This window comes from Euleptes europaea, chromosome 15, assembly GCF_029931775.1.
Source record: "Euleptes europaea isolate rEulEur1 chromosome 15, rEulEur1.hap1, whole genome shotgun sequence".
Classification (NCBI taxonomy): Eukaryota; Metazoa; Chordata; class Lepidosauria; order Squamata; family Sphaerodactylidae; genus Euleptes; species Euleptes europaea.
The window spans coordinates 38,126,959-38,703,674 of NC_079326.1; the positions used below are offsets into that span (position 1 = coordinate 38,126,959).

General features: G+C 43.4%; 4 protein-coding genes and 1 long non-coding RNA gene across 5 annotated transcripts; all 5 read left to right on the plus strand.

Annotated features, from left to right (window-relative positions):
* Positions 1-3,227: 3,227 nt before the first annotated feature.
* On the plus strand, positions 3,228-116,825 carry UBR3 (ubiquitin protein ligase E3 component n-recognin 3). Its single transcript, XM_056861107.1, has 39 exons — positions 3,228-3,510; positions 13,043-13,182; positions 14,498-14,656; positions 18,365-18,508; positions 19,054-19,103; positions 22,493-22,559; positions 26,396-26,526; positions 28,295-28,523; positions 29,599-29,778; positions 32,233-32,366; positions 35,534-35,620; positions 37,494-37,559; positions 37,660-37,749; positions 38,270-38,398; positions 38,494-38,546; positions 39,678-39,811; positions 40,505-40,590; positions 43,175-43,316; positions 43,902-43,998; positions 47,962-48,103; positions 49,269-49,373; positions 50,118-50,291; positions 53,317-53,777; positions 64,568-64,656; positions 70,699-70,848; positions 72,214-72,347; positions 77,464-77,574; positions 79,151-79,351; positions 80,607-80,743; positions 89,201-89,286; positions 100,138-100,243; positions 103,129-103,229; positions 107,554-107,678; positions 110,182-110,289; positions 110,975-111,100; positions 112,172-112,351; positions 113,423-113,632; positions 115,537-115,676; positions 116,678-116,825. The coding sequence occupies exons 1-39, from the start codon at positions 3,389-3,391 to the stop codon at positions 116,793-116,795; spliced, it is 5,244 nt and encodes a 1,747-aa protein (XP_056717085.1). The 5' UTR covers positions 3,228-3,388; the 3' UTR covers positions 116,796-116,825.
* Positions 116,826-140,521: 23,696 nt separating this feature from the next.
* MYO3B (myosin IIIB) lies at positions 140,522-435,738 on the plus strand. The gene is made up of 34 exons (XM_056861063.1): positions 140,522-140,555; positions 180,593-180,776; positions 182,564-182,698; positions 189,528-189,632; positions 189,902-190,001; positions 195,526-195,602; positions 205,582-205,727; positions 243,746-243,811; positions 262,223-262,378; positions 281,653-281,749; positions 286,905-287,021; positions 288,678-288,782; positions 291,963-292,046; positions 295,067-295,269; positions 298,329-298,427; positions 301,141-301,255; positions 303,648-303,774; positions 303,901-304,111; positions 306,313-306,460; positions 308,312-308,465; positions 311,724-311,812; positions 313,862-313,991; positions 339,303-339,382; positions 347,368-347,445; positions 350,596-350,801; positions 359,926-360,037; positions 361,228-361,390; positions 363,957-364,037; positions 375,348-375,462; positions 384,296-384,359; positions 385,355-385,493; positions 432,450-432,556; positions 432,968-433,014; positions 435,599-435,738. Exons 1-34 carry the CDS (start codon positions 140,533-140,535, stop codon positions 435,723-435,725), a joined length of 3,990 nt encoding a protein of 1,329 aa, XP_056717041.1. The 5' UTR covers positions 140,522-140,532; the 3' UTR covers positions 435,726-435,738.
* Positions 435,739-462,533: 26,795 nt separating this feature from the next.
* SP5 (Sp5 transcription factor) lies at positions 462,534-464,908 on the plus strand. Its single transcript, XM_056861526.1, has 2 exons — positions 462,534-462,651; positions 463,847-464,908. Exons 1-2 carry the CDS (start codon positions 462,601-462,603, stop codon positions 464,906-464,908), a joined length of 1,113 nt encoding a protein of 370 aa, XP_056717504.1. The 5' UTR covers positions 462,534-462,600.
* Positions 464,909-504,114: 39,206 nt separating this feature from the next.
* Positions 504,115-510,567, plus strand: LOC130488040 (uncharacterized). The gene is made up of 3 exons (XR_008933805.1): positions 504,115-504,248; positions 510,142-510,199; positions 510,506-510,567. It is a non-coding gene; the product is annotated as an uncharacterized LOC130488040 (long non-coding RNA).
* Positions 510,568-522,448: 11,881 nt separating this feature from the next.
* GAD1 (glutamate decarboxylase 1) lies at positions 522,449-573,833 on the plus strand. The gene is made up of 16 exons (XM_056861042.1): positions 522,449-522,518; positions 526,737-526,799; positions 539,273-539,431; positions 540,369-540,611; positions 549,398-549,488; positions 560,141-560,253; positions 560,984-561,099; positions 562,744-562,823; positions 563,000-563,054; positions 564,703-564,819; positions 565,090-565,154; positions 567,185-567,263; positions 568,644-568,793; positions 570,868-570,975; positions 572,244-572,333; positions 573,605-573,833. Exons 1-16 carry the CDS (start codon positions 522,449-522,451, stop codon positions 573,776-573,778), a joined length of 1,773 nt encoding a protein of 590 aa, XP_056717020.1. The 3' UTR covers positions 573,779-573,833.
* The last annotated feature ends 2,883 nt before the right edge of the window (positions 573,834-576,716 follow it).

Here is a 576,716-nt window from a genome sequence, read left to right on the forward strand (position 1 = left end):
TGGGCAACTGCCCAGCATGCCCATGCATTAAGATGGCCCTGGTTAGACTAAGGTAGTATTGCCAGGTCCTTCTTTGCCACCGGAGGGAGGTTTTTGGGGCAGAGCCTGAGGATGGCAAGGTTTGTGGAGGGACTTCAATGCCATACAGTCCAACTGCCAAAGCAGCCATTTTCTCCAGGTGAACTGATCTCTATCGGCTGGAGATCAGTTGAAATAGCAGGAGATCTCCAGCTAGTACCTGGAGGTTGGCAACCCTAGACTAAGGGCACATTCACACATACTGAATAATGGACTTTCAGTGCACTTTAACAATAGTTTGCAAATGGATTTTGCCTTTCACACAGTAAAATCCAGTGGTTAAGTGCATTATTGGGTATGTGTGAAAGCGCCAAGGATGAAACGGAGAGGGGAAAGTGACTGGCAGCGACCTAAGACCACCCAAGGAGCTTCCAGTGACCATCCCACAGCTACAATCCTATCCCTAACCCAGTGCAAGGTGTGGGAGAGGTCGTGACTCAGTGGAACAGCATCTGCTTGGCATGCAGAAGGTCCCAGGTTCAATCCCCAGCATTTCCAGTTAAAGGGACTAGGCAAGTAGGTGATGTGAAAGACCTCTGCCTGAGACCCTGGAGAGCTGCTGCCAGTCTGAGTAGACAATACTGACTTTTAAGGACCAAGGGTCTGATTCAGTATAAGGCAGCTTCATGGGGTAAAAAAAAAAGATCATGGAGTTTCCCACACCAAGTTGAGATTGTGTGGTTTTCCTGTTGTTGATGCAGCTGCCCGTATGACGTAGCAGAAATGGGGCTTCCACATGCCCAGACCCATCCCTCCCTGTCATCTGGACATTCTACTTATACGTATTCATTTCTTCCTAATAAGTGATAAAGAAGCACTCATGGTTATCTATACTTCAGTTTATCGAGATGTTTTTAAGTGTCTGTGAGGGCTGCATAAGGGCAAAAACATTACTGATTAATCTTGTTTCGAGTTGGTGAGTTACTTGAATAACCAGAATGGGGAGGGGCCGTGGCTTAGTGGTAGAGCATCTCCTTGGCTTGCAGAAGGTCCCAGGTTCAATCCCCGGCCTCTCCAATTAAAGGGACTAGGCAAGTAGGTGATGTGAAAGATGGCATATTACTACGGGGGAGAAGCCAAGAAATTGTATTTTGGGGGAGGGGTCATGGCTCAGTGGCGGAGCATCTGCTTGGCATGCAGGTCTCTCAGGTTCAACCCCTGGCAACTCCAGTTAAAGGAACCAGGCAAGTAGGTGATGTGAAAGACCCCTGCCTGAGCCCCTGGAGAGCCGCTGCCAGTCTGAGTAGACTATATTCATTTTGATGGACCTTGATGGTCTGATTCAGTATAAGGCAGCTTGATGTCTGAGTACACAATACTGATTCCGATGGACCAAAGGGTCTGATTCAGTATGAGGCAGCTTCATGATATGTACTAATCAATTTATGGGAAGGGCTGTGGCTCAGTGGTGGAGCATCTGCTTGGCATGCAGAAGGTCCCAGGTTCAATCCCTGTCATCTCCAGTTAAAGGGACCAGGCAAGGAGGTGATGTGAAAGACCCTTGCCTGAGCCCCTGGAGAGCCGCTGCCAGTCTGAGTAGACAATATTCACTTTGATGGACCTTGATGGTCTGATTCAGTTATAAGGCAGCATGATGTCTGCGTAAACAATACTGACTCCGACGGACCAAGGGTTCTGAGGGAGGCTGTTGCCGCACTAGGTATTCCCAGCGATGTATTAAGAGTTTGAAACTGTTATTAAAAATACTGTTCGCACTTTCCTATCTCATACCCTGCCAGAAAATATTTTTGTTAGTCTTTAAGGGGCTACTGGACTCTTGCCCTTTTCTACTACTGCAGACAGACTAACACTGCCACCCACTGTGAATTATCAACAAGGGGAAGGGGGGGGGAATTCTTTCACCTCCAAAGCATAGCTGAATTCAATATATATACATAATTCACAGTGGGTTGCCGTGTTAGTCTGTCTGCAGTAGTAGAAAAGGGCAAGAGTCCAGTAGCCCCTTAAAGACTAACAAAAATATTTTCTGGTAGGGTATGAGCTTATATATATATACACACACACACACACACACATATATATATATACACATAATTCACAGTGGGTTGCCGTGTTAGTCTGTCTGCAGTAGTAGAAAAGGGCAAGAGTCCAGTAGCCCCTTAAAGACTAACAAAAATATTTTCTGGTAGGGTATGAGCTTATATATACACACACACACATATATATACATACACATATATATATACATAATTCACAGTGGGTCGCCGTGTTAGTCTGTCTGCAGTAGTAGAAAAGGGCAAGAGTCCAGTAGCCCCTTAAAGATTAACAAAAATATTTTCATATATATATATACACACACACACACACATATATACATATATATACATATATATATCTATAAATATATATATTATATATATATATATACACACACACACACTGCAGTAGTAGAAAAGGGCAAGAGTCCAGTGGCCCCTTAAAGACTAACAAAAATGTTTTCTGGCAGGGTGTGAGCTTTCGTGAGTCACAGCTCACTTCTTCAGATACAGCTAGAATGTGAATCCATCTGTCTTTAAGTACTTATGCTACAGATTCACGTTCTAGCTGTATCTGAAGAAGTGAGCTGTGACTCACGAAAGCTCACACCCTGCCAGAAAACATTTTTGTTAGTCTTTAAGGGGCCACTGGACTCTTGCCCTTCTCTACTACGGAGCGGGGAGGGCGGCCGAGCGTCAGGGCGGGGAGAAGCCAGCCAGGCTCTGTGGCGACGGCAGAAGACGGAGTAGGCCCGAGCGGAGTAGGCGGCCCGGCGGCCGGCTTTCCCAGCTATCGCGAGAGGCGCCGCCGCCGCCGCCGGGAGGGGAGGGGTAGAGAGGCAGCCCTTGCGAGGGAGCGGGCGAGACGGAGCCGGCGGGTCCTCCCTTCCTTCCTCCCTCCCTGCCTCCCTCCTCCGCTGAGGTGGGAAAGACGTGAGGGGAAAACGGCGTCGCCGGTCCCCGTCATGGCGGGCGCGGGCGGCGGCGGCGGGGCGAGCCCCCGCGAGAAGCGCTCCACGGCGGCGCGCCTGAAAGCGGCGCTGTCCGGCGCCCTGGGCGGCGAGGAGAGCGAGGCCAAGGCGGAGCTGCGGGCGCTGCTGGAGCGGGCGCTGGTGCCGGTGCCGTGCCCGGCGGGGGCGGAGGCGGCGGCGGGCGAGGCGCTGGCGTGGTGCCGCTGCCTGCTGGCGGGCGGCGAGGCCTGGGACGGCTTCGTGCAGGCGGTGCGGGCCTACGACCCGGCCACCCTCTGCGGCCTGGTGTGGACGGCCAACTTCGTGGCCTACCGCTGCCGCACCTGCGGCATCTCGCCCTGCATGAGCCTCTGCGCCGAGTGCTTCCACCAGGGCGAGCACGCCGGCCACGACTACAACATGTTCCGCAGCCAGGCCGGCGGCGCCTGCGACTGCGGGGACGGCAACGTCATGCGGGAGGCCGGGTGAGTGAGTGAGTGAGTGAGTGAGTGGGGGGGCCGGGCGGGCGGGCGGGCGGAGGGCGCCTGGGGCAGCTAGGCCTCCCTTCGTTTCCTGCTGCCTTCGACTTTAACAGCCTTGCTCAGACCTTGCAAACCGAGGGCCGTGGCTTCCTTTGCAGAGGAAAAGTTGATGGGCCCGCTTGCAAAGGCCGTGGCTTCCTTGACAGAGTCCATCCATCGCTTGCAAAGACCTCCTTCCCGGGTGGGTGAGGCCCGACAGGTGTGTTGTGTTTCCGACTCGTGGCGACCCTAGGAATCAATGCCCTCCAAAGTGTCCTGTAAAGGAAGCCACGGCCCTCAGTTTGCAAGATCTGAGCAAGGCTTAACAGCCTTGCTCAGATCTTGCAAACTGAGGGCCCTGGCTTCCTTTACAGAGTCCATCCATCTCTTGTTGGGTCTTCCTTCTTTTCCTGCTGCCTTTAACAGCCTTGCTCAGATGTTGCAAACTGAGGGCCATGGCTTCCTTTACAGAGTCCATCCATCTCTTGTTGGGTCTTCCTTCGTTTCCTGCTGCCTTCGACTTTAACAGCCTTGCTCAGATCTTGCAAACTGAGGGCCGTGGCTTCCTTTACAGAGTCCATCCATCTCTTGTTGGGTCTTCCTTCTTTTCCTGCTGCCTTTAACAGCCTTGCTCAGATGTTGCAAACTGAGGGCTGTGGCTTCCTTTATAGAGTCCATCCATCTCTTGTTGGGTCTTCCTCCTTTTCCTGCTGCCTTCGACTTTAACAGCCTTGCTCAGATCTTGCAAACTGAGGGCCATGGCTTCCTTTACAGAGTCCATCCATCTCTTGTTGGGTCTTCCTTCTTTTCCTGCTGCCTTCAACTTTTCCTCTGTAAAGGAAGCCACGGCCCTCAGTTTGCAAGATCTGAGCAAGGCTGTTAAAGTCGAAGGCAGCAGGAAACGAAGGAAGACCCAGCAAGAGATGGATGGACACTGTAAAGGAAGCCACGGCCCTCAGTTTGCAAGATCTGAGCAAGGCCCGTGGCTTCCTTTACAGAGTCAATCCATCTCTTGTTGGGTCTTCCTTCTTTTCCTTCTGCCTTCAACTTTTCCTAGCATGACTGTCTTTCCCGGTGGTTCTTGTCTTCTCATAATACGTCCAAAGTATGACAGCCTCGGTTTAGTCATTTTAGCTTCTAGGGTCAGTTCAGGCTTGATTTGATCTAGAACCCACTGATTTACCCGGCAGGTAAATTGGTGCAAAAACCCCAGTCCCGTGTTCGGGCGTGACCACTTCCATCTGCACCCTCGCAGTGCGATCCTGTGCACAGTGGTGTGTTGTTAAGTGCCATTAAGTTGCTTCCGACTCTTGGCCACCGTATGGAATCAGTGTCCTCCAAAATGTCCTGTCTTTTACAGCCTTGCTCAGGTCTTGCAAATTGAGTTCTGTGGCTTCTTTTATTGCAGGGGTGGGGAACAACAGGCCCCGGGGGACGTTTAAGGCCTGTGAAATCATTTGGTCTGGCCCTTCGTGGGTCCTGGCAGATCTCTAGCTCAGAAGGATCTAAGACTGGCTATCAGCCCCCTCCTGTGGTGCAACAGACCATCCTGTGCCACCAGGTGGGCGAGTGTGCCACCGGTTGGATGATGTTATAAATATCCAAATGGCCCTTGGTGAAAAAAAGGTTCCCCACCCCTGCTTTATTGAGTCAATCCATCTCTTGTTGGGTCTTCCTCTTTTTCTGCTGCCTTCAGCTTTTCCTAGTACAATTGTCTTTTCCAGTGACTCTTGTCTTCTCATAATGCACAGTTACTCCAATCTAAACCTGTCGTGGATTTGCACTGGAGGTTTACTGCATAAGGATTTTGCTGATGAGCGGTGCTGACCGAGCATACTGGAGATAAATAATATGTGTAGCGTATGTGTGTGTTAAGTGCCGTCAAGTCGCTTCTGACTCATGGCAACTCTATAAATCAGTGTCCTCCAAAATGTATCAACAGCCTTGCTCAGATCTTGCAAATTGAGGGCCGTGGCTTCCTTTATTGAGTCAATCCATCTCTTGTTGGGTCTTCCTCTTTTCCTGCTGCCTCAACTTTTCCTAGCATGATTGTCCTTTCCATAATGTGACCAAAGTACCACAGCCTCAGTGTGTAGTGAGGGGAGTTAAAATCCTGACTGCGCCCACGAGTCCCAAGGGGAAGGGAAGATTTATGATTGGATCTATGGGTTTTGATGATCAGCGCAGTTTCATGCAGAGCGGACTTCAGTCTGAACCCGAAGAGGAAGCCAAAGCAAATAAGCAAGAATAAAATTAGGTGAGTTATAGTCTCCACCCAGAAGAGCATACTCTGAGGTGAAGGAATATCCATCCTTGGATCTCTTAAGCTGTGAAGATCAGTGCAGATCTATGCTGGGTTTTATTTTTTGAATAGTTGCTGCTTATCCTCACCACTGTGGGCTCAAGGCAGTGTACATAGGATTGCACTGTATGTCAGAGTAGTTGAAGGTTGGGATGGTCTAAGTGGCCTTGAGAATGCATCTTTCATGTAGGAAGTGGGAGATGTGCCTTATGATGCTGTATGTGTCTAAATGTCTTGAAGGAGTTAGAAAAACTGTGCTGAAGAATGAAACGTAATGTTAATATTGGGGAAGGTAGGTAATTAGGTGTGTGAAAATATATGCATGTGTTAAATATAGAGAAAAAAACAGAGGGGTGCATGGCCATGCAAAACTTACATAGCATCTCTATTCTTTAATTCCACATCAGTCTAGAATCCAAATTCACAATTGTGTGTTTACAGATGCTCTTAGTCCATGTTAGAACGTACTGGCTTTATGTAAGAAATCAAAGTTAGGAGGAGCTAATGATTAAATCTTCAATTTGTGCCTGCAAAACCGCATTACTCATATAATACCAGCCTTCTAGCTTCTGCTGTGTGAGTGTGTATGTGTCTAGTAATCTTGTAGGTCATGTAGGCACAGAGTGAGTGATAAGTTGCAGGAATTTGCTACCTATCAATTTTTTCTCTTGATCACTTTAAGTTTCGCATTCTGCATGCTAGTGATTCTTGTTCTGGGTATGGCCTAAAGTAATAATGTGAACATTTTTAATAGAGTGAAAATTAAAACTTGATTTTCTTTCTTGTGTGTGTGTTTAATTATTTCTTTTGGCTGTGTGTGTATGGGTAAGACAGGAACACGGGTAGGGTATGCCATGTATGGAAGAGAAAAAGAGTTGGTTTTTATACCCTGATTTTTCTCTACCTTTAAGGAGTCTTAAATAGGTTTTCAGTCTCCTTCCCTTCCCCTCCCCACAACAGGCACCTTATGAGGTAGGTGGGACTGAGAGAGTTCAGAGAAAACTGTAACTAGCCCAATATCACCCAGCTGGCTTCATGTTTAGGAGTGGGGAAACCAACCCGATTCACCAGATTAGAGTCTGCTGCTCATGTGGAGATGTGGGGAATCAAACCCTGTTCTCCAGATTAGAATACTCTGCTCCTAACCCCACTACACCACACTGGCTGGCTGTATGTCTGTGCGTGCATGAATGCCCAAGAGCAGTGGTTCCCAACCTTTTTTTGACCAGGGACCAGTTTGTTTGGTGCAGGGACCCCAAGCTTCAAAATAAAAATTCCGAGAATTTGAAAATAAACTTTAATCATAACTGTTAGTTAAACAATAAACTTAGAATAATATTTGAATATCTATTTTTATAATAGAGAACGTTTAATTGAAAATATTAATTTATTATGGGTTTATGTTTCGCGGGCCTTAATTTAGTTCTCGGACCCCTGGGGGTCCATGGACCCCCGGTTGGGAACCAGTGCCCAAGAGGATGCTGATGCGCAAGATACTGTGAAACTCTGAAATTCTGCCCAGAGTGCTCAGGAGCAGACGTGGGCTTGTATGCCAGGAGATAACTAGTGAACAGTGAGCTTTGGCCATCATTTGAATGTGGGGTCTCCCTGTCTCTGCAAGATAGATTACAAAGGGGTAGCAACCCTGTTAGTCTGTCGTTGCAAAATAAAACGAAAACCCAGTGGCACCTTAAAGACTAACAACATTTATTTCAATATGAACTTTCCTCCCCTGGTAGCTGAAAGTGCCATCAAGTTGCAGACAACTTATGGTGACCCTGTAGGGTTTTCAAGGCAAGAGAGACTAATAGAGGTGGTTTGCCTCTGCCTGCCTCTGCAACCCTAGACTTCCTTGGTGGTCTCCCTTCCAAGTACTAACTAGGGCCAACCCTGCTTAAGCTTCTGAGATCTGACGAAATTGGGCTAGCCTGGGCCATCCAAGCCAGGGCAGATTCTCCCTTAGGCTCTTTAAAAAGTGGTACATGGTAAATAAGAATCCATCCAACATTGAAGTGTTGACTGATGGCCCTTAGGTAAAATAATCTCACTGAATGTATGCCTAAGATTTGAGTGGTGTATATATACATTTTAAATACACGTATAAATAAAGTTGCCTTGTCTGGAGTGCTGCTTTTATGTCCTACATTTTTGCTTGTGGTATGATTTATGGTGATGTCCTGTATTTGGTGGGCAGTAGCGGATTAATGGTTAAGAACCTCAGCGCTAGGTTGTCCTGAAAACAGCTGATTGTGAGAAAGCAGTTGCAGGGAGGTTTACGAGGTGGAAATGAACCCAGAGGAGAGATGATGCAGTGTAAGCTGTGCCCATTGAAAGGTGTATAATGTTTGCAGGGATTTTTGGGAGCATTTCGGTGAGCGAGGTACCTGCTGTTGCTGGCATAATGGGCAGATGTAGTAGCCCTCTGAGGGTGTAATTCCAGCTCTGTAGTAGTACTTTATTGGCAGGACAAGATGAACAAGTGCTGGTGAACTACGGAAGGGCAGGGGTCATGTGTTGGTGAAAACATGTTTTAGCAGGAGTCATTCTATCTTCTGCCCCCGTTTTAGTAGGGATTGATGTGTGAACTCTGGAGACCTGCCAGTTTGTAAACAGCTCTGGAGTGGAGTCTTCTTGCTGTGATAGACACCGACCATTGTTAACACGAACGCCGGAGGGAGGAGGCAGAGACAACTGTAGAACTTAGTCATTTTTTATTTTCATGCTCTTATGCTGTCTCATAACCGGGTGGGCAACTCTATAATTAAACTGCAGTCCTATGTTACAAATCAGATGGGGGGAAAATAACGTAATACAGTTCCTCTAGTTTACCATATATGTTTTCTAATCTACTTAAATTGTCATGAGCTCTCTGGGGTAGTGGTTGGCTTTTTTTCTCTTCTCCTCTGTGTTACGACATAATAAAATCCAACAGGATATTTTTTCCCCTCTGACCATTTATAATGAGAAGGGGGAAGAGGAAGGGACATTCTTTTAATACAGTGGCAGCAACATAATATTATGTTTTTAGGTATGCCGTGTAGTCTCCTCAGGGCTGGAAGCAGTAATATATTTCGGCTGCAAGGAGGTCATGAAAACAATTAAGCCACCAGAACTCATCCAATACAGTACAGTGCCCCAGCGCTTATCACATTGTAGAAAGAAATCTAGTTAAAGTTTATGCTGGTATTGCTTGGCTTGCATATCAACATTTGCATATCATTGTGGGGTGGGGGGCAATCACGCCTAGCAGATGAGTTCTTAAACTTGGTTCTGGATTATACCACTGCTCTGTTGCCCATGAGGGGTCACATGGCTTAATGCTCCTCCGTATCTCAAAATTCCTTTCTCATGGACCCTAAACACCCCTCTTAATCTAGTGAGCTGTCCAGACGAGAGGGTGTTCAGAGCTGGTCAGAAAGATAAAGCCCACATATTTCTTCTGCTCTTTTTATTTATTTATTTGGGGGCGGTAATGGAAAGCGGGGGGGGGGGAGATGAAGTAGTCAAATGTTATCTGATACTTCTTAGTTTATGGTTTGACTGGCGCCTTTGAAGCTCTTCTTTTGCTCCATATTTCTGGACCAGGAACTTGCCTTTACTGTTCCACTCATCTCCCTTTCTCCTTGTTCTGACATATTCCTCCTTCCCTGCTGCCATCCCCCCCCATGTCATGCTCTGCTCTTCCCCAGTCTGACTGATGGCCCAGCAGGTCAGTGAAGAGTGTATTAGTCAAGATAATCCTTTATATGTTTGGGGTATTAAAGTTTCCATCATAGCAAACAGCTGCCTTCTTTTCCCCGCTCTGCAGCTAAACAAACTTTAACAGCTATGAGAAAGATCAGACTTCTTGAAACTTTTGCTCCGGTGTGCGTTTCTACCTGAAAGCTGGAGTAATTTTCTGCTTGGCAATGTCGCTCTTGGCAGCATCCCTACAGTCTGCAATTATACCCGGTTTCCTGCAATTATCAACTCTTGATTGCTTCCAGAATTTCTTCTAAAACGTCCCCCTGGTGCATCTGTCAGTCCTGTCAAAGAAAAGATTCACAACTGATAGTACATATTTGCTTGTTGAGCTCAATTGTGGGGCGGGGGGTTTGCTTTGCTCATACAGTTTCACACACACCCTTTCTTTTCAGCTTTTGAGTTGAGAATCGTATTGATGATACTTGACACTTTGATAATTTTGACTGTATTATAAATTAAGCAGTTGTTTAGGTAATTACTTCTTGCAAATCTCTTTGGTTTGGCACTGAAGAGGAAAAACAAACCCTTCCTTCTAATTGACACTCCAGTTAGAGTCAAATGTTTGGAGACATTTCATAGTAGATGGATGGATTTATGCATCTTTTTAATGCATGTTTGCTATTAAGATACACATATTTTGGTATGTGTTAAACTGGGTTCTGTACTTGAAAAAAATTGATATAGGCTTACCGATCATGTTATATCTCTCCCCTTTTAACATATCTAATGCCTCTGTGTCTGACATAATTCCTTTTTTTATTAAGTGACAGGGATCTCAAGGCTACATTGTCAGTGGCAAAATTTATCTCAGTCCTTATATCCCTCAAACATTAGATTTACACTGCTCAAGATCAATGGATCAAGGAGCTTCTAAGGGATAAAAGAAAGGAAAGGATATAGGCTTACAATTACTAGTGTAAATGCTACTTTACCATAGAATTTAATGCTTTTCATTTATATTTGTGTACATTTTAATTTTTGTCCAGTGACTTTGAAAAATAATTATTATATTTTCTTTTTATAAATTAATAGTTGTGCAGCATATAGCAGGGCTTGATTCACATCTGGGCAGTGCTTTAATTTAAAGAAAACACTAAACTTCTCTAGTTCATGAGAGCAGGAAGAAAATACATTTGCTCTCATACTTGGGAGGGAGAGGTTGAATAACTTTGGTAAGAGAAGGCCGTGCGAAAATCTGTTATGCAATCCAGGGACTGCTTGACAGTGAACCTTTAGGAATGTGTTGCTGTCAAGACAACGGAAGAACAAAAGGCGCAGGTTAGCTCAATAGTTTGTTTAAGAAATCCAGTGTAATCTCATCAGATCTTGGAAGCTACACAGGGTGAGCCCTGGTAGTTAGTAGTTGGATGGGAGACCAACAAGGAATTCCAGGGTCACTATGCAGAGGAAGGCAATGGCAAACAACCTCAGTAAGTCTCTTGCCTTAAAAAGAAGAAGAGTTGTTTTTATATGCTGACTTTCTCTATCATTTAAGGGAGAATCAAACCGGCTTACAATCACCTTCCCTTTCCCTCCCCACAGCAGACACTCTGTGAGGTAGGTGGGGCTGAGACAGCTGGCCTTATGTGGAGGAGTGGGGAGACCAACCGGGTTCACCAGATTAGCATCTGCCACTCATGTGGAGGAGTGGGGAATCAAACCCAGTTCTCCAGATAGGAGTCCACCGCTCCTAACCACCGCTCTTAACCACTACACCATGCTTGCTCCCTTGGCGGTTCAGGGAGCCCATTCTGCAGAGTGGGGGCCACGACGGAAAAGACCCAGGCTCTGGTAGATGCCAGGCAGGCCACCCTGAGTGGGAGAACAGTCAGCAGGTGGCAGCCTGGTGACCATAGTTGGTGTACGGGAGCATATGGAAGGAGAAGGTCCTTCAGATATGTGGGCCTCAGGCTGTTGAATGATTTTAAAGGTTATAATCAGTACCTTGAATTGAACTCAGGGAAAAAAAACTGGTTGCCAGTTTAGCTGTTTCAAAACTATATTTCCATTTGCTAGCCCAACAATAACCAAGCTGCCACATTCTGGTCCAACTGCAGTCTCCATGTTGTCTTAAAGGGTAGCCCGACATACTGCATGTTACGGTAATCCAGCCATGAGGTTACGAAAGCATGGACAGCATGGCCAGATTAGCTGAGTCTAAGAAAGGAGAGATTTGGCAAGCCAGATACGGCTAGAGAAGATGCTATTGGCTACTGCGCCAACCTACTTTTCAAATAGCAAGGCTGGAACTTTGAGCATGCCCAACCTCTTTACCTGCTCTGCGAAAATCAACCTCAGTCAGAAATAATTTTTTCCCATATAAGTGTGTGCAGGAATACAGTCCCAACTCTAGCCTTTTAGTATATGGGCAGTGGGGATGTGTACGTTAGGTTTTCCAGCTGTTCTGCACAAACAGGTTTTCTGTTAAATGCAAGTGAAGCATTTGTTTCTTGTATAGTTTTCAGTGGCCAGGCAGCATCAATGTTAGATTTGCTGATACCTGGGTGTGTATTGCAAGGTAGTGGTTCATTTCATCATGATTTAACCGTGGAAGGCTTCGTATCACAATGTGTGGTCAACCTTTGTTCTATGGAGTACGAAGGTGAGGTTGGATTGAAAAAACAGTGTTATGCAAGGGAAATATGATTATCTAGAGTGCAAATAGCATCTTGTAACTACGTCAGGATGATGGTCAGGTTTCTCAAAGGATCTACAAAGCTGTCTATCACATCTTTTTCCTTTCCTTCCATCAGGTTGTTCAGGATAATATATATGTTATTTTCCTAACTATTATATCCTCACAACAACCCTATGAGGTAGTTTGGGCTGAGAGTAACTGATCCAAAGCAAGCTGCACAGTAGAGGTGGGATTTGTACCCAGATCTTCCTACTCCTTGTCCAGCGCTCTAATCACTCCACTGCCCTGCCTCTCTGAAACAAAGTGTTAATTAAAATAATTTAAATCTGCTGACATGGTGAAGAAATGTTATTTCCAAATAAAGTTCTGTTGAAATTCAACTAATGGTAAGGTGAACGTAGTTAATAAAAGTTGCGTTGTTGGTCGTGCAGACTGAGAAAAGAGAACAGGATGAAATCAGCTCTGCAAATGCATAACCTTCTGTTTTGACTTGCTTCAACAATTCTTCAAATCCAAAGTGTGTGAGTGACATTAATCTGTTTAGAGATACAAGAGTTTTCATCATACAATAAGCTGGCTTAAAGCAAACCAGCTTCAAATTGTTGGCATATTATCACTCCCTGTAGCTTTCTGTGTGTTACAGGTGAGAAGGAATTGCTAGTTGGAATGGGGAAATCCTTCACATTTTCCTAAAAATAAATCTGCAAAACCCACATTTGTAGTGTGAAGCATGGGGGTGGGGAGCAGTTTTCTGTTCTATTTTATTAATGAGGCGTCTAGCAATGTTTAATTTTGTACAACTTGGTTTGCAGGTTTTGCAAAAGGCATCGAATAAAATCAAGCTCAGAAGTTCCATCTGTTCCAAGAGATCTGCTGATAATGTCAGAACTAGTTCTTCCACAATTCATTTTCTGTCTTATTCAGTACTTGAGGGAAGGCTATAATGAACCAGGTATGGTTAATATCACTTGTAGGGGGTGGGTGGCGTGGGGTGGAGAGCTAAGGCTCAAGAGAGAGAGAGATCCCTATTCTGTGTGTAGCAGAAGCAGTAGGTTTTACTCGGGGTTCACCGGCCTATTTTGCTTTCAAGGTTTTTTCAAACCAGCTGTGAGTGGCAAGTGGTTGTTGTGTCAACAAAGTGTAATATGAGTACAGTGTACAAATATGAGTACAAATTTTTCTCTTCCATTTCATCTCCCGTACTGTTCCTAAGGCTCCCCTGAGTCCCGGTAGCAGAATTGAGGGGTGGGTGGGCTGTGGTGGTGGGGAGCAAATCCTGTTTTCTGGCCTTGGTTTATTTGTGATAATTTTGGATCCGACCATGTGACAACAAGGCTATGTAAAAGGTAAGAGCAAAGGAGAAGTCAGCTGCTTAGATAAAGAAACGTATCGCAGTAACTTCTTCGCATTCAACGAAGAGCAATGACCTTACAAATGTTATAACCAGCAAGAGTCATATGGTCTGTAGATTTAGTTGTGGCAAGATGGGGTTGTATCGACTCAGCTAAGAACAGCAGAAATTTATGGTGCAAGGTGTGTCCCATTGGTGTGTCAGTGGTGGGACATGGTTTGTACCAACAGATTGCCAACACCCTTAGCTGGAGATCAAAAACCAGCACACACAATATAAATGCAATATAAATATAATGAAAAGTGCAAAGACGCGTTGTCTAGATCATAAGAGATCATACTGATCTCATTGAAGAACCTATCGGACTGTTGGCTACTTTTCCCTATTAGGGTTATGTTTGACATGATTTATTACTTGCTATGAGAATAAACAGCTGATGAAGCTTTTCTGCGAAACGTGGCTTATGATCTAGACAACGCATCCCTGATGTTTCCTGCTGTGCGTGCTGTGGATTCCATTCCCAGCCATTATCATCTGGACTGTGCAATTTTCCTTGTCCTGAAAAAGAGAAATTTATTATTACCATAAGATTGTTACAATTTCTCCCATTTTGACTTACCTTGGATAATTGTAAATTCTTGTCCCTTCATGTGTTTTGTATGTTGTTTATGATATGTTGTTTGGGTATTAATTATTATCACTTTTTCACCTTGCACTTTTCATTATATTTATATTGCATTTATATTGTGTGTGCTGGTTTTTGATCTCCATCATTAACTCACAGCACAGAGCCCATTTTCTTCTGGTAACACCCTTAGCTGAGCAGAACGGCAACAGAACAATGGGTGAAAAGTTTTATAAAACAGTTGAAACCCACCTGAACAGTCTTCCCTCCAAACTATGCTTTGCTCCACAGTTCTTGATCTGCCATCAGAGAAGGACCTTCAGAAAGTCCTTCAGCTACTGGAACCACACATTTCATTTCTGGAAGACCTGACAAAAATGGGAGGAGCAATGCGTTCAGTCCTCACTCAGGTTTTGACAAATCAGCAGTTCTATAAAGATCTCAGCTCTGGTGAGTTTGTGTTTTTGTTCTCTCTTGAGGAATTTCCCCCCACAAGTAACCAGTATGCTTTGTACTCTTGCTGCCTGCTGCAGGGGGAACAGCAGTGCAGGCTTGCGGGGTTGTGCATGTCTCCCCCCTTCCCTGCAGCTCTTGCAATCTTTGAAAGGCCAGAAAAGAATCCTGGCCCTCTACCAGTACATATGGGCCATGCACCCTGTGTAGCTGACTTAGAAGCCTTCCTCTTGAGAGTTAGGATATTAAATCTTTTAAATAAGTATAGCACTGCACTTTTTGGGGGGGATCTTCAGTGCGGCAAGGCCATTTTACTTCCACTCTTAATTTTTAAAGCAAGCAGTAACTTAGTGGTGCTGTTAGGGAATCGAGCATGTAAATACAGGGAAAGGGGCAAGTATAGTCCCTCTCTTCTTCTTTATGTGGCAGTTGCTACTCCCCCATGTGAAGGGGTGAGAAGAGCCATTGCAGGGCCCCAGACAAAGATTCCCCCTTGGTCTCTCTTTGTACTGCATTTGGTCCCTCTTCACATTTAGAAAAACATGCCCAAGATGCTTGAGACGACGTATGCTACTGATATTCCTCATCCACACTATAACCAGCTTTTGGTGCAAGCTGGGACCCCCCCCCCCCCAGAATTTTGTACCCATACTCCTCCTGTCTTGGTGGTCCTGGCTAGGTAAGCGGACAGGTGGCAAATTACACAAACCCTCCTGCTGCTGAGTTTATTTGAATATGTAGTAGCTGAAGAATGGAATAAATGGACAGATATTGCGATGGAGCAGTGCGATCCTACAAGGTTTGATGATATTGGAGCCGGTGCTATTTAATTTGTTCATAAATGATCTGGAACTAGGGGTGAGTAAAGTAGTTTGCAGATGACACAAAATTATTCAGGATGGTGAAAACCAAAGACGACAGTGTAGAGCTCCAGGAGGATCTCCCCAAATTGTTTGAAGTTCAATGTAGTTCAGTGTAGGTAAGTTTAAGGTGACACACATGGGAACAAAAAAAATTCTCAGCTTCAAGTATCTGCTAATGGGGTCTGAACTTGTTGAGGCTGCGAGGGACAGAGACCTTGGGGCTGCAGTGGATAGTTCAATGAAACTGTAAACCCAGTGTCCTGCAGCAGTATAAAAGGCAAATTCTGTGTGGGGGATTAATAGGAAAGGGACTGAAAACAAAATGCCCCTGTTTAGATCTATGATGTGGCCTCGTTTGGAATACTGTGTGCAGTTCTGGTAACTATCTCAGAAAGGACATAGCAGAGCTGGAAAAAGTACAGAAGTGTTCTCTCCCTCCCAAAATACCAGAACTTAAGGGCATCCAATAAAGCTGATAGGTGGAAGGTTCATGAGGAACAAAAGGAAGCACTTCTTTATATCATGAGTGATTAAAATGTGGAATCTGTTGCCAGAGGAAGTGGTGAGGGCCGCAAGCATAGACAGTTTTAAAAGGAGATTAGACAGATTCGTGGAGGACAGGTCTATCAGTGGCTGCTAGCCATGGTGAGTAAGGGGGACCTCCATATTCAGAGGCAGTAAACCTCTGGATGCCAATGCCAAGAGGCAACATCAGGGGAAGGCCTTGGCTTCTATACCGTGTTGACCCTGCAGAGGACTTGGCTGGCTACTGTGCGAGACAGGAAGCTGGAGTAGATGGATCACTGGCCTGATCAGCAGGGCTCTTATGAGGTTCTTATGCATCAGATTTATAGTATGATATAGATTTGTCTAGATCTTCCTTCCTCTTCCTATAAAACTTTTTCAGATAGTCATCAAATTTCCCAGTTGTGCTCTAGATTTTGTGGAATAGTCCTATAGGACCCACTGGAGAGACGGGAGAGAGCATCTGGTCTTCAAAAGCACTAAATAAAGTAATTGTTTTTTTTTAAAGCATCATGAAATCATTGGGCCTTTGCAGTGAGTGAAGGGTGCAGCTGTGCTGGTGTTCTCCATGGTGTTTAAAGGTCAAATCTGCCTTCCTGTGGTGACGTTGCACAGTAGGAGAACTTACGGTTCTGAGGTAGTGAGAATGAAAAGAAACACTAGTTTCATTCAGAAGGAAACACAAGAAGAATGAAAAGCCACAAAGTGATGCAAGCATGGGGGTGGGGGAATAGTTGTATTCCTTAATGTCTAGGACACACAACTGCACTTCCACTCTGGACCCATAGTTGTGGTTATGCTGTTTTCCTCTTTAACAAAACATTGCGTCTTGCGTGCTGGGGAAACATGTGCATCAGAAGTTCTACTTGAGGCAAGGTGTCTGAGTAACGGTGCATTTATTCTGTTGTGTTATACTGTTTGTTGTACTTTGTGTCTCTCATTGGGGTGCCTTAGCCAAACTCTAACAGGGGTGTCAAACTCAATGGTTACAAGGGCCGGATGTGACATAAATGTCTCTTGGTCGCGCTGGGCCATGCCTCTGCAGCACAGATCGAGAGTGTGTGTAGGGGGAGGGTGGCTGCCTTGGCTGGCTTGCGGGCCGGAAAAGAGCTCTCAAGGGGCCGAACCCGGCACGCGGGCCTTATGTTTGACACCCCTGCTTTAATATGATTCATACTATAAGATTGGAGGATTTTAATCCCCTAGTATGAACCCTCGTTTATTTATTTAAAACATTTTATGCTGCCTGGGTCCTTAAGGCGGCGAACAATTAAAAAAATTAAAACCAGCTTTTAAAAGTATTACATACAAACAAAACCAACAATTAAAAACAAACAAGTGCAAGGGTCGGTAAGGTGTGCATCAGACAAAACAGGAAAGCCTTCACCAGCTGGCGGAAGACAGTGATTGAGGGAGATAAATGAATCTCCGTGGGGAGAGAGTTCCATAATTTTGGTGCCACAGCTGAGAAGGCCCATTTTCGGGTTGCCGTACAAAAACGACCCTCCATTAAAATAATTAAAATATGTCATTGACAGTGCAGTCCTAAGCAGAGTTACACCCGTTGACTTCATTACGGTGTCACTCTTATTTGGGGTTACGATGTCACTCTTATTTTGATTGCACTGAACAATGAGGAAATTAAAACAGATAAGGCAGAGCCTGCATCTTTTAGCCTTCAAGCTGCCTCATAAACTTTAGAGAAGTTTTTACAACCTTGCTGGAAAAGTTCCAAGGGTAGGTGCCTGCTTCACCTCTTTCGGGAGGATGTTTCACATTACTGGAGCAGCAGCAGAAAAGGCCCTGGCTGTAGCAGATCATTTCCTCTAGAATGAGGGGACTGCCAGGAGATCCTGTTGTGAGGAGTATGGTTGCAGCAAAGGGTCATCTCAGGAGAAATGGTCTAAGTAGGGCAGGAAGTACAAGGGCAGGAAGGGTTGCATCAGTGTTTGGCTCTCGTGGCCCTTTCTTACAGGCCCAGGGTAGTGCTGATCACCACTTTGGGGTCAAGAAGCAATTATTCTCCAGGGTAGATTGGCCAGGGATCCTGGAGGGATTTTTTTTTGGGCATGGAATAGGGGTCACTGGGGGGTTTGGGGGGGGGAAGCAGTTGTGAATTTCCTGCGTTGTGCAGGGGGTTGGACTAGAAGACCCTGGTGGTATCTTCCAACTCTATGATTTGAAGTATGTGGGCCGCAGGTCGTGAGGGGCTTCAAAGGTAAGCGCTAGCACCTTAAATTGGATTCATAAATCAATAGGCAGCCAGAAAAATAAATACATTTAATTAGAGTTTTGTCTTTTGGAAATGTCTTTTAAGGTGGTGGAGAAAATGCCTGTGCAAAGAAAAGCCATGAAAAGTACCTTGTGGCATTGAAAGGTTCTGGACTGACATTTCCTGAAGATAAACTTGCCTGCGGAGTGCAGGAACAGGCAGCTGGGGCCAGTACTTCAGCAATTCAAGGTTGGTGCCATGTTTTTAAAACAAACAAAAAAAGTTTTTAAAAAATGAAGCATTTTGCAGAGCATTAATTCACTGGACAGATTAAAAACATAACCTCATTCGAGGTGGACAATAGGATGTTCTTGAAATTGTACAAGCCCTAGGAACAAAAAGTGAAGCAGAACCTTGATTCAATTTCCAAAATTGAGGACTAGGCAAAACCTAATCTGATTTCCTATGTAATGGAATCTGAATTTCTGCAGTGGAGTAAGACCCCCCCCCCCTCAATGTTTGTTAGGCAATGTTCAATTTGGAACGGCCGCATTGTTGCCGTGATTCAGTGATGCTTGCATAGCAAAATGCCTCGGTGCATTGTTCTGCGCATAACTGCCAAATCACAGGCATTTCTTCCTCAACAATTTGGCACATTCCCTCTAGTCATTCCCTCTCAGTTACTGTCAGATCTAGTACGGCCCTTGCTTGAATGCTTGATGACTCTCAAGTTATGCATTTTGTCCAGTTACATGTGAATTTATAAAGGATGTTTTAATTTTTAATTTCAAAAGGTTGTGCAGGTGCTACCCCCGCTTCAGGGCAAGGTGATTCTTCAGATGAGGTGAGATTTCTTAAGAAATAAAATTGAATGTTCGACGTTATGTGAAATGAATTAAATTCCCCGAGCCTCTTCTTTTGGCGAGTTTTGCTAAGTAGAAAATGCTGTCTTCAGGGCTGTATTCCATTTGGTGGGAAAGAGGTATTTGCAGGGTCAGTCCCTCTCAGCTTTCTCCCATTAGGAGTGCGGCAGCTCTTGCTGTTTTTGTTGAACTAATTTTAGCAGCAGTGAGAATGGCACTGTCGATAGCAACTTTTGGTAATCTGCTCACTCACTATCATGTCAGTCTTGCTTGCTCTGAGGAAGTTTTAACATGAGTTACGTTGAAGAGGTTGTCTGGGTTCTTGCCAGCTCAGTTCTATAGCTGAAGTAATACTAGCAATAAGGATTTTTTTCTTTGCTAAGAATCTGTAGGAAATAAATATTTACTTTTAGAATTAAGTATGCTATACAAAAAGCTAATTATTTTGCTACATCGTAGTACTTCACACATGATAGTATTTTAAGACTGGCCTAGTAAAAGCTTTCAGATTTGCAGGTACTCTTCTGATCTAAAGTTGCTTAGTGCCAGAAGTGAGCTACCCTACCTTATACCTGTCTGGTAATGGAGGAGAGAGAAACAGGGAAAAGAAAACTGCTTTCCCATCAGCTTCAGGCTCTGTCTTGAGGTGCTGTTGATGGTTGGACAGGAAAGATTTTGCGGCTGCATTTCCTTCATATGTGTCCTGCTGCTATGTGCAGAGACCATCTTCTAGTGTTCACTTGAGCATTTTTTTAAAAAAGTGGATGGAATAGGCCTTCCTCCTATTTTTTATTTATTTGTTTGTTTGCTTGTTTATTTACTGGGCTTCAGAATGGACTGACATGTACAGGTTTTGCCAGGGAGGCTTTTCCTGGCAAGTGTTAGGAAAAGCTTCAGCCTGTACATTTCTGCACAGCTGGTTTCTGTACAATGGGTTGCTGCTACTAAGAAGGTGGAGACCCTGGTTTTAAATTGTTCTGAAGTTGTTATCAGTATTTTCGGAAGACAAAAGTACCCATTGCTATTTCAGACGTAGTTTTCCATTGTGGTTTCAGAACTATTAACATAACGTTTCAAACATTTCTAAAGGATTCCTGGTTTATGCTTAGCTGAAGATGGGGAAAGAATAGTTTGTTTATATCTACAACATTTGTGTGTGTGTTGGGACGGGCAGTGGGGGAGAATGTTTATCTATGTTGTCATCCAACGGTAGTGTCTGCTGTGTTTCAGCAGTGCTGTTTATAAATTGACATTTTAAAAGTTATTGTCTTGCTGTACTTTGGCAGTCCTAAAAACTTAAAAACTAACATTCTCTGTGTTAATGATAAACTCAGAATGAAGCTTAGATTTCATAGTTTCTGTCTACTTTATTTTGGGGGAATATGTAAGATAATGGTTCAAGATAGGGGTCAGATATGATGATCTTTCTAAGCCAGTGGTTCCCAACCTTTTTTTGACCAGGGACCACTAGGACTTTTTTGTTCAGTGCAGGGACCCCAAGGTTCAAAATAAAAATTCGGAGAATTTGAAAATAAACTTTAATCATAACTATTAGTTAAACATTAAGCTTAGAATAATATTTGAATATATATATTTATAATAGAGAACTTTTAATTGAAAATATTAATTTATTATGGGTTTATAACTTTGTTTCGCGGACCTTAATTTAGTTCTTGCGGACCCCTGGGGGTCCACGGACCCCTGGTTGGGAACCAGTGTTCTAAGCTAAAGGGAACTGAGGACATTCTGAGTTCCTGTTTGTGGTGTTGGGTGGTAAGGATCATTTCAGCAAAGGATGAACTTCTGAAACATTTAGAAGAAAGGACCCAGAGTATGGGGGTGAGGGTACAGGAAGTGAATCAAGTATCCTATAATTCCTGTTGACTGGATTATTTGATTGCGCATTTCTAGGATTTAAGTGCATGAGGATCATTAGTAGATTAATGGGTTAATGCCAGCATGCACACATATAATTATGTACAGACAACCTTATTAAATCAAAGGATACCTAATCCTGTCACTTGCTACCGGAGAACAGTCGAAGTGTTTGACAATATACTTGTAATCTTACCTAGGAAGTATATATTAGCAGTTCCAATTCAAGTTCAGTGCCTCTACATACAAGTAATCTAAAACAAGATGAATTAATAGCACTAATGCATTTTTCACTTTCTTTGAGTAGTGTTTCTGTACGTGTGCTGTGTGTTATTGTTTCAACATGGTTGATATGATTTAAGTCAGATCCAGTTTGCGCAGCTGCCATGAAAGCAAAAAAAAAAAGAAAAGAACAAAAGGGTCTTGTAATTAAAAACAAAAGTTATTGTTGCCTTGATATATCTCTGCCTTACTACTTTAGCAATAATGCAAGTACTGGATCTAAAGGCAGAAAATACAAGACAGTCAAAAGAGAACTGCTGTGTATTTGCTCCCATCTATGTAGTTAATACCAGTTAGTGATATTGTTGATCAGAGTTGCCTCTTTGGTACATGAACACTATTCCCAAGGAGCCCTACACTGGTAAGAGATGGATTTGATGCTTTGAGTCCCTGTAGTTGCACTTATATTTTCAAAGCTATGAGAACCACCAAGGGAAGCAGTGTTATAGTTGGTTATCACACGGGGAGGGTATATAGTTAGGAAAATACACCCATTCAATAGAATAATATTCTCTCATGCTTATACAGTACATTGTAGTTGTTTAAACTTTCAGCATGTTGGTGGAAGAAATTCACTTGTCCATAAAGAAAAAAAACAACCTTAATTTCTAGAACATGCTTTGAGACTCTTCTAAGAGTACTTAAAACTTCAAAATGTTACAGTCCCTTTCTAGTTGGAGTAGTGCACGTGACCCCTAAGCACACATTTTTAATGCTATGTACTGAAACCCACAATATTCACTTTTAGGTAACTATATTTAGGGTTGGGCTATGAGGCATGTACAGTCTTTAAAGAGCAAAATCTGACAATATAAATCAACTATTTAAACATATTATAAAACTGTTTGCTCAATAATTTGTTTCTGTTTTCATTTTTGCTCATAGCAATTCTTACCATGAATCAAACAATCCAGAGGTACAAAGAGAACCTCTAAAGTTTAGATTGTGCATTCATGAGGATTGTTAGTAGCAGCAAAACCAGTACTTGAAAAGGCATATGAAAGGACTAATGTGAGGAAGATTGCTGAACAAAACTTGAGTTTGGAAATTAGGTTTAGATTAGCTTGCTACAGTTATCAAAATGTCTTTGACATCAAATGTTTTCCAGGGCCCTCTGTTTCCATACTGTTTTTCTTTCAAAAATGTAATTGATGAGACCTCTAACAATAAGGTATTTATATTTCTCCACTTCCAAATTTTCCCCCTGCCTCAGGAGGATCAAGATGGTAGCCAAGGTGTGGGAAAGCGCAAGAGGGTGAAACTAAGCAGCACCACCAAAGGTACATGGCAGATTGTGTTTCAATGTTGAAGTAACCAAGCCTGGTCCATTTTTAAACACCATTTCCACAGGCCAAAACTGATTCAGAAGTCTGATAATATGAAATACATTTATTAAAGATTAGATCTGTGGGATCCAACCCGGTGACTGCTACCCTTGTTGTCATAGCTGGGTGTTGGAGGTGACCAAAAAATTTAGAGAGGCAAAATAAAAGTTTCAGTGAACACTGAATTTCCTGATCTTTTAAAATTATATTTGGAAAAAGGTTATAAGGCTCCAAATGTGAGAGGAACTTTTTTACAAGCAGAAAGAACCTATTTAACTATGAGCGTGATAGATTGGCAATAAATAATTTGGTCACAGTCCTTCCTTATGCAGTCGTAGTGCCTGAACACAAATTTATCACTAGCACATGAAAGGATACCCTGATAGACGAAGCAGTGGAAGCAGTAGACATTGATGTTCATGTGCACTGCTGAAGCCATTAGTTACCACTGCTAGTCTCTTACTAGAATTGCATATGTTGAAAATTAATCAAAGGCTAGAGAATCAACTGAAGTACTTTATTCAAATATGTTTTTTTGGGAAAGTCCAGTTTGTTTCCACATTTCAGGTCTGTATACGAAAGCAAAAAAAAAAAAAAAAAAAACCCCAGTAAAGGTCGAGGCTGTCTGAATCAGTTACTGGTTTTCTAAACAGACACCAGCCTATTTGAAGTGGTTTCTGCTAGATCAGTTCAAACTGGTTTAGATTTGCATTTGTTCAACTAGTTAACCAAATCTGTCTATTAAATTTAAAACAACAACAACCAAAAAACAGATCTCAAACAAAAGCTCTTCTGAACAATATTGGAATTGAGTAAAAACTGGATCAAACCAATATTCCAGCCATCATCTTGGTATTAATGAAACTTTTGCTGGGAGACAGACCTTTGAAGAGTTTGAGCAGGAAGGAGAAGAGAGAATGTCTAATAATCTGTCCCTCGTTTAAAATGAAACTTATTTGTAGTAGTAGCAGAGGGTAACTGTGGCCTTTTTATTCTTTAAGTGAGAGGCTCACTGTATGAAAAGATGATGGTCTTTAAGCAAAAATGACTGGGCATCTCTTGACATGAGAGGGAATGAGAAAATGAAAACGATGCTGGAGATAACAGCATCTTGCAGGATGGACCAGATTTCAAACGGCAATTCTCAGAGAGATTATTTCAGTTATAGAGCGGTCAATAACCCTATAAAGGAAAAAATAGAATGTATTATTGGGAGACACTGAAAATTAAGACATCTGTGTGGCAGAAGTTGTTAGCAGATAGAAAATAAATTATGGTTTTGAGAAACTGCGTGGAGGAGGGAAGGTTTGTTCTTGAAAGCCAAAGTATGATATTTTGACTTCTGAGAAAAATATTTAGCTGTTCAGGACAATTTCAGACATGAATGTAACGTTTAGTGGGATGAACAAAGCATCTGGGATTTTAACTCCAACTGTTCTAGGCAACAGCAAATGGACATGGAGAAGGAAAAGTGTTAGAGACAGCATTTGGCAAAACTAAACAAAGCATATATTCTCTGTCTGTGGAATGCTACAGCAAAGTCCCTTATTTTCCGCCCTCTGCTGTCTTGGATTTGAATTCTGCCAGCCTCGCTGATGCTTTTTCATAGTTACTGGATTAAAAAAAACATATTTGAGGGTAATACCACACCATCTCTGCAACAACAGTAGGCCAACTAGAGCATCATATTATGTGCTGATTACCTAGAATTGGTGTTTTTTAAAAAATCATAATAAACGTGGTCTAAAATATTCTGAAATGCCGTGATGGATCTTCTGAGCAGTTTTTAGAGACACGCTCAGAATTGGGCTTTGATAAGCTTGCAAGTAGAGGGAAACCCCAGGTCAGCCTTTCTTCAGCAGTTCTTCGTGTGCACGTGGTTCATGACGTTCCTTGTGGTATCGGTGTAAGGTGCTTTGAGGAATTAACAACCCCATAAGAAAATGTCCCATTGAGTTTTGTAACAGTTGCAGGCTTAGGCTGCCTGCTGTATACTCTACTCTACCTTTCACACAATATGAGTGATAGCAATCTGAAGGGTTGTAACCTTGTTAACAGATTGCATGTAAATACTCAGTGGATCCAACCATCCTCTAAGGGCCTTCTTCCAACTTAAGTGCTTCTTCTGTTGGAGGAAGAGCTCCTTAAATTGGAGGAAGTCTTCTTAGATGGGAAGAGAACTTTAAACTTCATTCAGTGGCGTGGTAGGATAGGGGTAAGATCCATCCTAGTATCATTTACATATCCCTTTCATGAATATGACTGATACCAAGCTGCACTTGATGTGATGGGAGCCAGTGTGGTGTAGTGGTTAAGAGTGGTGGACTCTAATCTGGAGAACCGGGTTTGATTCCCCGCTCCTCCACATGAGCGGCACTCTGATCTGATGAACCGGGTTGGTTTTCCCACTCCTACACATGAAGCCAGCTGGGTGACCTTGAGCTAGTCACAGTTCTCAGAATTCTCTCAGCCCCATCTATCTCACAAGGTGTCTGTTGTGGGGAGAGGAAGGGAAGGAGATTGTAAGCTGGTTTGATTCTCCTTAGAAGGTAGAGAAAGTCGGCCTATAAAAACTAACTCTTCTTGTGTCTGCTCTAAAATTAGTGCAAGGTTTGGATGGTTTTCTTAATAATCAGTAAATTGAGACATACTACTTTCTGTCACTTACCATATGAAGAAGAAGAAGAGTTGGTTTTTATATGCCGACTTTCTCTACCACTTAAGGGAGACTCAAACCAGATTACAATCCCCTTCCCTTCCCCACAACAGACACGCTGTTGGTAGGTGGGGCTGCGAGAGCTCCAAGAGAGCTGTAACTTGCCTAAGGTCACCCAGCTAGCTTCGTGTGTAGGAGTGGGGAAACAAATCCAGTTCACCAGATTAGCCTCCGCTGCTCATGTGGAGGAGTGGGGAATCAAACCTCGTTCTCCAGATCAGAGTCCACCGCTCTAATCCACTGCTCTTAACCACTACACCACACATATGTTGTTGTTTAGTATATTTGCGGTCATTAGACTAGGCATGCACTTCTTTAAAAAAAGTCAAGCTAAGGTTGGTTGTTCTGTCTAGGAAAGATGTTGGGGTGTGCCATAATTTCAACATGAGATGAATATACATTAGGAGAAGCTATTGAGTTAGATTTCATTTGAGCTCTATGATTCTGTCAAAACTGAAATTCTAGCAAGGTCCTGCAGTCTCCAAAGAGGTGTCCCCAAGAGCCAGTAGCAACCCAGAGGTTGTAGGTAGTGGATTTATATTTTTAGTAGCTGTCATGCCTAACACCTAAAATTCACTTTAAGCTTTGAGAATAGGAATGGTTCATTTACATCTCTGAGTGGTGGTGGCAGTCCTGGATCCCACTTAGATTTCTGTGGCCTCAAGGAATGAGAGGTAGTATTCTTCCATCCCCCCCAGAGAACTCCAGTCCCCCCAGCAATTTATTCTTGGGAGCCCCCTGTTCCTCAGGAGCAGCATTTTGGGAGGGGCTGCCATGGGAGGGGTGGGACTGGCAAAAATCACCCCCTTGAACCTGCAGAAATCTAGGCAGGATCCAACCCACGGTGTGTAGAATTCAAACGAAAAGTTGTGTTTGTTGTGCTGTACATTAGCTTGGCCACACCTGTTTTTTTCTTCCTGAACACATTTCTAGAAGTTCAGCAATAAACCCCTGATCCTGCGTGTCTCTTTACAAAGGGGAAGAAAACATAATATTGCTAAAATGTGAGACCTTGTGATTTTTTCCCCTTCCTTACCAACACTAACCTGTGATTTTATTATGCATTGTTATACAGATCAATCCATCATGGATGTTTTGAAGCATAAATGTTTTCTAGAAGAGTTATTATTTTGGACAATAAAATATGAATTTCCCCAGAAGATGGTGACTTTCTTACTAAACATGCTTCCAGATCAAGATTATAAGGTATTGGTGCGCTGCTTCTTTGTATCCTACCAAAATATCCCAGTATAGGTTATATCTTGTGATTTATTTTGCCTTAGCATGATTTTAATGTAGGGTATAGCAGAGGGCCATCATATTTTACTATGTAGGGATCACAAGTAGAAAATAGCACAGAACAGAATAATTAGTTGAACCAAAGTTGGAAGGAAGGGATTCAAAGCCTATGCAAATTACAGCTACATTTATGCACTACTGTTAAGGAATATACCACATGCATGCTATTGCTCTCCGGTTGTGGGCTATGAAGTGGCTTGTATCCACTGATCTTTTTTTTAATGTAGCTAACTGAGAATTAGCTACGCCTGCCCCTCTGGCAGCCATAAGCTGTGGAAGCCATCAGAAAAAGACCAAAGTTTTGCAAAATCGAAATGGCTTCTTGGCATTTGAATGCTTTGGATAGCATCTGGAACTCATTAGGCCCTGCTAACAATATAATTATGGAAAGATGTGCTGTAGTAATACATACTTCAGATTACACCTAAATGTTTGGCAATTATCTAAAGATCTTTCAAGACTCTGGTGTAACTAGACTTACAACCTGATCTATGCAGAGTTGGGTGCACGTGTTGAAATCGGTGTGCTTAGGATCGGACTGCAAGTGGTCAGAGACTTGTGCAGTATTTTTTAAAAGCAAGCAGAGCACGGGGGAAAGGGTTGGTTTTGGATCAGGGCCACTGCGGTAGGAAGAGGATTAGCCCTTTCCCCTTGTACTGCTTTAGCTGAGCAAAATGCCTCCACACCTGATCTGCAGAGGGCAACGTAGCAATACCTGTGTGTTGCCCCTCCCCCGATGGTGCAGTTAGTAGCTCTGGGGAAGATTATTTGCATTGAGAAAATAAGCAGAGGTCAGCCCGCTACACTGCAGTCTTGATCCATATGTGACTTATTTATGTCTGCTGTTAGACTTGATTTTAAAAAGAGGTCCTAATCACAGGTTTCCCATGTCCTGTGTAACTAAGCTCTTAAACATGCCTTAAATCTGCATCCTGAATACCTGAGATATATATTTTTTACTCTTTGCCTGTTCTACCCTGCCAGTTTTTCTTCTTTGTCCTACCCCCTCCCTTCCCACACCTCATTTGTGTGTGTTAAGTGCCATCAAGTCGCTTCCGACTCATGGCGACCCTATGAATCAGAGTCCTCCAAAATGTCCTATCTCAGATCCTGCAAATTGAGGGCTGTGGCTTCCTTTATAGAGTCAATCCATCTCTTGTTGGGTCTTCCTCTTTTTCTGCTGCCCTCAAGTATTCCTAGCATGACTGTCTTTTCCCACACCGTATATATACTGATTTTTAGCACTTTTTTAAAAAATTGTATACACAGTGTAAGTATTTGTCACTCTGCTGTTTTTGGGGAAATTCTTTAAGAATGCATTCTTGAATGTTGTAATCCGTTCTGTCCCATCCTATACAGCTGTTGGATGTTGCTGTAAGTACTGGACTGTTAAAACATCAGGCATCTCTTCATAACATGAGAAAACACTCTGTTTCAGTTAATAAGGACAGGAGCTTAAGGGAGACCTCCTATGATGTTATTTCTTTCTGACATTTCATGTAGTTGTAACAGGATCCTTATTGCTGGCAAGGTAATAGTTCAACCTGGCATCCTGCTGTGGATTTTGTAGAACCTGCTGGGTTTATTATTCTTTGCTGCGGATGTCTCTATTAAGATTTGGATGGAGGGAGAAAAGGGTAAACGGTGATACGGGTGTTTGTTTTACACCTTGCAGATAGCTTTTACGAAAACGTTTGTGCAGCACTACGCTTTTATTATGAAAACGCTGAAGAAAAGCCATGAGTCCGACACGATGTCTAACCGAATTGTGCACATCAGCGTCCAGCTGTTCAGCAATGAGGAGCTGGCACGGCAAGTGACGGAAGAATGCCAGCTCCTGGATATTATGGTTACTGTCCTGCTGTATATGATGGAGAGCTGCCTTATTAAAAGCGAGTTGCAAGGTTGGTAGCGTTCATATTTTTCCTTTTAAGATATTTCAAGAGGCTTTCACAAAATAGTGGTTCTTCTCTTGTGTTTAGGTTGTATTTTAATTATTACCTTTTATTTTTTGAGGTGTAAAAAATCCCACTGTTTTAATATTATTGAAAACAAAACTAAGTTTCATGCAGTTACAGGTTAGTCCCAGCAGAGCTTTAAGTTATCCATGAGTGTACTTGAATTCAGTCGATTTTCATTGCGTTGATTCTTTTCCCCCGAGCAATAAATCATCAGTGTTTAACTTGTGTGTGGGCTCTAAAGCAACCTTGCCAATAAATCTACAAAAATTATTAGCCTATAAAAACGTTTATTGTTTCCCTGTCATATCTGATAGCAATGGGTAGCCCTCCCATGTGGATCAAAAAAAATACCAGGGAGAATCCTTGGTTTGCAGGAAACATATTAAAAAAATTACAAAACATGCCAATATCTCTCAGCTTAGCCTACCTTAAATGGATAAAAGGGGAAATGGTGTGTGCGTGGGGGGATGGGGAGCCATGTATGCAGCCCAAATCTCCTTGGAGCAGTGGTTCCCAAACATTTTGGGCCACCGCCCCCTTGGTTCCACAAACTCGACCCCAGCACCCCCTACCCTATCCTGTAAAAAGCATTATTCAAAATAAGAGTTTGCATGATGTACTAAAGAAGATAATAACAATACAATTTCAAAACAGTAACAGTTAATTGCACATCTATTCAAAATCAAATTAAAACTTTTCCATTGAATTTTTTTCCAACAAAACTGATGAACTTGATCCAGCTCTTCAAAATCTGGAAAAAAAATTATGATAGTTTCCACCAAGTTTGCCAGCATGGTGCCATGGCTTGATCTATTGTAAATTAGTGAACAACACAGTTGAAGGGGCCCACCTCTAGTGCTCCCCCTGCTGCCCCCTTGCCTCTTAGTATCCCCCTAGGTAATCCCCCCAGGGGGTGGTACCGCCCACTTTGGGAACCACTGCCTTGGAGGATAGGTAATTTTTAAAAATCCAGCAGATAGATAATAAATATGACCTTAACCTTTTAATTTTCTTCTAGATGAAGAAAACAGTTTGCATGTAGTGGTGAACTGTGGAGAAGCTCTGCTGAAGAACAATACCTACTGGCCGCTGGTCAGCGACTTTATTAATATCCTTTCACACCAAAGTGTGGCTAAGAAATTCTTGGAGGATCATAGACTATTAGTGATGTGGATGAACTTTGTATCATTTTTTCAAGGTAAGTGATGTCTGACTTTCAGTAACTATTTGGCTGGGTGGAAGCAACGTTTGCAAGAGTGGAGTAACTCTGTTTAGGATTGCACTTTTAGTAGTAACAGTAATGTTCTTCAGTCATTTCCTTGTGTGCCTATCATTCAGTAGTCAATATATCTTCCTTTTAATTTGGTAGTTCCTACTCCTGGGGTGGAGGTTTTAAAAAATAGTTTATTGCAAAATATCAAAACTTCACCATTTAAATATTCCTGAGGTATATTCTTATTAACTGCTGCACTAATATTGTTATAAATGGCCTTTAAGATCAATGTAGAAAACTGTGCATTTCAAGATGAATTTTTATTGGGGAATGCAGGTTTGCACTCTCAGTTATACTGTCTAAACAGAAAGGGTTTAAGGGATGAGGCCTGGATACTGCAATTGTTCTTTCCAGTTACCTTAGCCTTCTAGCAGTTCCTGGGGTTATGGATGTGATTGCAGTGACATTAACCAAGATTAAGGCTAACCAGGATTCTGCCAAACTCCAAAATGTGAACCAGAAAATTCATGTTCTAAGGCTTAAACCAAACCTGATGGATCTATCTGGGACTGAATGCTATCAGACCTGGGAAACGCAAAGGAGAACAGAGATACAGAACCAGCCCCAACAATTGACCAGCAGTGCTAAACCTCTGGATGTGGGCCTTGGATTTAAAGAGGCCACCATGCATTTTTTTATTTGAAGTGGCTGATACTCTAGTTGATTAAAACATCTCATATTAAACCTTAGCATTAAAACAAAAAAAAGTGAACTCCAAAGGAGAACTTGCCATGTGCTGCTTTCACAGTGACAATAAAGAGAATCCCCTTGAAATAGACACCAAATTGGGGACCACCATGCTCTGGGCAGGTTTCGAAAGTCAGGAAGCTTCCATGACACCTTAGGCTTCTTCATGTAACTCTGTTTCACAGGCTCAATGTGGAGTGGTGGTGGGGGAAAAGACATGCCGTGGTAAGAAAATTAGAAGTTAATGTTAGAATTGTTGCCTGGATGTAACATTTTGGCCATGTAGATACAGCCAGCGTGTGAAGAAAGGAGCTGGTGCAGGATGCTGGTTAGTTTATTATTTCGATTTATATTCCTCCACCGCCCCACCACAGCGGGGCTCAGGGAGGCTAACAACAGATATATAATACAGCAATTTAAAACATTGCATCCTCGCATAATATGCCTAAAACCCCAACGAAACCGTCTAAAACCTTTCAAATCTGCCAGTGTCGCAGATGTTAACCCATTTAAAAATCTTTTAACAGTCCTTTCAAGTGTGGTGTAGTGGTTAGGAGTGGTGATTTGGAGTGGTGGACTCTAATCTGGAGAACTGGGTTTGATTCCCCACTCCTCCACATGAACAGTGGATGCTGATCTGGTAAACTGGGTTGGTTTTCCTGCTCCTACTCATGAAGCCAGCTGGGTGACCTTGGGCTAGTCACACTCTCTCAACCCCACCTGCCTTACAGGGTATCTGTTGTGGGGAGGGGAAGGGAAGATGATTGTAAGCTGGTTTGGTTCTTCCTTAAGTGGTAGTGAAAGTTGGCATATAAAAACCAACTCTTCATCTTCATCAGCAGCTCTCCCAATGTTGGATGGTAAAAAGGGACATCATTTACCAGTAGGAGCCAGCCACGAGAAAACCGGGGAGGGGGGCACACCAGATGGGAACCAATAAACCAGTGGCACAGGAAGCTGTATAGGAGGCCAGTCCGTAATGTTGGTACAAATAGCTCTGTCCTCACCCATAGGCCTGGCAGAACAGCTCTGTCTTACAGTTAAACGAACAAGGCTATGATCCAGGAGATTGTCCGTTACCACCACAAACTTACCCGGTGGGTTTAGGCAGACTGCTCTTTCTCTCAGTGGTCAGTCCCCATCTGCAGTATATGGATGGTAATATCGGCCTGCCTTACAAAGCTAGCGTAAGGATTTCTGCGATAGTGTCTGCAAAATTCTCCGAACACTGAAAACACCATAAAAAAGGACAATGATAATGTTGATGATTTTGTTTGCTTTGTGACTAAGTGCGTTGGGGCCAAAATGTACAGTCTGTTGAGAAAAAGGTAAGGTTGGATATTGTGGATCTGTTCCACTAGTGGAAAGAGCTTCCTCAGGCAAATGGAGCGTAGAGTGTCTTGTGTCAAGGGAAGGCTCCTTTAGCTAGAGGAAAGCACCCTCACTAGTAACAAGGACCCGTGGGATCCAACCCGTAGTCCTTTAGTCAGACGGCCGTAATTGTTAATTGGTCACTGTTTACCTTCTCCTAGACCACTGGGCCTGTTGCTTTGGTCCTGTGTTTTTATATGACGATTTTGGCCATAAATGGTCATGTCATCGACAGAATCTAAACCTTTCAAGTTAATCATACCTTGTTTACTGTCTGAAAAGGGTTTCACTGTAATGATGTACAACTTTGTCTCGATCCAGGCATGAATTTAAACAAGAGAGAACTTAACGAGCATGTTGAGTTTGAATCCCAAACTTATTACGCTGCTTTTGCTGCCGAGCTCGAAGCCTGTGCCCAGCCAATGTGGGGGCTACTGTCCCACTGCAAAGTCAGGGTAAGTTGAGTTCTTCCCTCCCCACCCGCCCAATTGTCAGATGTGTCTCAGTTGTAATTTTTTCCTTTTAAGTGTTATAACTCTTGGACTGTAATTTTTTGCTTGTCCATGTTTCCTGTTTTATCTTGTTTTATCTGGCTAAGGGCCGCAAATAAATTATCTATCTACCCTCCCCACCCCAGTGGTTCTTATATGACTGGAGATTTTAAAAAGAAATAAGCAGTTTTAGCATATTGCACATTATCCTCTATTAGATCTGTGTGGTAAAAAGCCTGCTGTGCCGGCATAATATATTGTTGTGCTTAAGTCTTCCCAACTCAGTTGGTCACAATATCTAGGCAAAAAGAAGGTGGCCAATCAGAAGATGTATTTGTAGAAAAAAGGGAAGTTAGAAGTGGAGTATTACTGAGATGTTAGCCAGTTCCCAAGCATGAGTGACGCACAAACTGACAGTGTTATTAATAGCCTTGTTATAACGCAATTCTTGTTTATTACTTTCATAAATATTCCTAAACTTTAAACACTAGAAAACAGAGCCTGTTTAGACTAAGAATCCTTTCCCTTCCCCAATGTGTGCTGTGATTCGCTCTCAGGATCTCTTACATCATTCTTAGCATGCTTAGACAATACTACATGAATCTGGAGATCCCACATTTGAGATCTCGGGTTATTTTTTTGAATTAACTAGAACATGTATGTCCAATATGTGTGTTTTTTAAAAGTAAAATCTCATAAAAAGCACAGAAGGGAACAGAAAACAAATGCCAAAATTGGAAACATCAGGAGCAAAAGAATGTCCCTAGTTATTAGATGCTTTCCTGATGAAAACAGCCTTTGTCTGGTACTGAAATATCACTAGAGGATAGGTTGCCACCAGTGCGAGGTTTTTGGGGCAGAGCCTGAGGAGGGTGGAGTTTAGGGAGGGGGGACTTCAATTCCATAGAGTCCAATTGCCAGAGTGGCCATTTTCTTCCGGTGAACTGATCTCTATCGGTGGGAGATCAGTTGTAACAGCGGGAGATCTCCAGCTAGTACCTGGAGGTTGGCATCCCTATTAGAGAATGAGCTATGTCATCTTCTGTTGGGAGGGACCTCTAGAGTCTTGGCACTCCTAAGAAGGTCCTATGTATCCACCCACTGTGTGGCTCTAACAGTGAAGACAGGCCTCAAGGGGAAATAGGTGGGAAGAGTTGGTCCTTCAGATATCCCGGGCCTAGGCTGTTTGGCGTCATATAATAATCCACCTTGAGTCTCAGTGAGAAAGGCAGGCTATAAATGGAGTAAATAAATACATAAATAAATGTAAAGGTTAAACCAGCTCTTTAAATTGGGTGCAGGAATAGGCAGCCTAGGCAGATGTCACAGAACTGGCATAATACAAGCCACGTGACAGCTTCCTGTTAACGTTCTGGCTGATACATTCTGGATCAGTTTGTAGTCTCCAGACACTCTTTAAAAAGAAGGTCCATGTAGAATGTATTACACTAATCCAATCTGGATGTAACTAAAACACGAGTTGCTTTTTAATCTTCAAAGGGAAGGGTGTAGTAGCTAATGAACCAGGTAAACTGGTAAAACACTCTCCTGGCTCTGTCTCCCACCTGTATGTGCAGATACACAGGTGGATACAATAGAATGTCCATGCTGTGAACCTTAGTCAAGTGGTAACTTACTCAGCCTGTGTATCTGTACAGATTTAGATGGTCTTGATCAACGGTACTCTTGTCTTGCTTGGATTAAGCTTCATCTTAATGAAGGATATCGTGGAATCCTCTGCAGTATTTTTGAGAACACCAAAGGATGAAACTCTGCTACTGAATTCTAGTTATATTTTGAAAGCAGCTGCCGCCTTAGATTTAGAGCACAATCCCAAGAGCCTGCTGGCTGCGGCATAGCTACACCGGCAGAGCACCATCACAGCACATTTGCTGCCAGAATCCATCCTATCGCCATTCCACAGAGGGGGGAAAAACAACACCCCTCTGCAAGGCCCAGACTGTATAGCGAGTGCACCAGAGCCCCTAGCAATTCCCACAACACCCACCAATCGGGGAGGGGTACCCCGCCACTGTCCTTGTGCGTGGTGTACCTGGGCCAACCACTGCAGCCAGTGCCCCCTGATTACATGCTGTCCCCACTAAAGGCAGAGCACCAGAAGACAGAGAGGAAAGACCTGGAGATATCACATGAACACATGAGGCTGCCTTATTGTGAATCTGACCCTTGGCCCATCAAAGCCAGTATTGCCTGTACTCAGACTGGCAGCGGCTCTCCAGGGTCTCAATCAAGGAGGTCTTTCACATCACCTACTTGCCTACTCCCTTTAAGTGGAAATGCCGGGGATTGAACCTGGGACCTGGAATGCGCTGTCTCGGAGGGTGGTGGTGTCCCCGTCTTTGGAGGTCTTTAAGCAGAGGCTGGATGGCCATCTGTCGGGAGCGCTTTGATTGTGGGATCCTGCATGGCAGGGGGTTGGACTGGATGGCCCTTGTGGTCTCTTCCAACCTTGTGAACTTGTGACCTTCTGCATGCCAAGCAGATGCTTTGCCACTAAGCCATGGGCCCTCCCCAAGGAGGCTTGTGACACAAGGGGCAGGAGGCTTGTGGTGAATGTACTCCAGGATGTTTTACAGACGTGTTTGGGTCCTAACCAGCAGCAGAGTTCACTTTTGCCAGGCAGGGGCACTGCAGATATTGGGGCAGCAACAAGGTAACATAGAACAGCACCCTAGAGAAAGGGTGTTCCCCCTCCCATAGCTCACTGGGGAGGGCTACCCATGTGGCAGATGGGAGATTTGGTCTCCAGCAGTGGGGATGGTGGCAAAAAACCAAGTTTGTCTTTTACCCAGCGATTGGCAAACTGTCAGCAAAACACAAGGCAAAAGATGGTCTTGAACCCCTGTCTTTCACTCACAGGGCCAGGCAGAGCCCTAACCACTGAGCCAACTGGGCACACATAAAGGAAAAACGGCATAGGATGTTAGGCATTCCCCAGTAGCCCTGACATCACAGCTAGGCAGGTTCATTGCAAAGAAAGGTGTGGCCCCGTGGTAAGTCCCCCCCCCCAAGCAGAGAGCGACAGTCCTGCCGATGGGCTGTCCCCCACATGTCCATCACTTAAGTGCTGAGAGATTTCATTTCCCCCCAATATTTATATCCAATTTCAGGAGATGCAGGAGTACACACGAAACGTTGTTAGATACTGCCTAGAAGCACTTCAAGATTGGTTTGATGCCATCAATTTTGTGGATGAGGTGAGTGTATTTAACTTGGTATTATGGAGGGAACAACTACAGTTTGCCTTTTATGCATGGCTGTTTCCCTCGCGGTCACCCCTCTGACGACTTCGGGTCTGTGTTTTGATTATGCATGCCATTTCCGACCATCAGAGGTTTCCTCGCTCTCCCCCTACGTTTTCCTGCATTTTGCCCACGTTTTCAGATTTGAGATAAAACAGGTCTGGGAAGAAGAAGAAGAAGAGTTCATTTTTATATGCCGACTTTCTCTACCACTTAAGGAGGAATGAAACCGGCTTACAGTCACCTTCCCTTCCCCTCCCCACAACAGACACCCTGCGAGGTAGGTGGGGCTGAGAGAATGTGACTAGCCTAAGGTCACCCAGCTGGCTTCATGTGTAGGAGTGGGGAAACAAATCCAGTTCACCAGATTAGCCGCCACTGCTGATGTGGAGGACTGGGGAATCAAATGTGGTTCTCCAGATCAGAGTCTACCGCTCCAAACCATCGCTCTTAACCACCACGCCATGCTGGCTCTCTAGAAGAAGAAGAAGAAGAGGAGTTGGTTTTTATATGCCGACTTTATCACTTAAGGGAGACTCAAACCGGCTTACAATCGCCTTCCCTTCCCCTCCCCACAACAGACACCTTGTGAGGTAGGTGGGGCTGAGAGAGTGTGACTAGCCCAAGGTCACCCAGCTGGCTTCGTGTGTAGGAGTGGGGAAACACATCCAGTTCACCAGATTAGCCTCCGCGGCTCATGTGGAGGAGTGGGGAATCAAACCCGGTTCTCCAGATCAGACTCTACTGCTCTTAACCACTACACCACGGCATGTATAATCAAAACATGTCGTTGGACTTCAAGGGAAACAGCTGTGCATAAAAGGCCATAGTCTTATTTAGCCTACAATCCCACATTTGTCAGCAGCTTAGTACTACTGACAGCACCATTCTTTCATGTACTTTGGGGGCTTATCTACATTTTATTTATTATTTATTTAATTCATTTGCACCTAGCCTTTCTCCCCTGTGGGGACCTAAAGCAGCTTACATCGTTCTCCTTTCCTGCATTTTATCCTCACAACAACCTGGTGAGGTAGGCTGAGAGAATGTGACTGACCCTGCAAGCTTCCATGGCATGAGTGAGGATTCGAAGCCAGGTCTCTCAGATACTACTCTGCCACTTTTAACCCCTATACCACACTGGCTTTCAAAGGCAGGACATGTGAAAAATGTGCTTTACCCTAGTGGCAACATTTTTGGAAATGTTCCTTGGGGTTGGCCTTTGCATTAACTTTTTAAAATCCTTCTCCATAATGGTGAAGGTTGGAATACTTTTGATGCTATGTGTTTCTTGGAATTCTAATAAACTAGCAAAATGCTCACCATGGATAGATGGAGGGTATGTATGTTTGTATGGTGGTGGTGGGGAGAGTTTTACATTGATCCACTATCTAGCCACAGTTTTACCCTTCCTCCAAGGACTTCAGTGTAACGTATATAATTCTTCTCTCCATTTTGTTCTCATAACAACCCTCTGAGGTGTGTTAGGCTGAGAGGCGGTGACTGACCCAAGGTTACTCAGTGAACATCGCTGATTTGGGATTTAAACTAGAGTCTCTCTAGTTGTGGTCAGTCCCTCTAACCTCTGCACCACCCCAGTTCTCCTTTCAAAGGATGTGGATTGTATGGCTCCTCCCTCTACCATCATCCTTTATTAGTATGAGGAGTTCTCTGTCAGTGCAAACTAGGCAATTGTGTGTCCCTAACAGTCATTTCCCAAGCCTAGAAGAGGAGAAATAGGAACTAGCTTAATAGTGCATAAATGGAATTGTGTATTCTGTTAGACATCAAAATGATCTTTCTCTCTCTCTCACCCATCCTGTTGCAGCCTACTCCGAATCAGGTCACTTTTCACCTGCCACTGCATCGTTACTACGCTATGTTTCTGAGTAAGGTAAGCAAATGGTTTTTTTCTTCAAAGAAATTAAATGTTTGTTGTGTAGGTGTATACCTTGTTACGTTTTGACAAAACATTTTCTCATTTTTGTTTGTAGGCTGTTAAATGTCAAGAAGTAGATCTGGATTCTCTTCTCCCAGACCAGGAGATGCTGATGAAGTTAATGGTTCACCCACTTCAAATTCAGGTTAGTTACCAGCTATTGGAGAGGGGATAGTAGACTCTCTCTCTTTTTTTTTTTTTTTTGCAACGTGCAAAAATGTGTGACGTGACAACGATAGAAAGCACACTCCTTTCCAGTTGCCTTAAATACTGTTTCTCAGTGGAAGCAACTGAGTACTGAGAACTGTTCCTTTGAGCCTGTCATCTGGATATTCTTCTTATACCTATTTATTTCCTCCCAAAAAAAGATAAAGAAGCACTCATGGTTATCTATACTTATCCAGATGTTTTTAAGTGTCTGTGAGGGCTGGAATAAGGGAGCGGGGCAGTAATCAGGAACGGGAACTAAATGAGATTGAGTGATAAACCTAATGGGATCTAACCCCCAAATTAGTTCTCACCTTTGTTGCTTTGTTTTAAAACTGGGGAAGGAAAAATGGCACATCTAAGCAACCAATCAATGTTTTGAGTGTAATCTTCAAAAGAGGGGAGGGGAAACACCTGATGATTGTTTCGTTTTTATCTTGTTTTGTTTCTCCTGGTAGGCGAGCCTCTCTGAAATCCATAGTAATATGTGGGTGAGGAATGGCCTGCAGATTAAAGGACAAGCCATGACTTATGTACAGTCTCACTTTTGCAACTCTATGATTGATCCCGACATTTACCTGTTACAGGTAAGTCAGTGCTTTCGCTTGCCTCGCCTGTTAGCAGAGAGCTGAAGAGTGATAACTAACTCATATGTGCTTTTTTGTTTTTCTATGAAAAACAGGTCTGTGCTTCTAGACTTGACCCAGATTATTTTATTTCCTCGGTTTTTGAAAGGTAAGGTATTGTATCAATATTTTAAAAATACATATAGGTTATATACATACGGGATGAGGGATGCTTTGGCTCAGCACTTTAACAATATCCTCTCTGATTACATTCACTGCAGGGATTTGGGGAAGCGACAGTAAACTTGGTGAATTATTTCGGCCATCCTTATTCTGTTTTCCCTGTTCTTGTGAGGAGGAGCATTTCTAATGCATCTTCCTGTTCAAGGAGCGTAACTGCATCTTAAACATCCTTTTAGCTGGGCTTGTCTTTCATTGCATTTCCTAGTAGGTACAGTGTTCTTGGACCTCCTGGTGATAAATTTTCTGGGGCTGGGGGGAAAATGTGTCAAAGGGAGGCTTTAACATCTGGCGTTGAGAGACATTGTCTCTGTGGCGGAACATCTGCTAGGTAAGCAGAAGATCCCAGGATCAATCCCTGGCATTTCCAGTTGAAAAGACCAGGTCGTTGATGATGTGAAAGACCTCTGTCTGAGACCCTGGAGAGCTGCTCCCAGTCTGAATGGAAAACAGTGACTTTGATGGACCAATGGTCAAGAATGATTAGAATTGGGGTGTATGCGATAAAGTAACTTTAACGCTGATTGAAAAAGCAGGTGTGCGTGTTTGCAGTTCTCCTATCAGTTGGTGTCCTTTTTTCCCCATCCAATGTTTTGGCACGGGGAGGGTCGTAGGAGTATGTCCTCGCTCTCTGCCTTTCAATTAAAACCACATAAAAGAAAGAAACTACCAGAAGTGATAGTGCTGTATATCGCAGTGTTTCCCCCCATGTCAGCCTGGAGGAGTGGATAGAAGCGGAGCTACTCAAGAGAAAAGCATCTGCACAGGCACAGCGTCGTCTGAGTAATCAACCCTAAAAGGCTGTTTGCTAGGTCAAATTGGGATGCTTGCTTCTTCTTTTTTAAAAGCCAGATCACGTACTATTTCGCAAGTATTCTATATGGCCCATAGAATGCACATTATTCAGTTACATTACTAAAGCTATGAAGTGTCAGTCTGGTCAATTCCCAGAGGGTCAACTACCTGAGCAGCAGAAAATAAGTTTAGTAAATATATATCTGTTGCACCTTTCAGTCTGACGATGTTAATAAATTCTTCAAACTTGAATTTTCTGCTGTAGGTTCAAGGTGGTTGATCTCCTAACAATGGCTTCTCAACATCAGAATACAGTGCTAGACGCAGAGCACGAGAGATCAATGTTAGAAGGGGCCCTAACATTTCTTGTCATTCTGTTAAGTCTGCGTTTACACTTAGGTAAGACTGATGGTGTTTGCTCTTATTATTCTACAGTGTACATCTTGTATATAGTAAATCTTTAATGTCAGAGGCACAGGTACAGGGGGGTAAATGGTGGATACAGCATGCCTAAAACTGTTTACAAGCAATGAATTTGTTTGCCTTGTTTCCCAGAATCTTGGCCTTTCTTCGTAATGAAATATAAGTTCTTGGTTTTATGAAAGTTTGATATTGTGCTTGAACAATCTCTCTTATCTTTCTTAGTACATTTTCAGTAATTATCATTAGTGAGTAGCATGTCACTATGGCTGGGACGTGGTGATGAATTTTGAGCCATTGTTTCTCATCTGGGACTGTATTGTGTCTTGTGGGAGAACCCCTAGGAACAACATGGGGAGCATTTTGGGCTGCAGCAGAAAGGGGAAGGCTAGAAAGTCACACCCACAGAAATGCTTCATTGGGTCCAAGCCTTCATTTTGTATAGGATGTCACTCACTGGGAGTTGATGCTTGACTCTGAAGGTTTCTGAAACCAGGAAGGCTTCAGTGGTGCACCATGAGAGTTGGAATGGGTGGGGGTGGGGAGAGTGCACAAGAACACACTGAGGTTTGTTGGAACGTCTGGATATTGTCTACATTTGAGTTAAAAATGGCTCTGCTTTCTATCCAGCTATGTGAGTTATGCTGGTTTCACTATCAATTACCCCTCTAGGAATGACTGATGATGAGATCCTGAGAGCGGAGATGGTTGCTCAGCTGTGCATGAATGACAGGACTCACAGTTCACTATTGGACCTCATATCCTTTGAATCTCCTAAATCATTTTTGGTATATGCTCTGTTAAAGAATTAGGGAGCCCATTCTTTACATGGGTTCTTGAAAGAGAGAGTTTTCCCTTGCCAGTGTAGAACCATAGGCTCCACACAGTGACTTGGCTTGACTGGGGTGAAGGTTGTGTGTCAGAAAGCCTTGGAAACTAGGAAGCTTAAGAGGCAGGGTCTCTCCTGCAGGACTGTTATGGGTGGGAGTACAAAGCCTGAAAGGTATCTTAATATCGGGGACATACACACCCGACCAAATTCCTGAGGATGGTCTTGAAACACAGAAAGAAATAAGAAAGGCAACCAGAGTAATAATGGATGACCTCGACTACTTTTACTGTGGTTGGGCCAAGAATCAAAACTTCTAGATACTAGAAGTGATAGTACCTTGGAGTAGTTGGGCATGGAGTAGAAGAAGAGTTGTTTTTTATATGCTGACTTTCTGTACCACTTAAGAAAGAATCAAACTGGCTTACAGTCACCTTCCCTTCCCCTCCCCACAACAGACACCCTGTGAGGTAAGTGGGGCTGAAATGCAGAAAACGTTTCACTACAGAAAATGTGAACCCACACCGGTGCTGCTGTTTTCAGGAAGGGTATTGAAAGAGCTATAGATGTTTTAGATAAATAAACTACGTCAACTAAAGGTGATGAGAGTTGGACTTCAAATGGCTGGTGGACAAATATTCTCACTCTGCAGGAGTAAATTTTGTTAGTCTTAAGGTGCCAGTGGTCTCCTGGTTTATTCACGTGAAATGGAAGGTTGCCCCCCAAAGAACAAAGACATGATAAGCCTGCTGCGGGGATCAGAAAGTGAAATCGTAACAGGAGATTAAGAGAGAGCAGAACTGCTCAATTCCTACTTTTCCTCAGTCTTTTCTTGCGAGGGAAACGGTGCTCAACATGGCATAAACAGAACACATGATGAGGGAAGGGAGTTGCAGCCTAGGGCATTGGGGTAGTGCACAAACACCTAATTTCTTTAAATGAAACAAAGTTCTCAGGGCCAGATGAATTGCATCTGGATTTGGTAGCCATAATGTATTGAGACTTGCAAAAGGTTTGACAAATCTGTCAACAGTGGGTCCAGAGTAATCTTATCAGTCATGGAATAAGATGATGGGCCCCTTTGTGGATTAGAAACTAGTTAAACAACAGGAACAAGAGTGTAGGAGCAGAGTTCTCATAATAGAGGAAGGAAAACAGAGGGATTTCCCTCTTTGTTTGGGGGGTCTGAATAGAAAAAAATTCGGTTTCTGGTTAAGAGAGAATTGGGTTTGAAACTATGTTGTTGTTTTTTACATTGATCCATATTGCCTGCTTTGATTGTGTCCTGCCATTTCAGGGAATAATTGCAGAACATATCAAGATATGGAGGGAACAATCTTGTGTACGTTGATTGTTTACAATATATATATATAGATTTGTTAAGAAGCTGCAATGTATACCAAGGCCCACAAGGGTGCAGTCTGGTATCATCTTTCTGGCGATACACTCTTCAAAAACCAAGTGGGTTTTGTTCCTCTGAACCCAACAAAATAATGATGTGTAAAAATAACTTGGTAGGTGCTGTGGGTAGCTGCTTTCTTTTCTTAAAAAAATTGTGCAGGTTAGAATGCTTTAATGCCACTAAATAGTAATTTATACAGTTACGTTCTTGTGAGAGCCAGCATGGTGTAGTGGTTAAGAGCGGTGGCTTGGAGTGGTGGAGTCTGATCTGGAGAATCGAGTTTGATTCCCCACTCCTACACATGAGCAACAGAGGCTAATCTGGTGAACTGGATTTGTTTCCCCACTCCTACACACGAAGCCAGCTTGGTGACCTTGGGCAAGTCACATTCTCTCAGCCCCACCTACCTCACAAGGTGTCTGTTGTGGGGAAGGTAAGGTAATTGTAAGCCAGTTTGAGTATCCCTTAAGTGGTAGAGAAAGTTGGCATATAAAAACCAACTCTTCTTCTTTTGTATTTTTTGTGATAGTGTCATTTTTGTTGTGGTTTTTCTCTTCCACTGTATCAGCACTTTACAGGTAAATGTGTGATTAGGAATAAATACTCAGGTATCTTCCTAAACCATATGTGTACTGTCAGAAGAAAAGTACAAACCCTATAGGAATTAAATGCCATCCTGAAGATAAAAATTCTATATTAACTCTGACATGACTGTTTTGAATGGGATTCATTGTCTAAGGCAGACCTCTTGTGGTGAAATAAAGCAATGACTTCAGTCCACAAGGAAACATGTAAAGGGAAGGCTACTGGCATGTATCCAATCACACAGTTCGGAAGACATAATCTTCGGATGACATGGTGGCAATTTCTGCCAATCCCCCCTCACTTTTACCCAGTCTGTTTCTGAGGGCCCATTGACTCTCAGGAACAAAATTGGGTGGGGGGTGTCTCCATGGACTGTAGTCGGAGGTGGAAGCTAGAAAATCCCCCTCCATGAAGTCCACAGATGGTTGGATATAGGGCAGTATTTCAAGTGGGTAAGAATAAGTATAGAAGGACCTTGCTATTTAAAAGATTTTGGCGACATTACTTACCTTAACCTGAGGGTCACATTCCAGAAAACCCTAATCCTAAAAGTGGTATTGTTCCTGGAAGTTTAAGCTTTGAATCAATGTTGTCAGCTGTGGCTGATTTCAAAGCACCCGTATTTGAGCCTGGGGGCTCCATGCAGCAAGGAATGTATACACCTAAAGGTACGTGAAGTTTCTAAGTGTGATAGCATGCATGTGGAATATATGCATTGTGTTAACTATCTGGTATAAAAGTGTTTGTATTTGGTTTTAAATTAATACTGTTGTGTGCTTTTAAACTTTTGCTTCTTGTTTAGATTTGTTTTCTTTCTCCCATTGCTCAGCGTACATTTAAAAAAGCAACACCAACAGTGCAATCCTAAGGGGAGCAACTCCAGTCTAAGCACATTGAAATAAATGGGTAAGGGGAGGTACTTGAATCTAAGCCCACTGAAATGAATGCTCTTAGACTGGAGTAACTCTGCATAGGATTGAAGTGAACATCCTGTTTTCAAAATGTCCAAAAATATGAAATGAAGAAGGAAGTTTAAAAAGATGATTTTGACTGTTTAAACCATATATTTAAAGGAATAGTTGCAACGATAAAAGTATGTAATAAGCAAAAAAAGAAAGAAGGAATGACATGGTTTACTGCCAAAAACCTACATATGGACTTAACAAAAAATACTGTCGAATTATTGTTTAAAGGTAAAGATCTGAAATGTATTCCATGTTTATGATAGATGTCTTCCATGTTTTTAACATTAGCTGAAGTTTGGGATAAGGAATTTGACCCAGTCATGGTAATTCTTCGCACTGTTTATCGCAGAGATGTGCAGTCTGCAATGGACCGATACACAGCGTTGTAAGTTAAATATATATGAACTCTAAATACTGCATTGCATACTCATTTGGTGAAATTCCTTTAACAGAGAATAATTAGCTATTCAGAAACCGTAGTCTGTCTTCATGGAAAGGTTGTTCAGAAGTAGTGGGAAGGGGATGAGGATGTCTGCATTATAAATATGTTTTTTAATAGATCCGTATAAAATGGGTGCATTTATTGTGGACCAATTTTTATATAAAAGATTAATTAAAGTAGACTTGCTCACTGATTTTAATTTTTTAAAATTGTCTCTGCCTTTTAAGCATATAAACTGGTTAATTAAATGTTCAAGCTCAACTACAGTTGCCTATTTCCAAATGCTTCGTGCAGGCGAAAATGAAACAAAAGCTGCTACTCTAGAAGAAAAGAGGTTATTTTATATTTCCTTTTGCAGCTGTTAAAATTTCTACAGTGCTTTCAGCATCTGCCCTTAAGTCCACAGGAGAAAGGCAGACATACAGATATTTAAATAAATAAGTAGTGTTCAAAGCCCTTCGCATACACTGTCCAGCAAGAATACTCCTAAAAGCTCTGTAAAGTAGGACCGTATTATTCCCCCTCAATTGCGGGTGGGGGGCAAAGGCTGAGAGAGATTGGACAGTTAGTGAGTTTGTGGTGGATTGCAGATCACAGCTCATTCTCTTAGCTGCCTCACTATACTAGCTCACAAAAACAGCCTCAGAATGGATTTTATAGCCTTAGGATGTGTTCGTGCCCAACTATTTTTCAGGCTCATCAGTTAAAGTTGTCTCACAGTTACTTTGCTGATCTTGGGGAATGCCTTTCCCCCCCACATGACCCAACCTCCATTTGACAGTGCAAACTGTGTCAGCTGTTTTTAGAATGTACACTGGGGGAAAATATTTGGTGTAACTATAACCAGATGAATACTTAGCTTGTGAAAAATTATTCTTGTGAAAAAAGGTTAGCTCCTAAAGCTCATTAAAAGCAATTTAAAACACATACATATGAAATAAAACAAAAAGTACCGTCTTAGTGAAATCTGCAGGTAGAACTGGGTTCAGTGTACTAGTGCATCTTTAGATATCTGTGTAACATGGTAGGTGAAAGGGTGGATTTTAGTAGTTCCCTGGGAAAAACTACTCTTCATTCTGAGTAGAATGTCCCTTAGATGCTTTTGTCTCCCTTGGATTTTCTTTTGTCCTGAACATGCATCCTGATGAAGACTTCTGGGGAACTCTAACCGTGCAATCCTATAAAGGGGGGAGTCGAAACAGGTGAGGAAACAGCGTGAGCAGTATGGCGGTGTAAGTGCCACTTACACCATCCAAACTGGCATGGACGCTGGCGCAGGGGCACTTACACTGTTGTAGGGAAGCCACATGGAAGTATGAGCCAGTGGTGCCGCCGCAGCCTCGCAGGCAGTGTATCTCTGGCACAAGGGCTCATGCCGCCACTGAAGGGGGCATTCCTGGGGGGCAGAGCTGCCTTTAGGCAGCTTCCAAAGTCCTTTTGGCCTGGGAACGCACCTTTTTTGCAGGCTCTGAGTTACGCCTGCAAAAAGGCAGGTGTAGACCCATGAAACTCTATGGAGAGTTTCACGGGGTTTTCTTTAAAATTCCGTTTTCGGTTTGCCAGCAGGGGGAGTAGCTGAGACATTCCAGGGTGTGCTGCAACTACCCCCTCTTCAGGATTGCTCCGTAAATCTTGCACACTGCTTTGTGATATTTTTGTTGGTGCTAATAAATAGGGTATTGGATGATGCTCGTTTTTTGAATTTTTCCTTGGATCAACAGTGTTACCTACAAACTTTGTCTATTCTGGATTAGTGATTATGTGTAATGAGGAAATACACACATGCGTTTTAACAGTTTTAACTGGTATAAATTATACAGCATTTGTAGTTTTATGCTTTTTACTAGTTCGGTTTCTTGAAAGTGACATGTCAAAATGATGAATTACCTGCAATCTTGGACAAATACATAACCTTTTCATTTTTAGTGAAATGAATAATGTGTTCTGTGAGGCCATATAAGAACAAATGGAAAGCTGACCTTTTTGAGTTTTTTCTCCTGTCCCCGGTTTCCCCCTCTCCCTTCCTCCTCCCATTCTTGTAACCTTCAGATGCCAAAAACAGGGGACGTTGCCTAACTTTATAAAGTTGTTCCTCATTCACATACAGAAGGGTTGCCAATATAGAGCGGTGTCTTTCAATATTTTCAAAGGAAGATATGCTTAGAACACAATGAACAAATGTGTTTTTAGCTTCTTCACTTCATTATTTCTGCTATCCTTTGATCATCTATAACTTAAAAACCTCTTTGACAATTAAATGCCTTTGTCTGTCACTCACTAGGGCAATCATGGTAGATATTGGCTTAAGCAGCTGGTATTTCTAGTTCCTTTGTCCAAGAAGAATTCTTCCCCTTAGTCTTGGAATATGGCCCAGTGCTGCTGACTACTAAATCTTGGTTAAGAGTTTGATAGTAAGCCTTGAAGTTTGCGCATTTCCTCCTTCTCCCTTCCATTTTCTGTGTTTTTGTTGTGGCATCCTATAATGTCTTGCACAAAGGTTTACATTAAGCCTGGCTAGATTAAAACCGGGTTTTTTTTACAGCTGTTTTGCAAACTAGTGCTGCACATTCCATGCTTTAAAGCAGCAGTTCCCAAACTTTGAGTCATGGAGCACTTTTCAGGAGAGAAATTAGTCACGGAGCACTAATTTTCACCTAGCACCTAAACCGTATGACAGTAGTATTTTTCTTTCCAGTCTCTTCACGGAGCACTAGATGTTTGGGAACCACACAGAGCACAGTTTGGGAACCACGGCTAAAGTATAAAAATACATTCAAAAGGGTGCATCAGGTGACCCCTGGCAATTGTGTAGGTTGTTCAAAGCTTAATCATTCTTGATAATACGGTCCACCAACACTGTTGTAGAATGCCGGAACATCACTAATGGGTTTGTGTACACCTTTCTTCTTCGGAACGCTTTGTTGCAGCAGTTGGCTTTCCAGTACAGCTGATGGTCTTGGGATCTGATTTAGAATTGAAGAGGCATGCTTTCAGTATTTTCTAGCAATGCATTTTCTAGTTCTCAAGAAAGCAGTTTGGAATTTCCCAAGGTGCAGTCCTTTAGAAAGGCTGTTATGCATCTGAAACATGCAGCAGAAAAGCATTGTTAAACAAACAAAAAATGTAGCCAACTGACCCCTCTGCTATTTGGTCTTCATTCAGAATCAAGGTTTCATGATTTGTGATGACCGTTGAGGTATTAAGGTCGTACTTGGTGTTGCTTGAAGGGATCGCTAGGGGTTGTCACCGGGGGGTGGGTGGGTAGGCAGATCCAACCTAACACTCCCTTCAACCATGGCTTAAAAGCAAATAGCCACTACGTTGCATGGTAGTTTTTTCTCCCCCCCCCCCCGGTGCCCCTTAACCTTAGTTACTGGTGACATCAGCACTAGATTTCCCCCCCTGCATATTTCCAGCATACATGTTTCCTAATTGAAGAGTAGGTTATTGGGATAATGGCCTGTGACTGAATAATATTCATATATACAATGGTACATAGACACATTGTAGCCCTACCTTACCCTGCGATATATATATATATGTGGAACCTCCCCTCCCAGCTTTGTGATGAGAGGCATTTTGCAGGTTAACATATAACTAATGTCTGGCTCTGAAAATGTTCATGAGAAGTATCGAAGTGCCAGAAATACTAAAAGGTGATGGAAGAACCTAAACAGACAAGGGTTGCCAACACTGGTTTGGGAAATTATTGGAGATTTGGGGACAGAGCCTGGGAAGGAAAGATAAGTCAGCTGGAGAACTCCAGGCCCTACTCGGAGTTTGGCAGTCCTAAAACTGACATGTATAAATTGTCTTTATTTGTTTAAAAATTTATACCACCCAGAGAGGTATAATTCTCAATTCTGTCATCTGTAACATTTACCCCCCCCCCCTTTGTTCTTACAGTTTAAAGCAGAGTGGAAAATTTCATGGGAACCCCTGGCCTCCATACAAGAAAAGAACTCATTTGCACCCAAGCTATAAAGGACTCCTGAGGCTCTTGCACTGCAAAACTTTACACATCGTGTTGTTCACTCTACTTTACAAGGTACTACTGAACTCTACCCTCCTCCCTCTGGTATTTTCAGGCTGGAAATAAGTGGGCAACTTCCAGGTTTGTGAATATGGGTTAGTGAAGGTTTGGGGTATATTTTTGAGCGGATCTCCTTTCTGTCTTTACACATTAAGGCAGATAGTGTGTCTGCTGTTTTTAATGACTTGTTTTTCGGATGAATGGGACACAAGTTGATTCATTTAAACTGCTTAAATGCTTTATTTGATCCGGTGCTTTGTTAAGCACTTATGTACGTGCAGCTTTTAAAACTTTTTATTTAAAAATCATATACATGTACTCATGTACATTGTATAATAAGGAAACGGAATAAAGCAGAATAACAGCAGATTGAGTAATTTGTGATAGCTTGTCGATTTCCAGATAAGTCGATATAATTGAAACAATGCTTTTTATCCTATATATGCAACCTCTACAAAAAAAATTTAACTGATCTTCCACTCTATGATAATCAGTCTTGGAAAATTGATTCTACCTCAATTATTTCAGTGTGATAAGAGGTCCATAAATAATTATCAGATTTTCAAAGTTCAGTGTGATAGCCAGAATATAGAAAGATGAACAGCAACTTATAGAAAGATGATCAGCAACTACCTTATCTAACTATCAAATTTTATCGTATCTAACTGTAATTATATAATTAACTATCCTATCCTGAATACACCGTAACGTCTCCTCTTTAACAGTATAGTTAGGATACTGACAATTCCAATATTTAGAACATTTAGCACAATAGTTTCATCTTCCTTATTGAGGGATATTTTATAACTAAAGCTTGGATATTGTGAAAATAAAGCAGACAAAATAATCTTTGTAGCCTTTTTTGTGAGACCTGAAATGGAAATTTGGGGAATGGAAAAGGTTGAAAGCTTTTCAGAATGAACACTGAAGGCTCTTTTATGAATTATGAGGTTTCATAGTTTCTCCTTAGTACTTTGAATTCATTTCCGGGTCTTCACAGGAAAGTTACTTTGTTAGAGTTTCGAACTATCACACACTTAAAAGAGTTCCTTGTGGTTTTATTGCTCCCTATTACAGTGCAGAATATTATAAATCCCAAAGTGTTAGTGAATGTTTGCTACTAAGAAAAGCAAAGGTTTTGTTCATGTTTTTAATAGAGGAAAATTTGCTTTTTTAAAAGATATTAATGGATCATCAAAACCTATCAGAACATGTCCTTTGCATGGTTTTATATTTGATTGAACTGGGGCTAGAGAACTCATCTGAGCAAGAGCCTGATGAAGAAGTAAGTGTGGTTATTTTTATTGCATACATCTGAGTATATCTATGTGTGATGTATAAAATTTGTGCTCTTTTTTGAGCCTTAAATCGATTTTTAATTTACAGTTGCTGGGTGCAAATGGGTTTAGAGGAATAATTCTGTTAAGGAGCTAGCATAGTGTAGAAGTTTTTGTGTGTGTGTGTGTGAAAAGAAGCAGGAATAAGGCCCATTGAATGCAGAATGATCGCACCCTTGCAAGTAAGGACTGGACCGCATCAGTCTCACTAAGATTAATTCCATGCCTTAAAACATGTCTCCTTTTATTGTGAAATGTTTTACATATGAAAGTGAACACCCTTCCTTCCTTCCTTCCTTCCTTCCTTCCTTCCTTCCTTCCTTCCTTCCTTCCTTCCTTCCTTCCTTCCTTCCTTCCTTCCTTCCTTCCTTCCTTCCTTCCTTCCTTCCTTCCTTCCTTCCTTCCTTCCTTCCTTCCTTCCTTCCTTCCTTCCTTCCTTCCTTCCTTCCGTCTTATGATGACCACATAGGGTTTTCCTCCCTCTGCATCTCTATCCTGGACTTCCTTGGCTGTCTCTCATCCTAAGCAGGGCCAACCCTGCCTAGCTTCCGAGATCTGATGAGATCAGGCTATCCTGGGCCATCCAGGAAGCCGATGTTTACTGACATGTTCAGCCTGTGTACTCGCATGCTTCATCATGTGCTCTAAACACATCGTACTTTATTTTTTGTTTTGTTTGTCTGATGCTTCAGGATTCTGCGGGAGGACAAGAACGCTGCCACGATAGCTGGTTCCCAGGGAATAACTTGGTGTCAAACATGCGCCATTTTATTAACTATGTTCGCGTAAGAGTACCAGAGACGGCTCCGGAGGTGAAAAAAGAACCACCTGCAAGTACGAGTGCTGATGGTTTTACCTCTTCTCAGGTAAGCAGAAGGAAGTTTTATAGGGATTATTATGACGGTTCAAGATATTTATGTGTGCAATGTTCACCTTAAACTAATTTGCCTTCCGGTATTGAATGAAACTGTGCTAAAGATATACATTTCCATATCTGATAGTATACATCTCGTAAATAATGCCATGTTCCTTAGGGTCTTTTAATGCCCTCCTTTTCCCTCCAACTTCACCAGAATCCAAGGCGGCCTAAAGGACTTCAGAGAGAGGTAGACTCTCGTGTGTATTTTGTGTTCTAATAGCAATAGAGCTTCTGTTGTGCTGGTCCTAACTTTGCTGCCATTCCACAGTCTTCTCAAGTATCCCTTGAGACACTGTAATCTTTGCAGATTTCTAATGGTGGGGTATAAAAGGTATCTTAGAATGTGACCGTATTATGTTTTTGTTCTAAATTAATTGCGTCCCATGCCAGAGATAACATTGTCCAGAAAATGCTGGCCTGTTGTTGGAATAAATACTGGCTTTGAGTGCAGTTTGAATGTATGTGAACTTCTGTTGCTGTTTCTTCTAACATTTTAATAATGCTGCTGTTCAGCTGCCCCTTTCTCAATAAGCTTAACCCTTCAGTCTTGATGGAAGTTATTTGAAATGATAAATGGTTAGTGTATTCATCTTTGTGAACACCTAATTAACTTGTTCAAATGATTTATGGCCAATACATAATAGGGTTGCCACCTTCTTGGGTGGGGTGATGGGGAACAGCCTAACCGTGGCTTATTTTCATATATTAACTTATGAATGCGTTGCTGTATATTTTATTAATAATGAGGCTATGCTAAAGGGAAAAGTTAAATGGAAGGCAAATGGTTTAGTTTTTTTAAAAGGCAGCTTTGAGAGGTTATCTCATTTCTCAATGTACAGGGCTTAAAATATAGACATAACAAAAATTCGTACTTTCAGACATCAGACACACAGTTGTATAAGTAGTCACATAAAAATTAAAAGCATAATCGGTTGGATTGGAGGGGGGCATTTTGAACTGCAGTGGAAAATAAAACAGAAATCCGTGGCATCTTTATGACCTTGTGGGCCTTGATGGACATAGCCCTCTGTTGTTTGCTGCTGCTTCCCAGAATGCAGGTGCTGTAATCTAACACCTATGGCAAACAAACTGTGAGTCTGTCAGCCTCTAATAACAAAGCCTGACAAGACAGGGGTCTTAAGATCTTGACCAGGGAAGTGCTTTTCTCCTCCTTCATTTAGTTTTTTTTAAAATAACATCTAGTCTAGTAAAGAGTTTTGATGCGCTTGAACGCTTGCACAATGTTTTGTTATTTGGGTTGGCCCTAATTAAAAGGTATTACTTGGATTTTGTACCTTTATGGTAGACTAAGTTTGCCCCAGCGTAAAGTGAGTCAGAGCTCACTTTGGCATATGCATAGTGAGAAAATCACAATCTGCCTGGGTTAAGGGGGATCACTCCAGCCATGAAAAAGCTCCAAGCCAGTTTGTTCTTCTGTTCTTAAAATACTATGTCCCAAATGTATAAAAAAAATAAGCATTCATATTGAAATGTATTCTCAGTCTTTTAAAGGGGAATCAAGATCTTTTTAAAAATGCCTTGCAGACATCAAGTCTAAGATTACTCATTTGCCATAGTAGTATTTTTAAAAATGCCTCCCAGTGGCTTTAATAGTTCATACATTTTAGAACAGGCTGTGGGACTCACTGCTTCTTGATTTCTAGAGTGCTAATTCTGCTGGCCTCTCTACTGCTAGCATGAACCCCAATTGCTTATTTTATTGTTACAGTCAAAGACCAGCATTACATACAAATTACAATCAGTAGTTATAAAAAGAGAAACAAGAAAAAAGAAAACTGTGTAAAGTCAGAAACGCAGAACCCTGATTGAATGTATAAGCTAATGATAGCTGTATAGCTATCATAAGTAAATTATGTGCACCTCAGCTACAATATTAGTTAGTACTGTGTATATAAGGCCATTAATCCACCTCCTTACTTGTGAGTGCATTTCTCTTCTTAATAGCTAGAAAGCAGAATTTTGTCATTGCATGGGATACGGCAGCTTCCTTATCCTCAAGCAATAGTTTAACCAAGGCTAACGAACCACAGTTACTCTTTGCATCCACACAAATGTTAATAGTCATTTTAAACGTGGCTGTGGCTGACCAGGGGCTCTTCAACCAAGATTCAAACCCAGAGGAACCCTTGGGTAGTTCCAACCATTGTCAACATTGGTGCAGATGAAATGCTTAACTGTGGGTAAGGCCTGCAGGAAGTTATCAGGAGGGGCTAGAGGGGAGCACAGGATCGTGCATCACGCTTTTGATCATATTATTTGGTTGATCATACGTGAACGCGCATGAAGCTGCCTTTTACTGAATCAGACCCTTGGACCATTAAGGCCAGTACTGTCTATTCAGATGGGCAGTGGCTCACCGGGGTCTCAGGCAGAGGTCTTGCACATCAATTACTGCCTGGTCCTTTTTCATAGACTCATAGAGTTGGAAGGGAACACCAGGGTCATCTAGTCCAACCTGCTTGCACAATGCAGGAAATTCACAACTGCCTCCCCCCACACCCCCAGTGACCCCTATTCCATGCCCAGAAGATGGCCAAGATGCCCTCCCTCTCATTCTCGTTAATAGCTGCCGGTGCCCGGGCTGCTGTGATGACACCTGCTCAGTGCCAGCCCTCCCCACCCTGCTGCTCAAGGGGGGACTGGATATTTTTAACTGGATATTTCAGTGATGGTACCTGGGACACGTTGCATGGCAAGCAGATGCTCTACCCACTGCACCATAGCCCGTCCCCAATCAATTGGGAGTGTGATGTATATATACCACCCTTAGGTAGGATTTGTGTCAGATCAGTTTAAAGTTTTTTTTAAAAAAATTGGTAAGAAATGCAAAGATTTAATTTTGTTTTCTTTTACTTTGAAAATACTTCTCTAGGAACCTTTTTTTGGTAGCCTGTAGTTTTTTATAAACGTTAATTACGGCATCTAATTATGCTTTCCTTGTTTTCTTCAAGAATTCAGGGACAGCACAAGTGTTCAGCTTGGTGGCGGAGCGCAGGAAGAAATTTCAGGAAATCATCAACCGCAACACCAGCGAAGCCAGTCAGGCCGTTCGGCCGAAGACTTCCATGAAATGGTCTGCTCCAGGCGCGACGCCTCAGCTGACAACAGCTATCCTGGAGGTCAAGGAAAGCATATTGTCTTTGCTGGTTAAGCTCCACCATAAACTCTCGGGAAAGCAAAACTCTTACTATCCTCCCTGGTTGGATGACATGGAAACTTTAATCCCGCAAGAAAACCCTAAATATTTTCATGGGGACGGGATGACAGCTGTTGAAAGGATATTATTGAAAGCTGCCCTTCAAAGCAGATTAAACAAACGCATCGTTGAGGAAATATGTAGAAAAGTGACTCCTCCTGTACCCCCGAAAAAGATTAGCCCCACAGAGAAGAAGACTTTGGACAAAGAAGAAAGGTAATGTATAGGAAGGCAGTTATTTCCAGTGCCTGAATGAATGTGTGACCATATTTTGAATTAATGAACTTCCTCTTCTGATGGAGGCATTTTTTTCCCAGTTTGAGGATCCTCTGTGGATTTAGAGCCGCTGTTGGCAGTTAGATTGATCATTAGGCTAATGTAGCAGTGGGCAATGGTTGGGGGCAGGGGTCAGTGCAGATGTGAGGCCTACTTCCTTTTGGACATGTAGTTTACAGCCTTGCTGGTCCAAAAGTAAAAGCCCAAAACATCATCCCTTTAATAAGATCAACCAGTGACATACAACAGCATGCAAGCTTTTGAGTTCTCCAGAACTCTCCATGAGCCAGTGTTGTGTAATGGTTGAGAGCAGTGAACTCTAATCTGGAGAGCTGGGCTCAATTCCCCACTCCTCCACATGAAGCCTGCTGGGCCAGTCACAGTTCTCTCAGAACTCTCTCAGCCCCACCTCTACCTCACAAGGTTGGGGGAAGAGGAAGGGAATATAATTGCAAGCCGCTTTGAGACTCCTTAAGGTAAAGAAAAGCTGGGTGTAAAAAAACCTCCTCCTCCTCTCTTCTTCATCAGGCCAGGTGTTGTTAAAATTTAAAAAACCAGATATTACAGGTTATCATGAACTTGAAGACCCTTTCATGACACCATATCTTGGCACAAGAGGGTCTTAAATATAATGATGTCACTGGGTTGGTCTTACTATAAAGGTGTTTTGGAGGGTAATGTTTTTTGCTTCCTTTTAATCCTAGTGAAGAGATTAAAAGCCAGCAGTGGAATTGTATGTTCCCCTGATAAACCTTCCCTGTTTTAGGAGTGAAAGCCCCACCTCCTGGTTTATCTATAGTTAACAGATATATTTGGTGGTGTCTTTAACTGATGCTGATGTCAGGGTTCCTGTTGAATCAGGATTTGAAATATATGCAGTTAAATCCCCAGTATTTTTTGGCCCTCCTTTTCTCATAATGGGAAAAATCAGTCATTTTTAATTTATGGAATTTTTTATTTGCATTTTTAAAACAACTAATCTACAGAAGTTTACTCCATTTAAAATGACAAAACTAACAAAAAAACCCCCTCCTGTAACATATTTATATCGAGTTGTAAAACCTTTCCATAAGTCAGTTAATTTATAATATCCTTTATCTTTGAAATTAACTGTAAAAACCTTGGATCAGATTAGAAATCACAATCAGATGCATTTTGTGGCTCTTTAAAGAAAATTACTGCAGCACAAGCTTTTGTGGGCAGTGAGCTGACTTTGTGGGGTGTTTGAAGAATCAGCTCCCCATCCCACATCTCTAAGTCTGTCCCCCATCTTGTAGGGTGGCAAATTCTTCCATTTTTCTGGCCAGATATTTCCACATACTGTTCAACACCTAGAATGTTCTGCATCATTTCTCTGCTCCTGTTGCACTAGCTGTGCGCTAACAATATCCCTAAAGCTCCCAAGATGTCTATAGGATTCCCTAGTTTGTTACATTTCAGTACCTGTAGCCTGCCTTAGAATTCTATTAGAATTAGAATTTGCTCTTTTGTCTTGATTGCTCCTCATAACTGAGCAGTTGTGCTGATCTTGTGACCAGATCTCTCCAGTGGCAACCTTGACCATGGTCCTGTTCAAGTGCCACCGTTCTGATGACGTGCCTTTTTCGCTCTCTGGCCTGTTGTCAAATCTTTGGTTTCGTTGCATGGGTCATATGTAAAAACGTGATAACAGCAAAGCAATCACATTAGGTGTTATGTTCAAATAGGTATTTAATTAGTAATCCTTCCTGTTTTAAATTGAGTATTCTTATCGTTATCATCAGTACCACTTGAATGTTGTGCAGAGGGCGCTGCTGCAGAAGGACTTCTTAGGATAGGAAATGTCTCTCAAAATCTTCTGTAACTACTGCATCTCTTGCGCAACTGCAGTTCATCATCAGATCTATAAATTCTCTTGACCAATTTGCTGGCCTTTGTGGCCTTTCACTCCTCTTTTGTGTGCTCACTCATCTCAATGCAATATACTTGTCCTCAAGGTATCACTGTCATCATTAATTTCCATCACCGAAACACCTTTCTCTGATTCCTCACCTGTAGGTCTCCAATTCTCCACTTCCCCGCTTGACTGCTCCATTATGTTTTGCTACTCGCCTGTGATATGTGTCCTTTTTGGTACTAATCGGACACACAGCCACAAATGCTACCTGAGGACTTTTTAGTGTGAAAGCATCAGTATAAAAGAGACGACCAAATGGGTCTGCAGGTAGTCCATACTGACAATCATCTGTGTCAAGCACTAAGATATGCCTCTTTCTCCCCACCCCCTTTGATTCCTCTGTGAGCCAGAATCTTCACAGATGATTAACAGAAGAACCTAAGATCAGACCAGTGGTCCATCTAGCCCTGCATGCTGTTGTGAGGGTTCCTGACCTCTCTGTGCAAACTCCATAAAATCACTTGCTCAGACAGTCATGCAGAAACAAGAAACTTTAATTGGAAGCTTCAGATGATACAGGCCGCACACTGGTAAAGTTGCAAGTGAATACAGATTCACAAAGACAGAATTATAACCCCTACAGGGAAGCAGATGTCAAACGTATGTTATGGGAATCTACGAGATAATTGTGCATGGTACAAAACATCAAAGAACACAGAGCTTGTTAGTACTATCTACCCACCAAGGCCACAGTGGTGGAAGGGAGTCAGTGAGAGCAAGGGAGGGACGTGGGAAGAGGGAAGACATTCCAACCTGGGGCCCGTCAGACCCTGCGCCTGAACCAAGGAAAGTCAAGAGGCCTGGACTGCTTTTACGAGCCCAGGGAGGGGGGGGGAAACATACAAGGCAAAGGCCTACCCAAGGCAAGGCATACAGACCCTCACAGCTGTCTCATACAGTGACCAACCAGTTACCCTGGAGGGCCAAAAACAAAAGCATAGAGGCCAAGATCTTCCCCGATGTTCCCTCCTGGCGCTGGTATTCAGAGGGTTTTGCCTCTGAATGTGGTGGTTCCCTTTAGTCATCATGGCTAGTAGCCACTGATAGGCATGTCCTCCATGAATCATAAGCTTATTTAAAGTATGAAAGTATATCTAATTTTTTTTAAATCACAGGGAGCAGCTTTGTGGGATCCTGAGGGAAAGCTGAATTGAATTTGCTAAAATTTATAGAAAACCGTAATCTTGAATCCAGTGTGAGTCCTTCCCTCGTGGAAAGTTGTAATTGTTCTGGAAGTCTGTTCTTCATTCTAGTCTATGGATTAGCTCCCAGGTCTTTGTTCCTGCAGGCGGCCATAGATTAGAACATTCATAAACAAAACATTTCATTACAGAGTACCATGGCTTTTAAAAGAAAAAAGAAAACTAAGCTACTTGAAACTGTGCTTAAATTTTGAATGTTAGTAAAAGTGTGTGGGCTGAGACTGGATTTAATAGAATTTGGAAATGAACTACAAATGAAGGTTTACTAAAGTATGCTTTTATGTAACCTGTATAGATAATTGATTACATTACAGCAAATACAGCTTGTCTGTTAAAATTTTGTAATATTAATTTTCCATTACAATATATTTCCCACAAGTGAATTCATGTGAGTTTTAACTGGATGTAGAAAATATATTAGTTTTATAATAGGGGGGGTCCTATTTGCTATAAGTCAGCTGTGACTTGATAGTACTTTCCACCACCACTTATTGGTATATGAAATATGACCACATTTTTGTTGGGATTTGATGGCCTCCATGTGTACCATGAGGACTTAAGATCTGAACTGTCCCTTAGTAAAAAATGTTAACAGTCTTGTAGTGTCGCAAGGGAGAATATAAATTTTTCCATAGTTTGAGTTTGTAATAGTGTTAATCCACATAAAATAAGATCTGTGAACTGTTATTTGGCATGTGTTTAAAAAAATGTCCTCAAACAATACCTAAGCAAAGTAAAGATGCCCGAGGAACTTCTGAGCCAGGATTAACTAATAGTGTTTGATACTCTGTTGGCTATTCCATCATTTAGGGTGGCCCGTCTGGCACCGGGACTTTTATGTCGTGGCTCAAGATCTATAGAATGGGCTCCCTGAAGAAGTGAGGGGGGGCCCCTCCTTGGAGACCTTGAGGCCCTGCAAGGCCTGCCTGTTTTCCAGGGCTTTTGAGGTGGTTTGAATGGCACGCATCTTCTGGGGGGGGAGGAGAGATTTGAGGTGTGCTATTTTTGGGGGGGGGGTTCACTGAAAATGTTTTTGGTTCTTTTTTGGACCATGAAGAAAGGCAGGATATAAATGTTTTAATAAATAAGTAGGTCAGGCACCAGTATCTTGTTTCACCTTCTGCAGCTGCCTTTCCCCTCCCATTTTTACCTTTCAGCAGTTGTAGCAATCCCACTGAGGCTGCCAGTCAGCAGTGATGTGAGGAGTCTTGCATTTTAAATGTCGTGGCTATTAGTTCTGATGTTGAATCTGGAGCAGTTACCTAAAATGCTGATAAACTGAAACTCCAAAGAGGAGAGCTGTGTGGGTTTTTTCTGCCTTTTTTCTGCGTGAGACGGGGGGGGGGGGGGTAAGACCCAACGGTTATTTCCTTTCTGCTTTTACTCATGTCCCAAGGAGGATAAATGTTATACCCAGACTCTTACAGGGCTGTAGTTAAGATATATGTGTTAGCTTAATCCAGTGGTTCTCAACCTTTTTCCGACCGTGGCCCCCTTTGAACCTCGTTTCCTTCCTGTGGGCCTCTGTCCTACTGGTAGAAAGGTAGCTATTTAAATGTTTTGTTTGTAAATAGCCAAGGAACAAAGAAGCATAAACAGCCACAGAAAATGCACACATGCAGTTCTTATTGGGAAACTGAAATTTACAAAAAATAGCCCACAAAAAGGGAATACAACACGCTAATAAACAATAATATTCACATACAAGGGAGAACAAAGCCTCTACCACCGTTGCACAAGATTACAGCAATACAAAAGTCCACTGTTGCAAACGATGCATAAAAGTGCAATGAAGGAAGTCATGTGTTAGGTTTTCATGTGTTTTTGTTTTCTTCACTTCCCTCTGTGGCCCCCTAGTCTCGTGCCGTGGCCCCCCCATTTACGCAATTTTCACCTGTGGCCCCCTTGGAATATCCCAGGGGGGCCCCCAGGGGCCATATGGCCCCAGATTGAGAACCACTGGCTTAATCTGTTTGCATTGCCTTAAAACACACACACACACCTGCATGCAGCACAAATTATGTTGGCTGTGTGTGATGCAATCTGTACACTTCAGAGCTTTTGAAGCACGAGTTTTGTGACACATGAGTTTTGTTGTGAAAATTTGAGCAATTATGTGATATTGTTTACTTGTCAGAATGCAGCAGGGGTGTGCGTGTCTGCTGTTGGTACTGAGTGCATCTTTTGTGTTACTTTTTTTTCTTGAATTGAAGCCTTCTGAAAATTATTCAGCTATCCTGCTTGTTAGAAAGCTAGCATTTCAAGAACTAGTATACTGATAGGATAAGCAAACTGCATGCATATGGAAAAGAAGATTCGAAGATGGCATTTTTCCCCAGGAAACTGTCAGCAACATGGCTTGCTTGAAAATAAAATTTTGATGATGTTGTTGAACCTTCTGATTTTTCTGCAGGTTTCTGGTAATGTTCTTATGAAGTTGATGGTACAATTCATAGTTAAGCTTAAAATAAAAAAACACAGTATCACCCTATTTAAGCAAATCCCATCTGAAAATCTTATTAAAAAAAGAAATTTGGAGTATCCCCAGTCCTAAATTATTTCTTGTCCCACAGTGTTTAGGAATGGTAGCATGCAAGTTTTGTTGTTGTTTTTTTGTAAGAAGAGGGGCATCCTTCTGAAAAGCACCCAATTACTATAATTAGGTAGTGTCCTTGGTTGGAAAGGGTCGGCCAGTCAAATTTAGAATGGACAATTCTGTGTGTTTCTCAAAGGCACATGATGCACAGATTTTTTCTGAGTATTTTTGTTTGGAACTATGACTCAAGGCCATTAATTATGGTAAGAGTAAGAGCTGTAGCTCTTTGTAGTAGAAATGGCTGCTCCCCCTTCCTTCCTTGTCCCCCTTCCTTCCTTGGTCATGTTGGAGCTACTGCAACATGTTCTGTCTTGTGCTGCAAAGGAATTGCCAGAAGTCTTTGAAATATAGGAGGGGCCCATGACACTTGCTCCTCCCCACACACATATGCCCCAACGTCTCTTCTCTTGCAACTTGGTGCAATGCTGGTGTTGGGAAGAATTGCAGCATGGGCTGTTCCCACGTGGTGTGGAGCTTCTGAAGTACATTGGCTCCCACGCCATGAAGAGATCATGGGAAGAGCGTTAAGTTGCGGGGAATGCTTGCTAAATCTTTGTCAGAAGGATAGGAAGGTGTTGGGGGCAGGGAGCTCAGCGCGTGTATTTTTGCCTCCAAGTGAATTAGAATCTCAGATCGATAAATTAAACTTGTTTGTATGGCACGGCTCCATTTTGAAGGAATACAAAGTCCAGGCTTGTGAGCACTCAGCGATGACCTATTTTCTAGTTCCTTCATCTTACAAAGGCAAACTTGGCATCACCCACAGAAGTCGTTGCCATAGAAACCAAGAGCTAGAAGAGAGTGTAGCAGAGCTGCTTGTGCAATAATTTCTCTTCCCCCCCCCCCAGTCTCTGTTGAGCCCTGTGGGCCATTGTGAAAAATCACAGAACTGTACTGAATCTGTCAGTTTGTTTACGTCTTCTTATTAGGGGTCTCTATTTACAGTTCAGCCTGTTTAATAAAGGCATAATCTAGGTTGAGAGAGACTCTCGTAGAAATATAATTATGAAAATTGCCTCATAATACAGTTGCATCCTGTTTTTGTCTGGACCTAAAGTGCGCTTAGCTATATTCCAATTCACCTTATATTGTAAGTGAGGAAGTGATTTTGACCCTGGTGGTCCCTTCCACCTCTATGATTCTAAGATGCAATTGAGATTTTTTTCTGGGGTGTGTGTGTTTTGGATATCTTAGAAGTTTAGCTCTGGCTGCAATGCAGCAGATATATGGATTTATTATTATTGTTCGGTTGGATTCTACAGCTCCATTCCACTAATGGCAGAGGGTTTATCCAGTGCAAGAAACCTTCTGCCACAAGAGAAGCCTGTTTTTCATTGAAGGAATGCTCCTTGTTCTGGAGGAAGATGCTGCTGCTAGCATAAGGGGAGCCAAGCGTGGTGTAGTGGTTAAGAGTGGTGGTTTGAAGCGGTGGACTCTGATCTGGAGAACCGGGTTTGATTCCCCACTCCTCCACATGAGCAGCGGAGGCTAATCTTGTGAACTGGGTTGGTTTCCCCACTCCTACGCATGAAGCCAGCTGGGTGACCTTGGGCTAGTCACACTCTCTCAGCCCCACCTGCCTCGCAGGGTGTCTGTCGTGGGGAAGGGAAAGTGATTGTAAGCCGGTTTGAGTCTTCCTTAAGTGGTAGAGAAAGTCGGCATATAAAAATCAACTCTTCTTCTCCTTTGATGCTTCCCTCCTGCCCCATACACCATAGTGGTCTACCCTCTGACAGTATTGCATCCCACAAGATGCTATATGCACCTTGATTTTGTTCTAATATGTATTGTTCCCTTAGCCTTGTGAGAGTGTGAAATAAGTCTTGCTGGTAAATATGACAAAGTTGCAAATATGCGGGAGCATGAGCGGTGAGCCTGGACTGAGTGCCCCGTAAGCTGCTTGTTTTCCCTCTCCTTTCCACTAATTTTAGTATAATACTACTACCTAACAGACTAGCTTTAAGGATTAGTGAGATCATATACATGAAGGGCAACCTTAGGATTACCAGCTCTGGGCTGGGAAATACCTGGATATTTAGGGGGGCCTGGGGAGGGTAGGAATTTGAAGGGGAGTGACCTCAGCAAGATACAATGCTATAGAGTCCACCTTCCAAAGCAGCCATTTTCTCCAGGGGAACTGGTCTCTATTGTCTGGAGATCAGGTGTAATAGTAGGAGATTTTCAGGCCTCACCTGGAAGTTGGCAAACCTTGGCAACCTGAATGCTTTTAGTATTAGCATGTTTTGTCTTCATACTTCACTCACACTGATCTGTCTTGACCAGTACGCTTTTCCGTACCCCTTGCTACACCCTAAACATACGTTACCAGCTGGGAGTAGTAGCAGTATGTCCAGATGTTGCAGGCTATGAATTTTATTTCTACTTTACTTTTACTTGTGTTAAATTAGATCTGATCCTGTCCTCTAGCTTTTTTTTTTTCTTTAACCAAAAGTAACCTGGGGGAATGCTGCATCTCTGCAGGGAAGAAGGGTGGGCAGGGAAAGCTGCTTTTGCCCTTTGGTCATGTTTCAGTTCAAAATCCCCCTCCTCAACCTGGTTTTTCACCCAATACTGCACTTCTTCCATTCAGATTCATAGTCTACTCAAGTTGCTTTTGACTTAAAAAGAAAGAAAGAAGAAGTTATGCAGAAGAAAGACTCATAGAATTTCTACCTCTCATTTTATCTGTAGATACATCTCTCTTTTTATTTTTATCATGGAGCTAAAATTTGTCAAAAGCACACTTCAGAATATATTCAGATATCAGTAAAGGTTGGAACCTATGATTCTGTTTAAGTCTTCCTGCAAAAGATTTCCTCCAATGCAGAATTACTTTATTTTCTGGTGGAGAAATGATTCCTCTGATGAAGAAAAGCCTTTCTTTGTTGAAGGAACTCTTTTTGTGTTGAAGGAAAACTTGATTGAAGCAAATCATAGGGTCCAAATTTGTGGAAAAAGGTCATACAATCCAACCTGGAAAATTTAGCAACTCACAGAAACTGCTACTTCCTTGGGCTGTTTCTACCCATTTGTATTTGTAGGGGAGGGGCCGTGACTCAGCAGAAGAGCATCTGCTTGGCATTCAGAAGGTACCAGGCTCAATCCCCGGCCTCTCCAGTTAATGGGACTAGGCAAGTAGGTGATGTGAAAGACCTCTGCCTGAGACACTGGAGAGCTGCTGCCGGTCTGAGCAGACAATACTGACTTTGATGGACCAAGGGTCTGATTCAGTAGAAGGCAGCTTCATGTGATTGGGTCCCCACATTGAGCTTTTTCTTAAAAAAAAAAAAAAAAGGTGGGATGTATATACGATTAAATACATTTCCCAAATCATATTTCAGAAAAAGAAAAAATGGGTGTTTGAGCTTATAACTTGAATGGGATGTTATGTAAATTTGCAGATGATAATAAAGAGGTGGTATTGGAACACTGAGTCCAATTGCATAAGTACCTTATGAAGTTGCGTTTTTAGTTCCCTGCTAATGACTTTAATAACCTCCCATCGTAAAAAACTGCAGAGCAATTAAGTCTTGATTTTTTTAGCACAATCCTGGCTTTTGAATAAAATTCATCTAGTTTCCTGAGTGAGTATCTGGACGTCTTTTTAAAAAGTATTAAGTAACGTCTGTTTAATTTGATATTTGGATGGATTTATATGAGATGTAACTGAAATTCCTATGTTCCTATTGTACGTTCCTGTCATTATGAGCCAGAAATTGGGCCAGGCAATTTAAACTCATTTTACAGCCATGAGAAATAAAATTTGACAAGTCATCCTGTCCTTTATGTATATCAACATCTAATTATGCCATTGTCCTCAAATATTGTAGCATGATAATGGAAAATAAAAGCGTTGAATCTAGGACAGAAATATTCTGATTTTCTATTAGTGCTGTGTGAGATAAAAAAGTTTCACCAGCAGCCTTTTCTGAATAATACTTTTTATTCAGTATCCTTAGGAGAACTTGTCTTCTTTTCTAAGACAATAGATAGTAAATTTCATTGGGGCGAGTTTTGACAGACAGGTCCCTAAGAATGCCTGATTTGGTCGTCTTTATATTTTGAACCTCTGATGTTTCAAACTTTCACCTTGAAGTGAAGGAAATATCAAAATGCATTTTTGAGCGTGCATCCCTTAGAAAATTTTTTTGTAAGTTCTTTCTGTAACAAGGATGTTATCTTCCAGGTATAGTCTTCTGTTCCCATTCTTGGTTGTCTAGGGTGAAAATTAAATGACATGGTGGTGGAGAGAGAGGGATGATTTGTATATGGGAATTACCTGAAGCTGGTAGGTTCAGAGGACAGAACACTGAATGCCTCTTGAGAGTATGAAGTTGGGGGGTCAGAAGGATTGCCCCCATATAGAAGTGGATGTGGTTAATGGGTAATAGCGATGATGCAGCCCATTCCTGAGAGGAAGGGCTGCGCCTGTGACTGATGCCGAAACCTTCACCTTCCCGCAAAAACCCATGCAACCGCTCCATAGGGTTGCACAGGGATATGCCACCTAAAAAGGTGGCTTATCTTGGGAAAATATGAAGGGGGGCATTCCCAGGCTGAAAGGGTTTTGGAGGCCGCCTAAAGGCGGCTCCTCTCCTAGCCCTGTCCTGGAATTCCCCTGGATGCCAGCGCAAGGCTGTGCCGGTGTCCCTGAGTGGTGTTGCTGCAGCAGTGCTGGGAAGGTGGTGACCGCGCCACCCTAGGTGGCGTAAGTGGCATGGGCACAGGGGGCCCGAACACCAACACAGCCCCTTCCTGGCCTCCAAAGGACTTTTGTCTTTTAGGCTCAGGAATGGGCTGTCAGACTAGGATTGGAGATACTGCGGTGTACAAGTCCATTTGTTGGGCTTGGGAGACTATCACTGATGCCATATGGGGGAAAAGGGTCTTCTAGGTATTGTGCAACACCTGAAAACTCCTTGTGCTCTGCTGACACAGAACCAAGTTAGTCCTCTGTACTCTAACTCTTACATATCCACCTTCTTTCTTCACCCAGGCGACAGAAGGCTAGGGAGAGGCAGCAGAAGTTGTTAGCTGAATTTGCATCAAGACAGAAAAGCTTTATGGAAACCGCCATGGATGTTGGTAAGTATTTATTCCTGAATTCTGCATATTGTTTATGACTGATGGGCTTTAGAAATGACGCTAAAACAGTAAACTAGGACACAATTAATGAAGAAGTGACTGCTACCAGAAAAAAAAATTGCAGGGAGCAAAAAGCATCTATTATATTTGGTCTCCTTTTTAGAATACCTAAATAGTTTTTTTAAAGACTTTGTCCAGTAATAGATCCATGGAACCAGAAGCTTAACTTCGAAATGAGGTTGAAGCCCAATCCTGTTCTAGATTTTAGTGTGTTAACAAATGTTCAAAACTTGCACATTTATGCGCATGCTGAGCTGGCAGGAGGAGAGGGAAAGAACATGATGGAGCCCAGGGGCCTCACCGTGAAGGTTTTGATGAGTTGACAATGGGGGTTACCACACTTTGTATTCCCAGCGATGTATTAAGAGTTTGAAAATGTTATTAAAAACATCGCTTTAAAAGGGTTTTTGGATACCGCGGCTTATAAATGGTTGGAAGACGTCTTCACAGCTAAAGGGGCCAAACAAAGTGCGAACAGTATTTTTTATAACATTTTCAAACTCTTAATACATTGCTGGGAATACAAGTACGGTAACCCCCAATGAGTAATCACCATGTACTTATCTGATAATGGCTGCCAGTAATGAGTGGAACCACTGAAGAATAATTATTTATTTATTGTATTTACTTACGAAATGTGTACCCTGCCGTTCTGCCAGGGCCACCAAGGCAGCTAGTAGTTAAAACAAGCATTACACACCAGAAGAACAATTAAAACCAAAGAAGTCTTCACCTGCTGGCAGAAGTGTGCCCTCAAAGTCATCCATCATTGCCATGGCATAAGGCCAGCCTTGCTCTCCTAAAGGGAGTTTGTGGCACCCTTGTTGTCAGTGCAGAAGCACATATTCAACCATGACCTTGAAAACTGTCTTGATTACATACAAATAAAATAATCTCCTCTTAGTTTTCATCATTTGTGATTTTTTTTAAAAATCCATTGAGCATGATTGGTAATTTAGGGTTCCTCCAACGAAGAATTCATATGGAACTTCTTTTGACAAGGGGGTAATAACATTGCCCGCTGAATCTCATTTGAATTAATTAAGGGGGTGTGGGGGGGAACCAGTCTTCCGGTCCTTGAATGGAAATGCTTTTTTGGAAGATAGGGAAAAGGTTCGTACTCTTCTTAGTGGCAAGGTGACACGGGTTTTCCAGCATCTCCTCTTCTGATTCCAGATAGGAAAATAAATTAGCTTTGACTTGTCTTCTGAGAATACACATGCTGGGCTAGGGCAAAAGATATTAACATCCTGATAGTTGCTTCAGTGCTTGGGGACCACCTTGACACACAGCGGTTCTGCAAGAGCAGCATTGCTTCCAGTTACAGATTGTAAACTCTATTTAGTATGTTGGGATATTAGCTGTTTCTTTAATTCACTGGCATGGACCAGATGTATTGGTCAAGGTTAATTCCTACTTCCAGTGCTGCCTGGTTCTCATTTGTTTTTTAAAGGGACCATACACTAGATTGGCTTGGATACCAAAGGAATAACACTAATTAAGGTGTTTTTATTCTTTTTATTTTCTGCTCAAGGCTATAGCTGTATGAGCAGTACTACACAGATAGACAGACAGATAGATAGACAGACAGATACTTAGATCTCGCTTAAATTTTTTTGTGAACAGAAGGGGGCCAATTGTCAATGATTCTCCTCTCGTGCAGCAGACATCCAGCTTCCCTCTCCCATGCTATTCCTGGAGGACCCCTGCCCCAGGAGCTGCAATGGGCGGGGGAAACAGGGTAGTCATGCTCCATGGGTGAAAATCCCTTCTGTCTGCAGAAATGTTAGGCAGGATCGAAGGCTTAAACTCATTGTCTGAAGCTGATTAGGGGCATGAATGTGTGCCACCTATAATTATATTCAATTTTTGACAGTCTTTTGTTAGCTCAAGAGCAGCTGTGGCTACTAGAAATTATTCTGCACATTTATTTTTCCTATAGCACTGCCAGGTAGTCCCAGTAATGGTTCAGAGCCTATAACTGCTACAATAGCATATAACATCACTGTGAGCACTCAAGGCTGTTCATTCCTTCTTGAATAAACCTGTGCAGAGAAACCACTGGTTCCAGATAATAATAATTAATAATAAAAGTGCTTGTGAACTTGTATTTTGAGTGTTTTCTGCCTAAGCCTGCATGAAAACGTTAATTGAATCTTTTGCAATTTATCAGTCAGGGCACATGACCCATTGTGTTAGCCAGCATCTTAGTATAAACTAGGAAGGACTGAAGTTATTGATTTAGGCCAATGGTATGGCGACTACAAAATCTAGGCTCAGAATACTGTCTTTTGAAGTTGTGTAAATAACATATGCATTTTTCTCCAGAATGTAAAGTAGCCATGAATGCTACAGATGTGTACTCCTACAGTATAGAAGAACAATGAGAATGCTTCAGTGAGATTTACTAGTTAATTTCTTGATTTCACCGATATAGAACATCAACTTGAGTAAATATAATTCTCAGTAAATATTTGAGGATGCTTGTTTAAAGAACTTCCACACACACACCCCGGAATAAACAACACAGCCATGTCCTATTAATACATAACCAGATTGATATTAGGGAGCCCTGTGGTACAGAGTTGTAAGCTGCAGTACTGCAGTCAAAGCTCTGTTCATGACCTCAGTTCGATCCCTACGGAAGTCAGTTCCAGGTAGCCGGTTCAAGGTTGACTCAGCCTTCCATCCTTCCAAGGTCGGTAAAATGAGTACCCAGCTTGCTGGGGGTAAAGTGTAGATGACTGGGGAAGGCTATGGCAAACCACCCCAAAACATAATCTGCCTAGTAAACGTCATGTTGTGATGTCACCCCATGGGTCAGTAATGACCCAGTGTTTGCCTTTACCTTACCTTTGATATTACATAAGTACAGATTCAGATTATGAATTCCATTGATTTCAGTGAAATAGAGAGAATCATATGATATGTTTAAATTTCCCTTTTAAAATTAGTAGGACATAAGCATCGAACATTTGCAAAATCACATCCCTTGTCTATATCCTTGTACATGAAAGTGTAAGCTATAGCTGAAAGAGTTAATTAGATTTAATGGTCAACATGAAAGGTCAGTGAATTGTTTGGGAAACATACATGCTTATATATTGGCTGTGTTTTATAAGAAGTTTTATATTGTTTTGGTTTTAATTGTTAACTACTTTGGCCCTGACTGGGCAGAAAGGAGGGATATAAATTTTGTAACTTAACACAGTGAATGTTTATGATATTAACATGGATGATTAATTGGTGTAGTGAAATTGACTTCTTTGTCACAGCAAGCCTTAAGATTTGAATTCGCATATTTTCAAAAGCCCACAGGAAAAGAATTAGCTTCAAAATACCCACCAATTGTATATGTTTTTTAAAAAACATGCATTAGTAAGAGGGCATAATTCTTTTCTTTTGTGAATGTCCTGATTTTTTAAGGTTTTTCCCTGAGCTCCTCTACAGGTTTAAAATGTAGTAGATTATTCCCCCACACACACGGACACATATTGTATTATACTCCACATAATTTCCCTGATAGCTGCATATATGGCGCTTAGGTTTTTCGTTGGGGGAGGGTTTCTGTTAATATATTCCTTCTTTTATTTCAGTTTCACTTCTTGCTGTTCTTCTGGTTGCCACTAAGTGGCGATAAACGTTTATACACTATAGCGGTCATAACTGTGTTCTAGTTTATGTGGTGCCAGTCCGCGGAAAAACCCAAAAACAAAAGTCATAAAATGCCTTTGATTAGGATCAGTCGATATATCACAGAAAGTGTGCTGTGTCATGATATTTTGGCAGGTCATAATATAGTTTTACATGATTCTTGTGTGTTAACCAGATGAAGCACACAAACCTTGCTTTTCTTTGGGGCCTGTAGTAGAAAAAAACAGAGGTTGTCTTCTTCTTGGCTGCTAGATTGTAAAATATTGAAGCAAGATTCTGGAAGTACTTGCCATGCTGTTGAGAGTGCCTTGTTCTCTTCCTGGCTCCCCCCAACCCCCGGATTGAATCCATTGTGATTGATAGATGCCCCCTCCTAGTATGGAACGTTATCTTTAGGAAAGCAAAATGGCACCCTTACATAGTTTGCACTTTGCCATTGCACACCAGTCAAGCAAAGTTGTGTGTACTAACTTTGCCATTGCACAGCTGGACGATACTGCGCTATTTCGGTGCCTGTTAATACCAAATGGTAGGGAATTTATAATCAGAGAGACTGTGATAGATGTGGCAGTCGTTACCTTAAGTTCATCTTCAACAGTTTTGTCAGTTCTATTGAATTTCAGTGAAAGAATGTATAGGGTGTAGAACCAGGGGGGACTTTGGTGGGTGACCAAAGGGCCAAACTAGACAATACTGTGTCCTTGAGTCCATCATAAGGACATTGCAGCATTTTAGAGGGTAGATGTTTACTTTTCAAAACTCCACGGGGGAGGGCGGTCCTGCTGGGGGAATGCAGTGCAGGGGATAAAGGGGGTCTGCGTCCCCCCCCCCATTGTTTTCAAGAACCAAAATGGTTGGCTCTTGAAAACAGTGGGGCATCATTGAGCCATCATCTCAAGCAGGATCGGGGCCCTGCAGCGTTTTGAAATGTAAAAAACCAGGCTCTAAAATGGTGCCACATCCCCATGGTCAGGGGTCTGCAAACTGCGGCTCCCGAGCCGCATGCGGCTCTTTGGCCCGTTGAGTGGGCTCTCCGAACTTGGTTCGGAGCCCCTGCTCTTGAGCCCGCTCGCGCCGGTAGCCGGGCTGCGGAGCCGGCGCACCTGAGAGAGAGAGAGAGAGAGAGCGGGCGCGCTGTCTCTCCCCCCCCCCCCCCCGCCGTGGAGAATGGCCGGGTCCCCCTTTCCCTTTCCCTCAATGGTTGGGAGGATAAAGCCTCCCCTCCCCTCTAGCCGCGCGATTGCTGGGCGGGCGGCTCAGCAGTTCCTGCCCCCCCGCCTATCAGCTGTTGGGCGGGGTGGGCTTCCTTTGGTAGACCTGGCCTCCGGCTGAGTCCCATTGGGAGGCCATGTCAACCCACTGGCTTTCTTGGCGGTAGACCTGGACTCCGAGGAGGGGAAAAAGTCCCCCTTCAGAGGCCAGGTCTACCAATTGGCTTCTATGGGCCTCCGGAGGCCAGGTCTACTGCCAAGAAAGCCAATGGGTAGACCTGGCCTCCCAATGGGACTCAGCCGGAGGCCAGGTCTACCAATATGCTTTTATGGCGGTAGACCAGGCCTCCAGACGAGGACTCCGGATGGGGAGGGGGAAATGGCAGGGACTTACAATTTAATTTTTATCAATAAATAAGATCACTATTAAGTATGATATCAAGTTTTATTCAGTGTACCTATTGTTTAATTAAGACTTAAAACTTTAATTAAAATTTATTAAGTTAATAAACAGTGTACCTACCTATATAATTTAAGTTTAAGAAATTTGGCTCTCAAAAGAATTCTCAGTCGTTGTACTGTTGATATTTGGCTCTTTTGACTAATGAGTTTGCCGACCCCTGCCCATGGTGGATTCAGGGATGCTGTATCATCTTGTTTAGCCTTAAGGTTTGAAATATTCAAGTTCAGACAAAAAAGGTCATCTTGGTTCATGAGTGGTATATGTATTGGGACTGAACATCTAATGCATTCCGAAGTCGGTGGTATAGTAGAATCGCTTTTATATTTCCTTCAGAATGTGTTTTGTAGAATTGCCTGTATATTTTTTTAATATATAGTATATTTTCTTCAGCATGTGCTTTTTAAAAAACTTTTCTTTCAGTCTGGGTGCATTGTATCTTGATAACTGCTGCTACCCAAATATTATTACCAAGTCCGTGCTTGTTTTAGTATAGAGATTTACAGCAAAGCTCCCTGTTGGATAAAATTAAACATCAAGTGTACTTAACTGGGAAAATGCACTTCGTGTTGTAATAGTTGAAATGACAGACATTTTAACCTTTTCCTTTGAAGAATGCCTTGTTAATTCCTCCTGCCCTTCTCCTCCGTTCCTCAGAGTCGCCAGATGCAGATATTGCTATGGAGATAACCGCGTCAGAACAGCATGTTTCAGAAGCCATGTACGATTGTGTGATTTGTGGCCAGAGTGGCCCTTCCACTGAAGATCGACCAGCAGGATTGGTCGTTCTCTTACAAGCCTCTTCAGGTATGGCTGAAGAAATGAACCTTTATGGTTTAAGAGGGAACTCAGGGCTGGGTCTGCTGTGCTTCGAGGAAGTCACTGAGCCCTTGTGGACATGGTTAAATAGTAGACAAGTGAGAGCTGGTGTAGCATAATGGCTATCCAACTAAGATGCCTCTAGCTCAAAGTTTACCTCTGCCATGAATGTATTGAGGGTACTTAGACAAGACAAGGCCTCTCAGCACCTTCCATCCCAGGGAAAAATGGGGCATATGGTATTGGGTTGTTCATTATGACAACATAATGTGTGCAATGTACTTTAGAAACCTGGCTGGTCCAGAGCCCCACATGGTTCCGCCCATTTTCTAAAAACACTTTTTGGGTGCTAGGAAAGGTGTCCGGCCACTGGAGATCTGATTGGCCTTGCAGATTAAAATAACGTTATTTCAGCAGCAGTTTCCACCACAGTATTGGTTTTATTCTCTCTCACTCCTCTTTCCCTGTGTATTTTTAAAAATTACTCCCGTGCTCTTGGGCTTCCTCAGTGTGTATGGCTCTGCCTCTTGTGGCAGCCATAATGTGGTTGGTTCCACCTCCTGCAGCAGTCATTTTGTGGTTGTGCCCACCACTCTCCCACAGGAGCAAAAAGGCTGGTGACCTTTAGAGTATTCAAAGCGCAATATAAATGTTAAGGACTAGACCCCAAGAACCATGAATGGAGCTGCACTCACAGATTTAACTTTCCCATCTCTGCAGGCCATCCCCAGCTCCCCAAGAGATGTTTTTGAAGGTCAGAGGATTTTGTGCTCAAATGGGAAATCCACTTGAATATGAGCAATTTCTATTCATGGGTGGGGCACTTTTGAAGGCAACTCTAAACTGTCGTTACTTTCCGAATGTTAAGGTGGTGATGGTTGTGAGCTACTTTTTAAAGCTGAGATGTGGGACATAAATATTTTAATAAGTAAATAAGTTATTAAATTCTTTAGCCACTTAGAACTAAGTATGCTGATTGGAATTCAGTAGGATTCCCCAGAGTGTGTATTTTACAGGTCCTGTGTCCTCATTTCCAGAGAATACTCCTTGGGGATTGGAAATAAAATACATGTGGTATCTGTTATTGCTCCTAAATCGTGGTCGAATAATTGGAGGGAGGAGATAATCAGAGATTAAATTTTGTAACGAGAGTACAGGTACCTACTTAGTGTAATATTTAGCAGTTTACTAGCTCTTCTGAGAGCTCCCACAGTGCAGACTCTCTAGTCAATTCTTCAACCAATTTTGATGTAACCAGCACCAAATATTTTATCTGATTTATGGATGCCTTAAAAAAGAATTACCAAAATGCAATTTCTTCTTTTGTCATGCTACGGATTTTCCCCCTTGCAGTTTTGGGGCAATGCCGCAATAGTACTGAACCTAAGAAGCTGCCGACTTCGGAAAAGGAGCAGATTTACGCTCGGGATACGTGCGCAGCTGTCTATGAAGAACGACTTGCAACTTTACAAAAGTTCTTTAAAGATGTAAGTATTCTATAGTGGGAGAGCATCCCTTCTCAAAAACAAAGTGGTGCTGTTCTTATTTTACTGCATTTACAGTTAATTTTTTTTTTTTATGAGAGCCAGCGTGGTATAGTGGTTAAGAGAGACTGACTCTAATCTGGAGAACCAGGTTTGATTCCCCTCTCCTCCACATGAAGCCTGCTGGGTGACCTTGGGCCAGTCACAGTTCTCTCCGAAGGTGCCTGTTGTGGGGAGAGGAAGGGACTGTGATTGTAAGCTGCTTTGAAGCTTCTTAAGGTGGAGAAAAGCAGGGTATAAAAACCAACTCTTCTTTTGTAGATAAGTCTTTGTTAAGTTAAAATAGTAACTGTGCAAAATATTTCAGTTAATATTGCATAATCTTGCTGTCAGTGTTCTATTGAAGGAGCTGGGGGAGGCTACTCCATCTTCTGGGCATGGAGTAGGGGTCACTGGGGGTGTAGGGGGGGAGGTAGTTGTGAATTTCCTGCATTATGCAGGGGGTTGGACTAGATGACCCAGGTGCTCCCTTCCAACTCTATGATTCTATGAACCCCTGTAGTTGGCTATATACATTGTTCACCTTCAGCTGGGGAAACCTAAGTTCAAACCCTTCCTCAGCGATGATGATTACTGGGTGGCCTTATGCAAGTATCTGTTTCTCAGCTGTAACACTCTGTCCGATAAATTGCTATGCTGATTATCCTGTGCGAAAGTGCCTTTTCAGTTTTCAGGAAGCAATAGGAAGTAAAAAATAAACAGATTGGTTCTGAGTGACACACTGAAGGGGGAGGGAGGGTCCATGTCCAACCGCTTTTTTGTTAACATATTGATTGTTTCTCATTTATATTGCCTGCTAAAAGAGGAGATGAAAATACATTCTGAGAATGGTGCAAAGAAATATCAATTCCAGAAGCGAGACTCATTCATTTGAAATTTGCTCCTATAGATCCTTTTCTTAGAACAGATAGGAGGCTTTGAATATGGTCTGTCTCTAACCACCCCAGGCCCACTATTATATTGATGATTCCGAATAACTAACCATTTCAATACAACCAAAAGTCTTTTTTATGACCATGAAGCTTTTGTAGTTGAATACCATGAGGCATTTATCAGTAGAAGTATTATAGAGTTGAATATTGGGGGGGGGAGTTTTTGTTCAGTGTAAGTTATTCCCAGTATTTAAACTTCATTACAGAAAAGCCTAGCAATAATGAAAAGGGCCCATTCAAATACAAGCTACTCCCTTTGTCTGATTCTTCATGTTTTCATCTTGCAACATATGAACCTGAGTAAAATTTGACTCTTCTTCAGCAGTACAGTTTACAGAAAAATGATGGACAATTGGGTTTTCTTGTTTGAACTGATTGCAGATCAAAGGAACTGATTGCAGATCAAAGGAAAGGGAAAGTTCATTTATGTACTGTATATGCTTCCCCTTGGTTTGTCAAAAGTCTACAAACCGAGCTGTCTTTTGAGCTTAGCCGTTGGGTTCACCAAAAGTTTTGCTGTTTCTTTATTTACTGGCTTTACAAGCCATTTTTTCCCAGCTTCCAGAGTGGTGATACTGTTTAAACTATTTAAACAATTTTCATTTAAACTATTTCTAGCTGCTATTTTCGTGCCTCAAATGCTGTGAAGCCCCTTTCTCATTCCAGAAAGTTTGAGGCTGCATCGGCACATCGTTGGATAACGTGCTATGGTTGTGCTATAGCAGCCATTTGCAGTTGGATTATTCTGTGCGTACAAGATAAACTTGTTGGCAGTATTGGCTATTGTGTAACAACCATGCAGTATCCAATGGTGTGTGGACGCTGAACATCTTCAGCTGTAGGCAAGGGTGTTCTTCACCCATATTGCTAGGGTCCTTTCTATCTTTGTTCTTGTTGCATAATACAAGGGATGATTCAGTGTGAGCACTTCAAAATTTGAGTCCAGTAGCACCTTAGAGACTAACAAAATTTTCCAGGGTATAATCTTTCTAGAGTCAAAGCTCACTTTTATAGATACAGGTAAGAATGAAAATCCAGCAGCTCTTGTAGCCAGCTCAGAAAGTGAGTGAGGTGTTACCAAGAAAAGGCAGTTGGGAGTCAGGATGCAGAAGCACAATACAAAGCATAATCAACTTGACTAGAGCAAGAAGATAAGAATAAAGGTGGGAAGGGCAGAAAACTATAATCTGTAATGAGATAATGTAAGCACTTGCCATTTCTCCATCACCAGTTCCTCAGAATGTTTCCTGTCTATTTTTGTGAAGAACAGGAAGGAAAAATTGAAACTCTTGGGTTGTGTTTCGTATTCAGACCTTCATCTGATAAGGCTCTGTCTTGTATTCTTGTAATTGTCAAATTTTAAGGCAAGCTCAAACGTGTATTTTTCGCTAGTGTAGTTTCATCTTGTTTTGTCAGAGTACCATGATAATAGTGGAACCCTGTCTTTTAATGTAAAAAAATGGATACATAGCGTGTCCTAAAACTACATATTTGGGTAGAAGTCTGTGAGTTGGATTCCTCTGACCTCAAAAGAGGATGAAGTAGAAGAAAAAGAGTTGGTTTTTATTTGCCAACTTTCTCTACCACTTAAGGGAGACCCAAACCAGCTTACAGTCACCTTCCCTTCCCCTCCCCACAACAGACACCCTGTGAGGTAGGTGGGGCTGAGAGAGCTCTAACAGAGCTGTAACTTGCCCAAGGCCACCCAGCTGGCTTCGTGTGTATGAGTGGGGAAACAAATCCAGTTCACCAGATTCGCCTCCGCCCCTCATGTGGAGTGGGGGAATCAAAACCGGTTCTCCAAATCAGACTCCACCACTCCAAACCACCGCTCTTAACCACTACACCACACTGGCTCTCTTGGGTCTGCCAGAGAAAAGCGTCTCGGCTAGAACATAAGTACAGCCTGCTGGAGTAGACCACTGGTCCATCTGGTTCAGCATCCTTTTTCACACAGTGGCCAATAAGTTGCCCTGGAGGGCCAAATAAAAAGGGCATGGAGGCCAAGGCCCCTCCCTTGCTTTTCCTACCAGCACTGGTATTCCGAGGTTTGCTGCCTCTGTAAATGTCAGTGACAATGGCTACCTCTCTATGAATCTGTCTACCCCCTTTTAAAGCAAGCGATGGTTGTGGCCATCATTCCGTCCACCGGCAGCGAAGTCTGCAGTTTTAATTACTCATTGAGTAACAAAGTACTTCCTTTTATCTATCTTGAACGTATTTCCCAACAATTTAATTGGGTGTCCAGGAGTTCTATTAATATGGGGGAGGGAGTAAAAAAACCTCCCTCTATCCACTTTCTCCATCCCATGCATAATTTTATAAATCTCTAGTGGAACAGATTTGTGGGATCCATAGATAACACCAGCCCTTTCTGAAGGACTGCAGCTGGAATCCTTCATCCTTGGGGACCTAGATTAATTCTGCAGTATTTCTGTTTTAGTTTGAAAGTCCCTGGTCCAATGCAGATATAAGTTAGATCCGCGGTTTCTGTTTTCTTTTAGCTTTCTCGACCATTACTGTGCTAAAATGGTCTCAGCAGGGAAGGTTTAATCCTTACATTTCTAATGGCGTACAAACAAAAGCCTCTCTTAACCCCCTGAATAGTTTGTTCAGCTGAGCTAAGCAATAAAATCCTGTTGTTGATCAGCTGTCCCCTCAGCAGTAGGTATTCTTACCATAGTGGCAATTAGCCTTCAAGGCATCATTTCAGTTGTCAAAATTGTTTGCAAGGTACCAAATTGAACTCATATACTTTGCTAAGAAGGAGAGCATCGATTCTCTTTTGAAAATGGCCTATATGGTTGTCCGCAACGAAAAGGCACTCCAGGCTTATTTCAGTATTATATGCAGGAAGACAAAGGTTTGTGGTTGTATTTAGTTCATTTGAAGGTTTCAGTAAGAAAACGTGAGCTATTACTCAAGCAGCAAAGGGCAGAAGCAAATCTTCCTTGGGGTTAGAGATAGCCGAACCCATGCTGACAAAGTCCCATTTCTTCTGTAGATTAGAGGCATGGAAGTCAGAAGTCAGATGTTTCAGAGGGCTGGACTTCTGATCTCCAGAAATATAATAGTTGTGTGCCATCCAAGTCACAACTGACTCATGGCGACCCCAGGACTTTCGTGGTGGTCTCCCATCCAAGGACTAACCGTGGCCAACCATACTTAGTTTCCAAGCTCTGACGAGGTCCAGCTAAGCTGGACTATCAGGTTGCTCTAGAGAAAGTTGGTCTCAAGCCTTATGTTTTCATTTAAAGAAACGGTTGGCAAAGAGAGTGGACAGCTGCTGTCTGTCTGCCCTCCACCCTCAGTAGCCTGCATAGTATGGTAAGCCCGGAGGGGTCAGGTTTTCTTGTCCTTCTGCAGGGAGAATTGACACTCCTGATCCCTGGAATTTTCCAGGCGAAAGGCTGTGGGGCAAGTTCTACTTCTTCTGCATTATACTGGAGCATGTACCTGGTTCCAGACTAAAAATTGCCCTTGTGCAATTGGCTGAAGTGGCAAGGGAGCAGGGGGAGAAGTGACTGGCCAATCAGTGTTGTGCAAATCCAGCAACTCTTCAGACAGAAGAAAAACTTTGCCCAAGGGTGTGTTGCAACTGCTGGAATGTAGGCCCAGTACTAGAGAGTACCTGGATCTGAAGGCCCTTACCTTCATGGTGAAGCTTGTAAACAGAGGAGGAGACGTTGGCTAGCAGGATAGTATTGATGCCATGGAGGTATTTCTTCAGGGGATTCCATATCCTTTTTATTTAGGCAACAACAGTTCCTCTTCTGCACATCACTCCACCGTGGCATGTTCCATCATTCCTTTGGCCAGAGTACAAGATTTCAAGCACAAAGGCCATTCAGCTCCCTGGGGGAACAAGAGCTTCACCTGACTATCATTATATTAAGAGACTCAAAGTCCTTGGAGTACATATGCATTTTACTGCTGAATTTTCTGTTAAGAACCTGCCCTGTAGGTTCTAGAAACCATTTCTTCAAGTGGGCAGTGACAACTTATACCATTATTCAAGACTTGTGTCAGTTGTTTCCAGGATATGAACATCATTTCTACGTTTTAAAACAGCGGTGTTCATATTTTTAAAAACTCTAAAATCTTATGTTTGTTGTGTCTTTTTAAAGAGTTCCTGTCTGCAGTCAGTATCAATTGGCTGGGAAGGAGGTGTGTATGTACAAACCTGTGGACACACACTGCACATAGATTGCCATAAATCCTACATGGAGTCATTACGGGTAAGTCGAAACAAACATTTTCAGTTATTGGCCTTTTCCTGTTTAAATCACTGTGGATTTTTGCTGTTGACAGTTGTTAAAACCACAGGGCTTCTGCATTTATAAATGAGTATTTTTATAATGCAGGGTCTGAAATCCATTGTTTGACATGTATGGTTGTGCTTCTACCTTTACAATAAGGTCCAGATTGTGAAAATTCAGTGTTGAACTTTTTTTGTTCCGTTTTCAGTTCCGTTTCAGCCTGTGTTGGGCTTTGCAAGTATCACAGCCCTTTGTCTGCTTAAGTAATGTACAGAGAGCTTGTATGTTGTATTCAACAACACTTTTATTTAATTGGCTGGTTTGATATGTTAGTAGCTCTAGCATCCTCCCAAACAACCAGTTTGCCCTCTGCATGTTAAAATTGCAGTGTTGAAGTCGCCTCAACCCCTAAATCTCTGTTGGCTTTTTTTGAAGAAGGAGGTGAGGCAATAGAAAAGTAATTATTGCCATGGGAGATGGAGAAGGAAATGCAGTCAAGGAATAAACCAGTTCCTGCAACCTCTCACCAGTGTTCTGTAAGCACCAATGGGCACTTTTGCTGCCATAAATTGGGGAGGTTGATTAGCGATTACAGCATTCTTCAAGATGCTCATCTGTGCCTTCTGAAGAGCGTCAGAGTGGTAGTTCTCTCCTTTTTATCCTCACTGCCCTGTGAGGTAGGTTAGGCTGAGAGAGTGTGACTGGCCCTGAGAGTGTGTGACTGGCCCAGGGTCACCCTGCAGGCTTCCATGGCAAGCTGGGGATTCTCCCACGTCCAAGTCCAACACACTAAAGTGTTAACTCCACTCTGGCTCTAAGTAGAAGAGTTGGTGTTTATATGCCGACTTCCTCTACCACTTAAGGAAGAATCAAAATGTCTTACAATCACCTTCCCTTCCCCAAAACAGACACCCTGTGAGGTAGGTGAGGCTGAGAGAATGTGACCAGCCCAAGGTCACCAAGCTGGCTTCACATGTAGGAGTGGAGAAACAAATCCAATTCACCAGATTAGCCTCCGCCGCTCATGTGAAGGAGTGGGGAATCAAACCTGGTTCTCCAGATCAGAGTCCACTGCTCCAAACCACTGCTCTTAACCACTATACCACACTGGCTCTCTAAGGCTTGCTTCCTTAAACTTTAGGCTTGTATTCAACCTTTGTTACTCAAATAGCGTTATTCTTGCTTGTAGCTGAGTAACTGGGAGGGGCTGTGGCTCAGTGGTAGAGCATCTGCTTTGCATGCAGAAGGTTCCAGGTTCAATCCCCGGCATCTCCAGTTAAAGGGACTAGGCAAGTAGGTGATGTGAAAGACCTCTGCCTGAGACTCCGGAGAGCCGCTGCTGGTCTGAGTAGACAATACTGAGTTATATGGACCCAGGGTCTGATTCAGTATAAGGCAGCTTCATGTGTTCAAGTCCTGGACAGTCTCTTGACAGTCTCTCTTGAGAGAGAGCAAGGCAAACTTCTGATTTCTGACCTTGTGCTCTCTTCGGAATTTTACAGATCACAGTTGCTTATCATCTTCAGAATTTCACTTGCATCTTTGTTTCTTTCAGAATGATCAGGTCCTCCAGGGATTTTCGGTGGAGAAAGGAGAATTTACTTGTCCTTTATGTAGGCAGTTTGCCAACAGTGTCCTCCCATGTTATCCTGGCAACAATGTGGAGAGAAGCCTTTGGCAGTGTCGCAGTAACAAGAGCATGCAAGATCTCATAAAGGAAGTCGAAGAGCTTCAAGAGCAGCTGGGAACTTTCCCAGTAAGCATCAGTGTAAGGCAGAAAGATCCTTGTTAATTTGTCTCCACCTTTCAGCTTCCTTTTCTCTCTCTCTTTCTCCCCTTCTGCATGACTCATTTATATTTTGTAAAACTTAACAAGCTGGATGTTCCATTTCTCTATTTAAGAGCTTAAATAACTGTTAAAATATTACTTCTAAATTCTATTACATTGCCATTAAAGTGGGCTGTGACATTGTGACATTTTTGCTCCCAGAGTTCAGTCATTAAAAATTCTTGTGTCAGGTTTTTGCTTTATGCAGAACTGAACGGTATTACTTGGAACACCATTTCTGTATAGTACAACTCATCAATCCCTCGTAACTGGGAGCCTTTTAAAACGTGTCGGTCAAGAGAACATTTAGAAGGTGTGAACTATATATTTTATTAGGATTTATATATGTAGGTTTGCATCTTGGAAGTTTTTATAGTGACATTCAGAAAGATGTTGTTAACGTTATATACTCTTTACTGTGCCATACTAAGCAGAGTTACACCCTTCTATGCCACATTGACTGCAGTGAACTTAGAAGGGTGTAACTTTACTTAGGATGGTACTGTTAGAATTCTTTAGCCTTAGCAATCACAGTTCTGTTCAGGGGTGTGTTAGAACAGAACTTTTACTTGCAAAGGATTAGTGTGTTCAGTGTTGGTTGCTTGTTGAGAAATTGCAACAAATAGCCACCTGAATTATTTGTAGAATCATACCTATTAGAAGGACTGTGTCCAACTCTGTATTTAACGAATGGTTACATTGTGGAACTCCCTGCCCCAGGATGTGATGGCTGCCAACTTGGAAGGCTTTAAGAGGGGAGTGGACATGTTCATGGAGGATAGGGCTATCCATGGCTACTAGTAAAAATCAATACTAGTCACGATGCATACCTATTATCTCCAGTAACAATGGAGCATGCCTATTATCTTAGGTGCTGTGGAACACAGGCAGGATAATTCTGCTGCAGTCATCTTGTTTGTGGGCTTTCTAGAGGCACCTGGTTGGCCACTGTGTAAACAGACTGCCCGACTTGATGGGTCTTGGTCTGATCCAGCATGGCTTTTCTTATGTTCTTATGATGCCATTTCACTGTAAAATATTTCAGCTTCTAATGCACATAACTATTATATCATAAATGAAAACCATTCTTATTTTTTCCTGATTTATTATGCAGTCTTGACTCTAGATAAACCAGCCATTTATGTCACCTTTTCCTCTAATTTTTTTACAAAAATATGTACAGTCAGAAACCAACTTAAGCAAAGAAATGGAGTCTGTGATGAAGGATATAAAAAGCACTACCCAGAAAAAATACACTGATTACAGCAAGACTCCTGGATCACCAGACAACGATTTCCTTTTCATGTATTCTGTAGCCAGGTGGGTTAAGACATATCTTTTAACACATTCTTCCTGTTTGTCACTTCCTCATTCCCCTTTTGTTCAAATTAATTGAATAGTTGGCACCGTTTTCTTTACTAGTTCCGTTTTGAGAGAGTGTTATGCATAGAACTAGAATTCTACCTTTCTTGGAGACCTAGGCCTTTTTGGGTATACTAATATATATTTGTGTGTGTGGATCTTCCATCTTTTCCAGTGCAGTACTCAAGGACTAAGCTGCCTCTGTTGAAATGAAAAAGGATGTAGTTTAATGCCTGAAATCAGAGTTCTTGTACGTGCAAAATACCGCTGGATTGTTTGGCATGACTCCATTCGAGTCAGTCATGAAAACTCACATTTATTTAAATACTCAATTTTCATTTGACTTAGGTTTTAATGTATTTTCACCGACTAAAGAAATGGATGTTTGATTCCTGATTCTATTTTTAGTTTCTTTATGTTTTTCTTCGTTTTGAAGTTAAGACTAAATAAATAAATTATTTCTTGCAAGGAGGAATGATCCATGAATTACAAATTTTCTGTTCACTTGGTGATTCTAGACATCAGAAATGCTTTAAAATAGTACCTATTCAAGTATTTTGTTGCAGCCTTTCTACCCAAGTAGGGTCCCCAAAGTTGTGTCTGTATGCATGCGTGCAAAATGGAGAAATTTAGGCCCTGCCAAAAAGAGTCCTTAACTCCCGAGGTTCTGCAAAGGTAGCACAGAAGGAAGTGCTTCTGTGTGTGTTCCTGTAGATTTCCATCTAATGCTTAAAGGAGTGGTTCTCAAATGGGACCCAACAGAGGATCACTGATCTCTTGCAGGAGGCTCATGAGACAAAGAGAGAAGAGGTGGAATGGGGAAAGCCGGGAGGTGGTCTGGGAGGCTTGATGGCAAACTTGGGTTTGCCACTGAGTAATGCATGAAATGGCTATGAAGTACTCAACAATACTATGTATTTATAAATACCGCAAAATGAAAAAGAAAATATAATCTTGTCTGGTGTGAACTGAGGTGAGATTCTTGAGTTTTACATTGATAAGAGGGAAAGTAACCCGGAGTTCACTTTGCAAGCGGGTTCCAAAAAGTAGAGCAAATTTAGAAGTTGGTTCCTACTTCAGGCAGTTTGAGAGCCTGTGGCTTAGAAAATTAGATGCTCCTCTCACCGTGGCCTGTATTCAACCAAGATCGGTGGAAAGCATGCAGAGTTTTCCCACTTGCCTCTCTGTTTCTGCAGCCTTTTTCAACGACAGCAATGAGCTTTCTGAGAGTTGGAAGGGACTGAAAGAGCAGGGAGGAAACCAGGCAAATCATGTTCTGTGACACTTCATTGATTATAAGCTAATAATATATGTTGTATTTGGCTATAGCTACAATGCAAATATGTACTGTGCTGGTTTTAAAAGGCTGTATGTATCCACAGAATATCTCATATGAAGCAGCCTAGTTTGTTATTCATGTCAGTTCGTCATTGTGTTCTCTGAGCAGTCCCATGTGGGAACTACGCTTGCGCAGCAGCCAGACACGGATTCCTATTGGAAAGCTTCTTAAGTTAGCTCCCAGCGTCAGGGAGTGCTCCCCCCTCCCCTCACTGCGGGCCTGGAGCCTAATGGCTCTTCCTACCCAATTGGGCACATGACAAGGGGGCGGAGGGGTGCACTCCTCCCTCAGTTCTCCTCCTGCTGCCGCGGAGAGGAGAGAAGCAGCCATAGAAATGCAGACGATGGACTGCACCCTGCAGATGTGTTTGGCAGAAGGTAGTGCTTTCCCCTTGAGCAAAGAGCCGTCAGCCCTCATAGCCTCTTGTGTTGAGAGAAGGCTTTTTGCACCGGGAGAAAGGGCTGCTGTCAGTGGACGCACCCACGAGATCCGGCACGAGGTCTGCAGGAGGTCCTTTCTCTACAACCCGTCCTGGGAAAAGATTCTAGGAGTTGATGTGTCTTCCTATCATTACACTTCCTGGTTTCTCCACAGTAAGGCGGTATTCAGCCTTCCTGTTGTTGAGACAGATGTTACAGAGTGCCCTTCAACTGGGCTGTTGGCCCCTTCCCTCCTTTATCGTCAGAACCTGTTTAGATTTAAGAAATAGCGCATGTACCTGATCCCCAGAGATGCTGTGATAATGCTTCAGTCAACTTCTGTTGGTGTGAAGGTTCCATCTCCCCCCCCCCCCCGATATTGCACATCATTATCTGCTTTACCAGTTGATTGAGATATATCAAGACAATCCCATACCCATTTTTCTGCACAGTGCATTGGACCTTAAGGAAGTTTCAAGAGGACAGCTAGTAACCTTTTTGAACTTTGAGCATTCACTGCATTGTGACCGAGCCCGTGAAGCTATGTAGAGGAACACTGACCTCCCCCCCCCCAAGTTGATGAATAACTTCTTATTTTGACCTTTATAAAAATATTAGAAATTTAAGTCAGTTGGAAAATACATGCAGTTTTCAGACTTGTTGCTTAGTCATGTGAGTTTGCTCTTTTTCTTAAATAAGCGATTCCAGGACTGTATTGCAGCATCACAGGATTATTGGTCTCATAAAGCCTGTGTAGTCCGACCCGCTGAAGAGGAGCAGAACGTGTTGTACTGCAATGACCCTGACCAATGTGACAGAGGGACAGCTCTGAAATAACTTTAAGAGGAGTGTCAATTTTGTGTAGTAGCACCCCAAGATTATATCATAAAGCACATTGAATTATTACTAGTATAAGCCAGGTTCCAAAGATTTATGTACGCATGCATCAGGGACTTGTGCTAACCCCGTGAGATTTTAAACATTCAAACAGCTTGCTATTGATTCTCCTGGCAGTTCAGGGTAAGTTCCAAGTTTCTGGAGATCAGTAGGGAGGTACTTTTACCTTTTATAAGCCCCCCCCCCACACACACGTTTTTTGTATTTACTTATTTATTTAAACATATGAATGCTGCCTTTCTGCCTAATTAGACCTGTCAAGGTGGCGAACAATTAAAAAGTTGTTAAAATCAACTTTTAAAAACAATACACCTATACATTCAGCAATTAAAAACAAACATTAAAATCAGCTTTGAAATATATATATATATATATATTTCAAAGCTGATTTTAATGTTTGTTTTTAATTATATCTATATCGATATCGATATATCTATATATATAAAATCAGCGATTAAGCAGTAGACACCTTGTGAGGTAGGTGGGGCAGAGAGAGTTCTGAGAGAACTGTGACTGGCCCAAGGTCACACAGCAGGCTTCATGTGGAGGAGTGGGGAATCGAACCCGGTTCTCCAGATTAGAGTCTGCAGCTCTTAACCCCTACACCAGAGTACAAATAATGGCATCTTACAGAACTCTGACTGACAGCAGACTTTTGCTTTTAAAGGGAAGAAAATCCTGCAAGAGATTACATTCTTCAGTGGCTAATGGATTGAAAATGAGGACCAGATGGTTTAGCATGATACCTGTGAACTCATTCCAAATTCAAAGTGTACAATTCTAGTTCTCTTACAGATGAAAATTAGTCTGTGAAAGCTTATACCATAAAAATTTGTTAGTCTTTAACAAGATTGTTGCTGAGGGGGGACAAGAAAGTTGGTCTATTTCCTAGATAGGTGTGAGAGTATCACACAGTTGGGCTAACCCTTGTATTGTGCTAACAGCAGGTGTGAAAGTTAATTTTTTACTGGGGCAGGCTGTATTGGCCACTCTCTTACTGATACTTCATACCACGTTGTACTTGCTTACTTTCACCCTTGGCTAAGAGAGAAGAGGGAATTGCTCCCTCAGGAGAAGGAGGAGGTCTGTAAAGGGCTTGGAACTGTGTCGTAGTCGGGGTAGGGATATATTTGTGGAGAGAAAATAGCCCCAAAGGTCAGGCATCTACTTTCTAAGGAGTGTCACAGATATGACCAAAAATATAGGGGAACAGTTGCTGGACTTGACCAAAAGAAAGCATAGAACATGCCTGTGTGCACAGAAACAGCTAGCCTGAAGCGCTATGTCTAGATTAAAATTATTTAAAAACTTTAAAAGAGCACAATGGCATTTCCTGAGGTTGATGTCTCTAACCACATGCCAGACACGTTATGGCCTATTTGGCCTTCATCATTGGTCAATTAAAACCCATGTAACACCTGCACACACTTACAGAAATATATACATATACGAACAGTTTAAATCAAACCAGGCATGTATATAGGTTGTATACTATATTACCAATTACTCAAACATCTGGTAAGATTTACTCTAGTTGTAATACTGGTTTACATATGTCTTCCTTATACGATGTGTGCAGTTATCAACCTAGTAAAGCAATAGCATTTCCAATAAATTATCAATAGAATAACCTTGGAGACGGATGAGAACCAACAGACTAGTATTATGATTATGTGGCCTACTGTAGATTAGAAGCCATCTAACCCATTATCAATACATATAATTTGTTAAGGCTCAGGTGCAGGAGCGTCTAAGAATGGTACGAATGTCCAGCTTCTCAGAAGTGGAGATAAGGTTCACAAAATCACACAAGGTTGGAAGAGACCACAAGGGCCATCCAGTCCAACCCCCTGTCATGCAGGATCCCAAAATCAAAGCGCTCCCAACAGATGGCCATCCAGCCTCTGCTTAAAGACCTTCAAAGACAAGGACTCCACCCCACCCCCCGAGGCAGGGCATTCCACTTCGAACCGCCCTCACTGTCAGAAAGTTCTTCCTAATGTTTAGGTGGAATCGCTTTTCTCTTAGTTTAAATCCATTACTCCGTGTTCTAGTCTCTGAAGCAACAGAGAACAAGCTAGTTCCCTCATTAACATGGCATCCAGATATTTAAACATGGCTATCATGTCACCCCTTAACCTTCTCTTCTCCAGACTAAACAAACCCAACTCCTTAAGTCTCTCCTCATAGGGCATAGATTCCAGACCTTTGACCATTCTGGTCGCTCTCCTCTGGACCCCCTCCAACTTGTCAACAACCTTCTTAAATTGTGGAGCCCAAAACTGGACACAGTATTCCAAGTGAGGTCTGACCAATGCAGAATACAGTGGTAGTATTACTTCCCTTGATCTAGTCACAATACTTTTTTTGATGCAGCCCAGAATTGCATTAGCCTTCTTAGCCACCATATCACACTGTTGACTCATATTCAGTTTGTGGTCCACTAAGACTCCCAGATCTCTTTCACATGTACTGTTGTCAAGCCGACTATCCCCCATCCTGTACCTGTTCCTTAAGTTGTTTCTGCCTAGGTGAAGTACCTTACACTTCTCCCTAACAGGTTCAAAGATGGGAGTGTTGGTTGAGGGCCAAAAGATACTCATATGTACGAGAAACTTGTAATCCCTATTCTTAAACAGACTTCGTTAAGATAAATAGTAGCAAAAATGAACTATAAGTTTTAATATATATTAAGAAGGCATTTTAAGTGTAGATAACCTTGCATGGTGTTTGCAGTTATAAATAGGGGAAGTTGAGTTTATTGAGGGCTTCTTCTCAGAAGGGGCTCCTTGCCTGTGACTGACTTATCTTTGGACTCATGTAATTGCTATCCTTTAATTATCATCTGTGTAACAATGATGGATGGTATAATGTTTTGTTGATTTAGGCAATGTTAAGAAATTAATGCTTAATAAAAGGTACACTTTATTATTATTTTTTATTTTTTCGCTGTTAAGTCACAGTTGACTTATGGCGACCAAGTAGGGTTTTCAAGGCAAGAGACGTTCAGAGGTGGTTTGCCATTGCCTGCCTCCACATCACGCCCCTGGTATTCCTTGGAGGTCTCCCATCCAAATAATTGCCAGGGTCGAGGCTGAGAGTGTGTGACTGGCCCAAGGTCACCCAGCAAGCTTTCATGGCCTGAGTGGGGATTCGAACCTGGGTTTCCCAGATCCTAGTCCGATGCCTTAACAACTACTTCACGCTGGCTCTCACTTGTGTACTATACCCAGAATAAACCAAAAACATTTCTGAGGTGTTCCTCTGGCTAGGAGTTAAATGATATGATATAGGATAGCTAAGTAGACTTTAAGTGTGTGCCTGTATATGAATCAGGCCTGACCAGGGCCATCGAGAACAGGAGCAGTGCGCTTGACTTGGAAATGGCAGGAACCCTTTGTCTGTTTTGAATTTGTAGCTTTTTGCTGATAATCTTTGGGAGAAGAGGGCAGGATCTTGCAGCAGAGAACTTGTGTCTTTGCTGTGGAGACTGAATGTCTTTGGAGAGGCGTGCTGTGCTGTTGTAGAAGGTGGAGACGCTTTTCAGTGGTCACCACCTGCATGACCTTGGTAGGAGAGCTTTAATATTCGTTGCACTGAGTTCATATTGTTCATTTTGAGCTGCCTTGAAACATCTTTTTTGCAGGATTTCTGCTTCTCCTTCTTCCATCAGAAATAGGGAAATGTTTTTCTGAAAAGCAAAGGTTTTTTGCTATCTGGCAAAGTATTGAAAAGATTTCCTGATCAAGCGCATCTCTTGGCTAAAGTAAGAGTTGGGAGTTTTACTTGAGTTTTGAGTAGCAAATGAGGAAAATTAAAAGGCTTGTGGAAATAAACCATGGTCTCTTTAATATTCCCTTGGCAAACGAACATGTGATCAGTGTTTCCTATTCTATCCACTGATACTACATTCGGGCCTCAGCTACTTTGCTGGTAGGTTTTTAGAAGTTCAGCGAGCACTGCAAATCGCCTGAAGAGTGGAAAATTCCCTTGTCACACAGATGCCCTTATCAGCAGCAACCAGATGGAGCTCAGAGCAGGAACATTATCAATGTTAAATTGCTTTTTTTTCCTGGAGTAGGGAGGATTAAAGCGTTTTTTCAAAAATTGGTGACACAAGCAGCAAACTTAAGGATATTAACATTTTAAAATATTAGTATTTTAGTAATGTGTGAATATATTTTAGCAAACATTGCATATGGGAAAACCTTGCCTTCTAGTTGATGCAGCTGGAATCCTTGCATAATGTTTCACTTAGAGTGAACTGTTTCTGTTTTCTCTGCATTTTTTTTCTTAGCTGGGCTCTAATGCCACAATCCAGAAAGATGTACTATTAAGACAGCGCACCTAGGACCTGTTCAGTGTAGCACTTCAGAGTCTTGCGCAGTCTTTCCCTCTCATTGTTGACTGTAAAATGACAAATCAATGTGTAATCACACTGGTTTGTATTTTAGCTACCCGTAATTCTCGGGCACAGTTGAGTATCTTCTGGGCCTACTGCATTGTTCCTAGAACTATGGGTAGTTTAAAATGAGATGCTGTGAAGATTACCACATCAAATGAATGTGGTGCATGGAATATTTCTCCTTATGGGAGGATCGCGTGTGCACAAGAGTCATAGGGGTTTGAGAGCTCTGCTTGGAAAGTAATGCCTGAACTGGCCCCGATTTGTGCTTTCGACTTTTTGTTTGTCTTTTCTTTGGGGTTTTATTTCCCTTCTCGCTCACTCTTATTTTTCAGCTAGATTCGAGTCCAGTAGCATTCTTAGGAATGAACAAGGTTGTCAGGTATATGACAGGGGGAGCTTTGACTCTCAGTAGCTTATACCCCCAAAATCTTGTTGGTCTCTGAGGTGCTACTGGACTCTAGTTATTCTCCTGCAGACCAACACAGCTACCTGCTGAAACTATCTAACATTGCAGCAAGCTTAGTCTGTTCCATTGGCCATCCATGTTCAAAACACTTTTTAGTCACCTTACAAAGCAAGGCATAGGGTTTAAGCTCCACTTAATTTGATATAGTGTTACTTTTGTGTAGGGATCTATGTAAAGAGAGCCAGCGTAGTGTGGTTGTTAAGAGTGGTGGTTTGGAGCGGTGGACCTGGAGAACCAGGTTTGATTCCCCTCTCCTCCACATGAGCGGCGGAGGCTAATCTGGTGAACTGGATTTGTTTCCTCACTTCTACACATGAAGACTAGCTTGGGCTAGTCACGTTCTTTCAGCCCCACCTACCTCGCAGGGTGTCTGTTATGGGGAGGGGAAGGGAAGGTGATTGCAAACTGGTTTGATTCTTCCTTAACTGGTAGAGAAAGTCGGCATATAAAAGCCAACTCTTTTTCTTCTAAATTGCATTCGAAGATTTATTTATTTATTTGCTTACTTCATTTATACCCTTCCTTTCTCCTCAGTGGGGACCCAAAGCAGCTTACGTTATTCTCCCCTGCTCCATATCATCATAGTATTGTATCCTGTGAGGTAGGTTAGACCGAGATTGTGTGACTGGCCCAAGGTCACCCAGTGAACTTCTGTGGAAGAGTGGGGGTTTGAACTTGGATTTTTTCAGGTCCTAGTCCAATGCACTGCAACCACTACGCCATGCCGGCTAAGAAGTACTTGCATTCATAGACAATACTTACATATGGTGTCATTTGAAAACATGTGTCAAAGATGCAGCATGGCCAACCAAGGCTTATAAGGTCAGTTTATTTCTTTTTTATAGTAATTTTAATTACAGAATTTTCCCTTTCTTTTTAAAAACAGGACAAATTTGGAACTTGAACTGGTGCATCAGGGAGGCAATCTCTGTCAAGGAGGTGCAAGTACCGCTGGAAAGAGATCATGTTTACGTATGTATATTGAGTTTCAATGTGATTTTTGAACCATTTTAATATGGCTTCCTAAAAAGTTTAAAATATTTTGAGGAGCTCTTTCTGGTTTTCTTCCCCCACTGTGAATCTGTCTAATCCCCTTTTAAAGTTGTATGTGGTTGTGGTCATCAGTATGTCTACTGGCAGCGGCTTCCACAGTTCAGTTACTCATTGAGTGAAACAGCACTTCCTTTTTCCATCCTGAATGTATTTTCCATCAACTTTATTGGGTGTCCTGAGTTCTAGTAGTATTGGAGAGGGAATAGAAGTCCCCTGTACCCACTTTTTCTATCCTGTGCATCATTTTATAAACCGTTGCCCCCCCAACTTTGTTATCTTGTGCTAAATCAAGAAGCCCCAGACTATTTATCCTTTCTTTGAGTCTAACCATCTTGGTTGCCCTCTTCTGTAAACTTTTTAAGATATGGCAACCAGAACTGTATACAGTATTGCAAATGCCATAGATTCTAATATGGGCCATTTTATTTCAAGTCCCAATGTCCTTGATGGGAGAAAAAACCCTACAAGGATACTGTATCTGTTAATAAAGCTAAATACATAAATTTGGCCTTGACATTTTAAAGAAATGCACCGTGACATCATTCAAGTCCAGTGGCACTTTAAAAACCAACTAAATTTTCTTGGGTATAAGCTTTCATGAGTCAAAGCTCACTTTGTCAGATACAAAGACTGTAAGATAATGTAGTTTATCTTTCTAATATGTAAACTGTGATGCAGTTTAATGAAAACTGGCTAAACATCTCAGCCTGCCGTGAGAACTTACAGCACCATCCTAAGCAGAGTTAAACCCTTTTAAGCTAATTGACTTCAGTAAACTTAGAAGGGTAAAACTGCATAGGATAGACCCAAAGATTACTTTTTTCCACTGGTCACCGCAGATTTAAATTCCATCAGTAAATATATGAAGTAAGGAGTTTTCGCTGGTTTTGTAGTTTCTGACACTGAATCGTTGTTTTCATTATCCCATATTATCACAATTCTTAAATAAGATCAGCTTTAGTGACGTTATCTGTACAGGCTCATCAGTTTCGTACTGGAGCTCTCTCAGAACTCTTCAGTGTATGCCATCTGGACTCGATGACTTGTTAATTTGCAGTTTGTCAGCTAGCCCTGGAACATTATCTCTTGTCTGCTCTATTTGGCTTAGTTTTTCTGATGCCTCTGCCTCAGGAAACTTGTTTCAGACCTGAGTATCTGTCAGGCATCTTCCACTGTGGAAGGCAGGTGCATAGAATTCATTCCATTTCTCTGCAATGTCCTTATAATCTTTCATGCTTTTACATGGCCTAGCTGGCTTCTTGCTTCTGAAGCATTTCAAGGAATGTTTTATTCTTTCTCTCTAATGATTTTAGCCTTGATGATTTTAGCATGCAGTTATTTTTTTCCCTTTTCCTTTCCTTATGCGTGATTGATATTTATTTTGTGGCATCCATGTTCCTCCTTTATTTTCTTCAGTTGCACAAGTCTTTGACCTGATATAAACTTCATGCTGGCAAGGTGAAAGGACTCCCTTGCGCGACCATGCATGAATCCAGTGTCTCGTTTAAACTGGACTGCTACCTGTGCGCAGCAGCTAGATACACATAACACATGTGAGGCCTTTAGCCTAGGTTGGTGTTGTGCTGGCGTGCTAACTAAGCACAGGTAGATGCTTTGCAGAGGCAGCAAAGTGCTGAGCCTATGCCAAATCACAAGGATCACATTTAAAGTAGGCCTTGCATTTCGTTGAAAGGAAGCTTTCTTGCCTTTTATGGCTTCCTTAACTCTGCTCATTAACCATTCTGGCATCCTCTTGAAATAGTTTTGTACCTTTCCTAATCTCCAGTATACATTTTACCTGGCCTTCTTTTATTATGGTTGTAAATAATCTTCAAGCATCCTGAGGAGATTAGACTGTCACAACCCTCCCTTTCAGCTTCCATTTATCCAATAGTGTTAGTTGCTTGTTAAAAAAGACACAAAAAACTTAAATGTGACCATGTTTGACTTCCTTGGCAATTCCACTTATATATACTTGTAGCACTATGATCACGATGCTGATATAGTTCAACTTTGCTTAACATATCTCACCACTGAACGCACTGTACAGGCAGTTGCCGATCCTACTCATTTGCAGAGTGGCACCTTCAGAAAGTTTGGCTCAAAAAGTGAAGCTGTTGTGCGGGAACACAGCAAGAAATGCTGTCCTTCAGATATGTGGGTCTGTTAAGGGCTTTGCAGGTGATAGCCAGTACCTTGAATTAAACCCAGTAAACAACTGAGAGAGCCAGTATGGTATAGTGATTAAGAGCGATGGACTCTAATCTGGAGAACTAAGTTTGATTCCCCACTTCACGACATGAAGCCTGCTGGGTGACCCTGGGCCAGACACAGTTCTCTTAGAACTCTCTCAGCCCACACAGAGGCAGACAATGGCAAAACCGCCTCCAAACGTCTCTTGCCTTGAAAACCCTACAGGGTCACCATAAGTCAGCTGTGACTTGACTGCACTTTCCACCACCACCACAACTGATCTGTTCCCAAAGGAGTGACTGCAGAATAGGTATGATAGGCATGCTGCACGTAGTTCCCAATGGTAACTGAGCTGTAGCATTCTGTGCCAACTGGAGTTTCAGAGTTGACTTTAAAGGCAGGATCCACATGGCCAGATGTGCTGGATCCATGTGGCCAAGTGTGCTGAGTCAAGCTAGGGAGCCCTCTCCTGGAAGAAAATGGAAGAAAGCATTTTCATGGCTGCATTAACTTGCTTCTCTAGTAATAGTGCTGGCCCTGGTGTAACCCCTGGGCTCCTGAGTCAGTGAGTGACAGCTGGACCCCATCAAATATGGGAAGCACAGTGCCCTTCAAGACTTCAGCCTTCCCAACAAGCATCATAAAATAAAATAAAACTGCTGATATCATACTGCCCTTGTACAAATCTATGGTGAGACCACACTTGGCATACTGTGTACAGTATTCCACACTTAAAAAAGGATATTACAGAACTTGAGAAGGTGCAGAAAAGAGCAACCAAAATGATTAGGGGACTAGAGCAACTGTACTATGGGGAGTGGTTAAGATGCTTAGGGCTGTTTAGCTTGGAAAGAAGGCGGCTGAGGGGAGACATGATAGAGGTCTATAAAATTATGCATGGTTTGGAGAGAGTGGACAGGGAGAAGTTTTTCTCCCTCTCCCATAATACTAGAACACGGGGTCATCTGCTAAAGCTGGAGGGTGAGAGATTCAAAACAGATAAAAGGAAGTATTTTTTCGGCCCCTTATTCGACCTGAAGCCAGCCGAGGCAGCCAACCCCCCCCCCCCAATTTGGACTGGCGAGGCATGGCCCGGCCCGACCAAGTGACATTTATGTCCTCTCCGGCCCTCTTAACAATTGAGTTCGACACCCCTGCTCTACGGGGTCATCGTAAGTCAGCTGCGACTTGATGGCAAAAGGGGGGGAAAAAGGCTATTCTGCATATCCTGTCCCCAAGCACAGTTTCTGTTTCAGGTGTATCTCAGTGAAAAACCCTTGCAGACCTTTATTCCCGTAGATCTGTCAGTCATTCCCTTGAATTTTGGGTAATGAGATGTCTCTCTTTGTGATTAAGTGCACCGTTCTGCGTTAGCCTTGTAACAATTGTAAAGTTTGTCGATTAGATATGGAATATGGTGTCCCAGGTGAGCTGTTACAGCATCGAGTGTCACTGGAGAAATGGCAGCAAATAGGTCAAGTGCTGTTTTAGTAGATTGCACTGAGGGGGCAGCTGTGTGCTCGGAAGCAAAATTAGGAATGATTAATGTAACTGCTCACGCCGGCGGCTGATACAGTGTGGCAAGAACAGTGAACAAAATCAGCTATTCAAATAGTTCTTTTTTAAGGTTTAAAATGTTAGTAGTGTCACATCCGACTTACAGCAACTTATGGTAGGGTTTTCAAGGCAAGAGACCAACAGAGGTGGCTTGCCATTGCCTGCCTCTGCATAGCAACTCTGGACTTCCTTGGTGGTCTCCCATCCAAGTACTAACCAGGACTAACCCTGCTTAGCTTCTGAGAACTGATGAGATCAGGCTAGCCCGTGCCATTCCAGTGCTTAAAAGTTTGGATGTGTACCAAATTGTATTTTATACACGGTATACAGCACACAAATCCGTGGGTTATAGATCAACTCAAGCCTAAACTGACCCTAGAAGCTAAAATGACTAAACTGAGGCTATTGTATTTTGGTAACATTATGAGAAGACAAGAGTCACTGGAAAAGACAGTCATGCTAGGAAAAGTTGAGGGCAGCAGGAAAAGAGGAAGACCCAACAAGAGATGGATTGACTCAATAAAGGAAGCCACGGCCCTCAATTTGCAAGATCTGAGCAAGGCTGTCAAAGATAGGATATTTTGGAGGACTTTGATTCATAGGGTCGCCATGAGTCGGAAGCGACTTGACGGCTGAAGGGAAGGCACCCCGAAAGTGCATTGGGAAAGCACTCACGGTGGTTTGAGGGAAGACTCATACAGTGTCTTGAGTTCCAGAGATCAATCTGAATTGCCCCAGTGATTTCTTAGTTTTATTAAGGAATATTACAATGGATAGCAAAGGTCAGTCAGTGATCACACAATGGAACCTAGGCAAGGCATACCACAATTAATGATTAATGAGATCAAGGCATAGAGAAGACAATGATACATTCTATCTTGAAGCCAGAATCCTTTGAGCAAACATTGGCTGTCTGTTACATAGAATGATGAGATTACCCGAAGCTAATCCCTTTAAGGTTACTGAGGTAAGGAGGTCACTATACAGTCAGTGAACTTTGGCCAGGAGCATTCCAGAGACCCAGAATTTGTTATGACCAATATTTCAATATGGCAAGAATCAGGGTTCTGTGGAACCAATATTAACATGGCGAGGGTGGAACCAATATTAACATGGTGAGGGTGTGCCCTGCTGCCAATAATTAATTAAGTTTCATTAATCTCTACAGACGGCACTTAACACACACATACAGCACACATGGTCCCAGTTGGACCCCATGATACTGTGGAATCTTCAGAAGATGTTCCACAGCATCTGAAAAGCCTAGAGAGGGAGACAACTGTGTGTGTGTGTGTGTAAAGTGCTGTCAAGTCGCAGCCGACTCATGGCGACCCCTTTTTGGGGTTTTCATGGGAAGAGACTAACAGAGGTGGTTTTCCAGTGCCTTCCTCTGCACAGCAACCGGTCTCCCATGCAAATACTAACCAGTGCTGACCCTGCTTAGCTTCTGAGATTTGATGAGATCAGGCTAGTCTGGGCCATCCAGGTCAGGGCAGACTAACTATAGCCGTCATTATTTGGATAAAATTCAGGACACGGCCACTGGGGCAGAAATTGCTTTTTGACTCTTGCACCTCTCCAAAGAACCTTCTTCATGGTGCTCATACAGAAAAGAGCATTTGCACACTTTTCAGGATTTCTTACCTGTGCTGAGCTTCCACAGCCATTTTCAAAAATGCAAAAAAATCCCTTCTGCTGTAGTCATGTATCTGTACAATTCTTCTGATGATTCCACAACAGCAGTTGGTACTATTCCTAACAGCCTATTCTTGGGATCCATTGCAAAGCTGACTTTTAAAATTATTTAAATTTCTGTGTGGACATATCTCCAAAAATTTTTAATCTTCTTACAAGACGACTAAGTATGAAAAAATGTCCCTTCAGTCTCCTTGCACTTCCAACAATGTCCGCTAGAATCCTTATTCATCATCTGAATATCTTTCGGCATTATGTGGCAGTGAAAAAACATTGTATACCAGTTTTCCCTAAGGGCTTGGCTTGCTGTGAATTTAATCGCTTTTGTCCATAACATCTCCCACTGTTGCATCAAAATCTCCTCTCCAAAATTCTGCATCCATCTCACCATATAAGGTTTGACTTGCTTAGACTCGGTATCATATTTAAGTAAAAGTTTATAGATTCTGCTTAGGAGATAATCTTTGTGTTTCATAATAATGCTTTCAAAGTCTGTCATTTCTCTCATTTCCCCCACTGACAAACAGTCTTTTCTTATTCTTGAGACTAGTTGACAGTATGTGAGCCATTTTATGTTTTTGTTCTCCTCTTTAATCGTCTGCCACATTTTAATTTCTCCTTGTGCACTTATCATGTCCTGATATATTATTTAGGCATTAAATTTTCTTTCTGATCCATCATAGTATGCCTCTATTGAAGATATCAGTGGTGATGTTGAAGGACTAAGTCTCTTTTTATTTATTGCCCATATTCTCAGTTAGCTAGTCAGCTCATGAAATTGCAACAACCTGTTGCTAAAAAGGACCCCTTGGGGGTTCTGTGCTAGTCACAAGGCTGGCATTTGAAAGGACTGGTACCCATCCTTGGATGAAGGCCCCTGATGACTGCCTACATCTGGAGGAGCTTCTCCTCCGGGCAGCTGACTGATGAGATAGAGGTTGTCTGGCAGGATACTGCGGACGACCATATGACGCCAACCTCTGGTCCTTGTAGTAATGTCACCACAGTTGATGGTAGAACGCCCGATGCTTATAAGCAGTGGGGGTAGACAGAATGATGCCCGACGACTTGGCTGTTTGCTTGTTCTTCTTGACTTGCAACAAGAAATCATTGGTACTCTACGAGACCAGCATTGTGCCTCGAATGGCAAGTTGTTTTCTTGGTGCAAGGGCTCGCTCTGGCATCAAAAGGGACGTCAGCTTCCCTAAGCCTTTTTGGCCCGGGAGTGCCCCTTTTTGCAGGTGCCAAGTTACGCCTGCAAAAAGGCAGGCATAGCCCCATGGAACTCAATGGAGAGTTTCACGGGGTTTTCTCTAAAATTACATTTTCGGCTTGCTGTGTACGGCAGTAACCCTCTCAGGAGATGGTGCAGCTGCGCCGCCCACAGCCGCAGCAGAACACCCCCCTTAGGATTGCACAGTTATTGTATCCCCAGTTGTACTTCTGCTTCTGCAAGATCTTTTGCAAACCTGAATGCACTCGCTTTTGCATGAGATCTTCTGCAAAAAAAACCCCTGCACAATCCTAAAGAGAGTTACTCCAGCCTAAGCCCATTCATTTCAGTAGGCTTAGATTGGAGTAACTCTGCAAAGGATTGCGCTGTAAGCCTGTTTATGTTTCCACTTGCTCATTGCTAGTTCCAAGCCAGTGGCTGTAGTGTAGAAGGATGTAACTCTGCTTGAGATTGCGCTGCTAGTTACTTTGTAGGTAAGGCCAGCACTTTGCTCTAAATGTATGGGACTAGTGCCTCCATATCACCTATGAAAGTTCTTAACCCATCACTCCTTTCTCCTAACATTGTTAGCCAGCCATTAGCCTGGCCCACAAAATTTTTGTCTGCTTTGCTTTTTCTCATTCCTGATCTCCATGCCAGACAAAGCTTCACGTACTAACTATTTGTGTGTTGAGCAACTGTTAAAGGCATGAAATCGGTAAATAAAATTAGCAGCTCTATCAGTAGCATACTGCTGCAGATCATTGTGTGACTTTTTTATGTGTCGGATGTCGTTAAAGTCAAGAAAACCGAAGAGTTTTACCAAGTATTAATTAGATCCTGTTAGCCAGCTTTATTTGTAAAAGCCTAATTGTTCTTTATTACTGCAGTTTCTTTTAAAAGGCCATTTCAACCTTGAAGGCCCAGTTCTCACTTTTTTCCCTCTTCCTTTGCTGTTACGTTCCCATTAGGAGGCAATGTTAGTCTTTTTCTGTCCAGATATAGAAAAACACAATTATGTTGTTCTCCTGTAGAGAATAATTTTTTTTAATAACGTTTGTGGGAAATGTATTTTCTTTTAGACAAAAATAACTTCACCTTGGGCGAGTTAGGCTGTACGATTGTCAGATTCTGTTTTGGATAAAGTACATTCAGTACCAAAATAATATTAGTATGAGCAGGGTTGCTTTCTCTGGGCCTAGGAAATAAAACAGTTTCCTGATTTGTTAAGCTACCAGGGAAACAAAATAGTCTGTATGAGTGAACTCTTTCCCCTAAATCAAGTATCCTGTTTTGAGAGTGTACAAGCAACAAAAATTATTTGAAGACATAATTGAAATAAATTGTGATGGAGCAGTGCTTGGTGGATAGTATCCAGATTAAATATTATTAAGAAGAAGAAGAGTTGGTTTTTATATGCCAACTTTCTCTACCCTTAAGGCAGAATCAAACCGGCTTACAGTCACCTTCCCTTCCCCTCCCCGCAACAGATACCCTGTGAGGTAGGTGAGGCAATAGAATGTGACTAGCCCAAGGTCACCCAGCTGGCTTCATATGTAGGAGTGGGGAAACAAATCCAGTTCACCAGATTAGCCTCCGCCGCTCATGTGGAGGAGTGGGGAATCGAACCCAGTTCTCCAGATCAGACTCCATCGCTCCAAACCACTTCTCTTAACCACTACACCACACTGTCTGTAATTTTGTTCCTTATTTTTAACTGTGGGAGAGACATTCTTAATTAAAATCAAGCAAATTCTTAATTGACGTGAGTTCAGATATTCTCTTCATGTATCAAAAGTTTTGGTTTCTTTGATAGTTGCTTTGCTGCTCTAACTAGCACAAGCATAAAAGAGTTAATAGCATTTATCCCCAATAACCCTTACAATTACCACCCTAGTAAGAAGCAGTTGTTGGGTGCTTTCTACTAATGTATTCACAGGTGTGGTACAGCAAAATAACAGTCCTTTGGCAGGTACATATGTGGAAGTGCCACACAGACTTTGGATCATAAAGCTTGGATCCAGTGGAGCATTTCCACTTGCTGAACATGGCTTTCTTGACTCCCTCTTGCTCTTGCAGCCCAAAATACTCCCTGAAATTGGGCTGCTGTGGGAATGGGGGGATGCAAGAAATTTGTATTCTTTGGCCAAAATCCTTCCACTTGTGGAAACACTGTGGGATCCAAGCAAATGGTCTATATCCTGCTACTCAGTAAAGTTTAAAGCCTTCTTCCAGTCTAAGGAGTGTTCCTCCAACAAAAGGGGGTCTTCCTCTGGCGGAAGAGTCACTTCCACTGGAGGAAGGCTTCAGGCTTTGCTAAGACAAGTGGGGGCATACAGACCACCGTGTGAACCTACACTTACTCACCCATCCCACCTTCTGACCTGGATATAAGGGCTGATTATGGATCCTTCATTCTTATTTGTATCTGACAAAGTTAGCTTGCAACTCACAAAAGCTTAAATCCTGGAAAAAAATTTTGGTCTCTAATGTGGTACCCGACTCTAATTTTGTTCTGCCTTTATTCAGAAATCCTTCCGTGAGTTCATGTTTTCTGCTTTCGTAACAGGCAGGATGGCATTATTACAGTTACTTAAAAACTGGAGACCCGAAGGAGGAAGCAAATAATTTCATTGGAATTCAAACAAAAGAAATAAAACTTTTTTTCTGATAAGCTGCTAACTATTCTCTCAATAGAAGGCTGTCTGAAAATATTTCTCTGCTATCATCTCTTGCCAGTAGCAACAGAAACTGGTTTTGTCTTCCTTCACTGCATCTGATTCAGAAAACAGGTGACAGCAATCCGTTCCAATGTCATCTGTGCCTTTCAATTTTTTGACAAACCCCAGGAACTAATTACAGGCCTCCAGCTCTCCTAGAATCAGCTGACTTCAGCATGAGACTGCTTTGGCCTCCCCCAAGGGCTTGTGAATAATAGTCTATTTGTGGGAAATGAATTAATTCCTCCTGTGATTTATATTTAAATCGAGCAGTATGTTTTGATGATAACACATGTAGGGAAAAGAATACAGTTGAAGCGCAATAAATAACAAAAGTGTGGTAAATAATGGATCTGGATCTCAGGTTTTTTAAAAAACGAATTCATTCTTACATGGAAACATTGACAATAAACTCACAGTGAAGTAATACAAAAAATGATTGTAGCCGTTGTTTATGAGTCAAAACAAAGCCACCTTGAACCACCAGGAAAGGTAGGGTAGAATGTTTTAATAAACAATTAAAAATTTAAAAGGGTACTTGCTTTTTGAAGATAAATAATTTTTTCAAAATATGCAGGGTTTTTTTTACTGAATATTTAATTGCCAAGAGGCATGTGGGGTGACAGTAGGAGCCCCGTGGCGCAGAGTGGTACGCTGCAGTACTGCAGTTAAAAGCTCTGCTCACGACCTGAGTTCAGTCCCGATGGAAGTCGGTTTCAGGTAGCCGGCTCAAGGTTGATTCAGCCTTCCATCCTTCTGAGGTCGGTAAAATGAGTACCCAGCTTGCTGGGGGTAAAGTGTAGATGACTGGGAAGGCAATGGCCAACCACCCCATAAAAATAGTGTGCCTAGTAAACGTCGGGATGTGATGTCACCCCATGAGTCAGTGATGACTCGGTGCTTGCACAGGGGACTACCTTTACCTTTTATATGGCTTTTCTACCCTCTTTTCTCCCTGGTCCGGTATTCATGCAATCCACTATATTACATTACATTGGATCTTATGTGTGTGACAATAAGAGTTGGTCATCAGTCTGTGTGTGTGTGTGTGTGTGTAAAGTGCCGTCAAGTCACAGCTGGCTTATGGTGACCTCATATGGTTTTCAAGGCAAGAGATGAACAGAGGTGGTTTGCCATTGCCTGCCTCTGCACAGTGATTCTGGTACTCTTTGATTGTCTCCCTTCCAAGTGCTAACCAGGGCTGACCCTGCTTACCTTCCTAGATTTGACGAGATCGGGCTAGCCCGGGCTATCCAGGTCAAGGAGTCATCAGTTTAGAGAAGCATGATAATTTGCACCTGAAATATGCTCTTGGGAAGAAATGGGAAGTGCTTTAGTCTGTCTAATCAAATCGTTGACTCACCGGCTGTTTTCCTCCACTTCCCAATTCAGATCAGCTGTTTCATGTGTTGGCTATGCACATGCGACTCTACAGCATTGATTCTGCTTACAACCCATGGAAAAAGCTAACACAGCTGATGGAAGACAAGAATTTGCAGTAAGTACAGTTCTTTGGAAAGACATCTCTGTGAAGCCTTAGGGGTTTTAATCTTTCTGTGTTCCATGTTAAAGAACTGAATTTGATATGCACTATTGCATGTCTTCCCCTCTCAAAAACATTTGGTATCCAAATAACCTTCAAATGGTGCAGATCTGGGGCCCATTTAAAAATTTAAAAAAATAAAAACATATATTTATATTTAATAACTTTACGGTCTTCTGCTTCTTTTAAAATAATATCAGGGCACCTTATAATCTATCAAACATACAATCACAGATACAAAACAATGACTAAAATCAGTGCAAATATTGAGATCTACGCAATGACTTGCATCCCCCGGAAAAAATCTGTGGACAAAAGGATTTCAGTCCGTGGAGCATGATTTTCTCACACGCACCCCTGCTGCAGCCCAAAATGCACCATGAAGCTGCCTTATACTGAATCAGACCCTTGGTCCATCAAAGTCAGTATTGTCTACCCAGATGGGCAGTGGCTCTCCAGGGTCTCAGGCAGAGGTCTTTCACATCACCGACTTGCCCAGTCCCTTTAACTGGAGATGCCGGGGATTGAACCTGGGACCTTCTGCATGCCAAGCAGATGCTCTACAAACTGAGCCACAGCCCCTACCCTCAATGCTGATCTTTGGACATAGAACACCCAGGAACAGCTTAAGAGGGGGATTGGAAGCAGACCTCCCAGTCCCCTCTCGAGCTGTTCCTGGTCATCCTTTGCACATGAGGATATATTTGGCAGGATCCAAATATATTGCATAATTCTGGCTTAACAGGGCAATGGAGGTAAATTAGAACAAAAGTAGGAGATGGTATAAACAATCCAGGTTACAGCTAGATCCTGAGAGGTGCAGATGGAGACGAGATAAGTGGGCATTTTTCACAGGCAAAAGCCATATGGATTGTCTTAACTCTCGCTTGGCATCTATTCCTATACATGTGCGCGTTACGAGAAACATTTTGTATGTAAACAAAGTTGCCAGCTGAAAATTTTAACATTTCCAAGAGCCAGTAAGGGAGCAGACAGCTGTGAATTATTTTTTTTTTTTTTTAAAAGAGTGACTAATTTGTCAGGTTTGTCAGTATCACGGAGTATATACTTTGGTGTTTGGCAACAGACTCTTTGTGGAAACATGGCACATATTGATTCATTTTACAATCATTCTGCTTTATCACCTGCAGAAGTTACATTCATTTGCTTTTTTATTAACTGCGGCTGTGGCACCGTGTTTTGGGGAGTCACACTTATCAGCCTGCTTCATACACGCTGGGGGATTAGCGGAATGGATCATTTCTGTGCTCTGTATAGACTATAAATACAATTTTGATGTCATGATGATGAAGAAGTTGCCTAGGCTTTCAGTAAATGACAGAGCAGTTTTTAAGTAGTTACTTAATGTGCTCTGGTGCTTGACGTAAACTAAAGGAGCTTATCTAAACTCTGGCATTTTATACAAATTTACTTCGACAGTTCTTGCAGAATGAATAAATGTAGGCAAATGGTTCACTTGTTCCACATTTTGCAATGTTGCCAGACACCCTTACACATTGTGCAAGCTGAATTTATAATTGATCACGCGAGAAGCTGGTGTTTGACTTGAATCTTATATAATCGCATTGTTTCAGTAGAGAAGAAAAAATAACTATTGGAATGCAAACTTCAAACATTGGGCATCCTATTTTTTTCTGGTTGGAAGTTGATAATTTGAAAAAAAACCAAAGTGTTCTTAATTTTTAGTTTAGCAGCTTACTGAAATGTATTAGAAACAGATTTGCCTCTTACAGTAGAATAAGAAGACTGCAGTGACTGAATAATAACAGTTGTTGCTTTTCACATTTTATTTGTTTGCATGGGGTCATTTCAAATGTTTGTATGCATATTTGTGACCCAAGTACTTTTATGAGATGAACCTTCCATTGCATTTTTTACCAGAGCAGCTCTACTGAAGAGGCAAACCTCTTAAACTAAGCAATGGCTTGCTTCTTTGACAGTGGGAGTTGTGACAATTCCTTTTTAAAAAATAAAATAAAAATCTGACTGTAAATACTGCTGTCTGTCATCTTGAATCATGCATATGGTCTTTATGCTGTTGATGCTGTGCACCAAATGAAGGAAATTGGTAGAAATATGGTAGAAATTGTGCATTTATAAGTTTCTTTTTAAACTTACAAAAAAGTTATCCTATGTCTTATTGCTTAACTTACTTGATAAATCAGTTATTTAAAAGCACCTCCAAAGTATTGCATGACATTTCTCTATCCAGAATGCTTTATCAGGCTCTTCCACTACAATCCCACATCCTGTGGTGTTTAGAGTTTTTATGTTTATGTGGGAAACTGATACTTACGCTGTATCAAAGCCAAGATCTGGTTTCAGATAACAAAGAGCCTTTTGTAATCCATTAGCCAGTATACATATTTTTAATAAAAATCATACTGAGTTTGTCATTTTTCTATGAAGGCATTTCCTCTACAGAATGTACTTCAAGATTTCTTCCAAATTGTTATGTGTTAAAAGAGGGTGTGGGTAAATTAAAAACCTGACCACCTTGTAGACCCTTCACAAATGGTAAAAATAATCATGGATGATTATTTGTATTATGACCATAATCTTTCTCTGAAAAGGCAAACTTGGTCCTAGACCTGCAACTGATGGCTTCAGTTTTGGGACCAAAACTACTATAACAATAATTTTGTATCTGATAAATCAGTGTGTGGATCTGAACTTCTGGTTGGTTGGTTGGTTGGTTGGTTGGTTGGTTTGTCTCACAGCATAGGCTTCCCCTTAAATAGATATTACTTGCTATCTGGTGCGCTTACAATTAAACGATAACTGCATTGAGAAACCTGATTATATCCCTAATTTTGCAGGATGTGCGGTGAAGAGCAGCCAGAAGTTCCAGTTCTTTATAGAGATGTTTTATCCCTTTTGCTCATCCAGATTTTAACCATGCCACAGCCATTGCACAAAGGTAGGCTACACAAATCCATAAATAATAAATTTGTCTTTCCTCCAAAGTGGCTTTTTAAAGGCACCAAATCAGACCCTTGTCTACTGCACGTGCTCAAATAATGACTTTGCTTTATCTCTGGAAGTTGGCATTGTACAGGAATTTTTGTTGTGGTTTGACAGGCTTATCTGTGACTTCTGTCTTGTCACTTTTATCAGACACCAGTACAGTAAAAACCACAAGATCTAAGAATAACTATTACATTCTTTACGTTTTTTGGAGGGTTGGCTGTTTGACCTTCATCCTCTTTGCTGTAGTGGAAATTCTCTGTATTCCTCAGTGAACAATGAATGCCTAAGGGTGAAAGAATAATTTATTACAATTTAACAGTTTGAACTTTCGCAATTCTAATATTACAACGAAGATAATTGCTGTAATACAGTATCTGTAATGGGCTACATATAGCAATTTAAATAGAAGCTACTGGGATCCCAAGATGTTTTGAAGGGTTGATTTTTATCGCTGGTCATTCAGTTTGAAGCTTTTAATTTTATGATTTTAAAATGCTGCCCTGAACCTTGTACCAAAAGGTTCTTTTTTGTATTTTCTGGCAGTGAAAAGCGGTACTTACAAGAACTGCAGAAATTTAAATTGCCATATTGCTGGCTCCAGCTGGGATTTTTTTTGACATCTGGGGCATTCCATTAAAAGGCATAATCAGCTGTGTAAGGAGCCTTTTGTCCCCGTGATGCATGAAGATAATTCCTGTTAAGGTGAATAAAAGCCTTAAGAAATCAATTAGGTTGAACCAGAACGGTGTCTAAAATTGGAAAAAGTATCATGATTTGTATATAAAAAAGGTAAAGCTCCCCTGTGCAAGCACCGGGTCATTCGTGACCCATGGGGTGACGTCACATCCCGACGTTTCCAAGGCAGACTTTGTTTGCGGGGTGGTTTGCCAGTGCCTTCCCCAGTCATCTTCCCTTTACCCCCAGCAAGCTGGGTACTCATTTCACCGACCTCGAAGGATGGAAGACTGAGTCAACCTTGAGCCGGCTATCTGAAACCGACTTCTGTCGGGATCGAACTCAGGTCGTGAGCAGAGCTTTTGACTGCAGTACTGCAGCTTAACACTCTGCGCCACGGGGTGTATATCCTTTTAAAAATTTCTCTAGGTCATACAGAAAATGGCAGAATCACTTAGTTACTTTATTGAATTTTATTGTCCACTGGTTTGATGAATTCTGCTGAATTCCATAGTCAAATAAAGGAGTACAAAATTACTGTGAATAAGTATGGTGTCTAGAATAAAGTGTTGTGCTGAACAAGCCAAGCATGTAGTCCTGCTTAGTTATGTAGATCATTAGGTGACCTAGCACAAGTCATTCTATCTTATTTTAGCCACGAGAAGTGAGAATATCTGAGGAGTTAAGACTTGTCCCCTTGACCTGGATAGCTCCAGGCTAGCCTGATCTCGTCAGATCTCAGAAACTAAGCAGGGTCGGCCCTGGCTAGTATTTGGATGGAAGACCTCCATGGAATACCAGGGTCATGACAGGGAGGCAGGCAATGGTAAACCACCTCTGAACGTCTCTTGCCTTGAAAACCCTGTGGGGTTGCCATGAGTCAGCTGTGACTTGATGGCACACAAACACAAGCCTTATCCAACGATTTGGACACTAGAAATAGTTATAAATATTAATCATAGTGTACTGGGCTGTGGGTGATGAAGCCTTGCAAACAAAAGTTTAGAGTGTGGGATGCTAATGTTTTTAATCATTATTGCACAGCATGAAGGATTGATCTGTCAACATTGATCATGTCTACTAGTCATGATGACTAAATAGAGTTAAATGTTCAGAGTTGGTTAGTTACTGAGAACCAGTTGATTAGGGTGGGGTACAGTGGAGGAGAGCTGACCACTTGGCTGGTCACAAGTGGAAAGGACAGCTGATAGAGTGGAATTCTGCCCATTGTGGGGATGATAAAGTAAAGCAGGGTAGCCTGCTAGTGCTTATCTTTACATATCACTTCGCATGGATGTTTACTAAAACAGCATCATAAAAAAGGAAGATCTCTGCACTCAAGCATTTAAAATTTTCATTGTCAACAGGAAAGGGAGAGAGGCCCACAAAAAGAAGGAAAATCCTACATCAGTGGCACCCAAACAGTGATACGATGCACAACTCTCTCCTGCCACCTGCATTTCTAGTAATTTTAAAGATGTCAGGCAGGTGAAATGTGGTTCTGTTTCCAGCTCTGTGAGGCACCTGATTAATATTTCTAGAGTACTTCTGTAATTTTCTTCTTTGTTCTGGAATATCTAATCTGGCAGGTTGTCATTTGTACTAAGCTCTTTTTGCTTTAAATAATGTCTACATGGTATTCTGTGAGAAAATTAGCACATAATAAGAGGTATCCAAATGGCATTTCTTGCCCTTCAAAGCATGGCCTTGGGAATTGTATTAACGATCTGATTAACTGTTGAATTGCCTTAGTTATCTTTTTCAATCCAGCGGTGATTAAGGCAAAATAAATGCCATTACATTGTTCAGACTCTCCATTCTGAGGAGAAAATTGATCTGAACCCACGTCAGGAGAGAGGATACCGTAAATCAGGCCTGTCATTTTAGAGAGGCTCCATAAAATGACATTTTCAGGCAGTTTCCCCCCCCCCCCCATCAGTTTTATCAATGGAGAATTCAGAAGGGTGTAAGAGGGTGGGAGTATTCTGTGGTTTGTGCATACCTGCTGAAGATATGTTGAAGATAGTTTGCTGAATAGGTCAAAGTAGAACACAACCGGAATGGGTATGTATTAAAAAATGTGGTAGTTTCCTCCCCACACGATACATGTATAATCATGTGACTTCAGCTTGCCATTCTTTGTCCATCGAATAACTGAACCCTGGCTAATGGTGTAGGAGGGAGTTTGCTAGAGGAAGGGGAAAGGATAGGCTGTGTGAGGGCAACAACGTTCCTAAATTAGTGAACTGTAGTTAGTGGGGAGCCAATATTGAGTCAGCGCTGGCGCACTGTGGGAAAGAAGGCCAGTGCCGTATTAGCATGTACCAGTAGGAACGTCGTTCAGATAATGTGGAAGTTGCCATGTTCTGCTTAGCATTGGTAAGACCTCACATGGAGCGGCATGTTCATTTCAAGACATCCCAACTTTACAGGTTGGAAGAGGGTGCATAGAAGCGCTAAGAGGACAACAGAATCTAGAAGGCTGAGTGTTGGTGTGTTGATAAATCAGTGTTCTCTGAACTGCTGATCCATATTTACCCTCTGTATTACTTTCTAGGGGAGTATCTTAAATACTCAGATCCTTGAGAAATTGGCTGCTGAGTTGTTTTGATGTTGCAGAGTCTCCTTTCCCCTCAGCGGACGACGCTTGAATGAAACATTGGCACAGTGAACGTTTTCAGATTAATTGCAATAGCAATTCCTTTTTCTTACTTTGCTTATCAGGCAGGCTGCTTTACTGAAGTTGTCGCCTTCCAGCACATGACATTTAGCTTGATATTTACTTGGCATTTGGTACTCAGCAGCAAGACAGAGTGTGCCGAGTTTTTGTAAGCGTCTCTTTCGGAAGGCGATCCTTTAGAACCTTGTTAAAGTTAAGAGTTTCTGAGGGGAGCCTAACACGTCTGCAAAGTTTTCTGCAGACATATGCCACTGCAACAAATACCGGTTTCCAAATTATTCAGCGTGTTGCGTTTTTTGCTCCCTTGGCTTTGCCCTGAGTAACGAGCGCTTCTGGGTGCAGATGATGTAGTGAGCAACCCCTCACGAGTATTCGGGACCCTCGTGTCTACTTGGGCACACAGCTAGTGCTCCAGTTAAACCTCAAAATGAAGTTATCATTGGTTTGCAAAAGAGGTGAACTCCTTGTGCCGGTTTGTGATGGAAGGCTTTCTGTCCTTTTATCACCCTCTCATTATTCTGGTCCTGGTTTCAGGACATGTTCAATCGTCCAGATGGTGCAAAGGTTACCATTTGTGTATATTTATTTGTGTTTTTGTTTATACAGCTGGTCTAAAATATAAACATATTAACCAAAACAAAGCCATAAGATAACACATTGAAAACACAACAAAAACAAAAAATAGCAATTTATAGCAGCTATAATCATGGATTTACAATAGCAGTTGTAAATATAACACTTCTGTCTTGCAGGTATGACTGTCTTGACATGTGAAGAATAAAACAATACACTAAAAATGCAACTGGGTGCATATGGATTACCCAGTTGGGGGGGGGGGGAAATATTTGCAAATGGACAGGGTGTATAATTGGGCTATAAAATGTGAGACTTGACGGCGTCTATTTTTCTCCTTTTATAGAACACTTTGCCTGTATCATAAAGGTGCTTTTCACGTTATTGTATATACAAGCTCTCGTCGCACTTTCTGTTAAAGGCAGCACTGATGATAGGACAACTTGGATGAACTCAGGAGCTTTGAAAAAGGTTTGTAGGTTTATGATAATCTGTGAATAGATTGATAAATCTGCAGTTTTGACCCCTTGTGCAAACAAAAGTCACTTTGTTTTCATTGGATCTTTCTGTAATATGTTGTAGCCCAACTCTCCTGGGTTTCCAAAGAACAGTCATGTCTGGGATAGCACCATGGATGATGGAGTCACTTTTTAGCAACTTTCCGCTGTGCCATCCTGTCTTTTGAGTTGTCTTTTGTGAAGTTCTTCAGATCTCTCTCCATTCAGCGGACTTCTTAATTTTACTTTTCTTCCTTTGCTTTTGGGGCATCTGTTCAGTTAGCTTTCAGAAATAGTTTTCCTCTTTATTTCTTCCGGCATGAAATAGAAGAGTCGGTTCTAATTTTCCAATAGTAGTTCCTTCTTGTAACAGTAAAGGTGAGTGGTGGTTTGTGGCAATCACAATGGCGGCAAAACCACCACATCCACCAACAAGGGAGGGGTTTCTTCCTACTTCGGTGGAATCCCCAGGTGTGGAGAACAACTTTGATTTTGTAAATCACACACACACACAAAATTAAAAACCCAGATAATCACAGGAAGGCATAGAATATTGAATGCAGTTGAGAGTTGGGCAAAAAAAAGAGAGAAGAGAATGGCATGCACCAGCCCCTGAGAGCTCTCACCAGCCCCTCTGGGGGAAGGGGGGATTTTATCCCTTTCTCCTGCCTTCTTCCAGGCAGGCTCCTGCCTCCACATAGAGGACAGCATGGGATCTGATCCCCCCGGGGTTCAGATTGGCACTGCTTGCTGGCTCCCGCCTCCTAGAGGAGGGGTTTAAAAAAACCTTAAGGGAATGGTTAAAAAACCCTAGGGTTTTTTTTAGGGTTTTTTTCCATTTGGCTTTATCCAAATGCACACCCTAGTTACTACAGGAAATATACTGTCAAGATGTTATGAAATCTGAGTTCAAAGCACACAGATTCTATATTATATCCAGTTTGTTGCTATAAATGACATGGCAGTTGATAGATACTGTTATATATTGGAGACTGTAACGATGAAGCAGATTGCAAGCACTTCTTGCTTTATATTCGTTCATGGTCAATTTGATAAATATAGCCTATTTCCCCCTTAATAAAATAAAAATAGTCAGTCAGGTTTTATCTGAACATATATTTAAAATGGCCCAACTGCTGTCTGTAATGAAATATTTCCCCCCTGAAAACATGGCATACAAAAGAGATATTTTTTTTTCATGCAAGTACAAAGAAGCTTAGTCAAATAGGTATTTAAAGGCATTTTAAAGTATTCGCAAGACATAACTGTTTCCCCCTGTGGCAGTCTTTGTGGTGGGAAATGTTTCTGAAACCTTTTAACAATGATCTATTCTGATAATCTCAATATAAAGTCTTATAAGAGCAGCAGTTAAAGTAGCTGGAATCCAGCAATCTCCTTCAGGAACCATTATGCCTGTTTATGAACTGTTTTCAAAAGTCTCCGCAGCTTCGAAAAGACATGGCATGAAGATTTGGACAGGGAGAATGGTAATTCTTGAACATCAGTCACCTTCCACCCAATCTGAAGCTCTTCCCCCCTTTCCTACCATTGTGCCAAGATCATTACACAGTTTGGTCTTAGCCATAGTATTCTCCTTAGATTTCTTTCAGTTGACTTAACGACTACAGGTACCGGGCGGGGGGTGTTGGGGTTGGGCAGAGGCCCAATATTATCATTTTTTAAATTAAAAATGTTATAGCTCTTATGAATTGCTAACTCAAACCACACAACATGTGGAATTCTCATTGAAACAGCTGTAGCAGCATGTGTTGGCTACATTTCTGACAAGTCAGAGGCTGGCCCTAACTACCCCTTTCTTTTTAACACTCCAGAAATGCCATTTCTGTGATGCATTGGATCAAGAAGTTTCAGTCCTTTAGTCATGTCCCAGTTAAGGTGAAACAGATAGCCCGTATGAGTTTATCCTTATAAGCCTATTGATGTTCAAAACTAAGTTTTGATACCTAGTGTTGACTTGTGTGTAAAGTGCCATCAAGTCACAGCCGACTTATGGCGACCCCTTTTGGGGTTTTCATGGCAAGAGACTAACAGAGGTGGTTTGCCAGTGCCTTCCTCTGCACAGCAACAGCAACCCTGGTATTCCTTGGTGGTCTCCCATCCAAATACTAACCAGGGCTGACCCTTCTTAGCTTCTGAGATCTGACAAGATCAGGCTAGCCTGGGCTATCCTTACCCTTAAAATATTTTGCTGTAGAAAGTCAGCATGCATAGTGCTTTTCCCCCCCTGTAGATTTCTTCCCCACTCCAGAGTGCCGTGTGTCCTCCAGCACAAACACAAAGCACTCCATTAGTTTTCTGTGGGGGTGTAGAGCCATACGTGCAAAAAATTAATAATAACATCCTCCTCAGAAGAAAATGGAGAAGCCCTCATTGGCAAAGAGCTCCACGTGCGCGTTGGAGCTTTTGTACCTATGCATAGGACAATGCTGATACTGTGAACTCACTCTTTATAACAGAACATGTCCAATGCAAAAACATCTCATGAAGTGCTACTGAGCCATGTGATCAGCGAACTATCCAAAGGGAAGATATACGATCAAGAGGACACTGAAGATCTATCCATGGTAAGGGTTAACATATTTCATTGTATAAAGCAGTGGTTTTCAACCTGGGGCCATATGGCCCCCTGGGGCCCCCCAAGATATTCCAAGGGGGCCACAGGTGAAAGTTGTGTAAATGGGGGGGGGGCACGACACAAGACTAGGGGGCCACAGAGGGAAGTGAGAGGAAGTAAACAGAAACACATGAAAACCTAACACTTTCTTCATTGCACTTCTATGCATCGTTTGCAAGTGTTGATTTTTGTATCGCTGTAATCTTGTGCAACAGTGGTAGAGGCTTTGTTCTCCCTTGTATGTGAACATTGTTGTTTATTAGCGTGTTGTATTCCCTTTTTGTGGGGTATTTTTTTTGTAAATGTCAGTTTCCCAATAATGCATGTGTGCATTTTGTGTGGCTGTTTATGCTTCTTCGTTCCTTGGCTATTTACAAACAAAACATTTAAGTAGCTACCTTTCTACCGGTAGGATGGGGGGGGGGCACAGGAAGGAAACAAGGTCGAAAGGGGGCCCCGGTCGGAAAAAGGTCGAGAACCACTGGTATAAAGCACAGTAGCAACTAATAAAATTTTGGATAAATTTGAATGCTGAATTCTCTGTTAATAACCGTATAATAGCAAAATCCTTATAGGCAAGAGGGAATTTACACTAGTCAGGATTTAATTTTTTTTTTTTTACCATCCCGATTTAGGATAGCAATACCGCTTGGTGCCCGCACTCCACAGAGACTTATTTGCAGCAATTCTGCCTGCCTTTCCTCAGGATCACCAGCCTTCTTCAACATCATCTCTTTGGAGGAGAGTTACCCAGCTGCCAGGTACTATGAGGAGCCAAGTCTTTGATCTGTCGTCAAAAAACAGTATTGGTATATATTGTGAATTCATATAAAAACCAAAGAGGCTTGGTTTGAACTTGGTCGGTTTTATATGAAATATCATACCTGTGCATAATGTACAAGGCTACTTGACAAGGGGGAGTTGACACAAATCAAATTTATTTAATACAGTCCAAGACTAATAAAAATAGAATCAATACATTAATTCAAACTTCCATAATATAAATTATCATGGGAAACAAACATTTAAAATTGTAGAGTCACAGAATTATACAATATCATAAAATTTATAGCTAAAAAGCTTACATATGGCTTACCCAAGTTTTCCTAATCTTATAGGCTATGCAACCAAATTTGGTGACCTTAAAAGTGGTCTCTTGATTCTTATCTGCTAACATTAGTGAGAGGAGAGTCCTTCTATTTTTGCCGGGATGGTGGGAAAATATGAGGGTAATCAGAGTTTCCCTAATATGACTATAGATCTTACAATCAAAAAAGATATGCTCTAGGGTCTCGATATTTCCATCTCCACATAAGCATGCACATTCTTCAGATGGTAATCCTCTATATCTACCCTCAAGAATAGCTGAGGGCAGAATATCATACCTTGTGTGTGTGTAAAGCGCCGTCAAGTCGCAGCCGACTTATGGCGACCCCTTTTTGGGGTTTTCATGGCAAGAGACTAACAGAGGTGGTTTGCCAGTGTCTTCCTCTGCACAGCAACCCTGGTATTTCTTGGTGGTCTCCCATCCAAATACTAACCAGGGCTGACCCTGCTTAGCTTCTGAGATCTGACGAGATCAGGCTAGCCTGGGCCATCCAGGTCTGGGCATATCATACCTTAATAAGGTGAAAATCCTTCTATGATCAGGGTTATCTAAATGCTTAACATAAGGCCTCAAAGCTACCTTATTGGGGGAGTTCACACATTCCAGCTGCCAAAGTTGTTCATACAATGATGCATCGTGGATCGTTGCCTCATGTAGCTTTTTGGTTTGGTCTCCATTTTGCATTTTGTGACTCGTCTGACTTTTCCCACTTATGTCTTAAAAGGAAGATGAGGAGTTTACGGTTCTTGCCAACTGTCTGGGCTTGTTACCATCACCTTTTCAATCCTCGCATCCGTTTTCCAGTGCCTCGTGTCTGGATTGGCCAGTGCCAGCCTTTGACATAATATCCCAGTGGTGCTCAGAATTGGTTTCATTTGCAGATAAACATCCAACTCAAGTAAAGGTAGGTAAAGATTTTTTCCACCTCTTAGTATAAAACACTACCACAAAATAACATTTTGGCTTGCAAAGCGCCATTCACTCTTGTTTGCCCCTTCAAATTTAGCCCCGTTAAAGAGTGTTTTAAAAATACACGTCGTAGCAAAGTCACATATACCAGCAGCAGCCTGTAAGCAAACTGCTTTTGTTTTGATTGGGCTACCACCATGATGTAGCCGGCATTTGACTTTCACTTTATCCAGTACAGCAGGGGTCCCCGACCTTTTTGAGCCTGTGGGGACACTCGGAATTCTGACACAGCATGGTGGGCATAAGAACAAAATGGCTTGTCACAGAATGGCTGCCGAAGGAGGTGGAGCTAGCCATAGAATGATTTCCACAGTTTAATTGCAGTAACACAGCGCAGATCCCTTTGCTGTGGTGGCAGCTGCTGCCAAAGCAACATTAAAAAAAAAATCTGCACAGCCAATCAAATTTCCAATTGTCAATCAATACCTGCTGGGCAAAAGCCCTTCCTGCCCCCCCCACTTCGTAAAACACTCAGCAGGCACCAGAAAAGGTGTCGGTGGGCACCATGGCGCCCATGGGCACCATGTTGGGAACCCCTGCAGTACAGTAATCCGCATTACAGTAACCTATCTTATTTGCTAAACTGCTGAATTGAACTGCAGAGTAATTTTGCTAACTCTAGATATAAGCATTAAGATGGGGCCAACCGAATGAGTTACCAACTGATAGATGATTGTCCATGGCTTGTCCATGGCTTGAATTTTTTTAGAACAGGCTGTGTTGTGAGGGAAAATATTAGTGGCGAAGGATGCTTAGCTTTAGGATGAACGTAAGATGGAACGTGCACTGAAAAAGGGCACATTGAAGGCATATAAAATCCCTATCATAAAAACTCATTTAACTTTTATACTACTGGAGAATTAAATGTATGTTTCCGAACTCTCAGCCCCACCTGCCTCACAAGGTGTCTGTTGTGTGGGGAGGAAGGGAGAGCAATTGTAAGCCGGTTTGAGACTCCTTAAAGGTAGAGAAAAGCAGGGAATAAAAACCAACTCTTCTTTTTCAGATTTTATTTTTGCAGGAATCCAAATGGGACTTACCACGCCTCCTACAGTTGCCTGAGAATTACAATACTATTTTCCAGTACTATCACAGAAAGAGTTGTTCCGTCTGTACCAAAGTCCCCAAAGATCCTGCTGTCTGTCTCGTCTGTGGCACTTTTGTGTGCTTGAAAGGACTCTGCTGCAAACAACAGAGCTACTGTGAATGTGTGTTGGTAAGAGATGACTTTACCGTCTTTGTGAATTGTAATTTGACTGCTGGTGTTAAGTGCACATTTCAGCTTAGCCTCCGTCACTGTTCATGTTCTTTTTTAACCTTAGAACAACAGGATTCTGAGCATTCCAGATGGGAGTAGCGACCTCTGATTGTTAGATCTCAGTCACCAAATTCTGACTCTGTTATTTCTAGACTTCCCAGCTCCACTTCTGCAAAAGCATAGGATCCAGCTTAATATTCGGGGGGGGGGGGGGGTTTCACAGATTTCCCCCTCCCACTGCAGACCCAGGAGCAGCATTGGGGGGAGGCGGCATTTGGGGCTGCAGCAGAAGGAAGGAGGTGAGAAATTTTCCCTCCACTGAAAGAAATCCTTCCATCAGTGGTAATTTTCAGTGGGATCCAAGCTTTGTATCCATTAGCTCAACCAAAATGGTAGAAACACAAATGCGGGGTTATTAAACCTTGACTTAGAATCACATGGAAGCAGGTCAGGTCAGGGCCAAAAAGTAGAATGTATTTAAAAGCTATGAAGCCACCGATAATGCTAACAAAAATGCTAGTCCTGACCAAGTGTAAAAGGGTGGAATGTAGAGGTTATGTTGATGATGATGATAGCCCCAGGATTAATTACTTGCAGTTTTTTTTGTAGCCGCTATAAAGCAAAAACTCAGCTCTGATTCCTTTCAGGACTTTTGGTTTCAGATTGCATAGCTAGAGATACTTTCAGAAGTGGGAATTTAAGAGTGTTCCCAGCCCACTTATTCAGTAGGAGTGTTCCCAGCCCACTTGGGACCGGTTGTCTTGTCTAGTGACCGTCATTGTACTGTAGTGGTTAGAGTGTCGGACTAGGCTCTAGGAGACTCTCTGTCTTGGAAGCTTTCTCGCTGACCTTGGGCCAGTTGCACTCTCTCAGCCCTACCTATCTCACAGGGCTATTTTGAGGATAAAATGGAGGCGAGGAGAACACTGGAAGAATATTTGGGTCCCCATGCGGGGAGAAATGAGGAGTAGAAGAAGAAGAGTTGGTTTTTATATGCCGACTTTCTCTATCACTTAAGGAAGACTCAAACCGGCTTACAATCACCTTCCCTTCCCCTCCCCACAACTGACACTCTGTAAGGAAGGTGGGGCCGAAAGAGTGTGACTAGCCCAAGGTCACCCAGTTGGCTTCATGTGTAGGAGTGGGGAAACCAACCCAGTTCACCAGATTTGCGTCCGCCACTCATGTGGAGGAGCGGGGAATCAAACCCGGTACTGAAAAGGTGTGTTTTATCCCATTTAATGCCTTAAATAAACTTCTTCTGAATATCTAGGTGTACAGTTCTTGGCTTAGAGCAGTTTGAGAGAGTGCACTGCACAGATTACCTTTGTCAGGAACAATAAGACTTGATTATCATTAAGAAAACTAATTGTTTTATTATTCAAAGAGCCTCATGTCAAGAAACAACTGTGAGGATCAAGACTTTGCTTTCGTTAATGAAGTCACTTCATTTTAACACAGACTTAATAACTTAATTATAAAACTAAATTAATCCATATCACAACAAACTCACCTTTGTCATATTTATTTCTGGTTTATTCCTCACTTTTTAGCTTGGTCTTAAATGCTTTATGTAGAAGTAACCCTTTTTGTTTTAGTGGGACATTTACATAAGTGTGCATAAGGGACGCTTGTAGTTTTAGAGTGTTTTCATCCTCTTCATTGGTGTTCAGAACTAGTGTGTTTGTAAAAGTACAGTTGTTCATAATGTTTTGGATCATGAATTCCTTCATTGTTTAAGAAATATAATGACAAAATACAGAAAAGATTAAATATCAAATTTTTAGCAGTCTGAAGGTATATGATTAGTAGTTTGATCTAATATCCTTGTTATTTATCCTCTTTTAAAAACAAATATTTAGCACTCACAAAACTGTGGCGCTGGGACGGGCATATTCCTTTTGATCAACGCCTCTGTAATCATCATCATTCGGGGTCATCGGTTTTGCCTTTGGGGTTCTGTTTACCTGGATGCACACGGTGAAGAAGACAGAGATCTCAGGTAACTAGCTAACTTGTGCTTGTGGCTGTAGTTGTCAGACTCTTGTTTTTAAAGAATGCCTCCATGTAGAAGGTTCTGGAGTTGCTATGATGCTCCTAGTAAATCAGGGGAAATAGTTGTGAGTGTGGTACTGACATCCACCCTCTTTCAGAAACCCCCACGCCAATTTACCAAGCTGGTTTTAAAGAGTAGTTGTTGTTCCTCATTGGCATCTTCTGTAGTTTTTTTTTACCTTAAGGATGCTTACAACAGCAAAAAAACCTAAAAAGAATCAATCATTGAAAAGCACACACACACAACAAAAGGAATGTCGCAATTGTCTAGTCAAAAATGGAATTAACTGAACACAGAATCCTGAAGAAACATCACTGAGGAGGCCATACAGACCCTCTTGGGGAGGGTCTGCCAGTAGCTTTTAGAGTTCGGTAGAGAGATGGTTACTGTTTTTCCATAGAATCATAGAGTTGGAAGGGACCACCAGGATCATCTAGTCCAACCCCTTGCACAATGCAGTAAATTCACAACTACCTCCCCCACACACCCCCAGTAACCCCTAATCCATGCCCAGAAGATGGCCAAGATGCCCTCCCTCTCATCATCCACTTACGGTCATAGAATCAGCATTTGCTGACAGATGGCCATCTAACCTATTCTTAAAAACCTCCAGGAAAGGAGAGCTCACCACCTCAAAAGAAGAACTCTGGTGAAAGAAAGTACCAAAGGAGTTATTTACAGGGCTGTTACCAGGGCTGGCCTAAGCAACCCAGTTATTTGCATGGGGCGGCAACCATGTTCAAGAGCGCCGGCGAAGCTGTATGAAGTCTGAGAGGTGTACGTGTAGGACTTCTTGCAGTGCCATGGAAGATGCTGGGGGAGGGGGAGGCAACGCCTGAATCTCATCTAGTGTGGCTGCTGCAGTTCAGCTGCTAACTTTGGGCCAATCCTGGATGTTCTCCCGACTGTTGATTTTTTTTTGTTCTTCTTTTTTTCTTTCCCTGCAGGCGTGGGAAGCCCCTCTATATATGTAAGGAAAGATACAATGTGCTGGAGCAGCAGTGGATTTCCCATACCTTTGACCACATCAACAAAAGATGGGGGCCACATTACAATGGTTTGTAGATCGCCACCCGTCGCCCACACTCTCGCATCGCCTTTATGACGAATGCCACATTGGCCAGCTTTAGCTTTAAGTGAACGGGAATTGGGTGGCTTCGCTGGGGAAAAGAGTGGAGCCATGCCTTCTTGCAAAAGCCCTGGGTGAGATAGGTGCTGGTAAGAAGAGGGTTTAGCAATGGCAAAAAAGAAGAATGCAAAATAAATCAGTGCTGGTTAATTTGAGAGCAGAATCAACATTCATTTGCCCAGCTGTTGCTTTTTAATCCATTAGACAAGCACAAATCTTACTTTTAAAAAAACCCAATGCCAGTACATAGCTATTGAGCATTTATTTTTCGCTGATCGGGTTTGTTTATGCTGAAACACTGTATGGGTGTAGTAACCTTGCTAAACACATTGCTTTCCCCTACCCTTTTGCCTTTCTTTGTGTTGCTTTAATTTTTTTTTTGCTTGATATGTGTATTTGTAAGTATACCAGAGTTGTAACATCTTTTTTTTTGCTTTGTTTTTTTCCTCTGAGATTGTATAGAAAAAAATGGTCTAAAAGATTTTTAGAGAATATTTCGCTTATTGCCAGAGAGCGATTTGAAATAGTTTCAGGCATTGCTGGAAGAAAAAAAAACTTACTCATTCTCAGGAATTTCATAGATATACTCCAGAGATTAGTGAAATAGCTGTAAAATAGATAGCTCGCTGCTCTTAATGTAATAGGGTGCATTTACAGTATCCTGTCTTTGCCATTTCAGAGTGCTTTATTTACTTGTAATTCTAACACACCCATTTCACTGTGTGCACATATACAAATTTTGTAAATGCCCCTCTAAAGCGTGGCATGTTTCTCATTTCCACTTAGCTGTATGTTTCAGTACAAGTGGAAACTGGAAGTGTGCTTGGGAGCCCTACCAATGAAGCATAATCAGGGATCTATCCTATAAGCTCAGATGGTTTCTTTCTCTTGTATTTATAAAGCACTCATTGCCCTTTCTGCTTGCTTTCCTTTGTAGAAGAGATTTTGGGTGGCATAGAGGAATGAGTTAAGTTGTGCTGCGGCCCAAGGCGAATGAATATTTTCATCTGCCTCTCCTGTAAGGAGTGCCAAACAAACTCTCTCACTCCAATCCAGTAAAGGGCAAGTGGAGAGTTTTGTGTGCAGATACTTAAAAAAAAAAAAAAAAAACAGCTACAGTTTTGCTGATCAGCTGTTTGATGTGGAAAGGGACCAGATCCAGGCTCCTGCACCACTACTTCCTGAACAACTAGTAGGCAGCCCTGGTTGCTGGATCAGAGAGGGGGGACTGCATGCACAGATTCTAAATGTGTGCATTGTTTTCCAGGTGGGTAATGGATTCACAAGTGGAAGCCAGTTTCTGCATGTTGGATTGGGGTGTTTAGTAAGCACTGAACTCCACAAGAATGGGCATCGTTTTTTAAAAAAGAAACAAAACCACTTCAGTAGGCAGGGAAAATAGTAGATCAGTGTACCATGTTGCTGCCAAAACTTTTTTTCTCCCTTTTCGTAGACTCTTTCAAACAGTGCTGTTCGGGCACTTCTGATGCTAGCACCCTTTGACTTACATAGCTTTTTTGGTGACGTTTGTACGTAAACTAATTTTAAAAAATTGTGGTGATAAAACCATGTATTCAGTTGAAAGCTGCTGTCTGTTCAGAGGTCTGACTGGAAATCAGTTCATGAAAATAACACAGGAAATGTAATACAGAACAGGAATGCAAGGAAGTTCACTCTGAAATGCAAGGGAGAGGCCTCATAGCCCATTAGAATTTTTCATGAAGTTTAGAAGTAAAATACAGTGGTTTGCTATTTTATATAAAGCCATGTGTGACCGTAGACCATAGAGATGAAACACACATATTTGGATTCTTCCTATGAACCTACAACTGTTTCACCAACTGAAAAGTAGTCTTTTACAAAAGCATTGCTACATTTTTAATATTGTATCATACGTTTAGCCTGTAATATTTTTGCATTGGTCATTTATTGAGTATCAGGCCTTTTTTGTAAGCTCAGTCAATGAGCAAAAAAACTCTTGACATCTCCCAGCAAAACCCAATAACAGGGCTCTTGAATCTGAGTGTTCTGTTTTTAGCTTGAAACTTCACAAAAAAGAGGATAATGTCTTCAGAAAAAAACTGATTAAAAATGTTATTTAAAGTGGAATGTTTTATGATTGTGTATATGGGTGTGAAGTAAAATTATTAGCCTTAACTTTAAAACCTTTGTATTTCATGGTGTTCATTTTGGCACTGGTGAATTAGTCACTGGTCAGTTTAAGAAAAAGAGGGAATAGAAAGACACTTGTTTGGAAATTCTACTTGAAATACAACTGCATGCTGCTGAACTAGGATTTTGATTTCTCCCGTAAAGTTTTGAAAACTTGCTTTATTAAGCTTACTTGGAAAAACAACAGGTCCAAACTAGAACAGAAAGTGTGCATGTGTGTGAGTGTGTGTGTGTGTGTGTTGCTGCTCTTCCTCCAGCTTACTGGTGTGGTATCTTGTATGAATGATCATTTAAGTACAGTACATTACTGTAGAAATAGAATCAATCTCTGACACATCAAAAATGCAAAACTAGAAATATGGTACTCAGCATTGTAAAATATGTTAATAAAAGTCTACAGTCATTATATATGTGTGTGAGCTCCTTTTATTATATTAGGGCATGAAGTTTGTTATGAAAAGCAAAAAAAAGCTGGAACGTGCCTATTTTCCCCCCTAATTGAATGATAAATATTGAGGCTTGTTGCCATATCATGGATCAGCAGGTTTAACTTCCCAGGCTTATGAATTATTCCTGTAACATCCACTTCAATATTTCTAAGAAAATGAAGCACACATCCCCCTCCAATATTTATACTTCTGCACGCTTCCTTTTGAAGAGTTCAAGGCACATTGTACATGGAGTTATTCCATTTATCCTCTCAACATGCTCCCTGTGGTGTAATTTGACCTACACTGTGTAATCTGCCTTGAGTCTCAGCAAGAAAGGCGGACTATAAATAATGTAAATCAATAAAATTTAGGCTTAAGATTAAGCAAGTTCTTTCTGGCTTGTGTCCACGACTGCTACTTTTAGTGCACTCGATCTGGTTAAACTGACATGAGGTGAGCTGATCTCAGAATTCATATCTGGAGTTCATATTTCGACAGATAAGACGCTCTAAGTCACACACATGTGTACACACCTCTATGCCAGACCACTAGCCATTAACCATGATGCCATCAGATTACAATTTCATGCTCATCAGGTTACCACCTTAGAAGTGGTCAACAACTGCAGTTTGATGCCATACTTACTCAAATGCAAGACTGTGTCAAAAAGAGGGGGTTGTCTTACATTTGCATACAAGTTACAGTTATATCCAATAATGAAAACCTTTTTGGGTATATCATTTGTGGGGAGGTCTTCCTTTCAAGTAAATACTGCAGTTGTAATTCCTACAAAAAAATGTCAGTGCTATCATGCGAACTGGCATTTAAAACGATAAACACATACACAAATGTTAAGCTATATTGTATTACAGCAAATCACCTTTGTATGTCATCATTTCAATTTATTGGCTTATGCTAAGATATTGGCTTGTGCTCACTTTTTTCTGTTTTTATGCTATACTAAATGAACACATCTAGCTGTTTATCTCAACAGTAATGATTGGGAAAAATAAGGGGTTTTTCCCCCTCCTGTTTAAATTGCTGCTCTCATTATTTCCCCTAAAGCATTGCACCCTGATGTCTTTCTGAAGAACCCTGTTTTGTTTTAGAAAAGGAACAGCCCGGCCCTGAAAAGCACATTAAATTTAGTTTCAGTTCAAATGATTCAAAATGTGCCCTGGTGAAAGTACCATCTTTGCCAAAGCAATTTTTCCTATCACGTTGCCCCTTGATGATGTGCTGCATGCTGGCTCTTGTAATTTGTAGCCACTGGAACAGACGCTACAGAAAACCCCTCATATCATCAAGTGATTTACTTCCTAATAAACAGCCTATTAGGCCTGTTGTGCTTCATCTTTTGTACGTACCTCGTAGCTAGTAAAACTTCCCTCCTTAGTGAAGTATGAAAACAGATAGTTATGCACTGAAGGTTAAAGTGCTTTTCTTCCAGTACAACATAACACATCTGTGGAGTAACTGATCTCCACCTACACCAGGAGCATAAACTACCGGGGGTGGGGGGCAGCAGAGGTCGAGCCCCTCTTGGATTTGGCAGCAGGGTCAATGTCTCCTCCGGGCTGTCAGGTAGCATCATGAAGCTGCTCAGGCTTCTAGGTTCTCAAGTTCAGTTTGTAGCAACTTAGAAGGCACAGGGCTGGTTAGAGAATTATGGTTTGCCTTCACAGATGGGTAGTAATTGCATTAGTAGGGTTGCCAGGCCCTCTTTGCCACTGGTAGGAGGTTTTTGGGGCGGAGCCTGAGGAGGGTGGGGTTTGGGGAGGGAAGGGACTTTAATGCCATAGAGTCTAATTGCAAAAGCTTTCTCCCTTCCCCAAACCCTGCCTTCCCCAGCCACCAGCCCCCCCTCCCAATCTCTGGGAATTTCCAAAATTGGAATAGGTGATCCTAATTCACACCTGCTTGATGGTCTAGTAGGAAAGTAAGATCTTTCTAACAAATCTTAGCACTATATGGAATGATCCTTATGAAATGAATTGGACTTGCTTCTAGATTGTCACTGAAGTTGTCAGACACCAGAAATTTAGCCTTTTACATGTCTGTAAAGTTTCTTACAGATTTGGGGGTAGGGGGCTTTTTGGCCTGGTCTTAAAATGTGGCCTTCAGGCAACTTGACATATGACACACTTCAAAAAAGCAAAATAATACACAACAAAGTATATTAATAGCTAAAAGACTACTTCCAACAATTATGTCCTGGTTTTGAATATTAGACATGGAAATATCCAACTTTTAATTAACTACACATGTGTCTTTAGATATTTGTATGCTACTACTATATACCATTGTCCCTGGTCAAAAGATTTGCGTGTTTATGATGTGCTAAATAAAATCCTGAAACATATTGACCAGATAGTTTATTCACTCTGAAAAACCTTTGTGACCAGAGAAATGCTTGGACAAAAAAACATGTATATACAACAGGAGCAATGATGGCTTTTATCCTTTTTCTCTCCCTTTAAAATAAACTACTCTGCTATTACAGACTTCTTGGCCTCTATAGAAGTTGCTTTTGGCCACAGACAGGAACCAAGTTTAGTTAATTTAGGTAACTGTTAAGGTGATGGCTAAATGAGAGAACTGGAATGCGGTGAAAAGGTGTCGGTCTTATAAGCGAAGCTGAGCTTTCCTCATATACTACATATCTGCATTATAACCATAAGTCCTGGAAGCTTTTGTGGAAGCCAAATGTGCCTCCTAAGTTCTTGGTTTTGGAGTATACATTGGACTTCTGCAGAATTCGTTGTGTGTAGAAACCTATCCTATTCTGTCATTACGCATGGAAGTAACACAACTGGGAACCTTTCCATAGCTTAAAATGGTAAGAGAAGAGCAGGCCTCACAAGTTTCCTTTTTTTTAAAGCCTCAGGAGAGTATCTCTTGGTCCCTCGTTATAGGAGAGAAGATTGATCAGCACCTACTATGATCAAATGTTGTAATGTTGTAGTAACAGACTTTATAAACAGGTATGTATTATCTTCCAGTCACTGATAAAAAATTCATCATTGCCAGAGGGTCTTCCCTTTGAGTCAAATAAGAATGCCACAGAATTCAGGAAGGCAAACAAAATCTGCTACGCATTCTCATCAAGACAGTCAACCTTGTGGCAATGCAGTTTAATAGTCTTCATAAGCTACAGAAAAGGTTTCAGTATTTGTATGCAACGAGCAAAAGAAACAAAGGGTTGGATCCCGCCAGATTTTCCTTGCAATCTCATCTAATTCCCCTCCTTACTACACTACCGTTCTATGTCTCTCTTGCCAATTGACATCCCATGATCCTCAGTATAGTCTTTTTAAAATCAAAGGTGACCCCCCCCCCCACACACACACCAGCACAAAAGCTGGTTGGATCCAACCCAAGATAAATTTGTAGATTGGGACAAGGAGAAGTGGGAAGAATATCAGTGAGCACTCTTAATTATATAGTACAAATGCCTTTGGGTGATTTTTCCCTCTTCATTGTTCAGTTCTGCATACCAATGATTTGTTCAGCTTGCTGCAGTGGATGCATTTTTTATCCTGCTCCCTCCCATTGCCAAAAATGCAAGTAGAACATTTATACTACAGTTCTGAATACCAAAGGGTGGTTTCCATGGCAACAATAAATAGGAGACTGCAGGACCAAGTTTAGGTGATTTACCTTTCTGAGTCCTCTGGACTTGAACACAACGCTAAATAAAATCTTCGAATGGGTAGTACTGGACAAATATAAAATGTGTATTCCCCTTGTCCCCCAAACACCCCTATCATTCTTAGATGTAATAAATGGTTATCTCTCAGATCCCCATATATCTTGATGCCCCCCTTCCTCCAAGTCACCCAGGGCAGCATATTCAGTTTCTCCCACCATTTTGCCCTCAACAACAATCCTGTGTGGTAGGTGACACAGAGGGGCAGTGATTGGCTCAGGGTCACCTGGTGAACTTTGTGGCGGAGTAAATTCTTCAACTCCAGTCTCCCAAATCCTAATCTGACGCTCTACCCAATATACCGCACTGCCCGTCAACAATCAGCCGGTTCAGTCCTGTTTCTCCGCACATGCTTCGTTGGCAATTACTGCCTAATCAATTCCAGAGGTGGAATCCAGTCCTTCATTATATCAGAATGTGGTGGTAGACAATGCTGTGTTGCGGTGGGAGGGTGTGTGTGGAGAATCCAGCTTGCCATGTAGCCACAAAATTAAAACAATTCCCTTTTAATTCTGAGCAACAAATGCCAGTCTTGGAGGAAAGAAATAAACAGTTAATCAAAGGGCCAAAGAGCTGCTGTTTTCACCCTTCCTCTTTTACTGGCCTGAGCTGGACTGGGAAGGGAAAGAAGCCTACATGTGGTGCCTACAAGAGCATAAAATATAACGCACAAAAAGCATCTTCCACATTTGATTATATTTCTCTGTACACCTAAGATGACTCCCAGCATGATCCTGAATGGCAGCATCCTGAGAAGCCAGGCAAGGACTTGCTGCTGTTTTCTGTCTATGGTGTGGGTAGAGACTAGAGCACTCTTCCTTGCTCCCTGACATACACAAACACATCCTCCTCCTCCTCCTCCTCCTTCACAACCACCTTCTGATCTCTCCAGTGAACACCTGAGTATCTTTTCCCCACTGTGAACAATTAAAAACCATCATTGTTCTGGCATAAATACTTACACATTTTATAAAACATTTCTGAGCACATTGAGTTCAGCACATAGGGTTGGAGCCTATGAGTTCCTTTCACCAAGTCTTCCTTCACCGCAGAAAGACTTCCCTCAAAATAGAACAACTTTTCTCCATCAGAGGAAGCCCTTCCCTGTTGAAGGAAGACTTATTCAAAGAGAATTACAAGATCCAGCTTATCAGAAAGGAGTCATTAGATCCAACCCAGTATTTTTTAAAAGGATTATCATGATTTTCAGGAAAGGATCCTGTAACAGACAGGGAAGGTGGGGTGGCAACCGTATAAATATGGTTCAACCAACTACGGGAGTCCCATGCAAGCAAAGTGTTGGATCCTGTGTGTTCTAGCACAGGGGTGGGGAACCTTTTTTTTTTTTTTTTTTTTTTTTTTTTTTGCCAAGGGCCATTTGGATATCTTGGACATTATTCGGGGGGCATACAAAATTTATATATATAAAATTTATATATATAAAACAAAAACTGATCAGCAGTGCAATTTAAGCAGGTCTACTTTAAATCCTACTCAAGTCAGTCAGCAAGGCTTACTCATTGGAAAGTGTCAGTAGGTGCCAAGGAGATGCTCTCCCCTGATCTACAGCCCCGGCCAAGGAGATGCTGCACCACTGATCCATAGCCCCTGCCAAGGAGATGCTCTCCCCCTGATCCACAGCACCTCCCAAGCAGATGCTTTCCCTCTGATCCACAGCCCCTGCCAAGGAGATGCTCTCCCCCTGATCCACAGCCCCTCCCAAGCAGATGCTCTCCCCCTGATCCACAGCCCCTGCCAAGGAGATGCTGTACCACTGATCAGCAGCCCCTGCCAAGGAGATGCTCTCCCCCTGATCCACAGCACCTCCCAAGCAGATGCTCTCCTTCTGATCCACAGCCCCTGCCAAGGAGATGCTCTCCCCCTGATCCGCTGCCCCTGCCAAGGAGATGCTTTCTCTCTGATCCACAGCCCCTGCCAAGGAGATGCTCTCCCCCTGATCCACAGCACCTTCCAAGCTGATGCTCTCCCCCTGATCCACAGCCCCTGCCAAGGAGATGCTCTCCCCCTGATCCACAGCCTCTCCCAAGCAGATGCTTTCCCTCTGATCCACAGCCTCTGCCAAGGAGATGCTCTCCCCCTGATCCACAGCCCCTCCCAAGCAGATGCTCTCCCCCTGATCCACAGCCCCTGCCAAGGAGATGCTCTCCCCCTGATCCACAGCACCTCCCAAGCAGATGCTCTCCCCCTGATCCACAGCCCCTGCCAAGGAGATGCTCTCCCCCTGATCCACAGCACCTCCCAAGCAGATGCTCTCCCCCTGATCCACAGCACCTCCCAAGCAGATGCTGTACCACTGATCCACAGCCCCTACCAAGAAGATGCTCTGCCCCTGATCTACCGCACCTCCCAAGCAGATGCTCTCCCCCTGATCCACAGCACCTCCCAAGCAGATGCTCTACCCCTGATCCACAGCCCCTGCCAAGGAGATGCTGTACCACTAATCCACAGCCCCTGCCAAGAAGATGCTCTGCCCCTGATCCACCGCACCCCCCAAGCAGATGCTCTACTCCTGATCCACAGCCCCTGCCAAGGAGATGTTCTGCCCCTGATCCACAGCACCTCCCAAGCAGATGCTCTACCCCTGATCCACAGCCCCTGCCAAGGAGATGCTCTCCCCCTGATCCACAGCCCCTCCCAAGCAGATGCTCTCTCCCTGATCCACAGCCCCTGCCAAGGAGATGCTGTACCACTGATCCACAGCCCCTGCCAAGGAGATGCTCTCCCCCTGATCCACAGCACCTCCCAAGCAGATGCTCTCCCCCTGATCCACAGCCCCTGCCAAGGAGATGCTCTTCCCCTGATCCACAGCACCTCCCAAGCAGATGCTCTCTCCCTGATCCACAGCCCCTGCCAAGGAGATGCTGTACCACTGATCCACAGCCCCTGCCAAGGAGATGTTCTGCCCCTGATCCACAGCACCTCCCAAGCAGATGCTCTACCCCTGATCCACAGCCCCTGCCAAGGAGAGGCTCTCCCCCTGATCCACAGCCCCTCCCAAGCAGATGCTCTCTCCCTGATCCACAGCCCCTGCCAGGGAGATGCTGTACCACTGATCCACAGCCCCTGCCAAGGAGATGCTCTCCCCCTGATCCACAGCACCTCCCAAGCAGATGCTCTACCCCTGATCCACAGCCCCTGCCAAGGAGATGCTGTACCACTAATCCACAGCCCCTGCCAAGAAGATGCTCTGCCCCTGATCCACCGCACCCCCCAAGCAGATGCTCTACTCCTGATCCACAGCCCCTGCCAAGGAGATGTTCTGCCCCTGATCCACAGCACCTCCCAAGCAGATGCTCTACCCCTGATCCACAGCCCCTGCCAAGGAGATGCTCTCCCCCTGATCCACAGCCCCTCCCAAGCAGATGCTCTCTCCCTGATCCACAGCCCCTGCCAAGGAGATGCTGTACCACTGATCCACAGCCCCTGCCAAGGAGATGCTCTCCCCCTGATCCACAGCACCTCCCAAGCAGATGCTCTCCCCCTGATCCACAGCCCCTGCCAAGGAGATGCTCTTCCCCTGATCCACAGCACCTCCCAAGCAGATGCTCTCTCCCTGATCCACAGCCCCTGCCAAGGAGATGCTGCACCACTGATCCACAGCCCCTGCCAAGGAGATGTTCTGCCCCTGATCCACAGCACCTCCCAAGCAGATGCTCTACCCCTGATCCACAGCCCCTGCCAAGGAGATGCTCTCCCCCTGATCCACAGCCCCTCCCAAGCAGATGCTCTCTCCCTGATCCACAGCCCCTGCCAAGGAGATGCTGTACCACTGATCCACAGCCCCTGCCAAGGAGATGCTCTCCCCCTGATCCACAGCACCTCCCAAGCAGATGCTTTACCCCTGATCCACAGCCCCTGCCAAGGAGATGCTGTACCACTAATCCACAGCCTCTGCCAAGAAGATGCTCTTTCCCTGATCCACCGCACCCCCCAAGCAGATGCTCTACTCCTGATCCACAGCCCCTGCCAAGGAGATGCTTGAATGTTCAAGTGGGGAGGGGCTTGGCAGGGGGCCCTTTGGCTGTTGTGCAGGAAGCGTGCGCCAGCCGGGAGATCCAACGGGGAGGGTCTGGCCAGGGGGCCTTCCGGCAGCCGCTCGGGAAGGGTGCGCCAGCTGGGGGTTTTAGTGGGGAGGGGCTTGGCAGGGGGCCCTCTGCAGGTGGGCCGGGGGCCGGATAAAATGATCCTGTGGGCCGTGAGGTTCCCCACCCCTGTTCTAGCAGAAGGAGCTTCCCCAGATTCATAATAGGAGGAATGTGCTTCTTCTAGTTGAACGAATCAGTGCATTCCAATCTAAAGGATTTCTTTCCTTACTGCTGGATCTGAGAAGGGTCCCATGGCTTCACAAAACATTGTCTTCTATAGCTGGCCACAGGAAACAATATTGTAGGGTTCTCCCATCAAACTGGGGGTGGGGGAAATCCAGACAACACAAACACACTTGCAAAAATCCAGACGATTCCCTCACAACAACCCCATGAGGTAGCTTAATTTGAGAGAGAGTGACTGGAAGAAGAAGGAGAAGAGGAGGAGGTGGAGTAGGAGTTGTTTTTTATATGCTGACTTTCTCTACCTTTTAAGGAGAATCAAACCAGCTTACAATCCCCTTCCCTTCCTCTCCCCACAACAGACACCGTGTGAGGTGGGGGGCGGGCTGAGAGTGTTCAGAGAGAACTGACTTGCCCAAGGTCACCCAGCTGGCTTCATGTGGAGAAGTGGGGATACCAACCCGGTTCACCAGATTAGAGTCTGCCACTCATGTGTAGGAGTGGGGAATCAAACCTAGTTCTCCAGATTGGAGTCCGCTGCTCTTAACTACTACGGCACACTGGCTCTCTAAGGTCACCCACTCCCAGATTCTCCCAGGTTCCAGTGCTGTCATCAGAGCACCTATTCTTACGCTGTGCACCAGTCGACAGGTGTTCTGATCGGAGCTAAACTGCTGAGCCAGTACACCATGATGCATGAACGGCATGAGGACAGCACAGTGAGATAATCACAGAAGCGGGAACAGTCGTCATTGCTAGGTATGGGAGATCATTCATCTCTGTGCCAACCTAAAGATTTCTGCACAACATGCTACCGTGGCACATTAGATGCCTAACTATGTGTGATGAAGTGCTAGCATGGAATTGCAAATCACCATGCACCACTGCAGGAAGAGGCAACCGTGTTGGCCTCATCGCTGTGACGGCCTCAGCATGTGAGGAGTACCATTTTCCATAGGAGCCATTTGAGGAGTGTGGGGAAGAGAGAATCTGCAAAGATCCCAGTCCTCTTCTGGGGAATATTAAAAGCTAAAACCCAGAAAGCGTTGCATTTTAAAAGTACCTGTGGTTATTTTATTATCTCATCATAATGTAACAGCACCATCAGCCCAGGTAAAATAACCTAACAATCACATACTGTAGTGGTGTTTCAAAAAAATAAATAAGCATAGAGCTCCCATGTTTAGCATTCATACCTGATACCCACTCACTTAATTATAACACTCAGTGACTATAACTGCCAAATTTGCCAGAAATACTGGTACTCCTGAGGAACGGGGAAAGGTATTTGATGCCGACTGGCAAATCACTGTCTCCCTCAGAAATTTTATCCATGCATACTGGGAGAGTCCTAACTGCACACAGATCCTCCCAATATTCACAGGGGCAACATGTATACATTTTCAGTTTGCAAACTAGAAACATTAATGTTAATAACAGCCAGCGTTGGTCCCTGAAGAAGGCGTTAATCGCCGAAACAGAAAGATCACCGGGCTTCTGTTGAGAACAACTGCACTACTGAATTGCTACTCTCAAGAAGCATATCTGTGGAAGAAAGGGAGGTTGGCACCCCCTTTCATGGACTTACCTATAATACTGTTATTTGTTTGTAACAAGGCATAGTCCTCTCTTCGGCGTTACTTTTAAGGCAATAATTAACAACACATGTTTTTGCCTACATACTATCAATGGTGGATATGTTATTAAATACCACTACTTTATAATCATTGTGTCTAGCTTTGTGAAGTGCTGTTTCTAGTTTGCTGAGCATTCCACAGCCCGCTAACCTTTGTTTACCAAACCTCCAGGTACTAGCTGGAGAACTCCTGCTATTACAATTGATCTCCAGCCGATAGAGCTCAGTTCACCAGGAGAAAATGGCCACGTTGGCAATTGGACTCTATGCCATTGAAGTCCCACCCCTCTTTAAACCCCGCCCTCCTCAGGCTCCGCCCCCAAAATCTCCAGGTGTTTCCCAATGTGGAGCTGGCAACTCTAGCCATCAGCGATCCCCCCTCCCGCCATTGGCAAAGAGGGACCTGGCAACCCTAGCCCCAGAACTTCTTGTGATATGGATGCCACATAATGTGGGAAAATGTTTTGTCTGTTGCTCCACTCCCTTTGCATCCCCTCCCACCTTTAGCTTGTTCGTGTTAATTCTAGAGGGGGGGGGGAGAGAGAAAGGCCTTAAATGACCTGACAGGCAGCAGAAACATTTGATTAGGAAGCACAGTGAGAAGAAGAAAGAAAAAGACATTGTGCTGCAAATGTTGGCAATGGCCCAAGAAATGCAGGGGAGGGGGGAATGAATGAAGAGCTAGGAAGAAAGTTATCCCTCACAAAGTCACCTCAGAAAAGCTGTCACTGGGGAGGCTGGGAAGCCTCCCTTCTGTCAGGCTGCTCAGAGGACAGCCTTGGTTGACGCACTCGATTAATTGCCCGGAATATTCTTTGACTAACTACGTTCCACCCCCCCCCCCAATAAAGTCCAGTTTACACGTGTCCAGCAGTAGCATGGCTAGCATTGTCTGTAATTGCTCTCAAGCTGTCCTGGGTGGCATTGACATTATTTGAGCGCAAGGTTAAGGTGGATAGTGTTCACATTCTATGCTGATGATTAGGGTTGCCAACCTCCAGGTACTAGCTGGAGATCGCCTGCTATTGCAACTGATCTCCAGCCAATAGAGAAGATCACCTGGAGAAAATGGCTGCTTTGGCAATTGGACTCTAAGGCATTGAAGTCCCTCCCCTCCCCAAACCCTGCCCTCCTCAGGCTCCGCCCCCAAAACCTCCCATCGGTGGTGAGGAGGGACCTGTCAATCCTACTGATGATACTCATAAGACACATCAGCAACCAAATGATAACTTACCATTGTGTGCATATGTGCATACCCACGGTAAGTTGATTTCTGTATCAAATTGCCATGTGGTACAGAAAGTTATCAATGCATTATGTATACATGTGTGGTAACATTTAGATAACATGTAGAATTCCAAGTGTGCTTAGAGTTGCCTTTTTTAGAAGTCCCCTCACAGAACTATCGTTTCCAAGTTTCTTGTCTGCAAAGTGTGGGTGAGAGGGGTAGTTAAATCAGTTGAGGTTTCCAGCACATAAAATATTTCTAGACTTGTCAATAATACGTTAGGGAAGGAGTCCACAATCTTGTCTGAACCTATGAATACTTTTGGAATGCTGGGAACACGGAGCGGGAGTCATCACACAATGGATGCTACAGGGGGGCGATCACAAAACGGCTGCCATGGGTAGAGCTGCCAGGTCCCTCTTTGTCACCGGTGGGAGATTTTTGGGGCAGAGCCTGAGGAGGGCAGGGTTTGGGTAGGGACTTCAATGCCATAGAGTCCAATGGCCAAAGCGGCCATTTTCTCCAGGTGACCTCTATCGGCTGGAGGTCAGATGTAATAGCAGATCTCCAGCTAGTACCTGGAGGTTGGCAACCCTAGCTGTGGGGTGCTTTGGCCAATCTAAAAATTTGGGAGGTTGCAAGCCAAACATTCTTTTACAGTGGAGGCAGTTGTTTCTCCTTGCAGACATAAAAGCAAGGCCTCCTGGGCTCTTCAGAAGCACCTTCTTCTCCAGTGCTATGGAGGAAAGGCCTCCTTGCTTTGAGAAAAGATACATTGTCAGAGATGCACAGATGTGACATCGTTGCTTTAGGGGTAACAGATACTGCCTTACAATAAGAAGGGTGTGCATGACCTAGCTGATTACTAGATCCCCTCCTATGATGTAGGGGGATTCCCCCCTGCTTCATAGAAAGAGTTCTTAAAGCTGCCCGAGCAGTCCTTCATGGCACTGAAGGGAATGAAAAATACATACACTGTGATTAACCTTATATTTTGAACTTTTTGTAATTGCACAATGACCCACAATCATAGCTGTCAATGTCCTTGAAACATCACGACAGCACGTACAAGACGCCAGCACAAAAAGCACCCAACACAGTGATAATTTGACTGGTGACAAGGACAATCTGAACCAGGGAAGAAAATATGGGATGCTTGTCTAGCTAGTACCCTGTCATCCTGTCCTGCCTCTGAGGAGCTCTGAGCGGCAGAGTTCTTCTGCTTTCCTTGTTTGATCCTCACAACAGCCCTGTGTGGCAGGTTAGGCTGAGAGAGTGTGATTGGCCCAAGGTCACCCAGCAAGTTTCATAGCAGAGAGGGGGATTTGAACTAGGGTTGCCAGGTCCCTCTTTGCCACCCAGGTCTCCTACACTCAGTCTGACACTCTAGCCCCGTGTTGGCGAACCTATGGCACGGGTGCCACTTCCGGCACGCGTAGCCCTTTCTGCCGGCACGCACGGTTCCTCCAAGCCACTGGTCTTTCCGGCTCTGCCCCACCCCGGATGGGGGAGGCTGTAGCCCAGGGGTGGGGAACCTCCGACATGATTGGCGGTGGCCCCCGGACTCTCCCACAGAAGCTGCTGCCATTGCCGCCACTGGAGCGTGCGCGGCCAGCCAGGCGGGTGGGAGAGCGGGGAACAGAAGCCGAGCGCTCACACTCGGCATGGCCGGCGGCTTCTCCGGCGCCCTCTGGGCCTGTGTGGGCGGAGGGGCATGGCTGGTCGGTGGGTGCGAAGGAGGCGCCCTCTGCCCCACCCTGCTCGCCTCTCACAAGCCTGCTGCCGCGCCCCACCGAGTGGCAAATCCAAGGCAAAACCTCCCATGCATAAATGGCCTCTTTCTTTTTCTGTCTCCCTCTGTCCTTTTCTTTCTCTCCCTTGCTCCATTTCTTTCTCCCTTTCTCTCTCTTTTTCTTTCTTTCTTTCTCTCCCTCCCTTCCTTCCCTTTCCCCCTCCCTTCCCTTCTTTCCTTCCTTCCTTCTTTCCCTCCAGCGGCTTCTCCGGCACACTCTGGGTCTGTGCGGGCGGAGGGGCGTGCAGTCCTATTCCACCTTTGAAGTGCCCACAAGCTATCCTCCAAACACCTTTCCATTTGTCTTGATATGTAGAGAGAAAACACTAAGGAACTAGTTGCCAATCTCCAGGTACTAGCTGGAGATCTGCTATTACAGGTGATCTCCAACCAATAGAGATCAGTTCCCCTGGAAAAAATTGCCACTTTGGCAATTGGACTTTATGGCACTGAAGTCCTTCCCCAAACCCCGCCCTCCTCAGGCGCCACCCCAAAAACCTCCCACTCATGGTGAAGAGGAACTTGGCAACCCTAGCCTCTCCCTCTGGGCCCCCTCTGGGGGTGGTATTCAGGTTAAATTGCCGCATTGGCACTCGGCGATAAATAAGTGGGTTTTTGGTTGCAGTTTGGGCACTCGGTCTCTAAAAGGTTCGCCATCACTGCTCTAGCCCCTGTACCACACTGCCCCCCTGTGGTACCAAGGCAGTAAGAGCAGCACTGTCTGATTTGGGGTGACAGATGCCTCCTTTCAACATTGTGATATAGCTAATGATGTCACTATATGGCGCTCAGTAATAAGAAATGATGGAACAATTAACAGTTCCTTTCTACTTGCGTTCCTCTGCCACTTTCTCTGGTCCAGCGCTTTCCATTTACTAAGTCCTACAGCAGCCAAAATCATTATCTGGAGGAATGCGCTGTTTGTGTTGCTGACCCTCTGTTCACCATGTTGAAAAGATGCACTGTTGCTGTCCTGGTGCTTGAGAAAGTGCCAGAGAGCAGTTTTCTTTGTTTTGTGCTTTTGCCAAATGTAGATTGTCGGATAAAAAGTTCATTAGACACAGACAATGATGACCATTTGTACTGTGTATGCTGCTGGCTCTTTAAGAAGCAACCTGGAAAAGGGCTGTGGAGCATTAGAAAACTACAGCAGAAAGCTGAATTAAAAAATAAAGAAAGCGAAAATAAGCCCAGATTAAAGAGGACATGGTGCTGATCTCCAATCCTAAAAGCACTTTTAGGGGTGTTAACAGGAGGTCTGGAAAAACCTGAGTTAAAACTGTTTTGGCATTTAACGTGCTCAGAACAAAGGCGTTCTGCTAATGTGTGAATATTTCGGGAAGAAAAACATGAACGCAAACATGAAAGGAAGAGGAAACATGAGAACAACAAAAGGAAAGAAGCGAGAAACAGAACTGTAAGTGCATCAGCTTGATGCACCAGGGGTCAGGTGAGTATTAGAATTCTAATATACTCTTTCGGCAAAATTTTACTTGATCGCAAAATATTGGTGTATTTTTTTCTAACTGGTTTGCCACACTTACTTTTCATTTGTGTGTGTCACGCAGTCAGCTCCTCAATCCTTGAGGCTGTAAACCTCTTGCAGGAAGATTGCATTTTCCCAGCATTCCGACTGTAATATCTCATATGTGGGAACATGCAATACTTCCCCCAGGCACAGACTACTACAGTGAGAACTCCATAGAATATGGTTGCACAGTTACCATGGGGCTCCTTGGGTCACTCTTGGTGATGTGGCCAGTGACACACAAAGCAGCTTGTGTATTTTGCTAATTATTTTGATTTATACTATTATTGGGATTCCTTGGACTTTCCTACTGTACAGCGCAAATGCTGAGGGAAGCTGCAATGCATTTTTTAAAAATTGAAGCTCAGTGCTTCTAGCTCTCTACTGGAAGGCCAAGCCATTTTGCGAACCATAGAAGATTCATAGAGTTGGAAGGGATCACCAGGGTCAACTAGCCCAACTTCCTGCACAATGCAGGAAATTCACAACGACCTCCCCCCACACACACCCAGTGACCCCTACGCCATGCCTAGAGATGGCCAAAATGCCCTCCCTCTCATGATCTGCCTAAGGTAATTGCTGACAGATGGCCATCTAGCCTCTGCTTAAAAACCTCCAGAGAAGGAGCACTTACCACCTCCCGAGGAAGCCTGTTCCACTGAGGAACCGCTGTAACTGTTAGAAAATGCTTCCTAATGCACACACAACTCTGCAACTGAATAAGACAGGCAGAATACTTCTTTTGCATCCATTTACTTATTTTGCAAAGTCCTAAAAAGGAGGAAGGAGCTCTACACACATTACAGCCCCATTCTCTGTTCACTAGACATTCTGCTCAACCCCCTCTGGCGTCTGAGATTTCAGCTGGAATTTCCCATACCTTTCCAAAACGGTCTTTTGCTGGCATAATAGATCCTGCATTTATTAAATCTGGAGTGGTAAGATTCCAGCTCTTTTTTAATTGCTCCCTTGCTTAGCAAGGACTGTATCTCGGATACAACTCAGGAAAAACACTATCAGTGGCAGAGGAGGCCATCTGGGGGGGTGGCAGGGTGGGGAATTAAATTCCAGATAATAACCATCACTAACAACAGACAGAACCCATGAGTTTGACTTGATTAAATTCTATTTGGAAAGGAACACAGACAACCTGTCCAAAAAAGTCCTGGGGCTGATACCCCAGGCTGAACTAGTCAGAAAGAGGATTTTGGTCCTTGTGAGGGATTCTTAGATGGTTGTTGTTGGGTCCTGGACCGTCCTAGGCTGATTTCTCCCTCTGTGTTGTGACTGCTGGAGGGTACGACATAGGGTTGCCAGCTCCAGGTTGTGAAATACCTGAAGATTTTGAAGGTGGAGCCTGAGGAAGGCAGGGTTTGGGGAGGGTCGGGTCTTCAGTGGGGTATAATGCCATAGAGTTCACCTTCCAAAGTGGACATTTTTTCCAGGTGAACTGACCTTTGTCGCCTGGAGATCAGTTGAAATAGTGAGAGATCTCCAGCCACCACCTGGAGGTTGGCAACCCTAGTATGAGAGAAGGACCTTTGGGTAGGATACTGTTGGGATTGTTGCTACTGGTAGGACCACTGATATCTTCGGTAGGGTTGTTGGTACTGGTATCTATATTGGTAGTGCTGTTTATACGGCTGAGCTCCTCCAGAGATAATACCAAAAATTACATGCTGTTCTATGGTTCTTTTAAATCTGCAATAATAGTTCATCAGTCTTAGAAAAGAACAGTGAAATCCTTTCAAAAGGGAGATTGACTACCCTACTCTTAGTCTCCATTGGAAGAGCTGTAGACTGGAGCCATGCATGTCTTCTTAGAACAATAGCAGAGGCCGTAGCTCTTGCAGACAAGGAGTGTCATCCCACATTAACCTGCTGTTTTGATAAGTGGATCACCTCTGTCTGAATCAATTTTGCTAGTGACTTCTTGTCATCTGGTAATAAGTCCAGGTACATAGAAAGTCACTCCCATAAAAACAAGCTGATAGCCTCCCATTATCGCTTGGTAGTTTGCGATTCTCAGGTTCAAAGCTGAAGATGAGTAAGTTGTACAGCTGATGGCATCAATCTTCCTTCCTTCCCTATCCCCTGAGGTAGAGTAGGTGACCTGCTTATGCTTTGCTTGCATCTTTTCCCCATCCTCAAAGAGAGAATGGAACTGGCGAGTGAGAGTGCAGTGACAGAGTCTGAGGCGGAGGTATCTTCTCTGGATCTGAACGTGGAACTGACTCTGATAGTCTCTCGGGTTCTGCTTGAACCAAATGGTGCCTCTTCTTATGCCTGGTCTTATGCTTGACTTTTTACGTGGCGGTTCTGAAGAGGACCTAGAGGGTCACAGATCAGGTGATCTTGATCTCCTACCAATCAGATCCAGTGCCGGAACCGATGGAACCAAGGTGATGCAGGGCGGTCAGGATGGCCAATCTGTCTGAGGTACCAACATTGGAACTGAGGTCAGACCTTGTTCCGCCGGGGCAGATGTCTTTGCTGCCCGGCATTTGGAACTCAATAGGGTCCTCTCCCAAAGGGCAGCTTTTAGGTGGGAAGCTCAGTCACTGCGGGAAGCCCGGTCACTATTGGCAAAGTTTACAGGCTGCTACGTTGGAACACATTTAAAACAGTGATTTCTGAGACATCTTAACTCAGTCTCAGAAATCCGAAGGATATCATATAGAAATACTGATGAAAAAGCTGAGGATAGGGTTACCAACCTCCTGTTATTAGCTGGAGATCTCCTGCTATTTCACCTGATCTCCAGCTGATAGAGATCAGTTCACCTGGAGAAAATGGCCGCTTTGGCAATTGGACTCTATGGCATTGAAGTCCCTCCCCTCCCCAAACCCTGCCTTCCTCAGGCTCTGCCAGTGGCAAAGAGACACCTGGCAACCCTAGCTGAGGAGAAGACAAACTCACAGATGCTAGAGAAAACAATCTTCTTGATGCGGCGGTAAAGAATTAACTGAGGGAAGGGGAGCACCTTCCCCCAGAGCATGTGACCATTTGAGTGGGAAAGCAGTCGCTGGCATGCTCCAGACAGTAGGAGCTCCTTCTTTAGTGCCTACAGACTTGAAAATTAGCTAGAAAATTCTTCTGACCCGCTGGCCTGCGCCTGTCTATTCCCAATGTATGCCTGCACAGAAGACAACTTGTTGAACAACAGTTACAGATATGTGCAACACCGTTTGTCCCTCCTACTTTCCTGCTTGCACCGAGGCCTCCTGGCTTAGCCTCTGCGACATTGCACTACAGTTCTAACAGACTGATGCTCAGGGAGTTGGCAGATCTTGGCAGTGTTGCCCATTTGCCCAATTCCAGAAACCCCCTCCCTTTGGAATATGGCCCCTGATTTCTCTGTGATGTGGGCTGAGGGGAAGGAATGGGTCTAGTGCTGCATCAGGTCAGACCGTTGGAGAAAGGCTGTTGATGGAGTACATCGCTTTCCTTGACTGAAAGCTGATCGTCCTAATTGGACAAGTACTGAATTATGCAGTGATGTTAGCCAGTTACAGAATCATGATGCCTCTGTCGAGAGGGGTTGCGGTGGGTTTGACACTCTTCCTGGGCTCCTAAGCTGCAGACATACCGAACAGCTATGCCAATTGCCATGGGTGGACTCCATTTTAAATACTACCTGCTGCTTAATCCAGAAAATGTTTGGGCTTCTTTGATCTTTAGACATCCTGGGTAGATTCAAATGACCACTTCACAAACCAGTTAAGCTTATAATAGTTTATCTTTAATCGGACAGATGTGTACCTCACATGGTAAGGGTCCATAAAGCTGATCGATGAAAGCTGCACGTGAGCAATCATTCGATATTTTTGGCTAGTGCATAAACAGCCTCTTTGAGAAAAGCTAGATTCAAACCCAGTAGCACTTTAGAGACATAAAAGTTTTTCAGGGTACAAGCTTTCAAGAGTCAAAGCTCCCTTTGTTGGTCTCGGGAGTTGCTACTGGACTCATATCTAATTGTTCTACTGCATACCGGCAAGGCTAGCCTCTGAAACTATCCTCTTTGAAAAAATTGTCAATATAATGCTTTAACCCCACAGGAGTGAAGTATGTACATAGACTGGAACACGTTAACAATGTTTTGTTAGGATGGTTAACTGACATGGGCGTCCCCAGTGCAAATTGAGACCTAATTGGTCTTTAGATGCATTTGTTGGGAATATTGCAGAACAAGCTTGATGGGTAGGGTTGCCAACCTTCAGGTGGTGGCTGGAGATCTCCCACTTATCTCCAGGAGACAGAGATCACCTGGAGAAAATGGCTACTTTGGAAGGTGGACTCTATGGCATTACACCCCATTGAAGTCTCTCCCCTCCCCAAATCCCGCCCTCCTCAGGCTCCACCACCAAAATATCCAGGTATTTCTCAACCTGGAGCTGGCAACCCTATTGATAGGTAAGCCATAGAGGGCCAATAAAGTGTAATGATTCGAGTGCTAGAGGAGGAAGCCTTGAGCCAGTCACAGGACCTCATCCCAATTTACCTCACAGGATCATCATTTTGAAGACAGTTCATCAGAATTTCTTCCAGTGTCTACTATCTATTATTACATTTTTACCCCACCCTTTCTCCAAGAAGCTCACGGTGGCACACACAATTTTCTCCATCAGTGTCTATCCTCTTCAAACCCTGCCCTCCTCAGGCTCCTCTCCCAAAATATCCAGGTATTTCCCAACCAGGAGCTGGCAGCCTTATTCCCTGGGCTCAGTGTGGGCCCTGTGATGATTTAGTGTGCCAATTGATTTTATTAATAATGATTTTATGGTATATTGACCTAGCTTTTTAATTTATATATATTGTATGTATTACATTTTAGATGTATATGTATTATGTTTTATGATTGTTAGCCGCTCTGGGCCCAGCTTCGGCTGGGACATAGAGCGGGATATAAGATCAATAAATATAATAAATAAATATATATTTTAAAAATAAAACCATTGTTTGAGTTTGAATGGAGACAATTTCCCTCTAGGCTCTTTCTTTCTTTTCAACTAACAGCTTGCTTTCAGGTTGATATGCTGTGTAAGGTCACATTGACTTTCCACTTGGTGACAGCATCAAAGCGAAAGCTGAATCACCGTGGCTCCTGCTAGACTGACATTACTGAGGGATAAGCCTCCAATAATTTTAACGCCAACCTTTCCTTTTGAATGCTTCACGGTAGACGGGAGGCTTAGTCAGACGGTGCTAAACTGAACCTGCTCCTATGGTGTCACCACAGTGAAGAAACACGTTTTGCTGTTCTTCAGTTTGGTTGTTATAAAGAAGGGCTGGTGACCAGAAGTAGATCAGGTTGACAGCTTGGTGCAGTTTTCTGTTAACTAGTTTCATGAACGGGAAGGAGGAGTTCACCCTGTATATTGTATGCCACAAAATAGCCTCCTCCAGAATTTTATGGACAACAACAGAGGTGTTCCCACAAACATATTTTCTTCTGACTAATTACTCCAGAAAAAGTACCACATCTTGAGGGGAGTTTTTGCCCTCCCCTCTCACACCACATTTTTCATTGGATGTATTATGCTGGGGTTTTTTAATTGTGTGATCCAGTTTTGTTGCATTGCGTATTGTATATATTATATTGCTATTTATTACATTGTTTTGTAATTTGGTAATCCGCTTCGAGTCTCAGTGAGAGAGGATAAATGAAGTAAAATAAAGAAAGAAATCATCAATGGGTTGGATCCAGTGGTAGATCCAGAGGAGAGTGCCTATTATATTAGGCACTGTGGAACACAGGCAGGACAATGCTGCGGCAGTCGTCTTGTTTGTGGGCTTCCTAGAGGCACCTGGTTGGCCACTGCATGAACAGACTGCTGGACTTTATTGATCTTGGTCTGATCTAGCATGGCCTTTTTTATGTTCTTAGAGGTGGTTTGCCGTTGCCTGTCTCTGCATAGCAACCCTTGTCTTCCTTGGTGGTCTCCCATTCGAGAACAAGCCAGGGCTGACCTTGCTTAGTTTCTGAGATTTGACAAGATTGGTGTAGCCTGGACCATTCAGGTCAGGGCATGGCATGTGATATCATATCAGCAAAATAACAAAGGTTGCCATAGCCAATGGGTTGGGCAAAGGAGACCAACTGAGGGTGAAGGAAGTCATTCAGAGAAGAACAGCACTGAATCTATGCAAAAGTGTCTGTGGCAAGTGCTGGGGAAAATTGCTAGAAATGAGAAGCAGTTTCCAAAATGAAGAAGAACACTAAACAAGTGTTTTCAGCTCTATTCTTTAAAGAGCCTGAGTTAATTCTAGGCAGGAGGGTTATCATGCCCTTCTACAAGCAGAGGTGATTTTAGTGGCTGTGAACCGATGTGAAATATAAGCAGTTTCTAAACTGTAGACGGGAGGAAGTCTGAATGCCAGCTTCTGAATCACAGTGTCAGTAAAGCAGGAGACAAAATGGTTTGTCTTGAATAACACGTGCTGTAATTCTGGAAGCACATTAGCTACTGATCAGTGTACAGAGGACTCGCTAGTGAAATGGAATCTTTGTAAGGGAGAGGGTGACGATAAAAGTTGGAGCCGTCCGAATGATCTGGTTAAGAAATGTGACCAGGCTAGCATGCAACATCACTCAGGTTGGGGGGTGGAAGGCATCCCACTTTTTCAAAGGTTCAGCCCACCTGCTTCCCTCTCCCCTCAATGGAAAAGTATGAGTTGGAGCACCATGTCATCATGTGCATCTCAGGAAGTCTCTTCGAAACCCCCCCCCTTCCCAATAGAGCTGGACAGTCCGCCTGTTCGGCTTTGAGTTTCTCCCTTTCTGAGTGGCATCTCACACTCCTCCTCAAGTTCTGGTTAATTATTAAATCTTCATCTGTTCTAGGTTTATTTCACAGAAGAGACAACACCCTGTGTTTGTTACCACATATGGCGACCAAGGACTATGGCAGGTAAGGAGCAGAACCAGGCGCATTCTTTTATCAATCTGTGGATTTGAGGTTGAGTTTGTTTTGCCAGCAGTAACTCTGCTTTAAAAGTGAAGTGCGATGTATACAAGGGGCCGTACCTCCTTCAACAGCTGTTGTGTTGTATTGGCGAAAGTGTTGGAATAATGCCAGGGGTCTCAGATGTCATGAAGTCTGTCATGGTCTTGCTTGTTTTCATGCTTGTTTTGTTTGCCTCTCCCCCTCCTGCAATTTTCTGAGAACTGGAAGCTCTGAAGCAAATCAAAGCAGGTAGGATGGAATTATTGAAAAAGTAGCTCTATCCTCTGACGTTTGGAAGGAAAGGAGAGTGTGGCCTTTGCAAAGAAGTGTTTATGTTGCTCATGTTTGCTAGCAAAACAAAGGCCGAAAGAGACGAGCTGAAAGTCTTTCTTTGGTTCTGAGAAACCATCATACTAGAAGAGGAATAGGTTTTTATACCCTGCTTTTCTGAACTGTAAGGGGTCTCAAAGCAGCTTACAATCACAGTCCTTTCCTCTTCCCTCAAGAGCAGCTGGACCCCTCCTCCATTTAACGGGGTGCATTACAGGCACAGGGCCCCGAAACTAGCATAAGAGCAAGACACTACTCCACATAAAATGGATGCCTCTCAGAGAAGTGTGCGAGCCATTTTGTGTGCATGTCACAGGCAGGATGGAGTTGGCAGTTGTGTGTTTTCCCATGGACCAGGGAGTGCCTGGCTTGACGATGGGCTGACTAATCATTGTGTCACCTTAAGGTGATTCAATCAGCGCCCTGAGCAGACCACTATCTACACCCACCCTGGCAATCACACAGTATTCTGGAGAATACTCCCAGCATCCTGTGGCCTGAAAGCTCATCAAAGATTCATACCTGCAACTATCACAGCAATCAATCAATATCCTAGAGAATATCCTAGAGATAAACACACGAAATGCTTGTAAATTTGGAGATATGTCTCTTTACTTCGTTGAGATGCTATTAAATGGAAATTGCAAATTTGTACCAAGATGTTTTATCCACTGAAATTCAACGGAATGATTATGCTGTGGTTTTGGAAATAGTACTGTAAAGAATGACTGGTTGGGTATGGTTCGATACAATATTGACAATTTATCTGCACTTTTGATATTCAAAGCTATGTATTGTGTTTATCTTTTTATAAAGGAATGGTTACATTTATCAAATTTTTGTAAAGGGACCACTGACAAACAGTACTTTGAAATGCGTTTGGTCTTTTATGGTTAACATTAGGGTTATAGGTATGTTATTTGTTTATTAAAGGATATTTAATTTGTTTAGGTTATATTGGTTTTGGAGAGAAGATTCGTTTTTATCTGTATCATTGCTCCTCAGCCTTTTCTGTTTGTCTTGGTTCATGATGATGCCATATAACACAACAGAAAGCCAATTTAGGGTGAGAACAATGCTTGCTGACTTCACATTTTTGTCCCTGTGCATGCACACTAGGGTTGCCAGGTCCCTCTTCGCCATCAGCGGGAGGTTTTGGGGCGGAGCTGGAGGAGGGAGGGGTTTGGAGAGGGGAGGGACTCCAATGCCATAGAGTCCAATGGCCAAAGTGACCATTTTCTCCAGGTGAACTATCTCTACCAGCTGGAGATCTGTTGTAATAGCAGGAGATCTCCAGCTAATATCTGGAGGTTGGCAACGCTAATGCAAACAACCCCAAGCCACTGAAAAGTGGGCACTTTTCACAAGCTGTTCAAGTGTTCCCTTCCTTTAGTTTGACAGTCGCAGTCAACCAGTATGGTATACATGCTTAGAGTGTTGTACTACAACCAGGGAGATCCAGGTTCAAATCCCCACTCTGCCATGAAACTTGTTGGGTGACTCTTGGGCCTGTCTAACCTACCTTAAAGGGCTGTTGTGATGATAAAATGGAGGACAGAAGATGTAGGGACATGTAAGCTGCCCTGAACCCACTTGGAGGAAGGAATGGATAAAAAAGTGATTGATAGATAGGCTTAACCCTAGTTTAAATTGCTGGGATACTTGTTCTCCTAGCTACAGCTACATCAGTATGTGTCATGGTTAGAGTAATGGATTAGGATCTGGGAGGCCCAGGGTTGAATCACCACTCTGCCGTGGAAGCTCACGAGGTGACCTTGGGCCAGTCACTTGGTTGTGAGGCAAAAATCAAAGGTAGAGAGAACGATGTTGTAAGCCACTTTGGGCCCACGCTGGAGAGGCAAGTGGGGTATAAATTTCTAAAGAAACGGTTACTTAACCACTTCCGTCTCAAAAATTCTTCATTCCCCATTCTCATCAGTATTACAACTCTCTGAAGTAAAGTTACGCTGCTCATTTGGCATGGTACAAGTCCCCCCACCCTCAAACATATTATGCGTAACCTCAGGGAATCACACAATCAATTTTGTGAGACCGACAAAAGACGCATACAGTTTTGCTTACATCAGAATTACTTCCATTGCTTTCGAGACCATGTGCCTGGGGTTGTTGAGGGGAAGGGAGGAGTCCATTAGGGGAGAGAGAGAGAGAGAGTTAGGAGGATAGAGCTGTTTTACTGCAACACATTAAGATAGCCGAAAATGCGACAGTTGGGGCTGCTGCGCTAAGGTGATCTTCATTGTTGCAAGGCAAAAATGTAGTTTAGATTAGCACATTTTTACAGGGCTAGGCAAAGTTGTTCATCTGTGTAAAAGATCTGAGTCCGGTTAACTAGCAGATGCCTGTGCCCTTTACGAAGCACTGCTTTCGAGATAAATGCAGGTACCCTGGTGCAGTGATATGCAATGTGTGGTGGCAGGGCCGGAGTCAGCATACCCTGAGGCCGGGCAGCTGCCAGGGCCCAGGGCTTCTATTGGGGCCTACTGCCACTGACTACCCACTTGGGTTGCCAACCTCCAGGGGGTTTATAACAACAACAAAATAACTTAGGCTGAATTAACAATGTTTCCAATGTGCTGTTGTTTGGTTTGGAAACCTCCAGGTGGTGGCTGGAGATCTCCCGCTATTACAACTGATCTCCCACCGATATAAAACAGTTCCCCTGGAGAAAATTGATGCTTTGGCACTTGGACTCTATGGCATTGAAGTCTCTCCCCTCTCCAAACCCCGCCCTCCTCAAGCTCCACCCCCAAAATCTCCAGGTGTTTCTCATCCCGGAGGTGGCAAGCCTACTACCCGCTCACGATCAATAACTGTTCATCTCCTTAGACTGGAGGTATACATTTGAGAAATACATAATGCTGTGTTTTCCTGAAAACTTTGGAAAATGGGAATCACCCATAACCACTGGACTATACCTTGGGGTTATTTTTAGCTGATCCGAATGCAAGATACTATGGCTTGCTCTCGCCCCACATCGTACAATTCGTGGATGCTTTAAGCAAGTAGAAATCGCACCGGGCAACATTTTTGTTGTGTCGTTAGCCTTTGAGCAGCCTCCCCAACAACCAATCTAAGGAGATGAACAGTTATTGATTAATTACTGTGCAGTCTTAAGTGGTGCGCATCTTTTCAGCTTACGCCTGGGTTTTTTTGGCAGTAATGATAGAGGGGAAGTTTACACCTTTGCACATTCTGAGATATGGATGTAAAAAGAACTGTCATTCTCTTGTTCATTTTTCAGTCAAGAGACTGAATTGACATAAACACTGGTTAATATAAGACATACTGTGGCACCTTCTGATTTGTAATAGTGGTTCTGCTATGGGGCTGTGAAGACAAAAGAACCATTTTGTTCTTGACATCAGCTTGACATTAGTTTATTCTCCATTTTGTATGCTCAAAGGTTTGTTTTGTAGTTCCCAGAGGCCTAGCAGAGCTCATAGCTAACAAGCAACACCTGCAGCTTGTTACCCCAGCAGATAGCGTGTTCAAGGACCGTATTGCATACCAGCCTAATTGGGTGATTCTACTCATTTGTGGGAAGATGGGAGGGGAAAAGATATCACTCTTTTCTCCTGTGAACCTTATTCTGGTCCAGAGACTTCCCCCTGGTAACAACTTTGGGAATCATGGGTCATCTGACCTGAGTTCACTTTGCCATAAGTTTAGCTATGTCTCATAGTGGATACCTTTCTATTCTATTCTAGTTACACTGCCTTACCTTCAAAATCTATGTAACTTTCTCGCGAAGCCGTAGAGCGGCCTGAACCAGCATAAGTATCTATAGCAATATCAGCAGCTATGTAACAATGTAGTAAGTCTATTTAGTCAGCAATTACTTTTGTTATTTTCTATGCAGGTGTCCCTTAAGATTCTGTAACCTGCATTTTAATCAATTTGAACCTTTTATTCTTCAATAAAGCCTTTAGCTTTTTAAAGGTGGTTTGAATTTACTGGCCTGGCTTGGTTTCTCTACAAATAACACTGGAGCTCAGCAAGGGCTCAGTCCTGACAGAGGCAAATCATGAGCCCCGTGGCACAGAGGGGTAAGCTTTAGTACTGCCGTCAAAGCTCTGCTCGCTCAAGAGAAATTAAATGAAGTAGATTTATTAAGAGATAACACAAGCATTGTCTGTACTTGCTTTTTTCCTGCACCTCTTTGAATCAGATCCACTGGGTAATTATAATGTTACAGATACAGGATCGAATCTAATGGAGCCCTAATAGAAGGCATTTTCATACTTGCAAACAAGGGTGTTGCTGCTTTCTGCTAATTACCCTTGTGCTCCTCAAATGCCATTCCCAGGGATCTCCTGAAACTTAGGAAGAGCTTTTCTGGGACTGCAGTAGGAAGGAGGATGTAAAATAAATAAATAAAAAAAAATCTCATTCTACAGACAGAACTTTGCTGGATCTGAGCCACAGAAAACTGTGCTGTACAATCCTGGGCACTGATATCTTTAAAAGATGTAACTAGCTGCATTGATTAATAGTAAAACAGAAAAAAAAATCTTATGATACCTTTTATTAAGACTGGCATACAGTGTGCAAGCTTTTGAGTTCTCAGGAAATCCTCACCAGGCTGTATGTTTGGGGTAGGATTGCCAACTCTGGGTTGGGTAATTCCTGGACTTTTGTGGGTGAAGCCTGGGGAAGGCACGGCTTGGGGAAGTGGAGGACCTCAGTACAATACCATATAGTCCCCTCTTCAAAGCAGCCATTTTCTCCGGAGGAACTGATTTATGTAGGCTGGAGATCAGTCATAATTCTGGGTGTCCTCCAGACTCCACCTGGAGGTTGGCAACTCTAGTTTGAGTGTGTGGAAACAGGTAACAATGATGAAGAAAAATAGTTGTTTTTATATCATGCTTTTCTCTATCTTAAGGAGTCTGAAAGCAGCTTACAATTGCCTGCCCTTCCTCTCCCCAGAACAGGCACCTTGTGAGGTAGGTGGGGCTGGGAATGTCCGGAGAGAACTGTGACTAGCCCAAGGACACCCAGCAGGCTTCATGTGGAGGAGTGGTGGATCAAACCTAGTTCTCCAAATTAGAGTCTATTGCTCTTAACCACTGCACCATGCTGATCTTAAATCCCTAGGCTGCATTTGGGATAGAATTCTATGCTGACCCCACCAAATGCAGAGTGTGGTCAGGATCGCAATGCGCCTTCTGGCTTGCTGGGAAGAGGGAGTAAAAAAATGGACAGTTTCCAACTGAAAACACAAAAGCCAGCAGTTGATCAAAGGTCTCTCTGCTGTTGTTAACGTTATAGTTTATGGATGGGGAAAATTGCTGCAGTTTCTCTGGGAGGTAAATTACTTGAATAACTTCTGCAAAATGTGTGTCCATTGTTATTTCCATAATTTATCCTATAATGTAATTTATGGAGAGTAAACACTTAAGTGCAGGAAGACATTGACCCTGGTCATGGGGAACGCCTACCTATTAACGTACAATTCCAAACTGCTTATGAGACAGAAAAGAAAAAAAATAATTCAAACTATCCAACTCAGATAAATAGGAATGCTATTTCCAGAGGGGTATACCACCTGCTGCTATGTGGGAGGCACACAGTGAATATGAATAGATGAGATTCAGAGAATAAGCATTTGGAGAAAGGAATTGCTATCAAACTTTTGTGTGATTTTTCATTTATGTATTTATTTCCACATCCTCTGACCTAGAGATTGCCTTAACATTCTACACCTGAAGTTTCATCAAATAGTGGTTGAGGGTTCTTGGTTGATTCTATTGTGTGTGTATATAACATATATCATATTGAGACAAAATTGCTGAGTTCCGAAGTCTGGTTTTAATAAAACCAACAACAGAAAAGAACACCAGTCATTTGAAAAAGGAAGAAAGAGCCCAAAGCAGCATGGGGGGAGGGTGGGGAGTAGCCCTGGCAGGTTTTGATCACAAGGAAGATAAGGCAGAAAGCTGACCATATCACCTGCGCTCCAGTGAGACTGGGAATCTCCTGGAAACAAGCGCCAGCAATCAGCACCATGCTGCAAAAACAGCGGGAGCATCACAAATGAAATTTATGTAAGTCCGGCTACTGGCAGGAGAGATTTCCAGCTGCAGGACCAGCTGGAAAATGAGCCCGCAATCAGCACCATATAACTGAGCAGCAAGGGTCCAATGAACATGTGCGATTAAAATACAACAACAACAAGGCTCTGAGAATGCTCCGTTGCTATCAGAGAAACACACAGCACAATGGAAAGGGTTCTTGGAAGCACAGAGCAGGCAGAAGGATTTATGCTACTTTTCCTGATCTACCATAGTGTGGAAAATCCTAAGGGCTAATAGCCACAGGGCTATTCCCCCTGCCCCGTTTTCTTCTCTCCTGGTAACCGTAATTTGCTTATGTACTATGTCATTGGTTCAGATCCTTGCAACAGACTCCGTTTACATCCCATTAAAGTCCATGGCAAAACTCCCATCGATTTTAACAGATTGGGGTTGCTGTCAGTGATTGGCTGGCTCTGGGCCCAGTTGTTTCAAGGCGAGGCTTCCGCTGGCAAAACACTGTAGGGAATCTTCCTGCATGATATTAGAAGTTCATCTCCCCTTTTCGTAATTAGTCCAGAAGGGTTTTACAGATTAAGACCACTGCTTGCTTTCGTCAGTGCTCTTTATTTTTAGCCCAGACTCCGCATTAAAACTTCGTCCTTCCCTCGGAATTCTTTATCGGTTTAAGCACAACATGACCTACTGTTGTTGAGTTAACTCTCTCTTCTAAGTTTTGTTGATTTCTTTAAAGGAACAAACAGGAAGGATTCAGGTCATGTTCTCCTTAGGTTAGTCAAGAATTGAATCATCAAACATTTGCACAGAAGCATATGGGCTGGGATCCAGATAGCAACTTCAGGTGTTTGTATATGTCTAATGATGAGTTTCCTTTTCCTTTGAACAACAGATCCTCATACCATATCACGATTTTTTAAAAAATCCCTTCCATTTTAAAGGGGTGCTCTTTGGCAGTGCAATCGTAAGCAAGGTTACACCCTTCAAAGCCCATTGACTTTGAAGAAGAAGAAGAGTTGGTTTTTATATGTCAACCTTCTCTACCATTTAAGGGAGACTCAAACCTGCTTACAATCACCTTCCCTTCCCCACAACAGACACCCTGTGAGGTAGGTGGGACTGAGAGAATGTGACTTGCTCAAGGTCACCCAGCTGGCTTCGTGTGTAGGAGGGGGGAAACAAATCAAGTTCACCAGATTAGCCTCTGCCGCTCATGTGGAGGAGTGGGGAATCAAACCCGGTTCTCCAGATCAGACTCCACTGCTCTAAACCACCACTCTTAACCACTACACCAAGCTGGCTTTGATAGACTCACAGTCCATTCCTCAAAGATGCAGCGGCCAGGGCTGGCGTGGCCGTGGCACTGCTGCAGTGCCTCCTAAGAGGTTTCACGGCTGCTATGTGCGGGGAAGGGGCTTTTAAAAATAAAATTTGGAAAAAGGGGGGAAAGCCCCATAGCAAACAGTGATGCTGCGCCAACAAAAAGGCAGTGCCGTTGCTGTAGGGGGTGTTCTCGGGTTGAAAGGGGTTAGGAAGCTGCCTAAACACAGTTCTGCCCCCCTGGAACACCCCGGAAGCACCTCCCAGGACTTGTGCCAGGACGCGATGCTGCCGTGGTCCAGGGGGGCTGGCATAAGTGACACTACGCCAGCGTCTGTGCCAATTTGCATGGCGCAAGTGGCAGGGGTCACACCACCTTCTAAGTCCATTCAGCCCCCAACCTCAGGAATGGGCTGTTAGAACAGTACTACACATTACGGAGACAGGTTGGGTCAAAGGTCTCCACCCTGTGTCCTTTGTAACAGTTCCATCTGCGTTGTGGGTTACTCTCAGTTCCTATTCATATGGTGCCCAATTCAAACTGTGACTGTGGTGTATGTGGAGAAGGAGCTTCAGTAGGGTTGACAACCTCCAGGTGGTGGCTAGAGATCTCCTGGAATTACAACTGATCTCCAGGTGACAGAGGTCAGTTCACCCGGAGAAAATGGCCGCTTTGGAAGGTGGACTCTATGGCATTATACCCCACTGAAGATTCTCCCTTCCCTAAACCCCACCCTCCTCAGGCTCCACCCCCCCCAAATCTCCAGATATTTCCCAACCCTGAGCTGGCAACCCAATTGCACCCATTTTCTCAACCTGAAACGGCCCTGGGGGGACTTTATTACACAGAACATAGGGTGGAGACTGGACCAAATATGTGTGCTGTAAAATATGTAAAGAGGATGGGTCACGCTCACTCTGTTTAAGATTGAACTATGAGAGGCACAAATCCAAATACTGTTGGGGGAGGGGGAACGTGAGCAAAACAATTTCTTTGGATCCCTGCCGTGACTTATTTTGCTGTCTAACTGTGGCATTTAGAATATGATTGTGCATGTGATGTAGATTAAGTACTCTCAGCCTCCTTCAGTGACAGTTCCAATAAGAAAATATTGCCTGGATTATAGAATTGATACCCTTATGATCCTGAACATCTCATTTGTCTTATTTGATTTTGACCCCCTTATCTTGGCCTTTTGAAATGTCTCTACATTTTTAGAATATTAAAAAATCAGTATATATTGCAAATGCTTCTTTACCATTGTAGTCTCTAGACGGTATCAATCCAGCATATAGGAACCATTTTGGTAGGTACTGTAGGCACATTTGTAGAAAAGGCATATTGTATGAATTGACATGTCAAGATTCTCAAGCCTTCAGTAAGCCATATTATCCTTGGTATCAAATAGGATTTCAGAAATTTCTGTTCATTTTGTTTAGTTTTGAGAATATTAAACAGTAATTCTTTCCTGTGATTAACATACCGATTGATTCAATGTATATTTTACATTGAAGAGGAGAGTGACTCATAGAATTCGGTGAAGACAACAATTTGTTCATTGCAAACACATGTTTCAGGCAACCAAATAGACAACTGTATATATGGACATCACTGGGTGGCCAGTATAGAAATCAAATAGATTACATAATTGAAAGCAGAAGATGGAGAAGCGCTATTCCCTCTGCTAAAACAAGACCAGGAGCCAACTGTGGTACAGACTATGAATTGTTAATATAGGAAATTAAAATAAAGCTGAAGAAAAACACCAGAACATTCATAGTGCCAAAATACAATCTAAGCAATATTCCTGAAGAGTTTAAAGACCATGTAAAGAACAGATTTGCATTACTAAATTCAAATGAATGTAAACCAGAAGAACTAGAGATATTATCAAGGAAGAATGTGCAAAGGCTATTCCTGTGGCCAAAAGAAATGAAAAGCATCAATGGATGACTGAAGAAGCTCTTAAAATTGCTAATGATTGACTAGAAGCAAAAGTAAAAGGTGACAGAAACAAAAGTCTAAATGCAGCATTCCAGCAACTCGCATGTAGAGACAAAGATAACTATTATAATGAACAGATCATGGACAGCTATGCCTGCTTTTAAAGGGAATGGGTGTGCCAGAGCATCTGATTGTTTTGATGTGCAACCTGTACTCTGATCAAGAGGCCATGGTTAGGACAGAATATGGAGAAACAGAATGGTTTCCAATTGGCAAAGGTGTTAGACAAGGATATATTTTATCCTTCAATCTGTGTGCAGAACACATCACAAGGAAAGCTGGATTAGATTTAGATGAAGGTGAGGTAAAAATTGGGGCGGGGGAAAGATCATTAACAATTTGAGATATGCTGATGATGCTACATTACTGACAGAAAATAGCAGACTTGAAATGACTACTGGTGAAAGTTAAAGGAGAAAGTGCCAAAGCAGGACTACAGCTGAACATCATGAAGACAAAAGTGATGACTACTGGAGAATAACTCAGCTTTAAGGTGGACAATGAGAAAATTGAAATTGTTCAAGACTTTATATTCCTTGGCTCCAACACTGCAACCAAGAAATCAGAAGGAGATTGAGACTGGGAAGGGCAGCCATGAATGAGCTAGAAAAGATTCTTAAGTGTAAGGATGTGTCACTGGCAACCAAGATCAAGTTAATTCATGCCATCGTATTCCCTATTACGATGTATGGATGCGAAAGCTGAACAATGAAGAAACATGACAGGAAGAAAGTAGATTCCTTTGAAATGTGGTGTTGGAGGAGAGTGTTACGGATAACCTGGACTGCCAAAAAGACAAATAAGTGGGTTCTAGATCAGATCAAGCCTGAACTCTCACTAGAAGCTAAAATGACTAAACTGAGGCTATTGTAATTTGGTCATATTATGAGAAGACTAGAGTCACTGGAAAAGACAATGAAACTATGAAAAGCTGAAGGCAGCAGGAAAAGAGGAAGACCAAACATGCGATGAATTGACTTTATAAAGAAAGCCATGGCCCTCATTTTGCAAGACCTGAGCAAGGCTGAGCAAGACCTGAGCAAGGCTCAGGTAGGACGTTTTGGAGGACATTAAATCATGGAGCCTCCATGAATCGGAAGCAACTTTACGGCACTTAACACACATTATACTATGAATACAGGTTCAGCAAATTAGTGGAAGGCTTATCTGGAGCTAGATGTTCCACTAAGCAAATATAAGGTTAAAACATTTTTTTAAAATGGAAGCAACACATTTGCTATTTTCATTTATCTAATAATTCTCCCTGCACATTTTCTATTTGAAACATAAAGAATGGTGTGTTAAGAAAGACTCAGCAGTGGTCTTTGTAGACCCCATCTTTATGTTTACTACATCCTTCCATTCTTTGAAAGATGTTCTGGGCCCTTTTCAGCAACTGTGTTTCCAGTGCTCCTACCCTGTACACTAGGGGAGTGTGTTATGCATGATTGTCTGAATCAGGCAACACATATATTCCAGCTTCAGCATGCACAAACACATACACCCGCCCCCAATAGGGTTGGCAGGTCCCTCTTCACCACCGGCGGGAGATTTTTGGGGTGGAGCCTGAGGAGAGCGGGGTTTGGGGAGGGACTTCAATGCCATAGAGTTCAATTGCCAAAGTGGCCATTTTTCTCCAGGTGATCTGATCTCTATTGGCTGGAGATCAGTTGAATTAGCAGGAGATCTCCTGCTACTACCTGGCAGTTCTCAGGGGAGCTTACCAGAGAGCAATGTCTCTTGATCGTTCTAAGCTCTTGTCTCTGAAATTCACAAACTTCCAAGAGACTGACAGCTTCTTTCACCTATACACATCTCTCTTATGATATCAAAAAGATTATTCAGAGGCATTGGCATGTCATCAATCACCTACCGGGCTGTGATTCTCCTCCTATTTTAGGCTTAAGAAAAACCTCTGCTCTGAGGGATCATCTTATTAAAACCGACGTGTTACCCAGGAAATCTAAGATCACTGCACATGGTCATTTTAAATGCAATGGGTGTTCCGCCTGCCCGTACAGCCTACCTGTGAAGCAAGTCACTGCTGATGGTGGTAAATTTGTGTACACTCTTAAAACAGTTTTCTAACTGTGCATCAGCCCGCGTCGTTTACGCCCTTCTGTTTTCTTGCCCAGTTCCAAAAATGTACATTGGCTGTACCTGTTCGCCAAGTACGCTTATGCATTGGTGAACATCGTGCAAGGGTAAGGGCTCGAACTCAGGAAGCACCAATTGTCAGCCATTTTGTCTCTCATGGTCATAACAAATTCTTTGTTCTTTGGCAATACCAGCCTAAAGCATACCAGGCACAAGATGTTAAGAAGATTCTCAATTGCCAGGAGAGACGCTTCATTTTTCTTTTTAAAACATTAGCCCCTAGTGGCTTAAATACAGAATTTGACCTCTCTTGTTTTTTGTAACGTGGTCACTTTAATCAGTTGGATCCTTTTGAGAAATTTTTCTCACAGCTGTGTGTATTTGAGTTTGTCCCTGCATTCCTGTTCTCACTTCGAAGAATACTGACTTCTGAATGGGTTGATTACTCTTTCTAGATCCCTTTCATATGGGGTAAGACTTCATTTTTAGTATGGAGAGTTGTTCAATCTTTGACTCATTTTTAATATTAGCCTTATTGATTAGCTTCATTGTACCATAGGAAAAAATTGTTCCCATGAATTTCCTTTTGAAGATTCTTTGGACTGTTTGAAAAGCAGTGGTAAGCAGTCTTATTTTTGAAATTGCATTCATGTTGTTTCAAATGTATTCTCAACACTCTGAAGTTGTCACTGTATCCATTTTGATAAGCCTTATTATTATTATGATTATCATTATTTCTAGAAGCCATTATTATTGGTCTCTTTAAACATCGTTGTGGTCGCCAAGCTGAGGAAGGATTGGATTCCGAAACGCGTACTTGTGATAGACCCACCTTGGACCTTTCTTCGTCTCTTCATGATTTTTCATGGATTCTTGAGTATACATGAGCCTTTGTTAAGGCCACAGAAATAATTCTTGAATTTATGTTGTTCATGTTTTGTTGTTAAAAGCAATCTGTATATATACATTTTTTGTTATTTCACACCCAGTGAGGTTTATGTGTGGCTTTCAACACAGTGTTTATGAATATATGTTGTGTTTTGGATTTTCCAAAAAATAGAATTATTATATTCTATAATATTGTTTTCTTTTCCAGTTGGTATATTTCACATTATATTATCTTTGAAGCCACGTGCTGCCATTTATTATAGTTTCTACTATTTCCAGCATAGGTATTTTCTTCTTCCAGTTTACTACCTGGCAGTTGGCAACCCTACCAAAAAAGCAGGGTTTCAGATAGCCTGTACTGAAGTCAGAATATACGTGCATTGCCCTGTTCAAACACAATGGCAGTTGTATGCGTTGAGATGATTATGTGATGCACACTCTGCTGTAGGGTTGCACTTCCAGGTTGGGAAATACCTTGAGATTTTGGTGCGGAGCCTGAGGAGGGTGGGGTTCAGAGAGGGGAAGGATTTCAATGCCATAGAGTCCAATTGCCAAAGCGGCCATATCCTCCAGGTGAACTGATCTCTGTCGCCTGGAGATCAGTTGTAATAGCGGGAGATCTCCAGCTAGTACCTGGAGGTTACAAACCAAAATAACAATCACCCGGTGCTGTGTTGAGAGATACTCAATCAAAAAGCAGCACACTAAATATTAATCAAATACAGTGTATCAATAACAAGATTACAAGAATGAAAAGAATACCTCACTACCCAGAGCATGCAAATGTACAAAGTGCAAAATACAACAGATACTGAACAACACAATCACTAGACATATATACAATATATACAATGAAAAAGCAAACATGGTCCCACAATTCACTAGTGCAAAATCAGTAGGGAAAGAAATATTTTTGACCCGGAGTAGAACAATATTCACAGGTTTAGTTGGGAGCAGAGAAGCCCTCCCTTGGTTTCACTCACGGTCCTGAGGTCGAAGTAAGTCCCTTAAAAAGGCAATGTAAATCGTGCTGTGGGGACCATAGACCAAATATGGTTCAAATTCACAAGGAGTCGTTCAGAATCTGAAGACAGAACACAGATCCTGGATAGTCTTTGCGTTTCACCCAAAAAGGCTTCATCAGCCTAAAAATACAAATTGCATGCATAAAAGGATGTAAGTATGCACTGTAATAAGCACCTGTAATGATGTAGCTGTTTCCAGGCAGCCTCCTGTTAGTTCCACCCTTTTTCAAAGACTTCTCTTTGTTCTCTTTTGGAGGCAGAGAACTATTGTTTACAGTTAAAGCCATTTTTTTCCTAATGTGATAAAGCTGTGTTTGTGTTCCCTTTTGTACATGTTGTTTTCCTGCCATGTTTGAAGAGCTTCTGCCTAGCTATTTACATGCAAGAAACTTTCAGCAAACGGTGTTAGCCCTTGACGAGAAATCAGTATGAATATTTTATCAGTCAGACATGTATATTGTTACACTTGAGGCTTGGAAGTAATGCACCTCTTAGGAGCTCCCATCAGCTAAATATCTTGGTTCTTTTGTAATCCAATGGAGGGTCGAGTGTCATCACTAGCGTATAAAGCCCAAAGGATGCCCCAGGGTTTCATAAGAGCTGTTTAATATAAAGAAGAGAAAACAGAATTGAAAGGTAGGTTGATGGATTTCCTTGTTTGAATTGTGGACTGGAGTTTCCATTTGTTTTTTTAGTCAACTGGCACATTACAGGGATTCATTTAAAGGACAGACATTCATTATGTAGAAGAGCTGGAAACCAAACAAGTGCTTTGGATAGACTGCATGACTTTTATATGAGCAGTAGTGACTAATGCCTGGCATTGGTGTGTGTGTAGAAAAAGGGCTTATGTACTTCAAAACCTCTTGGGAAGGGGTGCCATGTATTAGCCCACCCCCATGCAGGGGTATAGGTTTTTCTGTCTTCACTGCAATATCCCCTAGAGAAGGGTTTCATTTTCACCCATAGGTTTAAAGACAAACTGCTCCATTAGATGTGGAAAAGTAATGGGATGCACCTTGGTATGGAAACCAGTGCTGTTCTCTGCCTCTGGTAACCCCAGCCAGTGAGAATCAGGCCTGCTTCTGTCTGCAGAGCCCATTCTGAGTTTGGTCATCCTGGGATTTTTAAGAAAATCCTTATGCTGCCTTTTCACGGGACCTGCTCCAGGCAGCTTACAAAATAAAACATAATCATAAGAACATAAGAAAAGCCATGCTGGATCAGACCAAGGTCCATCAAGTCCAGCAGTCTGTTCACAGAGTGGCCAACCAGGTGCCTCTAGGAAGCCCACAAGCAAGACAACTGCAGCAACATTGTCCTGCCTGTGTTCCACAGCACCTAAGATAATAGGCATGCTCCTCTGATCCCGGTGAGACATTATGACTAGTATCTGTTTTTACTAGTAGCCATAAATACCCTCCTCCATGAACATGTCCACTCCCCTCTTAAAGCCTTCCAAGTTGGCAGCCGTCACCACATCCTGGGGCAGGGAGTTCCACAATTTAACTATGCGTTGTGTGAAGAAATACTTCCTTTTACCTGTTTTGAATCTGTCACCCTCCAGCTTCAGCAGATGACCCCGCGTTCTAGCATTATAAGAGAGGGAGAAAAGCTTCTCCCTGTCCACTCTCTCCATACCATGCATAATTTTATAGACCTCTATCATGTCTCCCCTTAACCACCTTCTTTCCAAGCTAAACAGCTCTAAGCGTTTTAACCACTCCTCATAGGGCAGTTGTTCTAGTCCCCTGATCATTTTGGATGCTCTTTTCTGCACCTTCTCAAGCTCTGTAATATCCTTTTTTAGGTGTGCTAACCATAACTGTATGCAGTTTTCCAAGTGTGGTCTCCCCACATATTTGAACAAGGGGAGTATGATAACAGCAGTTTTATTCGCTATCCCTTGTCTAATGATGGCCAGCTATCCCTTGTCTAATGATGTCTCACTGCAACCACACACTGGGTTGACATCTTCATTGACCTATCCACTACCACCCCAAGATCCCTTGCTTGGTCTGTCGCTGCCAGCACAGATCCCATCAGTGTATATGTGAAGTTGGGCTTTTTTGCCCTGAAGTTCATCACTTTTTACGCTTGCACACATTGAATCTCATTTGTCATTTAAATCCCCATTCCTCCTGTTTGTAGAGATCCTTTTGGAGCTCTTCACAGTCTGATTTTGTTTTAATCACCCTAAATAATTTGGTGTCATCTGCAAACTTGGCCACCTCGCTGTTCACCCCCAACTCCAGGTCATTGATGAACAGGTTGAAAAGCACCAGTCCCAACACAGATCCAAATCAACACAGATCAAAACCATAAAATCTTAAAAGTTATTAATTAAAATCCAGTATTCAAAACCCAGCAAGAGCATAAATATACCGAGCTGGTTGAAATAAATGAACAGTTTCCAGGCTAAAAGCTGAATAAAAACAGTGTTAAAAATCAGCGCTGTCATTAAAAGCCTAAGTAAACAGAAACGTTGTGATCTGGCATCTGAAAGAAAGTACAGTAGGCACCAGGTTAGCTTCAAGGGGACTGGCTTGAGGTGTCCTGTCTGATAAAACAGGACTTTATACTGATACCTTTATACTGATACATGATTGGTCTCACGGTTTGCTGCATTCTCAGTTAGTGGTCCAGATACAGAGAAATGACTTTGGCTCCAGAGCAATATTGATCCCGACAGTTACAGTAGTGCTCGTCATCACTGGCATGTTGAGTCTGTAATCCTAAACTCATCCTAAATAAGATCCAATTAACTACATGGGCTTTACTTCCAAAACACACACACATACAAACACCCTGCATAGAATTGGCCTGTAAATAAGCTATAAAAAACTTGCCTATACACCTTCCTGAAGGCAGAACAATCATTATTTATTAAGTGAATTTTTATCCTGCTCTTCCCCTAGGGTTGCCAACCTCCAGGTACTAGCGGGAGATCTCCTGCTATGACAGCTAACCTCCAGCTGATAGAGATCAGTTCACCTGGAGAAAATGGCCGCTTTGAGTTCAACTCTGACTTGGAAAATTCCTAGAGATTTGGGAGTGGAGCCTGAGGAGGGTGGGATTTGGGGAGGGGAGGGACCCCGCCTGGGTATAATGCCATATAGTCCACCCTCCCAGTCATTTTTTCCAGTGGAACTGATCTCTGTAGTCTGGAGATCAGTTGTAATTCTGGAAGGTCTCCAGGCCCCACCTGGAGATTGGCAACCCTAGTGCAGCTCCTTTTTTCATGTCTCTGAGGAAACTTATTTTATTTTAAAAATCAGTTCAATTAGCATTAGTGAATTCAGTAGCTGTCTAAATATTTTAGAATATATCAAATGTCACAATAGCATGAATAATTCATGGAAGAAAATTACCTTTGTGCAGTTTGATACATCAGGAGAAACCCCCCCTTGCCAAAACTGGGTTCTAAAGCCATCAGTCATAGAAATCATATCCTAAACCTCAGTAAGTGTAAAAATATGGTGTTATGTTATAGTGTGCAATGTCATTGTAGAGTAATTTCTGCCATGATTCTCAGGCAGGAAAGGAATCATGTTTCTATACCAACCCAAAGAACCTTTAGTGCACATGCTAGGGTTGCCAACCTCCAGGTACTAGCTGGAGGTCTGCTATTACAGCTGATTTCCAGCCAATGGAGAGCAGTTCACCTGGAGAAAATGGCCGCTTTAGCAATTGGACTCTATGGCATTGAAGTCTCTCCCCTCCTTAAACCCCGCCCTCCTCAGGCTACACCCCAAGACTCTCCAGGTATTTCCCAACCTGGAGCTGGTAACCCCAGCACATGCACAGTGAGCTTCTGTGGGTCCCCCCCCCCTTATGACTGTACATTAGGGCTGCCAACCTCCAAGTACTAGCTGGAGCTCTCCTGCTCTTACAACTTATCTCCAGCTGATAGAGATCAGTTCACCTGGCGAAAATGGCCACTTTGGCAATTGGACTCTATGACATTGAAGTCCCTCTCCTCCCAAACCCCTCCCTCCGCAGGCTCTGCCCCAAAAATCTCCAGGTATTTCCCAACCCGGAACTGGCAACCTACTGTACATGCAGGTTCCTCAGAGTTTCATGGATGTCTCATAATTTGGGATATGGAGGCTGCATTCAGGAGTGCGTGGCTGCATGCATAGAGTGTATTATAGATCATGAGGAAATAGGTGGATTTGGTGGCAGGGTTAGATCTCCAGCTCTCAGACTGTATTCTTTTAAAATGTAACAGGTGTTATTCTTACTTGAACAGTGTGTATTTTAAGATGTTTATGCATGGAGGGAGAGGAACTTTCTTTGTCTGTGTGGGATGTCAGTTAATCTATTCTTCCTTTTGATATAGTAAGAGGTCTGCATGCCTTTGTCTTCAGCCAAGTTCTACCATTGGGAATGCACTTTTTCACGATGTGGCCAACAGATCTGATTAAGTTGTGCCTTACATTCTGTTTCTTGCTCACAAATCAGTATTAAGTGTCTTTGTCATAGTGGGAGATCCATCTAGTACACCTGCCGGTCTACGGTTGTCAGCTATGGGTTGGGAAATTCCTGGAGATTTGGGGGTGAAGCATGAGGAGATATCTTAGCAGGGTATAATGTCCTAGAGTCCACCCTTCAAAGCAGCAGTTTTTTTCCAGGAGAACTGATCTCTGTCTCTGAAGATTACTTGTAATTCTGGAAGATCTCCATGCAACCCTACGCATGACCCAGGGCTTTACCACATAAGGGTTTTTTGCCAGTTCTGGCCCCATACTGCTTTGGTTTATCCACCGATTTCCACAAGCACTGTTGGTTTTTGCTCTGTTCTGATTTTTTTGAGATAACTTTTTTTTTTTTACTGTCAAGTCACATCTATGGCGACCCCCTGTGGAGTTTTCAAGGCAAGAGATGTTCAAAGGTGATTTGCCATTGCCTGCCTCTCCATTGCGACCCTAGTATTCCTTAGTGGTCTCCCATCCAAGTATTAACCAAGGCCAACCCTGCTTAGCTTCTGAGATCTGATGAGATCAGGCTAGCCTTGGCTATCTGGGTCAGGATTGAGACAACTTTTACCCCAATGTTTTTATCTCAAAGCCAATTTTGAGTTGGCTTTTTCAGCATTTGTAATGTTTCTGTCGGTTTTCTTTGTCCCCCACCTCCAGCCCACTTTTCAATGATTGGGCTGTGGTTGTCATCAAACTACACCCTCTTGTCTCCCCTGCCCTTAAGACATGTAGTTCATTATTTATTTTTATTTTTTAAAAAACAGCACTAAAATATAGATATATCAATATACTGTTGTATTGACAGGTCAAGCAGGTTCTCTGAATTCCCAGCTTACGTTTTTTTAAAAAGTCTCTAGCTTTTTCCCTTGCAAAGAGATGCCCTTTTCTTTCTCTCCAAGGGAGAGGGCTTGAGACATCCTTTTTTAAAAAGAAAAGAAAGAAAGCTGGGAATTCAAGGAACCTGCTTGACTTGTCATTACAATGGCATATTTATATTTTGATATTTTAGTGCCCTTTTTAAAAATGCAGCCATGATACTGATATGTTGCTATGTATGCACAAACATTTAAAAGGGTGTGTGTGCTGTGACGCCACAGATTACACCAACTATGACGACACCACTCTCACTTGGAAAATCCTGGTTATTTAAGCAGGTGTAGAAGAAAATAAACTGACTCCACAACTGTGAAAATGCAGAAGGAGGGCAGACATGTGGAAGAACCCTGCCCGAACTGATTCCAGGTAGGAAAAAGGTAAAGGAAGACCTCAAAAATATCAGAAAGAAAAAGGTACACAGTAGCAGAGGTCAACAATAAGAATTCAAAAAGTTATACAAAAATTGTGTGTAAAATTTATGAAAAGCGAAATACAGAAACAATTAGTTTTTAACAAATCTAAATTCTTAACAGAGTCACATAGCAAAATTACTACAAGGTAACACATCAAAAAGTGCATTCATAATAAGTGATAATTCTTAACCAATCTAAAATCTTAACAAAACCACACAGCAAGATTACCACCACAAGACAGGAATGCCGGCTGACAATTCCTGTTTCGGTTTCATCTTCAGTCAATTCGACCCATATCTATTGACACCAAAATTTTCAGCAGAATCAGAGTATAAATAGGTCATCAATAAGAAACAACTGGGCTCATGTCCTAGAGTCCGTAAATGTTATCCAATAAGTGTGTTGATAAATGTGGGAGATGCCTCTTGAAAATAAAGAGTCCAGTGCTTGTGGATCGAGGGCCAAGAAAATCCGAAGTAAGTCAAGCCTGTGGAAAAGCCCCCCATGCTGTAGTGTGCTGCTTGGTCCCTAGAGCACACAGGGAAATGAGATCATTCTTTTCCCAGTCATGTTTGCTGTTGCCCCAGAAAGTCGGACCAGAACCAACGGGTTGCAATTAAATCAAAAGAGTTTCCATCTAGACATTAGGAAGAGTTTTCCAACAGTTGGAGCGGTTCCTCAGTGGAACAGGCTTCCTCGGGAGGTGGTAAGCTCTCCTTCACTGGAGGTTTTTAAGAGGAGGTTAGACGGCCATCTGTCAGCAATGCTGATTCTATGACCTTAAGCAGATGATGAGAGGGAGGGCATCTTGGCCATCTTCTGGGCATGGAGTAGGGGTCATTGGGTGTGTGTGTGGGTGGAGGTAGTTGTGAATTTCCTGCATTGTGCAGAGGGTTGGACTAGATGACTGGTGGTCCCTTCCAACTCTATGGTTCTATTCTATGATTCTATGTGATTATATTCCATAAAAGGAGACTTTCACAGGACCTCTCTAGCTCACTTTGGAGAGAATATCTCTTGTTCCTGATTCCTGTGCAGCTGGCTGTGGAGCCATGTGGGTTGCAGCCAATGCCAGATCTATTTGGGCTGCAGTCATGTAGTGGATCTAAAAATGGTGGCCAGGGCTGATTGACTTCAGGAATTGACTTCTAGAAACTCATGAAGTCATCTGGGTGACCTTGGGCTAGTCACAGTCCCCTCTGCTGCTACAGCTAGGGTTCCCAACCTCCAGGTGGGGCCTGAAGATCTCCCAGAATTACAGCTGCTCTCCAGACTAAAGAGATCAGTTCCCCTGGAAGAAATGGCTGCTTTGGAGGGTTGACTTTATGGCATTATAACACACCAAGGCCCCGCCGTCCCCAGGCTTAGGGTTGCCAGGTCCCTCTTTGCCACCGGTGGGAGGTTTTTTGGGATGGAGCCTAAGAGCCCCATGGCACAGAGTGGTAAGCTGTAGTACTGCAGTCCAAGCTCTGCTCACGACCTGAGTTCGATCCTGACCGAAGTTGGTTTCAGGTAGCTGGCACAAGGTTGACTCAGCCTTCCATCCTTCCGAGGTTGGTAAAATGAGTATCCAGCTTGCTGGGGGTAAAGGGAAGATGACTGGGGAAGGCACTGGCAAACCACCCCGCAAACAAAGTCTGCCTAGGAAACGTCGGGATGTGGTGTACCCCATGGGTCAGGAATGACCCGGTGCTTGCACAGGGGACCTTTACCTTTACCTTACTAATACGGCGGGGTTTGGGGAGGGGAGGAACTTCAGTGCTATAGAATCCAATTGCCAAAGTGGCCATTTTCTCCAGGTGAGCTGATCTCTATCGGCTGGAGATCAGTTGTAACAGCAGGAGATCTCCAGCTAGTACCTGGAGGTTGACAACCCTACCCAGGCACCCCCAAATCTCCAGGAACTATCCCTCCCAGAAGTTGGCAACCCTAGCACAGCACAAGGATGCCATCTAGGATTGCCTGGTGAGAACAGTGAGTCAGATGTATGCGAGTGTTGGTCTTTTCTGCAACTAGTCACTTTAGTTAGTAAAAGGTAAAGGTCCCCTGTGCAAGCACTGGGTCATTCCTGACCCATGGGGTGACGTCACATCCCGACGTCACTTTAGTTACCATCTACTTAATCTGACTTTCCAATTCAGTGGTGATCTACCTAAACATTGGATACTAGGCCTTTCCTGCCATTTGATTTCAACCCACTTCCATAGAGGAAAAGCAGGAACTGTTTGCTTAGGAAGTTGCTTTTGGTCTCTTCTGACTTAAATTCCGATTCCAAAACTCTCCATGTCCGATAGCCCTGAATAATACATTTATAATTTATGAATCTTAATGTAAGGTTTCTTTTGATAAGTCGCTCCATAAAGATAGCAGCCAAAGTAACTTTAAAATTAATAGATTCTATCTCACATGCCTATTATTATTATTTGAAGCCTCTTAGAGAAGAGAAATTATGTAAATTGGTGTCACGCTAGGCTACTGCATGCAAGCTGGGGAAGCATAACAATTAGCTTACTGATGAAAATATTTCATCTTGAGCAAGAATGATCATTTGCGCTTAAGGGGTGCAGTCCGTATTAACTGTTTATTGTTATTATATTTTCATGACCTAAGACTAATGACTGTTTTTTAGAAGAAGGAAAAACTACTTGAAAAGGCAAACTAATAAATCTGCCACTTTAAAGGTTCTGGAAGATGACCGATTGCCCTTCAGAGCTAAAAATGCACTGGAAAGCAATAGACGAATGCATTAGGAAATAAACAAAACAGCCGGTGCTCGCTCCCAGTCGGTTAACAGCTAAGTGGCTTTTATTCTGCGGCCTGAAACGTGTAAAAAGGCTGGATAAATAGATCAGACTCAGAACCAATTAGCGTCACATTAATCTGTAGCAATAATGAAGTGACGCTGCTTGGAGATTGCACCAGTTTATCCGTATCCTCTGCGACAGGCATCTTAAGTCAGTAGCACACGGTCTACCCTATGGCAGAGAAGAGGTTGGGGGATGCTATGGAAAATAAGTTGTGTGTTGCATCTCGAGCAGAGAGAAAAGTCGTGCTTGGGGGAAGAAAACCTCCCTTTAAGTCTTGAAGAAGTCCGAAACTCACTTTGCGGGACAAAAGTCCAACATAATGTAAGCCCTTTTTTTTAATTAGGTCACTAACGTAAGTCTGCAGCTCTTTTCTCCCCCCCCCCGCCTTTTTAGATTTCTTTCCCCATCTATGCGTGCATCTTCTCAGACCCTTCTGAATAGAATAGAATGACAGACTACTTTGGTCAAATGGGTTGTTGTTGTTCTTCTACAGTGTTTTCTCTCCTTTCAATCTAACAGTTTACTGGCATGTGCCTTTTGTCCTTGCTGTTAAATTGCTGTCAAAGGGAGGTGTAGCAAAAATCTTCTTGGGTATTGATTTTTGCATCCAGGGAGCATAGTTCAAAGTCACTTGATTAGCCACCTGCAGTTTGTAACCGAGTGCGTTCAGGAGATTATAAACTTCATTTCAACACCACATCTAGGGCAAAGTTGAAGTCCACCAGCTATTATCCTGCCATCTCCCCCCCACCCTGTATTTAAACCACCCACATAGCCATTTTGCTTAAGTAATAGCACATTCTTCGGTTTTACAATAGGTTTGGGGCACAGGAAAATCTCAGTACAATAATTAGTTCTTAGTTCTATCAGGCACTTATTTAAGCAATAATTCAAAAAATTTAAATGCTTTCTTATGCTGATTTCTCAAAATGATGCATACATGATCTAGAATAATCAGTGGCCAAATTCATGGGCAGCTGAGGTTCTCACAATGCCATCATAAGCAGAGCTACATCCTTCTAAACTCACTGAAGTCAATCGGTTTAGAAGAATATAACTCTCTTTAGGATTAAACTGTCAGTGTCCATATTGGATAGTCACATGGGCTGTAATGACTGTAAATGTTCTGTTCCTTTCCTTTCCGGCTCTGTAAAGACATGGAAACCAGTGGTGAAATTGCTGATGGTCTCACTGATTTATCCCCCCCCCCCGAGCCACCTTATTTTTTCAGGAATTGATTTACCCTTTTGCATAAATTGATTTACTTTGCAAGAAACCTTTTTTTTTGCTAATTAATCATTATTTTGACCCACAGAAAATAATTACATTTTCCTCACTGAACACACTATGTACTGAGAGAAACAGGCACTTCAATGAGAGCAGCAAATGTGTAGAAGTAATTATGTTACTAGGAAAATGTTCAGAACGACCAGTCTTTTGTATTTAGGTTTTTTAAAGGTTTTTAGCCTGCATTCTCAATTTAAAGTTTTCAGCTAATGACTAACAGCCCATTCCTGAGGTTTCTGGGCGAAACCTCTTAGGAGGAGGTGTAACCCCGCCGCCAGCGTAAGTGCATGTAAAACCATGATTACACGCACTTACGCTGGTGGCGAGGCCAGTCCCACTGGCGGCTGAGCGCCGCGGCACTGCGCCTCACCCCTCCGCTGGCGCGGCCTATCCATGGCACAGGCCACGGCATAGAGAGGCCACGCCGGCGTAGGGGGGCGTTCTGTGGGAAGGAGCCACCAGTTAGGCGGCTCCCTATCCCGGTTCGGCCGGTTAATCCGGCGCCGGGATTGGCGGTGCTGCGCCTGCTTTTGATAATTAATATAGGCATTTGTTATACATTGGCCTTGGCATTCCTTTCACGAAACAGGGAGAATTGGAAACAGTAGTTTCTACAAAGGAACAGATGGCCTGGAATCACTCCTGATAGTTCCCACTGCGTAGCTGCTTGCCTCATTTGCGTCTGATCTGGTGTGGAACGCTGATGGATGCTGATCAGACACAGGGTACAGTGCAAATCTCACACAGGCTTCAAATACTGGATCAGCTGAAAACGCCGTGGCTAGAAAAGGAGAACGCTATAATCAGGCCTTCTCAGAGATCTAGAGTGGCCTGAGCCACTTCCAGCTTTTGAGGTCCCTAGCCATAATAAAAGTATTGTTTTTAAAGGATTATACGTGATGTGCCCAAAAACAAGTTGTGAAACTTAGCAAATACCAAAAAATTAACAAGTATCTAATTTTGAGACCTCCTTTGAGCTGGAGGCTTAGGCCAAATGGCCCTCTTCTAATTGGCCTTGAGTGTGATTTTCCCATTCTTCAGATTTTTACAAGCTTTTTCTCCACATGTATCTCATCAAAGAATGACTGGAAAAACACCTTGTGTCTCGAAGCACCAGGGCCTTTTCAGTCCCCTCTCATTCTTTGCCAAATGGCTTTCAAATGTCAACTGGGGGAAATGGCTGTTAGCAGTAAGGGTCTGTGGTATAAAGAAAGAAACAACTCTTTATTTTCTGGTTTATTGTTACTTGTGGCTAGTTAATGTGGTCTGTTTGTGCTCATTGTGAAACAAAACTGATGGGGCACAATTAGGGTTGCCAACCTCCAGGTACTAGCTAGAGATCTCCTGCTAATACAACTGATCTCCTGCTGATAGCGAGCAGTTCCCCTGGAGGAAATGGCTGCTTTGGCAATTGGACTCTATGGCATTGAATTCTCTCTCCACCCCAAAACCCGACCTCCTCAGGCTCCACCCCAAAAATCTCCAGGTATTTCCCAATCCGGAGCTGGTAACCCTAGGCACAATAGTCAACCTATTTGAAATTTGGATGTACTAAAATTATTAACAGCTAGCCTAGATGACTTGCAAGTATTGTTTTGCTTTGTTCTTCTTCACATTAATTTTTGAGTTCCTGAGCCATGATCTCGAATCAAGAAGGAAGTTGTCACAGTTGTCACCCTCTTAAAAAACACACCCTAAAATATCACTATATTGACTTTGTGTTGTAATGATAGTTTAAGAAAGATCTCTGAATTCGTAGCTTTCATTTTTCTAAAAGTTCTTCCCTTGCGGAGATATGCCTTTCCCCTTATATCTTCTTGAGAAGAAGGGCAAGAGACTTATTTTTTAAAAAAATGAAAGCTGAGAATTCAGAGAACCTTCTTAAACAACACATCACAACACTATATCAATATTTTAGAGCCTTCAAAAATAAGAACTGAAGCCACTCATCTTCAGGATGGAGGAAGGAGAGGGATTGGTTTGATGATGACGACAGTCCAGTGATTGAAAAGTGGGCAGGATGTGGGTGGGAGTGCATGGGACAAAGAAAACTGACAGAAACATTATGCATGAGAAAAAAGCCAACTCAGAATTGGCTTCCAGAAAAAAGATTGGGGTAAAAGTGGTTTCGAAAGAACCGGAAAAAACCCAGGGAATAACCAGAAAAACCCAAATAGAAAACTAAAGACCCAAAAATGTGTGTGGAAATGGGGGGATGAACTGAAACAGTATGAGGACAGAGATGATGAAAAAAACCCATGTGGAAAAGCCCCTAGTCTGCCCATCATGTTGATGAAACAACCCAACTGACATAAGGAAGGGGTGGGGAGTGGAGGAGAAACCAAGACACCCCTATCCTCAGTCTACGGGGGGTGGGGGAAGAAGTGCCTCTCTGTGACCAAATGCCAATAGCTACATAATGTGTGTCAACTTCTTTTGTATCTTTTACTTCCTGATATTGACATTTTCTTTGTCTTCTCTTTTTTTCCCTGTTGTCAGGCTGCTATCTCGGTTTCGTTATTGTCTCTGTGCTGTATTGTCTGCCCCCCAAGGTCGCATGCCTAAGCCTGGGAATTCAGCTCCTGGGAAACTGTATTCATGCGTGTAATCTCCCGCCTTTCCTGCCTTATAATATCTCCCAGCTAGTGAGCCTTTCATAGCTGTCATTTTATTCGTTTGCGCTGTATGCCTATTTGATCAGTAAAAGCCATCTGTTTGGACTCTATATGACTTTGTGGTGATTTCTGGTTCTGTGGGCCAAGGGCTGACATTATGACAGCTATCTCTCCCCTTCATCTTCACCGTTCTCCTAGCCAGGCTGGAGCCCAGGGGGGTTCGCCTGCCACTTGGATGGGAGCTGTGCAGCTCTCCAGGTGATCTACTACCCTGGAGCCCTTCACAGAGGACCCTACTCTGTTACAAGACCTAATCGCTGAACTTTTCCGGACGACCCAAGAGGTTTGCCGCTTGAGGGGACTGGTACAGACGCAGTGGCAATCTCTTACAGGACGTCTCTGGATGTTAACATCGGAGGATACTGATGCTCGTTTAGATCTTCAGGACTTGGATCAATTACTGGACGATGCCCGATTGGCGACTGAGGATTTACAAATATTAACTGGACTTTTGGATAATCTTATTTCTCGACAAACTCTTTCTACCATGGCGGGAGCCCCGCCGGAGGGTTTTTCCCTGATCCCGGATGCGGCCAGCTGCCAGGCTGAGGCCAAGCGAGTCGCTATTAGCACTGCTCTTCTCCTTGTGGAATGTACAAAGGACACCCCGGTAGCCACCTTGGCTCAAGTTTTGACCCCGACGTTTGGAGCCGAGGCGTCCGCACTGGCGGTTCGAGTACAACCTCTGCTGGGCGGGGAACCTGATCCCATACTCTTGCTCCTCGAGACAGAACTTTTACCGCGCATTACGGCAGAGGCTGCCTTAAGACTTGAGAACGCCAAAGTTCTTGCGGATCAGCAAGCTGCCGAAGCGGCTAGGGTCGCAAGAGAGAGGCGGCGGAAGCAGCCAGGGCGGCTGCAGCAAGGATTAGGAATCAGGCGAACGTGGACACGCGCCCCAAGGACTATGTACTGGGACTATCAGGTCTAACTTTTTCCCCGGCGTTTGTCCCGTCGCGTGCGACCCAACGCGCACGTCGTTTGGCTGACCGACGTCGAGACTCAGATGAGTCTGAAGACGAGGATTTATATGGGGATAGCTCTCAATGGGCCACGAGCTTCCGAACCAGTAAGCCTCATCTTACTGGTGGCCCAAGTGAGGAGGTTCATCTTTTACGAGCCCAGAATCGGGAGCTCTCCGACCGTGTTGATCAACTCCAGGAAGTAATGGAACTTATGCTTCAAGAAAACCGGCAATTGCAACAAACCCTGATAGCTCAGACACAGCCCGTTCCGATACCGGGTCAAGGGATACCCGCACAACCACCCGCTAATGTGCCTGCTCCACCCTTACCTCCTGGAGCTCCTGTTGCTCCTCCGCCCGGACCACCCGTGCAACCACCTCCTAATGTGCCTGCTCCGCCCGTGCCTCCTGGAGCTCCTGTTGCTCCTCCGCCCGGACCACCCGTGCAACCGGGTCAACCCGCGCCCGGCCCTTGGAAGCAGCTCAAATTGAGGACTACGTATGACGGATCTCTTGAGACTTTGCCTTGTTTCTTGCATCAAGTGGACAGTTATATGCGAGAACAAGGTCAATTTTTCCCAACGGAAGATAGCCGGGTGCGGTACGTAGCTTCCCTCCTGACAGGCAAAGCGGCTGACTGGATGGTCCTCCAGTTTGACACCCGCTCTCGTGCGATTCGTTCCCTTAACAACTTCATGACTGCCCTGAGAAGGAGGTTTGAGGACCCCTTCCTGGGGGAAAGAGCCAAAACGGAACTCTTACAATTAAAACAAGGCTCTGCTACAGTTCGGGAATTTGCCGATGAATTTCAGCGACTGGCAAGTAAAATTGTAGGTTGGCCCGAGACCACCCTAATCCATCATTTCAGGGAAGCCTTGCATCCTGACATTCTGAACTGGTCTTACATGCGGGGCGATCCCGATACCCTTGAAGGCTGGATCTTATTAGCCGAGGAAGTGGAAAGCCGCCGCCGCTTTATTTCTCTCGTCCGTCAAAAGCACAAGGAGAAGGGCACCCAAAAGCCTCAACCCAAGGCACCACTGCTAGTCCCACGAAATCCCCCACGTCCGCTCCAGGAACGTGAAGCCCGATTTCAGAGGGGTGCCTGTCTTACATGCGGAGAAATGGGCCACTTTGCAGCCGTTTGCCCACGCCGCCAGGAATTATTTCGTCCCAGCACGACAACCCGCGCCCGAGGTCGTCCACCACGCAGAGGCACCGCGGCCACCCGCAGCGCAGCTCCGGGAAGGTCCACACCCTCTGCACTCCATGCCGGGGACCCAGCCTCCCTACCCGCTTCCAACGACCCCGCCGGGTCTCGGATTACAAGTGCCCCATTGGGGGACAGCTTTCCCTCTTCGGATGAGGACAACCCTTGGATTTCTCCAGCCTTAAACCTAGAATCTCCCCTCGACTTGTCAAAAAACGGCTCCGGTCTGTGGTGAATGGAGCATCTCCACAGACCTCTCAGGATCTTCCTAGCAAACCGAATGCTCCTACCAAAATCAAAGAAGTGGACTCCACCGTCTACGTGGATGCAGTTTTACAACAACTTAACGGAGGTCCACAAATCCCCGTCAAAGCACTAATTGACTCCGGTTGCTGTCGCACTCTCCTAAGCGAAGCCACGTTTGCTGCACTCAGAGCCGACTCAGAAGCTTTACCCGCCCCCGTCCAATTTGCTCAAATGGACGGGAGCCATTTCAAGGGGGGTCCAGTTGATCACCGCACCATAGGGGTGGCAATGGGAATTGGTTCCCACTGGGAACAAATAGACTTCACTATAGCCCCTATCCGATTTGAAGTGGTCTTGGGAATTAACTGGATTAAAGGACATAGTCCCAGTATTGATTGGGAAACAAACACTATCTCTTTCGCTAGTCCCACCTGCGACCAGCATCGGCAAAACTTTGCTCTGCCATTTCCGCCCGTTCCAGCATTAACCTCTACTGCCCCAGTACCACCGACTCTACCCGCTGTATACCGGGACTTTGAAGATGTCTTCGACCTTAAGGAATGTGATGCCTTACCCCCCCCACCGGGCCTCAGACTGTGCGATTGAAGTAGTAAAGGACTGCACATTAACCAAAAGTAAGATTTACCCTATGAGCGCTTCCGAGCGCACTGTCCTCCGGGACTTTTTGGACAAAAACCTCGCCAGAGGGTTCATTCGCCCTTCGAATGCCCCAAACTCGGCCCCCGCGTTTTTCGTCCGGAAAAAAGAGGGCGACCTTCGCCTGTGCATTGACTTCAGAAAGCTCAATGCGGTTACCCAAACCAACGCCTACCCTATCCCATTAATATCGGATATTTTGGGACAATTACAGGAAGGTCGTGTGTTCTCTAAATTAGACTTGGTGGAAGCCTACTACCGAGTCCGTATCCGCGAAGGAGATGAACACCTCACTGCCTTCTCTAGCTGTTTCGGAATGTATGAATTCCTTGTGATGCCATTCGGATTAAAAGGGGCCCCGGGGGTCTTCATGCAACTCATCAATGAAATCCTACATGACCTTCTATATCGTGGGGTGGTAGTCTACTTAGATGACATTCTCATTTATTCGAAAACAATGGACGAGCATGTGACTCTGGTCAGGGAAGTTCTACAACGCCTGCGTAACCATCAACTGTTCGCTAAACTAGCTAAGTGTGAATTTCACCAAAGCAAACTCACGTTTTTGGGATACATCATCTCCCACCAAGGTCTCCGCATGGACCTCGCCAAAGTCCAAGCCGTCCTCGATTGGACTCCCCCCGCCAACCGTAAGCAAGTACAGCAATTTCTGGGATTTGCAAACTTCTATCGGGGATTCATCCCTAACTTCGCCCAAGTGGCTCTACCCATTACGGACCTGCTGAAAACTAAGGGAAAAGTAAGCTCGGCTGCCTTGCCCTCCGCAAAAATCCTATGGACTGAGCAATGCCAAGCCGCCTTTCTGGCCCTCAAACGCCTCTTCACTTCGGAGCCGGTGCTACGGCACCCAGACCCAAATCAAATGTTCATTGTGCAAGTCGATGCTTCCGATGTAGCCATGGGAGGGGCTCTCCTCCAGCAAGGACCGGACGGTCTTCTTCACCCTTGCGCTTACTTTTCAAAAAAATTTGCGCACGCTCAATTAAACTGGCCCATCTGGGAGAAAGAGGCCTCTGCAGTTCATCATGCACTGACTTTGTGGCGGCAATTCTTAGAAGGGTCTAAAGTACCCTTTGAAGTTTGGACCGATCACAAAAATCTAGCTGCCCTCACGGGGTCCCATAAGCTATCGGCGAAACAACAACGGTGGGCGGAATTCTTTGCTCAGTTCCGTTTCACCCTGAAGCACGTCCCTGGGAAGCAGAACGTTCTCGCGGATGCCCTCTCCCGTTTACCACAATATCCGGTAAAACTCGAAAGACCCACCAACTCTCTGTTCACCCCTATGCAACGTGGGGCCCTACCTATGCTGGCTGTGCAGACCCGATCCCAGCATCAGTGCACCTTCCCTGACTCGCAAGCTCCGCCAGTCCAACCGGCTGCCCAGCCGCCACCGCAACAGACTAGAGTTCCCGCCCCTCCTGCCCCTCCGACCGCTCAGCCGCCTGCAGTCTGCGCGCCGCCGCACGTAAGCACTAGCCCTATAACTGTTTCTCAGACCTCCATGACCGATAGGGGGGCTCCCTCCAAAATCCCCATTTCCGAATCCTTTTTAACTGTCCTTCGGGACCAGTGCCTTTTAGAACGTTCCGCTCATACCCTACCTCCTGGTGTTTTGGAACAAGGGGGGTCCTGGTACAAAGACTCAAAATTGTATGTACCCAAAACTCTCCGGAAGGACGTTTTACATTTAGCTCATGGAGCCAAAACAGCTGGGCACTTTGGGTTTCTGAAGACCCTTCACTTATTGCGCAGACAGTTCTGGTGGGGGGGAATGCGTTCCGACATTGACTCCTTCATCCGCAGCTGTCCCGTTTGTGCCGCTGCGAAACGATCGCAGGGCAAACCCCCGGGACTGCTACAACCTCTTGAAACACCCAACAGACCTTGGGAAGTGATTGCTATGGACTTCATGACTGATCTCCCTCTCAGTGGGGGTAAAACTGTGTTGTGGGTTGTTACTGATTTGTTTTCTAAGCAAATACATTTGATTCCATGCGCAGGGATCCCCTCTGCTCAGAAACTGGCCCGCCTCTTCGTGACGCATATCTTTCGTTTACATTCGTTTCCGCGTAAAATAATTTGTGACCGCGGAAGTGGTTTCGTTTCTAAGTTTTGGAAAGCTTTCCTCAAGTTGGTGGGGGTGGAACAGGGATTGTCTAGTGCATACCATCCTCAAACTGATGGTCAAACTGAACGTGTCAATGCTGTACTTGAATGTTATTTGCGTTGTTATGTTAACTACCACCAGGATAACTGGGTGGAACTGTTGCCTTTAGCAGAATATGCCTACAATAATGCCATGCATCAATCCACAGGTTTTAGCCCGTTTTTTGCTGTGTATGGACAAGATTTCAGTCCCATCGCTCCTCCAGATGATGTAGAGGGGGAGGGGAACCCCGACATTGCCTCCTGGGCACACGCCCTCTGTACCACTTGGCCCTGGCTCGTTAGCAATCTCGACCGGGCCAAACGTAAATACAAAGCGCAAGCTGACAAACATCGCTCCCCCGGGGGTGATCTGCAAGTAGGCGCTTTGGTTTACCTTTCCACCAAAAATCTCCGTTCAACCCAACCGTGCCATAAGCTCAGCGCCAAATTCATTGGCCCTTTCCCCATTACTCGGGTCATAAACCCTGTCACAGTGGAACTGGCTCTCCCCAAATCCTTGAGGCGTGTGCATCCTGTTTTCCACATAAGCCTCCTCAAACCCCATGTTGCTTCTCCACGGTGGCATCCGGACCCACCGCCTGCGCAACCCATCATGGTGGGGGGGGAAGAACACTTCGAAGTCTCCAAGATTCTTGACTCCCGTATTCACCATGGCAATCTGCAATATCTAATTCGTTGGAAACATTTCCCCCCTGCCTATGACGAATGGGTGCGCGCACGGGATGTCTCCGCCCCCGACCTCGTCGACGCCTTTCACATTGCTTACCCGGACAGGCCAGCCCCCTTGCGGACTGGGAGGGGGCCTTGAGGGGAGCAGAATGTCAGGCTGCTATCTCGGTTTCGTTATTGTCTCTGTGCTGTATTGTCTGCCCCCCAAGGTCGCATGCCTAAGCCTGGGAATTCAGCTCCTGGGAAACTGTATTCATGCGTGTAATCTCCCGCCTTTCCTGCCTTATAATATCTCCCAGCTAGTGAGCCTTTCATAGCTGTCATTTTATTCGTTTGCGCTGTATGCCTATTTGATCAGTAAAAGCCATCTGTTTGGACTCTATATGACTTTGTGGTGATTTCTGGTTCTGTGGGCCAAGGGCTGACACCTGTCAAGTCAGAGTAGCAAAAGCAGAATATTTGTTGATTGATTTTTTTTCTTTTGTCTTTTGTTAGCTCCTCCAGCAACATCTTTGTGTTTAGCAGCTGGGTGGGCGAAAATGTGAGTTTAAGACATTGGTGTTCAGACAGCCGTGAATTCATGCAGGAGTTGCTGAATTCTTTGGTCAGAGAAAACAAGAAGATGGATATGTTTAGGGTATGTTGTTAAAAGTGAGCCATAGACCAGCACTGGCCAGATCCACAGGAGTTCTTTGTGATGTTGATAGTCACTCTTCTTTAGAAGCACTATGATAAGCTATTAAGCATCTGTCATGGCTGTCCCGCTGTCCCCACCGTGCTAACGCAACCAAGCTCACCTGGGTTTGGTACCAGTAACTCCTTGAACAACACACACCATAAAGCTAAATAAGGTTTTATTGAAGAAAGTTAGAAAATATATTTAAAAACAAGACATACAGTTCATTGGCAGTATAATGCATAGGGTTGACAGCTTCGGGTTGGCAGATTTTGGGGGCAGAGCCTGAGGGCAGGGTTTGGAGAGGGGAGGGACTTCAATGCCATAGAGTCCAATTGCCAAAGTGGCCATTTTCTCCAAGTGAACTGATCTCTTTTGGCTGGAGATCAGTTGTAATAGCAGGAGATCTCCAGCCACCACCTGGAGGTTAAACAATAAATCAACCTGTGCTGTAATTAGCATTACTAAGAGAATAAGCAGCACGAAGGCTCCACGTTATGTACCAGTGTCTAAATTAATGAACATTGCGTAAATCAATGCAAACGTTTAATGAGCTTTAATGCATGCCCCAATTCCTATGAAAATAACCAACAAAAAATCCACATTCTTGTTCAACAATGTAACATCATAATTCAATATCAGTTCAAACAGAATTTACATCAACGAAATATGTGCAACAAATTGCGTCAAAAGTTGCATATACAATCCTCCCATGAAAGGGTATCTTGTTAAGTATATGTCCATACAAAAAGCGATTTGCAATTCAATCACTCTGCAATAAGGTCCGAGGGCAACCTTAAAATGTCCATTGCATAAAACATTCAGACCCGATCTCGAAGGATAAGTGATGGAATACTTGCTGCAAAGTCGTGCGGGTGAGTGCAACAGAGCCCTGCGGGGGATCGGATTCACAGGATCGTGGACGAGGAAACCCTAATAATACACTAAAATAACAATGCTAACTACCTATCTTGCTTACTGGAGTCCTAACACAGCAAAGTTGGTTCTTGAAGCAAATAGTTTCCAGAGCATAATACAAGTGTCTTTCTGCAGTGAGGAGGGGATAAGGGGAAAAGGTAAAAGGATCTCTATTCTTCTCATTAACTACACTTATGGAGAAAGCTGGCCCTAACCTCCTAATCTCTGCAACCAATCATGGGGCTGCATCCACAGAACTTTCCATGGTGTGAGTTCCCTCCTCCCATACTAGATTCCCAGCTGAAACACATGAACTAATTTAGCTGGCCTGTGAACCTGTCCTTGGAAAGAGTCCATTGCAGGGGAGTGCACTCTGAACCTGCAGAAGTCAGAGAAAGACTTCTCCAAAACACCCTATCATTAGCAGCCTCGCTAAGGTCTTGCAGACTGAAGACCATGGCTTTTTTTGTTGAGTCCATCCATCTCATGTTGGGTCTTTAGCTTTTCCTACTGCCTTCAACTTTTCCTAGCATTATTACCTTTCCCCGAGAATCTTTACCTCTCGTGATGTGACCAAAGGACAATAGCCTCAGTTTAGTTGTTTTAACTTCGAGGGAGAGTTCAGGCTTGATTTGATCTAGAACTTACTAATTTGCCTTTTTGGCAGTCCATGGTATCCATAAAATTCCCCTCCTACACCACATTTCAAATTTTCTTCCTGTCAGCTTTCTTCATTGTCCAACTTTCACATCCATACATACTAACGGGAAATACCAGAATATGAATTATCTTCATCTGGGTCTCCAGCAATACCTCCTTATGCTTAAAGATCTTTTTTTTAGTTTCTTCATGGCTGCCTTTACAGATCTCAATCTCCTTCTCATTTTTTGATTTGCAGCTTTGGAGTAGAGGCCTACCTTTTTCATATACAAATAATAATAATATCTTCCAAAAATTGGTATAGTCTTTCTCTGGACAGTTAATAGTCTAGTTTTGATGAGGGAGAGTTCTACAAGTCAACAATGTGTTGTGTTTACTAAACAATTACTTCATTAGAGTAAAGCCTTAAGTTTAATAGGTATTTTCCTGTTACAGTATTGTATTAGAGAGAGCCAGTGTGGTGTAGTGGTTAACAGTTGTGGTTAGGAGCGGTGGACTCTAATCTGGAGAACCGGGTTTAAATCCCCACTCCTCTACATGAGCAGCGAACTCTAATCTGGAGAACCTGGGTTGATTCCCCACTCCTCCACATGAAGCCAGCTGGGTGACTTTAGGCTAGTCACAGGCTCTCTGAGCCCCACCTACCTCACAGGGTGTCTGTTGTGGGGAGGGGAAGGAAAGGTGATTGTAAACTGGTTTGATTCTTCCTTAAGTGGTAGAGAAAGTCGGCATATAAAAACCAACTCCTCTTCTTATTCTAAAGGGGGGGAAATGCCCCCTATTGAATGTTTCCGACCCAGTCAGGATTTCACTCTTCTGCACCTGTATTTCTAAGAAAGATTGCTCCAAATGTTGGATCAAATGTTTAATGTGTAGATTTTCTTTTTATATGGAATTCTAGATTGTTCATTCTTGCTATCAGCTTAGAGAGGGTGACAAAATTTCAAGTATATGCTTTGTGTACGTTTGGGTATGCCCCTATGTGTGCATACTCGCAGACATGTTAAACTCCTTTTTGAACCATTTTATTCTTTTGCAACCAACGGTTCCACCAAAGCAGCTTCCTTGATTCCATGTAGTGGGGAAAGGAGACGTGAAAGGCTAATTGCGCATGCAGACTCTCTTAACACCATGTGGAGTTGTGCATATGGAACAATAAAAATTTTTTTTTTTGCTTCATTGCACAAGTGTTTCTGCTGGAAATGCTGGGATTGCCTCTACCAGCCATAGCAGAGCCCCCAAAATGTTCTATATCCCGACTCTCCAATAAATCGTCAGCCCTGAAGCTGAGCCTTGAACTAATTTCAGGGCTGCAACAGACCTGTCCAAAAGTCTCATGTTACTTGGGACTGGATAATGACTCTCCGCTGGAAGGCAGCTAGTGTTGCTGAAAATTGTAAAGATATTTACAGTTTCAGAGAGCTTGTGCTGGAAATAACACGATCAGTCAGAAGGAGCTACTGTGGCTCTATTATCCTTGCTCGCTGGTCTGACACATCCTGTCTTCTTAAGTGTCACATGAACAATGAAAGCTGGGGAAGGCACAAAATATAACGAAGGATATGCCTTCCTCGCCTTGGGGAATTGTTGCTGTTTCTGAAATGCCGATGTAAAGACTCATTTGGCTTTCGATTGTTTTTGGGCTGATTTGTGTACTTCAGGTACCCTGGCCCCTAAGTACATTTTACTGGGCAGTAAGTCCCATACATTTCAGTGGATTATTTTATTTTAGGTGAACCAGACAGGGCATGGGAGCCCCGTGGTGCAGAGTGGTGTACTGCAGTCCAAGCTCTGCTCACAACCTGAGTTCGATCCCAACGGAAGTTGGTTTCAGGTAGCCGGCTCAAGGTTGACTCAGCCTTCCATCCTTCCGAGGTCGATAAAATGAGTACCCAGCTTGCTGGGGGTAAAGGGAAGATGACTGGGGAAGGCACAGGCAAACCACCCCGTAAACAAAGTCTGCCTAGGAAACGTCGGGATGTGATGTCGCCCCATGGGTCAGGAATGACCCAATGCTTGCGCAGGGGACCTTTACTTTTAGACAGGGCATCCTGTAGGGTTGATTTACACCGTCTGTCTTGTAGACATGAGCAGGGCTGCACCAAACAATGTTTTATTTTAATATTTGCTTCAGAATTTGTATATTTGAAAACAGATGAACAAATTACTGATACAACGCTCAATTTGTTGAATGTTCTCATAGTTGCATTACTTTTTGGCATGTGTTTGTTCCTCTGGCTTCTGATTCTGTTTGGTGTTCCTTCTCTTTTGCTCACTTGGCCTTCTTTTTTTTTTAATTTTACCCTTCCTCGTACTGCTATTTAATCTGATAAGCTATAGAAAGCCATATGGTTATGTTACCTCATAACGTGTTACGTTGTAAGGTCATTGACATTTTCATATAATAGATTTCTTACTTAAATTCTCACATTCTGTTATTTTTATTAGTTACCAGCTATATAATCAAGGAATATTTTCCATTTTTTCATGAAACTCAGAGGGTGACCTGTTATGCACTAAGGACACTAACTTAGCCATAGTAGCATATTCTGCTACTTTATTTGCCCATTCAATTACCTCTGGATAATCTTCGGCTTTCTACTTTCTTGTGTACTCCACTCTTGCCACTGTCATCATATACTTAAATAGTTTGTTATATATTTTTGGTGTATTATCTGGCAAAATATTTAACATGTTTTTTGGATCTAACACAAACTTAATTTTCAATATTCCTGACATTTCATCATGTATCATTTCCCAATATTTTCTTGCTTTTTTACAAGTCCACCACATACGATAGAACGTTGCATCTATACTTTGACATTTCCAACACTTCCCATCAAAACCTTTACTGACCTTTGCAATATCTTTAGGCGATATATACCATCTACAATACCTTTTATACCAGTTTTCTGTCAACAGTAGACATTCAGTAATCTTAATTTCTTTTAACCATAAATTCTCCCACTGAGTCATATGTATAACTGCTCCAAGATTTAGGATCCACTTTATCATATAATCCTTTACCTGTTCTGTTCCAGATTCATACTGTAGCAACATTTAAAGATTTTCCTTAACGGGTGTCCAGAATCTCCCTTTGTTACATGTTGAAAAGCTGTCTTTTCTCTTAAAACTCCACTTTCTTTTTAAACTGTTCTTTTATTATTGAAACACTTGATGATATAGTAGCCATTGAATATTCTTTCCTTCATCTTTAATTTGTTTTGACAAGTTTTTATCTTAACCCCCCCCCCAATTCATGATATTTGCAAAGTTATATACTAGGTTTCTCTTTGTATAACATTATCACAACATGCATCCACTGGGGATGTCAGTGGTGAAATGGAAGGACTGATACTATTTCTACACTGAACCAATATTCTAAGTAGTCCACCTCAAGATATGTTTCACATCTTGCCACCTTTGTGATATGTCCATAGGGGTAGGGGCGTAATGATGGTCTGTTCTCCGTGTTGCAGCCTGAAAACCTTAACTGAGGCATATGATGTCCTAGGCACCTGCACGTCAATGCATACATTTTGTAAAGTGAAATCTAAGCAAATCTAGCCAGTTAGTTTCACAATGGATGTTTCAGAGAACGGTTATGCCAGGTATCAAGGTCATAATTTTTATTCTGTGAATTTTTGTCTGAATATTGCCTATTACACACTATATCGGTGTGAAGATGTAGAGGTTATATATGAGCCTCCGTTGTCAAGTTAATGTTTAGGATGATTAAGAATCTGAGATTGACTGACTGAAGTTTTCTATCCAGAGCACAGTTTGAATGCAGCTACGTAATAATTAATGACACCTGAACCACCATCTTTCTTAGCAAGGGGAGGGAGGGAGAGATTGGCTTTCTATATAACAGAGGTTAACAAATGCATTATGGCTTGTATTTTCAGCTTTTAAAAAACCTGTCATGCCAGATCTACGTTAATTTGTATGGGCAGATAAAAGATTTCAAAGTAAGATGACAGATGTTGCTAGTGTGTTTAAAAAACAAAGCATCACTTTTTAATGGAAGAACAAGACCCCTCTGAAGAAATTGCTCAGATTATCTTATGTTCATCTTGTATCTGAAAGTATAGTTTTTGGCTAGTAGCTTTTTAAACAAAAACAAACCAAGCTTGTTTGTCTGAGTAGGCCAAGAGTCAGATTCCTCTGTACTGTAAAGGTGGTTCTAGCAACACTTCTGTGTGTGTGTATGTGTGCCGACAAGTCACAGCTGATTTATTGTGACCCCGTAGGGTTTTCAAGGAAAGGGACAGTCAGAGGTGGTTTTCCATTGACTGCATCCACATGGGCTGAGAGAGTTTTGAAAGAACTGTGGCTGGCCCAAGCAGGCTTCATGTGAAGGAATGGGAATTGAACCTGGTTCTCCGGATTAGTGTCCGCCGCTCTTAACCACTACACTATGCTAGCTCTCAGCAACACCCCACAGAGCTCCCTGCAGAGGCTGCTACAAAAGGTGGAAAAAATAGTGTGCAGCCACAGGCAAAAGTTGTCAAACACAGAGAGATCAGAAGGCCTGGGGTTAGGGTTGCCAGGTCCCTCTTTGCCACCGGTGGAAGGTTTTTGGGTTGGAGCCTGAGGGGGGTGGGGTTTGGAGAAGGGAGGGACCAATCGGATTACATCAATATCTTTCTCATGGCTCTCTGAGGCTTAGCAGTCTGCCGAATTGTGTTGAATGCTCAGGGAGCCATGAGAAAGATATTGATGTAATCCCGATTGGTAAATTTAGAACTGAATATGTGATTGTAATTTATTTCTGGAACTCCATATATTAACTCGCATTGTGATATTATAGCATATTGCATATGTATTTTCAGCCAACACTTAGTGGCTAAGGGTATCCTGTAAACGGAGGCGGCGTGGTCACCGACATTGTTGGGCACTCGAACCCAAGCTGACATCATATGATAGGAGGCAGCTGATGAAGAAATTAAGAAACAGGTCCTAAAATTACCGGATACCTGTTCTGCCTTCCTGTCTTCATTGCATCTGCCAGTCATCTGTTGGATTATGCTGGGATCGCTTTCTAAGCTGGACTCTGGAAGACTTTAAAACAGATTGAACGAACGTTAGCCGAACGTATTGGATTCTTTAATGTGTATGATGATATTGACAATGTTAATGTAATAGACATTTCTGGATGAATTGTGGAGTTCTGAGTAGATTTAAGTGTAAGTAGAGCCATTAGGGCTGCAAATTTGTGTACTAGTACCTGTAGGTTGGCAACCCTGCCTGGGGTGCATAACGGTGCTGTACCTCCTCAGGGTAAGTTCAGTGTTTTTCTAGTCAGCTGGCAGGAACAGTCCCATTGTTTCCTATTTTTCTCTGTTCCATCAAAAACCTTTCGGATTTCATCTCTAAAACTCAGGAAACAAGTGGATGCCAGGAAACACATTGACTGGCACACACATACTTTGAACATCTGAAAAGGAATTGTGACAGTATAGCCATCATCCTTTTGAATGTGGGGAAATTGATTATGCGATACCAAGCAAATGAACATCTCAAAACATATATGTATATATTTTTTCAGGAAGCCACTCTATGGATTTTTTCAGTATAATCAAAATATGATTGGACTGGAATCCTTACCTGACCCCTCAGACACCTGGGAAATTGTTGAGACCATTGGCAAAGGCACGTATGGTAAAGTCTATAAAGTCACTAATAAGAAAGATGGGAGTTTGGCAGCCGTGAAGATTCTAGATCCTATCAGTGTAAGTAATGAGCAAAATTAACGTTGATTTTTTTTTCAAATAAGTTGTTAGTACATTATGCAAACAAGTGTGAAACTAATGCTCAGCCATTAGGCAATTTTAAGGTATTTTGGAATAAATAGGTGCACACATGGATTGGCAAATGATATGATGGCAAAGTTCAACATGAACTAAAATGGTCTTTATGATGAAGTTGTGTTCTTCAGGCTTAGAACAGAATTAGAAGGCTGGACTAGATTTAAGAGTCATACTCCTACCTCCTGCAGATCCTTTGTAATTGAATTTGGCAACCTGTTAGTTACTGAAAACTGAATCAGATTTTTTTTTCTTTCACAGATTAAAATTTACCTTTGCAATACCAAAAGGTACAAAGATATTTGGAAAATATGTAGGTGTCTCCTTCCACATGTTGCAATAAAGATTGCCTCCATACTAGCTTATACGTATTGCAATAAAGATTTCCTCCATACAAGTTATTTTAACTGGAATAGGCATAATTCATTCACTTAGTAGAGAATCCAGATGACTACATTGTTAGGCCATTGCTTTATGTTTTCCTTCTTCCCTTTGTTGTTTTCAAACAACTTACTTCTAAACCAAATTAATTACTTCCTGTTCACTCACAAGACATTCCTGGATGGATCCAATATTTGTCCTTGATTTTTGCACTGGGTAGTGGTAGTAAGGGAGGAATTTTAATTACTGCGGGGAGGGGCTGTGGCTCAGTGGTAGAGCATCTGCTTGGCATGCAGAAGGTCCCAGGTTCAGTCCTGGCCTCTCCAGTTAAAGGGACTAGGCAGGTAGGTGATGTGAAAGACACCTGCCTGAGACCCTAGAGAGCTGCTGCCGGTCTGAAGGCAGTGCGACAGCATCTGCCCCCCACCCCCTGTGCTGGCATCCGGGCAACTAATGCCAGTGTTAGTGGCCTGAACACCGGTGGGAAGGCATCTGAACACTGTCAAAGGCTGCGCCGGCATCCCGGGAAGCGTTCCTGGGGTGTTGCGGCATTCCGGGAGGCATTCCCGGGGCTTCTGGCGCCAGGCTGGGGGAGGAGCCACCGTTAGGCAGCCTCCAAAGCCCTTTTGGGCCAGGAATGCCCCTTTTAATTTTTGGCGAGATACGCCACATTTTAGGCATATCTCCCGTGCAACCCTATGAGGTGGTGTATCTCCCGTGCAACCCTATGAGGGCTGCACGGATTTTTGATGCCAGGAGGAGGTTTTGGCGGGGCCAAAACCTCCTTTGGAGGCAGCACAGCCACTAGATCAGTGGTTCCCAACCTTTTTTTGACCAGGGACCACTAGGACTTTTTTGTTCAGTGCAGGGACCCCAAGGTTCAAAATAAAAATTCCGAGAATTTTAAAATAAACTTTAATCATAACTGTTAGTTAAACATTAAACTTAGAATAATATTTGAATATATATATATATTTATAATAGAGAACTTTTAATTGAAAATATTAATTTATTATGGGTTTATAACTTTCTTTCGCGGACCTTAATTTAGTTCTCTGGTTGGGAACCAGTGCACTAGATAGTAAAGCCCAGCGCAGGTATTCCTCTCAGGAATGCACTGAGTCCATTGAAGTCAGTGTTCTTTAGTAATTCTCCCTAGAACTGCCACTATTAAGCAGCCTAATAATGGTGAGCACAATGGCAGCCTATATCAATTCGATAATTCTTGTCGGAGTCCCTCCTCCCTTTTTGAATGAATCTAATTCTTTATTATTTGACCTGTTCATAAATGTGTGCTATTTATAAAGTGTGTGTATGTGTCTTCAATCCAGGATGTGGATGAGGAAATTGAAGCAGAATACAACATTTTACAGTTTCTTCCTAATCATCCCAACGTTGTTAAATTTTATGGAATGTTTTACAAAGCAGATCAATACGTGGGTGGACAGCTGTGGCTGGTTCTTGAGGTAAGATATTTTGTGTTGCTAAATCGTAATTAAAAGAGCTTTTATGCATTAGCTTCTTCCTGTACAAAAGCAGAAGAAAAACCATTGGTTGGCTTCTGTGCTCTGTAAAATTTGGCATGTGTTTACTTGTGATGATTAATGAGAAGGTCTAATTGGGAAGGAAGTGATGTAAGGCCGATCCAGTCTGTCAAGTCTGCTCAGTGTTTAGGCCTGAATCCTAAACCTTTTGACTCTAATTTCAGTACATATACAAGTTACCTCTAACTTGTGTCTATTGCAATTAGTAATAATTACTTCTGAGTAATTTATTATGGCACAACTTTGGAAACCTCTGATCCCCTGTATCTCAATCAGATTTTTTTAAACCTACTATTTGATCTGGTCTGAAACACTCTCACAAGGCTCCTGCATAGTTACGTTTGGGAACAGATGGACTTTCCGCACTGATGATGCTTCACTGAGGATCAGTTCCTCAAAAAAAACTTCAGAATAAAGTTGCATTGTTAACTTCCAGTGTTCAGAATTTGGAAACCTTCCTGCTTGTCTGAAGTGTGAGCTATGAGGTTGTTGGTTGATAATATAAGGAATGACAATATTTGAATACTGAGCCAATGTACTCAGCTCATGTAACATTCCTGGAGATCTTCAGAGGTATTGTATATGTTCCCATCTTCTGATCCAGTTTGGGAGAAAAGCCGTCCTGCGTGCCCCTTTTCCCCACCTTGGGGATCCCATTAAGGGATTTGTGGGGGGACGTCTTGCAGGGGACATGCCCAGCTCAGGGGCTGTCAAGGCAGCCTCACTCAAAGTGGCAGGGGAATCACGGAGTGGCTCAAACCCAAGTGGAGTCCCATATATTGCCATCCCATGCTACTCTCCAGCAGGTGGGCTGGGAGTAGGACAGTGCTCATTGGTTGGCAGGCGGGGCGGCCGATGTTGTGGGTCCAGCCCCTGTGCTATGCCAAGGCCCTTCCAGCTGTAACCAGTAACAGTTGTGGCCATTTAAATCCCAACAACGTGTCCTTGTCAATTGCATGCTGGGGTGGGCTTTCCTTCTGCCCACTTCTGCCCACTTCCCCTGTTAGTGCTGGGGTCAGCAAACACTCACACAAGGCTACCTCATAGTCATACTTGGGAACAAATTGACTTTCCACATTGATGATGCTTCACTGAGGATATGTTCCTCAAAAAAAAAAAAAAAAAAAACCCTTCACAATAATGCTCCATTGTCAACTTCCAGTGTTCAGAATTTGGAAACCTTTCTGCTTGTCTGAAGTGTGGGTTATGAGGTTATTGGTTGATAATGTAAACAATGACTGTCTTTGAATACTGAAGCAATGTACCCAGCTCATATAACATTCCTGGAGATCTTGAGGGGTATTCAAAAAGGGCAAGAGTCCAGTAGCACCTTAAAGACTAACAATGTTAGTCTTTAAGGTGCTACTGGACTCTTGCCCTTTTTGACTACTGCAAACAGACTAACACGGCTACCCACTGTGAATTATCTTGAGGGGTATTGTATATGTTCCCATCTTCTGAGGGAGTTGTGACAGGATTTTTCTTTTGTTCTTCATCTGTGGAATTCCCTCCCTGTCACCTACCTTTCTGAGCTTTAGTTGCCAGGTGAGGTCAGTTTTATTTTCCCAAGCTTGTGACAATTGGAAAGTCTTGTTTTAGTTTTTGTGACCTTGTCGTCTTCAATGCAGCTGTGGCTACTGCTGCTATACTCATTTGGGTGGCTCATTAGGGGAAAGGCCATGGCTCTATGCTAGAGCATCTGTTTTGTGTGCGGAAGATCCCAGGTTCATATAGCAGATGATGTGAAAGATATCTCCTACTTGGAACCTTGGCAAGCTTCTGCCAGGGAGAGTAGATAGTATTGCCCTAGAGATACTGATTTTATACAGCATATTCATGTGTTCAGGTTATATTTTAATATTGTAATATTTCATAATTCTAATATTGATCATATCTTATTATTGCTGATGTATTGGCCATTGTATTTTAATAGGGATTTTGTGTGCTGCCTTAAGAACTTTGTTGAGAAGCAGGATACATTAAATAAATAAAATAATAAATGTTTGGAAATCAGGGGCTCCTTCAATTGACCTGATAAGCAGTCTGATCAAACACAATTAAGTTTAGGAGGACATTCTCTGGGGAATTTCTCACAATAGTATTTAAATAAATGGATAGTATATCTAAGTTGTATTATTGTCTGGAGAAGGGAGATGTGGTGGGAGCAGGGTTTAAAGGGACACCATCAACAAGTGCATCTATACAATTTGCCCCCCTTCTGTTTTTTATCTTCTAAAACTTTTTGTGTCAAGTTCCTGAACTGCATATTAATGGCAGAATAATTTGAAGATCAGTTTGCAAGATGACACAGCTTCCTGAGAAGGAAACTCTTTTTAAAAAGTTATAAATACACAAACATATACAGAAAATAAAGAATACAATTGCCATACTCCGTAGTAGAAACAAACCTTTACAGTTAACTAATGCCTACAACACCTACAAGCTATATAAAGCATAAATTAGGATCTCTTGCTGGACATTACGGGATCTGAGCATCTGATTCCGGTTATTGATGAAAGAATACCATTTTTCTGCAAATATTTCTTGCCCCAAATATTTCTTTTCTCTTAAACACTTAGCCCCTGAGAGGGAAATTCTTTAAACCGTTTAGATCTGATTGTTCTGCTCTAGATAACAGCAGTCAAATTTATGTGTGTGTGTAAATGTTAGCATTACTGACCTAACTGAAAAATCCTGAGCCTCAAATTTGCATACCAATTTGTATGTGCACAGCACTTGCTATTTATAATCCTTTAATACAGTGAAAGGAACCATATACAAAGAACTCCAGCTCTTTCATCGCTGTTTCTTTGATGAAATCATATATTCTTTGTGATGTGGCTAACTTCTGAAAAAAATGTAATTACAAGCACTGATGTTCCCTCAGGACATCATTATTCTGCCAGGCTTACACATTTCTGAGTAATACCTTTCTCTCAGTTATAGTCTCTTTGAACACGAGGACCTGTTGTGACTTAAGGTGTTGTTACCTAAGGATAAGGGTAGGCAAAGTGAACTTCAGGACCTTGTTTTTGAACATATGGAGCTGCCTTATACTGAACCAAACCCTTGGTCCATCAAAGTCAGTACTTTCTCCTCTGGCCGGCGGCGGCTCTCCAGGGTCTCAGGCAGAGGTCTTTCACATCACCTACTTGCCTAGTTCCTTTAACTGGAGAAGCCAGGGATTGAACCCGGGACCTTCTGCATGCCAAGCAGATGCTCTACCAGTGAGCCACAGCCCCTCCCCTAATTGTTAATCTTATTAATTAATCATGAAGACCAAAAAAGGAAGAAAGTTTGAAATCCTGATGGACTGCCTCTCAATATTACCGCCCAACAGGCAATATGGTTGACTATGCTTATGGGGTGAACAGTATGGTACATGTGACCTTTCTGGAATAGACAATAATCTTTTGTGTCTTTCAGACAAAATGGCAACCACACATACTGGAAGGATTGCCCCCATCATGGGGTGAGAGCACTCACCCCATCAAATGTATCACCTGAAAAGAGCTAATGTCTTGCCAAAATTATTTGTGAATTCTAATAATCCCCTACTTATTCACCATCCATTCCTCCCTGTTCTCTATTGGCTGGAGATCAATTGTAATAGCAGGAGATCTCCAGCTAGCACCTGGAGGTTCAGCAGTTCAAAAAGGATAAGTACCAATATTCTATAATGCAAAACAAAACTTTAGTGAGAGTGAACAAAGTGCAAGGGTGAACTGAGACACAAGTCAACAACACAATACAATAAACATATACATAGCTCTCAAGAAGTCTTCAATGTAGTCGTCTGGAATTAATAAGCTAGTCCAAAATATTATTCATTCATGAATGTTCTTAAAAAGACGGTGGAAGTGATCAAATCGAAACGCAGTCCGGATTAACTTAACGTTTTCACCGCCGCAGCGGCGGCTTCATCAGCGCACCGTTTAAATGATGGGAGATAGGGCTCCTCTTAATACCAAAGTAATTAATTCTCTGAAAGTATCAAGGGAATTCTGACTTTGAATGGAGCAGCCTTTCGAGCGCTTTTGAATTCCCTTGATACTTTCAGAGAATTAATTACTTTGGTATTAAGAGGAGCCCTATCTCCCATCATTTAAACGGTGCGCTGATGAAGCCGCCGCTGCGGCGGTGAAAACGTTAAGTTAATCCGGACTGCGTTTCGATTTGATCACTTCCACCGTCTTTTTAAGAACATTCATGAATGAATAATATTTTGGACTAGCTTATTAATTCCAGACGACTACATTGAAGACTTCTTGAGAGCTATGTATATGTTTATTGTATTGTGTTGTTGACTTGTGTCTCAGTTCACCCTTGCACTTTGTTCACTCTCACTAAAGTTTTGTTTTGCATTATAGAATATTGGTACTTATCCTTTTTGAACTGCTGTACCCTCATTAGTACCAAGTGCCTCTTTTTTCCAGCACCTGGAGGTTGGCAACCCTATATCAGAACCCTCTTAACTGGCATATCTGTACAATTTCCAATTACTGCCAATCATCTCAGCAGCTTTGGGTGGGTTTTCGGATGCTGAGGCATTCTCTCCCTTCTCCTAATGCCTTGAGCCTTTTAGGACCCCCCCCCCCCCCCGCTTAAAGGTTGTGAGGTAAGAACATACAGAGGATCAACTACATTATTATCTCTGAATGTCATTACTGTAATTTTTTACAATATTAGCTACAATAAACTGAATTAATGAATGGGATCTATTTCTGTCAGGTTTTCATTTCTCTCTTAATGCCCTGCATCAGATATTCAAAGTGGAAATAGAACAGGAAGGGCAATGGGAGGTGGGTAAATAGGGTTGCCAGATCCCTCTTCACAACCGTGGGAGGGTTATGGAGCAGAGTTTGAGGGCAGCAGGGTTTGGGGAGGGGAGGGACTTTAATGCCATAGAATCCAATTGCCAAAGTGGCCATTTTCTCCAGGTGAACTGACTCTATCGGCTGGAGATCAGTTGTAATAGCAGGAGATCTCCAGCTAGTACCTGGAGGTTGGCAACCCTCTGGGTAAAAGAGTTGCATGAGAACCATGGGTAAAAATACATTTAGAGAGGATTTAATTTCAGTTTTTTCTCCCCTGTTTTTGATGTGTGGAAAAGCTATTAGTGTGGAAATGTTTGCAAGAATCTGTGCTTTTCTGGGTCAGAATATTTCATCTCCATAGTTGGCAGAGCGAAACACCAAGCCTGGGTATAGAGATATGTCTGCTGTCTGTTTTATATTGCCTGCCAGCAGGAGCATTGATGGAGTGAAGGTTTAAAATGACAGCAATTTGTGGCCTCCCAGTTATCAAGTACATCAATCTTGTGTGCCATTAAAAAAAAAAAAAAAACCTCTGGACTTTCCTTCACACAATAGCCTTTTGGAAAGGATTATCTCACATTAGTGTGGAAATATATAAAATATGCTCTTTTAAACCATTTCAGCAATAAAATCAATGCTGAAGGTTTTTGTTTAATCAGCTAACTTAAAAAAAATTAATTCTGGCTTTTGGACGGCACTCAAGAACTGTCGATAGATCAAAACGACATCCGGTAAGATGTTGCCGTTGCAAAATGTAAGGTAATGTTAAAATAGTATTGGATAAAAGGATCTACTTATAAACAACCCTAATCCTAAAAAAAAAGGATCAAGGAATATATCTGATTTTTTTTAAAAAAAGGATCTTAGTGTCTCACTCTGATCCTAAATGTGTTCACCCTGAGGGGGAACAGAAAAGATGGGATCCAATCCACCATAAATACTCAGTTCATGAAAGGAATCACTGCCTCCTTCCCCCTTCTCATTGCAGCCCCCTAATGCCCCCGAAGAGCCACTAGGATGTGGCTCAGTTTGTAGAGCATCTGCTTGGCATGCAGAAGGTCCCAGGTTCAATCCCCGGCATCTCCAGTTAAAGGGATTAGGCAAGTACGTGATGTGAAAGATCTCTGCCTGAGACCCTGGAGAGCCGCTGCCGGTCAGAGTAGACAATACTGACTTTGCTGGACCAAGGGTCTGGTTCAGTATAAGGCAGCTTCATGTGTTCAAAAACAAGGTCCTAGTCCAACCGGCACTGTTTCAGGGCCATGCATGTGATCAGTGTTCTTGTCTCTACTCTGTGCATACCCTGGGAAATGCTTGTGCAAATGTGGCATATTTCTTTCCAACAGAGAAGAATGGGAAGCGTAAAGTTCAAACATTTTGGGATTGCATGACTGCCATTTGGCAGTGACAGTTGTGGAAACCAGTAGTATGTCATTCCACTGAATGTCCAAGTAGAACACTGATGGTAGAACAATCATAGAGCTGGAAGGAACCACCAGGGTCATCGAGTCCAACCCCCTGCACCATGCAGGAAATTCACAACTACCCCTAGTGACCCCTACTCCATGCCCAGAAGATGGCCAAGATGCCCTCCCTCTCATGATCTGCCTAAGGTCATAGAATCAGCATTGCTGATGGCCATCTAGCCTCTGCTTAAAAACCTCCAGGAAAAGAGCACTTACCACCTCTCGAGGAAGCCTGTTCCACTGAGGAACCGCTCTAACTGTTAGAAAACTCTTCCTAATGTCTAGACGGAAACTCTTTTGATTTAATTTCAACCCGTTGGTTCTGGTCTGACCTTCTGGGGCAACAGAAAACTACTCGGTACTGTTTGCAGACCTGTGAAAGAGAGATCCACCAGCGAAAACAGGTCTATGGAGTAACGGAGGTCTTGTTTTGCTTCCTCTCTCTTTCCTCTCTGGCCCCTTTCACAGCTGTGTAACGGGGGCTCGGTCACAGACCTCGTCAAAGGCCTGCTGAAGTGTGGCCAGCGGTTGGATGAAGCTATAATCTCGTACATCTTATACGGCGCTCTCCTGGTAAGGATGTTCATTAAGCTTCTAACGACAGCGGAGGGGGCAATTTCCCCATCTGATACTTTCCATTTATAAATGACGGTGCGGCTGGCTGCAATCTGCCGGCTGTGGGAGCAGTAGGGGGGCTGTCTTGAGGGTGTGAAACAGTGGGGCAGATGTTTCTGTGGCGTCAAGCACAGATTGTTTTGTTTAACCCCCTCTCCTATCATTAGGAGAATTATGTTTAAATATGGGCGTTAAGCATCTTTTTTGTTCTCGTTGCCGGCACCCAGGGTCTGCAGCACTTACACAACAACCGAATCATTCACCGTGACGTCAAAGGGAACAACATTCTTCTGACTACAGAAGGAGGAGTCAAACTTGTTGACTTTGGTAATAATAGCATGCTGCTCCTTTTCGTTCCTTCCTCTTTCTTTTGTCTGATTGTTTGTGCTGTTTAGCTTAAGGCATCTATTTTTGACCTGGATGAGAAAGCAGAGAGGTTTCTGCATTTGCATTTCATAATTGGGGAAATGTTGAAAAAGGAGTGGGAAAGGTTTGCAGTTAAATTCATAATACTTCAGGCAGGAAACTCCAGCCCTGTTTCAGTTCTGTGCAAGCAGGCCATCTGGGGCTGGATGCTCAAAGGATCTGAACACATGAACACATGAAGCTGCCTTCTACTGACTCAGACCCTTGGTCCATCAAAGTCAGTATTGTCTACTCAGACTGGCAGCGGCTCTCCAGGGTCTCAGGATGAAGTCTTTCACATCACCTACTTGCCTAGTCCCTTTAACTGGAGATGCCGGGGATTGAACCAGGAACCTTCTGCATGCCAAGCAGATGCTCTGCCACTGATCTGATCAGATAATAGGCAATAATACCAATCAAATGTTTGTGGGGAGTGGGCCAGTTCCTCTGTGCTCCTCATCCTATTTATTTATTTGTTTTGTTTTTATATCCTGCTTTTATATCCTGCTTTTTTAAATATCCTGTTTTGTTTGTTTTTATATCCTGCTTTTATATCCTGCTTTTCTCCCCAATGGACCACCAAAATGGCTTATAATACCATTCTCCCCTCCTCTGGTTTTTCACAATAACAGCGAGTGGACATATTCATGGAGGAAAGGGGTATTCATGGCTATTAGTTAAAATGGATACTAGTCTTGCTACATACCTATTCTCTCTAGTATCAGAGGAGCATGCCTATTATATTAGGTACTGTGGAACACAGGCAGGATGGTGCTGCTGCAGTCATCTTGTTTGTGGCTTCCTAGAGGCACCTGGTTGGCCACTGTGTGAACAGACTGCTGGACTTGATGGGCCTTGGTCTGATCCAGTAGGGCCTTTCTTATGTTCTTATGTTCTTAACAACCCTGTGATGTAGGAACGTCTGATAGCAAGCGACTGATCCAAAGTCACCCAACTTGCTTCCATGGAAGCATTGTGATTTTGAACCTAGGTCTCCCAGATCCTGGTCTGATACTCTAACCACTACACCATGTTGGCTGTGTAGCATAACTGGTCAGCACTACCACCGAATGAACTGACTGGGTCATGCATCCCAGCATCTGGATTGTTCTGGAAATCCCACACAGCACTCTGTTTCTACAGCTGTGTCCCTCTACTGGATCAGAGCATCTGCCCGTAAAAGCATTCTTCCCCAAGCTATTTTTACTTTTAAAAAAAGTCTGTTTGTATTGCATCGAAGGCATTTGTCTCTCTAATCTAGACTTTAAATATTTCATCTTCTGCATATGAAAATAAGACATCCTTCTTTCTCAAATGGTTGCGACTAGCCTCCGGCACATTTATTCCCTCTCAGCAGAAGGTAAAGTGGTCCTCTGGGCCCAAAAGCTAACAGATCCATTTAATTTGCAATTACAGCTGTTAGATATGAGTAGGTCTAGAAAAGGATGAAAGAAGTATGTGGTTTGCAGTAAGCTTTACCTCTGGATAAATGGGATAATTCCTTGGTGATAAAAAACGTTGAAGTAAAAAGAAGAAAACCACACTCTAAAATGACTATCTATAATCTGACACAAGGATAATATAAAAAAAGCTATGAGCTTCACACCTACTTGGGCCCATTAATAGGGTTGCCAACCTCCAGGTACTACAAAGAAAGAGCACTTATGGTCTAATAAATAATAAATTATACCAATTTTATGAATTCTAATCAGAAATATTTATCAGATTTTAGTTACATGGATACAAGATCCAATAACAGGATACAAAACACACAGTTAGCATTGAAATTCCCAGTTGCAACGTTTGCAATATTTACAAAGTAATTATACAATTGTATTAAAGTTCCAAACATGCATATAGTATCTCATTGCACCAAAGATGCCACTGGATTCAAAAAAAGATGGGTTTCCGGTATTTTTCTACCCATTTAGCCTATTCAGGCTTCATCAATCCAAGAAATCCTTGGGTGGCTGCAGGACAAGGTGCTTATCCAGAAATTGAATGTATACTTCACAGATTTAAATGGACGTCATAGTAAGTCATCTCTCCAGGTACTAGCTGGAGATCTCCTACTATTTCGACTGATTTCCAGGTGACAGATCAGTTCCCCTGGAGAAAATGGCCACTTTGGCCATTGGACTCCATGGCATTTAAGTCCCTCCCTTCCCCAAACCGCGCCCTCCTCAGGCTCTGCCCAAAAAACCTGCCGGTGGCGAAAAGGACCTGGCAACCCTATCCATTGAACTCAACTAGTACACATGCTTGGGATTGAGCTAGAAGCCAGTAAACAGGGCAAGATGGGGAAATGAACCACATCAACACCATCCATAAAAGGCACAGTTTCAATTGCATTGCCAGTATGTACATCTGGCTTATGCAAAATAATTCTATAAAGAAGGAATTCACCCCAAAATTAAAATAAGATGCTATATGTGTATGTATATAAAACAGATTTATCACTGCATAACTGCTAATTCCCTGATACGTTAAAGCAAGCAATATTTGTCAAATGAATCTGAGAGCAGATGTCTCTTTATTACCTGGAAGGAACAGAAATTCATTACTGACGAGTGGCTGAAAACGCTAGTTTTTTGAGTAGCCACTGGACAAACATTGAGTCCAAAGCAGCAGCTTCTTTAGTAGTCTCTTTGGCATCAAATAGCAGGGGGTGGAAATCACTTTTCAGTTGAGATCATCTTCCCGGTACAATAATTAGCACAAGCTATTAGATTGAGGTACAGGAAACAGCTCATCGAGGCCAAAAGAAAGTCCGCATCAGAGGGGAGGAAGTGAGCAACATTGGTTAACGGCATTTTTCAGTATTTTGCACATCATCGCCATGTTTCATGGAATATAACAGCCAGAATTGAGCTACTGAGTGGTTCTGTTCAACAAGAGGTAGATAAAAATAGCTATGGACGGTTGATTTGAGGGTGTTTTTTTTTTTTTTGCATAAATATGTGACATTTTGAAATCACTTGTGAAACACCCAACAGGGAAAAATGGTCACTTGTAAAATCGTCAATTTCAAAATAAGAGCAACATGCCCTTTTCAGTTCATAACCCTAACTCTATCCCAACATCCCACAAAATACCATGGGTACCCATTTCAGATTTCACTGTATTTATGTGGGCTGGGATGGAGCAGAATGAACAGAGGGTAAAAATGCATAGTACAGAGGCCTGTTTTTAGATAAGTACAAGATTAAATCACAACAAAACCCAAAACAAAGCAAGTGTTTTAAGAGCATTTGTTGTGTGTTTTTAATACCTCATGATATCTATTGCAGTGTTATCAACACAGGTAAATAGAACCACTGAATTGTTCAAAAGGTGCATGCAGAACCAAGTACTTGGCCAGAAATATTGGCACACCTGATATCTAGGGTTGCCAACCTCCAGGTGGTGGCAGGAGATCTGTTTACAACTGATCTCCAGACGATAGAGATCAGTTCACCTGGAGAAAATAGCCGCTTTGGCAATTGGACTCTATGGCATTGAAGTCCCTCCCCAAAACCCACCCTGCTCAGGCTCCCCCCCAAAACCTCCCACCAGTTGCAAAGAGGGACCTGGCAACCCTACTGATATCACACGTAGTTTGCAGCGTGGGAGGCTCTTTTCCCCACCTTCCCCAAATGGGACACTGCAAAACACAGTTTTGAGCACAGATGTGGTATAGTGATTATGGTGTCAAATGAGGACTGGTGATATCTGGGATCAAATCCCTGCTTGGCCTAGCAGCTCACTGGATGATTTTGGGCTAGTCATTCCCTCTAATTGTAATGCCCAGATATAAGGGCTGGTATAAAATACTATGTACTCATATGCACACACATGGAAGCTTTGGGGAAGTTGGCATCCGGGAGCCATGAACCAACAAATCATGCTCTCTGTGCCTGGTACGGCCTCTCACCAGTAGAGAGCTCTGTATTACCTTCATCCTTAGGAATGTGTTTTCTACTTCCAAGATCACAAGACCTAGCACTTGCTTAGAGACGCCTTCGGGCAATATCTATCGGCTATGCTAATTAGAGTGGAGTAGACACCTAATGTGCATTGGTGCTTTTGTGTATCAATCTGCTTGTCAGCAGCCATGGGCCTGCCCCATGCGAATGCATAAATGATACTGAGCTGCCTTTGGTGAGTAACCCTGCATCTTGTCTGTGGGTTATTTCACCCCAGATCTGTGTTTAGCTAAATAAAGAACTGTTGCTTTTAACCTCCTCCTAGTTGTCTTTATTGGACTCTATAAGACAACCAGGCACTTCATAATCTACTATGAGACAACTGGAGAGCCATTTCATTCATTCCCTAATCTACTATTTCATTCCCTAATCTACTATTTCATTCCCTATTTCATTCCCTAATCTACTATAAGACAACTGGAGAGCCATGTATGACGCCTTGAGCTCTATGGAGGTGGGTGGGATGAAAATGTAAGAAATAGTCCGTGGATACTGACCAATGAGAATGGTGCAGTTTTATGAGTGACACTAAGGATATATTAGAAAAGAGTGAGAGTCCAGTAGCACCTTAAAGACTAACAAATTATCCTCTCTCTTCCTAAAGCAGAGTCTCTTACACCAGCAAAAACCTCCTGTGATTCTGCCTCCTCACTGTAACCCTTCACTCCACAAGACTTTTGTCAATTCAATTCAGTAACCTTTAATAGGCATAGTACAAAAGACAACTCAGACTTTTGTCCATACTGATTGTCCTGCCCCTAGGAGTTCCTATTTGTGGGTTATTGTGGGCTGCTGTGAGAAAGGATGAGGTGGGGGCGGGGAGAAGAAGCATTTCTCACACATGGATTGTAGGATACAACCCATTGAATTACTACTGTTGTACGTATAGCTAGCCTGATGATCTCATCAGGTCTCAACAGCTTAGCAGGGTCGGCCCTGGTTAGCACTTGGATGGGAGACCACCGAGGAATACCAAGGTTGCCATGCAGAGGAAGGCAATGACAAACCACCCGTGTTAGTCTTTTATCTTGAAAACCCTACTGGGTTGCCATGTCGGTTGTGACTTGATGGCACTTCACACTCACACACACACACACACACACACACACACACACACACACACACACACTTCATTCTTTGAGGGACCAATCTAGTTCTTACATAGCTGTGGAGGTAATGATTACCAGACCAGAACTGTAACATTAATTTGCCTTCTTCCAAATGATGTTTTAAACACAGTATTTGGAAGTGTCCAGATTGCAGGAATGTGTCCCTGAATCAGGTGACTGAATGAGAATTCCAGTTCCAAAGGAACTGATTGAATTTATTCTAAACTAAATTACAAAATTGTTCCAAAACATGTGGGATAAGGTCACTTGCTTTTCAGAAATGGACCTGATTGTGGGGAAAGTACTATGTAAATTAAAAGGGCAATAAGACTGCTATACTGTGCCAGTATTTGAATTATTTCACCCTTATAGGTGTTTCTGCACAGCTTACCAGCACGAGGTTGAGAAGAAACACATCAGTGGGAACACCGTTTTGGATGGCTCCTGAGGTGAGCTGCACTTTGATCATTGATTTCATTTCTATTAAGTCCTGTGTTTTTGAAGATTTCAGGATTTTTATAGATGTGAGTTCTCAAAGTACCCTAATAACAATAAATTACAGTAATCGGTTGACTTTAAAAATAAGCAAACTCAAGAGTTTAGGAGTTCATTGAATAGACATGTGACCAAAACTGGGTGCCACAAAACACCCTTGCCTTGTCAGTGTGCTTCTTCCGCACATTACTGTTTTTCTTACTAAGTGGCTACAGTGCTGTCTGTGTTACTATTTGGAATCTTTCCTATCAATTCTCCCATAGACTTCATGTTAAACATGGGTGACTCTGGGAATCCCCCAGAGTTTTGTCCACTATGGATGGAAAACCATGAACGTATAGTGGGAGCCACAGGGCTGGTAGGATTTATAGGCCCAGCATATATGAGAGTATTCCATACATGTACATCCATACCAGTATGTCTGAGTATAAATACCAACCAGGCAGCAAGAAACATAAGGAGGTTAAACAAAGGGAAACATCAAAGAAGTTTACTACCGCCAATCAAGTATTTTCTGCAGTCTGGTTAAAGCAATATACTAACTTGGGAAGAAGATGAACAAAGACAAGAAGAAAATGATTTCAGTATACAGACTTGAGAGCCAGAGTGGTGTAGTGGTTAAGGTGTCGGACTAGGATCTGGGAAACCGAGGTTCGAATCCCTGCTCTAACATGGAAACTTGCTGGGTGACCTTGGGCCAGTCACACGTTCTCAGCCTCGACCCTGGTTAGTATTTGAATGGGAGACCCCCAAGGAATAACAGGGGTGTGATGTGGAGGCAGGCAATGGCAAACCACCCCCAAATGTCTCTTGCCTTGAAAACCCCCTGGGGTCGCCATACGTCAGCTGTGACTTGATGGCAAAAACAACAACAGACTCTACAGGTGATATTACACATGCTGAAATCAATGCATGAGCTTGCTTACGTGATAACTTAATCAGTGTTTCACCCAGCTGGTATCTCATTCGAATTGCTAGTGGAGCATGATTAGTAAGCCAGAATGGGGCACTCTAACATTGCACATGTAAACAAGGCAATCCAGTTTAAATGAGATATCAGGGTTTCTTTTGCTCTTTGGCACATTTTTTCCTCTTGCTCTTTGCTCCCTTGCAAAAGATGGATAGGAATGCCAACATCCAGGGTAAAACACAGTTGTTGAATTGCCCAAGAACTTCTTTGGCATATGAAGGATTACGTGCAAGTTTTTTTTTATTTCTGGGTGTAGCCTCTGTACTGTAACCATGTGTCTACAATCACTATCTGTAGCCAGTAGGGTTGCCAGCCTCCAGGTGATGGGGAGAAAAACGGCACCTCTGTACTCGTACCAAAAGGTTTAGAAAAACAGTACAGGAAACTGTATATACACAAAGTGCAAATATTTATAAGCTACTGAGGTGAAACATAGACCATATACGTGACATATATACAACACAATTATATACAATATGTACAGTTCACACAAAAAATGTAGAGAAATTTCCAAAGGTCTCAACTGAGTACCACAAATATATAGAAGAAGTTCCAAAGGTCTCAACTGAGTACCAAATGAATGCTAATATTGTAATCCTTGTGTAAAGTTCATATAGAGCCACAATCATCGATGGATACGGCCGTTTCAGATCCACATCAGTGGAAATCTTTCTTCAGTCCTTAATACAAAAGTGCTGTTACATATTCATCATTCCTTCCCACACAGGGTAAGTATGAGCAATCAGACGTCAGTAAAGTACATCACATAGTGCAGCTATGGAACTTCTTTTAAATATTTGCACTTTGTGTATATACAGTTTCCTGTACAGCCTCCAGGTGATGGCTGGAGTTTTCCCACTATTACAACTGATCTCCAGGTGACAGAGATCAGTTCACCAGGAGTAAATGGCTGTTTTGGAAGGTGAACTTTATGGCATTATGCCCCATTGAAGTCCCTCCCCTCTTCAAACCCCACCCTACTCAGGCTCCACCCCCAACATATCCAGGTACTTCCCAACCCAGAGCTGGCAACCCTAGTAGCCAGTCAAAGATAGGAACTCTATTTCCCAACCCCTATTACCAATACTTTCTGAGAGGAAATTTTTTTTACTAAGACATTTATCTGTTTAATTAGTGCTATGTTTCTGCCATGGGAGGGGAGGCAGCATGGTATACGATCTCGGAAGCTAAGCAGGGTCGGTACAAGGAAGGATCTACAGAGGAAGGAAATGGCACACCAACTCTACCTTTCACTTGCCTTGAAAGCCCCTTGCTGAGGTTGCCGTAAGGCGATTGTGGCTTGATGGCATGTATGTAGGTAGGTTTCTGTGAAAAAATTCATTAGAAACCAAGAATGTCCCAGTAGGTTAAAACTTGTATGTGAGAGAACAATGACTTTATTTTAGAGCATAAAGAAAAACAATACAAGAGTTGCCAGAACATGTCTGAAGAATGCATCTTAATATGCTTTTGCTCCATGTAACAGAATGAATAGAAAATATGAAACTCCCTGAATCTTTTTTAATGCTCTTGTTGGAAAACAGAGTATAATCTCCAATGATGTTGTGGAAACATCTGGTTGAATAAGGCCTTTCGACTTGAAGTTCTGCCTTTCCTTCTTACCTAATCATAATTGGGTTTTTAAAATTGATCTAAAGGATAGCTTGTAATATCAAACTTACATTTAAAATGACTTTTCAACAACGTATGCCTGACATTTGTAATTGAAAATGCTTTTAAATAGGTTCCAATGAAAAATCTAGCTCCCAGCAGAACTGGCAGAACTCTGTATAATTGAAAATAGCAATCTGGGTCTTAATGTTTTATAATTAATTGGAAGTAAACATTGCCCAGCATACAGAATAATCTTAAGAAGGCATTTCCCTCCTTTGTCCTTTTCTCCCCTTCAGCATCTCCTGTTCAATACTCATTGGGCCGCATCATGGGGAACAAGGTCAGCTCCAGGTTAATAGCTTTAGGTTTCTTTACTTCCTATTTAGCTAACATTAAGGGTTTTTTTCTGATATAGATGAACGTTTTGTTATATGTTTCAGAACCATTTAAGTATCAGGAATATCTATCCACTAAATTCCAGGAAAGTGACACCATTTAAAGAAGAAAATTTCAAAAACAAAACAAAATGACCTTTTTTTTAATTTTTAATGCCTCAAAGGCATATGAAAGTTATTGTGCATGTACACATTATTTGAACAGGGGGAACATTCTGACAAGAAATGTAGACCTTCTTTGTTATAACAGAGGAATTTGTAGAGAATGCATATTTCTTTATTTCTAACTCTGCTTCTAACATAGCAACGACAAATAAGCTTCTAATTTTAAAGTTCATTTTAGAGTTATTGATGACATGGTAATTTCTGTGGCTGTTTCCACACAAGAATGTTTTCCTTCATGAGCAGTAGGAAGCCCCCAGCAGTAAACTGGAGTATCCAGATTAGGTTTACCAGATTGCCAGCCATGGCGGGCGATCTCCCAGCCCCTGCCACCACTCTTGACTCCGGCAGGAGCAAAAATGAGGGGTGGGAAGTGATGTCATAACGACACTTCCCGTTGTACCTGGAAGTGGCAACACCACACTCCATGAGTCCCCCAAATCTCTACCACTTCATTATTTTATTTTGGGGTACAAACAGGAGCCCCGTGGCGCAGAGTGTTAAGCTGCAGTACTGCAGACAAAACCTCTGCTCACGACCTGAGTTCGATCCCGACCGAAGTCGGTTCCAGGTAGCTCAAGGTTGACTCAGCCTTCCATCCTTCCGAGGTCGATGAAATGAGTACCCAGCTTGCTGGGGGTAAAGGGAAGATGACGGGAAGGCACTGGCAAACCACCCCATAAAACAAAGTCTGCCTTGGAAACGTCAGGATGTGACCCCATGGGTCAGCAATGACCCAGTGCTTGCACAGGGGACCTTTACCTTTTTACAAACAGGAAGTGATGTCACAATGTCACTCTGCCCCCCCCCCCATTTTGCTCCTGCCGGGGCAAAAAGGCCAACTGACAACCCTAGTCAAGACAGCTTCATTTCCAATGTGGCCATGACTCATCTGGCAGCCAAGTTTCCCCCGCTGTGCGCCAGACAGAAGAAACCTAATTTCTCTGACTCAAATGGGAAATTGCAGGGTTGCACATAGCAACTAAAGAGCCCCGTGGTGTAGAGTGGTAAGCTGCAGTACTGCAGTCTAAGCTCTGCTCATAACCTGAGTTCGATCCCGATGGGAGTCAGTTTCAGGTGGCTGGCTCAAGGTTGACTCAGCCTTCCATCCTTCCAAGGTTGGTAAAATGAGTACCCAGCTTGCTGGGGGTAAAGGGAAGATGACTGGGGAAGACACTGGCAAAGCACCCCGTAAATAAAGTCTGCCTAGTAAAGGTTGGGATGTGATGTCACCCCATGGGTCAGGAATGCTTGCACAGGGGACCTTTACCTTTTTACATAGCAACTACAGGGGGAAGGATGGAGCTAAGCTCCGTTTTCAGCATGGTATGCGACTGCTCACTGTGGCAGCTTGCTGTTGTCCATCATTCCCTCCCCCTTTAGCCATTTAAAGGGACCTTTTCCTTTTACTTGCCAAGTTGTGCTATAACATTACAGTGTGGCTGTCAGGAAGGAAAGGGAAAGGTTCTGAGCCATGGGGGGGGGGGGATCAAAACCTGCCATCACATCTGTGCTTTTGTGCAGGCATGATAGAGAAAATGGGGGTGGATTGTGGGCGGTGGCAGTAACAAGTGAACACATGAACACATGAACGCACATGAAGCTGCCTCTTACTGAATCAGACCCTCGGTCCATCAAAGTCAGTCTTGTCTACTCAGACCGGCAGCAGCTCTTCTGGGGTCTCAGGCTGAGGTCTTTCACATCACCTCCTTGCCCAGTCCCTTTAACTGGAGATGCCGGGGATTGCATCTTGGACCTTCTGCATGCCAAGCAGATGCTCTACCACAGAGCTACGGCCCCTCCCCAAGTGGAGATAGAACAGTGTGTGCAGACCCTGTTTTTGCCCATTCCCAGCCTTCTTGCTGCTGCTGCAGCTATTTTTAGGTTTACCCTTCAGTTTGATTGTACTTGTTTGAATAAAGAATAGAGCTATAGTAGTCAGGGTGGCTACCCTGACCTGCATGGCCCAGATCTCAGAAGCTAAGCAGGGTTGATTAATACATGGATTAGAGACCATCATGGAAGTCTAGGATTGCTATGCAGAGGCAGGCAATGGTAGACCACCTCTTTACATCTCTTGCCTTGAAAACCTTACAAGGTCACCATAAGTTGGCTGTGACCTAATGGCCCTTTACACAGTCAGGAGGGCTGGTGAAGGGGAGGGAAGGGAGAGGCTAGAGATATAAATTTATTAGATCCCTGGTCACTTTTGGGGCCTGTGGAGCTGTGCTTGGCAATTATCAGTCACTTTTGGCAGGTCCTGTGGCTGAACCAGGCCTCATTTCATGAAGAAGGAAAGTACCAGTCTTTCACAGTAATCCTTTCTTTGCCAAGGTTGAGGAAAACAGCCTCCTGTTTCCTATAACATACCAAACTATGAGTTGTTTAGATGAGATTAGACATTATTTCTCCACATTTTTTAAAAAACAAGGAATGAAAGGATATATAGTGGAGTCATGTGATAAGCAGAGCATACCCAGGATGTCCCCTGCTCAAATCTTACCTCAGTCACCCGTTCGTTAGGTGACCTCAGAGAAATTACTACCCTGTTTATCTGAAAGACAGATTATTCTTTTCCCCACATGTGTCATCATGTATCTTAAATTCGCATACAAGTTTCAGTTACATGTGTGTGTGAAGTACCGTCAAATCACAGCTTACTTATGGCGACCCCTTTTTGGGGTTTTCATGGCAAGAGACTAACAGAGGTGGTTTGCCAGTGCCTTCCTCTGCACAGCAACCCTGGTCTTCCTTGGTGGTCCCCCATCCAAGTACTAACCAGGGCTGACTCTGCTTAGCTTCTGAGATCTGACGAGATCAGGCTAGCCTGGGCCATCCAGGTCAGGGCTTCAGTTATATACAGTATTTTAAAAAAAAAATCTCCAGAGGTATGTAGTTAGACTGATGGTGATTTTTCAGTATTTCAAAAGGAAAAAATAGAGAGGAACTTTATTTTCCCATGCTTAGCAAAACTGATTATGACTTCCTTCTGAGTCACCCTCTTGAGGAGTTGATTCATACAAGTTCGATGAAGTGACATTATTGGAAACAGATGTTTTCGGGAAGCAAATAAAGAAATTAAATAAGCTAGAAATAACTCTAATGTTTGCCACAGTAATTTTCCCTCCTTGTTAAAAGTGCCCATTGAATGTTAAAGCCAAGATACGATGGGTAATCTAGGGTGGCTTTGTATTCAAGAGGCACATAGAGGCATTATACTACTAGAACAGCACTTGACAACTGCATGAAGAATAATTTTCAGGAAATGGTGGTTATTTTAACTTTGATAGACTTTGGCTGGGCACAACACAAAACATTAACATTTAACCATTTCATGGTATGTTCTCTTTCTATCTCTCCTTTAGCCTGACTCCCCATACTTTTCAGTTACCTCCTGTGTGCAGGGAATGCAGGTAGTCATGGTTGCCCAATGCAAAGTCCAAAACGAAAAGTAATGTAACCATTGAGAATCAACCAAATTAATAAGACATTTTGTAAACTTTAGAGTTTTCCATATGTCATCAGAAGGTGGGATTTTTAAAAAATAAAAATGGGGTGGAGGTGGAATTTTTTTCCCCAGGTGCTGATCTAAAGGCCCCATGTCTGCACCTTGTATGGAATCCCAAGCCATCTTCAGTGGATTGGGTGGTGCTGGGTAGAGTCATTATATTAATAAAACTGGAGATTGACTTTAGATAATACTCTTATTAGGTAAGTGTCAGTGGAAGTCTAACTGACACTTACCTATCACTTATATAGTGATAGGGGCAAGGAATACCATCAGCACCATCTGTTCCAAGATAGTCTTCCTCAAGTTGAAGAATCCTTCTCTTAGGTGGCTGATTGTGGTACATCCAAATAGTCAGAGACGGCATGCAGCTGGGTTGGCCCAAACCAAAATCCAAACCAAAATTGACATAGATACCTTTTCCTTTTTTTTGGCTATCAAGATACATCGGACTTATGGTGACCCCTGGTGGAGTTTTCAAAGCAAGTGATGTTCAGAGGTGGTTTGCCATTGCCTGCCTCTGCGTCACAACCCTGGTATTCCTTGGAGGTCTCCCATCCAAATACTGGCCAGGGTTGATTCGGCTTAGCTTCTGAGATCTGACGAAATGAGACTAGCTTGGGCTATCCGGGTCAGGGCACCTTTTACTAGGAACAACCAAAGGAACCCAAGACATTGTGCAAGCTTTAGAGTCCTCCATGACTATTTATCAGCCTGGGTGTAAAAAAAATACAAACGAAGAGGAGAGGAAAGGAAAGGAAAAGGAAAAAGATGCCCCAGGTCGTGATCTGAAGATTTCAGGCCTAAAGTCTCCATAGGATACTAGGGCAGTCTTATATAGCTTGGCTGGTGCTTTACTATTCAATTTGCAAATCCATATTAAATATTATGGTAGGGCATGAACTTTGTGAATCTGAGAAGAGGATGGATTTGTGAACTGTGAATTCTCATATTATGATGGGAACTACCACACCTTCAGGAGGAGAGCTGGTCTTAATGGCTCTTCCAGTTTGACCTTCCTATAACTTGTGATCAGAAGAGTTTCACTTATTTAAATGTTTTGTTTGACAGAAGGGAAGAGCTGCAAGATCAGTTACTGTGAGGAGGACTGGCTTTGGACTTCTTCCAAATCAGAGCCCAGCATCCTCCTGTGTACATTTTACTTAGACAGCTTTAAAGATCGGTAATATGTTTCAGTCCAGTCCCATAATAATTGTGCTTTCTGTTGGATTCTTTTCCTGCAATTCAACACAGGACATGTAATATATATTCAAACAGCTATGTGGCAAAAATAATAATAAAAGAACAAGTTGGTTAGCAGGCAGCTGAGGCTAGCCATTTTACTCTTCTTGGAGCCAGGGTTACTCTTCTGTGTGACGTTCAGGGTTTGTGTTCCATCTACCCCCATACACTGAACACTGATTTCAGCATAACACTGGCGTACCTAATAAGCTCTTGAGGTAGTAACGTCAACCAAGTGAATGGCTGAACTTTCCCCAGGAGGTTCAACCCTTTAAACCTTTGATTCCTTCCAGCTTGGTAGGTCAACTGTGCTAATTATACTGTGCAGGTCTCCAGCTAGCTTGGCTCCATGTTACACATTGTCTGCCCCCGGCTATGTTTTTTAATGGATGTACTGTATATGCTGAGGCCAAAGGGAGAGGTGTTGGAAATGATAGCTTCATCACTGAACTCAGTACAGTGGAAGATCTTTAAAGGATCTAAATTTGGGCATTTTTCTCAGTTCATGATTTGAATCATTAAAGACATATAAGCCTTCCGTACTAAGTATACTTTTCCTCTAGTTGCTATTTTTGGTTGTCTCAGTGTCAATCTGTATGCTAATTTCTGATTTCTCCTCATGATCAGTAATTGGTTTGTGCAAGCTTGATATTAATTGGGAGCAGGACAATGTAGATTTGCAAAGGATGCATGTTTATTTTGACTCTAGAACACAGGGTTTTAAATCCAAACATGGAATGGTAGGATCTGAAGTAAAATTTGGCTTTCTATAGCCAAGTTAGCCTTATGGATTCTGAATGTGAATTCTCTTGAAGGTGTTGGCTTTGGTGTTATTTCCATCACTTCCTTCGAACAAATCTGGTCAGGGCTATAGCTAGCCTTCCTCATTACGAATTGGATCCCACAATCTATCAGCCAAGGCATAAATAGTTGTGGATCTTTCTCATAATCCCTGGTTCCCAATAGCCATTTCTGACTCTAGGAAAGTTAACCAGGGTCGTGGGAATCTTATGGACTATGACTTTTCAGTGCGAAGAGAAGACGTCTGAATGGAGGTCTTTGAAAACATAGCTGAATTTATTTGATCATGATTTTACACCTAATGTTCTGCCTGTGTTGTTTTAATTGTTGTTGTAGGAAATGGTCTCCCCCCCCCCTTAAGAATTTAGGGCATTGCTCAATTTTAGACTGTTTATTTGTATGGCACTTTAAAGCTCTGGTTTGGTTCGCTTGCAGAAAGCATGGCTAATAAATGTCTGAATAAATTAATAAATAAAAACCTGACGGCTCATCCTTAAACAGAGTTACAGTGCCTGCTAGCGTGAGGCCGTTCATGACCTCTATACTAGCCAACTGGAGATTTGAACCTGGGTGTCCCACAATTTAACTGTGCCATCCTAAGACCTCTCTAATTTATTTGGCTGTGAATGTTTTTCACCTAATATTCACCTTTCATCTTCTAAATCCATTGAAGGTAATGGGCTTAGAAGGGTGTGACTCTGTTTAAGAACAGACTGTAAAAAAATATTTCTTTCTCAACTCAGCTGTGGTTTCAGAGCTGAATTCTCAGCTTCTTTCGTACACCAGCTTGCAAGTGATAAACCAACATCCTTCCCAGGGTAGACTGATGCGGACTCATTGTGTCAACTGTAAGATGCAGTCAGCATAAGTATTGCCATCTATTGGCCGAGAGGCATCGGAGTTTTGGAAGTAAACTTCCAAAATATATATAACTGATTGTGGTAGAAATTGCTTGTAAAATATTTGTTAATTTTGAAAGCAACTTGGAGGGCAATTTGAGGCATTTCTTTGTAAATCTTTGCATTAACAAGCTGGTCAGAAAGGCAATTATCCATTGCAACTATATTGTTGCAAAAAACAGAGGTGGAAGGTGGGCATATGAGTGGCAGAGTAACCAAGCCTGGAGCTTAATCCGAACTGATAACTAAGTAATACTGTCTTTGGATGTCCTGCTTGGATAATGTGGAACGGCTGGTTCTGAAGAAGGTTGATATGATGTCTTCTTTGCTTTTACCTGGTAGGTCATTGCCTGTGAACAACAGTACGATTACTCCTATGATGCACGGTGTGATGTATGGTCTCTTGGGATCACAGCCATTGAACTGGGTGATGGAGATCCACCCTTATTCGACATGCATCCCGTGAAAACGCTTTTTAAGATTCCAAGGTACGGCACTAGGTGGCTCTCTTGGCTTACTAGATTGTTATTCATGCAGAAAGGAGTATTTCATTTATAGTGCAATAAATATTTGGTATATACACATTGCATTGTAAGGCATCCTGAATGGAATGTATGCAGAAATGTTTCCACTAAGAAGAAGATTCTTTGCCCTGATTTACAGATTAAAAAGAAGAATAAGAACATTCTAAATTTGTAATAGATTTCCTCCCCATCACCTGGGATTTGGAAATGTGCCCCATAGAATTTGTAAGATCAGATCAGGTTGGGCCTCATTTGTGTCTGTAAAGACGGTTATCTTCAAACAATACTACATAAAGGTTATTGCTATGGAGTTAGAAAGTTTGGTTTATTGCGCAGAGATTATAATTTTGTATCCATTAAGTGTATCTGGTTGGCTGCTTATTTACAGATAGAAAACGGGATAATTCTCACAGTACACAGATTTTGAAGGAGCATTTGATTTCATGTAAGGATGGTTTGGTGGTTGCGTTTATTCTCCCCTGACTAAAGAAGCCAAGTTTGTAAAGATGTTACAAAATATGAATTAATGATAGGACAGTTGTAAGAACAAGATTGAAACATCCCTCAGATATTTGACTGAGGGCGATTCCAGTTGGTGCTTGTCTGCTCCTTCCTTATCCCATTTTGCAAAGGAAAGCATAGCTCCTGGCTATTAGCAATTTAAAAGCGTAGACAATGCAAGTATTTGACCTTTTGTTATCGCAGAATTATCATGGGGCTTTTTTCTTTAAAAAAATTATCCTGATTGCTATTTGCATTTCTGATTAAATCTATTTATATGCAGATGAGGCTCTCCAATATTCTGCATCATATTATCCCCTTTACACAACCCAGGCATGCTACTACTCCAAAAATTATTCAAACTTAAAGCAGCAATTTATATCTCTTTCGGGGTTTTGTGTGTGTTTGTGTGTCTGTGTGGCTTCTGCATATGTGTAAAAAGTGCTGCAGCAATTAAAGGAGCAATGAAGATTTTCAGTTTCCAGACTGATACTCCTAAATTTTATCAGATTAATCCGTAAACAGCTTTAAAGAATGACAGTCATGACACAGTCCTATAAAACACCAGCTGGTAAACTCCCAGTTCCTTAGTCACATTTCCTAGTTTCTTATTCACAAATGCAACAACCACAAATCATATACCCCCACATTCTGAGGTCTCTGCTCTCCAAGGGGACATATGCTGTTTCGTGGGCCAAAGTCCATTTCTTGTGTCAGTTGCTCCAAAGTGGGGTGCCCCCAGAACAAAAGGCATGTAGAAAATGGGGCCAAGCTGCATCCCAAAACAATCTTTGGACCACCCCGAATCATGCATTCCCACACTCTAGAGACTGTCCCCTGAAAGAAGACATATAATAGTATAGTGATTTTATGCCAGTAAAGGATGATCATGCTATACAAACTGGTGGCATTTCAAGACAAGACATTAGTAGCGCCTAGCCCAAACACTGGTTCTGGCACCACAAGCTTCTATTTGGGTTGCCTCCAAGAAGCCTGTATTATGAAGATTTGAATAAGGTACTAGAACAGCTGCATGTCCTCTACACCCCAAAATAGGGTTTGGACAACCACAAATCATGCACACAGATTCAGGGGACTCTGCCCTCCAAGGTGACATATGCTGTTGCCTGGTCCAAAGCCCAGTTCTTGTGTCAACTGCTCCAAAGTGGGGTGCCCTCAGGACAAATGCACATGCAGAAACTGGGGCCAAGTTGCACCCCAAAACAATCTTTGGACAACCCCAAATCACACATCCCCACATTCCAGACACTGCTCCCTGCAAGAAGACATGCAGTGGTGCTTTGTCCAAACACCGGTTCTGGCACCACGAGCTTCTATCTTCTATGTTTGTGGCTTCCTAGAGGCACCTGGTTGGCCACTGTGTGAACAGACTGCTGGACTTGATGGGCCCTGGTCTGATCCAGCAGGGCCTTTCTTATGTTCTTATGTTTTTATCTGGGTTGCCAATGCATAGTTAAATTGTGGAACTCCCTGTCCCAGGATGTGGTGATGGCTGCCAACTTGGAAGGCTTTAAGAGGGGAGTGGACATGTTCATGGAGGAGAGGGTTATTCGTGGCTACTAGTCAAAATGGATACTAGTCATGATGCATACCTATTCTCTCCAGGATCAGAGGAGCATGCCTATTAGGTGCTTTGGAACACTGGCAGGGCAATGCAGTTGTTTGTGGGCTTCCTAGAGGCACCTGGTTGGCCACTGTGTGAACAGACTGCTGGACTTGATTGACCTTTGTCTGATCCAGCATGGCCTTTCTTATGTTCTGACCGTGCATTCCTGAGCAGAATGCCTGGGCCGCTGTTTGTACCTGGCACCACTGTATGATGTCTTGTAGGGGACAGTCACTGGAGTGTGGGGGAAGATTTGGGGTGGTCCAAAGATGGTTTTGAAGTACAAAGATAGCCCCCATTTTTTGCATGTCTGTTTGTCCTAGGGGCATACCACTTTGGAGCAGTTGGCACAAGAACTGAGCTTTGGCCCAGGAGACAGCATATGCCCCACTGGAGGGTAAAGTCCCCTGAATCTGTGTGTGCAAATGTGTGGTGGTCCAGACCTTATTTTGGGGTTCACAAATATCCTCAATATCTGTGGTTAGATTCACAAATAAGTCATGAATAAGGAACTAGGAAATGTGAATAAGGAACCAGGAACCAACTTGAGCCTTGTTGGTAATGGGAAGTTACATGGAATGCAGGATGTCGATTTTTGCCTTTCCTGCTGTGATATATATCCTTCTGCACACAGATCACATATAGGCATGCTTGATTAAAAGACTTATCTCTAAGGAAGGTTCCTAACCCCATGGGACAAAATAGTTCATATATAAAGCAAACCATTTAATAGTCTCTCATTGTGTGTGAAAGGGACACTTCACATCTTGTAAATTTCATTAGTTGCTTATGAAGAATGTAGTAGCTACTAGATGACTCAAGAGAATTATAATGGATTTTTATATGGTTGGTTTTTATATGCCGACTTTCTCTTCCACTTAAGGAAGAATCAAACCTGCTTACAATCACCTTCCCCTCACCTCCCCACAACAGACACCCTGTGAGGTAGGTGAGTCTGAGAGAGCATGACTTGCCCAAGGTCACCCAGCTGGCTTCGTGTGGAGGAGTGGGGAAACAAATCTAGTTCACCAGATTAGCCTCCGCGGCTCATGTGGAGGAGTGGGGAATCAAACCCGGTTCTCCAGATCAGACTCCACCGTTCCAAACCACTGCTCTTAACACCATGCTGGATCAGCTATGTGGGGCTTTAATAAGGAGGGAGAATTGAGCAAGACTGTGCAAAAAATTGGGCTGAATCCAACCCAATGGAACCCCCGCCTCGTTTTCAAATGCTAGTGGAAGTCAAATTAGGGGTGTGCATTTGGGTGAAACTGAGCTGAAAATATACCGAAAAATACCTATTCGTATTTTTTTAGTCTTTTCGACTCCCCGAAATATTTCTGAGATTTTTCAGAAGAAGAAGAGAAAAAAAAAAGGGGGGGGAGTCCTGAAAAATCCTGAAAATATTTGGCACTTTTGGGAATATTGGGAGCTAGCATTTGCAGGCTCCAGGGGAGCTGTCCCCCACCCCTTTCCTCTTTACTTGCCTTTGTTTTTGCACCTCCCTGGAGTTTAAAGGGCTGCTTCTGTCAGTTTCTGGTTTCCTTGTCAGTTTCAAGAGGTTTTCCCCTTCTTTCTTTGCAAGTGTTGCAGTGCTTTGTGTTGCATTTGCCATTACACTATTGCTCAGTGCTTGGATTTCTTCTTCTCTGCTTGGATACACATTAGTCCACTTGTTGAGCTTGCACTGATAGACTGGCACAGGGTTCTCCTGGACATTGCCATTCCTTCTTCTGGGCTTGTAAAATCCCCCCCCCCCCCCGTGGTTGGATGTGTTCTGCTGTCTGTGATTCTCTGAATGCACTTCAGTCCTCTTGAGTTTGCTCTGACAGACTGGCACTGGGTTCTCCTGGGCATTCTGTGGTGTAGTGGTTAAGAGCAGAGAACTGTAGTCTGCCCCACTCCTACACATGAAGCCTGCTGAGTGACCTTGGGCTAATCACAGTTCTCTCTGAACTCTCTCACCTCCACCTACCTCACAAGGTGACTGTTGTGGGGAGAGGAAGGAAAGGCTATTGTAAATTGTTTTGAGACTCCTTAAAAGGTAGAGAAAACTGGGGTATAAAAACCAACTCTTCTTCTCTTCTTCTTCTGGGCTTGCAACCCCCCCTTCAGTTTCCACTCTAGAGATTCTCAGGTTTGACATTACTTTTGTTGAGCTGGCACTGGGTTCTGCTGGGCATTCTGCATTGCCATTCCTTCTGCTGGGCTAGCAAAAGTACACCCCCTTCAGTTTCCACTCCAGAAATTCTCTGGATTGACATTGGTTCTGCCAGGCTTGCACCACCACAATGGCTCTGGGTTTCGGCTGGGCATCTGTACATTGTCCATGGTTCTTCTGGGCTTGCAGAAGTGCCCCCCTTGAGTTTCCAGTGCAGAGATTCTTTGGTTTTATTTTGGTTCTGTTTGGCTTGGCACATTGGCTTGTAGTTCACTGGGACTACTGGGTTCTGCAATGGTTCTGTTGAGCTTGTTGTGTTGGTTCTTCTATGGGAGGCATGGTTTGACCAGTGATGCTGCTTGCAGACATGACTTTTGTCTGGAAGCAGCTTGGAGGTTTACCCCCACCCTTTTCCCTCCCCCAAAGGAAATAATGGAGGATGGCCGGGGTTACCCTGTTTAGGGGCCCATAGAATTAGACCCCTTGGTCCAATCTCCTTGAAATATGGAGGTTATTTAAAGGACAGTCACCAGCAGCTCCACTGAAATTTTGGTGCCTGTACTTTCAAAAACAACCCTCCCCCCAGCCACCCATAAAGTTTTTCCATAGGGAATAATGGACCTGAAAAAATTTGGACCTTTCCAACCCAAATACGGATACCATATTGATATTGGAATTCAGGAATACCAATATTCAGGTCCAATATACCTGAATCTGAAAAAAAAACAATCTTTTTGCAAACCCCTAAGTTAGAAAGCAATAAGAAGTGATCAAAGATTGTTGAGATTGGATTGCAGTTTAGTATAAGAGAGTACAATAAAATATTTTTATGTACATATATTGGTTAATGAGTGATCACACTGAACCTGTTCTCCCTATTTTAAACATACGTTTTTGGATAAAGTGGAGATTCTCCTATGTGCTGGTGATTTTGAATGGATATTAATTATAACAGCTAGGTTAAACCAGCTGGTCCAAGTAGAACCATGTTACTTTTGTAGTATATGACAGCATCAGTTAAGAGTTCCTAAGTGGATCCTGTTCCCATCAAAAGATTGCAGGACATGACGTGGGCACATTTGCAGTGCACTATATGCTAAAAGATCATGTTTCTCTCTCTTTTTTCTTTTTTGCTCTTTGGAGAGATTTGTGCCTTGAATAATGAATATGGGCATTAATTTTCAGGGGCTCTCAAAATGTCATTGCCATCAAGGTTGGCCAATGTAAAGGCTTTGCAGCAGTGAAATACCCTGGCCCTAACAAAACAAGCTTGCTGGCCTTTCCAAGCAGATACTCCTAACCTCTGCATTCCATCCCTACTCTAGTCCTGTAAGAAGGGAGGTAAGGGGTAGGGAGGGAAAAAGAGAAAAACACACACTACATTCACCTACTGCTCCTGGATTATTAGGAGACAGTAGCCGAAATGTATTGGCAGTTGCCTAGCAACCTTTACCTGCCTTTTATCCACCACGACAATAGTTTGTATCTCTCGTACTTCTAAGTAAAACAGAAAATTTATGCTGAGCCAGAAATCCACTCTCCTTTGGCAGCCTGTCAGTGTGACAGTATATCGGGGATGAGGACTGGAATATTAAGGGAGGCCATTTTTGTGCACCCCTTTTAGATCCCACACTCTGACTTGAGGAAAACTGGGTACACAGAGACTGACCACCAGACCAAACCAGCTTCTGTGTAGCATAATGTGGTAAAACACCGGGGGGGTGTGTGCAGAGGGATGTAGAGATAAACCGGTTAAGCAGAGTCCTCTGTCCAGATTCCTTTGATGAGTGGAAGCAGCAAAAAATCAAGGAAAGGAGAGAGGGGTCTACTAAAAAGAGACAGCATGGTGTAGTGGCTAAGAGTGGTGGACTCTAATCTGGAGAACCGAGTTGATTTCCCTACTTCTACACATGAAGCCTGCTGGTTGACCTTGGGCTAATCACAGTTCTCTCAGAACTCTCTCAGCCCTGCCTACCTCACAAGGTGCCTGTTGTGGGGAGGGGAAGGGATTTTGATAGTAAGTCACTTTTAGACTTCTGAAGGTAGGGAAAAGCAGGGTATAAAAACAACTCTTCGTCTTCTTCATTAGGAATCTCATTAGCAGGAAATATACCACTTTCAACCTTTCCAGTCTTTCCCCAGCTTTATTCCTGAATCTGCTGCACTGTCTTTACCTGTCAGTAGTGGGCTTGTGGGTAAACAAAGGCTACGGTTCAGTTCAAGTCAGAAACATCATTATAATTAAGGAATTAATGGGATCATGAAGGGGGCCAATGTAGAAAACATGATTTGTAGCTTACTTTGGTTACATTATGAGATTTATAAATCTATATTTTCCTCATGGTCTATTTTAAAGAAAGAATAGCCAAGCAATGCTGTCTGTCTGGGCAAAGTAAGTTATACTGCTGAAGGCTCAGTCGAAGGCAAAACTGCTTCCCATTAGCCAGGTGACTGCTTTCTTATATCAAAATTACCTGGAAACCTGGTGAATGCTGACATAATTATTTCCACAGTCAAAGATCAACTGTGACATATGTTACTGCATATAACCAACTCTCATGTCTTTCTGTTTTATGCCGAGAAAGGTTTCTAAAACTCAATGCACTAAAGATTTGTGTAGCCTCAAGAATGAGTGAGAAAGATCAGATCTCTTAGAAAAATGGCAACATTCAAAAAGTGAGAGGAAGAACTTTTGTCTCCCAGGACACTGTGTTGCTGACCTAAAAGTCATTATTCCTTAACAAAGGAATTTCAAAGGGAGACTCCAAGGTGAACATTTTGAATTAGAATATGTCAGCAAGTTTGATTATTTTTGTTTAGGCCTCAGTTGGGACAGTGATTCTCTCTTTCACTATAAATGTTGTAGGATGATTATTTTATGGTCAGTTTCTATTGTTGTGAATGGTTGTGCAGTTAAGCCTTTGCATAGAGAAGTAACTGACTGTGACTTTTTGTAGTTCACATCCATTTGGTCTCACTATTTACAGTCCCGTCCCCCCCCCATTACCATGTATATGCCAGCTAGGAATAACACTTTATGCATCTGATGAATTATGCTCTAGTCCAACAAGTTTATGCCACAATAAATGTTAGTCTAGGGTGCCACTTGTGTCTTTCCCCTGGAATAGACTAAAATGGCTACCCGTCTGAAAATCCTCTTCTGTTACATCCTGAGTAACTGGCAATTGATTCCTCTGAGCTTTCATTGGTTCATCATTTATCAGATGCAGTAGCTAAAAGCAAGATGCTATCTATTGTAATGACAAATGCATAAAAAGGAAGGAATTAATTTAAGTCCTTTGAATTTTCTTTTATTTATAAAGGGCTCTCATACGGCTCAAAATATTGAATTTAGCAAAGGAGTAAACACTTATTTTGTGACTTTCATGCCTCCTTTTCCAAAAACTGTTGGATGGGAGAAAGGTGCAGGATGCTGAAACATGTTGCCTCCATTTACCTTGATGTAGTGATTTTTGGTCTGCATAGAGTGTAAAAAAAACCCCAGGATTTAAACATGTATTATCGATGTGCCAAGCCCCCAATTATTTGAACACCCAAATGAGGGTTATTCTAAAATTCTCACAGCATTCTGCTTTCATTATACAAACCTAGAGTAGAGGTGAACAACATTTTTATCTGGAAATAAAAGAAGAGTTCAGAAAAAAAGGACAGTCAACATTATGAAGTATTGATTTGCTGTACTTGACTCATTTTCGCAAAGCATTCTGTGTTCTTATTATTTTGTCTACATTAATTCTGTATGGTCTTTTTAGCCAAGTGAACTGATCTGGTTCCTAATAGGGAGGTTGTAAATGCTACTTGCAAGGCATAATGCTGGGTTTCACTCTGACATGGCATACTTGTTTTTCAATAACCTGAAATTATTGCATCCTTGGTATCCTCCAGTGGTAGCTGCAGCTGATTGATAGTTTTGCACCCTAGCGGCTTCCAGACTGCATAGTGACAGATGAAAATAAGGATAGTCCAGCACATGAGTACTGCTGTTGAGCCTGGGGTAGCATTTAAAGCAGCAGCAGAAGAAGAGTTGGCTTTTATGTGCCGACTTTCTCTCCCACTTGAGGAAGACTCAAACTGGCTTACAATCACCTTCCCTCCCCCTCCCCACAACAGACACCCTGTGAGGTAGGTGGGGCTGAGGGAGCTGTGACTAGCCCAAGGCCACCCAGCTGGCTTTGTGTGGAGGAGTGGGGAAACAAACCCAGTTCACCAGATTAGCTTCCGCCGCTCATGTGGAGGAGTGGGGAATCAAGCCTGGTTCTCCAGATCAGAGTCCATCGCTCCAAACTACCGCTCTTAACCGCTACACCACGCTGGCCCCCAGCCTTGGGGGCATATATGGGTTGTCAGTGGCTAGGCCTAGTGGGTCTTGGAGGCAGACACATAGAAGGCATAAGAGACAAGAAAAGTTCACCCATTGACAGCTTTGGAAAATAATTGGACATGGTAGATAAAACTATGTTTTGGCATAACTATTACACATTAAATTATCTCAGGTGGATTGCCAGTGAGGGAATATTCACCTTATGTCAGACTTCCTTGTATTCCAGTTCCTCCCAAGTCTCTTTCCTGAGACCAGTTCTGAATTGAGCCCCCAACCCCGGGCAGGGGCACCCCTATGTCTGTTCTGTTAGATTGACTTTTGGGGACACAGCACTGGGCTATTTTCAGTTTCTTCTTGGCCTGACATGGATTCTGATGAACAATTCTGTATATTTGCAGTACAGATGCAGTGAATTTCATCACAAGTATGTTTGACAGTATCACTTACCATATTTGAAGGTAAGTGGTATCTGAAGAAGTGAGCTGTGGCTCACGAAAGCTCATACCCTGCCAGAAAATATTTTTGTTAGTCTTTAAGGTGCTACTGGACTCTTGCTCTTTTCTACTACTGCAGACAGACTAACACGGCTACCCACTGTGAATCATATTTGAAGGTGTTGATCAGAGGCGAGCAGATCACTGATCACCCAGTCTGCTCAGTTTGTACCAACAAGCCACAAATGCCTGCTGGACATGTTTGTGTTGGGTCTTTACAGCTGTGCGTGGGCAAAGAAACTGCTAATTCGAACCAATTGGCAGTCATTAGCACCATTAGTGACTACCTAGATGAACTCCGAAGGGTAGGGTTTTATTTCAACACAATATTTATTTATGAATGATTTGTGGCTGATTTAATTGTCTGTTTAAACAATTAATTGCCTGCTGAGTGGAACAGTTACTCAGCAAGGACAAGGGGTGGTAGAACTCAATCTGGGTTTGTGAGAATATGCATGCACAAAAAGCAAATTGCTCTGTATTGCATGGTTAGAAAGGAATACGATGAATCATTCTGTGGAACAGCCACAGATTGGCCAGCAAACAGTCAAACCAATCATCAGAAAATCAGCTCCCTGTTTGCAATCAGCAAACAAGACGTGAGCTGAACTCACAGGCAGGATGGTGCTGCTGCAGTCGCCTTGTTTGTGGGCTTCCTAGAGGCACCTGGTTGGCCACTGTGTGAACAGACTGCTGGACTTGATGGGCCTTGGTCTGATCCAGCAGGGCCTTTCTTATGTTCTTATGTTCTTAACTGTCATATTTCTGCACTAGGGTTGCCAACAATGAGTTGGCAAATTCCTGGAGATTTGGGTGTGGAGCCTGGGGAGGACAGGGACATCTTTTGGGTATAATGCCATAGAATTTGCCTTCAAAAAAGCCATTTTCTCCAAGAGAACTGATCTATGTAGTCTGGAGATCAGTTGTAATTCTGGGAACTGTAGTCTGGAGATTAGTTGTAATTCCAGGAGTTCTCCAGGACCCTCCTGGAGGTTGGCAACCCTATTCTGCACCTGTGTACATACATATGTACCATCAAGTCACAACCAGTTTATGGCAATCCCAGCAAGGGGCTTCCAAGGCAGGTGAGAAGCAGAGATGGTTTGCCATTGCCTTCCTTTGTAAAACCTTCCTTGTGTGTGTGTAAAGTGCCGTCAAGTCGCAGCCGACTTATGAGCCCCTTTTTGGGGTTTTCATGGCAAGAGACTAACAGAGGTGGTTTGCCAGTGCCTTCCTCTGCACAGCAACCCTGGTATTCCTTGGTGGTCTCCCATCCAAATACTAACCAGGGTCGACCCAGCTTAGAACTGACGAGATTAGGCTAGCCTGGGCCATCCAGGTCAGGGCATTCAAGTATATTAGGGCCAGACAAATCCCAGATGCCAGGTGCTTGGCAGCCCTAGAATCTGAACATCTAATTCTTGGTTCTGACCAAAGAACAATCCACTTCCCCCACCCTTCCCATTTCATGTCAGAAATAATTAAGTTAGATTTATAGCACTGATACATCAAAAATCTGGCAGTGATGAAGTTGCTTTGCAGTATTATTCATATTTGACAATTCCTCATCCACCACATATTTATCTCCTCCCGGTTCCATTTTTGTTTTTAACCTGGCCATTAACCTTTTCTCTAAAAATTTAACAGGGATATCAGCCAAAGAGATGTTTATCTCGGTGATATAATGCTATTCATGAGATAAACATAGCTTGACAAATTCATGAACCTTATTTCACTTTTTACAAGCTTCTAATGATAAGCCGCACAGAAATAGTCTTGAGTTTGCCGTTTATGCCCAAATATATACACACAGGTGGACGAGTTGAAAAGTATCAGTTCCCAGATTACCAGCTTTGTTAGACCTGACCACTTTTGTCTCATAATTTAGACCCTTCTGTTGGAGATTTGAAAATATATTCTAGACAGATGACATGTTAACAGAATCATTTCATGGTTCACTGTCTTCTCAGCATGATTTATCTATATCTGTAGGCACTGGAGACCCCCCCCCCCCATTCAAGAGATTTATGAGCTAGCCCCAAAAATCTATTTTGATGAAACAGAATGTGCGTGTTATCGAAAAAATATAAAATGTTAGCATTTACGTGAAGATTGTTTCCTGTTTGTGTTTCGTTTTAGAAGTCAGTTAAAGTGATGTGACTCTCTGCTTTCTTTTCAAGGCACAGAATTAAAATTATCAATGACTGGGCGGGTGTGTTTTACCCCACAAGCACTGTGGATAGGGCTGCCTGGTCTCCTGATGGCAGTCCTCTTTCCCCACCACCATTTGGTGGGCTGGCAGGGGGGGAAATGGAAAGGAAATCACCATTGCCAGCGATGCAGTGACATCACTTATGACACAACCTGGAAGTTGTCATCACTTCCAGGTTGATGCTGTAGCATTTGCTCCCGACTCTAGAGTTTTGGGAGAATGCTAGGGCATCGTTCCTATGTGGTAACGTCACTTCTGGATCATCCTGGAAGTGACATCACCAGATAGGCCCCCTTCCATGCCTTGGGCTGCAACCCTGTTGTGACTCTTGGACTAATTTGAGATCAAGAGAAACTGAAACTGTGAACAGACCGAAAGGACAAACACTCAGAGCATCTCTTTGCTCAACACGGCTCAGAACAGTGTTCCTTTCCAAGTATGCTACTAAATAATACACTGTAAACAAATCAAACCAAATTTACAATAATCATTTCTGCAAAATCCTGCAGCGTAATTCTGGCCAACGGAAGTTGGTTTCAGGTAGCCGGCTCAAGGTTGACTCAGCCTTCCATCCTTCCGAGGTCGGTCAAATGAGTACCCAGCTTGCTGGGGGTAAAGGGAAGATGGCTGGGGAAGGCACTGGCAAACCACCCCGTAAACAAAGTCTGCCTAGGAAATGTCGAGATGTGACGTCACCCCATGGGTCAGGAATGACCCGGTGCTTGCACAGGGGACCTTTACCTTTTTAATTCTGGCCATAATCCAGGCAGGGCTCAATGCACAGTGATTTACAGACAAGACAGTAACTTCTCCTATGGGCCCATGAATGGACATTAAGAAAGAGTAATGCACTCCTTCTGCTACCATTCATTCCTAGGGGGCTTACATCATGGGGTTTATTATAAACAGCGAATCCCTTCTAGAATGTTCTGATGATTTTAACAGCATAGGCAAATGAGCTTGAACCGAAGTAAGCGCTGGCAGGCTCAGGGCCCACAGCTGGAGAGGCCACAGATATATGGAGACAAAGTGGGCAGGAATGGTGCTTGAAGCCCTGACAAAAGTCCAAGCCAATATCAAATTCCCTGCAGTTAAAGGGCAAAGACTGGGAACTGACCCAGAAGCTGGTCTTTGGAGGAGGCTGCCATTCTGGAAGTGAAAAGGGGCTGCCCAGAGGAAGTTCCTCAGGCTGAGGAAGTTCCATAGATCTAAAGGCTACCATAGTGTCAGTGAGGGCATGCAGCCGAGCCCGGAATAGTCCCCCACCCTTTCTTCCCATGGGAAAACCTTTCTGCTGGGAGAGAGGTGTGATACCTTAGAGTTCCCTTTGATCCCCCTTTTCAAAGTAACTTCCCTATTGTAAATTCTGCTCTGATCTCAAGGTGCGAAGTCACCGGAATCGGCTCCCTCTTGGTGTGGAGATCTCTCGGATGTTTTGCATTTCAAAGCGTTTACGTATAAACACTCTAGTGTGTGCATCTTATAAAAAGGACTTCCACATGTATTGTCTCATGCTAACCTTAAGTTCCTTTAGACTTCTGTATGCGTTATCTTTGGGAATAAAGCCTTTTAAAACTCTCTGCAAACTCTCTGGAGTGAAGTTGATAATTCCTGAGAGGCAACAAAGTTACCGAGTCTGACACATAGCCAGTAGGGGTGTAGGGTTGGTTCTCTGGAATTAATTGACTCCTAGCATCACTTTGGTTCATGTTGTTTATATCCAAGCAGGAAGTGGCTACAGTTCTCTCCTCTGCTCACCTGCCCTCCCTGACATTGGGAGTGGGGAATCAGGATTCCTGGTTCCATGCCCTACACACTCCAAAGTTCAACGATGGAAATATATTTGGAGATTAGGGGTCAGATCCTGCCTGTGATATAATTGTAGGCAGGGCATTCATGTTCAAACAAGTTAATAGATCTATTTGCACTAACATTAAGATGGGCTTGCAATGTGTTCAAGAGATTAATTTGTTCTTTCTTATTTGTAAGAGCCAGCATGGTGTGGTGGTTAAGAGTGGCAGACTCTAATCTGGAGAACTAGGTTTGATTCCCCGCTCCTCCCTCATGAAGCCTGCTGGGTGACCTTGGGCCAGTCACAGTTCTCTTGGAACTCTCTCAGCCCCATCTAGCCCACAAGGTGCCTGCTGGCACCTATTTCTATTAATTCATCGCATAAGCAAATGCTCTTAACACGGAGAAATTGTGCTCTGGAGACGTCTCCGGAATCCTTCGGAAGAGATGAAGTGTGAACATGCAAGGAAACCCTGCAGAAATCGGAGCTGCAAACCTGAAGTGCGGACATGGTCCAGGCCCTACTGGAGGCTGGAAGCAGGCCTAGTCCTGCTGTACACCCAGGAGAATGGCTGAAGGCAATACAACTTATCTGTGTCAGGCTTCTGTCTGTGGCCATTCATCTCCTGCCTAGGCTTACCCAGAATTCAGGCTGGAGTAGTATGCCAGCAGCCTTCTAACGGCCAAGCCTAAGTCATACACTGAATCATCTGGACGGCCTGTTTGTTCACCAAGCTCTTTGTGCTAGCATCCGTATTTCACCCCCTCCCCTCACTTCTGTTGCAGGCACAAACCAAAAGAAACACTTGTGTTCTTCTGTTGTATGGACTCAAGCAATGAACCCACGTGCAGGTCCCCAGTGTCAGTCCTTGGCACCTGCAGTTAAAGGATCTCAGCTAGTAGAGCGGGAAAATATATCCCTCTGAGATCCTGGTGAGCTCTGCAAGTAGCAGTAGACCTTACTAGGGAGAGTTGTCTGGCACAGGGCCAAACTATGTGATATGTTTTAGACTTGTTGGCCATGGGGGGGAAGAAGAAGGAGGAGGAGAAGTTGGTTTTTATATGCCGACTTTCTCTACTACTTAAGGAAGAATCAAACCGGCTTACAATCACCTTCCCCACAATTCCCTTCCCTTCCCCACAATAGACACCTTGTGAGGTAGGTGAGGCCGAGAGAGTTCAGAGAGAACTGTGACTAGCCCAAAGACATCATCTTTAGGTTCACTGTAGGGAAATCAGTTCTCAAGAGAGCAGTTGCCACTGACAAATAGCACAACTGGGGCTGTTTTGCTTGGGGAAAATAGTCTGGGGGAAGCAGAGGTCCCTTCTTCATGTGTGGCATGGTCCTGATCCAAATTGGGACCCCACATTCAGTTCCTAGCAAGGAACTCACAGCTCACTTCTGGCTGAAAGTCTCAGTGGAAGGCAAATGTAAAATGTTACATGGCAGAGCGGTTATTTGAACCTGGGTCTTCTTCAGATCCTAGTCTGGCACGCTGACTCATATATCACACTGGCTTGTGGCACAAAGGCCCTAGTTGCACTAGGGCTCACATATTTCTGATAGGCTTTTATTTCTTGCATAGATATTTATAACTATGAAGAAAAGGTAGAACATAAGAAAGGCCATGCTGGATCAGACGAAGGTCCATCAAGTCCAGCAGTCTGTTCACTCAGTGGCCAACCAGGTGCCTCTACGAAGCCTACAAACAAGACGACTGCATCCTGCCTGTGTTCCACAGCACCTAATATAATAGGCATGCTCCTCTGATCCTGAAAAGAATAGGTATGCATCATGACTAGTATCCATTTTTACTAGTAGCCATGGATAGCGTGGTGTAGGAGAGCCAGCATGGTATAGGGGTTAAGAGCGGTGGTTTGGAGTGGTGGACTCTGATCTGGAAAACTGGGTTTGATTCCCCACTCCTCTACATGAGCAGCAGAGGCTAATCTGGTGAACTGGATTTGTTTCCCCACACCTCCACATGAAGCCAGCTGGGTGACCTTGGGCAAGTCACTCTCTCTCAGCTCCACCTACCTCACAGGGTGTCTGTTGTGGGGATGGGAAAGGAAGATGATTGTAACCGGGTTTCAGTCTCCCTTAAGTGGTAGAGAAAGTTGGCATATAAAAACCAACTCTTCTTCTCCTCCTCCTCGTTCTCGTCCTCCTCCTCCTCCTCCATGAACATGTCCACTCCCCTCTTAAAGTGTTCCAAATTGGCAGCCATCACCACATCCTGGGGCAGGGAGTTCCACAATTTATCCTTTGTGTAGAATATACAAAGCAGTGCTGAGCATCCGCCGCTTCACACTTTTTCACAATTTGTAATGGGGTCTGGGTTGCCCTGCCAGAATGGTTCTATGAATCCCGATGTGCCCTATTTCATCTATTGTCTGCTGCTCCAGCCAGCGAATTCTTACATCAATTATTACCATACAGAAACTATTACATAAATAAGTACAAGCTTCTCCAACATGCTAAATGCAATTTTATTTGACTCTAGTAAAAAAAAAATCCGTGCTGACAAGGTCAAGCCCTTGCAGTCTGAGCGCAGTCAAGTGATGAAGGACATATTCAGCATCCTGAGATGTGGCAGATGGATAACCCCTGACTATTGGCTGCCTTAATATTTACTTGAGTGTGGATTTGCTTGCTACCCTATGAAATACACAAGGCTGGCCAGCAGGTGGAAGTAGAGAGCTATCAAGTAGCAGGGGGTGTGGTGGTGGTACTTTTTGTGGCAGCAGAAGGAGTGAAATAACTTTCCTGGGAGGACACATCCACTTTATCAAAGAGTGAAGCAGTCACAAAAGCAAAATATTAGTGTCGTGATAGCAGCCTAGCAGCAACTTGTTTGGGATAGACTGCCCGGGGATAAGGAGATGAGGATGTAAGCCCATATTTACTGTACCTACTGGAAGAAGAAGGAGAAAAAGAAGAGTTGGTTTTAATCTGCCGACTTTCTCTGACACTCAAGGAAGAATCAAAACTGGCTTACAATCACTTTCCCTCCCCCTCCCCACAACAGACACCCTGTGAGGTAGGTGGGGCTGAGAGAGCTCTAAGAGAGCTGTAACTAGCCCAAGGTCACCCAGCTGGCTTCATGTGGGAGAGCAGGGAAACCAAACCAGTTCACAAGATTAGCGTCCGCCGCTCATGTGGAGGAGTGGGGAATCAAACCCGCTTCTCCAGATCAGAGTCCACCGCTCCAAACGACTGCTCTTAACCACTACACCATGCTAGTTGATATCTTCACTCAACCAGGTACATCATGTGTTTTTAAGACTCAGGCTGAAAAAGTAGGCATTTCAGTAGACTTGCCAGTACACCCTAAAGCTTTTCTTTGCCCCACAGATTACAAGAATCAAGCCTGTTGTACGAGCTCAAGGGAGAACAGCTATGGCTGCCCAAATGCCAATCCTCTGGCCTCACCAACCCTGGTCCCATTTTTTAACCTTTTATTCTGAACGGGCTGTTTCTACTTAGATCAGGAACCTTGGACTGGGAAGGACTGCTTTCTGGTGGCAGCAGGGCTTTTTCTGCATCCAAATCCTGAGGTTGAGTGTTCTTTTGATGTTTGTGCAAGGGTACAAAACTACATGCCCCAGGAGCGTGGGCGTGGTAGCCATTTAACAAGGGTCAGTACCACAATTTTGGATGTGAATTTCTTTCTGATTCCCTCTTTTCTCATTCATGATTTTTCCATTTGAAACCTTTGGGAACAGCTTCTTTTAGATTGGTAATTCACTTGTATGCCGATTGTTGAAATGTATATAATCCAACTTGGTTATGGATGAAAGGTTTGTAGACCAAAATCACACATGCATTGCCTAGTAACATGTGAGAAGGCTGAAATGCAATTGTAATTCACCTTTCCTGTAGATTTAGAAACCTGGTAAGAACATAAGAAAGGCCCTGCTGGATCAGACCAAGGTCCAAAAGTCCAGCAGTCTGTTCACACAGTGGCCAACCAGGTGCCTCTAGGAAGCCCACAAACAAGACGACTGCAGCAGCATTGTCCTGCCTGTGTTCCAAGCACCTAATATATTCGGCATGCTCCTCTGATCCTGGAGAGAATAGGTATGCATCATGACTAGTATCCATTTTGACCAGTAGCCATGGATATCCCTCTCCTCCATGAACATGTCCACTCCCCTCTTAAAGCCTTCCAAGTTGGCAGGGAGTTCCACAATTTAACTATGCGTTGTGTGAAGAAATACTTCTTTTTATCTGTTTTGAATCTGTCACCCTCCAGCTTCAGCAGATGATCCTGTGTTCTGGTATTATGAGAGAGGGAGAAAAGCTTCTCCCTGTCCACTCTCTCCATACCATGCATAATTTTATAGACCTCTATCATGTCTCCCCTTGGTACAAGCACATCTAAAACTGTTTTTCACACATCAACTATGGGGGAAAGGGGTGAGAAGCACTGTAAGTGGAGCATGAGAATTTAGCCTTAGGGTTGTGGTTTTTTAGGATTTGTTGGGGGTTTGGGGGGAGGCAACACTGAAGTTGCCTAGGAATCAAATTGCTCTGTACAGTTTAGGAAGCCACACTTTCAGTTTATAAATCCCTGTCATTACCAGAGATGGCCCAGAGACTCTGAATGCTTTATTAGATAAGACCTAGCTAGATTACCTGCTCTTCTAAACAATTTGCCAAGCAAAAGGGGGAGAAAAAGGCTCCCAGTACAAAGGAGAAATGAAACATCACAATTAATTGAGGTGCTTTGTAGCCTTGGAAACAATGTCAGAGCTGTGACATCAGCAACAATTATGTGTAATTTTTAGCTTTCGTTTGTCACCAAGGTAACCGGAGCCCATTTCCCTGCCTGGAATGTGCAAGAATGTATTGGATAGAGAGAGGCTGTGTGAAGGATACAGCTAGAGACTGCTGAAATAGAGATTCCATTCCCATTCCATTTATTTACTAGCTCCTTTGACCAAAGGTCTTGAGCTTAACCATAACAATAATACATAATACAACACCAAATAACCAATTTACAACACCCAATGTATACTTAAGGTTAAAACACAGTAGAAAACAATTACTAAACATAGCATCACTAATACCATAACAATATATTCCCCCTGAACCAGCCTCTTTGGAATCACAAAATTTGTTTCAACATTCAACTCGCAGCTTACATGCTTGTTTTGTTTTGACGTTTGAGCGACATCACCTCCGCCAGAAATCTTGCAACTGAACTAGTGATATCAGAGTGAATATCTCCCATGATGTGGGATATCACCCGGGACTCCAAAGGAAGTTTGTATTTAGACAATATTGTGGTGATCCAACGCAACCGAGGAGCTGACCCGTGCTGACAAAACCATAAGAGATGGTGTAGAAATAGAGATTCTAGAATGCCTATCGCCTTGTTATTCAACAGGGTGATTTGTACTTGAAACCTTTAAGCTGACTTCCCCGAAAAGCATTTTGAGGCTAAACTAAAGTCCCATATTGGCTGCTTGAGCTGTGATAGCTCATTCATACAGGTAAGCCGTCACTTGATTCTGCAGCCCTCCCAAGTGATGGCCCTGCACGTGTGAACTATTTCACTTCTCAAAGGTGTTCTTCAAGGTTTCCGTTTTGTAAAATAATGAGGGAGACCTTTCTGTATCCAGAAATGGTAAATAAAGGAAGCCTTATCTACAGACATTAATGGACAATTCACACATTTGTTTTTGAGGGGATACAGTCCAGAGATGGTGACTTGACCACCTTAGAACCTCTTGGTGTTGGAAGCCACATATGACCCAGGAAAAATTATTGTACCAACTTGTCCAGGAAATGGTTGAGCTTCCAGCTCCTTCTTCCTCATTTTAGATTTCCAGGGGTGAACTTGTTCAGGGGAAATGATTGAAAGTCGGATTTGAAATTTTGGAAGGACTATGCTGTACTCTTTGCCATGCTTATTCTTAAAGCACAATTTCTTTTTTGACATTTTCTTCCTTCTTTCCAAAAGGTAAGATAGTGTTCAGATGCTAGGGTTTGTTTGAAAAGCATTGGAAATGTGATTATTTTTAACTAGCTTTTTGTTCTTACAGTATTTACTCAAATGCAAGGCTAGGTTTTTTTTTTCCAGGTGTGCATTTTTTTTTAATGAAAAAGGAGTCACCCTAAATTCACATATGTTACAGTTACGTCCTCTATTAAAATATTGTTTGTGTGTACATTTTTAGAGGTGGTCATCTTACATTCAGAGCTATCTTTCTTTCAAGTAATATGGAACATTTTTTTCCCCCTCCAAAGTGGGGTTTTGAGTTTCTTCATTCCCATAATACAAAGAAATACGAAAAAGCTAGTGCAGTCATGAAATGCAAGTTCATGCTGTGATATAAATTGGTGTTTGGAAAAAATATTTATGTACTAAAAATATAGGTGTACAGAATATGGAATTGGATTTGGAAAATAAATACCTATTATTTCATGTCCAACCACTATATATGTTAAAATGAACAAGGGAGAGTCATGCAAAAAGCAAAAACATCCCCTTCTCATAACCTTCCCTTTGTATTTGTGTGTTTCATATTAGCAGCTTCACTAACTTTATATTTTAAATGATAAATATGCTTTGTGTTCTCTGGTGACTGCTTTTAATTATTTTGTCATTTCAATTCTTTATAACATAATAGTCTCTAGAAATGTAAATCACTTCTTGTCATTTTCTAAAGTGATTATCCCTGTATGTTGTCACAGTATCTGGGAGTGGGGGGAGAATTCATAATCTGCCCGTAACATAGTTTATTTTCACGAGAAAAGTCTTTGGTTTCATTCCTCTCCCTCAGAAAATCAATATTGATGCCCATACCCATAGCAAAATCATTTTGTGGCCTGATAAACCATACACATTAAGGTTTTCAAGTGCTTATTGTAATTTTTAATGATATTGTATTTTTTGTTTGTTTACTGTGACCAATCAAACTTTTGCTACAAAATTTTGTAGCAAAGTGTTCCTAATTGCATGTGTGTTGTCTTCTGAAATAATTTACAAAAGTATATAGCAGTAGTAATCTAGTGAGAGCAATCTGTACACTAAAGCAGGGTTCCATACATGGATTGTTCTCTATCACCCTGATCAGTTTTAATGCATGCAGAATGGTGCTATGTGTGGGTCATCAAGTCACAGCTGACTTATGGTGACCCTGTAGGGTTTTCAAAGCAAGTGATATTCGGAGGTGGTTCGTCATTGCCTGCCTCCGCATGGGCTGAGAGAGTTCTGAGAGAAATGTGACCGGCCCAAGGTCACCCAGCAGGCTTCATGTGGAGGAGTGGGGAATCAAACCCGGCTCTCTAGGCTAGAGTCTGCAACTTTGAGCATGGGGAAGGGAGGGGAGAGAGTACTTAATCTTTTACAAGAGAGCGTGCAAGGGGAATTGACAAGAATTTATCTGGAATTTTGTGTGTAAAAACAGCCGCCAGGGAGAGTCCTTAAAGACCCCTTCTCCCATTACTTCCTCTCTAACTTGCTGCCTCCAAAACAGACAAAAGGAAGTATTTCTTCACATAATGCATAGTTGAACTGTGGAACGCGCTGCCAGAGGATGTGGTGATCAGCGCTGACTTGGAAGGCTTTAAGAGGGGAGTGGATTAGTTCATGGAAGATAGGGATATCCAAGGCTACTGGTCAAAATGGAGACTATTCATGATGCATACCTATTCTCTCCAGGATCAGAGGAGCATGCCTATTATATTAGGTGCTGTGGAACACAGGCAGGACAATGCCGCTGCACTTGTCTTGTTTGTGGGCTTCCTAGAGGCACCTGGTTGGCCACTGTGGCCAAAAACACATGGTCCCTTAACCCACTTTATTCCCCGTTTCAGCCAGGATCAAATTGACCTGGGCTGGGGGGAAACTGTACGCATTACCTTGAAAAGCAGGGACGAAACTGTGTCAAATCCATCCATGTAAACAGCAAACATGGGAGACGTGCACAGTTCCTGTTTACTTTGCTACACCCCGCCCCTGGTGATTGGTAGTTTCCCGGGGCAGGGAAGGCCCTCATTGGTCAATTTGAAATGACCAATCACTGGGGGTGTGGGATGTGTGCCAAACTAAACAGGAACTTCATGTCTCCCTCATTTTCTGTTTACATGGATCGATTGGCACAGTTTCGTCCCTACTTTTCATGGTAATGCGTACAGTTTCCCCCCCAGCCCGGGTCAATTTGATCCTGGCTGAAACGGGGAATAAAGTGGGTTAAGGGACCATGTGTTTTTGGCCTGTGTGAACAGACTGCATGACTTGATCTGATCCAGCATGGCTTTTCTTATGTTTTTATGATGAAGCTGCAGTACTGCAGTCCAAGCTCTGTTCACGACCTGAGTTCAATCCCAATGGAAGTTGGTTTTCAGGTAGTCAGCTCAAGGTTGACTCAGCCTTCCATCCTTCCGAGGTCAGTAAAATGAGTACCCAGCTTGCTGGGGGTAAAGGGAAGATGACTGGGGAAGGCACTGGCAAACCACCCTGTAAATAAAGTCTGCCTAGTAAATGTTGGGATGTGACGCCACCCCATGGGTCAGGAATGACCCGGTGCTTGCACAGGGGACTACCTTTACTGTTAAAAAAACTCCTAAAGGTGTTTAAATCATGTCTCATTTGCCCTTGAGTCTTTTATTTCTTTTTTTTTTAACAACAGTTAAAATCTTTAAGGCCTTACTCATAAAAAACATTTGAAAAAGTAATCATTGTAGAATGGATTATAGATCCTGAAAATTGGTTGTGGTGTTTGTGAATTTATAATATTTTAAATAGAAAACATGAAATGTAGAGATCGTTTTACATTTAATCTCTCCTTCTAAGCATTGTTCCATGAGTGATAGCTTCACAAAAATCTGTGGAGGCTATGGATACAGCTCTATTCTCATTACTAGAGTGTTATCTTTGTTAAGTCAAGTGAATTGGCTACACGATACACCCGACATGTGTTGGGTCACAACTGGACTCACAGTCAAATGGTCATGGGGGGAACTCACCTTAAAAAGTGCTCATACTCTTGCCACTGCAAGGGAGTGCTGTAAGGGGGAGAAGGAGCTTCCAGTTTCCCTCCCACCCTGCTTTCCTTTGTCCCTCAGAAGCTCATAGAATCAGAGAGTTGGAAGGGACCACCAGGATCATCTAGTCCAGCCCCCTGAACAATGCAGGAAATTCACAACTATCTTCCCCCCACACCCCCAGTGACCCCTACTCCATGCCCAGAAAATGGCGAAACAACAACAACAAACCCTCCAGGATCCCTGGGGAATCTGGCCTGGAGGAAAATTGTTTCCTGACCCCAAAGTGGCAATCAACACTACCTTGGGCATGCAAGAAAGGGCCACGAGAGCCAAACACTGATGCAAACCTTCCTGCCCTTCCTCTCATGATCTGCTTAAGGGAAGGAGAGCTCACCACCTCCCGAGAAAGCCTGTTCCACTGAGGAACAGTGATTCATAAATCTTAAGCAGCATAATTCTAAATCTATTGTTTAAGGGCCACCTTGCTTTCACCAGTGGAAAGGGGGGCTTTTCACTCCTTTCACAGGAAAGGGGCAAAAAAACCCCTTGCCTGACTGCCCTTTCCACTGGCAAAAGCACTGTACGCGAGAAATCAGAAGCTCCTTCTCTTCTTTTTAAGGTGAGTTCCTCCGACATATGTCTGACAGCAAGTCCAGCTATGTACCTATGACCTGACACATATTGCGTGTATCCTGTAGTTGTGCCCTAATTCGCCATGCAAGCTAATGATGGGATATTTCAGTGGGACATGATCCAGCCAGAGCTAAGCACTGTTCATTCCCTGTGAATTCACAGGTTTAATTTAATGGAACCTGAAAGTGTTCTTATTCTTTAGATGTATAACTCATTCTATACCACTTAACTTCAAAGAATACCAAAAAGGAATTCTGATCCGGTCTGAGCAACCATTCTTTTGCATTGCATTGCTTACCTGTTTAATCCCAGCAAAAATCAACATCTGGGCTGGGATCCAGATTACTGCTGAGGTAGATGAAAGGGGCCTGTGCTAGCCAAACAGAATAGCTGCCTTTTGCTTTGGAACAGCCAGCCATCCAGGTAGGGTTGCCAGGTCCCTCTTCGCCACCGGCGGGAGATTTTTGGGGTGGAGCCTGAGGAGGGCGGGGTTTGGGGAGGGGAGGGACTTCAATGCCATAGAGTTCAATTGCCAAAGCGGCCATTTTTCTCCAGGTGATCTGATCTCTATCGGCTGGAGATAGTGGGCAGTGGGCAACCCTACATCCAGGCCATATTGAAAACTGCTTTTGAATTTCCCACCAGTTTTAAAAAGCAGTTTGTTGTGCAGCATGGTAGGGGGAATCCTGTTCAAGAAAAAGAATTCTAAAACTCAAACAGACTTCATTTTCTTCATGATTTCACAATAGACAAGTTATTTTGGCAGAAAAAATGCTGCCTTACTGTTTTTTTTTAATTTGTTCAAGGTATCTGTGAAGAAGATATAGCTTGAAATACGTACATAGCAGATTTAAGTTCAGTTAAATTTCTCTCCCTGCATGTACAACTTGATAGATGCAAGTTGCAACTTTCTCTTTCTCCCATTTCATGTAATATGTACAACCAGCTCCTGTATAAATTCTGTACACAGAAGCACAACTTCACCATCCCCCCCATAGCAGCCCCAAATGCCCCCTGAAATGCTGCTCCTGCTTGAAAGGATCCAACCATGTTTTAAAAAGAGAAAGTTCGTATCATTAGTTTATTATCACACTGGCCAATTATGACTGTGACCTGGATAGCCCAGGCTAGCCTGATTTCATCAGATCCTGGAAGCTAAGCAGGGTCAGCCCTGGTTAGTATTTGGATGGGAGACCTCCAAGGAATACTAGGTACACATGGATTGCAATAAGGTACACATGGATTGCATGGAAGTGTCATCTTTGTAGGCAATTTGTCACATTTTGTATAGGCCCTCATGCATCTTTATAGAATGAAACGGCAATATTCAGATATTCCAACTAATAAATTGCATTGTCTGGCAACTAACTATGCATTTTAGCTCGGTACAGCATGACCCATTTGTCATCCTTTGCAATTTGGCAAGCTTATATTTTTCATACATGCAGATACTAACAAAAGAATAAAAGGGCAATATATTAATCTGCTATGAGGACATGGATTCATTATAAGTGAAAATAATTCATTTTACTTCTTTCCACTGATGGCTGAAATCCTAAGAACTCTTTCTGGGAGTAAGTCCCATTGAATAAAATAGAATTTACTTCTTCATAAACAAATTTAGGAGTAGGTTCTTGTAGGTTATTCGGGCTGTGTGACCGTGGTCTTGGCATTTTCTTTCCTGACGTTTCGCCAGCAGCTGTGGCAGGCATCTTCAGAGGAGAAACACTGAAGGACAGTGTCTCTCAGTGTCAAAGTGTGTTGGAAGAGTAATTTATATGGTCAGAAGGGGGTTGGGTTTGAGCTGAGTCATTGTCCTGCAAAAGCATCAAAGGTAATGTGCTAATAATTGTCCTGTAAGTATTGAGGTAATGTGCTAATTAAGTATCGAGGTAATGTGCTAAATAGCTTTGGATTCCACATGTTAACAGATCACTTTAGGATACAATGGTTTCACATTAACATGCCACGCCCTAATTAGCACATTACCTTGATACTTACAGGACAATTATTAGCACATTACCTTTGATACTTGTGCAGGGCAATGATTCAGCTCAAACCCAACCCTGTTCTGACCATATAAATTACTCATCCAACACACTTTGACACTGAGAGACACTGTCCTTCAGTGTTACTCCTCTGAAGATGCCTGCCACAGCTGCTGGCAAAACGTCAGGAAAGAAAATACCAAGACCACGGTCACACAGCCCGAATAACCTACAAGAACCTATGAACTCTGACCGTGAAAGCCTTCGACAAAATTTAGGAGTATTCCTATGGCTTTTAATTTCAGTTTCTCCATTAATTCCTTGAAAGAAGTGGAATTGCCTTATGGGAAGCCATAAAGGTAATAGGTTAAATATGTGTTATGAAGCTTGATCATTGAAAAGCCAAACTGTGCTTTTTCACCTGTGTCTAGAGGTTTTTGTGAAATGAGTTTCTTCTTCCTTCTTGCTCTAAATGAAGCTAGAAACTAATATTGGGAGCCACAAAAAAATGTCAGAAATAAATGATGCATTGGCAGGTTCTACAAAAGATTAATAAAGCCCCCAGCTGAATTCAGTGGCCCATATATTGTGGATAGATTATTATTATTTTATTAGATTTCTACCCTGCTGTCTTCCCGGCCAAAGCTGGAAAGGCGTTAAAAACCATCCAAATGCTTCCAATCAGAATACTTTTTAAGTCCTATACCAGGGCTTTTCCTACTGTGTGGCTTTAAAAAAATCCTTTAGTGGGGCTACATTTTCAACTTGTGCTATCTAAAGGTTATCATATAACCTTCAACTAATGCAATATCCCACTACGCTAAATGTTACTTCAAACCTTTGCATTTGGAGATACAAGTGAATCTGCAGGGCTACTGCTGCAGGCTCCTGTTTCCCCCTTTTCTTTTTTGAAGGACGTCATGCAGTGATTTATAAACTGATTCTTGAAAACTTGGAATGTTTTCTGCATAATTTTGCTGCTGAATTGATCTGTTGGAATCGTTCCTTGCTCATCAGTATGCCACCTGCCAAAAATCATTCTGTGCTGGAGTGTGGCCAGAAATTCCTGATTAAACATTTGTTTTGAAAATCGGTTTTGGTATCTTGTCCTCTCTCTGCACCTGTCTGTTGCTGCAGGAAAGATTTTGTTTCAGTTGTCTGTCAACACCCTTGACAGAGTTTTTGTGATGAACCTGGAGTTTTTAACCTTCTTCAGCAGTACTGTGCGGGAAAGGAAATAGACTTGGACCTGAAGTTCTGCAAGTGCAGTGAAGTGTGGGGAATGCGATTTTCTTATCTCTTCCCTCTCCCTGCAGCCTACTCAGCCCCCGAAATTTCTGCTCTTGGGTGTCAGGGGACCCTCATGAACAGCATAGGGGCAGGGGGGGTCTGTAGAAGGGGGAAGAATTGGCCAAATTCACCCCCTGCCATTACAGCCAGCATGGTGTGGTGGTTAAGAACGGTGGTTTGGAGCGATGGACTCTGATCTGGAGAACTGGGTTTGATTCCCCACTCCTCTACATGAGCGGCAGAGGCTAATCTGGTGAACCGGGTTGGTTTCCCCACTCCTACACATGAAGGCAGCTGGGTGACCTTGGGCTAGTGACAGCTCTCTCAGCCCCACCTACCTCACAGGGTGTTTGTTGTGGGGAGGGGAAGGGAAGGTGATTGTAAGCCAGTCTGATTCTTCCTTAAGTGGTAGAGAAAGTCGGCATATAAAAACCAACTCTTCTTCTTCTACTTCTTCTTCAGAACAGCACCTTTGGCACCCACCCCCAAATGATAAGGGAAGGGCCAATATTAGCTTATGTGTCTCAGTCTACCCAGCCAATAATGGCTGTCATTCATTGTAAGAACAGAAAAAAAAGCAAACTCACATCCAATTAATTTTTTTTCTGAATCAAGAGAATGAATAATAAGAACCAAAAGGAGGCTTTTGAATGATTAATAGGTTCTATAATTATATGCTTGCCACCAAATACAAGCTCCGGATGGAATTGCGTTCAAATATGCAATTTTAAAAATCAGGGCTATCGACGCATTAAACCACCCACTTACCTAAAATATATCTAATAATTTGTTGTACTCTCCGAAAGATTGATTTCAAGTGTACAATGGAGAAGTTGAATGACGCACCCATTTAGGGAAGGAAATAGTTGCTAATTCTGTAATTGTCAATTCAAATAATTTTAAAAGGCATATTTGCCTTCAGGTTTTGATGGGCTTATCGTTTCCCCCCTCTTTTGCTTGTCAGTCTCATTTGGGGAACAGCCATTCTTCCTTGAAACAAAGGGGAATCCTGCCATACGACTTATTTGGAATATCTCTTTGACGAATGGAAAATGTCTAAAAAGTCTTTCCATTCTGGAAGAGCCCGGTCTTTTCACTCCTAGTCAATTAAAAGAGGAGCTTTCCCTCACCAGCCGTTCCTTGTGTTTCCGATACCTTGTGTTTTCGAGTTATGGGATGAAATGAAGCAAATAACCATTTCCCAGTAGTGTGACCTGTTAGACGGTGGAAATGCCTCTTGTGGGAGTTGTTGGACGCTTAACTGATTGTGACATTGTAATACCAGTCTGGACAAAGGGAGATAGTGAATAGCGAAGATGTTTGTCCAAGAACTGAGTCTCCCAAATACAGTTGTTCTAAGCAAAGGAGTTTTGACGGACACACAGAGAACTTCTGTTGGCTTCCCCAATTCACTTCATTGGTTTGTTTTGTGCATTCAAAGTGAATTGGAAGGAAGCCATCTTGTCCTGGACCTCTCCCACCCACATCTCTATGCCTCTGAAGTACAACTGTTTGATGTCTAACATCCTGGAAGAATTTTTATTTGTAGACTTTTGCTTACATCTAGACACTATTTAAAGATAGAGAAGGAACCTAGATAGAGAATATCAGTAGGTGGCTTTTGGCCACCGGCCACCAAGAGATAGAATGAAATGTGTACATGAGCAGTTAGATTAGCAAATAGCTGCTTGGGATCAGTCTGCTTTATCAGAGAGCATATGGGAGTATGAATTCATTTCAGAGCCGTATGTATTTAATACAAGCAATTATGTAGCCGCCTCTAGAAGAATCTCATTATTACACATTATTAGCCTTCTACTTCCCCCCCAAAAATAGGTGCTTCATTTAGCTTTAAGAAATATGTTTACAAGCTTAAGTTTAACTGGAGATGAGAAATCTATTTTAAGTTCCAATAATTGTTGACATATGGAGCGTCTTTGGTTGCCTCATTCCAAACCCCTCTAAGCAAATTCACAACAAGAAACCTACCTGGCTTTTCTGGTGGCAGGTGTTGATGTTCAGATGCTAATTTCCCCTATTTGGGGAAAAAATGTGTCTGTCTTAGATGTTACATCTGTTAATTTAAAAGTCCAGCCTAGTTTCTCTTAACTGGAGATACTGTGAAATAGATTAAAGGAATAACAACAATGTATGCTTTTGTTTATCAAACACTTTTAATTTATCCGCTTGTCCTACCTCATTAAAAAAAACCTCAGTGCTACTGATGTATTCTGCTTCAAGATCAAGACAGCCACTTTTTTTTCATCCTGTGTTGCTCATTGTAAATCTATTAACTGTGATTTGTAATTAGACGCACAGCTTAACGTAAAGGATAAATGGGGATCACTGAACCATATCTTTGGCCTTGATGGTGGAAAAATGACCCATTTGGTTGTACCAGCTGTGACTTTGGAGGAAGGCTCAGTGACAAGAGACCCCATAAAACTCAATACATTAAAACCCTTTCAGTTCAGTACATACTCAAGGGGCATAACAAGGGCCCCAAACCACTATGAAAAATAAGAGAACCAGTGTGGTATAATGGTTAGAGTACTCAAAGGGTTCAAATCCCAGCACGTCATGAAAAACTCAATGAGTGACCTTGGGTTGTCATAAGCTACCAGTCTATGGTTTGGTTCTAGGCAAGAAAATGTGTGCTGGTATGAAGGAATTAATAAGAGCTCACCTGCCTTGCAGTTTAGATTGTCTTTATGAACTGTTCCCAGTAATGAAAGGAAGCTGCTGTACATCTGTCTCTGCCGAGTGCTACCCTAAGAGCAGGATCCAGTAGGGCTTGGGGCCAGAGTGGGGACCCCACTCCTGGAACACACCAACAAAGGGGAAATAATATACAACATCTGGGGTTGTAACAAACTATTTTCAATTAGGAAGTAGCAAAATGACAGCAAGGGAACAAATTGTGTGTGTGTGTTTGAGGAAGAATTTCCTCCATTGCCCAAAATGAATAGTGTTCATGCTAGTGTTGCTATCCTTTGCTTGTTAATGCCCAGGACTATTCCAGGATGCTTCTTGCATAAGTACATATGGGAATAAACCCATACCCCAGGTAACCTCTTTCTGTTATACTAAAATATGTAGTAAAATGGTTGTCTGTGTATCCACACAATGGGTTGGATCCAACCATCATTTCTGCTGGTGAAAAAGAGGAGGAGGAAGTGACTACCAATATGGTTATGTGTGTGTAAAGTGCCATCAAGTCGCAACTAACTTATGGCGACTCCTTATGGGGTTTTCAAGGTAAGTGAGTAACAGAGGTGGTTTGCCAGTGCCTTCCTCTGCATAGCAACCCTGGTATTCCTTGGTGGTCTCCCATCCAAATACTAACTAGGGCTGACCCTGCTTAGCCTCCAAGATCTGATGAGATCAGGCTAGCCTGGGCCATCCAGGTCAGGGTGAAATGGCTATATGTAGGTCTCTAGACAAAAGACATGTGAGATGGGAGGCAGTAGTAAGGAGGGGAATTTGGTTATTGGGCGTATTAAAGGGTATGGCAGCCTAATGCTGAGCCTTTCTTTAAAGTAATCCAATAGACACAAATATAAGGAAAAGTTTATTACCATACTAACCTGCGATTGCTTTAGCCATGTTGGAAAACTAGGGGCCAAAATAGATGAGTCAGGAAGAGCCATGGTTAGGATGTACTACTGCTGTTCTTTTAAAAGAAGCTGCAGATGGTAGCTTCGAAAAACTACAAGTTGCTTAGGAGACGGTGTTCAACCCTTTCCTCCCATACCTCTTTCATAATTTAAATAGCCCCTCTGAAGCAAGACTGCTGAGAGTCACCACGGGCCCTCCTTGACCCAGATGCCCTCTGGTCCCCATTCTTCTCGCCCAGATTCACCCCAAACTTTGTGTGAAAACAAGTAGCATGACTTGCCCAGCTCCATGAGCCCCAAGGGTGACCAGGCCCCCAGAACCTTTGTCCCCCTGGTCCTCCCCTCTCAGAAGCCCTGTTCTATGGTGAGAAAACAGAAGCAAGCACTAGAATATGTCTCCCTCCCTCTGCAGATCATGGGGGGCACACAAGGAAAGGGTTAAAAAACTCTTCCCCCAGGAACACTTACTCAGTCTTCAAAGCTGACACCTGGGAATGCTAATTAGTTTTTAGAAAATCATGGAAGAACTTAATCACAGAACCTTTGCGCCTCATCTCTTTTGGTCCTTGCTAAACTCTATTAATTACAGTACTCATCAGTTATTAGAAAGATAAGGAAATAATTTAGATCAGAACACTAGCCACCAGCAGTACAATTGATGGTTACACATGTTCCATATCATCTATTATTATATCAGAAACTGGTCATCTGTAGTGTCTGACCATGAAACTGCCTTTACTACACTACCATAGGTGAATGGCCTCCCATGTGCATAAGGGGATAACTAGTCAGCAGTAGTTCCCTACGGCAGGCAATGGCAAACCACCTCTGAAAGTCTCTTGCCTTGGAAACCAAACAGGGTTGCCATAAGTCAGCTGTGACTCGATGGCAAAAAAAAAAGGGTACAAATCTGACCAATACTACCTACCCAGTCTTGTGTGTCTGTGTGTCTGTGTGTCTGTGTGTACATGAACCAAAAGAGAACAATTTCATATATAGTGTTGCCAGCTCTGGGTTGGGAAATACCTGGAGGTTTTTGCGGTGGAGCCTGAGGAGGACGGGGTTTGGGGAGGGAAGGGACTTCAATGCCATAGAGTTCAATTGCCAAAGTGGCCATTTTCTCCAGGTGAACTGATCTCTATCAGCTGGAGATCAGTTGTAATAGCAGGAGATCTCCAGCCCCCACCTGGGGGTTGGCAACCCTATTCATATAGTGTAACGGTACTAGCTGGGCTTGCATAAAAATGTATATCAGATTCCAGTGTGTATTTTTTAAGGCCCAGTGTCATAAAACGAGCTCATCTTGCCCTTGAGTTTCTGATGATGGTGTCAGTTAAATAAGCTCTGATTTAATGTTACATCGGCAGAAAGTCTGGATGAAAGACGTAGGTGGGGCAGTTACCCTGAGATGGATATTTAGCTTGTGGGTGAAGATGTGTTAAAAGCCTGTTACGGTAGTTTGATACTAATAAAGTATGCCATCTGCTGATACAAGGACATGCCATCAATAACAGAGGGTTATATGCTGTGTTGCAAGTAAACTTCTGTCCTCAGTTAGACCATTGCCTGGTATTTTGCACTCCCAAAAGCTGGATGTTGGGTGGGAGGGTACAGCCTCCACTGTAAAGTCTATTGGTTCCATTAAGAGTTTTTAGGTATTATTTCCTGCCATGCCAATTTCAAGAAAACCAATCATTTAGTGAGAGAAAATCATACTTGCATATTTATGTATTTCAGTACTGGTGGTGAGATGTTAGTGATGTGAGTGGGTTGGTCCCTGCCCTCATGAGCCAGTGTGGTGTGGTGGTTTGGAGCGGTGGAGTCTGCTCTGGAGAACCAGGCTTGATTCCCCACTCCTCCACATGAGCGGTGGAGGCTAATCTGGTGAACTGGATGTGTTTCCCACTCCCACACATGAAGCCATCTGGGTGATCATGGGCTAGTCACAGATCTCTCAGCCTCACCCACCTCCCAAACTCCACCCTCCTCAGGCTCCGCCCCAAAAACCTCCTGCCCGTGGCAAAGAGGGACCTGGCAACCCTAGTTGCCAACCTCTTGGTCCCTCTTCGCCACAGGCAGGAAGTCTCCTGCTATTACAACTGATCTCCAGCTGATAGGTGAACTGATCTCTATCAGCTGGAGACCAGTTCCAGTTGTAATAGCAGGAGATCCCCAGCTAGTACCTGGAGGTAGAGTACTCTATTGACACCACTGATCATATAATTTTAGAATGTCCTCTTTATGAATATCTGCAGGAAAGATTGCTATCTACTTTATTAGCTACCAAAAGATTTTTGAATAATGATCTTAAATGTCAGTTTCTTTTGAACGATTTGATCCCTGAAATAACTAAGACGCTGGCCCAATATCTCGCAGAAGTGCTTAAGATTAAAACTGCTTTTAATTAGTATATTTTATAATATCTTAGTTTATATGGATTTTTCTTTGTATTCGTCTATATTATGCTTTAAGTGTATTTTATATGGATTTATTATTATGATATCGTAATTATGCCAATAAAAGTTTGTGTTTGTTTGTACTAGTACCTGGAGGTTGGCAACCTTACTGATTCTGTAAAACTTCTGATTCTGGTTTCTCATTCTGAGACACTTTGGGGCTTCTCTTCCTTACCTAACAGCTGCAGCCCTGACACAGAATTTATAGAGCTGGTGCAAGTATATGTCTTCCTGTGGTTTCTGAATTCACCTCTGCAGCAGATTGTATTTGTATGCGCTGCGATTGATTCTCTGATGCAGGAGGTGATATGAACCTACTTAATGGAACACGGGACTCTGCATTAGTGTCACTGAATATAACCCATCACATTACTTCCTAATAGTAAATGTAATAAATGATGCATATCCTGCAAGTATTTTGGATTTCCCCCTCTCATTATGTGCTGGTTTTCTATGCAAAGTGAAAGGTAATAATATGTTCAGCTCAGACAAAATGACAAACTGCAATGAAATAGGATAGTTTCAAATTGTTTTGAACAGATACAGATGAATGAAAATGGGCCATTTATTACAAGGCCATAATGTCTTCACTACATTTTGATTTGTTGTGTATATGTGTGTGTGTATCTGTTTGTGTGTAAGGGCAGGCAGACATTTTAAACCAAAATAGCTTTTTGAACACGTGTGCTCATTTACAGCATTCCAGTTTATGCTGTGTTTGAAACTCTTCCTTCGTTTCAAATTTCCAAAACTATTTTCAAACAGTATCTTCTTATTGTAGGTTGCTCTGAATTCAATAAGGGTTAGGACAGGGTCTACAACCCTGCATCTATTTACGCATGCATAGAAAAATTTAAGGAGTGAAATGGGAAGAGGTCATGCTGTAGTTGTCTGCTGAGATCCCCCTCCCCCGAGACTAGATTAGCAATAACACTTTAACCTGCCAGGTCTTGGCAAAGCAGTTAAGCACTCTGTTAGTACCCACTACTATAAAGCATTTGGGAGAAACTAAGGATCATAATTTGGGCCCCGTGGCGCAGAGTGGTAAACTGCAGTACTGCAGTCAAAGCTCTGCTCACAACCTGAGTTTGATCCTGACGGCAGTCGGTTTCAGGTAGCCGGCTCAAGGTTGACTCAGCCTTCCATCCTTCTGAGGTTGGTCAAATGAGTACCCAAATTTTCGGGGGTAAAGTGTAGATGACTGGGAAAGGCAATGGCAAGCCACCCTGTAAACATAGTCTGCCTAGTAAATGTCATGATATGACATCATCCAGTGGGTCAGTAACGGCCTGGTGCTTGCACAGGGGACTATCTCCCCCAGCCCAAGGATCACACTGCACAATTCGCTTTCCTTGCAGTCACACAGCATTTGCAGGGAATAGGGCTGTCAACAAAAAAAAAATTCGGTACAGTTCGGATTCGGCCGAATTTGGCCCTTGTGGGTTCGGTACGTGCCGAAGTCCGAACTCCCCCACTTCAGATCCGTTCAATTCGGCGGGAATTCAAAGTTTGGAAACAAGTTCGGCCGAATAAAGCCATTAAAAACACAACCGCGCCTTTCCGCGGCTCTGGGGGGGCATTTTTGGGCTTAGAGGTCCCAAACTTTTGGCAGAGCTTCAAAGGACGTTTATTGAAAGACTGCCCAAGTTTTGTAAAGATTGGGTCAGGGGGGGGCTGAGATATGGGCCCTGAAAGGGGTCCCCCCCACCCTTAATGTGCATCTCTCAGCAGAGCTTGCCGCCCACTCACAAAGCTCCCAGCCCCGACAACAGCGGAGAAATTAGCAAAACAACTGCAAACACAACCTTGTTAAACAACACCTTTGCAACACACAACTGAAACTTCCCCCCTCAAACCAGGGAGCGAGAGACTCGAGGGGGAACACACACCCCAGGCAGAACCGACGAAAGCCCCCTTTGGCTTCCCCCCCACCCACAGAAACTGCTCCCTCCCCACACACACACAGACTCTGCTTTCCCCCCACACACACACATACACAGGAGAAAAATTATAGATTAAAGCCCCCAAAGGGGTCTTACTGTGGCTGTCTTCTGTTCCATCAAGAGGGGCTGTAATCCAAGATGATTCCAATTAGGCACGGAACGTTTTGCTCTGGAGAGGAGATGCTCACAGGATCGGCTGCTCCATTCATCCCAATAGGGGAAAGGGGAAAGGGGAAAGGGGAAAGGGGAAAGGGGAAAGCCCATATCTCGGGACCCCTGACCCAATGTTCACAAAACTTGGGGGGTATCTTAAGAACACTGGTCTGAAACTCCGCTCAAAGTTTGGGATCTGCACCCCCAAAAATGCGCCCCCTGCAGCCATGGAAAGAGAAAAGGGGGGGAGGCGATATTTCTGCCCCCACTGAACCCATCTTTACAAAACTTGGGTAGAATCTTAAGAATAATTCACTGAAGCTATGCTAAAAGTTTGGGGGCTATATCCCCAAAAAAGCGCCCCCTGCAGCCACATAAATGGAAAAAGGGGGGGAGGGAAAAGGGGGAGAGCCCATATCTCGAGATCCCCTGACCCAATGTTTACAAAACTTGGGGGGTATCTTAAGAACACTGGTCTGAAACTCCGCTCAAAGTTTGGGATCTGTACCCCCAAAAATGCGCCCCCTGCAGCCATGGAAAGTAAAGGGGGGAGCCCATATCTCAGGACCCCCTGACCCAATGTTCACAAAACTTGGGGGGTATCTTAAGAACACTGGTCTGAAACTCTGCTCAAAGTTTGGTATCTGCATCCCCAAAAATGCGCCCCCTGCAGCCATGGAAAGAGAAAAGGGGGGGAGGCGATATTTCTGCCCCCACTGAACCCCATCTTTACAAAACTTGGGTAGTATCTTAAGAATAATTCACTGAAGCTATGCTAAAAGTTTGGGGGCTATATCCCCAAAAAAGCGCCCCCTGCAACCACATAAATGGAAAAAGGGGGGGAGGGAAAAGGGGGAGAGCCCATATCTCGAGACCCCCTGACCCAATGTTCACAAAACGTGGGGGGTATCTTAAGAACACTGGTCTGAAACTCCGCTCAAAGTTTGGGATCTGTACCTTCAAAAATGCGCCCCCTGCAGCCATGGAAAGAAAAAAGGGGGGGAGCCCATATCTCGGGACCCCCTGACCCAATGTTTACAAAACTTTGGGGGTACCTTAAGAAGGTTCATATGAAGTTCCAGTGAAAGTTTTGTGTCTGTACCCCAAAAAATGCGCCCCCTGCAGCCACAGAAAGGAGCGAATGTGCACAAGCACCCCACACACACACACGAGGATTTCGCTCTCTCTCTCTCTCTCCCTGGCCGGGCCGCACATCAGCTGATTCCTCCAGTACTCAATCCTGACTGATTGGCCAGAAGAAGACCCAGCTTGCCCACCGATTGGCCGGGGGAGGAGAATGCTGCTTACTGACGGTTATGCTGCTTACTGACGGGCGAATTTGCCGAATTTATTCGCGAACTCCTGAACTCGCTGAATTCGGCCCCCCCCCGGTTGCCCGCCAGTTTTGAGTTCGGATCCGTCCGAACAGAAAAGCACCGAATCAGGGGAAATTCGGTTGATTTTCAGTTCGGGCCGAACCGAATTGACAGCCCTAGCAGGGAATGTCATCATAAAAATTGGCAGAAGACCGATTCAACTTGGAATTGCAGTGTGTGTGTGGGAAGGAGGGGCTCCTGCCTTCATCCACTTGCAGTTTTCTTGAGCTGAAATGGCCCCAGAAAATTATTTGTGTAATAACTTCACAGCACCCAGTAAACAAAACAGAACAGAACAGAACAAAACTTTATTATAACGTAAGCTAAGCCTGGTTTGGGCCCTGCTAGGCCCTAACCAGCCACAGCCAGCAACCAACAACACAAGTGAAAAGTGAAACTAAAGCAAAAGCTTTTACCTTAAGGCAGTGGTCAGCAAACTCATTAGTCAACAGAGCCAAATATCAACAGTACAACAATTGAGATTTCTTTTGAGAGCCAAAACGCCTTTTAACAACCATTCATGCACGGGAGGTTTTGCCTTGGATTTGCCGCTCTCTAGATGCACATTTTCCCCATCTGCATTCTCAAAACTCTGCAGGGGAGCTTATTGTTGAGTTTTGAGAATCTGGATGGGGAAAATGTGCATCTGAGTGGCAAATCCAAGGCAAAACCTCCCATTCATAAATGGCCAATAACCCCCCATGCAGAGTTTTGAGAGAGTACAAATCCCAAAAAGAGTACAAATGAATAAAAAACATGGCTTTGCCCCCGGGCCCCGACCTCCTCCTTCTCCTCCTCACTGCCGCCTGGGCTCCTTTTTTCCTTCCCTCCCCGGCCGGCATGCCGTCCGCCCGTCCACCCCTCCTCAGTGCCTCGGACTCGGCCTCCTCCTCCAGCCAAAACCAGCGCGAAAAAAACCCACCCGCTGATTGGCTGCCACCGCCCGCCTTGGCGCTGCCAGCCCTTGAGCGCCGCGTGCAAAACCCGGCCGTGCTGTGAGGGGAGGGAAAGGGGGGGAGGAGGAGGAGGGCGCTTTCCAGAGCCGCACTCAAAGGACCAAAGAGCCTCATGTGGCTCTCGAGCCGCGGTTTGCCGACCACTGCCTTAAGGGATCATGTTAAAATAACTATACCATACAATATGGGAATGTCAACAAATCCACAGCTGCCCACGATATTACAATTTGCCTAACTTTGGAGCTGTGTGTGCACAGAATATACTCTACGAGTAGTTGCAAAGTTATGCAAATATGTTGGGGATTCAATGCGAGTTCCATTTCTGTCATGGCAGTTAAAGGGTTAATTTGTTTATATCAACAGTTTAGATAGTCTCAAGATGATGATGAAATAACAGATGTCAGTATTCTAATGGCTAGCAAATCGCCATTGCAAACGTGCCAAAAGTCAGGGAGTCAGAATTGTCTTTATTGCTATGTTCCTTTGATAAGGCAGTAAAAGTTTAGGGCAGGTGTTATTAACAGTTTGAATCTCACAGATGCAAGATGCTTGTTTCAGCTCTCTTGAGCTGGGACACAAACAAAGAGATTTAAGCCATAGTACCTGCTAGAATCTCTAGCAAGTTTTATTGGGAACTAGATAGTAAAGATTGTTATTTGTTTTCATCCCATGTAACCTACCCTGTTTAGGAAAGTAAAGGATTTTTGTTTGATTAAGAGAAAGTCTTTGACTCTGTTTTATTGTGTGCTCTGACCTGACCCTTTCTAACCACAATCACGATTCCATGGGCCTTAATATCCAACAAAATAACTCCCCACCAGGTTCCGATTTGGCTCAGGAAAATGATGTGAAGGAAGGCAGGAACTGCTTCTCCACTTGCACTGCAATTCCAAGCCAAACAGAGCTCCTGCAGGCTTGGGGAAAAAAGTGAGTCTGGCTCACCCAAAAACATTTTTTGTAGCCAACTCTAGGTAGTGTCAAATAACTGGGTTGGATCCAACCAGGTTTTCTATTGGCAAAAAAGGGAGGAGTGGGTTCCTGTTAGGGTTGCCAGATCCCTCTTTGCAACGGGTGGGAGATTTTGGGGCGGAGCCTGAAGAGGGCGGGGTTTGGGGAGGGGAGGGACTTCAATGCCATAGAGTTCAATTGCCAAAGCGGCCATTTTTCTCCAGGTGATCTGATCTCTATTGGCTGGAGATCAGTTGAATTACCAGGAGATCTCCTGCTACTACCTGGCAGTTGGCAACTCTACCTGTTGACTACCAAAAAGGTTATTCTGAGGTTCATTGGTTCTGCAAAGACAAAAGAAATGCTGAATGAGGAGAATCAGGTGAGACTGAATGAAAAAGCTGGCTGGATCCTAGTACCCACTGACAGTGAACAAATGGATTGATTCAGTTCAGCTGTTCTTATGAAATACGGTTTGTCCTTTTCCTCCTAGGAATCCCCCTCCTACTTTATTACAGCCAGAATTATGGTCCAGAGGATTCAACCACTTCATTTCACAGTGAGTACCCATTTTCCCTGGTATTTTGTTTACTCAGCAGGGCCTTACAGAATGATACAATCTGTGAAAAGGGTTTACTCGTTTGTCTTGCTTAAAAATCTTCTTACTGTCTATAGCAGTAGATGATAACTACTGTGAACGGTAGATATATGCAACACGTTTTCAAAGATATTTCACTGCTTAAATGACTGATTTTGTCCTCAGTTAATATATTAGGACATGTATGATGCTACTGAAAAGTTCAATGTTTTCAATGTTTAGCTTGATATCCAAATAAGCTGTTAGTCCTAAAATGACTGTTAGATTATCTTTGTCCAAATGATGCCCTTTTTTTTGCTACAAAAGTTGTTTTCTGTTCTAAACTTTTTTTCCTGCCTGTCAGATAGAAAAAAAATTAGATTCATGTGCTAAGGTAGCACTGGCTCTTGGGTATTGCATGAGGTAGAGCCTACTCCTGCCCTACCACTTCTCTGAGCAAAGTTTGAAGCCTTCCTCCAACCTAAAGAGAAGGAGCCACTTAAATTGGATGAAGTCTCTTTACAGAATCTGCTAAAGCTATAATTGCGCTGGTAAATTGATGTGTCAATATTTTAGTGCCATTAAATAAAAACACATAAAAATAAATCTATATAAGCATACATGCTTAGACCTGGATGGCCCAGGCTAGCCTGATCTCATCAGATCTTAGAAGCTAAGCAGGGTTGGCCCTGGTTAGTAGACGGATGGGAGACCACCAAGGAATACCTAGGTCGCTATGTAGAGGAAGACAATGGTACATCATCTCTGCTAGTCTCTTGCCGTGAAAATTCTACTGGGTCAACATAAGTCAGCTGTGATTTGATGGCACCTTACACACATATAAACATACACAAAAGATAAAAAGGGTGTATGCTGTGATGCCACCAATGACGCCACTGATGATGACATCATCCTCCCTTGAAAATCCTGATTATTTAAGGCATGTGAAGAAGAAAATAACTGTGAAAATGCAGAGGGAAGGCAGATGTGTGGAAGAACCCAACTCAAACCAATTCCAGTGTTTGTGCCAAGAAAATCAGAAGTGAGTCGAGCCTGCAGAAAAGCCCAGCGTCATGGACTTTTTCTACCTTTTCCTTCATTAGGGTGGCACTGGTGAACAAGGAAAAGGCAGAAAAGTCTAGCAGAATAGCTTATTTTGCCCTGAGTCTGTTGATGCTGGGCAAATATTAGGCTGCCCAATCTAGATATAGGACAATCTTGTGAGTTTTGGTGAGGATCCTGTAAACAGAACAACTTGGTTTCCCTCAAATCTGGTTTACATAAGATCTGAGTTCTGGGAAATCCAGAATCTTGAAGTTGAATCTGTTCTCTTTTGAACGCTGATGAAAATACATTGAGGCATTATTGTGATGGTTGGATATCTCCTCCTCTTCCTTTTAAAAAGTTTTTTTTAAGTAATACAAAAGCACCAGGCTATACAGCATCAAAACTTTCGTCCATTAGCGGTAATTGCCTCATGTATATGCATCAGTCTTCATTTGTTAAGTCCTGACTTATGACAGCTTGGTTTCGATAAATTAAAAGCAATTTAACAAGTCCATTCTGTCTCTTATCCTCATTTTAGGACCTTGCCTGATGGCTCTGTCACCTTTGTGATGAGTGGTTGACTTTTCAATAATGTCATTATCTGCCTCTTTACTGCTGTTGACTACCATTTGCATAACAAGCTTATCTGGTTCAAGCTTGGTTCAGACCTGTGTAGCTACACAGAAGGGACCGTGCATCTTCAGATGAATGTATTTCTGAATTCTGCCAATACCACCATGGTTGTTTCTTGCTAGCACCACCAAACCCTTTCACAGTATCTTGTGCAGAGGTACACCCTCCTAAATTTATTGAAGTCAACGGGCTTTGAAAGGTATAACCCTGCATAGAAAGACACTGTGAAAGTCTCATTCAAAGCAAGTGCTGTTATCCAAATTTCACTTCTAAAATTCCATATGGGTAGCTATGTTAGTCTGTAGCAGCAACACGAGTCCCATGGCACCTTGGAGACTAGCAAAATATATTCCAGCATTAAGCTTTTGTGAGTCAGAGCTCATTTTATCAAATGCATGAAGTGTACAGCATGGTGTAGTGGTTAAAAGTGGTGGTTTGGAGCGGTGGACTCTGATGTGGAGAACCGGGTTTGATTCCCCACTCTTTCACATGAGCGGCAGATGAATTTGGTGAATCGGGTTGGTTTCCCCACTCCTACACATGAAGCCAGCTGGGCTAGTTACAGTTCTCTTAGAGCTTTCTCAGCCCCACCTACCTCACAGGGTGTCTGTTGTGGGGAGGGGAAGGGAAGATGATTGTAACCCAACTCTTATTCTTATTCTACATTTGAAAGGTCAATGGCTTCATATTCACAACAGAGTGTGGGCAGGTGGGGGGAAGCCACAACTTTTTGTAGGGAAACTGCTTTTTACTGTTAAAATGTTCATTTGTTTAGTTTAGCCAACTCTCTCATATTCTCTCTATTGATTATATCATACAGTGCTGGTCAATCAGCTAATTTTTAATGGGGGGAAATTTTGAATTCAGCAAGGGCTGAAAAAACTCCCCGACCTTCTCCACATTGCAGAAAGAAGGATTCAAGAGGCCTCTTGGTAGGGTCGGTTCACTGCCTAAATGACCCATGCGGCTGCTTGGGATGCCAAACCAGTGGGGGAGTGGTGATGCAGGAGGGGGTGGCAGCGGTGGCTTGCGTCTGCCACCGCCTTGTGCTACCAGATCGGCTGCAGCCTGGAGCCCAACATGCATTGCAGACGGTCTTCCTCAAAAGCCAGCCCTGGACCCTACCAACCTTTAGAAGTCACTTCGCTTCTGCCTCATTCTTTCCCCGCAGTTCTAGGATGCTGTTTTATAACGAATTTAAATTCTGCTTCGAGGCAAGAGCGAAGCAAATCCCCACTATTTCCATGCATAGTCCTAACTTTGGGTTTCTCTCCCCATGCTCATTCTGGCTTCTCCCTCCCACATGTCTGTCCCTCCCATCCAACCCCTTCCCTCAAAGCGAAGCACAAAAGAAAGAGTGAAACCTTCATGAAATATGCAGGAAGACACCAACCGGAGAGAGGCTGGAAGGCAGCTCCTGGCAGAGAGCTGTACAAAGGACAGAAGGAATACCCAGCTTTGCAAAAGCACACACACAGAAGGGAGCAGTCCCTTTAAGAGCTGACACGCCCCTTCCAAGTAAACTGCAACAAGGCTGCATTTTCAGGGTGAGGGACTCAGCATTCACTGGGGATGCATAATTAATCACAAGGTACTCCTGGAATTTTTTTCAAAGGAGGGAAAGCCCTCATGTATATGATGTTTGAGAATTTGGATCATCAAACTGTGCAGCAAACCAAACACAAACTTCCCCTGCATGAATGACCTATGGCTGGTCCAAGGTCACCCAGCAAGTTTCCATGACGGAATGGGGATTCTCACCAGAGTTTCTCAGATTCTATTTTGATTCATATGAACACATGAAACTGCCTTATACTGAATCAGACCCTTGGTCCATCAAAGTCAGTATTGTCTACTCAGACCGGCAGTGGCTCTCCAGGGACTCAGGTAGAGGTCTTTCATATCACCTGCTTGCCTAGTCTCTTTAACTGGAGATGCTGGGGATTGAACCTGGGACCTTCTGCATGCCAAGCAGAGGCTCTACCACTGAGCCATAGCCCCTCCCCAATGATACTTGAACTAGCTCAGTTGAGAGGCACAATCTAATTTTCTTCCAACTAAATACTCCTAAGAGTGGGTACGCGCTTCAGTTTACAGTACAACAAAGGAGTAGTTCTTACTCAGTTGTCGGTAGACATGTTGCCTCCAGGTAGCCTTTCTGGTATGGATATGTTGCATTTTCTCAGTGCTAGAACTTCAGTTCCCAGGAAAATGCAGTGCTTGTCTCTGCTAATTCCTTTATTGCCAATATGAATCCACATATTAGACGTGATGAAAAGTCAGCAATGATGTACTCATTCAGTTTAATTTGCAGGACAAAAAAACAGTTGTTAGTTGTCTCCCACCCCCAGCATGGCCCAGCCTGCTTCAACTCTCTGTTTGGTAGAAACATCTTTCTGCCCCTAAGGTTGCCAGCTCTAGGTTGGGAAATTCCTGGAGATTTGGGGGTGGGGCCTGGGGAGGGCAGCGTTTGTGGAGGGAAGGGTCTTCAGAAGGATATAATGCAATGAAGTCCACCTCCAAAACAGCCATTTTTACCAGTGGAACTGATTTGAGCATGGAGGGATGCCCACAAGGCATAAGGAATCCCATTTTCGCTAGACTTGTAATGGGCAGTGGGGGGGGGGAGTTGTGTACACTCCCTATTTTCCCCTTTGAACTTTCTCCTTCAGCTCATGTTCCTTGAATGAGAAGAAAGGAGGGCTGAGAAGAAAGAAGGGCTATTGGAAGCATACACAGCCTTTCTGTTCCACAGGATGGCCTGGTATGCTGAGTGCTCACATGTACTGTGGGAGTAGGGTTGCCAGGTCCCTCTTCGCAACAGGCAGGAGGTTTTTGGGGTGGAGCCTGAGGAGGGCGTGGTTTGGGGAGGGAGTTCAATGCCATAGAGTCCAATTTCCAAAGCGGCCATTTTCTCCAGGCTAACTGATCTCTATCTGCTAGAGATCAGTTGTAATAGCAGTAGATCTCCAGCTAGTACCTGGAGGTTGGCAACCCTATGTGGGAGGAAAGGGATAAGTTTCTGGGATGTTCTAGAGCGATCCCTCCATATGGGGGCTTGCACCGACTGTGGTCTGGGTTGAGCCCATAATTATGAACTATAACCTTAAAGGAGATAGCTATCATCTTGAGATAACAGTACTGGGATTAACCATGATTTACATCCTTCTGGTGTTACAAAATTTCTGAAAAAAATTGGCTGTGTGTATTTAGAAAGAGCAACACCAAATTAACGGGGAAAATGTTCTAACAAATATTTTTTTCTGTTCTTTGCCTCAGCATATTTTCTGGAGGTGACAGGAGGTTATTACGTAATGGAATCAGAAGGATAGAAAAAGCTTTGTTTACGTTACCTCAAAAATAGTAATTTTAATTAACTGAGCAATGATATCTCCAGGGACAGGCACTTATTTTAAATTTATTGAACCAGTGATTAGCTATCATGTGGCTTATTGAATTAATTAGACTCTCAGAAACTGGAGAAAAAATCAAGGAGTTAAGATTCGATGTACAGTTACAAAATTATAGGATATAAAAGTGCTTACATTTGTCACAGCAACATTGCATGGATTCTGACAGTGATTTTTTTTGCTCATGCAGTGTAGATATAAATCACATTTGGGTATTAAGTTTAGATTGAATAAGATGCATGAATGGGCTTAAAACCATATGTAATGTCAATTTTCCCATTAAAAAAAAATATTTTTCTTATGGTTGAACATAAAGGAAGCAACAGAAGAAAAATGGATCCAAGTATGATGTTTCCAATGTCCTTTTCACCGAGCCACCCCAAATATGAGACACACAATGTTTAGAAAAGATAAAGGGAGCACCAATCAGGTGGTTATATAATGTGTGTGTCGGTGTGAACATAAAAAATGCACATATGTGAAGTAACCTCAATAAATGAACAGCAAATAATTTTTTTTTAAACTCAGTGTATATCATCACTAGCTGACGGGTTCATCTTGGTGATCTTTCCAGTCCCCTCACCCTGATTCAGTGGATCAATGGGGGGAAATGGTATCAGTTGATGCTTGGATGTTACTTCCTGTTTTGGAAAAAGAAAGGACATCACAACACTCTAGGGATTTTCACCTATTGCTTTATGATGTCACTTCCTACTTTGGAACAGGAAGTGACATCATAAAACTCTAGGTGGTAAAAGCCATATGTGAATGTTTTGAAACAGAATGTGATGTACCACAAGTCTCTGCCCCCCCCCCCCTCAGTGCTCCTGGGGATTGCCAGCTGAGGGCTGACAAACCTACACTACAAAGAGATCTGTAATAAGGAAGGATGTGAGACATTCTCTCTAGGACCAGATTCTGGAGATGTTCGACTTTTTCCATTCATGTAAAAGCAACTATGACCGACATACCCCCCCCCCTTCAACTGTTATTAGCCCAAGTAGGGTAAAAAGGACTGGCAAGCTCCTGCAAGAAAGTAGGGGTAGTGTGGGAAATCTATTTTGAAATAAAACCAACATGGGTAGGCAGCTGAAGCTGAACCCTTGCCTTTCTCAAACGTTACTCCTACATTATTTTCCTAGTCAATCTTGTTTAAAAATAGATACTCCCCCCACCCATGCTTGAGCATCCTGGGAAATGAGAGGGGGGGGGGATATCATTCAGATGCTAGTGCTGTCCTGTTGCTCTGTCTGCTTTGCAGGTGAGCCTTTTAATTGCATCTAGGAAGGGGATGCTTTCTCCTGTCTGCTTGAAACTTACATGGAAGGATCTTGGGTGAGGGGTACTGTCCTTGAGAATTTCACCGCAGTTCCTTGGGGTGAAACAAAAGTTTCCCATGCAACCAATGGGAATGGACAAGGATATAGAAATAACTATAATAAAGAAAATGGGAATGAAATCATTAAAGACCAATGCAACAATTTATTCTGAGCACTGAGAAGACTTTAAGCTATACAAGGTAGCCAGCTTGCATGACTGGCTAAGGATGTATTCCCTCAGAACTGATCTCAATCCTTTCTGCATTTTCAAATGTCTTCCATAGTTTTAGACTGCAGCAAAAACGCACTGAGAATTCTCCTTCAGTAGTATTTAATAAGTCGTTTGAGTTTAGTGATTAGGGATGCTTGAATTCCTGCCGACTGGGCTGGTCATGAACAGCAAGCCAATTTTTCTATGATCAGTTCAACTGATTGTTGACCTGTTCATGACTGTTCAGCTGGCTGCTTCTATTGGGGATATTTATTGGTTTCTATAGAAAAGTTGCATAGCAGAGGAAGTGTGGATGGAAGGCACAGTAATTAAACATGCGAAGCAAATATATTAGAAAAAAATATTCCTTTTATTGAAGTAAGTTCACACCCATTGCAGTAGCAGTAGATAATAACCTGATCTAAAGAGTACTTTCCTCTAAAACAACTGGCTAGCTTGTCTAGCATTGGGTGAATGCAAGTGTGAGCTGTGTAGGCAAGACATGCTCAGTGTGGCCTGTCTAGGGTTGGCAACCTCCAGGTACTAGCTGAAGATCTCCTGCTATTACAGCTGATCTCCAGCTGATAGTGATCAGTTCACCTGGAGAAAATGGCCGCTTTGGCAATTGGACTCTGGCAATTAAGTCCCTCCCCTACCTCCTCAGGCTCCACCCCTAAAACCTCCTGCTGGTGTCAAAGAGGGACCTGGCAACCCTAGGCCTGTCGCAAGAGAGGCCCAAAGAGACGTCTTGCCTCTTGCAAGACCATGAGTAGAAAGGAAGAATGCAAAGGGGAAGGAAGAGAAGGAGGAGACAGAGGAACAAGAGGCACCCAATTTAGTAAGGCAATAACACACACACAATCTGGTTCCAAGAGCAGTGGTTTGGAGTGGTGGACTCTGATCTGGTGACCTTGGGGTAGTCCCAGTTCTCTTACAGAGCTCTCAGCCCCGCCTACCTCACAGGGTGTCTGTTGTGGGAAGGGGAAGGGAAGGTGATTGTAAGCCAGTTTGATTCTTAAGTGGTAAAGTCGCCATATAAAAACCAACTCTTCTTCTTCTTCTTCCTCTTCCTGCTGCTGCTTCAGGTTCTGCCGTTGCAGAGTATGACGGGTTGGTCGTACTGAATGTGACTCTATAGATAATGCTTTCTTAACACACGATTATGTGATGTGTCCTATTAAACGATGACTGGGAACAAACAAACAAAAGTCTGACAGGCACATCTGCCACTGATTTCCTTCATTTATTTTTCACAACAGCAGTCTGAGGACGGAGAAGTAAGGGAGCAGGTGTGAGAGTTCATCTTGTCCGAATGGCATTCCTGATGCTGCTTGTTCCGTTCCACCTGGCCTCAGTGTGTGACTGGCCTATGTGAGTCAGAGCTACGTATGACAGAGGCGAGGATGAGCCATCTCAGGCAGATGCTGTGTGTGAGAAGAAAATAAGAAGGGGTGGGGGGGAATTGTAGTCATTTAGAGGTCTCTCCACAAAAAGCTTCCTTTTCAGTTTTGTGTGTCATGAATGCTGTTTCATTCCTCCTGCTTCTCCCTCTATGCAGTTTATGAAAGAACTGGCTTAGTGGATATGATAGAGATTAAATCACCGGGTTCTGAGGAGGAAAATTCACTGAAATGGATTAAATATTTCTGAGGAGGCTGGGATGTTAAGGATGTTAAATGTTGTTGAGGGACTGCTTGGTCATTTGGATCTCGGTGCCTGCACTGCCATTTCATTTCTCTTGTCATTCCTGTTAAAAAAAGATAGATAAAATTTTTGAAAGGAGCTGCTCTGATAGCATGGAAGACAGAAATTCTTTGTTTACCATCATCTGCATTCAGGAGAAAAGGCTTCCACATGCTCTCAGTTGTCAACATTAGGATCTGCCTTGAGGGAACACAGCATGTTCTGCTGAGCGCGACTGAAGTGGTTAATGGAGGGGGAAATTAGCATCCGTGTTGTAACTGATTTTGCAAAAGGCTCTGCCTGTTTTACCCACTGCAGACTGGACATCTGTTGCTGTTGTATTCCACCTAGCCCTGCCAATGAAGGGCTGTTGTATTCCATAAGAACATAAGAAAAGCCCTGCTGGATCAGACCAAGGCCCATCAAGTCCAGCAGTCTGTTCACACAGTGGCTGACCATGTGCCTATAGGAAACCCCCATTCAAGACGACTGCGGCAGCACCATCCTGCCTGTGTTCCATAGCACCCAAAATAATAGGCATGCTCCTCTGATCCTGGAGAGAATAGTAGCCATGAATACCCCTTTCCTCCATGAACATGTCCACTCCCCTCTTAAAGCCTTCCAAGTTGGCAGCCATCACCACATTTTGGGGCAGGGAGTTCCACAATTTAACTATGCATTGTTTGAAGAAATCCTTCCTTTTATCTGTTTTGAATCTCTCACCCTCCAGCTTCAGCAGATGACCCTGCATTCTAGTATTATGGGAGAGGCAGAAAAACATCTCCCTGCCCACTCTCTCCAAACCATGCATAATTTTATAGACCTCTATAATGTCTCCCCTCAGCCGCCTTCTTTCCAAGCTGTGTGTGTGTGTGTGAAGTGCCATCAAGTCGCAGCCGACTTATGGCGACCCCTTTTTGGGGTTTCCAAGGCAAGAGACTAGCAGAGGTGGTTTGCCAGTGCCTTCCTCTGCACAGCAACCCTGATTTTCCTTGGTGGGCTGACCTTGCTTAGCTTCTGAGGTCTGACAAGATCAGGCTAGTCTGGGCCATCCAAGCTAAACAGCCCTAATTCCACCTTGCCCTGCCATCTAGCATGTTACAGAATTAACTAAAACTGGTCATAACCAGTCTGGAGTATATGCTGGTCAGAGCTAAATTTGAGCCCAGTAGCACTTTAGAGACCAACAAGATTTTTGGGCAGCTCTGACTCTCAAAAGCTCATAGCCTACAAATCTTGTTGGTGTCTAAGGTGCTATTGGACTGGAATGTAGCTCTTCTACTGCAGACCAACCTGGCTACCCTCTGAAACATCTTCATGGAAGGTACTGGTCAGGGTGATGAACTAGGGACCCAAGTTCCCATCCCCACTCTTCCAGGAAACTCATCGGGCAACCTTGAGCTAGTCACTCTCTCGGTTTGACCTACTTCACAGAGTTTTTGTCAGGATAAAATAGCCCTCTGCTCCTTGGAGGAGACTCAAGATAGAAATGGACGAGATAGATATTCATCAGTGACTTCACTTTCCTAGTCCTTCTGGTTGCTTGCAGAGAGAAGGTTATTCACATGAAGGAAATGTCAAAAAGCAAAAATGGTAGCTGTTAGCGACCCCCATGTAAATTGTTTTGGAAATTTCAGCATTTTTAGGTCTCTATCAAGCATTGTTTAAAGAGATAGTTCAAAATGTACGTTTGATTTGAGGTGCAACGTGTTACATGGTTTCCATAATGGCTGAATAAATGACACACAATTGATGCAAAGTCTCAACAAGAAAGGTAGGCTATAAATCGGTTGCAACTTAACAGCACTTTCTACCACCACCACCACCATCAAGAACATTGACTTCAAAGGACATAGATGGGTGTAACTCTGTTTAGGATTGCACTGTGAGTCTGTCATTAATGTCCACACTCATTGTTTGCATGTGCTTAAATGGATAACTTTGAAGTTTGTCAAGGATTCCTTGGTAGAGGGCCGAATGGGCTTAGGAGGCAACCAGCCCCCTATGCCAGTGTCCATGCTGCTGTACAAACTAGTACGGACACCAGCCTAGTGTCACTTGCACTGGCCCCCTGCTGCGGCAGTGCGGCCCTTGAATGCTGGCTTGGCCTCCCGTTGGTGTCCTGGGAGGCGTTCCTAGGGCATTCCAGGGGGCGCGAGGCTGCTGGTAGGCAGCCTCCTAACCCCTTTTAGGCCGGGAATGCTCCCTGACGCCTCAGCGGTGCTGGCGCAATATCACTTCTCTCTATGAGGCTTTCCCCCCTTTTAAATTTTTTATTTAAAAAATGCCCCCTTTTTATCCTGCAGCACATGCAAAACTTCCTCAGTGGCAGCACAGCCACGCCATCCCCGGCTGCTGCAGGGCTCAGGAATGAGCTCTTAGTGTGACAAGAGTTCACTGAAAATGTAAAGTTTGAAAACTATTTGACATCATTGCATGGTTGGTAGCAATGCTCTAGGAATTTCCTGAAACTATGGTAAAATGCCCTTGGTGAGTGAATAAGTTTTTCCCTTTCTCCATCTGAAGAAAGAAATATAAGCAGGGTTCTTTAATCTCTGACCACCATAATGAATACGGCACTAGGAAATGCTTTCTTTGGATGGAGCTTGTTTCTGACAAGCTAAGCCACCACCTCTGTTTCCATCCATTTATTCATCGGTAAATATTTGTTCGCATCACAAGATGGTTGACGAATAGTTCCCCCTTTCAGTCTTCTGATTTGCTGGCTGCAAAATGGCAGTTTGCATTGTGGCGGCACAGCTAGTCCCACAATGTTATCATCCCAATGCAAGCCGCCAGTGGGTGTTCAGAGCCTATCTGAGTCAGACCTGTGCATTTCTTGTTCCTGCCTAACAAATGCTTCGTCTTTGCCTGTAATTGTGACAGAATGAAATTGGTATTTAGGAACCTGGATGTTACATTTCGGTAACGTAAGAGACAGCAAATGGCTGCAACCTGCGTTTAATGTAGTGGCACTAATGAATTCCGAGGCTTAATTTTCAGCTAAGAAAGCATGGTGGAAGGTGCTAAAATTTCAAATTAGGTAATGGATTGACTTTTGTCAAGGCCAATATATGCAGCATTTGTTTTCAGTGTATTTTGTACTCTTATTAGCTATGATCATAAGCCATCAGGGTTTAGTAACCATAATATTAGTCAATTTAAATATCAGGCAGTATCATGTCATTTCATAATGATTTGTGAAATGTACAGAATTGTAAAACATCATGAATTCTCTGTCAAAGTCATCTATCAAGATCACAATATGGGCCCCAACACTGAATTCCAAACCAACATATGTGGAGCACCAAAATGAAATATTTATAACCGTAGTTGCCTTTGGCTGATGAAGTAGCCAAAAGTGAATCTTTTAAGATGTAATCCTACATCCTGGTACTGCATACATGCTTGGTTTCAATTATTTTAAGGCGTTTATGTGTGCATAACAAGATGCTGGGTTGCAGACATAATGTCTAGGTCTCAGACTCCTTGTACACAGCGGTATTATAAACAGCCAAATGGTTTTTGATGACGATAGGTTTTGTTATCTGTGGCCATTTATGCATGGGTAGTTTGCCTTGGATTTGCTCCTCCCTTGATGCGTGGTATTAGCATTCGAATTCTCAAAAAACTATGCACAGGGGCTGTTTTCCCTGAAGAAATTCCCGGAGTACTTGGATTTCAGTTATGCATAAGCAGCAAAAAGGAACAGCGACTGAACTAATGGAGTAGAGGTAATCACCGATGTTGTCATACTCAGACCACTTCCTACCTCCTCCCCTTTTTTTTTCTGGTTCACGTATGCACTCTAGCGATAGATCACAAGATAGAACACCAAAAAGGCGCCTACGGTGCATGTGTGAGTCCCTCAAATCCCCACTCTATCATGGAAGCCCAATGGGTGACCATGGGCTAGTCACCCCCTTTCAGTCTAAAGTTCATCACGAGGTTGTTGTTGTTGTGAGGATAAAATGGAGGACAGGGGAAAGATGTGATCCACTTTGGGACCACATTGTGAGAAAAGTGGGGTATAAATGGAGTAAATAAATATAAAATACAGCTGGAAAATGGGGGACAAATAAAAGGTAGGTTTGTGGTGAGTGGGCAGGAGTTGAAGGAAGCAGGGAAAGATACAGGTATGGGGGTTGCCAGGATGAGGGAAAGAGGAAATAGTGTGGCAAGGGGGGTACAGGGGAAAGTGAGGTGCCCCCCAAAAGTCCTTGGGGGTTCCTCTCTCTGCATCTGGGCTGGGCCTGGTGGCTGGCACTGCACAACTCAGCCATAGTTTCCCTGTGTATAGGCTGCAAGGAGGAAAGAAGTGCCCCTTCCATCAAAGATGATGTAAATAAATAAATAAGTCCTTGCAGGTTCCTCAACATGCAACAGGTCCCGGCCTGGCAGCCAGCACTGCACAACCTAGGTTACCTCTAGGACAGATTTAAAATAATTTATGTATCTTATTTATTAAAACATGTATATCCCACCTTTCCTCACAGTGCAAGGTGGTTTACAATAATAGTTAAAACATTTTCTGTTAAAACCAAAAATAAAATAGCCAACTCCAAATCTCACCCCTCCTCCCTTGCAAGATACCTGCCACTCAAATGTTTCATATTCCACAGGGGGAGGACCTGCAGCTCAGTGGTAGAGCATCTGCTTGGCATGCAGAAGGTCCCAGGTTCAATCCCTGGCATCTCAGGTTAAAAGGACCAGGTAGTAGGTGATGTGAAAGACCTCTGTCTGAGACCCTAGAGAGTTGCTGCTAGTCTGATCAGTTAGATTTGAGTCCAGTAGCATCTTAGAGACCAACAGGAGTTTCAGTCTGAGTAGACAATACTGAACTTGATGGACCACGGGTCTGATTCAGTATAAGGTAGCTTCATGTGCCTACTGCCATGGTGGGATTCACATTTCTGTGCTTCCCATGTGAAAGCAGCCAATGTTAGTATTTGAGAATGGAGGTATGGGATGACATAATAGAGATTTCAGTGACATAAATATAAATGGTTCTGGCAGGTTGCTGATGAAACCTCTTGATTGATATCAGTGTTAAGGATTACATCATCTTTAAATCTGTCTGTTGTTGTTATGGAATCAGGATATAAACTGGAGAAACAGATTGACCTTTTTTTTTTAATTATCAGGAAACCAGAAGCTTATGTAAAGCTCAAAAGCTATTATAATGGAGGTACACATCTGTGGCTGGCTCTACAGCAGGCAAATTGCAGTGATGGATTTTGGGTGGTTGCAATTCTACCACACAGTCTTCCCTACCCCAGCATCTTTAAATGCATTGCAGCGGGATGCAAATGCCAAACAGGGCTTCCTGTTTTGGCAAGCCTTGTTGGCAATATGTAGCTTGCCGTGCTTATGTTTAAAGCTGCTGTGGGGGATAAGGAGGGAAAGATCATTACCTGCTTTGGTTCCTAGGTGGTGCAATGCGGCGATGGGGTTGAGGAGAGGATAGACTGGGCAAGGCACCACAAGGATGAACACCACTGTGTTGATTATCTCCAATATCTGGTAATCTGAACATTGGAGGTATTATTCTTAACTCTTAAGAACAAGAGCTATCCTCCAATAATTTGTCTAATCCTTTCTATCCTAGTGGCCCTCCAGCAGCAACACATTCCATAAGTTCATGATTTGTTATTGAAGTGGTGCTTTATTTTGACAACTAACCTTAGGGCTGCCCATCGCAGGTTAGGAAATTCCTGGAGATCTGAGGGCAGAGCCTGTGGAGGACAGGGTTTGGACAGTAGAGGGACCTCAGTAGGGTATAGTGCCAGAGTCCACCTGCTAAAACAGCCATTTTTTCCAGGGAACTGATCTTTGTTACCTGTAGATCAGTACTAATTCCAAGAGATCTCCTGACCTGGAGGGTGGCAACACTATCTAATCTGCTGGCAGTCATTTTCATAGGATGGCCCAGATTTCTGGTGTTGTGAGAGAAGGAGAAAATTATTTGTCAGCAACAATCACAATTTTATAATCCCCGGTCACCTGCAGCTTCCTCTGCCGTAAACCAAAAGGCTCCATGCTTTGCAAGGTTTTATATCCTATGGAATGTTAGTTGTGTGGCCGCTGGCTGTAAATACTTGTGATCAGCTAAAAGCAGTAAAATTTCCGACGTGGACTGATCTTGTGGCTTCAGGCGTGCATAGAACATAACACATGAGTTGAGTGATCTGATCAATCCGTTTCTGGTGGTGAATTGTATGAATGCAGAGGCATATTTGTTTTTACATCACATGCCTGGAAGTTACATTGTGTAGTTACATTGTCTTGCTCTGTGTGGATGTGGCCATGGGAACATTCTGTGTGGGGGATCTCTCTCTCTCTCTCTCTCTCTCTCTCTGTGTGTGTGTGTGTGTGTGTCTCAATTGCCTGCCATTCCAAGCCACCTGGCAACCCTACTGCCCAATCAGCCTTGGCCTTGGCGGTCAGTGAAAGGCTGCATCACTTGCAAGGTTCAGTGAGCTTTGATATTCAAAAACAGGTTAGGAAGAGAAGACCTGGTTGAAATACATATGTAAACACTTATTTTTAATGAGTTCGCTATTTTCATTGTGGATTTATTTTCAATAAATAACTAATTACTCTTTTTAAACAATTTTATAACACTATGCAGTTATTTTCCTATTCCAATAAACTTCCCTCCAAAAAGGCAGGATATAAATTTGTGGAGATGAACAAGTACAATATTTTACATATGGTCATGTTCCCTTTAAAAAATAATAATGGGCAACAAAACAAAAGAAACCTGAACATATAAAACCCAAGTGATTTATTTCTTTTCATGGGAAAGTGGGAGGAGTATTTATAACCTCTGCAGTCAGAGGACGGGTATAAAGTAGATTTTTATTGCTGTAGTTTTTGTGTCAAGAGGTGTCAGTTTGAACAGACACCAAGAGTCTCTTGATTCTTTGCAAAACAGCACATTTTCCAAGCTGTCTTTCCTTGGAACAGTCAGACGAGCTCTGGAGAACCAAATATATGAAAGTTACTTTGACAGGCAGACTTTGCTGGATTATTATTATTATAGGAAGCATACTTTAATGTTCTTTTAAAAGAATGCTCTCAGTGTGAGACTGACATTTGTGATCAGTGAGTATATTTTGTCCTTTTGTTATTTTGGAACTATGCAACATTGATGCTGAGTTGTAAATATAAAAGGTAGTGCATTGCAACTGAGGCTGAGTGTTGGTTTTATTGTCACATAATTTGTCCTGAAATAGTTTTTTTTTAATTGTTTATATGAAATCATTATTTTACAGGACACAGCAAAGTGTGAAGTATAAAACTAAACTTGTTGATTGTAAACATCTTCTTCTTCCAGTTTTGCTAGAACCAGTATAGAACTCTTGGAAATTATCAAATCATGTATTTTATAATGATTATTCTAGTGCATTAGAGCTTCTGTTCTATTGATCCTCAAATGATGGATCATACAACTTTGCTAAGCCAAGTCAAGTTTGAGAAACTAATAAAAATAGATATAACCCTGGAAGAAGTGTTTTTAAACGGATTTTTATACTTGGAATATACTGTGTTTTTTTGGTTGTTGTTGTTTTGAAGTCACATTATTTTACGTCCTTTTTTAGACCATAGATTTGTGTGATTTCACAATATCAGATTGTACAGTTATAATGTAACCCAGATTTTCAAGTTATACGCATTCAATTAGTTCCTAACACCATACCTTGTCTCGTGATAGAATATTTTTCTAGGTTTTCCTTAAAGTTTCTAACAGTTATTGATATTGGTAAATTCAGCCAATGCTTCATCGCTTCACTCTAGCTAATGTTAGTTGTAACTAAGGTTGCAATGCTATTCATACTCCCGTAGCAGAAAACCCTATCGAACTCAATGGGACTGAATCAACATGCATAGGATTAGGATGGGAGTCCCACTGATAGGCTATCCTAAACAGAGTTTTACCCTTCTAACAGACCATTACTGACCTCCAAGGACAAAAGTCCTTTGGAGGCCAAAAAGGGGCTGTGCCAGCATAAGTGGGATGGCCGGCGGTGGCCGTCCCACTCACGCCATCCAGGTGGACTTGGACGCCAGCAGAGGGACCTGGGCACCAGCTGGGCCTTTCACTGGCATCCCACCAGCGCAAAGCCCCGTGCCGGCGTGTTGAGGGGCATTCCTAGGGCATGCCGGGGGGGGGGGGGAGGGTGGAACTGCCAGTAGGCAGCTTCCTGTTGCCTTTAGGCCTGGCACACCGGTGGGCAAAATTCCTCATTTAAAAAATAAAAAGCCAACAAAAGGCTTTTTAAAGCCTTTTGGTGGCTGGGAAATGGCTTTGGAGGCGCCGCGGTGGCACCTCAGCCAAGCCGTCCCCAGCCACTGCAAGCTCAGGAATGGGCTAAAAGTCTATAGAAGTCAAAGGGCCTAGAAGGCTGTAACTCTGCTTAGGATTGTATCAAAATAGACAAGATGGAAACAGCAGCCATAGGAGGCTCCGATTAAGATTGGGATGATGGCATGAAGAGGAGCTAACTCCTCTTTAGCTATTTCCGCATTCTGGTCAGATTTGACTGGCTTGTGATATTTAACTTGCCCCAACAGTAATCAATACTCACCCAGGACTCCCTATTTAAGAACATGTGTGAAGAACTTGTGCATTTTGACCTTCTCCAATACCACAAAGGAAGGAAATGTACTATAACCCAACTTTCTAAACTCTCTTAAACTATGTACTTTGTCATTTAGATTTTGTACTTTTATAAGTAATGATTCACTGTTTTGAAGTCAATATGGGATCTGTGTCTAGCAAGTAAAGTGGGACACTTGCAGCGCATTCCTGACCTGCGCTGGTGGCCACGCCCAAAGGCCTTTGGAGACTGGCGATGGCCCATGCTGGTGCAAGGGCCTACAGCGCCAGCGTCCGGCGACCTGGCATCCTGGGAGGCGTTCCCGGGGTGTTATGGCACCGGACAGGGGACAGGGCCGCCGTTAGGCAGCCTCCTGAGCTGTTTTGGCTCTGGAATGCCCCCTTTTATTTTGGCACTGATTTTGGTGCCAGGCAGAGGTTTCGGATGGGCTGAAACCTCATTAGGAGGCAGCGCCACTTCATTGCCTCCTAAGCCTCTCCGGAATGCGCTGCTGGAGGGCTCCCAGGAGTTAAATGCCCTCAGAAACCACTCCTCCCTACAGTGAATGCTCTGCTGGGCATGGGCTACAGTCACATGTTCCTTACCCAAGAGCTGAGGCAAAGCCCCACCATGGCTAAGGGGTGGAAGGGTGATTTCGTAGTGCGTATACAATTCTCCTTACAAAGTAATGTGGTATATGAGAGCTGAATAGTTGGACCATTGAACAATCCATAGAAGAAAACACAATTTTGAAACCAACAATTTGATATTTTAAATATTGGTAATAGTAATAGAGAGCCAGCGTGGTGTAGTGGTTAAGAGCGGTGGTTTGGAATGGTGGAATCTGATCTGGAGAACAGGGTTTGATTCCCCCACTCCTCCACATGAGCGGCGAAGTCTAATTTGGTGAACTGGATTTGTTTCCCCACTCCTACACATGAAGCCAGCTGGGTGACCTTGGGCTAGTCACACTCTCTCAGCCTCACCTACCTCAGAGGGTGTCTGTTGTGGGGAGGGGAAGGAAAGGTGATTGTAAGCTGGTTTGAGTCTCCCTTAAGTGCTAGAGAAAGTTGGCATATAAAAACTAACTCCTCTTCTTCTTCTAGTATTAGTATACTAGAGTTTTAAGTCTTAGAGTTTTAGAGTTTATATTTTGTTAGAGTTTATGGTTTTTTAGTTCTGGAGAGTGTGAGGCAGATGCTGTACTCTGCTACAGAGCTCTTTGTTTTATCTTATTTGGGCTATTTTTTATTTATTTTCAATTTGTTTTACTTCCAAACTTTTAATCTATTAATATTCTTTTTATATATATTTGACATTTTATATTTTATTTTATATCTGATTTTATCTATATTTTATATTTCTTTTCTTCATATTTTATTCTTATTTTATCAGAAGGGAAGAGGGGGAGGCAAGGGAAAAAGGAAAATAAATTTGATGTATGAATAACCTGCTGTATGAATAACCTGCTTGCTGTATTTTTGCAGGTGTTTGATTAAGGACTTTGAAAAGCGTCCCTCTGTCACCCACCTTTTAGAGCATCCCTTCATCAGACAAGCCCACGGTAAGGACATGGCGCTCCAGAAACAGTTGGCCGATCTCATCCAAGCACAACACCAACTGGGTGCCATTGCCAAGACGAGGTACCATTCGTTACCATGTTCCCCAGCCTAGACAGCCTCACAAAGTACTTAGAAGCTAAAGACATTTAACACTGACAAGTATGACGTAATGCATTGGGGGGTTTTTTGGTCCTGATTAAGCAAGAGAGCCACAAGAGAAACTGACATATGTGGGAATACTTATGCAGAAATGCAAATGGTTATCGCCATCCTCATCATCATGTTCACCCCAAAAGCACTGCCAGTGCAGTTCTAAGCAGAGTCATGCCCTTCAAAATCCATTGATGCCAATGGGCCTAGAAGCTTATTAACTCTGTTTAGGATTGCACATTGCATGCTGGATGCATCTCAATGCACATGGCAGTGCGTATCTTTGCTTGTAGCCATCAGATGTTGTGTTTGTGTGTTAAGTGCCCATCGGATGCTACATATAACTAAAGCTGGATCAAAGCTCTCATGTAATTACTACATCCCATATTGACAGAAGTTTCGAGAGGCAAACTTCCTGTTCGCATCTTGTATTCTGTCATTTACATTTCACATTCTCACATCCAGCCCCTGTAGCTTTTGTTTCTGAAATTGTACTTTTTAAAGTTTTACTGCTAACCCCAATCTCATGTTCATTAATCAGACCACAGAGTCCTAACAGGGAACATGCTCATATTTTGAGATGGTCTTTGTAGAAAAATCCAAACTTGAATCACAAAGTGCTTGATGGAAAAAAGAATGGGGGCAAAAAAGTGAAGGTTGTTATGTTTGCTTAGCCACTTCTTGCAAAGCAAACTTGGAATGCTTTGTTTATTGTTTAATACCAACCATTGCTTGTATAAAGCTTGGTGCTTTATATTCATCAGGAGAGCTTTCTTTTCGAGTGCAATTTGGGGCTAGCTGCAGGAGATGCGTCTTGGTTTCGTGGCTGTCCAGAGGGTGGCAGGATTTCACTGCTCTGAAAGTGAATTTAAATGCAAATGAACACCCTTCCTCTGCTCGGCAATCATTTTGTAATATGAAATTTGTCTAGTGCTAGATAAGCAGTAAACCATTATTGTAAATAAATACCTGCTAATGTTGATGAAGAAAATTAAATGTCACAATTCATAAGTCATAAAAATGTATGTGCATACCCAGAGTGAATGTGCTATTTGAAAACCAAAAGGCTTAAAGGAAAACTTGGAAAAAATAAACCCCACAAGGTAATAGAAGCTGTTTCAAGGTGAGCTTGACTTTCCAGATTTCACTGCAAGGGGGATTATTTGCACTCTCTTCTAAAGCAAGAGTCTGAATTGGTCAGATTTGCTGCAGAGGTCTGGCCTTTTATGTATTTCTTGTCTTCCCTACACATGCAGGGGGCAAAAGAATCTCTTCCCTGTTGACAGCAGTTCTTTACAAGTATTAGCAAAAATCTGTCATGGAGTAAAAACTTGGTGTAAATCTCAAATGACCAGGTTATGGTGCCATAATAGAACTGTGTGAAAAAACATGGAGGTATGAACTCTCCTTTCAGCACAGAAAATAATAGCCTCTGAACACACTTTTAAAAAAGCACCTGATGCATCTTCTTTCACAAGTGCTCCTCTGACATTGGACGTGGGAGCAATACAAATTCTAATAGGTATGAAATAGATAAATACAAAATAGAGAAATAGTTATGAAAGAGATATAGTATGGTATAATGCTGAGAGTGTTGGACTAGGATCTGGGAGACCCAGGTTTGAATCCTCTTGCCATGGAAGCTCCCCAAGGGACCTTGGGCCAGGCACACAAGGGCTCTTTCACACAGCCCAAATAAGGCACTTTCAACCCACATTCAATGCACTTTGAAGGTGGATTTTGCTGTGTGAACTGGCAAAATCCACTTGCAAATGAGCATTAAGGTGCAGTGAAAGTGGACGGAAAGTGCATTATTTGGGCTGTGTGAAAGTGCCCTCAGATTAACCTACCTCACAGGGTTGTTGTGAGGATAAAATGGAACAGAGCAGAATGATGTAAGCTGCTTTAGGTCTACATTGGGGAGAAAATTTTAAAAAGCAGCTTTTGCTGTTGCTCTCTGAGGTGAATGACTGCCTATTTTGATTTGATAGGAACCACAGCTTTAAAGAAGTGTCTTGGTATAACATGGCAGTCCTTTCTAGACCTGGAAACTACTTTAACCCCCAGGTAGCAGCAAGGAACGATTGAGCTACTAGCACATCACATCACAGGTGATATCAGTTTCACCTGACAGAAGGAGGAGACAGAAGAAGAAGAGGAGTTTGTTTTTATATGCCAACTTTCTCTACCACTTAAGGAGAGCCAGTGTGGTGTAGTGTTTAAGAACTGTGGTTTGGAGCGGTGGACTCTGATCTGGAGAAACAGGTTTGATCCCCCAGTCTGGTAAACTGGCTTTGTTTCCCCACTCCTACACATGAAGCCAGCTGGGTGACCTCGGGCTAGTCACAGTTCTCTTAGCCCCACCTACCTCACAGGGTGTCTGTTTTGGGGAGGGGAGGGAAGGTGATTGTAAGCCGGTTTGATTCTTTCTTAAGTGGTAGAGAAAGTCGGCATGTAAAAACCAACTCTTCTTCTTCCTCTTCTTAACTCTGTGAGGTAGGTGGGGCTGAGGGAGATCTAAGAGAACTGTGACTAGCCCAAGGTCACCCAGCTGGCTTCATGTGCCCAACCCAGTTCACCAGATTAGCATCTGCTGCTCATGTGGAGAAGTGGGGAATCAAACCTGGTTCTCCAGATTAGAGTCCACCACTCCAAACCACCACTCTTAACCACCACACCATGCTGGCTCTCAATAAAGGAAGAGGAGGAGCTAGGATCTCTGGTCCTCCTTGTGCTAATAAAGGAATTCTCTCCACACTGAGTGAAATGGCTTTACTGACCTGCTGCGCCTCTATGTGTGCGTTCAAAGAGAGGTAGGGGTTATCATGCCATTAAAGGTGATTGAAACTGATTAAAGAGCGGTAGGGGCATGGTGGTCTATGCATGCGCCTTAACAGCAGGCCTTTCCAGAAACAGCCACAAAGATGGTAGCTCTATTCCCTTGACCCAGAAAGTGGGGCCCCATGACCCAGCTGAAGATGCAGACCTATGGTATGGAGACCACTGGTGTAATAGAGTGCTGTGCTTTGTGGCTGAGTACCATTCGGTTCTGTAAATGGCTAGAGAATCTGATGTCCCTCCAGAGCATACAGTTTTAACACAGTCATTAACCAGAAATCTGGTTAAAGTTGGGAGGGGCATGTCTGTAGCAGGAAACCTCCCAGCCAGGCCCCCTTCTTTCCCACAGCCACCTAACAGGCTGGCAAGGGGGAAATGGTGAGGGCTTGTCAGTATTGCGCTGACACACGACATCATTTCCAGCAAAACAAACAAACAACAAAAAAGGAGTGACATCATTATGACAGGGCAATGTTCTAGGATTCATGCAAAACTCTATGGTTTAACCATAGAATTTTCAGTGACTTCTGGAACGATGCCCTGGGAAGATGACTTCACCCAGTTTTTCACTGGAAGTGATGTCCTGCATTGCTGCAATGCCAATGTGATGGCCCCTACCCCCCCAAACTCTCCTAGCAGGTTGCCAGCTATGGTTTTTACTTTACTGTTGGTTTATACATGGACACTCCTCACGAATAGAACTACAGCCATGAGCAGTACGGTTGTGGCACTTATATTACGGATGGATAGGGGCTCCTTGATGAGTTCAGGCCTGATATAAAAAAAATATTTTGGAGCCCTTATCTGACTGGTGCCAGCCTGATGTTGGGACTCTTCCCCCTCACCACCAGACCGCTGCAATGCCCAGGGCCACCAAAACCCACCTGCCAGGGCTGGGAAAAACCTGCCGCTGCCACCACCAATGTCAGGACCACTCTCATTGGCCCCGCTGCCTCCACCAGTCCTCCGGGGCCCGCCACAACCCCGGATCCAGCACCGACACCCCCCAGGAAGCACAGGTTGCCTGGCGAGGTCTCAGGACTAGTGTTGCCAACTGCCAGGTAGTGGCAGGAGATCTCCTGCTAATTCAACTGATCTCCAGCCGATAGAGATCAGATCACCTGGAGAAAAATGGCCACTTTGGCAATTGAACTCAATGGCATTGAAGTCCCTCCCCTCCCCAAACCCTGCCCTCCTCAGGCTCCGCCCCAAAAATATCCCGCCGGTGGCGAAAAGGGACCTGGCAACCCTACTCAGGACCAAGGCAGAGCCAAGAGACTGGGCCATGGGAAGGGGAGGAGCTTCTATGGAGCAAAGCTCCTATGGAGGCTGGGAAGGATTCAACTGGGAGGAAAGGCCAGGTAGACCTGGGATGGACACCTAGTCAAGCCAGGCTGATTGGTCAGCCTAGCACACCAGGCAGAGCAAGGACACAGGTGAGGGCCATCAGAGGAGAATACAGATGGGGAAATGGGGAGCACCTGGGTGGAGGGGAGAGTTAGAGGGCATTAGCAGAAACACCTGAGGGAACGGGGTGGGGGAGAGAGAAAAGTATAAAAGGGAGAAGGGAAGAGCATCCAGGAAGGAGATGCGGGCGTGGACTGACCCTGAGTGCCAGACATCCAGTGAGAGAAGAAAGAGGAGATGGTGAAGGGCAGCACACTGTGGACTGGGAGCAGCCAGAGCGTGACTGTAAGCTCCCCATCTGACTCTGAGGCTGGCGGAAGGAGGCCCAGGAGACCTACAGGGGACAGGATCGGGGAGGCCAGAACTGACATTATCATTATATTATTATTTTTATCATTTTTATCATTATCATTATATTATAATTTTTAAGTCAAAGTAGGTTGCATGTAAAACTTTATATTATTGTAGTTTTACATGCAACCTGCTTTGACTTAAAAAATAAATGTGCATTTATCCTTGTACATTTATATAATTGTTTTCTGAAACCACCAAGGAAGGCCTTAGGGATGAAACATGTGGCTTATGTGTGTTACCAAACTATATATATATCCAGTGGCTTATGTGTGTTACCAAACTATATGTATTTTTAAATATATGGTGGTTTTAATACCTCAACGAGGCTTTGGTCTTTATGAATTTCTGCATACAATAAACAAATTACCATTTTGTTACTTTGTGACAGCACAACCTCTTTGGTTCCTAACCTGGTTTTTGGGTTGGGTTTGTTTCCCTTCTTCCTTGTTTGCGTTTTCTTAAACGGGCTTCCCGTTTACAAAAACAGATCTCCTCTGTTAATGGAAAGACCATCTGATGAGGGACCATGTAATCCCATGGGAGAACTCTGCATCATATGTATATATTGATATTATTGTGCTTGAGAAATGTACTCAAAGCTGACATCTTTACATGATCATACCAGAATAAATAATCAGCATTTGAACTTCACTGGATGTTTGGTACTGTTGCTGCAATAAAAGCATTGATTCTGCTCAGTTCTTACTTGTGCTGGAGTTGGGGTTAAACAGTGAAGTAGCCAAGTTTGCAGATGACACCAAATTATTTAGGGTGGTTAAAACAAAATTGGACTGTGGGACTTCCGCTAGAGACGCTGATCTGAGCGCTCCATTCCTCGGGAGCTCCCGAGGGACCCAAGAAACGTTCTAATTTGGGGTGCACCCTGCACCCCTACCCGGTGCCTAAATAGTGGACCGGGAAACAGGAACTCTCCTGCAGCCTTGAAGAGCAGTCTGACCCCCATTTTCTCTGAGAGAGGAAGACTCTTGGGGAATTGGGCGAGGTCCCGCCAGCATAAGGGGAATTACAACGCCGCGAACGTCTCTTTGGAATTAGGCTCAGATCTCCTCTACCTATTACCATCTAAGCAACTATACAAAGCAAGAATACCTACTCTCCTAAAATCTGAATAAGTTTAAAGAACTCTTTTGTTTTACCTGGATCTGGAAGCTCCGAGGGATTGCTAAATACATCTGGCAAATCCGTATCTCCCCACCCATTGTTTAAATGACTCTTTAAAAAGAAGAAACGATCAGATAATCCGGCAGGAATCTTATCAATTAGATTGGTGGGAAGACATAACAACTAGGATTTTTGAAAGACGCTTCAGCTACCAATCAGAAACTACGACATATAAAGGGGAGGGAGGAGGAGTAACCCCCCCACCCCAAGGTGTCGTCTTTCTAACTAAATTAAGTCTTCCTGCCACGTCCTTCCCGGAAACAATATATCATTGCGAGAGTACCAGAGAACTTGGAATCAGAAGTGTGGCATTATTGTGTAACTGGCAAATACCTCCCAAGTTCCTGAACAAAAGGAAGACGGAAGGTTTACCACCCTGATTCCTGCAGTACCTCTTTGTTATTTACAACCGCTGTATTTGTCTGGACTTTACCAACTAAGTCTTAATAGAATTTTCAGAAGCAGCAACCATGGAACGTCTGACTAAACAGCTGGATCAACTTTCTGCTTTGATGAACACTCAATATCAACTTATCAATCAAAAACTGGATATTATCTTAGACGACCTTAAGGATATAAAAACCCAAACCATCACAATGAGGACAGAGGTGACACTAGAGAGCTCTCTAGTTGACAAGAGAGACGAAGAACAGAAGAATCTTGCAAAGGAAATGGAGAACTACAATAAACAAACTGTAACAGTCCAGCTGGCAACAGCGGATCTGAATGTGAGTGACTTTGACTTCTGTCTCTATAATCTGCCTGATGAACTTTTTAACACCAGCTTGGAGGACTTAAAGGGTAGAAAAACTGGAGCTACTGGGATCTCTTTCTTTGACTTTGGGATGGAAGAAATTGCAATGCAGATTTACTATGAAGATCATTTAGCTGCAGAAGAAACTCTACCATCAACTTCCAAGGATGCTCTTCGACGTTTAGTGTTAATGAGGAACAGAAGAAAATGCTGGAAATTCCGGACAAAGGGACTGATTTAAAAGAGTCTAGTTTTTCTTTTGGAAGGGATTAAAAAGGAATCGTCTAAAATGCTTGGCTTTCAATGTACTAGAAATATAATTTGTATTAAATGAATGTTTGGGAGAAATGGAGGATTTACAAAATAATTAATTTTTAATGAAAGTAATTAAATGTTTCCTATTGTTCTAATCCATTTATTATTATTGAGATTTACTAACTTTCTTTATTTTCTTTCTTTTTTCCTTCATGGCAGTATTAATTATTAATCTTTTTCTCTTTGAAAAATATAAATGCCAAAGAGATTAATAAGTATTAGTAACAATATCAGGATTAGAATTTTATGCAAAAGAGATTACTAATTTATCACAAGATGGAGGGAGTTGTAGGGGAAGTCAACATATTTTTGATTATATATAAATATTTTCAACAATGTTTTTTATTGGATTTTACATTGTTTTTATTAATTGTTGAACTTTGTTCTTAATACTTTCTGAAAAACAATAAAAAAATTAATAAAAAAACAACAAAATTGGACTGTGAAGAGCTCCAGAAGGATCTCTACATACTGGAAGAATGGGCATTAAAATGGCAAATGAGATTTGATGTGAGCAAGTGTAAAGTGATGCATATTGGGGCAAAAAATCCCAACTTCACAGCGACAGACCAAGAAAGGGATCTTGGGGTGGTAGTGGATAGCTCAATGAAGATGTCAACCCAGTGTGCGGCTGTTGTAAAAAAGGCAAATTCCATGCCATAACTAGACGAGGAATAGAGAATACAACTGCTGATATCATACTGCCCTTCTACAAATCTATGGTGAGACCACACTTGGAATACTGTGTACAGTTCTGGTCACCACACCTAAAAAAGGATGCTACAGAGCTTGAGAAGGTGCAGAAAAGAGCAACCAAAATGATTAGGGGACCAGAGCAACTGTCCTATGGGGAGCGGTTAAGACGCTTAGGGCTGTTTAGCTTGGAAAGAAGGCGGCTAAGGGGAGACATGATAGAGGTCTATAAAATTATGCATGGCTTGGAGAGAGTGGACAGGAAGAAGTTTTTCTCCCTCTCCCATAATACTAGAACGCGAGGTCATCTATTGAAGCTGGAGGGTGAGAGATTCAAAGCAGATAAAAGGAAGTATTTTTTCACACAACGCATAGTTAAATTGTGGAACTCCCTGCCCCAAAATGTGGTGATGGCTGCCAACTTGGAAGGCTTTAAGAGGAGAGTGGATGTATTCATGGAGGAGAGGGGTATTCATGGCTATTAGTTAAAATGGATATTAGTCATGCTGCATACCTATTCTCTCTAGTATTAGAGGAGCATGCCTATTATATTGGGTGCTGTGGAACACGGGCAGGATGCTGCTGCTGCAGTCGCCTTGTTTGTGGGCTTCCTAGAGGCACCTGGTTGGCCACTGTGTGAACAGACTGCTTGGTCTTGATGGGCCTTTCTTATGTTCTTATGTGCTCTACCAATACTACGGTATAAAAAATATGTTTTGCTATTTATATGATTTCTGCTGAAAACTCTACTTTCTGAGCCAACTTTACCATGCATTCATATTGTTAGTTACTGAGTGTGGGTCTGCAGTACCTTTACAGACCTCCTTATAACTAGCTACGATTTTAAGAGTACGGATTTGATATGGGACTATATTTTGGATTTCCTTTTAGAAGCTGGGTGTATGTAAAGTGCCATCAAGTCACAGCTGATTTATGGCAATCCCATAAAGTTTTCAAGGCAAGAGACATCCTAGAAGTTATAGACCACCTAAAGAGGCCAAAGTCTGTTTCTAGCATCACCCAGTCCCTTCCATGACATAGGGTGAGAAACAGTGAATTGCTGAAAGCAATCCAGTAAGTCCCAGGCTAAACCAGGCTTAAAGCCCAAGCTTTAGAACCAAAACCATGCTGGCACTCGAAGTTGCCTCTTATAAAATGGCTTTTTAATCCAATAGTCTGGCATTAGCAGGGAGGGAGGTTTTACAACTACAGCCAGCTATTCTGCCAATTCCATTTCCGTCTTGAAAGCAATTATCTGCAAGAAACTGGCTTGTACCCAACTTGTAATTTCCTCTGCTAGGACTCACAGATAACACCAGGCAAAGACCAAGAATAGCTCTTGGATTGTAAAATGATGGGCATGTAGAATTAAATGTGTTTAAATGAAGTTCTTCCCAACGTTGACTGGGTAAATACCAAGGGAAAGATTGCAAACCTGATTTACCTTATGGGTAAGAAAGCTACCGCTGAAAAGTTTGACTACATTGCAAATGCAAATGATTATACTTCATGCCTGGCATGTATGATGTTGCAATTATGGCTGTGCCTAGTGTTGTCCCTGCAAAATGTTACGCCTGCCGAATGTACTCATGTGGACATCTCTGGCAAGATCCTTAATGGATTAAACAGTCAGCATTCAAACTGCACTGGGTGGTTCTCTGACTGTAATTAAGGTCATTGGGTCTTCACTGTTCTCTTTCGTGCTGAAGATTTTCCCTGTTAAACCTAGCAATCCCATCTCTTTCAAGGATAATGAAAGAAAGGATCAGATTACTTCTGTGCCTCTTCGAAACAGAGTGTGTTCTTTGTTAACCTTTTTGGGGGGAGGAGGATAGTGGGGGGGAATGAGAAGTTTGATGCTAACAGCTGTAGGGCAAAAGAGGTTGTTTGGACATGTGGCATTGTGGACTATCCATCACCGTGAAAATGGAAAACAACCTCAGCTTTGGTGTACATGGGCTAAATTTTGCCAGTTTTTCTGCTTAATCTCACCAGATTCACCTTCTCACTGCAGCCTTCATCTTGGGTCGTTTTTGTTCATGAAAGTCCCACTTTGCCCTCCATAGTCTTTAGGGAGGGTCAAAATGGCCCCTCCTCCTTCGTTTACTAGCGGAAGAGGTCTATCATATCACACTACTAAGTTTGTGCCTGAGACTCCGTGCATTTATTTCCCTGAAAAAGGATACATAAAGCTTTATGTTTAAGCAGGCAACTTTTACTAGTCTAAATAGGAACGACATTCTTTTATTTTAAAAGTGTGTGGACGCTGCACTATTTATGCCAGGGTGGACTGGCCTTAGCTATTGAACACATGAACACATGAAGCTGCCTTATACTGAATCAGACCCTAGGTCCATCAAAGTCAGTATTGTCTACTCAGTAGCTCTCCAGGGTCTCAGGTAGAGGCCTTTCATGTCACCTACTTGCCTAGTCCCTTTAACTGGAGATGCCGGGGTTGAACCTGGGACCTTCTGCATGCCAAGCAGAGGTTCTGCCACTGAGCCACAGCCCTTAGGCACCTAAGCTGAAAAAGATGTCTCCCCATTCAATCCCTGTACTCTGGACATACAGAGATGGAACTTGGAGGTCAGAAAATGGCGTCCCACCAGGAATCTGCTGTTCAATGCGATTGTTTCACCTGTCTGCTAACCTGCCCCCTTATGTCATTTCTTCCTCACTGGTGCACAGGCTGTTTCCATGCTCAAAACCAAGTCCAAACATTTCAAATGGTGCAGAAGGCAGCAGAAAGCCTCTTGATTGGAATGAGCTATAAAAAGCAGTCATGGTGCAAGGTTAGGGTTGCCAGGTCCCTCTTCATTACCGGTGGGAGGTTTTTGGGGCAGAGCCTGAGGAGGGCGGGGTTTGGGGAGGGGAGGGACTTCAATGCTATAGAGTCCAATGACAAAGTGGTCATTATCTCTAGGTGGACTGATCTCTATTGGCTGGAGATCAGTTGTAATAGCAGGAGATATCCAGCTAGTACCTGGAGGTTGGCAACCTATGCAAGGACGATAATAGTGGGAGTAGAGTAGGGGTACTCAAAAACTTGCTGTTCGGCTCACATCCTGTTCACTGGTTGTGAACAGGGATACGCTAGTTTGACGATCAGTTCGATTGCTGACATATTCGTCATTGTTTGGTAGTTTACATCACTGTATTCCTTCCTCACCATGCAGTGCAGCACCATCAGCTTTTTGCATACGCACATTCAGTTTCTCACACAGCTCGATTGAGTTCTACTCCCCACCACTGTCCTTGCTGCATGACTGCTTCACTCAGCAGGCAGTTGTTTAAATAGACAATTCAATCAGTCACAAATCATATACATCTGTCATCGATGCATGCTGTGTTTTAATAAAATCCTACCCTTTGGTGTCCTCCTAAGTAGTCCTTGGTGATGGTAATTGTTGTTGATTGGTCTGAATTGGCAGCATCTTTGCGCATGCACAGTTTTGCAAACAACAACAACAACAAAAAACCACACACAAATGCAACCCTGTTCAGCAGGCATTTGTGTTTGTTTGGCATGAATAGAACAGACCTAATGATCAGCTCATGACTAAATCAGCACCTTTGAACACGCCCATGGTGAAATTAACAGATTCCCTAGCCAGGCATACGAACAGTGGTCTCCAACTTGGTTTACAGGCCCAATTCAAAGTGTTTGTTCTTACCTGGGAAGAGAGTATTTGAATGCCCACATTCTCCCAGGTGAACCTGCTTGCTAATTAAGATCAGTTTCTGGGCCCTTGCAGTCCCTGTTATCTTCAGTTTAAAAAACCAGGTAGTAGGTGATGTGAAAGCTTACCTTTACATGGGATCGTGGAGCACTGCTGCCACTCAGAGTACTGAACTTGACAGTCCAAAGGTCTGACTTGGTGTATGGTAGCTGCACGTGTGTTCATGCGGTTTGCTAAGTGATTTTCACATAGTTGTGTCTTGCTGTTTGACTCTGAGTAACTGATTTGGGTTTTTTAAATATATTTTTATACCTGTTTTAGATATTTTGGAGGATGGCCAAGTAGCTAATAATAGCCAGGATATCTTGGAGGTTTAGCAGTACAAATAATTGAAACACTCTACATTCTTCTGCTCAGATGCTGGGCTTAAAGGGATCTGTAAACTTTGATCTCCGTGGTCAGTTTCCTGTCCCCTCAGTCATCACTTAGCAGTGGTGCACCTCTGTAGCAAGCATGGAGCCTGACCATTATGGAGATGTGGTCCTGGCTCTAGGTTTTGGGAACCCTGGCCAAGATGACCTCCCTGCCTCCCAAACACACTGTCTACTAATGCGTGCATGCACCCATTCCCTCTCCCTGGAAGAATGAGCAAAATGCCGCTCTTTTGTGCTCCTTTAATCCCTACCTGTGCTTGCAAGGATTTCTAAAAGGGTGTGAAAGACTTTGTTCCATCCTGATGTTCCATCCTGATGTTTCCTTCAACATGAAATGGAAGTTAGCTCCATTTGCACCTGCAACATTACAGTCAACCTCTGGGGCAATCTCCCATTCCTTGTGGGATCTGATGGGCCCGTGTCTGAGGTTGCTGGTAGATTCTCTTTGACAGATGTCCTGCCTTGAGGACAAAGACCCCTTCTTATGGTTGCCGCTTGTCAGCCTCACCCAAGGTTTCTCACATGCCCAATTCTGCAGACAAGTCCCCTTCCAAAGTTCACCACAGAGGCATGGTGCAAACCCCCCTTGAATGTTGGGGTGAAATGGCTCTGAACGTTACTGAATCTCATCCTTTTGTAAGCATTTGGTACTGTCAATGTTTCAGCAGCATACAAAGCTAGTAGAAAATCGATTAGGCCAGCCGAGGGTCTTGAGGGTAATGTAATGTTGTGCTCCTGATATTGTTTTTGTGATTGTGCACATCACAAAACAAGTTAATCACAGAAACATGCCGAGAGGTCTTTACATTTTAGTGAATTTGATTAAGGAATTTCATGGACTGCTCGAGCTTTTTAGGTTAAAAAGAAATACTTCTGTATTGTAATATTTACTTTTCCTGTTGCCCAAGGGAGAAAAACAGTGGGAGTTTTGTATTTTGATAACTGGTTCATTTGCAAACCTGCTCAGCAATTAGAAATGTCTTCATATAAAGGGGCTATTCTGTGAATACAATGTATCTCCAAACCCAAATGCAATGTTCATAAACATGTAAAGATACACTAAGTTAAGCCTGCGAAGGCGCACAGAAAGACATTCTCCATCAGTACCCCTCTCCTATATCATTGCTTAGTCTCTCCATGAGGGCTTCCAACCATTGGCTGACCTTTTCTCAAAAGCAATTTAAGACTTTATTTTGGCTGGTCAGGAATAGGGAAATACAGAAGTGGTGTTTTAACCTTTGTAAGGGGTTCCCCCCCTTCTTTTAATGAATTGATAGCTTTTCACTGCGCTGTTAACCAGATTAGAAATCTAATTAAAAAGTAAACCCAGTTCTCTTGTTTACATTATAATTTGTGAAAGCAGAGTAAACAGTACAGTACTTGCTTGGACTGAATGAGGAACTGGCTGACAATATCATGGACTGAAAGCATGGGAATAAATAAATTGCCGAGATGTATATAATTTGTAATACTTTGTCCCCCTCCCCCACCTTTGTGTCATTATTGGTCAAAAATGCATAGTCATGGAAATAAGTTAATCAAGCAATAGTTTCAGTGTCTGGGTTTCTCCCCACTATGCTTTGGTGAGACCTATCTTGTGCAACTTGGTCACTAACAGGATCCATCTCACAGTGGTATGGGATCCCACTATCAAATCTAAGTTTCATTAATGCAGGGGTGCCAACCTTTTTGATCCTGTGGACATCTCTGGATTTCTGACACAGCATGGTAAGCGCAGCCACAAAATGGCTGCCATAGGAGGTGGAGCCAGATATAAAATAGCTGCCACAGTTTATCTTCAGTCGGTCAGTGAAGATCCTTGTGCTGTGGAGGCAGCTGCCGCCAAAGCAACATTAAAAAAAATATATTCACAGTCAATCAGATTTCCAGTGGCCAATCATAAGTATGGCTGGGTAAAAGCCCTACTTGGCCCTGTCCCCAAAAAATCTTGGCTGGCACCAAAAAAGGAGTCAGTGGGTGCCATAATGCCCATGGGCACCATATTGGGGACTCCTGGGTTAATATATTCCTAAACTAGTTTTACAACTGTCCAATTTATGAGGTGTTGCAGAGCTAAACCAGAGGTGGGGAAACCTATCTGAAAAAGCATGTATGACATGGCAGAGAATTTCCCCCTGGGTGGATGTGAGGGCTATGACTCTTTAAGAGCAGATATTTGCCCAGTTTGATAGGTTGTTGGGCTCTATGGCATTGAAGTCTCTCCCCTCATTAAACCCTGCCCTCCACAGGGACCTGGCAACCATAACTCCCTCCAAATGTACCACCATCCAAAGGCCAGCTTCTTCTCTTTACTGTTGTATATAAATTGTTCCAACTAAATTTGGGGGTCCTGACTACTCCCAGGTCTCATAACAGTCTCTACTCCCCAAAATACTGACTACTCCCTGACTACTAGGGTTGCCAACCTCCAGGTAGTATGTGGAGATCTCCTGCTATTACAACTGATCTCCAGCCGATAGAGATCAGTTCACCTGGGGAAAATGGCCACTTTGGCAATTGAACTCTATGGCATTGAAGTCCCTCCCCTCCCCAAACCCCGCCCTCCACAGGCTCTGCCCCAAAAACCTCCTGCTGATTTTGAAGAGGGACCTGACAACCCTACTGACTATCCCCAGGTCTCATAACAGGCTCTCTCTACTCCATTTATTTTATTACTTTGTTCTATGATCTGACGGGATTGTTAAATTGTTTTATTTTATGTTTTATATTGTGATTTTATAGTATCTTACCAGATTTTATTGTGCAAATGTTATTGTTAGCCATCCTGAGCCCGGCCTCAGCTGGGGATTGAGGAAGGGTTAAAAATATAAATAAATAAACAAACTAGGCTACACTGACTTACCCATAGCTGAGAACCTACAGAATGATCAAACTCCAGAACAATGAACCCAGAAGATACATAGAGTGCTCAGTTGTTTGCATATATTTAAAGGGATTGGTAATGAATTCATATCCTCTTGGTGTAGTGGTTAAGAGCGGTGGTTTGGAGCTGTGGAGTCTGATCTGAAAAACCGGGTTTGATTCCCCTCTCCTCCACATGAGTGGCGGAGGCTAATCTGGTGAACAGGATTTGTTTCCCCACTCCTACACACGAAGCCAGCTGGGTGACTTTGAGCAAGTCACATTCTCTCAGCCCCACCTACCTCACAGGATGTCGGTTGTGGGGAGGGGAAGGGAAGGTGATTGTAAGCCGGTTTGAGTCTCCCTTAAGTGTTAGAGAAAGTTGGCACATAAAAACCAACTCCTTCCTCTTCCTCTTCTATTATGTTAATTAAATGAATTCTGCATTGCTTCTTACCAGTCTCTTTCTTGTTAACTCTTCTTTTCAAAGAGTTGTGTGGGAAACGTAGGGTGCCACAGATTATGGCCGAAAACGCACGGGCACTTACTCCGGTTTCTTCCCAGTGTCCTCCCCATTCCAGCCAGGATCAGTTCAAACAGGGCGGGGGGACAATCTGTGCGCAGAACCTCTCTTGATCCGTGGCGAGTCAGCATGCTGATCTGCCCGTCAAAACAGAAAACGCCGGAGGCACGCACTTCCTGGCCGTTCAGCAAAGCACGCTCCCGATGGTGACTGACCGACTCACTGACCAATGACAGCCCTGCGCTCCCACTTTTCAAAAAATTTGGAAACAAAAGGGGGTGAGGTTGCGCAGGGAGGGGTTTGGAGGCGTGCGGGACGTCGTGACGCCGGAAGAATAGGCTCCTGTTAATCTGAGGCGAGCCAGGGTTAACGGTTGGGGTCTTCATTTGCAAAGCCGGGTTCATTTTGGGTCGAGACAACGCTCAGCCAGCAGCATCTGAGGTGTCATTCGTTTGCGAGAATTTGGTCCTGGTTGGAACTGGAAATAAAATGGGAGGAGACTGGGCGGAGACCGGAGTAAGTGTCCGTGCGTTTTCGGCCTATATGACACCACACCAGCAACAGAAAGCCCTTAGATGCTTCTATTTTTTTTCCTCAGTCCCTCTGACTTCTGTTAGGCAAACAGTCATGATTCAAGTAAAAACCATTGGAACACTTGAGTGCTAGTAGAAACAGATACCAAGATCCATTCATATACCATATGTCCAGTAGTTACAGAAGCACTCTAGTAAAAACGTTTACCCTTTCACTTCGAGTTAAAAGACTAATTCCAATTTCTGATCAATAAAGTATCTATGCCAGACCATATTATTGTTCATTGTGTAGGAGATCAAGGAAAAAAAGTATGTTTAGGAACTGCAGTTTGGTCAAACTGGTGTCTGGAAGCATTTGAAGTGATTCATTCTAGTTTTGGAGAAAGAAAACACTCTATGCACAGATTTATGGTGCAATCCGAAGCAGAGTTACCGTCTTCTAAATCCAGTAAAGTCATTGGGCTTAGATGGGTTTTACTCTGTTTAAGACTGTAACAGCCCATTCCTGAGCTGACGGCGTATGGAGACGGCGGGGAAGAGGCATAGTGGCGCCTCTTCCTAAGCCGTTTTGCTTACGCTGGAAAACAAAAAAAAGCCGTCTTGCAGCTTTTTTTTTGTTTTAACGGGGCCTTTCTCAAAAGCAAGTGCAGCAATGCCGTTCTTGCCGGCGGTGGCCAGGGCCAAAACGGGATAGGAAGCCGCCTAACCGGCGGCTCCTCCCCATGGCGTGCCCCTCGAACGCCCCCCTGTGCTGGCACAGCCACTCTATGCCGTGGGGTGAGGCAGAGGGGTGAGGCGTGGTCCCGCGATGCTTGGCTGCCGGTGGGACTGGCCTCGCCGCCAGCGTAAGTGCATGTAAATCCATGATTATAAGCACTTACGCTGGCGGCAAGGTCACACCGCCTCCTATGGAGTTTCAGCCCAATTCTCAGGAATGGGCTGTAAGACTCCTAAGGGAAGGACCAAAGACAACTGCACATGTCATCACTCATGTAGCTGTACGATAACACAAGCAAACCACCACAATGGCATGGTTTAAATCAAGATTGCTACTCTGGCCGGTGTCCCTTCAGACAGCCCTATTAATTAACAGCAGCAGAGTGACAAGCTAACCCTACTAGATTAGTACGATTCTTAGGCTTTGTTATAATTTTGCATCAATTTGTAGCAATTTCTTTGTGCAATTTTAATTCTGTTCTCCATCTTGAGTGTGCCAACTTTTTTTTTTTTAAAGGGATAGGGAGAGAAGAAAGGAGCAGAAAGGAGCAGCTATCAATCCAATCATAAAAGAAGAATACCTTTTCTGTTTGTGGGGAAAGACTGCTCATTGTGTATAGGCGACAGGAGGGCTCTTGCTGCCCTGACAAATCCTACCATTGTTCCATTTGGTTTGGCTGAGATTGCTGCTTTCCTTTGCATAGCAAGTCCTGCACAGAAGCAATCTGTCAGGGTGTCTGTGTATCAGTGCTGAATGTTACACAGCAGGGGTGCTGTTGTCTCTCAGTGGGTGTGTACTCCTTTTACCCTTTGATTATGTCTGTTGCAGGAATATTTTTCTTTTAAAAACCCTCTTCAGGCTTACATGAAGGATGTACTTCTGTTTGGCTGAAAATGTTTCTGGTCACAATTGGTGTGCCCGATTTGAAAATGAAAGCTACATCAGCATGTTCAAAGATTCCTCCCATATAATCAGATTATACAGGGGTTATGGGGCAGCCTGTCTTTGCTTCTAAGTGTGTGGCTTAGAGACAGAAGGTTTAACCTCTCTGCCAAGAGAAGCTGGCTGAACACTCTTCAATCTTTGCTATTGGTTTTTTTTTAATGTTGATGTGGAGCTAACATGCAACAAGGTGGAGTCGGCGAAATGAATGGTGTTTGGGTAAAAAAAAATTATTGGTGCATTCTGTATGTGTCATGTTTGGAAGAAACAGTCTTGTTACATAGTGTGCACAGGACACAGTTGATAGAATTATGGACTGTGGTGTACCACTTCAGACTGCAGATGGGATGTTTGTGTGTGTTTTTTAAAAAAGCAAACTACTCTGCTATCAAATCAGAGTTATCAAACTATCAGATCATAGATAAAGATTTAGGGCAGGCCTCATCCAGATTATTAGTGGCAGGAAATTTTTTTAATGGAACGTGCAAAAATATCATTGCTTGTGCATTCTAATTCCAGAATTTTAGCATTTCCTCTTAGTCATAGGCAGAATACCTGTATTTCCTGCTCACTTAAATGGGACTTACTTCCAAAGTAAGTGTGCTTTGGATTTCAGCCTTAGGCTCAGGGCTGTCCCAAGGATTTTAGGAGCCCTTGTTCAGGGTGTCCAAGCCAACCTCCCACACCTTGGAGTGGTGGGAAGATGGCCACTCTTCTTCTACCCCTCCCACTATACCATGGGGAGATACGAAGATGGCAACAACCCTATCCACCCCCCCCCGGATGGGCCAAAATGAGAATCTGTGGCCTGCCCTCCCTGCCCACCAGTAGTGGCTTGAGGCCCACTGGAGTGTTTTACTGATAGCAAATTTAAGGACAACCTATCCAATAATGGTGTCAAAATGATTTTTAAAAGCTTGCCATTAAAAAGGTATGAGTATGGTACTATGGCTTCCAGTTACAGTGGTATCTACAAACTGTTTTTCTTGATGTACTGTACAACTGTTTTTCTTGATGTACTGTAACTAAGTTTTATATGAATCTAACTGTTACGTACCCTCCTCAAGAATCCTATGAACTGTAGTTTGGTAAGATGCTCAGAATTCTTTGTTGGAGATCAGTAGCCCCCCCTCAAAGAACTTTAATTTCCAGGTTTTCTGGGGAAGAAATTACTGTTAAGCCAGTGCAAATCTATAGTGTAGATCTAGAAGAAGAAGAGGAAGAGGAAGGAGAGGAGGAGTAGGAGCTGGTTTTTAGATGCCGATTTTCTCTACCTTTTAAGGAGAATCAAATTGGCTTACAATCCCCTTCCTCTCCCCACAACAGACACCATGTGAGGTAGGTAGGGCTGAGAGAGCTCTAAGAGAGCTGTGACTAGCCCAAGGTCACCCAGCTGGCTTCATGTGTAGGAGTGGGGAAACCAACCCGGTTCACCAGATTAGCCTCCACTGCTCATATGGAGGAGTGGGGAATCAAACCCGGTTCTCGAGACTAGAGTATCTATCCTTATTTATGCATTCACATGTTTATGCCTTACTTTTCTCCCTAATGGCGGCCCAAACTGGCTTACAACAACATTCTCTTCACCTCTGTTTCATTCTCACAACAACCATGTAAGGATAGGTTAGGCTGAGAGAGAGTGGTTGGCCCAAGGTCATCTAGCAAGCTTCCATGGCAGAGTGGAGATTCAAGCCTGGGTCTCCCAGATCCTAGTCTGACACACTATCCACTGCGTCATCCACAAATTGACCTGTTACTGCCTTTGGCCAGATGCCTTCTTTGGAAGGTCCCCGGTTTGATCTCTAGCTCAAAGAATCAGGTAGTAGGTAATGCGAAAGATCTCTGCCTGGGACCCTGGAAAGCTACTGCCAATCAGAACAGACAATACTATGCTGCCTTTGGTAATCCAATGGATCTGACTTAATATAAGAGCTTCACATTTTCACACAGGTTCTCTGACCTTTTTACAGGCACGAGAGAATACACACTCGAAGACCTTATCGTATTGATGCATCTGACAAGTATTGCCCAGATGATGATTTGGTAAATCTTGAAGTCCTAGATGAGGTAAGGTATGCTGAAGTAATGAACTCTCTGCACTAAAAATGATTTTACTGCCTGTTCTTACTGTGGAAGCTCTCTCATTAAAATAGTATCACCCTATTGCCAAGCTAATGGTTAATGGTCCTATCATGCGTGTATGTTAAGTGCTGTCAAGTCGCTTCCAACTCATGGCAATCCTATGAATCAATGTCCTCCAAAACATCCTGTCTTTAACAGCCTTGTTCAGGTTTTGCAAATTGAGGGCTGTGGCTTCCTTTGTAGAGTCCATCCATCTCTTGTTGGGTCTTCCTCTTTTCCTGCTGCCCTCAACTTTTCCTAGCATGACGCATAGGGCAGGAAAGTGTTGGATCGGGGCGTTACTGGACCGGGCTCCTTCACCTACAAGCCCTGAGTGGCTTGTCGCTCACTCCGTCTTGGGGTTGCTGCCCTGCCTGAATCTCTTGGGCCCAGCTGGTGATGGCAGAGCTCAAAAGCAAGCCATGGCAGACACTCGGAGCCTTCTCCAGCCATGCCTCTTGGCTAAATGTTTGACCAAATATAGCAGGCTAATTTTTAAATTGATAATTTTGTATGGCCCACGAATGTTGTTATAAATGTACAAATGGCCCTTGGCAGAAAAAAGTTTCCCCACCCCTGTTCTAGGGTCAGTTCAGGCTTGATTTGATCTATAACCCACTGATTTGTTTTTTTGGCAGTCGACGGTATCTGTAACACTCTCCTCCAACACCATTACTTTCTTCTAGTCCTAGCATGACCACACAAAAAAACCAAACAACCCCCCCCCTGTACCGCATGATTATGACCTCCAGTCTTTTACTAATTTATATTCTGAGTGATTAGATTGTTTTGTTACACAGGATAACCAGATGATGGATGGTCACAGGTTACAGTATTGGTTGTGTTTGCTACTGAGTGAGAAGCTTAGTTCTGAAGATCAGTATTAGATTGTGTATATTTCAAAGCTGCTTTTCCATCCGTCTGTATGTGTGAGGGGGGAATTTGAAAGCATATAGCATTTGGAAATAATTACCCATGCACGTTGTTTTCCATTTACTTAAACTGGGTTCATTCTAGCTCTAATGATCTTCCACATATACAAGGTGAATACTGTTGGACTGCATAGGTGTATAAACTATGGGGGGGGGGGGGCTCGGGGGCTCAAGCCCCCCTGAACTTGGCTGGGGGGGCACAGCTCCCCCGGGCAAACAGTGCCCACATGAGGGGCTCAGTTACAATGGCAGCTGAAGCGGCTGCCCCCTTTGCTGGCAAGACCCTGTCGGCTTCATGCCCAATTCCCCGCAGTTCTGCCAGAACGGAGGAACCCCCAGATGGCTCCCCGCGGCTGACAGTTACGTCTCCCCGCTGGCGACTATTGTGGAGGGGGCCCCCCACTGCCCGGAGCCGGCCCCCACAGCCCTTTTGATGCTCATTGTGGCCAAGGGCCCTGGCAGGACTTCCCGGAAAGGAGCAGGAAAAGCTGGGAAGTGGAGGACTGCGCAGAGGGGACAGTGGCATGGGGAAGAGGGACGTGCCCCTTTGCGAAGACCGGGTGCCTGGCCCTACACAGAGCCGCTCGGCTTCAATGGCACAACGTGCCCTGATAGAAGCCAGGAAAGACAGGGGCTTTCTCCCCACCCCACCTTCCAGACTGAGCCTCCCCCTTGCCGCCTTTGGGTGACTTGCCTCCACTTGTCCCCGCCTTACAGAAGCAGCAATTAAATCATTCAGTGCCCTTAATGGGAAGATTAACAAGCAAACGGGAGAGGAGGGGGGCTGTGAGAGGTGCAAGTGCAGCAGACCCTCCTGGGGGGGGGGGCTCCGAGAAGGCGAAGGAGGGCTGTGGCTCAGTGGCAGCGTGTCTGCTTGGCACGCAGAAGGTCCCAGGTTCAATCCCCGGCATCTCCAGTTAAAGGAACCAAGCAGGTAGGTGATGTGAAATACCTCCGCCTGAGACCCTGGGGAGCCGCTGCCGGTCTGAGTAGACGATACTGACTTTGATGGACCAAGGCTCTGATTCAGTATAAGGCAGATAAAAGGAAGTATTTCTTCACACAATAGTTAAATTGTGGGACGCCCTGCCCCAGGATGTACTCTTCCTCGTGGCTCTTTAAAGAGCCAGACACATCTATAGGGTTGCCAGGTCCCTCTTCGCCACCAGCGGGAGGTTTTTTGGGTAGAGCCTGAGGAGGGCAGGGTTTGGGGAGGGGAGGGACTTCAATGCCAGAGAGTCCAATTGTCAAAGCAGCTATTTTCTCCAGGTGAACTGATCTCTATCGGATGGAGATCAGTTGTAACAGCAAGAGATCTCCAGCTGGTACCTGGAGGTTGGCAACCCTACATATCTACAGGTCTCTCCTCTAGAGGCAATGTCCCCTTACTTCCACACATGTGCTGCTGAATCAGCAGGCCATTTGTGTTAGGGAATAGTAAACTTTAGATTAGGTTTCTCTCTCTGCACTGCAACATGGGTGTGAACTCAATCTACCTGAATATCTGTAGGTTTTATCTTTTTGCAATATACTTCTGGGGAGTTTATTTACTGCAAGCAAGATCACGCTTCCCATGACTGGGCAAACTCTGCTGTATTAACTAATACATATCCTGAATAAATACATGGAAATAACATAGAGCCTTTGGGTGACCTGATTTAACTTGTGAGTCAGTTGCCACCATGTCTAACTTGACTCTAAAATGCCAGAATTTATTATTGTAATTAGGGCCACCCATGCTTCAGGGAGGCAGGAAGATTGAACCTGCCCTGTTCCCCACCCCTACTTTCTGGCGAGAAGCCATTGCCTGCCCTTCTTGTTCCCCAGTGGCTTGGCAAAACAAGGGGCAACGATATCTGCCATCCTCACCCCCAACCAGGCCATGGGAAGGCGGAAGGATGGTTCCAGCTCTCTTTTCTCCTGCACCATGGTGAGAAGCTGCTCCTCTCCCCTCACCCAGCAGTGGGGCAACTGAAGTGTGGTTGTGGAGTGAGGTCAGGTGCACTGGCACCTGCTCTCCTCACACACACACACACACACACACACACACACACTGTGATTGGGCAAGAAGAAAAAGAAGAAGAGTTGGTTTTTATATACCGACTTTCTCTGCCACGTAAGGAAGAATCAAACCTGCTTACAATCACCTTCCCTTCCCCTCTTCACAACAGACATTCAGTGAGGTAGGTGGAGCTGAGAGAGCTCTAAGAGAGCTGTGACTAGCCCAAGGTCACCCAGCTGCCTTCATGCGTAGGAGTGGGGAAACCAACACGGTTCACCAGATTAGAATCCACCACTCCCAACCACCACTCGTTCTTTCAAAAGCCAGAATCTAGTCTCCATGGGTGATATGTACATTCTTCCCATCTATGAGACAGCTGTGGGCAAGATTTTTATTTATTTTATTTATTTATTTCTTGCATTTATATCCCGCCCTCATTCCCGGCAAGCCGGGCTCAGAGCAAGTAACAACATGATAAAACATTGATTAAAATAGTAAAACAAATTAAAACATAACTATAAAATCGTATTTCATTATATTAACAGTAAAAAGATGGCAATCCCTTTACTTGCCACCACTAAACACTAAACAGGCCTGGTGAACAGTGGGCCCCCTATCTAGTTGGCGGGGGGAGAGATGGGGAGGCCAGCAGGAAGATGAAAGTGAAAAAGGACTTCACTTTCTTTTTTTCCTTCATGGTATGTCCCCACCCCTGCTTCATCTGGACCTCAAGCCAGCAAACATCTTGCTTAATGCCCACTATCACGTTAAGATTTCCAATTTTGAATTATTCGAGTGCAATGGCCTTTCTCATTCCCACAGTCTCAGCATGGATGGACTTTGTGGCACTATTGCATACCTCCCTCCTGAACCCAGAAGAACAGATATTTTGACCCCAAGTATGATGTCTACAGTTTTTCAATTGTTATTTGGGAAGCCCTCACACAGAAGAAGCCTTTTTCAGAAGAAAATAACATATAATGAAGAGTTTATACTATAAACTCCAACCTTTTTGAGCCTGTGGTCACCTTTGGAATTCTGGCACGGCGTGGTGGCCTCAGCCACAAAATGAGTGCCATAGAATAGCTGCCACAGGAGGTGGAGCCAGCCACAAAATGCCTGTCACTGCTTACCTTTAGTCATGCAGTGAAGATCTTTGTGCTTTGGAGGCAGCTGCTGCCAAAGCAACTTTTTTTTAACAATTTGCACAGCCAATCATATCTTCAATGGCCAGTCAAAAACCTTGCTAGGCAAAAACCTCCCCTTCCCCCCACTTCTAAAAACATATGGCAGCTGCCAGGAAAGATATTGGCAGGCACCATGGTACTCAGGGCCAGAGCTACCATTAGGCGAACTAGGCGGCTGCCTAGGGTGCAGACCTCAGAGGGGCGCAGAACTGGCCTGAGGGACACAGTTTTAAACAGATTAGTTTCTGGAAAAAATTGCAACTGATAATTTATATTTTTTTTATTTTAAGATAAGTACCACAACAGTGCTATGGAATATAATTAATTATAATGTCTTGTAAAATGTTTTGTGCTTTTATTTTTTCTACAAGACATCTGTTTTTTTCTTCAAAATTGGTTAGCGATGGGGGGGGGGGCACAAGTAGTTAGCCTTGCCTAGGATGCAAAAATGACTGGCACCGGCCCTGATGTACCCACAGGCACCATGTTGGGGACCTTTGGTTTATAGGACAACTGAAATCAAGGAAGGCCCCTGGTTCCGATGACATTTTCCCCAAAGCTAATTAAATCAATTGTCATATGGTTCTCCCACCCCCCAATTATTATCTTTATTTTAGTGCATCAAACACTCTGGTAGAATGTCACACTCAGGGCATTAAATATATTTAGGTTGCATCTATTCCTGTTGTGCATTTAGAGATGAACCTGCCTATTTTATTTCTCCAATCCACGTAATAACAAAAACTTAAGGGACGGACTTATTGCTTTTAGCTTGGCACTAGATTTATCTTGGGGGGAGATATGAGGCTCTGAAAACAATGGCTGGATAGATTGGAGTCAATACCTGACGCAAATGACAAATAACGGTTAAGATTATCGCTTATTGCTTCATGCCTTTGATGTATTTCCAATGAGTTTCCAATCTGCAACCTCTCCCTCCCACAAGCCTGCTTGACAGTAAAACGTGTAATCTTTTCCAGGATACAATTATTCATCAGCTGCAGAAACGCTATGCAGACTTACAGATTTATACATACGTCGGTGATATCTTAATAGCCTTAAACCCTTTCCAAAATCTCAGCATATATTCTCCCCAGGTGAGACGATGAAACTTGATGTTCAAATGATTGTTTTATTCTGTTTTATTATTTAAAGAAATCCATACCAAAGGGCTCCTACCAGATGCTACAGTGTAAACCTCTGGTGACGTTCAGTCATAAACAGTGTTAAAAGGGGACCTAAAGCCTCCGGCATCCAACTCAGCGAGCAGCAAAATAAACAACAACCAAATGCTGAGCAGAATCCCTTAAATTGTCTAATACTTACAATATGAAGAGGCCAAAAAGGCCACGGGGTTTGAAACAGACGTACAAAACAATCAATACGAAGTCAATAAATTTAATGTATATACAAAATAAAACTAAAAGTACTCCATAAAAGGTCAGCCCTGGTTAGTATTTGGATGGGAGACCACCAAGGAATACCAGGGTTGCTATGCAGAGGAAGGCACTGGCCAACCACCTCCGTTAGTCTCTTGCCATGAAAACCCCAAAAAGGGGTCACCATAAGTCGGCTGCGACTTGACGGCACTTTACACACACACAGACACACACACACTCCAAAACAACGTCAATATGTATGAAACCATCACTGAATGCTCAGATTTCAAACAAAAAACCGGATACATTTTGACAGCAAAGTCTTCATCAGTGGTCAACTGAACGATACTTTTATAATACAAACAAAACTTCTGCTAAGTCTACAACCGATTTGTCCAGATTGTTTTGTATATTTGTTTCTCTGAAAAGTTTAGTTGTGCCTTCCCTTGCCATGGAACATGATTTCATCCTGCCTTTCAGCTTAAAAGCCCACAGAGAAGGATTTATTAAAAATAAACAAAAAACATTGTAAGCAAGAACATGGTTTGGCAGGGTTCTGGGCAAGATGCCTTGTAAGTGTCCTTAGGCTAAGCACACAGCCCCATCATTGGATGAAGTGAACTTTGACTCACAAAAACTTATATCCAATAAAAAAAAAAATTTGGTTTCTCAGGTGCTACTGGACTTTAATTTTATTCTGCCCTGTCATGGGTGCATCCACACAGGGGCCTTTCCCACGGGCTGGGTGTGAAATTGCAGTGGTTTTTCCACTAAGTTTCCTCACATTGTTTCCCGTTCATTCTCCTGCAGTTTCTTCACCATTTTTCCACATTTCCTTGGATTGGATGAAAGGTAGTTAAAGTGTGTAGAAACCATGAAAGAAAGAAAAAAACATGGAAGGACGACGAATGAAAAACAATGTTGTTAGGTACCTTGAACAATGGTGTTAGGTAACTTGAACAATGTTGTTAGGTACCTGCAGTTTGGCACCCAAACCATGGGAAAACCTTCATGTGAAAAGACAGGTGCCCTCCTGGGAGAGTTCCAGCTTTGGTCTTTCATGCTCTTTTAATCTTTCACGATGCTAGCGAGACTAAAAGGAGCCCCAGAAGGTACATTGTGTTCATTCTAGAAGCCTCTTCCGGCTCAAAATGGGAGGTGGGTTGCCCCTTATGCCCATTGTCCAAGCATCTCTGGTCAGCAGTGGGTCTCCTGCCTGGCTATGAGTTTCAGCAGATGCTTCACCCAATCTTGACCTGGTCCTGAGCAGGAGGTTTGAAGCCATGTTCATTTGTCTTCAAATTCCTATAGGGGATTTTTTAAAAATTCTGCGGAATGCATATTGTGATTTGACAGATGCCTGTTATCATTTAGTTTTCCAAGCTTTATCATGGTGTGAAGCGTTCTACAAACCCACCTCACATATTCGCTTCTGCGGACGCTGCTTACCAAGGCATGGTTACTTCTAGCAAAGACCAGGTATGAAGCGATTCTCTTCTTTTTCTATGTAACATTGGGCTGAATCCAGAGCATGTGTGTGATGTACTTGTATCTCCTACACAGGAGAACAGGTTCTGCCCCCTTTTATCTCCAGTAAGCAGTGCGTGAAACTAAGTGGGAACTAGGGACAGAGCCGGGAAGTGTATGGCTCTGTGACTGTAAGTCACAGAAAATAAGAGCCATTAACTCTGCAGTCACTCATTTCCGTGGTAAAATATAATCAGGACAAATGTAATGAGGACACAGATCCAATTATATGGCGATGATTTTAATGAAAATGGAATGCAGTACCACAGAAACCAAAGTCTGTATGTTCAGAAGACTGCCATCTTTGTATTACTATTTCATATGAAGTACTGTGCATAGAAATGACTGTTGGGTGTAATAAATGGCTAATGCTTTTTTAATTTGGAAAGTCTTCCTTTGTGGTATTTGCAGCATGATGTGCAGTAACTCGGAGTCAATGTATTTCTATTGAAGCATTATAAGAAACCCAGTAAAATAAATGCATGGATATTGTCCTTTAAAAAAACAATAAGCCCAGATAGTCTGAATGGAGAAAGATCACGATGAGTAGCATTTGCCACATTCACAGCAAGAGCCCAGTAGTATTCTAAAGACTAACAAAATTTCTGGCAAGGTATGAACTTTCATGAGCCACAGCTCGCTCCAAGTGTGGCTCACAAAAGCTCATACTTTGCCAGAAATTTTGTTAGTCTTTAAGGTGCTACTAGACTCTTGCTCTTTTCGACTAAATGGAGAAAGAAAGTCTATATAGTACATGAGGATAATAAGAAGCATTAGGCAGGGTTAGGGAGACCAGGTTTTCAGAAGCAGCACAACCAAGAAGTGCCACTAGGGATTCTTTTTCTACAATATTCCATGAGCTTTAAAATACCTGCCATGTAGCTACAGCTGAAAATGGCAATTTACCTTTCTTTGTGATGTCCCTGTGTGCCATGTCATTGGTGACTACTTAAAGACAGTAGGTAATTATGAAATGTCATGACATCACAATACGAGGAGAGTTCTGCTAGGTCAGGGGTCCCCAAACTTTTTTTAAATATACATTTTATTATTTTAAACATAAAACAACAAAACACATCTTACATACATACATACAACCCATACCTATTGATATTCCACACATCCAAAGTGTGCCAACATCTGTCATATCATCAATTACTAAACTCTTGAATACTGGTAATAAATTCCATTTATCAGATATAATACTTAAAAACCTCTAATACTATATTAATACTGATTATTACTGCTTTGAATTTCTGTTTTACTAATGATTATTTGTCTTAATACTGATACTGATCTCCAACCTTTTTGAGCCTGCCGGTACATTTGGAATTCTGACATGGCATGGTGGCCTCAAAAACAAAATGGCTGCCACAAAATGGCTGCCACACCTTAACTTTAGTAACACAGTGCAGAGCCTTGTGCTATGGTGGCAGCTGCTGCCAAAGCAACATTTTAAAAATCTGTACAACCAATCGAATCTCTAATAGTCAATCAGAGGCCTTGCTGGACAAAAGCCCTACTTGGCCTTGCCTACTTCCTAAAAATACTTGGCGGGCACCACAAAATGTGTCAGTGGGTGCCATGGCATCCAAGGGCACCACACTGGGGACCCCTGTGCTAGTTATTAAAGGTGGAGATGGTTGCTGTTTTCAACAGCAGACACAGGGTTGGATCCCATGAAAAGTTTCTACTTTCCAAAGTGTAGCACTTGGGTGGATGTTTTGGGCTTCAACAGGAGGGAGAGTGGTAAAGAAGTCCTATTCTGCTCATGGAAACCCCTTCCGTCAGTAGATATTTGCCATGCAGTCCAAGCTACATATTGGTATAACATCTTGTTTCTTGCTTTACCTCTTGCAGTGCAATCCTCTGCAGAGTTACTCCAGTTATTTTTCTGCACTGTTAAGGCACTTATAAACATCGAATGAAAATGCCCTCTATGACCTAGGCCCTGTTGACTAAAGTTATAATAGAATAGCCAGTGGGGGAACAGGCTGATTAAACATGGTATTCCACAGCAGTGTTTTGACAAAGGTCGCTTCTAGGTTAGCCTGAAGCAACACAGTAACAGTGCTGTAATCTCCAGTAAATATGACAACAATTCTTATCAAAGCGGTGATGACTTGGAGGGGTTGATCAGCAACTGAGTATTATGTTTCTTTAGCTGCCCTTTTTATTGTGATATGCTATTTCTTTAATCTGGAATGGTCGGGATCCAGACCTTGAAAGGTTTCCCTTGAATATAGGGGGAAATCCTATTGCTTATCATTTATAAACAACATGAACGAGTTTGCCTAGAAGCAAATTCAGAAGATATTCCCAGTTGTGGACAACTTGAGATAGGGTGGTTGCTGATCACACTGAAACAGGGTTGCCTCCTACCAGGGTGGTAGGAGAAAAATAAGGTAAAAAATTGCCGGGCTGATGGCATAACATCCCTTCTGTGGAAAACCCAGGCATGATGTCCTGCCTCTCTAGGAATTGTCTGAAAACCATAGAGTTTCCAACATGGTATAGTGGTTAAGAGTGGTGGACTCTAATCTGGTGAACTGGGTTGGATTCCCCACCCCTATACATGAAACCAGCTGAGTGACCTTGGGCTAGTCACAGTTCGCTCCGAACTCTCTTAGCCCTGCCTACTTCACAAGGTGTCTGTTGTGGGGAGAGGAAAGGAAGGAGAGTATAAGCCGGTTTGATTCTTCCTTAAGTGGTAGAGAAATTCGGCATATAAAAACCAACTCTTCTTCTTTTTCAATTCCTACAGAGGTGTGATGTTCCTTTTGGTTTCCCCTGAAAGTGATGTCATGCCTTCACTGAAGGTGCCCCCCATTTCCCGGCCCTTTCTCCCACACTCTTGCCCTGAAATATTGCCAACATTTACATGCCTCACTTTGCTTACTCTTGGTTGGCTTGTGTTGACGACTATGTGGCAATACATTAATTATGTATAAGTTAAAAAAAAATACATATATGGGTGTATTTTTGTCCGTTCCCTATTTAAATGTCTAAGAAGCCAGTCAAATCTCAGACGCTCTGTTATCTTAATAGTCCGTTGAGGTGCATACAAATGTAGATTAAAGTTTATCACCTGAGTTGTAAGCTAGGCATCTACAGCTCTGTTTTGTATGTCAGTGCATTATCATCAGCGGAGAAAGCGGCGCTGGAAAGACAGAGAGTGCCCATCTCATTGTGCAACATTTGACCTTCCTGGGAAAGGTATTTATCACCTGCCATGTAGCACAAATGTGTGTGCTGTAAATTACTGTTTAATGTATGCATCCATGTTGATAGATGTGGTCTGATTGCACAACCATATGGTTGGCCTGTGATAGTGATATTTATAGATCACCAATAAAACAGCATGGGATCTGAGAGCTGCAAGCCCAGGATCTTTTGTGGCAGCGGCGGACTGGGTCTAAAAATTTTGGTGGCCAGGAAACAAAGGGGGCCCACCCGCAACTATAAGGCTATCATTTAATTTTTATTAATTTTTATTTTTAACATATTGTCTAATGTTTAAGGGGGCCCACTTCGTCCGGGGCCCACTTGCCATTGGGCAAGCTAACACAGTGGCCAGTCCGCCACTGTTTTGTGGTGTCTCAGAAGATGCTTGGATACAGTTTTCGGATTCTATATGTTTTTGTGTAAAGAAAGAAAAGCAAAGGAAGCAAGGCATTTGTCATAATTGGTTCTTAATAAATCAATAAAATGTGTCCTAAATTATTATGCCGGAAAAGCCAGTTTATAAAAGGGACATTTCTATAAACGTCCCGTCATGTTGCCACATATAATCATAATTTTACTGTCTCCTTTTGTCCTGCATACCATACAATACATTTTATGGATATGGATGATCCGTAGATAGGCCAGAAGTTATTTATTTCAGTACTATACTTTTAACAGCAAGGTGTGCATTAATTAAAAAAACAACCCTTGCTGTTTCAAAGGCAAAGTATGGATTTTGCAAAAAGGATACCGTTAATACATTCCCACTTGTTAAAAACTGCTTTTATTCTTAGTATATGAGTGCTACAATAACTTTGTAACAATCCATAATGCAATAATGTCAGTGTAATTGAACATTGCTGGTATTATATGGTAATGTGAAAATAATATTAATGTTGCTATTTCAGTGTTATCTGTTCCCCACTTTCCTGATCATTGGCAAATTCAGCGCTAGCACTAAAAGGTCTACAGTGCAATCCTAAGGACATTTTCTGGGGAGTAAGCCTCATTGAATAGACCTGAGTAGTATTCTGGATAGATCTGCGTAAGATGGCAGACTTAGGGTATCTTTTTGCAACTATGTATGCGAAGAATATTGGCTTATGCAGCAGACAGCAAAACCACTGATCCTGCATCAGATTCCCAAAGCAACAGTGTCAATTCCTACAACCTGCTGGCTCTTTCAGTCCAGCTAAAGTCAAGCTCAAAAACTCCCAGATCTTAGTCCTCCTGCTCCACCCTCCAGTTCAAACTGCAATATTGCAATAACTCTTCCCTCCCTCCCATTAGGTAAAGGGCTCCGCCTTCAAAAACCGGGGAGAGTGACTTCGTATTCCTGCTCATTCAGGGAATATCAGCCCTACCACATCTCCCAACTGCAAGCCCTAAGGAACTGCCTTGTACTAAACTAGGTTATTTAGCTCAATATTTTCTCCTCTGGCTGGTAGTAGCTCTGTAGGATCTCAGGCAGGTCTTTTCTGTCTTGTTACTTCTGACGTTGAGATCCAAAGGATTAAACCTACATTCTCCTTTATGGAAAGGTTATGCTCTGTCCCTGAACCATGTCTTTGCTGCAAGTATACGTCTCGCTCCAAGTTTTGACCAGCCTTGGGCAAGCTGCCATACCACCCCAGTAGCCTTCCACTAAGACACCACTGCCAGCCCTTCCTCATTGTTCTCCATTCCATTTTACCCTTGGCTGTGTTCAACACTGACAAATGTAGTTCATGCTAGCAAGACCAAAAGGAGCCAGAGAGTGTCATGGCAGCATTCCTTATAGCAGTGGTCCCCAACAATCTATTGAGAATATCAAAACCAACTGACTGTACATATAAAGAGTTGGTCACCATAATATGATCTGCTACACCTGCCCCAATAAAGGAATAAAACCCTTTTGACCGATCTTTAAAGGTGCCATGAAAGTTATATAACCCAAATCTGAAAATCAAACCCAACAGCCGCTCACCAAAGTCATTTAGGACTTTATCCAGTGAAGACCAGGGGACAAACCAGGACTAATCTGGTGCGACTTGCATTTTGGCTACATAGGCATTAATGTCCTGAGCAGTCCTGGCATTCAGGTCCCCTACAAGCAAGATTTCTGCTCCAGGGAGGATTGATTCTGCCCTTTCCAGAACTTCAAAAAGGTCCATCCATATCTGGTTTGCACTGTTAGTATCTTTAGATGAGGGAATGTATACATTTACACACAGAAGATCCCCCAGTCGCTTATCTAAGAAATAGACAAGTTGAATGTAATTACAATTTGTCCAATTTAGGAGATGAATTTTCCCCTCAGTGTTTTTTGAGACAAAAGTCACAAGGCCCCCACTGGCCACCTTTGGAATTCTGACCCAGCATGGCTGTCAAAAGGGCTGCCACCAAACGGCTGCTGCAGGAGGTAGAGCCAGCCACAGAATGGCTGCCACAGCTTACCTCCAGTCACACAGTGAAGATCCTTGTGCTGTAGTGGCAGCTGCTACCAAAGCAACCTTTTTTTAGAACATCTGCACAGCCAATCAAATCTCCAGTGGCCAATCTGGTGGGTGCCAGGAAAGGTGTTGGTGGGTACCATAGCAGCCATGGGTGCCATGTTGGGGATCTCTGTCCTATAGTGTCTCTCCAGCCTACAAATAGGAGATGGTCCCATACGCCCCTGCAATGTCACAGGGTTGGAACAATCTCCTATTTCCCGGGGGTCAAAGGTAAGTGCTTTGTCAGGCACAAGCATCCAACCACAGCAACCCCTAACACCCGTTCAGGCCATGTCCAATATAGTAAGCATAATGGTTGGGAGATTGTGGGGTCTCCCTCCTTGGAGGTGCCTAAGTGGAGATTGGACATATATTTGTCAGGGATACTTTTGGTCATTCTGCGTGATGCCGGGGGCTAAACTGGATGGTCTTTAGGACACTTACAACTTTTTGATTCTATGATTCTGTGAATTTGGGCCCTTACTACATGGACTTGTTTCTTGGGGAATTCCTTCTCACTGATAATATTCCACAAAGGCTAACAATCGTGCTTTGCGGGAGAAGATTCTTCAAGTGAACCCTCTGGTAGAAGCTTTTGGAAACGCCTGCACTGCAATCAATGACAACTCCAGTCGGTTTGGGAAATACCTGGAAATGATGTTTACGCCAACAGGAGCTGTAATGGGAGCGAAAATTTCTGAATATCTGCTAGAAAAATCCAGAGTCATAAAGCAAGCTGAGTAGGTATAAATTAGACTGGTTCTTTTAAAATATTTTAAAATATTTAAAACATTGACACACACATTGACACACACATATCTGTTGGCAACTTCACCTTTTACAGTAAAAACAAAACAAAGGTGTTTTATGCTTGGTTGCTTTAACCTCCTTTATTCCCTGTTTCAGCCAGGATCAAATTTTTCAGTATGCACGATATGTCATTCCTTAGAAGCTCAACGCTGTTTCGACGCAAAACGAACCGGCTTTTCCCATTCCTCTTCTGGCCTGAATTAAACCGTTCATCCTGGCTCATTCTGGAGTCACAGAGCGTGCATACTCCGTTCTCAAGTTGAGCTTCCCCACGCCATCATGCCCCACCCTTTCCCAACCCTCTCCTCAAAGCAGCATGCCAATGGTTAAGCAGGGGAAAACAGAAGATTGGCTTCTCTTAGAGCCAATCACAAAGCAGTGTGTAAAGAGGCGGGGATTCAAGTACTTCCTGCTTCCTGTTACCTTGGAGCTCTTTCTGAGCAAAGAAAGGCCTTTTAAAAACGAGGCTTGGATCCCCCCCCTTTCTTTCAGGTAGCTCCGTTTTTTGTTTTTTGTTCTTAAAATGCTTTTTTATGCAGCAGTTGGGTTTGGGGGGAAGAAGATCTTCTCTCATGGGGAGCACTGTGAAATAAGCCAATTACAGAGCAGCATTTAAAGGGGTGGGACTTGATTTGAGCCTGGGAGACTGTTTTTCTGTATTCATGGTTCAATTAGCACACAGTTTCGTCCCTGATCATTCAAGCCAATGCATAGTTTCCCCCAACCCGGGTTACTTTAATGTGTGATGAATCCAGGTCCAAGCAGGGAGATCCAACCCATGCATAAAAGACCAAAGTCAAATAACTTTTGAATGCAATTTCTGTTAAAATGCACTCTAGTTTATGTATAGGGGAAATTATGATGGAATCCAACCCCTTATGTCCTGCTTTTCTTTTAAGGAATTTGGAGTGAAGGGAAGCTGAAAGATAAGCTGTTTGACAAAGAATCATTCTGAAAGCTTCATTCAACCAGAATTTGATACTGGGGTCTTGCAAGCCCATACTCAAACCCACTGCACTGCGCTGGGCTCTTGTTAAAGAGAGGAATATTCTCTCAGTGTTTTGAATTGCTTTTTGGTCAGCACACTTTTGGTGCTCTTACCTCACATACTGGGAGAGCATGCCACATGATAGCCATGTTTACCATATGCATGTATTTCTCTGTTTTGGTATGTACCCTGGCCCTGGGTGGCCCACGCTAGCCTGATTTCATCAGATCTCAGTAGCTAAGCAGAGTTGCCCTGGCAGGTGTTTGGATGGGAGACCACCAAGGAAACCCAGGGTCACTACGCAGAGGCAGGGAATGGCAAATCGCCTCTGAATGTCTCTTGCCTTGAAAACCCCGTGGAGTTGCCATAAGTTGGCGGCAATTTGATGGCACTTTCCACCCCCCATTGAAAACCTAGGTTTGTTTTGGAACACGTTTGGACATATCAAAGCTGGAAAATATATGTGTTGCTGGTTTTCAAAGCAGGCAGTGGAGTGGTAACAGTGTATGAACACATGAAGGTGTCTTCTCTTGAGTCAGACCATTAGTCTATCACGGTCAGTATTGTCTGCACTAACTGGCAGCAGCACTCCAGCTTCTCAGGCAGAGATCTTGCACATTAACTACTACCCAGTGCTCTTAACTGGAAAGGCCATGGATTGAACCCGGGACCTTCTGTGTACAAAGCTCTGTCATTGAGCCACAGCCCCTCCCTGAGGTAAGGGTTGCCAATTACCCACAGGGTTCTAGCAAAAACAACCTGTTATAATCTTAATCAAGTTTCAATATCAAAGTTACAAGTTCTGTGGTTACTACCCTCCTGGACGACCCTAAGGAGGAGGGAAAAAACCTGGAGGTTGGAAACTGAATTTTTTTTTCTCCTCCTTAGGTTCGTCCAGGAGGGTAGTAACCACAGAACTTGTAACTTTGATATTGAAACTTGATTAAGATTATAATAGGTTGTTTTTTCTAGAACACTATCATTCTAAGAACTTAGGTTCTTCTTTTTGAGGTAATTACCCACAGGGAACAGGGGAATGCCATCCCCATCACCTGTTGCCTACCCTCACTCCAGTATGTTGCAGGGGGGAAATGCAGGGGTCAAAATGGCATAATGTATCAGTATTTCCAGCCAGTTAAATGGAAATGATGTCACTGCATTGTGGGATGCTCTAGGATTCCTCAAACTCTATGGTTTTTACCATAGAATTTCAGGGAAATCATACAGTGTACACACACACACTGGTATTGGAGGTACCAAAAGTAATGCCAAACTGTGGCCTGTTCTGAGGTCTGAATTGAAAAACTGTGGTTTGCAATTGTCAACCAACCAAAAAATGGTGGGTTGGATCCTGCCAACTGTTTTGCTTAATCTTGCCCATGACCTTTATTACCACCTCCATGCCATGTGGCTTTTGCCATGATCCCCAGCACAGTCCTTTTGGTGGTCAAAGAGGGCTCCCTCCTTCCTTTTTACCAGCTGGTTGGATCCATCCGTACAGCTTGAAACTAGTTTATAAACACTTAGGGCTGGACTTTAGGGAGGAAGTCTAGGGGCCTGGCTAACAGACTCAGCAGAGGGGTCTCCCAAAGTGGGCTGTGATTTTGCATGCTGAAATAAGTTTTACCATCTAAAAGGAGGAATATTAAGGTATAATTCCCAACATTTCCTCATGGTGCCACTGTTTGTAAACGGCAGTGTAGGCAATCTGTGAATCCATGTTACATGTGAACTGACCTACTATACGACCTTGTAGGCCAGGCATCAATCATGGCAATTGTGTGTCCGTTCTTGCAGTAGCTTTGTATGATAAACAATACTGCATGATTTGCATGCATAAAAGGAAGGCTATATGCGTGTGGATGATATATTTACCATAGCTGTGGGTATTCATTTGTTTCACACTTCGGATGATCCTGCTTTTCACAGTATATTCAAGGCCGCTGCTTAACAGACTCACGTATACCAACATGTTTTACATCAACTTTTTTTTCCCAACAGAGGGGAGAAAAACTTCCATATATTTTATTACATTTATGCTGGCCTTTATCATCAGAAGAAACTGTTTGAATATAAACTCCCTGAAGAAAAACCTCCCAGGTAACTATTACTAATTTGTTTTTAATGTCAGCTGTCGATTAGCTATCGATTAGCTCTGGCTTTTCATGTGATGCCTGAGAACCCCTCTTCATCCTTTCTCCATCTCTTAAGGAGCCCTTGTACAAATTAAACCCCAAAAACTGGATGGGCAAGAAGGAATTCTGTTACTTCTATCTGATTTTAACAGCACAGATCAGAAATAAAAGCATCTACTTTTTTTTTTCAACCTTGGAATTTCATCTTCTTTTAGAAATGGTTGATTACAGAATTAATGGTTTGTGTTAACATTATGCAAAAAAAATCCAAATGAATTGTTTTAAATGTGTACATTATTATTGCTGTAATTAGCATATTAGGTCAAAGCCTGCCTTAGGGTATGCTAAGTGTGTCATTCTTGAAGTCATTGGATTTTTATTCACTTGAAAGCTGGACCCAATTTGGACTGTCTTTGTTTTCCAGAAGTAACTCTCTTCATTAATAATACCATTAGTAGAACAAGGAATTTGACGGTCATTGTGGTGGGTGCTGAGTGGGCAAGGGGGAGGCCTGTATATATTCTCCAAGTTGGAAGAATAAAATGCACTGCTTAGCACTTTGCAGACTGAGAAATACTGGACTTCTTTGTGAGATCCTTGTTAACGGAAGCCAAGCCACCCAGTATCAGAAGTGGAAACAGATTTTGACCACAGCACAACAAAATACTTTCCCCAGAGATGTGAATGGCAGCTATTCACTAATGCAGGAGCAAGAAAAGGGTCACTTGGAAACATTATTGGTGCCTAGATCTCTCCCCCTCCGCTTTTGTGATCTTTATTTGCTGGGTAGAGGGAAGGATTTGCTCATTCCCCAAATGTTTCAGCCACTGGAATCAAACCTATTTCTATGTACATAGCCAAGGGTTGCCAGCCTCCAGGTGGTGGCAGGAGATCTCCTGCTATTACAACTGATCTCCAGCTGATAGAGATCAGTTCACCTGGAGATAGGGTTGCCAACTGCCAGTTAGTAGCAGGAGATCTGCTAATTCAACTGATCTCTGGCCGATAGAGATCAGATCACCTGGAGAAAAATGGCTGCTTTGGCCATTGAACTCTATGGCATTGAAGTCCCTTCCCTTCCCAAACCCCACCCTCCTCAGACTCCACCCACCAAACCTCCCGCCAGTGGCAAAGAGGGACCTGGAAACCCTAACATAGCCTCATCCCTTTATGTATGCCGCACACTCTGAGCTGAATGTTTTGATCATGGTCAAATGTGACAGCAGCCAAGCAAATGGCTTCTACTTATACAGATATAGCAGACTGGGAAGAACCTACCATTGGATCCACCCAGCTTTTTTTGTTGCTGAAAAAGGGTGGAAAGAGTCCCCTTTGGTAAACCAGGTGGCCATGATGGGGATAGGCTTACCAACCTTTGAACAAACCCTTGTAGTTGGGCCTTTAATGGCTGGGTACCACTTGCTAATTGCTGCAGTTTAAAATTTATCTTGGAGACTTTCTCCTGCTGATTTCTGCTCATCAGGCTCTTCTTGAAAGGGCAAGAACAGGCTACTTTTTGTTTTACTGGGCAGTTGGTAAACCTAGTTGGGGGTCATGGTACCTATGTGGACCAAAGCTATGTGGGATAAAGACTGGGAAGACAGACGGGCAAGATTGAGGGGTGGGAACCCTTCAAGGATCCACCCCATTATTAACTACTATAGGTAGCTATTGTATCAGTCTGATTAAAGAACTTACAATTGGTTAACCTCTGAAAGACTAATTTATTTGCTATCAAGGGAATTTTACTACTCAGCAATAGTTGGCAGTACAGAACTGAGTTAATCAGGGCTTAAACTGGCTTCTAATGGGTTGAAATTAAATCAAAAGAGTTTCCATCTAGACATTAGGAAGAATTTACTAACAGTTAGAGCGGTTCCTCAGTGGAACAGGCTTCCTCTGGAGGTGGTAAGCTCTCCTTCCCTGGAGGTTTTTAGGAAGAGGTTAGATGGCCATCTGTCAGCAATGCTGATTCTATGACAAGCAGATGATGAGAGGGAGGGCATCTTGGCCATCTTCTGGGCATGGAGTAGGGGGTCACTGGGTGTGTGTGGGGGAGGTAGTTGTGAATTTCCTGCATCGTGCAGGGGGTTGGATTAGATGACCCTGGTGGTCCCTTCCAACTCTTATGATTCTAATTTATGATTCTATGAGCCAGGGCTCAGCCCCCAGATATCTTCAAGGCCCAGATCTTCAAGTAGTGATGTAATGATAAAGGCGTGTTGGCCCCTGGGTGTATGCAGAACATCTTTTTGTTCACTGCTGAGGGGATGCAGTGAGCCTGTTGATGTTGGATTATCAAAAAATTTGAGACAGTGAGTTTCACTTACAGGCGGACTGAAGCCCCAGCATCTTTCTATTCTGAAATAAATTCCTTTCCCCCCTTTTTATTATAGCTGTTCAATGTATACAGATTAAAAACACTAAAATGGGTTCTTACAGTCATCACACATATAATAAATTGTATAGTAAATGAAAAGGCAAAACAACAACAACACATTTATACTACCATGACAGTTTTGAACTTACTTTCAGAGCAAATCTACATTTCACTGTCCTTCCTAACTATAGCAGAACCTCGTTGTCTCCTTTAAAAGCAAACTAAAATAGCTCAAAGGCTCAGACCACATAAGGTGCTTTTCTGGGACATAACAAAATTCCTTTTTGTATTTGTTTAGGTATATTGATAATGACACTGGAAGGGTGATGTGTGATATTATTAGTAAAGAATCTTACGGAACTCAGTTTGAAGCCATTCAGCATTGCTTTAGAATCATAGGGTTTACTGATGAGGTAAGTAGTGACTTCAGTCAGCTGCTGAAAAGATGACATCTTCCCTTTTTTTGGTGTGTGCAAGTTTTTTGTTTTTAATTCAGACTTGTAGAGAAAATAAGTGAATCGGCCAGGAAAGAGTGGGATACAAGCTTACATACATGCATACATACATACATACATACATACATACATACATACATACAATGTGTCGTGCCAGCTAGTAAATGGGAATTCAGTGCCAGGTTTAAGTCCAGTTCTGTACAGTATTGCCATTTTGAAGCTTTTTTATTTTTCTCTGCCAGAATGGGAGTTTATTATAATAGCCAAATGAGCTGATCGAGTACCCTTGTTTTTGGTGCATTAGCAAGTGATGTTGGTAGTTTTGATGCTACACTGAGTTGGGAAAGATATCAGTTAGGCAGATATCAAAAGCTAAGGGGACAGAATAGAGACTAGAATCATGGAGCCATAATATTCTATGGCAAGAAAGGTGAGTCTTTTCAAGAATTCTTAAATTCAAAGATGGACTGCTAACAGCAAACTCAGAACTGGGGGAGTTTAGACTAAGGCCTTTTGAAAGTTGAGGTTAGATGATGCTAAGCTCACCATGAGCCAACTGTGCCAGTCATCCCTTTCCAAAATACCTACCCAAGTGGTGTATGTGTGTGGTCAATGGCAGCAAGGAAGGCTTGCTGCTGTCAAGAGCAAAGGTTGACAACTCCAGCTTGGGAGGTTACTGGACATGTGGGGGTGGTGCCAGGTAGCATTGCCAACACTGGGTTGGGAGATTCCTGGAGATTTGGAGGTGGAGCCAGGTAAGGCAGGATTTGGGGAGGGGAGGGATAATGCTATTGAGTCCACCCTCCTAAGCAGCCTTTTGCTCCAGCTGAACTGATCTCTATAGTCTAGAGATCAGTTGTAATTCCAAGATATCTCCAACCTTGTTGCCAGGGGAATGGAGTTTGAGCTCAGTAGGGATGTCATGCCATAAAGTCTGCCCTCCAAAGCTGCCATTTTTTCCAGATAGGGTTGCTGACCTCCAGGTACTAGATGGAGATCTCCCGCAATTACAACTGATCTCCAGCTGATAGAGATTAGTTCACCTGGAGAAAATGGCCGCTTTGGCAATTGGACTCTATGACATTGAAGTCCCTCCCCTCCCCAAGCCCCTCAGGCTCCACCCCAAAAATATCCAGGTATTTCCCAACCAAGGGCTGGCAACCCTCCCTTCAGAGAACCTGATCTCTCTAGTTCTGGGACAATTCCAAGACCCGCCTTGAGGTTGGTAACCCAAGCAAAAGGTCAGAAAGGCAGAAACCTCCTGAACATACTTGGAAGCATTATTTCCTGCTGGGGCACATAGGGAGCTAGAGTATTTATTTATTAACATCTTTTAATCTGCCTTTCCTCTTGGCTCAAGGTGATTTACAAATCCTATCATTATCTCCTGTCCCTGATATAATGAATTGGAATGAGAGGCATTCAGTGCTATCCTATACACAGTTACTCCTGTCTAAGCCCTCTGTTATCAATGGGTTTAGAAAATCATAACTCAGCACAGGATTGTACTGAGTGTGAATTCCATGCCACTTCCATGTAGCCTGGCAGAAAATGATACTCTTGAGCATGCTCAGGAATGTCCAGGCTTTGGGATTAGAGGTGTACAACATCTGAAGTTTTGGAGATGGAGCCTGGGGCCTCAGTGGGGTACAGTGCCATAGAGCCCACCCTCCAGAGTATCCATTTTATCCAAGGGTACTGATCTCTGTAGTTTGGTGATGAGCTGTAATTCCAGGGGATCCCCAGGTCCCACCTAGAAGCTGGCATCCCTAAAATGAGGGTATGAAAACTAGACTTGGAAGCAGCAAAATATGTATAAGAACTGAAATTGTGGGGGTTACCGCACTTGTATTCCCAGCAATGTATTAAGAGTTTGAAAATGTTATAAAAAATACTGTTCGCACTTTCTATGTATTCCCACTGATGTATTAAGAGTTTGAAAACGTTATAAAAAATACTGTTCACACTTTGTTTGGCCCCTTTAGCTGTGAAGACGTCTTCCAACCATTTATAAGCCGTGGTATCCAAAAACCCTTTTAAAGCGATGTTTTTTTATAACATTTTCAAACTCTTAATACATCGCTGGGAATACAAAGTGCTGTAACCCCCTGTATTATGCAGCCTTTGGGGCGGGGGGGCTGCAGTTCCCATCTCTCCAGGCTGGTGCGACCATGAGTGCACACTGTGGTCTTGTCTACAGGGAAATACGTGGGATAGAGATTATGCAGCCTGCTAAGTTTGGCATTTCTGGCTGGGAGTTATCTGCAGATCCTTGAAATTGTTAGTGGTGTGTTCAAAGTTTGCTGACTCTTACGGTTCTGACTTTAATGATTGTTCTTGTTGCCTGCAGGAAGTGCACTCCGTGTATCGAATTCTGGCTGGGATCTTAAATATAGGAAATATTGAATTTGCTGCCATTTCCTCACAACACCAAACTGATAAAAGTGAAGTGCCCAATGCCGAAGCCTTAGATAGTGGTAAATATTGACTTCAAATCTGTAAATTGGTGTTTAAAACATTTGTACGAGCAGATCCATTTGTACATAAAATGGCTGCCAGAGTCAGTTGGCCTCAGTTTCTTGATATGTCTGTGTTGCTTTCAGCTGCCTCACTGTTGAGTATCGGCTCAGAAGAACTTCAGGAAGCTCTTACCTCACATTGCGTTGTCACACGCGGAGAGACCATTATCCGAACAAACACAGTGGACAAAGCAGCCGATGTGCGAGATGCCATGTCAAAGGCACTTTATGGCCGGCTCTTCAGCTGGATTGTAAACCGTATCAATACCCTGCTGCAGCCAGATAAAAATATATGGCAAGTGAACACATCAACAAACAGCATGTGTGCTGGTGGCATCGTCTTGTGTCTGTATATTTCGTTTATTTTACAGGGGGAATTTACTGTTTATTTTAGATAATGCCTTTAAATGGCCTTCATGCTGAGAGTCTGCATTTTTGTTTCCGGGACATTAACTCCAGTGTTTCTCAAAAGAGTTGACTGGGATTTAACCAAGTAGGTCAATGGGATCATTGTGGGGTTAAAATCCCATTAACTCTTTGGAAAAAAATTGGCTTGGATCCAGACTGATATTACTGCAGGCAAACGTTTTCGCCCATGGAGTGTGGTTTGCCCACTTCCCATCTCCCATAGCAGCTAAAGATGTCTCATGAAATCGTGGGCCCCCCTTCTTCTACAGGAACACAATGTGGGGTGGGGGCATTTCAGGCTGCTGCAGAAATGTTAGTCTGGATCCAATCCAGAACGATGCTTTTCAAGTATGTTTTATGGTAGAAAAACTACTGGAGTCCTTTTAGCAATGAGACAGTGGCTTGTGACACATTTAACATGGCGAACTCATACTTTAAAGGCGCAGAAAAGAGCAACCAAAATTATCAGGGGGCTAGAGCAACTGCCCTATGAAGAGCGGTTAAAACGCTTAGGGCTGTTTAGCTTGGAAAGAAGGTGGTTAAGGGGAGACATGATAGAAGTCTATAAAATTATGCATGGTATGGAGAGAGTGGACAGGGAGACATTTTTCTCCCTCTCTCATAATACTAGAATGCGGGGTCATCTGCTGAAGCTGGAGGGTGAGAGATTCAAAACAGAGAAAAGGAAGTATTTCTTCATACAACACATAGTTAAATTGTGGAACTCCCTGCCCCAGGATGTGGTGATGGCTGCCAACTTGGAAGGCTTTAAGAGGGGAGTGGACATGTTCATGGAGGAGAGGGGTATTCATGGCTACTAATAATAATGGATACTAGTCATGATGTATACCTATTCTCTCAAGGGTCAGAGGAGCATGCCTATTATATTAGGTGCTTTGGAACACAGGCAGGACAATTCTGCTGCAGTTGTCTTCTTTGTGGGCTTCCTAGAGGCACCTGGTTGGCCACTATGTGAACAGACTGCTGGACTTGATGGACCTTGATGGACCTGATCCAGCATGGCCTTTCTTATGTTCTTAAAACTGTCCACTAAAATGTATCTAAACTGGCTTAGCTGCACATATGGGAATGGAAGTGCTTTATGGGCTGCCAGGTAGATAGATTAATGCAAACAGCAACAAGATCATAAGGAATAAGAGAAGAGCATTTAATGAGCTATTGATCAATGTGGAATACTTGCTGATTGGGATTTTTATGGATACTTGAAAACATTTGATAATAAAATTCAAAAGGTCAGTTCATGGTGATCCATGCTCACGGATTCATCCACATGTGGTGATGTGTGACTCTTATGTTGTGCAATTCTATACCATACAAAACGTGTTGAGTGATATGATGATAATGTGCGTATTTGCATGCACACTGCACACGTACAACCCAGTCACTCTTTTTATTTTGCAACAGCTTGTGAATGGGAGCCTTGACCTGGAAGGCCCAGGTTAGCCTGATCTTGTCAGATCTTAGAAGCTAAGCAGGGTCGGCCCTTGTTAGTACTCAGATGGGAGACCACCAAGGAATACCCGGGTTACTATGCAAAGGAAGGCAAACCACCTCCGTTAGTCTCTTGCCTTGAACCCTACTGGGTTGCCATAAGTCAGCTGCGGCTCGACAGCACTTTACACACAATCCTGTATGCATTTAAGCATGGGATCACACAACATGTTTTATACATCTATTTAGGACAATACTTATCCTGCTTTCCTTCCCAATTGGGGCTCTCCCAAGTCCTGATCTTCATGTGCCAGCCTACCCCACTCAACCAGGGTAAGAGACAGTAGCGAGACTTTCACGAACAGTCCAGTGGAAATCTGCCAAGGGGGGAGGCAATTGGTGGAAATTAGCATAGCCTTGCATGTGAGTACTGGCACCTGTTTTCTAACAAAAAGAAAGCATTGGTGCTGAATTCAGTGTTGAGCCTATAGGTTACAGAACTGAGCAATGATGAGCCTTGGTTCAGGTTAAGACCCAGTTTGATAACTTATTTTGGTTTAAATTATTACTGTGCTCTGTTGCTTCTCCAAACTTGTTCAGTTATGGATGTTGTATTCCCCCCCCCCCCCCACCTAGCAATGCTCAGAGTGGAATGAATGTTGGAATTCTGGATATTTTTGGATTTGAGAACTTCACAAGAAACTCATTTGAACAGCTGTGCATAAACATCGCTAATGAGCAGATTCAATTTTATTTCAATCAGCACATCTTTGCACTTGAGCAGGTAAACTTTACTGGAGTTGGCTGGCTGTAACAAAGTCTATAAAGTAGGATGTGGGGACTGTGAGAGACGTGAAAATTCACCTGTGACTTTTCTTTGTCTTTCCCCTATGGTATGAATCTTTCTTCTTACTGCATCCCTTTCTGTGGTTAGATGAATATTTATGACATCTTTGAAAAAAATATTTTCACCATATGGAAACAAATGAAGCCGGGTTTGGCATTTTTTGCAACATGTAGGTTGCTCTGCTTTAAACAGGATGAAAGTATTGCTTTATTTTATCTGGAACCTCTGAGAAACAAAGATTTGAGGTACCATGAGACATCAATCTGGCAGTATATGAATTAGTGGGTTCAAGGGGTCTCAGCACCCCCATCTGTTGTGGTGCCCCCCCCCCAGCTTCTGTTTCAGAAATCTCAATTGGGGCATGATTTACCTCCTCTCAGACTTTTGTGTCCTTCCCTCCTAGTGGCAAGATGGAGAAGAGTGCATGCATGTGTGAGGAGGTGAGGAAGAAGCAGGAAGGAAGGAAGTTTTCCCTAAGAGTAGCAATCTACACATCAAAGGGATAGTTCAGAGCAGTAGAGAAAGGATGCCCCAGTGTCTTGTCCCCTCTATCTCTCTGACTCACTAGTCTTGTCCCCCTCTAGAATCTGAGGTTAAGAGACAGTTTAAAGTCCTTCACTTGCAACCGGAGGATGGCAACCCTACTGAGGTATGAGGGAGGAGATGGGTTCCCCTCAGGTCCAGCAGTGTCAGGGAACTCCCTGACTTTACCACAGGTGCCTCGGCTGAGGACAGGAGGACAGGCGCTGGCTCTGGACAAAAGGATATGGATATTCCATCTTCCCTCTGCTACCCAATTTCTCCCTTCTTATGCCACCTCTCTTCTCAACTCCCACTTCCTAAGGGCCACTTTCTCTCCCTTCCCACCTTCCCATTTCACTCCCTTCTCTTCCACATTCACTGCTGGCTCTTTGACCCTTCTCAGCCTTCCTGTTGGCCAGATCCCCAATCAGCTGTGCTTTGGAGGGCTGAAGCACATTTGTTGTCCTGGTACTGGAGGATGACACGATCAACCGGCGCCTGAAGCTCCGGGGCACCTTCTCCTTCAGTGAAAAGAAACAAAGGCCATTTTTGCATGGTAATTAGCAGCACCTTCCAGGCTGAATTGCCCCACATTTTTTTTTGAATTTTGCATGCTGAACCATCATTCCGGAAGTGACTGTGAAGCCGGCACTTACCTGCTTCACATGACCAGAGAGCCCATTTAACCCGACCTTTGGTGTTTGCTGCAAAGAATCACCCTCAAGGAACAATGCAAAACAACAGAGGCGCGTTAGCTGTGCATATGCTAATGGCTATGCAAACAGGAACAAAGGAGTAGCCGAGTGGGGGAAGTGGAACTCCTCCTTTTGCGTCTGGACCATGAAAAGGCATTTTTAAAGTCACATTTTTAAAAAGAGCTTTGAGCAAGCATCAAGTGAAGATTAGCCTTCTATTTTAGGGGAAAGACACTCTGGGGAAGAAGCAAATGGCCATCAGGTAACACACTGCCAGGCACCTCAGCAGTCCCAGCCACCATGTTGGGAATCACTATCGTAGACAAGAGAGATGATCTTCAGCAAAGGCACACAAATATGTCCATTTAAACTAGTGAAGATATCTGACATTACATACATTTACCTCCAAACTTGCCTACAGACGTGGTGTGCTGTGTGCAGAGGTTTGTTCTGTTGTATTGTTGCATTGTATTGTCGTAATTGAAAGTATATAGAGCTGCAAGGCTAGATTGCTGAAGCAGAATATACTCAGGGTGATGTGTAAATTTTGTTGCCTTTTCTCATGTTTTAGATGGAGTATCAGAATGAAGGAATTGACGCTCCTGTGACTGAATATGAAGACAACAGGCCACTCCTAGATATGTTCCTCCAGAAACCTATGGGTCTCCTTTCTCTTCTTGATGAAGAAAGTCGATTTCCCCAAGCAACAGATCTTACTTTAGTTGGTATGAACATAAATAGTGATTCAATAGAACACTGAGCAAGGAAAGCAAGGAAACTTTTCAGTATTGTTTTAACTAGTCATCAGGATCATGTACTGAATCTCTGGGGGTTTGTTTAACCTACTAAATACTTACGTGCACTTCACTCTACCAACTGGAGCTTTCCCACATACAGTGTGTTTGCTGTTTTTAATTAGTCATGAATGGATCCAATATCTACTATGAACTCGGTGAGTGTTAGCACCTCTTGCTGTGATATGGGTTCTTTTGGTGCCATTATTTTTGATTAGGCTATTGAGTGGAACATGTTTTTTTTAAAATGTACCATAATTTATTCTCCCTTACTGAGGTGAACATGGTCTTAGAGAAGCAAGTCCTTGTTCATAACTGAAGTTTACTGTGTCCAGGGAATGTTGGAAGAAATTTAGCGTTTTCCAAGGACACTGCAAATTCTCTTACAGTAGAGATGAAAGCCCTTTCCAGATGTTACAATCACACATTCTAGGAGCCTACCAACCATGCATAATGGGAGTGTACCCTACCCACAATCTTCCCAATATACGTGGTCACCCTGTTATGTGAACAGGGACGATACACATATTTACCATGTACATACAGCCTTGTTATATGAGAATGAGAACCCTGAAAAATCCAGTCTGTGTGAAGGGAAATGTTGGCTTATTATTGTTTCTCTGATTCAGAATTGGTTGTGTGATTCACCAGTGGAGTCATGAAAGCTGGACACAGATGCTTGGCTACTTGTTTACTCTCTTTGGTCAGATTGGCACCCTATGGATTGAATAGAAACTGATTGTTGTTCACCATTTAGTGCCAGCTGGCCAAACAATGGAAATTTGCACACCCCATCCAAGACATCTGCTAGTATTGGAATCACAATTTCAATTATAGTCACACTTCCTGTTCCAACAGTGATAAAAATGGAAATAGAATGTGTTACTATTTTCCTTTTTCCAGATATGTCAGTCAGTCAACCTAACTGCATGTCTAAAATAAAATAATCAGGTATTTTAAAAAGTTGCAAAATATGGCAGGATTACAAATTAAAGATTATCTAACCATAAAACAAGTTTATCTGAATAGTATACACATCTGATCATTCTAGGCTTTAGATGGCTCCCCCCTCCTTCTATTACTTTTCTTGAGAGCCTTACACAAAAGTGAGTACAGCATAGCTGCTAAAAAGCTACGCTATTAACCAGGAAATCTCAAACTCAAGGTTTACCTCTAGGATGTGTTCAATAATAAGTTTTAGGAAAAGCACTTGGTCTCCACCGTAGCCTCCCTCCCCATCTGCAATGAACCAAGAGGAAAGGCAGGGTATACGTGTTCTAATATATAAATAAATTTGGACATAATACTAAACAACTTTAGAAGAATGTTGTAGGGATTACTGACATATATGAGGCACTTCGAGCACTAAAGAGCTATATAAATGGTAAGCATCATGGTTACTACTACTGCATTCTCATCATTAGAAAAACCAAGACAAGTAATATTTTTATCATTTCCCTGTTTTTTTAAAAAAATCAAACAAATAGTCAACTTTTGAAGAAGAAGAAGAGTTGGTTTTTATATGCCGACTTTCTCTACCACTTAAGGAAGAATCAAAGCGACTTACAATCACCTTCCCTTCCCCTCCCTACAACAGACACCCTGTGAGGTAGGTGGGACTGAGAGAGCTCTGAAAGAGCTGTGACTAGCCCAAGGTCACCCAGCTGGCTTCATGTGTAGGAGTAGGGAAACCAACCCGGTTCACCAGATTAGCGTCTGCCGCTCATGTGGAGGAGTGGGGAATCAAAACCGGTTCTCCAGATCAGAGTCCACTGCTCCAAACCACCACTCTTAATCACTACACCACATTGACTGAAGTAGTATCTACTCCAAAAACCACCTCCACTCCCACACCATAACCAGAGGGCTCCATCCACAGATTCCACCAGACTTCAGAGACCTTCAGAGACCTGGGTTCAAATCCCCACTCTGGCATGAAGCTCTCTGGGTGACCATGGTCCTGTTTCTCAGCCTATTCTACTTCATAGGGTTGTTGCAGGAATAAAATGGAAGAGATGAGAACCATGTATGCTATCCTGAGCTCCTTGGAAGACATGTGGGATAAAAACTAAATAGGTGGGGCAATATGGTACCCTGGGCTTCTTGGAGGAAAGGTGGAATTAAAAAAAAAGGCAGGTAACTTAATTTTTCATTTCAAGAGCTAGCTGTCCATTTTGACAAAGATTGTTAAAGCTTGGCTATGATATTTAGAACAAATCCGAAGGTCACTCCCTGCTGGGCAGGCAAGAAGCAGAAGATGCTTTCATTCTTCTACCCAGCTGATTAATTTCAGCACTCTTATTACACTGACACTTTGACAGATGGGCTTTCTTTGGCAAAACTTAGAAAACAGTGAAGGAGGAGGGGAGAGAGAATGTGTTGTGGAATTTAACATCTCCCCCCACAAATAAATCTTCATTCAGTGTAATCAATGAGGTGAGCAGCCGCAACAACTTGCGTCCATTTGAGTCCTTTAACTATCTGAGGATGGAGCAGATAAGGAGGAGTTTTTCTCTCTTTGCCACACTATTAGAATCTGGGGGGCCTCCATTGAAATTAATGGGCAATAGATTCAGGAGAGACAAGAGGAAATACTTCTTTAATCCAACTAAATTGTGGAAGTCACTGCCAGTGCATGTATTGATAGCTTTGATCGTAGATGGCTTGAAAAGGGGATTAGACAGATTCATGGAGGATAGGTCCATCAGTGGCTACTGTGTGTGTAAAGTACTGTCAAGTTGCAGCCAACTTATGGCAACCCTGTAGGGTTTTCTAGGCAAGAAACTAACAGAGGTGGTTTTGCCAGTGCCTTCCTCTGCACAGCAATCCTGGAGTTCCTTGGTGGTCTCCCATTCAAATACTAACCAGGACAGTGGCAAACCACCTTCCTAACATCTCTTGCCATGAAAACATCCCCAGGGGTCACCATAAGTCAGCTGGGACTTGACAATACAACCCCCCCAAATATATGATTGGCTGTAACTCCCTCTTTAAACAAGCTGAAAGTAAGAACAAAAAAGGGCATGCAAGATGTCAAAAGGATAATGTGGGTGGCTACCAATAGTGGGGTTAAATTATGAGGGTTTTTTTAAAAATAGCAATTTTTATTATGTAGGCAAGGTAAGCTGCACTAATGGGGCAAGGGATCAAAAGAGAAGCCACGCATGATGTTTCCTCTTTTCCCAACAGATAAATTTGAAGATAACTTACGCTGCAAGTATTTCTGGAGGCCCAAAGGAGTGGAGCTGTGTTTTGGCATTCAGCACTATGCTGGAAAGGTAAAAGCCATCAATGACTTGTGTTAAATCCAAATGTAGTCAATGAAGCTGCTCTTTGTTTGGCTGCAATTAATTGCTTTCAGATTTTCTTTCTTTGTTTCTCTACTTAATGTATTCACATTTCAAAACCTAGAGACCATGATCTGTTATTCACAGGTTGTTTCCATTGCGATCGCCCTCTGACTACTTTGTTTTCATTATGCACGTCTTTTCTAGGGCTGTTGGGAAAAAAATTCGGTAAAATCCGGATTCGGCAAAATTTGGCCCGTTTTTATTTGGGAAATGCCGAAGTCCGAACTCCCCCACTTCGGGTCCGTGCAATTCGGCATGAGATCTGGAGTTCGGGGAAAAATTTGGTCGAATAAAGCCATTAAAAACACAATTGCGCCTTTCCGTGGCTCCAGGGGGGGCATTTTGGGGGGTAGAGGTCCAACACTTTCAGCATTGCTTGAGGGGACCCTTCTTGAAAGAACCCCCACTTTTTTTAAAGATTGGGTCAGGGGGACTGTGATATGGGCCCCCAAAGGGGTCCCCCCTCCTTAATGTGCATCTCTGACAATGGGGGTTTGCAATTGGCAGAGCTTGCAACCCACTCCCGAAGCTCCCAGCTCTGACGAACAGCTGAGCTGCGGGGAGCAAGGGCTTATATTGGCGTTGTAACCCGCCCTGAGCCTGGCCTTGCCGGAGGAGGGCGGGCTAGAAACATATTAATAAATAAATAAATAAATAAATAACTTTGCTTCCTCCTTGCATTTCCCCCGTGTTTTCTGGATGCTGTTTTACCCCAAGGTTAATGTCTGCATCAAGCCCAAATCGATTGCAACTCTTGTGCTTAGGTTTACTTCAGATTTGTCTCCCCAGACCCGCATTCTCACTTCTCCCTCCCACTTGCCTTTTTCCATCCTCCAACCCCTCCCCTCGAAGCTATTTTTTTGTTTGCTCTCCTGCCCCAGAGTAGATGGGCATTCCACAGCCTAAAAGCCAGCTGTCTACAAGAACAGATTTTGGATTTTCCTCCAGTGTTTGTGTGCCTGTTTGTGGACTTGTCTGTGTGTGTGTATGTAGTTGTGGGGGGAGGGGAAAGAAGTGAAGGGGTGGGTGGGTGTGGAGGGGAAAGAGCGAGAGAGAGGTCATGCTGAGGTAATGAAGAGGATGCAGGGCTTTGGATACCTCCTGATGCTTGGCTACAAATACACCGGGAACAAGAGGCACACATGGGCCACTGCTCTGCTTTGCTTCTCCAATCTCCTCCCTCCAGCACACTCGATGCAGCAAGTGGCTCATTTGTAAGGAGCAGGCACTTGTCCTGGACTCTATCTGAGTGCTTTTTTTTTATTTGCTTGCGAAGTAGTGATCTATCGCTGGAGCGCATGCATAAACAAAAAAAGTGTGGCAAGCCGCATAACAACGATGACATCCGTGACCACTCCTCTGTTAGTTCTGAAGCTCCACATTTTCCCTGGTAATGCATAAACTTACCCCAAGTACTCCAGGAATTTCTTCGGGGGGAAAAGCCCCTGTGCACAGTGATTTGAGAAATCAAGTTCAAATATTGTGCATCTAGAGAGCGGCATGTCCTGTGGAAACAACCCGTACATAAAAGGCCCATGTTTCTAAATCCACACCGGAGCATTTCACATGCCTTAATTTCTGTGACCTACTGAATGACATATGGTGAGTGCCATGGGGGTGAATGGCCTGACACTTCAGTTGCCTTCCATCCCCACCTATGAACATAGCTGGCCCTATGGGGCAATTGCCCCGTTTCTTTATTGTAAGTACACAGCAGGATTTTGTAAACAGCTGTTTCATGGGAGGGTCTGTGGCTCAGTGGTAGAGCATTTGCTTGTCATGTGGAAGGTCTCAGGTTCAATCCCCACCATCTCCAGTTAATAGATCTGGCAGTAGGTGATGTGAAAGACCCCTGCCTGAGACGCTGGAGGTCCACTGCCAGTCTGAGTGGACAATACTGACCTTGACGGACCAATGGCCTGATTCAGAATAAGGCAGCTTCATGTGCATTCACTTTTTATCTTCCATGCTGTATAGGTGCAATATGATGCATATGGTTTCTTGGAGAAGAACAGAGACACTCTTCCTGCTGACATTGTGGTGGTGCTGAGGACTTCAGAAAACAGGCTTTTGCAGCAGCTCTTCTCGAGCCCTTTAACCAAAACAGGTATTCTTCCCTCTGAAGCGTTATTCATGCTAAGGCCATCTCTGTGGTTAAACAGGTTGCCGGCATGGAACTCAGAAAATGGCCTGGAATGTTTACAATACCACAATTGCTCAAATAAATCACGCTAAGATTATTCCAGACATCCATATTGTTTATCAAGAACAATCTATCAGATCATGAGAGTGAGGGCATCTTGGCCATCTTCTGGGCATGGAGTAGGGGTCAGTGGAGTTGTGTGGGGGAGGTAGTTGTGAATTTCCTGCATTGTGCAGGGGGTTGGACCAGATGACCCTGGTGGTCCCAATTCTATAATTCTAATTAATTCTTGTTCTACTAATTGTGCCCTTGCCACAGTTTTTAGGCTCTGCTTTTAAACCCCAGATATGGAATTTGCCACTGGAAATGAACCTGCCAGAGGGATACTGGTAGTTACAAAATCCACGAAGCTTTTAGTATTGCAGTCTCTAAAGAGAATGGAGCAGTCACAGTTTTGGCCCCACAGTCAGGAAAAGGACAGGAGTAGTTCCACTGCCAACAAAAATGTAGTGCCATTGGTACAGCAGGGATATATGCCAGTGTGGTGCAGTGGTTAGAGTTTTGGACTAGGATCTAGGAGATGCAGGTTAGAATCTGCCCTCTGCCCTGGAAGCTGGGTGGGTAACCTGGGGACAATCACATACTCTCAGCCTATCCTATCTCACAGGGTGGTTGTGAGGATAAAATGGAGGAGAGGGAAACAATAAAATAAATAAAGCGGCATGGGTGTCTCCCTTGCCCATTCACAGGGCATGCTGGATACTCTGAGCAACTCTCTGGCTGAGAGTTGTGACAGTTATTCTTTTGTGGCTTTTCCCAGGCACAGCTGGGATTTGCTGGGGCTTGACAGTCTGTGCTGGCAGTGGGTAAAGTTCACAGTGCAGAGGATTTTGGGTTGTGTCACTAAGTGGTGAATTACTGTTACTTAGCTTTATCTTATTTATACTGTATTTACTTGAATACAATACAATTTAACTTTTTTTTGGAGGGGCTTTTAAAAAGGGAGGATCACCTTAAACTTGGATGCAAATGTAAAGTTGTCTCCCTTCTATGATTGGTGGGGTGTACGGAGGGGGGGCTGCTATTCCTACAACTTAACTGAGCCAGGACCACCATGCCTTTCTGGTGCACCTGGCAAGAGGGTGTGCACCTCACCTGCACAGGCTGGAAGTGCTGCTGGTGTACTCTTTTCCTTCATGGTTTCTGGCTTGGTGGAGGGAGAGAAAGGGCAGCCTTTCTGTCAAAGCAGAGTGGAGATTCAAACATGGTCTTCCAGATCCTAGTCCCACACTATAACCACTACATAATGCTGTCTTCAAGGGCTGTCCCGTAGAATCAGTTCCACATTACAGGCATCAATAATTAACTGATACTAGGATCCAGGTCTGTTAACTTGTCAGATGACATGACAATATAATTTTGTTGTTGTTGTTATTTCACACTCAGTAGGAAATCTGCTTTATCCACTCCCAGTTCTTGATAACTTGACACCTGACTTCCATTTAAGAGACAAAGAAAATATCACCTGTGTATGTGGGAGGATCTGGGGGGTGGGGGAGGACAGGGAAGGTCAATGGAACAAGGAAATAACCTCTTCTTGCACTCCTACTCTCCTACTGGACTTTGGAAGATGCATTAGTTATACATGAATGACCCTGTGAGGAAATTAGGAAAATACCATTAAACCCATTTCGTAAGGACATATAAATGTAATCGTTAAACAAGACCGGTGTTTGCTGACAGCGCTGTTATGTAAGCTGGAGAGTTTTTGAAGCACAGGATACTGACAGGGAATTCACACGGGCGTGGCTGTGGGCGAATTCACATCCATGGTAGCTCAGGAGGCGCAATGCTTTTCAGTGGTGGCAGCTCACATGTTCAGCCCTGAACCACGGAGACATGTCATTAAGCCATTCAATGCTGTGTCAAGTACTAAACCACACTTTTGCATCTCCAATATGTAACAACATCCTACTTTGAATGCCTCCTGACCCATACTTTGGATATACTTAACCTCCTGATCCTTTATGAAAGCTGAAGGGCCCCTCCAGGAGACGGAGACACATTCATTTTCCTCATCTGAGAGCTCACACCTACATGCATAAGCCCAATGACCCAATCATTCCTTATGGAAGGGACTGATCTGGGGTTCACAAATCACAACTGCCAAGTGGGGCCTGAGGATATCTTGGAATTACAACTGATCTCCATACTACGGTGATCCAGATCCTACGGTGCACAAAATGGCTGCTCTGGAGGGTGGACTCTATGGCATTATGCTCTGCTGAGGTCCCTCCCCATGCCCCGCCCTCCATGGGCTCCACTCCCAAATCTCTGGCAATTTGCCAACCTGAAGCTGGCAACCCTGGTGACAGCATGAGGCAGTTCCTTATCTTTCTAGTAACAGGTTGGATGGTCTGGATCCATTGTGCAAGCAGAGGTGTTTTTCTCGAGTGCAAGCAGAGGTGTTTTTCCCTGATGCAAGAGGTGCCTTGGCTGGCAGAGGACACCAGAGTAAAGTGCTCATACTAGTGCGACAGATCCAACCCACTATCACTTTCAAAGGGCTTAAAGAAATGATGTGTGCATAGGTGCTGTTTATTTCAATACAGTGGCACATTTTTAAATGACTGATGGCAGATCTGCTAATGTTCTTCATGTTCAAAGAATGTTCCTGGTTTGGAAGATCATAGTTACATACACGAAGGATCTCTCTTTTTTTTGTTTTCCCCCAAAACAAAGCTTCTTATTTTGGGGTTATATCCAAAGCACCACAAGTGGAGCACAGCTTGCCGAATCTTACATCTCCTCTCTAGCTGCAGCCCCCTGAAATTCTGTTTTACCCCTAGGGGGGTGTTGCAGTGGAATTGATGAAGGGGAATAAACAGTGAAATGTGCACTACTGACAGAAGTGTACCGGCCGCAGTTGGATTCAACCCATTGACAAAATACATATCTTTTAACTGGTGACATACTGATATGTCACATCTGATACCTTGTGTGTGGCCTGGTCAGGAAGGGTCTCCCCACCCCCACCCCATACATGAACCTGACTAATTCCTGTCTCTCTTCTTCAAGGACATTAGTGACTAGCCCAACAAAAGGATATTGTTGGCCATGGAGTTGCATTCTGTAAAATGTCCTTTGTTGGATGGATTTTGCTGACACAATCACCATATTTGGGATCAGGGATCGCTGATGCCAGGGGACATATGGCCTGGATTGTGGAGCTAATTGATAGAGTTCGTCAGTAAGATGGCCCTGCTCTTGGTCATGGGGGTTTATATTAGATGTCCCTCAGGTGCCTTGCACCTCATAGAACTGCTCCTTTCCTGAGCTAGCACTCCCTTCATGCATAGGAGTTCCAAATACATACACAAAGGTCCCATATAAAAAAGAATTTCTCTGTTCACTTCTTTATCAGGAACAATTAAGAATTACGCATGCAAACAGGAATCCCTCGCTTATTGTGAGTGCACATAAGCCCCTGTGGAATTTTGGACTGGGTAATGTAGTTCTATGAGAAAGACTACACAGAAAATACTCATACACCATGTGCCCGGGCTCCCTGGTGGATGCAAAATGAGTCATCCGATAGTAGCTACTGGTTGAAAGAAAAATGTTTCATTTCACAGTACAAAGACTTTTCTGTAACATAATAGATATATTGTGCTTGTAAAAAATGACATGATAACTCTTAGGGTCTGTTGTGACATTATTTTCAGGAGCTGGAGACTTCTGGTACCTTTGTTGTAGTTAGAGAACTGTAGCAGGAAGGCTCTTTAAGGAGGAAAAAGTAAAAGCAGGACTGGCTCATCTTGCCAGGGGAGTGTTAAGTAAGCAAAATCTCAGCCTGTTATTGCACATGAAGAGAACGTCAGGGAGAGTATCATGCAAGGCACTCTTATTTCAGAGCACATGATGGAGGGTAAATTGCACATTAGTGACTAATTGGTCTATTTATGCATGAAATCAAAATTACCTTTAACTTCTTCTCTAGCTGAGGTTCAAAAGTAGGGTTGCCGACCACCAGGTAGTAGCTGGAGATCTCCTGCTATTACAACTGATCTCCAGCCAATAGAGATCAGTTCACCTGGAGAAAATGACCGCTTTGGCAATTGGACTCTATAGCATTGAAGTCCCTCCCCTCCTCAAATCCCATCCTTCTCAGGCGCCGCCCCCCAAAAACCCCACCAGTGGCGAAAAGGGACCTGGCAACCCTATTCAAAAGTGCATACTATTTCACAGACTTACTGCTCCTGTGCGTGGATGTTTTGTTGAAAGTTGATGTTTTGTTTTTGACTGTCTAGTTTTGCTTTTGCTTTTCAAATGAATCATTCTATGGGCGCCCATCTATTTTTGCAAGAATGGTTATGCTCTTAACACCAAGCAAGCTTATACATGCAGTGGCCTAGAGGTACCAAGTTATGGTAAAGTACTAAGAATTCTGGTAGAGGTCTCTTGTCCTTTAAAACTACAGTTCCCAGAGTTCCACTCTGTAATGCAAACAGGTGTGTGCATGTACTTTTTATATGGCCCCAGCTCTCCTTTCTTTCTAGTCCTTCTCTCTGTGTTAGTTCCTAGCACACCTGGGCTTTCTGGTAGACTAAAATTTGTTTTGTTCCTTTAATGATAAAAGCATTTCACAGATGTGTCCTTATTAATAAAAAACTGGCAATGTGAGCCCATTTTATTCCACCGAATTTTGCTGGTGTTCGCAGTAGACTGCTTTGCAACTGTAAAGAGTTGCAACTTCAATTGTTCTGTGCAACAACTGCTGTTAGCCCAATACGTTTGTTTGTGGGGATACTTTGCCATTTACAGGCTTATATATAGTCAATGCAGTCCAGTTCCATGTGTGCATATTCCACTAGATGGTGCTGCCACAGAGCAAAGGATGAATTTGAAATAGTGCACTTATACAACGATCTCTACATGGTGCATTTTCTAAATATTGCTCAGGTTGGGGAAATTTTTAATAAGAATTCCTCAGCACTGGCACGCAGGTTTTGGCAGCAAACATTTTATTTGCTGTTAATATAAATTTTGTACTGCTGAGGAAGCAGAAAGACAACAAAGTTCAAAAGAGAAACTTGTTGTGTATGGGAAGATCCTACTAATATCGGGGGGCAGCACTCTCCTGAAAAGTGAAGAGGAATCTATCGCTTATTTCATTTCCGTTAATCATTTAGACTGCATGCAAATTAAGGCATGGCCCTCATTCTGGCTTGATCTTTTATGGAAGAAGAAGAACAGAATTCATAAAACAAACAACAAACCAAGCAAGTTCAAAACTGAGGAGTAGGCAATGGATTGAATCTAGGGTTTAGGGTTGAATCTCAGGTCTGAGTTGGGAAATGCCTGGAGATTTTGGGGGCGGAGCATGAGGAGGGTGGGGTTTGGGGAGGGGAGGGACTTCAATGCCATAGAGTGCAATTGCCAACACGGCCATTTTCTCCAGGGGAACTGATCTCTATCGGCTGGAGATCAGTTGTAATAGCAGGAGATCTCCAGCCACCACCTGGAGGTTTGGAAATCAGTACAGAAGCAAAAATAATTTAAACAAAGTGCAAAAATTTCTTTATAAGCTACTACATAAATATGAAGACAGCACAAGACAGAATGTACAAAAATGACCTACAAAACCGTGTATAAGTGTTCATATGTACAAAAAGAGTAAATTTTCAAACCTTTCAAAGTTGTCTCAAATATGAGTACAAATTCTTCTTTTTGAAGACAGATGTCATGTAGTAAGATAGAAGCAACCAATTTATGGAGGATACGGCCGTTTCAAATTCTTGGCTATTAAACAATTTGAAAATGAAATATGTAGAGAAATATATGAAGGATGCCTAAATGAAGGACTGAAGAAAAATTGCTTAATAGCCAAGAATTTGAAATGGCTGTATCCTCCATAAATTGGTGGCTTCTATCTTACTACATGACATCTGTCTTCAAAAAGAAGAATTTGTACTCATATTTGAGACAACTTTGAAAGATTTGAAAAATTACTCTTTTTATACATATGAACACTTATACACGGCTTTTGTAGGTCATTTTTGTACATTCTGTCTTGTGCTGTCTTCATATTTATGTAGTAGCTTATAAAGAGATTTTTGCACTTTGTTTAAATTATTTTAGCTTCTGTACTGATTTCCAAATCTTTAGATACTTGTACAGTGGTGTCTATTTTTTCTTTCACCACTTGGAGGTTGGCAACCCTACCTGAATCCTACCACCCCATTCATTACAGTTTGAAACCTGCTTCCAGCCTAAGGAAACGTCCTCCAATTTAAGTAGCTCTTCCTCCAACAGAGGAACTGCTCTACTCAGTGGTTGCCCTAACTGTAATTGTGAAGTTTTAAATAGTTACAACATGTTGTAAGCCGCCTCAAGCCCGGCATTGCCAAGGAGGGCTGGGATAGAAATTGAAAAATAAATACCTAAAAAATAAATAAAAGAGTCTTGTACTGGGAGGAAACATGGGGCGAAAATGCATGGTCGCTTTAGCCTTCTTTATTCCCTGTTTCAGCCAGGATCAGCCAGGATCGTACGCACGTTCGGAGAAACGCATGGGTTCAATCCTGGCTGAATCCTGGCTGAAACAGGGAATAAAGGAGGCTAAAGCGACCATGCGTTTTCATCCAGAAACTCGAGTACATGTGTTTTTTCGTTGTCCTTTTTACAACGAAATGCGAATGAAGATTATTTACCCTCTACTAAAGAAAATCCCAGGTCGTTCTGAAAAAACTCTACTCGAAAAAATCCTCTCTGATGAAAATTCACAGGTCACAAGTAATATTGCTAAGTTCTGTGCTTTTGTTAAAAAAGTTTGCTGCGAGTACGACTGAAAAAATGTTAAATGAATTTAAATCTCAAATTTTATATTTATATTTTTACTGTATTTTATTTTAATTTTAACTTTTATAGATTATTTATAGGCTCCATGGTTACTGGAATTACACAAGTGGTAAAAAGGTCTTACTGTTATCATGAATTAGTCTTCTGTTGTTGTCCTATCGAAAATTGTTTTCTTCTTCACTTGAATGTTTTATAGATGTGAATATGCATTTTATTGGTCAAAGTCTGACAATAATAAAAGTAAAGGATGACTTGGCATCCTCAAATATGGAGCATCTTTTGAAATCTAGAACATCTGCCAACCTTAGTAGAGGGGTGGTGGAAGAATTTCTAAATTGGCAGTAATGATGGAAGAATTTCATTCCAAGTGAAAGGAAATCTAAGTTTCCAAAGGATGCCATTTTAAGGGGTCAATGTTTGCTTTGTGATTCTTCCCCCGCCCCCTTCCATTTTTTTTAAAATAAAGCACTAAAAGTAATGGAGATTACCTTTTTGTTGTTGTTTTAGTAAATAATTGTGCTTCACTAAGAAAAGGATAAAGAAATTAGCATATCTCAGGTGGAAATTTAGTGAATAATTTCCCCCCCAATTGCTATCTATTGCTGACTTTTGTTGTGATGCACTCAGAAGAGGATAGGGTTGCCAGGTCCCTCTTTGCCACCGGCAGGAGGTTTTTGGGGCGAAGCCTGAGGAGGGTGGGATTTGGGAGGGACTTCAATGCCATAGAGTCCAATTGCCAAAGCGACCATTTTCTCCAGGTGAACTGATCTCTGTCGGCTGGAGATCAGTTGTAATAGCAGGAGATCTCCATCTAGTACCTGGAGGTTGGCAACCCTAGAAGAAGAACTGGCATCTGCCTGCATCACCTTATGCTGGGGAGTCAGAAATCAATGTGCTGATTATTGGTATGGTGAGAAACAAATATATGTTTGACATCAGCTACATTTTACTCAATGGAGCCTTTCCCCCCAAACGTGACGTAGGGTTAGACCAACCAGCTTTCTGCAGGTGAAAAATGGAGGTTTCATATAGATCATATGTATTCACTTAAATGTAGTATGCTTCCACTTAACCTTATGTTTTTCCTCCCCCACTTTTTTATTTCTACGAATAGTAGGGGAGGGGACTCCAAAGCTATTTACAGTTTATTAATTCCCCTCCTAATAAAATCCACTGGGAGTTTGGACTCATATGCTTTCCCTGCTAACAGATAAGTGGAGACTCCCCCCCCCTCCCCGTGATATAATGGATCAGTAACAAAGCTATTACAATGATAATGTCTCCATTTGTAGATAAATCAAAATGTATATTTTCCAATAAATGAACCAAGTTAATTGAAAGGCTGCAGCGCTTGTCTTAGAACTCAAATGGTTTTCTTTCTTTTCCTTGTCTGGCCCTTATGATTAAACTTGTAAAAAAACTACTAATTGTTTTTTCCCAGGTCGCCAATGCTTTGTGCACAAAGAGCTGTCTTGAACCACAGATGAGCAAAAAAAAATCAGTTGTGAACTTTACTGGCCTGAAGATGATGGGACGTCAGTTAATTTGATTAAATATAGATTAACTAGGAATATATGTGAGGGATTTTATACCTTTAGTGGGCTTTTGTTGGGGCCCTGCACAACTCTAGGCTGTTTTAGGAGCAGCTGTTTCATGTTGGGAAAGCCGAAGCAGGTCTACTTGGAAGTCTTATGTTATTCAGTGGGGCTTGCTTCCAGGAAAGTATCCTTAGGATTGCATGACAAAATCTTAAAATCATGACCTCAAAAATCTGATCCCCCACCCTTTAATTTTGTAACACCTGGCCTGATGGAGAGTTCTGGTGAACTCCAAAGCTTGCACACTCTTGTGTGCAAAAGGTATTACATAGATTGTGTCTTTAGGATTGCAGCCTAACTTCATCAGTTACCTCACGCTTGCATAGGGTTGCCAGCTCCAGGTTGGGAAATACCTGGAGATTTTGGGGGCGGAGCCTGAGGAGGGTGGGATTTGGGGAGGGAAGGTGCTTCGATGCCATACAGTCCAAATGCCAAAGCAGCCATTTTCTCCAGGTGAACCGATCTCTATAATGGCTAGAGATCAGATGTAATAGCGGGAGATCTCCAGCTAGTACCTGGAGGTTGGCAACCCTCTGCTTGCAAGAAACTGGTTGTCTGAATCCTGTTGAAAGACAGAGTTTTTCCAGTTTGGTGTTGCAGATCTCAAACAATAATCCCTGGATAACCTGATCAAGGACCTCTCTTTCATGTACCATGAGGCAGCTGAGGAAACCCAGGCTTATCAGGTTGCAACCTGAAGGACTCCAGTCCTAGCAGATTGGAGGTGAGGTGGGTGAGGCTGTTTTTGCCATTCCTCCCTGATCCTAGCATCCACAGTTCACCTCAACTTGCAGTAGTTTACTGGCAACATTATTCTCTGGCTACCCCAGGGAACCATAATTGAGTCCAAAACTGGGGACCATGGCTTTAAAAACAGCAACATGAGTGTATGGTTTCACAATGCAGAGTGCATTCATACCTTGTTAAAATTAAAAATAATTTAACCAAAAGAAACATTTTAAATTGCCCCAAAACTGCTGTAGGGATGGGGCAGGGAGTATATTACTTGTCATGGACACTGTTCAGTAGGTGCCTGCAATAGTCACATCTGTACATACACAGTGGTCCCTTTCATACTTTTGAAGGGCCAATTTCAACTCTGAGTATAGCTCGAGGATCTTTAACGACCTAAAAACTGCTTTGACTGGAGGCCATGGTGAGACTGTGGTTCATTTCTGAATAGGTGTACCACAGATAGTCGAACAGTACCTCCACCAGGTCTCTTACAAACTATTGCCTGTTTTGTGGGGCCACATAAAGAAGAAAGTAGTCCAACAGATATATTGGGCCCAAATTGTTAAGGCCTTTATAGGGTAAAACCAGCATCTTTTTGAATTCTGAGCTGAAAATGATATTATGCCAGTGCAAATGATGTTAACATTTCTTGCATTGAACACACATGAATGTGCCTTATACTGGATCAGGCCATTGGTCCATCAAGGTCCATATTGTCTATTCAGACTGGCAGCAGCTCTCCAGGGTCTCAGGCAGAGGTCTTTCACATCATCTAATGCTAGATCCTGTAACTGGAGGTACCAGGGTTTGAACCGGGGACCTTCTGCATGCCAAGCATTTGTCCTACTGCTAAGCCACAGCCCCCACCCCCCAATAATGGAGGCAGGCTACCATGTTCGTGGTGATACAAAGCAAATTGTTAAATACCACTAACAGATTAGATATGACTTTCCCCTTTTTAAGGCTTTTATTCACCCTTTGTACCCATGTCTACACATTTTATCATGTTGTATCAGACAAAAATTGCAAACTAATTCATCTGAACAACCCAATTCATCTGAACAATTCATTTTATACTGAGCACATTAAAATTACAGCTAGCATTCAGATTGTGGAAAATGCGCTCAGTAGGAAGGCTAATGGTTTTAGCACAAATTATTTGATTGAGGATCACATTTGATAGCATAGATTGTAGTTGAAATGAAGAAATATTTTGATAGTTATGTACATGTCTATAATGAAAGATAGATGCATTGCGGGAACTATGGTGGGATGCAATAATTATCTTCAAAGAAAGAAAATTTAACTGCAATTAGAGGAGCACAAGTAGAACTATTCTGAAAGGAACAGTGCTGGATATTGAAGCATTAGGTGGGGATGCGCTTTCTAAAGCTCTGCCCTTCCAGGCCTATGGGCTTAAACCCGGGATGTCAAACATATGGCCCAGGGATGGATCCGGCCCCTTGAGAGCTCTTATCTGGCCCACAAGCCAGCCAAGGCAGCACCCCCCTGGTCCTGATCTGGGCTGGTGAGGCATGGCCTGGCCCAACCAAGTGACATTTATGTCATTCTGGCCCTCATAACAAATGAGTTTGACACCCCTGAGACTTGGACCTTTCACCCTGTATCATTTTCCAGACCTGAAATGGCTCTGGAAGCACTACTTGCTCTGTCGAGGAAATGTAATATGTAGCTCATCGATACACATGCAGACCTCCTTCTTCCCCAGAGATGTTTCAGCTCAGGAAATTGGCATGGGGAGGGAAGATCTAAGGCTTGTCCTTCTGTGCATCAGAGTCCTGATCCGAATCAAGCCCTCTTACTGATTCTGTGAGTCACTCAGAAGTTCAGAACACTGTCTCTCTGGGGAGGTGTCTGGGGAAAACGTAATGTGTAATTTGCTCCTGAAGGCATGCAGTGATTAGTATGTCCCCCATGGCCAGTTTATGTTTATTTTATTTATTGGTGAAATGGGAACAGGTTTTCTTTTTATTCATTCAGTGCCTGGAAATGGTTGCAATTAGCACCATAGCAACATTGCCTGAATATAAATGAGCAATACCCTGCCTTTCTTTTGCACGTGTGGCAATCCAAGCTCAACATTGGCAACTTGGCTGTTGCTATGGCCTTGTTTGTACATGCGCATACGACATTTCCTTATGGTACCTAATGGTAAAACATACCATCTGGAATATTAACTGCAGTATCTGTGTTCGATTTTATTTACATGCTCATTTCAGTGTGTTGTCTAGGGACAGTGGTGATGCTGTTTTGCTCTGATTTTCTACTTTGTTTTGACAAGGTCCACCTTCAGTATCCCTTCACCACTCCGCAAGGTCCAAAGGTCAGTGGTCCTTTGAACCCTTATTTGTGTTTCTCTTTGCCAAAACTCAAAACTGAGCAGCATCAGCAATAAATGGTACCCGACTTTCAAATTTGTATTTTTTAAGCCAATAATAAAACCATTCTTGAAAGAAGACATCCTCTAATGAACATTTTTCTTTGCTAATGCAGATGTCTATAATGGGAACAACCCCCCCCCCCATGTGAACCTAAATGCCACTTTGGAAAGAATTATAACCCACTGCAGTATTTTTCTGGCTTCAAAAATGAATCACCTGCACCTCCACTTAAGGTGCTTAATTTCTCTTATATCATATTAGGGACTGGATTCTGTCAGCTTTTTCACTCATCAGACATACCCAATTCTCTCTCTTTATGACAGCGCCTGTTCCACATATCTTTGGCCATTTAAGCCTCATGATTCCCAACATAGCTTTTTTGGTAGTCAAGGAGGACTTCTTCCACCATTTATGACCAGTGGAAAAGTTGGTTGGGACCACCTCTAGGTTCTATTGTAAGCACATTATTATCTCCATAATGTGTACATCTCAGTAGCATTCTGCCATCATGTACATTATTGTTTTCATAATGTAACATAAATTACATAAATTCTTCAGCCACCCCAAAAGTCACGGAAGCCTTCAGCGTCTGGGTGTTATATGTACCTCCGAGCCTTAGCTGTTAAATTATTAACAGGCATTTACCGGCATCCTGTACCACTACCAAAACGGACAACAGCCTAACATAATTCAAGAAAGAAAAAACCAAGACCATCTAAGAAGAGGATCATATTATATTTTATTTTTGTTTAAGCCTGCCTTACAGTTTATTATATAGTTTATGTTACATTATGAAAACAATAATGTACATGATGGCAGATGGCAGAATGCTACTGAGATGTACACATTATGGAGATAATAATGTGCTTACAATAGAACGTATATACATTTTTCATACCACATGTTATATGCTTCAAATATAACCATTTGATTTATTCTATATATATAAGTTTAATTATTTGTATAGCCTACAACTGTAATTCTGATTACTACTACTTCTATCACAGTTGAGATTACTAGTTTGAATACCACCAGGAGGTTTGCAACTCTATTGATAGGTGTGGAGGGAGATTAAGACTTTTTTTCTTATATGTGCTTAGTGCTGTGAGTGCTATACAAATAATAATAATAATAATAAAACTGATAAATATTAAAACTGATCCCACAAATATAATAATACTAATACTACTACTACTAATAATAATAATATTTGTGGGATCAGTTTTTACGTTTGATTAACATTCAAGCGGCTAGAGTAACTTGTTTATACAATCTACACTATTGCCAAAGGTTTATCCACAAGGGAATAACTGAATTTTATTATATCTAAAAATTGTACATTGACTGGAGAAATTGTAATTTCTAACTACAACGTTATCTCATTCTCAAGAAATCTGGAAACTGAGAATACAGTACACCTTTGTAAAGTTGTGAGATCTAGCTAGGCAAGACAGCATGATGCCAGCCAAAATAAATTTCATTAGCTGGTAACCTCTGTTGTTAAGTACAGATTAAGTCTGCACCAGCAATCTGTACACATAATGATTAGATGGATATGTACTGTCGACGAGTGTCCTTGTACAGTTATTGCTCTGCTGAGTTCTGTAGTAGTGTCATAGTCAGCTAACGGTTGTGACTTATTTGTTGGACATGGTTATGGATATCATTAATTAACATTTCAAAATAGGCTAGAGTATTATATTGGGTTGGTTGCAAAGCGCTGCTAGTGGAGGGATGCTAATGGACTGGGGCTTCTCTGCCTTGCCTCTTCCCTCCCAGTGCAGCCCACAGAGTCCCCTCTGCCCAAATTCAGCTCCTGGGGGTGAAGCCAACATCAAAAACAGTGGGGGACACAAAGTGAGGATCTGCATTGGATGGGGGGCATCGGTGAAAATTATTCTCTCCTCCTCTGCCAGTGGAACTGCCATGCTGCCAGTAGAATGGCAGTTACAATGGCAGAATGGCACCTTTGGATTCAACCCACTTTTAATTGCTGTTTTGTTCTTTTTAAAAGCACAGTTCATTTAGCTAAAGAGAACTGTAATAAAATGTGATAAACCCCTGAAACCCTGTGAAAGCTGGACAGTGAAGAATGCTGATAGGAAGAAAATAGATTCCTTTGAAATGTGGTGTTGGAGGAGAGTGTTACCGTGGACTGCCAAAAACAAACAAACAAACAAATCAGTGGGTTATAGATCAAATCAAGCCTGAACTGACGCTAGAAGCTAAAATGACTAAACTGAGGCTATCGTATTTTGGTCACATCATGAGACGACAAGAGTCACTGGAAAAAGACAGTCATGCTAGGAAAAGTTGAGGGCAGCAGGAAAAGTGGAAGACCCAACAAGAGATTGACTGACTCAATAAAGGAAGCCATGGCCCTCAATCTGCAAGATCTGAGCAAGGCTGTCAAAGATAGGACATTTTGGAGGACTTTCATTCATACGGTCGCCATGAGTCGGAAGCTACTTGACGGCACTTAACACACACACAAACCCCTGACCTGGACATTTCAGGCTAGCCTGATCTCATCAGATCTCAGAAGCTAATCAGGGTTGACCCTGGCAAGTGTACCAGGGCCATGACACAGAGGCGGGCCATGGCAAACCATCTATGAATGACTCTTGTCTTGAAAAGCCCACCAGGGGTCACCATAAGTCAGACGTGACTTAACAGCAAGAAACCCTATTTTAGCTGGCTAAGAAAATGAGCTGCAGATTGAGAAGTCCCTTGTTCAGATCTCACTTCTACCATGAATATATTATGTGCGGATAAGGTTGCCAGCCCAAATATTGTTGCAAGAATTGTAACAAGATAAAGGTATGAGGCATTGCAACTATTTCTTTTTGAGTATATAATGTAGGATTAGCAGTTACACTAAGTGGTGCATATGTCCTTTTGCTTCTACTATGTTCTGCTTATATTTGTGAATGGCTATTACAGAGACACCATAAGTCTCATAAATTCTCATCCAATGAAAATGTGGCACTGTCCCTGGGCTTTTCACCATTTGGGGAAGTGCAGAGTGAAGCCAAAGGGGGTGACAGCTAAGGACAGAAGGAATGGTGAACAGGAACAAAGGGTTGAGGGAGTTCTAGAGAAGAGAAAGGCAAGAGGCAGATGCAAGAAAACCAAGTAACATTTACCATGAATCTTTCATAGAATGTTTCTGGCAATCCCCTAACATGTCGGCATACTTCATGGAAGAAGAATTCAGTGTGCTCCTCACCCAGAGGAGATAATATCAAGTGATACATAGAATCATAGAGTTGGAAGGGGCCATACAGGCCATCTAGTCCAAACCCCTGCTTAATGCTGGATCAGCCTAGAGCATCCCTGACAAGTGTTTGTCCAGCCTCTGCTTAAAGACTGCCAGTGAAGGGGAGCTAACCACCTCCCTAGGTAGCTGATTCCACTGTCAAACAACTCTTAAAAATAAATTCCTAATATCCTGTTTTTTTTATTTAGACCAACTCAAATAACACACATTATGTCGTAACTTTTTGAGTTCCCTGGAACTGCTTATCAGGCTGGATGTTTAAAAAAGAAGGGGGAAAGGAAGGGGGAAAACATATTTCAGGCCATGATCTACATCCTGTGATTCTTAGTGCATTTGATTCATTATCTATTTACAAAGTATCCCATTTAGAGTTTGATGTGTTTCCAGTATGTATAAAGCCTCCCCCCACAAGCAACAAGTCTCATGCTAGTTTCTGTAGAAGTTAAACTATTCTCCTGCTGAGATTACAGGAGCCAGCTTTGCAGTGATGTAGCAAAATTGGGATCTCAGCTGTTTTGAAAACTCTATCATTCTTTCCCAAAGAGAGTAAGTAGCACACACAATAAATAATACATTTTGCTTCTGAAGCAAAAGGTCGAAAAATGGGGAACTGACTACAGGGGAAAAAGTGCCAACTTCTAGCTACTCTGTCCATTGCTTTAATAATTATTTTGCTCGTGTTGCATGCTGTATAAAATAACTGCTGCCGATACTCATAGCACATAATACAAAACCTTGGCAGTTTTATCTTGTGCAAGCTGATGGAAACAAACAGAGCTTGGGCATTAGTGCATCTGATAAAGGATGCTCCGTGGTTGTGAAATCTGTGCAAGATCAAGGAAGAAATCTAATAATTCTGCCATTTCCTCTCCTTACCAATAGAGATCAGTATTCCTTTGGAGTTAAAAGATTATTGCATACTGCATTGTATTTTTATATACTGTCCCAGATGATATCTCCAACTTGTAGCCTGTGTTTCTGAAGGCAGATCAAAATTACATAGAGTTTAGGGATAATCTTGCCTCTTCTTGCCAGCATGGTGTAGTGGTTAAGAGCGGTGGTGTGGAGTGTTGAACTCTGATCTGGAGAATTGGGTTTGATTCCCCACTTCTCCACATGAGTGGCAGAGGCTAATCTGGTGAACTGGATTGGTTTCCCCACTCCTACACATGAAGCCATCAGGGTGACCTTGGGCTAGTCACACTCTCTCAGTCCCACCTACCTCACAGGATGTCTGTTGGGAGGGGAAAGGAAGGTGATTGTAAGCTGGTTTAATTCTGCCTTAAGTGGTAGAGAAAGTCGGCATATAAAAACCAAAAGGGCTAACGCAATTACTGTTTGAAACATTTATTGAAACGTTTTATTCATTCATGATCGCACTTCCCCCCTCCCTTTGGGGGTGGAACCGTTTTGCAGTCGTGTAATCCCCGTGGTTTCCAGAAATGCTTATAGAACGATGTTTTTCCTTTCTCCGTTTTCTAGACGGCTTCCCCCAAAGTGAATAAGATTGAGATGCTGTTTCTTTCTCCGCCCCTCTGTTGTCCACACCCACTGGGTAGCCCATGTCCCCTCCTCTTTCCCTCTGGTGGCCATGTGGTTTTTTTGTTTTAAAATAAATGCACTTGGAGTTACATTGGATTGTTATGTCTTCTTCTTAAAAAAAGGGATCAGGCAAGTTATTTAAAGCCAGCAAAGAAGCGACCCATTCTCCACCAGGTCTCCTTTGTTTCTGTGTTACAGACGAGGCTCGGACAAGACTGTAAAGGAAATTTGTTGCTTTTGTTCTTCTGATCCCCCCTTCCCTTGAGAGCTGCAGGAGAATGATTGTTTCTGAGTTTCTTCTTTCTTCCCCCTCCCCCCGTTTTCCTCCTGGTGCAATATCCCCAAGGGAAGATCTGAATGATTTCCTGCTTTTTGTCCCTTTGCATTCCCGTGAGAACTAGAAGCATCAGGGGAAACATGAGCCCATCATCCTATCTTCCCGATGCCTTACGATCCCATGCAAGCACACCAAAATACCAAGTGAGGTGGAGGGGAACCCAAGCAAGTTACATGGTGCTCCCTCCATGCCCCCTTCTCTCTTTTGTGCGCTGTTTCATTGGAGGAGCTCTCTGAAAGCAAACGTTTCAGAGAGGTTAGAACGAGTAGAAGTGCAGGGGGGAAATAGGAAATCGCATCCAGCACGATCGCTTTTAAGATGTTTTCCATACGTTTCCCAGCCTGGGTATGATAAGCCCCCAACTCTTCTTCTTCTTCTTATGGCACATCACAGGCAGGGGTGCAATACTGGCTATTTGTCAGATCCCAGAAGCTAAGCAGGGCTAATACTTGGATGGGAGACCACCAAGGAAGGGGAAGTCAGTGGCAATCCACCTCTGCTTAATCTCTTGCCTTGAAAACTCTATGGGGTCACCATAAGTTGACTGCAACTTGTCAACACTTTACACACACTTAAAGGCTTAAAAGGCAATAAAGTAGTTCCCAGGCAAACTTCCCTAGCAAAAAAATTGCTTCCAGTAGTTGGGTACCACCACAGAGAGGGCCCTATCTCTGGTCTTTTTCCTGTTGATAGAGAAACACATGCCTTTGATTGTACGTTTGCATCTTTCAGCTTATCTGCTTCATTATGCCACCGCTCTTGTCTTAATAATCTAAAGGCCTCCTAGTACCTCCTCAGGGTACTACCACTGGAGTAGGCCCCTGGCAACTTGAAAAAAGACCACCCTGCACAACATTGATCAGACGCAGTGGTGGCAGAGAATTATTTATTTGATTAGATATTTGTATTCCACCTTTCTCCCCAGTGGGGACCTAAAGTGATTTTACAGCATCATTCTCTCCTCCATTTTATCCTCACAACAATCCAGAGGTGGCTGAGTTGGAGTGACTGACCCAAGGGCACCCAGCAAGCTTCCATGGCAGAGTGGGGATTTGAACTTGGTTCTCCCAGATCCTTGTCTGACACTCTTAACCACTACACCAGGCTAGCCAGTGTATATACCAGTTTCTCAGCACCTCAGATATGACCTGTTAGTGCAAAGGCATTTAGTTAGGGTGCTGTTCACCCAATCAGCAGTAAAGGTTCTTTGCTGTCCTCATCACAGAACAGTGGGATCCAGCCTGTGGTTGGTTAAATGGTAGGTATAACTGCAAATGTATGCAAAAAGATTTTTGACAATACATTAATTTAGATAGATGAGGCGCCATAATGCCATCGGGGTCATAAGGGCAGGACTTTGGGGCGAGAAGTCCAGGGTTCTAGCTTATGGGCTCAGCATAAGGAGGAGCCAAAAACAGACGGTAGCTTTGCATTATGACCTAAAGGAGGTTCCCCATAAGACCATTAGACTCAAAAATTACTTGACTCTACCACTGCATAATGGCACATTTGGTCTACCGTTGAAAACATGATCAATGAATTTTCAGGGAGCCTTGAGATGGCCTGTGTATTTTTCAGGAGTTGGCATTAATGCAGTTATAAATGATTTACTCTCTGTTGAGCAATGGAATTGCACTTCTTTAAGCGGCAACTTTTCTGCTACTCAGCAGTTTTCTCCCTCTCCTCTGAAGAGACATAACCTGAAAACTTACCTAGTTCAGTTCAAAATGAAACCAATGTAAAGTTCTGAAAACATACTGTTTTGCAATTAGTCTAGAAATCCTTGACCAGGACTTAAAATGGCCCACAGAAGGAGAACGTATTTGAAGGGAATCTATCCCTACTCTTACAGTGCATTTTTGAGAGGAATGGGTATGCCGGTTTCAGGAGCCCCCCCACCCCCACTGGGGCCAAAACCTTCTCCTTCATGAAAAAAGCGTGTGCAATCATTCATAGGGTTGCGTATCTTGTGAAAATAAAAAAGGGGTGTTCCCGGCCCGGAAGGGCTTTGAAGGCCACCTAAAGGCAGCTCCTCCCCCAGCCTGGCACCGGAACACCCTGGGAACGCTTTCTGGGATGCTGGGATGCCTCCTGGGACACCGGCGCGAGCTTTTACACTGGTGGGATGCTGGCGGATGGCCCCGTTGGTGTCCCGGGGTGGTGGTGCTGCGGCACCAACCAGCGTCCAGGCCTTCCTGCCGGCATTGAGGCCATGAACTCCGGCATAAGTTGCCCGGATGCTGGTGCGGGGGCCCCGGATGCCAGTGCAGCGCCTTCGTGGCCTCCTAAGGGCTTTCGCCCTTCAGGCTCAGGAATGCACTGTTGGAGAGCTGTTTCATTGAGTGTGATAGGCCTGTGGTACTCCGTCACAAATCCCAAGAAAATCCACTCTTTTTTACTTTCTTCTGTCCGGAGGTAAAACTGCCTTGTTGATAATTTTCCAGAAAATGGTATAATAATCTCTGATGCATGGCTTTTGTCAAAACTACATGAAACTCCTTCAACATTTGGTGAGCCTGCAGACGTAATTCATGGAATGGAGTTGAGCTTGCAGCAAAGTATAAATAGACCCATTAAGGATTTGGTGCAGATCAGATCCTGCTAACTGCATAAAGAATAGGGAATAGTGCTGTCAAGCAGCTGGTCATGCCCAGGCTATTGAGATATTTGGAAAGAAGCAGAAAGCTGTAATTCAGTGAGGGGAAAAAATGCTTTTTCCCCCTGACAGTTGAGAACAGAGAGGCACTTCAGAAAATGTTCTTATATTGTGCGTGAAAGGATAGAGGCTTGCAAGCTTACACACAAAGGTATTAATTTTATTTTATTTATTTCATTTATACTCTACTTTTCTGCCCAATGTGGACCTGAAGTGGCTTACAATATTCTTCCCTCCTCCATTTCACTCTCCCAACAACCCCGTGAGGCAGGTTAGATGGAAAGGATGTAACTGGCCCAAGGTAACCCAGCAAACTTCCATGGCAGAGTGGGGATTTCATTCTGGGTCTTCCAGATCCAACACCCTGACCACTACAACACATTGATGTATCACATATCCCACAATCCATTCTCCATGAGGGCTGAGTGGTAAAACTAAGATGTGGCAGTGAAGAACATGACTACTAGTACTTCATGCACAGTACACTGCCAAAGACTGTGTAAGTAAACCTCATCAGTGATTTCCCAGTCATGCCTGATAAGTGGGATTGCCAACCTCCTGGTGGTGGCTGGAGATCTCCAGGTGGTGGCTGGAGATCACTGTTACAACTGATCAGTTCCCCTGGAGAAAATAGCCACTTTGGCAATTGGATTTTATGGCACTGAAGTGTGTACTTTTTCATTTAGATAGGTAGGTTCCCCCACCCCATGATTCTATTTTGTTGCTATTTAATCATGAAAACATGTCACATATGCCATATTTGTACAGATAGGTTTTATGTATGCTGTTTCTCTGTAATGTTTCCCCTAAGTCAAATGACACTATTTCCCTGTGAAAACACATTCAGATTATTATTTTAAAATAAATGACTGTAACTGCTATTGAATAAACTATCTATTTTATGGGATTAATGTAAGATACATATATCGGTGATGAGTAATGTGTATAAGGAATACATGTATTTGCATGATAGAACAGCTGGACTGGGCGTGTTTGTGTGAGGGTGCATTTTTCTCCAGAGATGTGACCAATAATTGCACAATGTCTGATGGTAGGAAAAATGTTTTGTGTATAATATGCAGCAGATGAATCAAAACTCTGGGCTCCACAATCAACTTTATCCGTAAACAAAATCTGAAAAACCGTGTATCTTTTCTTGATGTTGTATACATTTTGTACATCATGTTTTCTGCATTTTTGGCATGACGCTTTATTAATTCTTCCATCCTCTTATGGATCTTTGCCGGTCGCTTGGACTCTTCTTTCTCCCAAAAGAGGCAACAGGTAGGAAAGCTGTGATCACAGATTCCTGAACTGACAAGATTCAAAAGTTAGTCTTAAATCTGTTCCATGGAACATGTTTTGACAATAAATTATAAGACTTTTTTGAAGACCGCTCTTAGCTCATGGACACCCTGCTGTTGGATACCTAAGTCCATGGAGGAAAAAGTAATTCCTAGATGATGGAACAAAAATTCCCTTCTGAGCACATTTTTTCCTATTTGTCTGATAGCCTGTTAAAAGAAAACAAACCTAAACCCCAATATGATTGGCCATGTTTTTACTCATGTATGCAATTTCCATGTCTGTAATACCAGCTTCCCAAGTGTTTCCCTGCAAACTTGTGTGTTAAAAATTCAAATTTGAACGCAGAATATCAAAGATCTTTTCAGTGTAATATGGCTGCTATATTTTTGGAATGTAGTTTTCCTATTAGATGAATTCAGTTTTCTAAAAAGGTAGTTTTTTTTTTTTTTTTAATGCTGCCTCTTTTCAGATATTTAGCATGGGCTGTAACTTTGGAATACAGAGAAGACTGTTTGGAATTAACATGGTTTTCTGTAAAAGTAAAGAGCTAAACAGCAGAGTTGCTGCAAACAAGGCGCTTTTTAACATCTGAAAGAAGTGTTAACGCTTTATTTACATTTAAATTAAAATGGAAACTTATTTATGTGTTATGTTTCTGAAAGGTGTGTGGCACATCTGCAGAAGCCTATTGTTTATTCATGCTGTAAATCCTTTGAAATGTGTTAAAATGCTTCCCACTCATTATAAAAATCCTGCCACCCATGGATTAGGACTTTGATGTCACCAATCCTGCTTCAAAGGGTTCTTTCAATGCTATTAATCACCGTTTAGCCTCTGAAGATATGTAGCCAGAGAAAACATTTGGACATCTTGTGCTCCACTCTCTACTTAAAACTTTGAAATATATCTGGAATGGTTTGCACATGCATCATTCTCATCATTTCCTCTCTCTCTCTCTCTTTCAAAGTTCCCCCCCCCCAAAGCTTCCCTCACACCATTAAAAAAAAACCTTTTATCCCCCCCCCGCTAAAAAAAACCCTACCCCCAAATGTTGGAAATGATAATTCTTTTTAAAATGTCAACAAACTGCTTAATGGATTCTCAGCGTTGGTGGGCATGATCCTGCTAAAGATGAGCGCAGTTCAGGCCTCATCTTGATTTTGGTGGAAGAGACTAATGATGGGGTAGTTGCCAACAACCTGGAGAAAAATGTCTTGCCCTATTAACAGATGCTTAGTGGGACGTTGTTTAACAGGGGATGTTATTTACTTGTCTCTCATGAAAAGCTCAAGCTGCCAGTATCCACACATTAACCTCTGGCCTTTTATGCAGGGACATTTCCTCATGGTCACCCCTGCTGACTGCTTTGGGGCTTCCTTTTGATTATGCATGCCTTTTCTGCCCGTCAGAGGTCGCCTCGCTCACCCTGCGCGTTTTGCCTGCATTTTCCAGATTCTGGCTAAAACAGCATCTGGAAAACACAGGCAAAATGCACAGGGAGAGCACGGCGGCCTCTGATGGGGGAGGGGAGGCATGCATAATCAAAAGGAAGCCCTGAAGCAGTCCACAAGGGTAACTGCAGGGAAAAGTCCCTGCATAAAAGGGACAAGGCATTTTCTCACTCCAATTATTGGCAACCCTAGCCAACAATCCAGTCTGAACCAGAGTTACAGTCTGAATTAGATCAGTGTCTTGGAAGGCTGCTGTTCTGTTTAGGATTGCACTGTTTAGAATACATTTAGCTCTCCTTTTGTAACCAGTGGAACTTAAAAGTACTTACCTTTGACAGGATTGGGCCATTAACCCCCCCCCCCCACACACACACACACAAACATCAATAAATATAGGCAGTCTTTGAAATCAGAGAGGCCTGAAGGTGATGTCATTCAAGGTCTCACTCTGTCCTAAGGCAAATTCTCCAAATGTCAACCCCCCCCCCAAATTAGATCACAGTGCTCCATCAGATAAGTGTGCCACGGTCACTGAGGTCCTTTACAGCTGAAAAGGAAGCAAAACTTTTATGTCAGGAAGTTCTGCCATGTTCTCATCACCTTTGAGTCACAGAGGATGAATCAGAGCTCACGAGAAGTCATGTGTGTGTTAAGTGCCGTCAAGTCGCTTCCGACTCATGGCGACCCTATGAATGAAAGTCCTCCAAAATGTCCTATCTTTGACAGCCTTGCTCAGATCTTGCAAATTGAAGGCTGTGGCTTCCTTTATTGAGTCAATCCATCCCTTGTTGGGTCTTCCTCTTTTCCTGCTGCCCTCTACTTTTCCTAACATGACGGTCTTTTCCAGTGACTCTTGTCGTCTCATGACGTGACCAAAATACGACAGCCTCAATTTAGTCATTTTAGCTTCTAGGGTCAGTTCAGGCTTGACTTGATCTATAACCCACTGATTTGTTTTTTTGGCAGTCCACGGAATCCGTAACACTCTCCTCCAACACCACATTTCAAAGGAATCTATTTTCTTCCTATCAGCTTTCTTCACTGTCCAGCTTTCACACCCATACATAGTAATAGGGAATATGATGGCATGAATTAATCTAGTCTTGGTGGCCAGAGTCACATCCTTACACTTCAAAATATTTTCTAGCTCCTTCACGAGAAGTCATACTGGTAGCTTTGTTCCTCTTCTCACCCACAAACTGGGTTCTTTGAATAGTGCTCGTAAATGCTGATGATCAATGATCTGTTATCTAGGCTTTTGTGCCTCTCCTTGAGCTCCCAGATCCCTGGGTGACCTGTTTACAGTTTCTTAAGGTAGCAAACGGCCTTTTTACACATCACACAAAATGAGATGGTAGATTAAACCGGCAGAATCTGGGCCATTATTGTTCAGACTCCTCTCTGTGTTTGTTTAGGTAAACGTTTTTAAGTTTTTGAAGTTCCTTGCATGTGTTAAAACTAGTACACTGGGGAATGGTCTATGCAAATCCTTTCCCTGATGTTGTAATTTACAGCATAACTGGAAGATTTCTAAATGCTGGAGCATGCAGAATGCCCCCTACCTGCCATCTAAAGTAGTACAGGCCAAGAATTCTGCCACCTTATTCTACATCAGGGGTGGGGAACCTTTTTTCTGCCAAGGGCCATTTGGATATTTGTAACATCATTCGAGTGCCGCGCATTCTGGCCCTGCCCCCTTTAACCCCTCCATTATCGCCACTTCCACCCCAGCCCTCTTGTAGTACAGAGGGAATACTGGTAAGCACTTGTCCCATGACAATTCCATAAACAACATCCACAGACGAGGAGTCCAAAATAGAGTGGATTTATTGGAAAAAGTCTACAGGTTTACAGCAGCTATAGGTAAATTGGCACGAATGGGGGACTAGAAACACGGTGTAGCTTATATGAAAGAACATTGGTCATATTTAGATAGCATTGGTAGGCATGGTAACCCCCCTCCCATGCAACTCAGAGTCAACTCAACAGGAATTTGGCGGTTAGCAAAGCAGTCCTTGGTCAGCACCTGGCAAAACCAAAACAACCCCAGTCTGGCGGCCTCTGCAAAGAGCAGGCCTGACAATACGTTCCTCCATGGCCCGGGTGGGAAAGGGTTAACAGTTCCTTGGGCAGTCCTAGCAGCTCCATAGCTAACGACTCTTCTGCAAGGGGGAAAGAAGGTTCCTTTTCTCAGCAAAACAAACTCACATCCGCCTTGAATAGAGGCTATTCCTGTCTGCAGGAGGGGGTGGATCCGTCAGTCTTAGATCCTTCTGAGCTAGAGATCTGCCAGAACCCACGAAGGGCCAGACCAAATGATTTCGCAGGCCTTATACGGCCCCCGGGCCTGACGTTCCCCACCCCTGTTCTACATCAAGGAAGAGATGCTTTGGGGAAGGAGAATACAGGCACAAGGAAACTCACTAGTGGGTAGCATGGTACCCATGGTCACCCCAATGGAGATCACACCCCCATGTACGAAAGCCCCTTCACAAAACAAGATGCATATTTTAAAACATCTTACTGCCATAGTGGAAAAAGGAGTTTCTTGAAATGTTCATCTTTATTCCTTTTCAGTAAATGAAGGTGTGTGTGTATGTATGAAAGCTGAAGAAACCCTTTTTCTTATCCAGTCTGTTCTACATCCCATTCCTTCTTTGCCTAGAAGGAACCCTGGATCCGATTGTCATGGACATTCCTACTAAGTACATCACTGATTTATTTTCACACAGTGACATCATAGGCAGGATTAAAACTCTTGTAAATTCATTTAAGTCAGTGGACTTAGTATGGAACTGTTGGTTTCCGCTCCAAGCCGTTCAGTCCTTGACATGCTGAGCTTGTAGTAGGACATGATCGTAAGTATGGGAGGGGGGAACGAAGTAGTAGTATTCTTCTAGATTCATTAACACAGAATACAGTGATTTCCTTTTCTTTCCTTATCACCTTAACATCTCTTCCAACTATCCGGAAGTAATGAGAGACTATCTGGTAGCATTCATGCTGCTGCTGCTCAGGCAAGTTTCCTGTCTTCCACATTGTCCTTCACACATTCTTCTTGCCCTTTCCCTAATTTTTTGCTTCCCCTCCTCTCTTAAAAAATAGGTAACTTGGCACAGACAAGAGCCAGAGTGACAGCAGCATCCAGGTCTTTACCCCCACAGCTCAGCGCTGGTCGCATCAAGGTAGGAACTCTACACTTAATGCCTTTGCTCACCTGTTTGAAAGGGATTCTCCACTTTGAGGCAACCTACTAGACCTAGAACAAATGCAGCCCGCAATGCTCTATTACATAGGGGAGTTGCTGGGTTGTTTTGGATTACCCCAGAAGCTACTGGGGTTACCAGCCTCCAGGTAGGGCCTGGAGCTCTCCTGGAATTACAACTGGCCTCCAGACTACAGAGATCAGTTCCCCTGGAGTAAGTGGCAGCTTTGGAGGGTGGGTTCTATGGAACGATACCCTGTTGATGTCCTACCCCTTCCGAAACCCCAGCTTCTCCAGACTCCACCCCAGATCTCCAGGAATTTCCCACCCTGGTGATGGCAACCCTAGCAGCTGTCTGGATGTGATTACTACAGCAATGAAATTATACTTTCGGATCGGGTTTAAAATGATTTTTGTGTGTTATGTATGAATTTTTTCCTGAAACTATTCATTTGTAAAGATGACATGTTCTAAACTTAAAAAAAAAAAAATTCAGATGCAGCTCATTTGCGTGAGGAGTTTCTCTTTTGATCAACATAATCTTTTTTTCTGTCTTATTTTTGCCTAGCCTTTTCCCTTGTAGTTGTACGCAGAAGGATTAATGGGTAATCTTCCTCTTGGGAATGAGTCATTAGCTCCTTAATAATCAAACACAGCCCTGTCACAAATTTGATGTTGTGAAAACTTAGATAGACAAGCCTATCTAAGTTAGGTCTGCAGGTTAGATGAGCACAACTAGGGCTAACACTAAGCCTAAGGATTCTTCACCAGCTCTGCTCCCTCTTCCTGTTTCTTATATTGGAGGCCATAGAGAGTGAAACTAGATGTAATGCTGGCAAATCTGTGATCAGATTTCCCCAATGTCCTTAAAATGGAAACAGGAGCCATGGAAGGTCTCTCATTGGATCAGGGACATGGTGAAGGCAGAGAGAACGTTTCTCTTCCCTCTTGCATGGTATTCCCAATTAAAAGTGCCCTCCAAGCAGATATTTAACCTTGACAAGGAAAAAGACAGGCAACCTCTGTTTGCCTGTCTTTTTTCCTTTCCGGGGATAATAACATTACAGGGGAAGGATCAAAGGCTTTCTTGATGCTATAACTTATCAGGATCAGTCGGGAAGTTTACCAGGTCAGACTGTCCATTGGAAGGGGTCGGACACAATCCTCCATCCCAGCCATGTCAGTTGTCATTCCTGTGCTTGATATCCAGGAGAGATGGCAGGGGAAAGTACAGGCAATCTGTCAGGTGCTGAGTTTCACTGGATGTTGTGAAGGTGGAGGGCAGGACTGAGTTCGAAAACTGAGACTTTTGGTGTCAACTCTGTATTTTCATGTTTCCTTCTATCCTCAGAGCTTTCCCTCTGGCTCATAAAACACGCAGTTTGACAAAGTAATAGAAAGAGGTTTCATGGCAGTCAAACTCATTACCTGATGATTGTGACACTTCTGATTTAATATTTATAAGACTTATACTTAACATGCATGTGGTGCTTTCAGCATTCAAAGCACTTCACATTCATTATCCCCATAAACTTTACGATAGCCCTGTATGGTAGGCCAATATTATTATTATCATCCTGTTGTAGTTGGAGGATGGGGTGGGGGCTCAAACAGTGCGGCTTGCTAAAGATCCTTTGAGGAATTTGTGGCAGAAGTTTCAAGCAGAGACCTCCCAGATCAGCCAGTATACCAGCTATTCCCCTTTGGGTACTTACAGTCAAACAAGAAAATAAATTCTTTTCAACTGAAAGAATGTATAAATACTGCACAGGAATCTAAACTTTATCAGTATCAGAAGTGCCTGCTTTTTTCTGTCAATAAGCCTAGATTCTCAAACTGTTTCCACTCTCAAATTCTAACAATCAGGATCCAAGAATCTTTCCCCCTCTCTCCTCTGATGGGAAAATTAGTTAGAGATGCTCCAAAATGTTGTCTGCCTAAGAGAGTTCTGAAATCCCTCCTTGATATCCTTCCCGGTGGACATCTCTGCAGTTCTAAGTAGAAGAGTGATATTTACTTGGTCATGTGACCCCCTGAAATGTTTGAAGTTATCTATGCTGATGCAGCATGTTTCTCCCTGTGCTATATTAGAGGGCTTTCTTTTAACCATCTCCTAGTGAGCGAGAGAGAGAGAGAGAGGCCTACGCTTTTAACTTGAGATGCATGCACAATTTTGAGCAGAAAAATAACACCTATCTCTGACTACAAACCCTTTCTTGTTCTACTGGCTTTTTTTGCATAGTATGGGCAGCCCATTCCTGACCCTTCAGCGGCTGGGGACGGCTTGGCTGAGGTGCCTCTAAAGCTGTTTTCCAGCCGCTGAAAGGCTTTAAAAAGCCTTTCAGAAGCTTTTAAATTTTTTAATGGGGCATTTTGCCCCATTGAGAACATCGAGGCTGCACCAGCAAAAAAGCAGGTGCAGCAATGCTGTTCTCCCCATCGGCGTGCCAGGCCGAAAGGGGACAGGAAGCTGCCTATGGGCAGCTCTGACCCCCGGCTCACCCTAGGAACACTCCCGGACACTGGCACGGGGTTTTGCGCCGGTGGGATGCCGGCAGAAGGCCCAGCCAGTGTCCCTGGGCAGTGCCTGGAGACCAGCGTCTGGTTCTTCCTCGCTGGTGTCTGAGCCCACCTGGACGGGTTCCCCCACCGGCATCCAAGGCCACTTATGCCGGCGCTGCACCTTTTGGGCCTCCAAGGGACTTTCGTCCTTTGAAATCAGGAATGGGCTGGAAATTATGATCAGGAGATAAAAAATAAGGCCAAGGCTGATGGTGCAAGATAAGTAAAAATATGTTTTATTACTCAGATAAAATTCCCTATGCGTTTCACCCAAGAGGCTTCTTCAGGGGAATCTGTAATATATAATATATGATTACATTACTGCGTTTATAAAATAGTTATTTAGTTAAAATGGTACAAGCAAATAAAACAGGCTGTACCATATACAAAACTGCTAGAGCTTATTTGTCCTTGATATTGCAGAGAGATATTGCATCAACTAGACACTGGTATATAGAAGGATCCTTTCATTGGCAACTTGCTCTTATACTTATACTCTTCTTTGAAACTTATACTCTTCTTTGAAAAACCTCTGCAAGTCTAACAGGTTGGTAACATTCATTTAGGCACAAATAAGATTCTTTAAGTTGGAGCCAAAACCTGTCGGGTGCTGGGACAGTTTTATTTCATCTCTTTCACTTACCAGGACTTTTTTTCTTTCTCCTCTGTGCAATCTCAAGGATGAGTAAGCACTAGCAGTTTTGCATATGGTTCAACCCGTATTCTGAATTTTAATATAATGTTTTATTTGCTTGTATAATTTTAACTAAATAACTATTTTTTATAAACTCAGTAATGTAATTATATATTACAGATTCCCCTGAAGAAGCCTCTTGGGCGAAACATGTAGGGAATTTCATCTAATAAAATATATTTTTACCTATTTTGCACCATCGGCTTTGGCCTTATTTTTATCTTCTGTGACTGATGCAGCCCTTTTATTTCTCCATGAAATTCTGATCACCAAATCCATGTCTCCCGTCCTTCCTGCCTCTGTCCCTTCCATAACTGCTGCAATGCTTCTTTAGTAGTCCTTTCTTTTCCTTTCTTGTTTTGCACGCAGTCTCCCAAGTTACCTCCTCAAGGTAAGGCATATAGAATTACTGTTTTGAGAACAGTGACCCTTCTTCTGCCTCTGCTTGCAGCCTTTTGAAAATCACAGTCTCGATCTGGTGACATTTAGAAAACAAGGCACAATACGAAGGTTGGAACGGGTAGCGCAGGTGGCGAAAGCGCCGTTCTCTGGTTCAAATGTTCATAGTTTACACAAATGCCACCTGTTCACAGCAGATGGTAAACTGCCGCAGAGCGTTCTCGAGTGCTAAAATGTTACTAATGTGCCTTGTGAACAGGGGGGGGGGGCAGATTGTTTCCTTTCATTCTGTAGAACTGTCATGCAACAATACAAAGCTGCTTTGGACTGCTAGCTATGGGGCTGATTCCCCCCCCCCGCCCCGTTCATTCACAAAGTCAGCTTTGATTTTCGATCAAGAGCAACTGTAGTGACAGCATAATTAAGACGTGTAAGGAACAATATACTTCCTACCCTGCGTACTGTGTTGAAATGGTAAGACGGCTTTTCTGGGTAAAGCAGTTGCAATTTGGCAGCATGATACCCAATGTGGAGTACTGAAAAACCATCCCAAATAGTTAAAAGGAAACAGCTTTTGCATTCAGTGGAAAGGAAGCTGATGTCTGTCGCTTTATTGTGAGTGCAATCTGCAGAGCAGTCCTATAAAGCTTGGGCCCACGTTCGTTGAAATTGGGCCACAGGGACAGCAGGGTAGGTTGCAAAGTTTTATTTATTACTATTTATTTTTATCCTGCCTTTTCTCCAAAGGCACTGAGGGTGGAATGTATGGTTCTCCCCTCCTCCATTTCATCTTCACAACAGCCCTGTGAGATAGATTAGGCTGACAGAGAGCAACTGGCCCAGGGTCACCCACTAAGTTTCATGGCATTGGTTGGCAACCGGTAGGAGTTTGGGGAGTGGAGACATGAGGGGGCACACCGTGTTGCATGGCCCACAATTTCAGTTCAGAGAAAACTGGGAAGTGACATCGGGTAACTCTAGGATTCGCCTGTGTCCCACGGCGTCCACCCGCCTGGGGGCCCAGGAACTCCTGACATGCAGCTGGAGAAGGGTCTGAAGAAGGCTGCAGGACCCAGGAGCCCACCCTTGCAGGCCTCACTGGGAGAGCCACATGCCCCTCTGCAGCCCCTCACCCCATCAGCTCCGACTCCACCCCCACCCAACAGCTGACGTAGGTTTGCCAACCTCCAGGTGGTAGATGGAGATCTGCTATTACAACTGATCTCCAGCCAATAGAGATCAGTTCACCTAGAGAAAATGGCTGCTTTGGCAATTGGACTCTATGGCATTGAAGTCCCTCCGCTCCCCAAACCCCACCCTCCTCAGGCTCCGCCCCAAAACCTCCCGCTGGTGGCGAAGAGGGACCTGGCAACCCTAAGCTGATGAGCGGGCGAGCATGGCTGGGCCAACAACGGGCCAGGAGACCCAACAACCTGCTCTCTGAAGCAAGAGAGCCCAGGCTAGAAGGCCTTGTATGGCCTCAGGAGGGGGAGGATCTGAGGGGGGAGGAGCTAAGGTTGGGGCCAGTGCGGGGCCAGCCAGAGCCCTCTCTGTAAAGCTGGGGGAGCAGAGGCCTGTGAGGAGGCTCCCGGGCTTCCAGGCTTAGGCACTGACTAGCACCCTGGCAACCACAGAGGATAATTCACAGTGGGTAGCCGTGTTAGTCTGTCTGCAGTAGTAGAAAAGGGTAAGAGTCCAGTAGCACCTTAAAGACTAACAAAAATATTTTCTGGTAGGGTATGAGCTTATACCCTACCAGAAAATATTTTTGTTAGTCTTTAAGGTGCTACTGGACTCTTACCCTTTTCTACAACTACAGAGGAGGAGAGCTCTGACTTCCACTCTGAGTGGTCCGAGGCCAAGGAGGCTCCCCCGGTTCAGACAACAAGGGCTTTGGCAGGCAGCCTCCCCCATGGCGGCAGGGGTTCCTGTGGAGGCAACAGGTTAACCTGTGGCACCCTAGCCAGAAACTCTGTGGTAAAGCCATCTGGCAATTCCTAGACATCAATTCTTGGTTTTCCCCAAGAATTGTGTCGTGGCTCACATGATGCAACTTTTTTCCCTCCCGGCGCTGCTCAGCGCGGCAGCAGGCAACACAGGCTGCCGGAGGGAAGCTTCCCACTAAGCCTGGTAGCCCTAACTGGCAAGCGAGGATTCTGAACCTGGATCAGCGTTCTTAGCACTACAAGGCACTGGCTTATTTTATATCATCATACGGCAAGCAACTATCCAAAGCATTTGTTATATTGCAACTCACAGACAACTCTGGCAGTGTGTACCCATAGTGATATCCAGTTTAACCACATATCTGTGCCTGATATGTAGTCAAAGCCTATCTCTAATGTTGCCAACTCAGCCTTAGAAATTCCTGGAAGTTTGGGGTGATGTTTGAGGATGGAGGGACCTCAGTGGAGATGTAATACCTTAGAGCAGGGGTGTCAGACATAAAGCCCGAGGGCTGGATCCGGCCCCTTGAGAACTCATATCCGGCCTGCGAGCCAGCCAAGGCAGCCACACACACCCCGCTCTTGATTTGGGCTGGTGAGGCATGGCCCGGCCCAACCAGGTGACATTTATGTCATATCTGGCCCTCGTAACAATTGAGTTCAACACCCCTGCCTTAGAGTCTGCCTTTTAAAGTTGCTGTTTCCCTCATGGGAATTAATCTCTGTAGAAGGGAGATCAGTTGTAAATCTGAAAGAATTTCAGGCCCTACCTTGAGATTGCTAACCTTCCCTTCCTCCCACCCGGCGCAATAACTAAGCTGTTCTGTCTTACCTCAGTGTAGTTTGGTTCTTTGTGAGGAAAAAACTGAGGGTCTGCTCTGCATAATGAGCATGGCCTACTACAGTCCCACGCAGAAATGTAACATTTCTTGAAATTTTGAAGCCGTGAAAGAAAATGGAAGTTTTCAGAAAATTGAAATATATGCAGTACCAACTTCCCTAGCAAACCTAAACTTATTTTACTGCATTAACAACATAAAATGCATAAATCCATTACTGTAAAAATTGTACGATTTTGCATATTTATGAAATTTTTACAAAAGAAATGCCTCCATTTTGTAGAAGCAAAATTGCTAATATAATGAGAATGAGAGAGCTCCAGAATTGCTGCATGCTATGGAGCACATATCTTTTAATCTTTGCTGTCTGACAGGTAGGAAAAACTAAAAGTTGCGAACAGAAAATGATTTTTGTAGGAAACAAAAGAAAGTGTGTTATTTTGACAGAAAGAGTCTCATCTGGTGACAACAGGGCAACCAATATGTTGGAGGCACTTAATTCTTTAATACAGTATTATCATCCAAATGCATTGTGACATATTAATTGTTGCCAAAACTGTTCACATTTAAACAATAAATATATCCTTAAAATAGTTTGTGTCTACATCATGCAGGCATACATTATGCATTATCATTACCAATTGCTGTCAATTGTCTTACATTAAAATGTTCATGCTACTCATTATGGGTGAGTCAAATCTAATCTTCACTCATTCCAGAAGAGGAATATTTTCATATGAGGGTTTTTTCTAGTGCTCTCCCAAATTTCCCAATTGTTCCATTGGTAGAAGGGGGATGGATATCAGAACAGAAACCCCCCCCCCCATTTTTATAGGATTTTTTTCAGGCCTACACAAATCTCATCCCATATATTAATAACACTGTGATCCCATTATTTTCGTGTTGCTCAGTGGCACCATTTCGGATTTCAGTGGAAGAGGATAGGTAGAGAGTTCCCAAGGGATAGATGCAGATACAGTTCAGCCTGGTTTTCAAGGTAAGAGATGAACAGAGGTTGTTTGCCATTGCCTGCCTCTGTGTCACGACCCTGGACTTCCTTGGTGGTCTCCCATCCAAAAACTAACCAGGGCCAACTATGCTTAGCTTCTGACAAGATCAGGCTTGAAGGGTGTAACTGCTGAGGATTGTTCTATCTGTCTTAGGTAGCAGATGGCTGAGAACACCTGATGTAAACCTCCAAAATAAATACATATCTCCATGTACCTCTGACTTGGAAGGCTGTAAGAGGGGAGTGGACATGCTCATGGGGAGAGGGCTATTCATGGTTACTAGTAAAAATGAATACTAGTCATGATGCATACCTATTCTCTCCAGGATCAGAGGAGCATGCCTATTATATTAGGTGCTTTGGAACACAGGCAGGACAATGCTGCTGCAGTTGTCTTGTTGGTGGGCTTCCTAGAGGCACCTGGTTGGCCACTGTGTGAACAGACTGCTGGACTTGATGGACCTTGGACTGATCCAGCATGGCCTTGCTTATGTTCTTATGACTTTGTGCTTTCAGGTTGACACTATGGAAATTATGAGACACCCTGAGGAAACAACCAACATGAAGAGGCAAACTGTGGCTTCCTATTTTAGGGTACCTATATTGTTATTTTGCTGCTCATACTATTCTGTTGTGACTGACAATGTAAAGGTGGCACTGTGCGGGGGGGGGGGGGTGTAGAGCATGTATGATATCTGTCTAATAGGATTTCCAGAGATGCACAAGATAGGGATGGAAGAACGTGTCAGGCAATGTCATTATCATTACAGTTGAGAAGAATCAAATGGCTGTGAGAAATAAGGTGAGGTGATGAGGGTTGGGGATCAGGCAGTTTCGGTAAATGTTTACTAAATTAATGGTCTCGGGCAGAGAAGAACCAAGAGAACTGACCAAGAAAGGGATCTTGGGGTGGTAGTGGATAGCTCAATGAAGATGTCAACTCAGTGTGCTGCTGCTGTAAAAAAAAGGCAAATTCCATGCTGGCCATAATTAGACGAGGAATAGAGAATACATCTGCTGATATCATACTGCCCTTGTACAAATCTATGGTGAGACCACACTTGGAATACTGGGTACAGTTCTGGTCACCACACCTAAAAAAGGATGCTACAGAGCTTGAGAAGGCGCAGAAAAGAGCAACCAAAATGATTAGGGGACTAGAGCAACTGTCCTATGGGGAGCTGTTAAGACGCTTAGGGCTGTTTAGCCTGGAAAAAAGGTGGCTAAGGGGTGACATGATAGAGGTCTATAAAATTATGCATGGCTTGGACAGAGTGGACAGGGAGACGTTTTTCTCCCTCTCCCATAATACTAGAACGCGAGGTCATCTGTTGAAGCTGGAGGGTGACAGATTGAAAACAGATAAAAGGAAATATTTTTTCACACAATGCATTGTTAAACTGTGGAACTCCCTGCCCCAAAATGTGGTGATGGCTGCTAACTTGGAAGGCTTTAAGAGGGGAGTGGACGTATTCATGGAGGAGAGGGGTATTCATGGCTGTTAGTTAAAATGGATGCTAGTCATGCTGCATACCTATTCTCTCTAGTATCAGAGGAGCATACCTATTATAGTGGGTGCTGTGGAACACGGGCAGGATAATGCTGCTGCAGTCGCCTTGTTTGTGGGCTTCCTAGAGGCACCTGGTTGGCCACTGTGTGAACAGACTGCATGACTTGATGGGCCTTGGTCTGATCCAGCAGGGCCTTTCTTATGTTCTTATGTTAAAATGAGGGCTTTTGCTTAGTGAGAGGGGTTCATCTGGGACATTCATTTATTTACAAAATTTGGACCCCCACCTTTCCGCCCCATCAGGGCTACCAAGGTGGCTGACACTTAAAGCAAGGATTTTAAACATCATTAAAACAATTAAAACCAGAAGTAAAATACGTATTTAAAAGTACAGACAACACTTAAAACATAAGGCAGGAAGGAGGGATCACTGAGGGAACACCAGAACCCCCCCCCCCAAAAAAAAGTCTTCACGTGCTGGCAGGAGACAGTGACAGAAGGGGACAGATGAATCCCCCTAGAGAGAGAGTTCCATGGTTTTGTTCCCGAGGCCAAAAATGCTCTCTGTCAGGCTCATACCTGCCTCAGAAGGCTGGGGCACCTCAAGCAGGGCCTCGGAAGATTACCTTAGTGGTCGGGTAAGTTTGTATCCGAGTAGGTGGTACTTCAGGTATGCTCATCCCAAGCTATGGTGGGCTTTAGAGATTAACACCAGCACTTTGAATTGTGCCTGGAAACAAATCGGGAGCGTAGATGAGCCAAGACTGGAGTCATGTGGTCCCTACGACCTACTTCAGTCAACATCTTGGCTGCAGCATTTTGCACCAAATGAAATTTCCAAACACTTTTCAAGGGCAGCCCCATAGAGCGCATTGTAGTAATCTAATCAAGATGCTTCCAGGGCATGCACCATAGTTCTGGGTACCCAAAGTTGGGTGAAAAAAAGTATATATATAAGTCTTTGTATAAATACTGAAAGTATAATTTATTAGAAGCGCTATATAAAAGTTAAAATTATTTAAAAGCATTAAAATAGTACAACGGCATTTCCCGAGGTTGATAACTGTAACCACATACCAAACACGTTTCGACCTGCACACATAGTATTTGAGAGACTTATCTAACCAGTATTACAACAAGAACCTATTGTACCAGATGTTTGAGTAATTGGGTATAGAATTTACAACATATACAAATGCCTGGTTGGGTTTGAACTGTTTGTATTTGTATTTATTAATGTATTTCTGTAAATGTGTGCAGGTTTACAAAGGGTTTTAATTAACCACTGATGAGGGCCCCATAAGCCGAAACGTGTTTGGTATGTGGTTACAGTTATCAACCTCAGGAAATGCCATTGTGCTATTTTAATGCTTTTAAATAATTTTAACTTTTATATAGCGCTTCTAATAAATTATACTTTCAGTATTTATAAAAAGATTTATATATATTTTCTTTTCACCCAGCCTTGGGTACCCAGCTTTTGTTTTTAGGTTGGGTTTTATTCCCCTCCTTTTTTTCTTCCATGCGCCATAGTGGCCAGATCTTTTCTGCCCAGGAAAGGCTGCAGTTGCAGTCGATTTACCAGTCAAAGCTGGTAAAAAGCACTCCTGGCTATAGCTGCCACCTATAGCAGTAGGCCAAAGTCCAGGAACATTCCCAAGCTTAAAGGGGAATGCCACCCCATCTAGAACCTTCAATCCCAGGTCAGACCACCAGTAGCACTTCCATCTTGTTAGGATTAAGTATATTATCATGCATCCACTTGCAGCGCAATCCTATGCAGAGTTGTCAGCCTATCCCATTTTAAAGTCACCGTTCCTTAGGGTGGCATATATGTTTCTCCTGTGCTCCACTTTATCCTCACAACAACCCTATAAATTAGGTTAGGCTGAGAGAGTGACCTGACCATGGTTGACTAGTGGGCCTTATTGCTGAGAGGGTATTGAACCCAGGCCTTCCCAGTTTTAGTCTGACAGTGTAACCACTACAACCACACTGGTTCTCCATGGGCTCAGGCTGGAGCTGCTCCACATAGGATTGTACTGATGAGGTATGTTCTCATGCATTTTTGAAAACTGTAGTTTATTTTCAGATATGTTAGCTATTGCTTGTCCATGGGAAAGCGGAGATGTGACTGGAAGAGACAGTATACGCATAATTTAATTTCTTTAGCTATTATTTGCACTCTTGGGTTTTTTTTCCTTATCTTTTCAAGTTGTCTTTTATTTTCTTAGTATTCTCTGATGGATCTGTTATCCAAAATGGTGGTTGGGCAGCCTCATTTTGTTCGATGCATCAAGCCCAACGATGACCGTGAAGCACTGAAGTTTTCCAAGGCAAGAGTTTTAGTGCAACTGCGCTACACTGGTATTCTAGAGACCATCAACATACGTCGGCAAGGGTATTCTCATCGCATTCTCTTTGAGGAGTTTGTGAAAAGGTAAGCCATTTTCTTAGCAGGTGATATCAACGTTACCATTGGAGTCCCGTTCATTTGGAGTTTAGGCTAGTCTATACAATGCAGAGAGATCACATGATTCCTACAACTGTACCAGTTCATGGTACCAAAAGAAGATCACATGTTTAAATACCTCCCGTGTGTAAAAAAACCCCAACAACATCAAAACTTTAGAATGTTTATTTATATAGTAAGCCGCCTTGAAGGGAGAAAGGTGACAAACACATGTTTTAAATCAATCAGTCAATAAATAAATAAGCTAGAAGAGATTGTGTTGAGTTTTAAGGTGCCACTGGACTCCTGCTTTATTCATCTTCCCAGTTTCCTCTTTTCCACCTCTACCGCTTCTTACATCCCACCCCCCAAGTGATGGTTTGTAAGCCCCAAACTTTACACTTTTCTCAAGAATTTCCCTAGGTAAGCAAAGGTGTGGATACTTTTTCTTCTTGGGTTTCCCCTGTCCTGCACTGAATTTCAGAGAGGAAAAGATGTCTGATCTCAGGTCTTGTCTGGAAATAGCAGCTTTTCCCTAACCTGCGATCTGTGTAGACTCTCTGTAACTTAGCGGTAAGATCCTTTCAGGTAAAATCCACATGTTGTTGGATTTTGCTGTATACGGTAGTTATATTTGTTCTACTCTTCTTCATCTCTTGTGGTTTTCTGCCATGTGCCAGCCTTGTACCGATCCTTCAATTGCAACGATGTAGTGGTTAGAGCAGGGGTGTCGAACTCATTTTTTACGAGAGCCGGATATGACATTAGTGTCACTTGGTTGGGCCGAGCCATGTGCACCATAACATTTAATGCCTGGTACCGGAGATACAAATTTTATAGAAGACACAGGCAAAGCCATTTAATGATATTATTTTTTTACTTTATTTTTCACTTAAAATGTGAACATGCTTAAAACAATAACACTCTTACAGTATTTTCTTTTATTTAACAGTCTTTGATAATTGACACCTCACGACTGGGGAAGGTGGCTGCCTTGCTGGCAGCGGCTTGATTCGGCCCTCGGGCCTTATGTTTGACACCCATGGGTTAGAGTGTCAGAGTAGGATCTAGGAGACTCAAGCTTGAACCATGGAAACCATAGACACTCTCCAGAGGCGAAAATGCATGGTCGCTTTATCCTCCTTTAATCCCTGTTTCAGCCAGGATCGAATGCATGCGTTTCGCCTAACGTGTGTTCGATCCTGGCTAAAACTGGGATTAAAGGAGGATAAAGTGACCATGAGTTTTTGCCGCAGGTGACCTTGGGCTAGTCACTATCTCTCAGACTAACCCACCTCACAGGAGGATAAAACAATGTTGTTAAGTTGTTGTTAAGTTGCTCAAAAGTTAAGTTGTGAAGATAAAAACGAAGGAGGAGAGAACGATGCTATAAGTTGCTTTGGGTTCCCATTGGGAAGAAAAGTGGGATATAATTATCTAATAATTCAGTAACAGATTAATAATAATTTGTTTCTGAACAGTTCATTCTCTTGTGATGATCCCCAAGAGCTGCTGTTTTAACTTTTTTGACCTGGCTTACTATTTAAAATGTTGCTTCATTGGTGTTGTAATTTGATGTTTTGATTTTAGTGTGAGCTTAGGCCATTTTGTGTTTAGAATCCTTGCATTTATTGGAAGTCACCTTGAAGGCCTTGTGGAAGACAAAATGGTGGAATATAAATACAGAAATAAAATAAAATTATAAGTGTTTGTAGCTTGAGTGGGGAATCGCAACCCTAACAAATCAAGTATTTTTAGTTCTTTAGTGGTGGAAAAACATAGAAAGCTTTGAGAAAAACAGGTCAAATGCTAAACAGACTGGCATTTCTTTGTTACTAATCATAAAAGCCATTGGGCAAGTATGAACAAGTGTTTCGAAATGGCAGTAAATCTGAGGATATCAAAGTTTTTTTCCTCTAAGCCAGCAAGTTAATTGGTATTTTGATCCTTTTGAGCAACTTAACAACAAAAATAGATGAAGCAGCAGTTTTTTTTCTCCCCTTGATGTTATTAAACAAATAGGTGCACTTCTTATCTTCCTCTTCAATAGCTGCTGTTTTGTAAACTCTTATCCGGAAAAGGCAGAACAAAGCCATCAAAGGCAGGAGGAATCAGAGACCAGGGAGGTTTATCAGGTTAGAGGTAAACAAAAGCTGAAGACTTGTTTAATGCTTCCCGGCTTTTGTTTTGGAATTACTTCACATGGAAGCCATGAAAGGTAACTTGTTACCTGAAAATGGAAAGTTGCATCTCTACCGATTCACCCTCAAAGTATGGGCCAAACTTTACAATGGGTAGTAGGTTCAGGGTTCTTCACATGTCGCATCAGGATCTGCATGGTGGTACTGCGCATGCGCATGCAGCCTGCAATTAGGCTTGCCATGTGCCTGCTATTACAACTGATCTCCAGCCAATAGATATCAGTTCACCTGGAGAAAATGGCCACTTTGGCAATTGGACTCTATGGCACTGAAGTTCCTCCCCAAACCCCGGCCTCCTCAGGCTCTGCCCCCAAAACTTCCCACCGGTGGCAAAGAGGGACCTGGAAACCCTAGACATGAGGCCAGAGAGATATAGCCCTTTGCTGTGAACCTTAGGGTTGCCAACCTCCAGGTACTAGCTGGAGATCTCCTTCTATTACAACTGATCTCTAGCCTTTAGAGATCATTTCCCCTGGAGAAAATGGCCACTTTGGCAAATGGATTCTATGGTGTTGCAGTCCCTCCCCTCCCCAAACCCCGCCCTCCTCATGCTCTACCCTCAAAACTTCCTGCCGGTGGCAAAGAGGGACCTGGCAATCCTATGTGAACCCTGTTATCCAGAAGATGGGTGTTGTGACTGTTTATGTAATACTTAGGAAAGCTATGATTGGCTTCAGGCTTAGTTGATATCCCAAGCTATGCTGTGGCTCAGGGGCATGGTAGGAGGCTATGAGGTGCAGCTATTTTCTCACCCTTTCTGTGGACATTTTCTATCTATGCTATGGTTGTGGCTGGCATAATGTTATACCAGGAGCAGAATTCAGCTTGAAGAGGCTTAGGATATCCACTGAGCACTGTTTCTCCCCTGACATCCCCCTGATGCCACCCATTTCTGCACTAGCATAGGGACTGCACAGCTTATCTCCTGCTCTCCCTGGTGTATCTCAGGCTTGTGCTGGCATCAGGATTAGTTGCCATCTCAAGGCATTCAGAGGCAGGATTTAGGATTGTGATGCAAAATGCTTACTTTGTTTTCTTAAAGATCTGTTGAGTAGAGAACAGAACTATAAGCATACGGATCTTACTTGATGCTGTTATATGGCAGACAAGAGAGACAAGTTCTGTACATTTCCATTCTTCACATGTGGGTTTCTTCGGGTAACTTTATCTGAATCTTTTCCAGAGGGCTCTTGTTACAAAGATTGTTGCAACATTCCTTTAATATATTTTATCCCGTGCTGCCTATGAAGGCTCAGCATTATTTGCATAATTTTATCTGGGAGCATTCTACATGTGGGAGATACATCTGGCTGCACATGGCTATGCAAATACAGTTACCAGCCTCAAGAGTGCAGGCACTATGTTTTGTTTTTATGCAGTTCTGAGAGATCAAATTTAGATGGTAACCACACAAATGTAAGTTTTTTAAGTGACAACAAGAGCTACAGAAAATAAAAGTATTGCTCCTGCATTCTATTAGGAAAAGCAGTTGGTTTGTTACCCTTTAGGGTCCTGATTGCCTATTTCATTGTGGCAAAACTGGTGGCACTCTGATTTGCATTTTCCCATTTATTTGTTAATGCTAATGGGACTCCTGCAAGTGCATCAAGACAAGACCCATAGCTTTGATCTTGGCTTAAAATTTCCCAGCTCCTGAAATCTCTCAGAAGGGCTATTTATTACAGAACACAGTGAGTAACTCTTACTGAATTACAGCTATTCATATGCAAGCAAATACTTCAAGAGAACATTTGCATGATACGGTTTATGCAACTCTTGAAAAGCATTAACAATACAAACCTTTGGCACTAGTGGCCACCTCAAAGTTTTGGGGTGTGAAGGGGGTACACAGTGTGGTGGTCTTAGTGATGGTGTCCGGAATGCTGGCAGATACAAAAGCCAGAGGCAGATAGCATAATCAGGAAACCAGTCTGAGGTCAGGCACTGTGCTGTTCAAGTCCAGTTCCTAGGCATCAGTACCAGAGGGGCAATCCAAATCCAGGACAGGTTTAGTTCCGAGGTTGTACATGGCCTGTACAAGGGGTAGTTACAAATGAGTTGATTCCACAACAGAAGAAGAGTTGGTTTTTATATGCCGACTTTCTCTACCACTTAAGGAAGAATCCTACCAGCTTACAATTACCTTCCCTTCCCCTCCCCACAATAACACCCTGTGAGGTAAGTGGGGCTGAGGATGTGTGACTAGCCCAAGGTCACCCAGCTAGCTTCATGTCTAGCTACCTACTGAGGGGACCCACACAGTCTCCTATGATTTTGGGGAACCAGGTTTGTTTTAACCTATAAACCCCTCAATTACCAGGTGTTCTTAAGGTAGCAAACGTGTAGGAATGGGTACGCTGCTGTGAGGTAAGTTTTATGGTGCACAAGTGCAATACAGAGATCACTGAGGCAGGGTTAGTACATAAACAACAAAGATGATTTGGTTTCAAGGAACAGATCAGCAGCACAGGTCTCCAGGTAGACAAAGGAGAAACCTGGCTAAGGCACATAACTTTAAACTAGTTATGGCTTCAGAGAGCAGTTGGAATTTTCTCTAATGCTTTCAGGCTCAAGCAGACTTTTATTGACTAGCCACTAGGTTGGATCCTCTCATGCACACCAGCCTGCCTTTCCCCAAGAGTCAGACTAAACAGTACAAGGTCTGCCCATTACCAGAGACAAGCCTAACAATTGGGTACGCTGTCCTCTCTCAGAGATAGAGCTAAACTACTCTGCCACACTACCAGGCAGAGCTACCCTTCAACCTGCCTGATTTTTTTTGCTGAGCCAGACCTAAGCTGTCACTGCTCTTTCCCTGAGGCAGACCTGAACTATCTCCTGTTGTGCTTCCTTCCAACATTTCATCCCCCTTCTCAAAGGTGTTTGGATGCTGGAGCAGCATTTCTATAGGCTGAGCTGAGTGGCTATTTTTCCCTTCAGGGGCAGGACAGCTTCTGTCATACCATGCTTTCTACAAATGGCCAAATTTAATCTTCATTTTCATTGCTGACCAATATAGGTAAATGATTACTTATACCGGAGAAGGTTGTAAACACCCAAAAACGAGTTCCATAACTCAGCCATATCTGATCTGACACTGGTTGATCTCAAGGCCAACCCAGTGCCTTTAGTAAATAACAAAATTTCATCCCCATTTTTCAAACATCATTGAGTTCTACTGATTTTATACCATTTTTCTTCATCATATCCACACTCTGTATCATGTCTAATATGCTACGCATGTTCACATTTTGGTAATGCTAGTCTTAATATATTGCTCATTAGATGTCTCCTCATACTGATTGTATTGAACTATTCAGCTCTTATTAGATGTCTCTTCACATGGTCTGTTATTGACATACACTGTGAAATCTGCTTTGAGTGTCAATGAGAAAGGCGGACTATAAATATAGTAAATACAATTTACTATAGCCAGTGTGTGAATGCTGAAAACAAGTCTTGTGATGAAGTAATTTTGGACATCCGCCCTACCAATTGAAAAGTTTGCTTTGATTTTGGCCTTTTCTTATTTTCTGCTTCTTTGTTGACCCTACATATTCTACTTCACTTTACATTTCATAGCTCAAGGCTGTCATTTTCCTTCCTACAAATTTAAATATGAGAGGTATTAGGGAAGTGCATGAGAAAGGAAGGAATGGGGATTACATAGAATTAAGAAAACGGATAATGAAATTGTGGAAGAAACTGTTGGGATGGTTTTGGGATCTGCTTTGTGCTGGAACAATAGAGGCTGATGGGCAGGAGTGATTCTGGCCAAGCTGAGACCTGAAAGTAGCAATTCCAGTCCCCGAACCAATCCAGTTCAACATAAATGACTTGCTAGGGGTGTGCATCCAGCTACAGCCAAACCAAAAATACCTTTTTGGCTGCAATAAAGGGAGCTGAAAAAGCAAATCTGAATAATGTTGATTTTTTTTCCAAAAAAGACACATCCAGTATATTTGGCTTGGGAAATGTCCAGGTTTATTAAACCCAAACCTGAAAAATACTGAAAAAAGGTGCATAGCCCAGTGACTTGCATCATGGGATGCCAATTGCAAAGGTTCTCTACTTTGTGGGTTGGATTCAGTGGTCAGTGGGTATAAGGATCTCAGATCCCAGATCTTTTCCATGTTCTCCTGCTCCCACAGTAACCCTTTCAGACCTCTGGAAAGTTAATACCTGCTTGGACTGATAGCCACACTGCTTGACATCAGCTTAGAAACTCTAGTTGTTACACAAGGTTACTGTCAGAAACTAGATGAAGGATGCACGTTGCAGCCCTTTTTCAGTCAGTTCATTGGATACCTATCAGTCACCAGGTTCAAGGTACTGGCTTGTTTATTTATTTATGAAATTTAAATCTTGCCTTTCTGCCCTTACAAGGGCCACCAAGGTGGGTCACTACATTACCCTTCATAGCCTTGGACCCTCATAGCTACAGAACTATAATAAAGGAAGTATTTCTTCACACAGCGCATAGTTAAATTGCGGAATTCCTTGCCCAAGGATGTGGTGATGGCTGCCAATTTGGAAAGCTTTAAGAGGGGAGTGGACATGTTCATGGAGGAGAGGGGTATTCATGGCTACTAGTAAAAAGGGATACTAGTCTGATGTATACCTGTTCTCTCCAGGATCAGAGGAGCATGCCTATTATATTAGGTTCTGTGGAACACAGGCAGGATAAAGTTGACTTGTTTGTGGGCTTCCTAGAGGCACCTAGTTGGCCACTGCGTGAACAGACTGCTGGACTTGATGGGCCTTGGTCTGATCGAGCATGGCCTTTCTTATGTTCTTAACTGCCTCCTGCGGTGCTTTTTCATGAAAGCTGTGCTCATCTGAGAAAAGCCTTCTGAAGGTACAAACCTACAAATGGGTAAGATCAATAGCTGCCCATGCATGTGCATTTTCTGTTGTGGTGCGCACCTTGTGGAATGGCCTGCTTGAAAAGGCCAGGAAGGCTGTCACAGTTCTGTCAAACTATGCAAAACAGAATTGGTCAGGAGGGCATTTTTATAAAGGTGTAATGGAATGATTCAGGAAGGTGCTTTCATAAAGGGACCAGGACTATAGTCTATGCTATTTATGGCGGTATGTATTTCGTGTTTATTGTATGTATCCTGTTCTTACTACATTGTTGTCTAGTTGTGTCATTCCATATTCTGCATTCTTTGACATATCATATCTGATAATATTGTGCAACGTTTCTAATTTGTAATCCTAGTTCTGTTACATTGCTTGTTGCATTGTTTTAAATTGTGTAATCTACCTTGATTCTCAGTGAGAAAAGGTGGGCTATAAATAAATATCAAAATGCCCCATGAGTCACCCTGGGCTTCTGATTTTGAAAGGGCAAATGAAGAGTATAATTTCTGGATTTTAAAAATTCAGAATTTATGTATTGAATGGAAACTTTCTAGAAGGTCCCAGGGCTGGGTTTTGTAACCTAGGTGAACTATGACTTTCATGCCCCCTCAATCCAATCAATCAATCAATCAATCAATCAATCGTTTATTTGCAGTCATAGACCATCAAATAAAATAAATTCACATGGTTAAAATGTACAGGATAAAAACAGTTACAAATAGATTTGCTATTAAAATTATTAAGTAGTTAAAATGGTTAAAAATGGCAAAATTATCAAAGAACAATGTTCCATCTCCTGCTTCACAATATTTTAGGCATATGTCAGCAGTCATGTTTGTAGAACCTCTGTAGAGAATGACTTTTCCTTTTTTGCATTCCTTTTGCCATTATGGGCATGATCCAACCAACTTTCAGCATCTTTAAGATCTATTAGGAGCCCCGTGGCGCAGAGAGGTAAGCTGCAGTACTGCAGTCCAAGCTCTGCTCATGACCTGAGTTCGATCCCGACGGAAGTTGGTTTCAGGTAGCCGGCTCAAGGTTGACTCAGCCTTCCATCCTTCTGAGATCGGTCAAATGAGTTCCCAGCTTGCTGGGGATAAAGGGAAGATGACTTGGGAAGGCACTGGCAAACCACCCCGTAAACAAAGTCTGCCTAGTAAACGTCGGGATGTGACATCACCCCATGGGTCAGAAATGAGCCGGTGCTTGCAAAGGGGACCTTTACTTTTTTAAGATCCATTGCTTTCAGTGCCAGTTTAAGCACCAGTTTAATCAGAGATTGAAACCAATAGGAGCGTTTTACTTAAAGGTACACTGCTACACTTCTGGGGAAAACCTGGAAGTAACGTAGGGTAGCTCTAGGAATTGCTGGAAACTATTGAGCTACTGTACATCATTTCTGGATTTTCCCTGGAAGTGACATAGCAACACACACAACACTGACTTCAACAAAAATTCTTTGCAAGGACAGCAGCTGGTGGTAGGCCTCTTGCCATAGCAGCAGGCCTGGCAGCCATAATTGTTAGGGTTGCCAGGTCCCTCTTCACAACCTGCAGGAGGTTTTTGGGGCGGAGGGCGGGGTATGGGGAGGGGAGTGACTTGAATACCATAGAGTCCAATTGCCAAAGTGGCCATTTTCTCCAAGTAAACTGATCTCTATCAGCTGGAGATCAGTTGTAATAGCAGGAGATCGCCAGCTAGTACCTGGAGGTTGGCAACCCTAATAATTGTACCAAACCAGGTTTGAAAAAGAATATACTAAGAATTGGGAAAATCATGGAAAGTGAACAATTAGAGGATGTCATGTGGATGCTAAAAAACAATCAAACAAACTACAGTTTGGAAGCTAAGCCAGAGAAGAACCTCCCTGTACATACAGCCTTACTCAGAGTGGATTTATTCTGCCTTTGACAAATGTCTTGGCTGAATATTTATGATCCTCAGTATTTACAGGAATTTCTGAATCTATGAATCATAAGCTCTGCCACAACAAACAAAGTCACTTACTTACTCTTTGTTCTTTATTCCCCACCCCACCCCCGTAGGTATTATTACATTGCTTTCAAGGCACATGAGACTCCTGTTGCCAGCAAAGAGAGCTGCATTGCTATTCTGCAAAAAGTCAAGTTAGACAAGTGGGTACTTGGGAAAACAAAGGTAAGATAAGTTCTATCTCACTTCTCGTAAAGTAGGAGGTCCAGTCAATGTGATAGCTCTGTAATATCTTGCTGTAAAATGGAAAGAAGCAGCCACACACCCTTACTGTGTCTGAAAGCTAAACTCCCGCAGTAAACTCCTGTGGCTCATGAAACCTTGTTTTCTCCCCAGCTAGAAGCTCTGACGCTGAGGAGAAATGAATGTACAGCCTCACACAAAAATGACATTGTCAGTGCAATCCTAAGGGGTTTGGGGGCGAAAGGGGTTTGGAGGCGGCGTGACCCCTGCACTGGAGTAAGTGCCACTTGCGCCATCCAAATGGGCACTTACACCGGCTTAGGGCACTTATGCCAGTGCCAGGGTGCAGTGCGACAGCGCCATGTATGGGTGCTGGGCACAGCTGCAGCAGCAGCATTCCTCTTGCACAAGGGTTCGTGCTGGTACCAAAGGGGAATTCCCCGGGGCAGGACTGACTTTAGTCAGCTGCCTAAGCCCTTTCGCCCTGGGAATGCCCCTCTTTGCCAAGTGTGCAATTATGCCAGCAGTTCCACAGGGCTTGGGGGAATTTTCCCATGTGGTTTGCTGCACTTGGTGCAGCAAACATCTCAGGAGGTGGCCTAGTTGAGCCGTAACTGTGCCATGGCTGCGCTGTCCCCATTTGCGCCACTATTACCCCTCCCCTTTGGATTGGGCTGTGTATACTGTAGCCCTTTAGAGCTCTTGAGGATGTGGCAGCAGTGAGGAATGCTACCTCCTGCTCCTTTTACTAGAGAATGTTTAGGCGGTAAAAGATGCCTTCCAAAGCTGTCATCTTTGAATTAAAGGAGATTCCTGTAAGGGGTTGGCAATGTGGAATCAGGACCAGTGATTCAAATAAGGATTGTTTCATAGTCCTATTATATTAATTACCACAATTAAGGGCTGATTCAAATACTCAGAATGTGGCACATGACGGGTAATTTATTTCAGGTTCCAACGAGGGTTGCCCAATGATGCAGTTTTGCTTAGTAACTTTTGTTATTTCCAGCATTGGTTGTTTGTGTGTTTTGCTAAGTACCTGGAAGTTGGCAACCCTAACCAGGTGGATCATGGTTAGCAGCGCTCCCATTGTGTGCGGTTGGTGGGCTCCTGGTACCTCTTACTGTTAGTCTGAGAAGGTGTGTTACATTGATCCTATTCTTTCATTTCAGGTTTTCTTGAAGTATTATCATGTCGAACAACTGAACTTGTGTCTGCGTGAAGTTATAGGCAGGGTGGTGGTCATGCAGGCTTACACCAAAGGATGGCTTGGAGCAAGAAGGTACAAGAAAGTCAGAGAGAAAAGAGCCAACAGCGCCGTTGCCATCCAGTCAGGTAAACGTTCAGGGTGCCCCGATATCGTAGATGATCCCAGAGCTTCAAGCCTTTAAATTGCATACAAATTGCCTATCCATTTTCTTAATTGTTCGGCATGAACTCAAAATAACATGTGGTGGGTTCTTTCCTTCCAGTTAACTGATGCGGATATTACAGTGATTCATTACTAACGTATCAACTTAGTAATCATTAGTGTCTTTGCTTAAAACATTTTTATAGCATTTGCCTGTAAACAAAGGCAGTGCATCCTTGCTAAATGTCTTTCCAAGGCTGTGAAGGAAGAAAAAGATTGCGAAAACTGCCTTTAAACCAAACACATGCAAAAAAGGCATCGCATTCCAAATAACTTAAATATCTGATGGGTTTTTTCCTAGAACATTGAATTACTAATATTTTGAGTGCAGAATAATCACTGTTTGGCTTTAGATTGCTCAGTTTAAGCCTGATCCCTACTAGGGGGTGGTTGTGCATGGGGAGGGGACAGAGACTCTGCAAACCAGCATTGTGCAACATTGTGTTGTCACTTTTGGCTGCATACCCAGAAGTGACATCACAGCATCAGTGACACTCTAGGAATCTCTCAAATCTCTATGATTTTTACCACAGAGATGTGGGGGACTATCTAGAGCATCACAAAAACCCAGCTTTCCCTCATTTTTGCTCCTGCTGCTCTCCCTAATCCCTACATGTGTTTTTAACATAACAAAATCTGGCGGCAGTTTTGGCATGCTAATGCTAGCCTGTGAATGCTCTTTCTTCTGTTGATATTGCTACATACCATGCCCTAGAATATGGCAGACAAAATCATTCTAATCACAAGCAAAGAGGTATAAAAGAGGCCCATGGCGACATTCCATATAATACTGAGAGAGGCACTGTTGAAGGCTTGTATTGTAAATTTGCCTGAGTTGTGGGGCTCAGGCTGAAAACATCACATAGGGGGTGGATCCAGCAATCAATTGCTGCAAGAATTGTGGGTCATTCCCACTTTCCCCTCACCCCCAGCAATCCTTTCCAACCTCAGGAAATATTATTCCCAGGGTCACAGGACCCACAAGGACTAATAGCCATATAGGTCAGGAAGTTGCTGTCGGGAAGGGGCAAAATTACACCTCTTTGCTCAGTTGGAAATGTGCTAATGGAATAGGGATAAAGAGTCATTTTGCCATTTCCCTCTCTACCTGCGTATGAGTCCACATGGGTCCAATGACCCCAGAAATAAACTTCCTTGGAGTTGGAGAGAGCTACTGGAGGAGGGGAACATGGAATAGATCCGTGGGCTCCAGCACCTTCCTCTAACAGATCTCTGGATCCAACCCCTTCATTCGTAAAATGATATGGTTCTCTATAGGTTCTTCTGCTTCCAGGACATACTGTCCTTCACTTTTGGGAGGCGGTAAATGGCAACCAGCGGGGATGAAGGTGTGTGTGGGGGACTTACTAGCTGTAAATGCAGGCCAGCGTCGACATATCTCCATCAGTTCTGGAAGTGACATCATCACGTTGCTGACAACCACAGGGACGCTCTGGTATTTGGGGGGAAACTCTATGGTAGAATTCGTTTTTACCATAGAGTTTTGCCCAAATGCCAGAGCATCCCTGTGGTCGTTGGTGATGCAATGTGATGCCAATGCATCAATGCTGGCTTCCACTAACAGCTAGTTAACACCGCTCCCCCCCGCCAACTGGCTAAATGGTGCTGGAGGAGGGAGCTTGGAAGGGGGAAATCCCTTGCCCCTAGCAGGGGGACAGCAACCTTAGTTATTGACGCTCCATAGTAACTGGTTGGTCAGGGTGTGAGACAGGATGCTGAACTTGATGGACCACTGGTCTGATCCAACCGGACTCTTCTTCTTTTCTTATGACCTCATTCTTACCATTTCATAGAATGGCCCTGGCGTTTCAGAGTACCAAGATATAGTTGCCATCTGTCTGGCATTAAAACCTGTGTGTAAAGCAGTGGTTCCCAAAGTGGGCAGTACCACCCCCTGAGGGGCGGTGGGATTACCTAGGGGGGCACTAAGAGGCAAGGGGGCAGCAGGAGGTGCTAGAGGTGGGCGCCTTCAACTGTGTTGCTGGATAGGGTAGGGGGCACTGGGGTTGAGTTTGTGGAACCAAGGGGACGGTGGCCCAAAAAGTTTGGGAACCACTGGTGTAAAGGAAGGTGGAGCTAGCGGGTTGCCACTGTCCTTAAAAACATACTTCTGCTTCAGTGCTGAAATAATCAATAAGATTGTTTTGAATTTGCATATATTCAAAAAGCCATGCAAAAACAATAGCTGGTCTTTTTTGTTTTTTTTCCCCTCTGAGGGGAGGTGGCAAGCCTAATCGAAGAACATATGCTGTGACAGAAGAGCGAATAAACCTGTTGAAGTTCTGTTGCTTAGAGACTTGAGTCACAAGCTGGGGTTCAACAGGCAACTGAAGCGCGATAGCGCTTGGGTGGGATAAGGAAGAGGGGTGGGGTGAAGGGATTAAAAAAAAACCACACGGCACTTCTCTGACTCCGTAGCCTTTTTTTTCAAGTCATCATAATTTGCAACACATGGCTTTGTATTTTTAGCCTGGAGAGGATATGATGCACGCAGGAAGTTCAAGGATATAAAGAACAGAAGAGTGGGTGCTGCTATTCATATTCAAGCAGGTAATTAAAACAATATTTTCACAGCTGACACCTATTTAACTGGGGGTAACTTCCCATGTCCATGTTTGCGTCTGACAGAAATAACGTGCAGCCAAAAAAAAAAAGGGGGCTGTTAAATATTCTGCTTCTGATCCTTGGTTTCTGCGCCATATGTCGGGATGCATTTAGGCATCTGGTGAAAGAGCTCAGTCTGAACAAGGTCCAGCTGATTCAACATGCCACGATGCTTATTACCTTGATAGGAGATACAAGCCTGTTTGTTGCTACCTGTTTGGAATTACTACATAATATGGATGGGTTCTGACCAAAAGAGAGCATGTATGTGTGAAAACGTGGCACACCCAAGCACATCGCCACAACTTGATTTGAGTCCCAAGGAAGCTGAATCAAAATCTTTTTTTTTTTTAAGAAGAAGCAGCGTTGGGTTTTATATGCAGATTTTATCTACCTTTTAAGGAGAATCAAGCAACTTACAATTGCCTTCCCCTCCCCACAACAGCCACCTTGTGAGGTAGGTGGGGCTGAGAGAGTTCTGAGAGAACTGTGACTAGCCCAAGGTCACCCAGCAGGCTTCATGTGTAGGAGTGTGGAAACCAACCCGGTTCACCAGGTTTGCTGTTAGAATGTGTGCCCCACTTCTGTGAGTGTTAAGAAATTATAGGGGCTGATGTTAATCTAGGTTGGTTCCTCGTTGAAGGAGAGAGCACTGAAGGCTTATGGTGTTACTGTAATATGTACTTTTTCTACAAACGTACTGGTAGAACACAAGGGAAAGAGCAGAGGCATTCCTACTGGACAGCAGATCTGCTACCAGGGGTGGACTGGCCATTATAGCCATTATAGGGAAATGTCATGGTGGTCTCATAGCATGCCTGCCCATAGGGTTGCCAACCTCCAGGTACCAGCTGGAGATCTCCTGCTATTACTACTGATCTCCAGCCGATAGAGTTCAGTTCACCTGGAGAAAATGGCTGCTTTGGCAATTGGACTCTATGGCATTGAAGTCCCTCCCCTCCCCAAACCCCACCCTTCTCAGGCTCCACCCCAAAAACCTCCCACCAGTGGCAAAGAGGGACATGGCAACCCTACCATCCCCGACCCATGGTAGAAGGACCACACACAGCCCAGGAAGCTTCCAGTCTTCAGATGGCTCTGCCTGGGCCCCACAGAGCTGCCAAGCTGAGATGCGAGAGGTGTGGGGTTGGCTTGTTCTTTCTCCCTCCTTCTTCATTGATGCAGAGCCTCAGTGGGCTGGGGGTTAGAGCCCTTGTCCAGTGCCCTTTTTTCCTCCCTGTCTGGTAGGGTTGCCAGGCCCCACATTGGAGTCCACCGCTCTTAACCACTACACCACGCTGGCTCTTTCACATAAAACTTACCTGTCATTAATGGACAAAATGCAGCCTCCTGCTGCAAACCTGGCATATCCCACACTATCAAATGGTGTGGGCAGTGTCTCATAGCAGTTTAAAATGACAGGACAGGCAGACTGCTGAGAATTTTAAATTCAAATTTGAAAGGCCATTAAGCATCTCTAAAACCCAGCCTTCACTCTATATTAACGTAGGAGAGATGTTATGTAATTTCCCCCCTCACCGTAGCCTCCTTATAAACATAAGACATAGTTCAGCCAAAACTAACCATTTTAAATAACCCTTTTTCACTGACAGAGTTAAGTATGTACTGAAGTCTCTCCCTTAGCAATCAGAGAAACTTAAAAGGAAGTCACAGGCTGAAATATGCCCACAATTACCTCTATTTCTGAGACTCAGCATGCAACTAGCAATTACAATGAGTGGTAATTTCCCTTGGCCTCATGAGAAGATCCTGGTGTGTTTCTCTTAAATTAATATGACTTGGTGACATAGAATCCCGACACTCCGAAACTTACATTAGGCCTGCTATCAAGGATCACTGTTTCAGTCATACAAAATGGGATCACCACGACAGTCAGAGTCTGAGGAACTTTAATTCTCTAAGGTACAACGGTTACATTTGTTCCCCATGCATTCGAAAGAACCATCTAATTAAAAATATACATCTCTCCCCCCCTCCCCAAAAAAAGGTGGGGAGGGAACAGACAAAGATGGCCTTGAAATTTAGGAAGCCCTTGGCTTACATGTTTTTACAGCACAGCCCAACACTGAAATTTTGTTGGTCTTTCATCTTCTTCCCAGTCAAGGCAGCAGTGCGGCTTATCCCTTTAGCTTCCTCAGAACTTCCTTTCAGAATTCCCGATCTATTACAGCACATTCACATACCAGAAACAAGATGCCTTTTCATGCTGTCAACCTTTTTCATCTGAAATGTAAATTAATTCTTGCTTCAACAGAGATCAAAGTAGGGGTATTAACCTTATTGGACCCTTCCCTCATCAGAATCTGTTCCAAAGACTATGAGATTGATGTTGTGGGGGGGAGGGAGTAGAGGGAGGCAGGCAGTTGGGAGTGAGGGGGGGTGTCTTCAGTTTTATCTGTGGCCCTCCTCCAGGCAGGTCCTCCTGTCTGCAAGTCAACATTTGAAAGGCGATGGTTTCTTTTGTAAATGACCTTATCATTACTTTCTACTGTGAGAGGGGGGAAATGATTTGCCTGAATAATTCTTCCAGGATTAGCCTGCTCGTTTTAATTGTTGGGTGGAGGGGACTTCATTCAGATTTCGGAATATTCTTTAAGTAGTTTTGACAGCAAGGGATGGCAGCCTCAATAGAAAGGAGGTACACACCTCCTGATTGGAGGGGTGGGAACCCCTCTAGATTTGTTCAGGTTGTTCATTTCCTAGCGAGGAAGTCTTTGGAGGGTAGGTTTCATTTGCAGTTGGAAAATAAACAGATGCTTTTTTCAAGATCCTGAGCAGCTGGGTGTTCTCTATGGGACCAAGCCGTACAGTAGCCATTGATCAAATCTGAGAAAGAAAAGGCAAATTTAAAACCAAAAAAAGTTCCCCAGTCTTCAAAGATACATGAGAATCACTTTCTTAAGGGAATAGAACTTCAGTAAATAACTCATTGTAGATATGAAGATGAGAGACTGATTCTAGAATCTGAAACATTGTCTGATGGATTTAATATGTAAGTTTTAAGACGTTTTCATTTGGGACCTTCAAGCAAGGAGGGGAGGTCAAGATTATCTTGTTCCTCTCTATGAGATGTTCCACAACTCAGCAGCAGAGCACATGCGTTTCATGTATAAGACCTAGGTTGAAGCTCCAACATATCTGCTAACAATCTCAGGAACAGGTTAGAGAAGGACCTCCATAATCAGCCTTGGAATGCTGCTCATGGCCAGTGGTCTGATTCAGCATAAGGCAGTTTTTTAGATCCTTACATATTATGTTTGGGGTTTTTGGCCCTCGAGTCACATCTGATTTATGGTGACCCTTAGTGGGATTTTCAAGGCAAGAGACATTCAGAGGTGGTTTGCCATTGCCTGCCTCCACATCATGCCCCATTATTCCTTGGAGGTCTCCCATCCAAAGACTTGCAATGGTCAACCCTGCTTAGCTTCTGAGATAATATGAGATCAGGCTAGCCTGGGCTATCCAGGTGAGGGCTTATGTTTATTATGTTTAGGACTCTGCTAAGGTTCACCTATGGACTTGACTCAGACTTTTAAGCACAGTAATAGGTTGTTCTTGTGTTTTGTTTTTGCACATGGTTTTGAAAAACCTCAAGATTTATTTTTCTTTAAAAGAGTGGTGATGCCTTGGTGATAGTGCACACAAACTCATTAAACTGCCTTATACTTAGAGCTAAACTACATGTCACGGTTTAGATGAGTTTCCAGTGGGAAGTGGCAGCCATATTGTGGTTGCAGGTCCCTGGTGGCAACTCTGTGTAAAAGCACAGCAGGGGCCCAATTGGGTACTTGCTCAATTTGGAGGGTAGGAAGGGCTTTGGGCTTCCCTCTGCACCATTTTCCAGAGCCAAAATGGCCCGGGGTCCATGGAAGACATTATTTGCCCTTTCCGGGGTCTGCAATGCAAGCCTTCAGTGCATATTCAGCCCCCCCCCCCCCCCGCGCCCCCGAGAAGGCAAGTAATCCACTGGGGCCCTTTTGGCTATAAAAAAAGAGTGCTGACAGAGGGCGGAGCCCCTCCTCTTTCCTCACCATGGTATTGATCCAGATCAAGCCCCTGCAGTGCTTTTACACAGAGTTGCCACCAGGGACTCTCAGCTGCAGTATGGTTGCAATTCCCATGACAAACTCATGTAAACGTAAGATATCATTTAGCCCTGAGTCAGACCATTGATAATATATCGTTTAGCCCTGAGTCAGAGCCAGCGTGGTGTAGTGGCTTAGAGTGGTGGTTTGGAGCAGTGGAGTCTGATCTGGAGAACCGGGTTTGATTCCCCACTCCTCCACCTGAGCAGCGGAGGCCAATCTGGTGAACTGGATTTGTTTCCCCACTCCTATACACGAAGCCAGCTGGGTGACCTTGGGCAAGTTATAGCTCTCATAGAGCTCTGTCAGCCCCACCTACCTCACAGGGTGTCTGTTGTGGGGAGGGGGAGGTGATTGTAAGCCGGTTTGAGTCTCCCTTAAGTGATAGAGAAAGTCGGCATATAAAAACCAACTCTTCTTCTTCTTCTTCTATTGTCTACTTTGCTGGCAGTGGCTCCCCCACGGTCCCAGGTAGAAGAGGGCTTCCATGTCACCTACTACCTGATCCTTTTGCTCGAGCTCAAGTAGCCGGGGATTGAATCTGAGACCTTCTGCTCGGGATGCAGGTGCATTCCCTCTGCTCCACAGCCCTATCCCATCTGCAGCCCTGCTGAATGCATTTCTGTGGGAAGAGGTCACTGCTTCTAATGGTTTTAAAAGAGAGATCAAATCTCCTGTTTGGTTCAGCTCTTGCATAAAGTGCCAAACAACTGCATGCTCTTCACTGAGAACTCACACCCTCTGATTCATTGGAATGAGGGACAGTTACAACCATCTGGAAGACTGCCTACATCTGGAATCTGCTATAAAAATATTCCAGTATTTTGGATTCAAACTCTTTTCTGATGATGGAAAGTTTCCGATGTTCAGATGAAAATACAGTTCAGATGCCATTCTTAGAACCCCTTCCTTCCTGATGGCTTTTTCCCATGACACCTTTCTACCTGGGTATTTTCACAGATGGAACATCTGCATATATGAGAGGCATTCAGCCCATGATGGAACAGCTGCATATTTAACAGTAGAAAAAAAGAAAATAATGAATGCATCTATATGCCTATTAGTCATAAGGATCAAGTCTATTAACAGTTTATAAAACCTGAGCAGAAAATAAAACGAGAAGATTCATATTTTAAAAGGGTAATATGTAATTCTGTTTTCTCCAAGTGTCCTGCATCCAACTGGACAGTTCCAAAGAACTGATGTATCTTGAAATGGTTTTCTTAATAGTATTGCTTTTCTAATGTTGTAGTGTGCCTTGAGTCACTGAGACTCAAGGTGTATAAGACTAAAAGTGTATAAGAATTAAGAATTGTTTATTTACTACCCTTGGCCAGATAAAACAAGAAACATGAACTAAAATAATCTTACAAAGAAAGATTTACAGTCTGAGTCATAAATCTCTTAAAACCACAACCGAGATACATCTGCCATTTGGGCTAAGAGACTACTCTATGGCGACGTATTTTCATTGCTGCCGTACAAAATTTCGCAACCTGTGAGGTGATTGAAGGATTATCCCCTTGTAAGAGCTTTTCAATCTTTTCTCTCACCCTATCGGGTCCCATTCTCAATAAGAGGGGCTCAATAAACTTGGAGTGGTAAAAGTGTATAAAATTGAAAAGTAATGTAAATGAAATTTAAAAAGAAATATTTAAGGGCTTGGGCAGCCCAATTCTAAGGGGCGATGGTGGTTCCATAGCGCCTGGGGACAGCAAGCCAAAAATACGTTTTTGGAAGAAACCCTGTGGAACTCTCCATAGAGTTCCACAGGGCTATGTTTTGGGAGCTGACTAGTGCCAGCTCCGCCCCCAGGAACACCCCAGGAATGCCCCCAACAGCACTGGCACTAGGACTTGTGCCAGAAAAACGCTGCCGGGGAGGCTGTGCCGGTGCCTGAACTTTGCACTGCTGCGCGGCTCATCAAAGCCAGGGTAAGTGGACCTGCACCCACGTCCATGCCACTTTAGATGGCACAAGTGGCACTTTAGTTGGCACTGGGGTCATGCCAGCTCTTGAGCAGCTCCACACACACCCTTCAGGATTGCTCGGTTAAGATTTCTTTAAAAAGAGTGGCAATCTCTGCCAATTCTCTCTGCTGCTGCAGCCCGTTGACCCCCCCACTTGTTTCTGGGGATAAACAGATCCTTAGGAACACCATGTGGGCAAAGGTGGTATCTGCAGTGTGTGTGGAGGGGGAGTGGAAATCAAAGCACCCTTTTAAGGAAATGTTAAGTCTTGGTAATTGCTGGTTGAATACAGGCCAGTATGCTTGGTTAAGTATGTGTAGGGTTGCCAGTCAAGGACACCAAGGGTTGGCAACCATCTGGGGACAGGGCTGGGTATTGTGACATCACTTCTGGTTGTGTAACTGGAAGCGACATCATACGTCACTGGGATGCTCTAGCAATCTCCCCGAATTCTATGGCTTCATCATTTTACCATACAGTTTGGGAGGATTAGTAGAGTGTCCCACTGATGTGTGACATTACTTCTAGTTATGTGACTGGAAGTGATGTTGTAGTGTTACTGCAACGTCACTTTTTTGCCCAAATTTCTCCTGATGCTATACCGAGCAGCAGCTGGAAACCAAGGTTGTGGGGCAGCTGGTCCCCTAAGTGTGTGGCTTTCCTTTCTTTCCTTGGATAGGATCATTCTACATTCCAATAATTTCTCTTTCTCCTAAGAAAACATCATCTTAGACTTAGGGTCTACATATCTTTTGCCTTTCAGCTTTGAAATAAAACTGCAGCTAGATAGAAAAATTAAAATCCTCACTCTGCCACGGAAGCTTGCTGGGTAACATTGGATGAGTCACACACTCTCAGCCTAACGTACCTCCCAGGGTTGTTTTTATTTTCAAAAGTATAAAGGAGTGGACATTTTAAAAAAATCGGTATTGCAGGATGGGGGATTACAATAATGCTTCACAAATCTTATCTAATGTTCAATTATATCAACAAAAGTATGACTATGTACCCTGGATGTAAATATACTTTATATCCCAATACATTCTAAGTATACTGTATTTACTATCTATTTCTATATTTCTATTATACTTAAACAAACATACATTTTAATAACACAATTTTGATGTTCTCCATTTGAAACTCCTCATAACTTATGTTGTTCATAATAGAGCCTCCAGTTTAAAATAAACTCTTCTCTGGGTCTTTTATTTACTAGATTAGCTAGTTTCGCCATCACAGCATATTCTGCCAATTTGCTGTTCCATTCTTCTATATTGGGACTTTCATCCAATTTCCATTTTGCAGCTAGTACCACTCTGGCTACTGTGACCGCATATCTGTTCAATTCCTCAAACGCCTTTTCCAGTGTTGCTGGCGTTAACCCAAGTAGCATATACTTAGGATCCAAAGCTAACTTAGTTTTTAACATTATTTGCATTTCTTTATGAACTTGAATCCAATATCTTTTCACACCAATTTTGGTAATTTCTTCTTGCATTTCTCCACCACTAACATTTGTTTCATCATTGTCTTCATCAGATATGCTTTTGAACACATTGAACACATTAAGCCGCCTTATACTGAATCAGACCCTTGGTCCATCAAAGTCAGTATTGTCTACTCAGACCGGCAGCGGCTCTCCAGGGTCTCAGGCAGAGATCTTTCACATCACCTACTTGCCTAGTCCCTTTAACTGGAGATGCCGGGGAATGAACCTGGGACCTTCTGCATGCCGAGCAGATGTCTACCACTGAGCCATGGCCCCTCCCCTTATCACCAACAGAAGCATGAGGGGAACCCCACCATCTCAAGACTTGTAGATAAATAGGGAAAGTTTGAAAGATGTGTTCTGAGTTTCTGTTTGCCAGGATTCAACATTTCTTACTGCATCATGCAAGATGAGGCTTTGGAGTTGCATAATTGTTTCTGCGAGGAAAGAATCGCTGTTTTATATGTCTATTTATTACTGGGAATGAAGAGAGGCATTTCTCGCCGCCCAGTGATTTGTCGTCTCTGTTTGCTCCCTCCATAAAAATGTCTCTTCATTATGGTCTGCAGCTTACTGGAGCATTGTTTTCTCCTGCAGAGGAGAGGAAGAAAAATGACCCAATTTTTTGGGGGGGTCTTCCAAATTTGAGCAATTTTGTGAATAATCTATATGCCTCAGCACAGTTCATTTGAGCGCAGAGCATCAGGTTTCTGTGGGTAACAATACTCTTGACTTGTTATCTGTTGAAGCTGAGGGGAGACTTGTTTTATGACAACGTCAATATCGCAAGGAGGCAAGCAGCACATACCGCTTTAAAGCAGAATGACTAATAATAGGTCTACAGTGTCCATTTCAGGTCGATTCTTTTTGGACTGTGCTCACCATTAGCAACGTGAAGACCAGGATAGGATACATCTATTATGGTGGGGTTGAGAATATTATTGAATGTGTAAGGTGAAAATAACGTGGCATCTGGTAATCATTCTTCCTCGGTGATGTGAAGATTGCTCCTGGGGCACTCGCAGTGTGCGCCTGCTAATTTCACACTTCTTGAGCCAAGTGCTTAGTGTCAAAACCAGGAAGAGTCAGCAAAGCAAAATAGCTGTGATGGATCATCCACCTGACTTTAGCTTTTCCTTCTCCTCCTACACTAGCAGCATATTCTGTGTTCATTTGGTGAGGGGGTGGGGAAATATACTTTGCATCTTCCTAAATACTCCAGTGAGGTCTTTCTGGTGTTCCTGGATGGTGCACTTTAAGTACATGTGCTTTGCTTTGCTGTTGACAATGAGCAAAATGCCTGTAGTGGATAAGAGCGGTGGTTTGGAGCGGTGGACTCTGATCTGGAGAACCGAGTTTGACTCCCCACTCCTCCACATAAGCGGCGGAGGCTAATCTGGTGAACTGGATTTGTTTCCCCACTCCTACACATGAAGCCAGCTGGGTGACCTTGGGCAAGTTACAGCTCTGTTAGAGCTCTCTCCGCCCCACCTACCTCACAGGGTGGGGAGGGGAAGGGAAGGTAATTGTAAGCCGGTTTGAGTCTCCCTTAAGTGGTAGAGAAAGTCGGCATGTAAAAACCAACTTCTTCTTCTGAGGAGCACAGAAAATCAGAGGGCTGACTTGAGGTCTTTTCCCTCAGAGGTTTTCCCGCAATTTGGGAGCCAACCAGCAGTGGCTTGTCTCTGAGTTTTCTCACCTCCTTGTTCTCCATTTATTGGCTTTCCATATTCTCCTCATCGTTTCTCTGCAATTTCCTTTGATCTAATTAGAGGAAGCAAGGTGAAACATCAAGGAAACTATGGAAGGGCAACCAATAGAAAATAAGGTCATGAGGAAGCTCAGAGGAAAAAAACCCTGCAGGTCAGTGCCCAAACCTCCGGGAAACCTCCGGGAGAAAAAACCCTTGGATAGGGAATGAGGGTGGTTAGTTAGAGCCACAATTCTGCTCCATAAAATAGCTTGTTAGCGAGTCCCCTGGTATAAAAACCAACCCTCCTTCCTTGCTTCCTTCCTTGCTTCCTTCCTTCTTCCTTCCTTCCTTCCTTCCTTCCTTCCTTCCTTCCTTCCTTCCTTCCTTCCTTCCTTCCTCTTCATCTTCATGTTTCAGAGTTCTCCAGTGGGGAGCCAGCCCAGACATCACTCCCTCAAAGATACTAACAGTCCAATCTTCATCTTCTAAATTAATTGGAGCCAGTGGGCTTAGAAGGGTGAAATTCTGCGTCGGATGGCTCTGTACAATTTGATTCAAGCCCATCAGCTGCTAATTCCTAATACAGTTTGTCTTGCAAAAAACAAGTGTCTATATTTGTTGTGTATGTTGATACCACTGACGATTCTGTGCACATGGTCATTCTCTGGCAAGCATGTGTGAGTTAAACAACAGCATGTTGCAGTGATTTAAAAAAAAATATATTTTATTTATTTCAAAAGGGGGGATACAAAAGGAAAAAAGGGAAAGGATAGGGGACTGTCTGCGGATAAAGTACGTTAGTAGAAAATAGTAATAGTGTTTCAACATAAAAAGGAATTACATCATAATTACCACAACAATTTCTCTAATTGATTAAATAAAGTATCTTGTTCCGATAGAAGATATTCACTTTGCTATAATCAATGATTATATCTTTATTCTGGTTCTGTTGCAGTGATTTTTGACTGCAGTAGTATGGTGGTAGCTGCCAAGATGGCAAAAATTGGAGCCAAGTACACTTGTGGGGCAGATCGTAACATGGCCAGTTTGCCGAACCTGTCTGGAGAATGAGGGAGGACACAAATTGTTTGGTTAGGATCCCAATTATTTTTTGTTGTGGCGTTGATGCTGTCTGCCTCTCTTATCAAAAGAACATTTTCACCCTTGTTGTGAGTCTTCCCAAGAGACTGCCAAAATGGGGGAACCCTTTTTGCAGGGTTCTCCTTGTTTCATTAAAAGGAACTTCTATCTTGCCTTAACCTGGATGACCCAGGCTAGCCCAATCTCATTAAATCTCAGAAGCTAAGCAGGGCTGGCCCTGGTTAGTACTTGGATGGGAGATTTCTAAGTCACTACCCAGAGGCAGGCAATGGCAAACCACCTCTGTTTGTCTCTTGTCTTCACAACCACTTGAAGGGTCGCCATAAGTTAGCTGGGACTTAATGGCACTTTCCACCAGCTTCTTGGTCTATCCTGATTCTTTTCTTATCCATTCCAATGACAACCATAGCTAATAAAAATAAATTGGGTTTCTATTTTCTTGCTAGTGAAGCTTACAGTTGAAGCTCCTCTGCTGCTGCACCCAGAGCAGGCTTATGTTGTGGTCATTTTTTTTAGCTGTCAAGTTGCAGCCAACTTATGGCGACCTCGTAGGGTTTTCAAGGCAAGAGACATTCAGAGGTGGTTTGCCACTGCCTGCGTAGCAACCCTGGTCTTCCTTGGTCGTCTCCCCTCCAAATACTAACCAGAGCTGACCCTGCTTAGCTTCTGAGATCAGGCTAGCCTGGGCTGTCCAGGTCAGGACATTGTGGTCAGTGGAGAGATCAATAAACTGAGCTTCAGTCTCACCAAGATGCTGTTGAACTGGACTTAATTAACAAATCTGATTTCATTTCTGAACCGTTGAACAAGGATTCTGCCCTTTCTGGTTCTCCTGTTGGTAAAGTGTTCAGGGAAGCCTCTTATACCACCGTCTTATTGTTCTTAATGTCTGCTTAGCTTTCAGGGGATATTTGGCTCGCCGATATTATGCAAGGATGAAAAACAACGTTGGCCACACAACAGATACAGAGTTAATGAACTTTGCCTCCAATCTGAGTTGTGATGAAAACTGGTGAGTATGCATTTGTTTTTCTGTTCAGTGAGAGCCTGAAGAAAAAAGAGCATAGAAATGGTGTCTCGTTTGAGGTATTTCACGGCAGCAAACCCGGGTATGCCACAGAGCGTACACCCAATTGAGTGTACACCCAATAGGAAGCTGTAGCTAGTCTCAACTCCTTCATAGTTAGAAGAATAGAACCAACATGTTTGTAGTCACACCTTTATGTTTTTCAGGTGTACAGTTAAAAATGGAATGTGTGGCTTCTGATAAGCTCCTTTTTGTATAAGCGCTAGAAGCTGGAAAAGATTCCTTTGCGACTTAATTCAGTATGCTTTTATGTTACTTTTCCAGTTGTGTACTCCTGCCCTAGGAAACAACCTGGGTGGGTAGCCTGGACTGGACCTGCAATGCTGGGGAACAGTGGTTTAACTGTGGCCTTTTATGCACAGGTTGTTCCCATCACGGTCAGCCCCCCAACTACTTCGGAGCTTTGTTTTAATTATGCATGTATTTTCCGACCTTCAGAATCCATTCCAGAACAGCTCCTCTGATATGACATTTAAAAAAGAACTTTAAATGCTTTTAGTAATGTTGTGTTGAGCTGTTTCCCATTAAGAAATTTTAATGCTGACAAAATCTCTCTCTCTCTCTCCCTCTGTGGACAATGGAGCTGAGCCAAAGATTTTGGTTGTATTTAACGTTTAGCAGAACCCTCTCTGTGTTCTGCAAGCCAGAAACTGTGGGAGGTTTGCCTACTCTGATCTTTCCGTATCTTCGCAAATAATAGCCATAACAGTCTTTGTCACTGGAGCTAATGGTTTGTTTTTCCACCCTATCATAGTTTTCCATTGTGTAACGTCAGTAGCTTGCTATTCTGCCCATTAACTCAAAGTCATAAGCATTTCAGGCCTTATAAGCATGAAAACAAAAACAAATGCATTAGCTTTTCTTTGTACGGAAGCTGGTCTAGTCTCTTGATCATTTTGATTCCTCTGTTTTGTACTTTTTACAGCTCTATGATATCCTTTTTAAGACAGGTATCCAGAACTCTACACAGTTTTTCCACCTGCAGCAATATTATAAATTTATATACAGGCATTATGATATAGGGCATTTCCCCGATGATCCCTAAAATGGACTTTGCCTTTTCCATTTTGCTTTACTTCAGTTGAGATTTTCATTGAATTATCCCACTGTTGTCCCAAAATCTCTTTCCAGGCAGGTACAACTCATTCAGATCCATTCAATACAGATCTGATGTTAGGATCTTTGGAAGGAGCCAAAATGTGTATCTCTTTACACTAAGGGCGAAAACGCATGGTTGCTTTAGCCTCCTTTATTCCCCCTTTTCAGCCAGGATTTAGCCAGGATCGAATGCACATTCAGTGAAACGCATGCATTCGATCCTGGCTGAATCCTGGCTGAAACAGGGAATGTGTGTGTGTTAAGTGCCATCAAGTTGACCATGCGTTTTTGCCCTTTGTTACATTGAATCGGGTTTTCAATTTTGTTTCCTGATAATCCAGTTTGGAGAGACCCTTTGAAATTCTACACAGCCAGCTTAGGTCTTCACCATACTGAATGATTTGGCATCATCTGCAAATTTAACTTCCTCAGTATTTATGTCTGAATCAGGATCATTTGTGAATTATTTAAATTTGGATCCCTGGGAAATTCCAGTGCTTACTTCCCTCTATTGGGAAAATTATCCAGGGTATCCCCACCATTGGTTTCCTATTCTGTAGCCTGTTAACAATCCATAAATTATTCCATGACTTCTGTATTTGCTCAAGAGGCCTTGATGAGGAACTTTGTTGATTTTTTGAACAGTGGAGGTCTAAGTATATAATATCTACCAGATAACCCCTTTCTATGTGTTTGTTGATGCTAGAAAAGAACAATTTTAGTGATGCTCCATATTTTCAGGGATGCATATTAGAAAATCTACAATTTTTCATTAAAGCACTTAAAACTTTTGAGTGCTTATTGTCCTGACTAGCAGTGCAGTCCTGTGTTGAGTTACTCTAGCCCATTGGACCAAGAGTGACACAGCTCTGCTTTGGAATGCACTCAAGTGACTTGTTAATTTTAATTTTACAATTTAGAATTTCTTGTTATCTATCATCTCGCAGTGAAGTCCTAAGCAGTGTTACACTCATAAGAACATAAGAAAAGCCAGACCAAGGCCCATCAAGTCTAGCAGACTGTTCACACAGTGGCCAACCAGGTGCCTCTACGAAGCCCACAAACAAGACGACTGCAGCAGCATTGTCCTGCCTGTGTTTCACAGCACCTAATATAATAAGTGTGCTCCTCTGATAGTGTACAGAATAGGTATGCATCATGACTAGTATTCATTTTGACTAGTAGCCATGGATAGCCCTCTCCTCCATGAACATGTCCACCCCACTCTTAAAGCCTTCCAGGTTAGCAGCCATCATCACATTTTGGGGCAGGGAGTTCCACAATTTAACTATGTGTTGTGTGAAGAAATACTTCCTTTTATCTGTTTTGAATCTTTCACCGTCCAGCTTCAACAGATGACCCCGCGTTCTAGTATTATGACTTCTAAGTCTGTTGAAATCAGTGGTCTTGTAAGTGTGTTGCTAAGGATTACACAGTACATCTGCAATACTGTGTATGCTTACTTGGGAGTAAGCGCCATTGAAACCAGCAGGACATACTACCAAGTAAACATGCATGGGATTGGGTAGCATACTAGAGAATATTATAAAAAAAATTAAAATAAAGAATTACTGAAGGAGCTTCAGTGCTTTAGATAATGTTTAAGAAGACTAAAATACTATGATCTGTCTTCCTGTCTGCCACAGTCTTTGTGCCAAATTTCTTACTTGAGCTATGGTGACATGGAGCATTTTAATATTTTTATTCTTGTTGGACCTTTTGCTGATTTATTGACTAGAGCCATTATTTTCAAAAATGTTTTCCATATAAAAATTCTGATCATGGTAAGCCATCTTGTACTGTAGAAAGGCAGTCTTGAAAAAAATACAGTAATGTTTCCCCAGTACTAAATTACATTTTAAGACTGGAATTTTCTCCTGCAAGGATTCTGTATAGGAATCCTTACTTTATAGCCAAGTTATATATCTGGGTTATTTTTCTCAGAATCAGGGGAGTTCTCTGTTGCAGAATAACTGATAGGTTTCCTGTCCTTGATGAGTGTTGTTTGTAGTCACAAGAGAAGACTTGCTTCTATGGTTAAATTATTATATAAGTGGCCTTTTCCAAGGTGAACTGATGATTTGCATTCATGTGATAGTAGCATTTATCATTTTGACTTATTCTACAATATCTCTAAACAAAGTATTACAATGCAGCTCACTGTACCTGTCAAGATCTAATAGATGCTTCTAAGAACATGATACATTAAACACATGCAAAACCTTTCCCACACCAGATCAAAGGAAGCCACAGCGCTTGTATTTTTACAATAGCAGACTTGAAAGGACTGATGGAGATGGGGTTTTAAAAAAAATACGAAGATGCAGAGGATTGTACAGCATTTCTGGCAATTGAAGCAGCCGCACAATAATATCAATTCATAGATTGATCATGGGCATTCTTTTGCAAGTAAAAGCAGAGACATGAGACACTGATCAGGGATATAGCATGAGTAGAAAGGAGAGACAGGTTCATCCCAATCCTATACATGTTTATTCACAAACTAAGTTCCACTGAGCTCAGTGAAACTTACTCTCAAGGAAGTGTGCATAGGATTGCAGCCCTCCACTCTGGGGGTTGGATCCTGTTATCTGCTTGCACGAGGACTGTGAATATTCCCTGCTTTCTCCTCCTCCCAGCAGTCCCTCCCAGTCCCTGGAAGGTTGATCCCTAGAGTCCCAGAGTTGGGGGCCCATGTGGAGTAATAACCATGGGGGTCAGGGAACTGCAGTGGCAAGGAATAATGACTCCTCCCCCCCCCTTCCATCCCAACTGCTGTGCAAAGGAGAATACCATTCTGAAATACAGTTCTAGGTTTAAAATGTTTGGGGAAAATAGACTAGACTTCTAGCAAAAAAGGTTTTCAGTGCAAAACACAAGGTACAGCTTCTGTCGGAAGAAGTGATAGGATTGACTTTCTATAAAGCACCCTTTTAAAGCTGATTTGTACACAAACTCTAAAAATAGTAACCACTTCGTAAGAAATAATTTACTCTACCTAATAATAAAGTAAGCGGCTTGTGCCAATCACAAAAGCAACAAAACTGGGCCACATTCACACAGGTTAGAAGTTTCTACATATTTTGGGGACTGCCCAGGTTTTGAGGAAAATAGGGCTTCTTAAATTAACCAAAATGAAAAGAAAAAAGACCAGTTTACAACCTGATCAAATGAGCATGCTCGTTGCCCTCAGAGTGTTGAGTGTAGATTAATGGGGGGACAGAAAAATGGATCTGCTCAAGCCTATCTGGGTTCAGGGGGAAATTGCCCATTGTTTATAACCCCCCTTTCCCATAGTGCATGATGGGGACATTGACCTGTTTAAGCCTCTTAGAGTCTGACATATAATAGAGAAGGGAGACTGAGAGGATTCCCAAATGTTTATTCCCCACGCACACATACACACACATGCATGTAAAGACACACAATTCCTTTACAACCCTTAGCATATAGGATATCAAATGTCCATTTTGTTTGGGGCTAGGGTTGCTAGCCATTTTCTGGCAGCCAGCCTTAGGTTGGATGGGGAGTGGAGACTGACAAAATGGGCATCACTCAATGCAGCGATGTCACTTCTGGGTGGAGATCCAAAAGTGACATTAATGCATTGAGCGACACTCGGGGAATCCCCCCAATCTCTACGGTCTTTTCCATAGAGATTGGGGAGATTCCTATGGTGTCGTTCAGTGCATCAATGTCACTTTCAGATTTCCACCCAGAAGTAAGATCGCCACATCAATGTCAATCCCCCCCAGTTTACCCCACCACTCTGGTGTGCACCAAAAGGGGACAGGGCACTCAGGTGGCAGTTCTCCTGCCAATAGTGAACAAATATCATCCCTATTTGTGGCAAACAGTTTGTGCCAATGTGGCTGAAGAACTTAGCTGTACATGGTGCTTAAAAGGTAAAGGTCCCCTGTGCAAGCACCGGGTCGTTCCTGACCCATGGGGTGACGTCACATCCCAACGTTTACAAGGCAGACTTTGTTTACGGGGTGGTTTGCCAGTGCCTTCCCCAGTCATCTTCCCTTTACCCACAGCAAGCTGGGTACTCATTTTACTGACCTCGGAAGGATGGAAGGCTGAGTCAACCTTGAGCCGGCTACCTGGAACCGACTTCCGTCGGGATCGAACTAGGTCGTGAGCAGAGCTTGGACTGCAGTAGTGCAACTTACCATTCTGCACCACGGGGCTCCTTAACTGCATATAATTTTCAAAGGAGTAGTCCCCTGTTACAGAGAACTCTTCCTGGAAAGGAACTAAAAGTTCCCTTTTGCGGTGTGCTTCTTTGTGAAGTCATAAGTAGCTCACTGTTGGAACTGAAAAGAAGACAACCCAACATGCGAGTGAACTGATTGATTATCTTTTACTGGCACTAACCTCTCTTCCCACCTCTACTAGTGCTCCGAACCTTCAGAGAGTTTTTGTGTGTTCACAGAAAGGTCACTCAATGGCCCCATTCACTTTAAGAATCTGTCCTACATGGTTCTTTTCTTAACAAAGCAGAAGACTTAAACCTGAGATGTGTGTGTGTGTTAAGTGCCGTCAAGTTACTTCCGACTCATGGCGACCCTATGAATGAAAGTCCTCCAAAATGTCCTATCTTTGACAGCTTTGCTCAGATCTTGCAAATTGAAGGCTGTGGCTTCCTTTATTGAGTCAATCCATCTCTTGAGATACTCTTGTTAAATTTAGCCCCTAACCTAACTAAAGATAAACAATGTATGAGGTTACACATGATAACAGCTGCTAGAATGACTTTTGCCAGACATTGGAAACAAAAAATGACTCCAAAGATAGAGGAATGGTTGGTTAAAGTTAAAGAAATATATATATTAATTAAGTTAACAATACATCAGAAAATGGTGATACGATGAGTCTAAATGAGCTATGGCTACGAACTGTAAATAAAATGGAAAATCTTATAATAAAGGGTGAGAAAGGACAGTGGGCTACGATGATAGTCCAGCTATTTTATAGAGGACTAAACCGTGTATTTGGTGCAGTAGTATGAATGAGGATATTGGAATAAGTTGATCTGTTAATTTTTTAAGTTTACATATATATATTGTATTTTAAACTGTGACGATTGTTTATGTTTTTTGTTGTTGTTTATTTTATTGAATAAAATATGAATGCTCCCGCTGACTTCAGCTACAGCAGGATTGGGTCTTGACTAATTCAATACACCAATAATGAAGGCCAGGCAGAGGAAAAGTGAAATATTGTAGTTGTAATCCAGAAATCACATAAGGCAGACCATTGGTAAATAGGTGCTTCAGTGAAACCAATTGTCTCTTTCGTCTTTGTGATTTGCGACTCTACCTGCCATTGTCTTTAATAAAGAAAGCTTTTAAGGAAAGCAAACTCTTGTTCTGCATCAGCTTTTGTTTGATTCCTGCCGGAGGTTAAGCCCTGACATCTGTTTTCAATACCAGGGCTTAACCCTGACATATGTGAAGAAAGGATAGATTTTTAAAATGTCCTTTGAAAGGTGTATTTATTTCTTTGAAATATTTCTTCCCTGCTCTTTCCTGATACTCAGACCTACTTGCAATAAATACTGAGTGTGTTTCCTATATCACAGAGTAAGTAAGGGGAGGGTCATACTCAATAAAATAAAGATTACAGACCTCCCAGTATCTTCTGAAGGAAATTTCAGGTTCACAAAAGCCCTCGATTGGGCTATTGTTTAACCCTGCCAACTCTACATAGTTTCTCTTCTAGTATTCCTAGAGAGGAAAGAAGCTGATTGAAGACTTCTGTCTCTGCCTTACAGGAAGTGGCTGCCAGTTCCTTCTGATTGGATACTCTCCTAAGCAGTTACACTGTTTTTGGGTCTGCCCCAAATTCTATCAAGTTCTGAACATGGAACTTCCAGCAGTTTTTGAAATGTAATATTCAGGTATGCTGGAGCCTAATTTGGATCTGGACCATGGTACGTGAGGAAAGGAGGCTTGTTTCCCTTTGCAACATTTTCTTGACCTGAAATGTCTCCAGGGAACCACTAAACAGGGCAAACCAACATGAACTGTACTTACGGGCAGCACTTGTACCAATGGGACCCATGGGACCACACATAAGTTTGTCTTGTGAGGCAAAAGGGTAATTTCAAGTCTGGGAGATGGCATGAGGAGAAAACTTAATCCCCATCTTCCCACATACCATTATCCTGGTTCTAATCAGGCACTCACATACCTGAAAATTAAGTTTCAGTGTGGAACTCCCAACACAAATCTAGTTTGACAGGACCCATAGCAGATCCAGAAACAGGGTAACTTGTGCTCAGATCCTCAGCTTAAAATGTGGCTTACTTCTTCAGCAAATAATTAAGCCCTAGTTATATATGGAGTTCTCACCTGTGTATGCATAAGAAAGGCCATGCTGGGTCAAACCAAGGTCCATCAAGTCCAGCAATCTGTTCACACAGTGGCCAACCAGGTGCCTCCAGGAAGCCCACAAACAAGACGACTGCAGCAGCATTATCCTGCCTGTGTTCCACAGCACCTAATATAATAGGCATGCTCTTCTGATCCTGGAGAGAACAGGTATGCATCATAACTAGTATCCATTTTTACTAGTAGCCATGAATAGCCCTCTCCTCCATGAACATGTCCACTCTTAAACCCTCTTAAATGCTTCCAAGTTGGCAGCTATCACCACGTCCAAGGGAATTCCACAATTTAACTATGTGTTGTGTGAAGAAATATATCCAGGCTCATCATACCAATATTGTCCAAATACCCAGGTAGAACAAGCTCCTTTTATACTGACATTTTTCTTGCTGACTGCTCCTTAAGGTGGCAAAATTCTGCACACAAGCATGTTTAATAAGACAGAAGAGGGTACCTAAATTTTAATTAAAGTTATTTAAGTGATATAACTGTACCACTTAACTATTTATATATGTCTAGAACTATATCAATTTGTTGCTGGTCCTTGACCGTAAATAAACTTTTTTGTTGTTGTAGCAAAGTCCACTTCTGACGTGATTCAAAGACACTCTATTGTACTTTGTCTGAAGGGTAGCAGGACCTTTCAAAAAGATTTATATTTTTACTGTATTTGCTGGTTGTGGCCCGTAATAAATACCTTTGTACCTTTGAGTTGAATAAAAGCTGTGAAGAAATACTTCTTTATATCTGTTTTGAATCTCTCACCCTCCAGCTTCAGCGGATGACCCATCGTTCTAGTATTATGAGAGAGGGAGAACAGCTTCTCCCTGTCCACTCTCTCCATACCATGCATAATTTTATAGACCTCGATTATGTCTCCCCTTAACCACCACCTTTCCAAACTAAAAAGCCCTAAGCGTTTTAACCGCATGTCACTGCATTCCATCCTGGCCGTTGCTTTTAAATCAGGTCATATTTTAATTTTGTAATTTTAAAGCGATTCGTTTCACACAGATAACATTCTTTTAAAGATTTTAAAATAGCAAATGGAGATATTTTGCAAGCTACTTGTAGGTAACCATTTAAAAGCCTGCAATTATATACTTTGGATTTGTAATTCTCTTCTGTATCAAAGAATTTTGTCACAAGAAGTGTGATTTATGGGTTGGGTGCATACTGATAATGGGAGTGGCATTTTTGCCTGTCAAGATGCTGCTGCATACTGCTAAATAACAATAATACCAGTAAATATGTTATGTTTTTAGGAAGCAAAGTTGCAGCCCATCTTCTCCCGCAGAGATGGATATTCTCAACAAACACCCAAGCAAGGTACTGTGAAGTTCAGATTCTAAAATGACATCAAATCCCCACATCCACAGTTCTGAAGTGTGTTCACGGTTGCTTGGCATAACCATCAGAACATGAAACCGTTAGCGGTGTTTTGAAGTCCGTGAGACAAAAGCCTGCTTGCTAAGAACTTTAGTTCTGTCGAAAAGCAGGGAGGTACAGTGAATAAGAGAATCAAAAGGCTGGAAGTCTGCTGCTGAGAATAAATGCTCACTGCTCCCTGAGGTGATTTGTCTGTGCACTTCACTTTCTACAGATGTTAGAGCCTCTTTTTGAGTAAGGACCCGAGGTTCTTTGGTAGCACTTTGATATCCTGCTCGAATTCAATATGTGAAATGGAGGAGTCGCTCTGTGACTGGGAGCACAACTCAGTCTTTGAAGTCTGATCCAATTTTTGCTGCTTACCATTTGATGTTGAAAGGATGAAATGAAGAAAATGTACAGTTTTTGCCAGTAACTCTGCTGAGCATATGTAAGATTAAAAAAACAAAATCCCTTGGATGATGTACTTAGGAATGTTAAGCAGATTAATACCTTCCTGTAGCTTCCCCCCTCCTCCTTCGTCTTCTAAAGATACAAATTAACTTTGAGAGGAAATCAGCATACTGTGTGTGCCATTATTATTTGCCTCTATGTGAACCCAGGTAGCGAAGGTAGCAGGTGACACTCAGAAACTATACAAACGTTTGGGATACGGGTGTAGAAACTCTGGAAACACTTATGACTCAAGTCAGTTGAATGGAGGCTCAGTGCCTGGCACACAGGAGTCCTGCAAGACTCCATAGAAATTGGCTTACTGGGTCAAATCCTAACTTGTTCTTATCTGTGATTGGACAAGTGCATGGAGCTGTACAAAAATTTCAATTTGTTTTTGCAAAAACCACACCTCTATGTTTTGTTTTGCATTCAAGCTGATACAAAGATTGACTTTCATTTCTAAAACAACTTTCCTGAGTTGTTGTTCTTATTGTTTTTAGAAGGATGCAGATGGTACTTCAGCATCTCTGGCTGTTTTATGGGATTCGGTCCAAACGAAGGATTTGCAGCCCCTCAGCCAGGTCCATGTCGTTGAAGACCACCAGCTCTCTTGTTCATTGAGACTGCAGAAAATTCAAAGTAAGACATGTTCTAATGCACAAAAATGACCTGCCCTGTAATGTTCAGAATGTATTGTCCTTGTGGAAAAATCCTACCTCTTTGCAATGTCTTATAAGAAGAGCCCTGCTGGGTCAAAGGAAAGGTTCATCTGTTTCCCCACACTAGCTGACCAGATGGGCCCACAAGCACAATCACAAAGGCCAAAGATTCCCCCCTGTTTTTCTCCCTGTCAACTAGTATTCAGAGGCATGCTGCCTCTAAACATAGAAGTCCCATGTAACTATCATCACTCATGGCCACTGATAGATCTCTTCTTCCATTAATAACATTCCCTCAAAAGGTGGGCAGCATACAGAAAATTCTTCAGGGATTTAGGCTACAGTCCAAAGCACCCTTACCTGGAAGCAAGCTTTATTGAACTTGAAACAGAGTAAGTCTTCCTTCTGAGTAAACAGTCCTGGACTGGACTGCCAATTACCCTGTCAATCTTTTTCCTCTTGCCCAAGGGGCAAAGCCTAAGAAAATGTTCCCAAACCTCTGTCTAATGTTACTGCTGTATATGTACATATAAATGTGCCGTCAAGTCGCAGCCTACTTATGGCAACCTCAAAAAGGAACTTTCAAGGCAGGTGAGAATCAGAGGTGGTTTGCCACTGCCTTCCTCTTCAGAGTCTTCCTTGGTGATCCCTCATCCAAGTACTGACCCTGCTTACTGTCTGAAATCTGGCGTGATCGGGCTAGCTTGGGCCATCCCGGTCAGTACTACTCTATATTGCTATATATTTAAGCCATATTTTTGGTGGTACAAATGGGTCATGCTGTTGTAATTTCCTCCAACAGACTTTGCATTTTGGGTCTTCTATCCAACATCCTATACAAAGAACCCCTGGACCAGGTGCTCCATTTTGAGAGTGCTTATTAGTAAATAAATTTCATTGATTTAATATTTGCTGTTTGAAACCAATCTAATATGAGGCTTTTAAAAAAAAACTTCCTAAAATTAGTAACTACTTTTCAGTCCATATGGTGGCTACCTACATCTGTTCATGCTTGCAGCATAGGGGTAAGATCATGGAAGCCAGACAGGCTTTCAAGAAGCCTATACATATTTATGCATTGTTCAATACTGCTTTACTCCTAGGTGAATATGCAGAGGATTGCAGCCCGAATTCCATCTATCTAGTAGTTACCACAGCAAAATCACAGGTCTTCCATAAATATACTTGGTGGGGAAATTCTTTCTCTGCTTGTTTTCAGTCGGCTTGAGACTTGGATTCATGAAATGGGAGGGCACTTAAGAATGTGTGCATTGCAGTGGAATGCTTTAAAAGGATTCCACATTAAGCCATAAATCTGCCAAATGAAGCTATTACCTCCAAGCCTGGGTAAGGGATGCATCTATTAATACTTCTGGGTTTCTTTTTCACACTGAATAATACCTTACATTCTGAGTAGTCCGATGGAGTCAGTAGATTTATTATCACAATAAAATATTGCTCATCTTGACAAGGGAGTGTGTCGGAATTCAGCTTCTTTAAATGGGGGTAATAATGCAGTCCATTGTAAGCAGAGTCAAGAAGCTTTGTAACAAATCCTGTGTCAAAGGAATCCTAATTAAAAATTGCTTTGATGAAGAAATAACTAGTCCAATGACTTGATCTATGAAGGAAACAAGTAGGTAAAAATGAAGCAGGCATCCCTGTAGATGCAGAACTCTCCCGGTAATGCATTTAAAGCACTTAAGAGAGGCAGTGATTATCAATCACTCTTAAATGAGCAAGTTTTAAAGAAATAAACCTGTTGAAGAGTAATAGCCTGTTCCAGTGCTTTTGAAGGCACAGTGCTTCGGTTGGAAATTCAAATGCTTTCACACCCCGGCGAGTCTGAATTGCTCTCAGTGCCTGGCGTGTGGTTTGTCATTGGCACAGTGCTCGAGCCAAAAATAAAGTGGCAGATTCAATGGATTATTCTTAAAATAAATACAGCCAATAGGGGTATACAAAGGATCGTAGTTTCAGTCAGGCTATGCTGGACCACTCTGTGCAGGATTATGGTGAGTTTAATCATACTACCAAGTAAGAGCAAAGGATGGCAGCCTCATCTTTACATTGACCAGGAATAAAGGACAAAATGGTTGTCACCTGCAGACAGGTATAATACACCCCAGGTGGGTCTTTTCTTCACCTCACAAAAAGCAGCTCCTAACGAGAGCAATGTGGGCTGTTTCCATCCCAGCAGTGGGGAGCTGTTAGAGGATGGTGTGTGTGTGCCCCGTCTATATGCTCTCCCCCACCACTCCCTCATGTCGGCATACAAGTGCTGACGAGACAAGAATCTTGCCAGGCTATCCCATGACCCAGTCCCCCTCTCCCCCTTCCGCAAATGAGCGGCAGTTCATTTGTGAAGAAGAAGAGTTGGTTTTTATATACCAACTTTCTCTACCACTTAAGGGAGACTCAAACCGGCTTACAATCACTTTCCCTCCCCCTCCCCACAACAGACACCCTGTGAGGTAGGTGAGGCTGAGAGAATGTGACTAGCCCAAGGTCACCCAGCTGGCTTCGTGTTTAGGAGTGGGGAAACAAATCCAGTCTACCAGATTAGCCTCCGCCGCTCATGTGGAGGAGTGGGGAATTAACCGCTCCAAACCACCACTCTTAACCACTACACCACGCTGAAGTGAAGCCCCTTAAAGGGCTGAGGGAGGGATGGAGCTTAACTCTGCCTCCTCCCCAGTTTGGAGGAGGACAGCCCTTCCCGGCCCTCAGTGCTGAGAAGGATTCAAAGATGAGAAAGCAAAACAGGATACAAGTACACTTTGTGTGGAATGATATTAGATTGGCCAGCTTTCATCTAAGATTCACACACCCTATCAACTTGTGGACTGCCATAGAGGGTTCCACTCATTCCAGAATGATATCATTTCTAGTCATGGGTTTTCTGGTGCTGCAGAAAAATGAAGACATTGTTCATACCCTTCACTGGGCTTCCCACTTCCATATCAAAACTAGGGGGGTTGGGTCCAGGCTAAATTTTCCAGTGTCAGAATGGAATATTCCTTCCTCTCCCTCCCCCAACTGCAGCCCATTCATCTCCACAAAATGTTGCTCCTTGGGGGAAGGGGACCCTGAGGAATGACATGAGGGGGGTCTACAATGGGAGGGGGGAATAGGTTTATTCTGGATCCAACTCAGAGTCAGGAGCTGGTATGCCAACAAGATCCAGTCATGGAACAGACGTTGCAGAGTGGGCACATCCTCCTCAGCTGCAGCCTACCAAGCCCCCCACCCTCAAAAAACTTTGTTCTTTGGGGTCAGTGGACCCTCAGAAACATCATAGGGGCAAAGAGGACATCTGTAGCGGGAGTGGAGAATGGCCAAACATTGCCAGCCCCTTTAAGTGTTTGGTACTCCATGTATGGATACATGCCAGTGTACTGAGTGGTATGGGGATGCAGATAATAACCTGGCAAATGAATCTTGCTTACACGTTGGCTGTGAGAGATCATAAATGTTTATGGAGTCTAGTAGAAATAGTTCCTGAGGTCAAATTTTGTGAACAGAGGGTGTTATTCTGTTTGATACAGCCTTTGCCTTGGTTTGCTTGAGTGAGTCAGCATTGAGTAATTTGCTCCGTAATGATCTTTTTGCTGTGCACCTGCCCATGCCTTATGGCACACTGCGACTTTGATTACATGGGCAGGCGGGGGGGACTGGTGGAATGGTTGGTTCTTCCTTAGATTGTTGATTAGATTAGGGCTCTTCCAGCTCTGCCAGTGAAAACAGACATGTTTTCTTAGGCCAATTATGCAGGGGAAATTTGCGCTGGGTTTGCCACTTTGCAGATGCACAGGTTTTTTTATCCGAATTCTCAAAACTGTATGCATAGGGGCTTTTTGTCCCAAATAATTTTTTTTAGTTTTAAGTGTTATTTTAGCAAAAAAACACTAAAATAGTTAATGGAAATGGGGGCGGGGAGCCGGCTCCATTCCCAAGATGTTAACACTCGCTGCTGAAACTGTCTAGAGAGACCAGAGAGGACGCCTATGAAGGAAGGGGGGGAACAGCTGGCTCCATTCCTGAGATCTTTACACTCACTGCTGAAACTGACTGAGAGAGACCAGAGAGGACGCCTATGAGGCGCGCGAGCGGGGACAGCCAGCTCTGTTCCCAAGAACTTTACATTTGCTGCTGAACAAAAATGGCTTATCTGGGAGGGGTTGGATGAGGGAGGGAGAAGCGAGAGTGAGCAGGGGAAGAGAAACCCGAAGTTAAGACAATTCACAGAAATTCCCTCATTAGTTTTGCTTTGAGATCAAGGCAAAGTTTAAAATCGTGATAAAACAGGTTCCTGAAAACGCGGAACAAGTGTGTGGTGGCTGCGAAGTGACTTCTGAAGGTTGGAAAAATCATAAAGAATCCAAAGGGAGCTCCAAAGCAGTTCCATGGGGATCCCGAGGCTAAGTAACCAAGCATAAATGGCTTAGTGTGGGTGGAACTGATTTTCATATACATCTGCTGCCCTTCAGGACATTGGGTTGGATTCATCCAGCTTTTCCACTGGTGAGAAAGGCAGGATGGGTGCCATATGACCACCAAAAAGGCAATGCTGGCAGTCAGGGGATCTGCACAGACAAAAGACGTGTGGGACAGGGGGGTCAGATTGAATGAAAAAATCAGCTGTATCCGTCCGATTAGTTTTTAGGGCAGATTAGGTGTATCCAAACTGCTTCTACTACACACACACTTAGAATGGCTTTCTGTCTTCATCCTTAGGATGAAGATTCTGTGACCCCACAGGAGGGTCAGGGATTATAATATCTATAGTAAGTATATTTCCATAGGGCTGGATCCTAAAGAACTGTGAACAGAGTTTGCTGACATAGAACAGGGTTTGCTGACATAGAAGAGCTTTTTGCTGACCTTCTATTGCAGTCCCTCCCCTGGACTCCCCTCCAAAAACCACTTTGGGGACTGTGATGAAATTAAAAAAAAACCCTATGCATATATTTGTGTATATTTATAATTGTAAAAGTACATGTATTTGTATTAGAATGACTGTCTTTATGTGTAGTAGAAAACTGACCATGCAAATCAGGCTTTGTAAAGCTAACTTAAGTAAAAAGGTAAAGGTCCCCTGTGCAAGCACTGGGTCATTCCTGACCCATGGGGTGACATCACATCCCAACATTTACTAGGCAGACTTTGTTTACGGGGTGGTTTGCCAGTGCCTTCCCCAGTCATCTTCCCTTTACCCCCAGCAAGCTGGGTACTCATTTTACAGACCTGGGAAGGATGGAAGGCTGAGTCGACCTTGAGCCGGCTACCTGAAACCAACTTCCGTTGGGATCGAACTCAGGTCGTGAGCAGAGCTTGGACTGCAGTACTGCAGCTTAACACTGCGCCACGGGGCTCTTGTAAAGCTTACTTATTAGAGAAGAAAGAGGGAAAATAGAGTTGTTGTATTGGTCCCTTAGCCTGGTAAGAAAAGAACCAATCAGATAGCAGGGAGATTGGAGCTGTCAGGCCTTTGCTTCGTTTGAAAAAGGTCAGGCCTTTGCTTCTTTTGAAGTTGGGAGTTTGGCAGTTGCAGGCCAGAGGCTGTTTTCCTGTCAAGGCCAGGCTCTGGCTGCTGATCAAAGTCTTGTTCTCATGTGATAGATCCTGTTTATTCTGTAGCATGTTATGTCTTGGATCCTCTGGGAATCGTTATCTCTTAGTACAGTACTGTGGTTTCACTTTGTAATGCTTTTTGCCTAGAATGCTTTTATATTGTAACCCACCTGCACAGATTCCATTAGCACCCTCTCCTGCGTGAGAGGCAGTCAACTTCTGTAAATCTGTCTTTTTGCTCCTAATAAATTAGCATTGCTTAGGTTCACCTGCCTGAGGTTCACCTGTCTGTTTATGGGACACTAGGGATAGACCCCTGAGCTGACAGGAGCATTCTTATTGGCCCTTTTAGCAAACTGTGATAAGAGCCACTTCGAACTATGAGGAGAACTAGCTTAGCCAGAGAGGAGATACAGAGGAAGCGTCTGAAGGATTTCAGAAGACAGGGACAGTGATGAAGTCTAGATACTTGCAGCAGAGAATTCCCTCAGGAGATGGAAGGAGACTGAGAACTGAGGAAGCTGAGGACCAGGGAGAACTGAATAGCTGTGGGGAGAGCTAGACTCCAGCAGCCAGACTACAGCCAGTCTCAACGAAGAGAGTTGAGGTGCAGGGAAGAGAAGATTCCCCTCCCCATTGAGAACGCTGGCAGAGAACCCTCAGAAGATTGTCAGTTTGAATTAACATATAGAATAAGGACAGTTCTGCATTTTTCTGTTGTTATCAAGTTGGTGTTATGTAGTAAACAATTCTGTTGTTTGGACCAGAAGAGAAAAGAGTTGTTCTTTTACTTGGGAAGCAAGTGCCTAAGACCTACCTATCGCCATTTATGCTTGGCTATTAGCCGCGCGATCCCAGCAGGACTGCCCCACCACTTTTTTAGAGTTATTCGTTCATTTTGCCTCATATCGGGGTCACCTCGCAGTCACCCCACACTTGCCTCGCATTTCCAGGAACCCAGTTTATCACGAATTTTAATTTTGCCCTGATCCCACAGTGAAGGAGAATGTGAATAGTTCTTACTTACTTTGTGAATAGTTCTTACTTCAGGATTCTCAGCCCACGCCCCCACAACTGCACCCACTCCGGTTTCCCCTCCCACTCCTCCCCCACTTCTCCCTTGGCCAGCCTTCCTCCACACCATCCCGTCAATTGCCCCAGAAGCCATTTTTAAATCATGTTTGTCTGCCCCATCACCCCCCTTTTCAAACATTTTTTTTAAAAGGGGGGGCAGCACAATGTAAATAGTGATACAGCAAAATGATTTCATATTTCTAATGACCAATCTGTTCCCTTTTGTCTTTCTATCCCCTCCCCCCACACGGCCAAGCATTTTATTTTGTATGGGGGAATCTCTTTGTTTGTGCTCCACTTCTTATGTTAGTTCAGTGGGAGATTGCTTATTTTTTTGCGCTTCCCCATCGGTAAGGTAACGTCACAGTTGTCCCCCGCAGTCGAGGTTTTCAAATGTTACTAGGAGTGTAAACAAAGTATAATTGCAGGAAAGCTTTCAGATTAACTATTTCTGCAATATATTTCCCCAAAACAAATACTTCCTTAAAAAAAAAAATTATTTCCCACTGTGTTGATATACTGATCCAATGTTATAATTAATTGAAGGACCTTTAACAAGCGTGGGGAGTTTGTTAGTGTATTTTCCATCCGGGGTTAAAAATGGCCAGAGGTGAGCATTTTTCAAAATAACACAAGCCCACAAAGAAAGGAAGCCTCTTTTGTGTGTGTGTGTGTGGGGGGGGGAATGCTTGCTTTCCCATTCCAATGTATGGAATTGAGCTCCAGGTAATGGGGGGGGGAGAGAATGGAGCACTAGATCTTTCGCTTGGAGATATTCTTTGTTTTGATGTTACTTGCATTAGCATTATATCGCTTAAAATGCACCAATATATATATATATATATATATATATATATATATATATATATATATATATATATATATATATATATATATATATATATATATATATAATTAAGGATTCATGCGCTGGTGTATTGGGCTTGGATGTGAACTTTCCACTTGGGAAACAAAATGGCCACTCTGATTTTGGCTAAACTTGGCTATTCAGTAAACAAAAGAAGTTTGACAGCAGGGGCAAATTGGCAACAGATGGGAAAAGGGGCATGGTGAACAACGTAACAAGGAAGACACTGATGGAAATTACCCCTCAAGTGTGTCAAATACCGTGCAGTTAGGCTTATCAAGCATAACCCCACTCAAATCAGCCTGGCGGTATCCCCATTAAAATCGCACCCATTATTATCAGTTTTAATGTACAGATTAGAATCCTGTGCATCTAATGAGTGGCAAATCTTTCCCTGAATAAATAGCCCATGTTAACCATCCCCGAGATCCTGACAGGGACCCTTCAGGAATGGCTGAGATGTGGCACGAGGGGAGGGGGGATAGGAGATGCAGCCAGGAGGGGAGAATCACTTCCAAACTCTTGCATAAACTCTTCCATAACCCACAATAAAGGTGGAGGCAGACCATTTTTGCTGCTACTTCCTTCAGGCCTCATCTTCCCCCCTCCCCATCTGAACCTAAGAATTATTTCTAACGGAGCACCAGGGGCTGCCGTGAAAAGAAGACAGCAAATCTCACTCTGTTTGTAGTTCTTTAGGATCCAGCCCATTGTCTACATTACAATAAGCTGGATTCAGTCTTGTAAATATCCAAGTGAAACATAACTGAACCTGAGGAGAGGCAGGCATCCCACCCCCCAGAATATATTGGGAACAGCAAAAATGTGATTTATTATTATACCTTTATTATCAGTTTAAAATAAACTGGTTTTATACGAAAAACAAATGGATCCAGAACATTCGAGGGGGAAACGCAGTAATAGCACACAAAACATTAGCAAAGAAACAGTTCAGTTTCCCATATTAAAATTGAAGTATCTAGCCATTTGTTTCTAACTGCAGTCTCTGGAGTGTCTGGTTTTTCTGTCTCTTTCATTTTCTATCCCTGACACAGAGCTTTGCCTAAGTAGTTCTTTTTCTTTCCCGCTTCTTTGTTGATGGCTAAGCTTTTTATCATACTGCACCTTGCTGTGCTGTTATTATTGCTCAAAGTTTTCCTTAAGTATCCTCTGTGAATCCCCCTGACAGCTTTTCTTAGGATGCTTAGCCACTGCTGGCAGTACTCCAAAAAGAGCACCATATGTCTCCTGTGATGGTTACCACCCTGTGTCGAAATGTTGAAAAAAAAAACCACCAATTAATTTCTCTTCACTTCTCATAGCTTGTTTAAGCTTTGTGTATTTCAGCTGGAATTACTAAAACTGAGGAATTGTTTATTTTCTGTGCTCCCTTTGTCTGCCAGCTCACCTTAGATCTGAGCTTCCTTTAATCATTTAGATTCAAGTCCAGTAGCACCTTAGAGACCAACAAGGGTTTTAGGGTATAAGCTTTTGAGAGTCAAAGCTTCCTTCATCAGACACAACGGGAGCTTTAACTCTCAAACGCTCATACCCTGAAACTCTTGTTGGTCCCTAATGTGTTACTGGACTTGAATCTAACTGTTCTGCTGCAGACCAACATGACTATCCTCTAGAACTATCCTTTAATCACTGGTCCTTTATGATTAGAGATAAGAGAGGGGGGTTGTATTTGTTTCTCAGTCTTCAATTTGTACACTACCTTCTCTTCATTTTTTTGAAAGCCAGCAAATGCAACGACTTCGTTTAAACTACTATCCCAGATTTCTGTTTATTTTAAAATGAATTTGGAAGATGCATAAAGCATACGATAACACTGTAAGCCATGTAGCATATTACATCTGTCTGATTTTTCAGCCTTCTGAGTCTAAAGTTTGAAGTTTTATATGGGGAGGGGCTGTGGCTCAGTAGTAGAGCCTCTGGTTGGCATGCAGAAGGTCTCAGGTTCAGTCCCCAGCATCTCCAGTTAAAAAGACCAGACCTCTACCTGAGACCCTGGAGAGCCACTGCTGGTCTGAGTAGACAGTACTGACTTTGATGGACCACGGGTCTGATTTGGTATAAGGCAGCTTCATGTGCCTATTTTTTCATATATATGCTAATTTATTTTGGTAGCAAGCTGGGGTGTGACTGTCCTCAACAAAATTAACAAGGATTACCAAATCGGAATTTAGGTGGACATTGTGCCAAGAGTCTAACCCCCAAAAAGGCAAGATGCAGCTCTTTCCATCAGTAACAGTAATCTGTTTCAACCTTTGAAGAGGGAAATTTGCTGTCTCATGTTTCCATTGGCAGAACTTGTCAGGAGTTCACTCTTCCATGCCATTTTAGCATGGTAAAGCAGTCTTGCTAAACAATTGCTGACTTTGGGATAAAAAAAAAATCCAGGATGCATCAAACCCAGAAGACGATAGTAACAATATGACTAACATCAATACTTTATCCAAATGCAAAATCATTGTCATGACTTGAATCCCAGCATACCAGGTTGGGATTAAGATATGATGTTGGATCCTGTGACCTGCGGCTGCAAGGATCGCACGATCTTCCCCACCTTCTTCTCCTTATGGAACCCTTTCTGGCCATGGGAAAGTTTATTCCAAGGGTCAATGGATGCATGTGAACTATTAGCCATGTGAGTTGGTGGTGAAAGGTGGTGAAATCATCCCTTTCTCCTCGTCCATGCATGTAGCTCTGCTCACACAAGATCCAGAAATATCTCATTCCCTTCCCCCTCTCCACTGCTTCTGTCCAGCCTGTCTGTAAGCACACATGGGTACCTCAATCCCAGGAATACATTTTGTCAGGGTCAGAAGAAGCTCCTGGGAGGATGGGAAAAGTGGGGAAGATCCTGGATCATCAGAACCTTCCACTGATCGTTTGCAGGATCCAACCCATGGACTTAGCCCTAGGATTTAGCACATGCAGTTTAAGGACTCGGACTCAGAACTGGCCTTCCAGCATCAGGAGTTTGGCTTGTAACTTTTAATTGTCCCATTGCAAATTATCTTCAAAGCACACATGCGAAGTTTCCTAGAAAGAAAATTTCAAACAAGCCAACAGCTCGTGCAAGACTTAAGCAAGGAGCTGATTCTTATTTCTTTATTTACTTAAAAATATATATATTATGCCTCTCCAGAGACCTACTTAAGGCAGCTCACAAAGAAAAACAATACAATAAAATAATAAAACAGCATACACATCAGTAATAAACAACTATAAAACCCAGCCAGGACATCAAAACAGCAGCCTAAACTATCTTCATAAAAATAGTCCTCTGACTAGAAGCACAACATTTTTTTAAAATGAGGTTGTCTTACTCAGGAGCCAGATACACAGAGAGAGAGAGAGATCTCCAAAGAAGTCGTAGACAGTACACTGTTCCATCATTTCACTTCATGGCAAGGATTGCCAAAAACATGCCCCAACAAAAGGGGTACCATTGTTTTTGAGCAGTCTTTTAAGGTTATGCATTATACATTTCATGCCAAAAGAACTGTCCGGATGAAAGGCATCAGGTCTGCAGATTTTTATAGTCTTTATTTGCTGGGAGAAGAGCAGCCTAGTGTTACTCTGCCAAACACAACATGGAGGGGGGGGGGGTCCATTTATGGGTGTGTAAATTTTGAAATTAATTTAGATACCGGTAAGCAGCTATTCTACTTTTAATTTAAAACAGGTACAGAGTGTGTTGGCAAAGCAATTAATGTTTAGTTCTTTATCTCTCTTGAATACAAGTTTCCACATATGATTTATCTAGAGGTATCAGATAGGATTGTTTTTACAACTGCAACCTGAATATTTTGTTCTGTAATCAGCCATTGGGGTGGTGAGATCTTTGGGGCATGTCTCTTCCTTCCTCCCCTCTGGCATCATCAGAGCGAAAATCTATGCTATACGTGATATATTTATCCAAATTATAGAACAAAACTAAGATCTTATCTGTATACTCAATCCATAGGAGCTGTCAAGAATATCTCCCAGAAACCTGGCTCTGAGAGCGTTATATAGAGTTCATTATAAAATATGATGTAAATTTCCCTCAGTCATAAATATAAAAACATTGATCTGCTGGAATTTTTAGAGTTTTTTCCATCTAAGTAAGCTAAAGCCATGTTCTAAAACTTTAATCTTAGAAAAGTTTTTTCCCCCCCAGGCCAGATAAAATATTAACTCTTTGGTAGTACATTTGTTTAGAATGATAATTCTTCACATGATATCACACAGAAAAGCAGAAATTCAGAATAATCTGTCAATTGATATGAGTAATTGCAGTTTTATTTCTGATTATCCTCCTTTACAGTACTGGTTGTAAATTTGTTACACTATGCACATATACAGCATAAACAGCAGATTTCCACATGCATAATCAGAAAGCAAGCAAGCAAGCAAGCAAGCAAGCAAGCAAGCAAGAAAGAAAGAAAGAAAGAAAGAAAGAAAGCTTTTTTAAGCATACTTTTTTAGGAAATTTATTTGATGAAGATTTAGTTCCAATACATGAGCACAAATTTATCTGTGGTGTTAATGGATGGAAGCCCAATCTTAACACTCCAGAGCTGCTAGAATCCTTTGAGGTTTAAGAGGGCTGTAAGAAACTCATTTTGGAAGACCTATAGATCAGTGTTTCCCAAAGTGGACAGTACCACCCCCTGGGGGGCGGTAGGATTACCTAGGGCAAGAGGTAGGATTACCTAAGAGGCAAGAGGGCAGCAGGGGGACAATAGAGGTGGGCCCCTTCAACTGTGTTGTTCACTAATTTACAGTAGATCCAGCTATGACACCATGCTGGCAAATTTGGTGGAAACTATCAGAAATTTTTTCCATATTTTGAAAAGCTGGTACCACTGGATCAAGTTTATCAGTTTTGATGAATAAATTTCAGCTAAAAAGTTTTAATTTGATTTTGAATAGATGTGCAATTAATTGTTACTCTTTTTACATTTTATTGTTATTATCTTCTTTAGCAAGTCATGCAAACCCCTATTTTGAATAATGCTTTTTGTAGGATAGGGTAGGGGCCGGGGGCGCTGGGGTTGAGTTTGTGGAACCAAGGGGGCAGTGGCCCAAAGGTTTGGGAGCCACTGCTCTAGATCATCCAGGGTTTTTTTAAACTTCCATAATTCAATGCTGTAGTAGCCACATGGTGCAGAGTGGTAAACTGCAGTACTGCGGTCCAAGCTCTGTTCATGACCTCAGTTCAATCCCGATGGTTTCAGGTAGCCGGCTCAAGGTTGACTCAGCCTTCCGTCCTTTCGAGGTCGGTAAAATGGGTACCCAGCTTGCTGGGGTAAAGTGCAGGTGACTGGGGATGGCAATGGCAACCCCACCCCCCATAAAACATAGTCTGCCTATGAAGTTTCAGGATATGACGTCACCCCATGGGTCAGTAATGCACAGGTGATTGCACAGGGGGACTACCTTTACCTTTTAACCTAATTCAGTGCTATAGCTCATTGGGGTTACAAACTTCTCCTGCCTTAACAGGCTGTGGAAACTAAATTCCCATCCTTATCCTGGGAAAAAACTCAAAATAGTGTTATAGTTGTTTGTTTTAATTCACTTATTCATTCATTTATTTATTTAAAATGTTTATTGGCCACCTTTCGACCGTATGGAACTCAGGATGGCTTACAATGTAAACAGAACGTGAAACATAAAAATACATAAAACATAAAAAGCCATAAATTAAAATCACAGTTTAAAAACTGCCAATAGGTAGGAAACTAAACTAATTGAATGTAGTCAGTGGTTTTGAACTCTCCCTTCAAATGAACAAACCCATTTAACTCCCTACTAAGACAAAAAGCAGACATATTATGTATCCAAGAAACCCACATAAAGAGAAAACATTAGCACATTTTAAATAATAAGAAACTGGGTAAACTGTATGTGGCCTCAGCAGACAACAACAACCAAAGGAGTGGCGATTTACATACATAATCCATAATTAAGGCTGCAGTCCTGAAGGGGGGGGGGTCGAAGTTCCTTACGAGCTGGCATGACCCCATGCTGGCATCCATGCCACTTTACCACATCCATGCAATGTGGCACCTATGCCAGTGCAGAGGCAAAAACCCAACCAGCTCCAGGGAGCTGCAGAGCTGCACCAGCCTCCCCTGTCAGCACAGCCATGCGAAAAGTCCCGGAAGGGAAAGCCTTCTGTGGGGCGGCATTCCTAGGGTATTCCCAGGGGCGAAGCTGACATTAGTCTGCTTCCAGACCCCTTTCAGCCCAGGAACGTCCCTAGCCACTGCAGTGTTGCTACGCCAATGGGGAATTTTCAGGGATTTTCTATTATCTTTTTTAAAAATTTACTTCTTTTGCAGCCGGCAAGCCTCTGAAGAGGCCGCTGCGTATCCCCCCCCCCCCCAGGAACAGGCTGTTTATGTATTAGAAGAGTTGAAAGATACTGAAGTAAGATTTATAATATTGAAAATTAAGCAACCAGAAGACAATACATATATGTTAGCAATAATTTTGCCCTGGCCTGGATGCCCAGGCTAGCCAGATCTCATCAGATCTCAGAAGCTAAGCAGGGTTGGCCCTGGTTAGTATTTGGATGGGAGACCACCAAGGAATACCAGGGTTGCTATGCAGAGGAAGGCACTGGCAAACCACCTCTGTTAGTCTATTGCCATGAAACCCCCCAAAACTGGTTGCCATAAGTCGGCTGTGACTTGACGGCACTTTACACACACACAGCAATAATTTATGCTCCAAATAATGCAAAGGAAAGTTTTATGAATTTTTTTTTCAAACACTGCTGGATTTTCAAGAAGGAAAAATTATGATTTTTGGACATATGAAGGAATGATGGACCCAAGAAAAGATAGGCCAAAAAGAAAGCAAAATGTGGAAAACTTCCCAGGAATGTGTTGAATTACGGTATATGGAAATGGAAGAACAGGTGGAAGAACCCTTCTAAGGAAGGGACAATAAGCTTACTCTTTTTGTTTGCTGTGAATCACTCTGGGGGAAAGAAGAAGGTGGAGGGGAAGTAATAGAAATTACCTCAGCTTCCTATTCCACCTCCCCAAGTTTCCTCTGTAATAGCAGCATGTAATCCAGCATAGTTATTTGTTAATATTGCCTCACTGACCACTTGCAACCAAAGTCAGAACTAAAATCAGCTTGGTCACTGCTGCTGGAAGTTGTGAAGGGCTGGGTGGGGAGATGAGAAAGCACCCAGCTCTCACGGGAACATTATAGAATACTCTAGTCGCTCGCAACCAATACTTCAATTGGTCCATCACTTCATTTCAAAGGTGTGCAGTACATACACATTTAGCTAATACTGTCTGAAAGTGCAATGCTTTGAAGAAGTTTTCCTTAAGCCAGCTGTTGCAAGGAAAACACTTTCTCTGTGGATCACAGGCACATTGATTCATGCATTTATTATGACAGTGGAATGCAGAGATTGTTAAGCACCAGAGGATAGATAGAAACCCATTGTGGCATTCCCTGTGTACTGATACCACACTGTAGCAGCTTGCTTCCTTCTCCTCCTCTGGATGATTGAAAGAAAATATCCACCACAGTTCCCATAAGAAGTCCAAGGAGGGGGGGACATACTTCAAATCTCTTTCTTAGAATGACTACTAATTGATGGAATCATCTGGCAGAATGAATGTATAGTTCACAAGTTTCTGATTATCTTTCCCTTGTTGTTGGTATCTCTTGACAGACAACAGAATTACAATGATGTGCAAATTCCTTGTAGCTCAACAATACCAAGACCTGGCTAATAAATCACAATATCCTTATCTTCTGTTATTTATTAGTAATGGGTTAGACTGAGTATTTCCTGCTGCTAAGGAGTCATTCCTCTGGTGGAAGGACACCTTTTTTCTATGGAAGATTCCTCACTCAGTGGAAAGAAATAATTGAATCCAACCCAGTACATGTCTTTTCCCAATGGTATATTATTTTTCTTAAAAAGAATTGGCATCAATGGCACCCAAAGGATTCCTTCACTGCTGGGGGGAAAAGATTATTGTGGCTTTAAACAGCTGTGAGATACTTACAAAAGCATTATAGAGGATGGTGCCAAGTTGTTTTCTGTTGCCCCAGAAGGTCGGACCAGAACCAACGGGTTGAAATTAAATCAAGAGTTTCCGTCTAGACATTAGGAAGAATTTTCTGACAGTTAGAGCGGTTCCTCAGTGGAACAGGCTTTCTCAGGAGGTGGTAAGTGCTCCTTCCCTGGAGGTTTTTAAGCAGATGCTAGATGGCCATCTGTCTGTCAGCAATGCTGATTCTATTACCTTGGACAGTTCATGGGAGGGAGGGCATCTTGGCCATCTTCTGGGCATGGAGTAGGGGGTCACTGGGGGTGTGTGGGGGAGGTAGTTGTGAATTTCCTGCATTGTGCAGGGGGTTGGACTAGATGACCCTGGTGGTCCCTTCCAACTCTATGATTCTAGGAAGGCAATGGCAAACCATCTCTGAATGTCTCGTCTTGAAAATCCTACTATAAGTTGGCTGTGACTTGATGGCACTTTACACACACATTTACCAGGGTCAAGTACCAGAAAATAGAGACTGTAGTAAATAGGAGCAGTTGGAGTACATAGCATGGCCCAGTTAATACTAAGTTTTGTGACATCTTACTGGTGTGATATTTTGTATTTCCTATTCTAAGCATACCAAGTTTTAGACAGACTAAACGATCAGCTTAGAGTAGCAGAATTTGAAACTGTAGACGAGGATCCCATTGTCTCACCCTCTGCCTCTCAGACCAGCTGACCACCACATTTTATATTATGATTTTGGTACAACTAAATATGAACGGGTATATTGTACTTGTTCCTTATTTAATTTGTGGAACTTCAGTGTTTGAATGCTTAAGTTTCCAAGTTTTTAGTGCATTTTTGGAATTTGAGCGATTCAGATATTTTCTGAGTAGCCCAAGGCAATAATAGTGGGGGCAAGCAACCACTGCTTTAAAGAGGATGTCTGCTGATCTAAAATATTTTAAAATATTAAGATCAAAATCAATGAGAATTCAATCCATATGGCATATAAAAGATAAATAGGAATATTAATACTGTAATACTAATTAAAGCTCATTTTTTAGAATTATAATAGAAAGAAGTTTCTTTAAATCTGAGATCTGGGTATATATATGGAGCTGGGTATGTTTAGCCTGAAGAGGAGAAGACTGAGAGGTGATATGATAACCATCTTCAAGTACTTGAAGGGCTATCACATAGAGGATGGTGCTGAGTTGTTTTCTTTTGCTCCAGAAGGTCGGACCAGAACCAGTGGGTTGAAATTAAATCAAAAAAGTTTCCGTCTAGACATTAGGAAGAATTTTCTAACAGCACAGTTCCTCAGTGGAACAGGCTTCCTCGGGAGGTGGTAAGCTCTCCTTCCTTGGAGGTTTTTAAGAAGAGGCTAGATGGCCATCTGTCAGCAATGCTGATTCTATGACCTTAGGCAGATCATGAAAGGGAGGGCACCTTGGCCATCTTCTGGGCATGGAGTATGGGTCCTTGGGGGTGTGAGGGGGGAGGTAGTTGGAAATTTCCTGCATTGTGCAGGGGTTGGACTAGATGACCCTGGTGGTGCCTTCCAACTCAATGATTCTATGATTCTGTATCTTGCTATCAAGTAGCAACCAATTTATGACAACCCTGTAGGATTTTCAAGGCAAGAGACATTCAAAGGCAAGAGACATTCAAAGGTGGTTTGCCATTGCCTGCCTCTGCGTCACACCCCTGATATTCTATGGAGGTCTCCCATCCAAATACTTGCCAGGATCGAGGCTGAGAGTGTGTGACTGAACAAAGGTCACCCAGCAAGTTTGTATGGCAGAGTGGGGATTTGAACCTGGGTGCGACCCAATCTCATCAGCTCTGGGAAGCAGGGTTGGCCCTGGTCAGTATCTAGATGGGAGACCATCAAGGATACCAGGTGGCCATGCAGAGGCAGGCAATAGCAAGCCACCTATGAACAACTCTTGCCTTGAAATCCTTCAGGGGTTGCCATAAGTCGGCTGCGGCTGTGACTTGATGGCAAAAACAATTTATATATGTGTGTGTGCTTGGTGCCATGATGTTGACAAAAATTAACATGTTCAGTTTAAAACATTGAAGTAAGAGACTCGAGTTCAGACAGTGGGAGAGTATGGCTCTGAAACAGAATTTCAGTCTCTAGTATCACTGCATTTTCTACAGCTGTACAATAAGAGAAATGTAAAACCAGCTATAAATGCAAACAGGATGTTGTACCCTGGCTAGGATAACTATCTTTTTTTCCCCTTTAGTTTTTGGTCTTTACTCTGTCTCTTAATCCTGTTCGTTCTATTTGACATTCTGTTTAGTTGAAGAAGTTTGTGAATGGAGACATACACATACTGTGTTTGCATTTAATTTAGTTTGTAATGTTTGAAAATCTTAAAATGCATGGGGTTTATTTTTAAATAGTAGGCCTACTATAGTCCATGGTGACCTTCCAAGCAGTCCATAGGTCAGCTGCGAAAACATGCAAGGAAAAAACTGAAGAGCTGGAAGTTTATTTGAAGCTTTCACTTCATCAGCAAATGAGGATGAAGGCCTCTCTGGTCTAATGGTGGGAGAAGACAGAAATTCTTAAGTAGAACTGGTTTCAACATATATTTGCAGCATTTGCTTTCAAAGAAGAAAATGTTGGTTTAAACCAATGTTCAGTGGTGGCTCAGTGGTAGAGCTTCTAGGTGCCAGGTTTAATCCCCAACATTTCCAGTTAAAAGAAGCAGGTAGTGGTTGATGTGAAAGACCTCTACCCTCTATCAGGGATCTGGAGAGCAGTGACCAGTTAGAGTAGGCTAAACTGACCTTGACAGACAATTGGTCTGACTTGGTATAAGGCAGTTTCATACATTCATACATTCAGCCACTGCCACCACACCAGACTATGTGTGACACCGGTTCCATGATCTGATATATATTTTGGTTGTAAGCAATCGGCTGCACTGTGGGGGTTGGTCCATTTGATATGACTTGGGGCTTTAGCACAGAGAGGTTATCTCTTTCCCCCCATGCCATTTCCCCAATCAAAAAATCCCTCTCTCCACTTCTTGTTCCTTCTCCCCCCCCCGTACTTGGAGCTCCATGGCATAGAGTGGTAAGCTTTAGTCCTGCAGTCCAAGCTCTGCTCACGACCTGAGTTTGATCCCAACGGATGTTGGCTTCAGGTAGCCAGCTCAAGGTTGACTCAGCCTTCCATCCTTCCGAGGTCGGTAAAATGAGTATCCAGCTTGCTGGGGGTAAAGGCGACTGGGGAAGGCACTGGCAAACCACCCTATAAACATAGTCTGCCTAGTAAATGTCAGGATGTGACGTCACCCCATGGGTCAGGAATGACCTGGTGCTTGCACAGGGGACTACCTTTACCTTTACTTGGAGCTAACAGTAGATAGGGAGGACATTTTCAAACACAGAAACGAGGTAAGGGGAGAAGAATTAACATCCCGTTCCCAGTCACATCATGGATTCCTATTAGCTGTCCATGGTTGCTGTTCTAGGCCCAAAAAAAAGTCATGTTTGAAGACCCAGTCATGTAATTCCAACATTTTGAAGGAGGAGGAGGAGGAGGAGTTGGTTTTTATATGCCAACTTTTTCTACCACTTAAGGAAGAAATCAAACCGGCTTACAATCACCTTCCCTTCCCTTCCCCTCCCCACAACAGACACCCTGTGAGGTAGGTGGGGCTGAGGGAGCTCTAAGATAGCTGTGACTAGCCCAAGGTCACCCAGTTGGCTTCATGTGTAGGGGTGGGGAAACAAACCCAGTTCACCAGATTAGTATCCGCCACTCATGTGGAGGAGTGGGGTATCAAACCCAGTTCTCCAGATCAGAGTCCACCGCTCCAAACCACCACTCTTAACCACTACACCACACTGACTCTCTATGTGGCTCTCTATACATGTATAATGGTGCTGTTTATGTACAGTGCTGTGTGTTCCTGTTTTCACTCGAAACTTAATGCTGTGGATGAAACGGAAGCCTTGCTTGATAATGTTTAGACACTGAGATGTTTGTCTACTATTATTCAGAGACAATTCTTGCTGTTAAGCATTCTGCCTATGCTTCAGGGGCAGTCTTAGTGATTCTGGGGCCCTGGGCAAAAGTCCAGGATGGGGCTCGAGAATCGCAGCCACCAGCACCCCTGAGCTCCCACCAAGACCAAGCAAGGAACACCCCTTGCCCTGAGCTATGTAGGCAGGAGACACTGCCTGAAGCCAGCTGCCCAAGTCCAAGATGGGGCAGGTATAAGCGGCCGTCACAGCAAGTAGGTGACCCAAGCTCCAAATGGGAGATGTACAAGCATCTCCTGCTATTACAACTGATCTCCAGCCGATAGAGATCAGTTCCCCTGGAGAAAATGGCTGCTTTGGCAATTGGACACTATGGCATTGAAGATCCTCCCCTCCCCAAACCTTGCCCTTCTCAGGCTCCGCCCCCAAAATCTTCAGGCATTTTCCAACCCGGAGCTGGCAAACCTAGCAAACAGCCTCAGCAGTGGGAGCCTGCTCTTCTTCATTTCCCCCCTTCCCTTGGGGAGGCAGGGCCATGGGTGGCTGCAAGACCCCCCAGCACCAGGCCCAGGGTAGCTGTCCCAGTTGCCCAGTGGCTAAGACTGCCTTTTCTGAGAGAGCCAGCGTGGTATAGTGGTTAAGAGTGGTGGACTCTAATCTGGAGAACCGGGTTTGATTCCCCACTCCTCCACATGAAGCTAGCTGGGTGACCTTGGGATAGTCACAGTTCTCTTCAAGCTCTCTCAGCCTCACCTACCTCACAAGGTGCCTGTTGTGGGGAGAGGAAGGCAAGGAGATTGTAAGTCAGTTTGATTCTCCCTTGAGTGGTAGAGAAAGTCGGCATATGAAAACCAACTCTTCTTCTTCTTCTTCTTCTTCTTCTTCTTCTTCTTCTTCTTCTTCTTCTTCTTTGCTTAAAGGGGCTTCACATATGCTGTGGAAAGAAAATCTGAGGCTTGACATGCTGAACCTTGGCTAGAACTAGGCAACATTTGCTGAATTGTTTAGGATTGTTGATCAGCTGTGGCACCATAACTTGTGCAAGGCACAACTCCATTTTCTCTCAGCTTTGAAGTGGAAAGTCTAATAAATTATTGTCAGATAGGGTTTCTGACAGCATGGGCCAAACAGGTGCTCAATGGACATGCTTACTGGTAGAAGGCAGAGCTATTTGATCAAGGCCAACAGTACCAGCAAAAGATTTGGTTTATCATTTGGACCACAGACCTCTTTTTTCCCCATTTTTGGGAGCAACACAGATACTTAATATTTCTGTGTCTTTTTTTAATGAAAGTTCTTTTACGTATCTTTTCAAAAAATTATTCTCAAGCTGGAGAAATTAAAACATAGAGACCCTTCATCAGATCTTTACTGCAGTCCTGAAGCAATTCTGAAGTGTTGACTGAAGCAATCTAAGTGCCCTGGAGCATTTTTTACAACATCAAACATTTTAATGAAAATGTTTTCCTCAAGCCCTAGAGCATTTCCAAATATTAAATTTAGAAAAGAGATGATTTCCCCCCTCCCTCTAGCCCCAAAGCTGTTCTAAAACATCCAATATTATATTCAGGAATTTTATTCAACACACACACACATACAACAACCAACAGCAATAATTAGCACTTTTGTTAGCACCAGTCAATCAATGGGTGTACACTTGTTGACAATGTGTCGAAAAAAGGATATGACATCCTAATAAAGATGATGCAGGATAGGGGAGTGACTGACAGAATTTGGGAGACAAATAATGTTATTATGGTTTCTACAAGAGTGACTGAAAGACTGCGGGAAATTAGGATGGAAATCAAAGTTGCTGTATCCTGACAGTTTGTGTGAAAAATTGTGATATTCTCATATTCTTGTGGAAAAGGCAGTAAGGGATCCCCTTTGAAATCCCCATAGGTCCAAACTCAGCCTATTGTGTTCATTTTTTTCAGCCACTGTTAATTTATTTATTTATTGCTACTCATTTGGCAAGGTGCAATTTTTCACATCACATTTCCAAGTAACCACATCAGTAAAAAGCCATCTTCCCTCTCCTTTGTTGCTGTAACACAGTTACTCAAACATAGGGGTGTTAATTCTCCGCACTTTGCACAGTTTATTTCTCTGTTTGGTGGGGACACCACACTCTCACACACACAGGTCAGATTGTTCCAATAGTTCAAGAAACACTGCACATACATTATAAAGTATATTGCACAGTGAACGCAGAGAACATTGTATAAAATCCTGTGTTTTCTTTCACTAATAAGTGTGGTTTGCCATAGAACAGCCCAAAGCAATGGCTTTGGGTAGCAGATTTAGCAGGGCCATCATTTTCTGTCTCCAAATTTCATCTTCAGGTACCATTAGAAATGCATAGGGCTAATGTGTACGGTTGCCAGGTAGTGCCTGGCAACCAGCGAGAGAGCTGTGGATGGGCAAGTTCCTGGGGGGGGGGGTTTAAAAAAGAAAAATAAGAGCTCATCTACTTACAAGAGATTCTGACTATAGAGTTCCTGGAAATTCCTAGAGCTACCCGAAAGTTACAAGGGTAATTCTAGGGACAATATGGTCAGAACTTCCTGTAAATAGACAAAGCTTTTAAGAAATTTCTCTCCCAAATTCACACCTCTTTGGCGCCAGTTTCCACCCACCAATCAGGTGAGCACTAAAGGGCAAAGGCCTCAATTACTAGGACCTCTCCCACTGTAAGTGGGCAAATGGGAACCCTACTAACATGCCTTTTGATTCTTCCTTAAGTGGTAGAGAAAGTCGGCACATAAAAACCAACTCTTCTTCTTCTTCTTCTTCTTCTTCTTCTTTTCTTCATCGTTTTCTTCTTTGTCGTCTTCTTCTTTTTACTGTTTTTGTTTCAGGTCTCTGAAAGTGCAGTCCTAAAAGCCTACACCCAGGGGTTTAGATGGGGGTAACTGTATTTAGGATTGCATTGTACTTTTGGTATCACCTGTGTAAAAGGAGACGCTGCGTAATTCAGTGTGTTTGGCTATGCATATTTGTATCACATATTGCATCCCATGCTTTCTTCAAGAGGCCCTGGAAACATACCTGGGTTTATCCCATTTTATCCTTACCACAACTTTGTGACAGTGAGGTAGGTTGAGGGATATTGAGTGGACCATGGTCATCCTATGAGCTTCATGGCTGAGTAGGGATTTGAATTCAGACCACCCCAGCATATGTCTAACATTTCAGATTCATTTGTGTTTGACTTGCTTGCAATTTATTACACTGTGTGTCCTCTGAGTCCAGAAGTGTGTTTTGTGACATTACTGGGAAGGGAAGGAGCTGAGTTTAACATGGTCTTGAGATCACATGGGCAGATTAAGCCTAAAGAACAACAAATTTTGGCATACAGCTTACATTGCTGAGCTCAGAGGATTGTCACAAAAGTTGTTTCCTTTACTGGGAGCAGCAGTAGTTGTGTATATGAAAACGGTGGTCTCTCTGCCTCTCCAAAGTGGTATGTACTCAAGTGGTTGTATCATAAACAACATTGTCTCCTTCAACTGCTAGTTATCCATTTCCAGGGATGCTATAGTTCTAATCCATTTGTTTGTGCTAAGCTACCAGATGAATATTTCCCAAGCTGTCTTTCCATCTGCCCTTGTCTGCTTAATGAACTTGCAATTTATGCTTGGGAGGGCATTGCTTGGGATCATGAAATGGCTTTCAAAAATAAACCTCTGTGCTTTTCCTACATCTGGGCCAGCCAGACATGAGTTCAGTAACAGGTTATCATTCTGTGTTACTAAGTACCTAGGATCAGCACAAAAGCCGAGCTTTGGGGGGAAACTGGTTATGACTCTTCAAAAAGAAACAAAATCCTAAAGTGCTCTTAAATCTTCAAGTGAGCATATCCACATTCTGCATTTTTATGTACAATGTGCAATTTGGCAATTATTTAACAGTGTGAGCCAGTGGATTTAATGATCTTCCTGTGATTTATGCATAAGTTTTATTAATTGCACCAGTGGGAATTAACAGGGGCTAGAAATAAATCCAGATGTGTCTTCCATACTATTTTAAACAAACGCTTGACTGCCGTGAAATACCGCTCCCCACCCTCTCTCTCTCTCTCTCTCTAGCAAAATGCATTGTGTATGGGATATTTAACTCTTCGCTTCCTAAAGAAGTATTTAGGTCTAATTAATTTTACCCATGTGTGTTCCGAGAAACCGGATGTCCAAAGAATGGAGAGATATATCATTGTCAGCTTTGTTGAACACATTTATAGTAATTGGAAAGTGTCAATCTTTTGTTTGAGTTGACTGTTTGTTCTCTTGAGGGAACCATGACAGAGGACCTTTGTAATTCTATCTGTCAAAAGCACTTGTACTTAAATTTTTTACTACTGCAGAGCTCTAAATGTTGCTCTTTTCTGAGAGGTGGAGTTGATTTCTAGGGGTCGCATTTTTGGCCTTCCTGTCCTACATAGTTCCATTTACAAACAGATAAAGGTTTTATAGCAGTCAGTCTGGATCCTTTGACATAGAAATTTTAGTGTTCTCATGGAGAAGTCGTATCTTGAATTGAACTGGGCAGATAAGGAATGTGCAGGTGGGGGGAGATCAGATTTGCTTCTTATGTCATTTCAAAAAGTCAGGTTGGGATCTTTAATATTTCCTGGTGCAATTCTATATATACACACAGAGAGAGACGCAGAGAGAGAGTTGGTGCATTTCCTGTATTTACAAAGGGACATGGTTTGGGTCAGATCTTGATTAGTAAATTTCTGGCTGCATATCTCTTAATTTAGATTTGATATTATATTGGGCATCCAGTTATATGTAATTTCTGTCTATTTAGACATCATGGCTAGTTAAACTATGTGAAAACAATCTGCTTAACTTTAGGCATTTAAAATGCTATCACTTTTATCGGGAGGTTAAGAGCATGCTTAAGGCTGAAATCCTATATACATTTGCTTGGAGTAAGATCTATTGACTTTAGAGATACTTACTTCCAAGTAAACATGCATAATTCTGGGTTGCACTTTTCTCTTTTGGAAATCAATGAGAAAAAAATCTCAGCTTTGTTTGGATTTGGCTAATTGGTTACTTAAAGTTTAAAGATCCCAGTGGATCTCAGAGATAAGGATTTTCATTTCTCATATGCCCCATACCAGTATCCCAAAAGAGATCACTGACAATATCAAAAGGTATGTGAAGACATTCATCTTCTGTGACATCAATTGGCTCACACTTCCAAAATAATAACTGAAAAAAAGAAATGATTGTAAAACTAACATATACTATGTTAGACAATAGAACTTCGTAGTTGCCAATGTTATGTTCTCAGGCTTTGGTCACTGTCCATGACTGTCAAGAAATAAATTATGCTTCGATTGCTGGGTGGTTATTAATACAATATGTCATATTAGTATAGGATATAAGTATAGCTTTTTAAAGAGGGGTTCTCAAAATGTTCCACATCTGGCAGTCTTTACTGTTCTTTAAGTGTTATGGGCAAGCATTTGGGATGATTAGGAAAAGAAGCTAGAGAGCCCATGAGTTTGAAGTAAGACACGTTTCGTGAACAGAAATGATGGAATGTCCCTACCGCATAATGGTGGGGTATATCTCCTGGGAAAAGTGCAGCAAACATAAAATCCACTGAAGTCTTTACATGCTTTTCATTTATGTATTATTAATTTCTAGAATACCTGTACAGGTTGAGTATCCCTTATCCGGACATCTGATATCCAGACTGATCCGAAAACCAGACCTTTTGAGCAGGCTTTACTCACAGGCCCTCAGCAGTGCCATTGATGTTCAATGTACACATAATTATTAAAAATATTATTTACAATTACATTCAGGCTATGTGTATAAAGTATATATAAAATGTATATGAATGTCATGTTTAGGCAGGTCCCATCCCCAAGATATCTCATGCAAAAATTCTAAAATATTCCAAAATACTGAAAGATCCAAAATACAGACCTCTTCTGGTCCCAAGCAGTCTCGATAAGGGATACTCAACCTGTATAAACTGCACTCTTTACGTAAAACAGTAACAGAAACAAAATGCGTCATTAAGCTTGCGACCTAGACAAAAGCTAGGGGGTGATAAAGGTATGAGATCAGTTAGAGCAGTGGTTCCCAAAGTGGGCAATACCACCTCCTGGCGGGGGAGGTGGGATTACCTAGGGGGCACTAAGAGGCAAGGGGGCAGCAAGGGGTTGGTCCGCTTCAACTGTGTTGTTGGATAGGGTAGGGGGCACTGGGGTTGAGTTTGTGGAACCAAGGGGGCGGTGGCCCAAAGAGTTTGGGAACCACTGAGAGCGAACAGGCCAGGTTTTTAGGCCAGTTCAAACACTTTAAGTGTTTGAGGAACCATGAAGATATCAGGAGATTAGATAGAGCCTAAAATAGAGCCTAATCTTTTTTTTTTCCTGCTGTTGAAAGAGAGAGGTGGAGTCCCTTTTCCCCACTGAAAAGGTTATGCTGGGGGTTGTGGTACCCCAATGGACAAAAGCCAAATGGGACAGGGCTGCTGTGAGGAGGGGTAATGGGGCAACATCCAGCAGAAAGTCAGTAAGATCCAACCCAGAATAATAAGGGCAGTCTGCTGACAGTCCCTCACACCACACAGACTCAACCCAAACATCAAATCACATTAAGGTTGCCAACTTACAGGTGGTGGCTGGAGATCTGCTATTACAACTGAGCGCCAGCCAATAGAGATCAGATCACCTGGAGAAAAATATGGCTTTGGCAATTGGACTCTATGGCATTGAAGTCCCTCTCCTTTCCAAACCCCGCCCTCCTCAGGCTCCATCCCCAAAATCTCCAGGCATTTCCCACCTAGAGCTGGTAACCCTAAATCACATGGTTTCCCCAGCTCCATGGGTCCACAGGGTGACCAGTCCATCCAGAATTTTGTCCCCCCAGTCCTTACCTGTCAGCAGCCCTGGTTTTGGTTGCCATATCACAGTTCCCCAAATACAGGCAGCCTAACTTTTCTCATGATGAAAGAAATGCAGCACATTAATTTAAGTATTTTCTACCCATTGCTTTGTACCTTGCTTTCCTGACAGGTATAATGAAAAACTGGACAAATCTTTCATGTTTAGAGGAAGTGTGCCTCTGAATATCAGTCAGTGATGGGCTTCCCAGAAGTACTGGGGTACCCATTTTTGGATGTTGGACTAGAAGGACTTTTGGTCTGATCCAGCAATTCTCTTCTTTTCGAGTCTCTTCTTTTCTAGTCTTTCCACCATTCTGCTTCTCCTTCTCATTTAAGAGCCCAGCAGATCTGGGGAGGGACAAACTGGGCCGCTACTCTGTCCTACAGCTCCTTTTGCACCAAAAGGACATGGTTCTGCACTGGCTTTTTCATTAATGTGAAAGGAGAGTATCCATCTATTGGAGGGGGAGCATTCTTTATTTATTTTCTTGACCCATTGAAGGCTGTGCATTGAAAACAAGGTTTTCTCCCTTAAAGTGTAGAGACAAACTGTGATGAGAAGAAAAGGGAAGTTCTCTGCAACCCTAAACACGCTTCCATCGAATGTGGTATGACTTCTTTCTGAAAAGGCGTGCATACGGTTTGTCCTTTAAAAGGATCAGAAGCCCGATCAGCTTTGGAATTGGCACCTTTTGCTGTGCCCTTAACAGCGGTTTGATGTGCCAACATTAGCAGGTGATAATTTTTTATCTCCATGCCATGAAAAGCTTCACCTGCTGATTCCCGCAGATCAAACAGCTGTTAAAAGGACAGAGTCCCCCTCCCCCCAGCCAATTAGCAGGCCTAGTCTCGATGTAAAGGAAAGTTTTCCCAGATTGCCTTGGATTTGGAAGAGTTCTGTGTGCTATAGAACCCTTTTATTTTTTTTAATTCCTGTTTGAAATCAGACAGTGTTCCCTTTTGAAAGAAAGCTACAAGCCAGTGATTTTAACTTAAGTTTGTAAAAATCCAAATATGCCTCCTAATATTTGGTGTTCAGAAAAGAAACTATTTAATAGAATACTAAAATAGATGAAAGATTTCAGAGAGAATAGAATTCAGAGTATGTTCAGATTACATTTTCATCACCTCTTGATCTGGGATTAGGAACCTGGTGGTTTAATGGGGTTGCCAACCTCCAGGTAGTAGCTGGAGATCTCCTGCTATTACAACTGATTTCCAGCTGATAGAGATCAGTTCACCTGGAGAAAATGGCCGCTTTGGCAATTGGACTCTCTGGCATTGAAGTCCCTTCCCTCCCCAAACCCCGCCCACCTAAGGCTTCACCCCAAAAACCTCCCATCAGTGGCAAAGAGGGATCTGGCAACCCTATGGCTTAATCTATTTCATAAATCAGGCATTCTTCTCAGGTCTGAACACCAACTAACTCCTCCCTTTGATGAAAAATAGTTGAATGGGCCCAAATGAACAGAGGGCAAGATACATATTGTTGCATTAACAATTGTTGGAAGGAATGTCACTTAATGCTAGAACAGACTTTGGGGTCTCAGAAGAGGGGAGCAAGGAGTTAGTACAGGGTTGGATGGGGTACTTTCTGACCTTTTCCTTTGTCCACTCCTGCTACTGTCCCTTTGTTACTCAGAATGCTACTCTCAAGGGTTTCCTTCTTTCCAATTATTTCCCTTCTCTCTCTCTTTCTCTTCCTCTGACTCCCATTAGGGTTGGACATCCTTTCTCCAATCTTTCTCCAGGCTAGCTTGGATAGATAGCTAGAAGCCTTCCCTATCTAGTATGGAGTTCTCTTAGAAGAAAGAACTTTTATTTCTTGTCTAAGTAACAAGCCTAAGTGTTCCTCCAGCAACCAGACTTAGAATTCCACTGTGCAGAGATTCCACAATGTCCCAGAGTTCATCATTTCTCAAGCAAACCAGCCAGCCTGATTTGGTTTGGTAAACTTACAGCACATTCCTGAGCCTGAACAGTGAAAGTCCTTAAGAGGCCAGGAGGCACTGTGCCGGCATCCAGGCCCCCCGCGCCCGCGTCTGGGCTACTTACGATGGCATTAATGGCCCATTTTATATATTTTAAAACTCCTGTAAGCTTCTAAAGTATTTTTCATAATATTGTTATGAGCCATACCATTCTGGGGCCCCAAAGGAGGAAAAAATAGACTTCGCTTCCTAGAATCTCAATTAGCCTCCTAATTAATGGTGTTTCTATAATGGTCCATTCCTATGTGATAATGGTCTATATGTGAGACTCTTTCGCACATGACACAGCAACGAATCTGGTTCACCATTGACTGTCTACTCAATTGGGAGCAGCACACAATCCCAACTCTCTGAGTGGACCTTATATCGTGCATTTTCAAACACCTGTTGGCCACATTCATGCTTTATAGTTTTAATTGTACACTTTAAAATGTCTGAGGAGTTCAACAAATCAACATGTTCTCATGAAACCTTGAATTGAAGCCTTGATAGATGAGATCCCTACCCTTTCCCCTTGCAGTCTCTTTTATTTATTTATTTATTTATCTATTAATTTTGCCGTCAAGTCACAGCTGACATATGGCGACCCCTAGTTGTCTTATGAGATTACAAGAGTCTCTGGAAAAGGCAATCATGCTAGGAAAAGTTGAAGGCAGCAGGAAAAGAGGAAAACCCAACAAGAGATGAATTGACTATACAAAGGAAGCCGCAGCCCTCAGTTTGCAAGACCTGAGCAAGGCTGTTAAAGATACGATGTTTTGGAGGACATTGATTCATAGGGTCACCATGAGTGAGAAGCAACTTGACGGCACTTAACACACACAGTGGGGTTTTCAAGACAAAAGACATTTGAGGGAGGTACCATTGCCTGCTCATGTCTTGCCTCGAAAACCCCAAGTCACTATCGGGGTGGGGGGATAGGTACTTTGTAATTGAAAGCATGTGGTTCCATGCAGTGTCCAAAATGAAGCCATAAGTCTTGGAAGCATGCAAAGGCAAATATGTGGCTTCTCTTATAGACAACCATGTGTTCAGTGGTACTCTTTAGAGGTTATAAACAAAAAGCATCCTTTCCCTATTGGAGCTGTGCGCTACAGATTCTGGGATGCACATGACATCAAAGCTGCTGCTCTAATGAATTTCCTTAGCGCTTTTTTTTTTTTTTTTTTTGGTTCTGTGCACATGCTCCATCTGAGCAAACAATGCTCCAGTTGGCTGCTGTTGTAGGGACTTTGAAGTCATTAAAAATGGGAGTGTTTTTAAAAAAGACTAAAGGAAAACATTTCCCTCTGTTGCTTCAAAGTTATCTGATATATTATCGTGTTGAGAGTTGCAGGGCAAAATATTCTCCCCCCCCCCCCAAACTTCGCACGTGAAGCTTAAATCAATGTTTTCCATACTTCTGAGAGCCGAAGCCCATTTTTTCTCCTTATGAATTAAAAGTGGAAGCACACATCGTGCTAATACCTGAAAAGGTTCACTGTTGGGAACTGTACAGGCCTAATTACATCTTACATGGGGAATCTGTGGTTGGATCACTGGGTGTGTACTTTAAGAGTAAAAAGCAGCCATACATATGGCTGAGGGAGGGGAAATAGTCTGCTCTCTAACACCATTGCCCCAATAGAAATTGCCCCCCAAGCTGCTATTAGCCCCAGTGGGGGGTAGTGTGTTGTACCTAGGTTAGGTTCATAGGTTCAGGTTTAATGCATGTGCTTTTTGGGGGAACATCTGTTCTATCTTGTCTACTAAATATAAAATAACTCACCCTTTCCCCCCAAGCATTGCAGTTTTGCTACCAGATATAACTGCTGGCACAGTAGCCTCCAAAGGCCCTTTCATTAAGAGGCCCTTTGGCCTTTAGCTAAGTAAAAAAGTTTAATTTTCAGCCCTGATAGATTGCATATTATCTTTCCTCCTCTCATCATTCCTCCTTTATCACTCCTCTTCTCATGAGCTCTTCAAGCTGTCCCCATTATTATTGGGGTCAGTGGAGGAGGGTGCACTCATAAGGGCAATTCATCTATCCATGTGGCCAGAGGCCGTTACAAAAATTTGACTAAAATCACTATAAAATCATGTAACAATCTTTGACGACGTTTATGTTTATGTTTACATTTTAGTACCAAATAAAAACACGAAGAAAGGGGGGATTCTCTAACCAGAGTGTTGAGCGTAAAGCATTGTTTACACTTTAAATTATCTAACTTTTAACCACCAGAAACCACAGCTGCTCATAACTTAGAGCTATAGCTTTTAACACTTGCCTGGTTAGAGCTCATTTTCCTTACCAAGGCAAATAGCAGTGTGTGTGTGTGTGTGTGTGGGGATTTCTATCAGACAAATGGTGCCAATGGTAATGATTAAAAAACAACACACACACACACAGCCACCTCTGCCTCCAGTGCGGTTTCCCTACTCCAAATTCCCTTAAAACTACTTTTTTGACATTAACATGAACCAAAGTCTTTGGGTTCCAGCGGAGAGTATAGTAGCAAAGCTGACATTTACAGGAATTGACAGAATGGCACCACCAGCAGTGAAGCCTGTGGCTTAATTTGACTCCACACAGGAAACCTCACCCCACCCAGGCACAGAAAGGATTGACAGATGGATAGCTGTTTCTTGATTCTGTGTGTGGTGGTGCATGGCTGTTCTTAGTGGGTGGAGCAATTAGTCTGGTTAATTCCGATAACAAATTAGACTCTGGCAGGCTAACTAGTTATGCAGCCTTCAAGCGATTGGCATCCAACTTCTTAGAGAAACAAGCGGCATTCGGCCACCTGAGACTGAGCAATAACCGGTTTGTGATGCCCTTAGATGTCTGTCACTGCTCACCTACTACACCGACTGGCTCAGCATGTATCTTCCCTGTGCCCATGGATGCTGCTAACCTTTTAAACCCCATTCCTCATTGGGGTCAGGGACTGGAATTATTCCCCATGAACAAGGAATTCCAAGTAAGTGTGGGTCATAATCTGACATTAATTAAATGAGAAAGAAAGAAAGAAAGAAAGAAAGAAAGAAAGAAAGAAAGAAAGAAAGAAAGAAAGAAAGAAAGAAAGAAAGAAAGAAAGAAAGGTAGGTAGATAGATAGATTCAGGATCAGAAGTTGGGAAATTCTCATGGGAGTGTTTGCCTGAAATTGAGGAAATTATATACCCAAGATCCTCATGCATTCATACATGTCAAATATGCTCATGTTGATTCATATGTCACTCTTTATCTAGCCTTGAAGATCAATGGACTGATGGGTTCTGAATTAATCTCATCTCCTGATTGTATGGATCTAAATTCAGAACATTAAAGGCATGCGTATTTTATTTTTGGACTTCCCCTTTTTCACTTCCCTGTTCTCTGGGAATACCTGGAACTTTGCAGGTCAAGGTCTATCTTGTCTATTAAATACAAACTAACTTCCCATTTTTCCCCCAAGCATTGTGGTTTTGCTACCAGATATAACTGCTGGCATAGCAGTCTCCTAAGACCCTTTCATAAAGAGGACCTTTGGCCTTTAAAGGTAAAGGTGCAAGCACTGGGTCATTACTGACCCATGGGTGACGTCACATCACAACATTTACTAGGCAGACTAAGTTTACCGGGTGGCTTGCCATTGCCTTCCCCAGTAGTCTACATTTTACCCCCAGCAAGCTGGGTACTCATTTTACCAACCTCAGAAGGCTGGAAGGCTGAGTAAACCTTGAGTCGGCTACCTGAAACCCACTTCTGTCAGGATCAAACTCAGGTTGTGAGCAGAGCTTTGACTTCAGTACTGCAGTTTACCGCTCTGAGCCCCGGGGCTTTAGCTAAGTAAAAAAAGTTTAATTTTCAGCTCTGATAGATTGCAGATTATCATTCCTCCTCTCATCATTCCTCTTCTCATGAGCTCTCCAAGCTGTCCACATTGTTATTGGGGTCGTTGGAGAAGGGTGCATGCATAAAGGCAATTCTTTGCCCTGGAGAAAGCATGGAATTTTTTCCACATAGGAAACAATGGAGACATGTAGGAAGTCTGGGGAGGGGGCAGAATTGGACCCCGTGATCCATTCTACTGGAAACTTGGGGGGTAGTGGACAGACAGGACTGGGTTCCCTGTAGTTTGGGTGTCATTTGCATGAAAAACAGCCCCTCTGGCCCCCAAGAAAGGCTCCCAATAGGGAATATTAGACCTGAGAAATTTCAGAATCCCCCCCAAAAAATCCTGAATACCAAAACAGTATTGGAGACTGGAATAACCCAAAATACCAGTATTTATGCCCAGCCCAAAATCCAATTCCAAAAAATACAGATTTTTTTTTCCAGGTGCACATCTCTAGTAACATGATGAAAATATGATCCAGGAAATGGTCAAACTGTTCTCTAGTTAAGAGATGATTTCCCTGAAGTGCTAATTTATTTGTACACTTGGGAGGAAATCTCAGGTTGAAGTATGCTGAAACAGTATAAGATGTTGGGCTATGGTAAGGTGACTTCTGTCTTAACCTGGAACAAACAAACACCAAAAAAAAGGTATAAAGGCTGGGATACTTCAGGATAACAACTTTTGAATCATTATATGCAGCTTTCTTACAGTTATGGGAACTCTGTCTTTGCAAAGATCTAGATTCTGAATTATGAAAATATGGCAGGGATCCACCTGGGTTGTTCTACCCATGGAGCATGGCTTATGAGCCTTTCGTCTCCTGCTACAGCCCCAGGTGCCTCCAGAGAGAATCATTTCAGGAGGGGTTTGGGACCGCATCAGGAAGCAAAAAAGTCATGCTCCGTAGGCTTTGTGGAAACTCTCCAGTGGATCCAGGCCAAAGTTTTTCCTTTGCAACCAGTATTTATTCTAAGTAGCAAAAAAAAAAAAAAAAAAAGTTCGATATCATCGGAATATGAGTCAATCTGCCCTTTTTCTTGAGACTTCAACCAGGAAAATGAAGTTTCCAACCTTGAAAAAAAGAGATGCAGTCCAAAGGGAAATGAGAAGCTCTCAAAAGCTTCAGAATGCATATAAAATATCAAAGGAGAACAAAGATATGTTTCTTTTTTTCCCCCATCTTACACAACGGTCTTTTCCTCCAGGCTATTACAATGCATTCCATAGGCACAATCAATATATTTAAGCATGAGAAACTAAAGTGCTTTGGAATAAATTAGACCAATAGCAGAAGAAACAAAGAACAAATTAACATGATTTTAAACATTGCTTAAATTTTTATGAACTTGGACCTTGAAATGTTATGATGAGTTCCCAAGAGTCTGTGCTAATATTTGCCAATAATTAAGAGTTGCACTTTAATGTTCTCTCTGACATGGTAGGTTGGAAACTAGTACTGCATCTTTGTGGTCATACAGATTTTTTTTAAGTGTTTACTTTCTTAATTATGTATGAAATCTTTTAAATAGCTCCATTACATTTATTTGATGGGTTGCTCCTCTCCACCTCTTATGGTTAATTTCCTAATGCCTGAATATTTCAAAGAAGTCATATTTCCTCCCCTTTTTTGTGTGAGTTTAGATTATTCAGAAGGCATGGCAATTCTAAACACTGAAACAAGCATGGCGGGACGAGGGTTGGGGTCACTGGGGATGTGGGGGGGAGGTAGTTGTTAATTTCCTGCATTGTGCAGGGGGTTGGGTTGGATGACCCTGGTGGTCCCTTCCAACTCTATGATTCTAAGCAGCTCTTCCAAGCAGGGCTTCCAAATAAAAGCAAAAATTAATAACATTCCTGACAGTATCTTAGGAATTTAAAAAACACCATTAATCCAATAAAGTTCTATTCGTTTAAGGCAGGCAACAGACCATTACTCCTTCATGATAGGCCATTCTTAAAATTGGCAAAGGCCTCTATGTACACCCAATAAAAATACTGACACCATTAACAGCTCAGAGATACATTGAGCCCACCTCTGAAGTCCTGTTAAAGGAGGTCAACTCACTTGACAAACTCCAGGTGATAGGCAGAGGTCATAGCTGTCCTGGCTTGCATATACTTTTTATCAAACCAGGGTTTGGTGTTTTGCACATCCCAGGTGAAAAAAGCAATGCCTTAGATGATCTTCTTCTTCCTATGTCATTGCAATTATCCTAAAGTGTGAGGCATGAATTTAATTGGCTACCTTTGCACGATTTTAGCAGCTGGGAGGAATCAAATATATTTTTTACTGCCAGGCTATGTAAAATCAAAGATCTGTTGGACAGTAAGAATGGCATTCACATTTCTTATATATATGTAAAATGCCATCAAGTCACAGCCGACTTCTGGCAACCCTTCATGGGGTTTTCAAGGCAAGAGATGAACAGAGGTGGTTTGCCTCTGTGTAGCAACCCTGGATTTACTTGTGGGCTCCCATCCAAGTACTAACAAGAACCAGCCCTGCTTAGCTTCCAAGAGCTGATGAAGGAGGTTAGCCCGAACCATTGAGGTCAGGGTCTACATTTCTTATAGGCATGAATTTTTCCAATTATGTTGTTATTAGCAGCCAAACATTTTTCTGATCTTACCCAAAATTAATGTGGCATAAAGCTGTCAGAGAGAGAGTGTTTTGGCTCTTGTATTTCTTTTGACTGGAAGTGTCCAGAATGATTTCTGTACAAGTACATAGCCGGTTGTTGTTTTCTGACCTGCTCTGTCTAAGTTTTCTGCTCTATCTAAGTTATGTCGGCTAACATGCAAATGTTTCAAGCAATTATCTCCTATTTCTGAAGCAGCGAGGAAAAGAGAATCTCACAACTCAGAATACAGGCTTGTTTTGCTGAGTCCCTTAGGAGAAACCTTCCTTATTATAGACCCGTGTTGGCGAACCTATGGCACGCGTGCCACTTCCGGCACGCGTAGCCCTCTCTGCCGGCACGCGCGGTTCCTCCAAGCCGCTGGCCTTTCCGGCTCTGCCCCTCCCCGGATGGGGGAGGCTGTAGCCCAGGGGTGGGGAACCTCCGACATCACTGGCGGTGGCGGCGAGGCCGAGCCGGGCGGGGGATCCTCCTCCTGCTGCTGTTCACCCCGGGTACGTGGGAGGCGGCCGGGGGCCCCCAGCCCCGTGCACAGGCGAAGGGAGCGGTGGCAGGGCTGGTGGCTGGCGAGCCGCGGGGCAGGAAGTCAGACGGAGGCTCTGGGGTGCCTCCTTCCCCTCCCTCGCTGGCAGCGGGCCCGGCTGGGCAGGGGCAGCTGTCAGCAGGGCAGGACACCGAGCCTCCGCGGGAAGGGAAGGGTCTCCCAGCGCCCATGCGCTGCGGGCTGTTCTGCGCACGCGCCCCCCTTCTCTGCTGCCAGCTGAGGGGTGTGTGTGTGTGTGAGAGAGAGAGAGAGAAGCGGGAAGGCTTTCCTGTCTCTGGCCATTCATGCATGGGATGTTTTGCCTTGGATTTGCCGCTCTGTAGATGCACATTTTCCCCATCCAAATTCTCAAAAATCATCAGTAAGTCCCCATGCAGAGTTTTGAGAATCCGGATGGGGAAAATGTGCATCTGGAGAGTGGCAAATCCAAGGCAAAACCTCCCATGCATAAATGGCCTCTTTCTTTCTCTGTCTCCCTCTGTCCTTTTCTTTCCCTACTTTTCTTTCTCTCCCTCGCTCCATTTCTTTCTCCCTTTCTGTCTCTTTTTCTTTCTTTCTCTCCCTCCCTTCCTTCCCTTTCCCCCTCCCTTCCCTTCCCTTCCCTTCCCTTCCCTTCCTTCCTTCCTTCCCTCCCTCCCTCCCTCCCCTCCCTCCCTCCCTCCCTCCCTCCAGCGGCTTCTCAGGCGCCCTCTGGGTCTGTGCGGGTGGAGGGGCGTGCAGTCCTATTCCACCTTTGAAGTGCCCACAAGCCATCCTCCAAACACCTTTCCATTTGTCTTGATATGTAGAGAGAAAACACTAAGGAACTAGTTGCCAATCTCCAGGTACTAGCTGGAGATCTCCTGCTATTACAAGTGATCGCCAACCAATAGAGATCAGTTCCCCTGGAAAAAATTGCCACTTTGGCAATTGGACTCTATGGCACTGAAGTCCTTCTCCAAACCCCGCCCTCCTCAGGCGCCACCCCAAAAACCTCCCACTCAGGGCGAAGAGGAACTTGGCAACCCTAGCCTCTCCCTCTGGGGGTGGTATTCAAGTTAAATTGCTGCATTGGCACTCGGCGATAAATAAGTGGGTTTTCGGTTGCAGTTTGGGCACTCGGTCTCTAAAAGGTTCGCCATCACTGTTATAGACAATGGATTCCTGGTACCTAGAACTGTGGTTACTATTTAAGATGCATACTTTTGTGCATAATTTAATACCACTGAACACACTGTAGCTACAATATGCACTTTTGGGACTTTATTTCTAATACTTAAAATCCACACTTTCTGCTCTGGGTTTATTTTATTATCAGCTTCTCTGTACCTTTCCCTCTGCCATTTTACTCTGAAGCTACCATTTGTTCTGAATCTGAAGTATTACAATTTGTATCACAAGCAGAGAAAAACAATAAGTATTGAGGTGTTTAATAAAACAAAGATGCTTAGAATTCACATCAGTCCCAGTTTTCTTCTATTATTCTTTCCAGATATTCCCCAACTAACCAAAGTTAAATATATATTAAGGTGGTCACGGAAAGGTTCTCATGGAATTTTGTATCAGCACTCAAGTTAGATAGTCAACCCCCGCCCCCCTCGCCCCATTCAGAAGTCATACCTGGGTTGTATCTATCTGGAAATGAAGTAATGCTTGGCTTGGGAAGCTGATCTCCATTATCACAATCCTTCCCAGTTAGAGTCAGTCCTTTCCAGGGCTTCTATCAAAGGAGTGTGCCCTTTTCACATTGTTGCTATATGTCATTTATTTATATAAAACATTTCTATCCCCTTGGCCAGATTTTCAGGAAACCTGAAAGAAGCCAAATGCCCATGCTTTTCTATGGAGAAAGGGGTGACCTCTTCTGGGGCCCATAAAGTCAGACCCCCTGATCCAAACTTTAACAGACTTTGGGGTTCAGGCAAAGAGAGTCCCTTACAGCACCCCTGAAAATTTGGAAACTCTACCTCTAAAAATGCCCCCACAAGAACTCCTCAAAAAGAAATTCCCATAGAGAAAAAGCCTTGGGAAAGCTGAAGGCTGAATAAACCAAATACCTATTCAGATGATTCGGCGATTGTCTATTTCAATATTCAGCCCCAAATAAACCCAGAAAAAGCCGAAATGCCCTTTTTCGGGTTTATTATCGAGTCGGTAAACCCGATATGCACAGCCCTAAAAGACTGAGCCCTGTGGTACAGAGTGGTAAACTGCAGTACTGCAGTAGAAAGCTCTGCTCACAACCTGAGTTCAATCCCGATGGAAGTCTATTTTAGGTAGCCGGCTCAATGTTGACTCAGCCTTCCATCCTTCCTACGTCGGTAAAATGAGTTCCCAGCTTGCTGGGGGTAAAGCGTAGAAAACTGGGGAAGGCAATGGCAAACCACCCCAGACTGTGTTTGTCTGCCTAGTAAACATTGGGATGTGATGTCACCCCAAGGGTTCAGGGATGACCTGGTGCTTGCACAGGGGACTAACTTTACCTAACATAGGACAAAATGGGCTATCTCTCTGCAAAAGAACAAATAAGCACAAATTTGGCATTAAAAATGGCAATGTTCAGACTCTAGTGGGAGAACATATTAGTACCCAGGACACTCTGTTGATAACCTCACTAGCAAGAGACATGAAAGAAAATGGGCAGTCAGGAGACACCAAGCAAGGTACAGGTGATATAGCTGAAGAGGTGAGGCAAGGGAGCCAGCCAGGGGAATGCAGAAATCTGGCCATGCTCAGGAACGCCAAGATCCAATGTTAGATGGACGAAAGCATGTTATGCTGATATTTTGTAGGTGGCCATAGAATACCTAAGGCTCTGGAAATCATTATTCATCTTGTTCCTGCTTTGTTGTAAATAAATGTTAGCAAATAGGTAAACCAATACTTTGACCTATCAGTAACCTTAATTTTTTGGTTCTTGTAGGTTATCCGGGCTGTGTAACCGTGGTCTTGGAATTTTCTTTCCTGACGTTTCGCCAGCAACTGTGGCAGGCATCTTCAGAGTAGTAACACTGAAGGACAGTGTCTCTCAGTGTCAAGGGTGTAGAAAGAGTAATATATAGTCAGAAAGGGGTTGGGTTTGAGCTGAGTATTGTCCTGCAAAAGTATTGTCCTGTAAGTATCAAGATAATGTGCTAATGAGGGTATGGTATGTTAATATGGAACCATTGTATCCTGAAGTGATCTGTTAATGTGTGTAATCCAAAACTAATCTGTATGGCTATTGTTGAATGTTGTCTTTGTCTGGAGGTTTTTCAGGGCAGGAAGCCAAGCCTTATTCATTCTTAAACTCTCCTCTTTTCTGTTAAAGTTGTGCTGATGTTTGTGAATTTCAATGGCTTCTCTGTGCAATCTGACAAAATAGTTGGTAGAATTGTCCAGTCTTTCAGTGTCTTGGAATAAGACCCTGTGTCCTGTTTGTGTCAGTCCATGTTCAGCCACTGCTGATTTCTCAGGTTGGCCAAGTCTGCAGTATCTTTCATGTTCTTTTATCCTTGTTTGTATGCTGCGTTTTGTGGTCCCGATGTAAACTTCTCCACAGCTGCAAGGTATACGATATACTCCTGCAGAGGTGAGGGGGTCTCTTTTGTCTTTTGCTGATCGTAGCATTTGTTGTATTTTCTTGGTGGGTTTAAACACTGTTTGTAGGTTATGTTTTTTCAAAAGTTTCTCCATCCTATCAGTGACTCCTTTAATAAATGGCAAGAATACCTTTCCTATGGGAGACTGTTTTTCTTGAGTTTTCTGATTTTTGTTTGGTTCAATGGCCCTTCTGATTTCATTCTTGGAGTAGCCGTTTGCTAGCAGTGCGTGATTTAGATGGTTAGTTTCTTCCTTGAGAAACTGTGGTTCACAGATCCGTCTTGCACGGTCCATTAATGTTTTGATTATTCCTCTTTTCTGTCGGGGGTGGTGGTTGGAGTTTTTGTGTAAGTAGCGATCTGTGTGAGTTGGTTTCCGGTAGACCTTGTGACCTAACTGAAGGTTTGATTTACGGATGACAAGGGTATCAAGAAATGGGAGTTTACCCTCAATTTCCTTTTCCATGGTAAACTGAATGTTTGGATGGATATTATTAAGATGGTTTAGAAAGTCCATTAATTTTTCTTCACCATGGCTCCAAATGGTAAATGTATCATCTACGAACCTGAACCAGACTGTAGGTTTGTAAGGTGCTGATTCTAATGCTGTCTTTTCAAAATATTCCATGTAAAAGTTTGCTATTACTGGACTGAGTGGACTTCCCATAGCTACTCCATCAATCTGTTCATAAAATTCTTGATCCCATAGGAAATAACTTGTTGTCAAACAATGGTGAAATAAGGCTGTTATATCTTCTGGAAAAATCTGGTTAATCAATGAGATTGTGTCTTTAACTGGAACCTTGGTAAAGAGGGATACAACATCAAAACTGATTAATATATCCTTTGGATTGAGTCTTAACGGACTGATTTTGTTGATGAAGTGAGTTGAATCTTTGATGTAAGATTCAACTCACTTCATCAACAAAATCAGTCCGTTAAGACTCAATCCAAAGGATATATTAATCAGTTTTGATGTTGTATCCCTCTTTACCAAGGTTCCAGTTAAAGACACAATCTCATTGATTAACCAGATTTTTCCAGAAGATATAACAGCCTTATTTCACCATTGTTTGACAACAAGTTATTTCCTATGGGATCAAGAATTTTATGAACAGATTGATGGAGTAGCTATGGGAAGTCCACTCAGTCCAGTAATAGCAAACTTTTACATGGAATATTTTGAAAAGACAGCATTAGAATCAGCACCTTACAAACCTACAGTCTGGTTCAGGTTCGTAGATGATACATTTACCATTTGGAGCCATGGTGAAGAAAAATTAATGGACTTTCTAAACCATCTTAATAATATCCATCCAAACATTCAGTTTACCATGGAAAAGGAAATTGAGGGTAAACTCCCATTTCTTGATACCCTTGTCATCCGTAAATCAAACCTTCAGTTAGGTCACAAGGTCTACCGGAAACCAACTCACACAGATCGCTACTTACACAAAAACTCCAACCACCACCCCCGACAGAAAAGAGGAATAATCAAAACATTAATGGACCGTGCAAGACGGATCTGTGAACCACAGTTTCTCAAGGAAGAAACTAACCATCTAAATCACGCACTGCTAGCAAACGGCTACTCCAAGAATGAAATCAGAAGGGCCATTGAACCAAACAAAAATCAGAAAACTCAAGAAAAACAGTCTCCCATAGGAAAGGTATTCTTGCCATTTATTAAAGGAGTCACTGATAGGATGGAGAAACTTTTGAAAAAACATAACCTACAAACAGTGTTTAAACCCACCAAGAAAATACAACAAATGCTACGATCAGCAAAAGACAAAAGAGACCCCCTCACCTCTGCAGGAGTATATCGTATACCTTGCAGCTGTGGAGAAGTTTACATCGGGACCACAAAACGCAGCATACAAACAAGGATAAAAGAACATGAAAGATACTGCAGACTTGGCCAACCTGAGAAATCAGCAGTGGCTGAACATGGACTGACACAAACAGGACACAGGGTCTTATTCCAAGACACTGAAAGACTGGACAATTCTACCAACTATTTTGTCAGATTGCACAGAGAAGCCATTGAAATTCACAAACATCAGCACAACTTTAACAGAAAAGAGGAGAGTTTAAGAATGAATAAGGCTTGGCTTCCTGCCCTGAAAAACCTCCAGACAAAGACAACATTCAACAATAGCCATACAGATTAGTTTTGGATTACACACATTAACAGATCACTTCAGGATACAATGGTTCCATATTAACATACCATACCCTCATTAGCACATTATCTTGATACTTACAGGACAATACTTTTGCAGGACAATACTCAGCTCAAACCCAACCCCTTTCTGACTATATATTACTCTTTCTACACCCTTGACACTGAGAGACACTGTCCTTCAGTGTTACTACTCTGAAGATGCCTGCCACAGTTGCTGGCGAAACGTCAGGAAAGAAAATTCCAAGACCACGGTTACACAGCCCGGATAACCTACAAGAACCAATGAACTCTGACCGTGAAAGCCTTCGACAACCTTAATTTTTATTTAGCAGATTAAAATGCATGAAACTTATTCTCAATATATGTTTAAAATGATGTAGCAGAGAGCACATGTCAATGTGGTTTCTCCTCGATATGGTTGTCTGTGGTAAATACTACCAGATTTTCTTAACCAGTCATATTTTAGCCTGCTTACACACAGAAAACAAACAGGCTCAGTGAAAGGGCATTTCCTTTGAAGGAGGCAAGTAGCAGACCACCCAGGAATGATGCTGAAGAGATTATATCAGAACGTGGATAGATTAAGAGACTAGCGGCAAGCCATGCTTGCAGTTGATGGAGCAGTTGGGGAAGAGAAAGAAACTGCAGACAATGATAGAACATTTAAAGAACTTAGTTTAGCATTTTTGAGAGCCTTATCATCTCAAGACATAAGGTGTAACAGCCTTCTTTGGTATAGATTGGCCTCCATCTGACTGCCATTTTGTATGAAGAATTTTGACTGTCCAAGGTACTCAAATTCCATGCTAGCTTAAAGTTCATCAAATCTCGGAAGCTAAGCAGAGTCAATACTGGTTAATATTTGCATGGGAGACCACCAAGAAATTCCAGGGTTGTTACACATAGGAAGCAATGGCAAACCATCTTTGAATGTCTCTTGCCTTGAAACCCCTAAGGGGTCGCCACAAGTCAGTTGCAACTTGACAATACTCTCCCCCCCCCCTTAAATTCCGTAAGGGTTTGCTGCAAAATTAAAACCTACACATGGAATGTTGGGTACTTTTTGACGGCCCTTAGAACATTGCCTGTGACTTCAATGGAATTCTTGTCAAACATGTTTATGGTTCTAAAAGATTGTGTATACCATTTCATGTGACCTTACACTTACCCTGTTTCATCCTGATACTGCACCTCTCAGAACCAGTTTGTTGATCAATTGTTTGGACATATAACTGGTCTCATCCTGACTGGGAATGAAGACTGGGAATTAGTAAGAAAAACAAAGAAAGCCTATCCAAACAAAATAAAACCCTAGATCCCGGAGTTCCAAAAGCCAGCTCAAACAGGTGAAGCTTATTCAGTTTCCTGAAGATTTGGACTGATGGAAATTCCCTTTATGAACATGCCTAACAGCAAAGCAACAGAGATGGGGCCTTTTCTGATATCTTGATTTGGAATTCCCCCCTAAAACACACACACACACACACACACACACACACACATGGATGCACACGCAGTGATTCACCAGGTATCAAGCCTGTTTATTTATTTAGAGATTTCTATGCCACCTCTCCGGAGACCTACTTGAAGCAGCTCGCAACTAAAGCAATACAAAACAAACCATTAAAAACAAGACAGGGCATTAAAACAGCATAAAAACTGAGCAACATAAAATAATATTAATAAAACAAACCTCAGGCTAGAAGCAGGCCATTGTGTATGTGTGTAAAGGGCTGTGAAGTCACAGCTGACATACGGCAACCTCAGTAAGGGGTTTTCAAGGCAAGTGAGAAGCAGAAGTGTTTGGCCCCTGCCTTCCTCTGCAGAGTCTACAAAGCAGACCATAAAACAGCTTTAAAAGATGGGACTTCTTCATAAAAGTCTGGGTAAAAATAAATGTTTTGGCCTGGCACCTAAAGGAAAGGAAAGTAGGCTCCAGGTGAGCCTTAAAGAGGAGGGCATTCCAAAGACGAGGTGCCACCACTGAAAAAGCCATTTTTCTGGTCACTACACACCTCAGCTCTACAGTTGCAGGCACAGAGAGTAGGGCTGGAGAAGAGGATCTTAACTAGTGGGTTGACAATACATACAATTGCCAACCTCCAGGTACTAGCTGGAGATCTCCCGCTATTACAACTGATCTCCAGCCAATAGAGATCAGTTCATCAGTTTTGGCAATTGAACTCTATGGCATTGAAGTCCCTCCACTCACCAAACCCGCCCTCCTCAAGCTCTGCTCCAAAAACCTCCCACCGGTGGCAAAGAGGGACCTGGCAACCCTAACAATACAGGAGGAAGTGGTCCTTCAGGTACCCTAGCCACAAGCTTAAAGATAAGAACCAGCACTATTGAACTTTAGGTGCCAGGAGAAAACATTATTGTTTTTCCTGGATTTTTCTTAAGGTTTACTCCCTCCCTCCCCCACCCCACACACACTGAGTATTTATGCTGCAGCTCTTCCAGTTACTGTTTTCATTCCAGCCCATAGTTTCAACCCCCACCCTCCATAAAAAACAACAACCCTCTGGCCTATTTATTGTCTCTGTAGATTTTTATGTGATTCTGATTGTTTGATAGTTTTAACTGGTTGTCAGGAAGCTGCCAAAGGAGCAGGGCTGCTGAGGGCAAGTAGAAGTATAAATATTTTAAAGAAATAGGTTCCATAACTGGAGGGCGACCACTGAGAATTCCTCTCTTCATGCGCTTATTGCCTGAAGCATCCATGCAAATCATACTGATGAGAGCACCCACAGTTGATTGCAGAGATTGCAGTGGGACATGTCAGAGGAAATGGTCTGTATGAATGAAAGCCAGAAATTGATGGATTTCTGCCTCATAAGGTTCAATCCAGTGTTTTCTATAGGATTAAATTCTAGGAAAGTAGCTGCAGAAGTTAATGAATGGCACCAAAACATCAAAGAAATCCAGCAGTACCTTAAAAGCGAATACATGTATTGTGCATTAAGAATCATGGATAAATGTCTAAACAAGTCCTCATCAAATATATGAAGCAGACACGGAAGACACCTCTGTATGTTATCTGTATGTTTACTCACACATAATAGCCAGTACATGCTCTACTCGAATTCTGTTAACTGCAACGGATATAATAATTAACAGTTATCAGGTGTATTGTTTTGTAAGACAATTTTTCATCATACCAAAAACATGAGTTCATTAACTGAAACAGGGGTCATTTGTGATGCGCTTACAAGCCCAAAGAGGTAGATGAATCCCCATTCCCAGAAAAGAAAACTAGAAAGAATCATTCTCTGTGGGACCCAGGGAACCATCACAAAGTGCCAGTTTCCAGAGTTACTTCCAAGATAAGTGAATGGTTGAGAGCCAAAGCGTCTAGTGGTCAGAGGGTCAGACTAGGACCTGGAAGACCCCGGTTGGAAACCTCACTCTGCTACAAAAGCTCACTGGGTGACTTTGGGCCAGTCATACATGAACACATGAAGCTGCCTGATACTGAATCAGACCCTTGATCCATCAAAATCAGTATTGTCTACTCAGACAGGCGGCGGCTCTCCAGGGTCTCAGAAAGAGGTCTTTCACATCACCTACTTGTCTAGTCCCTTTACCTGGAGATGCTGAGGATTGAACCTGGGACCTTCGGCATGCCAAGCAGATGCTCTGCCACTGAGCCACAGCCCCTCCCCTCATCCTTACTCAGCCTCATTTACCTCATAGGGCTGTTGATGTTGTGAGGATAAAATGGAGAACAATGCGGTAAGCTGCTTTGGGTTCCCAACAGGGATAAATGCAGGATATAAATATCTAAACAAATAAATGGAGAAACAACTAAAGTAGTGAATGTGAAGACTTTGTTTTGTCCTGCTCATCTCCGAAGTAACCAATATGGGTGAAATAGGGTTTTTTTTTGGGGGGGGGGGTTAATGCAACTTGAAAATGTTTTTGAGGGGACTTGTTATTTGTCTGTTTCACTTTCACCAGTTCACACATTATTTTGAGGGTGGTGACACAATGACATGGTTGCACACATTCAATGTTCTGAAGCGTATATAGAAACTGACCTCAGTTTAGAAAAATCAGATGTTTCCACACCAAAGCATTAGTTTTTGAGAGATTTCTATTATGTGGGAACTTTAAAAAAAATGCTGAATAATTTCACACAAATGTGAAAACTATGTTAGTTTTTAATGAAGTAATAATGAACAGGCTTCTCAACTGTAATGAGCCACGATAATTGGAACCTCCCCGTACAGAAGCAGTATACCTGTGGAGGGAAAAACAACAGGAGATAGCAGGCACCATCCAAACTTGCTTTATGCACTCAGCATTCTAGACTTGAAGGACTGGTTTGATCCAGCAAGACACTTCTGTCCTAAGAGCTATAATTTATTAAAGTAATCCACCAAATCCCCCCTTTTTCTAATCAATTGTTCCTCTGCTCCAAGAGATACCTTTTAATACATATTTTAAAGGCAGAAATAAAATATTCTTTTTGCTGTTATAGCTGGCTCAACAGACATGGAATATATAGGGTGACTCTTTCAGTGAACCAGCAATAGCCGCTAAAGTAGAAAATTCTGGGAGTTCCTCTGATTATAACTCTAGCTAGTTGCTACACTGTTTATACAGTATAGTCCTAAGCAGAGATACACCTTTCTAAGTCCATTAAAATCAATTGGCTTAGAAGGGTGTAATTCTTCTTAGGATTGTGCAGAACATACATGTTAGTAGGGCAGTGGTAAGTATATGAGCTAAAAAATGAGGGTAAAGTTTAAAAAACTAAGTTTTTAAAGAAAAGAAGAGAGCAACCAAGATGATCAGGGGACTACTAGAGCAACTGCCCTATGAGGAGCACTTAAAACATTTAGGGCTGTTTAGCCTGGAAAGAAGGCGGTTAAGGGGAGACATGATAGAGGTCTATAAAATTATGCATGGTTTGGAGGGAGTGGACAGGAAGAAGCTTTTCTCCCTCTCTCATAATACTAGAACGCGGGGTCATCTGCTGAAGCTGGAGGGAGAGAGATTCAAAACTGAGAAAAGGAATTATTTCTTCACACAACACATAGGGCGAAAACGCATGGTCGCTTTATCTTCCTTTAATCCCTTCTTTAGCCAGGATCAAACGTACATTAGGTGAAACGCATGTGTTCAATCCTGGCTGAATCCTGGCTGAAACAGGGATTAAAGGAGGATAAAGTGACCATGCGTTTTTGCCCATAGTTAAATTGTGGAACTCCCTGCCCCAGGACTTGGTGGTGGGTGCCAACTTGGAAGGCTTTAAGAGGGAAGTGGGCATATTCATGGAGGAGAGAGGTATTCATTGCTACTAGTTAAAATGGATACTAGTCATGATGCATACCTATTCTCTCCAGGATCAGAGGAGCATGCCGAATATATTAGGTGCTGTGGAACACAGGCAGGATGCTGCTGCGGTTGTCTTGTTTGTGGGCTTCCTAGGCACTTGGTTGGCCACTGTGTGAACAGACTGCTGGACTTGATAGGCCTTGGTCTGATCCAGCATGGCCTTTCTTGTGTAAGTGATTTCAGTATTCCTAGAGAGGCTGTGCCATGTCAGAATGGCAGAGCTTGGCGAATAATTCCAGGAAACTGATAGGACAGAAGATTCTTTTGGTTCTAAAATATGCCAAGACATTAACAGCACCTAGCACGACTGAGAACTCAACTGTGTTTCACCTCTTTTCAGGTTCAGAGAATGGTCTCAAACAGAAGCCGAAGGCCCCCCGCCGATGGTGCCAGCAGCCCAAAATGCTGAATAGCCCCGAGGACAACTTGTATTATAACCAGTTAAACGTGAGTTCAAAGTGGCAATAAAGCCGCTCTATTGGCTTTGTTTCCAGTTAATAATTTTGTTATTAATACCTGTCCCAACCCCTCCAGCCCCACCCCCTTGCCCCACAACACTGCCACCCCTGCAGCCCCTCCTGACGTTCTTCGGCTCTTGTCTTGAACATGTGCTTAGGCTCTTTATCTGTTGCTTTCATGTCAGGATGTCTGCCTTCACGGTGAATAATTGATGTGGTTTATCAAAGACGAGCAAGATGCATGCTTCATCAGGCTCGCTGGAGCCCTTTGATCAAAAAAATTATGCTGTGACTTCTGATATTATCAGCATCTGCTTGCATTCAACACAAAATCACTTTGAATTAAAAATTAACGACTCGCTGCTTTGCTTTGACTGTGTGTTCTTGGCCCTCTCCGCAGGGATCTCTAGAATATCAAGGGAGCAAGAGGAAGCCAAGAAAACTTGGGTAAATATCTAGCTTCTTAGTTCTAAGCAACTGTAAACAGAAGAAGTCCTTTGTGATATTACAGAAAACTGCACACACTCCCAAAAAAGAATAACTTTTCTAGAGAGATTCCTAAAAATAAACAGTAAGTCTTTTTCTCTGTAACAATATAGGGCATTTTCTACAGAAGCGAATTGGAAACTTGCATTTTATGCGGTCTCTATAAACATGAGAACCATCTCTTGCAGAGTAGGGAAGAAAACGTTTCTATTCAATAGAATCCAGTCAAAGTTTTGCTTTGTTTTTCTTCTTATCTTGGAAAGGATTTGATACAAGTGTTAGACAGATAGTGCCATCCAAAGCAGTTATACACTTCTATGCCCACTGACTTTCTCGGATTTTGAAGGATGTAACTGTGCTTTGGGTTGCACTGTAAAAGTCTCATGAAGAGTGAGCATAAGCAGAAGGTGAGTGGCGGTAAAGGTAAAGGTCCCCTGTGCAAGCACTGGGTCATTCCTGGCCCATGGGGTGACGTCACATCCAGACGTTTACGAGGAAGACTTTGTTTACGGGGTGGTTTGCCAGTGCCTTCCCCAGTCATCTTCCCTTTACCCCCAGCAAGCTGGGTGCTCATTTTACCGACCTCGGAAAGATGGAAGGCTGAGTCAACCTTGAACCGGCTACGTGAAACCAACTTCTGTTGGGATCGAACTCAGGTCGTGAGCAGAGCTTGGACTGCAGTACTGCAGCTTACCACTCTTCACCACGGGGCTCCTCGAGTGGCAGTAGGCTGGGTAATTTGGACCTACACAAGAACCAGCTGAAGACAGAGGAAGACCAGGCCTTTGTCCCTAGAATAGAATAAGACAATACACATTCTTTTTGTTCTTGTCAAAAGGGTTACTTAATTTTTTTCTTGTCACCAGCCACTGTGCACCCTGGCTATAAAGTAATGCTCAGCTACCACCAACATATCTTATTGGCAGTGCAGTCCTAAGCAGAGTTAAAGCCTTCAAAAGCCACTCCAAATAAAATGGTTTTACAACATCTCTGCAGTTTTATGTAAGCTTATCCCGTGAGAGTTGACTTGTATTAGTATAAATCAAATCAAAACTACACAGTATCTGTGAAGGTCCCTTTAGGATTCTTTTAGTGGTATTGATGACCCTTTTATAGTTGTCTTCAAATAATATTTGTACAGGTTTCATTTTCTTCCTGTCTAAGAAATACAACTCTGGCTCGAGTAGCATTCTATCTCATCATGCCATCCGTATGGCTGCCTCCTGTGGCCAGATCATAATTATTAATGTTGATAACGCAAATGTGAATGACTGCCTAGCTGTTAACACCAGCAGTAGTCATTTATTCTGGTGTTATTTGGTTGTGAGCACTGGCATTAATATAATTCCTGGAAACTTCTGTTGCAGATCAGCCACCCGCACTGTAAGAGGCACTTTCTCATTTTGAGAGGTCTTAAGATGCTTTGTGGGAGCCCCGTGGCGCAGAATGGTAAGCTGCAGTACTGCAGTCCAAGCTCTGCTCATGACCTGAGTTCAATCCCAACGGAAGTTGGTTTCAGGTAGCGGGCTCAAGGTTGACTCAGCCTTCCATCCTTCTGATGTTGGTAAAATGAGTACCCAGATTGCTGGGGGTAAAGGGAAGATGACTGGGGAAGGCAATGGCAAACCAACCCAAACAAACAAAGTCTGCTTAGTAAACGTCGGGATGTGACATCACCCCATGGGTCAGGAAGGACCCGGTGCTTGCACAGGGGATCTTTACCTTTTTAAGATGCTTTGGGGAGATATTTATCTGAATGTTCTGTGTGGGTGTGTGGCTGATCACTTTAAAAAACGAACAAACTAGATGACCATGGTGGTCCCTTCCAACTCTATGAAATGTGGACTGCGCATAGTGAAGAATCCTTGTGGTTTTTTTTAAATGTATCTTAATCTGGGAAAGATTACAGTTTATAGATTGACGTGGAAAGGGAAACAAGTCTGACCAAGATAATGTCACAAGAATTTGGCAACTGTATCTTGAATTTTGGAACAGGGCAAAACCTGAGAAAAATGTTAAGATAGAAATCTGATGATATATCTGAATTAATGTGCAATTAGGTTTACTCGATATGCTATATTCTGTGCAACATATGACAATATGTGGAGAGGAAAGGCATAGGGGGGCAGAAGGGCTATTTGGGCTGGGTCTCAAACTCAAACGAGATCTCAGATTTAGACATGCGTTAATTTTTTTAGGATTTAATCAGTTTCACAACTTGTTTTTATGTGCAACACATGTCATTTTTTTTAAAGTATGGCTAGGCAGTGTCCCAGACCTCTCTGGACCTCTGAGAGGACCTGGAAGTACCATAAATCAAAGCCAACTCCTTCAATTCTGTACAGTGATTGTAGGAAGGTGGTGCAAAACCTGGGATACTCTTGTAAAGCTGAATTCTTTACCAGCAGCAGCCCTAGCTATTGTCAAGCATGAAATTATTTTGGTTTCACTATCCAGACAAAGTTTCTTCTTGTACCTGTATAACATGAACTTCAAAACGTGAAGATCACCATTCGGAGTGGCTTGTGTTTTCGTTTCCCCTTAGGCAAATAAAAGTACTTGATTGGGAGGATGAGTACTACAAATCATTTTCAGCTGCTGATTCCCTCTCAGAAGAAGACAACACATTCCAAGCTCTTCCTTCCTCCAGAGGGGTGTCCTTTCAGAGTTGAGCTTTTAACCCTTAACTCTTTTGGTGCAATGCTGGTAAGAATCCAAGCATATGTTTCTAGTTCCTGGTTTGTATGTGAGCATAATTTTTGCATATGTGCATAAATATATAAAATAACAGTATGTATCCTTCCACTCCACTCAGCAAGTTTGAAGCCTTCCTCTAGACCAGTGGTTCCCAAACCTTTTGGGCCACTGCCCTCTTGGTTCCACAAACTCAACCCCAGCACCCCCTACCTATCCTAGAAAAAGCATTATTCAAAATAGGGGTTTGCATGATGCACTAAAGAAGAGGATAACAACAAAATTTCAAAACAGTAGCAATTAATTGCACATCTATTCAAAATCAAATTTATTCAACAAAACTGATGAACTTGATCAGTGGTACCAGCTCTTCAAATTCTGGAAAAAAATTCTGATAGTTTCCACCAAATTTGCCAGCAAGGTGCCATAACTTGAACCATTGTAAATTAGTGAACAACACAGTTGAAGGGGCCCACCTCTAGGGCGCCCCCTGCTGCCCCTGCCTCTTAGTGACCCCCTAGGTAATCCCACTGCCCCCCTGGGGGTGGTACTGCCCACTTTGGGAACCACTGCTCTAGCCTAAGGAGCCTTCCTCATCCAACAAAAGAGCCAGTTAAGTTGAAGGAAGTCTCCTTAGGCTGGAAAGTAGGATATGTGTCTATGGTGGGATACATGCCATCCCAGTTTCATTGATATGTCACTGTTTAGTTTTGAAAATCATTTTCTAGCTCTCCAAATGTAAAATAACTATTTCTTAAGCTGCAGGAAGTCACCCAACACTGCTGAGTGGAGAGGTACTATGCATTCCTATAAAATTTTAGGGAAATCGTAATACACACTGACACCCTTGCCAAAATAGGGGTTATTCAACAAATACGTCTGCCATGAAAAAAAGGCAATCAATAGGGTGGGAGGTTTTGGGGCAGAGCCTGAAGAGGCCTGGGTTTGGGGAGGGGAGGGACTTCAATGCCATAGAGTCCAATTGCCAAAGTCGCCATTTTCTCCAAGGGAACTGATCTCTATCTGCTGGAGATCAGTTGTAATAGCAGGAGATCTCCAGCTAGTACCTGGAGGTTGGCAACCCTAGTAATCAAGCTAAATCTGTGTACATTTTGCAACTTCAGCTTCAAAAATGTGGTGTCTGTCTACAGAAGAAGCAGACGAAGAGGAGGAGCAGTTGGTTTTTATTTGCCAATTTTCTCTACCTTTTTTTAAGGAGAATCAAACCAGCTTACAATCTCCTTCCCTTCCTGTCCTCACAATAGACCCCTTGTGAGATAGGTGAAGCTGAGAGAGCTCTAAGAGGACTGTGACTAGCCCAAAGTCTATCATAGCCTTTGTGGCATAACATGGCTTCTGGTGCATCTCCCATTTATAAGAACAGCTTTATAAGACACAGCATAGTGAGATATCATTGTAAGATTTTATAGGACTCTGAAAACTTTAGTTTATAATGCTTGGAAGAATGGGCACAGTTGGAAAAAAATTGTAGAGTAACTCTTTTAGATGCTGAATTGTGTTTTTGACTTTATCTTGCAAAAGGAATATTTTGCAATAAACCATGTGACTCTTATTTCCCCTGAGGAAAGAAAACATCAAAAGCCTGAATGTCAAAACAGTTAATAGCATATTACTAAAATCACTTAACTTAGCGTTCTATAATGTTTTTGTGAGTGAAGCTGGAAATAAAAAGACCAAGTACTGATACTTGATATAACCTCAGGAAACCAAGTTATATGCTCTGTCATTCCCACCCCAAAAGGGGGGGGGGCTCTTCATTCAGTTAGATCCGCTTATGAAAATCATGGTTATGAAATCCTTCCATCTAATATTTGAAATCTACTACAGACTCACATTATTTAGAGCCACCCGTACTCAATACAGGCCACTTAATACAGTCCTACATGGTAGCCCTAGGAGCCCCATGGCACAGAGGAGTAAGCTGCAGTACTGCAGTCTGCTCATGAGCTGAGTTCGATCCCGATGGAAGTTGGTTTCAGGTAGTCAGCTCAAGGTTGACTCAGCCTTAAGTCCTTTTGAGGTCGGTAAAATGAGCACCCAGCTTGCTGGGGGTAAAGTGTAGACAAATGGGGAAGGCAATGGTCAACCACCTCATAAACATATTCTGCCTAGTAAATATCGTGATGTCACATCACCCCATGGGTCAGTAATGATCCAGTGCTTGCACAGGGGACTGCCTTTACCTTTTTTACATGGTAGCCCACCAGAACCTTGACATATGTCCTGTTTCTGATGTCTGCCTGCAAAAACATAGAGACAGTCAAACACTGCAATACCTGACTGGTAAGCTGCAAATCATTTACTGGCTCCCAAATAGTATGGAGGAGCCCCATGGCGCAGAGTGGTAAGCTGCAGTACTGCAGTCCAAGCTCCGCTCCACTATGGAAGCTTTGGTGGGTGACCCCGGGCCCATCACAAATTCTCAGGCTAACCTACCTCACAAGGTTGTGGGTGTGGAGATGAGGTAAAGGAGAAGAGAACAATGTGAGAAGCTGCTTTGAGTCTTGGTTAGGGAGAAAAGTGGGATACAGGTTTTTTTAAGCAGAAATAATATATCTGAAGAGCATATAAAAAACAATCTCTGTGGAGGAAAAATCAGCATGGCTTCTGCCAAAGAAAGTCCTGCATCGCCAACTTTTTGGGATTCTTTGAGAGTGTTAACAAGCATGTGGATAAAGATTATCAAGTTTTTTATTACGTACTTGAACTTCTACAAGGTTTTTAACAGAATCCCTAATCAAAGGCTCCTGAATAAAAGGTAGCAGTCATGGAATAAAACTTCAAGTCCTCCTGTGCGTTAGAAACTGGTTAACCATCCGGAAGCAGAGTAGGTGTAAATGTATATGTATAAGTAAATGGACAGCTTACAATGGATGGAAATAAGCAAGGGTCTCTCTCTAGGGAATATTGGGACTTGCCCTGTTTAACTTGTTCATAAATGATCTGGAATCAAGGTTGAGCAGTAAAGTAGCCAAGTTTGCAAAAGGCTCCAAATTATTCAGGATGGTGAGGACCAAAGCAAACTACAAAGTACTCCAAGCAGAATTTTTCCAAAACGCGTGAATAATGGGCAACAACATAGCAAATTAAGTTAGTGTAAATGGTAAAGTGATTAATTAATTGTGTATGTTAAATCTCTTCTGGAAGCGTTATTACAGCTTACTGCTAAGGCGTGTGCCAAAACAGCTAGGGTTGGGTTTTTAAAATATTTTCCATGATTTATGCATGCATTTTTGCATGTATGTGCGCACACAAACAAATATTACATGTTTTAAATTCTTGCAATAGGGTTGACCAAAATTGTGATTAGGGCTTCAAGCTGTAATCAGTTCAGTTGGTAGGCACCCGTTTTAATCAATGATAGCAGATTTTTAAGAGGAGCGACAGCACGTTGAGGGTATGCTTGATATTTTGGTTCTGATGTCTCACTGCAATTTACACTCAAAAAGGAAAGTATTAAAGATGCAGGGAGGGAGGGGTCCAATGATGAAGGATAGTGATGACATAATGTGACCTGCTCAGCGGTAATATGTGGGGTGGGCTCAGCTATTCTGATGTGGCCAATTAGCTATCAAGAGAGACGCGTTCTCTGCCACTATCAGGGGGAATCACGTGGTAGTCGCAGTGACAATGTGTGGGTGAGTTGACTTACAGGTGCATGTGCCATCCCTAGAGAGTGGCTGGCAGTGCCCAGCTTGGGCCACTGACTTCAGTGGTCTCTGAGAGCCAGCGTGGTGTAGTGGTTAAGACTGGTGGTTTGGAGCAGTGGACTCTGTTCTGGAGAACTGGGTTTGATTCCCCACTACTCCACATGAGCAGCAGAGGCTAATCTCGTGAACTGGGCTGGTTTTCCCACTCCTACACATGAAGCCAGCTGGGTGACCTTGGGCTAGTCACACTCTCTTAGCCCCACCTACCTCACAGGGGAGACCAAGGAGGCACTGGATACAGAACCTGGAACAAAAGTCTGTTTGTGCTGGCTTTTACTGGGGGAAAAGAACAAGAGAGAAGCAGCCTCTGAGCATCAGCAGCGTCTAGATGCTGGGACTGGGACTAACATCTGTTTCTTTACATTCACCTTAACTTGTCCTTGAGCTGTGGCTCAGTGGTAGAGCATCTGCTTGGCGTGCAGAAGGTCCCAGGTTCAATCCCCGGCATCTCCAGTTACAGGGGCTAGGCAAGTAGGTGATGTGAAAGAGCCTGAGACCCTGGAGAGCCGCTGCCAGTCTGAGTAGACAATACTGACTTTGATGGATGGACTAAGGGTCTGATTCAGTATAAGGCAGCTTCATGTATAAATAAATGGATTTTCATAATGACCCAATAAAAACAGGCCTAACAGCTCAGGGAAGTATCAAAGAATTAGTAATAAATGTAAATGTGTATCTGTCTGGATGTGGAATCTCTCTGAGTTCCCAGTTGGTACTGATCAGCAGTAATAGAAGAAGACCCAAAAGAAAACAGATATCCTGGAAGAGTAGTGTTGCCCACGGCAGGTCTTCTGTGGCCCTCTTTTTGCCTTGCATTCATGGAGGAAGAAGAAGAAGAGTTGGTTTTTATATGCCAACCTTCTCTACCACTTAAGGAAGAATGAAACCAACTTATAATCATGTAACAAGACACCCTGTATGTAGGTGGGGCTGAGAGAGACACCACAACAAGATACCCTGTAGGTAGGTGGGGCTGAGAGAGCTCTAAAAGAACTGTGACTAGGCCAAGGTCATCCAGCTGACTTCATGTAGAGGAGTGGGGAAACCAACCTGCTTCACCAGAGTAGAGTCTGCTGCTCATGTGGAGGAGTGGGGAATCAAACCCAGTTCTCCAGTTTATAGTCTACGCTCTTAACCACTACACTGGCTCTCTTGAAGGAGGCCGATTAGGCTCTGCAGCTCACAAGGAGGAGTAGGGAATCAAACGCGGTTCTCCAGATCAGAGTCCACCGCTCCAAACCACTGCTCTTAACCACTACACCACGCTGGCGTAGTGGTTACAGATTTAGAAAAAATGTAACTCCAGCCCTGACCTGGATAGCCCAGGCTAGCCCAATCATGTCCAATCTCGTGAAGCTAAGCAGCGTTGGTCCTGGTTCCTACTTGGATGGGAGACCGTAAAGGAAGTCCAGGGTCTGTAGACAGAGACAGGCAATGACAAACCACCACCTCTGAACTTCTCTTCCCTTGAAAGCCCTATGGAGTCACTGTAAGTCAACTGTGACTTGATGGCAAAAAAACAAACAAACAAACTCTGATTAGGAGTGCATTGCAGTTTTTCGCCTTTGTGACTATTATTTGTTACAGTCTACACAAATAGACCAAATCAGAATGGTCAAAACTATCAAAATGAAACAAAAGTCCAGTTGCACCTTAAAAACTAATGCCACTTATTTCACTGTGAGCTTTGGTGAGTCACAGCTTGCTTTGTCAGATAGGTAAGTGAAGGAAGATCTTGCTGGGAAATTGTATAGGGGGAGGCGGAGTCAAAGCTTGGTGTGAATGACACCATGAGTCTTTCAAGTATAAATCTCAATGATAGTAGAAGAGGAGGGAGTAGATATAGAAAGGTGAGGGTCTTGTCATAAATCAACAGAATAAGCATTTACACATACTGGATGGTGAGGGAGGTCAGAGGTTCAAAGGGATAAGATTTTGCTATGACATAATAACTGCTGCCTCTATGTAAAGCTATTATGACATACAGGGGAAAAAACAGTTTAAAATATGAGATTTTTCTAGGGAATATGAACTGGTAATATAATTCAATGCATTATTGGTTTAGTATACAAATATATTAAGCTTTAATTAATAGCACCATTATCAGCACTGTTAGCATGTATAGGTACTTTCAAGGTGTGTATTTTACATGCATTTTATTGTTGCACTCCTTACAACAGCCTTGTAAGGAAGACCAGTGTTGTCACCTCCTTATTCCACAAAAGAACCAGGAACTCCAGGACAGAATCACATTGTCTGTGTTACTTTATTTATTTTGTATTTGCTCAATATACACACCAGTTTTATTTGCTCAGTATACATACCATAACACTGGTTTTATACAAATGTAATCAAAGCAGTTTACAACTTTAACCATTACCAAAACCGTCCAAACTCTATTAAATGATATTACTCTTGATACGGGTCATGAAAGTAGATTGTGTTTCCCCCACCTCAGAGAAGTGATAGTGCAGGGATGGGGAACCTCAGGCCCGGGGGCCGTATGCGGCCCCCGAGGACATTTTTTATGGCCCTCGGGATCTCCAGGGCCCTGCCATGGAGGCGGGGTGTAGGGCGGCCCTCCCCGAGGGTGTTCCTGGGGCCGTAGCTTACAGGGGCACTGCAGTGCCCTTTGGACCTCCTCTTGCCGACTGTCGGCTGTTGGTCAGCGAGAGGGGAGGGAGAGGGACGCTTCCCCCAAGGATGCCCCCTACAGCCGCAGCATGCAGGAACGCCGCGACACATTGTAAGCCCCTCTCGCTGCCTGTCGGCTGTTTAGCAGCGAAGGGGGGGGGAAGAGGCCGGCGGCTCCCGGCGGCAGAGCATGCATGCGGGAGCCGATCGGGCTTCAGGGGGGCCTTTTATGGACTCTGGGGGGGAGGGCATGGAGACTGGGGCCCAGTCACTTGGGGCTCCGTGCGCCACAGGGTGTGAGGGCGGGGAAGGTGGGGAGGCTGGGGCCCAGTTGCGCTGGCCGGCGTGCACGGATGTGTGTGGGTGGGTGGAGACTTTTCTCTCTTCTTCCTTTTTTTCTGTCACTCTTTCTCCTTTCTCTCCCTCTTTCTCCCTCTTTTTCTGTCTCTGTCTCCCTCCGTCCTTTTCTTTCTTTCCCTCTGTCCCTTCCTTCCTTCCTTCCTTCCTCCCCCTCTCTCCATTTCTTTCTCCCTTTCTCTCTCTTTCTCCCTCTCTCCCTTTTCCTCTTTCTCTGTTTTCCTTCCTCCCTTGCCGATCGACTGCGGGCTGCGCCCCTCTGGCGCCTTGTTTGCTGGGGCCCACTGCTGGCTGCCCTTCCACCTGGGAGGGGGGAGCGGGGGTGCCCTGCAGGCCTTCTCTGTGTGGCCTCCCTTGGGGTTGCCAACCTCCAGGTGGTGGCTGGAGACCTGGCAACCCTAGCCTCTCCCCCCCACTGGGAGATCTACACCTGGTATGGCCCCCGAATGATGTTATAAATGTGCAAATGGCCCTTGGCAGGAAAAAGGTTCCCCACCCCTGTGATAGTGACATTATCATTCTAAACACAGCAGTTCTCATGTACAAAATACACATGTACATAACAGCATTAGGCTGCAGTGGTTTCATTTGATGTCTTCAGGGAGCAGCCCACCCCCACCCCTGAGCATGGCTGGTGAGGGAGGCGGATATGTTGCACTGACCAAATGGGGTCAGGAGGCAGTGATGAAAACACCAGGAAAAATGCATGGCCCCTGGATGGATGCATGACCTTCTCACTGGCAATTAACATCAATGCTTGCACTCATATCTGGTCCTACTACCCATTCAGTGCCTGCACATCAGGCTAGTCTACAGCCATGACCGCAACGCTGCCGCTGCCTTCTGATGGCCTCCGGTAAGGGAGTATTAACCATCCACCCCTTCAGTGGTGAGAACTGGAATCCTCACTGCAACCCGCCACGTGAACTGCTGCTGAAGTTAAGCCCTGTTTCTTGCTTAGAAAGCCCCATTTTGGCTTTGAAATTACTGCAAGTTGCTGTTAATTATGGCTAATTAATGAAGGGATTATAACCAGCTCATAGTCTAAGGTTGCCAACCTCCTGGCTGGAGATCTCCCACTATTACAGATAACCTCCAGGTAGGGTTGCCAACCTCCAGGTGGTGGCTGGAAATCTCCCACTATTACAACTGATTTCCAGGCGACAGAGAACAGTTTCTTTGGGGTAGGGGGTGGGTAGGTTCCAGAACTATAAAAAAGAAGAAGAAAACTCTCCTTTCTAAAAGTGAAACCTTCTTAGATTCCATCCTGAGAGTGCTTTTTAATATAGGAATGTATCAAACAAATACATTTGATGCATTTGCAATGAGTTCTCTTAATGAGTGCCTGAGAAACAAACTACTCTTGCCCTCCAAGCAGTTGTGTGAGAAGCACCACTTTGGTTACAGTGAAGTTCGTCTTCAAGACCTATTACAGGAAACGTGCCCTTATTAAAGTCACATTAAGTGCTGCTTTTTTTATTGATCTGATCCTCTGCCTTAATGATTAGAACTTACTGATGTTTTAATAATAACCCAGCCGGAGAGCTTTATCTCATTTTGACGGGTTGCGGTGCCCCCCAAAATGCTGGGAAAACAGGGCTTAGCATAAACATTTCACAGGGGTCTTTAAAGGCTAGAAGGAAGAGCAAAGATTCAGCAGCACCACACATTAACAAAGACAGCTGGGGGGGACGGGACCAGATAAAAGAGAGCCTTAGTGTGAACATCAAAGAATTGTTAATGACAAGAAATACCATTAGGGTTAGCACCCCTTTTGTTTCAAGCCTCTCACACCTGCAGTGAATCGCAGGCTCTGCCTTTGTTGGTCCATCTGAATTACCTCTATTAGCATTTATAGGGGGATGCTTGGCAAAACCACTGATATGTGCTCCTGGTCCTTCCTGTGTTCCATAAAAAAAAAGTCAGATATTAGTTCTCTGTGGGTTTCCTTTATGATACAGTATCTACTGCAAGAAAGGAAACTCCAAAGCCGGGACTGCGTTTGTTGCAAATGAGCCTGGCTGAAAGGGGGGGCGAGCTTTTGTTCCTGAAATGCAAAGTAATATAGGCAACTGTAAGAGAAGCTCAGGCATTAGCAAGAGCAAAATCAGAGCGTGAAATTCAGATTAGGCCCCCACAGGCTGTCAGAAGCGGTAGGGAGGTTTGGGGGGGGGCACAACAAGAGACGTATTGGGGGGGAAGACTTGGCATGGCTGAAGGTGTAACCCTGTTTCCTTGGGCCCCCAAAAAGCACTTTAACAGATGGTGGGACCAGCTGTCTTTTTCAGCCATTTAATAAACTCTGTGGTAGGATGGAAGGGGGATGAGGGGTTTTTTTATGTTGTGGAGGGGGTAAAGAAATCTGTCCCGATTGTCTTTGCCAAGTAGGAAAGTCAAGGAAAAAAAATAAAAGCTTTTTTTATTTCTAAAAAAATAAAAGGGTTTTTTTGGTAATCTAATTTGAGGATATTGCCCCAATGATTTGGGTTTTTATCTCCCCAAATGCTTCTTTTTCCCAATAACAAATAGACTCTGAAGTATGCCAGTGTATGAAAACACTTATTACACCGTTATCTTGATCTGTCATTTCAATTTCAGCCTTTGCAAAGGAAGCACCTAATTAGAAAGCTTAAATGAACTGTGGAATGAGAAATTGACTTGGGCTTCCAAGCTTTGAGCATAGGACAAAATAATAGCCCAAATGACCTATTTTTATCCGTGAGACAGAACAACTTTTAAGGTTCAAGCAACCAGCCATGACAAATACACCAGTCGATGAACTTCCGTGGTCTAAAATGCAGCTTTTCTGGCCTTGTTTATGCTATGAGAATTTTGATCCAAGCCTCAGTGATTCCAGAGAACCTTAAGCAGGGTAGCAGGAGATTTCCTCCCTCCCAAATAACATTGCTATGCCATTACTTTTCATTCAGTAAGATTGCATTTTTTAAAATTAAACTATTAAAAAAATTCTCAATGCAAGCAGTTAAAAGACAGGTCTCTGTTATGTGATAGATGTTTTATTTAAAAAGCGTATCTGATGTTTTTGAAGGGAATGGTTCTCTTTGCATATATACATGCTCCCCAGCTGAGTGGCCACCCCTTTAATTTGACAAGGGCCTTTTCTCTGCCTGTAGACATATTATAAGCCTGGATTCATATTTTTTGCCTTTAATAATTGCAACAATAATGCACATACTCTTCTTTTCAAGTTTGGGCTGCAATACAACAGACACATGCTCATTGGTAGAGCATCTGCATGACATGCATCTGCATGACATGCAGAAAGTCCCAGATGCAATCCCTGGCATCTCCATGTAAAAGATCTGGCAGCTGATGATGAGAAAGATCTCTGCTTGAGATCCTGGAGAGCCTCTGCCGGTCTGAGTAGACAACACTGACTTTGATGGACTAAGGATCTGATTCAGTACAAGGCAGCTTCATGTGCTTTGAGATTCTAGGGATTAAGAGCAACACAACAGAAACAAATCTGGCGAGGGTCATGTTATTTATTTATTTATTAAAATATTTATATCCCACTTTTCTCCAGGAGGAGACCCAAAGCAGTTTACCGTGACAAATAAATACAATATAGATAAAACAAAAACAATATTACTTGAATGGGTCAGGGATCAGTTTCTGGTTCTTCTATAGGTAGGGGTTCTTCCATAGGTAGGGTTGCCAGCTCAGGGTTGGGAAATACCTGGAGATTTTGGAGGCGGAGCCTGAGGAGGGCAGGGTTTGGAGAAGGGAGGGACTTCAATGCCATAGAGTCCAATTGCCAAAGCTGCCATTTTCTCCAGGGAAACTGTTCTCTGTCGCCTGGAGATCAGTCATAATAGCGGGAGATCTCCAGCCACCACCTGGAGGTTGGCAACCCTATCCAAAAGTACCATCTGCAAGACATAGGCCAAGAGCTGTTTGGCCCACACCCAAAGGCCATACCCAAGCTTTATACTACCTGCAAAAAGAGGACAGCAAAATAGGACTGTCAATTCGGTTCGGTCCGAACTGAAAATCAACCGAATTTCCCCTGATTCGGTGATTTTCAGTTCGGACGGATCCAAACTCAAATCTGGCGGGCAACCGGGGGGGGCCGAATTCAGCGAGTTCGGGAGTTCGCGAATAAATTCGGCCAATTCGCCCCCCCCTTCAGGGGAGCCCGCTGAAAGGCGCGGGCTGCCCTTTAAACTGATCTGCGCCTCCCAGCTGGGAGGCTCAGATCAGTTTAAAGGGCAGCCCGCCTCCCTTCAGCGGGCTCCCCTGAAGGGAGGCGGGCTGTCATTTAAACTCATCTGTGCCTCCCGGCCGGGAGGCACAGATGAGTTTAAATGACAGCCCGCCCCCCTTGACGGGAGCCCGCTGAAGGGAGGCGGGCTGTCATTTAAACTCATCTGTGCCTCCCAGCCGGGAGGCGCAGATCAGTTTAAAGGGCAGCCCGCGCCTCTCCAGCGGAGCCCGCTGAAGGGAGGCGGGCTGTCATTTAAACTCATCTGCGCCTCCCGGCCAGGAGGCACAGATGAGTTTAAATGACAGCCCGCCCCCCCTTCACGGGAGCCCGCTGAAGGGAGGCGGGCTGTCATTTAAACTGATCTGCGCCTCCCAGCTGGGAGGCTCAGATCAGTTTAAAGGGCCCCCGCGCCCCTTCAGGGAATCCCTGAAGGCGTGCTTCGGCCGAATTTTCCCCCGAACTCCGGATCCCCCCGAATTACCGGGGATCCGAAGCGGGGGAGTTCGGACTTCGGCACGTACCGACCCCACAAGGGTCAAATTCGGCCGAATCCGAACTGTACCGATTTTTTTTTTTTGACAGCCCTACAGCAAACATAGCATAGATGGAACTTAGCTATTGCTGGTCAGATTCCTCCTGGCAACCAGTGGGGGGATGGGACTGGGGGACTTACTGATGGTTGAGGAAGGAAATACAGCAATGTTGCCAGTCATGCATTGGCATCACTTCTAGTGTGCACCATTAGCAATGTTGGCGGTGATGCCACTGTATCACCAGCCTAGTTCTTCCCCCATCACTAGTAAGTCTTCCCACCGGCTGACTGACTGGCAGCAGAGGGCTGGCAGACCTATCAAGCAGTCTGTCAAATGGTTGGCTCCCTGCTTGTGACCGGTGGGCAGGGTGAGAGTCGAGTCAGTGGATGTTCCGGCATCCCTAGTGATCACACAGTTATTTGTTACAGATTAAAACTAAAGCTATAATCAGATTTGTTTGTGTGTGCGTGCGTGGTTCTCCTGAACATATGGTAACCAAACTTTACATCTGGTGTGATTTCCAAGCAAAAAATAGCTTTGCCTGATCTATTTATTCAACTGAAGTGGCTGTGTTTAATGTCATTTGTATTGAAATCCTAGAATTTTTTTTAAAAAGGTAAAACCGGAAGGGGCCCAATAAACCATACAGGCCAAGCTTTTTTGCAGAGCCTCTTGCACTGGAAACCCCAACAACAACCAAAACTTACCCGATATGCGCTAAATGGTCATGCATTTGTATCTGTTATGAATGTCAGCTTTCAAAAAAATTTGGGCGTTCGCTGTAACACAGAGATTGGACCTTTCTCACTCATGGGTGTATCAAAACAGTCAAACTTAAAATCCATTATATATATTGCTCAGGTGAATAATTTCAGAGTGGTAGCCTTGATAAGACTGTTACTGCACAAATACACGAATCTCGTGGCACCATAAAGATGAAATTTTATTCAAGCTTTTGTGGATTAGAGCCCATTTCAATCCATCTAAAAAAAATCCCTGCTTATTGTAGAGCCCGAGGCACTTCGATAACTAACCATGTCTGACGTTTTTGTTTCTTTTTTTCTCAAAAAACATGGGTTATGAAGTCTACATTACAATAGGGATCAGAAGCTAAGAAAACAAGTCACATATACTGGGGGGGTAATAGAATTTCTCTATTCTTACACTTGCACCTAGCCTCAGGTTGGAACAAGGGAGATTTTTCGTCAGCAGCCAAAAACACCACATCTTGAAACCGGATGAGCCAACAGTATGACAGAATGGAAAGCTGTGGGACATGCTCACCCATCACCATACATGTTAACAAAATAGAGAAGGGGATTTCTAAGTGAAGCCAAAAATGCATCTATGTTTGTACAGTGCAACTTTGAATATACCATATATATAATAGGTCTTTGTTGCTGGCCAGGGCATTTTTTGATCCACCTGGAGGACTGGTGTGTGCAGGAGGCTTGTCAAAGAACACAGCTTTCCTCGGGTCACAGACTATCCAGCCTTTACTGCCACCAAGGCAGCTGTTAACTTCACCTAGTCCCAGTTACAGAGTAGTAAAACCTGACTACTGGCCACCCCCAAGAGTGGCCCATCACCATCTCTAATGCTTGCTCCAGCATTGGGCCCCGGTCCCTGAGCCTTGCTGCTACCAGACCTATATCCATTCCGACTTCAGCGTATATGTTTTGTACTGGTTTTACCGGGTACCTTTTCATGTTCGTGTGATAGCTCCTGAGGATGAATTGAAGGTGCATAATTCTAGTGCCGAGTGTTAGAACTTGTGATGATGGGTACAAGAAACTTTCCCCAACTAGAGTTCATTCTGCTTTGTGGTGAACCACAGTTCTCATCAGGAATGAATTATCTTCCTGTTGGTTTGACCCGATTGCTCAAAATGGTTTGCATTTTATAACAAATTGCCTCAAGATTGAGACACAGTTGGATCGCTCTAAAATGTTTATAACTTTTTTCCAAATAGTTTTTTTTTTTTAAGATAACTGCATCTCTTAAAGTGCCACTAAGATGAAAGCTGGTGGAACCAGAATATTTATATACCACTAGAGAGATATAGATCATTGCCCCAGCTCTTATATTTCTTCCGAGCGTGGGAGCTCCGATGCGTACAGTTCTGTGTGCTCACGCATCTGTTCCCTGCACTGAAATGAATGATGCAACCCTCACCAATACGAGTAATTTGTATACATCAGAACTCAAAGGTTTTACAGGCTATACGTTTCTGCTCCTGCTTTGGGCCACAAATGTTGAGTTTTCTACTCTTTTATTTATTTATATGTACCCTGTTTGTCTCTATGACGGACTAAGGGTTAATAACTGTAAGTGGACGGAGCTTAAGGGAAATGACTCTGAGCTGCTGGAAGAGGTCTTTTACTCTGGATTCCGGTGTGATAGGTTGTGCCTGGTGTAACTGGGGCAAAACCCTGAAGGGTGATGAAAGAGAGTTTGGGGAGAAAGGTCCCTACTCTAGTCACTGAGGGGAGGAATAGTCTCTGGGGAAGGGGGTATTCCTGGCCCAAGTGTTGTGTGAAAATTACTTTAAGTGCTGTGAAGTAATTCCACAGAGAGATAGCAGATTGGGGACCCAAGTTGCCAGAGGTTGTAAATCACCGATTAGGCCACTGACCATCTCTTCCCATCAGTTTTCCAAACAGTGCCATCAGAATATCAAAACAGTATAAAAACAAAGCCATCCTGTAGAAAGTTAACTAAATGTTTAATGTGCTTTGATAATGTCACTCAACATCAAAATGGCAATTTCTTTGTATTTTTCCTAGCTTTCCTTCCCACTGTTATTTAAAACATCTGTTATTTAAAATATCTGTCCTCCAGATTACAACTACTGCATTGTAGTTCCTCTCTCAGCAGATATTTGCATTCTCCACAGGGCAGTTGTCTTTTGTGAGCCAGCCTACTGACATCCTCATGGGGGTAGTGTTCAGGTTTGCCAGCACTGTGGTGAGGCCCCAATCCAGAGAAAGTTAGCCCCGTTTAAAGTCCTTTCCAAATCCATTTGTCTTGCCCTCATTGATTTCAGTGAGGCTTCAGCGCAACATAACTTTCTCTGGACTGGTGCCAAAAAGAAGAGGGAAGGAGAAGCTCATGGAGAAAGCTAAGAACTCCTCAGTAGGTAATAAAATAATCTTCCACATAAAGAAGTCATATGTCAGAAAGGGGGCCGCTCAAGGTTTGTTTGAGATTCCTGACAGCTGAGGCACCCTACCAGGAGAGCGGCGGAGACAGAGGAAGTGGCTAATTTTTACAGACACTGTGATCAGAGCCTCTGTGAGGGCCATAAAATACCTAGCTGCAGTTAAAATGTGGCCTGCCCAGCATGGCTATAAATTAAGAGAGAGAATAGATCTCCCCAGAAGGAGGTAAGCCAGTGTGTCGGAAGGCTGAGATGGAAAGTTTGCTCATCTCTGCTGTTGTGTGCTACGATAATTCTGTGGAAAGTGAAGTGAAATGTTAAGCAGGAGGCTGTGTTTCCAGGGCTGTGCCGAAGGAGTCCATAAACAATGCTGCAATGCTAAAATTAGTTTCTCTGAGGAAGGCAAGAGGCACCTTTTCGACATCTTCTGATTTAGAAATGAGGGACTGGTCTCATATGAGATGTTTAGTTTCTAAAGTATAAATGGTTTTTGTTCCTTCAAAGTGAAACTAAGTTAATGACAACAGACAATAATTTTGTAAATCAAGTGCTAAAGCAGAGAGTCCATGTGGTGTAGTGGTTAGAGTCTTTGGGCTAGGGCCTGAGAAACCCATGTACAAATCCTACCATGAAACAAGCAGGGTGATCCTGGACCAGTCCTTTTCTCTGTCTAATCTTATCTCACAGGGTTGTTGTGAGGATAAAAGGAAGAACCGTAAGCTCGGCTGTTTTGGAGGAAGGGTGAGTTATGTTTTCTGAGTTGCTAGGTTTCTGGGAAACTTACTCTCAAGTTGGCATCTACAGGACAGTGGTGCCTCTGTGCCAAATGTAATGAACACCTTAAAGGTACAGAAAAGCAAAGCCAAGGAGCCAATGTGGTATAATAGATAAAATGTCAGACTGGTGAACTCTGGTTCAAATCCCTGATTAGTCACAAAGCATGTTTGGTGGTCTTGGACAGTACAGTGGCTTGGTGAGGATTTCTTTTGATTATTTTAATTGATCTCTCCCCCTCCCCCGCCCACTGCAGACTCCAACTCCTAATCCTGTTTCTGGGCATTTCGGGGGGCACTGGGGCTACAAAAGGTAGAGTAGGAAGCAAGAAATCAGCACTCCGCTGATGGAAATACCTTTGGTCAATGGAGATAGGAGGAGGAGGAGGAGGAGGAGGAGAAGAAGAAGAAGAAGAAGAGTTGGTTTTTATATGCCACCTTTCTCTACCTTTTAAGGAGAATCAAACCGGCTTACAAACTGCTTCCCTTCCTCTCCCCACAACAGACACCTTGTGAGGTAAGTGAGGCTGAGAGAGTTCAGAGAGAACTGTGACTAGCCCAAGGTCACCCAGCTGGCTTCATGTGCAGGAATGGGGAAAACCACCCAGTTCATCAGATTAGAGTCCGCTGCTCATGTGGAGGAGTGGGGAATCAAACCCGGTTCTCCAGATTAGAGTCCAGTGCTCCTAACAACTACACCACACCATTAACTAATGTGCAGGGTTGTTGTAAGAATAAAATGGGATAACCCTGTGTATGTCACCTTGCACTTCTTGGAAGAAGATTCATATATAATTATGATACATATCCATTAACATCATTTTTAAATTATATTGAATTTGCTATTAATAAATTCATCCTTATCCATTGACCCAGTTCCATCAAAGGCATCTATTACAACATAAGTTCTGTTAGTTCTGTTGCTACACACGTGGAGGAGAAAAGTGCCACCAAGTCACAGCTGACTTATGGAGACACCATAGAGTTTTCAAGGCAAGAGAAGGTCAGAAGTAGTTTGCCAGCATGGGCTGAGAGAGTTCTGAGATAACTGTGACTAGCCCAGGGTCACCCAGCAGATTTCATGCGGAGGAGTGGGGAAACCAACCCAGTTTTAGAGTCCGCCGCTCTTAACCACTACACCATGCTGGTTTTGTTGCTACACCTACATGGATGTGATGTGAAGTCCTCTATGGATGTGTGAAAAACATTTTCTAAGCACCTCCCTCCCCACAACCAATTAGTTGTACTCTTGGATGTCCTAAGACTGTGTAGTACCTTTGGGAAAGCCAAAATGCAGGCAGCTCCTCTCTTTCCCCAAAGAATTAATAATCTATGCAATTTTATTTCCAAATGTACCCTATGCACTTTCCCCCCCTAAAATGCTCCATTTGTTGACAAGGTGAGAACTGCTGTGTTGCAAATGTTTGAAGTGGTAATGAGAATGCTAACTTTAAAGCGATTTGCATTCAGGCAAATCCGTGCTGTTTTGCTCTCCTTAACTAGCACCAGCAGCCGTGCAATCTAAGAGACACTGAAGCCACTTCCACAACTGGCTATTCTGTGCATGCCTATGCAGTATACCATGAAAATACTGGCAAAAAAATGGCTGGTAGGAAGATAGAAAACTGTAGGGGTGACATACATTCTTTTCAGAGAGCCAGCGTGGTGTAGTGGTTAAAAGCGGTAGTTTGGAGCAGTGGAGTCTGATCTGGAGAACCGGGTTTGATTCACCACTTCTCCACATGAGTGGCGGAGGCTAATCTGGTGAACTGGATTTGTTTCCCCACTCCTACACACGAAGCCAGCTGGGTGACCTTGGGCTAGTCACAGCTCTCTCAGCCCCACCTGCCTCACAGGGTGTCTGTTGTGGGGAGGAGAAGAGAAGGTGATTGTAAGCTGGTTTGAGTCTCCCTTAAGTGGTAGAGAAAGTCCGCATATAAAAACCAACTCTTCTTCTTCTTCAGGAGGTTTCTGAAGAGAAAAGGAATCAAGGAGAAGTTACCATTACCAAAGTTTGTTTGTTTGCCTTCAGTCACAGCTGACTTAGGGCAACCCCACAAGGTATTTAGGGCAGGAGACAAGTAGAGGGGGTTTGCAATTGCCTCTGGGTAGCAACCCTAGACTTTCTTGGTGGTCTCCCATCCACATACTAACCAGGGCTGACCCCTGCTTAGCTTCCAAGATCTGATGAGATCGGGCTAGCCTGGGCTATCCAGGTCAGCAATACATTTCGGCATTGTATTTCATATTCATAAAAGAACACTGTTATTCATTAACAATTCTGTACCTTTTGGGGAAGTTCATAATGAAGTTGATCCACTCTGAATTGGTTTGCTAACTGCGTCGTCAGCAAAATGCTGATGTTTTAAAGCCACCCGGGTCTTATTTTAGCATCAACTTTTTCGCTTATTATTTTTTTACCCATCCTCAATTTAGAAGCTTATTTTTGTAAGGATTAATTGCATTGCAAATGTGTTACCCCTTATCTCTGCTCTGAAAGACATAATATTCTTAATATACATTGAACATTCGGGGCACACTCCAGCAAATGTAGAAAGATAGACAGATAGACACACTGGAGCACTGACTTTTCGAATGTAGCCTATTCACGCACATAAGGGAGGAATTTATTTCTCCCTATTTGCAGAGTTACTGCCACACCTATAGGTGGCAAAATGAAATTTTTGCTCACTAGGACAGACCCTAGTGTAACCTTATCAGTTGCGAAATTCTTTTCTAGGGAAATGATAGATGGAAAATGAATGATTAATTTTATCTCAGGTTTTTTTTTTTTTTTTTTGTGAGTTAGTTCATGGTCTCCAGACCAATAGAGCTGTATAATTAAAGTTGTGTGTTTTTTTACTGAGTCGGAAGTGTAGCACAATCCTATGCATGTTTAATCAGAAATAATCACTGAATTTATTGAGATTTACTGTCCAGTAAGTATGCACAGGACTGCAGCCTCAGTTGTTTAATTATCCTCTCAGTGAAATAGGATTTAACTTTTTCTAGATTATGCCCACAGACCCCTCCTCCTTCTCCTCAGAACTGAGGAATCCACTTTGAAGGGGACCATTGTGTTCCTCGCCCCACACATGGGAAGGAGAAGGGGAGGCAGAGTAACTGATGCAAAGAAACACAGGATCTCTGAACACTTTACAAGTCTCACTCAAACAATTATACATCCAGCTCCACTGATCCATGCTGCCTCTTGGAGAAATCAGGTCAAGGTCCAGAAAACAATGGCCTAAAATTAATCTCCAACTATTTCCACTTTTTAAAACTTCTGCTGTTTGTCCTATAGACAATCCAGAAGTTCTGATACATTCAGGAGACTGAACCGAATCACTGCTGGCTTTAATATTTTTTCAGATGGAAAGCAACAGTTGCTTCTTTGTCCCAAGAGGCTGTGGTGTGACATGACATTCCTCCCCCCCCCCACCCGCCACCAAGCCTATTCTAACCTAGCAGTGCAGTCCTACGTAGAATCACTCATGTATCTGTGCATAGGATTGCAGTCTGCCCCATTCCTCTGCTCCATTGTAAAACATATCATTTGTAGGCTTGGGTTTAAGAGCACACCTACTCAGCTTTGGAGACTGAACTATACCAGGTACTTTCTGACCATTATCTGGCCCGGTCTGCTCACGGCATGTAGCAACTCTTCCTGACTAATGAGAACAAGACTATCTTATCTAAATACACGCGGTTAACCCCCCTCTCCCCAACGTGTGTAGCCATATCAGTCCATTACAATCAACAAGACTCAGTAGGGTAATAGCAGGACCTAATGAAACTTCACAGAGTAGTATGCAGACAGTTGTTAACATTCCTTGGAACTCTTCTGTCATCTGGATGTTAAGCAAACAAAGAAGGGGTGTTGGGCATGAGGGCCTTCATTTGTCTGGGAATGTGTAGCCTGTATCACTCTGTCTTGCACTATGATTATCAACTCTTCCTTGGAAGCAAGCCTTGTTGATTGGACTGGAACTTGAAGTGGAATCTCCAAGCAGGTTTTGTCAGGAAATGGGGAGGCTGGATGGTCACTAATGCTAAGGGCTGACGCCTCAGGATCCAGTGTGGTGTAGTGGTTAAGAGCGGTGGTTTGGAGCGGTGGAGTCTGATCTGGAGAACAGGGTTTGATTCCCCGCTCCTCCACATGAGCAGCGGAGGCTAATCTGGTGAACTGGATTTGTTTCCCCCACTCCTACACACGAAGCCAGCTGGGTGACCTTGGGCAAGTTACAGCTCTGTTAGAGCTCTCTCAGCTCCACCTACCTCACAGGGTGTCTGTTATGAGGGGAAGGGAAGGTGATTGTAAGCCAGTTTGAGTCTCCCTTAAGTGGTAGAGAAAGTTGGCATATAAACACCAACTCTTCTTCTTCTACTACTACTATTACTACAGCCCTCTTATAAGGCTGCAGAGAGATCAACTGAAGTGTATGTCACTGCTGTCTAGTTTATCTGCAAGGTTTACTGGAACTGTGTATGTCTCTGGGCCCTAAATTCCCCCCCCCCAATTCTATGATACTCATGTAAGATTCATGGTGGGGGAGAATTTGAACCTGGGTGGCCTAGATCCTTCCATGAAAGAGTCTGCTTCTGATATGTCCTTCAGTGTTACTCCTCTGAAGATGCCTGCCACAGCTGCTGGCGAAAGTCAGGAAAGAAAATACCAAGACCAGAGTCACACAGCCCAGATAACCTACAAGAACCGTAAATTCAGAGGGATTCCCCCCCCCAATGATATGGACTCTACACTGGATCTACGAGACCCAGGTTCAAATCCTCCTCCTGACCGTGAAGCTTGCTGGATATCCTTGAGCTAGTCACTTTCAGCCCAACCTACCTCATGGGGTTGTTGTGGCTGAAATGGAGGAGCAGAGAACCATGAGAGCACCTCTCTGAGCTCTTGGAGAAAGTTTTTTTTTTAATGTACTAAATAGTAGGTTGTGAGGAAAGGCAGCATAGTGTCAGATCTTGGAAGCTAAGCAGGGTCAGTACTTGGAAGGGAGACCATCAAGGAAGACTTTGCAGAGGAAGGCAATAGCAAACTACCTCTGCTTCACACTTGCCTGGAAAGCTTCTTGAAAGCTGAGGTCCCCATCTGTTGGCTGGGACCTGAAGGCACTTTACAAACACAAACAGTAGATTTGGTGCCTGATTGCCCCTTCCTGCAACCCCTTCCCCTTCCCTTGTGTGGACACTACAGGCAAATAAGGCTTCTCTTAGCCCTATATACACCTTTGCAGTTGCAACTGTTATGATTTTTCCTTGTTTTGTCCCCTTCTCAGTCTGGTGCTCTGTCTCTGTCCAAGGAAAAAATTAACAATTTCTTTGCATTCTTTTAACCCTGCCTCTCACCACAAGTTACTTCTGTTCCTGTTTCCCTGCAGGATAAGGAAAGAGATGGGGGAGAAAAGAAGGGAGAAGTCCTGCACTGGGAAGGGAACCTTGCCATCACAGGATGGAATCTGCACCCACCTCCATCCCAGCCCCTGTTCTTGCTTCTCCAGCCTGCTTCTGGCCGGGCAGATCTGCTCTTCTGAGATCTGACTCCACCTCGCTACTCTCACCTGGCCTGCTCCAGTTGGAGCTTCCACAGAACATCATTTTGTCTCTGGGGCCAAACTGGAAGAGGGACAGGTGTTCCAGTGCTCCTTCTCATCTGTAGCTGCTGACATGTCCTAGGATGTCCTGACCTAAGGTCACTCCCAATCTCTTCTGGATGTAGCTGTCTGGACTCTGCTTTGGTTTATTTAATGACTCTCTGGGTCTTTCTTTTTAATGTTTTTATGTTCTTTGGTGTCTCTTTCCCTGCATTTGTGTCATGTTTGGATTTTTTTTTGGCCTTGACTTTTCCTGTGCGTCTCCTAATAACTGAAAACAAATTTGTGAAATAAAGACACATTGATCTTCTAACACATTAATTGCTTAAAAAAACACAAAGCAACTTTTAAACATTCACTGCACTTTTTTTCTTTTTCTTTTGCCATCAAGTCACATCTGACCTATGGCAACCCAGTAGGGTTTTCAAGGCAAGAGACATTGGGAGGTGGCTTGCCATTGCCTCCCTCCATGTCACAACCCTGGTGTTCCTTAGAGGACTCCTATCCAAATACTAGCTGGGGTCAGGGCTGAGAGTGTGTGACTGGCCTAAAGTCACCCAGCCAGCTTCCATGGCCTGAGTGGGTATTTGAACCTGGGTTTTCCCAGGTCCTAGTCCAACACCTTAACCATTACTCCACGCTGCTTCCCTCACTGCATTGAAGGATCCAAATAATTGTGTCCCTGACATTGGCTTCTCTTGCCTGGTGAGTAGGGTCCGAAATGAGAATCTGTTTCCTCCACTCTCCATCTCAACAACACTGTCACGCGTGGATCTGGTTTAATGTAATTCTGTGTGTGCTTACTTTGCATTCAATTCCAGTGATATCAAAGTTTTCCTCCAAACTTTTCCTGAAGCCGTTTGCAAAGGAAGAGAAAGACCATTTGGTTTTAACGCACTCCTATAAATCCATGTGCAGAAGGAAGTCCCACTTAGTCCCACATAAGTGTGCATAGGATTGCAATGGAAGTGAGGCAATCCACTGCTGATGTGGAAAGCCACCAGGGAAATAGATCGATGGGCAAATCAGACGCCTTAAACCTCTTACTCATGAGTAGTATCATTAGTACCAATGGCACTTTAAAAAAAGCTCAGGATCTAAGTGTAGGACTTGCTCCTAAACACTCTGCCTGAAAGTGAAATCCTACAGAAAGCAAAAGCATTCCCAATCCTAACCTTCCATTGAGATGATTATATGAGTCTTGTTTCTGGGTCACCTCTGCCCAGAAATCCCTCCAGGGGACATAAAGCTTTTCCTAGTCAAGTTTGTACATTCAATAGGATGCTTCCCATTTTTTACTTCTTCCAGCAGACAATGGCTCCATTCCAAACCTGCCCAGCACTGTATACAGGATGCTGACAAGTGAAGGTCTTAAGATCAGGGCTTCCCCCCTCCCCCCACCTTTAACATCCAGCCTGATAAAAGAGTTCTGGAGACATTGAAAACTTACACACAGGTGGTCCCACACGGCTTTTCTGACACTGCTAACGGGACATTTATGCACGGGAGGCACTGAACACCAATCCAAGGCCATTTATGCACAGGGAGGTTTTGCCTTGGATTTGCCACTCTCTTTATGCACATTTACCCCATCTAAATTCTCAAAACTCAAAAATAAGCTCCCCATGCAGAGTTTTCAGAATTTGCTCAGAACTCTGCATGGGGCTCATTTTTGAGTTTTGAGAATTTGGATGGGGAAAACGTGCATCTAGAGAACGGCAAATCCAAGGTAAAACCTCTCATGCATAAATGGCCTTGGATTGGTATTCAGTTGATAGAAAGAGGGGGATGAAATCCGGCTGAGGGTTGAGGGTTAGTTTTGAGTGCAAAGAGACCATGCGATCCCCGGCCCTTTTCGTCTTCCCAAGGAGTGCAAAGGTCACTTAGCGCATGGTTATGGCCTGGAGAAGAGACCATCTCGTGTTCTCCGCCCTGGTGGCTGAGCCTCCCCGCTGAGCAGGGAAATGGCAGGTGATTGATGGGAAACAAGGCCTTTCTACTCTTTAATGTCTCTCTGGCTGTCTCTCTTCGACCCCCACCCCCACCCCACAGTTCCACCCAGCTCAGGACTCCTCCTCTCCCCGGGAAACAGCCAAGCAAGTCTGAAAGGGCTCCCTCCTGCAAAGGACGGCCACCTCTCCTCTGCCAGCTTCAGCTGGGGCCAAGAGGAATGCTGATGTGCAATCCCGCATGGGGGTGCAACACGCAAGTTAAGGTTCCGCAGCAGTTAGGAAGGAGCGGCTTGGTTTCCAGCTCAACTTCGTTGAGTCCACTTAGGAACATAAGAAAGGCCCTGCTGGATCAGACCAAGACCCAACAAGTCCAGCAGTCTGTTCACACAGTGGTCAACCAGGTGCCTCTAGGAAGCCCATAAGGCAACTACAGCAACGTTATCCTGCCTGTGTTCCAAAACGCCTAGTACAATTAGGGTTGCCAACCTCCAGGTACTAGCTGCAGATCTGCTATTACAACAGATCTCCATCCAATAGAGATCAATTCACCTGGAGAAAATAGCAGCTTTGGCAATTGGACTCTATTGCACTGAAGTCCCTCCCCTTCCCAAACTCCGCCATCCTCAGGCTCTGCCCCCAAAACCTCCCACCGGTGGTGAAGAGGGACCTGGTGACTCTACTGCAGCAGCATTATCCTGCATATGTTCCTAATATAATAGAATCAAAGAGTTGGAAGGGGCCATACAGGCCATCTGGTCCAACCCCCTGCTTAATGCAGGATCAGCCAAGAGCTTGGGGGAGTTTGACTTGGGGTTTGGGGAGGCGGCATCTCTGAGCCTCCAAGCTTCGATTTAAACTCAATCGTAGCGGTGCTGATATTTTTTTCATACACGCACGTGGAAAATATACCAACTTGCATTTCCTGACATGATATGAGACGTGTGTACAGGATATGTCAACCGTGTCATATAAGCACGAGGTGGTGCCGAAGTGCTTGTCAAGTTTTTCAAGGGCACGGTCCGGGATCGGGGCCCTTTTTGCGTCTCCCCGCCACGCCTGCCTGCGTTGTCCTAGGGTCAGCACGATTAGGAGGGCCCGAGGCAAAGGCCTCTTCCTCTCTTTCCTCCTCTCCAGCCCCCCAGTGTGGGTGTGCGTCGGCGTCGATGGCCTGGGGGCCCGGCGGGGGGGGGGGCTTTCCTTCTCCCCTAGACTCCATATGGAGCCGTGGGAGAGGACGTGGCCCTCTAATCCCCTCAAAGAGGCCGATCGGATTCAAGCCCCCTCCAACCCTTGGGAAGCCTTTGAGAGGCCACGGATTGTTTGCACAGGGAAGCCAGATAAAGATCTCTCTGTGCCGGGCGTTTAAGAAGGCTTCGGTGGCAACGGCGGATACAATGGAAGCCGACCCAGCGCCGGGCGGCTCAGGTTACCTGGGGAAAGTTACAGAAATGTCAGCTCGTGGGGAAGGGAAGGGCCGCCCCGGCGCTCCCCTTTCCTCCCCCTCCCCGAGATACCCCTGGGAAGCCCCCTTCCTCATCGCCCCCCCCTTCGGCGCGTGCCCAAACTTCAGATGGATACAGAGGCCATTTCTGCAGGGGAGGTTTTGCCTTGGATTTGCCGCTCTCTAGATGCACATTTTCCCCATCCGGATTCTTAAAACTCTGCATTGGGGGCTTATTGTTAAGTTTTGAGAATTTGGATGGGGAAGATGTGCATTTAGAGAGCGGCAAATCCTCCTATGCATAAATGGTCACTGTTGCAGGGAATGCAGCGCCAAGGATCTGCCCAAGCGGAGAGAGTTAGGCCATTTATGCCTGGGAGGTTTTGCCTTGGATTTGCCGCTCTCTAGATGCACATTTTCCCCATCCAAATTCTCAGAACTCTGCATGGGGGCTTATTGTTAAGTTCTGAGAATCTGGATGGGGAAAATGTGCATCTAGAGTGGCAAATCCAAGGCAAAACCTCCCATGCATAAATGGCCTATTTACACGCCTGAAGCCGAATCAGAGGCGTCCTTAGGACAGCGCCTTGGCCTCTGGGAGATGGAAGCCGGCCTGAAATTTGCACCGAAGGTTCAGTGGTGGCACGCTGTATTAGTTTGTTTTTAAAAAGCTGGCACAGATTTTAAATTTATATCTTTTCTTTTTTTTACGGGCCACGAGAATGCCTGGGGCAAAAGAAGGAGGACGATTCTGAACCCTTCTTCCAGCCTTGTTTTGTAAAGCAGTTTCCAGAACGGAGCATCGCCTCTTCGAAAGTACGGTCTACCCTACAGCAAGAGGGCGTGTGCCCTGCTCTGCTTCCAAATTGGCCCTTTGAGAAACAGACTTCTGGCGGCTGAAGCGGCCCTGGTTTTAAAGTAAGACCCCTGCCCTAAATATATTTAAATGGAAGTAAGGGCCACTGATTTCACTGTGGCTAGCAAGACCACAGTCCTCGCTTTGATAGTCCAGGCTAGCCCGATCTGGTCAGTCCTCAACACTTAAGCAGGGAAAGTATTTGGATGGGAGACCTCCAAGGAATACCAGGGGCATGACACGGAGGAAGGCGATGGCAAACCACCTCCAAACGTCCCTTGCCTTGAAAACCCCATGAGGGGTTGCCATAAGCCGGCTGTGACTTGATGGCAAAACAAAAACACCTCCTGGGGGGTGGGGGGAGTCCCGCGACCTACTTAGGATCAAGTTAGAAATTTGTGTCGGGGAGGGATGAAAGGAGCAAACCCATAAAGGCTCTTTTAAAGCTGGCCCGGATTTCCCGGTCAATGAAGTATTTCTATTGAAGGTTTGAATTGTTCAGAACTCTTCCCTTCTTTGGGGCAGGCTTCTTATGTAGGGCTGGAAGACATTTTCCTGGCTGTCTAAAAAAAATAACAATTCCTTTCAAGGTATTAAATAAATAAAACGTTTCTTAAAACCCCAGCTAAATCATACCGTTTGTAGGAGACCAAAGCATCTCTCAAGGCTGAAACTCCCAAATGCAACAGGACAAATAGACAGGGGAAAAGGGGCAAGGAATTGGCTTTTTTTTTTTTTTTTTTGTAGCCGCTTGTGAAGGATCCCTCACTAGGAATTCTCTGTGGCTTCAGAAAAATCTCACACACGAACTGTCAAACTTTTGCAGTTGGATTGAGGGATCCACACCCACCGCAGTGAAGTTTTTTGGGGGAATTTTTTATAGAATTGTCGAGTCCCACCCACTGGAACATGAGATCAGGATGATGATATTGAATATCACTGGAGGTAGCAACTGTCACTTTAGAGTTCTGGAAACCCTTAATCGCAATATACTTTTTTTTTTAAAGGAAGGTAATAAAGACGAGATGGGGCGAAAAGGCAAGGTCTTGAGCACCCAGCGCGAGGGTCTCCAGGCGGTAAGGGCCCCTTTGATCAAGAAAATCCAATTATTTGTGTATATACATTTCCCACATAGTGATTACTTCATTAATTGTCCCGCCTTTATCTCCTCCCTTCCCATCCCCCGTAATAATCAGCTCTTTTATCCAGACCAACAAACACACCATAGGAGCTTTGTGGATTCAAAGGATTTGCTTTCGCTTCTGAAAGAGCCGCTATTCTTTGATGATTGGGCAGCGGCGAACTTCAAAGCCACAAATCTTCCCTCTGACTGGCTGGCGGCCCAGCAAAGTCCTTATCAAATTCTTGGAGGTGATCCCTGGCGCAGTCAGACAGTCCGCCGAGATCGCGCCGCGCCCGGGACTGGTGGGCTGGTGAAGCCAGGGGGGGGCGGGCGGGCGGGCGGGCGGGCGGCTGGGGGGCAGAAAGAAGTAAACTGGGCAGCTTCTGGGCTTGCTGGGAGCGACTCCATGCCGCGGCATCGCCCCCGTGGCCTCCTCTCGCCCCGGGCGCGGTAGCCATGGCCACCGTGGCGGTCCTGCGGAACGACCCTCTGCAAGCGTTTCTTCAGGTCAGTGGCCGGTTCATCTCCGGCCGTGGGGAGGGAAAGTCGGGGCCGGGGCGTAGGCGAGGGGGACGGGCGAGGTCAGGGAGGTGGGAGGCGATCCGCTTGGGGGCCCGGTCGCCCCGGAGGCGTGCGCGCCACCTGAGCTGCAGGGCACAGAGGGACAAGCAGGCTCAAGTACTGAACTCTTCCAGACGGGGGTTGTGTTGCAAAACCAACTTTCTGAAAAGCGTCCGGAGTAAGTGGCTTCTGGACTGGAAAGAGACGCGCTTATTTGAGCACATGAAGCTGCCTTCTACTGAATCAGACCCTTGGTCCATCCAAGTCGGTATTGTCTACTCAGACTGGCAGCGGCTCTCTAGGGTCTCAGGCAGGGGTCTTTCACATCACTTTCCTGCCTAGTCCATTTAACTGGTGATGCCAGGGATTGAACCTGGAACCGTCTGCATGCCTAGCAGATGCTCTACCATTGAGCCACGGCCCGACGCGCTCCTTTCGACCCAAAATGTCTTTCTCTGCAACTACGAGGTTCCCTCTGGACTGGGATCATCCCTCCCCACCCCCGAAGCCACAGTCTCCAAGCTACTTTTCAGTTTGTCGGAACAAGTCCGGCGACCTGAAATAGGAGTGGGGGGGGGGGTAGCGCGCAGTCCTCAGGAGCTAGAGGAGACCGGGGCTGCCAGTGGTACATTTTTTGGGGTGGGGGGGATGTGGGCGCGATGCTGACTCCGGGCACCCCTCCCTGTTTTTCGGGGGAACTCTCCCGCCCACGTGCTCAGCAACTGGTGCTTTGTGACTACCAGTAAACTTTCCGGTGGGCTGGGGGTACCCAAGTTTGTAATTTTAGAAAAAGTAAAAAAAGGGCCTTTTGACAGAAAGAGCGATAGGGTTTTAAAGCTTCTGGGTAGGGTTTAAATTTTCAGTATTTGTCAAGAAGAATTTCAGATTGTAAATTTGTTTATAGGTTATTTTTATCCTGCAGTTTGTGTTTGGTATGGACCACGTTTGCTGGCAGTTGCGACATGAGTTCGGTTGTACGCTGATCTTATTCCTTATGTTCATTCCCTGTACCTGTTTTTGTGCTGGTCGTAGACTGTAATAATGTAAAGGGTGGGGTGGGGGTGAAGGAGCTGGGCTGGAAGGAGGCGATCCGGGAACCGTCTAACATCCTTTCCTCCTCCTCCCCCCCCCCCGCCTGCAGGACCGCACCCCCAGCGCCTCCCCGGACTTGGCCAAGCACTCGCCGCTGGCCCTGCTGGCCGCCACCTGCAGCCGGATCGGGCAGCCGGGCGCGCCGTCGGACTTCCTGCAGGTCTCCTACGAGCCGGCCTTGGGCTCGCCGTCGAGGCTCTTCCACCCGTGGGGCGGCGAGATGCCGGCCCACTCGCCGGGCGCGCCGCCGGCCCTGGGCCTGGCCCCGCAGCCGGCCTTCGGGGGCGCGCACGAGCTGCCGCTGACGCCGCCGGCCGACCCGGCCTACCCGTACGAGTTCTCGCCCGTCAAGATGCTCCCGCCGCCGCCGCCGCCCTCCGTGGGCGCGCTGCCCTCCGGCTGCCCGCCGCCGCCCTACGTGCCCTACGCCGCCCAGGCGGCCCTGCCCACGGCCTACCCCGGCCTCCTGCCGCCGCCCCAGCCCTGCCGGCAGCTCTCGCCCGCCGCGCCGGCCCCCGACGACCTGCCCTGGTGGAGCCTCCAGCAGGCGGCGCCGCCCGCCGCCGTGGGCGCGCCCCGCTTCGCGCCGGGCGGCTTGCAGCGCGGCGTGGTGCTGGCGCCGTCGGAGCTGGCGCAGCAGTACCAGTCGCAGCTGGCCGCCCTGCTCCGCCCCAAGGCGCCCCTGGCGGCCGCGGCCAGGAGGTGCCGCCGCTGCCGCTGCCCCAACTGCCAGGCCGGCCCCGACGCCGCCGCCCCCGACGCCCCCGACGCCCCGGCGGGCCGCAAGAAGCAGCACGTGTGCCACCTGCCCGGCTGCGGCAAGGTGTACGGCAAGACGTCGCACCTGAAGGCGCACCTGCGCTGGCACACGGGCGAGCGGCCCTTCGTGTGCGGCTGGCTCTTCTGCGGCAAGAGCTTCACGCGCTCCGACGAGCTGCAGCGGCACCTGCGCACCCACACCGGCGAGAAGCGCTTCGGCTGCGGCGAGTGCGGCAAGCGCTTCATGCGCTCCGACCACCTGGCCAAGCACGTCAAGACCCACCAGAACAGGCGCCTCAAGGCGGCGGCGGGGGGCGGCGCCGTCAAGAGGGAGGCGGCCCGCGACGTGTGACCCCCTCCTGGTGGCCCCCGCGCCTTCGGACCGGCTGGCGGCCAGGCGTGGCCCTTGGGCCTCCCTGGGAAGGACCTCGTTCACACGAGACGCTTGGGCAGGTCTTGTGTGCGGAAAGGGCCGGGGCAAACTGCCGGAAGGGCGCCGTGGGATCCCTGTTTGGAAGCCGTTTGGGGACCCCCTGGGAGATTCCCTGCAGCCTCTGCCTGGAAGCCGTGGAAAGACCCTCATTCATTTGGGGACCCCCTGGGAGATTCCCTGCAGCCTCTGCCTGGCAGCCGTGGAAAGACCCTCATTCACACAGTACGCTTGGGGAGATCTTGTGTGCGGAAACTGCAGGGACAAACTGCTGGAAGGGCGCCATGGGACCCCTGTTTGGAAGCCATTTGGGGACCCCCTGGGAGATACCTGGCACTTGGAGGGTGGGCCTTTCAGTGGACAGGATCCCCCTCCTGGGAACAGCTGGGGGGGGGGGTCCCCTGGAGTGGATCCAAGGCCTGATACCTCCAGGAATACACATTGGGTGATTTCTATGGATTTGCATCTTCAGGTTTAGTAGATCGGCTGTCTGGAGCCTTTGGAAACTCTTTCCTATACCAGGAGTTGATCCTTCTTCAAACAGAAGTGACGTGTTCGAGACTCCGTGTAGTCTCTTTGAAATTGGGGACTCAGAGCGGATTTGGAAGTCGGGCTCACTGTGGAGCTCTGGGACTTGGGCGAGCCCTCTTTTTTTGGCTCTGGAATCAACCCCCTTTCCATCAGGATTCCCCAAAGGATGAGAACTACAAGGCCAAGGATTTGTGGGAATTGCTTGGACCTACAGACAGGCGAAGTTACTATTTTAAATAAAAACGACAGTATTCTTTTGGTTATGAAGGGTCTGGCTCCTCTCCTTACTGTTGTCATTAATATCACAATTTTGTGTTTCTTGAGAGGGGGAACCATCAACCTTTCTGTGTACAGCTTATTTAATAGCCTTGCTTGAAATTTTAAAAACTTTTTTTTTTTTTTTTGGTCTTTGGCTCCAGCATGAGATGTTTCTGTAAAGACCTTCAACTGCAGCGGGAAAATAAATACTTTTAACGCTGGGGTCATATCAGGAAGATCCCACTGAGTCGGTTTCATTTGATCTTTTCTTCCTTCTGAAGGCTTTACAAAACACCCTTCCCTCTGATGGGGGTCCATTTTTGTTTCCTTAGCCTGAACAAACAAACTCACCAATTTATTTGGTGAGCACCCCAACAGTTTGAGCCACAACCGTCTCATATTCATTTTTCTCAGCTTTTCTACAGCAATGCAAAGTTTACTGAGTTTCCCACATTGTGATTGGGGGGAGGGTAAATTGCTTTGTTCCCTTATTTCTGGATAGCTTCTTTTACTGAGCAGGGTTATAAATCAACATAAGCTGGGAACAGTAGCATCAGTTTATCAGTTGTATCGTAAGATGATTAAAACTTTTTGCAGGGTTAATGAAGTCAATGAGATTTCTAGCTGGGTCTTAAGCCAAATGGGCAACAGAAGCAAATTAGATCAGTATATATGTCAGTATCTTAAATAGACAAAGTGTGTATTGAAAGACTTTAAATCAAGGAGACTTGCTTCCTTCCATGTAATGGGAATTATGTAAAGCATTTTTAAACTCATTGGAAGTGCTAAATTTAAGTTGGCCCACACTAAAGTTTAGCTACATGTATATTCTATGTTAGAAAAAAGACACACCTAGATTTCCTGTATGTTCTTGTCTAATCTACTACACTGGTCCGCTTTTTAATTGTTTTTACTTGTTTACCCAGATTTAAATAGGAGAGGATAGAAGGGAAAAAAGGAGACATTCCCCCCCCCTTATCCTGATGCCAAAGTTCTTTGGTTATGAATTTTGTTTGTACTTTCTAGATGTTACAAAAGAAGTTCCACCAAATATTTGCCAAAAGTATAAAACACTTTTACTTACTGGTAGAAAAGGTCCCTGTACATTTGCATAAAATGTGGGGGGGGGGAAACAGTTTGAAATGAATTGTCTCTATTGGGAAGAAAACACTACCCCAGGGTTTGTAACAAAGAGAACAAAACAAGCTGAGTTTTAAAAATTTGGACAAAATTAATTTTTCTATTCTGATGCACATTTGAAAGCAAGTTCTACTGATATACTGAAACATATTTGTAGGACTGGAGTACTACTAGAAATTTCCCATTGACACAGATACATGTGACTTTAATTTTTAACATTTTAATTCAAGTTTTTTATAAATTCATATTTTGCTTGGAGCTAAGACTTCCAAGTAGCAGCTACAGCACAATTTAGACAGCTGTGTCAGAGCTAAAGTATGGGCATGCTTTTATTTTTAGATGCACACTAAAAATGCCATTGTGTAGATGTAGTGATTCTGTGGCTTCTGCAGGAACCGTTTCTGTGATTAATTAATAACTGACTGGATATTAGCTGTATAGTTTATGTTCTGTATGGGACAGAATCTCATGATTATGGGGGGTGGGTTGCCATCAACATATGGCTACCTGCAGGGTTTTCAAGGCAAGAGACATTCAGAGATGGTTTGCCGTTGCCGTCCTCTGCGTCATGACCCTGGACTTCCTTGGTGGTCTCCCATCCAAATACCAACCAGAGTTGACCCTACTTAGCTTCTGAGATCTGACGATACTGGATTACCCTGGGCTACCCAGGTCAGGGCATCTTATGAAATAGTACCTATAATTTTATTTTTCATACATATTCTAGTTGACTACCATTGCAAAGTAAAACAGGTTACGGGTCAAGCTTTTATTCAAAATCTTGTGGTACATCTTTTCCCATGCTGAGCAGGAATGTGCCATTATTTATTTATTAACTTAATTGTTACTTATTAACTTCATTTATTACCTTATTGCTTATTTATTAATTTACCCTGCTTTTCTCCCCAGTGGGGACCCAAAATAGCTTACATTGTTCTACGCTCCTGCATTTTATCCTCACAACAGCCCTGTGAGGTAGGCTAGGCTGAGTGTGTCACCCAGCAAGCTTCCACGGTAGTGTGGGGAGTTGAACCTGCATCTCCCAGATCCAACTCTGACACTGTAATCATTACACCACTGGTGAACCAATGCTCTAAACATCAGTAGGAAGTATTCCTATGCAGACGTTTAAGATCGGGTTGTAAATGCAGAACTGGCATAATTAGAAATATACCTGGGAAGCAATAATTTTCATTTATAAGTCATCAGTGGTGCCATCCTAAGAACACTTTCCTGGGAGTAAGTCCCATTGAGTAGACATGAGTAGGATTCAGTGTCAACCTGTTTAGGATTACTAAACAGTGCAGTGCAATCCTAAACAGAGTTTAGGAAGTCCAGAGTTTAGGGGGTCCAGAGAGCCAGTGTGGTGTAGTGGTTAAGAGCAGTGGTTTCGAGTAGTGGACTCTGCTCTGGGGCACCAGGTTTGATTCCCTGCTCCTCCACATGAGTGGTGGAGGCTAATCTGGTGAACTGGATTTGTTTCCCCACTCCTACACATGAAGCCAGCTGGGTGACCTTGAGCTAGTCACACTCAACCTCACCTACCTCACAGGGTCTGTTGTGGGGAGGGGAAGGGAAGGTGATTGTAAGCTGGTTTGATTCTTCCTTAAATGGTAGAGAAAGTCAGCATATAAAAACCAACTCTTCCTTTGATTAACTCCACTGAAGTCCATTGACTTCAGTGGACTTAAAAGGGTATACCTCTGTTTAGGGTTGCACTAGCGCTGAATTCTAATTACAGTGCTAGCGAATGATTTTTGGTAAGTGCAATATGCATAGAGCATCAGTTTGGCATTTAGTCAAGAGAGTCAAGAACATAGCTTTTGGCTAAACAATAAAGATCAAGAGAAGCCTGTATAAAAGCTGGCATTGCAGGGACCACAATATTTCTGCCTGCATAGCAGAAGTTTTATTAGTTTAGTTGCTGGCCTGTTCACTCCTTTAGTAGCTTGATCTATTTGCACTGAATAAAATAGAATAGTTTAGTGTTCGTGACATGGCACTGCAGCTCTTTCTAATTAAGTAAATTTTAGATTGTAAATGGGCTACAAAATCCCTTTGTTCCATTGTCTAATGAAACATGGGTCAGATTAATTACATTTTTATGTAGATTTTACTGTCTTAAAAAACCTTTAGTTATGAGTCGCTTGTAGATAATTTCTCAGCGTAGATTGGGAATATATCAATTCATGGTATACTGTATCCTAATTAGGAAATTATCTGACGTCCATTTTGGATGCTTTGTTTATATGACTCTGAATTTGTTTCAGGTGGGTAGCTCTGTTGGCCTGCTAGAACAGCTGGATTCTAGTCCAGTAGCCCCTTAGGGACCAACAAGATTTTCGGGGTATAAGCTTGTGAGAGTCGGTGCTGATAAATCTTGAAAGTTTATCCCCTGAAAATCCTGCTGGCTGGCCTCTAAAGTGCTACTGGACTCGAATCTAGCTGTTCTATGACTTTAAATTGTGAATAACCAGGATGAAGCATATTCCCCGTTGATTTTAATGGGTAAGTTTTGAGCACACGCTTAATTTTCCCTTTGAAGTAAATAGAATTTACAAGAGCCAGACTTTAATTACAACGTTGTGCTCTGGCCCAATATTAATACATATCTTCAGTTCTTTTGTTTTCCCCCAAACGGAACAGCTGTCCATTTTTAAAAAGTAAACGCTTAACAGAGGTTTTAGTTCCAGTTGCGGTCTGATCTAAAGTGCATCTTAGAATGGCCTGTTGGCTATGTCTCACATTTTATTCAGTCACAACTTTATTGTAATAAACAAACCAAGTCTTGGAACTGCTTCACATGCCGTGATTTCAGTGGCTCCAAAATAGAGATCTGGATCCACTAACGCTGTGTCACACAAAATTAGTGGTGGCTGAGGCTGCAGTCCTAAAGATACATTCCTGGGAATAAGCCCCTGAATAAATTGAACTTACTTCTGAGTAGATCTGCTTAGGCTCACTCCTTTAATCCCATTGAAACCAGGGCAACCAGTTAGTTGTGACTAACAGCTCAACCTGAAACCGAGTTACACCCTTCTAAGCCCATTTTCAATGGCTGTTAACTCTGTTTAGGATTGCACTTTAAGGTAAGTCCTGATTGTCTGGCTGGAACAATCACAACTAAGCTTTCACTTAGTCTAAGGCAGGGGTGTCAAACTCATTTGTTACGAGGGCCAGATATGACATAAATGTCACTTGGTTGGCCCTGGCCATGCCTCGCCAGCCCAGATGGGACTGTTGGGGAAATGGGATGGCTGCCTCGGCTGTCTCTGGGCCGGATAAGAGCTCTCAAGGGGCCGCATCCAGCCCCCAGGCCGTATGTTTGACACCCCTGGTCTAAGGATGATGTATCATAATATGGAAAGTTGGTTTCAAAGGCAGAAGATGGTGGTGTAAAAGCAAAGTGGTACATACGATAAACGTTGTAATAGGCCACAATCTGATCCTTTTATACAAGTGTCCTCCAGAACTGTTCCATTCTGCTGCTGTTCTAATTCCTTTATAACAATGACCTGAATTGTTTTGCTCATTTTGTGAAATGATAGAGGGGCCAAGGACTTCCTGACCTCCTGAAGCCGGCCGTTCCATAAGGAGGAGCCACGTCAGAGAATGCACATGTACTGGCTGCTGCCAATCTTCCCCATAAGTAGGCTGGCCCCTCCCCCCAGAAGGCTTTGCTCAGCTGGGCAAAGCTCGTGGGGCAAAGAATAATTGGAGAGGTGGTCCTGCAAGTATGTGTGCCCAAGGCCATGAAGGGTTTTGTAGGTTTTCGTATGCTGCTTTTAAAAAGTGTTCCCGTTTCTGCACGTGTTGGGGACCATCTAGAAAAAGTCAGACACAGTTTTATACATGTAAGTACTGAAGGTTTTTCATCTTTCTTGCTTTCTCCATATGTATTTCAGTTCTGGTTTTTAATTTGCTTTATGGTGTGCTTTTTCTGCTTCTCTGTTTTTAGTTGTTAGCTGCCTGGGTGGCCCTGATTGGGCTGAAAGGCAGGATATGCCGTGAATCTTCCAAATAAATAAAATCAGTCTGAATATCATGATACTTCTGAGAATATGTGGAGTGGGTCAGGCTGCCAAGTCTCATTAACTTGAATGGGACTTTGGGTGTGTCTAATTTGCTTCCAGAGGAAAAAAAACCCCTAGAAATATATTTTTCTGCTGACATGTTTTTTTAAATTGACATCCAGATTGTACAGTCCTTGCTTCATCTTGATCCAAGGAAAGGAATGATCGTACATCATTGGATATAGATCTGTTGAATTCAGGGCAACAACTTAAACACTTAATTAGGCATACAGCAGATGAAAGATGGTAGAAAATCAAAGAAGCTGGGGGATGGAGGGGAGACCTGGCAACAAGAAGCCACCAATCAGCCTGAAACACACTGATAAGAGCATTTACAATGCAATGCTAAGCGGAGGTAGACCTTTCTATGTCCATCGAAGTCATTGGGCTGAGAAGGCCATAACTCCGCTTGGGATTGCACTTCCAGGTGGGTGGGATATGTTTTAAGAGCCAGTGTACAGGACCCATAGAAGTTTACATTAGAGGTAAATCATAAGATCACCTTGGCCTCTGTCTAAAATATCCATCTTGCAGCCTTCCCGCTCATGTCTATTTATTTCTTTATTTTAAAGTGCGTCTGTCCCAGCTTTCTCCGGCAAGTCAGGAGAATGGCATTCCAGGATCTAGTTCACTGTACTGTTTCTATATTTTTGACAGAACCACATAGACCACAAGTGTATGTGCTTCTAAAGGACCTGATGTCAATAACACTACAGTCTTTAACCATAACACATGAAGCTGCCGTATACTAAATCAGACCCTTGGTCTATCAAAGTCAGTATTGTCTACTCAGACCGGCAGCGGCTCTCCAGGGTCTCAGGCAGGGGTCTTTCACATCACCTACCTGCCTTGTCCTTTTCACTGGAAATGCTGGGGGTTGAACCTGGGACCTTCTGCACGCCAAGCAGATGCTCTGCCACTGAGCCACAGCCCCTCCCCTATTAAGAATTAGCAGGGCAATTCTAAGCAGCAGGTACACCCTTCTGAGCCTATCAAAGTCAATGGGCTTGGAAGAGGATAATTGCTGAGGACTAGAGCCTTCACTTAAACAAGATTTAGTCCTCCCTCCCCTCCCCCAATAGTTTCTTTTTGCTGATTTGCATCATTTTTCAGAGTGGAGAGTTACACCCCCGCAACAAAGATGCCGAAATAATTGTAAATTACTCAAAAACTGGATCAGGATGTGTTTTGTGGAAGAGATAATCTTTGCGCGTTATGTCTTTGATCATCTTTATTTGTAATCTTTATTATTTGATGGGGGAAAGCGCTTGAGAAGTAAATTATGTTTTAAAGATTCTCAGCAGACTTTAAGTGCTGTTCTTAATGGTAGGAAACAACTGAAGGTGATGTAAGTAATATAGAAGTTTTTGATTTACTAATAGCTCAGATGATTGAGTGCTTCTACTGAACGCAACAAGAACGTTTTTAATAACATTTTATAAAGGGATATTGAGCTCTTTGTTCTTAAGTTACTTCATGTGATACTTCTAATGATGTGTTGCTATTCTGTCATTTTCTTTTGTCAAAGCACAATTTCCATCAGCCTCTCAAAATGTCCCATATTTGACACTTCTGCTGTTAACACGGCATATTTTACAGAGCCGGACAAGTAGAGGCAGGTAGGCATTTTTCTCCTATGACCTCAGTGATGAAAATCTTAGCTACAAACACACCCTTCTTTCTATTGCTTAAAACAGTGATACTTAGTATATGGCATGTGTCAGTATTTAATTCCATTGTTTACTAACAAAGGAATTAAATACTGCAAATATATCATAAACCATCTACATGGTACTCAAAACATATCATATGCATTTCTACCATGCATAAAGTTAATGTCTGTTGGGTATTCCTAACTGGGAACTTTCCAGTGAATGAGTGTATTCACACATGAGATTTGCATTTAAACTGGTTTATAATGTAAATATAAAACTTCTGGGAGCAAGCCTATGTCGATCTACTCAGAAGTAAGTCCTATGTTATTCAATAGACTTTACACTCAAAAAAGTGTTATTAGGATCACAGCCTTTGTTAGCTAGAATGTATATATTCATGCCTCATTATTGTGTACATCGACATATTCAGTTGTACTACTGTGAATGATGTCCCAGTGTGCATTTCAATTCCACTTCTTAAAAAATGTCTATCAGCCACTCTCCAGCGCAATACGTTGGGTCCAAATCTTCCACTCATGGAAGGACTCACTATGTTGGCAGAAGGAAACTTCTACTAATAAAAGAATGCTTCCATAAATGGAAAATTTCCCCCTCAGTGGAAAGGTATCTTTGGCTCCAACCCAATGGATTCAAGCACATGGAATAAAGTGGCACCTATGCCAGCGTGTAGGCAAACATGCTGGTGTCCAGGAGCCACAGAGCTCTGCTGGCTCCTGCTGCCAGCGCAGCCAGCGGGAACTAAATCCCAGAAGAGAATGCCTGCGCTGGCATGGGGGAGGCATTCCTGAGGACGGGAGCTGCCTTTGGGCAGCTTCCTAACCTTGTTCACCCTGGGAACAACCTCGAGCTGTGGCATGGTTGCACTACCTTTTTGGGTGGCGCAGTCTCGCTTTATTCAATGGGGCATTCCCCCCCCCCTTTTGTATAGTATTTTAAACTGCTCTTTTCCCCTCTGTGGTGGCTGGAAAGCCTCAGAGAAGGCGGCGCGGTTGCACCATTCTTGGCTGCTGTCTAACTGCCCCCCCTTTGGAATTGGGCTGTCAATTTCTCTTGCATGCTAAGATATACCCTGTTTCTACTTCCCCATCCCATGGAATCTCTCTGTGCTGGTTCTACCCCACATGAGGTGTGGAAGTTCTTGCTGACTTGCAAACACTCTACTGCATAATACAGGAGCACCAAAGTGAAAGACGTTTCAGCATAAATAAAAAGCTTAATTCTGATTGTTCCTTTTATGGCTGGAAAACGGAGGCTAAGAGTGACGTTTCCAAGTCCAACGGGTAAGTTTTACTGTATTGGTGTGATCCAGGGTAGAGTAACACCCTTCTAAGCCCACTGATTTCAATGGACTTAGAAGGATGTATTGGCATTGGATTGCACTGTTAACCTTCCATGTCAAATTCCTACATTATGTCCTGGACCACATTGCCTCAAAATTCTGCTTTACCACTGACTACCCATGTACTCATTTACTGGAAAGCTTTTACTTCCCATGAGGTAACTATCATGTCCTGCTTCATTTCTATGAAGGATAAGGATAAGAAAAAATCAGAAAAAGTCTGAATTTGTGTAGGCATATATCGTACATATTTGTGTATTACGTAAGAATAATGGATAAATAACTATGGGGCTAAGTAACTGCTGCTGTTATAATATAAACACATAAATACATAAAATATTTTTAGAATATACTTTTTGCATTCAAAGGTTTCTCCAGGACAGCCCACAGTCTCATAAAATAGTCATTAACTATTTCAAACTTCAAACCACTAAAACAATGGCAATAAAAGCACAGAAATCATATTGGCTACCGTAGTTTTTGATGCTTGGGAGAAGGGCAGTAGAACTAGAATGAGTTAACATTTCAGTATATAACCAGTGCATACCAACAAGCTTTTCAGTATAGCTAAACTCATTTTTAAGTGATAGTTCTGAAATGTAAGCCTAAATCACCATTTTCTAGGATTTGTCATAATAACCATGCGGTAATGAATTTTTCTTCTCTCTCTCTTTGAGTTTCTTTACACAACAATATATTCGCCCACTCTCAAAGGACATCACTATATTCATTTCTGGCCTTTATATAGGCCGTCCTCCAAGGGCTTCCTGCTGCCTATGCTACTATCACCCTACACTTCTTGCCCTTTCTCCTGTTTCAGTAATGGGGCTTTTCGCCCCATTGAGAAAAAAAAGGTAAAGGTCCCCTGTGCAAGCACCGGGTCATTCCTGACCCATGGGGCAACGCCACATCCTGACGTTTACTAGGCAGACTTTGTTTGCGGGGTGGTTTGCCAGTGCCTTCCCCAGTCATCTGGGGAAGCCTAATGTTAGCTCCTCCCCCCGGCCCGCCCTGGGAATGCCCTTCACCCTTGAAGGTCAGGAATCCGCTGATAGTTTTCCTGCATGTGGGAATCCAATTCTTCCCTTCTTGGAAGGGAAGGGCAGCTGTATGGGGAAAGTATGGGGAAGAGAAGAACGACTATGTTCTTCCTGTGGAGTTTAGCACAGAAAGAAGAACGAGGCGCTTTGTCTCAATACCATTCTCGGTTCACCGGGAGTCTATCAAGTGCAATTCTGAACAGAGTTATGCCCATCTTGTTGAGGCACTCTTGAAGTTAGAGGTGAGGTATTTTGTTTTTTTTAAACAAACTCTCCTTGCTCCATTCTTACAACTGAAATATTATTTGATGCTCTTAATATTATTAAGATTCGAAGACGTGAACTTATGAGGAAACGTGCATGGGAACTATTGAAAATCCCAGCCCACCCCTCAAAATATCTTCCTTCTATAATTTAATAAGTGTACAAGATCTTCAGCTGGCAGATTTCTCTGTCCCCCTCCTAAAACTAATCTATCCAGTACATTTTTAGCCCCCCCTTTCTTCTGTGTACCTTAGAGCAGCATAGCTGCCTCCTCTATATACAAAAGTCCTGTCCACAAGTTACAGTGCACACCTAGAACCCATGATGATAGTTTCAAAGGGTAGTCATGTTGGTCTGCAACAGATGAGCTAGATTCAAGTCCAGTAGCACCTTGGAGACCAACAAGATTGGGTATAAGCTTTAAAGAGGGGCTGTGGCTCAGTGGTAGAGCATCTGCTTGGCATGCAGAAAGTCCCAGGTTCAATCCCTGGCATCTCCAGTTAAAGGGACTAGACAAGTAGGTCATGTGAAAGACCTCTGCCTGAGACCCTGGAGAGCCACTGCTGGTCTGAGTAGGCAATACTGACTTTGATGGACCAAAGGTCTGGTTCAGTATAAGGCAGCTTCATGTGTTCATGTGCTCTCTTTGTGAGATATTGGTCACAGAGGTGCTACTGGCTCACATAAAACCCATGTATGCTTGTTTTTTTAAAAAAATACATGTGGCCAGTAATTCTTATGTTACATGTAGTACATGTACTGCTGAACGTCTGATACCAATCTCACATTTATCCAGGTACTGGTCCCCAGTTTCAATTGCAAAGTGAATGCCTGCTGGTTTTCTTATAAACAGATGCACACACAGGATGTGCATGCATTCCCTGTAACATGTGAACAGGGCTAGAATCAGCAAAACTCTGAATACCAGTTCTAGGAGGCAGAATCAGGGAAAGTCCTTGGCCTCTTTGCCCTTTTTGTTGGCTCTCCAGGGCAACTGGCATGAGTTGGTGCAGGTAGAATATCACTAGCCATTCAGCCTTTTCTCTGCTCAGAAAATATTCCCTGTTAAACACAGGTTGTTGGCCAGGATTGCATGCATATTCTACAAGTGGATTTCCTACATGGAAGGGATAATCCATTTTCACATGATTATTTGAAAGCTTTTCAATGAAATGCTCAGATAATATAAAAATGAAGGTAGTGCTGTCCTGCCCGAGATTGCTTGATCTGATTTCTTTGTCCTGATACTATACGTATGTACTCAAAAGCAAGCCTCGCTGAACACAAACAGCTGAAAACTAGTAAATGTGCTCAATATTCACCTAGACAACTCCACAGAATTCTTGGTGGGATTCTTCTTTTTTCTTAAATGTATTCTTCTCCTTTTGCTATTTCTTATATTCGAGAACAAGCTGAACTTTCCCGTGATTCAAATTTGTATGCTGAGTGGTAGAAGCGCAGGAGCAATCTGGTACATAGTGGCAGGACTACAATACTCTTCCTCTTAGGGAAACTGACAATTTTTTAAAATAAAAAACTCATCTAAAGGCTGCTTTTTCCATCTATAAAACTTACATCTGATATGAAAACATTACGTTTGAATGAGTCGTTTAATAAAATGTTTCCCACAGTTTATAATAAAATCTGCCCCATCTATTCATGTTAGAAAAAAAGGGGCTGCACCAAAACGAAATGAAGGCAAGAAAAAACATAATAATAGGTGCAAGGGAATTATATTTTAATAACAATTGCTTGATTGCTTGCATAGGACGCAGAAGTGGAGAAAGACCCCCCTGAAGCACTTGTTCCCTTGCACCAATTATTGGGGGGGGGGGGTTTGCCTCCATCTATTCATGTTACACATGAACACATGAAGCTGCCTTATACTGAATCAGACCCTTGGTCCATCAAAGTAAGTATTGTCTACTCAGACCGGCAACAGCTCTCCAGGGTCTCAGGCAAATGTCTTTCACATCACCTACTCACTTAGTCCCTTTAATTGGGATGCTGGGGATTAAACCTGGAACCTTCTGCATGCCAAGCAGATGCTCTACCGTTGAGCCACAGCCCCTCCCCTATGAAAACATTTAAGGATTTGGGCTTTTCAATAAAAATGAGCCTCACATAAAGCTGGTAGAACAGGAGGGCTTCACTTGTGCTTCTAAAATTATTTTGTCTTAAACCAAATGGTGTATAACCCACTTACTGGGGAAGTAAATTCTGATATTTGGGATGGAATGCATTTCTAGTGTAGTAATAGTGCAATCCTAAACAGAGTTGTGTGTGTGTGTGTAAAGTGCCGTCAAGTCACAGCCGACTTATGGCGCGAACAGAGGTGGTTTGCCAGTGCCTTCCTCTGCATATCCGCCCTGGTATTCCTTGGTGGTCCCCCATCCAAATACTAACCAGGGCTGACCCTGCTTAGCTTCCAAGATCTGACGAGATCAGGCTATACCATGCTGCCTTCCGTCCCTAAACAGAGTTATAGCCTTCTAAATCCATTGAAGTCAGTGGTATTAGGAGGGTGTAACTCTGCTTAGAATTGCACTGTAAATGTGTTTAGGATCAAAACTTGGCAGCTAGACTCTAAATTATGGACATGAGCCAGACAAAATTAACACTCCAGAAATAATTATCTCAATGAAAATTAATAATAGATAAAATATATTATAAATATGATTGCACTCAGCATCAATGTAAGTTTATGAAGCTCAATAATTAACAAAGTTTGCATGTTTCGGTCCCATTGATCTGAAAGAAAAAAATATCAGTATAAATCTCTCCCATGGAAATCACCCACAAGTGGTTAATTGGGACTAGGGTGTACTGTTGTGTTTGGCTTTCTATAGAATTCACTTGCATATAATAGTGATCATCCAGTCATTCTGTAAATATGTGCATTAATGAAAACAAGTGGCTAAGCACAGAACAAGACTACGCTGTAGATTATACTTTGAAGAAAATTGCGGGATGGTTAAAGAAGAAAGAAGTATACAAAAATAATTGTTTTGTGATGAACTCATTTTTAATATGGGATAATTGGAATACATTCCTAGCTCCAGAGATCTCACTGATATCTACTTTCTTGCCCAAGGATCTCAAAAAGGAATCTTTGAAGTGAGGAAAGAAAATAATATCCATAGATTCTGTGATATAAGGGAAAGCAGGACTCCTTTCCAAAAAAGAACTCCAGGACACATCAAACAATCTCTCCAACCAATGGTTCCAAAATCTACAAATCTAAAGTTTAATTGGTGACCTTAAAATGAAGAAAAACTATTTGGGGGAAAAAAGTCTTATGGTCTCTAGACTCTGTCTAATGGTTGGACAAAAATACTGATCCATTTTTTATAAAATTATAGCTCAGAGATCTAGAAAAAGAAGATGCTATATGGACTAAGTTGTGGTCTCCTCACCATCTTTCAGAACTACCTATGTAATTATTAGAGAAGTAACATACAAAAGATATATAATTATTAGAGAAGTAACATACAAAAGATAGCACTTAACACTGTATAAAACATATTGTATCCACAATATCCCAAAACATATTGGAAAAAATGGGGACAATTTATCAGTGTCACTGGTGGTCTTATCCCAAAGATGCAAACATGCTGGGATAGGATAATTAATCACAATGATAAAAACAACAACGAAATATTTAATTCTCAATGGCAATTATTTTGACGGCATGGAGAAGCCCCGTATATTACAAAGCTTCTCAAGGAATCAATAACCTTCCTGTTTTTACCTGCAAAAGCACAAATTACTAAATCTTGAAAAAGCAAACTTATACTTACCATAAGTATCAAGGATATGAGATATGATATGATATGAGAAATTTCATTAGCTGACAAAATAACAACACAAGCTAAACAAAATTCCTCTTATATAGAAATGTTGGTATCATTTTTTGTAATTTGCTGACTAAAATAAGATATGAGGCACATGCCTTGAAAGACTGAGATCTGTATATACCGTAACCCCATTGAAATATGACTGCTGAAATTTTACATCTCTTGCTATATGGTAACTAAAGAATGCAACTGAATGAATGTTATAAACATTTAAATAAAGATATTGTCGAAGGCTTTCACGGTCAGAGTTCATTGGTTCTTGTAGGTTATCCGGGCTGTGTAACCGTGGTCTTGGAATTTTCTTTCCTGACGTTTCGCCAGCAACTGTGGCAGGCATCTTCAGAGTAGTAACACTGAAGGACAGTGTCTCTCAGTGTCAAGGGTGTAGGAAGAGTAATATATAGTCAGAAAGGGGTTGGGTTTGAGCTGAGTATTGTCCTGCAAAAGTATTGTCCTGTAAGTATCAAGATATCTTGATACTTACAGGACAATACTTTTGCAGGACAATACTCAGCTCAAACCCAACCCCTTTCTGACTATATATTACTCTTCCTACACCCTTGACACTGAGAGACACTGTCCTTCAGTGTTACTACTCTGAAGATGCCTGCCACAGTTGCTGGCGAAACGTCAGGAAAGAAAATTCCAAGACCACGGTTACACAGCCCGGATAACCTACAAGAACCAATTTAAATAAAGAGTTACATACATTTTCACAATCCCTATAACATGGAATGACCCGGTGCTTGCACGGGGGACCTTTACCTTTATAACATGGACAAGATGTTTCTACTATGGGATATCCTTTTCAAAATGAAATTAGATGTTTTACAGAATGGTAGAATGGTCTGTTAAATTACACCTGCTTCTCCGAATGCCGACCCATTCATCAGACAAGATGATTATCTGGCTGACTGGAGAGGAGGAGATTGTGGCTTGCACAAACTACAGAATTCCAAGAAACCATTCAGTCCATATATATCTCTTCATACATTAAACTTATTTAAGGAGAAGAAACATGTTGGAACAAGAAGCTGTTGTGCCATAAGTGAATTCATTTAATTGCTACTTTAATCATACAAGCGCATAGTAATTTCTAAGATCAACCAAGAATGTAGTCACAGGCCTCTCTGCACACTGGCCACAATCCAACACGGGTAGGCCATTCCTGAAGGGGAGGGGGCAATTAGGCAGTAGCTGGGAGTGGCGCAGCCACACCGCCTCCTCAGAGGCTTTCCGGCTGCTGAAAATAAAATAAAATACTTTTTGAAAAGAAAATAGGGGAAATGCCCCCATTGAAAAGAGTGAGGCTACACCACCAATAAAGGTGGCGTAGCCATGCCACAGCTTGAGGAGGTGTTCCCAGGCCTAAAGGGGTTAGGAAGCTGCCTAAAGGTGCAGCATCACTGTTTTCTATTGGGGGTAGAGCCCTATTTTCTTTTTAATACTTTTTAAAAGGCTTTTTGAAGCCTTGCAGCAGCCGGGGAACCTCTTTGGAGGCAGCTGCACAGTGCCTTGGCTACAGTGTCCCCGGCAGCCGCAATGCTAGGGTTGCCCTAGCTCTTTGCCACTGGCAGGAGGTTTTTGGGGTGGAGCCTGAGGAGGGCAGGGTTTGGAGAGGGGAGGGGCTTCAATGCCATAGAGTCCAATTGCCAATGCGGCCATTTTATCCAGGGGAACTGATCTCTATCAGCTGGAGATCAGTTGTAATAGCAGGAGATCTCCAGCTAGTACCTGGAGGTTGGTAACCCTATGCAAGGCTCAGGAACATGCTGACAGGCTCAGAGAATTTGAGAGTTCTCTGCATTCAAAAATATGCCTCAGAATACTCAAAATTATACATTCTGTGCTGTTAGCAATCAAAAGCACAATTGTCTAATGCAGAACTGTTCAAATCTCAGTTCTTTATTGATATTTGCGTTTCCAGCATGACTAGGGTTGCCAGGTCCCTCTTCACCACTGGCGGGAGGTTTTTTGGGTGCAGCCTGAGGAGGGAAGGGTTTAGGGAGGGAGGGACTTCAATGCCGTAGAGTCCAATTGGCACTCGATATGAAGTAAGGAAACGCTAACGTAGTGTGTTATTTTGCATTGTAAGAAGCCGATGGGTGAAAGGCATCAATATGAAGTGGAGATATGCCTATGAAATATTGAATGTATTTTGACCGGCTGAAAACAGCTAAAAGCATGAAAAGTGGCAACTGGTGGAAATAAATAGCAGAGTGGCAGAAACGCAACGGGTTTGCTTCGAAGAAAGGGTGACTGAAGAAGATTATAACGAAAACAGGGACAAGCTACCGGAAACCTGTACCACCCATCTCCACCCATATGCTTTGGACTGCTGCTAGTATTGCATTACCACCCAATTGTTGGACTGCTACCATTTATGTATGATTAATTTGAATGAAAAAAGTATTGGGGCCACTTTTGCATCCTTAAAGTGAATGAAGATGCACTTGTAATTTGTCTTACATATGTATGATGACTCTTTTGTGAATATAGTCTGTTAGGTTGAAGCTGTGTTTTGATTTATTATATTATAGTATAAGGGTTAATTGATGCTATAGTGGCTGCGTATTTCTTATCAATTTCGACTTTAGAAGCTCAGGTCTTGTTTTTTGATACCACCTGGAGGTTGGCTTGCCTAAGTATGACAATTTGTCTCTATGTACTTGAAAGTTGTATGCAAACCAGTTTTTGTATACAGAAACATCATACTGCAACTCATTGGGAACCACCTTCCAGTGATCAGGATACCTTAAGAGTTGCTTTGGAGTTTGGAGGCTATTCATATTTAACTTCCTGTTAATGTGAGCAATCCAGAAGACACAGAGACTTTGGGCAAAAACGCATGGTCGCTTTATCTTCCTTTAATCCCTGTTTTAGCCAGGATCGAACGCACATTAGGCTAGACGCATGCATTCGATCCAGGCTGAATCCTGGCTGAAACAGGGATTAAAGGAGGATAAAACAACCATGCGTTTTCGCCCTTTGAATGGTATATTAATGTGATCACACTGTATTCTGTTTGGATGGTATTTGTTCATGTTTTACATTCTCACCTGCCCCAAGCATTCAGGCACAGCTCATTTCAAATCTAAATAAATAATAAGAGAAAGAGGGATGTCAACTTGGCAATAAATTGCAAGTGATAGATATTTCTGACTCGTCTACAAGTCAGCCAATGGGGCTGCAGCCAATGGGGATGTCATTCTTCAGATGGTCCACTGGAGAAGATTTTCTTCCGCAACAAGAACAGCTTTACAGTTGGCATAAAAACCTACATGCTTTCATTGGTTCTTGTGGGTTATCCGGGCTGTGTGACCGTGGTCTTGGTATTTTCTTTCCTGGCGTTTCGCCAGCAGCTGTGGCCGGCATCTTCAGAGGAGTAACACTGAAGGACAGTGTCTCTACATGCTTTCATTTATTTCTACATATTCTATATATTTGAAACAAAAGCATACACTATTAAATCTCAAGATATGGACACTTTCATTCCATAGCTTGGGGGGTGGGGGTGGAGATCAGTTGTCATTTCAGGAGAACCCCCAGGCCCCACCTTGAGGCTGGCAACTGGAGCTGGAATAAACTTTGTTCTGCCTCGAAGTGGCACTGACTCCTGCTTTGCTTTCCCTGCAACATATTTACAGGCCACTTTTCTAGGAGGAAGACCCACTGAGTAGGACGTCCCTGGAAAGTCGTCCTCCACGTGCCCGTGTCTCAGCTCCTCGCGTTTAAAAAGCTGGCAGCCCTTCCCACTCTTCCCTGCCAGGCGATTGCAGGCTGCTTCTCCTCCGCCCCGCTCTGCAGCGGAACCTTTTTGCTCCCGCGCGTGTTCCAAGCCGGCCCTCTTTTCCGGGTGGCTCCGAGCTCACTTAGAGCTTCTCGTTGCCATGGCGACGCCTTGGCTGCCCGCCGTGTTGATTGAGAGGCCGCAAGGCCAAGTGAGCGAGCCTTGGCGCCTGAGCCACGCCATGAACAGGTAGCTAGTCCTACAGGCCCCTTCGAGGGTGGAAGGCAGAGAGCAATGCGCACCTTACCCTTCACTCTTGTCTTCTCCATTTCTTTAGGTTCAATCTTGTTTTGGGCCAAGGGATTTCCAGGCCACCAGCCCCCAAGGTAGGAGACCTTTCCTTCCGTGGCTGTAAAAGGCGCACTCGCGTACTGTCTTGTATGCTGCAAGAAAAAATACTTTTTTAAAAAGCTGTGCAAGGAATCTAGGAGTGCCGCCCCACCCCCAGAGTTCATTTTAATACCCGTATTTACCAGAAAGGAAGATTGCCCCCCCCCCCATGTTATGCTCAAAAAGATTTCTGTTATTGGACATAACTGCAAACTGTATGCAAATATTTATTTATTTATTTATTTTTAAATTTAAGGTGTGTGTGTGCGTGTTAAGTGCCGTCGAGTCGCTTCCGACTCATGGTGACCCTATGAATGAAAGTCCTCCAAAATGTCCTATCTTTGACAGCCTTGCTCAGATCTTTCAAATTGAGGGCTGTGGCTTCCTTTATTGAGTCCCATCCATCTCTTGTTGGGTCTTCCTCTTTTCCTGCTGCCCTCAACGTTTCCTAGCATGACTGTCTTTTCCAATGACTCTTGTCGTCTCATGACGTGACCAAAATACGACAGCCGCAGTTTAGTCATTTTAGCTTCTAGGGTCAGTTCAGGCTTGACTTGATCTATAACCCACTGATTTGTTTTTTTGGCAGTCCACGGAATCCGTAACACTCTCCTCCAACACCACATTTCAAAGGAATCTATTCTCTTCCTATCAGCTTTCTTCACTCTCCAGCTTTCACACCCATACATAGTAATAGGGAATACGATGGCATGAATTAATCTAGTCTTGGTGGCCAGTGACACATCCTTACACTTCAAAATCTTTTCTAGCTCCTTCATGGCTGCCCTTCCCAGTCTCAATCTCCTTCTCATTTCTTGGCTGCAGTCTCCCTTTTGGTTGATGGTGGAGCCAAGGAATAGAAAGTCTTGGACAATTTAAGATAATTTAAGTTAACCCCCCCCCTTTTTTTGTGGGTGGGTGTGGCATAGTTGGGGGGAAAAACAGGTCTTGCATTGGAGTAAATACAGTGTATGTTCATCAGGCAGACATTGAATAGCTACAGCATCTCCCACCCTGCATTGCTACATTCCATGCTAGGAAATTCTTCACCTGTTGATTTTCTGCCTTCCCTGTAGTTATGAAAGGCCCAGCAGTCCCATCAGTTCAAAAACTAGCAACGCTAGCCCAAAGGGGCACTCGGTTCTAGGGTGTTATACAAAGGTCTCTGTTTATTTCCTTAGATCTCCACAACAGTGACCTAAAGCAACTTACATCAGAATAGGTACCACAAGGTGGGGAGAGGTTCAACTCTTCACTAGAAAAGGACATCTAAGTGCCACTAATTTTTGTTGCTTGGCAGATGATTTGTCTACCTAGCTCTGTTACCTTACAGTGCCATTCTAAGCAGGTCTACTCAGAATCATATTCCCAGGAAAATGTTCTTAGGATTGCAGTATAAATCAACTTCCTTGAAAGCTGGGAGGGGGAAAATAGCTTTAACGTCATACTTACATGATTTTTTTTAACACAAAGAGTACATATTTGTTTGTCAGCTGGAAATAGGGATTAAGGACTACTTGCTTCCTACTGTACTTGACATCAAGATGTTAAAAGTGTGGAGTCTGATTTTTATTGCACACTGTGGGATACTGTGGAGATTCTGTGTTCCTGGTTATGCATTTTAGAACTGAGGATAGCAAGTCATTCTGCAATTAAAGGAGTTAACCTGTTTGTGGTGACCAGGGTTAGAATAAATGCATTTCTGCATTTGTTATATTTTTATACCATTCCACAGCAAAGCACCCTGAACAGTGTCTGTTTTTTATTCTCCTTCCATCCCCGCCCCTTTATAAATGCTGGCTTTGGGGCCACATGAGTAATTAATCAAATATGAGCTACAAAGCTCTTAAATTGCGTTACTCCCATTTGAACTCGAGCCAGGCCTGCTGAATTCCACTTGATAACATAAACGAGTTTCTGATCGCATGGAGCAGCAGAGGTTCTAAGGCCCTGTGGAAATGACAGCTGTTGCACATATGAATGGTGCCCCCTCTTCGGTGTTTGTGTGTTTTGGTCACATGCAGATAACTTAAAAACTTCTATGTAAAAGAATACAGTGAAAGGGTGACTTGCAACAAAGAGTTTTGATCTCTTGGTTTACCTACAGAAGTAACAATAGCATTGTGCCAGTGGTCTCTGATCTGGAGAACTGGGTTTGTTTCCCCACTCCTCCACATGAAGCCAGCTGGGTGACTTGGGCTAGTCACAGTTCTCTCAGCCCCACCTACCTCACAGGGTGCCTGTTGTGGGGAGGGGAAAGGAAGGTGATTGTAAGCTGGTTTGATTCTGCCTTAAGTGGTAGAGAAAGGGAGCATATAAAAACCAACTCTTCTTCTTCATATGGCAACAATTGTATTTACTGATTGTTTTGTACTTTATCGTTCTGTATTTTTTTCCTCTGGCACCTCAAATAGTATCCAGAGATGCAGCATACCAATGTTTGAAATAAATACAATTAACGTGGTTGCTTTAACTCTGAAGGCAAAGTGAGCTCTGACTTGGCTGACCCACCTGGAGTGTTACGGTTATGCTTGCCTTCTTTTACATATGCTGCTATCCTGGAGATCTAATATTGATAGAAGTGTTTTCTGTTGGTGTTACAACCTGAAGAAAAAGCATCCCATCCCTTTAACAGAGGCTTAATGGGATATTATTTACCAGGTAATGATGTCCTTTACCTCCATGCCATGAAAAGCTTTACCTGCCTGTTTCCACACATTAAGCCTCTATTAAAGGTACAGAACATTTATTTTCTCCAGGTTGTTGTCAACGGGATGTTAGGTGTTAAAGGGGTGCTCGATGATAGCTATGGGAGGGTGCTTAATAGAGGAGGATGTTTTGAAGGGATCTCATTGAATGAATGGAGATCTTATATGTAAATAATTAATCTAATTTCTTAAGTATATATATAAATAATAAATCTGGGAAAGAGTCCTCTGAATTCTTCCTGGTTGCAGAGGAGAAGCGAAGTGTAGCCTAAGAAGTCAAAAGCAGAAGGTAAAAGGGGAGAAAATGCAAACTTCTTGTTGTAATTCTTTTTGTGCTGCTCAAGGTTTTTTTTTTTCTTCTCATGCTTTGTAACATTGGAAAGTCAGATTGCAAGGGTTTCATTTACCTGAGTGGGTTCAAAGTCTGGATGAAAGTGCACTTAGGGGTTTGACCCACACTCCAGAAAAGATTTCTTTCAAATGAAAGAAATCTCTTCTTGGCAACGCATATATTTGTGAGCATTCGTTTTTCTTTGCGCAAACAACACTTTCCACACTGGAAAGTTCAGCGCAGGCTTCATATTAGAAATGCAACGGGTAAATCAGCCGAACTGCTGCCATGCTCGCATAAATTTAATGCAAGCTGTGTTAATAATATGGAAATGAATTGCTGTCTTTTGGCTTGTACGTCTCCATGACCACCTTCAATGCTGAAGGAGTAGGCCACTTCTGACTAGCATTTTTTTCCTCTCTAAAAAAGGTCACTCTGATGAAACTGACTGTTGACTGGCTCACACAGCTGTCTGAAATGTTAAGGATGCTGTCATTGCAGAACAGATTATCTTTTTTGTTTAGTTTTAGTTTTAGTGATGTTGTTTTTAGTTTTTCTACAAAACTAAATTTGTTGTTTTGATCCTGTATTTTGCGCAAGATGTCACAAAATAATTCAAAATAAAAGTTAAGGCCACGGGTTTGTATTGTTGCATGTAAGTAAGCGTTTTGCCACCCCTTTTGTCGAAATCGTTTGATATTAGGATGGCAGATTTCATTCTGAGTTAGGGCTTTATCTCTGCAGTAGAAACCATTTCCCACTCTACCCATTGCAATCTGTATGACACAGGGTGAGTACATATTAGCACTTCTGTATCAATTGAATTTTTCAGAATTCTGTGCATTGGCTCTTGAGATGCCACCTTGTGCTAAAATCTGACACATGTTCCCTGTACCAGAAAGATAGATTCACAAGCAAAAACGCAGATGTAACAGTCCTTCAAAGGCATATTGTCAACACAAAATTGTCAGGGCAAGGGGTGAGGTGTTGGACCTTTGACCTGTTTTCCCTTGGGCAACTCATGATTTGTAGTGAAGAGTAACCTCTAGAACACTTCAGTGTGTCTTTTTATACCATCCTGATCTTGCTTGTCAAGAATGTTTGAACTTACTGAGGGTTGCTGTCACAAGCAAATGTTGTGAGAAGAAGCATTATTGATGACCTGCTGTGATGTACTCAACTGCAAATTAGTTATCTGAATGGTTTCTGAAGATCTCTTGGCATCTGTGAATGTCCAATATGTTTATCTCCTTCAGTCCTCTGCTCCTCGGAGATACCATTTGGATATTTTTCTTCTACATTTTCCATAGGTTTCTGGAATGCTGGAGGTGATTGCCCCTGAAGGTATTTTCTCTAAATAATTACTGGACAGTTTTTAGAGTAGTTTATTTTAATTTCTTTATTCTAAGGTTGTTTTTTTAAAGAGTATTTGTGTACTCAGAACATAATTAAGAGCATTTTGAAACATCAGCCCCTTTCCTTTAAAATGTTTTCTCTTTTAAGAATTCCTCATTATAACTGCATTGTGATTTTGTGTTTGATCTCTTACTCATATTTCAGAGCTAACAAGAATTGTTGACATGGGTTTGCTCACAAGGGTTTGCCATGAAGCTGACGTTCTTGCTCTGTGGACAGTTGTGCTTATCAAGGAAAACATGTGCAGAGCAAATGCCTAGTCCTTCTCCTCCTCATAAGCAAGAGCCACATCCTGTGGGATGTTTTAAATCACAGAAGTTCCCCTTGGGTCACTTCCATCTCTAGAAACATAACATAAGACAGTCTTCTATTCATGGCTTCCCGTATAACTTTTTGCTGTGGGTGGCTGTTGACAATCAGCTTCATCACGACACAAATTGTCACAAGGCAAATATTTATATGTCTGCTTCCAACTTACTGTAGTCAGATGTGGGTACCATCCAAGTTTTCTCAGCAAGAAAGCAAGTACCAGCTCAAGAATGTCCCTTTTCTTTAGACAAAGCTTATCTTCAGTTGTCTTAATATGACTCATCGAGGACTGAAGCAATCCTTTAAGTTCTCAAACCAGCACCTCCCTACAAAAGCTTGGTACACGGTCCTTTGCTTATTTTAGATCATTTAACGTGTCCCCCCCCCCCATTCTCTACAGCCCGCAACTGTGACATTTTCTAAAATGGTAATCATATTAAGCTTAAATGTTTGAGAAATTTATAGTGTACTTTCTGAGGCTGTCTAAAAACTCAATTCAGTTTTAAATCATGAGGATTTATGGTTGTAACATACCTGGTACTGTGTTCATCAGTGGTTTAAATCAGCTCCCCCCCTTTGGTGATTTAAATAAATCCACACCAGTTACTGCAGAGGTATTAAAGATGTTAAGTGCATCCAAATCTTACAAACCATGTAGTGCCTGTGTTTTTGCCTACGGTGCCATCTGTCTGTGTCTAGTAGTTGACATTCACAGAGCAGCACAATTTCTGTATGTAAATATTTATGTGACAATATTTGTGCTGTGGTTCATGTGCCACAAAAGTATTGCTTTTTACAGGGAACTTACCTATTTCCAATTTTCACTACAGCACTGAATTGGGAGTCTAGGTAAACTTCGACATATTTATATATTTATACATATTGATGTGAGAAAATTGACTGCTTTTAATAATGCTTTTAAAACATTTATCAGAAAGACAATAAAAAGAGAAGGAACAGAGAGAATACAGGAGCTTTATCAGTACTCTGAATCCTATACTTCTTTATAAAATGTGCAAATGGCTGGACCAAATAAAATACTAATGTGACATCAGAGTGCCATTTTTCTCTGTAATTTATAACTTCATATTTTAATGTCTTGCTTGTTTTCTGGACTTGTTTGGCTTTTATGAAGTGACCTCATGTGGCTGCTAAGGATTTTTTTTTAATTGTTTTAAATATATCTCAGAACTATTTCGTGTGATTCTGTGTTATCAAACTACGGTAATTTATACACTGAAAATACAATTTGAGGAAATTGCATTCAATATATCAAGCCTTTCCTTTTAGATGGATTCATCTTAGAAAAATGTGTGCCATTGTCAAGGTAAGGAAAGGAAGACAGGTCTCCATCTTGGTGAGAGTAGAGAGTCATAGTTGAGGCCTCACATATGATTAAAAGTTCCAGATAAGCAAGAGCTCTCTCATAAGAAGGAGAATTATTACATGTCAAGCAGTCCTTTGCTAATTTAATAAAATGATGAAGGAATAGCAGGCAGTGAACATGATATGACTATCACACTTGGGAACAGTATCCTAATCGGTCTCCCATGTGCAAGGAGATGCTCTTTCTTTTTCTCCTATTGATTCCTCAGTGCCAAAAGTTCAAGTGTGATGTGTTCTAAATGCATATGAAGAAGAATCTCCAACATACCGTGTGCTAATATGGATATGGTACAAATATGAAAAAATCTGTGGCGCTTTGAATCTAAAAGTAAGGTCTATGTCAATTGGAAGTGGGTGAAATTAATAGAGGAAAATGCTGAAGAGGCAAAATTGCTTTGAGATGTACACATGAACACATAAAGCTGCCTTATACTGAATTAGACTCTGGGTCCATCAAAGTCAGTATCATCTACTCAGACTGGCAGCGGCTCTCCAGGGTCTCAGGCGGAGGTCTTTCACATCACCTACTTGCCTAGTCCCTTTAACTGGAGATGCTGGGGATTGAACCTGAGACCTTCTGCATGCCAAGCAGATGCTCTGCCACTGAGCCACAGCCCCTCCCCAGGTTTTTTTTTTTTTTTTTTGCATGCCAATGCAGGTGTGCTTCAGGTATACTGAACACTGAGGAGAAACAAAAGGCAAAGTGGCTAAAAAATGGACCTCTCTCAGAAGTCTTTACCACCTCTTCCCCTTACCTCAGAACCACAAGGGATCTCTGATGTACCTCAGTAGAATGGAGCCATCTTGGAATCAGTAGTTGAGACTGCCAACTGATCATTTTACACCTACCTCAGAGTGGCAGGACTTTGAGTCTAGCAATCACCATCACATTACACCATTACATAGTTACATCGGATTACAGATTGATACCTGGATTATCATTTTCTAACTCTGTTCACTTCCCAGTCTTCCAGCTACACAACACTCTTCTATCCTGGTATACAGATATCTTGAGTATAATTTGGCAGCTATGTCCAGAAGACTAATGGGGCAATAGTTGGCCGGATCTAGACTGTCCCCTTTCTTAAAAATAGGAACAAACTACACAACACCTTCAAAGACCAAGTTATATTTTACTTATAGCTCAGCTAGAGTAACCATCCTCCAGGTGGTAGTGGAGATCTCCCGCCATTACAACTGATCTCCAGGCGAAAGAGATCAGTTCACCTGGAGAAAATGGCCGCTTTAGAAAGTGGCATTATACCCCACTGAAGTCCCCTCATCAAACCCCACCCTCCTCAGGTTTCACTCCCAAAATCACCAGGTATTTCCCAACCCAAAGCTGGCAACCCTAAGCTCAGACCAAAAATCAGGCAATAACATGAGGTACACTAAGGATTTTATTTATAGTCATTATAGATCAAAGAGAAGGTTGATTACTTAATAAGATTTAACCAGAATACATATAAACAGCATGTGATTACTCTGTCAAATGAAATATTGATACATTTTACCACCTGTGCTTGTTCTGTGAATGAAGTTCTTCTACAATGCAGGTTTTGTTTGCAGTGTTTCCCCCCACCCCCATGTCTAAACTGTTTCTTATATTCAAAAGAATATGCTCATTGTACAAATAATTTTACTTTGTACTAGGCATAATGGCTTAGGAAGGACAGATGCAATTAAGGTAAAAAGAACTCCCGATTTTCGTAGATATGTAAACAGAATTGATCTATTGGCATTTATTTGTTTTAACATTTATATCCTGCTTTCCTATCTAGTGGGGACCCGCTTGCAACATTTTCTCCCTTTCTCCCTTTCATCCTCATAACAACCCTGTAAGGCTGAGAAGAGTGTACCTGGCTCAAGGTCATCCAGTGAACTTGTATGGAAGAGTGGGAATTTGAACCTTGGCCTCCTAGATCTTAGCCCAGCACCCTAATCACTATAAAACATTGGTTGTAATGGTTTTATTGAGAAACATTTCAGTTTTAATTACTTGCACCCTATCTGTGCTCATGGGTCGTGTTTTGGTGTTTTATTGAATCTTTGTAAATGAGAAAAGGCATGGGGCAGGATTTCAATATGGAGCTAAGACCAAGATGTGTATTTATTTATTTAACAAAAAAATATCCTGTTTTTCTGCCCTCACAAGGGCCCCCAAGGCAGCTTACAATTTAAAACATACATCATAAAATTACATTATAAAACCATTCAAATCAACCCCCTCCCAAACCTGAAAGTTTTAAAAGTTTAAAATGCATACAGAACAGTAAAAATAAGTACAAAACATAAAAACATTGGTTAGAAAGGAGGTATCATTGAAGGAATGCCAAAACAAAGCAGAAAAGTCTTCACCTGCTGGCAAAAGATGGCAACAGAAGGGGACAAGTGAATCTTCCAGTGCTTTGGTGCCATGACCAAGAAGGCCCTCTCCTGGGTTGCCACCTGCCTATTCTCAGGAGGCAGGGGCACCCAAATCAGGGCCTCCAAAGATGACCACAGTGGTCGGTCAGATTGAAGAGATTAGGTGGTCCTTCAGGTATGTTGGTCCAAAACCACATAGGGTTTTGAGGGCCAAGACCAGCACCTTGAATTGTGCCCAGAAGCAAATTGGAAGCCTGTGTGGACGGGCCAAAGACTGGGTTGATATGGTCCCTACGATCCACTCCAGTCAACGTCCTGACAGCAGTTCTAAGTGAAGTTTCCGAACACTTTTCAAGGGCAGCCCCACATAAGAGTGCATTGCAATAATCTAATCTAGTTGTAACCAAGGCGTTCACCACAGTGGCTTTATCTTTTTTGCCCAGGAAAGGCCACAGCTGGCTAACCAGTTGAAGCTGGTGACAGGCACTCTGGGCCATATCTGCCACGGCTTAACCAGCAGTTGGCCTGGGTCCACGAGCACCCCCAGACTATGGTCCTTTTCCTTCAAGGGGAGTGCAGTCCCATCCAGAAAGAGCGGACACCTTAAATCTCAGGTCAGACCCTCCGCCCACCAGTAGCACTTCCATCTTGTTGGGATTAAGCTTCAGTTTATTAGCCTGCATCCACTCCAAAACTACTTATGCCATTAAAGGTTTCATTCATTCATTCACTCCAAAACTGCCTCCAGGCACAGGTTCAGGGTTTTTGCAGTCTCCCTGGGATCAACTGAAAGCCTGAAATAGAGCTTCGTGTCATCCACATATTGGTGACAGCCCAGCCCAAATCTCCAGATGACCTCACCCAGTAGTTTCATGTAAATGTTAAAGAGCATAGGGGACAAGATGGAACCTTGTGGGACCCCATAGGCCAAAGTCTAGGGGGCTGAGCAGCAGTCCCCCAACACCACCTTCTGAAACCTACCCTCCAAGCAGGACCAAGAACCAGCACAGAATGGGCCCTCCCAGTCCACATAGGCAATCCAGAAGGATACCATGATCGATAATAGTAGGAAAAGCCACAGAGAAGTCCAGGAGAATCAACAGAATCACACTCTCTCCTTCTGTCTCCTGGCGCAAGTCATCCACCAAGGTGACCAAGGCTGCTTCGGGCCCATAACCAGGCTTAAACCCAGACTGGAAAGGGTCTAAACAATTTGCCTCATCCAGGAAAGCTTGGAGTTGTCCAGCCACCACCAGTTCAATCACCTTGCTCTCGATTGGAACATTTGAGACTGGTTGAGAATTATTGAGAACTCCGGGGTCAAGGGTAGGCTTATTTAGAAGTGGACACATTACAGCCTGTTTCAAGACATGGGTGACCACCACCTCTCTTAAGGAACCGTTAACTACCTCTCAGATCCAGTCAGCCAGCCCCCCAGAAGATTTAAGTAAGCAGGAAGGACAAGGGTCATACAAGCAAGGGGTAGCCCTCAGACTTCCAAGGACCCTGTCCACATCCTCCTACTGAATAAACTGAAAACTATCCCACACAATTAGACAAGCTGGCACCATCTGACGTTGTCACTGCTAATGTGCAGTCCAAGTTGGAAAGGATGCAGGAAACTGCATGTGTCCATGTGCACCTAAAGCAGGGGTCCTAATTTTTAAAACAAAAATGAAGCGTGTGGGCAATAGGTGGCAATACTCTGCCTTATTCACTACGTTTTTTTGCTTCCTGCACTTTTATTCCTTCCTGGCTCACTTCTGATATTAAAGATAAGCTGGAAGAAAAATGTCGAAAGCATCAGAGTGCAGCTAAATAAAGCAGACAGGGGTCAGGGTTTAGCTCCCGTCTGTTATGTATTATGAAATTGACAACTCTATCACATGCCAGATGTAAACGCATGGATACGTGCAAAGATACATGTAGATCCCTCTCTCCTGCCACAATCCATGTCTAGTTTGCCCCTTTAGTGGCTACCCTTGGTTGGTTCTTACTTCTATCTGTGTTTTAGGAACAGAAGAACCGGCAAAATGGAAGGCTACATGTGTTTGGTCCAAAAGGTACGTAGTTTTTTATTTAAAAAATATCCAGAATGGGAAGGGTTACACTGATGGGTGCCGTTTGAGTAGGCTTCATTTACAGTGGTTCCCATTCAATTCTGTAGGAGAAAGTAAACGAACTTCAGTCTAGGCAGGGGTAGGAAAAACCTCTGTTTTCTGATACAGACAGTGTGGTCAGTAGGTGGAGGGGGGTGGTTTAAGCTCCACCCCAGTCACGCTTCTGAGGATGCCCCTTTCTCCTATATTCACTCCCATAGGGAAAAAGTTAAAGGTCTGAACCAGCATGTGTGTGCAAAGTGCTGTCAAGTCACAGCTGACTTATGGCGACCCCAGCAAGGGACTTTTCAAGGCACGTGAGAAGCGGAGGTGATTTGCCATTGCCTTCCTCTGCAGAGTCTTCCTTGGGGGTCTCCCTACCAAGTACTGACCCTGCTTAGCTTCCGAGATCTGACGAGATCAGACTACACCAAGCTGCCTTCCCGCCCCGAACCAGCATAATGGTGGTAAAATTCCCCACCTGCTGAATTACTTGACCTTCACTAATGGTATTCCAAGGTGTGTCTATGCACAGCATGAAGAAGAAGGAGAAGAAGAGCTGGTTTATATGCCGACTTTCTCTACCACTTAAGGCAGAATTAAACCAGCTTACAATCACCTTCCTTTCCCCTCCCCACAAAAGACACCCTGTGTAGTAGGTGGGGCTGAGAGAGCTATAAGAGAGCTGTGACTTGCCCAGGGTCACCCAGCTGGCTTCATGTGTTGGAGTGGGGAAACAAATCCAGTTCACCAGATTAGCCTCTGCCCCTCATGTGGAGGAGTGGGGAATCAAACCCGGTTCTCCAGATCAGAGTCCACTGCTCCAAACCACAGCTCTTAACCACTACACCACGCTCTTGGAGTTCAGGGAGCATGTGGGCTTTCCCTCTGCCCCCCTCCCCTTGACATTTAGCTAGTTCCAGATACTGGGAACAGTCTGTTGGGAGCGTGGATCTGTTGTGTAAAGCCCATTACAACTGATAGATAGGGGCTTGCAATCACATAGTTGTGCACAATCAACTTGTTTCAATTAATTTTGCGTAAGGAAACTCTCCACCCCCCCTTTTTGGAAACTTCAAGAGCTTTGAGAAAGAAATTATAGAAAAGGCTCAGGGGGGAGTGCTTAGAGTATTCTTTAGAGAGGAGTTGTAATTTTTATTAATGTTGAAAAGGCCTGTTAACAGTTATTTCTTGCTGAGTTTTTGATAAAATTGTTTTTCATCTCTGTTACATTTTAATAAACGGAATAAGTTCAGTGAACCAAAAATTTCACCTTGTTTTTAGAAAAAGTTGTTATTGAGCCAGTTCAAACAGCGCCACGGTAAGATGTCTTTTGTCATGTAGCTGGTTTTTTCTGTGCCTTTTCAAACAATTAAAGCTATATATTCAGACCCACAATAGACATAACTGAAACGGTATCCAAGATCACAAAATATAAAGCTAGACCAATTATGTAAGATTTCATGGGTTGATGGAACAGTCATTGGGAAGGGACCTCTGTCGATTATATAGATTTACCTTTCTCATACAGTTACTACTGCCATACGGTTTTATTTTTGCTCTTTTGAAAATAATTTCAAAATGTATGTAGTTGTCAAAGGCTTTTAAGGTTCCTTAAGGGCAACAGGTTGGTTAAAGATAAAACCACCAAGTGCTGAGGTGTGAATCCTCACAGTCCCAGGATCACAAGATCACCAGTCCCCTTAACCAGAGGTTCCTCAACTGTACTCTATGGAAAGATACTTGCGTTTCACCTCCTTTTGTCCCCTCAGTGTTGATAGTTGCCTAAATATTTTTCATATTTGATGAGTACCACCTCTAAGTGTGATTCCAAAATGTTCATGTGGTAATGTAAATGTTGAAAGAATTGATAAAATAACTGAAAATTGGACTGATAATAACTAATAGCCAGTTCTACCACAAACTTTAATAAAATCATTTTAAAAAATAGATACCGCTAATTGTATCATTAACTCCCCAGTCTTAGGCTTTTCCCCATCATAGCTGGACTTTATTTCCAAATAAGATTGCTGCCTAAATTATGATGATTATTTTAGATTTTGGATACAACATTTTATAATGCAATATTGATTATTGTCCGCTAACTAGCCAAGAACTCTCTGAGATTCACATTTATGCCAGCTGAAGTTCTGTGATAGTGTATCTTTGCTCTGTAGTGTTGCATGGTATGCATTCATTAACTTTTTGAAAAAAGTTGGATAGCTTGTTCTACAAGTTGAATCAGACTCTCTTTCATAACTTCTTTTATGCTTAGATAAATAATTACATTATTGATTTGCCACTATACCAAACTCAGCCTTTGATCTTGGTTACTCAGTATATTTAAACACAAGAAGAGAAAGAGAGGCCACAGCAGCTGGTTAGAATGTTTGCATTCAAGGGCCAAACTATTCACAACGTTAGAGTCGTGCAATAAGATACACAAGAGACAAAGTGCTGCCAACTCTAGGTTGGGAAGTTCTTGGAGATTTGAAAGTAGGCTTGGGAAGGGTGGAGTTTGGGGAGGGAGCTCAGCAGGGATCTGATGCCATAGAGTCCACCCACCAAAGTTGCCATTTTCTTCCAGGAAACTGATCTCTGTAGTCAGGAGATCAATTGTCATTCTGGGGGAACTGTAGGCCTCACTTAGTGGTTGGCAGCCTGTGATTTGCAAGCTAGGGGCCTATGGTCAACCGACCTAGTGAAGCAGGACCTGCCCAGGATATATTTGGGTTTGTTTATTTTCTGGCTGTTTAAAATATAATATGTAAATTTGATTTGTTCAGGAGAAAAGCAGGATAGGGATGCCTTGATAAAATAAATAAAAAATACTTTGGTTGCTAAAAGCAGATGGGGCAATATGGATCAGGATGACAGTGCTGAGGAAAGGGAGGTTTAACTGTTCTCATCTGTGCTGATTTCCCAATTGAAAATGCCCTCCCAGCTGCTGCTTTAAGATTCAGAAAGGGAAAATGACCTATACCCAGTTTTCACTGAAATGGTGGAAGGGCTAAGAGTTATACACACACACCCTTCCGCAGCTGTGTGGTCCATGCAGGGCCCCGTGTTCTTGATTTTTTTCAGCTAACCTACACAATCTGAAGCTGCAATCACTGGTAGTATGTAGTTTGGCTCTAAGCAGAATCAGCATTTTGCCCCTGATGTAAAACTTTTTGTGGTGGTTCTTCTTTTGCTTTTTTTTTTTTAACCAAGGCAGCATCGGATGTGGAAAAGAATCTACAAGCAGACCTTACACTCCATCAAAGCAGATCTTGTTACGTACAGCTAAATCATTAGAAAAGTAAGTCTCACTTCAGCTGAGTTCTTTGTTTTGGTAAGGGAATCTATTGTTGATCTTGAGCTTTTTCAGTAAATGTCTTTTGTTACAACACTGTAGGTAACAAACCTACTCTTGGAACACTGAGAGTTGATGTACGCTTTACACTCACCATGGGGGAATAATGGTTCCCTGATGTGTGTACACTGTGAATGGTTCCTGCCCTAGCAGTCTGTGGTGAACGAGAGGTAGAGGAACAAGAAATGCATTGACAGTTAACGGTGATGGAAAGGGACTCCAACATCTCTGTGGCTGGGAAGAAGGGGGGAAGATGTTCTTTGCCAGATAGAGAGCATCCTTTCCCAAATGAGAGGGAAACATGCTGGCTCTTTGATGTGTTAACACCTCTTGGTTGGAAGGTCCAGGGCTGGTGGGCTTTAGCCCCAGGGCATGGCACCCAGATTGGCCGAATGCCCTGGAGTACACATGGGGTGGGGTCTGAAAAGGGGAGCTGTTCCTTTGTCTGGGAGTGCGTTGTAGTTTGGAGGTTGGAATTGGGTTTTGGCATTTCATCAGGAGAGGAGTCTGTCCTGTGTCTGTTTGCCGTGAAGGATGACTGAGAGGAATAATGCTAAAGAGGGTTGCAGGTGCACCAGGGATGGGGGCATCTTGCAACTAACAAAGACCCGATATACCATGGATTGTGAGTACCTAGTTAGCAATGGTCCTTTGTTTATTTAGTTTAGTGCACCTAGATTCTCTTCTTGTAATTCGCTGAGTTTGTGCCTTGTAGAAATACAGTTGTTTAATTTGAGAGAGCCTACACAAGGCCTTACCCAGAAGACCTTTGGCTCCTTGGAATGCCACAGCAAGACAACCGCTTGTAGTTGGCCTCGGGCAACCCATGTGTGGGGGGGCTGGGTTTTTCCCAAGGTGGTGGCAGTGATTGTGAAAGGGAGGGGAAGACAGTGGCCCCACAGCGTGATGTAGATCACAACACAGTCATATTGAGAAGTGCTGGATGCTGCCGTTTTGTCGGGGGCTTCTTTGTCTTTGCTAAATGCTCCAAATAGTTGCTGGTTAGTGCATGGAAATTCGCACTATGATGAAGGCGTTCTCCATGTTAAGTATTTCTAAATGTTATTGCCACTGATTGCTCCATGGAAGGAGTTTTTAGTAGCGTTGCCATAGCAAGAATAAGGACACCAGCCCTGAGTTAGAGGGAAGTTAAAAATAAGCTCTAAGTCGCAATTTGTGGTTAGTTGGGAGGCCATCATGCAAAAAGGAACATGGAAGACGGTTGTGTATTGGGAGGGCTGGTTGAAGAGTCTAATCTTAAAATATACAGTAGAGTTATGCCATTCTTCTTTTACTCTGCAGGGAATCCACTGTGGAGCTCCATGTGCACATGGACATTCCTAGTTTCTTTGATCAGTTGATTAGGTAGAATGCCTTCTTCGGCACAGGAGACAGTGGGATAGTCTCAGTTGATTTGCAGTTCTGTGACCACAGTAGGCATGCTGGGTGGCTTTGGCTTGTGCCCGTGACGTGGAATCATTTTGTGTTCTTGCGCCGAAGCAAGGCAGTTCTGCAGAAGCAGAGTTGGATAGCTTTGGACTTTGGACAATTGGATATTAGAAATTGACTTCAAGGCATAATGTCTTTTTGTAGCCTGCATAAAACTTGCTGCTTTTTTTTTTGTCTTGCCCTGGAAAACAAAATGAAATGTTTAGGCAGACTACTCTAGCGAGGAGTTCCCAAAATCAAAATGCAAAGACTACTGTAAGACTTCATGAGACCATACCAGAAGAAGCAGGTAAGATTTTACACCTGCAGGTATGGTTTATAGCGAGCTTGTGGGGTTCTGTGTTTTTTGGAACAGGGCCTGGGAAATTCATGTTCAGAATCAACTTCAGCCATCTATACATTAATGACCTCCTTCAGTTTTCATGTTTAATGGAAATTATGTTGCCCTGTTTCACATGAGAACGGAACGATGGAGACTGTAAAGGGCATTAAGAGGCTGTGTGTATGATCCTTCCCTACGGGGACACAGTGCTGATGCCTGCGGATTCCCCATAGGGCTCCACAGAGCTTCTTTCTCCCTCCCCGTCACCCAGAATGTGTGCAAACTTTGGAGATCCTTCCATTGGTCCCTTCCAAGAGGGACAGGACAGGTTGAGGATGTGAGAGGTGCACACTGACGGGTTTTTTTAATTGCTCTGTATATAAGTAAGTAAATATTTATTTCTAGGTAGCCCAAAGGCTTTCACAAAGTAAATTAAACAATGAAACAAGAAAATTATACAATAAAGATAAAATGCGAGATGCCATTATAAATTATGATAAAATACATTATAATTGGAGTATATCCTAGCTGGCCATCAGTTCTAGCTGGTTACATTCTTTGGCGCCAGTCTAGATTGCTCTGTATGTGTGGCAGGGAAAGACAGAAAGTGGGCTGTGTTGGATCTAAGTGGGGGACCTCTCACATGTAGATTCTGTATCCATGTGAAGGATAAATGATTGACGATACTACAGGTCTCTATCTTTTTTCTTTTTTGCCATCAAGTCACATCTGGCTTATGGGGACCCCGATGGGGTTTTCAAGGCAAGAGAGGTGGTTTGCCATTGCCTGCCTCTGCATGGTGACCCTGGTATTCCTTGGAGGTCTCCCATCCAAATACTTGCCAGGGTCGACCCTGCTTAGCTTCTGAGATCTGACAAGCTTGGGCTATTCGGGTCAGGGCATAGGTCTCTATATTAGAGATTAATTTAGATTAAAATATTTATGGTTAACAGCACCAATAATAGTAATGACTGTAATTCACTGAGGTCACTGATGAAATTCAGCCTTTAATAAGGTTAGAATGTGATCACCTGATGTGTCTTGGGGACTATGATCATATGAACATATGAAGCTGCCTTATACTGAATCAGACCCTTGGTCCATCAAAGTCAGTCTTGTCAACTCAGACTAGCAGCAGCTCTCCAGGGTCTCAGGCAGAGGTCTTTCACATCACCTACTCGCCTAGTCCCTTTAACTGGAGATGCCAGGAATTGAACCTGGGACTTTCTGCATGCCAAGCAGATGCTGTACCACTGAGCCACAGCCCCTCCCATGGACACCTGTTCTTGTACTTCTGTTCTGGTAAAAGCCAGGAAGGCATCCCATAGGTTCTTCTTGTTACATTTCAGACCTGCTAACTTCAGGTTGCTTAATTGGTGTTAACAGTGCAATCCCGAAGGGGGGGGGGGCGGAGCTGCTTATGAGCTGGTATGACCCCTGCACCAGCATCTGTGCCACTTGCGCTACTTGCTTCACCCTCTGTTCTGATCCATCCCATAGGAGACTCCTCAGTCTCCCTTCCTTGGAGCTATCCTTTATTAGATTAAGGAGAGGGGAAATTAGCTTGTATCGGACTTCCTGATAGAAAGAGCACCTGAAAAAGACATGCACAGTCGATTCAACTTCACCCGACTTGCAGGGACATCCCCATTCTGATCTTGGTAATCTCCTCAATCTACCTTCTAGTATCACTGAGGGTAGGGCAGATCTTCTAGCAAGCGAAAAAGCTGTCCCTGGCCGTCCCTCTTTAGGATTGCTCTGTAAAGCCTGTATAGTACAATATCTGGTATTAAATGTTAAACTGGAACTCTTTCCCACTAATTGTCTATGATATAATAGTGTACAGTTCAACATGGATCCTCCTCCCTGTGAAATAAAAGAAGGTTGTGTGTATATGTGTCTAATTAACACCATGTGGACTGATTGACAGCATGGAGGCTTCATTTTTGTTAGTGTATGTTGTTTTGTTATTACATCAAATGTATTATTGATTTATGAATGAGCGTCAGGGGGCCTGCTCCCAGGTCTTAACATAAGTATGATGAATATCATATTAATGTCTTCTTTGGAATGGTGAGTTGTATAACATTTATACTTTGCAGTATTTTTAAACATTACATATTGTTCTTCCTTTAAATATATTTGTTCAGGAAATAAAATGTAGCTTGGAGCTGGGGAGAATTATGGATATCATCACTGCAGTTGATTGTGCTATGTTTTTTCACTCAATGTTTCTCTCCCCGCACCAGAAATCCATCATGATCCGCAGTTAAAATTAGATTTGCACAAACTGAATCATGAAACAGAGATAACTAGAGCAAAGACAGAATCAAAAGGTAATGGTTGGGGTAAACAAAATGTATATTTTCTGTGAATCTTTCAGCTGGCATGGCTATTTCTAAACTTGTGTTTAAGCACCGTTTCAAAAATTAATTTACCTGAGTCTATGATTACTTAGTTCCTTTTTTAATCTTCATTGGACCCTCCTAGATAAAGTAATAATAGCTCAAAAGGAATACAGCACAATAACCCAGTGATCCCCAACATGGCATCCATGAGCATCATGGCACTCACTTAGGGTTGCCAACCTCCAGGTGGTGGCTGGAGTTCCCCTACTATTACAACTGATCTCCAGCAGATAGAGAGCAGTTCACCTGGAGAAAATGACCACTTTGGCAATTGGACCCTATGGTATTAAGTCCCTCCCCAAACCCCGTCCTCCTCAGGCTACACCCCTAAAACCTCCCGCCAGTGGTGAAGAGGGATCTGGCAATTCTACACTCACTGATGGGTTTCCTGATGCACATTTGCTTCTTCAACAAAGCATCTCTTTCCTTCAACTCCCTGTGGTAGGAGGTGCTTCAAAGAACCCAGGAAGCATTCATTACCTGTATGTCTGAAAGGAGCACCCATTCAGAAACAGCTACCTGCATTATAGGATGATGCTTGGCTTGCAACTTCCCAACATTTTGTGAACAGCTCCAGCCCGCATGGAAGCCATTTTGTGATGGCCCTCTTGTGGCAGCCATTTTGTGGTAGCATCCACTCCCCCATTCTCAAAATTCCAAAACTGCCCTAAATATCAACCAGATTGGGGACCCCCTTTTCTAACCTCTTTTTTGATAATTGATTTTTATTCTGAAATACTGTACGATGTTTTACTACTAATAGTGGGTGTTTTATGTTAAACAAAGGGGAGAGGTATTGTATATCCTCTCTCTTCCATGCTGTGGCTGTGAAAATCTGAAATTCTTGGTCCTGTTCTTGTAACATCACGTATCTGAGAGCAGTATCAAAGAAACAACTTAAATTTGATTTTCTTGGTAATTTGAAAATGTAAACTAAATTAACATGAATTCCCTCTAGTATGACAGAGGAGGAGAACTGCCTCTTCTAAGATGGCAGCGGCCATCTTATTGTTTTTTGTGACTTTTGTGACAACTTGTGTTAGGTATTAATTAAACTTATTTTAAACCTACCACCAATTAACCAGATGCCTTTTTAGTCAGAGTAATAATCAAACTAATTAACTGATTAAACTGCAACCTTCGTTAACATTATTTTGTCAGACAAGACTTTGGGTATATAATAAAAGGATATGTGAATTAGACTAATTTTTAAAAAATATCTCTTTACTGGTATTATTTTTTCAGTGTTGGGTATCAATAAGTAAGAGGAATGTATCCTATGCAGCATATTTTTTTCTATTCTGTAGAGAAATCCTGACTTGTGAAGTTCAGTGGTACCTCACATTACCTTTTTATGAGCTAAACTCTAGTATCACAAATTGTGTGTGATGTCATTGCTTGCTCAGATTTGTTAAATAAAAGGCCAGGTTGATGTAGATCTCTAACCCTGTAAAGACTGACTGAAGGTTCTGATACAAGTAAAGTAAGCAATGGAAAAAAATACACCTAGTGAGTGAACTTCACAAGCAAGTGTTTTGTTGTTGTTATAAACTACCTTTTGTTTCCATTTGGCAAAGCAACGTTGTCTCCTCTTAGTTGTATGGGCAACTAACAATACAGGTTTAAGAACACTTTCCTGGGAGTAAACCCCGTTAAATAGACTTAAGTAGGATTCTGAGAAGGCCTTCTGAGGATTGCTTTCTAAATCAACAAGTAGATGACATTATTTTCTGGGCTTCTTAATGATTTACTAATAAACTCTTGCAATCCTATGATTTACTAATGAATTCGTGCTGCATCTATGTCTTTGGTCATTGTACAGTGAGCAGCGAGAAAGATCATGCATCACATCTTGAAGCTGCTGAGTCTATTGGTCTATCAAGGTCTATATTGTCTACTCTGACTGGTAGGGTCTTCTGTCCAGGGTGTCAGGCAGAGGTCTTTCACATCACATACTACCTGATTTGTCAAACTAGGATTGAGCCTGGGATCTTCTGTATGCAAAACATGTCTCTGCCACTGAGCCATGGACCTGCAGAAATGCTAATTTGGATAAACATTCTTGTATTTCCCATCTAAGTATACCAAAAGCATAGGGTGAGTTTGCTAAAGTATCCTCAAAGTGGGGTAGGTAAATTCCAGCAAGCATATTTCCAGGGGATAGCCAGTAAGGCTTCTGATTGACTATCGGAGATTTGATTGCTCATGCAGATACTTTTAAAGCATTGCTTTGGCAACAGCTGCCACCAATGCACAAGGATCCACACTGTGTTACTGAAGTTAAGCTGTAACAATCATTTTGTGGCTGGTTCCACCTCCTGCGGCAGCCATTTTGTGGCAGCCATTTTGTTGCTGCACCCACAATGTTGTGTCAGAATTCCAAAGGTGCCTGCAGGTTCAAAAAGGTTGGCCACCCCTGCTTTATACCATTCATCTTACCCTTGATTGAATATTTGACACAGGGAGTGGCTAAATGGCAAACACTTTAGAATACGTCACTAATCCCTGTTCAGCCGTCATTTTGCTTATATTTAGAGCTGTTCATTAATGTTACTCGTTAACATAACCAAACCTTTGCTCACTGATGCTGTCTCTTGTCTTCTTCCTGTGTGTGTAGGTGAAAAAGAGGAAACTTTAAAGAATGATGAAAAATCCCCCAATAGTGAGGCCGTGACTGATACCCAAGGGAACAGGGTGGATAAGCAAAGTGCCAATGAAAAGCCATCAGATAGTTCAGATGACGATGAATGCAACTGTGAGCAGAGTGATGGTGAAGCAGAGAAGAGAACTGCCCCACTAGAATTAATGGGAGAGGTACAGCATGATTTCTCCCCTTTTTAAAAACAAATAGGCAGTCTTGTAGAAGAAGGTTGCTGAGCTCCTCCTATCATACGGTATAAAATTCTCTAGTTCTGATTGAAATATGCATAATTGTCTAATTTAGCAGAACAGGGCTTGTGGTGGAAATGAAATATGAATCATTATGGTGTTCATCCAAACGGTGGGGCAGGCATGGCCACAACCAGAAAGTGTGTTGTGTGAATTCTCTTGCCATGTGAACCATAAATGGGAGCGGGGGGAACGGACCCAATTTTATACCTCAGACTGAATAATGTGTACTGGCCTATCTGCCTGCAACGTGAATGTAATGTGGATGCAGGTTGGTTGGTGAGACTGTAATTTTTTATGTGCCACTGTAAGTAACTGTATTCTAGTCAAACATACTTTTGCACAGTGCAATCCTAAACAGAGTTACAACCCTTCTAAGCCCATTAACTTCAGGGGACTGACAGCGCATACCTGAGCTTTAAGGGCGAAAGCCCTTAGGAGGCCAGGAAGGCACTGCGCCAGCATTAGGGGCCCCGCGCCAGCGTCCGGGCTACTTACACTGGCATTAGTGGCCCCAACGCCTGTGGGGAGGCCCAGATGCTGGTCTCCGGGTGCTGCCGTGGCAGCGCCGCCCTGGGACACCAAATGGGGCCTTCTGCCAGCATCCCACCAGTATAAAGGCCCGTGCCGGTGTTCGGGGGTGTTCCGGTGTCCCTGGAGGCGATCCTGGGGTGTTCCGGGGGGGAGGAGCTGCTGTTAGGCAGCCTCCTGTTCCCTTTCTCCCCAGGTATGCCAGCAGCGAGAAGAGCGAGGCTACACGCCTGCTTTTTAGCAGGCACAGCCTCACTTTTCTCTATGGGGTGAAAAGCTCTATTTAAAATTTAAAAACCCTTTAAAAGGCTTTTTTTGAGTTTTCGGCACCGGGGAAACGGGTTAGGAGGCGCTGCAGCGGTGCCTCCTCCCCGCCATTCCCCCACACTGAAAGCTCAGGAATGCACTGTTAGAAGAGCGTTTCTATACTTAGGATTGCACTGGCAGTCACTTCCAAGATATTGCGCTTAAAATTTTGTGCATTTTATGGCAACCTTCCAAAACCTTCCTTCAACTGACCAAAGTACAAGCAATATTAGCATATAATTTAATTTGAAATTCTCTTCTTTGCTTTACATTGCCTTAACTAAACCAGAACAAAAATGAAAAGGTTTACCCTGTGTATCAAAATGGCAGTATCAAAATGCTTAGCACTATGCATGTAGGGAAAGTCTCCTGAAGCTGCAGTCTGGGAAACTTTCCCCGACTTTTTTATTATACCCTTCTTGCTTTTTTCACTCTTTTCAATACACACCTTAGTATCCCTTGAGCTAATTTAAACAGAACAATAGATCAAAGACTTTCTGAATGAACATATTTCAAGCTTCAAATCAATATGTAACACTATGGATTTAAGTACAATCCAAGATGTGTTTTGGCAAAAACATTTTGTTCAAAAAAATCAAAGTCAGAGTGTTACTATTTCCCCACAGATTGGTTTTAGACACCATTTGTCTTAATAAAAAATCCAAAGTACATACTTTATGCATATTTGATGAATAAAGCATAATCCTAAATGAAAGAGGTCTTATATCTAGACACATCATGTTCTGATAGATGCGTTCATATCAAACAATATTAAAATTAATCATATATTCACTGTCTGTATTTTACTCTTGATCAATATTTATGGTACTGATTGCAATAATCAAGGTATTTAACACAACAGATGCTGATGAAAATGCTGATAAGTACAAATGTCATAGAATCATAGAGTTGAAAGGGGTCATACAGGTCATCTAGTCCAACCCCCTGCTTAATGCAGGATCAGCCTAGAGCATCCCTGACAAGGGTTTGTCCAGCCTCTGCTTAAAGACTGCCAGTAAGGGGGAGCTCACCACCTCCCTAGGAAGCTGATTCCACCGTTGAACAACTCTTACTGTAAACAATTTTTTCCTAATATCCAGGTGGTACCTTTCCTCCCATAATTTAAACCCATTATTGCGAGTCCTATTCTCTGCTGCCAACATGAACAGCTCCCTGCCCTCTTCTAAGTGAAAGCAATCATGTCCCCCCCTCAACCGCCTCTTGTCCAGACTAAACATTCACAAGTCTCTCAGCTTTTTCTCATAGGGCTTGGTCTCCAGGCCCCTGATCATCCTCGTTGCTCTCCTCTGCATTTGCTCCATTCTGTATACATCCTTTTTGAAGTGAGGCCTCCAGAACAGCACACAATACTCCAGGTGCGGCCTGACCAATGCAGTGTTCAGTGGAACTATGTCATCTTGCGATTTGGATGTTATGCCTCTGTTGATACACGCCAAGATCGCACTAGTCTTTTTTGTCGCTGCATCACACTGGCTGCTCATATTTAACTTAGGGTCCACCCGTACCCTAAGTTCCCGTTCACACACACTCCCATCCAGTATGCATGTTCCTCATTTTTGTTACCCAGATGTAGAACTCTGCACTTACCCTTGTTGACTTGCATCTTTTTCACATCTGCCCACTTTTCTCTCAGCCCACGCAGAGTTCTCTCGCCATGAAAACCCTACGGGGTCGCAATAGGTCAGATGTGACTTGACGGCACTTTCCACCACAGTACATTGGCTGATAGCAAGGAGCTATCTATTGAAACTCAAATAATGTTTCTAATGTTGATGAAGATAAATGCAATTGTGCTGATAATGACTACAGTGACTGTATAGAGAACTGTATTGCTTCCATATTAATTTAAGGATTTATTTGGCTGTTGACTTGAAAAAGGTGCCTAATTTTGAGAGCAAAGGTTACATTTAAGTATACTTACAGTGCAGTCCTAAGGAAGTCCTACTTACACCCTTCTAAGCAAGAAGGGACATCCTTATAAGCAAGAGCATGCCTCTGTTTAGAATTGTATTGTTAAATAACTGGCTAAAGTAATAGTGCAACAATAATTACACTTTACCTGTATTACCTGTATTTGCAACAAAGTATCTTAAAAGTAAGCTGTGCCTCTATAGTAAAAATAAACTGTGTTTGAAATAATTTGCTCTCTTGGGCTCTGTGCATTGTGCAAAACCATGGTTTAACTAAACTAACCATAGTTAGTGTGGTTGTCTGAATTCAGTCTGCTCTGCTACCTATGGTTAATTGGGGTCTCTCAACCCAGGATCTGAAGCCACTTTATTAACCACAGTTAATTTTAACTGTGGTTTTGCATGATGTCTGAATGCAGAGATCCAGGTTTAATTCTGGCTTGTCCTTTGGTGATGACCAGCTACAGAGAGAAGGAAATGAAATCAGTATTTGTCACCTTGCACCAAAATGTGTCACACAATTGTGACCTGAACCCTTGTTTCACAAGCTAACTGTGGTTGAAATAACCTATGGTTTTGTGAGATGTCTGAATTAAGCCTTAGAATAGTAATGTTCAAAATCGTGTATTAATATTTGTGGTTCATTTACCATTTTGGAGGTGTGGTATCAAATAACAGATTAATTTCAATTAATTCAATAACTATTGATCTAAAGATAAAGGGGAATCGGTATGAATGTGCAATAGAATTTGTTTCTATTAGGACAAGATATATGTGGATTTAAAATTTCCTGACTTTTCCCCCTAGGGATAATCACAGCTAGATTTCTGCTGTTTGTATCAGAATGTGTATAAAGTGTGTGTTCCTAAACTTTTATTAGGACAAGTGTTATCTATGGGAAAACGTCCATGGGGAAAAAATTAGTATTCTGACTTTGATTTTGTAATTAAAAATAAAATAAAACCTCAACATTTTTGGCCTTGGTATGTCTTGAATCAAATCAAAGTATCGATTTGAAGCTTGAGATGTACTCCTTCCAGAGTGTTCTGATCCATTATTCTGTCTTAATTATTTTGAGAGCTACCCAGCTATGTACAGAGAAGAGAGGGAAAAGCAAGAAGGGCATCATCAAAGCATCAGGGAACGTTTTCCAGAGTTACACTTGGGGAATTTTTTCACATGCCCATCTGAGCATTTTAGTGTGAAGAATCCTTTTCTTGCCATTCACCTGAGGTCCAGCTCCTTTTTGAGCCAGACTTCCTAGCCTTTTTCTTTCTTTTTTCTTTTAGTATGGGATATCACATTATGAATCTCCTTACACTGTCCCAGTGTCTTACCGCTTCCACTGAACAACTGCATGTCTTGGTCCTGCTTCACAAATGGAATATCCTCTAGGCAGCCTCAGGTGTTATTTCACAGACACTGAAGTTATTTTAGACAGTCTCCAGATGTCTGGCTTAATTTTCTCTTAAGCATACTTTTTCAGCCTTTCTCCCATCCATACGTGCAGGTGAAAAACTCGAAATCTCTCAAGTGTGTGGATAGCAAATAGCACTTTTAAATGCTCTTGTGCTTGGGTTCCGTGTGTGTGTGTTAAGTGCTGTCAAGTCCCTTCCAACTCATGGCGACCCTATGAATCAATGTCCTCCAAAATGTCCTATCTTTGACAGCCTTGCTCAGGCCTTGCAACTTGAGGGCTGTGGCTTCCTTTATAGCAGGGGTGGAGAACGTCAGGCCCGGGGGCCATTTAAGGCCCACGAAATCATTTGGTCTGGTCCTTCGTGGGTCCTGGCAGATCTCTAGCTCTGAAGGAACTAAGACTGGCAATCCTCCTCCTCTCGCGGACGGGAATAGCCTCTATTCAAGGTGGATGTGAGTTTGTTTTGCTGAGAAAAGGAACCTTTTTCCCCCTTGCAGAAGAGTCGTTAGCTATGGGGCTGCTAGGACTGCCCAAGAAACTGTATTAACCCTTTCCCACCCAGAGAAACGTATTCCCTAGGTACTACAAGAGGGCTGGGGGCGGAAGTGGCGACAATGGAGGGGTTAAAGGGGTCAGGGCCGGAATGTGCATGCGGGGGGGGGGGGCGAGTTCTTAGCCAGTGTGTCCTCATTTCATCCCTGCAGGCAGAGGTAGCAGGAGCTGGCTGTAGAATCCGGCCCCGACCATGCAGAGCAGGAGCAACTTTGGCGTGTGGCTGGATGGCTACGCCCAGCTGGTGCAACAGACCATCCTGTGCCACCAGATGGGCAAGTGCGCCACTGGTTGGATGCCTGCCTGCTTGCCCATGCTGGGGGGGGGGTCATCTAGGGCAGCTGCCTGCTTGGGGCTTGGTTGGCTAATTTTTAAGTTGATAATTTTGTATGATGTTATAAATATCCAAATGGCCCTTGGCAGAAAAAAGGTTCCCCACCCCTGCTTTATAGAGTAAATCCATCTCTTGTTGGGTCTTCCTCTTTTCCTACTGCCCTCAACTTTTCCTAGCATGGCTGTCTTTTCTAGTGACTCTTGCCTTCTCATAATGTGACCAAATGTGTCATTTTAGCTTCTAGGGTCAGATCAGGCTTGATTTGATATAGAACCCACTGATTTGTTTTTTGGGCAGTCCATGGTATCCGTAACACTCTCCTCCAACACCACATTTCAAAGGAGTCTACTTTCTTCCATAGGCAGGTTGGGTTCCATAGGCAGGTTGATTTCCAATTGCCTTTCAACCTTCCTAAATCCATGTGTGATTTCAGTCTCAGTCGGCCCCTAAGGTAGATATTTTGCATGGAGCAGTTTTCAGGACACCTTGCTGCCATAGCTTTGGAAATGTGATGCGGGGAGAGGGGAAGCCTGTTAAAGCTGGAAAATCTGCAGGGTTTGGTATTGGGGTGAGAAGGAGCTTCTAAAATCTCATACATCTTAAAATTAATTTATTTAAAAGGGCAATGTTTCAATGTTTGTATATAAAGAGTTATTTTTCTTCAAAGGTTGTTAAAAACTGAATATCTAGATTTTAATCTTTGTTTGGTACTAGCCTATTTGCTTTCAAATATGTTCTTTATAGTTTCTGAAAGCAATAATGGGACGGGACTACAATCTTGCCAAGAAACTTTGTCAAATGAGTAAGTATGTATATACTTTACCTGATTTCTGTTGTTTCTCAGTATCTCAGTTTTCTAAGTTATGAATTAGGAAGCCATTCCTAATTCTGTGGGTACAAGGACTGTAATGCTAATAACACTTTCCTGGGAGTGAGCACCATTGAATAAAATGGGACCTACTTCCAAGTTAGACCTGTTTAGAATTATTCCCAGAATCTCCTACATGAAATAGAATTGGAACTCTTTTTGTGTGTGTGTGTGTGTGGCAAATTTTCAGTTTTCCATGTCAACATTTCAACATGAATTGTCCTTCTTATCAAATTCCAGTTCTTATATATGAACCTCAAAATCCTGAAGCCCAGCAGTTTATTCCACTGATTGAGCGAAAACTGCAATTAGGTAAGTTTAAGAAAAAAAATAACTACTGCATTATAAATGTGCTTTCCAGTGGCAAAGAGTGATGGTGTCTGGAAAACAGAGGATCGAGACCTTCCTATTATGCCTGAGTGCTTTGAAGTTGATGACTGATGTATTGATGGTCTCTTAGTTATTTATGCTGATAGCAAATGTGATTTTGCTGCTTATTGTTGCCAAGGAGCATCCTAACTATAGACAGTTGACTTTCAAGGTGATAAAAAAATGTGAGTTATACATTTGTTGCCAAATTAGTGTTAAAAGAGTGGAGGAGAGGCTGTGATCTACTTCACAGTTTATGTTCCAGACTGCAGAAAGTGTGAGGAGGTCCACAAACATTTTGAGAACACATAACAGACATGTGCCAAGGTGCCACAATTGGTCATTGCTCCCTGGTGCACATGTGCTATAAGTTTAGAGTCATCTGTCTCCGCTTGACACATGTGTTTACTATGGTGAGTGCTAGTGTATGTGCATGTGTGGAACAGCTTTCTGAGGTCTGCATAAAGGTAGCATTTGCTATTATGGTGATCCAAAGGCCACTGTAAAAGAATTAGCACTCTAGGCATATATATCTTTCTCTTTCCAACCAAGGCTGGGAAATAGTATTGCTGATTCTAGGCAACAGTTCCAAAGATTTAGATGGCTGCTATGTGCAGAAATGAAGAAATATTTCAAGCACAGCCATAAAAATTGCAAATGCCCAGTCAATAAAGTGCTGGGATTTTTTCCAGACGTTTTCAGTATCAAAGTTGGCTGTTGAGCTAAGGGGAAAGCCAGATAAGCTTCACTCGGTGACTCAAGTTGGATAAGAATATAATATACAAGTGGGGGCCCACGAAACTCGCCAGGGAGGGAATACCTCCTCCCATTGCTGAGCCCCCCAAGGCCACCCCCCAGTCCCAATCACCTCCCAGTCCTGAGGCAGCAACTCCCCCCCCCCAAGATTAGGTACACAGAGTTTTGGGGGGATTAAAAACCCTCTGTGTTTTTTGTTTTTTTTAAGTTTCAGAGTTGTCAGCAGAAAAACCTGTTGGGCGTCAGTCTGCCCTCTATCTGCAGATTTAAGTATCCGCAGGCAGGGTCAGACTTGGGAATTGGATATATAGGGGGTTTTTTAAGAAAAAGCCATACTTTCCAGAAGATCACTGTACATCTGTGAGAAGAGTCTTTCAGTTTTGATACTAGCTGTGCCATTTTCATAGATATGTGTGACTTCACAGAATCCTGCCAGTGTTGTTGGGTGCGGTGCTGTTTTATATAGCCATCGCAGTGGTGCTTTCTGGGATGGTCAGGATAGCAGCATCCCCAAACAGTGAAGAAAGGAAGTCCTGCCAAGGGTTTGGTCCACTATGTAATGGAGGATTGATGAAATCCAACTAAATAAAGCAGGAGTCCGGTGGCATCTTAAAGACTGAGAAAATGTGTAAGCATTTGTGAATCAGAGTGCAGTTTGAAGTGAGCTGACTCATGAAAGCTTATTGCGGGAATAAATGTCCTTAGTCTTTAAGGTGTTTCAGGGCTCCTGTTTTATTTTGCTGCTACGGAATAAAGCAGCTACCCATCTGAAATCCAACTGTAGTTCATGTAAAGATATCTTTAACCAAGCTTGAAAATCCTAATTTGGGTTGAGGCAAGCCTCTTTGTGATTGGTTATTAATCAAAATCTGTATTCAAAATAAAATAATACCGTTATTCAAAACATACAGGAAGAACAGCCTAATAAACACGCATGAGACAAAATATCTTTGACAATAAACATATATGGAAATTTCATGTAACTAAGGTGTTAAACAAGTATGCTGTAAACATTTAAGCATACGGGCCACAGATGATTAAGGCCACTGGTTTCATAATTGATGGCAGGAAGTCAGTTCCTCTGCTCATCTTTTCACTGCTAATGGAAAACTCACACATAGCATACCATGCCTGTTGCTTTTCCCCTTAGATCTGGAAAACTCCTAGACCTGAGGGGGAGCAGTGGGCTGATGGGGTGCAGCTGCTGCTTATACCAGAAGTGGGGGCAGGAAAGAGGAAGTGTGGGGCAGGTGAAATGCTCAGGGGGTGGGCCAACCACTCTCAAGTTGAGTGACACTTGCATTCTCTCCATTTCCGTGTTAGAAAGCGTTCAGGAGGCCGATGGTGAAGGAACCGATGATGAGAGCACAGATGACAGTGAAGAGGATACTAGCGATTCAGTAGACAGCGGGGCTGAAACTGAAGCAAGTTCTGAAGACTCCGATACCTAGGAATTGGGGAGTGCCAGGAATGAGTGCTTTTTTTAGAAAAAAAATCTTGTTATTAAACCTCCTGATTTTAATGTGTACATTTTAAAGGATTTCCTTCTATGCTATATGTTTTTTCTACTTAACGTTGCCTCAGCGTTCCAGGACTTCCATCTGGAAGTTACGGCCGCACGCAAACTTGTTGACTGGAGACGCAACTCCTGAAATATATTCTTATTTGAGCAGTTTGGGGGATAAAAATCTATGATGCGTTTTATTAATTATGTAAACTTGATCCATAGGATAAGGTCAGTTGATTCTGATAGTATGGATTTTTTTAGGCTCGCTAGCTGTGAGGCGAGCAATGGTTACAGGGTTGGCACTTGGGGCAGATACAGATTTATTGGTGATCATTGCTATGTTTAAATCTGTCCCATGCTGTTTTCAGGTTGGGTTTTATTCCCCTCTTTTTTCTTCCCCTAAATATGTCCCATCCCAACTGTCTCACAATATAAGCCCTTGTGAGGAGAATATCCTGTTTTCCTGTACCCTGCTGAATGTCCTGTCTTTTAACCGTTGTATTAGAATAAGCATTCATACTTCCACAAGAAGTAAGAACTTGGATGGGCAGTTCTGAAATTTCAGAACTTTTATGCAGTATCCATCACTTTCCTTTGACAGTATTTCTGTTTTGTTTTTGTTTGGTGGGCAGGAGTGGAGGTTTGAAGTTTGGTTTGTCCGTTGACAAGGTATCACCTGATTGCATAATAAGGTTGAAACATTTAGTTGATCATTGGCAGTGCAATCCTAAGCAGAGTTGCCTCCTTCCATACTCATAGGCTTCAGTGTACTGAGAAGGGCAAAAACTCTGTTTAGAACTGGACTTCAGCTAACCGAAGGGTTATAATTCACTAGGCCTGATCTTAGGAGAAGCATTTCTCTTTTACTGGAAAGTCTCTTCCTAGATGGTGCCTACTGCATAATGTATAAGCAAATACAGTATACTTTTTTTCCCTTTGGAATAATTGTTTTCTCCATATGCAGAGTTATGCAGATTTAATCAATAAATTATCTATGTTGCTTCATCGTATGTGTTTTTGTAATCAATTAGAGGGTTGTTGCTTTTTTTAAATCAGGTGACTGCTGCAGCAAAGTTATAATGTGAACCTGCAGAGTATAATCAACAGAGTTCACAGCCCAGGTAAAAGTCTTTGCAAATACTGCACTCCAGATTAAAATGTAGAACTGCTTCACCAGAAGATCCTGCATACAACACATGGCGTTTTTCTGGAATATTTGAAAAAGTGGATTGCTTTTGAAGCTTACGGAAGGTGCAGGGGACAGAGCGCTACTTTAGAGTCATGTGCATTCCAAATGCCCAGTTGTTGAACCTAGAAAGAGGCTGATTAATCTTTCCCCAGGAAAATGCTGGGAATGTTTCTTTTTTAAAATAAATAAATAAAATTTTTGTTATATAAAGGGATACAAAAGGAAAGATAAGAAAGGGAAAGAATAAAAGTATCCAACATACCAATAACTAACTAAAAAATTACAATTTCAATGCAGATCAAACAAGCAACATTGCTTTACATTTCGATATTTGGACAAGTTGTATGAGTAGCATAATCAATAAATGGTCATCCTGGATTGTGTCTCCACACACCACATAAGTATCTAAACTAAAATTAAATTAAAATTACAATAGTATACCATTAAATATTGTCCATTTTCTCACTTAGAAATCAATGTATTCATAAAGTAATTTCAGTTTCTCATGATGCTGTTCAAAGGTCATTTCATTACTTGTGTTAATCATGTTGGTCGTTTTGGCCAGGGTGGCATATTCCGTTAATTTGTCTTTCCATACTTCTATATTTGGAAGAAGCGGTTTCTTCCATTTCTTTGCTAAAACCACCCTCCCAGCAGTTGTAGCATATTTGAATAAGGGGAATGTTTCTTTAAAATTGTTGGTATTAGAACACATTAAGAACACATTTGTAACATTAAAATGAACACAAACTAGATTATCATTGGTTGGTCGAGGGTAGTTCCTGTGTAAACAATAAGAGAAAATTAGATATCTTGCTGTTACAAGAGTAGATATGACAGCCAAGGAAGAAATGGCATATGAAATAAACGTATAAGGAAATATTGGTACATTTTATGCAGCATAAAAGAGGTAATCTTAATGGCCATTTGAGTGCATCTCCCTTTCCCCTCTTTACCCCCATTTTCTTTCTGGTTGTCATGCCTTTTTTATTAATCTGGTTTTCTCCTTTGTTTATTTTTTCATATCCCACCTTCCTCTCCAGTGGGGGCCCAAAGTTGCTTACATTTTCTCCTCCATATTCTCCTCGTAATAACTCTGAGAGGTAGGTTAGGCTGGGAGTGTTTGACTGGCCCAAAGTCACCCAGCAAGCTTCCATGGCAGGAGTAGGAATTCAAACCTGGATTTCCAAGATCCTAATCTGACACTTTAACCACTGCACCACACTGGCTGTACTTTGTTGTGAGTATGGATGGGCATAGGAGTGTGTGGTTGAACATTTTTTAAAAAACACCCTCCAAATTTTTTAATTGGGAAGAACTTTTCTAGAAGGCTAAAATTATGCAGGCATCAAGGGGAGGTTTGGGAATATAAATCTTGCTGCACTGAGGATCTCTGAATCCCTGTTTTGGATGTAATGAGATGCAGAGATTCAAATTTATGGAAACAAGTAACTCTCCTGTGACGGTGAGTAAAACACAGGTTAAAAGAGAACAAGGGTGCAGTCCAGTTAATGGGACAGATCCAAGTAGACAATAGCAAAGCCTTGTTCTCTCTTCCCCTCCCTTCCCCTGTAGTGCACCGTGCGTTGTATGTTATGTGATGTCAAGTCATCTCTAACCTACAGCGACCCTATTCACAGTAGGTAAAGGTAGTCTCCTGTGCAAGCACTGGGTCATTCCTGACCCATGGGGTGACGTCACATCCCAATGTTTACTAGGCAGACTGTGTTTACAGGGTGGTTTTCCATTGCCTTCTCCAGTTGTCTACACTTTACCCCCAGTAAGCTGGGGGCATTTAAGCACCTAGAGGCTGTATATAAGATTCCAATTGCATTCAGTATGCTAACAGGGGAAACAGTCCACCACTTCCCCTTTTCCCTCTGCTTTTTTCACTGTACATCAAAAACCTGTGTGAGGAGAGCCAGTGTTGTGTAGGCATTAGAGTGCTGGACAAGGATATGAAAGACCCAAGTTTGAATCCCCACTGTGCCATGGAAGCTTGCCAGGTGACTTTGGGCCAGTCACACACTCTCAGCCCAACCTGCTTTACAGAGTTGTTGTGAAGATAAAATGAAGAAGTGGATAATTTTGTGAGTCAGTTTTGGTCCCCAGGAGGCGTATATGAAGTAAGAACTGGAATCATAAGGTTACCCCTAGATTAGTTAATTGTGTGCTGTGTGCGTAAGCTAAGCCTGCTAACTTTTGCAGGGTATGATAGTTGAGTAGTTATACGGATGTACTCATGATGGAGATAGTTCATTCAACATAACAAGGCTACATTGTGCTAATGCTGCATTTATGATGACTTAATGGATACTGTGAGAGCCAGCATGGTGTAGTGGTTAAGGTGTCAGACTAGGACCTGGGAAACCCAGGTTCAAATCCCCACTTGTGCCATGGAAGCTTCTGGGTGACCTTGGGCCAGTCACACACTCTCAGCCTGGCTGGTATTTGGATGGGAGACCTCCAAGGAATACCACGATCATAACACAGAGGTAGGCAATGGCAAACCACCTCCAAAGGTCTCTTGCCTTGAAAACCCTATGGAGTCACCATAAGTCAGCTGTGACTTGATAGCAAAAAACAAAAAAAGAAAAGGGTAACATGGGAGAGAAGGCAGCATAGTATAGCCCTGGGCTCATCAGATCTTGGAAGCTAAGCAGGGTCTGCATTTGGATGGGAGACTACCACAGAAGGCTCTGCAGAGGAAAACAACGGCAAACCAGCTCTGCTTCTCACTTGCCTTGAAAGCCCCTAGCTGGGGTTGCCTTAAGCGCATGGCAGATATGTACCTAATGGGTACTGGACCTTGCACCAAATTTAAAAGAAAAGCAGGTAAATCTTTGCAGGGCATTCACAAACTAAACATCTAAATCCGAAAGACAGTAATCACTATTTTCCCCTGACACCAAGCTCCTCTCCAAAAATAAGAGTCATTATTTCAAATTCCAAGTAAGGCTGCTACAGCCTTACTAGTCTGTAGCATCAAAATAAAACAGGAGTCTGGTGGCATTTTAGAGACTAACACCCTTTATTCCAGCATAAGCTTTCCTGGGCCAAAGAACTCACTTGCATCTGATGAAGCCTCTTGCGAATTTCATAATAATTTAATGTTGAACCTTTAAACCAAATGAGGAGTTCAGAATCTGAGACTGACAGTGCAATTCTAAGAACTCTTTCATGGGAGAAAGCTGAATTGAATAAACCTGAGTAGGGTTCTGAGTAGACCTGCTTAGGATTGCTCTCTGAGATTTAGCGCCATCTGGAGGAAATTTCTTTTATTCTATGACCTTATTTGAAGAATCTGATCGCCCCTGCGGTTAACAACTAGTTCTTAACCGTTCTGTCACTTTCCAGCCCCCTCTTTCCTTACTCAGAGATGTGCCGAGATCTGTTTTGTTTTTAATTACTTTAGACTGTTGTTTATAAAGATATACATGCCACTAGTATAGCAACGTATTTTGTCCACACAACTACTATGAAAAAGACCTTTGCAACGTTTTGGCTGGAATAAATCTGGGTAGTCTTTAAAGTTGTCCCCAGATGCCTGTTTTATTTTCCTTGCAAAGTGTTATCCTTCTTAAACATGTAACTGCTCCAACGGGAGGAGGGATGTGTCCTTGTCAAATAAATACATACAAATTTGAATTATTTGAATCTCCCAGTGCCGGAGCTAGTTAAAAGGAAACCACTCACAGCAGAAAGGGGGATTCAGCCTTTAACTTCAGTTAGGCGACTCTGGACACTACCGAGGTCCATGTTCTGCTTCTAGTGACCTTGGGCTAGTCACAGTTCTATTAAGAGCTCTCTCAGCCCCACCTTCCTCACAGGGTATCTGTTGTGGAGAGGGGAAGGGAAGGTGATTGTAAGCTGGCTTGATTCTGCCTTAAGTGGTAGAGAAAGTCGGCATATAAAAACCAACTCCTCCTCTTCTAGTGGGCATCGCGCTTCCGTCTTTGGTAAAAAGGTGGCTTTCCAGGCTATGGGAGAGATCTCAGGTGTTGAAAGACCGGTTACTGCCACTTGCGTCGCCTTTTGCTCGTACTAGTGTTAGCTTTTCATTTATCGGTGCTGCATGCGCAGATGTCCGTAATACCTGTCAACTAACCGCTCTGTTTTCTGTCTGTGAATCCAGCACTGAAAGGGACGTTACACCTCCTCTGGTTCCTCTCACTGGCCTTGCTAATCACGGAGAGACAGACAAACAGCTGCCCGAAAGGGAGTTGGCACATAAAAACTGGGGGGATTGGAAAGGGTTAAGTATTCCTACCCTTTCTCTGCTCCAAAGCTGCTTCTGTCTTTTGTTCGAAGCTTCTTTTCCCTGGGAAAAGCGGTGGCAGCTCTTGTTGAGCCCAGATGCCTTTGGCATTCAGCGCTGCTGTCCGAGGTGCTGAAATCTACACTAACTTTGCAATCCTCACCTCCTTTTGGGAAAAATATCCTCCTGTAAACTACACGGTAGCCATTATCTTCCTCTTAACCTTTTTATAACCGGAAATACCGCATCTGCTAAAACCCGAATCAAAAATACGACCTATGTGGATGCCATTTCCCCCGAAAGTGTATTTTATTGCCTCGGCTGGCTTGAAAGGCTACTGTAGGATAACACGCTGTTGAATGAATGAATGCCAGGACCAATTTGTCTTTTTGTATTGGGCGGAAGGAGTGTTGAGGAAACTGGTTACAAAGTTTTTGAAAAACGGGTCATTTTATCCGGTCAGCGATGAACTGTTCGTCACAGGTGGCAGTAGCCTAAATACAAGGGAGTGGGACTTAAGTCTGAGACCGAAAAGCCCTATTAAAGCTATTTCTTGAACAATACAAAGAATAATATCCACTTGTAGCTATGGAATTATGAGAGGCCAGCTTAACCACAGGTGTTTGGTATTTTTTAAGGGATGCATATTTGGCATATAGCGCAAGAATGCCTGGACAGCTCTTATGCCTATCTCAGTGATCAGCTGAGCATTTAGCACCTTCCTGCCTCAGTACTGCTGTCCTGGTCGAAGTCGGTAAGTTTATTTTCACAAGAGAGTTCTTAAGCAAGAGTGCATGGCTGAACTCTCCCTGTGTGTGCGAGTGCGTGTGTGTGGCGGCAGTGCCAGAACAATATACTTTTTCCTTTAGAAAGGCACTTATTTCTGACAGCGAATAGCCCCTTTCGTGTGCTAAAGCTAAACATATATTTACCGAGGAGCAGTGTGTTTTTAAAAACATGCATTAAACGACAGGATGATAGTCCAGAAAATAGAAAGTCTTCCCCTCTCCCCCTCAATTCCATTTTTAGCAAAACTGCACAGTTTAAAGAAACCTTTTAATTGTGCAAGCGCGCCTTGCTAAATCTGACAATCCTAATAACCTGGTGTTCTCTGTAGCTTTATAATGCGGGGCGGGTGGATTAAAACGAAAGAACCTCCCGTCTTTGATTCGTTGGCGCCCTCCAGTGGAGACTCGCAGAAGTAATATTTGGCTTGAGTTTTCCCTCCCCCATCCTCTTGGTAGATAAACGGTAGACTCTCTATAAAATTCTTGAAACGTCTCCATATGAAGAGAGACAGAGACGTCCCCCCACCCCTTAAGAATATTGTCCAACAATTTTGCTTCGCGGTGCCTTCCATGGACCAAAGGATGGGACCAATCGCTTGCATTGTAACTTGTTGGCTTAGGGTGAAAACGCGTGGGAGGTTTTGCCTTGTATTTGCCACTCTCTAAATGCACATTTCCCCCAGGCAAATTCTCAAAATTCAATAGTAGGCCCCCATGCGGAGTTCTGAGAATTCAGATGGGAAAAATATGCATCTAGAGAGCGGCTTATCCAAGGCAAAACCTCCCATGCGTTTTCGCCCTTAGTATCTGTAGTTAGATAGATAGCCCTGACCTGGATGGCCCAGGCTAGCTTGATCTCATCAGATCTCAGAAGCTAAGCAGAGTCAGCCCTGGTTAGTATTTGGATGGGAGACCACCAAGGAAGTCCAGGGTTGCTATACAGAGGAAGGCACTGGCAAACCACCTCTGTTAGTCTCTTGCCTTGGAAACCCCAAAAAGGGGTTGCCGTAAGTCGGCTGCGACTTGACGGCACTTTACACACACACTACTCACTTAACAGACCAACCCGAAGATCACCTTATAGTCTAATAAAGAGCTGGCGAGAAGCCTGGGGTGAGGAAGAGGCCAATCTCCTCCTGGCAAGGCCTCTCTCCCAACGTGTCCATCTCTTGAAATGGAGTGTGGTTACGCCACCCTGTTGTCAGGTCCATCTTTTGCCCGCGATCTGGATGCCTCTAGTTGAGTCAGAAAAGCTGCTGTCACATGCGTTTCCCCCGCTTTCCTCCTGGAGGGAACCACACAGCACCTGCATGTAAGTCACGTTAGCTTGGGAAAGCAACTCCTGGAGGCGCGTGACTTCCATCCTTAGTCAACACCCGCGCTCCTAGCCTCCCCCCACCCCCAACTATCTCCACTTCCAGCTATTTTGCTTGCCGTATTGGATCAAAAGAGGTGGTGGTAACGCTGTGACTCATGCCTGCGTCGAATAGATCAGCCGACGATTCACATTTTAAAAAAGCAGATCCCAACTACTCGTGTGAAGGGGTCATTTCGAATTAAATCTCACCGCGCCATTGATATTCCGACGTCGTTGGTGGAGGGGTTTATAAACGCCAAGTCCTGCCAAAGCCCGGATTTCTCCGTGTTCTACATTTGGGACTCTTGGTCTAGCGTCCTTGGCTGGTAAGTCTTTTTTTAACAAAAAATTCTTAGAGGAAAACCAATTTCCCCACATGTCCCAGGAAAATGAAGTTTGGAATAGTCTTTCGGGATGTTAGGGCTTCTGGACCCGGCTGTTTCCCTCGGTGAACTTGAATAAAGGATACTAGGAGAACCGGTAGGCGGATGTTTATGAAGAGAACCTGTTACTTCGCTTCCTAAGCCTGGCCCCGAGGCTGCCGGTCTCGGGAAATTAAGATCAATAATTATAAACTAAATCACAGTGACAATAATCCCTAAAGATCCACTTGTTCCTGAAACGTCTTTGTGTTCTAGTGTATATTTATTCACGTGAAGGTTTATATATACAGGTAAATGCCGACAGGTGTTACTACGGGCATTGCTTTGATTTGCTGCGACCTTGGATTTTGCTTTCAAATGTGGGCAAAATAACTCTGAGCCAGCTTGCTCGTTGGAGGGAAGAAGGGAAGGCATTGATTGATCCGCTGGTTCCTGACCAATGAACCAAAAACTGTGACTGGAAATAGAATGAAATGTTTCCTCTAAGCAGGGTAAAGAGCCTAAATCCAGAAAGCAGGGTAAAGAACCTAAATCCAGAAAGGCCAACCAACACTACCTGCAAAGCCTCTCTGTATTACTTGTGGAATTTAAAATGGCAAACATTTTTTTTCCTAAATGCACAAATTTAATTGACCTCTGTAACTATGTGTGCGTGCGTGACTCCAGGCTTGTATCTTGTGTGTGCATGTGTATGTGTGTTCCCAGGTATGCCTTGCTGAAAGGAATACCGACAATGTTACCTTTTGTCCGCATTGTTTGCACCCGGCTAACAGTTACCGGTCCTGAGCGATATTTAGTCTGGCGTTTCATAAAAACTGGAAGAGCTCCGTTGCCACAAGAAATCCTTCTGCCCGGGTTTGTTGATCGCCATGGGCTTGATCGTATCCTACCTCCTTTGCTATCGTTATGTGTTTTTACAAGCCTGCTTACTGGGAGCTGGTTTCCAATTTGGCTAGAGCCATAATTGCCCTCTTCAGTACCCATTGATATAATTGCCATAGACTTTACGCTCAGCTGAACCCATCCTTCTTCTCCGGCGCGAGAGACACACTTATCAGCTTCCGCCCATTCCAGTGGTTTAGCCCCTCAGCCTGGTCCAGGCATATGTATATTTTTTGTGCGTGGTTACAATTGCCGTGTTTGCAAGAGAGCGCTGCCTTATAAAAACCAACTAGGTGTCCTCGCCTCCAGCCATTTCTCCATCCGCGTCGTTTTGGTTTGAGATCCCGAGAAAAGGAGGAAAGAGATATATGCGCCTTGTCTGGCTCCAAGAAACGTCTCGTAAGAATAAGGATTCTTCTTTCCACTCGAGGCGCAGCAATACGATCCTTTTGTGCAGAATTGCACGCCCCCCCCCGTCCCCACCCCGCCTCCGGCAGCCGCCGCTTCCCGACGAGTTTAATCGCTTATTGTTGGCTGCAGGATCACTTCTTGACGATCGGGGGGAGAGAGAGACCCCTTTGCCCGTAAGGATCCCATCTCTAAATCCGCCTTTTCCTTTCCTTTCGCTCCAGCCAGAGATAGACCGACAAGGAAGCAACCTGGGCTGAAAGGGCTTGGGCTCGTCGGAACCTCCATGGCCACCTCGGACCCATCCTCCTCCAACGCCGCGCAGGATCCCAACACGGCGAGTTTGCGACCCACAAGTAGGTGCTTCGGTTCCTTTCTTCGTTCCCCCCCCCCCAAAAAAAAAACACGTCGAAAATGTGCATGCGTTGTCGTTTTTAAAACGGGGGCTTTCCAAGAAACGGTCCCCGTTCGTCCTGGAAAGGCGATCCGGCCGGGAGGTCCCGGTTTCGATCCCCGCTCGCACGTCTCGGGTTGCTTTGAGCCAAACCGACGTGGGGCCGGGACCGCTGACTCGCGTGTAGCGTGTGTGTGCGCGCGCGAAACGGGGGGGGGGAGAGAAGCCGAGGCAGCTGGCCAGAGGAGGCACATCGGAACCACCCCGACTCCAGTCGAGGAAGGCTTGGAGCTGCGGGGGGGTAGGGGGTGGGCAGGGCGACGGCGGCCGCGGATGGGTAGGGGAGACTCGGAAAGGCCTTGGGGGGCCGGCCGGCCGCGCCCGCCCCCTGCCCTCCCCCGCCACAGGAGCCCCAGGCCCATTTCGGAGCCATTCGGGACAGAGAGGGCCTCGTGGGCGAGGCGGGGTCCCCCCCCCGCCTCGCCCACGAGGCCCTCTCTGTCCCGAATGGCTCCGAAATGGGCCTGGGGCTCCTGTGGCGGGGGAGGGCAGGGGGCGGGCGACCTCCCCCCCCCACGCCGGGGGAGGGCTGAGGCGTCCGGCCGGCCCGCGCCCAGAAGGGGAGAGCGCCCCCCCCATGAAAAGGGCTGCTGAAGCGCGACCGCCCCGTCGGGGGGTGGTCAGCCGGCGGCTGCGAGGGGCGCTGAGGGGGAGCGGCCCGCGCGCCCCCCGCCCCGCTTCTTGGTGGCGCCTTCGGCCCTCCAGGGCGAGGGTCCCGGGGTGGCGCCAAAAGCCCCGCCTCGGTTCGTGGGGGGGGGGGAGTTCGGCACCCCCGGGGGGGCGAGGGGGAAACGTCCGCGTGGGGGGGGGGCGAGGGCTGGCCGAGGTCTGCTCCCCTCCCGGCCTGTCAGACCGGCCCCTCCCTGGGCGGGAAGGAGCGCTTGAGGGAGGAGGGGGCTTCTGCGCGCGCTTTTCCCACCCCCCAGCGCACGCGCGCCTTCGCCTATTGTTTCCCGACGGCTGGCGCGCGCCTGCGCTCCCCCTCTCCCGCCCCCCCCCCCCAGTGTCCGGCCGGCTGAAGCGCCTTTCGCGCGCCCCTCTCTGTGTGTGTGTGTGAATGGGGAGGGGGGCGGCGCGGGTCTTTCGCCCTCAGCCCTGCCTGTCACTGTCACGCTCCAGCCCGCCTGCTCCAGGAAGCCTCCCTCTCACCTGAGGCCCCCACCTGCCCGGCCCCCTCGCCTTGCTCGCCCGCCGGCCTCCCTGCCCTGTTTCCCTGCCTCCCGCCCCTAAGGCGCGCGCCCTCTGTCGCCCCCTGCAGGTGATTCTCATCCCCCCCCCAAAGACCCACCGCCGTGCTCGCCCCCCTCTCTTCGCGCCCTTTGCCAAAGGGCCCGGCGCGCAGAAGCCCTCTCCTCCCACCGGTGAGGCTGCCGTCCCAGCCACGCCTGTTTGGCAGGAAGCCCCCGCCAGCTCTGCGCTGGCTGGAAAATCCTGCTGGGAAAGCCAGTCCCCTGCAAGCCGACGGGACTTTCTTCCCGTTCAGGGATAGGGGGGCTTCCTGGATCCCTCTTCCTCTTGTTGTTCCTTCGCTTCCCGACCTGCAGGCCCAGGCTGACTGGGGGCTTGACGGACATCTGCCTACCCCGCCTTTCTCAGCGGACTGGAGGCGGCTTGCATGGCAGAAGTTAAAACGGCGTCTTCTTCAACGCTTTAAAAAATGCCGAGCGGCCATGACTGTCCCTGCCTGCCGACAAAATCGACTTGCCCAAGAAAAATCGCCAGGGCACCTGAGTAGCTCTGATGGGAAGGTGGGGCGTGTCTAGATCCCACAATACAGGGAAGGGGATCCCAAGCTCTTCCGTCTTCAGCCCCTGTTGCCAATTCCTTCCAGAGAGGCGGGAATCACACTGGAAGTTCAGCGGGCTTTTCACGGAAATCCAGGGGAAACAGGCCGACTTCTTCCTTTAAGGCGTTGCTACTGTTTAGTTACATAGGCATGGCCTTGCCTTAAACCTATTTCAGGACTACTATCCAGTTTTACTTAATGGGCCTCCTTCAGGGGCACAAAGGGACCCGGGCACGCCTTTCAAAGCTTCGGCAGGATCGGGGTTTCTTCCTAGTTGCATCCACGCTCTGTTCCCGTTAGGATTTGACTGAGTAACTCGCACAAGCGCGGCTACAAATATTTGGTGTTAAAAACGTGCCTACGTCCCATTCGCTACACTTCTAGAAGTCTTTTCGCTCCACCACGCGGTTTTGGTAGAGGAAATCGGAAAGCTTCCCAGAAGAAGAGTTGGTTTTTATATGCCGACTTTCTCCGCCACTTAAGGAAGAGTCAAACCGGTTTACAATCACCTTCCCTTCCCTTCAACAGACACCCTGTGAGGTAGGTAAGGCTGAGAGCAATCTAAAAGAGGTGTGACTAGCCCAAGGTCACCCAGCTGGCTTCATGTGTGGGAATGGGGAAACCAACCGGGTTCATCAGATTAGCCTCCGCCGCTCATGTGGAGGAGTGGAGAATGGAACCCGGTTCTCCAGATTGGAGTTCACCGCTCCAAACCACCGCTCTCAACCACTACACCACGCTGGCTCGCCCGCACCCTTTATTCTGTGGCTTAGGCGAGTCCTTTACCCCCTCCCTACTTTATCCCTATCCGGAATTTTTTATTTCATTTTTATTTTTCTTCTGCTTTGACGCCTATCTTTTCTGTCCCAGCTTGTAATTGCTGGAAAACAGATTCCACAAGAGAAGGCGTCGGACGCAGGTGGAGAAGGGAATTCTCACAGGCTCGGCGATTCTGTGTGGTGTGTGTGTGTGTGTGTGTGTGTGTAGGGACACGTACAAGGTCGCTGCAAATCTTTCCTTGGGCGCTGATTGAAGGTCACCGTCGCCTTCAGCACTTCGGGGGCTGGACAGCGCCGCGCGCGCTCGGCTGGCCGCCGGGGCTGGGCGGGGCATGAATGAGGGAGGGAATGAATGAATGGGGTCGGCTGGAAAGTGGGGACCGAGGAGACGTGAGAGGCATTTCAATGCGTCTCCCCCGACTCGTCAGTCCGGCTGCAGCCTAGCCATGCAAGCCCGATCATCTAGTCAAATACTATTTTTCACCCAATTAATTCCTGAACTCTTCCATGACCCCATTTCATGCCGGTTTATTTTTAAGCTGCCACTTTCTTGGAGACCTGCCAATAAATTATTAGGAGACAGGTTTCTCCCAGATGCCTCTTCCTCCTCCCTTCTTCATGATGGGAACCATTATGCTACTAATGTCGGGCGGGCGCACATACACTCATCCTGATGCTGGCCCCCACACCTATTCCAGCATTACCCCGAGACTCTCTGAAAAGGTCTCACCGTCTTAAGTCTGTCTTTACTACAGACTCACAAAAGCGTGTGTCTGTGATTGTTAATCAAGAGTGTGTAGAGGAACTTCCCGCAGAAACAGCTGTGAATGCATACGGCTTCTGCCCATTGAGATGGTACTGAGATTGTAGAAATTACATATACACATTCCTTGAGAGCTTGTGCAAACCTGGCCAGGGTAAGAGAGCTCGCAGAGCGAATGAAACAGTGTCTGACCCGCCAGGTTTTTCCAGCCACACATTTCTCAGACTGGGACGTAACAGAAGAAATCCCTGGGCCAAAGGATACTGCTATTTGCCGCGAATATACAAAGAAACGTTGAGCTAAAGTCTGTAATTCTCTTTCACAAGCACCTTTGCTAATCTGAAAGACACCCCCCTCCCGTAAAAAAAAGGGTCTACATTTCGTGGTGGTAGAGAATAGAACGGGAAACGAGTGTTTTGAACAGAGCAGGGAGCCGTTCCCACTCGCCTCAAGCACCATAGATCCACTTTTCCAGGGAACAATAGCAGCCAGCAACCCTGCGCTCTCCTTATGCCTGGGTTACCTTCTATTTTGCGGGCATTTGTCAAAGTACACACATAAGCGCCCAATTACCACCACCACCACCCACCTCCGCAAACAGAAGCCTACCAAACAAAGGTATTGTTAGGACAATCACCTTGGAAAATATTCTTTCTTCTCTGGACAGTATCTACGCCTCTTAACATTTGGTCTGCGCGTTAACGACTGCTTGGGCTGGGGGTGCGCTGACCGCTATGTTTTTGCATGCCTTAAACCTTGTGTGTATGTGTGTTCTCTCCTTCCTTCCTTCAGCCTATGACACCTGGTGCGGAGTGGCTCACGGATGCACGAAGAAAATCGGACTCAAGATATGTGGTAAGTGTAGACAAGTCCCCCCCCCCATGTAGCCTTCTTCAGTCTTCTCCCCCTCCCCCTTACGCTGCTTCCGCCTGGTTTAGAGTCCATAATCAGCCCCGAAGCGTTTTTTCAAGCCAGGAATGAAACGTTTAGGCTGGTTCACAAAAGAGCGCCCACCTCTTAGTTTTCAGATAAAGCAAGAAAAAGAAAAAAAGAATGCAATTGCAAAGAGCGGCTCCTTCTCCACCTCCACCGAGAGCTCTAACGAGGCTGCGGCCAGCAACAATCCTAAATTCGTTGCGGAGAAGAGCGCGGGGGGTGGAGGACTTGCTGGGTGGGCGGGTACGGTGAAAATCGTATTTCGGGTTGGTTTTCTAACCCGTTGAAGGCGCGCCGGGCTGTGCCATAGGCTCGCGCGCCACCTGCTGGCAGAAAGGCCAAACACACCACAAGCCTTTTTTTTAGGGGTTTAGAAATCCTAATCAGAGCATCTGTCTTCGGCGCAATAATTTACTGATTCGTTTGGGGATTTGGTTTTTTTTTTTTTGGGGGGGTGTTTGTTTTTAAATGACGTTGCCCTGCTGCTGCAGCCATGAAAACAGGCGGTAAGGCGAGACGGGTGCTTGCGCGACGCACCCAGCACCAATGTGTATTTCTGGAAGACCGCTTTAGTGTAGGGCGCGGGGGAAGGTGTGAAGGGAGACCAGGTGTGCTGCTGATCTAAGGTTGCAGGGAGAGGCGAGCGGAGGCGGCAGCTGCTCATCCCTGGGCGTCGGTGCTTTCGACAGGCGCGCATTTGGTCCCTGCGATTTCCTGGCCGCCGCGACGAAGGCGGGTCCGCTTTGTAACTCAGCCAAAAAAGCCGCTTCGCCTCCTGCGAGCCGGTCAAACCGCGGAGGCGAGCAGAAGGGGGTGTGGTGGCTGCGAGAATGGGAAGCTGGCGGGGGGAGAGAGAAGAAGGCGGCGGAGGGGAGCTGGGCGGCGGCTGCTTTGCCACCGCTCACTGTCTGAGATTTCTCAACCTTATCGGCCCAGAAAATACGGATCTCCTGGGGGAGGAAGATTAACGAGAGCCTTATTAAAGAGCCATTCGTCAGCCTGCTGCGGCCGGGAGATAGGCGCCGGCAGGCTGGGAAGGAAAGGCGCGAGCAAGCAAACAACGCCCTGAGATTGCAGCCGGCCGCAGCGAGAGATTCATTTGCGGATAACGAGCCCTCCTGCCTCCCCCACCACCCCAGGTTTCTTTAAAACGCCCTCCCGGCCCAAGTCGGGGGGCCCTCAGAGCGCAGCCGAATCGATGGCCGCTTTTGGAAAAGAAAGCGCAATTCGATCCAGCCCGCCCGTCCTTTGTAACATTGAATTAGCCCGATCCTACTCACGGAGGAAAGAGTCCCGTTGACAGTAAACCCCAAGTAGCTGGACCTCCAAGGGATTTACTTATCAGCAAATAGCCATAGGAGAGGGCTGTAACAATAATACACTTATCACACGAAGCTGCCGTATGCTAAATCAGACCCTTGGTCCGTCAAAGTCAGTATCGTCTACTCAGACCGGCAGCGGCTCTCCAGGGTCTCAGGCAGATGTCTTTCACATCACCTACTTGCCTAGTCCCTTGAACTGGAGATGCCGGGGATTGAACCTGAGACCTTCTGCATGCCAAGGAGATGCTCTACCGCTGAGCCACGGCCCCTCCCCACTAAACAAGAGGAATATAGCTGGAGCGCGAAGGTGGATGCAAAGCCAAGGAAACAGCCCCTTCCGATTCGAATTCTATGTGTTCGATACACGGGAATCCGGATTGCGATGTGTCTTAAAGCGCCCACGCTTCCAATTCCTTCATCCTTGGCCAGACAGACGTTGCCTGGGAGTCGAAGCGGTGTTATTCGCTCCGCTTTCTCTTCTATAAATAGCTCCTGATCTACGCTTAACGGGCCATTTCCCTGCTGGTCCCTTCGGGGGCTGGAGCGCTGAGTGTTCCCCCTCCCCCATATAATCGTTTTAATTTAGCCCGGCAAGCAGAACTGATAGAGTAACGCACCACTGGCTGGGGGTTGCTAGACTACCAGGGTGGGGGCGAGGGCGGCCCTTGAGCCCAGCCGGTGGGACGCTGCCCTGCAATTCTCTACTCGCTCACGCCCCCCCCCCCCCGGGCTGGCACCCTTTTCCAGCCTGACACAAATGTAACCCAGCAAGCGCTTTCCTGAGCACCAGAGGCACTGAGATGGACGTGCACGGGAAAACCCAACCCAATTACGAATAAAAAAGCGAAATTCCGGAATCGGAGCTGGTTTCTGGTCCTCTCCGGTCCGCACGCAACCCACCTCAGTCCTCTCTGTGTTGAACCCAACCCGCTGGACTGATACTGTGTCGTTAGATCGATTCACTGCGCACTTGAGCCGTCCAGGTTAGGTGGGGGGAACCCAAGAATGTGTCCGCTTCAGTGGCTTTTGAAGCGCGCCGATTCGGTCCCTTAAAACAGATTATTTTTGTCGGAGGGTGGCGGTGGCTTGTATGTGTTTTTTTTTGTGGGGGGGCTGGGGTTTTGAGCGTTCATCATGGCCGGTCGCAAGCCATAAATATGGATGTCGACCGCTCCCTGAGCCTCCTACACTAGAGGTGAACTCTTTTAACCATCAAGCCGTGCTTATGCCGCTAGCTCTTTTGGAGAGCGGATGAGAAATGCAAACAACATCGTTCTTAAAACACATTTGCTTGTTTCTAAGAATGGGCAGGGTAGAGATTCGACTATCTTCGGTTTAATTCTCTTTAGCAAGCAACCCTCCGCAGTTGTGCTCAGAAGTAAATCCCATTTTAGTCAGCGGGGCTTACTCCCAGGAAAGTTAATTGCACTGATATACACACGCACACCCAAATATCCCTTAGCGGTAAATGTAATGGGAAAGCAGATCCTGTTTGCAAAGGGAGCCGAGCAGAATTCCTTTGTTCCAGCAGGAGTGGAAATTCAAATGTTAAAGACCCTGCAATTTTTAAGAGGATTTGTTACTCCGAGAGAAATCCACGCAACCCCTCCCCTCTAGCTGTGTAACCTCTGCCTTGTGTCCAGCACTTTAAAAGTCCGGTTGCGGCCCATTAAACCGCTTTCGAGTGGATTAACCGAAGCGCTTGATAGCCAATTAGCCAATCAAAGCAAACGTTACAGTACCTCGTGTCTCAAGGGCCATTTATGCATGGGACGTTTTGCCTTGGATTTGCCACTCTTTAGATGTACATTTTCCCCATCCAAATTCTCAAAACTCAACAATAAGCCCCCCCCCCATGCAGAGTTTTGAGAATTTGGATGGGGGAAAATGTGCATCTAGAGAGCAGCAAATCCAAGGCAAAACCTCCCGTGCATAAATGGCCAAGGAAACCTAAAAGAGGAAAACAACAGGGACAATTTCAACCTTTTTTGGGGTGGGTGGGGGCGGGAGGGGCAGATGGCACATGCAATTCTGCATCTCATTTCTCCGGTCGAAAAATCTTATTATTCTCTCGAAAAACTGCTCTGTAAAATCTAAAGGAAGGAACTGAACGATTATTGATCTTGATTTCATGTAGCGATGCAGCCAAGCCGATTTACAGGGCAATCCTGCACCCACTTACATGGGAGAAAGCCCAACTGGATACAATGGCACTTACTTCTGAGTAATCCTGCATAGAACTGAGTTTACTGTTTTAGGCCATTTCTGCATGGGAGGTTTTGCCTTGGATTTGCCGCTCTCTAAATGCACATTTTCCTTATCAGAATTCTCAAAACTCCGCATGGGGGCTTAATTGTTGAGTTTTGAGAATTTGGATGGGGAAAATATACATCTAAAGAGTGGCAAATCCAAGGCAAAACCTCCCATGCAGAAATGGCCTTACTGACACAAGTACATTTGTTCCAGTGATTGATCAGCAAGAGGACTAGCCGCTTTGTTTGGGGGGGGGGACTCCCGAAGGGCTTTAGGAAGGAGAAAAAAAGAATAATTTCTTGGCAGGACCAGTCCCTGCCAAGGGACTGAGGCAGCCGTGTGTAACACCTGCTTGTGGGGCTATAGCAGCGCCCCATCCCGAGAATTAGCCCTGAAGATGTGCATTGTGGATGTTAGTGGGTTGTAAGGAAAAACAAATTAAATATCCAATTGCCCCTTAAAGACACGTTTATCTAAACAGGAGCTTTCCTGAATCACACAGCTCACTTGTTGAGATCCTGCTTAAAGGAGAGGGGAGGGATCATACAGGGGGAGGAGTTAAGGCAGAGTTAAGGCTCAGCTCTGAGCCTCTCAAGGGTAAATCTGGGTGGTGGGGACAGGTAGAAAGATTAGGTCATAAAGCCTCCAGGTGGGAACTAACTGCCTGTGTGTCTGGAACAGAATAACAGTCACAAATAACTTTAATGAGAGAGGTCAGGGGCTCAAACAGAAAAGCAAGGTGATCAATGTAAGAGAAACTGTACAGTTGTTGGTATAAAAGTATAGTGTGGTTAAATATGGGTTTGTGTGTTTGATTCCCCACTCCTTCACATGAGCGGCAGACTCTAATCTAGTGAACCGGGTTTATTTCCCCACTCCTCCACATGCAGGCTGCTGGGTGACTTTGGGCTAGTCACAGTTCTCTCCGAACTCTCTCAGTCCCACCTTCCTCACAAGGTGCCTGTTGTGGGGAGAGGAAGGGAAGGCGATTGTAAGCAGCTTTGAGACTCCTTAAAGGTAGAGACTAGCAGGTTGTAAAAACCAACTCTTCTTCTTCTTTGTTATTTTGCCATCAAGTCACAGCTGATTTATGGCAACCCCGTGTGGTTTTCAAGGCAAGAGGCCAATAGACGTAGGTTGCCATTACCTGCCTCTGTGCCAGGACCCTGGACTTCTTTGGTGGTCTCCCATCCAAATTCTTGCCAGGATTGACCCTGCTTAGCAGCGGAGATCTGAGGAGACTGGGCTAGCCAGGGCTACTCAGGGCAGGGCTGTGGAGTTGTTAGAGACTGTAACAAGTAGGGAAATCCGAGTCTCTGTTTAAACCAGATTGACATACAGTATTTAATTTCTTGATGAGTTCTCAGACAAGGACTGTCCTCTTTTTGAAACTACGCTTTACTCTTAAGTAAGCGCACAAAGTTTTACAGGATTGGTAGGCATACAGAACAAAACCCAACAGAGTAAGTCAATTAAAAAATGGATGTTCAACATTCTTGAATTGCACACAACTCTCTTTCGGAATATCTAAAAGTATACAACAGAAAAAAGCAGACCACTACCCAAAAGCACACACCCTTCCAATCCCAGTTCTGAAGAAGTGAGCTGTGACTGACCCTGCAAAATTTCATACCCTGCCAGAAATCTTGTTAGTCTTGAAGGTGCTACTGGACTATTGCTCTTGTATATTCTCATCTCTAAGTAATCTTTTAAAGAAAAAGACCTGGAAGGTTTAAACGACTGCTAATTAAAAGTTTACACAACCGTTCATTGAAAGCCCTGTAACATGAAATGTGGTGTTGGAGGAGAATGTTACGGATTCCGTGGACTGCCAAAAAAACAAATTAGTGGGTTATAGATCAAATCAAGCCTCAACTGACCCTAGAAGCTAAAATGACTAAACTGAGGCTATTGTATTTTGGTCACGTCATGAGATGACAAGAGTCACTGGAAAAGACCGTCATGATAGGAAAAGTTGAGGGCAGCAGGAAAAGAGGAAGACCCAACAAGAGCTGGATGGACTCAATAAAGGAAGCCACAGCCTTCAGTTTGCAAGATCTGAGCAAGGCTGTCAAAGATAGGACATTTTGGAGGACTTTCATTCATAGGGTCGCCATGAGTCGGAAGCGACTTGACGGCACTTAACACACACACAACATGGGATTAAGTTTCCTGACCCACAAAAACTAAAGCAGAGAACGTTTTCAATAAGGCATAGAAGAAATAAAATGAAATGGGACTCCAGTGCCACCCTGAAGACTAACAAAATTTCGTGTGGCACTATAAACCAGTTAGAGCTCAGGTCAAAGCACTGACATGCATTTATAAACACGACCGACGATGTGTTTCCTTTTAATCGGTGTTGGATTCCTAAAGTAAAGTGCAGTTTGGTGCTTTCGGGTATGAGGCACAGATTTGTCTTCTGTATCTTACATTTATTAATGCAAAGCAATGAAAATATTCTCCGCTTTCTTTCTTTTTCTTTCTTTTTGTTTAAGTGTGCTAGTTGCTAGGAAGTCTCTTTTCATTTGAAGGGAAATAGAGTGGACAGTAATTTATTCTCTGCTGTTTCTAATGCCCCCCCCCCCGCAGGATAATTCTTACTTTAAATAACCCAACCACGTTTGCGATTCTTCTAGTTGAGTGCATTTGTCCCCCTAACAACCTTCATGAAAATCTAACACCCCACCCCCTACGCAGACCTGCTCTGCAATTTTTATCACCCAGTTTGGCCAATCAGAATCCAGCGAACCAGCTGTCATGGACTGAACTCTCCTAATGGGCTGTGATCCCCCTGATGTCATAAGAGGTGGGCATAGCTTTATCCAATGAGAACGCCACCAAGTTCTACCAGCATTTCTACCTAAATTCCAACCGGTGACAGTTCACAGAAATTTGCTCATAGGTTGACAGCAGGTGGTTCCCAGAGCTCATAGTGGAATGTGGTCATCCTCGAAGTCTAAGCATGTTGACTTGGAAGCCCCCACTGACTACATTCCCATCTGGAAATTTATGCTCCTGGTCTTCGAGGGTGCAGCAGATAAAAATTTAAATGTAGGACAAACTATAACCTCCTTTCGAAATAAGTAGCTGGAAGCCCCACGCTTGAAATACGCCTTTAGGAGGAGGAAGAAGAGTTGGTTTTTATATGCCGACTTTCTCTACCGCTTAAGGGAGAATCAAACCGGCTTACAATCACCTTCCCTTCCCCTCCCCACAACAGACACCCTGTGAAGCAGGTGGGGCTGAGAGAGCTCTAAGAGAGCTGTGACTAGCCCAAGGTCACCCAGTTGGCTTCATGTGTGGAAGTGGGGAAATCAACCTGGTTTAGCATCCGCTGCTCATGTGGAGGAGGAGTGGGGAATCAAACCCGGTTCTCCAGATCAGAGCCCACCACTCTTAACCACTATACCACGCTGTTTGCTCTGCAATGTGACAGATCAGTGCATAAATTCGGTGGGCTCCCAGCTCATTCGAAAGCTTGCCTGGAAGCGCTGCCCTACTCTCTCGGAACCCATTTCAGGATGATTTGGCCGAGTGGTCCTTAGTGGCTAGTCCCCGGTGAGGCAAAGCGCCACCGCTCCTTCCATGTTCCAGGAGCAGCCCCTTCTCCATCCATTCCCGGGCAGACTCTTCCTGGCTTTGACCCAGGGTTGTTCACTGAGGACACCCTGGTTTATATGAAAGCCTGGAGACTAACATTCTGACCATTTATGGATGGGAGGTTTGGCCTTGGATTTGCCGCTCTCTAGATGCACATTTTCCCCATCCACATTCTCAAAACTCAAAAAATAAGCCCCCATGCAGAGTTCTGAAGATTCGGAAATTAGAAAGAGACAGGACTTTCTATTGCTAACATGGAAGGTGCGAAGCAAAGACCGGAGCCTCAAGGAAATGTCTGTCCTAAGAAGTCTTACGGGGGAACCACAAAGAAGACATTCCTAATCTGGAATGCTCATGTGTGTGGTTGGGGGGGATCTCCCCTTCCCATTTCATTACGTTTTACCCCTTCCTTATTAATATTTTCACTTACTCTTTTATACCTTGCCTCGAAAACCATTTGCTTCCATTTTGTTATGCCCCGTAAAAGCCAAATCAAGACAGATTAGCTTCCTGGAAGGGGAAAAAGACAGAGACCGTCTACTGTAAAATAATTGCCTAATTTGTCCCCTTTACTTCAACATCGCTAAGATGCAACAACCTGGTTAACTTTATTAGCTGAAGATTTACTGATATATCATCCTTAGAGGTTCAGTTTCTTAAAAAAACAAGAATTGATTTAATTTGTAAAGAAAAAGAGTGGCTGCGGTGGTGGGGATACTGTTGACAGTAAAAACTAGATCTTGCTTTAATTGAGTTTTCTGGAAGTCGAAGCTTTCTGGTTTAAGTCTGGGTTAAGTCGCAGCCAATTTAGGGCGACACTATAGGGTTTCTAGTGTAAGAGACCAACAAAGATACCTCACCATTGCCTGCTTCTGCAAGAGACCTTGGACTTCCCATCCAAATGCTAACCAGGATCGACCCTTCTTAGCTTCTGGGATGTGGTGAAAATTGCTAGCCTGGGCCATCCAGGTATCAGATTGCCTTGCCAAGAAGCTACCAAAAATTTCGTGGACTTTTTTCACTTTGTCATGGCTATTAAGGGCAGCATCCAGCCATAACCCAGGGCTTCCCCCCTCTCCACACACCTATTACCTCTCCTCCCCATCTGTGACTCTCTCTTTCTCTGTGTGTCATAAGAACATAAGAAAGGCCATGCTGGTTCAGACCAAGGTCCATCAAGTCCAGCAGTCTGTTCACACAGTGGCCAACCAGGTGCCTCTAGGAAGCCCACAAGCAAGACGACTGCAGCAACATTGTCCTGCCTGTGTTCCACAGCACCTACTATAATAGGCATGCGCTCCTCTGATGCTGGAGAGAATAGGTATGCACCATGACTAGTATCCATTTTGACTAGTAGCCATGGTTAGCCCTCTCCTCCATGAACGTGTCCACTCCCCTCTTAAAGCCTTCCAAGTTTTACACTCCAGCACATTTAATTCTGCTTTCAACCCGGTTCACCAAATTAGCGTCCGCCGCTCATGTGGAGGAGTGGGGAATCAAACCCAGTTCTCCACATCAGAATCCACCGCTCCAAACCACCGCCCTTAACCACTACACCACGCTGGCATGATTGAAGATCTTACTCCCCCCCCCCTTCCTGCAGCCAGCGCAAAAGTCTACATTGTAAAGTTCCTTATAAATCTGTTCTATGGCCCTGAGAAACAGTCCTGTCTCCCCCAGAGCAATCCTAAGCAGGTCTGCTCAGAGGTAGATCCAGTTTTATTCAATGGGGCTTACTCCCGGGAAAGTGTTTGTAGGATAGCAGTCGTGGAGTGCGTGGCGGTTCTCTAGGAGTCGGGCGGAGGGGGGCTCTTGGATTTCTGAGCAGCTCTCGTGAAGACCCAGGACTGCAGAAGCTGCCAGAAAAGGTGGCTTTCCATGTGGGGACCTGAGTGGAGTGGAAGTGGCAAGGGGGAGACAGAAACGAGGGCTTGGGATGGCCTGATTTCTGCACGCAAGTCTTTCCCTGGGACTGACAAGCTGCCTAAGCAGACGCTCTCCGCCTCCTGTTGGCAGGACTCCAATTGGTTTCAGCCAGGCTGGATTGCGCCCCAAGGCAAGCTATCCTCTACAACATGCACTGCCCCTGGAACATCCACCGACCCTTCCTCCATTTCTCAATGTCTTGTTCACTTCTTAAACAGCAGCCCGGTGTTTGGTTTTAATTTCCACTTTTGCAGGACCCTCCAAAGTGTTGGACCTAACCATTATGGCAGATAAATACATCCCAGGGACTGGAGAAAGACCGCAGCCTCTTCCGAGGGATTTTTTGCCCTCCTCTTAAACCTATTTGTTTTGATCTAAATTCTTTTGACGTTGAGAGAGGGAGGGAACCACGTTCCAAACACGAACAGGCTTTTTGGAAGCAGAAAGCATCCTTGCAATAGAGGGGTGGTCCATTGAAGCCCTTGGCCTAGTACCAGTGACATGTTACCATGGAAACTAGGAGCAAAAGCAAACCAGAAACCTTCGACGCAATGGCCTGCAGGAGTGACCGATACATTGTGGATTGCAAAATAGAGGCATTGACCCAGATTTCAAGGAGACCTTCCTACAATCAAGTAGCTGGATCACATGTAACGTTTATTCGAATATAAATCCAAATGAATTCAAGAGAATTTTCTTCAAACTGAGTGTGCCGAGGTTTACAGGCATAAGCATGCAAATGGAAGACCCATTTTAACTTTCTGGGAAAGGCAAGGTTGTATGGACCAGTTTCAGCAAAAGGGTTTACGTCACTGGTACTTCCTTTTCCCTGTTTGTCTTCCCTGGGAGGTAGGGTCGCAAACTCCAGGCTGGGACATTCCTGGAGATTTGGGGGTGCCGCCCGGGGAAGGCAGGGTTTGGGGAGGAGAGAGACTTCCGTGGGTTATAATACCAATGAGTCCACCCTCTAAAACCACCATTTTCCACAGTGGAATTGATCTTTGCAATCTGGAAGTCTCGAGGCTCCGCCTGGATGTTGGCAACCATAAGGAAGTCTCAGTAAACTTGCAACCCTGTGCAAACTTCCTTGGAAGCCCCAGGGGAGGGGCTGTGGCTCAGTGGTAGAGCCTCTGCTTGGCATGCAGAAGGTCCCAGGTTCAATCCCCGGCATCTCCAGTTAAAGGGACTAGGCAAGTAGGTGATGTGAATTAGACCTCTGCCTGAGACCCTGGAGAGCTGCTGCTGGTTTGAGTAGACAATACTGACTTAGATGGACCAGGGGTCTGATTCAGTATAAGATGTGTTAATGTGTGAAGTTATCGAACAAAGTAACACCTCCTTGTACTGGGAATTTTTAAAAATGTAACTTCAAAATCTGGGGCTCCTCACCCATGCCTATTGAAATGTCTCTTATTTCCTTTATAAGATTTGAATTTTTCATAACATTTTACCCTGTATTACCTGTATTTCATGGCCCCTTGATCTCTCTGCTTATATTTTCATCCCCCTATATAACATGTTTGTCTAGTGAGGATCTGTTCACTGGAGTGGGCTCTAGTTCACAAAAACAAAATACCAAACTTGCACTAGAATAAATTGTTGTTAGTTGGTAAGGTGCTGCTACTATTTAGGCTGGAACAAAACAGGCCTTACTTTTGAGCACAGGATGGGCTCATTACTGTCCTCTCTCTCTCTTCAAAATCTTACCTGTGTGAACACAGGGGCAGAGTGGTAAGCTGCAGTATTGCAGTCCAAGCTCTGCTCACGTTGGTTTTGTTGGAAACTCTGCCCTTTCTAGGACGGTGTCACTTGCCTGCACATTGAGAGGGGGAACTGACCACAAAGTCAGATAGATAGACAGGACAGGGGAAGGTCATCTCTAGTTACACCTTGCCCTCATTTCCTACCCCTTTGATGTTTAGAGGATGTCTTGTCAGGGAAACCTCCCCTCTCTCTCTCTCTTTTCCCCTTTGCCCATCATCGAAGCAAGACCTAGGAGCCGGGCGCTCAGCACGCATCCAGGCCTTCCCACCCCAAGATGGCGTGGAAGGCAGATACCCTTTTATACCCAGAGAATTAGTAAGTTAGATCAGAATAGAGAACCCTTGTTTGTCCTTTCCTATCCAATGTGTATTTCAACAATAAATGTTTCTTAGTTTGATTAGAGCAAACAACTGCCCCCTTTTTATTTTCACTCACGCACACACGCTTAGCTTCTGCTGCAGCTAAGCTTAAGGCACTCTGCTAAATACCGGAATATCCACACGATAGATATTCCAACAGGTTTCAGATAGCCATCTCAAGGTTGACTCAGGAAGAATCAAACCGGCTTACAATCACCTTCCCTTCCCCTCCTCACAACAGACACCCTGGGAGGTAGGTGGGGCTGAGAGAGTGTGACTTCCCAGGGTCACCCAGTGGCTTTGTGTTTAGGAGTGGGGAAACAAATCCAGTCTACCAGATTAGCCTCCGCCCTCATGCGGAGGAGTGGGGAATCAAACCCAGTTCTCCAGATCAGATCCCACCGCTCCAAACCACCGCTTTTGCTCAGGGTCTCTCTCTCTTATAACACAAAACACTGGGCTCTGGAACAGCAGCAAAAGACATCTCCAGGGCCAACGTTTCTTGGAGGTGGTGTCCTGATCGACATTCTGAAGAGACATATCCTCTGGTTTAATCAATGAGGGCTGAAGAGAGAGAATCTGACACCTGCCCCAGTTTTCGTCCAGCAGCTCCTTTTACTGCCTGCTTTCTAAAGCCCAACATTTCGCCTCTGGGGTGGAAAGAGAAGGATGGGTGGGGGGGACAGGTTGGCTGCCATAATTGCATTGACTTGTCCTGAACTATCTTCTTTCCGGTGGCTGATTACTGGAGTGGAATCTGTCTGATCGACTTAATAAGGATTTACCACTGCACTAACCGACACACAAAAAAGTGGTGTGGGTATGGGGGGGTTGGTTTTTGTGTGTGTGTGAATTTGTGCCTGGCTGGCTTTTTGCAATTGACTTCATTTGAGTGCTCTCTCCTCCAGGCGAATTATTTTTCCCTATAAATACTGTTCCTCCCTGACCTCATTAGGGCAGATCCACCAGAATCAGCCCTACATTGAACGGGATCTGGCCAGGCAAGCAAAGAGGGTGGGGCAGTGGCAGGCAGGCTATTGCCTTGCCTGTGACTGTGTCCGCAGCGATTATTTTCTGCTACTAAAGGGCTCATTTGTTTTAGCCAAGATGCTGGGAAGCGAGAACAAATCCCCTCTGACCTGTGCACCTTGTAATAATGATGTAGGGTTCTTGCAAAGGAATAACAGCCTGGAAGACAAAAGCCGCTTGGTGAGCGCACTCAAGGAAAGGCAGTCGTCCAAGAACCTGCTGGCCTGTGAAAACAGCGAGAAAGAAGTCAGGTTCCGGAGGACCGAGACAGACTTCTCCAACCTCTATGCCCGGGGTAAGCCATCTCTGTTCTGCTTTCTCTTGTACATCCCCCTTTCCAGGGCTTTTGAGTCAGGGCTAGGCCTGCCTGCAGCTCCCCAACCCTTTGGTGTCTAGAAGTACCAGCTACATTCCAGTGATGATGGTGACATGTGTGTGTGTATGAGTGTGACAGCTCAGCAGGGGAAATACACTCTGTGCATGACCAGATGCTCAAACCACAGTTAAAGGCATAGCTGAGCATTGGAAACAGAGAAAGAGAGGGTTCTGGACGAAGGTTGCCAATTGCTTTTGATCTTGGGCTTCTAATGCAGGCATGCAAATAAGAATTCAGCAAGCCATGTTTCTTTTCACGGAATGGGGATGGGGCAGAGAAGACTCCCTTCCAAAATTTCTCCTCGTCATGCAGACTGTTAAAAAGTTCAGGAGCTGCACAAGAAATAAAAGTTGACAACCTTGTAGGGTATTGGGACAAACTCAAGAGAGATGATCCTATGGCATACATTTGAGGGCTACTTAACTATAGGCACAATATGAGTGGCTGAAGAAGGGGTTAGTATTCCACATCGCTTCCTTGCATGCTTTTGGGTGTAGAGAGAATTCCCAGTCTGCCATAGTGATAGGGGCCATGGACACACACTGGCATAGTCGGTGTTAAGTAATCCAGAGACCCACACCCTGACTAATATTAATAATCCTTAACACAGATCCAAAGCTCCACACATCTTATAAACATGCACTGAGACAACTGGGAAACCCCACCCATTTACCATTTTAACTATGCTGTTTTTCCAAATCCATCCACTTAAAGGTAACTAATCTATGTTTGACAGTCAAGAGTACGATCTACGTTTGCAAGATGCTTGGAAAAAGAGAATGAAGAGGCAGGGAGGAGCTAAAGGAATTTCCTGCTGCCCCTTAAGAGTGATTGCGTTTGTTGGTCCATTTCTTAGATTTGCTGCCGGCCAAGAATGGAGAGGAGCAGACGGTGCAGTTCCTACTGGAGGTGGTGGACATTCTCCTGGCTTATGTACGGAAGACCTTTGACAGGTCCACCAAGGTGCTGGATTTCCACCACCCACACCAGCTCCTGGAAGGCATGGAAGGTTTCAACCTGGAGCTTTCTGACAACCCAGAGTCACTTGAACAGATCCTAGTAGACTGTAGAGACACGTTGAAATACGGAGTCAGGACAGGTGAGCGATTTCTTTCAGCTTTGCAGGAAACTAGGGGTAGAGACATTGCAAGGACCATTCCCAGGGGTATTGAACTGCATGTGTGAAGCTATGAATGTACAGGGAAAGTTATTCTGTGTATGCATCCTTGGCTTGCATGATGGAAGGAGGGACAGCTGGAAGAAACTTCTGAGTCCTCTTTGAAACTACACAATTTGTGGCACTACTTTAATATGAATTCTACGCAAATATAGAACCTCCTCCACCTGGGCTGCTGAGAACCTGAGCATTATGAGAACTCCTTATTTAGGTAGGCCTATGTGGGTCGAGGGTGGCTACACTCTGAATTAATTTGCAAACAGACAATGGATTTGCATAGTATTTTGCTGTGGTTGATTTTTATACCTTCTATTGCTATAGCGGCATTATTAACACAGGTCCATGACCGACAAGCTGAGGGATTCATACCCAATACATGGGCACATTTATCAGTTTATAACAAGAGTAACTCAATATGTCTCATCATAGGGTTTTCAAGGTAAAGGTTGGTCAGAAGTGGTTTACCAGTGCCTTCTTCTGCGCAGTACTAACCAGGGTTAGCCGTAGTGGCACTGCCGTTGTCTACGAAAGATCCTCTGCCAGTGTCACCTTCCTCTACTGCTGCTGCCCAGTAGCTAACCTTCAGGGATTCCTCTGCCCCCATCACCATTGGAACTGCCTGTTCTCTTCTGCAGATGTGGCCATCGATCCCTTAAGGGGGTGGATGCATCTTCGTCTGGTGTCTCAGCTGTGACCACTCCATCTTGAGTGACTCTGCTAGGAGTTTAGTCTCTTGATAGAGTCTAGACCCCTTATGGTATTGCTCTCAGCTTCCCTGACACACACAAACCCCCTCACCACATTAAGGTGTGCATCCAAAAAGATCTGAGAGCAATACCTGTCAAAGGCTGTCAAAGATAGGACATTTTGGAGGGCATTGGTTCATAGGGTCGCCATGAGTCAGAAGTGACTTGACGTCACTTAATACACACACAACTCAATCATGTTTAGAATCAAGAAATGGGCCAGAAATGAAGGTGCATACTTCTTAATTGTATGCAGTCTGACATGGAGGGGCAATGCCCCTCTGCAGACCAGTTATACCATTAACATATCTAATTCTCAGTGTGGCCCCAGCTATGGATACTGAAATCGAGAGACTGGGGACATGGACAGATGAGACAGATCTTTCTACAAACCTGAGAAAATCCCCAGGATTGCAGAAAAATCTGAAATCTAAAAAAAAAGTGTAGTTATGAGGATCAAATGTGGGAGAGGAGAATGATGTAAGATGCATTGGGTCCCCATATGGAAGAAAGGTGGGGTATAAATTAAGTTTACAAAAAAAATAAAGCCGAAGATGGGGTGGGGGGCAGATAAAAGAAAGGTTGGTTGATGAGTGGGAAGGAGAGAAGAAAACAGGGAAAGGGGCTGCCAGGAGGAGAGAAAGGAAATGGTATGGGTAAGGGGATACAGGCCCTAAGAGCCCCGTGATGCAGAGTGGTAAGCTGCAGTACTGCAGTCCAAGCTCTGCTCACGACCTGAGTTTGACCCCAACGAAAGTTGGTTTCAGGTAGCCGGCTCAAGGTTGACTCAGCCTTCCATCCTTCCAAGGCCAGTAAAATGAGTACCCAGCTTGCTGGGGGTAAAGGGAAGATGACTGGGGAAGGTACTGGCAAACCACCCCATAAAACACAGTCTGCCTAATAAACGTCGGGATGTGGCGTCACCTCATGGGTGCTTGCACAGGGGACCTTTACCTTTTTAAGGAGATACAGGAGGAAATGAAGGGACCCCCACTGTTTGAAACTACTCAAAGCAACCCCTGTCTTATTGCCTATGCTAAGGTAGTTCCGCTTGTCATGCAAATGGGCATTTTATTGTGTTGTGTGTAAAGAGCTCAGAGAAGCACACTTTAAAAATCGTAATCTCTTGCCCTTGATGGAAAGCAAAGGGGCTTGTGTCTTGGGGGAACAATATCATTAGGTAAATGAGGGCATAAATGACACTGAATTTGCAGTTTCTCTTCTTTATGTCCTCAAGATGTTTAATGCCAAAAACAAAGGAAAAAAGGAGGGCTTAGTATCATTAATAGTTGTAACCCCATTGATAACTCATTACACAAGGAAAGGCTCCTGCTTCCAAGTCATTTCTGAGTAAGATATCAAGTATAATTTCAGTCGTAATTCTCATTCTCATTCTTCAGCAAGTGCTATTTTCAGGACAAATGGTTTTAATAGCTTTAATTTTCAAGTATCAGGTGGGGGGTGCCTGACATATTTTAAGTCTTTCTAGAAATCTGAACGGTTCAGACTCTCTGGACATAAATTTAGTACCCACAAAATACTTCCAGAACCTTGGCACTAACAGAACAGATCCTTCCTAGTCTGTCACAATCCTATTTATATGTATGGGCGCCAAGTATTCAAGAATATATGATGCTGGCAGCCAGAATTTGTTATTGGTAGGTTTATGAAGAATATTTCCAGCCTCTTAGGTCTGAAGGGGGGAGAGATGTGATTAAGGCTTTGTTTATTTTATGTGATATTCAGAATTATGTGGACAGTTCTGATATTCCTTCTGACTCTGCTCCTCTCGCTCTTTAGTCTGGATAAACATATGGGATAAGTTAAACGGTGGGTATGGGAGACCACCAAGGAATACCAGGGTTGCTGTGCAGAGGAAGGCACTGGCAAACCACCTCTGTTAGTCTCTTGCCATGAAAACCCCAAAAGGGGTCGCCATAAGTCGACTGCGACTTGAAGGCACTTTACACACACACACACACACACACACACACACACACACACCAGTCAGTATAGCTAATAATGAAACCTTCATCTTTCGCAATAATGCCTGATTATCTGATGCTAGAGGCAGAAGAGATCTATCACCAACCATCACAGCCTGCTTTTTCCAGAGAAAAACAGAGAGAGAGAGAGAGAGAGTCAGAGAGAGGAGGATGGGAAGATATTTCCAGACCAACCAATGGAAAAAGCTTGGATAAAGTAAAAGAAAATATTGTGGCTGCCACGTAACTGCTCTTTTCTCTGCAGATGTGGAATAAGGAGTTTTCCAAAGAAGAGGGTCGGCCTGACCCAGGTCCATATATACCCCTTCTTTGGGCCAACCTCTTTTTCTGTGTCAGGCTTCAGGTGTGAATGTAGACTGGCTCTCCCTTCATGCTAGCCAGCAGCCAAACCCTGCCCCCTCCTCTCCTTCTAGATCATGTGAAGTGATGGTATCGCTTTATTCTGCTCTGGTTAGACCTCACCTGGAGGACTGTGCTCAGTTTTGGGCACCACAATTTAATAAGGATGTAGACAAGCTGGAACATGTCCAGATGGCAATGAAGATGGTGAGGGGTCTGGAGTCCAAGATGTGTAAGGAAAGGTTGAAGGAGCTTGGTATGTTTAGCCTGGAGAGGAGATGATAGAGAAGTGATATGATAACCATCTACAAGTACTTGAAGGGCTGTCATATAGAGGATGGTGCCGAGTTTTCTGTTGCTCTAGAAGGTTGGACCAGAACCAATGGGTTGAAATTAAATCAAAATAATTTTCAGCTCAACATTAGGAAGAACTTCCTGACAATCAGAGCCATCTTCCTCGGGAGGTGGTGAGCTCTCCTTCTTTGGAGGTTTTTAAGCAGAGGCTAGATAGCCATCTGATTGCAAAGCTGATTCTGTGAATTGAGGCAGATCATGAGAGGGAGGGCAGGAAAGTTTGCATCAACGTTTGGCTCTCATGGCCCTTTCTTACATGCCCAGGGTAATGCTGATTGCCACTTTGGGGTCAGGAAGCAATTTTCATCCAGGCCATATTGGCCAGGGATCCTGGAGGGTTTTTTTTGTTTTGTTTTTTGGCCATCTTTTAGGCATGGGGTAAGGGGTCACTGGGGATGTGGGGAGGTAGTTATGAATTTCCTGCATTGTGCAGGGGATTGGACTAGATGACCCTTGTGGACACTTCCAACTCTATGTTTCTATTATTTCTATGATTTCAAAGGTGAGGATGGAGCAGCCTTGTGTCTAAAAAGCTCTGAGTATAGGAGCTTCCTGTTTTTATGAGCAGAGCAAATGTTCTATGGATAACACATGTATGTGTGTGTGTGAAGTGCCGTCAAGTCGCAGCCGACTTATGACGACCCCTTTTTGGGGTTTTCATGGCAAGAGACTAACAGGTGGTTTGCCAGTGCCTTCCTCTGCACAGCAACCCTGGTATTCCTTGGTGGTCTCCCATCCAAATACTAACCAGGGCTGACCCTGCTTAGCTTCTGAGATCTGACAGATCAGGCTAGCCTGGGCCATCCAGGTCAGGGCATAACATATGTATACAGGGCATTTATTTATTTATCTACATAATCTATATGCTGTCTTTCTCCTCAAGGGGGATCCAAAGTAATTTGCATCATTCTCTTCTCCTCCATTTTATCCTCAAAACAACCCCATGAGTTAGGTTAGGCTGAGAGTATATACCTGGCCCATGATCACCCAGCAAGCATCCATCGTGGATGGGGGATTTGAACCAGGGTCTCCCAGATCTTAATCTACCACTCTAACCACACTGGCTCCCTTTCCTTACATACAAGAGAGGGGAGTCCCATATTTTATACTGGACCCATTAAAATTTACTGTTTAAGATAACATGCAAGTTGTAAAAAACATCTGCTGGATGTTCTTCCTCAGGAGTTCTATCCAGAAAAGAACAAAGTGGATTATGCCCAACAGGGCTGCTGAAAGGGAGATGGTGGACTGGTGGTGGAGGAAAGTGCTGTCAAGTCTCACCCAACTTAATGGAGACCCCGTAGGGTTTTCAAGGCAAGAAATGAACAGCTTAGGGCTGTTTAGATTGGAAAGAAGGGGAGACATGATAGTTAAGGGGAGACATGATAGAGGTCTATAAAATTATACATGGTATGGAAAGAGTGGACAGGGAGAAGCTTTTCTCCCTCTCTCATAATACTAGAATGCAGGGTCATCTGCTGAAGCTGGAGGGTGAGAGATTCAAAACAGATAAAAGGAAGTGTTTCTTCACACAACGCATAGTTCAATTGTGGAACTCCCTGTCCCAGGATGTGGTGAAGGCTGCCAACTTGGAAGGCTTTAAGAGGGGAGTGGACATGTTCATGGAGGAGAGGGCCATTCATGGCTACTAGTCAAAATGGAAACTAGTCATGATGCATACTTATTCTCTCCAGGATCAGAGGAGAATGCCTATTATATTAGGTGATGTGGAACACAGGCAGGATGGTGCTGCTACAGTCGTCTTGTTTGTGGGCTTCCTGGAGGCACCTGGTTGGCCACTGTGTGAAAAGACTGCTGGACTTGATGGACGTTGGTCTGATCCAGCATGGCCTTTTTTATGTTCTTATAGAAGTGGTTCACTATTGCATGCCTCTGTGTAACAACCCTGGACTTCCTTGGTGGTCTCCCATCCAAGCACTACCAAGGGCTGTCCCTGCTTAGCTTTTGAGATCTGACGAGATTAGACTAGCCTGGGCCATGCAGCTCAAACCAGAAGTGGATTAGGGGTTACAAAATTTGAAGGTCTTGGCCTCCTCAGGGAGACCAGGGGGGTAACACAAGATGTTGCTGGGGGCACAGCAATTGGAGCAAAACCAGCTATTGCAGTGTTGCTCCAGAACTGCTTTGAAACCCCACCCCAGGAAGTACTTCCTCTCTGAGATAGCTGCCATTTGTGTGTTAGCATTGTTTTCACTCAGTGGGGAACCTACCCTCTGGAAGTGCTGTTAACATTCAAGAATCTAATGATTTTACTGATGACAAAGGCTCTGTTGTGTGTGTGTGTTAAGTGCCGTCAAGTCGCTTCCGACTCATGAGGACCCTATGAATCAATGTCCTCCAACACAGCCTATCCTTAAAAGCCTTGCTCAAGTCTTGCAAACTGAGGGCCTAGAGTCAATCCATCTTTGGTTGGTTCTTCCTCTTTTCCTGCTGCCTTCAACTTTTCCTAGCATGATTGTCTTATCAAGTGACTCTTGTCACTGTGACCAAAGTACAACAGCCTCAGTTTAGTCATTTTAGCTTCTAGAAAGGCTCTGTTAGAGAGGACAATACATCCCAACTTGGATAGCAGCATTATAGAAGGGTGGCAAATCATCATTCACTTTCCTATTATACTTTTACCACTACAGGGAGGGTGTTGTTTGGATTTTCAGCTTCAGTGACCGAAATATTTTGGGCCACCTCAGTTTAAGTCTTGGATTTTAATGAAGTTAAGAAGAGGCATAATGGTCAATCTCATTCCTTACCCCACCCGTGTGTAGGATTAGGATTAGTATCTTTTAAAATTTAGACTTTCTTACCAGAGGGACAGGTTTGTCTGACATTAACAGTGAAGGATGTTTTGTCTGCTGAAAATCTGTTTTTCACTGAAAAATATCACAAGGCTTAAACTTAGGTTTTTGTAAAAGCCCTTCTGGGTGTGTTATCAAGCATAATGTGAGTCCTAATATGACCTGACAGTGTTCTTCTCCGTGGCCAGGCACTGAGCTTCACCGGTTTTATACACTGTGTCAGAACCAACCATTAGAACGTCGGGAGGACTTTTCATGAAATATGTTTTCTGAGTTACCTTCTGTTTTAGGGCAAGGGAGAATCAAAGACTGCGTCACTACCTAAACCTCTATTACTCTTTGCAGAAACACCTGATAAAAGGGGACTACTTCAAAATAGGGCATGCAACAGGCTTTTAAACCTTACCATTTTGATTTCATATTTACCTGAATGAATGCAATTCTAGCCAAACAACAGTGGATACTTTGGGTCTTTCCACAAAATGACTGTGATAAGTGTACATTTACGTACTCATTTGGTGCAAATGACCCTCATGTTTTTACATGGCTGCATTTATTTTAGAAGAAGAAGAAGAGTTGGTTTTTATATGCCGACTTTCTCTACCACTTAAGGGAGAATCGAACCGGCTTACAATCACCTTCCCCTCCCCTCCCCACAACAGACACCCTGTGAGGTAGGTGGGGCTGAGAGAGCTCTAAGAGAACTGTGACTAGCCCAAGGTCACCCAGCTAGCTTCATGTGTAGGAGTGGGGAAACCAACCCAGTTCACCAGATTAGCATCCGCCGCTCATGTGGAAGAGTGGGGAATTAAACCCAATTCTCCAGATTAGAGTTCACCACTCCAAACCACCGCTCTTAACCACTACACCACGCTGGCTGTTACAAGATTACATTTTTACATGTTTTGTATGTGGAAAAAATGCAATACTTCCCACAGACAATTCATCTGCGGCTATTGTGGCCGCCATTATTACATTAGGGAGGCTTGCTTGATATACTGAGAATGCCTGAGTGGCATAGGCATGTATTGGCTATTACCTGTTTGAGAGACATTGTGCAAACAACCAGTGTCAGGTAATGGTTAGTGTCTCATATTTTGACTGGGAAGATCTGCATTCAAATCTCCAGCGGTGAAGCTCACTGGATGACTTACTTACAGTGCCAGACCAAGTCCACTGAAGTTAATGGACTTAGAAAGGTGTGGGGTGGGCAAACCAACATTGATGTTGGGGGGAGGGGTACGCATGAGGTTACCCCAGCGGCAGAGGCTAGGAGCCATACAGGGCTTGTGGTAGCAGCTGTGACTGTGGCAGGGGCAGGAGCTACAATACTCATGGGAGATCTCTTCCTCCTCTTTAATTTAGTTTAAGTTTAAAGCAGGAGCTCTGACTGGCCACTGGCAGTAACAGGGGGGAATTAAAGCTAACAAGGGGAAGGGACCCCCCCCTTGCAAGTATTGTGGGTCCCACTTGTATATTCTAATAGTGAAAGTGTGGCCCCATCTGTGGATCACTAAATCCACTGATTGGGGCCGGACAGAAAGAAAACAGATATTTGCAAACTTGGGGGACCCCTTATATTTGCTGAAAAATCTGAAACTAAAAAATAAATTGGAGGGTTTATCCTCCCCAAAACAAAAGTATTGCCTGTGCAAGTGCAAATAATGTTCTTACCTCCTCCTCTGTCAGTAGGCCTGGTAGGAGGGATGGAAGCCTAGCTGGGTCCAGCAGCAGCGATGGGGGGGGGGGGCTCAGCAGACCCATCAGGAACTGAGGAGGGAAGCCTCAGAGGGCCCACCAAGGGCTACGTTGGGCTCACCCTGAGAGTAGTGATGTGGGGGGTGAAAGAAGCTGCATCGGGCTCTACAGCAGTGGCGATAGTGGGAGTGGAGATGACCAAGAGCGGCAGTGGGTAGTGTCGGGATAGAAGAAGGCTAAGAGGAAGGAGGAATCCCCCCCTTTGAGTATCACAGCCAGCCAGCATGGAGTAGTGGTTAAGAGCGGTGGACTCTAATCTGGAGAACCAAGTTTGATTCCCCATTCCTCCATATGAGCGGCAGACTCTAATCTGGTGAACTGGGTTGGTTTCCCCACTCCTGCACATGAAGCCAGTTGGGTGACCTTGGGCTAGTCACAGTTCTCTCAGAGCTCTCTCAGCCTCACCTATCTCACAAGGTGTCTGTTGTAGAAGGGAAGGAGATTGTAAACCTGTTTGATTCTCCTTAAAAGGTAGGTAAACATTGGCATATAAAAATGAACTCCTCTTCTTCTATCGTGGGTCCTCCTCACCTGTATAGTAATAATAAGCAATGCCATTTCCAATTTGAAAGTATAACCTCATGTAACAGAACTTGGAAAACCAGATTGTTTGGACCCTGAAGAAACAGCACAAAATCTCAGACGCAGCAGCAAAAATTGCATCCTTAAGATGGTATGTTTCATTCTTCTAGGTCATCCCCGCTTTTTCAACCAGCTTTCTACAGGACTAGATATCATTGGCTTGGCTGGGGAATGGTTGACATCTACGGCTAATACAAACATGTAAGCATTCTCTTATTTTTCTCTCCATTTTATTTGCTTGCCAGGAGTCAAATTATTGCTTCTTAACTATAATATCCCTCTCTTACCTACTTAAATTATAGGCCTATCTTCCAGCTGTATGCAGTAATAAACAAGCACTAACAATTCCAATTTGAAGGTAGCATTTTATGCAACAGATCTTTATAGTATAATTTTATAAATGTTATCACTTTTGTGGCTTACAGTAGAATCCTAAGTAGAGTTATAGCCCCTAATGCCAGTCACTTCAATGGACTTAGAAGGGTGTAACTCTCCTTAGGATTGCACATTCAGTCTATGATTACTGTGACTACATATGTTAAGCACTATATAAATGCTGATTATAACACTTAGTTCTTTAACTGAGTCTTTAAAATAATTTCTGATACCTTTCGAAATCTAAAGGTAAAGGTAAAGGTCCCCTGTGCAAGCACCGGGTCATTCCTGACCCATGGGGTGACGTCACATCCCGACGTTTCCAAGGCAGACTTTGTTTGCGGGGTGGTTTGCCAGTGCCTTCCCCAGTCATCTTCCCTTTACCCCCAGCAAGCTGGGTACTCATTTTACCGACCTCGGAAGGATGGAAGGCTGAGTCAACCTTGAGCCGGCTACCTGAAACCGACTTCTGTCGGGATTGAACTCAGGTCGTGAGCAGAGCTTTTGACTGCAGTACTGCAGTTTAACAGTTTAACACTCTGCGCCACGGGGCTCGAAATCTAAGGAGATATAAAGGACTTTTAGAACATAATTGAAGAATATTCAAGGTTCCCATACTGGTTGGGAGGGGGGGTTTGCTCTATGCAGACCTCCTCTGATTTCTGAACTTTGTATATGTATACTCCATGTGCTTTCCCATGTGCTGGAGCTCTGATGCACACATAGAGCTCTCCCACCAGTATGAATATCCCCTTTCTCATCTGCATACATATTCCTTTGAGGCATCCCACAACTGCAGGACGTTTGTATGTGTATATCACATGAGAATATAAAAGGTAAGCATTTGAACATGCTGAATCTTTTGCACAAGCATGAACATCATAAATGAGTAAGGCCAATTCACATGACTATTCCAGTGTGTAGTCTACATCTTCTTCAGGCACTGTTGAATTTCTTGTGTCCTTGAGTTCTGGTGGTCTGAATGCAGCACAAGCTGGAAAAAAACTTGATGTCTATGAGCAAAGCTTTTTCCATTGCTGCCATGTGTAGACAGCTCTGTCAATTGACCCTTATATCTGGTGAAGTTTGAAGGATACTAGAATCATTTTGTACAATGTGCGCAGACACCAGACAACATTTGGTGAAATGCCTGTGTTCAATGGCTGTTACGGTTACTTAAAACCAGCAAGGGGCTCTCAAACATCTGTCCTGCTCTTCTCTATATGTTAAAAAAAGAATCATAGCATATACAACAAAAAGGAACAACAGAGTAGAACAGGTTAGCTTGTCTTAGTTCACTTTTCTTTTCTTGGAGTTGGGATCTGCTCTCTGCAGCCTGAATGAAATTCAGCTTTGGTGAGTAAATAGATAAGTTAACCAGCGAGTTTACATTGCAGCTGCATTTAGGCTACGGTGGAGCAAGCAGAGGAGAAAATTAAAGGAGTATGGCCATGTTATTCCATGTATATAATGCAGGGAGACCTCTGGACTAATATGCAAAGGGAGAACCACCAGAGGACAATATCCCCCAGAAATATACATTTGTTTATTTATTTCACATGTCTATGCTTCTTTCCCCCCCAAAGAAACTCAAAGTAGTTTATCGAACTTTTACAAAACCATATAATTCCAACAAATACAAAGACATCCACGTGGGTCCTCATTTGCTGGCTTGATCATCATAGGCCTTGGCTGCAAGTGAAGAGTGGCTTGCATTCAAGAGCTTGTGTCTCTGGTCACACTCAGACTTAAGTATCTGCAGGCGGAGGAGAAAACAAAGTCAGCCCAGATCATATTCAGCTACTGAACTTTTCCCAACTTCATCCCTTGCTAGTCAAATAGAAAATTGCCCTCAGTTTATCAGTACAACAAATGGGAAGGAGGGAAACGACTGTCAGTATCCAGTTTAGAAAGGGTAGATTGGTGCTGACACACCTCCACTTCTGTTCATGACTTATTAGAGTGGCCCATCTAGATCAAATCAAGCCTGGACTGTCCCTAGACACTAAAATGACTAAACTGAGGCTATCGTACTTTGGTCACATTATGAAAAAACAAGACTCATTGGAAAAGACAATAAGGCTAGGAAAAGTTGAAGGCAGCAGGAAAACAGGAAGACCCAACATGAGATGCATTGCCTATGTAAAGGAAGCCACACAACCCTCAGTTTGCAAGACCTGAGCAAGGCAGGTAACGATAGGATGTTTTGGAGGACATTGATTCATAGGGTCACCACAAGTTAGAAGCAATTTGATGGCACGTAACACACAAACACATCTCACACATTTAGAATGAGAACGAATATGATTCAAATTAAACTTTTTCTGGTTTTCACGTACATGCACAGCTGTGTGTATAAGTGCCTTTGTTATAGCTAAAGGTTTATTTCTGTGTGTCTTTGCAGCTGACGTGCTTCTCCTCCAGTCTATTATTTTGGTTAAGGTTCAGTAAGATCAGGACTGGATTAATGGGTCTGATTTTAATCACCTGTTATCATACAATTTGTAAGATACTCGCTACTGGAATTGATTAAGAACCATAAAATGAGGAAATATATATGATGTATTACCATCATGCTTTAAAATAGCATAAAGTGAAATCAGAAGTGAACACACTTGTAGCCAGTATGAGATTTCATAATTTATGATATACCATTACTGTAGAAAAAGTTTGTTTGTTTTAAAAAAAAAACAAGTTCAAGGTGACTGATTTTAACCAAAACCGACCACTTGCTCCCCGCCATCCCTGCACCGCCTACAACGGGATGGAAAACAAGTGTGGAAAAAAGGCTTTAGGCAGTTTTAAATTGCATATTGATTTGCATGAGCTCCGGAATGTATGACACAATAACTGTTAAAAATACTCATCAGCCATCAAAGGCAGGTTTTTATTACAGAATGCTATTAGATGTGTGTAATGTTGGAAAAGCAGGTTCTTGGTGGCTAATGTGTAAAAAAAAAAGTAAAGGTCCCCTGTGCAAGCACCAGGTCATTGCTGACCAATGGGGTGATGTCACATCCTGATTTTTCCTAGGCAGACTTTGTTTACGAGGTGGTTTGCCAGTGCCTTCCCCAGTCATCTTCCCTTTACCCCCAGCAAGCTGGGTACTCATTTTACCGACCTCGGAAGGATGGAAGGCTGAGTCAACCTTGAGCTGGCTACCTGAAACCAACTTCCGATGGGATCGAACTCAGGTCGTGAGCAGAGCTTGGGCTGCAGTACTGCAGCTTACCACTCTCCGCCACAGGGCTCCTAGGCTAAGGTGTAACAAGGCAAAATATGCTTCACCTGCACACCGAACAAGGAAGATTATACCACTGGAACTGCAGAAAGGCAGATATTTATAAAGTATTGCTTCAGAAGATCAATACAGAGAACCTCCTTAAAATAAAAACATAGATCTCATTGGTTTTAGGGAGCCAATGTTCCATGCAGCATTATAATAACAATGAAGAAATAATGGTTTTTATGGCTGATCAGCAGCCTGAATCTGCCCTCTAAAGCAATTTATCTGCCCCCTCCTTTTAAATCAAGGAATATAATTTAAAAATTTGCCCACCATTTTTCTTGTAAGGGGGAAAAGGCTTTGAGATTTCAGAAAGAGAGGTACTCCAGAGAAAGAAAGTAAGAAAATGAAACCACACGTCATATCATTGCGGCATCACAGTAATAAACCGACATGATTCAGCCAAAGTTATGCTTTTTCAAGTCCCACTGATTTTATTGGGAAAATCAAGCACTTGCTGAAATCTTTCCCATTTAAATTAATCAGCCTTTAAAGTGTTTCACTTCAGGGGGGCTGAGCCATCTTTGGTGCAATCTGACTCCGTAAAATTCAATGTGTTTTGCAATTATCGTTAAAGATATATAGATTTCAAAGTAAAATTAAGTATGATAAATAACCAACATTGCTGGGATGCAAACTTGCCCCAAACGTTCTTAATATTGCACCTTAAAAACTGTTTGTTTATATCTTTGCATACCTCTAATATTAGGTTCAAACTTGAATGTTGTCAATCGTCTCCTTAAACTGATGTTGGGCAGATGATGGAACGCTATCTTAAACTGGCACAGTCAAAATTAGAGTAGTTTTAACTACTGATACGTGTGTTAGAAATGTCTTGTTTGCATCCTAAAAACTATTCCTTTGTTGTGATGCTCTGAGTCCAAGACCGTATGAGTTGGTCAACCTGGACTATGCCAGATTACGGAGAGGTGATGGTGGTGGTCTCATGCTTGAGGACAATACAAAATAAAAATCCCTGCACATAGAAAATTGACTTGTTGGGGAGAAGATTGAATTAGATCATTCTCCCTGAAACATAGCTTGTAACGTGTAGGGAACTATTCTGTATGGAAGAGCATTTTATCTGGTGGGGACCTGTGATAAAGCCCGTTTTATGTTTGTGAAAACTAGATGTGGTTGACACAGTGAGTACTTGGCTATGTAGTCTATATGTGGTAACATGAAGTGGCTTCTTTTTATTTTCTGTGGAGGATACAGCATTTCTTTGCTGATTTGGATCTTTACAAGGTCCAGCATGTATTCATGTTTCTTAACCCATTAGGAAGATTTCTGCAGCATCCTATATTAGAAACTATCCTAATAGTGAACTGATAAGGGAAGGCCTCTGCTCGGCATGCAGAAGGTCCCAGGTTCAATCCCTGGCATCTCCAGTTAAAGGGACTAGGCAGGTAGGTGACGTGAAAGACCTCTTCCTGAGACCCTGGAGAGTCGCTGCCGGTCAGAGTAGACAACATGACTTTGATGGATCAATGGTCTGATTCAGTAGAAGGCAGTTCCTGTGTGTTCCTGTGTGTTAAATAGATTTTTCATGGCATGTCTTGGAAACTTGTAATCCACCAAATTTAACATGGGCCCTGTGGCGCAGAGTGGTAAACTGCAGTCCAAGCTCTGCCCGCGACCTGAGTTCGATCCCAACGGAAGTTGGTTTCAGGTAGCCGGCTCAAGGTTGACTCAGCCTTCCATCCTTCCAAGGTCGGTGAAATGAGTACCCAGCTTGCTGGGGGTAAAGGGAAGATGACTGGGGAAGGCACTGGCAAACCACCCCGTAAACAAAGTCAGCCTAGGAAACATCAGGATGTGATGTCACCCCATGGGTCAGGAATGACCTGGTGCTTGCACAGGGGAACCTTTATTTTTACCTTTTTTTATCAGTCACAATTTACCAGGGACTACATTAGTCTTCTATTTCTGCTGTGTGCTTGGATTGCACAAATTAATGGAGGCGGGGGGGGGGGGAATACCTGGCAGGACCTAATACATGGTGGTGCGGGGTCACAAGTTGTACTGGCTTGATCTTGGAGTTAAGGTCACCCTGTCAATAGGTTATAGCAGCCTTCTATTCTAAAGCTGATTGTCACTGAAGCCATTACATTCAGGGTTTCATCTTGTAGTCTTTATCTCCTAGTATGAGATTAATCATTTTCCAATAGTTTACAAATATGCAGATGTCTTATGCTCAACACATGTATAAGCCACTAGTCCTCCCCAAAAAAAGTTCTGATCATGGGTGTTTTGGCATTTGTGCATACAGAGAGTCTGTGCTCACTGCTGGTCTATGCACACCAGCTTAAACCATAAACCATATTAATAAATTAGTCCACCTTGAAATAAGCATGAAAGGGTCATGAGAATTGTCTCACTCCATAAAATTCCCTAGATATCCAACTTGACAGTTTGATGATGATGGGAGAGCCAGCATGGTGTAGTGGTTAGGAGCAGTGGACTCTAATCTGGAGAACCGGGTTTGATCCCCCACTCCTCCACATGAGCGGCGGACTCTAATCTGGAGAGCTGGGTTGGTTTCCCTACTCCTGTACATGAAGCCAGCTGGGTGACCTTGGGCCAGTCACAGTTCTCTCTGAATTCTCTCAGCCCCACCTACCTCACAAGGTGTCTGTTGTGCGGAGAAGAAAGGAAGGGGATGGTAAGCCAGTTTGAGACTCTTTATAGAGAAAATCAGGGTATGAAAACTAACTCTTCTTCTTCTTCTTCTACCCTTGCTCTGAATTGTGATGTAGTCTGGCTCTTTAACTATAAAATATTGCTTACTCCTGATCCCTGTTATGGTCTGAAGGTAGACAATGAAATTACCTTACTGCTGCTAACTGGGTTTGGATGGGAGGATTCCTGAACCCCCTCGCCCCGTATGTCCCACCTTATGATGGGAAAAACAAGCATGCTAACAATGTAATAAATATCAGTGTAGTATAGGTCTGATGCTATTAAATTAGAATTCAGCTAGAGAGCTGAATGGATCATTGTTGGCCCAGTTCATTACCATAAACACTTCAGTGCCTTTTGAGAAATCACAGCAGCCATTTCTTTAAAGTCCTAAAAACATCTCTGTATGCATACTGTCTTCTTTCAAGCTTGGGAGATATTCAGAAATTCATTACAGATACTCAAACACCAATTCAAAGAGCACTGAAGTCAATGGTGGAACTCCGGCTGACTTCAGTGAGACTCTGAAATTAATGATTCAGGCTGTAATTGTCTTTTCCTGAGACCCAATTGGCCAGTGAATGGGTATGTACTGTTTAAAAGCACCATCACTGGATCATAGCTTTATTTCTTGCATGCAATACTGGCAGAATTTAATTGAATTATTTTATTATCCACAAACTACATAGGTTAGTATGGGTTGGTTAGTGGATCACTTTCTTTTGCTTTCATTTTAAGGCATTATAGGCAGTTTTTAAAACCCAAATTCCAATCTTTTTTTTTTTTTTTTGGTGGCTTTTGGTGGCAGTGTGCAAAAGCTAGGAAATATATTTGACAGTAAATTGACTTTAAGGCTTCTCTCAGTGTGATCCTAAACATAGTTATTCCCATCTAAGCCCATTGATTTAAGTGGGGTTAGGTGTAAATCTTCTTAGGATGGTATGATCTGTGTAAGAAACTCTTGCCCAAAGAGCAAGGGTTCTCAGTGCTAAGCTCTGGGCCAGGATTTCTTTGGAGTAAGTTTGAAGATCATAGTTTAAGAGCCTTTGAAAAACCTGGATTTTGTGCGAGGTTTGAGTGTACTGCATTCTAAATGTATTTTTGTACAGTGCTTGAGATAAATACAATCTGAATGAGACTAGAATGCATCCTACAAGGTCTCAGAAACAATATGAACAAAAATGAAATATGATTTTTATAATTATTTTATTTATTTCTGTAGAAAATCTGTTTTCTGCCTCTCCAGAACCTACCGGTACTTGCGGCGGATCATAGCAGAACACTAGAACAGTACCAACAATTCAGTAAAACAAAACAAAAAAGTCAGGCCAATAAAAACAACTAAAGCAAGTCAACTCAATTAAAAACCTGCCAGGACATAAAAGCAACATAAAATAAACAGAGTGGTTAAAAATGATATTGATTAAACAGTCCTCAGATTAGCAGCAGATCACACACACAAAAAAGCTCAAAAAGATGGATCCCCTGCTTTAAAATCCTAAAAGAAAGGAAGATGGGTGCTATGCAAGGCTGAAAGGAAAGGGCATGCCAAAGGTGAGGTGCCACCACCAAAAAAGCCCTGTCTCTGGTTGCCACCAGTCTCATCTTCATATGGAGGCACCATAAAGAGCACAGCTTGAGAAGAGGATCTTAACTGGAGTGCTGGACAATATGGGAGGAGGTGGTTTCTTAAAATGTCACTCCATATGACGTAGCCTATGAAATAAAGTTAAAAGGGCCCTGTCCCTCTAGCACCCACACAAAGTTGCACTGGAGTGTCAGGATCACGACTGGATCCAGAAAATAATGAAACAGAGTTCTGCTCATGCAGCTAGGCTTTCTTCACACCTCCTTCCCTCTGCAGTCTCTCACAGCCCCTCAAGAGGTGTTTCTGAGGATTGAGTGAATCTCTGGAATGACCGGGGATGAGAGGAATGACAGGGGACTTCCTGTCTCCAGCAACTGGGAGGGGGGATCAGTAGAAGGTGTGGAATCTTCCTTGAGCAAGTGGAAGTATCGTCAGCTCATCCTGTCTGATATTAGCTGATATACACACAGAGGGAGGGACCCAACCTTAGGCTGGAAAAAGTTCCTCTAGCCTAAGGTGAGTCTCTCCGACTTTAATGGGTCTTCCATTGGAGGAAGGAGCTTTAGGCAGGAGGAAGGCTTCAAACTTTGCTCAGTGCAGTGGTACAATAATGGTATGATCCACACCGGACACCGCCATGTATATTCACAGCGTACCCCATGACATGCAAGAGAATTGGCAACTTTTTTTTAACCCAGTGTACATGCTACAGAAAAGGAGCCCCGTGGCGCAGAGTGGTAAGCTGCAGTACTGCAGTCCAAGCTCTGCTCACGACCTGAGTTCGATCCCAACAGAAGTTGGTTTCAGGTAGCCGGCTCAAGGTTGACTCAGCCTTCCATCCTTCCAAAGTCAGTAAAATGAGTACCCAGCTTGCTGGGGGTAAAGGGAAGATGACTGGGGAAGGCACTGGCAAACCACCCCGTAAACAAAGTCTGCCTAGTAAACGTCAGGATGTGACGTCACCCCATGGGTCAGGAATGACCCGGTGCTTGCACAGGGGACCTTTACCTTACTACATGCTACAGAAAGCTATACAAGTACTTACCTAGTAATTTATATTATATATGAAGCAGCCCTCAGGATAACAAAGGAGGGGTTTCAAGACATAGGAAACACCCTCTTGTCTTATGTAATGTCTGTTGCATTTGTTAAGGCTCAGGCCTCTGATTTTTTCTGTAGCAGCAGTAAAGACTAGGCTTGAATGAAAATTTGTGGTATTCTATATATCTGGTTTTATTTATTGAATGGTGGTGGTGGTAGAAAGTGCCATCAGGTTGCAGCCAACTTATGGTGACCCCGTAGGGTTTTCAAGGCAAGAGATCCTGCATTCAGGTGCTGTGGAATACAGGCAGGATAATGCTACTGTAGTCGTCTTGTTTGTGGGATTCCTAGAGGCATCTGGCCACTGTGTGAACTGACTGCTGGACTTGATGGGCCTTGATAGGGTTTCCAACCTCCAGGTACTAGTTGGAGATCTCCTGCTATTACAACTGATCTCCAGCCGATAGAGATCAGTTCCCCTGGGGAAAATGGCCACTTTGGCAATTGAACTCTATGGCATTGAAGTCCCTCCCCTCCCCAAACCCCGCCCTCCTCAGGCTCCACCCCAAAAACCTCACGCCTGTGGCAAAGAAGGACCTGGCAACCCTAGGCCTTGGTCTGATCCAGCATGGCTGTTCTTATGTTCTTTTGTTTAGAGGTGGTTTGCCACTGCCTGCCTTTGTGTAGTGACCTTATACTTTCTTGGTGGTCTCCCATCCAATTACTTATTATGGCAGACCCTCTTTAGCATCTGAGATGAGATTGGGCTGGGCTGGGCTATGTCTATGAGCTACAGTTCTGTTTGGTTCTCTTTTGTTCTGTTTCCAGCATGGGTCTCCCTCTCCGCTATATAATGCTGAATAAAAGTTTTGCTGTGCAACTTTAACAGAGGGACCGTTTCCCATACAATATTGTTTATGCCAACAGTCATTCTACCTTAGTCTTTTCTTGGTCTCCAAATGGAACAAAACAGACCCTATCATATTGCATTGACATTTTTAGAGCACAGAATACGTGACATATTAGACCTATACAGTGTTTCTGGCCTGCATTGGGATGGATAAAGCAATGGACTGCTTTCTTGTTATCTGTAACTGGTAATTAGAAAATCATCCTTTTTAATTACTCTTGACAGGCATTGATTGTGTGGCATTGTATAATTAGTTGTCCTTGGAGGCTATATGTAGAATAAATCCACATAAATAATTGCATTGGGATGGGTCTGAAGCCTCAAGTTCAATATTTCCTATTATCTTTGTGAATAGTCCGCTGATGTCTACTACTTCCATAACTCTAGTTCTGGCAATACACGTTGTGCAAATATGAATCTAGCACTTTGAACACCCCCCAAGCATTTAAAGTCTAGCATTTTTTGGCACTAACCAGCACTGTAGTTACAGTTATAACTAGGGGGCATAGCTCAGTAGCAGAGCATCTGCTTTGCATACAGAAGGGCCCAGGTTAAATTCCTAGCGTTGCAATATGATGACATCACTGAGGCACAAGAAGCTAATTGGGAGTACTATTTTCTGGAGCCATCATGCTGAGTAGATACTTGTCCTCTACAGCAGCAGTGCGGGGTGGGGGAATCATTGCTGAAAGTTTTCACAAAAACTGCCCTCCTTGCTTTTAGCTCAATCCTTTTTTCACCATCTTGAAAAGCTTCTGGTAGACTCAAAGACAAGGTTTCGTGCTTGCTTTGCCAGATAGGCCTGTCCTTCCCTTTCTTGCTTTCCTCTAAAACAGACTATCGTTACAAATCAGGGTGAATTGTAAGGCTGTACTATTAAACCCCTGAAACTATAAACCATTTTGTACTTATCATTGTGGAGTAGGTCTTGATAACTTTTTTAATTTCCCTTTGTATATCCATTTGTCCAGGTTTACGTATGAAATTGCGCCTGTTTTTGTGCTCATGGAGCAAATAACACTTCGAAAAATGAGAGAGATTATTGGATGGTCAAATAAAGATGGAGATGGTATCTTCTCACCTGGTAGGTTCCATTCTTGATATTTTGCCCCAAATGCTAAACTGTAGGTAGTGCTGGAAGCAGACAAATATATGCCTTGAAGTGTATATTAAGAAAAGCAATGTTCCACCTAATGTATTAGTTACTCTTAGATTACCCACAAGGCCTTTTAAAAATAATCTGTGGATACAGTTATGACTTTACTAGGGCTTGACAAGCCATCTTTTGGGAAAGTTTGTTCACCATTCCTGATCACTTTGAGGCATGCCAGAAAGCTTCTGGGGAACTTCAGTGTATTCTGGAGCATCCTTTGAAAAGTCACTTTGTTAACACTGTCAGTATGAATGGGAGATCCTTTGAGAAATCAGAATTGTTTATTCTATCTTGGATTAGAGTACCACATGGGTGGTTCTGCCTATGGAATGTATCTTCACTGTGAGCCCCTAAACCCTGCCTCCAAAGATGCTCCTGAGGGTCAAGGGACCATTGGGAACAGAGCAGAAATCATGAGCTTCCATCTACACAAAAATATCCAACCCTTTCTCTTTAAAAACATTTAGTCCAATGAATCTAAATTATAAATTCTTGCATGCTTGATTGAAGTGTTCACAGCACATTTCATAAAGATGCTTTTCTACTTTTGTTCAGGTGGAACAACGGTTCAGACACCTTTGTTTTACACCTTGGATCGGGTTTTTCCCCTCTCATTTCTCTATCCCCACCTAATATTTTATTATCATGTACTCTATTACAGGTGGTGCTATATCCAATATGTATAGCATCATGGCAGCCCGCTACAAGTATTTCCCAGAAGTCAAAACCAAAGGCATGGCTGCAGTGCCGAAACTGGTCCTTTTTACCTCAGAACACGTGAGCTCAATTGCCTCATGTGAGGCTGATTAATTATAATTACTGTAATTACTGGGGGAGGGCAAAGGATGATGCTTTCCCATTCCCATCTGTCCAGTGACAATGCCTCATTTCATTCCTTCCATCCCAAATTTCAGCTTTTGGGAGTCTGCAGCTGTCACAGGAAATTTACCTCAAAATGAACCATTAATTGCTGGCAGGTTTCCATCTTTTACATGGCTGTCAGAGGATCATTATGATATCACCATGAAACATTCTCCAGCAGAGAGAGAGCTCCCTATTTGAAGAGAAGTCCTCAGAGTAAGCATCTTTGGCTTGGGAGGAGAGTAGGGCCTTCCATCTAGGAGGGCTTGAGATAGGACCACCATCTCTGCCATTAATAGTTAACTTTTGGGACAGTGTACATGAAATGGCTGCCTCTTGGAGTCTGCTTAAAAATCTTTCTTGGGGCAGATGTGCTGGGGTTTTACTGTGTAAATACGTAGCTACTATGCCCAGAATTATTTACTAGTAATAAATACAATTTACTCTGTAAGCTCCTTAAGTTTTGCAATATGTATGCACATCATACAACATGCCATTCAAACTTGCCGGGGTTTTACTGTGCGCAATAACTGGCCACACTGATTTCAGGATTTTCTCCGTTAGTGCACTCTTCCACCAGAATGACATTTGGGGTTGTAGCATGGATTGGGAAGGAAGGAAGCAAAAAGATTCCTGTGGGGGTGGGCACACAGCAAGAGTCTTAGAAGAATTTAAAGCTTGCTATTGGATATATTACAGAATAAACTGACGAAAAAGTAATGAATTTTCCAAAACATTTGAGGTGGGTTTCTTTTAGTACCTTATAATAGTTACAGAAACATTATCAATGCCTAGGGTTGCCAGCCTCCAGGTACTGGGGGAGAAACAGGCACCTCTATACTAATACCAAAGGTTAGGAAAATAGTATAGGAGCGAAGAACATTTACAAACAAGGTGCAATTTATATAAGCTACTGAGATACCTATATACATACAATGTACAAACACAAGTAACCACACTATAACCAACACACAGTATGTACAAAATATACAATCAAAGGGCAAAAAGTCTTTCAAAGGTCTCTGCTGATCTCTGTCGGCTGGAGATCAGTTGTAATAGTGGGAGATCTCCAGCTAGGACCTGGAGGTTGGCAACCCTATGCCCACACCCCAACTGCCGTGGGGAAGGGGCGAGGGAAAGCACCAAGAGACAGAGGCGAGCACAGAGTGGGGGAAGGGAAGGCCCTGTCACTTTTTGCTTTGCAGTTTTTGAGATGTTAAGTACATAGATACTCTTAAGTACTGCCTCAGCCTCTCCTGATAGCATTCTGAAAACGCAGTCCCAAACATTTTTTTTAATTAATACTTATAGCATGTGGAGATCCTTCGTTTCAGTTTCTGAAAATTATCAGACTATTTCTTACTGGACTTTACCTGTTCCCGGTCATGACTGCATTCACTCTGCTGTTGCCAAGAAACAGACACCATTGATCAACTGTGCATGATGGTGGCCCCTTTTTAATGTGTGACATTAGCACATAGCATGAAGTGGTCCCTCCGCTGGCAGTGTTTTACAATTCATTTTTAAGTTGGTCTGTTTTTGTCGCTGTTCTTATTGCAGAGTCACTATTCCATGAAAAAGGCTGGATCTGCACTTGGCTTTGGAACTGAAAATGTGATTTTGGTAAAGTGTAATCAAAGGTAGGTCATTACATGTTGTTTACATGGCATTATATGCAGTAATAACTGTGCTGGTATGGAGCTGCTAATGGCCTGTTAACAAGATTTATATAATTTAATTCAGCTGCTGCTGGACCGCTTTTTTTGCTTAGTAGTTTTTAAAAAAAATCTTGGGTTTTCTTTCATTGCTATTACAGGGGCAAAATAATACCAAGTGATTTGGAAGCCAAGATTTTGGAAGCCAAACAAAAGGTAATTTTTGTTGTTGTCTTTATGTATTTCGTATTACTATTGCAATGAATAAGCCATATTTCTGCTTTCTGCATAAATTCAGAACACTAACTGGCTAAGTGGAACTTCCATGTTCAGAAGCAAGATACCTCTGAGAAACAAAGGCTGGGCACAAGCACCTAGGAATGGCCCTCTCCTTGTTATCTTGCTTGTCCACAAACATCTGACTGGGAGCTGTTGCCTGTCCGAAGCAGAATGCTTCACTAGATTCTCTTGGTCTTCCCCAGAAAAACTCATCCTTGATGTCCAATTGCACACAACTCAAGAGGATTAAATTTTATTTTAAAAATTATAATTGGATACTCTGCTATAACAATGTCAACAACTCAGCATTATGCTAAATCACACATCTGTTTGAATTTCAACAAAAGACCATCATCATCATATCTACTATACAATATGTACCTATTGTATAGGGAGGGATTCACTGAAATGCTTTCTCTCCACTGTAAGTTCATGGTTTTTTTGCAATTGTCTCCCTATGAGATCTGTTCAGGGAACAACATCAGAATTAATCCAGTATACATCAAGGCCCATCACTGACATAAAGCAAATAAACAAAAGCTAGGCTTGCCAGATACATTGATTGTATTCTCAAGAATACTCTACCTTTGAGGTAATTATAGAAAGACATGGGGTTGAATTTAAGGGTTTGCACAGAAGGATGTTACCCACCTCACCCTAGTGATTTCCAGCACACCCCAAAATTACTCTGCTGAGGATCAGTGGACATTCATAAACAAATGCACTACAGCATGGGGGTTGAAGTGAGAAAGGGGAATTGGGTAAAAGCATATCTCATCGCTTTTCCCTTGAAAGAGGAAACACAAGAGAGCAGGTTTTCCATTTGCACAAGTGGATGTTGGGTGATTCACACAACACACCTTCTCTACTGCACCTCTCGTGATGCCTTTTGCTTATATCAGTTCCCAGCTTCTCAGCAGATTTCATACAGGGCTAGTGTGGGGAAAGGAAGGTGGGGAAAAGATTAACCTCTGTGAACTTTTCAGACTTGTATTACCACCCATGAATTGTATTACCACCCATGAATTGTATTACCACCCATGAGTGAAAGACTGACACCTTGAATATATTATTATTTATTTATGTAGTATGTGTAATAGGTTTCCACCCTGATCTGGATGGCCCAGGCTAGCCTGATCTTGTCAGATCTCAGAAGCTGTAAAGGGTTAGTACTCAGATGGGAGACCACCAAGGAATACCAGGGTCTCTATGCAGAGGAAGGCAATGGCAAACCACCTCTGTTAGTCTCTTAGTCATGAAAACCCTACTGGGTTGCCATAAGTTGGTTGCGACTTGACAGCACTTTACACATACACAATAGGTTTCCATGGAACAAATCCCTTCCTATGATACCCTTTTCTATTTGTTGGACATAGGGTTTCCTGAGGGTTTTCAGAAAGACTGAGGAAAGAAAATGTAATGGTTAACACTATTCTCCCTCCCCCCCCCACACACACACACACTAGCAAAAGAACCCAGGAAGATCCATTGCAATTTAAAGTAGTTTCAATTCCACTTTTAGCAGCTAAATCTGACATTTGTATTTCTTGATAATTTGTATTTCTTCACCTGTTTTACCTCACAGGGATATGTTCCCCTTTATGTGAATGCAACCGCTGGCACAACAGTTTACGGGGCCTTTGATCCAATTCAGGAGATTGCAGATATTTGTGAAAAATATAACCTTTGGCTCCATGTAGATGTGAGTACCTTAAGAAACAATGTTTATTGAAGGAAGGAGAGAGCTTCAGCAGGATTATTTATCTATTATTTGTGTCATGCTGAGACCTTAGGGAAATGTGTCCAATCTGTTCTTGTTCCAGGGGAAGTGTGAAACCTATTCTAAAGCTACTGCATGTGTACTTATTTTCATCAGAAATTCAATGCAGATGTCATTGACAGGATTAACCATGTTTATCTAGGGAGTTGAAGACATTCTGAAGACTTTAAATTTTTCTTCCATCACTTTCAGGCTGCTTGGGGAGGTGGATTACTCATGTCCAGAAAGCATCGTCATAAGCTGAATGGAATAGAAAGGTATATCACCCTTTGTAGTCACAGTTCTCTCAGAACTATCTCAACCCAAGCAAAGGCAGGCAACGACAAACCACCTCCGAACATCTCTTGCCTTGAAAACCCTATGACAGTGGTTCCCAACCTTTTTTTGACCAGGGTGTGACTTAATGGCAAAATCGCACACACACACACACACACACACACACACACACATATTGATATTTTTATTTGTTTAGAGGCCTCCCCAGCTATTCATGGCATTTCACAAATACCTAGGAAGAAATATATCCCTATCTCACAGATATTACACAACTTTTAAAACCAAATGTCAAAAAAATTCACCACAGTGCTGTGTAGTAGTTAAGAGTAGGGTTGTGCATACCGATATACCTGAACCGAAAATAAACCCGAAATTAGCCGTTTCTGCAATATTTGTGTTTTGGGTAGACCGAATACCGAAACCCGGGAATCTTCCTGAAGCCAAATAGGCGATTCCCGGTTTTCGGCTATAACAGAAGGTGGAATTAGTGGAATGGGACTTCCGTACTCCTGTGCTCCAGTTGCATCCCAAAAATGCTACTCCTGGGGGGCAGGAGACCCAACCCCCAGAACCCGATGAGGGGGAGAAAAGAAATCTGCAGAAGTGGGCAATCAGAAAAATGCTCCCCTTTCCATTAGCAGAAATTTACCATGGGATCCAAGTCCATCTGTCCAAAGACTGGCTGATTGAGTTATGGGTGGGATGACTCTAGATGTCTTCAGAACTTTATGTGGCCCTACTTATGGAAGTTGCTACATTTGAACACCTTGACTCACAAGATGGTTTCCTTCTTGACAGCAGATTTACTTGTCACTTGCTGGAGCCCTCCCTCCAGGGAGAAAATAGGAATTGCTGTCCTAAGGAAATAACTGGTGTGGTCTTATATCAGCATTTCTGTTAAATCCCAATGTGCAGCCGAATAGCCTATTCACTTGAACCTGCTTTAAAAGAATGGAAATTGTCACACTGCTGTTCTTCTTAGGGTTGCTTCCAGAAAGCATCTCTTCCAGGAATGAAGTTATAATATTGGCCAATAAGCATAGTTCTGACAGTAGTTAATTGTCACTCATTACTGTATCAGCTCATCTGTATGGTCTCTTAAATAGTAAAATTAATCACGAAAGAACAGCTTTCCTCTTTGATTCCCACTTTTGGCAGCCCAAAGTTATAAAATATGATATTGCTTGTGTCACAAATTAAATATGGACAGATAATCTCAGATACCTGGTTCTAATAGTATAGGAATTCTCCACCCAGTTAAGAAAAAAATAACTTCTTGTTACCAGCTGCACGCTGCAACTGGATATAAGCATTTTTACTTATTTTATTCATTTCTAGTTCACCTTTCTTGCTGAGACTTGAAGCAGCTTATAGAATTTTAAAAAGTGCAATAAAACAGTATCATACATATAAAATATTATAGGGTTACAAAGATGAGAAACAATGAAATAAAACAGTATAATACGTATAATAATGTAGGAAGAATGGATTACAAAGATCAGGAAACAATGCACTAACAACAAGGCAATACATAAAATAAACAGTGAACTAAGGGAGGGGATGTACCTGCAGATTTTCCACATACAGTTCAAACGTCACCTCTGTTCCCCTCCTGAACAATTCTGTTTCAGTATAGCCCTATTTGCAAATAAATTGAGATATTTCCACATAACTCAGATGGAGCCAGTGGACTCAGATGGAGTCATTGTGGACTTGCTGATAATTAAATTTTGCTTAGGATTTAATTTTTGAGATGAAAGTCTCCTCAAAATTGAGTTATTACTCAAAAATCTTCCTGCAGTATCTTCCTTGGTACAGGTTAGAGAGATCCCATCACTGGCAAGAATTATCTTTCAATGTAAACAGAAGTATCTTGTGGGGGGGGTGGATTTGAGGATTTAATTATTGTTCCCAAAAGCGTGGATTACTGAAATGCTTTCTTAGAACATTGATAAGCTGAAAGACTGTAAGAGAGGTTATAGATCTGCTTACTATGTTCTTTCCTGTGCAGAGCCAATTCTGTCACATGGAATCCACACAAGATGATGGGAGTTTTATTACAGTGTTCTGCCATTCTCCTTCGGGAAAAGGTAAAATCAAAGTTTTTGGCTTACCAACACTATAAAACATATACTGGGTTGATATCCTGCGACCGTTCTTTTTCCACCAGCAGAATAACACTTCTAAAGAGGGGGCAATTTTTGCCAAATCTCTCTTCCCGCTGCTTACCACGACATTATGCCTAGCATGGTTTTAGAGGTCTGTGATCTTCCACAGTGGGACCAGGACATAGGCAAGCTCTGCTTTGCTCACATGCTCATTTACTACAACCCATGGTGTTTATACTAGTATAGTTGTTATGGTTTCCTCCGGGGATTGTAATTTGGTAACGGTGCAGAGAATTCTGAAAGAGATTTGTTTTATTAAAACAATGGGGGGTATATCCATATTATGTGTCATCCATATTTGTCAACTGTAGTTAAGTGTGTAGATACATAAGATCTCTTACAGTCCACCCCAGTGTTTCCCCTGTGCCAATGGTCCTGATGTAATTTATTATCCTATGCATGACAGTGTAGAGTCGGGAAAAGCCTCCTGTTAGATTTTGTCTCTGAATGCTACTGAGTATGCTTACTTATAACAGAGCATGCTGTATAGCAGCTGCTGAATCTCTTTGCCCTTTTGTTGCCCATAACCAGTATCAGATTTTCCTATATCTTGGAAAATGTGGCCAAAATATGTATGAATTAAACAGATTTAGCGACCATGATGTGATATTTTACACCCAAACAACTTGTGGATGGGGATATTAGAACACTGGCTCTTATGAATAATCTTCAGTGGTGTAAAATACTTCAAGGAATAGAGCATGTTCAGTCTGGGGCAGAATCAATACGTGATCAAGCACAGGATTGAACCTGGGGTTTGCTCCTCCCTCACCACATCACCAACAACATCTAGTTTCCTATCTTGTATTAGTGGAGTCCCACTGGAATAAGGGTAACTAAACATTGGCCTCTCAGTGGCATAAGGATATACTGCACCAGAGTATTTTTTTTTAATGCTGGCATACCAACAAAGGATGGGTGGAGTATGAGTACTCTTGTCCTACCCAGTGCATGCAACTCATAGACAGGACTAGTGCCACTGATTTTGTCTTTAAAATATAGATGGTTAATAGCCACAAAATACGTCTAAGAGCCAGATGAATTAGTTGTGAATGGGCAACAAATAATGTTTGTACACCAGATAGTTTCTTTCTATTTTTACATTAGCTACAAGGCCATGTGTTGAGGGGAGCTGTTGAAACAAAAAAAGAGGTCTAGGTGTGCTTAAAATTCCAAAATATATTTCCTTGGAAATCACTATATCTAAATAGACTTTTTTGTATATAAGTCTGATGTCTACTGCAATATATGTTACTAGTTGCTAAATTTCATACATGTATAAAGAACATGTTTTCACAACAGGGTATACTTCAAGGTTGCAACCAGATGTGTGCAGGATATCTGTTTCAGCAAGACAAGCAATATGATATAACCTATGACACTGGAGATAAAGCAATACAGTGCGGCCGCCATGTTGACATATTCAAATTCTGGTTGATGTGGAAAGCCAAGGTAAAAAATGATATATCTAATGCTGAGCATAGTTAAATTGCGGATAGAAAAATCCACAAAATAAGCCCATGTACGAATAGGGGACATTTTTCTACAGATGTGAGGGGCCCCAAGGTTTACAGAAAATCCAAAAAGTTAAAAAGATGGTTTGTATTACACTTTCCTCAAAACCAAGAATGCCTACAGAGATCACAGTCAGCATCATGAGGTTTCCCAGCAACCAAAGCAGTAGAGCCTGGGCCTAGGCACCTCTCACCTGACAGCATCAAGAAAGAAAGAAAGAAAGAAAGAAAGAAAGAAAGAAAGAAAGAAAGAAAGAAAGAAAGAAAGAAAGAAAGAAAGAAAGAAAGAAAGAAAGAAAGAAAGAAAGAAAGAAAGAAAGAAAGAAAGAAAGAAAACATAGTGAGGGGAATGGGAGGAATGAAAAATGTAGGGGGACTGTCAGAGAGAAAATGGGGAAAGTGAGGGGAAAGAAAAAGCTGTTAAGAGGGAGGGAGTGAAAACGGGGAGAGGAAAAGCTGTTAAGAGAGGGGGCAGTGTGAAGGGTAAGCGTTCTCTCCCATGTGAGTTTCCATCTTGTAAAGTCTGAAATGAACTTATTGGAAATGTCCATACCTTATTGTTTGGAAATGATTGCATCTTCAGGAAATTATTGTAGGTTGAATTCTACAACCCTCGTATGTTTAATTGTGCAAGCATTCCTCCTCCAGAGCAAAGTTCAATCAGAGGTAGCATTACAATTTTTGTGAATGAAGCTCCCAGTGTTTTTTCTCATCGTATAATCAGGTGTACCCGGGGCCCTATTTGGATCAGGGCCAAAGTGTACGGGGAAAGGAAGTTTAAGCCTTTGCTTTCCTGATTTGAAGTTACCTCATAGAGCTGCTATTTTTACTGATGGGAAACAAGTACCAATATAGTAACAGCTCCCCAATGTAATTTCAGATTGGGAAAGTAGCACAGGGAGGAAGGTTTACACCCCCTCCTTGCACCATGGTCACAATCCGAATTGGGGCTCCATATGCCTGGATTTTGAGGGGGGGGGGGAAACCTGGGACCTCTGTTCACAAAACTCTCAGGCTGCAATTCTGAGGGGGGGGGATCACCATAGGAGCCGGTGTGACTTCATGCCGGTGTAGGTGCCACTTAATCAGGGGGGCAAACATGCCGGTGCCTGAAAGAGACGAAGCTCCACTGACCCCTGCCACCAGCACAGCCAGTCCAGGAACTAAATTCTAGAAGAGAACGGCTGTGCCGGCATGGGGGAGGCGTTCCCAGGGTGGAGCTGCCTTTGGGCAGCTTCCTAATCCCATTTGCACCGAGAACATCCCCTTGAGCGGACACAGGGCAGCACCACCTTTTTTGGTGGCACAGCCTTGCTGTTTTCAATGGGGAATTTCCCCCTATTTTTCCTCTGTTTATTTTTTAATACCCTTTTTTTCTCTCCGTGGCAGCTGGGAAGCCTCAGAGGAGGTGGCACGGCTCTGCCACTCCCGGCTGCCATGGCTCTTTCCCCCCTTTAGGAATGGGCTGCCCACACCACATCAGTTTCAGTCCATAGAAGAAGAGAGTTGTGGGATCCACCTTTTTATTTTAAGAGAGTTTTTGGAGAAATTAAGAAAAACCAAAATAATTGCCACAAGGTTTGTTTTGCAAAAGACTGATCCCACCAATACTTTATGTACAATTGCTAATGCTATGGTATTTTAACAAATAGCTCTCTTAATTCAAGTACAATTCTATTTGTAAGGTCAGTATTGTGTGTGCGTGTGTTTTAAAAAAACTTTAATGTAATTGATGGACAGATTTTTAAGATGAAAAATGAGCTAGAAAATCTGATTTAATCTGTAAAATTAAATTGTGGATTCAAGATTGTATTTCTAATGACACTAAAAATGAAGATGGAACAATGCAAAATTTCACAAAAATATTTATGTACCGGTAATCTTCAAATTTAAGTAAGAATAACCAGCAAAATTTGTAACTGAATGCCAACTGAGCTTTTCCCATAAACTCAAGCTCATCAGATGGGTATAAAAGATCAGTACAGAGATAATATTTTTTCTGTTCAAAACAGGGTACGGTAGGATTTGAAAGTCAGATCAACAAATGTCTTGAATTATCAGAATACCTCTACAATAAAATTAAGAATAGAGAGGAGTTTGAGATGGTTTTTGAAGGAGAGGTAAGTCATGGACCACACAGCTCTTCCAATCACAAGGGACATTTGGGGAATAAAAATCAAATGTGCGATCAAGTCCCAAATTAAGTTTTCAAAAATCCCAGTGATATCAATGGGAGTGATTGCATTAACATCCAGTTGAAATCAATAGAACATAAATGTGCTTTTGTTATTTCATGACCTGCTGTTTATAATTTCTATCAAAGAAGGGTTTGTAACATCTATTTCGGTTTTAATTACTGAATCAATGCTCATCTAATTTTTTGGGGGGAGAGGTGGCTACCTTGCAACTAAATTTCCCCACACAGAATTTGTGCTGAAAGTGTACTCTGCTTGAGTATGGGTACTATATGTGGACATACCCAGGTTCCAGAGAATCATGAAACAAGTTCCATGAGCCCAAGGATGTTTTAGCGTGACGTACTACATGTCTACATAGCAAAATGCCTTTGAAACTGACAGTCAGTTTTCAATACTGATGGGAATTCAAGTGCACAGTTCCACTGGGCTAGTGCCTCAATTGAGCCATAGTCAAGTCTTTGGTTCCTGGCTATCAGCGCAATCTACAAGGGGGAGGTGAAAGTGTGGAGAAGGCAGTTTGACCCAGGCAGCAGCATAAATGCCCCTTGTGCCAGTTTAAGGGGCACTTATGCCGGCACCAGGACACTTACGCTGGCACCGGAGAGTGGAGTGGTAGCACCACGCATGGGTGCTGGCAGCACACAACAGCGCACCTCCAGCGCAGGGGTTTGCACCGGTGCCAAAGGGAGCATGCCCAGGAGCAGGGCTGGCATTAGCTCCCTTAGCCCTTTTGGCATGGGAATGTCCACATTTGCTTGCACACACTTACACCAGCAAAAACGTAGGGGCAGCCCATGGAGCTCCATACAGCAGTTCCAGGGGGGTTGGGGGAGCGTCCCTGTTGGATTGTTGGCTGCGTCACAGCACGCCGCCTAGGAGATGGCTCAGCCGTGCTATGGCTGTGCCATCAATGGCCACGGTGCAGTTTATATGTATTGCAAACTATTGCAAAAGGGATATGGATAATCCAAGATGGCAGCTGTATACTGGCTTGGAACCACAATAAGACTGATAATCACTGTTTATTACTATGTGAAACAACCACTGATTTTGTAGACACGAAGTGGATAGAAGCAGGATTCTCCCTAGTCTGGGAAGTGTGTTGAGGGGGGGGGATCAGTTTTCATATCAGTGTTTTATTTGCCTGTGATATTGTTTAAATAAATTAAAACTTACTTGTTTTATTGCAGCCTGAACATACAAATGTATGTTTCTGGTACATTCCACCAAGTCTCAGGGGTATTCCAGACTCTGATGAGAGGAGAGAAAAATTACATCGGGTATGCAGTTCCTTATATTCTTAATAATGAACTATTTCATTGTTTTTCAATAAACGGGTCACATTTCCCTATAAATATAAAACTTCTAAGTATATGCATATAGCTGTCTGGTAGTCATGTGAGGTTCAGATTTTTGGGCCATTCTATTGTACGACTATTCATATAGACACTGGAATCAGTTTCACTTTGTTTGAATTGTACTATGCTTCAAGTCGTAACTTGAAATACTTCAAAATGTGTGAAAAGAGACCTTTACCAAAACTAAGTCATATAATACAAGAGAATGGCATAGGTATCAAAGAAACAAGTGTTATAAAAGAGTCAGATTGGTGGCATTCAATATGTTTATAGGGCTATCCATACAGTCCTGCACAGAGCTGCTCAAGTCTAAACACATTAAATCTGATGGAGTAACTCTCTGTAGAAATGCACGGTAAATTACCTAAAATTCACTCTGGATTAGCTATTTTATGGACCAGGCTGTGTTGAAGAGATTGAAGAAGTCGTTGTTTCTTAATTTAATGCCATGACCAACTTTTCCATGAGGCAAGCTGGACTGGCCCACCTGTAGTGGTAGATTGTGGGGGGGGGGCAACATTAAAAGACTGTAAATTGCCAATTATTTAATTTGTTGGATTTGAGGGCTATCTGGCTGCGACATCTGTCACCCCACTGATCGCCAGGATCAATTGATTGATAATTTGTTAATATATTTTCACCGCCACAAAGATACCACTTTGATTTCTGGTCTCTGGCACTAAAGTGTCTCGGGCTTTCACTATTTTACTTTTATTCAGCCAGTTACCATTTCTTTTTGAATATTTTTGTTACAACGTGTCGTTTAACTTTTAATGAGAATGCTAATTTAGAGATGGAATATACATTTTTGAAATAAATGTATAGGATCAAATATACCATCACTGTAATTCATATTGATGGCTTTCTTTCTTTCTTTTTTACCACTCTGTACCCCAAATATTTTTACATAATTATTTGCCTGGAAACATAAGTAAAGAAGTGGGACAAAAATACGTAAAGGTTTAATTAAAAATTTGAAATGGTGTCTGTTATTTTTCATAGTGCTTTTTAAAGTATCCAACAGAAAGTACTGGCTGTGCCTACCAACCCGTTCAGTTTACAATATCTAGGGTTTTTCTTTGTATATTCTTTGAAACTCAAAATCTACAATCTCTCTGCTATGGTTTATTCCCTTTTAGAAACTGGGGAACATTTTCTGAACTTATTACCCCCTCCTTTGCTTCATTCAAAAGGTGGCACCAAAAATCAAGGCCCTCATGATGGAATCCGGTACCACGATGGTTGGATATCAGCCTCAGGGAGATAAAGTCAACTTCTTCCGAATGGTTGTTTCGAATCCAGCAGCTACCAAGTCTGACATTGACTTCCTCATTGAGGAGATCGAAAGATTGGGGCAAGATCTGTAATCCACTTGATTAACCGACTGTACTTCTTTAAAGCACTATTTTCCAGTACTGGCTTTTTAAAAAAAAACCTGTTCTGTAGAACGCATTTTAAGGTAAACCCTTTCTAAATGTTCCATTCTTCTGAGGCACTCTGTTTAAAAACTACCATGACCACCCTTGTAAAATTGCTGAAATATTAATAGCATATTTTACTGAAGGGAAAGTATATATTGGGTTGGATTGTATGTAGCACTGGTGGAAGCAGATCTTTCCTACCTTTGCTTTCCCCAGCAGTCACCTGTGAGCCTCGAAAAAGTAGTACCAAGGGTCGAAGAACTGTGATGCAATATGGGCGGCTCCGTTGAAGAGTGGAAAGTGAGAAAAATCACCTTAGAGTCTCTTGCACCACCCGCAGAACAGGCAAGAGGAGCTGTTTCACCTGCTTTCTTCTCCTCAGTGTAGCCAGCCCGCCCACCACATTTCATGGCTTTTGATCCACCTGGGTCCCCCAACCTCCTTCATTGCCTATATGTGGCTCACAGGTGACTGCTGGGGAAAGAGGAAGCCAGGAAACAATCCGCCGGATTCCATCACAAGATCCAACTAAACATCTTGAAATGTATTGTTGACTCTTATATAAACCTGGTAATTCTAGTTAGCAGAAAGCTAATTGTATTAACATAGCCAGATAAGAACTCTGCACAATATATATGTACAGTATACATAAATAAATAAATAAATAAATAAATAATAGTGATAAACCTAAGAGTAAGCCACAGCATGTTTTTCAAAGTGTGGGTGTTCTTAGTCAAGGATTGCTCTTGGAAGGCCCCATTCAGTTCATAGGGCTCATACCAGAGCTTGCTTGGCAGATTTTGTCGCAGTTCTCCATTGTACTTTGGGAGTTTATCCCATTGATTTCAATGGGAAATATTTATGAGTAGCACGGGTTGCAACCCACATCACAGTGCTTAGTGGCAAAACTTCTATTGCGTTTAGTTGGCACATTCATAGGGTTGCCAGCTCTGGGATGGGAAATACCTGGAGAATTTGGGGGTGGAGCCTGCAGAGGGCGGGGTTTGGAGAGGGGAGGGACTTCAATGCCATAGAGTCCAATTGCCAAAGCGGCCATTTTCTCCAAGGGAACTAATCTCTGTAGCCTGGAGATCAGTTGTAATAGTGGGAGATCTCCAGCCACCACCTGGAGGTTGGCAACCCTACACATTCAACCCACTGTTAATCTCCACTGATATCGGCGGAATTTAAGAGCAATTAACTTTTGATAGCCTGTGTCCTTAGGTATGTGGATTGTACCCATATTTAGGATTGGGGTTTACAGAAACTAATGGTTTCCATCAAAAGTAAATCACATGGTAAACATGCTAACTTGTGGTAACCCAGCTGAAGTTAGATAGGAATATGTTTTTAAATATGTAGATTCTTAGGAACTACAAAAAATGTTTAACCTTATTTAAACATTAATGTTAGTGCTTCTCTGGCATACAAAAGAAGGAAACAAAACCTAAAGAGAAACACCCAGTAGATACATGTATGTCCCCTTTAGTTGCCATATCAGGGGATAGTAGTAGCCAAGTTGTCGTATTGATGTATTTTTTAGAATTTGATTTTGTGTAGATTGTGTACATTATTGTTAAATGGGAGGGGAGGAATTAAATGTAATAGTTTTACAGCAAGTTCTAGGTATATGAACTGTTTTGCTTCTTTTTATGCAGAGATTTACCATGCTAAAGAATTGTCTTGTATTTTCTTCCATTTGTAATGTATCCTATTTATATAATTATCGAAGTTCTAAATAATGTTTATTGGTATATTCGTGTATTTGTGAGCCAAAGAGAAGATTAAAAAAATTAGTTGACACATTTATATAATAGTGCCCTTAACACAATAACAACATATAATTTTACGGAATCCAAGGAATCTTAACTCTGTATATAGACTTTAGCCTAATGAAATCCTTTCAATTTAATAGAAATATCACCTTGACTAATGGTAACATAGTCTGGCTTTACATTCAGTGTTCCAAATGCATTTTAAAAAGTGAATCATGGATACTTAAGGCCCTTGAGTTTTTACAGTAGTTCAGGGCCAATCTCTAGAATTAGTTTAGATAAATTCAGTGGCAACATCACATAAAGGTCAGTAATGATTCTGTGAGAGCGCTACGGGTTCTTGCGCGAATAGAAAGGGTAACACACCAAGCAGTTTTGAGTGATGATAGATCAAAAAGAAGAGCTCGCCACAGAATCTTTCGAGTACAGCTGTATTGCCACAACAGTTTGAAATTATATACGTACCACATTCAGCACAGCTTTTACTAGTTAGGAGGCCAGTACTACAAAAATCCTTGCTAAACCACACTCGTAGGCACACAGAGTAGCTGAATCAGTAGTTGTCAGTTGATTGAATTTTTTGGGGTCAAGCAACATCTGCTGACTGAAAGCCTTCCCAAATATGCTGCTATGGCTATTAGCTTCAATTGATGCATAATACTTTTTAAAAGCTGCAGCCTTGTACAAACTATCCCTTACACAGGCTCCATTGGAATGAAAGGAACCAATGTAATTTGATTGTAACTAATAGGAAGTTGTACATATGGGCTTTATGGCCTGGGTTTTAACAAAACAAAGGCTGCAATCTAAAGAACACTTTCCTGGGAGTATGCCCCATACAATGGGGCTTACTTTTGAGTAGACTTAAGCAGGATATGCATGACTCTTTCACTTGCCGTCATCTCTCCAATGACTTCAGGTCTTTGTTTGGATTATGCATGCCATTTCTGACCGTCAAAGGTCACCATGCTCTCCCCCTGTGTTTCCCCGTGTTTTGCCTGCATTTTGAGGGACCTGCTTTATTTCAAATTTCAAAACACGAGGAATAGAAAGGGGAGAGCGAGGCAACTTCTGACAGTCGGAAACAGTATGCATAATCCAAACAAAGA

Excerpts from the sequence above, each read along its gene's own strand:
- UBR3 (XM_056861107.1), top strand. The coding sequence starts at position 3,389 with ATGAGCCTCTGCGCCGAGTGCTTCCACCAGGGCGAGCACGCCGGCCAC. Across the intron at positions 18,509-19,053 it reads CAGTACTTCAGCAATTCAAG|GTTGTGCAGGTGCTACCCCC; the intron begins GTTGGTGCCATG and ends TAATTTCAAAAG. Across the intron at positions 39,812-40,504 it reads AAGTCTGCGTTTACACTTAG|GAATGACTGATGATGAGATC; the intron begins GTAAGACTGATG and ends TTACCCCTCTAG.
- MYO3B (XM_056861063.1), top strand. The coding sequence starts at position 140,533 with ATGGCGACCAAGGACTATGGCAG. Across the intron at positions 295,270-298,328 it reads AGAGTCATAAAGCAAGCTGA|AGGGGAGAAAAACTTCCATA; the intron begins GTAGGTATAAAT and ends TTTTCCCAACAG. Across the intron at positions 350,802-359,925 it reads TTTGAGGAGTTTGTGAAAAG|GTATTATTACATTGCTTTCA; the intron begins GTAAGCCATTTT and ends CCACCCCCGTAG.
- SP5 (XM_056861526.1), top strand. The coding sequence starts at position 462,601 with ATGGCCACCGTGGCGGTCCTGCGGAACGACCCTCTGCAAGCGTTTCTT. Across the intron at positions 462,652-463,846 it reads CTCTGCAAGCGTTTCTTCAG|GACCGCACCCCCAGCGCCTC; the intron begins GTCAGTGGCCGG and ends CCCCGCCTGCAG.
- GAD1 (XM_056861042.1), top strand. The coding sequence starts at position 522,449 with ATGGCCACCTCGGACCCATCCTCCTCCAACGCCGCGCAGGATCCCAAC. Across the intron at positions 561,100-562,743 it reads TCCTTTTTACCTCAGAACAC|AGTCACTATTCCATGAAAAA; the intron begins GTGAGCTCAATT and ends TTCTTATTGCAG. Across the intron at positions 565,155-567,184 it reads AAGCTGAATGGAATAGAAAG|AGCCAATTCTGTCACATGGA; the intron begins GTATATCACCCT and ends TTTCCTGTGCAG.